The 576,716-nt window shown below is 43.1% G+C and overlaps 1 protein-coding gene and 1 non-coding gene across 2 annotated transcripts; both read right to left on the reverse strand.

Moving 5' to 3' along the window:
• Positions 1–169,999: 169,999 nt before the first annotated feature.
• Positions 170,000–477,751, reverse strand: LOC124795819 (neprilysin-1-like). The gene is made up of 16 exons (XM_047259900.1): positions 477,728–477,751; positions 477,521–477,686; positions 336,465–336,563; positions 305,058–305,245; positions 292,421–292,579; positions 273,692–273,823; positions 262,958–263,053; positions 258,005–258,129; positions 219,156–219,333; positions 211,364–211,540; positions 204,968–205,071; positions 201,074–201,129; positions 196,814–197,085; positions 185,781–185,945; positions 178,745–178,821; positions 170,000–170,505 (listed from the first exon to the last, which is right to left on the reverse strand). The coding sequence occupies exons 1-16, from the start codon at positions 477,749–477,751 to the stop codon at positions 170,406–170,408; spliced, it is 2,118 nt and encodes a 705-aa protein (XP_047115856.1). The 3' UTR covers positions 170,000–170,405.
• Positions 404,485–404,559, reverse strand: Trnar-ucu. The gene has a single exon. It is a non-coding gene; the product is annotated as a tRNA-Arg (tRNA).
• Positions 477,752–576,716: the final 98,965 nt, after the last annotated feature.

Here is a 576,716-nt window from a genome sequence, read left to right on the forward strand (position 1 = left end):
CGGTAAATAATCTCTTCAAAACTCTTTCTGATCATTATCAAATAGTTCTTGACATCTCTACAGTGCTGTAAAGCACTCTTAGGTATTATTTTACATTAACTTAATTTTGCATCATGCATGTAAACCGAAATATAACAGCCTCCACAGCCCTAGTTCCATATCCGCCTTTCCTCTCCTACAGATACTCTCTACCAGTTGATAAAATTCCTCCTTCTCCTCAAATTCCTCGGACATCTTCGCAATTTCTATGCATACCTCATACTCTGTAATCATAAACCGCGTGGAAATCCAGGACTGCTGCCGTACCTATACCAACCCCCCCCCCCCCCCCCCCCAGCTCCGCAATCCACTTACACAACTCCACATCCTATCCCAAGGTAATTTCAACAGGCTCTCTCTCATTCTGAGCCATAAATTCGCCACATTGCCACGTATAGCCCTAGTTCCCATATTACACCGTAGATGAAGTCTCTGATACCTCTCCCAGCCTCCCTCCTGACTCATCCCGCTTCTTCTCTGGCCTCATTATAAACATCCCATTTGCTTGTCGAGCATCATCCCCCCCCCAACCTACAGCGTTGTTTTTTCCGCCGTGTACAAACTCTAGGGAGGACACGGAACAAAAAAGGTCTAATGGACTTACGTCCAGAAGTGCATGGTTTCCATGCAAGATATCATTTATTCAATCATAAGTTGTTACAGAGACTGCAGTCTAACATGCACTGTCCCATGCAGCCACATTACAGTATGTGTTGCATACGATTTTCATGTTCCTCAATTCATACGTGTACGCGCCGCAACATGTTCTGTTTCAGACGTTCACTTTGGCCAGGCTGCATCCATCCGAACAGTGTGAAAGGCAGCATGAATACGCTGCTCCCATGTCTCCATATCCGTAATGGCCTCTGCGTAAACGAAACTTTTGAGATGGCCCCATAATAAGAAATAGCACAGTTTGAGATCCGGTGAAAGGGCAGAGCATGCATCTGGACACCCTCGTCTGACCGCTATGGCCGCTTTCAGAGGAACTGGGCGAAAATGCACCTAAAACCAATCTTTTTTTGTTAGTATTTTATTTGGGTTTCAATGAATGAAACAATTAATTGTTAAAACAATAAAAGTGTTTTAAAAACAGGATTGTACAAAATTAATTTTAAGTTATTTTTTTGCCGTGCTAGGAGCAGGAAACAGGTGCGCAAAGTTTGCACGCAAGTTACAAATACTCGCTGAGAATTGCGAAAGCAGGGAAATCATTTGCGGCTGGGAATATCATCACGAATTGCCTCGTCGATTCGGCGGCTTTTACTTGTCCAGCAGACTTCACGGAAAAATCTGAAAAAATAGCTCTTTCGCGTCAAACACTTGCTCGCCGAGATGAAGATATGGCCTCAGATATGGAGCAGCAATTAATGAAGAGAGCGGTAAACTTCCTTTCATTTTCTATTGCTTTTGAAGTGTCCACGGACGTTGCGGACATATCTCAGCTCGTTATATTCGTTCGGGGTGTCGACGACAATCTGCGTGTCACCGAAAAATTTCTCGACCTTATACCATTAAAAGTCACATCCACGGATTTGGATATTTCTCTATCGGTGGAGAACGGGTTCTAGTCGATGGGTTTGAAATGGGAACGCCTGACTAGTGTAACAACGGATGGCGCCCCTGCGCTACGGGGAATACGCACTGGATTCCTGGGTTACGTCAGGTCAAAAATGGCTGAAGTCGGCTGTTCCTTATTCGCGGCAGTCCATTGTCCGATACACCAGGAGGAACTTTGTGCGAAGCTCGTCAGCATAAAAAATGTTATGGACACAGTTGTTAGAACCGTTAATTATCTTTGCTCGCATGGACTCACACATTTAAAGGATTTCTGGCTGATATCGAAGCGGAATACCCGGGCATCCCCTACCACGCCGAAGTAATATGGCTGAGCAGAGGGAAGGTGCTCCATCGTTTTTCTCATTGAGGGATGGAATCAATACCTTTTTGGAAATGAAAGGACGTCCGGAAGAATTACGTCGTGATCCTAAGTGGGTGGCGAATTTGGCTTTTTTGAGTGACCTAACTGGTCATTTAAATACTTTGAACATTCCACTCCAAGGCGAAAGTAGCTGTGTTGTTGATTTAGTGCAGACAATTCAAGCATTAAAGAATATATAAAAAAACTTATTAGGTGGGAAAAATAGTTGCACGTGGAAAATTGTAGACACTTCCCTGCATTAGACAACGATAAAGAAGATGTGGATTTTTCCGATTATGTTCAAATCATTTGCGAATTACAAGAAGAGTTTGAAAACAGGTGTCTGGAGTTAAGTGAGCTTCAACAGGCTTTAGATATATTTGTTCGCTCGTTTTCCCTTCGGGCAGAGGACGTCTCACAAGTGTTTTAACTTGAGCTGATTGAGCTGCAGTGCGATATCCGCCTGAAGCGCCGCTTTCTTACGTATTAAACTTTGTGTGACTTTTACAGCTGTTTTCCACGAGAGAAGTATGCTCTTTTGCACAAGCACGTGGCCTAAGTTCTCTCAAACTTTGGTTTCATGAATATGTTTGTGAGCGCTTTTCCTCTCTTTTAAAGCTTGCTAAAACTAAGACCCGTTCACTACTTAGCGATAGAAATTTGACTAATTCCTTGAGGTTAGCATTCTCCCGGAATATTGCACCAACGCTAGACAAAATTGTTTCCTCGAAAAAGAAAAACGTATAAAATGTTAATTTTTTCTGTAACAATGTTGACTGTAGGGATTGGGTTGGGTTGTTCGGGGGAGGAGACCAAACAGCGAGGTCATCGTTCTCATCGGATTAGGGAAGGACGGGAAAGGAAGTCGGCCGTGTCCCTTCACAGGAACCATCCCAGCAATTGCCTGGAGCGATTTAGGGAAATCACAGAAAACCTAAATCAGGATGGCCGGACGCGGTATTGAACCGTCGTCCTCCCGAATGCGACTCCAGTGTGCTAACCACTGCGCCTCCTCGCTCGGTGTTCACTGTAAGGATTAAAGCTCTTTATAGCGTTAATTCTATTTTTAGCCGTCCGGTTCTAGGCGCTTCAGTTTGGACCCGTGTGACCGCTACGATCGCAGATTCGGATCCTGTCTCGCGCATGGGTGTGTGTCATGTTCTTAGGTTAGTTAGGTTTAAGTAGTTCTAAGTTCTATGGGACTGATGACCTCAGATGTTAAGTCCCATAGTGCTCAGAGCCATTTGCACCATTTTTTGATCTATTTTCAGTAAGTTTTCAAACTTGGCCAATTAAAATTGTTGCGTACAAAACGGCAAACTAAGGTTGCGATGTCTAAACTCTGAAAAAGGATACAAAAAGCTGTAGCATGAAGTACAACAAAAAAATATTTACTTGTAACTACTAATAGTAAGAATGAGGCTCTATATCCCTTACGTAAAATTGTTTCTAAAACAGAATAATTATGACACTAGTTCATTTAAGAAATTGATATATCTTTCAGAAGACGCCTCCTGTACATATGGCGAGTGTGTATGTGGAATACTAATAGAATCAACCTGTGTGTCAGAAAATTACGAAGTTGTTCTTCAAAAATGGTTCAAATGGCTCTGAGCACCATGGGACTTAACATCTGAGGTCATCAGTCCCCTAGAACTTAGAACTACTTAAACGTAACTAACCTACGGACATCACCCACATCCATGCCCGAGGCAGAATTCGAACCTGCGACCGTAGCGGTTGCGCGGTTCCAGACTGAAGCGCCTAGAACCGCTCGGCCACACTGGCTGGCAGTTGTTCTTCAATTCTTGTTTTGTATATTGTTTTCTAAAGTTTTGCGTAATAATTCTGCCACACGAACACTAATTGTTACCTAAACAGTAAATGGTTTGCTTGTTTACCGCTCATCGAGCACTTTTACAGAGCTGCGCTTCCTCTGTTACTTTGTTTACGTGGGATCTGACGGCGGGACAGTCCAGCGCAGAGCAGTGCTGTGCGGTCTCACTCGCTCCGCAGCTATCTCTGTCGCTCCTATGCCGACACTAGTGACACACGGTCGCGTGCGGGGCGCTGAACTATACTGCCTTACGCCCGTTGGGCGCAATTCTTGGATGAGCCTGCTCTAGTAGTAGCCGCATGGAAATACTGACTCCCAGCATACAATGTCGCCTCCATTGGCCAAGAAGTGTTATAAGTTTTATGTAGTGTAATTGACGCTTTATTCAGTTTGTTAAAGTAATGTTATTTTGTGCCTAATTGTTTAAAATTTCTTATTTTTAATTTTTATTAATTATGGATAGTGAGTCGCGTGGTATAATTATTAAACAGTTTACGTGAGCATTAATGCAGTTTAACATCATAGTTAAAAATAATGTACTCACTGATTCTGTCTGGCAAAAACGTGGCGGATATGAACAAACCCACAATGTTACCTTCCAGCGTCTTACATGGGTAAAAGTATGGGCTCAGCTGACACTTTGTTGGTAAGTGCAAAATGAGCGACGATTGAAGTGTCGTCAGAGGGTACACCGCCCGCCGTCTGAATAAATGGTGGGGACACAGGAGGAGGTGATGAAGAGGCCCGCAGTCGTTGGACTCGGCAGTAAGGGCTCTCGGACAGCAGCAGCGAGGAAATCGTGTGGTGGCGGAGTCTTCCGAGAGCCACTTTGCCCGTTCCGCATTGCCGCGAGGACGTGAGAGGCCGGCTGGTGCAGAGGCGGGTGGTGGGGGCGGCGCTCCCGGAGGCGGCGACACACACAGCCACCACCGCCTACACCCCCGCTCCCCGCCCCCAGAGCTGGCTCCGCCGCCGCCTCCGGCACGGCACACCAGAACGCGGCGCAGCGCTCCCTGGCGGTCGATATGGCGGCGGTGGCCGCCCGCCGCCCGCTGCCCGCCGCCTAAATAGACGCGCTATTCTTACGCGGCGCCCCGGTCCGCCACCGCCACACATCGGTCAGTCCAAGTAGCGGCGCTTCTGCCCGTGTGGCCACCGCCACAGCGGCGCACGTGCTGCAATTTCACGGTGCGCGGACACGCCTCCAGTCTGCTCTTTGTGGTCCTCCCGCTGTTCTCTGATAATTTGGTTGGTCTAGTTCCCGCAGGGGAGGGTAAAAATTATCCCTTAACTAACAAGCTGTCTTTTCTGTAGCGTGTACTACGTCGTGCGGTGTCTGGGATCCCTATGTTTAAACCAAAATTTAACGTACAAATCATTTGAATTTTTTATTTTCAGTTGAATAACATTTATTTTTATAGTTATTTAAGCGCAGTTTAATACCCCTTGTTGATCTTATTGCATTAAATAAAATCTGCAGTATTTTAATATTTATCACACTAACCTCCCTGCCGCCGTTGGATAAGCAGCTGCAGCAGCAAGTCGTATACTCCTAGCTCACTCATTTGTTACATAGTTTAATTCTTAATTTCTTTGCGTGCTTTTGGTACTTTCATTGTCTAATTCATAAATTTCGGGCGTATTATAGTATTTGAGAGCTGTAGCATCGCGTTTTAGTACCTGAATAGTGTAAAATCGCGTAATCTCCTTCCGCTGCCGAGCAGTGTGTCAGCAGTGCGCAAGTAGCAGCATTACTGCATTTACTAGGCAATCTTGTATTTTAACAACCGTTTAAATTTTATGTCGATTTGTTTGCGCTCTCTGTAGATTAGTTCAGACGTTCTTTGCACAACAGTTTTTAGCATGGATAGGGACTGCAACTGCTGTGTTCGGATGCTGGCTGAGTTGGCATCCCTTCGCTCCCAGCTTCAGGTAGTGTTGGCTTCGGTCACACAGCTTGAGGCTGTTGCCAATGGGCATCACTGTGGGGGTCCGGATGGGGATTTGTCGGGGACGGCCAGCTCGTCCCACGCATCCCCCGATCGGACTACGACTCTGGTTGCCCGGGATACTGTCCGCATTGAGGCTGATCCCTCACCTGTGGTAGAGTGAGAGGTCGTCTCAAGGTGTGGCAGGGGGCGAAAGACATTCCGGAGGGCTGAACGAAAGGCCTCTCCAGTTTGTCTGACGAACCGGTTTCAGGCTCTGTCTCAGGCTGATACTGACCTTCGGCCTGACATGGCTGCTTGTCCTGTTCCAGAGGTTACCCCTCAGTCTGCAAGATCCGGGCGGTCGCAGAGGGTGGGCTTACTGGTAGTTGGGAGCTCCAACGTCAGGCGCGTAATGGGGCCCCTTAGGGATATGGCAGCAAGAGAGGGGAAGAAAACAAATGTGCACTACGTGTGCATACCGGGGGGAGTCATTCCAGATGTGGAAAGGGTCCTTCCGGATGCCATGAACGGTACAGGGCGCACCCATCTGCAGGTGGTCGCTCATGTCGGCACCAATGATGTGTGTCGCTATGGATCGGAGGAAATCCTCTGTGGCTTCCGGCGGTTATCTGATTTGGTGAAGACTGCCAGTCTCGCTAGTGGGATGAAAGCAGAGCTCACCATCTGCAGCATCGTCGACAGGACTGACTGTGGACTTTTGGTACAGAGCCGAGTTGAGGGTCTGAATCAGAGGCTGAGTCGGTTCTGCGACCGTGTGGGCTGCAGATTCCTCGACTTGCGCCATAGGGTGGTGGGGTTTCGGGTTCCGATGGATAGGTCAGGAGTCCACTACACGCAACAAGCGGCTACACAGGTAGCAGGGGTTGTGTGGCGTGGGCTGGGCGGTTTTTTAGGTTAGATGACCTTGGGCAAGTACAGAAAGGGCAACAGCCTCAACGGGTGCGGGGCAAAGTCAGGACATGCGGGGATCAAGCAGCAATCGGTATTGTAATTGTAAACTGTCGAAGCTGCGTTGGTAAAGTACCGGAACTTCAAGCGCTGATAGAAAGCACCGAAGCTGAAATCGTTATAGGTACTGAAAGCTGGCTGAAGCCAGAGATAAATTCTGCCGAAATTTTTACAAAGGTACAGACGGTGTTTAGAAAGGATAGATTGCATGCAACCGGTGGTGGAGTGTTCGTCGCTGTTAGTAGTAGTTTATCCTGTAGTGAAGAAGAAGTGGATAGTTCCTGTGAATTATTATGGGTGGAGGTTACACTCAACAACCGAGCTAGGTTGATAATTGGCTCCTTTTACCGACCTCCCGACTCAGCAGCATTAGTGGCAGAACAACTGAGAGAAAATTTGGAATACATTTCACATAAATTTTCGCAGCATGTTATAGTCTTAGGTGGAGATTTCAATTTACCAGATATAGACTGGGACACTCAGATGTTTAGGACGGGTGGTAGGGACAGAGCATCGAGTGACATTATACTGAGTGCACATCCGACAATTACCTCGAGCAATTAAACAGAGAACCGACTCGTGGAGATAACATCTTGGACCTACTGATAACAAACAGACCCGAACTTTTCGACTCTGTATGTGCAGAACAGGGAATCAGTGATCATAAGGCAGTTGCAGCATCCCTGAATATGGAAGTTAATAGGAATATAAAAAAAGGGAGGAAGGTTTATCTGTTTAGCAAGAGTAATAGAAGGCAGATTTCAGACTACCTAACAGATCAAAACGAAAATTTCTGTTCCGACACTGACAATGTTGAGTGTTTATGGAAAAAGTTCAAGGCAATCGTAAAATGCGTTTTAGACAGGTACGTGCCGAGTAAAACTGTGAGGGACGGGAAAAACCCACCGTGGTACAACAACAAAGTTAGGAAACTACTGCGAAAGCAAAGAGAGCTTCACTCCAAGTTTAAACGCAGCCAAAACCTCTCAGACAAACAGAAGCTAAACGATGTCAAAGTTAGCGTAAGGAGGGCTATGCGTGAAGCGTTCAGTGAATTCGAAAGTAAAATTCTATGTACCGACTTGACAGAAAATCCTAGGAAGTTCTGGTCTTACGTTAAATCAGTAAGTGGCTCGAAACAGCATATCCAGACACTCCGGGATGATGATGGCATTGAAACAGAGAATGACACGCGTAAAGCTGAAATACTAAACACCTTTTTCCAAAGCTGTTTCACAGAGGAAGACCGCACTGCAGTTCCTTCTCTAAATCCTCGCACAAACGAACAAATGGCTGACATCGAAATAAGTGTCCAAGGAATAGAAAAGCAACTGGAATCACTCAACAGAGGAAAGTCCACTGGACCTGACGGGATACCAATTCGATTCTACACAGAGTACGCGAAAGAACTTGCCCCCCTTCTAACAGCCGTGTACCGCAAGTCTCTAGAGGAACGGAAGGTTCCAAATGATTGGAAAAGAGCGCAGGTAGTCCCAGTCTTCAAGAAGGGTCGTCGAACAGATGCGCAAAAGTATAGACCTATATCTCTGACGTCGATCTGTTGTAGAATTTTAGAACATGTTTTTTGCTCGAGTATCATGTCGTTTTTGGAAACCCAGAATCTACTATGTAGGAATCAACATGGATTCCGGAAACAGCGATCGTGTGAGACCCAACTCGCTTTATTTGTTCATGAGACCCAGAAAATATTAGATACAGGCTCCCAGGTGGATGCTATTTTTCTTGACTTCCGGAAGGCGTTCGATACAGTTCCGCACTGTCGCCTGATAAACAAAGTAAGAGCCTACGGAATATCAGACCAGCTGTGTGGCTGGATTGAAGAGTTTTTAGCAAACAGAACACAGCATGTTGTTATCAATGGAGAGACGTCTACAGACGTTAAAGTAACCTCTGGCGTGCCACAGGGGAGTGTTATGGGACCATTGCTTTTCACTATATATATAAATGGCCTAGTAGATAGCGTCGGAAGTTCCATGCGTCTTTTGGCGGATGATGCTGTAGTATATAGAGAAGTTACAGCATTATAAAATTGTAGCGAAATGCAGGAAGATCTGCAGCGGATAGGCACTTGGTGCAGGGAGTGGCAACTGACCCTTAACATAGAAAAATGTAATGTATTGCGAATACATAGAAAGAAGGATCCTTTATTGTATGATTATATGATAGCGGAACAAACACCGGTAGCAGTTACTTCTGAAAAATATCTGGGAGTATGCGTGCGGAACGATTTGAAGTGGAATGATCATATAAAATTAATTGTTGGTAGGGCGGGTACCAGGTTGAGATTCATTGGGAGAGTAATTAGAAAATGTAGTCCATCAACAAAGGAGGTGGCTTACAAAACACTCGTTCGACCTATACTTGAGTATTGCTCATCAGTGTGGGATCCGTACCAGATCGGGTTGACGGAGGAGATAGAGAAGATCCAAAGAAGAGCGGCGCATTTCGTCACAGGGTTATTTGGTAACCGTCATAGCGTTACGGAGATGTTTAACAAACTCAAGTGGCAGACTCTGCAAGAGAGGCGCTCTGCATCGCGGTGTAGCTTTCTGTCCAGGTTTCGAGAGGTTGCGTTTCTGGATGAGGTATCGAATATATTGCTTCCCCCTACTTATACCTCCCGAGGAGATCACGAATGTAAAATTAGAGAGATTAGAGCGCGCACGGAGGCTTTCAGACAGTCGTTCTTCCCGCGAACCATACGCGACTGGAACAGGAAAGGGAGGTAATGACAGTGGCACGTAAAGTGCCCTCCGCCACACACCGTTGGGTGGCTTGCGGAGCATAAATGTAGATGTAGATGTAGAACCTACGGACTTAAGTGCGGTTTTTCAAATGACACACATAAATGAACTGTTAGAAAACTGAATTTTACAGTATGAAAAATTGTAGTATCTCTGCAGCAAGCAAACTTTTACGTAAAACAAAATTCCAGGGCTTACACTTGCAGGCAAAAATTGTCCTCTGTAAGTAACATAAATTGCCCACGATAAGTACGAAGAGAAAGTCTGCAAAATTGACGTTCAGTGCTGGGATCTACATTTTTATTTATTAGCACCAAGAACAAATGATTTAAACTAAGTATCTGACTGGAGAAACAGAAAGGTCCCCATGACAGACTCTTCCTCTGAATGATCCGCCAACACAGTTGGGATCACTGGCTATTGTAGAATTGTAATCGTTTTCGTCTATTTCTTGAGGTATATCGTTGACATCTTCCTCCACCCACCATCTTACAATTTCATCAAATTTTGGATCGTTAAAAGTGGCACTTTCCTGCGAACACATTTTATGGAAGAAAACAGGTACGTAGTTCACAAGGCATGCTCCAGCAGACCTCACGAAACGTCAGTAACACGTGTCAACAAAAAACAAAGGAGGTGACAGTGCAAACGACAGCAAAACATTATAAGGCTGACGGTTTAAGGAAGGGCGCCGGATGGGGTGGTGGGGGGGGGGGGGGGGTTGGAAGTACACCGCCAGAAATGGTCGTGAATTCGTAAATTATCGCGCACTCTGAGAGACCACACCTGATGACATACGAGTTAAAGCTCCGAGATACCACAACAACATGCTTTTTTGTCGGCACACAGACAGATTTCTCAACGGATATCTCATTTGCAGTACATGATTACGAATATCATTCAAATGTGCGTCACAGATTTCTCTAATCTGTTTCATTCGTTACTTTTAGACAAATAACTTCGCAAAATATCAGACCACCTGTTTTTCAAATTCTTTTTTATTGACAATCAAATACCACACCAGCGTAACTTTTTATGCGCAAAATAGCTAGATCTCGAAGAGATGAACTTTTTGACAGTTCACTTGCTACATGCAGCACTTCGCGAAATATTTCAATTTTTCCCTCAAACTGATAACCAGGTCTCTGGTTTTTGTTAATTACCCTTATGTCTCTCAAGCAATTGCTTTCTTATTTTGTTTCTCCTTTTATTTTTTTTTCCTTGTGAAACTAAACCTCGCGCTCTTCAGTTTGATGCCCGTTTCTCATTCACCAAAATTCGGACAAAGATTTCCCTGAAATCACCAATTAACTTTTTCTTAATAAGCCTAATTACTTTTAATCAATCAAACCTTTATTTTCAAAAATAGACTCTCTTATTAAATTTCGGACATACGTCCGTTGTGTAATTCCTCGGAGTCTTACTTTCGCTCCGTTCAAACATTTGTCCAAAAAGGAGGAAGAGAGGTGAAATAGAATGGTGGCCATTAAAGTGGCGGAACATAACTATTTCTTTTTTCTTTATTTATTTATCTTGTATGTCCATCCTTCAGACTGGAGGTTTGAGGGACTTCGACCGGTCACTTATGCAATCAAATGGATCACCTGCAGCAGTCCTTACGATGTTATTTATTATATACCTACCTGTTTCGGTGCTTCAGTACACCATCTTCAGGCCTTAGCTGACCCTTAGATGATTATCTCCAGTCACATACACGTGGCCAACATCCATGAAATGGTTTTCGTAGATTACCTGTAAAAATGATGTTGTGCCTCCAACCACCAACTATCAGTTGGGAGTTACAGGTAATTTGCGAAAACACGTTAATAGATATTGGCCACTGAAGTAGCGTCTGTACGATTGGATTTAAACCTGTCAGCGTCAGTTAAGGCCTGAAGATGGTGTACTGAAGAACCGAAACTGGTAGCCATATAATAAATAACTTTGTAACGACGGCTGTAGGTGTTCCATTTTATTACATAACTATTTTCAATCAATGATTGGTTGAGTTGGACAAGAGGACCCAGTCCACTGCATGTAAACGCAGCGCACACCATAATGGAGCCACCACGACCTTGCACAATGCCTTGTTGATAACTTGGGGCCATTGCTTCATCGCGTCTACGCCAAACTCAAACCCAACCACCAGCTCTTATCAACTCAAATCGAGCTCATCTGGCCATTCCACGGTTTCCCAGTCGTGTAGTATGCAACCAAGGCACGACGCCAAGAGAGGCAGTGCAGGCGACGTCGTACTGTCACCGAATGAACTCGTGTCGGTCTGCTGCTGGCATAGCTCATTGTACGAAAATTCACCGCACTGTCCTAACGAATACGTTCATCATACGTCCAACATTGATTTCTGCGATTATTTCAAGCAGTGTTGCTGCTCTCTTAGGACTGACAACTCTACGCAAACGCCACTGCTCTTTGTCGTTAAGTGAAGGCCATCGGCCACTGCGTTGGCCATTGTGAGAGGAAAGGCCTGACATCTGGTATTCCTGGCACACTTTTGACCCTGTGAATATCGGAATATTGAATTTCCTAACGTTTTCCGAAATGGACTGTCCCATGCGTTTATCTTAAACTACTATTCACGTCAAGAGGCTACAATCACGTGGAAAACCTTTTCACACGAATCACCTGAGTGCAAATGAAAACTAGCCTGGCTGATGAACACCTGCTGTAAGGTATGTGTTTCATTCGGGATGCTACTCCATCTTATATTGCTAAACGTGTAAAGGATCTCTTGCGCACATCATTTAGTGAGGATCGCGTGCTGTTCCGCCACTTGTGTCGTACTTGGCCTCCCAGGTCCTCACAGCTCAGTCCGCGTATTAATTGGTTGTGGGGTTACCTGACGTCAAAAGTCTACCACAATCGTACGACGTCATTATGGAAGCTAAAAGATAACATCCGACGGCAGTTTTGCACCATACCTCGTGATATGTTGCACAATGCTGTTCACAATATTATCCCTCAACTACAGGTATTGCTAATGATTGGTGGCTGACTTGTTGAGCATTTGTTATAAAAACATCGTCATTAATAAAAATCTGTTGCTATGCTAATTATTGCTTTTGTATTATGTGAAGCGCCGTCTATTGATCATTTATTGCACTTGTTTTTGGTTACAATAAAACCGCGTGTCATTTCAATTAATTTTAATTAATTATTAATGTTAATTTTCAAATTATCCGTGAAATATTGAACTTTCAAATGTTAATGGACTTATGGGCCTCCCTATGTATAGACTGTAATATGAAAGTCAGCCGTTATATTATTTTGTCAAGGGCGTTGGCCCTAACCTATCTTCGAGGTCTCCGTGACGTTATCTTTCAACAAGGTAAGTCAAAACCGAATGATACGACTGCTGTCTTGGCGTACCTCGATACAAAGACTGTTCGACTGTTGCTCTGGCCCAGCACATTCTCTGGATCTCTCACCTACGGAAAACGTCTGATCTTGGTTTACCGAGAGACTGACACACCACTCATTGCAGGCCACTACGACTGATGAACTCTGGCGCGCACAGAATGACATATCCGTATATTCCATGAAAGGGGTGGACAAGAACCGCTGTTGCTGTCAGAGGTGGCAGCCCTCTGTACTAAATTTCCCACATGTAGATCTTCAAATCACCTACTAATTTATCATGTGTTTTACATACTATAAAGCATACACACAACAAGTAATACACTAAAAGATGCGCAGTAAATTATACACTCTAAGACATAAAAAAGAACCCAACCCACCAGGAAGGAATTACCCTAATGGGATGGAAATCAGTACATGTGATTTACATGTACAAACAAACAAACAAACGATTACAATTTTTTTTAAAAAAGGATGATCTACTCAAGAGAAAGAGCTTCACAAATTGAGTAAGGCAGTTACGAGTTGGTCCACATTTGCCCCTTATGCAAGCAGTTATTCGGCTTGGCGTTGATTGATACATTTGTTAGATGTCCTCTTGAAGGATATTGTGCCGAATTCTGTTCACGGGGCGCGTTAGATCGTCAAAATCCAGAGACGTTTGGAAGGCCTTGCCCATAGTGCAACAAACGTTCTCCACTGGGTTGAGGTCCGACGATCTTGCTGACCAAGGTAGCGTTTGGCAAGAACGAAGACAAGCTGTGTGCGTGGCGGGAGAGAGGGGCAGGAGTCAGGGGAGGCTTATCCTGCTGAAATATAAGCTCACGATGGCTTGCCACGAAGGATAAACAAGACGGGGGTCGGAATGTCGTTGACGCTGTGCTATAAGGTTTTCTGCCTTTTCTTTAGTTCGACGACTTTCATTTTGGCATTGTATTCGGCCGGAGTTCATCCATTCTTGCCAACACCATCGAATAATGGCACCGCTCCTGTTCAAATGTCGAGCAATTTGCCGATTACTCCAACCGGCTTCTCTGAACCCAACCACACGTCCTCTCTCAAATGCTGACATCTACGAATACTGCTCACGCGCCTACCTGCCAGATATATACTGGACATTAAAATTGCTACACCAAGAAGAAATGCAGATGATAAACGGGTATTCATTGGACAGATATATTATACTAGAACTGACGTGTGATTACATTTTCACGCAATTTGGGTGCATAGATCCTGAGAAATCAGTACCCAGAACAACCACCTCTGGCCGTAATAACGGCTTTGATACGCCTGGGAATTGATTCAAACAGAGCTTGGACGGCGTGTACAGGAACAGCTGCCCATGCAGCTTCAACACGATACCACAGTTCATCAAAAGTACTGACTGGCGTATTGTGACGATCCAGTTGCTCGGCCACCATTGAATGTGGAGAATGTGCTGGCCAGGGCAACAGTTGAACATTTTCTGCATCCAGAAAGGCCCATACAGGACCTGCAACAAGCGGTCGTGCATTATCCTGCTGAAATGTAGGGTTTCGAAGGGATCAAATGAAGGGTAGAGCCACGGGTAGTAACACATCTGAAATGTAATGTCCACTGTTCAAAGTGCCGTCAATGCGAACAAGAGGTGACCAAGACGTGTTACCAATGGCACCCCATCCCATCACGCCGCGTGATACGCCAGTATGGCGATGACGAATACACGCTTCCAATGTGCGTTCACCGCGATGTCACCAAACACGGATGCAATCATCATGTTGCTGTAAACAGAACCTGGATTCATCCGAAAAAATGACGTTTTGCCATTCGTGCACCCAGGTTCGTCGTTGAGTACACCATCGTAGGCGCTCCTGTCTGTGATGCAGCTGATAGTCCATGTTGCTGCCAACGTCGTCGAACTGTTCGCGCAGATGGTTGTTGTCTTGCAAACGTCCCCATCTGTTGACTCAGGGATAGAGACGTGGCTGCACGATCCGTTACAGCCATGAGGATAAGTTGCCCGTCATCTCGACTGCTAGTGATACGAGGCCGTTGGGATCCAGCACGGCGTTCCGTATTACCCTCCTGAACCCATCGATTCCATATTCTGCTAACAGTCATTGGATCTCGACCAACGCGAGCGGCAATGTTGCGATACGATAAACCGCAATCACGATAGGCTACAATCCGACCTTTATCAAAATCGGAAACGTGATTGTTCGCATTTCTCCTCCTTACACGAGGCATCACAACAACGTTTCACCAGGCAACGCCGGTCAACTGCTGTTTGTGTATGAGAAATCGGTTGTAAACTTTCATGTCAGGACGTTGTAGGTGTCGTCACCGGTGCCAACCTTGTGTGAATGCTCTGAAAACCTAATCATTTGCATATCACAGCATCTTCTTCCTGTCGGTAAAATTTCGCGTCTGTAGCACGTCATCTTCGTGGTGTAGCAATTATAATGGCCAGTAGTGTAGTTACTGCCCAACTGTGTAGGAAGAATGAAATTCTTAAGCACTATGCTCTGGTATCGACGTGTCCCCTGTTTACTGTCCTCGTCAGCTGCACTGACAAATTGCACTGCAGCATGTCACATTCATCCACCGTCCGCATAAGTTTATACTTTTGCATTTTCCGCCGGTACCTGTATGACTATCAGTTTGTGGCCAATTGGAAACTCCTTCCTAGTGCGTCGTTTTTTGGATATATTGTGTCGTAGATTGTATTGCCTCACTGGCTAACCTTTTTGATGTTGCAACTGTAATGGTCAGTAGTGTAGACTGACCTTGTGGAATCAGCTCCAGGTAAAGCAAGTAGTGACCTCTCTTGATCGATAGGAATTTGGGATTCAGTAATTCATGAACGAAAGAGACAACTTAGAAACACTAGTACGTCATTGAATAAGCCCCGAGTTTATGGCTTCCATCTCTTGGACGATCGAAGTTACAAGATAAAGAAGCATGTATTTGATCCACAAAGTTACAGCAATGTTTCCAATTCCTTTGTGAGAGGAATATAATTTTCTGCTGAAAATTGCAAAGTAATGTCACGAAGAAGTCTCTTGGATTTTGCAATGGAAACTGATAGTGAATCAGTGCTGGCTGATCACCATTTCGTAGCTTGTGGGGGGTAACGATGAACATGAAGACTTCAAAAAACTAAGGAAATGACAGCTTATCTAATCACGGTTAACCTACGGTGATACACATGATGAGGTGCAGGCTTATAGCGTCTGCAGCATCATCATGATCGGCAGAAAAGGAATGCAGTTCATTCCAAGTGACTGAAGATTATCTACAAGACGTATTTCTCTTAGTGATATAGGAAAGGAGTAATGTCGAACAGCCAGGTGAGTCAAAGATAATGAAAGCCATGCATTAGCCGCATAATGTCTTAGTTATGATCGCACTCTTCTTGTAAACATAGTTCTTTGCTTTGATTTACGACGTAGTACCACAAATCACTGGTTACATAAAGTCTTCTAGGAAAACTGCAGCCATTTTAAGCGTCTAACGGAATCCTGTACCTGGTTCGCAACCAAATTTTTATTTGTTTTGTTTTCAGCCAATATTGTTTTTTGATATGCACCATCTTCAGACCCGTGGTAAAAATTACAATGCAAAAAGCAGTAACTATCACACAAAATATTCGTGCTAAACAGAAAAATCTTTCTACCTTTTTTAATATTTCTATTTACGGCTGAAATCATCGATGCAGTAACCGCTTTGTGATCGCTGATTCCCTGTTCTGCGTTAACTGTTTCAAATAGTTCGGGGCTAGGCCCCCTGGCTCAGCAGCTGTTGTGGCTGAACACCTAAAGGATAATTTGGAAAATATTTCGAGTAGATTTCCCCACCATGTTATAGTTCTGGGTGGAGATTTTAATTTGCCGGATATAGACTGGGAGACTCAAACGTACATAACGGGTGGCAGGGACAAAGAATCCAGTGAAATTTTTTTAAGTGCTTTATCTGAAAACTACCTTGAGCAGTTAAACAGAGAACCGACTCGTGGCGATAACATATTAGACCTTCTGGTGACAAACAGACCCGAACTATTTGAAACAGTTACGCAGAACAGGGAATCAGCGATCACAAAGCGATTACTGCATCGATAATTTCAGCCGTAAATAGAAATATTAAAAAAGGTAGGAAGATTTTTCTGTTTAGCAAAAGTGACAAAAAGTAGATTACAGAGTACCTGATGGCTCAACACAAAAGTTTTGTCTCAAGTACAGATAGTGTTGAGGATCAGTGGACAATGTTCAAAACCATCGTACAATATGCGTTAGATGAGTATGTGCCAAGCAAGATCGTGAGAGATGGAAAAGAGCCACCGTGGTACAACAACCGGGTTAGAAAACTGCTGCGGAAGCAAAGGGAACTTCGCAGCAAACATAAACATAGCCAAATCCTTGCAGACAAACAAAAATTCCGCGAAGCGAAATGTAGTGTGAGGAGGGCCATGCGAGAGGCGTTCAATGAATTCGAAAGTAAAGTTCTATGTACTGACTTGGTAGAAAATCCTAAGAAATTTTGGTCTTATGTCAAAGCGGTAGGTGGATCGAAACAAAATGTCCAGACACTCTGTGACCAAAATGGTACTGAAACAGAGGATGACAGACTAAAGGCCAAAATACTAAATGTCTTTTTCCAAAGCTGTTTCACAGAGGAAGACTGCACGGCAGTTCCTTCTCTAGATTGTCGCACAGATGACAAAATGGTAGATACCGAAATAGACGACAGAGGGATAGAGAAACAATTAAAATCGCTCAAAAGAGGAAAGGCCGCTGGACCTGATGGGATACCAGTTCGATTTTACACAGAGTACGCGAAGCAGCTTGGCCCCCTTCTTGCAGCGGTGTACCGTAGGTCTCCAGAAGAGCGTAGCGTTCCAAAGGATTGGAAAAGGGCACACGTCATCCCCGTTTTCAAGAAGGGACGTCGAACGGATGTGCAGAACTATAGACCTATATCTCTAACGCCGATCAGTTGTAGAATTTTGGTACACGTATTATGTTCGAGTATAATGACTTTTCTGGAGATTAGAAATCTACTTTGTAGGAATCAGCATGGGTTTCGAAAAAGACGGTCGTGTGAAACCCAGCTCGCGCTATTCGTCCACGAGACTCAGAGAGCCATAGACACGGGTTCACAGGTAGATGCCGTGTTTCTTGACTTCCGCAAGGCGTTCGATGCAGTTCCCCACAGTCGTTTGATGAACAAAGTAAGAGCATATGGACTATCAGACCAATTGTGTGATTGGATTGAAGAGTTCCTAGATAACAGAACGCGCATGTCATTCTCAATGGAGATAAGTCTTCCGAAGTAAGAGTGATTTCAGGTGTGCCGCAGGGGAATGTCATAGGACCGTTGCTATCCACAATACACATAAATGACCTTGTGGATAACATTGGAAGTTCACTGAGGCTTTTTGCAGTTGATGCTGTGGTGTATCGAGAGGTTGTAACAATGGAAAATTGTACTGAAATGCAGGAGGATCTGCAGCGAATTGACGCATGGTGCAGGGAATGACAATTCAATCTCAATGTAGAAAAGTGTAATGTGCTACGAATACATAGAAAGATAGATCCCTTATTATTTAGCTACTAAATAGCAGGTCAGCAACTGGAAGCAGTTAATTCCGTAAATTATCTGGGAGTACGCAATAGGAGTGATTTAAAATGGAATGATCATATAAAGTTGATCGTCGGTAAAGCAGATGCCAGACTGAGATTCATTGGTAGAACCCAAAGGAAATGCAATCCGAAAACAAAGGAAGTAGGTTACAGTACGCTTATTCGCCCACTGCTTGAATACTGCTCAGCAGTGTGGGATCCGTACCAGATAGGGTTGATAGAAGAGGTTGAGAGGATCCAACGGAGAGCAGCGCGCTTCGTTACAGGATCATTTAGTAATCGCGAAAGCGTTACGGAGATGATAGATAAACTCCAGTGGAAGACTCTGCAGGAGACACGCTCAGTAGCTCGGTACGGGCTTTTGTTAAAGTTTCGAGAACATACCTTCACCGAAGAGTCAAGCAGTATATTGCTCCCTCCTACGTATATCTCGCGAAGAGACCATGAGGATAAAATCAGTGAGATTAGAGCCCACACAGAAGCATACCGACAATCCTTCTTTCCACGAACAATACGAGACTGCAATAGAAGGGAGAACCGATAGAGGTACTCAGGGTACCGTCAGCCACACACCGTCAGGTGACTTGCGGAGTATAGATGTAGATGTAGATGTAGAAATATCGTCTAGCATGAAATTCGTCAAAACATACGTCGGAAATAGCACTATTATACAAAGTCTCTTGACTATGTGTGCCGGCCGAAGTGGCCGTGCGGTTAAAGGCGCTGCAGTCTGGAACCGCAAGACCGCTACGGTCGCAGGTTCGAATCCTGCCTCGGGCATGGATGTTTGTTATGTCCTTAGGTTAGTTAGGTTTAACTAGTTCGAAGTTCTAGGGGACTAATGACCTCAGCAGTTGAGTCCCATAGTGCTCAGAGCCATTTGAACCATTTGACTATGTGTACCCGCTACTAAAGTGCTATACTATAGTAGATATGGTAACAGAAACGAGTAAAATAAAATAAAATAAACTCCCTCTATGAGTCATCAGCGTTCTCACGGGTTTGACGCGAAATGCCACAACTTTCTCTGCCGCGCTAACCTCTTCATCTCAATCATTTCCACTCAACATGTTTCTGTTGGATATATTCCAAACTCTTTGTTCCCCTACAGTTATTACCTTCTACAGGTCCCTCTAGTACCACGGAAGCTTTCCCTGATGTCTTAACACATGTCCTATCATCCTGTCTCTTAACATTCTCAATCTCCTCCACACGTTCCTTTCCTCGCTGTTTCTCTGAAGAATCTCCTTATCAGTCCACACAATGTTCAACAGTCTTCTATGACGCCAAATCGCAAACGCTTCGATTCGTATCAAACGGTAATGGCACTGAAAGCTGGCTAAGGCCGGAGATAAGTTCAGCAGAAGTTTTTGCGAAGAACCTAACGGTGTTCCGAAAGGATAGGCTAAACACCGTTGGCGGTGGAGTGTTTATTGCTGTTAGAGGTAGTTTATCTTGTCGCGAAATTGAAGTAGATAGTTCCTGTGAGTTAGCAACCGGAATAAAATAACAATTCAATGCTTTTTCCGACCTCCAATGCAGATGATACTATCGCTAAAAGGTTCAAAGAAAACTTGAGTTTAATTTTAAACTGGTACCAGACTCATACAATTATAGTTGGTCAAGACTTTAATTTATACTCGATATGTTGGCGAAAATACATATTTAAATCCGGATGTACGCATAAAACATCATCCGAAATTGTGCTAAAAGAATTCTCTGAAAATTATTTCGAGCAGTTTGTTCATGAGCCCAAGCGAATTGTAAACGGCTGTGAAAAAACACTTGACCTCTTAGCAACAAATAACCCTGAGCTAATAACGAGCATCAAAATGAATACAGGGATTAGTGAATACAGTGTTGTCGTAGCGAGACTGAATGTTGTAACACCCAAAACCTCGAAAAGTAAACCAAAAATAAACATATTCAAAAAAGCAGATAAAAATTCCTTGACCTTTCCCTAAGAGACAATATCCACTCCTTCAAACTTGACAATGTAAGTGTAGATCAGATGTGGCTTGAATTCAAATTGAGAGATTTATACCAAATAAATAAATAAACAAACGACGGAGCTGATATTCCTTGGCACACAAAGCGGGTCAGAACACTGTTGCAGAAACGACGAAAAAGCACGCCAAATTCAAACGAACGCAAAATCTCCAATATTGGTGATCTGTTACAGAAACTCAATATTTAGCGTGGACGTGAATGTGAAATGCTTGTAATAGATTCCACAACGAAACTTTACCTCGAAACCTGACAGAAAATACAAAGAGATTCTGGTCGTATGTAAAGTATGCTACCGGCAAGACACAGTCAGTGCCTTCTCTGCGCTATAGCAATGGAAATACTACCGACGACAGTGCTGCAAAATCAGAATTACTAAAGACAGCCTTTCGAAATTCATTCACCAAAGAAGATGAAGTAAATATTCCAGAACTGCTATTGAGACTGGCCAGTTGCGCAAGTTCCACCAGCGCCACGGTCGGATTTGAGGATGAAGATATCGACTTCGCCTTGGCTATTTTCTGGCCGATTACAATCCACCAATGACCGGACGACAATGGACAGAAGCCTACTCGGAAGACAGAAGAGCAGATCTCGCCCGTTTGCTTATAGATCAGCATCCAGGGTTGATTTAGAGAGGAAACGTCGTTTAGTGATCTTTTAGGAGTGAACACACGGTTGTTGTAAATTGCATTTGCTATGTAGTCTAAAGTTTACCTACGATTATTTGCACTTAGCCATTGAGGGATTCTCTTGTGTTATATTACACTCATTGTTGCACACTTCATTATTAAACAAGTCAACAATATAAATAAACCTATTAACTCATTTGTGTCACTTTGTTACTAATTTATTGGAGTGTTGCGGAACCTACGTTCTCCTATCCTGTTACCTGGGGCATAGCTGTGTAATGGTGGCAGGGAGAAAATTTGCCTAGCAGTGTACTGCACCAGAAGCCGTTTCACGAACTCACAAACTCGGCCTACCGTAACAACAGTGACAACTCGGCTTCCACAGCAGTAGCAACGAGGCCTTTACAACAAAATTGGTGACGAGGGTGTACAAAAGGCTGTATATCAATTAGGTTCCTTCCAGAGTATGCTGATGCAATAGCTCCATACTTAACAATTATATATAACTGCTCGTTCGGTGAAAAATCCCTACCAAAACACTGGAAAGTTGCACAGGTCACCAGTATTCATGAAAGGCATTAGGAGTAACCCACCAAATTACGGACCCATACCATTAATTTCTAAATGCATCATGATCTTGGAATATATATTGTGTTCGAACGTTATGAATTATCTCGAAGAGATCGTTATATTGACGCATAGTCAACACGTTTCTTGTGGAACACAACTAGCTCTTTATTTACACGAGGTACTGAGAGCTATCGATAATGGATTTCAAACAGATTCCGTATTTCCAGATTTCCAGAAGGCTTTTGACACCGTACCTCACAGGCGGCCTGTAATCAGATTGCGTGCTTATGAAATATCGCCTCAGGTATGCGACTGGATTCGTGATTTCCTGCCAAAGAGGTCACAGTTCGTAGTTATTGGCAGAAAGATCTTGAGTAAAACAGAAGTGATTTCTGGAGTTTCCATAGATAGCGTTATAGGTCCTCTGTTGTTCCTTATCTGAGTAACCCTCTAAGGTTGTTTGTAGATGATGCTGTCGTTTATCGACTAGTGAAGTCATCAGAATATCAAAATCAAGTGAAAAACAATGTCAATAATATCATATGCTTTTTTATGTTTACTTCAGAAGCTGGAGTGGAAAATTTGTACACCAACCTGAGAAAATTTTGTGTCAGTTTCAGCAAAAAGAGAATTTCGCAGCGATTGTTTTGGCACATAGGGAAGAGAACAGACTGGTGACGTAAGCACTCATCGAGATTCACACCATACACCAGTATTAGTGCCACCACACCGAAAAAAATAGTGGGAAGTCTAGTAGTTCGTGTATCTTTTATAGTAGTTGGGTTGTATGACTAAGTAGTAGACTTAGATGGAACGAGAATGACTGAAGTGAATGTGTAGTTTAAGCTGGGTTAGTACTTTGAGTGCATGAAAGGTTGTGGGAAATTAACACTACACTATAACACTTTACAACACCTCACTACTGCTGAAGATTATAAAGTTTCAGACACAGAAAATTGATCATTTAAAATTATTGGTGTAATAAAATCAAATAAGAATTGTAGAATAGAACAAAATTTTATTTTTCTCAAAAGAGCTCTGTAAACCATTCCATTTATTTTTTTGTATTCTTGGAATAATCATGTAAAGCAATCCTTTACAATTTCATTATAATTCTACCTGTATTTGTGCTGTAAACGTATTTGTAAAAATATGACACTAAGTCTCCATGCAAGCATTGTGCAGACTATGGGAGATGAGTTGATGGTGACGTATCTGGCAGTTGGAGAGGTCACTGACACCGGAGTGGCCATAGCTGCTGGGCAGGTGGGGCGCCAAGCAGACAGCACAATCAAGGTCGTCAGCTAGCCTTGTGAGATGGAGGGGACGCAAAGCTCTCCAGGGGGCGGTGGCCCCAAAGCGACCGCAGGGCAGCTGGTCAGCATGACATCATCAGGTTACGTGAATGGAGGCAGGTGCGAATGACTCTTCACACCACAAGCTATCAACAAAGGGCTGGTGCCCTGCCACCATGTGAGCACTTTCGCTGCCACTTCCCACTGCAAGGTCCCGAGGGACCTACCGCTGAATGGAAGGTCGAGCGTGGGCCACCGGGACTTGGCTGACTGCAGAGCACTGAATGGAGTTACTTATGTGTCTGGAGACATGTATCGACGTAGACGGTGGGAGATAATTCACCTCCAACCTGTGTCCATATGCTGCCCGCGTCATCCCATGAACGTCTTTGACAGTGGCAACGCATTGCCGACCACCACTTCATCCAAGATGGGCAGCAATCGAGATGCCATTGATTGCTGCCACAGACAAGGTCCAGCCACACCGTGGATGCTGCCTGTACTGTACATGCCGAGAAAAAGGGATAATCCATCTTGGCAAACTCATCCCGCATAGCTGCCACATTTAAACTGTAACAAGACATGTGTAGTGCTGTGTTTAATCGTGTGACAATTGTAAATTTAAAAAAAAAAATCATTGGAGCCCCTAAAGACCTTTGAGAAGGGAGGTTGTTTTCAATTATGTTTGTTTTATATGTGCCTTGCTGTTTACTTTTTTTGAAAGATTACATGTATTTTATGAGTTTTGTGCAGATTCACTTGTTTTATGTCACTCATAAGTTGTTTTGTGATGTTGACACTTACATCTTTGTACTAAAGGTACAGATTAAGACATGTTAAAGAAAGCAGAATAGATGACACATACAGAATGAAAACTAGGAATCTTTTGTATTAAGTGAATGTGAGAACGTTTGTGATCGATGTTCTGTAGGGAATGAATGCAGCCATTTGTATAATTGAGGAGGGGTAGTAATTTTCCATGGGGCAGAGAATCCTCAAGACAACATCATTGTATTCTGGTTAGGGAAATACCCTTCTCAGGCCCCAATTTAAGGATGAATGAGTAGATAAATGTCTGCATGACCCTGTAACCGTTTAGTAATTGTTATTTAAGTGTGGGTCTTCATGAATATGACCCGACGGTATGCCCAAAACATTTTTATTTCTCACTTTAATTTTGTAGGCATGCAGCAGAGAGAGTATGGGTGGCCCCTGGTTGAATGTGGTAAAGACAGAGAATAACAATGTGCTTTGGTTTATGGTGAACACAGATTGTTTCATGTTTATTTCTTTGATAATGACCCAAATAAAGTGTCACAATTTATTCTGTTCCATGTCACACTAACCTTTTTAAAGTGTAACACTTCCCAAGAATAAATTTAAGATGAATGAGGAGGTTGTGAGAGATTGCAGGGCATTCTCACTTGTAACATGGTGTTATGCCGCGTAATGTTCTTAGGGAAGTTGATCTTTATTACTTGGTTGCTATACCCGGATACGATCTGACTTGGTATATAATGATGAAATGGTGGGTAGTAGTTAACGCTCTTGCTTGTATGCTCTAGTGAAGGAATAGCGGTAAGCTTTATCTGCGTTCAAAGGAATAGGGTGCTAATTTAAACGACTGCAGTAAAAGCGTACAGTGGCTGAGGGCCGAGGGGAGCGTTTTCTCTGCAGAACCTGGGTGAAAACATTTGCGGACCATTGAGTTCCGCGGTCTCATTGTGCAGACCCGATGGATGGCGCCATTCGGTCAGTGGGCGCTGACTGGCACCAAGGAGTCGTCGCTGCAATGGACAGAGCATTGAGGACTGGCAATGAAGCCGAGGATGGGCCAGACTGCCGAGTTCCGCAGTCTCATTATGTAGTCACATTGGATGGCGCCAGTCGGTTGGCAGCCAAGTCCAGGTAGGCTGACTAGCACCAAGAAGTCGCCGCTGCAATGAGCAGAGCATTGAAAACAGGCAATAAGGCAATGGGCACTTCTAAGGCAAGAATCTCATGTTACAACTGTGACCTTTCTGCGAATTTCCGTGGAACAGGACACTGGCATCCAGACGTCCAGACTCTGTTACAAAACATATTTGTAAAGGCACAAAGCTTTTAGCGAGTTAATGACCATGAGACGTGGGACTTACGGCTTGCAAGAAAGGTGTGGATGGGGCATAATCAATTACCGTTGGTTGCACAGAAAACACATACACTTTATTTTTAAAAAACGAAACTCAACAATCATTTTTAAAAGATTTTACTACACTGGCAGCTGAAAGCCTTATTAGAAGTGTTGCAAGTTATTATCGGCTGAAGGCTACAAGAAATGTTACACACAATCAACGGCTGATGGTCTGATTAAGAAGGTTCAAAATTATTTGTCGGATGAAGGCCAGAAGCAATTTAAAAAATACAAAACGACTGAAGACCTGAATTACCAATAAGGTGGACAACTACATGTTAAAAATACTAAAACCCTTTCCAATAATCTTAATAACTTGTAACAAGCTATAATGAAGGCCGAAGGATTGAAAATTATTTGTTAGCTGAAGGCCACAAGCAATGTTACAAACAATTAACAGCTGAAGGCCTGATTAAGAAAGGATTCAAAATTATTGGAGGCTGAAGGGCACAAGCAATTTTCAGAATACTCAACAGCTGAAGGCCTGAATTACAAGTAAGGAAGGCAGTTGCATGTTAAAATACTAAAGCCTTTTTAAAACAATCTTAACGAACTCTAACAGGCTATAGTGACGGCTGCAGGCCTTATTAAGAGAAAATTGAAAATAATTAGTTGGCTGAATGCCATAAGCAGTGTTACAAAAAATTAACGGCTGAAGGCCAGAATTACAAGTGAGGAAGGCAATAACATGTTAAAACATTAGGGTAAATTTTAAACAATTATGACAACTTGTCCAAATAAGATGGAGTGATCCACAGACAGTGCTCCCTGGATCAACCTGATGAAGGTGACCACAGCTGCGTAAGCGGTGCGACAGGCAGCCAAGAGTTGTATTCACGTAACAGGATGGCAACTCACACTAGGGGTAGCTTAAGCGCCGACCAACCGACTAACCAATCCGCCTAACGTCCGATCATCGGTACAACAATGGAATATTTTTTAGGCAAAGAGGGGACGGACAGCACCACGTCTTCAGAAACACACCCAAGGCCGAAGGAAACGCTAGAACCAAGGCAAACCTCCCAAAAACACATGCACAGTACAATTCAAGAGGCTGTCGAACTACACGCCGTGTCAGACAGCATCAACATGACGAGGAAAGGTACACTGCCGGAAAAGTACGCTAACCTCCAGGGCAGGTAACTGGGGCGTCAGCGGCCACAAGGCAGAAAATACCGCTGGTTGCACTTCACAAATAAGAATAATATATATATATATATATATATATATATATATATATATATATATATATATATATACATATAGACAGTAACTGTTCTCGAAAGAACAGATTACTGTTGTTGACCGTGCAGCTTTTCCCTGGAATAAATGATGACTAACTGAAACCCTCAGCTGCCGACAGGCGTTGTTGATATACCTCGATATGGACAGCTGAAAATGTGTGTCCCGACCGGGTCTCGAACACGGGATCTCCTGCTCACCGGGCAGACGCTCTATCCATCTGGGCCACCGAGGACACAGATGAGTAGCGCGACTGCAGGGACTTATCCCTTGCACGCCCCCGTGAGACTCACATTCCCAACTGTCCACAGTTCTACATATGTAATGTAGCTTATAGACATTTGCCCATTCACTCATTACTCGCGCACGCTTTGGCGATTCCCGTAACAGTTTGGGCAACCTGTGCGCATTCGCACAGATGAAGGTCAATGGCTGGGTAGCCTTTAACTATATATATATATGAAGACAGTAACTGTTCTCGAAAGAACAGATTACTCTTGTTGACCGTGCAGCTTTTCTCTGGAATAAATGATGACTAACTGAAACCCTCAGCTGCCGACAGGTGTTGTTGATATACCTCGATGTGGACAGCTGAAAATGTGTGTCCCGACCGGGTCTCGAACCCGGGATCATCTGCTCACATGGCAGACGCTCTATCCATCTGAGCGGGACACACATTTTCAGCTGTCCACATCGAGGTATATCAACAACACCTGTCGGCAGCTGAGGGTTTCGGTTAGTCATCATATAATAAGAATAATACTAAATCCAAACTAACATCAAGGAGCAGAAGGTGGCTAATAGCTTCCGCCAACCTGACAGACTCCACTTGTTGCAGTTGGTCTCACCGACCCTGGGAGCAGCAACATGCAAACAAAAGCGAGATCTCAAACAGTGGAGGTTTCAGTACTGGGCACGGTTCACTCAACTTCAAACGGCCTGGGTTCGGTCGTCGGCAACAGCCCCTCAGTCCAACAGTGCCTGCACTCTGCCAGCAGTCCCGGCCTGCCCTCGTATTGCGGACCTCCTCACTGCTCCGTCCGAAGCCGAACTGCCTGACACACACCACAACCCGTGATACTAGCTGTGGCACCAAATATAGTACCACAGTACTGGCTATCGATAACCGCTGCTGCTGCCACTCACAGACAAACAATACTAGCAACTCAGTGGCACCATTACACAAGAAGGAATCGAGATGCCACCACTGCGATTACACAACGTCAAGTTACAAACGGCAAGAACGTGAGCGTGGAAAGTTCGAAATGGACGCAATAGGGGAGATAACGGTCTTTTTATGGAAGGCTGTGGTTCCATCCAGGTCATGTTGTTTCAAAAGACACGGCGTAAACCCACGTGAAAGAGGCCGTGACGCTGAATCTTTTTGTGTCCTTTTCTCCCAATTAACTTTAAAGTCTCTGATTGGTCAAATCTATGTATGCAAAGCAAGGGGCAGTCTCCCATCTTCGAATGCGGCGCTCCAGCACGTAATTGGCTTGTGCTAAAGTGGGAGTAGTCTAAGAAGTAAATGTGCTTTGCTACCAAGCTGACGAGGAAAGCTGAGAGAAACAGAGGAGTTCACTCTTGTACTGGTGCTTCGCTAGTAAAGAACTGCAGGTCTTTACCTAAACGGTGAGACTTCTGTCCTTTGCCACTTAGAGCCTGTGCCAGTCACCATCTGAACCGTTAGAGGTAGCGATTCTGACATCACCCACACAACAAGTGATGCATGGGTGTACTTATTTGTTTTGAGTCAGGCGTCTAAACATTTGACATATTCCGTCATGCATAGTCGTGACACGGAGTCAGATTGGTTTGGCAGACCAGCAAACGGGTCCACCTGCACACTGGATTCCACCGGCTTTTCAGGGGCTCATAGGGAAATACCTGCATTACGAATTAGCCGAACGCGAGACCGCACACTTGCATTTTTCGGGCGCACGCCATTAATAACAGATTGCTGCCGTCCATGACTTCAGTCGCTGAATGCATCGTGGTGTGCCGACCTGACCGTCAGAAGGGTACAATATTCGCTGCTAGGGCGTAGGGGTCCAAAATATGCTACTCAGTACCCTGTTCTTTGGAATCATATTTTTCTTTATGGAATGGTAGAGTATAGATGCTTGATTGTGGGGTAGTTTTTGTGCCATACCCAAGATTCACGTGTATGAAGTCAGATAAAGCGATTAGTGTTCTGGTTAGTGTCATGTGTCGATCGCCAGCTGTTCATTTTGTCCACCATAGACCCCATATTAGTGAAAGCGTTTGTCAAATAAAAATGTTTGTGTGACGTTTCTTTAGCCATTTTATTTGTCTTGTGATGTTAAGAATGAATAAATCTATCGTTATTTGGATCACAGGTCCTCCCTATGTTCTGATTAACATTACCTTGCAATTTTTATTGAAGTGTTGATTACAAAAGAAAGTAGGAAACTTGCATACCATTAAAACAATGGCGTTTATCGTTGCGGCAGAATTCTCTCACGAAATTTCAATCATCAACCTTTTCCTCCATATGCGAAAATATTTTTTTGACGCCGACCTACATAGGGAGAAACGATCATCATAATAAAATAAGGGAAATCAGAGTTCGCACGGAAAGATATAGGTGTTCGTTTTGTCCACGCGCTGTTCGAGAGTGGAATAATACAGAATTATTGTGAAAGTGATTCGATGATCCCACTTAAGTGTGATTTTCAGATTATACGTGTGGATGTAGATGTAGAAAAGGCTCATTTTATGGTTACCAAAAGACGTAATTACTGTTATATTAAATCCACCAGCGTTAGAAACCGCAGGTGAACAAAGATAACAACTGTCATGTTTAAATGCAAATAAGAAAACAGCACAGGTGCCAACAATGACGATTACTTACGTGAATTCGCCTTTTCTTTTAACAGAATACTGTTAGATTTTTTTAAAAAGTAAGTAAGCAGTTTCTTCTTTCTCCTAGTTACAAGATGTGCTCTTTTTCGGAAAAAAAATTTGAAGCGTTTATTTGATATGGTGCGTAGAACGAATACCATCTGGCAGTACGTATGCTTTTTTTCGTTTCTGTTAGCCAAGTGTACTTTAGTGTAGCTCTTCTGTTACTATCGAGTGCACGTAGTAGAGATTATTTGCATTCATATGTGTCAGTAGTATGTATGATGGTACGTTTTTGCATATTTCATGGTATACTTGTTAAAGTAGTGTCAGCCGGCCGAAGTGGCCGTGCGGTTAAAGGCGCTGCAGTCTGGAACCGCAAGACCGCTACGGTCGCAGGTTCGAATCCTGCCTCGGGCATGGATGTTTGTGATGTCCTTAGGTTAGTTAGGTTTAACTAGTTCTAAGTTCTAGGGGACTAATGACCTCAGCAGTTGAGTCCCATAGTGCTCAGAGCCATTTGAACCATTTTTTAAAGTAGTGTCCTTTCACGACTTTGGCGAAGATTCTGGGAATCGGAAAATGTAAATCAGTAAAAGAGAAGACAAATTTTCAAAGAGAACGATGGTATGCTTCCCTTCAGTGGTAGTCGACATTTAGCATCTAAGAGCACATTCCACAATACTGGTCGGACTGAGGGCACCAGTACTTTTTTCAGGGTAAATCTGTAGTTGGAAACAATTTATAATATACCCAAAATATAAAACTTATAATTCAAGTACTATAATATTTACATAAAAATTAGGCTATATTCTTAGACACAATAAGTAATAATTTAATAATACATAAAAAAGCTAACATGGTACAAAAATGCCTTATAAAACATTTAAATGTTAATCTCAAAGTGTGACGGCAATTCATAGCCATTGCTTCATAGTTAAAAGAGGCTGACGATATTCCTGTTTACAAACACTCATCAATATGTTCTTCTATCAATTAAAACCCATAATTGTGTTTTCTGACACTCATTATTGGAAACAATGTGCCACACAAGTATATGAAATCGATAAGAGATTATGTCTCATAAGATGCCTTCTTCGAGAGTGGAAGTTAGTTTTTGTCAACTGTATTTCAGAAATTCTTACGTGATACACTGCAAGAAAGACAATCTCGTTGCGAAGATTCGAAATTTCTAGCTCCGTCCCTTCTGCCCGTACTCGAAGAACTCTGCAACGTTTAGAGCTGTTTAAGGCACTTATACTTTAAAACAAAAAACAACTAATAAAAAAGTGACCATTGTCTCAGTGATACTAAAGTTTCGAAATCGAACTGCTTTTGAAGTAATCGAAAATGGATAACAAATGATAATAAATCAACGTCAGCACTGACCTTTTTTCATGTTTGGGATATGCACAACTGGTTTTATATACAAGTGTGATGTAAAAAACGAAAACAAGGTTATCTTTCTACGTTTTTACAAATGCTGTCTAAAACTTTTAAGATTTTTACAGATCCTGTATATGTAGCCAGCACAGAAAAACTAAAGATGTGTGCTGTTAGACGACGCGTTTCGTTGGCCGGACATCCCATAGCGCTTTATTGACGTTTTATCTTGGCGTAGAGCGCGAACACACGCAAAATGGTCGCCCAGCTCAGCGGGAGCGCTGCCTTAATTGGACGATAAAGTCCAACGACATAGGCAAGCAAATTGTCTGTACGGCTTTCCGCTGCTTCGGGAGTTGCAGTTTCCCGACAGCCCGGCTATCGGTGTTCCCATTTTGGGCAGCGCAAAGACGCAGATGTTTACTGTGGATTCTTGCACAGTAAAAAGAACGAGATTATCAACCCATGCTAATGAGGGTCTCGTAGAATCACCAGACAGAACCGGTTGTTTGAATGCATATCGTTACGATACCGAGGACTTTCCTCCTTGGCTACATCATCGGAGGCAAGCAACATCAGGAGAGCTGCAGAAGGTTACTCCCCTCAGTTCCCCGTTACTACCCGGACAGAGATTTCTTTCTAATCTTTAGGGCTACATTCTTTGTATATAATCTCTAAACTTTATTTTGAGAAATATCTTCCCTCACTAAACTTACAAAATGATTCTGTCTTTATTTAAACAGCGACTCCTATCCTGTCCCAAGCATTGTTCTATTGCGAGGAATACAGGTGTCGTATCTGCAATCTTAACAACCTGTAAAAGGCTGAACATGGTACAGGGTTTAGTTTTTCTGAGGAGAAGGCTACTCTGGTGACCGCGGTGGTGCCATCGAACTCCATACCATCGGACTCCGCTCTATCGTACTCAGACGCTATAATTATTAAGGTGGTTCCCTTCCCACTGGTGACGAACAGTGAGCCTATGGCATAACCTGTCTCCTTGGCCCCTCCATGCTAGACTGGAGGGCCTTAACAAGATAATTCAATAGAACTGAAAATACACACATCAAAAAAAGTTTTGCATCACCACGGCTCCGAGAGTTCCGGAACCTGTACAGAAAATTGGAACAGACATCAACAAAAACATCATTTCCGCCCTTTTTATTGCTCATGAAAACCACACATTGCATGTCGTACCACTCTGTAGCGAGACTTTGAGGTCCAGATTGCTGTACACACCGGTACCTCTAATATCCAGTTACACGTCGTCTTGTATTGATGCATGCCTGTATTAGTCGTGGCACACTATCCACAAGTTCATCCAGGAACTGTGGGTCCTTATTGAGACGGCCGCTGAGGTCAAGCAGTTCAAGGCGCATCGGTCTGGAACCGCGCTGCTGGTACGGTCGCAGGTTCGAATCCTGCCTCGGACATGGGTGCGTGTGATGTCCTTAGGTTAGTTAGGTTTAAGTATTTCTAAATCTAGGGAAATGATGACCTCAGATGTTAAGTCTCGTAGTGCGTAGAGCCATTTGAACCATTTGGTCCTTATTGTCGCACTCCTCAACGGACATTCGACGTAGATCCCTAAGAGTGGTTGGTGGGTTACGTAGTCCACAAACAGCCCTTTTCTACCTATCCCAGGAATGTTCGATAGGGTTCATGACTGTAGAATACGCTGGCCACTCTAGTTGAACGATGTCGTTATCCTGAAGGAAGTCATTCACAAGATGTGCACGATGGGGGCGCGAACTGTCGTCCATGAAGACGAATGCCTCGCCAGTATGCTGCCGATATGGTTGCACTTCCAGGACCACCAGCGGCGTACGTCGGCTTCTCATAATGCCACCCCAAAACAGCAGGGAACCTCCACCTTGCTGCACTCCCTGGATAGTGTGTCTAAGGCGTTCAGTCTTACCAGATTGCCTCCAGACACGTCTCCGACGATTGTCTGGCTGAGGGCATATGCGACACTCATCGGTGAAGAGAACGTGATGCCAATCCTGAGCGGTTCATTCGTCATTTTGTTAGGCCCATCTGTAACGCGCTGCATGGTGTCGTGGTTGCAAAGATGGACCTCGCCTTGTATGTCGGGAGTGAAGTTGGGCATGAGGAGCATATTGCGCCCAGTTTCAGTCGTAACACGTCTTCTGGTTGCACGAAAAGAATTATTCAGCATGGTGGCGTTGGTGTCAGAGTTCGTCCGAGCCATAATCCGTAGGTAGCGGTCATCCACTTCAGTAGTAGCCATTGGGCGGGCTGAGCGAGGCATGTCACCGACAGTTCTTGTCTCTCTGCTCTCTGTATCTCCTCCATGTCAGAACAACATCGGTTTTGTTCACTCCGAGACTCCTGTGCACTTCCGTTGTCGAGAGCCCTTCCTGGCACAAGGTAACAATGCGGACGCGATTGAACCGCGGAACTACAAACAACACGAGCCGTGTACCACCTTCCTGCTGGAATGCCTGGAATGCCTAATAGGCGCTGCTCATGCATAGTTGTTTACAACTTTGAGCGGTTTTAGTGACATCTCTGAGCAGTCAAAGGGACTGTGTCTGTGAGTCTGTATACAATATCCATAGTCAACGTCTATGTTCAGGAGTTCTGGTAACTGGAGTGATGAAAAACGTTTTTTGATTGTACGAGTAAATTAGTATCACCTGCCGAAATTCAAGCTAGTAATATCCTTCTGTTCCATGATATGTGCTACTTGTCTAGAAACGCTTTCCATTGATGACCTCATCCAATGTTACCCACCGTCTGTTGGAATCGTACTGGCCCCAAGACGGGTTTTTATGTTGGTTCGCACAGTGCGTGGAGCCCCTCCTTACCACGAAGGAAACGTTTAGAGTGGGAGTGAGAACGACTCCAGCAGTTATAATTTTTCAGTATAATGTGACCATCCTCGCCCCCCTCTTTCCTTCTACTTAGGGTTTCAATGCACGCTACCCTCTATATGGAAATAGCTGCCTACAGAGTCGGTCACCTTCTGGTTGACCAACTTCTGATCTTGACCTGTATCTTCTCAATGACTGGCATCCTTGCCCAGTATCAATCTTACGATCTCTTCTCTCAATTACATGCCTTCGCTACAATGATCGCTGTACAACGGTCGCTGTGAAAGCGGTCACTTTCTGCTATCCTACCACTTGTTTGTCAGCGTTATGGGGTCCGCAAAGGGCCAACAGGCAGTTGCATATCTCTGCTGTCACCTCCATCTACTCTCCCTCGGACCTTATCAATGATGTTTCGGAAGACATCTCTGTCACTGGCTTGTTTCCATTGTGGGGTATCTGAAGAGTCGACAGACAGTTGTATACCTCTGCCGTCATCTCCACCCACTCTCTATCAGACTTCATCAACGAGGATTTTGGAGACATTGCTGTTACCATCACCTGTGCTACTGGAACTGCTGTTGCCCTTTCTACAGGTCCCTCCTACCGACTGCTTGTACCATGGTGGACTAAAAAAATTGTAACAGCTGTTCAAATCGTCTCAGACAGCATCCTTCACAGACAATCCTCATCACTACTGGGCTCCTCGTGCAAAGGCTCTCTACCAGGTTAAACACAAGTGGAATTACTGGTAGTGCTGCATGTCCTTGGAAACGTATGTCTCCTCATTCCGTAGGTGAGCCAAGAACCATATTCTGCTTGGCGGCCAAAAATAAACTACTGCTCCGAGTCCTCTCATACGAGGTGATATTACTACCAATGTGTCGGTTCTTGCTGAACACCTCGCGACTAATTTGAGACAGCGTTGGTATCCTCTTTTTACTTGGCTACAAGCTGAAAACATCCCGCTTTTCTTTATCCCTCAAAACCCTGAATTACTTACTCAAAGTCAGTAAACAAAGAATTGTTTTATATTTTTGACTCTTGTCATGATATAGCCCGGAACCCCCGCCGCAATTCATAATCAGATGGTCCACTATCTGAAAGCTACTCACAATATACTCAAAGACTTCAAACCATTTCAGCTAGACGCTATTTTCCCTTCGTGCCTCTGAGCACTATGAGACTTAACATGTGAGGTCATCAGTCCCCTAGAACTTAGAACTACTTAAACCTAACTAATCTAAGGACATCACACACATCCATGCCCGAGCAGGATTCGAACCTACGACCGTAGTGGTCGTGCGGTTCCAAACTGAAGCGCCTAGAACCACTCTGCTGCACCGGCCGGCCTTTTCCCTTCGTGATGAGAAATATTGTCACCATTCCAATAACCCGATATTCATCGAAACCTACTGACCGATTAGCCTCACCAATATGCTCTGTAAACTGCTTGAAACGAAGGTCACCCAACGGTGTACCTAGGATTCTAATTTTCGAATCAGGGGGCCTTCTTCTTCCCTATCATTGTGACTTCCATGAAGAATAATGTACAACTAACTAGCGAGTGAGAGTGCTTGCAAGTTTTCTAAACTCCAGTCAGTTTTGACTTCTATAAGGTTTACAACACAATAACGCACCATCACATTTGACTTACCCTCCGCAACTGGGGCTCTGCGTCTCTATACAACTTTTTATACGTCAGATCTTTATCCCTTCGATTGTTCCAGGTTAGATATGTAGCTCAGCTTCTCGTAGTCTAAGAGAACACCGTCCCTCAGGGCTTCTGCTGAGCATTACGTTCTTCCTTATCGCCATGGATGGGCTACTGATCTCTGTCGGTCCCGTTATTACTCCCGTGCTATTCAACGTGTGTCCAAAAACTTAAGGGGAATTTAGTATTTTTATATGTTGTGTTAGGCGGCATCATGTGAGTTTTTTACTTTGTTGTGTTGGTAAATATGCGTGAAAAGCATCTTACAGTATTAGCCATATGAGCTATTTAGTCTGTTGTTGTTGAAAACATTATATGTCTTTCGGCGGTATCGAAGATTATTTACTTTGTGTAAAAATGTCGAAGGGAATTACTATGAAATTTTGGTATAAGAACGGGACTAAGTGCAGCAAAATTTTAGAAATGTTAGATATTACATTTGGGGAGTCTGCTTTCAGTGAAACGGGGGTTTATAAATCTTACAAACATTTCGAAAAAGGCCGAGGACACTGAAGGTGATGAACGACCTGGGCGCCCCAACGCTTCATAATCCGACGAAATCGTGGGAAAAGTGAAAGACGTGATTATGAACGACAGCCGTACCACGACCAGATAAGTCGCTGACGATGTTGCCATATCAAATGTTTAATGTCATGAAATTTTGCGGATGTTTTTGATATGAAATATGTGGTGGAAATATTTGTTGTAAACTTCTTATAAGGCAAAAGGCAACGATTGCAAGTTGCGCAGAAGTTTATAGCTGAAGTCAATAACGATGTTGACTACGGTAGCAGGTGACAAAACACGGATTTACGGATATGACGTCGAAACTAAGGCTGAAGCGTCCCAGTGGAAGCATTCTCGATTGCCAGAAGGAAAAAGCTCCACATATAAGGCGAAATATACTAGTTATACTGTGTTCGTCGATTTTAACGGCATAGTGTGGCACGAGTTCCTGACCCAATTTCGCGACATCAGCTACTTATAAGTTCAACGTAGGTCGTATGAAGCAGTCCGAAAAACAGTCCGAATTTTTGGTGAAACAGTTCATGGCTTTTGCACCGCGATAATGCTCCTGCATACTCTCATTAGTTGATCTTGAATTATTGCCAAAGAAGAGTACTGTAATAATGCCCCAGCTTTCATGTATCACAAGAGATATTGTATATTTACGCCAGCGCTTTTTCCATCATCTGAAGTACTTACGAAACTCGATCGTCGTGATAACTATTAGCTCTCTTAGCGATGGGTTTTTAATCTCATCTATTCTTGGAAAACACCTGTTCTTTAAGTTTTTCTTTATTTTTGGGAACACAAAAAATTCGCATGGGCCCTGTCTGGCGAACATGGAAAGTAGGGCATCATTACAGTATTATTTTTGGCGAAAACTTCATTAATAAATCAACGATGTGTGTGCAAGAGAACTATCATGATGTAAAATTGTTTCGCGAGAAATCCATACTTTTTTTCAGATTACTTCATTCGACCTTGTGGTAAAAGGCACATGATGCACTCTTCAGTTAAAACCGAAGAACACGGTGAGGAAACTTTCAAATTTGACCATATTTGTCATGCTTTATTCGTCTGGCGAACTAGAATACTTCCACTGGGACGATTGAGCTTTAGTTTAGATGTCTTGTGTGTAAACTCATGTTTCATCACCTGTTGCGACACACTTCAGTATATCCGCATCATTGTTGACTTCATCTAGTAATTCTGATCAACTTAGGTTCTCCGTTGCTTTTGTTCGAAATTCGTTTTGGAACAAATTTTGCTGTCACACGTTTACTACCCAAAAGATCTGAAAAATTTCCCATCATGAGTCATTTGGTAAGCCAGCATCATTAATCACAATTTAAAATGAATTTGGAACTGGAGCTTTTAAGGATGCCGGCCAAAGATCTTCATGTTTCGTATTTTTATCACCTCCAATACGGTGCCTACGAACTGACATTACAAAGGAAAACGTATTGTTTTCCGATCTTTGGCTCACGTGAATCTATTACGTCACAAGTTCCAGATTTCCGGTGAGGAACAAAATACGCTGTTTCAAGACTAATGAAAAAAATGGTGTTAATTCTGCTGTGTCACTTCAAAAATCTTTTGCGACCCGGATACCGATAGTATGATCAAAAAATTGATTCTGGTCTACTTCATTTACATTTTACTCACAGGTTTCATTGCCGTGGAAACGAACGGCGCAAGGTACGGCATAAATCAGTATATTAGGTACAATATCAGTCAAACATTTAAACACGTTTATTTCGTAAAGACAAGTGTTGTACACAACACAGACGCTTCTTGAACAAAGTTAACGTCTTTTTTTAAAGCACGTTAAATACATGTATCAAAAAAGTTTACGTCAACCCGGTTCTCAGAATCTGAAGATAAACGTTGACTGTGGATATTGTATCACAGACACAGTCCCTCTGACTGTTCAGAGATGTCACTAATGCATGAGCAGTGCCTATTAGACGGAGGGGATTGTTACTTTATGCCAGGAAGGGCTCTCAACAAAGGAAGTGTCCAGGCGTCTCGGAGTGAACCAAAGGGGTGTTGTTCGGACATGGAGCAGATACAAAGAGACAGGAACTGTTGATGACATGCCTCGCTCAGGCCGCCCAAGGGCTACTACTGCAGTGGATGACCGCTACGTACGGATTACGGCTCGGAGGAACCCAGACACCAAAGCCACCATGCTGAATAATCCTTTTCGTGCAGCCACAAGACATCGTGTTACGACTCAAACTGTGTGCAACAGGCTGCATGGTGCGCAACTTCACGACACCATGCAGCGCGTTACAGATGGGCCCAACAACATGCTGAATAGACCGCGGTTTGGCATCACGTTCTCTTCCCCGATGAGTGTCGCATATGCCTTCAACGAGACATTCGTCGAAGACGTGTTTGGAGGCAACCCGGTCAGGCTGAACGCCTTAGACACACTGTCCAGCGAGTGCAGCAAGGCGGAGGTTACCTGCTGTTTAGGGGTGGAATTATGTCACTATGTGAAGCCGACGTACGCCGCTGGTGGTCCTGGAAGTGCAACCATATTGGCAGCATATTGGCTAGGCATTCGTCTTCATGGCCGACAATTCGCGCCCCCATCGTGCACATCTTGTGAATGAATTCCTTCAGTATAACGACATCGCTCAACTAGTGTGGCCAGCATATTCTCCAGACATGAACCCTATCGAATATGCCTTGGATAGATTGAAAAGGGCTGTTAATGGACGACGTGACCCACCAACCACTATAAGTGTTCTACGTCGAATGGCGGTTGAGGAATGGGACCAGCTGGACCAACAGTGCCTTGATGAACTTGTGGATAGTATACCACGACGAATACAGGCATGCATCAGTGCAAGAGGACGTTCTACTGGGCATTAGAGGTACCAGTGTGTACAGAAATCTGGACGGCAACTTCTGTACGTCTCGCTGTATGGTGGCACAACATGCAATGTGTGGTTTTTATGAGCAATAAAGAGGGCGGAAATGATGTTTTTGTTGCTGACTAATCCAATTTTATGTAGAGGTTCCAGAACTCTCGCAACCGAGGTGATTTAAAACTTTTTTGATGTGTGTATTATTCGGCGATCGTTTATAATCATTTCTTTCACTGTTTCCACGATATCATAGGTTGACGAACTGGGACGTTCAGGGTTTTCGTCATCTTCAAGGTCATCTTCGAAACCGTTATACCACTCGTAAATCTTCATTTCACTCATGGCAGACTCAGCAACAGCGATGTTTAACATTACTAAGACTTTGAAGCAATTTATTCCGTTCTTATAGTAAAATTTAATACAAATTATGTGGTCCATTTTATGCAAAAAACAATCTGGCTTATGCCAAAACACATATAAGCTTCATCACAACCCACAACATACTAAATATCCGACATGGATAATATTAGAGTTAGTTGTCAGACATGTTTACCAACACAATAAAGAAAATGTAGCGCCAATCGGACTGACACCAAACCTGAAGCCACAAAATTTTCATTATTTTTAGAGCACACCTTGTACGTCACTTTCCAAATTTAAAAACTAAATGTTAGAGAATAAAACAGCATGGAAACCATGTTCGCAAATGAGTCCACAGGCAGAACCGGCAAACCACAGGAATTAGTAAGGGAAGCCCGAAGGGGTAAGACCTTAAAAAAATACTGGCTACCTAAACGCAGATGAAAACGACTGAAAGGAACAGGTTCGCCTCATTTTCGCGCTCTAGACTCATAGTTTGCAGGCCAGCGTTCACAGTCGTAGTGCTTAGTGAAATACTGGTTATGACGGTAACGAAGTTATGATAGTTTGTTGCTACAGTGGTTCTTAAATTAACTGCAATGCACATGAATTTTTCAAATTTTTGGATATATGGGATCCAGAGGCTGTACTTTCCTGAATTGCAATGTCCTGAACGTCATGCGCAGACAATGAACTATCCACTGACATAGATAAATTATTGATATTATTATTATTATGAGTATTTTACAATATTTCACATATTAAATAATATCTTATTATTATTTTAAAATGTTATATATATTGTAGTATTGTTACGAATTTGTGCTGAAAAGTAATGCCTCCAAATTTTTCATGCGAAAACTCTGAAGCTTTTTAAATAAAACAAATGTTATAAGTATTCTACATCGAAATTCTTCATTTCTACATATTTGCAGCCCTCTGCCCCTAGAAGGCTCCGAATTCTAATGTGAAACTAGGCAGTGTGTAACGTAACTATGTAGATACGTGAGAAACAGCGTTGAGCAATCGAGTTTCAAATTCGAAGAATTCGTGCACCATGGGGCACCCTCTCCTTCAACACGACAATGCCGGACCACACACGAGCGCTGCGACATCTGCAACAATCTGACGCCTTGGATTCACTGTCATCGACCGTCCTCCATACTGTCCCGATTTGGTTCATCCGATTGTCATCTGTTTCCAAATATTAAAGGATAGTTTCGAGTACTTCACATTGATAGTGATGAAGCGGTACAAGCAATGGTCAGGTTGTGGTTCTCTCAAAAAATCAGGCACTCTGTAATGACGGTATCAACAGTCTCTAGTTGGGAGAAATGTATACGTCTCTAGGGAGACTACTCTGAGAAACAAATATATAGACATGAAGAATAAAGATGTAGGCAGCTAATAATGTTTGCTTTAAGAGTTGTCACATATAAAATTCGGCAAAATCAGATTTCGTATTATTAAAATTCTACAAATGGTTCAAATGGCTCTGAGCACTATGGGACTCAACTTCTGAGGTCAGTAGTCCCCTAGAACTTAGAACTACTTAAACCTAACTAACCTAAGGACATCACACACATCCATGCCCGAGGCAGGATTCGAACCTGCGACCGTAGCGGTCTCGCGGTTCCAAACTGCAGCGCCCAGAACCGCGCGGCCACTTCGGCCGGCTAAAATTCTACAAATCCTAGCATGTTAAAATAGGAGGTGACGGCAAGGGGTGTTTGGGAGAAGACAGTAACAAACAGTGAACTCCGTCCCCCACCCCCTTTCCCCTAAAACCTAAACTGGATCTTTTTCTGTCTTGATTCCTTGCAACTAATGTTGGCGGACGACATATGGACAGTTGAAATGGTTCTTCGTTTCCTCCAACGAAGTGAATTTTATTCTGAGATCTAATGTCTTAAATTGCTTTGGGTCGGGGCCGGAGCGGATGAGGCTGGAGTGCTTCCTGGCGCATTGTAGGGGGAGGGGTCCTGGACCCTGCCTCCTTCACCAACGTTGATCATTCCTCCTTTTCTCTGTTTACGATTACCCTTTGACGCATTTGGCCGTTTTCGTATTTTTCTTTTTTAGGGGTTCGTCTTCATATAGCACTCTTATGAAAGCGAGGCGTTAAAGATTCTTCACCTTTAATACCCGCCAATGACGGAAAAGCAGTTGAACAGGTTTTTATGTTTCCTGCGAGAGACTGCTTTCTGCTCCCATCATTGACACTTTGGCTGGAATGAGATTTTCCTCTGCAGCGGAGTGTGCGCTGATATGAAACTTCCTGGCAGATTAAAACTGTGTGCCCGACCGAGACTCGAACTCGGGACCTTTGCCTTCCGCGGGAAAGTGCTCTACCATCTGAGCTACCGAAGCACGACTCACGCCCGGTCCTCACAGCTTTACTTCTGCCAGTATCTCGTCTCCTACCTTCCAAACTTTACAGAAGCTCTCCTGCGAACCTTGCAGAACTAGCACTCCTGAAAAAAAGGATACTGCGGAGACATGGCTTAGCCACAGCCTGGTGGTTGTTTCCAGAATGAGATTTTCACTCTGCAGCAGAAGTAAAGCTGTGAGGACTGGGCCTGAGTCGTGCTTCGGTAGCTCAGATGGTAGAGCACTTGGTAGAGTTCGAGTCTCGGTCGGGCACACAGTTTTAATCTGCCAGGAAGTTTCAACACTTTGGTTGTTTTAGGCTCGGATGAGACAGTTGTGGTAGGGGTGGTCCCTCCGAATGTTGAGCCCTGGAGGACTCGCGACTGCGTCCACCCACCTGCAAACTTCATATTTTCTTCGTCTTGTTTCACTGTTATTGGTGATACAGACAGTGATTGCTTTTAGTCTCTCTACTTTTACTATTACAGGTTTCTTCACCACTAGAATAGAAAGAATTATTTATTTCTTTACTGTCTTACCCCAGAGTCGGATCAGTGAGGGATTAGACGTGGGGGTGGTACCTCTAGCCGCTGTTGCGCCCTGGGGGTACCATCGACTGCTCTCTGACCTGCAGGCCGCTCCAACCCATATATGCATACGTCTCATGCACTTGTTCCCTGTATTTGGCTTCTATACTTTTTCAGACTGCAGATGGACAAAATAAAATATATCTCAATAAAATACAATGTTTTTAATATATACCGCTGTAGAATGACACGTAGTGTCAGTTCTATTTATTTCTACGAACTTTAGACGTGTTACCTGGAAATTCCAAACACGTCGTACGTATTCGTTAATCGCGATATAAATTTTTTATATTGCGTATGTAGCAGTAAATCATGTTAACAGCGACCATTGGTAATATTGACGTACAAATAAAACAGAGCATTCGGAAAACAAGAATCATAAAAGGAATTAACTCAAGTTCCAAGTGAATGGCTTCCAACTTATATTACTAGATATGTTACCGACAACCTCAGAAGAACTCGAGGTTTGCCAACGAACTGCAACTACACCTACTTCTAAACCTATTGTTGCTAGACTAGCTATCATATTGACTTTAATCCACTACTTAGGGTCACTTACAATTGTTTGCAGATCGCAGTGTAATTATCTGTAGTCTCTCTCTACCTGAAAAAGGGGGCACCTGAAAACGACATGATCAGCGGAACCTTCCTCACCTCATTCAAAGATTGTTGTGTTACTACATGCCACTCGACGCAGATGTTTGGGATACGGATCGTGACCTGTTAATAGGTGCACCATGCCTCGTGTAAGGGCAATGTAGAGCAGTTTGAGCCTTTTCCTGATGCTTGGGAATATGCTGTAAACACGGCTTGCAGTGCTCCTAGTAGCCCACTCAGACTGCCATTCATCTAACACCTAGGCTCATAAATGTCTTTTAACACTAATATATCCTGTGATCTCGTACACACGATCTTATTGGTCACTCCCCAACCAATGAAAGCGCTGCCCTGTAACGTACCACGACATCTATCGGGCGTATTCCTACGGTCGCCGGAAAACCCTCTGCAGTTATAGTGCGAAAGGCATCGGTGAGCTTCATAAGTACGCTCTGCTGAATTAGTTGCAATATTGTTTGGTAGTTGCCTGCTGTAAGGCGATGCACCAGAAAGCTGGTAGCGAAGCCAGCAATGACGTTTAAGATAGCTTTGTGATGTGACCGCACAACATGCAAATGTAATTTATAGTCAGCAGGGCCAGTACAGACAGTCTTATGCATCATTTTGGCCGCTTTCTGAGTAATATATTTTACGTGTTCTAGGAACTTTCTTTTCTCGTCTAGAAGAATGCCTATATATCTACAAACAGGTGTTCCCTCAAGCCCCAGGGAAGAATTTCTGTCAAGAAAAAGTCTTCCCTTCAGAAGTATGTATTGGTCTTCTGAACAGCTATGGTCAGTTTGTTGCTCCTGCACCAATGCTCCATCTGAGCAAGCACACCATCCTCAAGTCTTACCCCGGAGACCGGAGACACAACTACTAGGATGTCGTCTGCGTACGCAACAACTCCTTCAGTAGCATCTGCCTCGTCCACCAGATATAATAAGTGTTCAGTACTAAGATCCCAGAACACTGGACCACTTATGGAGCCTTGAGGAAATACCTTGGTAACATTTTTGATTCCCTTGCTCTGCCCCACAAGCCACTGGATGCTACGTTCACTACAATAACGTGCGAAGCTCTTGTACAGACATTTGCTGACCCTGGGGCATGTGAACATCGTCATAGATTGTCGAATGCGCCTGCAATGTCAATCATGTGCCCGACTGTATACTCCGTTGTAGAATTTTTCACAATCTGAAGAGTTCTATTAATCGCGTCGTGTAGAGACTTACCTTTCCCAGTGTTAGGCTTGGAAACTGCGTCAGCAACTTCTTCTTGAGCGAACGATATCACCAACATCTGATTGTGGTATTTGTTACCTAGTTCACTTCTAAGCTGAGCGTATATTTCAGTGTCTGTGTCTGTCAGTAAGTAGGGCGGTTGGCAGGTATTCTGCTGACTCCCTCCAACCAGCCGTCATTGAGCCATCCTCTTTACAAATTGTGGACATGACAGTAGGTCCCTTAACCTTTCCAGTCAATAATTTATACGGTCCTCCTCATACGTCAAATTGCAGTTACCTTCGTATAAATTTCACCCAGTGTATTCTTTTAGTTTCCTGATGCAATGTTTTGTAGCGCATCTTAATCTCTCTGTAATCATGGAGCCTAGCAGTGCACTCTGATTGCCCTAGAGCACGTTGATAAGCTCTTCTTTTCGATCTTACCCTTCGTCTCAACATGGAAAGTTCTGGGCTCCAAGGAATTGTAGCCTGACTGTTTACCTTTTTCTTGGGATTGTAAAGGTCCTCTGCTCTTTGCATGAGCCCAGTTAGTAGTTGCGCACCCGAGCCTACATGTACCGGAAGCGATCCCATTGCAAATGCTGCAAGGTAGGCAACTAAGCCATCTCAATCCGTTTTCCCGATGTCTAATCCAATCCTGATTTCCTCTTCTTATCTCCCTGTGTTATTGCCATTTACCCCTTCAATGAAAACTGTATTACCGCCACTGGATATCAGTTACTGGAGCGCTTGCCAACTGTTAATCTTAAGCTGCTGACACGGTGCTTTCTAAGGTGACATCTACGTTAGTGGTTTCACCTGCTCGTCCCTCAAATTTACTCGGCTGGCCTTCGAGATTTAAAACAATGAGGTCCAGTTCCTGTATCGCGTTCTCTAGTAGGCTATCTCCCCTCGTTCGTCACCTTGCCTTCGGTGTCATAGAGACGATTTTGCATTCGCATCTGTTGCCACAAGGAGACAAACACCTCGCCCATATAGGGCAAGCAACCTGAATTTATCTACATAAGGTACGACAGGATGAGAATACTGCTTGTATAAGCTTACTACAACCCCCTTTCCCCGCTCGACCGTCACTGCTACTGTGACCATGTCCTTGTCACACAGCTGTGCCGCCTTTGTCACAGTGAATTTCCTGTTTGTAACGACGATGGCAGACACTGCCTCATCATGGTCAGTAGGTGTTACCACAATCGAAGGAATAAAAGTGGGAGCTTATTGTTTCTACAGTATGGTTCTCACAAACAGACTAGAGTGTTACACAGGAAGCTGAGCTGCAACCAGACCATATCTGTGCTGCGGATTAGCTAAACACTGTTTGGTACGTAGTCAGCCAACGTGTGGCTCTTAGACCGCTTCCTAAATCCATCCAGAGAAAGGCCAGGATTGCTTCCATTTCCACCTCAGAAACTCAAGACAAAATCATATTGGGCGCTATTTACAATGACTATTCGGAAAGTAAGGTCCGGTCGGTAGCGAAATTGAAACCACAGTGAAAATCAAAACTGTTTTATTTGAAACATTTTCCAGCTACTTCTCTACATAGTCGCCAGGCATTTGTCGTAGCGTTGGGCCAACTTTCCAATGACCTCGTCATAGAAGGGAGCCACCTGTGTTGTTCATGTGAGCAGAAACGAAACTCAGTTGGAGACAATTACGGGCTGTGTTGTTGGTAATCAAACACTTCCTATCGAAAACGTTTCAGGAGTATCTTCATTTCTCCTGCAGAGTACGGGCGAGAATTGTCATGAAGAAGGAAACGCATGACAGTCATGTAATGTGGGCTGAATAGCTTCAGGCGAAATCTCTCAACAGACCGTCACATTTGGCGAGAGATACTTTTTTCTGTGTATCTTTACGTGCTCACTGCACGCTCAAAACTGAAAAGAGTGACGTGATCGACAGCCATACTAGAGACAGTTCCAACACATCTGCGCGAAGTTTCATCGGATTTTCACTGCCGTTTCCATTTCACGATCGATCGGACCTTACTTTCCGAATGGCCCTCGTACATGATTCATACATAGAGGCGTTCACGACCTTGATGAATTCTGACCGGGCTAACATTTCAGCAAAAGCCTGCATGTCCCTTCATGGATGATAAACAACGTTTACATGTGATGTGATCGTTTTCCGGCGTATGAAGATTTTGAAATGTTCTCGAGTATTCGACTGAATACAAAATTGCTGAAATACAAAAAATTACTGAATTACCAAAGCAAATACGCCCTAACCTTTATTCTACGTTGATAGAAAAAACAAAATGAGCTCAAAGTAAAATAGAGAAAATCTGAAATTCTTTGATCTCACTGATTTGTTTCATTGTGTCAGTTAATCCTTACAAAATGCAACAGTCAAAAGTAATCAACTTCATTGCTCTTCTCCTAGTCAACGAAGTGAACTGTCCATTCAAAGAGAATTAGGAAAGTATAGCACAACTACTACACCTTTTTTTTTTACTTTTTAAAAATAATTTCCGTTACATGCGATACAGCTGTGCAATATCCATAACGGCTCGTCTGTCAACTTTTGCAATAATATTTTGCCAGCTAGACGAACTCACAATCGGACTTACAATAGAGAAACTGTAAAACATGGTAATGGGCAAGTGATGATTAAGGGTTGATGAAACAGTTAATGACGTAGATATAACTGAAGGAATAGTACAGGGCAGTTTCCATGGTCAACTGACTATAGCAAAGATTGGTACAGGTTTTATTGGATGATTACCAAACGAATCGATCGCGTTAAACCAAAGTCACGGGTGGATACCGGCAGACTGTCATGAAAAGAGACGAATTCGATTACGTCTGGCGATACTGCGATAAAAAACGGATTCTTCTGACAGCTGTCTTACATTGTCTTTCTTTTTCAAATTTTGTCATCATTCTTCTGATTGGTTTCTCGTGGCCCTCATAATTTCTTCTCTCGTGTCAATCACTTCATCTCAGAGAACCACTCAAATCCAACGTCCTCACTTGTTTGTTCGGCATCTACATCTGTACTCCGCAAGCCACCGTACGGTTTGTGGCGGAGGGTACTTTGTGTACCAATGTCACCTACCAGTTTTCTTTCACGGTATTTTCGCGAAATATATGCAAGAGGAAGCAACGTACTGGTTGAAACTTCTAGAAACGTACGCTCTTGGAAATTCAACAGTAAACCAAATCGTGATGTAGAACGCCTCTCGTGCAGCATCTGCCACCGGAGTCGGCTGAGCATCTCCGTGCGGCTTTCGCGCTTTTTAAATGACGCTGTAACGAAACTAGCTGCATTTCTTTGGATTTCCTCTATTTCCTGCATCAGTACTGCCTGGTACGGATATCACACCGACGAATAATATTAACGTATTAGTCGGACGAGGATGTTGTGCTATACCTCCTTTGTGGATGGACTACATTTCCTGAGAATCAAAAATGGTTCAAATGGCTCTGAGCACTATGCGACTTAACTTCTAAGGTCATCAGTCGCCTAGAAGTTAGAACTAATAAAACCTAACTAACCTAAGGACATCACACACATCCATGCCCGAGGCAGGATTCGAACCTCCGACCGTAGCGGTCGCTCGGCTCCAGACTGTAGCGCCTAGAACCGCACTGCCACTCCGGCCGGCTCCAATGAGTTTGTCTGGTATCTGCATTACCTACAACTATTTTCATGTGGCCGTTCCACTTCAAATTGCTACTTGCGCATATTTCTAGATATTTTATCGAACTGACTGCTTGAAATGACTGTTCTGAAATCGTGTAATCATACAAAAATGAGGCTTTCTATCTTTGCGCAATATGTTATATTTGTTTATGTTGAGGGTCAATTGTCAATAGGCCGGCTGCTGTGGCCGAGTGGTTCTAGGCGCTTCAGTCCAGAACCACGCTGCTACTACGGTCGCAGGTTCGAATCCTGCCTCGGGCATGGATGTGTGATGTCCTTAGGTTAGTTAGGTTTAAGTAGTTTCTAAGTCTATGGGACTGATGACCTCAGATGTTAAGTCCCGCAGTGCTTAGAGCCATTTGAACCAATTGCCAATACATCACCAAGTGTGGAAGTGTTTCATTTCTCTGTACTCAGTAGCATCATCCGCGAAAAGCATAATTGATCTTCCAACGTTACCCATTAGGTCATTTACGTTTACCCTAAAGACAGTAGTGGTTATGTAACACTCCTTGGGATACATCCGAAGTTTCTATTATGGCTGAAGATTCCTTTCTGTTGTGCATGAGATGCTGTGTCTTTTTGCTAGAAAATCCTTAATCTAGCCACACAGGTGTTGTGATATTCTGTACCCTCGTATTTTTTCCGGAAATCAAGGAACATGGCATTAACCAGGCTGCCGGTATCTACCGCTTTGTGGGTTCCGTGGATGAACGGAGACACCAGAGTTTTACACGATTTTTGTTTTCGGCACCCATATTGATTCCTACAAACGAGATTTTCCATCTACAGAAATTCCATAACACGAAAGCATAAAAAATATTGCAAAATTCTACAACAAACAGACAAACGATCTATAAGCTTATAGTTCTGTGCGTCTGTTCGACGACCCTTCTTAGAAACGACCGATGTTAATCGTATGGAGATGGTATCTGTTCTTGCGGACATGTCTGAAAGAACCGATACCATCTTCATATAGTTAAGGCTAACCGGCCTTTGACCTTCTTCTTCTGTGCGGATGCACATGCATTGCCCGAACTCTTACGGGACTCGGTAAGATTGTCTGCCGCGAGTAATGAGTGTAATGGGCAGGGGCACAACAAATGTAGTGTGTGGACATTAAGTTGGGAATGTTGGTCTCACGGGGAGCGTGCAAGGGATAAATCCCTATAGTCGCACTATCCTCTGTGGCCTCGGTGGCTCTGAAGGATAGAGCGTCTGCCATGTAAGCAGGAGATCGCGGGTTCAAGTCCCGGTCAGGGAACACATTTTCAACTGTCCCCGTTGGTGTTAATCGTAGTCGGAAAGTAGGCGGTTCAAATCGCCGTCCGGATATACTGATTTAGCTTTCTCATGATTTACTTAAACAGCTTAAAGTGAAATCCGGGTTGGTCCTCTTGAAATGGCACAGCTGACTTCCTTTCCCATCTTTTCCCAATCCGAACTTGGGCTCTGTCTCGTCGCGACATTACGCTCTAACCTTTATTTCAGTTGTTTGTTTCTACATTCTTATATCAGCCCTCTCCTACAATTTTGGCGTTGTAAGACCACGTCTGGTAGCTTGGAAGTTATTCGCCCATATCTTAACATATATCCCACCATTATATACCTACTCATAACAAAATAGAAAGGTGCAACACTCACAGTATTCAGTATGTTTGCTAACCTCTGATTTCCACCCCTTGCTACACCTAAAGAAATTTTTTGTTGCAAACTGTAATGAGTCCAATGAAGAGCTTGTGTCAACCACATACTGTTACTTTTCAGACCTTACAGAACAGCACCACTGGTCCTTGTAAGGACGTTAGAGTGAATGGATTGACCTAAAAGATGACTATGTGAAAAAGGAAGTGAAATGTTTTGACGGAAAGAATTGTTATCATGTCCCAACAAAGTGTTTGAAGCACATTGATAGGTGACAGGTGCCTTTTCTCAGTCGACAGATGAAGTGTGTGTCGGCCTCTTGTACAACTCCGACAGCTACTGGATACAAGCTATAACTGGTGCAGAATGCGAAACTCAGTGAGGATAATTAAGAAAGCAAAGTAGAAATTCTAAGTCCCATTACTGTTAAATGGCGTGGAAGACATCTCTGGCACTACCGTCCCATCCGTAGCCCATGTGTTGCTCTGAATCTGTCTCTGTAGCGACGGTGGGTACCTAGGGTAGCAGAACAACCTAAGTCAGAGGTCACATTGAGTCGGTGTGACTGGAGACTGCTGTTCTCTACCCTGCTTCTTTGGTGATCACTATTTCTGCTACGTCTCAGCCCATGTCAAGAAGGATTGGCCTCCAAATTGTCATATATACTCTCTCCCTTACTGGGTGTTAGCCCTTTTGCTGCCTTGTGCATGTTCCTAATGCATCACACTGCATCTGCCACTCGGTCATGTTTCCCTACCTTCTGTGACATCTGGTAATGATACTCTTGTAATTTTAAACGAAACCCCGTTAGGCAGGAGGATGGATCTGATATACTTCCTACCCATTCAAGTTTTTGGTGGTCGGTCACTATTTTGAAATTCTTACCAAATAGATATTGTCTGAGGAACTTTACAGCCAATACTTTCATGAGCAATTCTTGCTCCACAGTACTACGATTCTACTCATCCTTATCAAGAGCTCCTAATATAAAAGCTGTGGGTAAATCCTTTCGCAGAGTTCCCTGACTGAGGTACACCTCAGGCGTAAAGTTGCTAGCATCTGTAGTCACAATAAATGCCTTTTCGAAGTCTCGATGCTGTCACGTTGCCAGGCAGATAAACTTCCTTCTTAGTTGTTGGAATGCCTTCTCTTAGTGCACTCCGCTGTTAAGTAACACGTTTTTTAACAAGTAGTGTAATGGTTTGGGCACTTTATTGAAGTCACTTAAAAATTGGTGGTAATTCCTGTTACTTATAGAATTTTGCAAATGCTGGGGGTGGGACTGTGAATACTTTGGGCATCTCTAATCGAATGTGTTCATTCCAGGTGTCAAGTACACTAGCGATTCAAGTTCCTCTTCGAACGTTTACTAGAATTTCTGGAATGTAGACACTATGTCGAATTTCTTGCTTTGGCATTAGAACTTCCACCCTCGTACATCTGCTATGCGTACTTTCACAAAACACTCCTCCCAGCAATCAAGTACGGTCTCTGCTCTACGCTTAAGTACCGGTATTTGCTGATAGCTGGGCTTCCCTATATTGTTATTTCTCAGTTTATCATCCTTGACAGGAGGTGCGTTCCGTAATGTAGCTGTTTTTTTGCTCTTACATAAACCTCAGCTCATATCACTTGTGGAGAATTGTGGTGCTCTTATTGTGCCCTACTCTTTTTGATTTCCCTACATCACAATGCCTCTATCTATTTTTCGGAGCCCTCGAGCGTCTGTGTTTGATTACTAATACGTAAGTGGCTCGCCCGGTGTCGGCTGTAGTTTTGACGCCTTTGCTTCTTCCTTGACTTCCCTCAGGCCTACCCATCCTACTCATAGACTAATCTCCAGCGTGAATAGCCAAGCAGAACTCTATATCTTTCTAGGAAATCCTATCCTAGTAACCAGCCAAAAGGGAGATCTATGTGTACGCCTATACTCTGAAAATCCTGAGCGTCTCTGGTGTCCTCGTTGCATAGCTTTATCTTGACCTGCCCCTTGGTTTAGGTCTCTTCGTTTGCCATGCTTCGAATTGCTGCAGCTTTTCTTGGATTCTTATTCTTTCGTTTCAGGGCAGTGGTTTTAATCAAACTCACATGGGCTCCGCTATCTAATAATAAGTTTCCATGAGTTCTGTTGGCGACAGGAGTTCGTTAGTCATTCTTTCCTGTGCATTCTAATGCATGTGTTATCTCTGATGCAGCGCAATGACACTACCTCAATGCACTTGCTGATCGTTTCCCAGCGTGTCCTTTCCGTTTATTTTGGCCCACTGGCTCTCGTTGCAGTCTCTCGTGAACTGTCAGTTGCAGTGACGTGTAAAACAAGTTACTGGCTTTGCTCGACACTGGTTATGTCTGACTGGAGTAGGGCATTTGAACTGTGAGCCAATTTCTCCGAACTGCCGAGCATCATTATAAGTAACGGGTAATCTGGTACATTCTGATAGGGGATGTGCTGCCCGTAACTGGATAATCATACATATGTGACGTCCATGTCAACAGTCGTGCGCCATATGCCCGTCCATTCTATAAAGTATTTTGACGTTATTTTGTGGGGCTCTTTCATAAGAGTAGGTGCTCTGTATTTTCCCCAGTCTGGTATGATTGTACATTCTTCCATGGATGCCAAATCAATCACTTCTGATTGGGTTCACAGTTCCCCCGTGAACATAGCACAGTCTTTATTCGATCGCCAAACAATCCTTGAATGAACATTGCCTTGCCCAGTTTACCAACGAGCACATTACTACTGGAAACTTTGTCATTGTGCATTACTCACTTCATTGTCTCATGGAAACACAACTGCATGGATCAACACAGGAGCTCCATTAGATCACACTTTCATCCCTTCACTGTCTACTTCTAAACATGTTACAGGTATAGTAATCTAATGTCCATTTATTCTCATAATTTTCAGTTAAGATTTCCCTTACCACAAACCATGTTTCAATGTGATCTCTTACACATAGCTTACTGTGGGTAGACCCCATGATTTGTCCTATAACGTATTTTAAAAATTATAATACATTAAAAAAATGCTTTCTTGGATTTAGGTTCTGCAAGTTCATACGCATTGTAACAGTTATCTATACACTCAGAAAATTGAACTACCCTATCCACGTTGAACTACCTGGGCATTAGCTTTGTGACCACACTATAAATAAAATCCTGATAGTCTACACTGGTTGTGACGTTATATGTTGAATCAGCAGCGTTTTCCATTTTCACTGATCTTCTGTAGCTGTTGCTCGCTCACATTTGCTGCAAGTAGCGACGCCTCTGGTACGATAAGCCTCTCATTCACATTGGCTGTGGGTGGTGACACCTCTATCTGGAGCTAGCACCCTTTTCCTTTTAGAGCTGGACTGATTCTATTGATCATCCTTACACCTGTTCCTCTACTCTGTGAGTCTTCCCTAACATGCCACTTAATAAAATCTCACACCTGGCCCCTAATTTTCTTCCACCTCTGTCGTGTCCCTAGAGGCAGTTTGGAGTACACGTTTCTATTAGACAGGTGTCTTCTCTCAGTCGACACAATCGATGAGTGGAAGTATGCATGGGCTCATTTATAACTCCAGAAGGTGCTGGATAGAAGCTATAACTGGTGCAGTGTGCGAAACTCAGAAGTATAATTAAGAAAGCAGGATAGGAATTCTATGTCTTATAATTGTTAAATGACATGGAAGACATCTCTGGCACTAACTTCCCATCCATAGCCAATCTGTTGCTCTGAATCTATCTCTGTAGTGATGGAGAGTGTCAAGGGTAGCAGAAGAACCTACGTCCTAGGTCCGGTGATGTGTGACACAGAGACGGTGCCGACTGGACCCTGATGTTCCCTATTCTGCTTTTGTGAGCTGATGTACTCCTTTTTATATGGCCTGTAGATTCATTGTGACAAGGAGGCTTCCACAACACCCTGCGACATGCTAGGTGTGACTGGTCACATACACAGTGCACTTTCAATACCGTTCAGGCCAGGTCTGGAAAAATCCTCCTGGTGCTGCCCAAGTTTTGACATGCTGAGGATCATGTAGCCCTGTGCATAACTTGTTTGATACATGCCGCCGCAAGGTCGTCCCTCGCTGTTATCTTGTTCAAACATTTCGGCAACTCTTCTTGCCTCCTCTGTGATCGTTTCTGTGCTGCTTCACTAGAACAGTTGTCATGTTGTCTAATGAATATGTCAGGCAGGGTTGGCATTTGTAACAAAGTTTCACTTTTTATCCCTCCCTCACAGGAAAGGTAATCAGTAACTTTGAACACTAATGCATGACAAAAGAAAACGAAAGATGATGTACAAATGGCCGCTGATTTTGTTATGATGAAAGGACAACTTGTTAGTTCTCAACAATGGAAAAATAATTTAAGCGTCTCTGTGATGAGAGGTTGGCATTGCTCCGCCTATGATTTTATATGTACTTTTTTTCACAGTCTGTGATCCCATACGACAACAGTCAACACTGTTAAGAATATTGTGTTAAGATGCTAGAATTTCCCGGGAGCGATAAGTGCAATCAGATGTCAAATGCCCGTATTTGTTCAAGTTTGGGTTGTCACGTTATAGCCATTAAACAAAATACCTCCTGTAAAAGGGCTGATAACAGCTTGATGACATGCTTTCGATTTTTAAAAATATTTCAGAGTGGCTGGACTATCTGTTTTTAGTTTAGCAATCTCACGTTCATTAAAATCTGTACTTATTTTTATACAGCGTTTGAAAGCCGTGCACTAGACCACGTCTTTCAAATCATTGCTTTTACAACTGACATGTTGCTGGCGAGGACGGCCGCTGTAGCCGAGCGGTTCTAGGCGCTTCAGTCCGGAACCGCGCTGCTGCTACGGTCGCAGGTTCGAATCCTGCCTCGGGCATGGATGTGTGTGATGTCTGTAGGTTAGTTAGGTTTAAGTAGTTGTAAGTCTAGGGAACTGATGACCTCAGATGTTAAGCCCCATAATGCTTAGAGCCATTTGAACCATTTGTAGCTAGAGAGGTGCAAATACACTATATACTCAAGTATGCTGCAGTCTTTGGCTGCCTGACGACGATATGTCGAAAGACGTTACTTTGAAAGAATGGCTGAAAGAGCAATCAAGGCTCAGCTTGCGACAATTTGTGGGAAGTGTGCCATGTAGACTTCAGTGACAAAAGCATACCGGGTTCTGGATTGTTTGCTTCTGAATGGTGCCTTGGGATGTCTTGTTTCCAGATATCGTTGCTACTACACGCAGTTTGGCATAGTATTTCGTTGCAGAATTTATAAGAGCAGAGACATATCTTCTTTTGTATCAAAGGTAAGTCCCGTTATTGAAAGAGACAGACTTTGTTCCATGTTCAAGGATCAGTGTTGACATTTCATTTATTTATTAGTTATAGGCCATGGCACAAGTTAATCTCCAATTCATTTAGTATTATTATGGAATTTGCTGGTTGTATGGGATTTCCTTTTTGTACTGATTTTCATTAACCGCAGAACTGTACTCAACGTGTTCCATTGAAGGGCGCCTGTAATTTCGATACTGCAATTTCTTATCGGATTATTGATTAATAACACGATATCCCTCAAAAGTTCTCTTGATTTACTTCCATCCCATCGTCACTTATGAAATTTATAGTGATTTTATGGGTAATTCCCACATGGTCTTATATCTTTATTTAAATCTGCGGCTGATATGAACACAAGCTATTAAATACATTTGTTCCTCACCAGAATCGTATTCAAACAACCTGTCGTCAGCAGTAAAATTTCTCATTTCTTAGCATGTATTTACAGCCAATTCAATTTGAGTTAGTGTTGTAGAGAAACTGGAGACTTCATGCAGATTCTGAATATGTTCGGAGTGCCTACTGTGTTGCTGGTTTATTAGTGAACAGAACAAAGTCAGGTCCTACTTCTACATGGTATATTTTCTTTCTATAAGAGAGAAAGAAACGATACTTATAAATTTTATCAGGTAATTAGGGGTAATTATAATGTTGCATTCATTTAAGGTATGTTGCGGGCTCCCCTTACATTCTTCGTTGTGCCATGAAACATCTCCCTGCATCTGAACATATCAATCAAATCGAGGTTATGCAGCCTTAATGTTCATTCATAAGTAAAAAGGAGCGTATTTTCAAGACATTTTAACTCAAGTAACATCAGTTGTGTATTCAGTTTACTTAAAAAATTAAGTAGGAGTCTCTCAAGTTTTAAGAAATACGTATCCTTAGTTCTGTGAAACTATTCTTGAAGGCTCTTTACGTATTTAGTTTATCTTGTTACGGTGCAGGTTTTTGCTACGGCGTTACTTAAAACAGTATGCCGTATTAAGGCTATTACATTACGTAAAATATTGTTTAGTAACGTGTTCTCTTTTCACGGTATACTAACAACAAGAAATGATACTGTATTCAAGCAGATGAAATGAAGTTTTGACCAACTAAAAAGTGAAAATTCTGCATCATAATTCTAAATTCAGAAACAATGACATAGACTGAAAGACTGAAGTAAGTACTGCAGTTTGTGTGTTTGCTGCAGTAGGTACACTGAGATGTAGAGACTAGTGCACGTAAAAGGAAATGTTGGACCGAATCAGAGTATTAGAAAGACTGCCTGAAGGAACAAGCCAATGAGATGCTTAGAATACTTACAACATTTGTTGTGCAGCGGCAAACTTTAGCGTAATTATTGGAGAATAGAAGATAATTGTCACCTTACTTACAAAACGCTGCACATTTCAAATTACATGTCTAGAATTCGTGATTAGGTAATTGTATTGTTTGTTTATTGTTTAATCTTTGTAGCAGTACCTTTTTATTTCATTATGTTTGTACATAACCCAGTTTCAAGCTACATTTTTATTTTACATATAGTAATATTATTGCTATAAAATCATGCATAATTCTCTGTGTATAATGTTCTGGTCAATGTTATCGTGACGGTTACGCTCAAGTGCTGGGAGGTTCCGTTACTTTTGATTAGTCATACTGAAATATTTATACCAAATATAGGCCAGCGTGGCCTGTATTGGTTTTGTGACTTACTCGCTGATGTGGATTAGGGGAAGCGATAATTGTCAATTTATAGCACATTTAGAGTGTACGACTGTTCTCAGGTAATAAATTAATGAACAGTGAAATTAAAGTGCTTCCAAGCGTTTTATAATTTATCACGAAATGCCTTTATCTATATCCAAATAACCAGAGTGATAGATTTTCCGTCTGCTGCCTTAGTGTCACTCATAAACAATTGACTGCAGTGTCGCACCCATACCAGGTGAAATTCCGGATGTCACGTGCTGACAGTAACACAAAGGCCATTGTGTGTGGAGTGTCAGTCTAGCGCACCACCAACGCCTGAGTCTGCCGTCAAGGCTGAGAGGCGCTACTCGATGGAAACACACACACACACACACACACACACACAGGCACACAGGCACACAGACACACAGGATTGATGCCGAAGTCTTCGGAGGGGAAGAACAAGAAGTAGGAGTGGCTGCTTGAAGGACGTGGCGTGCCCGGGCGACAAATTGGATCGGTGCGAACTTGGCGCTAGTGGTGGCTTCCAAGTTGTCCCTTGTATCCGCTCCGTTCAGTGTTAGCTCACACAACATGCTTTGTCTTGCTTTTCCAGTATCAGCCTTCCTCATCCAGAGTCTACATTTCCTCACAAATGTGATTTATCGTAAAACTTCAAGATGCACACCATTTCAGTTTTTTTTTTTCGCTGAACTAATCTCTGTTGTTTTTGATGTCTCGGTATTCATCGTTTAGTTCCTTGATCAATAAATTTGGCTACACCATCTCTGTCCGTAACTTTTTTAAAATTTTCATTGTAATAGTCTCAGTAGAAACTTGCAACAAATTATTACTAGTTTCGATCACGTGGGGTTCACTTGTTCACTTTCAGATCTGATTAATCACGTGCTGTGTAAAGTCACAACATTTTGTAAACATATCTAAAAAAATAGAGATTTCACAATTCGTGACTGATCGGATCGCAAGATTATCGTTAGATGGTGGAAATTATTTGTTATTTGTAATTGTTACAATAAACATTTAAAAATGCACAGCTGCGACACCTATCATGACAATGTCATCCATTATTATGTTCATCATTTGAGTCCGCAGCTCGTGGTCGTGCGGTAGCGTTCTCGCTTCCCACGCCCGGGTTCCCGAGTTCGATTCCCGGCGGGGTCAGGGATTTTCTCTGCCTCGTGATGACTGGGTGTTGTGTGCTGTCCTTAGGTTAGTTAGGTTTAAGTAGTTCTAAGTTCTAGGAGACTGATGACCATAGATGTTAAGTCCCATAGTGCTCAGAGCCATTTGAACCATTTTTTTTTCATCATTTGGTCATCTTGACACTCCTTCATAATACTAGCTGGCTTTCTTCAAGTTTGTCATTGATCAAATGGTCAACAATGAAACATTGCTTTCCTCCGATCCTTGAACTAGCTATAGTGGGAACCATAGTTTAATGTGTATTCCGAGCCACGGCACCGAGTGCGCTGCTGTAGTGCTAAGATACTGGACTCGTATTGGGGAAGATGGCGGCTCAAAAACCTACCCAGCCACGCAGGTTCAGGTTGTCAGTCGTTTACGAATTAGATTTACATTCTGCGACCATACGTCGAAGTCAGCTGTTTGAGACACATTAAAATTTGTGCCGGACCAGGATTCAAATCCGGATTTCCCTCTTATCTCGAGTGTTCTTCTTAAAAACTTCGGCTATCCGAGGGCGTCTCCAGGACTGGTCCAAACTTCCTATGTCACACCGTCACAACCCTTGCGCTCGCTACTGGGAGCCACGGTGTGAATCGGACATTGAAAGAAGCTACTATCCCCCTGGAAAATGTCTTCCGCAGATGGGGACGAAACGTTGGGTTTTAAAGTGAAATCCATTCGACTACGGCACAGTATCCCGAACCATTTTCTTAATTGTGACGTTTACATCTTACAATGTTAGTGTTTATACAGTCTCTGTATCTTCATAATACACTGTCCTCAAGGACGTTGTATTGTTAGAATACAGACACAGTATGAAAACGTACATTGTAACTGTCAATGATTTATCCATGGTTTTCCTAGACATCTCATGACAAACACTGGGATTGTCCCTTTGGAACGGAATTCCCGACTTCCATCCTCACCCTTCCAAATCTTAGCTTGTTCTGCAGTAACCTCATTGTCGACGGGGCGTTACAAAACCACTTTCCTTCCTTTTTCCCTTTGAACCATGAGGTAACTTGACATTCTTCGCCGGCCGGTGTGGCCGAGCGGTTCTAGGCGCTTCAGTCTGGAACCGCGCGACCGCTACAGTCGCAGGTTCGAATCCTGCCTCGGGCATGGATGTGTGTGATGGCTCTAAGTTCTAGGGGACTGATGACCTCAGATGTTAAGTCCCATAGTGCTCAGAGCCATTTGAATCATTTGACATTCTTCACACTAATTAATTATTTCCCAATAATGAAAAAAACCACAAGCTACAGAATTAATACTGAAAGCGACTGAGGACTGAACCTCAGTCATCAGGATTTGTAGTCTAACATACACAAACTTAGGCAGTAACAGCAAATAACGGACAAAAAAGTTACTCGCCCCCCAGGGTGACATCGCTCTGCTGCCGAATAACGCTACCTCCGGACTTGATAACGACCCGAATTCGGCGAGGGAGGAACTCCGTAAGTTGGACAGGTACGCCATACGTGGCTAAAGCTAGTCATCGCTGATTAGAGACTGAACAGTTTTTCTAAGGGCCGCCGGCACGGTAGCTAAGCGAGTTCGGTCAGAGGTTTAGCCACCCTCTGTAATAAAAAAAACTGAGTTAATCGATCAACAACAAACTTCAACGGGTGTCGTACGACGTCCGCCCAGAGCAGATGCAACGAACGTAAGCGAACAAAATGAGATCTAAAAAAAATAGGCGGTGGCGTCGTTGATTCATAACCAAAACGTCTTCGGTCCCGGGTGCGAATCTCGCTGGTGCTTAAATTTTGATTAATAATCAGCATTCGCAGCCGAAGACTTACAACATAAGAAGCTACTATCATTTTGCGGAGACGCGTCTGGAGCTGTCCCGGACAGTGGTAGGATACCGATCTGGGTGTAGCTTGTGCCATTCGGCCTGACAACCAGGAGTTAATGGATGCCTGTCGGGCCATGTTTCTGCGAGAGCGTATAATCACCCATCACATATCACGTACATCCATGGTGGCGATCTTCGATCGCCAGATGCAGCACCTCTGAGCTGCGATCGATATCCGTTGTTAGCGGGGATGCAACAATCATCACCACTGGGCACACCACGAACGACATTCAGTATGATTTAAGAATTTAACAACGCGAACAAAAGTGCACATTTCTCAACATAGAAAAGTAATCGAATTCTATATTAACTACCTCCGACGTAGCATCTTTTCTGACATCCTTTGCAATTCGCTATGACAGAGGTGTCCTGGATGTTGTCTAGCAACGCGACAGCTCATTCCCTTCATCAATATTATGGGAACACTGCTTCAGTCGGATAATATCCTCGCGGCTCACCAATGTCAGCACAAACCGCGCCACCACCCGGCCTGCTGCTTTTGTCTCCTATGGTCCGCCTGCAGCTGAACTAACTGTTGACGTGACCTGTACCGCTTCCTCCACATCTGCATTCAGTGTTGTCGAATTTTATTCCTATCTTATACCACTCTTCACTTTCTCATATTTTTATATTTTATCCTTTCAACATTATTTTAAATCGTCTTACTTTTCGGAAAGATTTCCTGCATTATGTCATCACATTACGGTCTCTAGTTGCGATGCTGCATGAGCCTTTTCATGTACTACATTTAAGACCCATCTTTAAAATACAACCGTCAAGTACATTTATAAATCTTAAAAAGAGAGAGAAAGATAAAGTTTCCTGAGTCGGCTGCTTTTTATTTTCATTTCAGTAGCCATTCTCAAGGAAAATATTTAGCCAGTTAACTTATATGTTTTGAATCTTCATCACGTGTGGTACTAGCTATCAGATACACTAAATGTATTATCCAGTTAACTACTTGCCCACATTGCCGCTCTACTCGTTCAGTAACTTATTCATTTTTTTCGCACATTTAACACACTGACGTCCAAAAATTAAAGCAACGAACTGCTATCTCCCCGTCCTGTGGCTAACTCACTATATAATCAGACAAACTGTCAGCAGATGTCGCTACAGTTGTGTTCTGCAAGGAAGATACCATTCCGATCAACGGACAACCACGCCAGCGATGATATCAGGGCACCTATCAAGCGGGGTAGTGTTTGCAGGGTAGTCCCACATCCACAATCGCTGTGTACACGGTCACAGAAGGTAAAGTGTGGCACGAAGAAGACGCCTATAGACTCTCTACTGAGGAAGGTCACAGGATGAATTGAAGCAGGAGAATTGCAAACTGACGTGGCCCGATTGTTTAATGTGCGTCGTTCTGTTGTTTCTCGGACGAGGCGACAGTTTATAGAGATCGAAACGGTATCCTGGAGACCGGGACGGGACCGACTACGTGTGACATCAGAAAGAGAGGACCGTTATTTGGCTGTGCGGACACGATGGTACCGCATTAGTACTGCACTGCAGCTGGCATCTGACGTCGCATCCTCTGCTGGACGTGTTGTGTCGAGGGAAACGGAGTATAGAAGGCTCCAGCAGAGTGGCCTGCATTGCTGGACACCTGCTGTCTGTTTACCTCTGGCGTGTCTTCACAGAAGGGATTGTCTAGAGAGGATCTGTCAACGTGCCTCTTGGACGGTCGAAAGAAGGTGGGCCAATGTTTTTGTCACATAAGAGTCTCGATTTGGTCTGCAGAGTGATTATCGACGGATTCGCATCTGGAGGGCATGTGGAACACGATTTTGGGATCCAAACATAGTGGAAAGAGACAGATATTGAGGAGGATCACTAATGGTGTGGACAGGGATTATGTTGAGCATTCGAACACCTCTTCATGAATCAGCAAGAATCAACTGCTATCAGATACCATGAGGAGGTTTGGGATCTAATGTGCAGTTGTTGTGAGGTGCTGTGGGCCCAGACTTCCTATTGATGAAAGATAATGCTAGACTTCATAGAGCGGGGTGATTGACTGGTTGACGTTTCTTTGGAAGCTGATGACATTGCACACATGACGTCTTCTGCTCCGTCTCCCGATTTGAATCCCGTAGAGCATATCTAGGCTGCACTAGGGATATTGGTTGCATCACGTCAGCATCCACCAACCACTCTCCAAGACTTGTGAACAGCTCTGCAGCAAGAATGGGCGTTATTGTCTCAACATGAGACTGCCGACATTTACAGCACGTCCTGTCGTTGTCAAGCCTGTATCGGTGCCAGAGGTGGTCACACAACATACTGAGCACATTAATCAGTTGTCCGAATGTGTGTGCAAATCCGTTAAGTTGGAAAGAGACGAAGGGCATTTTTGTCTACGGTTAAGCATGTTGCAGTTGATTACGTTCTGTATTATTTTCATAGTTTCTACTTCACCACCACCTTTTTGTATTGTTTTGTGGCAAAATAAACGCAACTTTGTAAAATTTCCATTTGTTGCTTTAATTTTGGACACCAGTGTAAATTCAATTTTTTGTTTTATGTATCTGTTTATATGGATTTTGTTTATATTTTCTCATTTTTGATTTGATGATGGCTGCAAATCTAAAACCGATCATAAACTGTAGTGAACTAATATGTGTTAATGCCACTGATTTCTACAATATAATCGATTACAGAGGTCACTCGTCCTCTCTAAGGGCCCAAGCTGTCTATTTTCACGAGGTGTTGTAGTGGTGATAGAGCAAAAACTCATCGGAAGATCTACTGCATTCAACTGTTCGTGTTATTGCTGCGCCTTCTTGTAATGTTTTACGGTTCCTGGCTGGATAAGGAGAGGGCGGTATAACAGGTGGGTGGCCTTTTTCATCTTACTACAACACAAAATGCTCATGTAGTTATAATACACTTTTTTACAGGAACCAATTGAGTACTTCAATGATGTCCAGTCTGAAGTTCTGTGGTTAACAGCAACAAAAGAGCATGTACTAATTCTTGAATCTTGTCCGTGTCCATATCAAAACTATATACAATGACTAACGTTCCCTCACGGCTAGCTAAGGTGTGAGGCGACGACTGTCACTGTGGAAGACAAGGGCACAGTGCGACGTATTGATGTGAAATGCGAACTGAGTCCGGAAGCGACGTACTGAGGTACTGAGACTGAGAGATTGAGACAGCTCGGTCGGCGGCGGCGGTTTATTCATATGCTGCTCAGGGGGCGTTATCGGCGCGTAGCCTGGGGGTGTTTCTTGGTCTTTTCTTGTCATAGGCGCACTGAATTCAACTCCTGCTATACAGTGTTTTCCTAGTGCCGTCCGGTGTGCTGACGAAGGTGTACGCCAGCACAGTTTTCTTGATCAATGGCTATCAGGAAGAATAGTTTGAGCTGTGTTGGTTGTCATGGAGGAGATTATTCTATTCCAATGCCTCATTACGTCTGTGCCCAGAATGTGTCCGCCCATGGTAGCTGAGTGGTCAGCGCGACGGAATGTCATACCTAACCGCCGGGGTTCGATTCCCGGCTGGTCGGAGACTTTCTTCGCTCAGGGACTGGGTGTTGTGTTGTCCTTATCATCATCATTTCATCCCCATCGACACGCAAGTCGCCGAGGTGGCGTCAATTCGAAAGACATGCACCAGGCGAAAGGTCTACCCGACGGGAGGCCCCAGCCATACTGCATTTCCATTTCCAACCCAGAATTTGTTCTAAGACTCTACAAAATTTTGATGTTCTTAGTGCCAGATGAAGACTGTGTGTCGGGCAGCAGTTAGGATGCCCTACATTTGCCAGCGTCATTTCTCCTACCTCCGAAACTACACGAATTTTTTCTTGAAGTGAATCCTACTGAAAACCTTGGACAGAACCGAAAGATGGGAACAGTTTTTTTCATACAGTTCTGGTTCATTTTCCCAAAAAAATGTGCATATGCCTGTTGTATGTGTATGCATATTTGCTTATGTGTACTCAAAATCGGTGACTGGCTCGGCATGCGCAGTGTACCTAGGTCGCAAGTTTTATACAACGTGATTTTTCCACCTTGTGCAAAGTGTAGGGCTTGATCGATGAGAGGATACAAAATAAAAAAGATCTAATAAACTTATGTCCGGAAATGCTTGGTTTCCAAGCTAGAACGATTTATTCAGTCTTACATTGCTACAGAGACTGTGGTCTAATACGCTCCGTATCACGCAGCAACAATTACAGTATGTGTTGAAAATGGTTTACACTGGCCTCAACGTATGTGTGTATGCGCCAGAGTATGTTCTGTCTCATACGTTCACTTCGGCCAGGCTGCCTCCGAGCGGTGTCAAAGGCAGAGTATGAACACGCTGATCCAGTGTCCCCACATCACGAATGGGGTCTGCACACACGGCACTTTTGAGATGGCTCCTTACCCGGAAATCACACGGCTTGGGATCCAGTGCACGAGCAGGCCATGCAACTGGACCCCTCATCCGATCCATCGCCCAAGGAAGACATGACTGACAGGCGTCCGGACGTTAATGACGAAGTTAGCTGGAGCATCATCACGTAGCAGCCACATAACCCTTCGAATCATCAATGGCACTTCTTCCAGCAGGAGAGGCAAAGTCACTTGCAAGAAAAGCCAATAGTTCAGGCCTGTTAGGCGACGTGGAAGGAAGACTGGTTCCAAACTACGGTCGCCAATTATCCCACCCCACACATTCTGTAAGAGGGACAATACCACCCTTTAGGAGGAAACCATGCATGCTCTCATACTCTATGGCTGCATTGGACAGCGCGCATTAGACCGCAGTCTTTGTGGGCAGTGTATGATTGAATAAATGGTCTCTAGCGTGGAAACCATACATTTTTGGACATAAGTTCAGTAGACCTTTCTTATTCTGTCTCGTCCCACCGATCAATCCCTAGAGTTTGTATATGATGGAAAAAAACCACACACACACACGCACACACACCCACCCACACACACACACACACACACACACACACACATATATATATATATATATATATATATATATATATGTGTGTGTGTGTGTGTGTGTGTGTGTGTGTGTCTGTGTGTGACGTGACACAGTTTACAAACAGGTTTTAGTTGGTCGGGGTGGCCGCGAGTCGCTGAGGCTCGTACGAAATCCAAAGGTTGGTGAACGGCAATTAGTGTGGTCATGAGGGTGGACTAAGTAGATTACACGCGGCTACAGCTGGGACGTGAGCATCGCTGCAATTAAAAAAGCTGCGGCGGCAAGGGGGCAGGGAGGGGGGAAGTCTGCTGCAGCTGATCGAACACGGAGCGCAGGGATGGGGTGTGGGGTGCAGAAATGTTGGATCGCGCGGTAGAGGCGGCAACTGGGCGCCGAGAACGAAGAGGTGGGCGCGGGAGCAGCAGCCGCCTGTCTAAATGCGGAACGCTCTAACGTCCTTCCTGTGCACTGACCTTTAATAAAACATGCCACTACGACTCCACCATTTTAGGACATGTTTTTTATAAAACAGATTTGAGGATGGTCAGCGCTGAGCGAAACCGGTAGTCTCGGGGCCTACAAGTTTGTGACCATAGACGTCAAATAAAAGAAATTTATTCGCGACTATGTTGCAGCTTGTGAAAACGTGCAACTTTTCAAATTCGTAAAGGCTCATGTATCATCATCATAATCATTTGCCTACAGTGCTGGAAATTTGACCTGCCCCTTATGTTTGATTTTTATGTGAAGAAATTTACGTTGCTACTTTCCTCCTTGTCATTTAGTAAGCCATTACCATGTAATGTGCCATGCACGAAATTCTAATTGTTCATAAAAGTCGATTTGGCGTTCCTTGTCCATTTCGTGTTGTATACTGTAAGAAAATCATTCGCAATATCATGATGTGCTGCAATATAACACAGGTGTGCTACTTACTTTTTTCATTGGATTCTGTAAATATTATGATTATTTTGTTCCTGTAAATTTTGAAATGCAACCTTTAACTGGAAATGAAATATATTGCTCTAATTAATGCAAATATTTGTAAACTAATTTAAATTACGTTTCACATGTAATTTAAATTATGATCACGCTGTCTCAGTATAGTCAGGGAACTGATAAGGAACGTATGACAAATTTTGTATCGTTTCTCAAAGAGTCAGCAGGCAGAAGACGTGCTTTGTTATTGCTGCACATTTTAGCAATTTTGCCTGAAATAAACTCATGCTGCAATGTTCTTCTTCGACGCAGCAATGTAGGAGTTGGCACAGAAACAGCTGAGTGAAAAATCCGTGCAATTCGCACGCTCATTTATGTATAAAAGCCGACTTCGAAATTTTCCTTTGTATGAGACGACATGTACAAGCTTCATGTGCTGATTTGAAATTATAGATTCGCATATTTGACTTTTGGTATCGCTTCATCATGATCTTTCACTGATTGTATCAATATCGGTTTGTATTGTGATAAATTGTGAAATTTGGAACAATAGCAAATGCTGCAGTAAAGTCGTACTGTTGTCGTTAGTTGTAATCCTAAACTTATTTGTCATCTTTTAAAGTTTTTTAGAGCGTTAGACGTATCCCCGTTCAAAACAATTGTTCCGTAATTTCATTGTATAATCATGTGAGAAACAGATTATTTTTGAGAATTTTCGGACGCTTATAAAACTATGTTTTCATAAGTTACTGGTACGAGTGCTTTAAATATGTAGCTTACTTCGTGGATCACCCCTGAATTTAACTGTATATCAATGCAGATAAACGTGAATTTTTGAGAATTTTTGGAAACAACCATTGTCTTAGGATAACCTAATTGCAGTAAATTGGTGTTTGTGATTTAGTTACTATAGCGAATGTTCTAACCAACATATTGGCTACACTTAATTTTCCCTTAAAGAGTAGCGGCCGTATATATTTTACACTTCTATCGTAAACGCACTCTGTTTTTGAGTATGCTAACAACTGTGATTAGCCTCAAAAAGTTTTGGAAAACAAGTAATTTTTAGTACAGGTTTTTTCCGTCGCCTTGATAGAAATCTTGTTTTGCGCATTTCCTTCAGTTCTTACGGGGAATTCTTTCGATCTCAGCAATTTAAAAGATAATCGATGGGCTTAATTTAAAGTTATTTGTTCAGTGCCCAGTAATGCATCGTACCAGCTAAAACGCAGCCCCACCGTGAATGCTATTTTCATACATGGGATGAGTTGGTTGAGATTCGTAAGGAGATGCAGATCGCTCTGACTACTGTCAAACGATTGGCAGCTGCTGAGAGTCGAGTCGTGCTGAAAGAGCTCTCGAGAGTCATGTACCTGCGCTACCACTACCAAAGGTACTTCAAGTACCATCCGCCTCTAAGGATCCTGTCTCCCCTGCAGAAAGTACAGGATCTTTCAATACTCGTCCTCTTGACTGCGAGTGGCGTTTCAGTGATGGAGCTAGGCGTCCTGTACAGGACGAATGGGGACCAGAAAGGGCTCAGGGTGTTGAACCGATTCTCGTAACTAAGAAATTTGTTGTTCTGGGGCCTTATTCAACGTGTTGACGAGGCTATTCCGGCAGCCATTGAGAAAACAGACTGCAACTAACTGCAGACTGTGGCGCTTGCTGGAACAGATGATGCCTGTCATATCATCTCCGAGGTCGTATTTGAGTCATTTCAGCGACTGGCAGTGAAGTTTGAGGAGAGCAGCCCTGCACATGGATTTTCAACGAAGATCGAAACTTGCAGCATTGCCCCAGAACTGGTCGTGCTCCTTTGGTTCTGAGTCGAAGGTGTAAGCCACATACTTCGAACGTTCCATGACAAGCTACCCTGCGACTTCCTGGATTTGTGCGTAGGACTGAGAACAGTAGGGCCCCACATGAGCACTACACGTAAGAGGCTGCTACTCAGGTGGCTGACTGTGTCTGAGGAACACAGAGGGTCTTTTTTCTTTTTAGATTAGGGGGCTCCCCATCCAGTCCAGTTAACGACAGCTGTAGGAAACTCAGAAGTATTAGTGTAAAATCGAAAGACATGCCTCCCACAGGTAGGAGTATTAAAATTCTAATGGTTAACACCAGAAGCCTTCGCAACAAAGTGCCGGAGTTTGAAGCTCTCCCGAAAAACAGTGAAGCTCACATAATAATAGATAAAGAAAGCTGTTTGAAGCCTGAGATTTTTGGGGAAATTTTAAGTGTACATCGAAAGGATAGGCAATGGGAAATGGAAGTGGTGTATTTGTCGCAGATAAGAAACGTCAGAGGTGGACGTAATATAATAATATGATCCTTCTATCACCCACAAGACTCATCTCCTGATGTAACCGAAAAATTTAGAGAAAACCTCAGATCGCTTGTACATAAATTCTCCCATCTTACTGTAATCATCGTTGGCGACTAATCATCCAACAGTTAATTGCAAGAATTACAGTTTTGTTGATGGTGGGAATGGTAAGACCCCCTGTGAAACATTATTCAATATCTTCGCTCAAAAAACTATATAGAAAAGATAGTTCGGAACCCGATTCATGGTGGTAGCATATTGGATGTAATGGCAACAAATAGACCTGACCTCTTTGAGAATGTCCAAATCGAAATTGATATACCAAAATACACAAAACATATATATATAAAAGAAAGCCTACCGGTCCAGACTAAATACCAGTTAGGTTTCTTTCAGAGTATGCTGATGTTTTAGGTTCATATTAACAACCACATACAACTGCTCGCTCTAAGTAACATCCGTACCCAAGGACTGGAAAATTCCACAGGTTACACCAATATTCAAGAAAGGTAGTAGGAGTAATCCACTCAAATACAGGTTCATGTCATTAACGAGAAACTGTAGCAGGATTCTGTATATATATATATATATATATATATATATATATATATATATATATATATATGTTTTCTGTACTTTGGTAAACATCGTTGCCACTAACAGACGCCAGTTTCGACTTGGACATTCTCAAAGAGGTCAAGTCTATTTGTTGCCATTACATCCAGTACAGAAAACAATATATGTTCCACAATCCTGCTACAGTTCCACGTTAATGACATGAACCTGTATTTTAGTGGATTACTCCTACTACCTTTCTTGAATATTGGTGGAACCTGTGGAATTTTCCAGTCCTTGGGTATGGATGTTTCTTAGAGCGAGTGGTTGTATGTGGTTGATAATATGAACGTATAACATCAGCATACTCTGAAAGGAACCCAACTGGTATTTAGTCTGGACCGGTAGGCTTTCTTTTATTATGAGGTGTAAGTTGCTTCACTACTCCGAGGATATCTACTTCTAAGTTACTCGTGTTGGCACCTGTTCTTGATTCGATTTCTGGAATATTTACTTGGTCTTCTTTGGTGAAGGAATTTCGGAAGGCTGTGTTTGGTAACTGTTTTAGCAGCCCTGTCGTCAATAGTACTTCCATTGCTGTCGCCATAGGGTACTTGGATTTCGGGTTCCGCTGTATAGGCCAGGAGTCCACTACACGCAGGGGGCGGCTACAGGGGTAGCAGGGGATGTGTGGCATGGACTGGCCAATCATGCTTCAAGCGTTCCATACGTGAGTGGAACGGGAAGAGACCATAATAACTGGTACAGTGAGGCGTACCCTCTGCCATTCATTTCACAGTGGTTTATAGAATATAGATGGAGATGGAGATGTAGACGTAGAAAGAGTAAAGTGAAATGGTAGCATCGTCTCTGGGCGCTGCTGTGTGACGCCGATAGTTTACAGCAACCCACAGTTAGACACGTGACTGGATGCGCGTATTGCGTTCAGAGTCAGACATCAGGTCTAAGTGAGGCCCAATTGCAAGTTAGGAGGCACAACGAGCGCCAAGCATGTAAGATGAAGTATAAATCTCGAGTTGGTCGTTGCTAATCCAAGCACGCCTGTAGTACGTAGAGCAAAAGAAGAATTATCCCAGACATTGACATCGTCGTCCCAACACCTGCGAAGAATTGTAAAACCTAACTCTTCAGGCTTTCTAGGCAGTCTAAGGACATCTTGGGTTATCGGATGTTCTGTCGTATATCAGCGTCGTACTTGTGTGATATTTCGGTAACGTAGCTCGTAATTTTCATAAGGTGTTTCTCGAGGGGACCTGGTCCATTACTTATGTCTGCAGCCTTTCCTCTCCACTGGCGGTTGCAGACGTTCCCTCTGTGGTCCACGCCCGCTCGCTGCGATCTTCTGGAACGTTGCCGTTCCTTTTTCCGTCCGCTGCAGTTCTGGGTGTTCCCTCGTGGTCTACGTGCACCAGACCCGTTCCTGGGTGTTCCATCTTCGGTCTGGTGTGTTTAGAATTCTGTCTGATGCACCAGGCGTCCCCTGAGGTCCGCTTATGAGGGAACTGGTATAGGTAAAAGTGACTGATGATCTCATGAACCGCGACATGGGGTTCCAGCTGAGTTGAACTTGGGATCCTGCTCTGGAATTTTTAAAGTAGCAAAGGTGACAGCTGCAGCAGCGCACGAGTAGAAGAACGGGAGGCGTGGATATAGAAAACTATCACCAGACAGAGTGCCAGGCGCAGCGGACAGAAGGTGGAGCGTCCAGGAGCGGGTCCGACTGGCGTGGACCGCAGAGGGAACATCCAGAACTGCAGCGGACCGAAAACGGAACGGCAACGAGCCAGCAGAACGCAATGAGCGGGTGCAGACCACAGAGGGAACGCCTGGTGCCTCAGACAGAACTCCAAACGCACCAGACTGAAGATGGAATACGGAGGAGCACGTCTGGTGGGCGCGGACCACAGAAGGAAAACCCAGAACCTCAGCGGACGGAAAATGGAGCGGCAACGTTCCAGAAGATCTCAACGAACAGGGCGCGGACCGCAGAGGGAACGTCTGGAGCCGTCGGTGTAGCGGTGTAAGGGGAAGGCCACAGACATAAATACTGGGCCAAATCCACTCGAAGAGCAGTCTTAGGTCGCACGTGATGAAGGTTAGAGCTACATTACAGAAATATCGGGGAAATACGACGCTAACAACGTGCAGAACTCCCGACGACCCAAGATGTCAATCGTAAGACTGTTCACTGCAGCCCACCCAGCGACCCTGAGTGAACTTATAAATAATAATAGTTATATGTTCATTCTAGCGCCTTGAGCTCATCGTTCAGCTGAATCATAGTTACCTTGATTAGTATTCTGTTCCTTTTCTACTATAGTTGAACAGAGCGTTGTTGATTTATCAAACAAAAACAGTTTTATACAGAATAATACTGAGGGTTTTATTTTATAATTAAAAATATGACTTACCTTGATCAGTAATGATGAAAAGCGTCAAAGCTTTTCATGTTTTTAATTAAAGGAAATTGCTTTTAAAATCAGTCTTTAGTTTATTGCAATATATGAATTGTGATGGAGGTGAATTATTGTGTCATTAAGCATCGGTAAAGGGCTATGATTCTTCTCTTTGCAAACTTGGTACACTTTGTGAATGAAAGGAATTCTTCTGATTCGTTCCTAGCAGGGAAGCCCGGCGACCAGGTGGACACAGGTAGTGCGCCCACGGGCGAGCGGCGGTCGCGCGCCCATGTCGGCACGCTTCACAGAGGGCAGGCCCCCAGAAGATTAGCGACAGGCGAAGACGCTGCATACATCAACACGCTGCCAAGGGAAGCCGTGGACAGAGCGAAAAACAGTATTGTCACGATTCTAGGTAACGCGGACGGAGCGGCGAGTTGAATAGCAACAGCACGACTTGGGTGTCCAAGAATCTCAAGTGGCCCGGGCAAGTTTGGCCGATTCCCGCGAGCAGAACACTTTGGAACGTAGCAGCAATACTCAGAGGGAGAAGTCTTGGTTTATTTGTATACTCTGTCTCACACAGAGTATGGCTTTCTTTACCTCGCAGAATGCGACGGCAAGGAGGGAGGAAATTTTGAAAGGGACTTCTTCACTGGCAAGAATCTAACGTTCGCTTAGACGCTGGAGGGGAGAAGCTCTCTCTCTCCAGGTGCGAGGAGCGCACTAGTATTTGGATTCCGAATTTTGCTTCTGAGGAGGCGGGAGTGCACTCTTGACTTCTTCAGATAAGTAGCAACGATTCTCGTATCGCTTATCATGAGACAATGCACTTTGCATTCGTCGTAAACAGCGTAGAGAGCAAAGTTTGTTAGATCCAAGTAGGCGAGCTTCACTCACTGTGCGCGTTATCAAGAGGTTAACTCAGGATCATTTTGATTTACTACATGTCCGATGACGGTAGTACTGTTAGAACAGTTTTGAGCTTTGTTTAATGCAGTTTCACGTAGGTTTGCACTTGCAGATGGACGCATACCGTCGTCCAGTAATGATCCAGTAGCAGGTTTCAGTCACTATTTCAGGGTAGTGCATGTTAGACGCTATCAACTACGACGCCGGCAGAGTCTTGATGCAGCCGCACGCAATCAATCGACTCCACCGCCACACTGACCACGCTTTGAACATGGTAATACAGAAAACGCCCGCCTTCCTAGCTGCGCATTCTTCTTTCGCTTTCTTCAATTTCTTTGCAATGTGTTGGATGCTCATACAGACGCAAAGCACAGTATTCACCGTTTGCCCATTAAGAGAGTCATATGTTCAGCTGTTTGTTTTATTATTCCTTCCTCATTTAATACACCAGGTCAACCCGTCTCGCGTAATTTATTTATATGTTAAATTAGAATGAAGTCATACAATGCTCATGTTAAAAGGCAAATACCAGGGCAGGCACCTTATACAGGGTGTTACAAAAAGGTACGGCCAAACTTTCAGGAAACATTCCTCACACACAAATAAAGAAAAGATGTTATGTGGACATGTGTCCGGAAACGCTTAATTTCCATGTTAGAGCTCATTTTACTTACGTCAGTATGTACTCTACTTCCTCGCTTCACCGCCAGTTGGCCCAATTGAAGGAAGATAATGTTGACTTCGGTGCTTTTGTTGACATGCGACTCATTGCTCTACAGTACTAGCATCAATCACATATTTACGTAGCATCAACAGGTTAGTATTCATCACGAACGTGGTTTTGCAGTCAGTGCAATGTTTACAAATGTGGAGTTGGCAGATACCCTTTTGATATATGGATTAGCACGGGGCAATAGTCGTGGCGCGGTACATTTGTATCGAGACAGATTTCCAGAACGAAGGTGTCCCGACAGGAAGACGTTCGAAGCAATTGATCGGCGTCTTAGGGAGCACGGAACATTCCAGCCTATGACTCGCGACTGGGGAAGACCTGCAATTGACGAGGCAATTCTTCGTGCAGTTGACGATAACCCTAATGTCAGCGTCAGAGAAGTTGCTGCTGTACAAGGTAACGTTGACCACGTCACTGTATGGAGAGTGCTACGGGAGAACCAGTTGTTTCCGTACCATGTACAGCGTGTGCACGCACTATCAGCAGCTTATTGGCCTCCACGGGTACACTTCTGCTAATGGTTCATCAAACAATGTGTCAATCCTCATTTCAGTGCAAATGTTCTCTTTACGGATCAGGCTTCATTCCAACGTGATCAAATTGTAAATTTTCACAATCAAGATGTGTGGGCTGACGAGAATCCGCACGCAATTGTGCAATCACGTCATCAACACAGATTTTCTGTGAACGTTTGGGCAGGCATTGTTGGTGATGTCTTGATTGGGCCCCATGTTCTTCCACCTACGCTCAATGGAGCACGTTATCATGATTTCATACGGGATACTCTACCTGTGCTACTAGAACATGTGCCTTTACAAGTACGACACAACATGTGGTTCATGCACGATGGAGCTCTTGCACATTTCAGTCGAAGTGTTCGTACGCTTCTCAACAACAGATTCGGTGACCGATGGATTGGTAGAGGCGGACCAATTCCGTGGCCTCCACGCTCTCCTGACCTCAACCCTCTTGACTTTCATTTATGGGGGCATTTGAAAGCTCTTGTCTACGCAACCCCGGTACCAAATGTAGAGACTCTTCGTGCTCGTATTGTGGACGGCTGTGATACAATACGCCATTCTACAGGGCTGCATCAGCGCATCAGGGATTCCATGCGACGGAGGGTGGATGCATGTATCGTCGCTAGCGGAGGACATTTTGAACATTTCCTGTAACAAAGTGTTTGAAGTCACGCTGGTATGTTCTGTTGCTGTGTGTCTCCATTCCATGATTAATGTGATTTGAAGAGAAGTAATAAAATGAGCTCTAACATGGAAAGTAAGCGTTTCCGGACACATGTCCACATAACATATTTTCTTTCTTTGTGTGTGAGGAATGTTTCCTGAAAGTTTGGCCGTACCTTTTTGTAACATCCTATATAATTCACTTGTTGTGAGCTCTTGGTGCCAATTCAATTCCATTTGTTGTTTTTTTAGTTTTTGATACTTTCTACAGTATCTGGCGACCTAATTTTTTGTGTCTGTTTATCATTATTTGAATAATTTGTAAGTGATTGTTAAATGAATTTGATAAAATTTCAATAATTATTGCATGTGCCGTTTAATGCAGTTTCACTGTATATCACTTATATGTTGAACAGCACTCCTTGCATTTCATTTATAGAATTTAAATCAAAATTCAAACCTCTTTCTCCCTCCCACATGAGGTATCTTGCAATGACACCTTCAGTAAGTTAGCTGTTCTGTTCGATAATAATCAGAGGCAATGGTCATTATTGCAGTCTAAATGGGAATACCAGTAATGGAAATTTATTGGAAGTAATACTGGGAAATCACGATTCAAGCTAAAGCTATATAAATTTTCCACATTTTAGTCTATGCTGTTTGAAGAGTGTTGATTTGTGTTGGTTCCTATCCTGTCGCTGCCATTATGAAGGCGGTTACTTGTTACTTATTCATTCAAATAATTTCTCAGTTTTTACGAGATATTTCAATGAGCTTTATTTTCAGATATCGTAAGTCTGTTCATATACGTAATCGTTACTTTGAGCCCACGCAATTTTTGTTATATTAAAGAATTTTCACCAGTCAAACATTTCAGTAACTATCTTTTTCTTGTTATTCTAAATTATTTATTTCGATTTTCTTAACAATTTGAAAGAATTGCTAAAATTTTCTGTTATTTGTAAAGCGATGTTATGCTTTTTGCGTGTGACTGAATTTTCTGTTGACAAATGTGTACCTAAATAAATCCTCAATTATTGCTGTTCTTATAATTCACTAGGAAACCAACAAATATTGTCTAATTGGACTGTCGACGGTTTAATTTTACATATTAACTAAATATGATTTTACTATGGATCTTCGGAATTTCGTGGTACCACTTTTTTCGTTTAGTCTTCACTATGAATAACTGCACAGTTTTAAACATAATTCTAAATTCAGGAAAGCGGACAGCATAAGAAGTTATTTGTAAAAAAACCTGTTGTAAACTTTTATCCGCTAATCAGTTATTCGCTTCGGAAACGATTGCCTTGAAATTTTGTGCCACGATTAGGCTTACGGGATCACAGTCAGTTTTCCCATATACGATTAGAAAAGGGGGAGATTACAGGTGGCTCATGTTGTTTATGTGCTAGGCTATTCAAAATTTACTAAAACTATTTGTGTGATAGGCATTTATGTGCTCATTGTGTCTTTTGTGGAAGCGTGTTCCACCCTGCCCTACACACAAGAAGACTTTGCTTTATCTTCATTGTTTGTGCTATCTTAGCAACTGAAGTAAGTTTACCTTTGCAGATAAAAATCTCTGCAATGCTGTTAACGTGTAAATGTGAAATTGTAAAGTGATGATGAATTCTTTATTACTGCCATCTGTGTGTGAGACACGGAAGTTTCCAGCAAAATGTGAGCAAGTACATTAATGGAATGATTTCAAAGCACAACTGAAGGGAGGTACACACTAAAATAAATATATCTTCTGCATAGGGTTAAATTTCGGTATACAAAGCCACTGTGACACCCAGCAAATAAACCTCACCACACTTCAGATTAATGTAATGTGCTTGTAAATATAATACAACGTGCTGTTTGCAGCATAATGAAGAAAGGCGTCTTGTTAATGCATGTTAGCAAAAAGCTATGGAGCAGTAGAAATTATTCTGTACATATCATTAAACATTTAGGTATTAGTTTTGACTTCGATGGCGCTAATAGCGACTTGTTCACAAGTAAATAATGATAGGATATTAATTATATCGAGTTACTGGAAGTGGCCGGTTCTATTTACTTCTATTACCAATAAAAATCTTACCAATAACATGAATCTTCATAATTTTTCCGAATTATTTCATTTGAAATTTTATCTAAAATATACAATGGAGTGTCGATTTTGCAAAATACAAAACTTAAAATACACGATGTGATCAAACATGGTTTTGAAATAAGACAATTATTAACGATTTGTAGTATGATTGTCTTCTAATTTTATTGTAAAAGTTTATTTTTCAGTCAAATAAATATAAAAAATGGGAAAAACAAGTTTTATATGTGATATTATGGAAAGTAGTAATAATTTTTATGATTGAATAATGAATAATAATACTAGGTGTAAGTAAGAAATGTTAGATTACATAGGCTGGTATTACCTCTATCAGAAATCTCGCCTTACAAATCACATGAAAATCAGACAGTGCTCAATTTCATAACACATAACAATTTCATATACATCACCGATATGCCTTATATACTTACAGGTAGGCCCGCCTCTATTATGCTTTCCTTCCACCACCCCTTGAACAAAAATTTTCAGCATTGACTCAGTTCGAAATGTAGGCCCAAACTCTGTCTGCTGTTTATTATGTTTCTTATTAGGTGTTTTTTCCTGATGGCGTGTTACAGGAAACTCACTCTATTTGCTTTACCACTAGATTGGGCCAACACTTTCGACGACCACTCCTGTGCCATGGGTGAACTGTTCATATGGATGTTGTGTCCGAGACAAACAACTCCCAAACAGAGATAATTCGTTGCTTCCTCCTTTGCTTCTTGTAAACGCAAATTAAATGCCAGTGGTGATTAGGAGCGTACACCTCCGTCGCAGAGATGTCTGCGTGGCTGATTACCATGAGGATATCCCAGGTCCAGTTATCAGTACTGCCAGGGGTTTTCCTTTGTCGGGGGACTGCAACAGAATGTACTCAGCCTCGTTATTCGATAGAGAAGTAGCTGCTACAGTGTCCGGGAAACTGAAAACAGCCAGGAGAAAAATCAGCTGACGCCATGTGCGTCCAAACCACATTCAAATGACACTTTGGCACGGGATGAAACGGCGGTCGGTCGCCAGTGCATGTCCCTCAGGGTGAGATTGCACAGTCACTGTGTCGGTAGACTACAAACAGCAACACTTTTGAAACCTGTTCCGAATTCGGCCGCTTGTTTCAGAGTTGGCTACTCCATTCAGCTTTCTATAAAGATAGTTGATTCCGTCGGTGCTTTTGACAGCACTGCCTAAGAACGGCAAACATTCGATTGCGTTCCGCATCATACTTTTCAAAACCTATGAACACAATGACCATTCCCTTGCCTTTCTCCACTGTGCCCTCTATTACTAACCACAGCGTACAATCGCTTGTCCAATGCAACTACATCTCTTAAAACTGAACTCATCCTCTCTTAATCTACTTCAAGTTTTCGGCTCTGTTGGTCGATAAGGTACTCTCGTGAGTATTTTGGACACATGTGGCGCTATACTAATTATGCAGCAGTTTCTTCTGAAACGTAACTATTGCATATTTGTTTCCGGATCTGATGAAACTTATCCCAGTACAAAAATTTCATTTATAGGATCGTATCATTTTTATTAAGCCCTTAAAATTTTCGTAGGCATTTCACTAGCACATGACATTTGTTCCTTCTTAACTCTTGCAAAGCCTTTTTTTAAATCAGAAATATGCAATGAATTTTTCGTATTAATGTCTTCCAACACGTTTTAATTTTAAATTAATCTATCATCCTCTGGACAACTATATATTTACCAAGTATTGTTTCCATGTTTTCCCCTAATATTCTGCTTCCGTTGCCCAATTATCTTTTTCGATTTTAATCAGCGGTGTAGTCGACAGTGTGTACAGTGTCTCCACTCGAAATGTAGGAACCGGAGTGTACACAGTATATCGAACGAAGATTAACAGTGCTTAGCTGATTTTATTATTGACAATGTAATGTATTTTACTACTTGACAACAGTGACTTACGATAAATTTTATGCTATTTTATGCCATATGTATTATATCGCCATGTAAGCTGTTTCAAATGTATTAAGATACCTGATGATGGTCTGAGGACTAAAACAGGGTGCAATAAAAAATTTTTATGAGCAGCTCTTCTCGGTGAACTGATGTTTTTTAAGTATTTACGAACAGTGGGGTACTACCTTCAGAAAATTGAATTTATTAGTCTATATCCAACACCTTACCTTTATTCAAACTTATATCTCTCCTGTGGTATCTTTCCTCCATACATTCTTCCTTATGTTTTTCTACATATGCAAATAATTTCCTACTAAAGTTAAATGAAAATTACGAAATATATATTAATGTGTATGCAGATGAAATGACGGTGCTGTGTTATAACTAAACAGATATCTACGTAGCTATTAAAAATTAATAAACTCTTTACTGACATCGGCTATATGGGAGAATGGGACACATTGATCCACGTTATTCGCTTTTTTTCCAGTTTGTATTTTAAATGTAGTCATTGATCTTTTTATGTGGAAACATTGGTACATTGTTTCAGCAGCTATACAACTAAGTAACTGAAGTTTTTCGCTGTTGCCTATTGATAAAAAAATATCTAGTTCAGTAGTACTGCCTGGGCCAGCGTACCCCACATACTGGGCAAGTTGGCTTAGTAGTTTAGGGGAAGACGGTCCATATGATGCTATCATTCAGCTGAGTTATGACATTTGCCACTTAACTGAAAATGTATAGACGTCAGTACTCACAGATTATTTAAATACGAGAGATATTCGGAAAGTAAGGTCCGATTCGTCGCTAAATGAGAACCACTGTGAAAATCAAAAATGTTTTGTTTGCAACATTTAGCTACACGTTCCACCTGCTTCTCTACATAGTTGCCTCTCTGACTTAGACATTTGTCATAGCTTTGTACCAACTTTCCAATACCCTCGTCGTAGAAGGCAGCCAATTCTCTACATTGTTCTGCATCCTGTGCCAAAATGTTGTCTTCATGTAGGCAGAGATGAAAATCAGAGTGAGCCACATCCGGGTTGTATGGTGGGAAATCAAAGCCTTCCCATCGAAAATGCCGCAGAAGCGTCTTCGTTGCTCCTGGAGTGTGCTGCCAAGGATTGTCATGAAGAAGGAAATGCATGGCAGTTAAGTTACGTGGGCTGCATGAAATTAGGAGAAATCTTTCGGCAGTCACCCATACTTGACAGGAGACACTATTTCCTAGGCATCCTTACGTGCTCACTGTTCGCTCAGAACTGGAAAGAGCAGCACGACATGAACAATACATGATTAAAAATTCAATTCATAGTTATTTTTATTGGCGTAAGTTTAACCTTTTTCCCTCAAAACTTCTTAGGGCGATCGAAGGGGCCTCAGAAGAAACCAGGGCAGCAGGCTTTTAAAAACCTGGAGTTGGGATTGCATGTGCTCCATGCGAACCGACTCCAGCAGGTGTCGCATGCGGATTCCAAACGGCCTTATTGCACGTGGACGATTGGAGATAAGGCATTCCAGAAGCGGACGAGGTGAAACAGCAGCTGTGAGGAACTTACATACTTGACACACACCAGATGGTGAGTGGCGGGTCCCCAGCCTCAGCATAGAGACTTTGTGAGGGGCTGGTCCTGTAAGCACCTGGTCACCTCATGATGGATAGATACAATAATCTGCAGTTAGGGAGGCGTCGCTGACCAATGCACCGTGCACCCATAGGTCAGCCGCAAACGCACGGAAGTCCTATAAAACTGGAGCAGCCGTGCTATATCCGCTCCCCAAGACCTGTGGCTAAGGCACTTTAAGATATTCAACGCCTTCTGGGTTCTAGCTTTCAGGTCTCTCAGGTGTGGTATCCACGACAGTTTGAAGTCGAAAATGAGATCCAGAAATCTCGCGACGTCTTTAAAATATAGAATGGTATCCCTCACATATGAGGCAAATTTAAAAAAAATACCACGAGAACGATTAAAATGAACACAAAACTAAAACCTATCTTTGCAGCCCACTCCTCTACTCTCCACACACTAAGTTGCTACTGATGGGTTGCTGTTGCAACACTGGAGGAGGAACAGAAAGTAGCAAAATCATCCACGAATAAGGTGTAGTGTAAGGGACTCCTCACAGTAGATGTGACACTGTTTATGGTTATGGCAAAGAAGGTAATACTTAAAACGCAGCCCTGCTCAAAACGTCAAAACGATCTAACAGCGTGTCACCAACTCGACACCTAAAAAAAAAGAAAAAAAAGACAACCTGACGCTGCTACAATCGGCTACTGAGCAGGCTTCCCTATCTAAACGTAACTACACAAACTACTGAACTACACTGAAGAGCGAAAGAAACTGGTACATTTGCCAAATATCGTGTAGGGCCCCCAAGAGCACACATAAGTGCCACAACATGACGTGGGATGGATTCGAGTAATGTCTGAAGAAGTGCTGGAGAGAACTGACACAATCAGTCCTGCAGGGCTGTCCATAAATCCGTTAGAGTACGAGGGGGCGGAGATCTCTTCTGAACAGCACGTTCCAAGGCATCCCAGAAATGTTCAATAATGTTCATATCTGGGAATTTTGGTGGCTAGCGGAAGTGTTTACACTCAGAAGAGTGTTCCTGGAGCCGAGCCTCTCTGTAGATATTCTGGACGTGTGGCATGTCGCATTGTCCTGCTGGAATAGCCCAAGTCTGTCGGAATGCACAATGGACATGAATAGATGCAGGTGACAAAACATGATGCTTACTTACGTATCACCTGTCAGAGTCGTATCACTCCAACTTCACACGCTTCATACCATTACAGACCCTCCCACCAGCTTGAACAGTCCACTGCTGACTTGCAGGATCCATGGATTCATTAGGCTGTCTCCATACCTGTACACGTCCATCCGCTCGATACAATTTGAAACGAACTCCTTCGATCAGGCAACATGTTTCCAGTCATCAGCAGTCGGTGTTGACAAGCCCAGGCGAGGGGTGTTGTGCAATCATCAAGGACACACGAGTGAGTTTTAGGCTCCGAAAGTCCATATCGATGATGTTTCGTTGAATGGTTCGCACGCTGACGCTTGATGATGGCCCAGCATTGAAATCTGCAACAATTTGCGGAAAGGTTGCACTTCTGTCACGCTGAACGATTCTCTTCAGTCGTCGTTGGTCCCGTTCGTGCAGGATCTTTTTTCGGCTGCAGAAATGTCGGAGATTTGATGTTTTACCGGATTGCTGATATTCACGGTACACTCGTGAAACGGTCGTACGGGAAAATCCCCAGTTCATCGCTACCTTTGAGATGCTGTGTCGTGGGCCGACTATAACACCACGTTGAAATTCACTTAAATCTTGATAAACTGCCATTGTCGCGGCAGTAACCGATCTAACAATTGCGCCAGACATTTGTTGTCTTATATAGGCGTTGTCAACCGCAGCGCAGTATTCTGGCTGTTTACGTATCTCTGTATTTGAACACACATGCCTTTACCATTTGCTTTGGCGCTTCGGTGTGGTTATATTTACGTAGGAAACCCTGCTGAATAGCCGTCTCTAGCAGCGTCAGGTTGTCGACAGTGGACTGAAAACTCCGGTATGCACACTGAGCGCGACTACGGAGTTGATTGGTCTCTAACATCTAGACCAGACGACTGTTAAACATTCGCTCCAAGGTCTTTCCTACACAGCTCCTTAAGGTTATACTCCGGTAACTACTGGGACATTTGCCGTCCTTTCTTGTTTTGGGGAGAAGTATCGGAATTGCCTCTCTTAGCGAGTTGGGGAAGTGATCTGTCTGCTATATCAAATTAAAACATCCGAGGAGGATTTCCTTTGACACTGCTGGAAAATGTAGAAGGCTGCAGTGCCGGGTTTTGTCGTGACTGGGTACAGTATCACGACCCTCAGACAGTACGGATTTTAGCCCCCTTGTAGAAAGGGTTATTATAACTCTCAGAGCTGTTGGACCTGTAGTTCAGCTTGCACCTTTCTATAGTCGTAAGGCAGCGACGAAACGTCGGATCGGCTAGCATTAGCAAAACGCTCTGCCAGCATCTGAGTGATGTAACCGAGCGTTGTTTGAGACACCCCTTTTTCAGCACTTCTGCTGCTGGTAGACAACGGTGTTTACCATAAATTTTCTTGATAGCTTCACATACTTTTGTAGAACAAGTGGAACGATTGATGGAGTCCAGCGGCGCTTACCATGGCCTTCTCTTGCTATTCTTAATTACGTGTCGAGCCTTGGTTCTTGTGATCCCAAATATTGTGAAGTTCTCTGTTGTTGAGCGGTGCTTAAACCATCGTAGAGCTGCACACCTGACCTGCACTGCTGAGTTGCATTCGCCGGTCCGCCAAGGTACAGGTTGCTTCCTATGATGACCTGAGGACCTTGAAATGGATAACTCAGTGGCTTGGTGGATCACTTGTGTAATGTGATCCACTTATTCCTGGACACTTTCAGACCGTTCAAACACTGGTTGAACAGTGTCCAGTTAGCACTGCTGACCATACATTTTAGTGCCTTCTCTTCAGGTTATGCTCTATCCAGCAGGTAAATGCGGCGTAGGAAGTGATCAAAAGCTTCCCACTGAGTAGAGTATGTGACTGCTGAAGAACAGAGAGAGATATTGATGTCCCAGAATGACCCAGCAGGAGCACAGAATTGGATGGCAGTACCTGTGTGGAGGATGCACAGCTCATGAGACATTATGAGGCTCCAGAAAACCGTCCCAACGTCAAGCAGAGGTCAAGCCTTCCAATACACCATGGGAACTGAAGTCTCTCAGTAGGAGAAATAATCGGAGGAGTTGTTCCATAAGATCGGTGAGAGCCTCAGAGTCTATTGTGTCTTGCACAGGCAGATACAGTGAACAGACATGAATTTCAATGGCAAATGCTTACAGGTCAGTAGCCATGGGGACAGCAGATTAATGGTAGAGTCATATGTGTTACCGACAAACACAGTGACCCCTCCATTGGCCGTTTCCAGAGTCAGGTCATCCTTGCAATAGAGTGTATAGTCCCATAGTACAGAGGCAGCAGACGATTAAAATGAGTTTCTTGCAAACACAAGCACAGGGGGCGTTCCTGTTTTAAGTGTTTCAGTTCCTCCCTATGTGTCTTGAACCCATTAATGATCCACTGTAGGCTGGGAACCATGAGTCATGGGGGTAGCACTTTCATCAGACTTCCTGCTGGGAAGGGGGAGGCTCATTCTTGGGGCGAGATGACTGCCCCAGTCTGACATCAAGATCCATTACTTCTGAAGAAGATTCGAAACGGACGTCAGATATGATGACGTCTACATTGTCGGACTGTGTTCTGCCCCTATACATCAGTGAGCGGTACTTCGCTTTCCACTTCGACTTTTTTTTGTTTTTTGTCTGAGGCAGCTTCGTGGCCACAACCTTGAAAGTGGTAGTGGCAGCGCTGGACAGTGGACTGACTTGATCTTTGGAGAAGCAGGAAGTTCCATCGTTTTATTAATATTTTACACGTCAACAATGCCTTCCTGGTACCACAGAGCTTCCAGTTTCAACTGCATACTTCTCGAGGGATTGAGCTTTTTGGAGGTTCTTCACTTATTGGGAACTTGATGTTTCGACCAATAGGGTCTCATTTTGCAACTGGTTAGCAGATTTAAAGGTTCCTTTTTGTATGTACAACTGTGAATATTTATCGATACTGCCCTGTTTTCTTTTAATTATTACAAACACATTTCGACAAACTGAATGTGTTCTATTACCACTGACTATGTCAGAAGGACTGGTACCCAAGCTCTCTTGTTTGTGTGCTGGTATCATCCAGTGGGCCTCCCTTTCCGCTGGGAGGAGGAATGGAAATTTTGAAGGATCTATCGGGGTCCGATGAGCAGCTGTTGAAAAACAAGTCTGCCTAGACAGAGCAACACGTGCCTAGGTAAGCCTTAAACAACTGAGTGCTCCAGGCTCTCCATAGGATGCCTGCTTACAATTGTTCCACCTCAACAGTCATGCATCTCCTCAGCGCTCAGCACATCTTGAGATTGAGGCTTTTTTTTATAGAGGTTTCTACCATCTTCACGAACGAGGCAGTCAAGCCAAGATTCCCATTCCCTTTGACGCACAACATTACACTGCCGCACCGTACAGTGGATACTGAAGCATTCCTAGGAGGTATGGTGATAGACGACTGGTGGCACTTACCAGTGCCCAGCTGAGGAACACTGGGGTTTCCAAGCTCGTATTCAACGAACGAATGCTGAGCTCCTGAGGGGCCCAAGAGGTTCAGGTTAATTTTAGATTTAGTACAGCACAGTAGACACTGCCCTCCTGCATATGTCTTTAAACAGTATTTAGTATCGTTTTAACTGAGCACCACAACTCTACAGCTGTCTTTAATGATGGATCGAAATAGGGGGACTCTGTTGGTTGCTCCATTGGTTTCCTCATCGTGTCCTCAAATACTGACTGCCTCGAGGATTTACTGCCTTCGATGCAGAACTTGGGGGCACTGGAGCAGATGAGATGCGCTTCGAGTGCTAAATTCCTTGTTTGTTCTGATTGCCCTTTACTCCTCACAATTCTTGTACGCAGCAGAGAAAGTAGTCCAGAATATCCAGGATACCCTCCTTCAATTACAATGGCTGGGGAAGGATGAGTATTTCTGCTGGGTACCAGGACACATGGGTATTGCGGGGAATGAAAGGGCAAATTTAGCAACGAAGGAAGCGTGTTATTTTAGTGTCCCATCCCACTGCATGCTGCCTAATGTCTGTTGAGGTCGGAGTCATGCGTCAATGGAAGACTAGCAGCTGGAAGTGACAGATAATAAGCTGCATTAGTAAAGCCCATCACTCGTCCGTGTGGTACACCTCTTTCCAGTCACGAAGACGGGATGAGGTCCTCCTTACTCGTCTTCGCATAGGGCACAGCCCTCTGACGCATGGTGTCTTGCTCCGGCGCGACGATCCCCCAGTGTGTGGTGCTTATGGCGTACAAGTCACGGCCGCGTTTTACTAGACGTCTTCTTTTGTTTTCGGACCAGAGGACAGTGGCAGATTTGCCGGCAGGTCTGCCCTCTGTTTTAAGTGACATTGAAATGAAAGTTTTGAGGATTTTAAGGCTTTGTGATCTGTCCAACATGTTAACGAATAATTTAGGGAGATGTTCTTAATATGTTAACAGAGTGATGGGTTCAGGATGTTTTTTCTAAGTGGTCAGCCATTTATATTTCTCTGTGCCTTTCTTTTAGCTCTTCTGTGATTTTACATCCGTTTTAATCCCATATCTCCGTAGTATTAAAACCTGTGAGATACAGTGACTGCGTGGGACAACACGATTTATGTGGGAGTGAGTGACTATCATTTTGTAGGACTCCTCCACACTGTGAGACAACAACTTTAGTCATTTTATCTACAATTTGTTTCTTTTACACTACTGGCCATTCAAATTGCTACATCACGAAGATGAAGTGCTACAGACGCGAAATGTAACCGACAGGAAGAAGATGCTGTGATATGCAAATGATCAGCTTTTCAGAGCATTCACACAAGGCTGGCGCCGGTGGCGACACCTACAACGTGCTGACATGAGGAAAGTTTCCAACCGATTTCTCATACACAAACGGCAGTTCACCGGCGTTGCCTGGTGAAACGTTGTTGTGATGCCTCGTGTAAGGAGGAGAAATGCGTACCAACACGTTTCCAACTTTGATAAAGGTCGGATTATAGCCTATCGCGATTGCAGTTGTCGTATCGCGACATTGCTGCTCGCGTTGGTCGAGATCCAATGACTGTTAGCAGAATATGGAATTCGGTGGGTTCAGGAGGGTAATACGGAACACCGTGCTGGATCTCAACGGCCTCGTATCACTAGCAGTCGAGATGACAGGCATCTTATCCGCAACGGATCGTGCAGCCACATCGCGATCCCTGAGTCAACAGATGGGGACGTTGCAAGACAACATCCATCTGCACGAACAGTTCGACAACGTTTGCAGCAGCATGGACTATCAGCTCGGAGTCCATGGCTGCGGTTACCCTTGACGCTGCATCACAGAGAGGAGCCCCTGCGATGGTACCGAGCGAGGTGGCGCAGTGGTTAACACACTCGACTCGCGTTTGCGAGAACGACGGTTCAATCCCGCGTCCGGCCATCCTGATTTAGGTTTTCCGTGATTTCCTTAAATCGCTCCAGGCAAATGCCGGGATGGTTCCTTTGAAAGGGCACGGCCGACTTCCTTCCCCGTCCTTCCCTAATCCGATGAGACCGATGACCTCACAGTTTGGTCTATTCCCCCAAACAACCCAACCCAACCTGCGATAGTGTACTCAACGACGAACCTGGGTTCACGAATGGCAAAACGTCATTTTTTTCGGATGAATCCAGGTTCTGTTTACAGCATCATGATGGTCGCATCCGTGTGTGGCGACATCGCGGTGAACGCACATTGGAAGCGTGTATTCGGCATCGCTATACTGGTGTATCACCCGGTGTGCTGGTATGGGGTGCTATTCGTTACACGTCTCGGTCACCTCTTGTTTGCATTGACGGCACTTTGAATCGTGAACATTACATTTCAGATGTGTTACGACCCGTGGCTCTACTCTTCATTCGATCCCCGTGAAACCCTACATTTCAGCACGATAATGCACGACCGCATGTTGCAGGTCCTGTACGGGCCTTTCTGGATACAGAAAATGATCGACTGCTGCCCTGGGCAGCGTTTCTCCATATCTCTCACCAACTGAAAACGTCTGGTCAATGGTGACCGAGCAAGTGGCTCGTCACAATACACCAGTCACTACTCTTGATGAACTGTGGTATCGTGTTGAAGCTGCATGGGCAGCTGTACCTGTACACGCAATCCAAGCTATGTTTGACTCAATGCACAGGCGTATCAAGGCCGTTATTACGGCCAGAGGTTCTGGGTACTGATTTCTCAGGATTATGCACCCAAATTTCGTGAAAATGTAATCAAATGTCAGTTCTAGTATAATATATTTGTCCAATGAATACCCTTTTATCACCTGCATTTCTTCTTGGTGTAGCAATTATAATGGCCAGTAGTGTACATCTATAACACTTCCATTGGATATGATCTAGAGTTTGACTACGTTGTGCTATTAAAGTTAATAGGAGTACTTACTTGCAAGATGACAGCTGGACACGTTGGCCATGTGGGTCAACGAGCCCCTATTTTAATGGTCCTTTCTGCCCCACCACCATATTTGAATTGTTTTAGTTCGTTTACAAAAACGTTTTAAACACTTATATTCCTTACTCTAAGGACTTTAATCGTTGTACTTATTTACTTATTAAGAGCGTTGTCTAGGAGTACACAACAAAATATCTTGAGCAAGTAAAATTTCCCTTCACTAACAAAACAACATAAATTCGTGCGCTTTCTTACACGACAGTCTAAATGTACTGTCCTGTCTGTGGGAAGACTACGGTCTTGTTGCTGCTAACCTCTATGGTACGCTGTGTTTTGTAATTGCAGTGCCCCAGTCTCCCTACTCAAAAAATTTTCTTTCTGTTATTTCTTATATTTTTATTGTAATACAGTTACAAAGCTACATTAAATACTTGTATCCTATTTCCTGTCAACAGTCTGGTATTCGATGAGGATATTCCGTGTGCTTCCCTTCCTGTGACTGGCGTTTTGTTGGGGGAAGTTATATCTGGTGGTACCGACGCCTGGTGACTGAGTGATAGCGTTTACGCCTCCACCCTAAGAGAGCAGGATTTTCTGTCCAGATTGCAAAGAGTTCGCATGATCTCTTTCACTTTTTATGGCATACACAAGAATCGAACAGGCTTTTACTGTGATTAAATGTACTGCGGGGAGACCAGGCAACGGTGTCGCAGCTGAGGTTGCTGTACTTGAAACTCTCCTTCTGGAGGGGTATCTCCAGATCTATGAGCGTCAGTGTTGAAAGTGGAGAGAGATGTGACAGAGGAGACCCGTAGAGCAAGAGTCGAAATCTGGTGTTGTCCTTTGCAGGGTACCGACCTTAAAATGGCGATAGATGCCTGTTAGAGGTCGGCTGGTGTCTGCCGGCCACAAACTGTAAGGCACCTACAACTAGGCAATGGGAAACTGTGCAGGTAAATGACTGGGAAGGCTGGCTTGGCAAATTGTGAGTTATGGCCCAGCAATGGCCAAAGTAGTGGACAGCAGACGAGGTTCTCGACCTCGAATTCGGTTCTTCCGTGAGACAGGACGACATCTTTCTGTAAGAATGTTTGAGAGGTAACAACCTCAAGACAAACCAGGGTGGGGCTTGCCTAACAAGGACACCTCCAAGATAGCGAACTATGCATCATCGGTTCCCAGTGGAGGGTCAAGCAGGTGCAGCAGAGCCTATGATTGACTCCTGTTTTTGATTTCAAACAGATTCTTCCAATTGAAAGGAACTGACCGAATCATACTTAAAAGTGTTCAAGTAGATGGAAGCTATACGCATGTTTTCTTAAATTTTTGCTTAGAGTAGTCGAACATTTGCTTAGGTTCATTGATGAAATGTGGTTAGATTGACATATAGAAAGTGTGCCCGATTTAATTTCAGGCAAGAAAATCGTAGAAGGCGTGCTGTTTAGATGGAAACTGAGATGTGTTATTGGCGACAAAGATACGTGGTTTACACCATATTTGAAACAGAGGAGTTCTTGCAAATCGAACACAAGTTCTGTCCCTATCAGCAACCGTGAAAGAGAGTTATTCTTAGCACGCTACTGGGTAGCTTACAGTGAATTCTGTAGTGATACGAACTGACAATTAAGATCCTCTGTGCTCTTCTTGTTCGTAATGCTGGTATGGCAACCGTATAAGTGGTGGCTTGTGGTTTGCGATTAAGTATAGATTAGAGCTAAATTATTGAAAGGGATTCACTCTGAATTTGGGTATAATTCTTTTGTGCGAGAAAGATCGTTTCACAGCTGAAGTAACTGGTTACCTGTATCCATAGTTGCCGTAATGGTAGGCATCAGGTGCCACGCAGAAAAAAAGGAATGTAGATGCCTGCCATAAACTGTCGAGGATCTCAAACTGAACGAAAAACACGGTTATGATACACAAAAAGAGACAGAAAATATTTTCTGCTTGGGTACACTGTGGATGGTTAACTTTCTTTTTGATGATCACTGCCCAGCGATGACAAATCATTGACACGTGATTCCGTACATAACGGGTTGCTGACGCGCCCTGGCCGTGTGAGCTGTCACCTCTGAGGCACTTTTGATAACAATCATGATGTAGAGGAAGCAATGCGCAATAGTGCTGGGCAAGCTTGCTATAGGATCAGGCTGTTCTCTTGCGCTGACGACGAAAACGTGTAGCACTGAAGTAGATGAGATGTAAAAATGAAAGACTTCATTTTACAAAGTCATATTTCACTCGACAGGAGCAGCTAACCAACAGTCATTTACTCATAACCAGATTCGATCTACAAATCATAATCTGATATGTTAACGTCATTCGTAACAGCTTTCATGGAAGCATTACAGCGGTGGCTGCAAATAACGTGAAATCCATCTGACATCACTGTTGCGAAGTAGTAAAATGCATTACATAGACAGTAACAAAATGTACCAACGCTGTTAATCTTCGTCTGCAATCATTTTCAAATTCCTGTTAGTAAACTGTGAACTCGGAGACAAAAATCCATTTTCCCTCCACAATCCTCCCCAATACAAGCGTGCTACCACCCATACACCAACATGTCCTCACCCCTCCCCTCCACAATCCGTCTTGACATCTACTCATCCTAATACAAGTAGGTGTAATCGGAGCTTCAACCTTTCATCAAGATTAAAATATCTCTCTCATCCTCCTGACTACCATAAAGCCACCCACACTCTTCCTTATTCCAGACCCTAGTTATAAATCGCACATCTCAGACCAAAATCATTTCGCGCTCTTGCTTGTCATTAAGACGATCTGTCGACCTATATCGACCCTTATCCCTTCGTTCTCCTTCCCTAACAGGAGTTACTAGCAGCTGACCTAAAAGTCTTACAAGTAGCAGCAACGTCATCCACATCATAGCCTCAACCACATTGTTATCATATGTCGATTTATAGCAAATAATCAGAAGAAATCGTTTTCATATGTCAGTCGTTCCAATTCCTGCTATAATTTTAGGGGAGTTCTGGATGACGAAAGAAAATACTGCTGAAGATGAAACTGTGAGATCGATTACATAGTCCGTTTGTTTACATTCCTTAGCTGGATGGTATTCATTACGAATAACGACTCAGTTGGACTTCCCACAAGAATATTTGCCTGCATATAAGTACTGCTTATTGTGCTTAGACCTCAAGTGGAACGGGATACTGGCGATTAATTCACGGGTCAGATTGTCGACCATTGGCGTGGCATATTGGGTAAAACGGGTGTTGCTATTGGCTTGTCTATCATGTACGTTCTTTTATCATAACAACCAACTCTCACACACAAAGTTGAAATTTTAAATACAGGGGACAAAATTTGCATTTTCACAGCTCACACAATTTTACATCACAGCAGGACGACAGAAATTGCATATGACGACAGCAAATCAAAACACCTATCCATATTGGAGGAAAACGTCGTATGTGAATCCAGGAGCTGTATTTTCATTTTCAAAATAATCCTTTCACGGATGCACAATATTTTTTCTTAAAATTTTTTTGTGCGAAGGTTCTTGTTTATCACAACGTTGTGTTTTGTTTCAAACAACCGTCAAGAATTAAACGTCTCTTCTTTGGAAATCTTCATCCTCTACAGATAATGGATACAATTCAGAACTAACGCTATTAAGTTGCTGTATTCGTAGAATACTCTAACGGTATCATAGTCCAGCATTCATCTTCTACAAATGACACTGGATCGTTCTGTCACATCGGTCGCGACAAGATATGCGAACAGCATTTGACCAGTTTTCACTACTTCAGCGTAGCAAACAATTTCTGCATGTCGTAGGCCAGTTCATGCGGTGTTTGATAAACACTATCGTTATTTGTAATGGTGCTTCATTCCAGCTTTAATCAATGAATATATTTCCTTCACTTGTTAGAGCGATATTTAGAAAGTAATAAAATACTCTCATTGTTGAATTCGCATCTTATCGCTTATAGATATGCATAAAAAATCAAAATTCCTTGAGCTCACGCTCTGTGTGAAATACCCGGTTATTGACAAACAGATAATACTTAACCTTTCTTCCGCCTTTTATTACTTCGTTCTATAATCTAGAGTTTTCGGTTTTCTTTACCTCGAATTCATAGCAAAAATAATTTTTCAGTTGGAGCATGAATGTTTGTGTCCATCCGAGAGTTGTGAGCGGAATGACTTGACGTTTATACTGTATACTAAGAACTTTTCATTCATGCGATTGTTGTTGGAAACTACTGTTAAAGCATAGTAAAAACTTCAAATCACGAAATATTGGTGTTCCTCCTGAGAAGTAAAACTTGCGGTGTATACGAGCATGAAAAAATATGTTGTGTTCCGAAACAATGATTAACATTTCGGTCAAAGTGACTGTCGGTGAACGTCAGAACGAATGACAAGATATTTCGAAAATCTACAGTCAAAAGGATTTATTTTCACTGAGAAAATCGTCTGCCTTTACTCCTTGACGCAACAAATGCACGAAAGTCTTTTATTTCAAAGTATTACATTTTACTTTTGTTACTTTCAGGTACTTTTCGTGATATTTTCTTCTGGTTATTCCTAGTGGCTTACCGTTGGAACGGGATCCTCTTTTTGTGTCATTGCACGCGCTTTGTTCCGATCTAACGCTTCTCGTGGAGTTTGGCTCCTTAATCTGAGATCTGCATTTATGGTGCCCACACACCGTAATTTAGGTCTACCACACTGTCTCTGGCCTTCGATAGTGAGATGATGGGCTCAGCTGATACCGGAACTGAGTGGTGGCTGTACGATGTGTCCATACGACAGAAGTCTCTAGTTCTTGCATCTTCTCACTGACTGCCGCCACTCCAGCTAACTGTCGACCTTTGTATTGTTCATGTGGCCATGAGGAGAAATGTGTTCTGTGTTATTACTAACAAGCATCAAAGTAACGATGAAAACTGCATCCTGATGGAAGCAACAAGTAAACAATGAAAGTTACTTCAGCAGTTCAGTAAACCAACTGTCCCTGGTTTCTGCACAAGTTAACTGAAAAGAATTCGAAATTTTCAGACGACTGGGGGTGGGCTTACGCAAGAAAACGAAACGCATGTGATGACGGAGAAAGCATTTTAGTACTCGTATACACAGTAACTGAGTTATTAAAGCATTCATACATCAAATTCGGGTAGCTTGATCGCAAGAATGAATAATTTAAGGATACTGCTTTCTTTTAGGCATTTTTAAGTATTCCTTTTTTGGGGAGAGGCGTGAAATATATTTTTTCAGTTCGAAGAAAGTTAGTTTCCTAATATGTAATACTTTGTACAAAGGAAGGAAAGAAACATTAGTTATTAGCGTCTCTTACATATGAAAAAAGCTAATATTGTGAAAGAGATTGTCGAAAGTCGATCATGCCCTTTTGAGAGGAACTGTTCCTGTGTTGGTCTAAATTTGAGGGTACTACAAAAGACCTCTATTTAGAACTCCAGAGAAGATCTGAACTTTATGCCTTAGTAGTGTGTGTCCAGGGCCTAACAACCGAAACACCTCATTCTGTAAACACCGGAGCAGGAACGTAAGTTCGTAAGTAGTTGTAACAACCACGAGCTCAAAGGTATTCTGTTCAGTCGACCTTAGCAATACTGGTGACGGCGCTAGCGTGCCCTACAGACGTTAAACGGGAACCGCGGTTTTATCTGTGCCCATAATAGCAAGTAGTTAGGGTGGAATACCTTTCGGGGTCCACTGTGTCATTCTGTCTTTCCGCGTTTCGAGTGTAGTAACTGACGCAGTAATGGAACTGCCTTCTTAAGTCATTTGTAAATAACAGGCGTGCGGTGATTATTTATCGCGAGTTAGTTTTCATAAGAATATAATGGAAATCTCAGCGTGATCGGAAACCTTGTTACTTTAATATTTCATTTATCTTTTATCGTTTATTCTTAGGTTGACAAGATTTCGAGACAGATTCGTAGTGAATCTTCTGAGGAGCGTCCGGGCTAGTCCCATAGGCAGCAACAGAAGTGCTCGCTTGCGACTGATTGACTGCTTTTAGATGGCAACGTACCACGGCAGTCACTGTCACATTTCCGCTTTTCGTATCCGTCATCTCACTGAATTCTTTTCGTGACTGTAAGCTTAATACTTAACAAACTTCTCGTATTTCTTTTCATTTTTTTGGCTTTCAGTTACACTGCCGTTACTAACGTGTTAAATGTTAATTTCAGGGTTTCCTGCATCGTCAGTCATTAAAGTTTATTTATTTAGCACAACTCATCAGTATTTATTTTTGACAAAGTGCAAACAGTGATAATTTTGATGTTACCAGCATTTGTCAAGTGCAAAATATTAATTATGACGAAATCGTCTTAGACGAGAAGCAGCATCTTTAAAGATTAACTGCTTTTCGTTGACATGACTGCAATTGACAGACTGTGATGTCGTGTGGCGAAGAAATGTTGATTCAAGCCTCCGAAGGGTAAACTACAATTTCCGTGCGATTGGCAAAACCTTTCTGTGGCGAATAACATTCATAAGATCCTCCCATTATCAAAGACAAGGAAATTAATCAACGTCATATTGCTTGACCACCAGTTTCATCAGCAATGAAACAACCTAACACACTTGTCAGTAACGGAAGAAAGTAAAAGCAAAACCAAAAATGGTACCATGAGGCGCCCAGAATTACAATCTTCCTATAAATTCACATTCTCTTGCATCTTACGTTGACATCTCATGCTGGCAGCTGATCTGCTAGTATGTAACATTTAAAAACAACTCATTACCGAACATTCGCTCGGATTCAATCGAGACATTAGTTAAGAGAGTATAGATCTATTTCCATTACAAACGTAAAATATTTGCTTACAAAATTCAGAGTTTACTGAACTATTTTAATATTCAGAACAATGTTTCTTAACCAAGCCCTCTCCTCACATTCGTCAACATTAGGGCCTAACTAAAATTTAACAGAAAAATCATTTTCCTTGGATACTTTTATTTTTTAATGAAAGATGGATAAAACTTTATTTTTCTAGGTGTCTTGTTAAACCACGAACTAATGAGTCAATGAGACATCTGGTAGTACTTATTTCTAACAGTCTTTTTTATGTTTGTATTTTTTTCAGTCAGTCAGCTAAATAAATCTTCAAATTCCGGTCAGTTTCTTTTTTTTTATTCTCATTGCTGTCATAGTCAAACATCTACCTTCTCATCTATAAATGTAAATGCCACATTTATTTTTCTTGTGCTGTGTTTAAGAAGTCTGTATGTTTGCGCTAGAAAGAAGGGTGAAGCAATTCCCGATGTATCGCTGTTGCTGTCTACAACTGGTTATCAGAAAAGAAAGCTCATTATCCACTGCGAGGGTAGACACTTGTTATAAAACACACTTGCCATGAACCGTTACTGTACCTAGAGAGATTTGCCTTACATGCACCCTGCACTCCATTTAAAATCACCTAATTAAAATTTGTATACAATACTTAATGTTTGTAAATCACTACATTGCTGGACTCCTTACTTCTGAAAGTGCAGAAATTGAAAGACTTCACCCAAGCATTGCAGTGTGTTGCACTATCGTCACTAATAATACACACACCAAAAAAAAAGTTGCCTCACTCTGGTTTCCCGAACTCCTGAAAATAACCGTTGACTGTGGATATTGTATCACAGCCACAGTCCCTTTGACTGATCAGAGATGTCACCGAACCCGCCTGAAGATGTAAACAGCCAAGCACGAGCAGCGCCTATTATGTGGAGGGGATCCGACAGCCTATCAGTTCCAGTCATTCCACCAGGTACACAGCTCGTGTGCCTAGACGGTTAATGCAGAGGTCCGATCGCGTTCGGAAGTGCCCAGGCCTCCCGGAGTGAATCAAAGTGATGTTGTTCTGACATGGAGGAGATACAGAGAGACAGGAACTGTCGATGCCATGCCTCGCTCAGGCCGCCCAAGAGCTACTAGTGTAGTTGATGACCGCTACCTACGGATTATGGCTCGGAGGAACCCTGACAGTAATGCCACCATGTTGAATAATGCTTTCATGCACCCACAGAATGTCGTGTTACGACTCAAACTGTGTACAATAGGCTGTATGATGTGAAACTTCACTCCCAACGTCCATGGTGAAGTCCATCTTTGCAACCACGACACCATGCAGGCCAGTACAGATGGGCCCAACAACATGCCGAATCGACCACTCAGAATTGACATCACGTTCTCATCGATGAGTGTCACATATGCCTTCAACCAGACAATCGTCGGAGGCGTGGTTGGAGCCAACCTGGTCACGCTGAACGCTTTAGACACACTGTCCAGCGAGTGTAGCAACGTGGAGGTTCCCTGCTGTTTTGGGGTGGCATTATGTGGGTCCGACGTACGCCGCTGGTGGTCATGGAAGGCGCTGTAACGGCTGTACGATACGTGAATGCCAGCCTCTGACCGATAGTGCAACCATATTGGCAGCATATTGGCGAGGCCTTCGTCTTCATGAACGTCAATTCGCCCCCCCCCCCCCTCCCAAATCGTGCACATCTTGTGAAGGACATCCTTCAGGATAACGACATCGCTCGACTAGGGTGAGCGGCATTTTCTCCAGACATGAACCCTAACGAAAATTTCTGGGATAGATTGAAAAGGGCGCTTTATGGACGACCTGACCCACGAACCACGCTGAGGGATCTACGCCGAATCGTCACTGACAATTGGGACAATCTGGACCAACAATGCCTTGATAGACTTGTGGATAGTACGCCACGACGAATATAGGCATGCATCAATGCAAGAGGACGTGCTACTGGGTATTAGAGGTACCGGTGTGTACAACAGTCTGGACCACCACCTCTGAAGGTCTCGTTGTATGATGGTAGAACATGCAATGTGTGGTTTTCATGAGCAATAAAAAGGGCGGAAATGATGTTTATGTTGATCTCTATTCCAATTTTCTGTACAGATTCCGGAACTCTCGGAATCGAGGTGATGCAAAACATTTTTGATGTGTATAGTAATAACAATAAAAATAAAAATACTATAGACATCACTATAATAACCCTTATGTAGTTACTGCTGTGGTTTCCTGTAAAGTAGTTCGTTTATCTGTTGTGAAGTTAACAATGAAGCAGTTTCTGGTCTGCTGTGGGAGCTACCTACAGCTTGCAGAAAACATTTTCATGAGATGTTTATCATTTGTTACGTATATGTCTCACTTTTAGTATCACAGATTCATGACACATAGCACATAGTATATGAGTGGTAGATGGACTAAGTGAAGAAGCTGTTGTTCATACATTTGTTTCACAAACAGTTACATCCATCACTTCATGTCACACATAACGACTGTAATTAAGAAAAAGTGTTATTACTGACAAGTTATACAACCAATAGTAGATTACAACATTATGATGGTGGTAATGATCTTTTAAAGATGATTCAGTTTAATGACTGATACACAATCGAACTGTTTTGGTTTTATGCATCAGAAAACTTAATTTTACCCCACAGGAGCAATTCTGAGGTTGGGAACGACTGATTCACAGGGGGGATATTAGCATCTTCTCTGCTTACGCATTGATGGAAACTGAAGCGCCAGTCAGATATTTATCAAATTTTATGAAGATGTTCATCACATAACATTAAACATGTTTCCGTTACGAGTTGATGTCCATCATTATCAGTATGAGGTGTGGCCCCAGCGTTACGAATATCTGTTGTGTCATCGATTCAAAGAGCCTCCAAACGACATTTCAAAGGAATTTATTGCCATACCTGAAACCTAAGTTGTATCAATTCATGACGATTACTGGAGAGAGGCTCGTTTGGAAATATACATCTGCTCATCGCATCACAGACATGCTCTATGGACGAAAAGCCATGGGTCTGGGAGGCCACACATGGTCCATAGATTACTCAAGTCGTTTGTGGAGTAAATTCACTTCCAATAACTCTCCTTGATGTTATTCCATGAGCTGGAGAGCATGCATCTTGAGAATTGCTCCCTCTTGTGACCCATCATCAACTTATGGGCACACTGGCGTCTATCTGTCCACTATGAACACTATCTCTCCACTATGAACACCACAGAATGCCACACAATGTGTCAGTCGGCTCTGGCATACAAGTCTTGAATGTTTGTTATTTGGTGTCCGCCATAAACTTCTTATTGCAACTCAATATCTGAAATCGGATTCCAGTAATCTGTTCCTGAAGGTTTGTAGTGACAATCTGCATGTAAAATGTCATCTGTCTGTTCATCACAGTCAGCTGAACAATTCTATGTTCTTCTTATGGCGTGCTTGCTCTTGTTACCACACTATTGTCCAGAGTGAAACTCGTCAGCAATCATTCTATGGCCATTACACTACAATATACTGTCGGTGAAGTCTGTCAGTATGATACTACTACCTAAAAAAATGTAATGAATAATGTAATAAATAATGTAACTATTTTTAGTGGGGAAGGTGGCAGCACATGGCAACAAAGCAAATAAATAAATAAAATGTACATAATTTAGTGTGCAAGTCTGAGTGTTGTGTATTCATGAATTAAAAAATTAAACTAGAGATTAAAACATAAAATTCATGATCGTTCCTTCATTCCTTTGTACCTCAGCTTCATATTTCCTGATGTATTTAGAAAAAAAAAATATTTTTCAGATATCTTGATTTCTGATTCTGAATTTGATATTTTTCATGATTCTCCTAATTGCTATAGAAAATTTATTTTAATATCCATATGACATTCTATCATAATTTTGTAGAACTACTCTTTTATCTTTTTGAAATGAGAATTCCTTCTTAAGTTACTTGTTGATTTAATTTTGCATTTACCTTTCTGGCTGTAATCTAATTGTATCTTTTCTTTCACTTCACTCTCAATCGTATCACAGATTCACCATGCACTTTTTGAACAGTCTTTTAGTTTAAACTAAATCCCTTTATCTTCGTCACAGTATTTTTTATCAATTTCTCAAAATAGTAACTTTTATGTCTAGTTCAAGCCCAATCTGTAACCCAATTATTTCCTAACTCAACAGCCCATTCACCCAACACACATCCTGTTCTTCAGTATTTTTACCATCATCAATATATACTTTCCTACCTGTATCAAAATGTATAAGAGATTCTCCTAGTTTATCAAAGGTATCATACAATCTCAGCATTACATAGGATACAGTGAATCCAACAATACAAATATTTGCAGCTGTGTTATTTTCTACATAACAGTCTTTGAAATTGTACTTAATTTGAACCACATTATCATTAATAAAATTTCTACCTGTATTATTTAATCGATCATTGACTAATATCTCATGATATTGTTATAAATCTGCATCAGTTTCATTCATATTTGTCTTTTTTTAAATTTTCCCCATATTGAATTTAGACATATCTTAGCAGCAATATGTTTTCCTGCATTTTCTTTTCTCTTTCTAAGGTCTAATTCAATATACAATTCACTCATTGGTTTCAAAATCATGTGGACTGGTTCCTAATTTTATTTCCATGAAGAATTTTACATAATTTTTAAGCAACATATTGCTTTTATTTCTAAATCCCATACTTCATAGACATCTAGAATTTTGTATCCTTTTTCCACAGTTTTCTTTACTTCGCCTGTTGTCCAAGTTCCACTAAAACTTCTTTCATCATCAATGTGATTGTATCTATTTATTTTCTCTTCTGCACATTTGGCACACAGAGGGAATAAAAGTTTTTCATTTTTATCAGTCTTTATCTGTACTTCTATAACTGGATAATAAAATTGTCTAGGTACCAATATTGGCATTTTATAAATCCATACCAGTTTTTAGAATATCTTGATTTATACATTTTCATTAAGGAAGTAGTTCATGATAATAATAATAATATTGATAGAGACAACTCACATTTATGCATTTTATTTTTGTCTAACCAACATCTATTTTAGCTTATTATTTTGTCGTATATGTAGGCCACTATAAAAAGCATCTCCTGGATTCAGTGGTTTTACAATGTTGGGTAACTGTTTTAATTACTAAAATCTTTTCTACTGAGCTGATTTAAACCAGTCATATTCCTACATCTCTACTAAATTAAATCCAGAATTTCATATATCGCTAATTGTTGTTAATGTCTTTGGATATAGGTCACCCACAGATTGTATTTGTTGTTAATCATTTCAGTTTTAAGACTTTTTATAACCATGCAGAAATCAGTAATGGTATTGATAAACAGCATTTGTTTCTTTATTTCCTCCATCAAAACCATCTACTTTTGCTCCAGCTGTACTTACTTCACTACCATTAAGAGCACATTGAATGTTATTACTTTTAAACTGTTTAGCCAAGAAATAGACTCTTTACTATAACTGTCTTTTTGTTCTTTATTCTATACAGCTATCAGATAAATATTTAGGTCTCTATGTACCAACTGAAAGCCATCAATTGTTACATAACAGTATGGATAAGTATTAGTTACATTCAGGAATTGTTTTCTTAGTTGTGAATAACCTCTTCTCAATACATCCATATCAGAATTACATTATTCATTAATTTCTTTCCTCATACTGAATAACTAATTCTCTTTAAGCCTTTGACTATTCCATTTGAGAAACATTTCTCTGTCTTTTAGTTTCATAGTGTCAACACAACAATGGTCGATAATAGGAACTGAACCTATGTAATTTTTCATTTTCTTGTATATTGAATAAATATGAGGAGTAACCATTCTTCAATTCTTTCAGATCAACTGTCTTCCAAAAGCTACTAAGAGGTCCTTGTACAAAATTTCTGCTATATATAGTTTTTAATTCTGTTAGCTTTATCTTCAATAACATCAGTTTAGTTCCTTGTAGATGGCTCCTGTAGTTCCAACACAGTACTTCAGAATGATTTGCGAATCATAACCTTTAGCATAATGAGTTATAAATGTGTAATTGTGATGTTTATCAGATATCATCCACCTACAAAATTCATAATTTATCTTCAGTTTATAGACAGCATTACCTTCAAAATTGTGAACTATTATTAGACAGGAATAAGTATACCAGTTTCCTGTTAAGCTTCATAATCAAACAACAAATATCTTTCAGCTCTCATTAGATTTCCTTTTCCACTACATTTAAATTGTTTACTTGCTACTATTTTATTCTTTTTCACCACTGGAAAACATGACGACCTTGGTATATACCATTAATATAACAAACATCTTTACTACAATTTTGGGATCCTTTACCTACATATTCTTCACCAAGATTTCTTTCACAGACACCACATTTTTGTGTTCTGTATTGATGTAACACAAATGATTTTTAATTATTACTATTTTTTGACATTTTCTATATCTTTCAAAGCCACATTAATTTCAGATCTCAAACAAACAGTATCAGAAAATTCTTCATGACTGCTTAAGTGTTCTTCATCGTAACAATACCGAATGTAGTTTTCACAATGTATCTTTTTCTCCTCAGTGTGACATTCTTCCCTTTTGGATAATATACAGACTTTTCCCTCCACTTTGCATCTCAGCTTGTTCTCGTTGTCATATGGTATACCACATACACTACTGGCCATTAAAAAAGTTTCGCAGGGATCGAATGAAGGGTAGAGCCATGGGTCATAACACATCTGAAATGTAACATCCACTGTTCAAAGTGCCGTCAATGTGAGCAAGAGGTGATCAAGACGTGTAACCAATGGCATGCCATACCATCACGACGGGTGATACGCCAGTATGGCGATGTCGAGTACACGCTTCCAATGTGCGTTCACCAAGATGTTGCCAAACACAGAGGCGACCATCATGATGCTGTAAACAGAACCTGGATTCATCCGAAAAATGATGTTTAGCGATTCATGCACCCAGGTTCGTCATTGAGTACACCATCGTAGGCGCTCCTGTCTGTGATGCAGTGTCAAGGGTAACTTGTGCCATGGTCTCCAAGCTGATAGTCCATGCTACTGCAAACATCGTCGAACTGTTCGTGCAGATGGTTGTTGTCTTGCAAACGTTCCCATCTGGTGACTCAGGGATCGAAATGTGGCTACATGCTCTGTTCTAGCCATGCAGTAAAGATGCCTGTGATATCGACTGATAGTGATACGAGGCCGTTGGGATCCAGCATGGCGTTCTGTATTGCCTTCCTGAACCCACCGATTCCATATTTTGCTAACAGTCATTGTATCTTGGCCAGTGCGAGTAGCAATGTCGCGATACGATAAACCGCAGTCACGATAGGCTACAGTCGTCTGACCTTTATCAAACTCGGAAACGTGATGGTACGCATTTCTCCTCCTTACATGAGGCATGACAACAACGTTTCACCAGGAAACGCCGGTCAACTGCTGTTTGTGTATGAGAAATCGGTTTCTAAACTTTCCTCATGTCAGCACTTTGTAGGTGTCGCCACTGGCGCCAACCTTGTGTGATTGCTCTGAAAAGCTAATCATTTGCATATCACAACATCTTCTTCCTGTCGGTTAAATTTCACGTCTGTAGCACATCATCTTCGTGTTGTAGCAATTGTAATGGCCGGTAGTGTATATTAGAATAATATTATTTTAATTACATAAAAATAGTTCTCATTTTTATACAAATGAATCGTTATTGCATTCTTAGGACCGCTATAGGTAACTGAATTGATTTTCTCAGCAGAAACAACATTTGTATGCATAGTTTCGTAACGAAATGAATTAATAAAATTTTCTTGTGAATCTAGCAATGTCAGGTGGTTACAATCCCATGAGCTTTCGAGCGAGCTCTCCTCAGTCATTGTCAAGTGGCCAAGGCCATGGCGTGACAGCAGTCATTATTACCACTGGACAATGACAGAGGAGAGCTCGGTCGTAAGCTCATGGGATTTTAACCACCTGACGCAGCTGTAAGCCTGAGAAGATTTTATTAAATAACAACATTTATTTCAATATCTACTAGTTGCTCAAAATTTTTAATGTCATCTAGAATAAATCCTTCTACAAAGAATTCTCCAACCTGATTAGATATGTCTATTAACTATTTTTGTAATTTGTGTTTATCTCCTACTCGAATTCTCTTAATCTCTTAATTTCAACTGCAGTTAGTTCTCTACCCAAGATACTACTTTTGTGATATGGTAAATCGACTATTATAGCTCTAGGACAACATAGATTATCATATTAATTAATTCTTGTAATACACCTTTTAGTCTTTTTGCCACAACCTAAATTTATTACATTATTATCCCTGCCAACCTCAGGAATTGCTACAACCTGAATACTAAATGTCATATCTACTAAACCACTAGATTCATCAGATGATGATATACCTATGATATTATTGTACAAATCTTGAATAGATTATCAAGTGTTATCTGATGCTGTAGAAATTGGATGAAACATTTTTGTATTTGGAATTATTATATTTAACTTTGCACTTTTTCTGAAGTAGGTTCTGTATTTAGTTATTTACATCATAGAATTAAGTGCATTCCCTATATGATCTGTGTTTTCAATACTGGTATCAAGGTTACAAATATTAGTATCGTTAAAGACGCTTTCATAGCCATCAAATCAAGCATCAAATGTTTCATTAAATTTTCATCATATTTCTTCAATCTCAAATAAGTCTTTTTTCCATTGTTTGATCTCCCTTTCTTGCTCAAATAGTCTACTACTGAATGTATATTATTGATTTTGTACTACCGTTCTTTTTTCTTTTTTAAGAGGTAGAGTTTTTACAAAACCTCTAAAAATAATTTATATTAGCTACACATTTTGGTCTTGACTCAGTGTTTTCCAACAAATCAGTATGGAAAGGAAACTCCTCTACCACGATTAATTAATATTTATTTCTTTAATTTGCTGTAACTTCTAACATAGAGACATTTAGCTAAAACTGTGAGATTATCTACTGTCATGGTACTAAGGTTAATAATGTTCATAGCGATAAACTGAATTATATTTTATGAGCAAACCAAATCAATTAAAGCATGGTTCCTCAGTTTACTGTATTCCCTTAAATTATTACCCTTACAAGCATCATGAAGTTCAGTGAGTGTAGACTGACTAATTTCCATTCAACAAGAAATTTTTTTACTAACTTTCGAGGAAAATGGAAATTTAATGAAAATAGCAAATGTAGAGATTAATTACATTTCATTTCCCATAAATTTAATACATGTGGCTGACAATAAATGATTTTTGAGTCCTTTTCAATTATTACTTTTTCATGGTTACCCACCAGTTTTCTTTTTTGCCTATCTTCTCATTGAAAAATCTTACATTTAGTAGAGAGCTTGTCCCTAGATGTCGGATCTAAGTTAAAATAAATAAAATCTTTCATTTCTTGGGATTTAATATATTTTAGAGCCTCTCTGCTGTTCATATCATCATCATTTCTCATTGATAATAATATTTTAGAAATATGATCATTGAAAACTGCTTTTAAATGCTTCTTGTAGTAGCAAGCTGAGACGTTTTTACCACATGCACAAAGAACTTATTTATTATTATACATATTTTGGGGGTCATTTTTCAGGCATTGTTTACAAGCATCTGAATATCTGTCCTCTTGTCCACGTATGAATAAAAACTATCTGTTGATTTGTCCATGTAACAATTTTGACTTCTTAAACACTTTGGTTTATTTAGAAACAATTTAATTAGATTTAAATAAAATTATTATCCAATAAATGCAATGACATTATTAAAATATTTGCACACAAAATCAAAAAATGCGTAGAATAAGGCCAATCACTACATTATTGAAGAAAGGAAAATCAGAAAACATATTGAGAGAGAATTTGGATAAATTTTGGCTAGGTATGATGTGTGTGCCAAAGATATTTTTGCATTGCTCACCTGATGATGCGGTTTAAAACCACAAAGCGGTCGCCTTTTAATAAACAACTATTTTACCAAGTGTGAGTGGAGTTCTTCCTGATATCACACAAATTAGAAATGGTTTTATATTTATTAATCATGAAGATAATATTAATTTATATGAAGAAGCTTTTAAGGTTTGGGAAAAGGAAAGGGAAAAAAATCTTTGTTGTAGTAAAAGGGTTTACAATTTAGGTCGATATATTCTAACTGTAACAAAATTGTGTGAGACAAAATAAAATTAGGAACTTTACAAAGGTTTTCATTTCTATGGTTAACCAACTCAGCATATTTTTCAGACTTTGCCAGCAGTTTCAAAATAAAAATTATGCATTAGCTTCAGGTAATTCGAAGTCATTTAATTTTGTCAGGTCTTTACTACCATCTTTCCTGACTTCACCTCATTATAAAAATTTTCATTAAAGATAAGACATAAAATTATAATGAATATTAGTGATAACACATACATCTACAACAAAAAATTTTATCGTTATGTGAATCAATGAAGCAACAACAATTCTTTTTTGTGCATTACATTTTATTAATAACATTTACTCTTTGTAAATGTAGTGTATGCAATCTCAATTCATGAATATATTTCAATTTATTAATCATAACAACAGTCAACTAAATTTAGGTACTTGGTGTAAAGATATTTGTCTTCAATTGTTTGAACAAAGAATGTGTTAATCACTAATGATATTTTATGCTCTTTGTATGATATTCCAGGGGTCAAATATTTGGTCCCTGGTAATTTTCAAATAAAATTAAGAACATTATCTTAAATTTCTGAAAGACAATGAGATACCATGCATGGAGATAAAACCTGATGATCATGGTTTGAGAACACAAATACATTCTAAATGAAAAGAAAATTGTAAAACCAAAGAATCTTGTTGAGGAGAAATGGATTTTGTTTTTTCTCAACAACTTCAAGTAGCTGTGACATCCTAAAACATAAAAAAATGCCAACAACTAAGAAAATATTATCTCACTGTAGAGTAAATATTAAATGATTTTGTAAAACATATGGCAGAATATTATGTCAGCCAGTATCGGAATATTATTGAACAGTAAGATGTAGAATTTGAAAATAAACCAGACAGTGTAATACAACCAAGTGATCAAGAACTACAACTACAAGTTTTTAAACACTTAAAACTTAGATACATAAAATCTGTTACAGTAGAGATTAAAAAAATAATAAATTACATATATTCCTAAATCAAAAATTATTTCATTCTTGATGGTGAATTTTATAATAATATCTTCCGGGGAGGTTATCAAGTTATAGTGGTGGCAGACCTTAGGAAGATAAAATATTTTATATCAGTAAATATGAATGCACAGAGTCTATATTAGTACAATGAGACCTAAAAATTTATCTTCAAGTAAGCAGAGATGATGAAATTAAAGAAATGTAAAATATTAAGTTCCATACTTTATTTTGTCTATATTTATCTCATGTGATCAATCTAACGATCTTGTTGATAAAATAAACATGAAGAGCAAAAACATTTATGAACAAATTATAACTGAATCTGCTACACAATCTGTTCAGGAAAAAGTAAAATAAAAAACAATCTACTAAAGAATTAAGAACTGCAATCAGTTATTATTGGTGATGGTAAAGGGTGCCCCAAGAACATTCACCACTGCAATTTAAAATTTATTTGGTTTACTAGAAAGAAATGACGATAATTTAGTCTCTCAGCAGGTAAAGTTTTAGTAACTGAAAATATTTTATCTGTTATATTTTTATTCTATATAAATGAAATCGATCGTAGAGCTCATCAACAACAAGCATATGCACAATAGATAATAATCATTTGTGATTACTGATAAAAAGAATAATCCTTGAATGAAGGCTGGGGTTGTTGCAGAAATTTTAGAGTCTAAGAAACCTCTAAATACTATATAAAAACATGTAGATGATAAAGAAAAGGTGTATTATTCTGATTTGAAAGGGTGCCTAATCAGGAAAATATCAAAATTCACAACCTCACTCAATATTTATCAATGAATCTGGTCTGTAGTGTTTCATTTGTATATCATAAAAGGTGGAAGCTTAGTTATTTAAAAAATAAATTTGTAAACTTGGAGAACATAAATTTAAAAAAAAAGGTAATGTAAGATATGAAAGAGATGTATTGAGGGCAACTAACTCACTTCGAAAATTTAAATAAAATTCAAGAGTCGCTTACAATACTTACATAGAACTATGATAATGGTATGTGAATATTACTAGGAAGAAAAATAGACAGTTTATTACCACATGTTGTTCCTCAAAGAATTAGTGAAAATTTAAGAGCAACCTTCATACCTCTAAGATTATTTGACAACAACTAACTATTATGTCATTAGAACACAAAGAATGAGTCCACTAAAGCAACTGAATAAATTAGAGTTATACCTTGATCCCAACTCAATAAACGTGTACCAGCAAATGAGAGAAGATTTACACATTGTTTGGTATCATAATTATTTTAATATTTAGAATGATTACACACAAGAATAGTTTAGTGAGATAATTAGTCTCCATCAGACCTAGTTAGTATACATAATTTTATATGATATTTCAGTGGAGCAGAATTGATATTTCTCCATCCAAATTTTCGTCATACCTTTTAATAACATAACTACACAATGGAAAAGAAGAATGATCTGTTAACCAATTGTCAACACATTCTTTATGAAAAATGTTATTACATTTTGGTTTCAGAAATAGATGATATTGATCGATTTCCCAAATAAAAGAATCACTGCCTTCAGGTTGTTCTATTATTTCCTAACTTGATATTTTTTGTGTATCTTCCTATTTCATTTATCTTGAAATACTCTTATAAATTTGTAGATAAAGTGCATGTTACTGATATAACATTCCAATTATGCTGTCTTGCAATTATCTCATAAAATCTATAGATATATTTCGTTTACTTGATGTAATATCCCAACTGAATTTGTTCTGAAATTATATTATGAACTTTTTAGTTAAGCTCTGATGCAATCTAATATGTCCATTTAATTCTATCTTTAAATTCTCTCATAACATCTTCAGGTAAATCTTATAGTAATGATATAATACACTAATCTAATTTGTCTTGAAATTCTCTCTTATAAACTTGAAACATTTTAAAACTTCCAAGCACCTCATTAAATACATCATTATTTTAAAGGTATCAACTATTTTACAATGAAATGAACACCCTTAGCTGCTTACAGGCGTTGACATACGTCAACGGGGACAGATGAAGATGTGTGCCCTGACCGGGACTCGAACCCGGGATCTCCTGGTTACATGGCAGACGCTTTATCAATCTGAGCCACTGATTACACAGAGGATACCGCAATTGCAGGATTTATCTCTGGCACACTTCCTGCAAAACCCACATTCTCAACATATTGTCCTGCACTACATTCTTAGTTCCCTGCCAATTATACTCATTACTTGCGGCATGTTGACGATTCCCGTAAGAGTTCTGGCACTGTTTGTGCATTCGCACAGAAAAAGGAGGTGGTCAAGTGGCCGGTGAGCCTTAACTATATATATATTAGGATGGTATCTGTTCTTTCGGACATGTCCATAAGGACAGATACCATTGGTGACCACGCAGCTTGTTAGAATGAAATTACAATGAAATGAACACCCTTAGCTGCTTACAGGCGTTGACACACGTCAATGGGGACAGATGAAAATGTGTGCCCCAACCGGGACTCAAACCCGGGATCTCCTGCTTACATGGCAGAACCTCTATCCATCTGAGCCACCAAGGACACAGAGGATACTGCATCTGCAGGGATTTATCTCTGGCACACCTAGTGCAAAACCCATATTCTCAACATATTGTCCTGCACAACATTCGTAGTGCTCCCACCCATTACTCGCAGCGCCTTGCTGATTCCTGTAAGAGTTCGTGCACTGTTTGTGTATTCACACAGAAGAAGAAGTTGGTCAAGTGGTTGGTGAGCCTTAACTATATATATACTAAGATGGTATCTGTTATTTCGGACATTTTGCTACATAATTTCCTGAGAATCTTTTGTATAAAATTCTTTATTAATAAGTTTTTGTAAATATCTTGGACAATTCAGCTTTAAAACATTTTCCAAATCACCAGCTACATTTTTGAGATGCCTTTCTAGTTTCCAGAACCCATATCAGAATCCATTTCTAATGGATCACCTTTCCATAAATCATTTACAACAAAAGAAAAAAAAAATTGTATTACATTTTTTGTAATCACTTCATATAATTCTGTCTTCCACTTTTAGCTGTTACTTTTGAGGATTATGTGTTTTAGTAAACTTTCTACACCTGACACACCAGATTTGCTTATTCCACTCAAATAGATTAAAAATTTGATAAGTTTATTTCATTTCACTAAATGTAATTATTTTGCTTCCACTGGTAAAGTTGTAACTGTATGCTTTAATGTTACAGTTAGAAAATTTCATAAGTATACTGCACCTGATTGATTATTATTATTTATTTTATTTAGCTTATCAAATATAATTGCTATGTTATTAAAATTATCAAATTGCAACTACAGTAATACTTTGATGCCTTAAACCTAATTCAAAATTTTGTATTTTTTGTTTGTCTCAAGAAATAAAAGTAAATTTAACTATTTGCCTATCATTTTCCAAACATTGTTTGCTGACTGCATTATCACTATCTACTGGATCTTTTAATCTACTAATCTTCTACCTTTGATTCCAATATAGCCTTTGGTTGTTTCAGAAATTTTACTCTATTCTTTCTGAAACTGTTTAGTTAAATTTTTTATTTTTTGATTAGGTTTTGATTTTAATTAATTTTTGTATTTTCTAGGTTTATTTACTTATTAATCATGTCACCTTTACGTTGCAGACAATTTTCAAAAATGTCCATTCACTAGATTCAGAATTTTATTAAGCTTGTAATTATCTGAGAACAGTTGCAACTTCATTGAACCAAGGTAGTAAATCATTCTTCTGGAATGTTTCCTAAGAAATTCATCAAAGACAACTTTCATAAGACAACGTCCTTTTGATTTACTTTAAAATAACATATCCAGTGTGTGACAATGTTGTCAGACACATTTTAATTATCTATTCAAGATTAAATTTTTTTGGTTTATTAGGTAATTCATAAACCATGTTAGCACCACAAAAGTGTTCCATTCCTCGTTATTTATCTACTTTTCCTAGATGAAAATTTCATAAAGGAACTATCTACTCGGATTATTTTTGGGATTCTTTTACTCCAGCATATTTCTTCTACATTTCTCAATTCTGACCTTTTTGTTCTGCTAACTCTGCATCACTTTTTTGTTTGTTATGAACTGATTTCTCAATAGCTGCTACTTCATGACCAAGTTAACCAATCGCACCTAATGCTGCTAAGAGAGTTGGAAGAAGCCCTCCTTCATGTTTTAATCCAGAACCTTCTTTCTTTTTGTATAAGATGTTCAGTAACTTTCTCACAACAAATATACCTAATGTTATAAGTAGCTTTCTGAAAGATTTTTAACTCTCTTTCTTTCTTGTGCATCAGTTAAAAATTATACCACACTACTTGTCATTATTATGTTGAAATTTAGTTGGTTTTTGGTTTACTTTTGTCACTAGGTAACAATGCTAAATGTTTCATTCATGTAGTTTAAAATTTTATTAGAATGAATTTTTTGGATAGAATAGAAATGGTGGTGTCAAAATTGTTATAGTTCCCACCCATTTTCATGATCTTCGATGCCCATTCCTAATTTTCTCTTTCCATAAAATACATTATTCCTCTAACTGCAGTAGCTGCTAATTTTTCTCCTAATACAGCGTGAGTAGCATGTATTCTCTCCTTTGCAAGGATCTGAAGTTCTTTGTTCTGCTGTGTGTCTTTGTCCTAAATCTATATTACCTCCATAGGCAGTGCCATGTTGTTTACACAATTCATCTAGTGGATTTATTCCTTTATCACAGCTTTTTAATCTTTCATCTAGTTTAGTAAAAGGTCTGCAGTTTAAAAATCTCAGATGTGACATCTCTGGCATTGTTAAATTATTTGAAATCCAGTTTACTAAGCCTTTATCAAGCTTTTCACTCTTCCAGAATGAGTGAGGAAGATTATTGAGTGATCTGATCAAGTGCAGACTCCCCTTTGAAACAAAAAATGTAATACATGGAAGACAAATTACTTTTGTAAATCTTTGGTAACATTTTGGAAACAGCACAGATGTAAGCTACATAAAATGGTGAGAAAAAAGTCTACGTCGCACTGGTTATTTTATTTAAAATAACCAGTTTTGGCCTAGTCTTCGGCTATCTTCAGAAAAGCACTGTGAAAAATATAATGAGCTAGTTACATACAGAAGCCAGTGACTTAAAAAAAGATAATTTATATATACTGAAATCGAAGAGTCGTTACCAATCAGCTGAAGTTGACAATACCTGGACCGGTCGGTAGAACTCAGTCGCCAAAACTGCTGCTGTCAGCTAGGCAGCAACACATTGTATAAATTTGCTGAGGCTGTGTTTGTGCTGTATGACATCAACATCAGAAAATGACGATTTATGTAAAATAATTATCTTCTATAATAATTATGCTGCAATTACAAGATGTTCTGAACAATACGAAATTTAGTAGAACATTGGCGCACTCTTCTGGCCTGAACTTGCAGTCTACAGACACAGTTGTAGTTTATTTATTTATTTACACGTTAATTTCTGTAGGACCAAATTGAAGAGCAAATCTCCAAGGTCATGGAACGTGTCAGTATATGAAATTAAAACATTAAGGTAATAACAGATAAAAATAAATGTTCATGAACCTGAAAAAAGTCAGTCCATAAGTTTAAGTGAACACTATCAGCAACACAATAAGAATCACCTTAATTTTTCAAGGTACACAATAGAAGGAGTGACCCATGAGGAAACTCTTCAGTTTCGTTTTGAAAGCGCATGGATTACTGCTAAGTTTTTTTGAATTCGAGTGGCAGCTTATTGAAAATGGATGCAGCAGTATACTGCACACCTTTTTGCACAAGATTAAGGAAGTCCAATCCAAATGCAGGTCTGATTTCTGCCGAGTATTAACCGAGTGAAAGCTGGTTATTCTTGAGAATAAACTAATATTGGTAACAAGAAATGACAATAAGGAATATACATATTGAGAAACCAATGTCAAAATACCGAGACTCGTGAACAGAGGTCGACAAGAGGTTCGTGAACTCATGGAAATGTGATTGTAAGATGGCCAGCAAGTGTCAAAGACGTATGTCATGGATCCCATGTGTTACCGTAACGACTGTGGTCCTTCACAGCTGTCAAGCATAATGAGAATGGTGTCTTCTGAAGTGCCGCCAGTACAATTCTTACCACTAGTTGCCAGTAAATAGCTAATCATACACGTAATACAGACATGTTCTACAAACGAAGAATAGTACTTGGAAGCCCATAGACCGTTATTTGTGGTGAAATTTCATCAGCTTATAAAATATGATTATAAAATAGTATTTGATCATATAATAAAACTGCAATGCTGGTCATATTGTTTAATGCAGGACCGTTTTTCACAAAAAACTATTTACTTGGAGACCCATAAACCGTTATTTTTCGATAAATTACGTCAGCATATAAAATCTGCTGATAAAAGAGCGTATGGACAATGAATGTAACTGGAAAAAATCCTAAAGTCGTCACTCATGTCAACATTTTGTTAATAACTCCACAACATCATAATTATATGGATCTATCTCACATGAGATTTTAATTTACAAAATGAAAATTAAATTGTAATTAAGTTAAAACAGAAAAGCAATTCTCCATTTAAGTGATGTCTTCAAATGGCTTGAAGAAAGCTTTTACTCAGAAATCCATCTGTTCATTCAATGGGGTTGGCAAATTATTTGTGAAGTGCACAAAGATTTCAGATTTCTCCGTAGTGTTCAGGAGCAAACATTTTGAACACTATGCAGAATTTTGAGGTTATTCATGATATCTTCTTTTGAGTGTTTATTAGAATTCAGATATGTCCAGAGACTGTTTTACTATGTACTGAATGCGACATATGTGCTTTGAATGCTGTTGTAAAGCTACACCCAGTTAGGCCGATATATATTCTGTCATAGTCACTGCAAGTTATTTTACAAACTCATGACCTACACTGGCGATTATTAGTATTGCCAATCACACACTTGAGTTTATTCAAAAGCTTACCTGTAGTAAAAAAGGCGAGAGTTATAACACAGTTTCTAAATAGATTCTTTAACGTCTCAGATATTGTCCCCATGTATGTAACTTTTGAAAAAACTTGTTTCGTGGGTGATTGTGGCTGTTTTAATCGAATTTTTTGAAACGTATTGTCAATGATACATGGATCATAGTCATTGTTGAACGCAATTTGTTTTAGAATAAATAATTATCTTTGTGCCTTTTCAGCAGGTAAAGTTTGTTTGATTATCCTGTTTAGCCTTGATAAGAGAAATGCTATACTATATTTTGTGTGATGACATGAACTAGCATTGATGATGATATCAGTTGTAGTTGGTTTCCTAAAAATAGAAAATGCAAGTTTACCATTGTTACAAGAAATAGTTTAGTCTAAAAAATTGATGGTTCTTTCTTTTTCATGCTCAATTGTGAACTTTAATTTTGGGTGCAAATCATTCAAAGAATTCATGACATTATTAATGTCTTCTTCAGAGCTATCATATAATAGTAAAGTGGCGTCTATGTAAAACTTGTAATAAATTACTTAAATATATATTTATGGGTTCTCCATAAAAAATTTGTTTCAATATAATTGACAAAGGCGTAGGACATAGTACCAGCCAATGAAGTACCAATGGCTAAGCAATAATTTTGTATGTAGAAAGTATCGTTAAATGTGAAGCAATCAAAACTTAAGGTAATTTCTAGCAGATTGATACTCTCTGCAATTTCATTACAATTCATTATTCGATGCCTTGGAGATTGTTCTTAATAATGTTTATAGTTTCTCTTATTGGAAGGTTGGTTTTTAAGTTTTTTTATATTGATTAAAGGAAATCTAGCCCCACGTGGAATATCCATGTTATTAATTGTTGTTGCTAATTCTTAACTATTATTTATGCAGAAATTTGCTTCAAAAATATAAAATACTTCCAAAATTTCATTAAGTATTTTGTTTAAGATATATGAAGGACAATTAAATTTCAGTGTAAAGAAGAGAGAAGTGCTGCCTACCTAACGTTGTGGCCTTATCACAGCATGCAGTACGATTTAGCCAGGGATTTCCTGATGTATCTGCAATCACATGGCGTTTTGGCCAGGAATCACCAACCAGTTCGCGATGTGGCAGGGCAAAGTAGGATGTACGCCGATTCTTTCAGGTAATCGGACTTTGGCCAATCCTCTACGCCAAAATGCGAAATGACCGGCCAATTTGCGATCTGGCTGGTCTTCGTGCTTTGGCCGCAATGTACACAATGTTCAGACTCTTTACTTCAGGTAAACTCCATTACATACGTCAACTGAGTGGAGTGTACATTACTGGTGGTCACCATAACGTAATGTGTACAAAGCGCTACACGTTTGGCTAAAACAACCAACACTCTAGCCTATACACTTAATAACGTTCCAAAACTGGAGCGCTTCAGTTAATTCTGGAGTTATCTCCATGCAGCGTTGTATACATAGGGTCAGAGGAGTGGCCCAAAACACACAAGTTGTATATAGAGCAATATGGGAGCTGTTTCGCAGTTTTTTAAACAAAATTGTTGCTGAAAAGTAAAGTGAAGTCGTATTATTTAAAAATTAGTGATGTACGACATTATAGGCGTGGATATTTAAGTACTAGATATGATGAAAAAATTTATATGGTGCTCGATGATTCATTAACATTTTTTGTAATACAGATATCATAAACTAATTACTAACTGTGATTTTCAGTTTTTGAAGATAAAAATACTAAACGGAGATACAAAGGAATGAAGAAGCCGAAATAACGGTAGTAAATTTCACGATCTAACATTTCTAGTTTAATTTTCGTTCCTGTGCCAACCTTTTCATCTCAGAGGAGCAACTGCAACCTACGTCCTCAATTCTTTGATGGGTCTGTTCCATTTCTGTCCTCCTCTGCAATTTTTACCTTCTATATCTCCATCTAGTACCATGGAAGTAGCCGGCCGAAGTGGTCGTGCGGTTAAAGGCACTGCAGTCTGGAACCGCGAGGGCGCTACGGTCGCAGGTTCGAATCCTGCCTCGGGCATGGATGTTTGTGATGTCCTTAGGTTAGTTAGGTTTAACTAGTTCTAAGTTCTAGGGGACTAATGATCTCAGCAGTTGAGTCCCATAGTGCTCAGAGCCATTTGACCCATTTGAACCATGGAAGTTATTCCATGATGTCTTAACAGATGACCAATCATCCTGTCCCTTCTTCTATCTACGTTTTCCATGTATTCCTTTCTTCGACGATTCTTTCGAGAAACTCTTCATTCCTTACCTTCCCAGTCCACCTAATTTTCAATATTAGTCTGTAGCAACAGGTCTCAAATGCTTCGATTCTTTTCTGTTCTGGTTTTCCCACAGTCCGTATTCTACTAATGTACAGCGCTATACTAGTAAACGTCTCTTAGCCAGGAATGCCCTTTTTTGCCAGTGCTAGTCTGCTTTTGATGTCCTCCTTGATCTCTGCATCAATGGTAATTTTTTTTTTTTTTTTTTTTTTTTTTTTTTGCTGTCTAGGTATCAGAATTCCTTAACTTCACCCACTTCGTGACCACCAAATCTAATCTTAAGTTTTTCGCTGTTCTCATTTCCGCTGCATCTAATTACTTTCGTCTTTATTCTGTTTACTCTCAATCCAAATTCTGTACTCATCAGACTGTTCATACCATTCAGCAGATGATGTAATTTTTCTTCACTTCCATAGAGGATAATAATGTCATCAGGGAGTAATATCATTGATGTCCTTTCACCTTGAATTTTGATTCTTCTCTTGAACCTTTCCTTTATTTCCGTAACTGTTTCTTCAATGTGTAGAATGAACAGTATGGGCGAAAGACTACATCATTTTACACCCTTTTTAATCGGACCATTTAGTTTTTCGTGTCCCACACTTATTATGCCCTCTTGGCTCTTGTAGATATTGTGTATTGTTCATCTTTCCCTATAGCTTACACCTACATTTATGAGAATTTAGAACATCTTCCACCATTTGACACTGTTGAACGCATTCTCGAGGTCGACAAATCCTATTAACATGTTTTGGTTTTTCTTCAGTCTCACTTCCATTATAAACTGCAACGTTAGAATTTCCTCTCTGGTGCCTTTACCTTTCCTAAAGCTAGACTGGTCGTCATATAACACATCCGCAATTCTCTTTTCCATTCTTCTGTATATTATTCTTGTCAGCAACTTGGATGCTTGATACGTTAAGCTGATTGTGCGATTATTACCACTCTTGTCAGCTGTTGCCGTTATAGCATTACCGGCTGTTATCAAATTGGTAAGATACCAATAATGTTATTTCTGTGAAAGAATTTTTATATTGTGATCGTGGTTGTGTGCAATGAGATGATATCGGACTGTTTTTCGATTCTGGAAAGACTGCTATTGAGAGGAAACAATAGCAAAACAAACACTAATAAAACCAAAGTTCTGTTAGTAATCAAGTAAACTGTAATACACAGAAGAAAACGATCGCCAGCATAATTAGACAAAATTGTACACAGTACTAGCTAGCGTGGTTCAGAGAGCAAGGTAACTATTGGGATTGACTGTACTTGATACTAAACTTCTGTTTTGTTGATGAGAAATGAGACAGCAGTACAATTTATTAAGTAATGTACCAGGGATTTGAAATGAACTACACAAGAGGGGTATTAATACGTTTAGGCAACAACTGGCTCTGAATATACATTACAGTAGGAAGATAACGATAATTATGGGTAAATGATTGCTAATGGTGCAGCAGTATGGACTTGGATGAGAGGTTCTTTTGCCAGTTTAGTTATAGAAAAATACTACTATTGAAATAGTTACGAAGTAATTTTCTCTTTTGTTACTGATTATTATTTGCATTCTCAAGGGATATTCACTACCTGATTTTATTTAGCACAAATGGAAAATGTGATTCCTGGATCGAATATAATCTGAATATTTGTAGCCAGTTGGTTACTCTTGATCACTGTTATTGTAATATGGCTTTTAAATCTGGGTCAACTATTAGTATCGAGATCCGGAAACTGATCTATTGGTAGACTCAGATCGAGGCTGAACACTTTACTCACAACAAAAAATTGTTAACACCATTAACTACGTAACACATTAAATTGTAAACTTTATTGTTTCAATAAGAAAAATCTTTGGACTGAACACTTTAAATCATCTCTTAGTAACTGTACTTTGATGAAACTTTGACTGTCAATTTATGAAAACTATGTAGAGAATTTCAAATCTTATACTCACAAAATAATTATGTACTTTAAAATTCCACAAAGCTTATTAACTTTTGTTATGAAGGTAACTGCTTTTCATTTACATAAAATAGGATACTAGGATTTACTGTAGCACTCGCGATGGGACTATGTTTAGGTAAACGACTAAGAATAAAATACGGTGGCTCAAAGCAAAGTTTACAGAACACAAAACTATTATTGGAAACGAAACCACATACCTAGTCCACGCAGTTATACAGTACTCAACTAAGAATTTGAGATGAAAGTGATGGCAGCGTCGATCCCCTGTGCTATTCAAAAAAAGTGGCATAAGTATCCATGGTTCTTCCTGTGCAACCAGCTCTGAAAATTTTTTCCTTAGCTACCGATTTTCATAGCAGAAGTTAAATAAAGTATGCCACGAATAATAAGCCGAATTACTTCCGCATTCGAGGCTATATTATATAAACTTGCAGCTCTTCTCGCCTCTTTCAGTTCACACAATGTTCATCCATTGTCTGCTAGAAATCGACTGTTTCATGCCACATAGGAGCTTCGCAGTTCGACCGCCAGATCTTCCTTTCCTATTCCCTCCTAGCAAGTTCCGTTGCAGTGGGACTTCCTTCCAAGTTTTACATGATTACAAACCTACTTTCATTATGCATGAACCAGTATTACAATTACATTTTTAACTTTTACAGCATACTAGTTTTGAAATTACATCCAATGATTATTACAATTACACGAGGTGTCATAAATAATTAATAAGACATCTACATCGATGTTACATCAAAGAGCATGGTTATGCATAAATCACATTAAGTAAAAACGAACGAAGAAGTTAGATAAGACCATAGTAGGTAGTTTCGATAATAGAGTTACATGGTATTCTGAATTGTTACGATAAAGTTTTTCCGAAAGTCAGGTGGTATGTCACCAGATTCATACATCCTACACACCAACGTGATAGTCATTTCCTTGTCACTTTCCCCAATGATTTTAGAAATTCTGTCGAAATGTTATCTATCTTTTCTGCTTTATTCGATCGTTAGCCTTCCAGATCTCTTCTTAATGTAGTACTGGATCGTCCATCTCTTCTATGTCGACTCCTGTTTCCTCCCATGTTACGTGATTCGACAAGTCTTCCCGCCTCACAGAGGCCTTCAGTGTACCCCTCCCGCATATCCGCTCTCTCCTCTGCATTTAAAAGTGCATTTGCCATTGCATTCTTAATGTTACCACCCTTGCTTTTATTTTCACCGAAGGTTCTTTTGACTTTTCTATATGCTGAGTCAATCCTTCTGACAATGATTTCTTTTCCGATTTCTTCACATTTTTCATGCAGCCATTTCGTCTTAGATTCCTTGCACTTCCTATTTATTTCATTTGGTGACTTGTTTTTCTGCATTCCTGAATTTCCCGAAACATTTTTGTAATTCATTCACTCATCGATCAACTGAAGTATTTCTTGTGTTATCCATGGTTTCTTCGCAGTTACTTTGTTTGTACGAATGTCTTTCTATCCAACTTCTGTGACTGCCCTTTTAAAGAGATGTCCATTCCTCTTCAACTGTGCTGGCTACTGATCTATTCCGTATGGCTTCAAGCATACCTCGTCGTTCCTTAGTACTTCCGTATCCCACTTCTTTGCGTATTGATTCTTCCTGACTAATCTCTTCAGCCTACTCTTCATCAGTACTACATTCTGATCTGAGTCTATATCTGTTCCTTGGCAGCCCTTACAAACCAGTATCCGATTTCGGAATCTCTGCCTAACCTTTCCTGTATCTCCCGGCCATTTACAAGTGTACCTCCTCCTCTTGTGATTTTTCAATAGAGTATTCGCTATTACGAGCTGAAATTTATGAAATTTATTGGAGAACCCAACTGAATGTGGAAGGTTTTTGATAGGTAAATTATGCTTCTTAAATGTGAAGAGTAAAACGGATAATATGGCCAATAATCAGCTAATTTTCATAAATAAGTGGTAAACACAACATAAACATTTCAGAGCCCTCAGTCTTTTGATTTATTTACGAAAATTAGCTGATTATTGGCCGTATTAACCGTTTTATTCTTCAGTTTTAACAAGTGTAGTTTATCTGTCAAAAACGTTTATCGTCGTTGTGTCATTGTTCTTGATGACAGCCTATAGATTAACTCTCGCAATACCAACGCATTTTCCATAACGCATACTACCTAGAGGGGAGGTGGGTGGGGAATTTTGTGCCCACCACAAAATAATTTTAAAAAATGTGTTCATTGTTGGTGAGTTTTATTCACAACGTAATTTTTAAAGTTGTGTAGATGCGTAAGGATGAACCCGAGCTTGAAAATGGGAATATGACAGTTATTGCGAGAAGTCACATCCACTACTGAGACTTAAGTTTATCGGTTCCTTTTCACTGAAAAATTCAAAAATTTACGGAATCTGTCATAATAAAGTATTAAAAACAATAATATTTTTTCAACATTTTATAAAGTACATGACTAGATTACAATATTTTCGAAGGGAGGGAAATAAGTACCCCTCACCATAGTATTGCCAGGGTTAAACACGTTGGTACATCGTAAAGACAGGACTGCACAAAAAGAGCGCAGGAAGTTGTTCTGCACGAACAGTATTCGTAAATGTAACCACAAAAGGATGGAATCAATACTGGCAAGCCCCTAATATCATGTGAGTGTCAGTTTGCGAATTGCAAACACAGACGTTTGAAAATTACGGTTTCGTGGCTTCTGCGGCCTTTACGGGGCAGCTTCAGCGAAAGGTCGCAAGGGCGATATTGTCTGCTCCTACGAAAGGCCAATGGAAGGAGGTATTCCTAGATGTGCATCTGGTATTATACAGATACTGGAAGCTGACATTTGAGTGGAAGGATCACTAAAGATCAAATACTATTTCTCGAATGGAAAAATGACTTGCAGCCCTTTTTCTGATATTAAATGTCTCAAAACGTATTGAGTAAGCAGAGTAATCTGCAAGATATCATCATCGGTTAATCAACGTGAGGACAGTTTAAATATATTCAAACATCCTTGTGGAAGAAACAAAGCCAATAAACTACAACAGAGATTTGGCCTTCCTAGAGCACAATACTTCACCATAGTGTTTATTACTCCTTAGAGATCGAACGGTTAAAGATATCAGTGTTTACTGTTACACGTAAGTGGATGAAGGGTGAGGAGCTCTCATTTCTTGTTTTCACCAGTGACGTTAGCGGTAAACATGAAAATTTAAAGCAACTGAAATCATGACTGTCGACAGTAGTACATAGCCGTAAGGACGGTCATGGGTTATTTCACTGGAATCTCATAGTAGTGGTGCGCAGATAATAATAATAATAATAATAACAATAATAATAATAATAATCCCGTGGAGGCCCGGGAAATAGGTCTCCGGTATGTTCTGCCAGTCGTAAAAGGCGACGAAAAGAACAAACCACTAATAGGGCTAACCCCCCTCTTAGTGTGATTACTTGGTTCAGGACAGAACTAAAGAAGCCTCGGACAAGCGCCGTCATGGTCGGGGACGACGCTCGAACCCTATGCCCGCCCACAATGGTAACGACACTACTAGCCAACTGGAAAATGATTTAAATCCAAATAGAGGTGTTTTGCAGGATATGTTTCCTGCAACCATCCTAGAAGGAAAACAAAGACAGAGGATGAGATGGTCGGATGAAGTCAATCGACACCACATGTTCTGTTATTACCAAGCAACAAACCTAGGAACCAACACAACTGGATACAGATCACAAGTATACACAACATTTATTACCAGATACCCGGAATTAAATTTTTTAACAGAACAACGACTAGCTGATCAGATCCGTGTAATAATAAAAAATAACAGGATACCCCAGTCAGAATTAGAAAACATCAAACAACAAGTACAACAAATACTGGAACAAAATAATGTGCAATCAGAAGAAGAAGAAAATACAGTAATTGGCTCAAACATCCCAGAGAAAACAAACAAAGAACAAAACGCATCAATTAAACAGTCGGAGGAAAGCGAAATCTTAAGACAGCCACCAGCACAAGCACAAATACACTCCTGGAAATTGAAATAAGAACATCGTGAATTCATTGGCCCAGGAAGGGGAAACTTTATTGACACATTCCTGGGGTCAGATACATCACATGATCACACTGACAGAACCACAGGCACATAGACACAGGCAACAGAGCATGCAAATGTCGGCACTAGTACAGTGTATATCCACCTTTCGCAGCAATGCAGGCTGCTATTCTCCCATGGAGACGATCGTAGAGATGCTGGATGTAGTCCTGTGGAACGGCTTGCCATGCCATTTCCACCTGGCGCCTCAGTTGGACCAGCGTTCGTGCTGGACGTGCAGACCGCGTGAGACGACGCTTCATCCAGTCCCAAACATGCTCAATGGGAGACAGATCCGGAGATCTTGCTGGCCAGGGTAGTTGACTTACACCTTCTAGAGCACGTTGGGTGGCACGGGATACATGCGGACGTGCATTGTCCTGTTGGAACAGCAAGTTCCCTTGCCGGTCTAGGAATGGTAGAACGATGGGTTCGATGACGGTTTGGATGTACCGTGCACTATTCAGTGTCCCCTCGACGATCACCAGTGGTGTACGGCCAGTGTAGGAGATCGCTCCCCACACCATGATGCCAGGTGTTGGCCCTGTGTGCCTTGGTCGTATGCAGTCCTGATTGTGGCGCTCACCTGCACGGCGCCAAACACGCATACGACCATCATTGGCACCAAGGCAGAAGCGACTCACATCGCTGAAGACGACACGTCTCCATTCGTCCCTCCATTCACGCCTGTCGCGACACCACTGGAGGCGGGCTGCACGATGTTGGGGTGTGAGCGGAAGACGGCCTAACGGTGTGCGGGACCGTAGCCCAGCTTCATGGAGACGGTTGCGAATGGTCCTCGCCGATACCCCAGGAGCAACAGTGTCCCTAATTTGCTGGGGAAGTGGCGGTGTGGTCCCCTACGGCACTGCGTAGGATCCTACGGTCTTGGCGTGCATCCGTGCGTCGCTGCGGTCCGGTCCCAGGTCGAAGGGCACGTGCACCTTCCGCCGACCACTGGCGACAACATCGATGTACTGTGGAGACCACACGCCCCACGTGTTGAGCAATTCGGCGGTACGTCCACCCGGCCTCCCGCATGCCCACTATACGCCCTCGCTCAAAGTCCGTCAACTGCACATACGGTTCACGTCCACGCTGTCGCGGCATGCTACCAGTGTTAAAGACTGCGATGGAGCTCCGTATGCCACGGCAAACTGGCTGACACTGACGGCGGCGGTGCACAAAATGCTGCGCAGCTAGCGCCATTCGACGGCCAACACCGCGGTTCCTGGTGTGTCCGCTGTGCCGTGCGTGTGATCATTGCTTGTACAGCCCTCTCGCAGTGTCCGGAGCAAGTATGGTGGGTCTGACACACCGGTGTCAATGTGTTCTTTTTTCCATTTCCAGGAGTGTAGAACATGAAGTAACACACATGTTAGATATAGAAGAAAAATTTCAGTTGACATATATAGAATACAAAGACACAAATACAGACATTAGACCATTCTTGCATAGACCACCAAATAACCCACAAGTCGAAACAACAATAAAAACTATCAACACAATCATACACAACAAAATAAATGAATACACAACTATGGAAGAGTTACAACTACTGGTTTACGTAGGAGCACTCACTACACTAAATATACACACTAGGCAGAGATCAGAACCAACCAACACACGGAAGAAACCCACAAAACCAGCATGGCAACACAGGCTACAGATCAGAATAGAAAAACTGAGAAAAGACATCGGACAGCTAACACAATTTATAAGAAATGAAATATCAGACAAAAAACGAAAAAATCTCACAACAAGAAGCAATAGAGCAATTAGATGAAAAGAAGCAGAAATTACAAGCATTGGCCAAACGAAGTAGAAGATACAAAAAAAGTGAAAATAGAAGGAAACAAAACCAAACATTCAACACAAACCAAAAGAAATTTTACCAAACAATAGATAACACACACATAAAAATAGACAATCCACCAAACATAACAGACATGGAACACTTCTGGAGCAACATATGGTCAAACCCGGTACAACATAACATGCATGCACGGTGGATACAAGCAGAAACAGACTCATACAAGATGATACCACAAATGCCTGAAGTGATAATTTTGCAACATGAAGTCACCCGAGCAATTAATTCTACTCACAATTGGAAAGCCCCAGGAAAAGATAAAACAGCAAATTTCTGGCTAAAGAAGTTCACCTCAACACATTCACATCTAACTAAATTATTTAACAGTTACATTGCAGACCCATACATATTCCCTGATTCACTTACGCATGGAATAACTTATCTGAAACCTAAAGATCAAGCAGACACAGCAAACCCAGCTAAATATCGCCCCATAACATGCCTACCAACAATCTACAAAATGTTAACTTCAGTCATTACACAGAAATTAATGACACATACAACACAGAACAAAATTATAAATGAAGAACAAAAAGGCTGCTGCAAAGGAGCACGAGGATGTAAAGAGCAACTGATAATAGATGCAGAGGTGACATATCAAGCTAAAACTAAACAAAGGTCGCTACACTACGCATACATTGATTACCAAAAAGCTTTTGATAGTGTACCCCACTCATGGTTACTACAGAGATTGGAGATATACAAAGTAGATCCTAAATTGATACAGTTTCTAAACATAGTAATGAAAAACTGGAAAACCACACTTAATATCCAAACAAATTCAGATAATATCACATCACAGCCAATACAGATTAAGCGTGGAATATACCAAGGAGACTCATTAAGTCTTTTCTGGTTCTGTCTTGTTCTAAACCCACTATCCAACATGCTAAATAATACAAATTATGGATATAATATTACTGGAACATACCCACACAAAATCACACATTTGCTATACATGGATGATCTAAAACTACTGGCAGCAACCAATCAACAACTCAACCAATTACTAAAGATAACAGAAGTGTTCAGCAATGATATAAATATGGCTTTTGGAACAGACAAATGTAAGAAAAATAGCATAGTCAAGGGAAAACACACTAAACAAGATGATTACATATTGAACAGCCACAGTGACTCCATAGAAGTGATAGAAAAAACAGATGCCTATAAATATCTAGGATACAGACAAAAAATAGGAATAGATAATACAAATATTAAAGAAGAACTAAAAGAAAAATATAGACAAAGACTAACAAAAATACTAATAACAGAATTGACAGCAAGAAACAAGACAAAAGCTATAAATACTTATGCTATGCCAATATTGACCTACTCATTTGGAGTAGTGAAATGGAGTAACACAGACCTAGAAGCACTAAATACACTTACACGTTCACAATACCACAAATATAGAATACATTACATACATTCAGCAACAGAAAGATTCACATTAAGCAGAAAGGAAGGAGGAAGGGGATTCATCGACATAAAAAACCTACATTATGGACAGGTAGACAATTTAAGAAAATTCTTTCTACAACGAGCAGAAACTAGCAAAATACACAAAGCAATCACTCATATAAATACATCGGCTACACCACTGCAATTTCATAACCACTTCTACAACCCTTTAGATGACATAACATCAACAGATACGAAGAAAGTAAATTGGAAGGGGAAGGCACTACATGGCAAGCACCCGTATCATCTAACACAGCCACGCATCGATCAAGACGCATCCAACACATGACTAAGAAAAGGCAATATATACAGTGAGACGGAAGGATTCATGATTGCAATACAGGATCAAACAATAAACACCAGATATTATACCAAGCATATTATTAAAGATCCCAATACCACAACAGATAAATGCAGACTTTGCAAACAACAAATAGAAACAGTAGATCACATCACAAGCAGATGTACAATACTAGCAAATACAGAATACCCCAGAAGACATGACAATGTAGCAAAAATAATACATCAACAGCTTGCCTTACTACATAAACTTATAAAACAACACGTTCCCACATACAAGTATGCACCACAAAATGTACTGGAGAATGACGAACACAAATTATACTGGAACAGAACCATTATAACAGATAAAACAACACCACATAACAAACCTGACATCGTACTCACCAATAAAAAGAAGAAATTAACACAACTAATCGAAATATCCATACTCAATACAACAAATATACAAAAGAAAACAGGAGAAAAAATTGAAAAATACATCCAACTGGCTGAGGAAGTCAAGGACATGTGGCATCAGGATAAAGTTGACATTATACCAATTATACTATCAACTACAGGAGTCATACCACACAATATCCACCAGTACATCAATGCAATACAGCTACATCCAAACTTATATATACAACTACAGAAATCTGTAATTATTGATACATGTTCAATTACCCGAAAGTTCCTAAATGCAATATAACATATACCGTACAGTTAAAAGGAAGTGACGCTTGATCAAGGTCCGCGTCACTTTCCCCATTTTTAACCAGACTTAACGTCTGAGAAAGTAAAGAAATAATAATAATAGTAATAATGCCAATAACTGATAATGTCGAAGTAGACAGTAATACAGATAGTAGTTACAATACATAGTCAACAGCTACAGCCATGATTAAAGACTCTAAAAACGCTGAAAAAATCCAAATGAATTATGAGTAACACACAACCCAAGTTATAAGACGACTATGAAAATCTTCATAAGCAGACAGAGAATTATAATAAGCATTTAATGAAGTAGGTGAATGCTGCTTCGAACGATGTTGCAACGAGGAAAAAACACTGGTCGCGTATTTGAAAGGATCAGGCTTCAAATACCAGTGTGATTATTACATTTAAGTTTCTCGCGGTTATCCTAAATCAGTTAAAAATAATATTGAAACGGGTCTTTCTTACCGGTTCAAACTCACATGTGCCTTAAAAATACTAAATTAACAATCTAACTGTAGATGTAAGAATCATATTTTATATATGGAGATTCTCTGATGTGATTGTAGGCATTCTCAGTATGAAATCTTCTCGCGCTTCTATCCTCGTGACTGCTTTGAAATTCCGCAACGTTTCGATGAGTGTCACACTCATTGTCTTACACAGGCGCTCCATATACAGGGGTTCCATGAGGAACGGTCACGTTCGGTAAATATGGGCCCTAAAATGTCTTCATTAAGAGCTGTGAGCACTTATTCATCTTCCAAACTGTGAAATAAATCTCTTTTGCAACGGGCTGTTTGCTTTCCAAATTTTGATAGGTGGTAGCATGGACCAAAACAACAGAAAAATATCCAGTAAACATGGGGTCTCAAGTGCATACCTTAAGAGCTAAAAGCACTTATTCATCTTTGCCACTCTTAAACACATCTCTTTTAGTGACCAAGTGGTCGTAGTTCGTTAGGTATGCATTTTATAGCCAATGATTACTAGATTTTTTTTCTATTTTGGTCCATACTAACTCTTTACAAAATACGGAAAGTAAAGAGCTTGCAGTTGAAGAAATTTGTTTGACAATATCGAAGATGAAGAAATGCTCATAGTCCTTAAGGTACGAATTTTAGATCCCATGTTTACTAGACTTTTGTTGCTTCGAATGATCGTTCCTGTCAGATCCCTGAATATTGTGCATTATTCCTGGGACACTTTGCATACATACAAGGCAACTGCCTCCCCCCAGTAGGGAGTTGGACCGTTCTTCGACTCTCGGCAGATTCAATTTTGCCCACGCTCGTGAACCGTCAACTATTGGGTTCGGTCTCGTTCTTTAGATGCTAGAGTAGGGTCCCTTGCCGAACTTCACTGGTAGGCCCCTTAACTGTTGGCGAGCCTTCTCTCTACTGATTCTTCAATAATGCTCTCCGAAAAGCTACTAGCACGGACAACGTTTTTTTTTTTTCTTTTTTCAAATTCGACCGTATGCTCTTCGTTGAGGCTGCGTTCTGCCACTACTGACTTAACTTTGTGGTCCCGACATAAGAATCTAATGTGTTCCACGCAGCATTGCCAAATACAGCCCTATGTTTGCCCGATGTATATTTTCGAAATATTGCCACAAGCCAGGGAAATTCACTATTATTTTTGCATAGAGTACAATAATTTTGTGCATCGTATCATCATTGTCATCTAAAATCTGTATATCTGAAAACTACGTACCTAGAAACCTGCAGGCATGATGTTCTTAAGTATTTACTCAATGCAAAGCTTGATGTGGCGCAGTAAATAAAAACATATGCGTGCCTTTAGAAAGTAAGGAATCTAATCATCATTCAAATTGTTCTTTGAGTAGAGACTTACACAAATAATCGAAGTAGATTCCTCAGTAGGTGAACGGTGCTAGAGTCTGATGCGAAGGTGCAGTCCGAGCAGGATTTCTGGGCTGTTCTACAAAACACTGCAGAGAATAACGATCTTCGCTGCTGACCGGATCCTGGAGCCAAGTCTGACGCTCCATATTGATGATGAATGCATTCATAGGAATACTAGAACGGAGATTAAAGAACACAGTCAGAGAGCCAGTGGCGGTCTGGCAGAGTCAATAGATCGTGTAAAAGAGGTGGTGCCTAGCTGCATGGGAGTTTGCTGTGGCACTGCCATATCAGGCCACCGACGTTTAGTTGTACAGTGGGAAGCTGCGGAACCTAGTGCCACTACATCGATACTTTGTAGTAATGCTACAGTAGAACATAGAGTCATGTATCATCTACTTTGTGAGTCGTTTAATTGTGTCGCATCTTAAATTCTTTGGACAAGGAAATGTCTTTCGTTGTCAATGAAGACATTTGTGCGTGGCTAAAATAACCTACTAGTGGATAGACTTGTTTTCTCTTGGTTACTCTGTTCAGCGAACAATTATTTTACGAACTGTTTGAAGTTTTATATCTCTCGCCACGCTAATCGTTATGGGCATAGATTTTCCTTGCAACTTATTGATTCGTTATGGACATTGTTAAAGGAACTATGTGGACAGGGCAGCCTGAAGTTGAATAATAATCGGAATAATATTATTTGCAGCATTTATAATTCGATATAGCCAAGCTCCTATAAGTCGAGGTCGAAGTAACGGACGAGTTTTCTGAGGAAGCAGTTTCGTAATAGTAGTGTGCCGGGTAGGTGATTACAGTTAGTAGTTTCAGCTTACCTCGTCCGACAAAGAGTGTAAATTTTTAGATTTACCCTCTCTGGCAGGGATGCATATTCAGAGATTTAAACGTACACCGAGGATACTATGTAATATTTCAGTAATAAGCCAATATTCCCTTGCTGTCTGGGAAGGTGTTTATAAAATACTTTAATTAAATAAAAAACAACTGACTGTAGCATCGTTGTTGGGAGTGGTACCTTGAATTCACAATCGTCTGTGATGTGTAAGTACTGGAGCTTATAACTGCATAAAAAAGTCTCCGTTAACTTTCCTTGTCGAATTCAGATAAAATCCCAAGCTTTCGATGACTGACTCCATCATCGTCGTCCGGTGCTAAGTGTGACTGTGGTGAAACTTGCGAGGACGGCATCTGATTTGTCAAACGACTTTACGGAGATGGCGGATGGTGAGGCGCGTCCGTAGATCACGTCTGTTGTCGCAGTGCAGCGTCGCCTGCAGTGCCACAACTCATGCCACGCAGTAAACTACCACCTACGCGACGTAATCTAGCCGATCACATGCCGTGCCCCGAACGTAATACTGGGAGCCTCGCCAGTTTCACAACAGTGAGACTCATCCCCTGGCGACAGTTATGGAGTCCGTCGTCGAACGCTTGGGATCTTATTCAAAATTTGACGGTACAAATTAACCAAGAACTTTTTCTCCAATGACTCCGTCGCGAGTTTATCACTATTTACGTCTCATGATTGGTTGTCGAGTATTAATCGTATCTGTGACGTCACAGGTATTTGCAGATATTTATCTAAGGTATGGTAAAGAATGATTTGGTACCAGGAAAGCCAAAATATTGTACAGACAAACGTTTAAAAACAGGAATCATACAAACTGGAAGAAGTTCATCATCGTGTATAGACGTTTTTGTAAAAAAACAGAATTGTTCAAATCACAAAGAGCAGGCCAAGGTTCTTGATAAAGCGTTATTTGCACAAGACAGCTTGAAAAAGGTAGTTTTGAGTTGAGTGGAAAGAGAGTCAACAATGAGCATCCACCAACTTGCGTATGAAACCCACTGTTTCAAGAAGACAACGTGGGCGATCTTTGGGAGGAGGAAGAGCGATTTGAATCAGCCATTACACCAGTGACAACAGCTGAGGTAGCTGTTACACGGGGGATGGCCGAAAACTCCGCATGCGTGTGGAGTTTTCTCGCATGCGGGAGGCTCTGTCTCGCCTGACTGCACACGTCCCCCACTACGACACATTGCTGTGTAAGCGGGAAGATGGGAAAACGGCGTACATGCCACATTAGACGACAAAGCAGTCGCGCAAGGAGCACTGAAGACGTGCGTCTTGATTTCATATTTTTCAACAATATAACTCACAAAGAAAACATATTTTGAGTATTATTTATTTATTAGCGACCTGCCCTGGGTTTGCAGGTGTGCGCTAAGCATCCATGGCCGGATGATTTGTTTGTGATTGGGCTGTCAAACGCTCACTACTTATTGCGCAATAAGAGTGTGTCAACATGTTGCATGAAAGTCCTAGGCTAAGAACGGGCCGGTCGCTGTGGCCGAGCTGTTCTAGAAGCTTCAGTCCGGAACCACACGGCTGCTACGGCATCAGGTTCGAATCCTGCCTTTGGCATGGATGTGTGCGATGTCCTTAGGTTAGTTAGGTTTACGTAGTTCTAAGTCTAGGGGACTGATGACCTCAGACGTTAAGTCCCATAGTGCTTAGAGCCATTTGAACCATTTTTTAGCCAAGAACGGCACAACATTATCGCACAATATTTGTGTCTGAGGTGAGTCTGTTCGAACTATGACTATGTAACGAACATGGCGGCGCTCGACTATGTGGAACTGATGTTCTGCGAGTGAGTTTCTTGCTTTGCAAAGGACGAGCAGAAACTGTGCAGGACCGGAAAAACAAGTTTGAAAGCTTCTAGCAAACATTTCAGTAGGACAGTGCCCCATTCAGGGCACCGAAGATTCGTGAACCACAACAGCAACTAATTATAGATTAAACGAGGGTGTAATTTATTGCAGATGAGTACTTTTTTCTATTTATTTATCTACTGTAACAAGTGTTGTAAAGGAAATAAAATATTATTCACTGATTACTGGTTGAAGGTCTACGTAATCATATGCCTGTGCTGTGAGAACTGTTACAAGGGAAAAAAAATGACTACTGGACAGCTGAACTGGTCTTAGGCTTATTTTCTAATTCTGCAACATACTACAGGTAAAATAAAAATTTCTACTCACTGTCATGACACCATGATATTCAGTTTGCTCTGTTATTATGGACAACGAGGTACCTGGCGTTTGCTAAACAATCAGGAACTTAATTTCCCAAAGGACCTATTAAATAGACATCCTCCAGCGCATGGTCAGCCTCCTAAGCTGAGTGGTCAGTGCGTCTGACTGCCAAGCAACGGACCCATGGGCGATTCCCAGCGGGCTCGAAGATTTTGAAGATTTTCTCCGCTCGGGAACTGGGGTGTTCTGCTGTCCTCATCACTTTATCATCATCGATAGGCAAGTCACCCAGTGTGGCATCAACCGAAAATGAAAAGACTTGCAACTCCCTTGTCGAACTTCGCCTGGTGAGGACACCCGGCCGTCAATGACATACGATCATTTCATTTCACTGAAAGTGCACTTCCAGAACTTTTGTCATTTACTTTTTCAGTTATTTGTTAAAATTTGTGCGGGGAGAACTGAAATTCGCACGATCTTGGCGTAAACTTCCGTGTATTGTGCATTATCACCCTTACCTGGTACAACAGATTGCGCAATGTCGCCCCTATGCTGTAGAGTATGTTTGGCAATATACTCAACCAGAGTAAATGTTATTAAAGGTCTGTGATCTCCTTCAGTATATTCCGCAAACCGTCAATACAGCTTTCAGATGCTCAATACTATTTCGCAACACTTAGTAAAAAAATGTTCAAATGTGCGTGAAATCTTATGTGACTTAACTGCTAAGGTCATCAGTCCCTAAGCTTACACACTGCTTAACCTAAATTATCCTAAGGACAAACATACACACCCAAGCCCGTGGGAGGACTCGAATCTCCGCCGGGACCAGCCGTACAGTCCATGACTGCAGCGCCCCAGACCGCTCGGCTAATCCCGCGCGGCAATACTTAGTATTTCATAGTAAATACTGAGCATGTGAAGGCCCCGTTAATATTAATTGAGAGAGCGATATAATGTATAACACTCTCGATCAGAGTCAACGTCGCACTTCACTTTCATAAAATAGTTCAAATGGCTCCGAGCACTATGGGACTTAACATCTCAGGTCATCAGTCCCCTAGAACTTAGAACTACTAAAACCTAACTAACCTAAGGACATTACACACATCCATGCCCGAGGCACGATTCGAACCTGCGACCGTAGCAGCAGCGCGGTTCCGGACTGAAGCGCCTAGAGCCACTCGGCCACAGCGGCCGGCGCACTTCACTTTGAGAAGGAGTTGCGAAAGAGCGAGTTAAGGCTTGATGTTCTCAACCTGTATCAAATTTTGCATCACAGACTTAGCTGGATTCTTGATGCTGCATAGTCCTGAGTCTTTTAGCCTTAGTAGTGTATTGAAAAGTCGACCATATCCCAAGTATTTTTATTTGTAAACGAAACGAAAACGTAATAAGTAGGCACCCAAGTCACAAAGGAAACTCAATAAATTCGCTTTTCCTAGCCAAGAAGTCAAACATGAATAATACCTATCGAAAGAAGTTTAGCAACTTTTTTTAGGTTTTTAATACATAAAGTTAAATTAGTAAATCCCTATACTCTAGTCAAGTAAATTGAGTGTTAGCTTATATCCGTAAAGATAAAATTACGGTGCTTAATTTTGACACTAACGTAAACGTCCGAAGTTACTTCTGAGGTAAGAAAACTATTAGCGACGTATATTGGTTCTTGGTTATACTATGAACCTAACAGCGCCATCTATTGGTTCTTTGGCGTACTATGCTGTAATGATCTGTCGCTGAGGTAAACATCCCAACTACCAAGTTGAGCACACTCCTATACCTTTAAATAAAGACATATTTTTAATTAAGATACATTTTTCTTCCATGATCAGAGTTTACTGCAATATAGCCCACATGTTGCCCCAAGTAACGCTCTAGTTACCTCTGACAATCCCATGAAAATTCGTCCACTGGTTATGGAAATTAGCGTGTTTAAACAAACAGGCAGACAAAATTTTTAAAAATAGTCTTATTGTATTCTTTTACAGTTCCTATATCACCCATAATCAGTTTTTGGCAAATATTTACAATGTACAGTCATGACATATTTACAGTTTTATTGTTAGTGTAGAATCCTGGCACGTTCGAAGACATAACAAAATTCATATCTGGCACAAACTGCAGACATATGGAGAGAAGCAGACGACAGTTTCGCAAAATTTTGTCACACAGGTTTCCAGGTAATCGTAATTTATTTCGTTTCATAATCGAAAAAGCCTTTCGCACATCTCTGATTCTTGCTCTCGATTTTCCTTCCGAAATTCAGCAGTAGCGGGCCTTATATCGAAAAATCTTTTTAGATCCTCGACTTAATCGAAGTACTTAGCAGAAATATATGAGGTCCGCATATTATTCGTTATTTTTAACGTACACAACAATTAATTCGGTACAAATTATCCGTCGATTGTCATAATTTTTGCTTGTTCACCGTGAATGAAGCCTTTAAGCTGTTTGTACGTTGTTTCGTAATGCTATTGTATAGCTGATTTGCGGTACCCGTCGATTATGCTAGGTTATCCTTCCTATTCGTTTTAAAACGCTTGTGACCATAGGTCGCTAGATTACCTCTTTTTGTGTATCAAACAGACACGGGACCTGTGAACTTGTTTTATATGATTCTCCCGAACTGATGAAAGTCGTAGCGACCGAAAGGCACCCCACCAAATGCCGGAAGAAATGGTGTCGCATGCGCTGCTAAATGAAGCCGAGACGTACTGAGTAGCGCCGAAACAGGCCGAGCCCAGACCGCACGTATACAGCACATTGCACACACATAAAGTTCTGCACGCCGTGGCCTACCCTGCACTACACCCATATCACAAACAATGATTTTTAGCTCAGTATCTAATTTTGTTAATAGATATACAGTACCGCAATGCCGGAAGTCCTACGGTATACGCTGTTTACGGATAAAGCTGCTTTTAATCACATTGATGCTTTCAGTTGGCATATGAACGATATTTGAAGTATTGAAAATTTTTGTACCACACTTCTCTCAAAAGACAGTGGTGATTCCCTATTAACGTATGAGATGCTATTATATAAGATTAAGTTTCTGCTGGAAAAGGTAAGTTGTTAAAATCAGTATACAGCACGTTCGGAAATTTAGGTCACAAACTTCTAAGACTTGATTGCTTGTGAAGGGGAATGGGTGCACAATTTCTGAATAGGAGCCCATGTCTACGACGGTTTCAATTCAGATGTCTAACGCGTCCACGCCTGCTGAGGGAAAGAGAAAAGTCTTAGAGTTTCTTGTCCTGGTATGCAATATGACAGACAGGATGATGTGTACTACGTCAGACGGTCGCTTACGTTAGTTAATGTGGTACTCAAAGTTTGAATTATGAGACTCCTGTAGAAATAGAGGAAGATCTGCTGGTACGATTTCCTGCCGGTGCACTAAAAACTAAAGAGACACCAGACGGGATAGAGAATGTGTACCATAACATGCTTCCTGGTATAATGTCTGTAACAACGTCGGTGGTCGCCACATCGAAGCGCTGTCGTAATGCATCAGCACAGTTCTGTACGTATAGTTTGTTTTGGGATAATGGCTCTGAGCACTATGTACTTTGTCCAGACTAAGCGCCTGCAAATGTCGCTTCCCGCGAAGCAGACTGGTACAGCGGGCCCCGGACCGAGTAGGGGTCAGCCTGGCAGGTCATCCCGGAAACACAGACGCTTCCCAGAGACCACCAGGAGGCGTCCACGGCGCCGCAAGAGGTCGCTACAGCCGTGGACCTCTTTCCTTCCGCTCGACACGTGACTGCAAATACAGCCAGACATTTCCATGCGCCAAACAGTATTTAGGCTGGCGCAGGAGCCTGGAGAGGCATCTCCGGCGGTACTCCGCAAGGATACCGCCCTTCGATTGTGCCATTCCAGCACTAATCGAAGTGCTAGGTTTTTCAGGAGCCAGCCAGCCAGCCGAGCAGCAGCAGCAGCAGCAGCAGCAGCAGCAGCGGTCCCGGTCCCGGTCCCGGTCCCGGCCAGCAGCAGCGGTCCCGGCCAGCAGCAGCGGTCCAGCCGGCAGCAGCCAGCCAGCCAGCCCTCCTGGAGCAGCAGCAGCAGCAGCAGCAGCAGCAGCAGCAGCGGTCCAGCCAGCCAGCCCAGCAGCAGCAGCAGCGGCAGCGGCGGCCCCGGACCCGTTCGCGGCAGCGGCAGCAGCAGCAGCAGCAGCAGCAGCTGCGACCCCGGCCCCGTTCGCGGCAGCGACAGCAGCAGCAGCAGCTGCGGCATTCCTGCCACCCATCGTCGCCCTCAGCGCCAGCGCCAGCAGCGTGGGACTCTCGTCTCCGCCTCCGCCTCCGCCTCCGCCTCCGCCCCTCCCCAGTTTTTGTCCTTTCTTTTTCGTCCTGTGCGTTTTTGTTTCTCCCTGTCGTCATGTCAGCCTCCACCACCTCTACCACCACTACCACCACAGCCATAGTTTATACTTCCCCCTCCGCCGCCACCACCACCATAACATGGTGTGCCCAGTCACACCCCCCTCTTTCCATCCCGCCTCTTCTGACTCCACCCTTGCTCTTTGTCGCCCCCTCTCCAGCTTCTTCCTCCCACTCCTCTCCCTCTGATCCTTTCCCCCCACTCCCCCAGCCTGTCACTGCAGCTCCAGCTAGCGTGGAGGCCCGTCGGGCCACTGCCCATGCCCAACTCTCGCCATCGCCATCGCCTTCACCGTCACCATCTCCGGCGCCGACTGCTGCGTCCACACCGGGACCTGCCCCTTCCCGCCACCTCCCTATAGCTCCCGTCCCTCATATTACCACCCACCCTTCTGCCGCCGTTAAACGCCCTAGTGGCACCACCACCTCCTCCACTCCCAATAAGGCCCCGCGCCGTCTTCCTTCCCCCCTCCCAGGATGCCATGGATGTCTCGCCGCCTGGCCCTGCTCCCTCCGCCTCCTCCTCCTCCTGCCCCCCTCTTTGTACAAATACCTTCTCTCCCGTCCCGATCCTTCCCTTCTCGAGGCCTGAAATCTCTCCCTCCTCCTCCGCCAACACTTCCCTGGTGCCCCCATCTCTCTCCTCACACCCAGACAGGATTCCGTTCTCATCTCCTCCCCCAGCCCAACCACCCATACTGACAGCATCTCCCGCCTCCCCATCACCCGTTTTAGCCCCAATGCCTCCCTCACCCCTGCTCCTTCTCCATCTCCTACCCACCAACCCCAACCCCTGCGTCGCCCGCCTTCCCTCACCGCCGTGATCACTTGGCTTAGCCCGACGATCACGGAGGAGGAGGTGTTGGCGGAGCTCAAGGCGCATCCCACGCTGGAGGTGCGGGCAGTCCGCTGCATTTTCAACTCAGCTGGCCCCAGCCGCCTTATGCGGGTTTTCTCCGAGGACGTCCCCTCCATTACTGTCTCCTGAAGGAGGGTGCCCTCCTCTTCAACCAGCGCTACAAGGTCGACCCCTCCCGTTCCCCTCCTCAATCGCTGCGCTGCCAGAGGTGTCTGCACTATAACGCAGCCGAGTGCTGTGAGGCCCCCACCTGCCCGCATTGTAGGCAAGCGCACTACCTCCGGCAGTGCCCTAACCTTCAATCCCCTCCCTCCTGCAATACCTGCAATCTCCCCCATCCCACCTACTCCCAAAAGTGTAAAGCCCGACCCCCTCCGACCACTCCTGAACTCACCGTCCCTGTCCGTCCTCTGGACGCCCCCACCCCTCCCGGCAATTCCCTTCACCCACCCCCTACCGCTGAGGACCTAATCAGATTCCTCACCATCGTCCTTCAGAATGTTCATCCTTTCCAGCGCCCCCACACTCTCCAACAGATATCCCTCGCTGCCCGTTCCATTTTACAACTCAAAATGTATGCCACCTACTCCAACAACCAGGCCCATTTCACCTTCTCCCGTCTTGACACCCTTGTCTAAATCCCTGACATGGCACGACAGCACCGTATCCTTTTCAACAATATCCACTCCCTTCCCGCCAACAAGAACCTCTTCCTGCACACCCTTGCCAGCCACCACGTGGATGCCTTTCCTCCTCAATGAAACCTTCCTCCAACCCCACCACACCATCCACACTTCGCCCTACCTCCTCCACCGTTCTGATAATCCCCTCCCGATTGAGCGTGGCGGAGTTGCCATTGGTCACCACCGCCAGATCCCCGTTCGGCTCCAACCTCTCCTTCCCAACCCCACTGAACACATGATCCTTACTTTCTTCTTCCCCGGCCTTACCATCTATTTCCGCCCTAACGCCCCTACTCCCTTCGACTTCCTCTCCCACATTGACCGTACCTTCTCCTCCTAAGTGATCGCCGCCGACGTCAACATCCATAGTCGTTCCGCCGCCCAGTTACGGCGGTGGCATTGGTTCCTCTCCTCCCTTCAAGGCGACCTCATCCCCATCCCCCAGCACACCCGTCCAGAATCCAACTCCACTCCCGATGTTATCCTTTCCTCCCCCAACCTCCTTGTCCGCATGACGGGGGATGTCCTGGAGCCTATTGGTAGCGACCATCTCCCTGTCCTCCTCACTGTTTCAGACGGTCGTCGCCCCCGCCCCGACCCTTGCCATGACCCTCCCCCTAAGTACGTCCATGACTATTACCATGCCAACTGAAATGCCTACTGGGATACCCTTTCCACCCAGGTCGATAGCCACCCCTTCACCTACCACCACCCTGACGATGAACCGATGCCGCATCCTTTCTCCAGCAGACCTTGTCTGAGGCCATGGAGGCCCGAGTCCCTACTGTCGCCATCCACCCCTACCGCCCTACCTTACCCCCACAGGCCGTCCTCCTCCTTTGTGAATCCCGCCGTCTCTACCGTGCCTTCCTCTGCATGCGTGACCTGGACACACTACGACGCCACCAGCAACTCCAGCGACACACACATTCGTAATTTGCTCACGGCTAAGAAACGCCGGGACTGGCGACAGACATGCACCTGTTTAAATGCTACCCTACCCATCAACTCGTCCAGGTTCTGCTCAGCCTTCTGTCGCCTTACCGGAACTAAACCCTCCCCCTACTATCCTCTTCTCCATGATGATCACCCCTTCCCTGACACCCTTAGTAAGGCCAATCCCTTTGCCCCCTACCTCTCCGATGTGTTTTCCATCCCCGATGATCCCCAGTTCGATTACTTCCTCTTCCCAGATGTCCGCGATTGAACTGACACCTCTGTCCCTCCCCTCGCACATGGTTTCCAGTACTTGGACAATATTGCACACACGGAGCTCAATGCCCCTATCACTACACAGGATCTCATTACTACACTCCGCACAAAACGCAACACCGCTCCTGGTCATGATCGTGTCACCTACCGTCACCTTCGTGAAGCTCCTGTCGCTTTCCTCTCCACTCTGGCCAGGCTCTACAATGTAGTCCTGGCCACCACTTACTACCCCGACCTGTTGAAAACCTCCCGTATCCTGATGTTCCTTAAACCTGGCAAACCGCCGTCCGCTGTCTCCTCCTACCTTCCCATCAGCCTTACCTCGGTCTTCAACAAGGTCCTGGAATCTATCCTCACCTGACCCATCCACCAGCATCTCCACCAGCACCGCCTCCTTCCCGTTACCCAGTGTGGCTTTCGGCCATCCTTCTCTTCAGACGACCTTCTCCTTCACCTCACTCATCTCCTTTCCGACCAGCTTAATTCCCGTCGCTCCGCGATCTTCCTCTCCCTGGACCTCGAACATGCTTATGACCGTGTATGGCATTCCAGTCTCCTCTTCAAGCACCAAACCTTCGCCCTTCCCATTAACTACGTCCGTCTGATCAGCTCCTTTCTCTCCCACCGTCCTTCCTACATCACCATCCATAACACGAATTCCTACACATTTCTCCCCTCCGCTAGTGTGCCCCAAGGCTCCGTCCTCTCCCCCCTTCTGTACCTTTTGTACACGGCGGACATGCCGCCGCCGTCACCCCCCCGTCCATCATCTCCAGTTTGCCGATGACACAGCCTTCCTTGCCATTGCTTCCACCTGGCAGCGCTCCCAACACCTTCTCCAATCCCATCTTGACCAGTTCACCACTTGGTTCAACCAGTGGTTGCTCAAGGTCAATCCCTCCAAAACCCAGGCGATCATTGTAGGCAAAACCACCCCTTCCTTCCGCCTCTTTGATTTCTATCTCACCATCTATGGCCGTCCTATCGCCCTCACTCCCACCCTTAAGTACCTTGGCGTCACCCTCGACCGTCGCCTCTCCTGGACTCCTGGACTCCCCATCTCCAGACAATCCAAGCCAAGGCACGCTCCCAACTCCATCTCCTCAAGGTCCTTTCTGGCCATACATGGGGTCTGGACCCCTCCACCATCCTCCACACCTATAAATCCCTCATCCGCCCTATCCTTTGTTATGCCCATTCGGCCTGGATCTCCGCCCCCCCTACCTTTTATCAATCCCTATAAATCCTTGAACGCCATGCTCTCCGCCTCTCCTATCGCATCCGTCTCCCCTCCCCCACGTGGATCCTGTATGATCTCATCCCCTTCCCCCACCTCCTCCTTTTCCTTGAAAGGATATGGATCCTGTACACCTCCCGCAAACTCGATCCTCCTTATCCGCTTGTCTCACCCGTCCTCTCCCACCCCCACCCACTGCCGCACCTGTATTCCCACGTCCCACCCGGTCTCCATTTCTCCACCCTCCTTACCCTCTCCCAAGGTCGCTTCCGCCAGCTCCCTCTCCCTGATGATGTCCTCCTCCCCTCCATCTACCCCTCCTATCAACTTTGATCCTGCCCCCCCACTTCTGGTGTCCTTTTCTTTAGGCATCCTCCCTCCCTTCTCTTCCCTTCCCTTCTCTTTCCTTTTCCCCCGACCCCTCCCTCCACCCCTCTTCCCCCGGGCTTCCCCTCCCCCTTCCTCCCTCCCCCTATTTCCCCTGCCCGTGGCATCTCTGCTCTCCCCTATCGCTCTCCCACTCCCCTTCCGCCTCCTCCTCTCTTGGCAGGTCCCCGGACTCGCACACGCTCAGTGAACATTCGCGCGCCGGAGATCATCGCTATCAGTGTCTCGTGTGTGTGCCTTCGTTTGTGTTTAGTGTTTGTTCGCCGTCACGCTACCACTGTTCACGTGTACCGTCGCCGTCATCCATGTTATGTGCGCCGTGTCAACTAGTGTTAGTGATGTTTCTCGTCCAGCGTGAACGGCTCAATGTTTTTTGCTTTTTAGTGTCTACATTTTTTGCCCACCGATTTGATTGTATTCTCTGTGCCACCTATATGTATTACTTATTGTTAAACTCAAGGCTGAAGAGCGGCGTCCTCTGCTGCTGACAGTTCGCCTTGTGTAAGGTGATCAAAATCACAATAAAGAAAAAAAAAATACCTGGAGAGGCGGTTCACGCCAAGCGAACCCACTGGTGTCATCGTAGCCACCGCGTCATCGTCCACCGCCGCCAGCGTACCGGAGCCATCCTCGCAGGGCCTCTACTCGCCCTCGGACTCAGTTGACGGCAACGTGGACTCCGCGTCGCTCTTCACGAGACGTCATGGGGCTTGGTTTGGTGAAGTTGAATGGTTACTACAGACAGTTTATATTTGGAAGAATCTCTGATTTAGTTATTGGTAGGCTTGGAGGATCAGTCCTACCTCCCGAATATTGTTTTGTAAATTTTGAAGAAAGGCTTTAGTTTAAATAAAAACGCTATAACTCACACTCTGAGATTTTCCTGTCCGCGGACGGCGGATGTATTACTATGCGACTTAACTTCTGAGGTCACCAGTCGCCTAGAACTTAGAACTAATTAAACCTAACTAACCTAAGGACATCACACACATACATGCCCGAGGCAGGATTCGAACCTGCGACCGCAACGGTCGCTCGGTTCCAGACTGCAGCGCCTAGAACCGCACGGCCACGTAATGTTTAACCGTTAGTACAAACAAATGTGCTTAAGTGGTAAATGGGTGTTACGTTTCCTTTCGAATTGTTACGTAATAACTATATTTCGTCACGCCTAATTCAATGCCTCAAGCAGAAGTGGATGAGTTAAACATCTGAATTGAAACCATCGTAGAACGGAAACGGTACTTTTCCGGACATGGGTTCCTATTCAAAATATCACATACCCATTCAGACCTAGAAGTTTGTAACGGGAATTTCTGTGCACTCTGTAAAAGCTGAAAACGGTTAGTTTCTCATCTCAAAGCGCTCAGATTTTAAGATCATTTGCCAACTGTGTATTTGTGGCCTTAAAGATTCTGTTCGCATTTAATGACGAAGTCCATATTAATCGATGAAGCCCTTAAAATTCTGCAGCTGAGGCCGCGCCGCCTGCTCGGGGCAGTGGGTCACAGCCACGGGCCGCCGTGCCACGCACAGAGCGGCACCGCCGTTTGGAGCCCGCGGCCAGCTGCCAGCTGCCAGCTGCGAGGAATGCGGCCCGCCCGCGCCGCTCCCCTCTGCTCTGGTCGATAGCCACAAGTCTCTGTCGCGATCGCATTTCGCCGGCGACAACATTTCTCAAGCTGCCCTCACAGCAGTCAGCGATGTCAGTCGCAAGAGAAAGCGCAGTAGCCGATTCTGGCAGGCAAGCTCTCTCGGTTTAAAACACAGCTATGCAGACTTCTTTCTTTATACAATGCTTTCCTTTAAAATCACAACCCCACAGGATGGACATTCAACAGATGTCAAGTTTAGATGAAGTGCACAAGAGGCTCCGATACATATTTCATAGCAGGCGCACGAAATAATAGTTACTAATGCCATTTACCGGGTCGTTATAATTAAACTTTCGTTACTTGCGGGCGCGCCCGTCAAAATCGACTGACCGTAGAACACTGGAACTTTCTCAAAACATTTGTAATGAAAAGCTGAAGACATTTATTTATTTAGCTTAAGGCGCTACACACATGGTTTACACTTATTACATTATGAAATTATATGATATAATACACTATCAAATACTTAAGTGAAGGATACATATTCAGATGAAATATAATACATAAATAAAATGAAAAGTAACATCACAGCAGATATTTTGCGTTACACAAGTCTTCAAATTCTGACGTCCAAATTGGCGATCCATTCGAAACAGGGCGGTGTGGCGTTGAAGTCAGCCCGACTACCCTGGTAGGCTCTTAATTCACAGTCCTGGGCGATGTGCTGTATTGTTTGATTAGGTGCCCCACGGTCACAGCTATGGCTCGGAAGCTTTCCCCACTTGTGTAGATTGTGTGCACATAGTCCATATCCTGTTCGGATTCTGTTTAGGCTTTTCCATAGCTGTCGTGGAAGTTCAAAGCCCTCAGGTGTCTCTGATGGACAGATAAGTTCACGGTTGTCAGGGGAGGCACTATCACTCCAGCTGTCGTGCCATTTAGTATCCATCCTGAAGTAGGCTGCTGACAGTTGTTGGGCCAGTCTTAAAGGGGGATTTCTGGAGCGGAGTCGTGTTCTTTCCAAAGTTGGGACATCTTCATGGTTAGGAAGTAGGGGGTTATTCATTATTTTTGTGTATTCCTTCATCAGAGCTTCCTGTCTTCGCAGGGAGGGTGGAGCTATGTGACTAAGTGTTGGAAGCCAATATAGTGGAGTAGTCTTTGTGCATCCACTTATGGTTCTCATAGCAGCGTTGAGCTGGGTGTCCACCTTGTTTACATCCTTGCTGGTTAACCACGCTAGTGCACAGTACTCGGCTGCAGAGTACACTAAGGCGAGTGCAGAGGTTGGTAGAGTGTCTGCTGCTGCTCCCCAGTTAGTGCTGCAGAGCCTCTGAATGAGGCTGTTCCGAGAGCTTATTTTATTGGATACATTTTCCGGGTGTCTTTTGAAGGATAATGTCCTATCTACAGTGACCCCCAGGTACTTTGGATATGGCTGATATCGCAGTTGACTGTTATTCATATGAACCTTCAGCTCATACCCCGCCATTCTGTTATTAAGATGAAAACAGCTGACTTCAGTCTTGGTGGGATTTGGTATTAGCCTCCATTTGGTGAAATACTCGTGCATTTTGTTTTGGTCAGTTGTGAGGATGTTTTCAGTGTTTTCAAACTGCTTGCTTTGGATAGCTAGGGTCATATCATCAGCATTTCTGAACTTCCTTGAGATGGTTTCAGGCAGGTCAGAGGTGTAAAGATTAAAGACCATTGGTGCTAAAACTGATCCTTGAGGCAGTCCATTGTTCAGTTTCCTCTGCTTATGTCATTACCCTGTATCACCTGTAAAGTCACATAACGAGTAAATCATTGAAAGGAAAATTTAATTTCCACACACAGCGGTAAAGTTTCTTAATTGCGTGCAATGTCTACGTTCCATGTTATCAACAAGGCTCAGTGTTCGTATTCACGACAGCCTGGAACCGCAGCAGAGATTGTTCTATTGCTGCCCGAAACAACGGTGGACCCTGAACGTTCATCTTTCGTGACACAACTCCTGTACTACTTGAAGATCGCACACTGCGTCCAGCAGTACCGGCCATGGCAACGGTGACTTCTTCAACAAATTATGACGTAATTGTCCGTCTACCTCTTGCAGAAACAATTCCCAAATCGCCAATTAATTCGACCTTCCGAATCATGTCTTTCAAACCCGATGCGAAAAGAAGACCTCTTCGTATACCTTTTAGGCGTCGATAATCGCGAAGAGCAGCAGTACTATTGCTCTATTACGAGGAAAATCCTGCTCGCTTTGTCCAGACGCATGCTAACTGTTTGCAGCTGTAATGCACACTGAAGATCGTGTTTCAAACCTACGTAGTCGTATCAGCAATAACACTACTAACAGCGCAAATCCTGCAGCCCAGAGTCGGATAACCATACCGCAAATAGTATTCAGTCAACACTGGCTCAAGCACTCCTCCCGAACAGAGCATGAAGGCCGCCGTGCCATCCTCAGCTCATAGGCGTCACTGGATGCGGATATGGAGGGGCATGTGGTCAGAACACCGCTCTCCCGGCGCTATGACAGTGTCCGAGATCGGAGCCGCTACTTCTCAATCAAGTAGCTCCCCAGTTTGCCTCACAAGGGCTGAGTGCACTCCGCTTGCCAACAGAGCTTGGCAGACCGGATGGTCACCCATCCAAGCGCTAGCCCAGCCCGACATCGCTTAACTTCGGTGATCTGACGGGAACCGGGATTACCACTGCGACAAGGCCGTTGGCAGTACTGGCTCAAGCAGCGAAAATTTAATTGTAACCACATTGTAGATTCAGAATACAAAGAGAGATTACGCAGCGGTTTTCTTATTCAGGAAACGCATTTGAATATTGGTTGTTTCTGAAAATATAGTGTTATGATTCGTGTAAGGAGAAGAAATGTCTTGCTGTACGTGTTGGAAGTCGACGACGGAACTATCGTGGCCCATTAAGACTGCGGTTTATCGTTTCGCAATATTGCTGCTCTCTTTGGTGGGGATCCCAAGATCGACGGGTTCAGGAAGGCCATACATAACACCATGCAGCATCTCAACGACCTATGCGATTAGCGCCGAAGAGTAACGACATATTGTTTGCTCAATCGTGTAGGATAGTGTTAGTTTAACTAGGCATTAAAGAGAGGCGTACCAAAATGGTGCACTGGACGCAGGAGTGGCATCACGTGAACAAGTTCCAGTTATGAATGCTGCACGTCGATGAATGTAACGCGCGTGGGGGGTTCGAGTAGAACAATTGGTGCCAGACACTACTCGTCATTGTCATACTGACCGAGCAGCATGTATTGGAGTACGCAACGGTAATTTGGACAGAACTCATTACATTTATCATGCGTTAAGGCTGGCGGCTGTGCCCTATCTTCGAGATCTCTGTGATGTTATCTTTCCAGAGGATAACACGTTATGTTTTCTGTCCTGACTTACCTCAGTACAGAGAGTGTTGAATTGATGCTCTGGCCAGTACGTCCTCAAGATCCCTCACCACTGAAAATCTCTGGTTAAAGACAACTTCATAATATGCGCAGCCATAGCCGTTGAAATTCATGGTAAACTGAACTTGAATAAACCGCAAACAGCTGTTAAGTGACGACTTATTCATGACAGGTTTCGCTGCGTCAAACCAGCGTCTCCAGGTAGTTGAGTCACATAGATAAGAACACGGTCATGGCCCCAGAGTTCGTTGTCACATAATCCAACCCCATAAAGGGGGGATCAACAAATAATAAGAGGCAGAGAACTTGGGCGAATAATGCAGAGAATGAGGCACCTGTAGTAAATTTTGGCAAGGGTACAGCAAAGGAGGCATTCAGCTGTATACACCTGAGTGACACACACCAGCCACAGCCATTGTCATAAATATGAAGCAGCACGGAATGACGTGACTGCATCTGTCCTCTAAGCCCGGTTTGACATGGTGCCTAGTTGTGTTAGTCATTGACACTGCCAGAGGTCGCAGCTCTGTGTACTGAACTTTGTACCCTGTGTAGTCCCAAATCACTTACGAACTTCATCCCGTATTCTTCCTTCTTTAGTGTGTACACTGATCACCCAGAACATTATGACCACCGGCCTACTGTTGATGTAAACCCATATAAAACTCTCCCAGGGACAGCGTTACCTGGCAAAAATTACTGCTAGTCACACACGCGCACGGTGCACATAGTATCAGTGAGCTTACTCTCCGTGTGCAGAATGGGGAAGGCGCACGATCTATCTGAGTTTGACTAATGGCAATTGTAATAGCCCGGAGGCTCGGCACGAGTATTTCAGAAAAAATTGCACAACTTTTGGGATATTGGAGGCGTGCTGTGGTGAGAGTCTTCAACGCGTGGGAAAATCAAGGTAAAAATACGTCCAGGCGTCGTGCGGGTGGGCGGCCACCCCTCATTACAGATGTCAGACGTCGTAGTCTGGGCAGACTGGTAAAACAGGACAGGCGGCGAACTGCGGCGGAACTAACATCAGACTTTAATGTTGGGCAGAGTACAAGCGATTCTAACACATAGTGCTGAGAGCGTTCCTAGCGAAGGGCCTCCGTAGCCGACGACCCTTGCATATGCCAGTGTTAACTCATCTAACTTGTAAGACTCAAATGGGCACGTGACCATCGGCACTGGACGTTAGTGCAGTGGCAGAGCGTTGCATGGTCTGATGAATCCCGATACCTTTTTCGTCATTCCGATGAGAAAGCGTGAATCCGTCGTCTTCCACGGCAACAGTTCTATGATACCTGTACTGTGGGACGGAGACAAGCTGGCGACGGCTCTTTTATGCTCTGGAGAACATTCACGTGCGCAGCCACGGGTCCAGTGGACCTCGTGCACGGCATCATGATGGGCAAGGAGTATGGTACACCGACTGCCGACCACGTGCATCCCTTCGTGTCTTCTGACAGCAGTGGCATTTTTCAACAAGATAATGTGCCATGTCACAACTCCCTCCAGTGACCTACCAAGGCATCATTGACTACATGCCACGGGCCGTCGCCGCTGTTACCCGTGCCAAAGGTGGACGTACGGCTATTGGGTAGGTGATCAGTGTACACTCAATAAGCAAAATATTATTAACTGATGTTCTTCCTGGTGTTCAAATTTTGATCGTCGGTAATGTATATTTGTGTATTAGGTAAGTGGTCGTAATATTCTGGCTGGTCAGTGTACACTCAATAAATATAATATCATTAATTACTTCATCTATCGCTGCAGATTTTGATAGTCGGCAGTGTATAACCGTGTCTCTAAATCACAGTCCTTCAGGTTAAAGGATTTGCATGGATATACCACGCGTGCAATGTAGACACAAAAGAGTTCCGTATGTCCTCACACTATTGCTGCCAGAGGCAGACAGTTTAATAAACCATCCAGCCTCACCAGTTGTAGTTAGCATTTGAAAAGTGTAACTAAATAAATGTGTAACATGAAATATGACTGCGCAGTTCACTGTTTGCTCAACTGAGACACTTAAATAAAAAGACAATACATGTTTGTGGCTATCAATACTTCTTTTATTTGCTTATATGTACGTGTTCCAAGTTCCTCACGGGATACCACTTCTGAAACTCAAATGAGAGTACCATATCAATTTATTTACCTCATGCGGAACTTGTACCCTGACCAAGAAGCTACACTGACAACCATATATTGAGGAACTAAATGGGTCAAGATTCAGAAAGCAGTACGGCACGGTTACATATTGTCACCATATTTATTCAGTCTGCATGCAGAGCACCTGATGGAGAATTCCAAGTTGGATGTTGAAGATACCGAGATTAAAATAGCTTGGATAAATATAAATAACTTTAATATTCAGATGATACCATCCTGATGGCAGAAAGTGAAGAAAGGTTAAATATTCTTTTACTGAAGCTGAAGGAAGACAGTGCAAATGGTGGTCTCACGCTGAAAAGTATGGCAGCTTCACATGCCACTTCATGGAATATAGGAGGAGAAGCAATGAACGTAGTTTCAATGCTCAATTATCTCGGCCCCCAGATTTCTGCTGATGATGACTGCACCCACGAAATCAACAGACGCTTGTTAGCTTCTAGAAACCCAATGTCCATCCTTCACATCGTTTTGACCAGTAGAGGCACAACTGTAACATCAAAGATCCCTATATTAGGGCTATGGTCCTTCCAGTTGTACATATATACTGAAGCGCCGGAGAAACGTATAGGCATGCGTATTCAAACACAGAAATATGTAAACAGGAAGAATATGGCGCTCCGGTCGGCAACGCCTATATAAGATAAGTGTCTGGCGCAGTTGCTAGACCGGTTACTGCTGCTACAGTGGCATGTTATCAACAATTAAGTAGTTTGAACATGGTGTTATAGTCGGCGCATGAGCAGTGGGACACAGCGTCCCCATGGTAGCGATGAAGTGCGGTTTTTCCCGTAAGACCATTTCACGAGTGTATCGTGAATATCAGGAATGCGGTAAAACATCAAATGTCCGACATGGCTGCGCCCGGAAAAAGATCCTGCAAGAAAGGGACCAACGACGATTGAAGAGAATCGTTCAATGTAACGGAAATGCAACCTTCCGTAAGTTGCTGCAGATTTCACTGCTAGGCCACCAACAGGTATCAGAGTGTGAACTATTCAACGAATCGTCATCGAAGTGGGCTTTCGGATCCGAATGCCTATCCGTGTACCCTTGATGACTGCGCGACACAAAGCCTTACGCCTCGCCTGGGCCCGTCAGCACCGACATTGGACTCTGTTGATAACTGGAAAAACACACACACACATACATACACACACACACACACACACACACATATATATATATATATATATATATATATATATATATATATATATATATGGAGAGAGGGAGAACACCATCTACGGGTTAGATCTTAGGCCTAACTAAGGGACTGCTGCCTACATGACAGTATGAGGAGCGATCATAGGTGATTCCTGGTGGCGCCGCTGCATCTTTATTCAAATAGTTCCTCATGAGTTCTCAAGAAGCAGAGGGAACTGCATTACAGACCTCACTACGCCAGAAAAGCAACGAGGAGATAACAGTCCATCCATACCGAAGGCAGCGACGCTAACCGTGTGGCTCTTGTGCTGGTCCTGGTAACATCTTGCCTGAAATGTTTCTACAGTAATAGCGAGATGATAACTCGACTGCATATATACTCCAAGGCAGCATACAGTGTGTTGTTTATTTACGAAAACTGTGTGCCGAAACTAGTTCTTGTATACAGGATATTTCTCACGGACCAAATTAAAGCCTCAACCCGTTACACACCAGCAAAACCATGTGTACTCTGCTCTGCTACAGCAGGAGGTGTGGCTTAGAAATTGGTGGGAGAAGAAAGTGGCTGGTGGTTGTGTGGTGCAAATATTTAACTAGTTTAAAAAACACTGATAAAATTATTCAATAAATCATAGGGCATGAGCAAAAATTAAAACACAAGGAAAATGAGCAGCGCTCAACCCAACAAACATACTTGCACTTAATCTCTAACGTCAGGCCAAAATTAAAGCTCTGCTATTATAGTTAGAGCACACAGGATCACTCTACACAAAGCTGAAAAAGAACCAAATAGACTGGACTAACAAAACAAAACAAAGTCCAAAATTTATGCATCAGAAATTTGAACTAGTTAAAAACAGTTAATGATAAAATATGGTACATCTTCAGGGTCTAGTTCACCTAGGATCTTCTCCTACTCAAACGTATTGCTAATGGCTACACTAGGTCTTCGAGCAGCCCCACCTTTATGACAACAAAACAATTCATGGAGCTAAAACAGAAACACAGAAGTCTGAACACTGAGGTTTCTGCGGAGCACACCTGGTACGCCACTCTTCTTGTAGACCATCATATGAGACCATAAATCATGGTCACCTCTGCCTGTATCTTGTCAGCATGGCCTCCCCCGACAAGCGCCAAGACACCAGGTGCCTTCCGCTTCCCCAGAACAGGACCTAATGCTTGGTGTTGATAACAAGTTACTGTTAACTCAGGCTCTGACTCTACCAGGCTGATCCCTCTGCTGGCCAAGGAAACTTTCCGTTCCATCTACATCACTGATCTTGTCTCAGTTGCTTGCTTGTCTTGCTTCCTTCATGGCTTTCTTCAGACTGTCTGAGCTGTGCTACAGCCCGTATTGGTGCTGTTTGTAGGTTTCAGCCCTCTGTTGGAGGCCAGACCGTAGCCTTTAGTTGGCATAATTGAGGTTGTTTGTCTTCTTCTCGTCTTGACTGGCTCCACTAGTTTCGCAAGCGTTGCCTGTCCATTAGTGGCAGCATCGGCGGTTATCGATATGCAGTAACTGTTGCGCTATCTTTGGGGCGACGTCGTTGTTTTTCCGTGTCGTGTGAGTGTGGCAGTTCAGTTGGGGACTGAGGAGGAGCCGGGTCCATGCAGTGCGAGAACATGCAGGGACCGCTGGCGGCGCGCATGGACGCTGGATGGAAGGGCTGTGGTCACAAGGGTGCACGACCTCGTTGTAAACCAGATCCTGCAGGCTTTAAGATGAGTGCATTTCAATTCAAGTAGAGAAACCTCCACCACTGTAACTTCTCGCGATTCTCCAGTGACTTGGGTTCCTGTTGCTGCTCGTAGTGTCGCCGAGGCGAAAATCACCGAGTGTAGTGCTTCGGGAAAGCGGATCTGATTAGCTTTCCTCGACTTTTTAATACTATTTACTACGTTCAGCTTGTTACAATGTGGTAAGTTCAACCAGAGGTAATTTTTCTTGCCTGATGGCCGCTAACGCCCCAGTTACCTGCTCTGGGGAGGGGTCGTGTATGTAATGGCAGTGTACGTTTCCTCGCCTTGCCACTGCTGTCCGGTAAGGCGTGTAGTTTTGACAGATTTCTTGATTGTAGACCGGCTGGTGATTCTTCTACTCTGGTGGTAGTTATTTCTTTCTCGTTCCGGGCGCTCTAAGCACAGTATTCTGGGGTCGTAGAACAGTCCGACGGGTCCGGCTTTGACGTGTTGTTCCATCGTTGCATTTGGTTCACTGGACATCAGGTAGCTTCAGCAAGATTGTCATTAGTGATTTGTTGGACTGCCACTAGTCTGAGTTACCATCTTGTGAAGTGAATGTAACTCTTGGCTGATATCGCTTGCGAACGTGTTTGTTGCCGTACCTTCTCAGAGGTCGATTCCTAGAGCACGGTCTATGACTGGTCCTTGTGTTTTATTATTGTATTATTACTTACCATACCTTGTAAAGCCTACATTAAAGGTTCTGGCCGCCTATTATGATACGTATAGCAGCGTAAGTGTTGCATTACAAGGTTACCATCATCCTGTTTCACCCATTTGATGGTTAGTTGCTTCTTTCTTTTAATTAACCTTTGCTTGTATTTGCTGTTTACAGCAGGTTTCTAAATATTTTATATAATTGCCGTTCATGGCGTGTAAGGCCTTCAGCCGTGATTGTGGTCATTTGCTTTGAAAAAAAATAATTCGATATTTGTGTCTTAGCAGTAAGCCTTAAAACTTTATTTACTGCCATTCTTGGCGTCTGATACTTTCTGCTGTGTTTGTGGCCACTTACTTTTTAATATTTCAATGCCTGTAAGTTGTAATAGCAGCGAGTCCTTAAACATTCTTAATTTATTGCAATTCTTGGAGTGAAGGCCTTCAGCCGTGATCATAGTGGCTTTTTTCAACATTATCTGTATCTGTATTTTATGGTGATTTGCTAAATTGTAACGCACTGAAAACACTATTATTTTCCAGTTGTTTATTCCTTCGTTAATAACGTTTGGTATTTTTTTCATTTATTGTTGAGCCTGGAATTACTGTTTTAAAAATAAATGTGTGTAACTGTAAAAGGCAACCAATAGTAACTGATTACGGCCCCGTCCACAATCGTAACTGAATCCTACCTTCCCTTGACTATCAGGTCACACTGTCCTTCTCCTTCAGCTTCCAGTCCATACGACGACAGTGGCTACCTTGCCCTCCATACACAGTGCTCCTCATCACTGGCTGTCAGCAGCTAACTGCGACCTGTTTTTCCAGCTGCTGGCACTCGCCAGCAAATTCCTTGAACCAGCCACTCGAGGGCACAATGAAGACCGGATGGCACGCCATCCATGACCTGTCGCTGCGTGGAAAGTCTTATTCTTCCGCCGCTGCCCGCAGTTCCCAGTGCTGACTCGATGTTGCTGCCGCTTCCTTGACCCACACCAAACTGGATTCTGCTATCTCTCTTGTGCTGTGATTGACTATTTTGCAGTTCGCAAACGTTCTGCCGTGGCAAATCTGCATCATCAGCACTGGTGCCAACTGCCAAAAGGGGCAGGAATTCAACTATCCCATGAATCACTAATTCGTGAAACAGCGATACTAACCCTGAACCTGTATAGATGTCAAAAATCTTTTTCATATCCATTCTTCCATAAGCAGGAATCTCCAAACGTCATGAATGAGTTCATTTAAGTTGTGGAATTAGCCCTCTTCTACATTAAGCTTAATCAATAATCCGTGATTTCTAACTGCCAATTATATCTCTCCAAAAGTTGCAAAAAGATATCTCTGCCGCTTATCAGTTTTATAGTTTCATGGATACCTTTAGGACGTTCAAGAGTAAATTTTTTCAGCGATTTAAAAAAATTTTCGGGGTCATTAACAAATCGGCTCTAGAGTCAGTCAATTGCTTGAAAACTTTTGAAATATGATTTTATGAAATATTATCGAGGCGTTTTGAAGTTCACATTTTCATTATTAGCTTGATCAAGACTTTGGAAGTTTTGTGCTGACGTGGAGTTTAGTGTTTGTGAAGCTCAAGATCAGCAACAGTTTTAATACTTTTGTGGCAAATTTCCTCAAATTTAATATCATATGAAGCATTTAAAACATTAGTAACTGCTTGTATTTTTTCGCACAATTCAATAACACATAGATCATTCTGTGTTTAAAATTTCTGCTCAGTAAAGAACTTCAATAAGCCTTGCCAAATTAAAATAGCATTCAAAACTGTGAAAATTATCAAAGAATCCCAATGTTTCGGCTGATGCCTTGCATTAACAGGGAAACATGAGATACAGCACTGTTAGTTCCAGACTGATCAGGCAGAACATTATGACCACCTTCCTAATGGCCGGTGTGTCCACGTCAGCACGGATAAAAGCAGCAAAGTTTCGTGGCATGGAGGCAATGATGCCTTCGTAGGACGCTGGAGGGAATTGGCATCATATCTGCACACCTAATTCCCCTAAATTCATGGGAAAGGGGCGATGAGCTCTGACGCCACTTTCAATCACGTCCCAGGTGTGTTTCATCGATTCATATCTGGAGAGTTGAGAGGCCAGCACATCAATTGGAACACGCCCCTGTGTTCCTCGAACCACTCCATCACACTCCTGGCCTTGTGACATGGTCCATTACGTTGTTGAAAAATGCCGGTGCCGTCGGGAAACTTGATCGTCATGAAAGGGTGTACGTCGTCGGCAATCTTTGGCAATCTTGTTGCCTTGCACAAGCTACACTGGATCCAGGGATACCCACGTGAATTTTCTCCAGAGCATAATAGAGCCGCCGCCAGCATGTCTCCGTCCCACAGTACAGGTATCAAGGAGCTGTTCCCCTGGAAGACGACGGATTCGGGATCTCCCATCGACATGATGAAAAAGGTATCGGGATTCTCCAGGCCATGCATCGCTCTGCACTGCACCAACGTCCACTGCCGATGGTCACGTGCGCATTTCATTTGTAGCTGTCGATGTCGCGGTGTTAACATTGGCACATGCATGGGTTGTCGCCTGCGGACGCTCATCATTAGGAGTGTTCGGTGAACTGTTATGTTCAGACACACTTGTACTTTGCCCAGCATTGAAGTCTGGTGTTAGTTCCCACACAGTTCGGTGCGTGTCCTGTTTCACCAGTCTGCCCAACCTACGGCGTCGAGCATCTGTAATTAGGTTAAAAAACGGTTCAAATGGCTCTGAGCACTATGGGACTCAACTGCTGTGGTCATAAGTCCCCTAGAACGTAGAACTACTTAAACCTAACTAACCTAAGGACATCACTCACATCCATGCCCGAGGCAGGATTCGAACCTGCGACCGTAGCGGTTGTGCGGTTCCAGACTGTAGCGCCTTTAACCGCTCGGCCACTCCGGCCGGCTGTAATTAGGGGTGGCTGCCTAACGCCACGACGTCTCGACTTGGTTTCACGTTGGTTTCGTGATGTGTTGAAGACACTCATCACAGCACTCGTCGAATACCCGACAGATCGTAAAAATTTTTGGAAATTTGTGGTAAGTTATTATGGGACCAAACTGCTGAGGTCATCGATCCCTAGGCTTACACACTATTTAATCTAAGTCAAAGTAACTTACGCTAAGGACAACACACACACACACACACCCAACACCGAGGGAGAACTAGAGCCGGCCGAAGTGGCCGAGCGGTTCTAGGTGCTACAGTCTGGAACCGCGCGACCGCTACGGTCGCAGGTTCGAGTCCTGCCTCGGGCATGGATGTGGGTGATGTCCTTAGGTTAGTTAGGTTTAAGTAGTTCTAAGTTCTAGGGGACTGATGACCTCAGCAGTTAAGTCCCATAGTGCTCAGAGCCATTTCAACCATTTTTTGGAGAACTCGAAGATCCGACGGAGGAGCCGCGCGAACCGTGCGTCCATAAATCGTGCAGTTTCCAAAATGCTCTTGCCGAACCTCCGTGCCGTCGCAATCTGCCCTCGGCAATCTCATACAGATCGCATTCATTCCCTATTCTGCACGTGGACAGGACTCGCGCTGATAATAACATTCCTCGCTAGGCAAATCTGCTGTCGCCTGGACGTGTTTATGTCAACAGAATATCTGTCGGCATAATGTTCTGGCTGATCAGTGTAATGTTCTTGACTCACTGCGATAAATTTCACTTGATCCTGTGAGTATGAAGAAAATACAAATATTTACAGATATTCTTATGCTATATGTGCTCATGGAAATGGACTGGCCCGTGTTAAAGACAAACACTAACAAAGACATTTTCACTAATTCTGTTTATATTGTAAAATAGTGCGCAATGTGTCAGGTAATACGCCCTTAACTGAAACCTGTTTGTCAAGGGAAGGCATGATTCGGTTACGATTGTGGACGGGGCCGTAATCAGTTACTATTGGTTACCTTTTACAATTACACACAGTTTATTATAAACCAGTAATTCCAGACTCAACAACAAATAGAAATACCACACGTTATTAATGAAGGAATAAACAACTGCATAAATAATAGCAATTTAGCAAATCACCATTAAATACAGATACAGCAGATAATGTTTTAAAAGCAAGCCACTGTGATCTGGGCAGTAGGTCTTACACGCCAATAATGTCAATAAATTAGGAATTGTTTAAGAACTCGCTGCAATTTACAACTTACAGGTATACAAATATTAAAGGTAAGTCGCCACAAACACATCATAAGGCATCAGACGCCAGGAATGGCAGTAATTAAGGTTTTAAGGCTTACAGCTAAAATACAAATACCAAATTAGAATTTTAAGGCAAATGACCACAGTCACAACTGAAGGCCTTACACACCAGTAACGGCAGTTATATAAAAAATTTAGAAACCTGCTGTAAAACAGCTACAATAGCAAAGGTTAATTAAAAGAAAGAAGCAACTGACCACCAAACGGGTGAAATAAGATGATGGTAACTTTGTAACACAACCCTTACACTGATAGATTTATTCCAGAAGGCGCCCGGAACTATTAACTAGACATACATAACCTTTAATATAGGCATTACAAGGTATGCTAAGTAATAATACAAGGACCGGTCACAGACCGTGCTCTACGAATCGACCTCTGAGGAGGTCCGGCAACAAACGCGTTCGCAGGCGATATCAGCCAAGAGTTACATTCACTTCACAAGATGGTAACTCAGACTAGTGGCAGTCCAACGAATGATTAATGACAATCTTGCTGAAGCTACCTGACGTCCAAAGAACCAAATGCAACGATGGAACAACACGCCAAATCCGGACCCGTCGGACTGCTCTACGACCCCAGAATACTGTGCTTAGAGCGCCCGGAACGAGAAAGGAATCACTACCACCAAAGTAAAAGAATCGCCAGCTGGCCTATATCCAAGAAATCTGTCAAAACTACACGCCTTACCGGACAGCAGCGGCAAGGCGAGGATACGTACACTGCCGTTACATACACTTACCCCCAGGGCAGGTAACTGGGGCGTTAGCGGCCACCAGGCAAGAAAAATTACCGCTGGTTGAACTTAACAAATTGTTACGTGTTGAACGCCGTAAATAGGAAAGCTAATCTGATCTACCTTCCCCAAGCACTGCACTCGCTGCTCTTCGCCTCGGTGGGACTACGAGCAGCAACACGAACCCAAGTCACTATAGAATAGTGAGATATCATAATTATGGAGGTTTGTCTACTTGGATTTAAATGCACTCATCTTAAAGCTTGCTGGATCCGGTTTACAACGAGGCATCAGACGCCAGGAACGGCAGTAAATAAGGTTTTAAGGCTTACTGCTAAAATACAAGTACCAAATTAGAATTTTAAGGCAAATGACCACAATCACGGCTGGAGGCCTTACACGCCAGGAACGGCAATAATATAAAAAATTTAGAAACCTGCCACCAGTCTCACGACAGCCCTTCCATCTGGCAGTCCATGCGTGCCGCCAGCGGTTACGGAGTGTTCTCTCACTGCGAGGACCTGGCTCCTCCTGAGTCCCTAACCGAGCTCGCACTCTCAGACGACACGGAAAAACAACGACGTCGCCCCAAAGATAGAGCAACAGTTACTACATATCGATAACCGCCGCTGCTGCCACTAGCGGACGGGACACACTTGCGAAACGAAGTGGCGCCAGTCACTACGAGAAGAAGACAGACAACTGCAGCCATGCCAACTAAAGGATACCGTCTGGCCTCCAACAGAGGGCGAAAACTTACAAACAGCACCAACGAGAGCCGCAGCACGGCTCATTAATATTCTGAAAAATGGCTTCTACTGCTCGTCTATGGTAAGCACTTAGAGTAAGCATCCAACTGGCCTTAAATAAAGAAATACAAAGCGAAATTGTAGCGCTCCTCTGCACTACTTCTCCTCGTTCCTTTTCATCTTCGCTGAAATGTATTTGTTCGTTCACTGAAAGATCATCGGTGGAACTACTGTCCAAATGAGAATGGCTGCTACCCCTGACGACGAGTAGCAGCGATCTCATCGGTTGACAAAGCTTCTGGAACCGCAGATTCCCAAAATGTGTGGTAACGGCTACACCAATGTCTTAGTAACGCCATCGAACGCTCGTGATGCTGCCGCACTTCCGTTTGTGAAGGCAGTTCTCCCACAAGAAATACGGCGGCTGTCCAGCGTGTTGGAGCAGACTGGTTATTATTAGGGGAGAGCAGTTACCCCAACAGTAGGCGAGAATTCGCGCAAAGACGATGTACGTCATTGTAACTGCAGTTAGCACAGCTGTTCCGTGACCGTTCTCTCAGTGTATATACATTTCCTCGATTCCAGAGCAGGTGTTTTACTCACTGAATTTTTTGAGTGGTTACAACTACCCACTATACCCGTACAAACCGCCGGTCGTGGTTGCATTCTTTATAAATATCGTAAAAATATGAATGAGGATACATATATTTGTGTTATTATCACATTAACGACTGTTGCCGGCCGGAGTGGCCGTGCGGTTCTAGGCGCTACAGTCCGGAGCCGAGCGACCGCTACGGTCGCAGGTTCGAATCCTGCCTCGGGCATGGATGTGTGTGATGTCCTTAGGTTAGTTAGGTTTAATTAGTTCTACGTTCTAGGCGACTGATGACCTCAGAAGTTAAGTCGCATAGTGCTCAGAGCCATTTGAACCATTTGAACGACTGTTAAATTTTATTCTACCTTTACAGCTAATACTAAGCTAAGGTCCGGATCAACATGAGAAACACGCGGATCACATCCCATATGTGCATCTGATAAAATAGTCCACTCTCACCGAGCGATGTTCACGGTTTTGTTCTTCTGTCACCGTCAGTGTCCGCTGCTTCGTTTAAGGGCGAAATCTATTTGTAACCCAGTGTCCTGATGAGTTTTGTACCTCAAAATACTACTATCGTCACTGCATAGACCATTACGAAAATATACACAGTTGTAACACTTCGCTTTAGACAATTAATACTTAGGATACTCCCATGAGTGTAGAATGTCGTATAGGATTCTCCTCTGATAAGGTTTCTTTGCGCCTCAGAACTTGCACAATGATCATTTCGTTTATATGTCATGTTCTCTGGTGGACCATCTCACACAAACGTTTTTGCCTGGAATCACTTCATAAGCGGCTACTTCTGTTACATCTGGCAGGTTCCTCAGGAGTGACTCGGTAGACAAAATTAGTGAATTCCAGAAGAACAGATCCCATAGAGGGACTTCAGAGCGTTCGTTTGTAACAAAATGGCAGTTCCCTGCAAACGGCATGGATTCTGTATCTGTAGTGGTCCCTAAGCTGTTGCGCAGAGGATGGAAATGGGCGGCAACTATTACAGGCGTTAAAAGCACTTTGTGCGTCCGTCGTCCTCAGCACATATACTGTGCAAATGGGCTGCTACGAGGCTTAACAAATTTTTAACTGCATCTTCTATTATCATCATTGACTTCGGCTTTACTGTTGGGAATTTAACCAACTCCTTTCCACAAGTGGTACGTAACATGTCGTTGCAGGAAACCAATCCTATGGATGAGGTGTAACGTTATTCAGCCATGTTTTTTATATGAATGTGTGGAGTCTGTTCTTTCGGACAGAAGAAAGAACAGACACCACACGGAATCCGCAGCTGTGATACATATTATGTAAAGTGAAGGTGGAAGTGGAAGAGAGGTAATGAAAGGGAAGGAACTGATGATATCAGCTGCATCGGGACTTTAACCGGAATCAGTGGCGACAAGTGAAAATGTGTGCCAGACCGGGACTCGAATACGAGATCTAGTGCTTACGAGCCAACTGCGTTAACCACTGTGCCATCCCGGGCACAGTGTCAACGCTATGGCGCAGACTGTCTCGCTACGCCTCCCAACCGACCCATATTCCACGTAGCCGACTGTTCGTAGTCACTGTCCATGTTCTCCACGCTCGCTACTTTGAGTTTCCCGCAGGAGGTCGAAGGTAATCGTGCATCCTCATAGAAAGTGGCTGATTCATGGCCCATCGAGGCGAATCAATTATATGAATGCATGATGTCTTTTCTTTTCGACATGTGCTGAAAAAAGACACCACACATTCACATACTATTACACTTTTATGCATTGTTTTGTTCTAGTCAAATGGTTCAAATGGCTCTGAGCACTATGGGACTTAACATCTGTGATCATCAGTCCCTTAGAACTTAGAACGACTTCATACTACCTAACCTAAGGACATCACACACATCCATGCCCGAGGCAGGATTCGAACCTGCGACCGTAGCAATCGCGCGGTTCCGGACTGAATCGGCCAGCTTGTTCTAGTCCATCACAATATTAAGTGACTGTTGGTATATGACAAAGATCGAAAGACGAATAAAATACGATTAGACTTTAACGTCCCGTCGCCGAAAATATCAGTAGAGACGGAGAATATACTAAGACAGAGCAACAGTGGGGAAAGAAATTGCTCGTGCCTTTTTACAGAGGTACCGTACCACCCCAGAATTTGTCTTAAGCGGATAGGGAAACCACGAAAAACCTAAATCTTGATAGCCAGGTGGTTAGATAAATCGCGCTGTTTTCAGTTGTTGTGGCAATATTTGCTCTAGCAATGGAGACGCGTGTACAATTTTTTTCCAAGGAATATCACCTGTCAGACGCCTCTTACCCCATTCGCACTACACCATTAATATGATTTGTACGGCTTACGTGGTTGACTGTGACTGGCCTCTTTTTGCTGTAGGGCGATTTGCACGTCAATCAGAATATTTTAAAGACCCGCAACGCCTTCAAATAATCGTTGACACTGCAGGGAGCGAAGGTGTCGTTAACATAACTTTCGACGCGCCGGCGTTATTAAAATGCAGATTTCGTTAACGTCCGCCCGGGGGAATGACGGTGATTAATTTTTAACTAAACATAAATGTCATACCCCTCTTTTTCTCTCCCCATTTACCTAATTCCTCTCCATCAACTTTCCCTCAAAAATTACTCGTCAGCTCAAATTAAGTTGGCTCTTTCATAATTAACAGGCACACATTAACTTCCCTTCACGCTGTAGCCCTCAGAAAATTATGCCCTTTTCTAGGTCCCGTCAGCTCGTTTGCTAAATTTTTATGACAATGCAACCTGTAAACAACTGTTGAGGGTTATAGAACAATATAAAAGACCTGCTCTCCCCACGATGGCCTTTTTTTTACAAAATAAAGAAATGGTTTGTCCGTTGAGAAAAGCATAAAGATATTGTCTATAATTATCGACTAGTATCATACATGAAACAATGAATTCAATCAAAGATTGTGCCTCGCATAACATAAGATACGATTTGGAAATACAACCTACCCTAACACGATCTTTGCTGTGCCCAATCCGTTGTTCGAAATCTACTTCGGTGACATAAGCTAAAATTTTAATTAATGGTATTCTACCATGAAAATAGCAAATACATTTTATCTTGTAGGATTATTTTAAAATCAGCTTCCTAATTGTTTGTTGTTGCTATCTGATGCCATAATAACGAGAAAACGAATTTATAGTATATAATTTAAAAACTGAAATGATTTAAGAACGCAAATTTATTTCGAGCCTGTGGAGACTGAAAAAATCACACTGATGTGAAGTGAGCCTTGTCGGCTCGTTCTGTCTTCTTACATGTTTGCCTACTGGCGCGATCCATCTCTGTTCAGTCACCGGATGGCGCCTCCATCGCCTGTCAGTTGACTCTTTGGTTGTAGTTTCTTTGAGCGGGGTGTTGACAACATGGGCAGGCAGTTGGTCACTGTCAGTGATAGAGGGAGTCAAGAGGCACACAAGTCATACAGTTAGCAGTTCACGGAGTTTGGGGTATGCGGTTTGTTGGGGTATGGGGTGGTCATGATTGTCTAAGCGGCCAGTGCTCGGTAGAGATGTGTTGGTCGGCAATACGTGGACCTAATGTCGACGCAGCCAGTTTACCCAGGATTAAGAAGGCATGCTTGCTGATGTGGGTGTTGGAGTGCTGTCCATTTTCTAGTGCCGTCTGTTCTGCCGTTTCGGGGTACTGACTGACACATGTGCTCCCGTGTTGAAGTTGCTCCCGCTACGCCGGATTGTCTGTGGTTCTCCATCACTCTGTCTCAAGTATTAAATTCACTTTCTTGTGCTCTTTTTGAAACTGAATGCCATATTTGATATGTCTTAAAATTTCATTTAACTGCAACTTCTTCAGTGTCTGCTTATCTTGTCATTTGGGCCTGAAATTGTCATATGTTGCAGGCATCCATGTGTGTTAGTGACCACTGAGGTCGAAATTGAGTTTTATTTGTATTGGAAGTTGTTGCTTCCCTGACTAATACGACTATAAAATTGACTACGGACGTGGTAAGCAAAAGCTAGAGACCCGATAAATCTTGGCTCATTTAGTTACACAACTTTGGTGAGATTTTGGGCCTTTAAAAATATTATTTGTTGTTGTAAATACAAGTACCATTGCAGTTGACTGTTAGTCCTCAAGGTTTGCCTTTTACCTTTTAAGCAGCTTACGTTAATGTTTGAGTAGACCTGTGATTTCTTGGTTATTACATTAAGTTATTAGATGAAATTGTTATATTTTACTGTAAGATTAACCGGTTACCCCTTGCTGTAATACGTAAGGTTTGGTTGGGGCTTGGGGCCACGTTCGCATTGACTTTCTTGCCTCGGTTTGAGCGTTTTCATATGTTCTAAGATTATCATGCATGAATTATGTCTGCTTGTTTGTTCTCAGCCTTCCGAGCTGTTCGTAGTGTTTGGATACGTTCTGTTACCCTCTGGTTCATCGGGCTGAGCCCGTCCGCGTCGTCTGAGTACGTGCGAGCGGGCGGCGGTACGCTCCCCGCATCATCGAGGCCTCTGAGAGGTTGCGGCCTCCTGGCTTGCTACGGAATCCCTCATAAGTTGAGTTTCTGTCTCGTAGCAATTGGGCGTTAATTTAATCTGAAATGCTCGTTATTCTAAACCATTTTACTCAGCCCCGGCTGGCCGTACCTACCCCTTCCATGTTCTCCCTGTCTGAAGTTTGGTTTTAACGAAATAGTTTTAACAATGGTGTGACGCTAAATTTGTTAGAAGGTGTTTTGTTATCTTCCCACGTCAGTATCTTGATTATGCCCAAATGGCTTCTCTGATTAAATATTGTATAATTGCACTGAGAATTGTTTCTGTTATCGTTGCATAAAATATTAGTACTTAACGGGCCTCAGCTCGTCAGATACCAGACGTGTGAAATTTCGTGCTACACTTCTCGTGAGTTATATTTATTAATTTCAAGCACCCGTTTGGCCAGCCAAATGTTGGAACTGTAATCTTTAGCATCATTGCTGTCATTGTTTGTCCAGCGCTAATCACGTGTTTGAGTTATATTTGATTGTACTATTTGGTTGTTAGTTCTTCCTAAATTGTGCATCTTATTCGTTTAAATTAACTAAATCATCAGTTGGTTTAATTTAAGAAATTCTGGAGCAACTACCTGAATGCCTTTTCTTAATTTTTTCTCGAATTTTCTGCTGAAATTTGAGCTACTGTTAGTTAACATTTTCTGACGTTGGCGCTAACTATTGTCTCTCATTAGTTGCACCCTCTTCATTACATTCACTGCATGCAGCTATTACCACTTGTGTTTTATTAGTGTTTTTTGTATGTGTGCAATAAAGACTGTCGGACTCTTGTGAAATAACAAATGAGATCTGATAAATGGCTTGTACCTTTCCCATGCCCGTTTCGTTGTTCCTTCATTCTGGAGCATCTACTGACATTTCTTAAATAGATTCAGAATATGCATTAAACAAATAACTACAAATTTTTATTTCTTTGGGTGTTGTCTATGTATGGCAATATTCGGGCTTAAACTGCAGTTGCCTGTTAAAACTGAAGTGAACGATGAATTAGAAGCGATGTTTTAAAATACGAAAAGCAACAGTAAGGCTGAGCGGTGGTTTTAGGATATGCATTTCGTATTTAGGGTCTCTGCATCATTTGTCTGCTTTCCCAGCTGCATTGTTTAGATGAAGTACCCCATTGAGTAAAAATGTCTCTGGAGGGAGCAAGGATTTGGAGATGACATCTGAATTAGCGATTTATTACAGTTACATATATTTTGGTGACTAAAGTCTTCCGATTTTACTTTCTGATACTATATGTTTAATTGAGGTGGCGCAGTGGTTAGCACACTGGACTCGCATTCGGGAGGACGACGGTTCAATCCCGTCTCCGGCCATCCTGATTTAGGTTTTCCGTGATTTCCCTAAATCGTTTCAGGCAAATACCGGGATGGTTCCTTTGAAAGGGCACGGCCGATTTCCTTCCCAATCCTTTCCTAACCCGAGCTTGCGTTCCGTCTCTAATGACCTCGTTGTCGACGGGACGTTAAACACCAACCACCACCACCTCTATATGTTTAATTCCTCATTCATTCTTCGAGAAGCTAAAGTATATAAATCGCACATACTCATTCTCCAAGCCATACATAATAGTAGTATAGTTTTATATACTTTAAACTAAGCAGAATGGCTTGGAGACCTCTCGTCGTAGTTAGCTGTACCTATAGCTCTACCCGCATTGAAATGCGGACAATATTTTGTAGATTTATGTAACCCGGTGTCAGAAACAGTCTGAAAAGCTTGTGAGGGTGTTCCAGCGTAGGTTGAGCTGTGAGATAATTGTTGAGAAGAAAATTCGATACTTCGTGCCACTTCAGAGTGAAGTAAGACAATCAGGCCCTTTCGGGCGCAAATTCAAGCGACCAGCAATAGACGGCATAGGCAAAAGTATTCTTCGTTGGTATCGTAAAACCGAACAAGAGAGCGATACACAATTTGGACACGGGATGGCAGAAAGGGTCGAATCTGAGCCAAAGACTGATCGTCTCGTGGGCTATCGTCTACGCTATGAGAAAACTCACGCTAATTTATCTGGTGGCGCGTCTGAATTTGCTAACTTCAATGCTAGTCAACTCGGAAACGCTGCGACGTATCGAATTTTCTCCTTCTTTCTCAGCACAACCTATCTTGTAGCAACCTTAAAAACTTTTCAGACTGTTTCTGATCACGCTAGAACATTTGTGGGACCACTTCGGACGTAAACTCCACCCTAGTGGCAGTATCCAGAGAATCAAGGACCAGTTACAGCAGTTGTGGGCCTGTGTATATGCACTGCCGGACGAAAAAGGTAATAGAGCCAGAACGGTAGGAAGAAACGGAATGGCACTTCACGCGTTGAGAAAGTATGTGCAGTTGTTTCAGTAAATAGAACAGAGGAAAATTTACAGAGCACTTGGCAATACGAATCCACTTACCAGCATGTCTTTGCACCCCCTTTCTGTCTGGGCGCATGTATTGATTGGGTTCGGAAGACTGTCATTAAGCCGTTGTATGCTCTTCTAGGGCAAGCAGGCCCACAACTGCTGTAACTGGCCCTTGATTCTCTGGATACTGCCACTAGGGTGGAGTTTACGTCCGAACTGGTCCCACAAATGTTCTAGCGTGAACAGATCTGGGGATCTTGCTGTCCACGGGAGTGATCTCTCCGTAGACAGTTCATAGACACGTGTCGTGTGGACGAGCGCTATCCTGTCGGAAAATGACACCACGGTGCTATCGCAAGAGAAGTACAACGTGAGGCCGCAAGGTGGCCCTGAAGTTCCGTTGCCCCATCAGAGTTCCCTCAGTCACAGCCAGGCCTGGATGCGTGCACTGATTCAGTAGGGAAGGGTGGCATAATGCAGTTTTGTCCTCTTCTGAGGCAAGCTGACCCACAACTGTTGCAATTAGTCCTTGATATCGGACACTGGCAATGGAGAAGAGCTGACGTCTGAGCCGGTCCTACACATGTCCTTCACTGGACACGGGAGTACTTTAACATCACGCAGACATTTTATAGAGAAACGTGCCATATGTGGACGAGCTATGTCCCGTTACAGAATGTCGCCACGATGCTGTCGCATGGGGCCACACTTGAGGGTCCAGAATGTCAGCGACATTCCATTGTGTCGTAAGAGTTCTGTCACCACCAGCCGTCATCTGAAATCAAACCATCTGGCTACCCACACCATGACGTCTGTTGCAACACCGCTGTGCGTCCCCAAACATTGGAAGGATGGGACCTCTCCCCACGTCGCAACCATGCTCTTAGACGATGTTCGTCCGAGGTAATGTGTAACCGCTCTTAGTCGCTGAACACAATGTAACGCCATTGATAATCAGTCTATGCTCCCTGGTCACGGAACCACTCCAAAGGCAGCCGTTCGTGACGTGGTGTTAACGGCAGCCTACGCGTCAGAAGGTAATGACAGTGTATGTTGCAGGGAGTTCATTACCTGTTTCCCGACGGCAGACGCAGATATGAAGGGGTTTCGACGTGTTCAGCACACAATAAGCCTTCCTCGTTGTGCTCGGACGTGGTCGACGAGAAACTTGACGATAAGTATGCTTACTCACATTCCCAAGCAAACCATCATCCGGCTAATTCCATGATTCGACCAACTGGCCAAACGGAGACCCACAATGAGGTCACCTACAGACAGTCAGGTGCTTATAGCGCTGTCTCAAATGAGTACGTGGCACTGTCCTTCACAGCGGTCAGTCAACATCTGAAGCTGTTCACGTCATTTATATATGCGGTGCCAGGCCTAGTAAGAACACCACTGCAATCTGGTGGCCGTTTTGTCACAGAAATGCAACTTGAATCATTTGCACACAGGCCCATGATGTGTAGCGTACGAAGTTACAGCGATATCTGAACTTGCTTTTAGGCTATCTTTTTTTTTTTTTGTCAGATAGGGTGTGTAGCTATTTAGTCATATGCATTAACTCTATGATCTTATTCATTAGACTGCCTCCAAATTAATCAACCGTTGTGGTACCTATTTATGGAATATTTCTATTACTAATGAATAATTATGTGAAAATACACTACTGGCTATTAAAATTGCTACACCAAGCAGAAATGCAGATGATAAACGGGTATTCATTGGACGAATATATTATACTAGAACTGACATGTGATTACATTTTCACGCAATTTGGGTGCATAGATCCTGAGAAATCAGTACGCAGAACAACCACCTCTGGCCCTAATAACGGCCTTGGTACGCCTGGGCATTGAGTCAAACAGAGCTTGGAAGGCGCGTACAGGTACAGCTGCCCATGCAGCTTCAACACGATACCACAGTTCATCAAGAGTAATGACTAGCGTATTGTGACGAGCCAGTTGCTCGGCCACCATTCACTGGTGCTGGCCAGGGCAGCAGTCGAACATTTTTTGTATCCAGAAAGGCCCATACAGGACCTGCAAGATGCGGTCTTGCATTATCCTGCTGAAATGAAGGGTTTCGCAGGGATCGAATGAAGGGTAGAGCCACGGGTCGTAACACATCTGAAATGTAACGTCCACTGTTCAAAGTGCCGTCAATGCGAACAAGTGGTGAGCGAGACGAGTAACCAATGGCACCGCATACCATCACGCCGGTTGATACGCCAGTATGGCGATAACCAATACACCCTTCCAATTTGCGTTCACCGCGATGTCGCCAAACACGGATGCGACCATGATGACGCTGTAAACAGAACCTGGATTCATGCGAAAAAATGACGTTTTGCCATTCGTGCACCCAGGTTCGTCGTTGAGTACACCATCGCAGGCGCTCCTATCTGTGATGCAGCGTCAAGGGTAACCGCAGCCATGGCCTCCGAGCTGATAGTCGATGCTGCTGCAAACGTCGTCGAACTGTTCGTGCAGTGGTTGTTGTCTTGCAAACGTCCCCATCTGTTGACGCAGGGATCGACACGTGGCTGCACGATCCGTTACAGCCATGCGGATAAGATGCCTGTCATCTCGACTGCTAGTGATACGAGGTCGTTGGGATCTAGTACGGCGATCCGTATTACCCTCCTGAACCCACCGATTCCATATTCTGCTAACAGTCATTGGATCTCGACCAACGCGAGCAGCAATGTCGCGATACGATAAACCGCAATCGCGATAGGCTACAATCCGACCTTTATCAAAGTCGGAAACGTAATGGTACGCATTTCTCCTCCTTACACGAGGTATCACAACAACGTTTCACCAGGCAACGCCGGTTAACTGCTGTTTGTGTATGAGAAATCTGTTGCAAACTTTCCTCATGTCAGCACTTTGTAGGCGTCGCCACTGGCGCCAACCTTGCGTGAATGCTCTGAAAAGCTAATCATTTGCATATCACAGCATCTTCCTGTCGGTTAAATTTCGCGTCTGTAGCACGTCATCTCTGTGGTGTTACAATTTTAATGGCCAGTAGTGTAAGCTTTGAGATAAATTTTGGAAAGAGATTGATTTGACAGGACACTGAAGGATCTAAGATCTTGTTGATACCCCTTTGAGAAATAATCATGACGAAACAATTCTATGAAGAATTCGATGTATAGGAGACACAAAACATTCTCAGACGTCAAGAGGAATGTAATAACCCAAACGTTAGGAAGTCTTTTGTAAATTCATTTGTCTGGAGGGAAGCCTTGTACGGAAGTGAAACGTGGACGTTAAAGAAGAACGCTGAGGAGTAGATTGGTAGCAGAGCATGTGCGGCGTTCACAAGGCGATTTTCTAGGTTAGAGGAACCCTTCCTTAGAGTGAATAATGAAATACTTCCTGAAACTGAGCTAAATTACTGTCAGAGGCGAACGATTTTCCTTGTAGATTGAAAAGAGTAAATGTTAACATATTATTAGTGAACTGTAGAAGCGTCCATGGCAAAGTCCCAGGATTAATGCCGTTTATTAAAGGCAACGCCCACATTGTATTAGCAACAGAAAGCTGTCTGAAATCGGAAATGAGTAGCACCTAAATCCTATAGATTGGAGTATAAAACTCAAGTGTACACTATGTCAGTGATGGCGGCGTACTTATTGCCTTAAGAAGTGGATAGTATGTAGTGACGTTATATATTGCGAAAGTGACATAATATGTGCGACGTTAAGAAAGGTTAAAAAGTGGGTTAAAGGTGGTAATCGGTTGTTCTTATAGGCCACCTGTGCCAGAAACTTTAGAGAAGGACACCATCAGGAGTAAACTTCCTGATCATGGTATTATAACAGGGAGAAGCTACAACATACGAGCTATAGAATGGGAAAGTCAAACTGGCACCATAGGCAGGGATTCGTGTAAGATTACTCTGAATGTCTAACAATCGTATTACGTTGTTACTGTAAAAGTAAAAAAGCTTCCTCTCTGATTTAAGCCAAGAGAAAACTTAGTAGATAAACAAAATGTGAAGGAAACCGAAATGGGCATAAGGAGAATGCGAAAAGCCTTCAATAAATTTGAAATGACACGACTAAAAATCATAAGACATTTTGTTCTCGCACAAAGGTATTGAATTCATTATTCCGTCGCTCAGTCACCACATTGCCACCTAAACGGAAAATGACAGACTACCGAAATACTGAAATTCTGTCTTCTAAAATTCAGTAAGTGATCCCACCTTACAATCATCACGCCAACGCCGAAATGCTAAGATAAGCGATCAAGGAAAAAAATCAACTAAAACTGCTAAACAGTTGAAAGGTAACTGGACCGGGCGAGATACGTATGAAAAGATTATGCGGAAGAACTTGCTCCACTTCTCGCAGACTTTCATCGTAGGTCACTGGAAGAACTAAGGGTAGCCAACGATAGGGAATCAGGGCGGGTCATTCCAGAAGAGCTGTCGGATAGACGTTCGTAATGATATGGTTAAATTAATGGCTCACGCCTTATGACGATCTTGGAAAATGAAAATCTATAATAATCAACACTGATTCTGTAAAGGTCTTGCGAGTATGAGCACACTATGTTCGTCCATGACATCCAGAATGCCGTAGGCATTGGCACTCACGTCGATACCGTGTACCTTGACTTCTGAAAGGTATTTCACACAGTTACGCATTGAAGTTTGACGAGCAGTATACGAGCTTACCGAGTACTAGGTATGATTTGTGTTTGGATTCAGGACACCCTTACAGACAGAACTTGACACATCGTTCTCAACGGAAGAAAACCGACAAATGTAAGGGTTATTTCGAGAGTATCGCTTTGGAGTATTACAGGATCCTTAGTGTATACAACTTATATTAACGTTGCAGTGGATGACGTTGCGGTTCCGTGAAGCTTTTCAAAGATGATGATATCAAAGTTGTTGCAAAGCCATAAAACTATACCGAAATACAGGAAGACATGGAGAGGATAGACGATTGATGCAGGGATAACTAGTTAAGAGCGGACGTAAGATAAATGTAACGTTTTGCAAATTAACAGGCAAAGATATTCCCTACTGCTCGGTTAAACTATTAGTGATAAATTAGTGGAAAAAGTAACTGCCGAAACGTACACAGGAGTAACGATTCGGAGCGAACTAAACTGGAATGACCATATAAAACAAATTGTAGGAAAAGCAGATACCAGTCTGAGAGTTATTGAAAGAATCTCAAGTAAATATAATTTCTCAATGAAACAAGTGGCATACAAAACATTTGTTAGACAGATTGTTGAGTACCACTCATCGTCTGGTACTCTTATCAGATAGGATTAATTGTTCGTGAAAGACAAGGGTATGAACTAGTGGTACATTCCGACAACAGTTTTAATTTTCCCCTTAATATCAGCAACTTCGTTCTCTGAAAATGTGCTTGTTGTTGCAATTTTTACGGACACCATGTCATGATATGCTAGAGATTAAATAGAAGACATGCTGTGCTTCAATTTTGTCAAAATTACGTTACTTACAATTAAATATAACTTTAAATATAATTTTTAGTTGTTTTTGTTGTTGTGGTGGTCTTCAGTCCTGAGACTGGTTTGATGCAGCTCTCCATGCTACTCTATCCTGTGCAAGCTTTTTCATCTCCCAGTACCTAATGCAACCTACATCCTTCTGAATCTGCTTGGTGTATTCATCTCTTGGTCTCCTTCTACGATTTTTACCCTCTACGCTGCCCTCCAATACTAAATTGGTGATCCCTTGATGCCTCAGAACATGTCCAACCAACCGAACACATCTTCTAGTCAAGTTGTGCCACAAACTTCTCATACATTTTTAGTTACATTTAAATAATTTCTTCACAAGCATCCATTCACGAACTTCCATGAAATTTTTAGGAGTATACGCTTAGTATGATTTAAAATATAATAAACACATAAAAGTAATCGCAGGAAATTCAGATGCCAGACCGAGATTCATTAGAAGTGTAGTTCACCCACAAAAGAGGTAGTTTACAAAACCCTCGATCGAAGGATGCTTGAGTATTGCTACATAGTCTGAGACCCACACCAGATAGAATTGATAGAGAAAATCCAAATAAGAGCAGCGTGTTTCGTTGAAAGATCGTTTACTCGGTACAAGAGCGTTACGGAGATGCTTGACAAACTGTATCGACAGAGAGGCGCTGTGAATATGGGAGAGGTATACTATAGAAATCCTGAGAGCATGCTTTCCAAGAAGAGTCAGACAACTTAAACTTACATCCACAAATGTCTCGCCACGTAACCACTACGGGAAAGTCAGATAAATTCTTCCTACGCGCCATTCGTGAATGTAACAGGGAGGAGTGAAAAGATGGTGGTACCAGAAATATCCACGGTACCACATCATAAGGTGGCTCGCTTTGTAGCTGTAGATGTATATCGGATCTCTAATGAAGAGGTGTTGAATCAAATCGGTGAGAAAGTACTATTTGACGGACTTTGACTAAAAGAATGACCCAATTAACACGACACATCTTTAGTCACCGAAGTACAGTCAGTTAGGTAATTGATGGGAGGGGTGGTTGCCTAAGGCTTGACTTGCAAGAGGCTGTTGGTCGTTATAGTTATGCTCAGTTGAAGGGATCTGTGCAGTATAGAGTTGCGTGGTACACTGCTTAAAACCAATCTTCGAACATACCACAACCAAATGTTCTATCCTATCGGATGGTTATAATTACACTGACGGTATTTTCAGGCGCTGTAGCATCGTAGGTACATTCGTAATCGGTATACTCACGAAGTGCAATGAGAATATAGTAGTCCCACTTTCTACCAGCTGCTGAAAATATGGAACTGTAAGTAGTCTCTTTGGGCGTCAGTATTTTTCCCTTGGCGACAAGTGTTGATTTCTTTTGTGAAATGAGTGTTGGTATAATGAGTTTAGAAACTTGACGTTTTCCGTAAGAAACACAATGGCTATTGAGAAATAGGCCGCAGACTGCTGGTAAAGTTGTTTTATCAGAACGGTAGCAATAGCAGCGCTGCATTGCGGAATACCGCAGACAGAAACAGTTGCGATAAGACGCCACGTCGGTAAATGTACTAAAAAATATGATCAAGAAATTTGAAGAAACAGATGAATTAAGTGGTGAGCAGGGAGAGGGTAGCCACCCATTCGCATGATAGTTGTTGACGAAGGTGCTGTATCTGTAGCAGACCATGGAACACACGCCTCAATTTTTTCAGCCAGTACTCGAGCTACCACAGGAATTGCCTCTCTCCTGGTCAAAAGGTCAGAAGATTTTGTCACACATTTTATATTGGTATCCCTGCAAGATTCAGACTGTGCACTGCATGAAGCCCCAAGACTTTACCCATAGTTTTTTGGCATGCTGGAAATGGATGACATTTGGCTGGGAAATATTCTTTGGACGGATGAAGCACATTTTACTCTGCGTGGTGCCATGAATGCAAAGAACTGTCGCGCGTGAAGTTCTACTTCGCCACATGTTGTGCAGGAACATGCATTCAGCTTATGTCACTGTGTGGTGTGATTTCACAAGCTGCTCCGTCCTCGATCCATTTTTCTTCGAGGAGATGATACCTTGTGGTCCTGTCAGGTGTACAGTGACATCTCCAAGTTGTTAGGACCTTCTTGTGCAACACGTGATGTCAGCTTTGCACGCCATTATTTTCATGCAAGATGGGAGGACACCTCATTTGCTTCGAGAAACCTTCGGTGACAACTACATCGTCTCTAGGCAATTTCAGAATGTGTGTTCTTCCAGATCCGCTGACCTAAATCCATCTGACTTGCGAATTTCTGAAAGATCGTGCCTATCAGGGATGTATTCGGGCTCTTTCTGATCTAAATGGCAGCATACGGTGACAAGTCGCTCTGATTATATTGGATATGCTGCCGCAACTGTCGACCATGCCGGGTTATGGATGCAGCATGTTGCTGGGTCGGAATACTACATTGAATACATGCTGCAATTGGTGACCATCTCCTAATAAGTGCAAGAATCACCGTTATCATGTGTTTTATCGTTCGTCCCTTTGTCCTGCACCAAAACACATTGTGACTTCTACAGCACCATATTTACTTGGTGGCAGAAAGGGAACTAATATTGTTTTCAGCATACTCCGCGCGTGCACCGATTAGTGAACATGCCTGCGATGTTTCAGCGTCCTGTGATGTTGCAGCCCGCACTGCAGCACTCAGAACACTGTCAATTTAATTACAGCCACCCGGTAGTGCTCGTACTACTGCTACTAGTACTACTACTACTACTGCTACGAGGGTAGGGATAAAAAGATAGAATTCTCGGTAAATTTCTTTGGGAACAAGGATGACAACAAGCTATTTGACAAAAGTGTGGTTTACAGATTTATTTTTAACAAATAGACTTACTCTTCTCAGTATTTTACTGACATACACGACTTCAGCGACACATAATACCCAGCATTACAAAAATAGCTACTTAACATCATTATTTTAAAAAAATTTCGGTCCAACAATGTACAGGTACATTTTTATAAAAAAGTTTCATTATTCACTTCTTAAAATAATACTTGAGCAATATTACAACACATCAAATTATCAACTGACAATATACATATTGAACACTTAAGTATGCTTCTAATCCAACTATTGGCTGATTCTACGGAGTTTACTAACGTCATGCCACAAAAGCGTGCTTAGAAATTCTGAAAGCATCTCAACTTCTTTGCGAAAACGCAAAACATTACTAAAATAAACTTAACTTTATCTACACTTTCAGCGTCTATCAATGCATTCCACGCTAACAAAAATTACAGTAAAAAATATTAATTTTTGGCATTCGTATCGAAATGGGTGTAGCATCAGCATCTTCTCCACGTCTATCTTCACCATGTAGAGCATTTCTTCACTGGATTCATTGCAGATCCTATTGGGCAGTTGTATGCTTCTGAGAAGTCCGGCGAGTTCATCATCATTCCATTCACTCTGAAAAGAAGCACGGAAAAGAATAAGCTGTTCGTACCTTGCATTATTTTATCATTGTTCGAAACATCTAGCACCGATGCCCTGTTATGCCGTTAATTTTTCTTCATATTGCACTATACTTAACAAAATATTATACGCCTGATGGCTGTAGAGATAATTTAAAGATTATAACTGCAAAAGTGCGTTTAAGTGGGTGGGTGGACCGGCGGAAGGGCTGGGGCAATTGTGTGCTGCACCGCTGTTCGGATTTACCTTATTGAGTAGCAGTCCGGCTCAGTGGTCCGGAGATTAAAGGGAGATGCCAACAGTTAAACCATGAAATGTTCGAATAAAATCCTTACTGATGCTTTATTTTATGCGAAATTCTTGGCACAAACTTTTAACACAGTCTAATGGGAGTCCTCTAAACGTCCCTGTTTAGGCGAGGAAGTGGTTGTACTTCCTTCGATTCTAGAACATCCGTGAATGTTATAGTATAAAATACTCATCGTTTATCGTCTCAGTACAAATGGCAAAGTCTTACAATTAGCAAGCAGATGAATTAAAGACACCCAAGTATTATCCTGCACCGTCCGCGTCTACCTTCGTGATGGTGGATTTGCGGCACAGCTTTTACAAGCTGTAATGGAAGCGTTCGGGTGTAAGAAGATACAGCATAGCTAAATAGTCACTCCCACCAGGCAGTGCAGGAGCCAAAGTGAGCACATTTTCCATTAAGGCATTCCACATGTGCGCAATCAAACTGAGTTAATGTTATCCCAGACAAGCAGCCCAATATAAAAGGAGTGTCTATCGAATCAGTCTGAAACAATTATAGGCTGATGAAACGGATTAGTGCTTCCCAAAGGTAGAGGTCTCTGATGGGGAACTTTAAGCCAGTATCCGATGGGTGCTTTGATCATATAAGGCGTCTCACTGCACTCAGCTTAAAAATAGCATTTCAGATGGTCCTACCACTGGTCTGAGCTCTACCGTGATTTTCAGCGCCCTCGTGCTCCTAATAACCCGTGAACAATCATGTATAGCAGCTCCTCAGCACATTCGAACACCCCACTTGCTTAGAGAGTCCATCGACGGTATTTACACGCCTGTGTTAAATACTGTGCTCTCTGTCGAATGCATTTACCAGGGTTATTTGTCTTGGAGCTGGGTAGCGTTCTCCGCAGCGAGGCAAGTTAGCCACACAGTTAACATCGCTATCCATAACTGAAATTAACACTTTGCCGTCCGGCGACACCACAGTGGTGTCGTGAGCAGAGTATCGCGCAGTGGCTGGTGACAGCACTTCAGTAGCTTTTTCATTCTGATGGAGTTTTGTTTAGGTAACAATAAGTTACATATGTCAACAAGTTTTTTGTTTTTATAAACACTTGTGCACTTCCATCATGGCAGACGAAAGATACGATACGATTATTTACGATGAATGCTCGGACGTCTTGACTGACGTTCCGGACGCCTTGGCCGATTGAGAAGACACTGGATATCAAAAATATGAAAGTGAAGCAGAATAGTTGGAAGATAGCGAAATACGTCCAAGAAGAATTCGGCGAACACTACGGTTGCCAACTGATTCGGATGAATCAGACGAAGAAGACAGACTATGATTTACTGAGGACCAATAATAAATTTGAAAGGTCTTCGTGTCCACTCATATTTCCCAAAGATATACAGAGCGTCGTGGATATCGTAGAATTATACGTTGGGAACGATCTATTTGAATATATTAGCAACGAAATCAACAAATATTACAGTCGAAATTGCAATGGAAGGAAACTGGATAAAAAATGCCAAATTTGTCGACGTTACGGGATCCGGACTTAGAGAATGGTTTCGGCTTGCTATCCTTGTGGGAACTGTAAAAAAAGCAGGGATCGATGATTACTGGTTAAAGAATCCCTTGATAGTTATACCGATATTTCGCAAAACTATGTCCCGCAACAGATTTAGACAAATATTATCATGTTTACATTTTTCCGACAACAACAATAAACCGGATAATGCCGACCGGCTTTTCAAAGTGCAATTCCAAATTGACTATTTTTCCAAAAAGTTTAAAGAAACGTTTAATCTAAGTCAAAACATCTCAGTTGATGAAGGAATGATACCGTGGCGTGGACAGTTAAATTTTATAGTTTACAATCCGTCGAAAATCACGAAATATGGCATACTCATTCTGATGCTGTGTGATTCGAGTACGGGATACATTTCCTCATTCAAGATATATTCTAGCGCTGGGCAACGTTTATCAAAAACAGTGATGGAACTATTGCCACCTTCTCATGGAAAGTGGCATCACATCTACATGGGTAATTGTTATAATAGTGTAGAACTTGCAGAGAAGTTACTCGAAAAGAAAATTCGAGTTTGGGAACGATACGGCAAAATAGAGGATTTCCGGAAAAATTAAAGCACACAAAAGTCAATGTGTTTGAAGCTTGTCATCAACGGAAAGATGACAAGCGGCCGGCGACAAGCCAAGTAATCCGAATTAGCACTGCCGGCGCCAAGCGAATAAGTTTGTACGAGACGTGCGGACGAAAAAGTGTTAAGAATCACGTGGTGCATTGGGTGTTACCCATCTTGATGGCCTGTGAGTGGGCCAATACCTGCAAAACCGTTCAGTCATAATCTACAATAAAAACTCGCGCGAACGTTGACCTGTACATGATCACCTGCTGCTGCGAACTTCTCCAGTGTAAAAGTAGCACTTAGACTGCAGTATGGTAACTATCTTAAAATTAGCTGCTTATTAACGTGTACTGAACGTGCAGTCCGTCATAGGCGTTAAGTGTTCAAACTGGAAGGACGCAGCTCTGCTATTAACATTTCATTAAATGTCTATTTCTCAAAATTATCATTTTTGATGGTATTAAGGGCTTAACATATGCTCCCTAAATGTGTGAAAACACTACTTCGTGTTAATGATGAACATCATAGCCATTTCTCTCCATAAAATCGCCTTCTAAAATTTGTATATTCTACATTATTCATTTACTTTAGGCAACAGAAGTGTCACATTTTAAAACTGGTTTGCAACTGTTTAAAACAGAGGGAGATCTGAAATGCGCAAAAACAGCTGGGTAGGTTTTCCGTAGTACTTCAGAAACCCCAAACCGAAGAACCGTAATCAGTACGATCTCTGACAGTGGTGAGATAGATTATTGCTATTATTTCTAGCTGAAACTTGGGAATGCGACTGGGATGGATGTTCTGCCACCAAAACTGTGGAAATCTAAGCACTATAAAGCAGTTGATTCGCTGATAAGTTTCCTCGACAAGATCACTAAAGAGACGATGATACGACGAGTGTGGACATTAAGCACTGAATTCCCAATTTGGAAACAGGAGAGCCTGGATGAATATGCCAACCATCGCCTTTTTCGACTCTTATCACATACAATGAAGACTTTACAGCACATCATAGACAGCAGATTACGCAAGGTTGTCAATATTATTACCAATAAGTGTGGTTCAGTGAAAGGATGTGGGACCACTGGTACTGCCCATGCAATTCGCTTGCTTATTTAGAAACATTGTGAGAAGTGTCAACATCTTCACTTTCCCGGAACTGCAAAAAGGCTTTTGACCGATTTCCAAGTGATCGCACATGGTTTGCCCTCCAAGTCTATGAAGAACCTGAAGAACTAACTGAATGGGGACGGCTGATCTACCATAATTCTGAATTTCGAATGCATTCTGCCGCTGGGGTATCAGGAAACTTCCTGTTTCTGCGAGTGTCCACCACGGTTTTGCTCTTTATTACCTCCTCTTCATCACAGTAAAGGACACGGACATCGGAGATCTCCAGAAATTAGCACCTTGGGCCATACTGATAATGTTCTATTGTTTAATGAAGACAAGAATGTCCTTCAACGATACGTCCAAGCACGTAAGAGCCGCTACACCGTGCTTCAATATAATGACGACTTGATTCATGTTATAAGAAGTAAATAATATGGACACTGTCAAAACCGGCGGTATACTCCTGCCAAAGACAAATATCGTCACATATCTTGGCTCAGAAACCGCTCCTGACGTCTCACTTGTTCTTGAAAGCGCAAACCACTTTAACAATGCAAGGCTTAATTGGTGGACGATGGCTGACGCATAAGTTCCACATGCTGCTGGGCGCGATCTCATCTTCAGTGATACATACGAATTTTTACAGCCAAGATTGCGCACTGAAAGTTTTTTATTTCGTCAATGACTGGTTTCGACAGGTCCAGCTGTCATCTTCGGATCGTCTGGAAATAATATTACTGTACATGAATCTTACAACCATGAAGAGAGCACACTCCATTTATAGCCCAAAGGCACCACATTGCCCTATCAAATACATAAAACAGAGTAGCTAAGAAGTATTTGACATGCCAATGTAGCGCCTTTGTTTCATAAATGGAGTATGCTCTCGTTACAGTTGTACAATTGATGTACAGGAATATTATTTCCAGAAGATCTGAAGATTACAGCTAGATTGTTGAAACCGTCATCGAGGATTTAAATATTTTAACTCACCATCTTGGCTATAAAAATTCTTTTTAATGACTGATAAGAAGATACTTGACTGACTAATATCGAAAACATGCCGGTGTTCAATCGATCCAGATGATTTGTACGGTGCAAACCTTTGACCTGCAAAAAAAAGAAACAGGACGACGACTTGGCGTAATGGAAAACAAAATGCTTCGGTTGGCATATGGCCTAAAACTTAATGATCAATCAACCAATGATGAAATTTGCGGACGGTACAGAACGGAATCTATCGTTGAAAAGATGAAAGGAGGGCCATCTAAAATGGTATCGACACGTACTTCGAGGAGATCAAGGGACAACAGCAAATCGCAGGTTATAATTAAAAGTCGATGGTAAAATGACGCAAAATAGACACCCTCTTTACAGATCTCGAAGTACGGAGTATGCATTCAGCACAAGAACGCGCCAAATAGAGACAGAGAGCAAAAAGAGCAGACAGTACTACTCTGCGGGACAAATGCTGAGGGAGAAGATGTAGAAGAACTTGGGCAGGAAACCCGTGACGTCTAGCAGCTGTTTTTGACGTATTTTTGGACAACATAATCGCATAAACAAAACTCTACTATTAATTTGAAAGAGTTTCAGCTTACTTTTGATGGCAAACTGTCGTTTCTTAGTTCGCTGTCTCACACTCTTGTGCTACTTTTAGGCGCTAGTCACAGTATGCAGAGAAGGTCTGAGCAATATATTACCACCTGCTAGAGTCTATGTCTGTGCTATGTAAGTGTGACAACATGATCCTTTATAAATTAAGTTTGGATTGAATGGACACTAATTAAGTATACTTTCAGATATTTCATGAAAGTATATATATATATATATATATATATATATATATAGACAGTAAAAATTACGAGGGGATGTTGTGATTTACATAGAAATTATGATTAATGGGTGAAAAATTCAACTGTAACTCAAAAAAATTTCGACAGTCATGATCACATACGCGCATAATATAAAAGAGGATGGTTGCAACAAACTGTTTTCTGGACTTGGGCGATAGCTATTATATACCAATACACTGTCTTCTCTGTAGTGAGTTATCGGCTTTTAAAATTTGCTTAGAGTCCGTTGTACAAGTACCAATACTTCGTTCAGACATGCCACCAAACTGTTAACTTTAATGAAGGCGAGTAACAAATGAAAATCCATAAGTATAATGACGAGACAGTCTAGAGATAGCAGAAGTATAATGACGAGACAGTCTAGAGATAGCAGGTGTCAGTGAAGTGAAACCGAAAGAAGATAAGGACTTCTCGTCAGACTAATATAGGGAAATATCAAAAGTAGCAGAAAATAGTATAACGGGAGTAGGATTCGTTATGAAGGTAGGGCAGATTCGACAGGGAATCAATACCAGTTGTCCCAGTATGCATACCGACATCACACGGAGAAGATGAAGAGATAAAGTACATGAGTACAAGAAATAGGAGAAAGAGTTTCGGGAGAATAGCATGGGCTTGATAGTAGGCATGAGAGGATAAAGACTAATTTGAGTTCTGCAATAAATTTCAGATACTAATAGAGAATACACTGTTCAAATTTCACAAGTGGAGAAGGTATACTTGGAAAAGGCCCGAAGGCACGGGAACTTTTCAGTTGGATTACATTGTGGACAGACGGAGATTTCAAAATGAGATATTGGAATGTAAGGAGTAGCGAGGGGCAGATATATAGTCGGAACACAATTTAGTAATGATGAACCTCATTCTGAAGAATCAGTGTGCAAAGAAGTGGGATAATGATGAACTGAGGAATGATGAGCTATTTTATGATTCAGTAGATACTTCGAAACTGAATACTACAGTAGGCAATTCAGTTAAAGGGGAATGGACATATCTAAAACGGGCAGTCATATAAGTTGGACAGACAAACATAGGTACAAGCAAGATAACTGTAAAGCATCCCTGGGAACACAAGAAATACTTCAACTGATCGACGAAACCAGAAAGTACAAATATGTTTAGGGGAATTAAGGAATACGGAAATGTAATTCATTTAAGAATGAGAGAAACAGGAAGTGCAGCGAAATCAAAACGAAAACACTGCAGGAAACCTACGAAGAAATCGAAATTGGTCACCAGAAGGACTGATTTAACATACAGAAATGTCAATGTAACCTTAGGTGATTTTAAAGGCAAGGGTGTCAACATTAAGAGTGCAACTGGAATTCCACTCTTATTTGCATAGAAGGGAGAAGATAGATACGGAGTGTACACTGAAAGGGTCTATGAGGGCTGTGACTTCTCTGATGATGTGAATGACCAAAAAATGAGAGTAGATGTGCAGGACTTAGGCGAACCAGCTTTAGAGTAAGAGTTTCATAGAGCTTTGGAGGACAAGCAATCAAATGATGCAGAACATATTGATAACATTTCGTCGGAATTTCTGAAATAATTGGGGAAAGTGACAGACAAGCGACTATTCAGGTGGTGTGTAGAATCTGAGTCTGGAGACAAACCATCAGACTTTTCGTAAAATATCATCCACACAATCCCGAAGACAACAAAGACAGATAAGTGCGAGAACTACAGCATAATAAGCTTAGTGGCTCATGGATCCAGGTTTTTGACAGGAATAATATACAGGGGAATAGAAAAGAAATTTGAGGATTGTTAGACGACCATCAGTTTGACTTTAGGAAAAGCCAGGGCACCAGAAGTAGTTCTGATGTTGCGACTGACAAAGGCAACGAGACTTAAGAAAAATCATAACACCAACAAGTAGATAAAGTGAAGGAATTCTGCTACTTTCGAAGCAAAATAATGCATTACGGACGAAGCAAGGATGGCATAAAAAGCAGATAAGTACAGGCAAAGAAGGCTCTCCTGGCCAGGAGACATCTTCTAATCTCAGACACCGGGTTTGACATCGGAAAGAAATTACTGAGAATGTGTGTTTGGATCACAGCATTCTGTTGCGATACTCACGGACAGTGAGAATCTCGGGAAAGGTGAGAATCGAAGCGTGTGAGATATAGTGCTATAGAACGATGATGACAGTTACGGGGACTGATAAGAAAAAGGAAGGAAGGAAGATTAGGCTTTAATGTCCGTCGACATCGAGGTCCTTAGAGACAGAGCACAAGCTCGGATTAAGGAAGGATGGGAAAGGAAGTCGGCCATGCACTTTCAAAGGAACCATTCCGACATCTGTCTTAAGTAGTTTAGGGAAGTTACGGAAAATGTGAGTCTGGATGGTCGAACGAGAATTTGAACCGTCCTCCTCCTGGATGCGAGTCCAGAGTGCTAACCACAAAGCTACACAGCTCGGTGACTGATAAATGTAAGTACTGAGGAATATCTCCACAGAATCGGCGAGGAGGGAAATACATGGAAAACACTGAACAGAAGTATGGGCAAAACAGTAAAACAACCAAGAATAACTTCCTTGTTACCACATTGACGGTGGAGGGTTAAAACTGTGGGGGAAGACAAACATTGGAGTATATTCAACAAATAATTGAGGACATAGGGCGCGAATGCCACTCTGAGATGAAGAAATTGGAACAAGAGAGGAATTCGTGGCTGGCCACATCGAACCAATCAGAAGACTGATGACTCAAAAAAAATTAGAAACGTATTCGTGATTATTTATTGTGTTGTCTTGTATGTAATCTTTTGAGTAGAAACTATTTTTACTTCATTATTTTAAAAAATGATGAACACAAAATTATAAGCTTGTTACGTTTTTTGACATTTATTACCTTTCTGGACTTGGCGTGTGGAAGTCCATTTCCACCAGAATGATATAGTCTTCAGGAGAGAGTATGGTGCAATAAATCTGAAACAGACAGAAAACAAATATGATTTTATTAACTGCAGTATACAAAAAAAAAATGTTGTCCATAGTAATATTCGTATAGATATGCATTTAATATTGCTTCAGTGAGAATGCAGCTATCTGAAACATCTGTTATCTAACGTTTCAAGTGGAGCCTCGAGTACATCTAAAAATATTTTGCGTTTGTTTGCTACTTTCCTTTCATAAGGAGGACGATCGAACGAAACTCAATGACTTAACCAGTCTGCTAAGATGTGACAGCTCGGGAGAAAGATAGAACTGTTTCAAAATGAAGGGCCAGTAAAAATATAATAACAATGTTTATCATGTTTAGCACGTTGCATTAGAAAAACGACATTTTTATGAAATTAAATCAAAATTCCAATGTCTCTTATCATGACTTGCCAGTATTAGCCTAAGTTGTGGGCTTCGGCCAAGGTACGTTCACTGTGAAACTTGTTTTCCGCTCACAACACGTTTTTTCACCGCTATTCTTTATCTGTCCTCCAGAAAGGATGTCAACAATGACCAGCAAACCAAATTGTGATGTGATAGTATCAAGACTGTACCGAAGGACTGGATTTCCAATTCATGTACACTGACGGAAAATGGAAAATGTTATACTACGAAGCGCTAGTCTGATAATTATGAAACTGTGGAGATCTTAATAACATTTTCGAAATTAAATAATGAAACTTTCATTCAACTCGTAACTGATGTCTCCCATCAACGGCGGTAAGTAGTGTGATCCCCACTGCCACGCTTAAGCTTTTGACTTCGTTGTGGCATGAAAACCAGTAGACTCCAAATTTAATCTTGAGGAATTTCTTGCCACGCCTGAAACACTTGCTGTGTGAGTTCATGAAGATCGTATTAACCTACCCATAGCATTCCAGAGGTACTCTTGGGTCACAAATCAGGGCACAAGAAGGCCAGCAAAACACCTGTACATTCCTCAAGGCATTTGGGTTTCAACTTCATTGTGCAGCTCTATAATACTGGAATACCTGCCCACGGGGGGATTACAACCTCCCTTCGACAATCACCAAATCAGTCCTGTTGTCATGTGCAACACGTCCCCATGCCATGAGTCTAGAGTTTGTGGAGGTGGTGCTTCCTATACACATTCAAGGCTACGGACACATTTGGCATCGATCTGACCACCACAAACAGAAGCAAGAATATCGGTGAACACCATTGGATGCCTCTCAATGTCGCAATTGTCTTTGACTCTATTTCGGAGAAGTCTGTGTTGTATGTACATGGTGTCAGCAATATACGGCACATGAAAACACAAGATATCAACCCAGCTTCTTGTAACCTGTTAACGATACAACCTGTGGTGACAATCTGCGTATACATTCGCTTGAAGTCCCACAGTTGTCATCCGGCTTTTCCTCAGAGTGAGTAGAATATTTCTGACATCATCTCTGGTGCAGTAGTTCTGGAAGGACCTGTGCCCACTCGTCTGTTGTCCTGAGTCCATCACGACACCAGTCGTCCTGCAGTTATTGAACTACATCCAACTATCTATAGGATTTGTCGGTATAATGCTCCCATGTACCCTCTGCCATTGAGCTGACCTTTCTCAAAATCCAAGCTGCTCGTGCTCGTCCTCTAGGCATACTGTTTTGTGATCTCCACATCAAAAGTTCCAGTAGCGTTAGATACACACAATAGCCAACATGCACTCACACCATTCTCAATCTGCAGGAGAAACTTTCTTCTGTACTGACAAAAAGCTCATATAAAGATGAAATTTTAACCAACAAATCCCGTCAGCATGGAAATATTGGAGTATCATTTTGGTACCACCCATACAAGGTGTTCATGATGTAACATTTTCCTTTTCAATTAGCGTTGTTTGTACAGAGGACTATCGTATCACATTGTATCGAACGCTCCTGAAGTGAATGCTTGGACTTCCAAAGTCCTCTAGACGCTCCAGATCGTCCGACCTCTTTCCGATGATTTTTGCTGTGGTTGCGCATTTCTTCACAGTCGAAATTCAAGGAAAAAACTCGCCATACTCATCTATGAATCTCGAATGAATTTCGATTGGCAGTATAATATCACATTTGTGTCAGATACTGTGCTGAGTCCAGGAACCCCCAACAAGTTACTCCTTGCGTAAGAAAACCGAATATTATCATTGCATTATTTCTGATTTTTTGTTTTCTGATTTGTCATTACTTCTGTTGTTGAAAGTAATATTAATGACTCCGATTTTGGTTTTATTTCTGATAAAGACGAAGTTAATTTATGATTGTGAATATTACGTATTACAATTCGATAGTAAGAGGAAAAGTTGTATTCAAGGAAGAAATAAACGAGTGCTCATCTCTGATAAATAATACTTTCGAAAGTAAATATTATTCTTTCTAGTCATTCTAATTACTATAGAAAGTTTGAGCTACACTGCGTCGACGTGGAGTTGAAGAAACGCTAGGGAGATTGCCGAACGAACCTGCAAATAAACATGGTGACTTTCAACGGACTCAAGACCGCGCGAGAAGAAACACGCCACAGCTCTTTACCAACGTATTATCACACGATAAAACACACACAAGGCGAGTTAACTTTCAGTGGACATTTTAATACACCATTTGAACAAAGAATGTAAGCTAATCTTGTATTTGAATCCATAAAATACAATAAAACTAATAATATAGTGGCACACGTTCTTTTACAAAAAAGCATTATCACTGCATGATCCTCGATTCTCTTTACTTCCGAAACTTCACGCATCGCGCGTTGCTTAAGCAGCTGCTAACAACCAAGATTTTTTTATCGATTTATTTATTTTTTTGTTGATTTCGGAATTGTTTGATGCGAACCCCCACGACTGCATCTCCTGTGTCAGCCTCTTCATATCAGAGTAGAACTGCAACCTAAGTCCTCAATTATTTGCTGGATGTATTCAAATCTCTGTAGACTAAACAGTATGGGCGAAAAACTGCTTCCCTGTCTCACATATTTCCTACTATGAGCTTCGTTCGTGGTCTTATTTTCTTATTGTCCTCCTTAGTGTTTGTACATTTTGAATATTACCCGTCTTTCCCTAGAGGTTACACCTACCTTTCTAAGAATTTTGAACGTCTGGCACCATTTTACATTAACAAATTGCCTATTGGCTTCTGTCTGGGGTTTTTCGGCCAACGTTCATCTGATGATTTTACTGATGTTTCGCCAGCACGAGTGACTGGCACTTTCAAAGCTTCACCCTCCATTGCCGGTGCTGAACTGGAGCCGAGCCCGCAGCCGCAGACTATATATACCTGGCGCGCCAACGTCCGATGGCCTCTCCGCGGTCATTTCCGGTGCGGTTCTCCTCTTGCTACCTGCGACGGTCGTTCGCTGCAGTACGGGAAGCCAGGATCCGTTTACCTTAAGGCTTTCCTCTTTCTTGTTGAAACTGCTCGCGTGTGTTTGTATTTCTACAGCTTCTCTGAACAAGCGCGTGTGATAGCGCTTCTCTACAGCCAGAACTTCCGTGTCGGCGAATTTTGTTACGTGGTCGGTCTCACTTAGTGCGTGCTCTGCCACGTCCGATTTCTCCACCTGCTCCAACCTGCAATGTCGCTTATGTTCTTTGATCCTGGTATTGATTGATAATCCAGTCATTCCGACATAAACTTTTCCGCATGTGCATGGTATACGCTATATTCCCGAAATTGCAAGTGGGTCCGTTTTCTCCTTTACCGATCTAACACACTCTTTGATCTTCCTTGTCGGTTTGAAAATCGTCCTTACGCCATGTTTGCGCAATATACGGCTGATTCTGTCCGTCACTCTGGGAATGTATGGCAGAAAGGCCGTACTCGACATTTCTTTTTCTGATTCCTCACTTCGCTGAGTGTTTGTCCCTGTTACACTTCTAATATAATTTGTGGAGTACCCATTGCTCCTCAGAACACTTTCCAGGTGTTGCATTCCGCGTCTGAGGTGCTGCGGCTCACATATTCGTCCTGCTCGCGTTACGAGCGTATTAACTATGCCTCTTTTCTGGCTCGGTTGGTGGTTTGACAGTTTGTGCAGGTATCGGTCCGTGTGTGTCGGTTTTCGATTGACGCTGTGTCCCAGGTTTTCGCCATCCCTTGTGACCAGCACATCTAAAAATGGCAAGTTTTTTTTCCTTTTCTACTTCCATAGTAAATTTTATGTTGGCATGGAGGCTGTTGAAGTGTCTTTAGAAGTCACCGACCTGTTCTTCACCATGGCTCCACACAACGAAAGTATCAAAAAATGGTTCAAATGGCTCTGAGCACTATGGGGCTTAACTTCTGAGGTCATCAGTCCCCTAGAACTTAGAACTACTTAAACCTAACTACGCTAAGGACATCACACAGCCGGCCGCCGTGGCCGTGCGGTTCTAGGCACTTCGGTCCGGAACGGCGTGACTGCTACGGTCGCAGGTTCGAATCCTGCCTCGGGCATGGATGTGTGTGATGTCCTTAGGTTAGTTAGGTTTAAGTAGTTCTAAGTTCTAGGGGACTGATGACCTCAGATGTTAAGTCCCATAGTGCTCAGAGCCATTTGAATCATTTGACACCACACACATCCATGCCCGAGGCAGGATTCGAACCTGCGATCGTAGCGGTCGCGCGGTTCCAGACTGTAGCGCCTAGAACCGCTCGGCCACTCCGGCCGGCAACGAAAGTATCATCGACGTATCTGTACCACACCTCAGGTTTCCAAGTCTCCAAGTATAGTCCCTGTGCTTCGAATTGTTCCATGAAGAAGCTGGCCACCACTGGACTAAGAGGACTACCCATGGCGACGCCTTCCAGCTGTTCGTAGAAATCGCCATTCCACGTGAAATAGCTAGTGGTGAGATATGCATAGAAGAGCTTTGTGATGTCTTGCGGGGAAATGGAACCGATGTGCTCCAGAGGGTCACTGAGTGGCCCTTTCGTAAACAAAGAAACAACATGAAAGCTCTCCAGGATGTCGTTTGGTGCAAGTTTCAGTTTCTTCAACTTCTCAATGAAATGTCCTGAGTCCATTATGTATGTGTCGGTCTTCCCCAAGTGTGGCTGGAGGAGAGAGGCCAGTTTATACGTCGCTGATCCATGAGCGCTAACAATCGGTCTCAGTGGAACGTTGTTCTTATAGATCTTGGGTAATCCATACAGCCGAGGTGGTAGGGCTTCTGTGTTGCGCAGGTTTCTCTGTATGTCGGCCGGCAGAGAAGACTTCTTGATTAATCGATTCCTATTCCGTGTGATACGCTGCGTCGGATCTGCGCTTAGTTTTCGGTACGTCGTCGGATCTAATAGGTCTCGGATCTTTAGGTCATAATCATTTTAAATTGTTGAAAATTTTTTGTAGCTCAAAAGATTCTATTAAATAATCATTTTACATCGATGAAAATTTTTTGTAGAACAAAAAATTCTATTAACTTCTCTTGATTGTTGTTAAGTCTTGCTTCCATGCTCAAGCGCAACGCCACAAGTGCCTGTATGGTGCCTTTACCATTTCTAAAGTCAAGTTGTTCGTCACCTGACAGATCTTCAGTTTCTTTTCCATTCTTCTGTATATTATTCTTCTCAATAACTTCAGTGTAAGAGCTGTTAAGATGGTTTGCGATAGTTCTTACGCTTGTCTACCCTTGTTCGGGATTGTGTAGCTGATATTTCACCGAAAGTCTCTTACCTTTGCGTTTAACAGTGGAATTCCTCTTGCACTCTTTGTGTTGATGCCCTTACTTTTAATATCACCTGTAACTGTTTTGACTTTTCTATATAACGAATCAGTCCTTCCGATGACCATTTGTTTTTTTACTCCTGCTACCGTTATGCTTTAGGTTACCTACAATCTCACTTTATTTTATTTTCTTGTATAATGACTTACAATGCTACATTCCTGCCTTTTCCTGATCAATTGAAGTATTCCGTCTGTTGCCCAAAGTTTCTTCGCAGTTAGCATCGTTTTACTAATTCTGTTTTTGCTTATTTTTGAAGATGTGCTTTTACTGGGCAGAATGACACAATTTCAGATGTATCCTGTCGAATGGTGTACAAAAATGTAGGAAAAATCACGCACCCACATTTCGATTTAAATAAATTGGCATTTGACCATTATCGGACTGCTGTACTCCCACTATCAATGGGGGACTGGAATTGTCGGTTCCCACTGTGTTGCTACATCCTCTGCGCAAAGCATTGTGCCTGCCAGTTCAAGTAGAAGACTCGACTGTTACGTGAGTTACAACGTGTGATGAAAGTAGTCGAAGAGGGAAATAGTGGAGACTCTTTAGAGATTAACACAATGGAGACAGTATTACAGAATTTTTACGTGATTTTTGTAGTAGATAGAAACTTAAAATAACACATTTGTTGAGTGTAATATGTTGACAAAATAGAAAATAAACGCCATTTTCTACGGCTTACACATGTCAAACGCAATGCAATACACAACTAAGGAAAATCCGTTCCCAAGCACGGTATTTTGGCAATCAACAGAAAAAGTTGTGAGTCAAATAGTTTCCGAAATATGTGATAAGCTGTTTCACAGAAGGGAACATTTCACCTGATTCATAAAAATTAACGTAACTCTGGCTTCAATTAAAATTAAGAAATTATATAGCACTGCACCATATGTCACTATCTGATAGTGCACATGATTGTTTATACGAGATAAGACTTTAAAGCGATTTTCTATCGACGTGGAGAGCAGCCAGCTGTCTGCAGATAGCACTTGTCAAAAAAATTGCGTGACCTTGGCTCTAAAATGTAAGATACCAACTAATTTAAGTGAGACAGTCGTGCTCCAGTCTACGGCCAAGACCAAGAAATTTTCAGACCACGCTTGTATTGGAATGAATTACCGTCAGCCGCGAAGTATACAGTTGTTTGAGTAGATGTAGGCTATATGCCTGGCGTGTATGATCTGGAAGCATTTGGACAGAGGAGACAGCAGGCTGGGCAGCTGAGTAGTGGTGCACACAGTGCTCTGACCTGCGCGGCGTGCAGGAAGAAGAGCTGCTGCGGCGCCAGCGGCAGGTCGGGCAGCCGAGCGTCCTCCACCGGCGCCGCCTCCTGCTGCGAGCGCCACGCCTCGTACGCCACCTGCACGCCCGCCACGTCAGCCATGTTCTCGGCGCGTGTCACGTTCCAGTCGAACTGCAACACCACAGATTCACAGACTTCACTCTGCCTGTTCACTCAACTCTTACTCGGCTTTAATCAATGTACACTAGAGCTGCGAATGCATGATGAAAATTAAAAATTCTTCAACGTAAGAACCATCTACAAAACAAGCAGTAATTTACACTGTAAGCATTTTCCTGCTAGATTTTTAAGTGTTGCTATGTGTCTGTAGTTGCAGCTCAATATCAGACGACCAGAAAGAGTACATTATTATTCTAAAGGATATTGAAAATATCCTTGTACATGAATAAAGACAGAAACTAGTGCTGAATTTTAATTTATGCACCGAAAATGTCATGTACAAAACTACAGGTACACAACAAATGCTTTAAGCGCCTGCCAATGCTCAGGTACTAGATGGAGGAGGAAATGGACAGAAATTGGGGAGGAGGAAATGACCAGAGAGAGCAGCAAGTAGGAAATGGACAGAAAGTGGCGAGGAGGAAATGTACAGAGAAATGGGAGAGGAGGAAGTAGACAGAGATGGGGTAAGGAAGAAATACAGTGTGGAGAAGGAAATGTACAGAGAGATGGGAGAGGAGGAAATGGACAGAGAGGGGGAAGGTGGCACTGGACAGAAAGTGGGGGGGGAGGAGAAAATTACAGAGAGATGGGTTAGGAGGAAATGGACAGAGAGGAGGGGAAGGAGGCAATGTACAGAGAAATGGGAGAGGAGGAAACAGACAGATAGAATGGGAAGGAGGAAATGAACAGAAAGGGGGAAGGAGGAAATATACAGAGAGATGGTAGAGGAGGAAATGAACAGAGAGTGGGTAAGGAGGAAATGAACAGAATGTGGGAAAGGAAGAAATGAATAGAGAGTGGGTAACGAGGAAATGGACAGAGTGTGGGGAGGAGGAAATGGACAGATAGAGCAGAAAGGAGGAAATGGAAAGAAACTGGGTGGAGGAGGAAATGAACAGAGTGTGGGAAAGAAGGAAATGAACAGAGTGTGGGTAAGGAGGAAATGGACAGAGTGTGGTGAGGAGGAAATGGACAGAGAGATGGGAGATGAAATGGACAGATAGAGCAGAAAGGAGGAAATGGAAAGAAAGTGGGTGAAGGAGGAAATGTACAGAGAGGTGGGAGAGAAGGAATGAGACAGAGAGGGGGGAAGGAGGAAATAAATTGGGGAGGAGGAAATGTTCAGAGAGATGGGAGAGGAAACAATGGACAAAGAGTGTGGGATGGAGGAAATGGAGAGCGAGTGGGGGCAGGTGGAAATGTACAGAGAGGTGGGAGAAGAGGAAATGCACAGAGAGTGGGAAGGAGGGAATTGACAGAAAGTGGGGGAGGCATAGAGATGGGAGAGGTGGAAATGGACAGAGAAGGGGAATGGGGAAATGTACAGAAAGTGGGGGAGAAGGGTATGTACAGAGAGATGGGAGAGGAGGAAATGGACAGTGATGGGGGGGGGGGGGAGGAGGAAATGTACAGAGAGATGGGAGAGGAGGAAATGAGAGAGGGGGAAGGAGGAAATGTACAGAGAGATGGGATTCGATTTATTGGACACAGAGAGCAGGAAGGAGTATTAGACAAAGAGAGGGACAGGCGAGTTGCATCCAGCATATGTAACGTACGTTAATGACAGAGGTAGTAGAGGCTTAAGCCGCGATAGACGCTTTTAAGGACCGCTTCTTATATGTATTTGTTTCTTTTTGTCTCACTCTGTTATTTTTTGACAGACAGAATAAGAATTTTCTTCGGTAGATCGAGTATCTATGACGTACAAAAAGGACGTTGTAGTTCGAAAGAACTTTGCGAATGAACATCTTTGTAAGTAAAGCCACTTGACGTTACGTCACGCACATTTCGCCGGTTTGCACTCAGTTTTCGCTGTGGAGAATATGGTGTGAACTGTTAAATGGGGTGGGCACACCCAGCTTTGGGTGGACTCAGCAACATGCGAAGTAGCTCTGGGAATCTGTTACCATTCTGTTTCAGCTACGTATTTCGCGACGTTGCTGGGTCCTTAGTTTCTTGGTTTGTGTTGTGTGTGTGTGTGTGTGTGTGTGTGTGTGTGTACGTTTCACAAAGTATACAAGGTGGTCCATTGATAGCGACCGGGCCAAATATCTCACGAAATAAGCATCAAACGAAAAAAAAACTACAAAGAACGAAACTCGTCTACCTTGAAGGAGGAAACCAGATGGTGCTATGGTTGGCCCGCTAGACGGCGCTGCCATAGGTAAACGGATATCAACTGCGTTTTTTTAAAATAGAAACCCTCATTTTTATTACATTTTCGTGTAGTACGTAATGAAATATGAATGTTTTAGTTGGACCACTTTTTACTCTTTGTGATAGATGGCGCTGTAATAGTCACAAACGTATAAGTACGTGGTATCACGTTAACATTCCGCCAGTGCGGACGGCATTTGCTTCGTGATACATTACCCGTGTTAAAATGGACCGTTTAACAATTGCGGAAAAGGTCGATATCGTGTTGATGTATGGCTACTGTGATCAAAATGCCCAACGGGCGTGTGCTATGTATGCTGCTCGGTATCCTGGACGACATCATCCAAGTGTCCGGACTGTTCGCCGGATAGTTATGTTATTTAAGGAAACAGGAAGTGTTCAGCCACATGCGAAACGTCAACCACGACCTGCAACAAATTATGATGCCCAAGCAGGTGTTTTAGCTGCTGTCGCGGCTAACCCGCACATCAGTAGCAGACAAATTGCGCGAGAATCGGGAATCTCAAAAACGTCGGTGTTGAGAATGCTACATCGATTGCACCTGTACCATATTTCTATGCACCAGGAATTGCATGGCGTCGTGTACAGTTCTGCCACTGGGCACAAGAGAAATTACTGTACGATGACAGATTTTTTGCACGCGTTCTATTTAGCGACGAAGCGTCATTCACCAACAGCGGTAACGTAAACCGGCATAATATGCACTATTGGGAAACGGAAAATCCACGATGGCTGCGACAAGTGGAGCATCAGCGACCTTGGCGGGTTAATGTATGTTGCGGCATTATGGGAGGAAGGATAATTGGCCTCCATTTTATCGATAGCAATCTAAATGGTGTAATGTATGCTGTTTTCCTAAGTAATGTTCTACCTATGTTACTACAAGATGTTTCACTGCATGACAGAATGGCGATGTAGGAGGAGGAGGATATTGGTGTTTAACGTCCCGTCGACAACGAGGTCATTAGAGACGGAGCACAAGCTCGGATTAGGGAAGAATGGGAAAGGAAGTCGGCCGTGCCCTTTCAAAGGAACCATCCCGGCATTTGCCTGGAGTGATCTAGGGAAATCACGGAAAACCTAAATCAGGATGGCCGGACGCGGGATTGAACCGTCGTCCCCCCGAATGCGAGTCCAGTGTGCTAACCACTGCGCCACCTCGCTCGGTGAAGGGCGATGTACTTCCAACATGACGGATGTCCGGCACATAGCTCGCGAGCGGTTGAGGCGGTACTGAATAACACATCTCATGACAGGTGGATTGGTCGTCGAAGCAAAATACCATGGCCCGCAAGTTCACCTGATCTGACGTGCCCGGATTTCTTTCTGTGGGGAAAGTTGAAGGATGTTTGCTATCGTGATCCACCGACAACGCCTGACAACATGCATCAGCGCATTGTCAATGGATGTGCGAACATTACGGAAGGCGAATTACTCGCTCTTGAGAATGTCGTTATACGTATTGAGAAATGCATTGAGGTTGACGGACATCATTTTTAGCATTTATTGCATTGATGTGGCATTTACAGGTAATCACGCTGTAACAGCATGCGTTCTCAGAAATGATAAGTTCACAAAGGTACATGTATCACATTGGAACAACCGAAATAAAATATTCAAAAGTACCTATGTTCTGTATTTTAATTTAAAAAACCTACCTGTTACCAACTGTTCGTCTGAAATTGTGAGCCATATGTTTGTGACTATTACAGCGCCATCTATCACAAAGCGATAAAAGTGGTCCAACTAAAACATTCATATTTCTTTACGTACTACACGATTATGTAATAAAAAATGGGGTTCCTATTTAAATAAACGCAGTTGATACCCGTTTGACCTATGGCAGTGCCATATAGCACCATCTGGTTTCCCCCTTCAAGCTAGACGAGTTTTGTTCTTTGTAGTTTTTTCGTTTGACGCTTATTTCGTGAGATATTTGGCCCGGTCGCGATCAATGGACCACCCTGTAGAATGATTCTGACTTAGAGACGGCGGTCAGAACAACAAGATCCTTCGTGAAAATCGTGGAGACACACTGTATTTTCTGATAGAATTTATAGCTCACGAGTTTTAGTTTTCTCTGACTTATTCATCTGTGGAAAAAATGTATCTGAGCGTCAGCTCTATCTGTTATGCACGTGGCTGTCAGAGTATTGTCGTACCTTCAATTTCGAACCTTCAGTTGCTATCAATGAATAATAGCCTGCTTATAAATCTTACATTGTGTGTTTATGTTGCCTAATCCTGTCACGTGGGTTTCCCGCCGATTAGCATAATTCTACCTTTTACGTGCCAATCTCATTAATGCTAAAAGAAAAAATTCTTTTACGTAACCACATGACAGAAATACACCCTTGTGCAGCTGAAGCCTTAAAACAACAGCAGTGTAGCCCATTATTATTATCATCTTAAATAATGCCTTTATGATACTTTACTCATTAGATGGGGTTTAACGTAACCAGAAATGGATAGGAATTTAAAGTTTTTCCATCGTTGAATGTTCAATTAATACCAATGTCTTCAGAAAATTAATAGCTACCTTCTTAAGCATAACAAGTGTTATCTGGTGGAAACCAATGTAAACGCACGCGCTTACTGGTGTGATCCGCTGTAGTGTCTCATGGCTGTAGACCCACAACGGTGCATTTGTAACCAATGGTTACCAGAAAAAGTTTGTTCGATTCAATGCGCGCTCCTCTGCTCTGACCATACCATCAGGTCGTTTTTCTGTACCCTGTACACACAAAATTTCATGCCTCTCGTATTTAATTTTAGCTACAGCCACAACACATTACACCTTTCTCAACTCCGAATCTGCATGCAAACTCCGCAGTCTGCCATATCTTGCATGGTAGAGAGTACCTTATGCTATTACTAGTCATTTCATTTGCTGTTCCCCTAGCATATACTATGATGGGAAAACGACTGTGTATATGCTTCCGTGCTGCTGCACTGTGCTCTCTTGTAGGGTACACTGCAGCAATGAGATTCGCTGGCCCCCAGCGATCAGCAACACTTAACACATGTAAACGTTATATCAGTTGTACTAACGTGGATACGACTAACAGATCAACCTAGTGACAGTTTGAACTTCATACTGCTTACTACAGATTCAGTTAAATACAATACTTGACTCTAGTTTAGAAGGGGTCTGACGTATGAGAGGTGTCACTCTAAATTAAAATCCTAATCAGGGTGATAAAAACATCCATGAACTTCTTCTTAGACCAGTCGCAAAGTAATGAACGAGTAAACATGGAAGACAGTTGGCAGGGCGTGTCCACTGGCGTCCCGGAAATGCACCCGCCGATTGACTCTCCATTCGATTCTGTCTGTCGGGCCTTGCTGCCCACACAAATACACGGCAGGCAGAATGGCAGCAAGAAACGCTCTATTCCCGCCAAAGAGACGGTCGATGCAAAGTAGGGCGGCCCACGTGTCGCCCGTAGTGGGCCAAACCGCGATTACGTCGCCTCGCTGATTAACGCCTGCTATGCAGGCAACCCCAAGAGACACTGCTGTATTGTGTGGAGCCTGTATGTCCCGGGAGATGAGCCCATCCGCGCTCAAATTTCCTTCTACACTCCTGGAAATGGAAAAAAGAACACATTGACACCGGTGTGTCAGACCCACCATACTTGCTTCGCACACTTCGAGAGGGCTGTACAAGCAATGATCACACGCACGGCACAGCGGACACACCAGGAACCGCGGTGTTGGCCGTCGAATGGCGCTAGCTGTGCAGCATTTGTGCACCGCCGCCGTCAGTGTCAGCCAGTTTGCCGTGGCATACGGAGCTCCATCGCAGTCTTTAACACTGGTAGCATGCCGCGACAGCGTGGACGTGAACCGTATGTGCAGTTGACGGACTTTGAGCGAGGGCGTATAGTGGGCATGCGGGAGGCCGGGTGGACGTACCGCCGAATTGCTCAACACGTGGGGCGTGAGGTCTCCACAGTACATCGATGTTGTCGCCAGTGGTCGGCGGAAGGTGCACGTGCCCGTCGACCTGGGACCGGACCGCAGCGACGCACGGATGCACGCCAAGACCGTAGGATCCTACGCAGTTCCGTAGGGGACCGCACCGCCACTTCCCAGCAAATTAGGGACACTGTTGCTCCTGGGGTATCGGCGAGGACCATTCGCAACCGTCTCCATGAAGCTGGGCTACGGTCCCGAACACCGTTAGGCCGTCTTCCGCTCACGCCCCAACATCGTGCAGCCCGCCTCCAGTGGTGTCGCGACAGGCGTGAATGGAGGGACGGATGGAGACGTGTCGTCTTCAGCGATGAGAGTCGCTTCTGCCTTGGTGCCAATGATGGTCGTATGCGTGTTTGGCGCCGTGCAGGTGAGCGCCACAATCAGGACTGCATACGACCGAGGCACACAGGGCCAACACCCGGCATCATGGTGTGGGGAGCGATCTCCTACACTGGCCGTACACCACTGGTGATCGTCGAGGGGACACTGAATAGTGCACGGTACATCCAAACCGTCATCGAACCCATCGTTCTACCATTCCTAGACCGGCAAGGGAACTTGCTGTTCCAACAGGACAATGCACGTCCGCATGTATCCCGTGCCACCCAACGTGCTCTAGAAGGTGTAAGTCAACTACCCTGGCCAGCAAGATCTCCGGATCTGTCCCCCATTGAGCATGTTTGGGACTGGATTAAGCGTCGTCTCACGCGGTCTGCACGTCCAGCACGAACACTGGTCCAACTGAGGCGCCAGGTGGAAATGGCATGGCAAGCCGTTCCACAGGACTACATCCAGCATCTCTACGATCGTCTCCATGGGAGAATAGCAGCCTGCATTGCTGCGAAAGGTGGATATACACTGTACTAGTGCCAACATTGTGCATGCTCTGTTGCCTGTGTCTATGTGCCTGTGGTTCTGTCGGTGTAATCATGTGATGTATCTGACCCCAGGAATGTGTCAATAAAGTTTCCCCTTCTTGGGACAATGAATTCACGGTGTTCTTATTTCAATTTCCAGGAGTGTATCTTGTCTTTGCAGACTTAAGCGAGATGTATTTTGGTGGCTAAAGTCTTTCTTAAATAACGAGTGTCTAAACAATAATGTTTCGCGAAAATGTCTCCTTCCCTCGAGGTGCTCCCATTTGAGTTCACTCAACATTTCCGTAACACTCGCGCATTGTGCGAAGCATATGGTAACAAATCTAGTAGCACACCTCTGCATTGCTTCGACATCTTCGTTTCATCCGACGTGGTCAGGATCCGAAAAACGCGAGCGGCACTCAAGGACAGGTTGCACAAATATTCTGTATGTGGTCTCTTTTATAGATAAGGTACCCATTTCCCAGAATTCTCGAAAGAAACTGTTGCTTTCCCTACAACCGACGTTATGCACTTATCTCATTTCATGTCTCTTTCAGAGAGTACGCCTAGACTGTAACCGAAGTTTCTGGTCAGGCAGCACATCACTATTACTGTATTCGATAACTATAGGATTGTTTTTCCTAGTTATCTGCATTAATATACATATTTCCACGTTTATAGCAACCTCCATTCGTCATACAAAATAGAAATTCCATCCAAGTCGTCCTGTATGCTCCTACAGTCACTCAACGACAGTTTTCCTGTATGCTACAGCGTCATCAGCAAAACGGCGCTGACTGCTGCTCACATTTTTCTTCATATCGTTTGTGTATACAGGGAACAAGAGTGGTCGTACCACACTTTCCTGTGGCACATATGACGATATCCTTCTCTGAAACGATCGCACAATGTTCACGAAACGTAGTGAGTTCTATTACTTAACATTTCCTTCTCAAACTATAAAAAATGCACTAAGGAATTTAATATTTCGGGAGAAATTACCAAAGCAAGCGTAGTGCATTGTAATACATAAATATATTTTTGTTTATGTACAAAACCCAGCTGGAACTTCTGAGTCTCGTCAGGATATATTCACCGTATCTAATCGGATTATTTAGTTACTGGTACTTAAATTAATTTACCTTAACTAAAACAAAATCAAACGAGATTGCAAACATGACAACATAATAACGTCATATTACACAATGAACAACACAGCGGTACGATAGTTTATCATTTACTGCCCTCCGTGGGGAGAGATAATGAACTACCACAGCTTAAGTGTTTCCTGTGCTAAGTAGACGGGACGCCTGTACATGAGTTCAACTTCGTGCTCTTTTATGACTCCAGACAGTTGACGGAACCTTTTAGTCATGTCAAATTCGAATTCTCACTGAGTCTCGTTTATTTATCGTAAAGTGTGTCACTTGTTATTTGTTTATGAGGTCGAAACTCCTTGGTAAGTAGCAGCTCACTTTAGATTCTTGCAGCAGTAGTTGTCATTGAGAGAGAATAGTTCGATCGACTTCCATACAATGAGTGGACATAAATATGAAAACACAGAAACACAACACATTAGCATACCCAATATGGTGTAGGAAACCTTCGTCATTCGAAACTGCTTCCACTCGTCTCGGAACGTATAAAAACAAGTCCTGTATTTTCAAGGGAATCTTGTACCACTCTTCCTGCAAAATAGTGGGAAGTTCAAGTAATGATGACGGAGGCGGATCTCTGCAAAGTAGGCGACAAAGACTCAATAGTGTTGATATCTGGTGACTGTGGTGGTCAGACTAGTTTCGGCACCACGTTTTCCTATGACAGGCTTTTGAATTTCTGAGGCTTTATTTTGGAATTCCAGCTCTCCCCGTAATTCCCGGCTTATTGAGCTCCCTTCGTGTTATTTTGATGCTAACAGCACCAGCGAGTGTGACAATCAGTTCCGCAGTCACGTATGCAGTTGTCTTATTTTTAGTCACAATCATCTTCAGTGACCATCTGCCACGATCACTTCCGTATGCATTGTGACTTAGCGAATGGTTTTCCCACTTTCCCTGTATGAGATATAAAACTTCGATACGGGGCTTCTTGAATCACTAAACACTTCCGGTACCTTGCTTACAGAAGCACACATCATACAAGCGCAAACAATTTGTTCATGTTCAAATTAATTTATATCTGACATAATGCACTACAGAGGAAGAGCGGAGATACGTCTGCATCAAGTTAGAATAGCTTTTGGGAACCTGTGACCTATCAATGACACTAATAAAGCATTGTCAGAGTGCAGTCTTTTATTTTCAATGTATACAAGACGTCGTTTTTCCGCACCAGTCTCAGGTGCTGAACATTCAGCTGTGTGTTGGATTCTAGTTGATATCCACTGAGTCAGCTCAGCCATTGTACTACAGAAGTAGTCTGTGACCCTGGCACCACGGTGGACTGCCAGCGAGCAGGTGCAGCCGTTCCCAGAGGTAAGTGGTTCCCGTGCTGGCTGATAGAGCGTAGTCGTGTGGTCAAAGGTTCCAGAAGATGCCTGAGAGTTGAACAGGAACATGGACCATAGCAGGCTCTGCTGCTGCACTTTGTATTAAAGCCTGGTACCGGCAGTGCTCTGGTACCGGCAAGCAGTGTGAACTTCATCTTGAGTACATCTTCGGCTGGTTCACACTCTATGCTGGAGCATCTAGGACATAGATTTCTACAGTATCGTAACCATGGAATTGAGTGCTATTGCTGTGAATGCCATCAATACTAATGATCGATTCTTGATGAGAGCTGGACAGCTGGAGTATTTAACAGGAGCTAGTGTGAAGCTAAGACACAAGGTTCGGTTTATAATGATCTCATATCTCCTCCATATTCTGCAACATTTACCTAACAGGCTGCTAACTGCTGTGTCAGTACCTCTCTATGTGCTCTTATGAAAGAGATAGTTTCTTGCATCATGTCTCAGGAGCCATTGAATATACTTGCCTCGCTGCCTTTGCTTTTCTATCACAGTCTTCTTTCCGCTGAATGTATATCTTCATTCTACAGATGGTGTCATAAGGTGTCAAAGACCTGACTCACTTGAGACATATTGGCTCGCTTCCTATTTCCACCTCTGTCTCTGGCGTAACTCGAGTTTGCCTGTAGCACTTCGAATTTTTTTTTCTAATATATACTCTTTACTATTCTGTGCCATAACCAACAATCTGCCCACGTTCTAATTCAGGTCAGAATTACCGCACTCACAATTTCACGGAACACTGTTCTAGCCATGATTGACATTTGCGGTGCATTGAGGATACTGCACAGGTGCCGTTCATAGTCAAATACAACAGTGCAACCTGTAGGCTTGGCTGGCGTCTACATCCATGTTCAAGCATGCATTTCTCACAGTGTTTCCACATTTTTAACCAACCCTGTTGGTCAGTAAGCCCATTATCCTTTCAGAGCTGAGTGAGTGAGAGAGAGAGAGAGAGTGAGAGAGAGAGAGAGAGAGAGAGAGAGAGAGAGAGAGAGAGAGAGAGGGAGAGTGAGGGAGAGAGAGGGAGAGAGAGAGAGAGACAGAGGTAGATAGGGATATAGACAGACAGACAGAGACAGAGAGGCAGATAGTCAGAGAAAGAGAGAGACAGAGAGAAAGTGTGTGTGTGTGTGTGTGTGTGTGTGTGTGTGTGTGTGTGTGTGTGTGTGTGTGAGAGAGAGAGAGAGAGAGAGAGAGGGAGAGAGAGGGAGAGAGGGGGGGGGAATAAGGAGAGAGATAGAGGTAGAGGTACACAGAGACAGAGAGAGACGAAGAGACAGACTTGCCTGGACTGCCACGCTGGCGCCCAGGAAGGGCACGGAGCGCATGAAGGTGGCGTGGTACTGCCTGGCGAGGCAGTCGAGGCGCGCCTCGAAGCGCAGGCGCGCCGCGGGCGTGAGCCAGGCGTGCGGCTGTCCGCCGGGCCCGCGCTCCACGCCGGCAGAGTCGAGCGCGTGCAGCAGCTCGTGCGCCAGCGCCGTGCCCAGCGCGCCCAGCGGCACGTAGCGGGGAACGTCGGAGCGCAGGTACGGCTGCGCCAGCAGCGCCAGCGGAACCACTGCACACAGTAGCTGGTCAACAATATCCCGACATCACTCTCAATTACCGACTTAAACAATAAATGTCACGAGAGGCAGACCCGCCAGTATGAAACGTAGTATTGTGTTGTCAGTACACGTGCAATAACGGAAGAATAGGGTCTGTCACGAGGGCTCACTGACTTCGGACTTTGTCTAATCATTGGGTGTCACCTGAGTAGCAAATCCATCGGAAACATTTCTACCCTTCTAAAGCTGTCTAAGTTCACTGTTGGTGACAGCACAGACAATTTTTCCAGACAGGTTAAAATACGCAATTGTTAAACTACTTCGCAAGAAAGGTGATGAGACAGACTTAAATAATTATCATCCAGTTTCCTTGCTGACATCGTTTTCGAAAATATTCGAAAAAGTAATGCGAACTTAAATGGAAACAATTTCTTTGGCATATCACAGTTTGGATTCCAGAAAGGTTGTTCGACTGAGAAAGTTATTTTACATTCACTTATCAAATAGTACAATCCATAAATAATAATATATTGCCAATTGATATTTTTTGTGATCTTTCCAATGCGTTTGATCCTGTAGATCATGTTACTTTCTTAGAAAAACTCAAGTTTTATGGAATTGATGGCTTCATGCACAGCTGTTTTGAACCACACTTATCAAATACAATGCAAAAGGCTTTCGTGAGTAACTCAGACACTGTCGTAAAAGTAAAAAACATTACGGTGAATGGGGGCAAAAAGAAATCACAGAAGTAGTCCCACAGAGTTCAAGTTTTGGTCCACTTCTGTTCCTTATTTATGTGTCTATATAACCATTCAACAAACAAAATGGTTCAATTGGCTCTGAGCACTATGGGACTTAACTGCTGTGGTATCAGACCCCTAGAACTTAGAACTACTTCAACCTAACTCACCTAAGGACATCACAAACACCCATGCCCGAGGCAGGATTCGAACCTGGAATTTTGAAAAAAAAGAAAACACGGCATTCAGTTCTATGCATTAAACAGAATCATATCAACAAGTGATGTAGTGCATGAGCATGAGTCAGTAAATAGGATAGAATGCTCAAATTTCTTGATTTAAATACTGATGAAAACTTGAAGTGAAAGAAATACATTACTGAGCTTGTCGAATACGTATCAACCTCCTGACCGATTTCGCAATTGCCACTCACTGTTGTTTTAAGGAATAATTTTCTGGAGTAACTCATCACTTAGAAAGTGTATTGGTTGGACAAAAGCAAGCAGTAAGAATAATATGGGCTCTTCACCCACGAGCAACATAAAGCTGCCTCGTTGCCTCTTCAAGGAGCTAGGCATTTTAACTGCGCCATCACAGTGCATCTATTCTCTAACAAAGTACGTAATAAAGTACATCACAATTCAAGAAGAATACTGATGCCAATACCTATAACACTCGAGGAAAAGATGACTTTCATTACCCATTGTTAAAGGTCTCAATGGCTTAGAAAAAGAGTATAATATCCAGCAACAAAAACTATTGATCATTTGCCCAATAACATGTCTGACAGGTAGCGAAGCAATTTTTAAATCTAAGTTAAAATCATTTCTCCTGGCTCACTTCTATTTCATTGACGAAGTTCTACTGGTAACCCGTAAAAAGTAAAATGTGTTGCATGAATAGGATTAAAAAAATAACGTGTTCATTAATGTTGTCACAAGTCATAAACTGACTCGTTCCACATCATTTAGATAAAAGGATTGTTCAGATTCTGTGGATCATGTGCCTAACTAATTGGAAATGCATAAGAACAGCACTGTTAAATCAACACAAGGCACACATCACGTACTGAGCGACCGGGACCTCAAGCGTTGCGGAGGATGATTTTAAGAGAATCTCATGAAATCAGCGGATGGAATCACTCATGAGTTCCAGTGTGCTACCGGCAGTCCAGCTAGCACAATGACTGCACGTAGTTAGGGAAAAAAGGAAAAGGACGAGTACAGTGGTTCTAATGAACCACACAGTTCTGTAGTGAGTGCTGAGCGATACTTGTACTGTTGAAATCCGATGGGAAGGTTTGGGTTTGACGAAACCTGGAGAACGTTGCCTTGCATCACATGTGGTGCCAACAGTGAAGTACGTACGAGGGGTGTTAGGGCATGTGTATGTTTTTCGTGGTTAGTGTTTTGTCTCGTTATTGCACTTAAGAAAACGGCGGATGTGTAAGAACATGAACATATTTTACAGTATCGTGTGTGGCGAACAGTGGAGGAACAGTTCGGAGACAATGATGGTTTGTATCACCACGATAATGCATCCTGTCATAAAAGGGCACCTGTGAGATAATGGTTTGCCGACAATAAGATTCGTCAAAAGGACGCAACAGAATATACTTTGAGTGAGTTAGAACGTCCAGACTCCGCCGTGCAAGATCGCTGCCTTTATGATTTCCGCGCTTGTGGAAGAATAGGTTGCTATTCCTCATTAAAAGTGTCCCCACATGAATTCAAGCCGTCATAAAGATAAGGATGGACACACGACTTATTAATGTCTACTAATAAGTGTCCGAATACTTTCGATAATGCCGCGTATATTATGTGAAGACGTCTGTGTCGCTCCCGGAAGTCAGTGATGTAGCGAAGAGCAGACGCTTCAGTTCATGTGTTCTCGTACAACCTATACTTGTGTGTACTCGACAAATTACCATATGGTATGTACATATAGTAATAAAATCACATCTCCCTTTCTATATTCCATTCACTGATAGTATACTGGAGGAAGGATTTTTGTAATCCTCTATATTAGAAGATTTTGTTTAATTTTACCAGCGTGGTCCCAGTATGAATTGTATGGTGGAGGAGATACTGCAGTTGTCTATTCGTAATGACACCTGAGGGTCTGGAAATCTGAGTATGGCTACGTTCACTCTTTGGCGTATAATTGGGCCCTCAGCATCAGATTCTCAAATTCACAAGCCCCATAAATATCCTTAGCATATTACTGACATTTCGTCCTCCAAGCCTAACGGCTTATTTAACTGCAACAGTGATCTCCACTCTTTTACAGCTCTTTTGTCTGATATTAAAAGTTTCAATAAAAAACAACATCATTACTCAATATTTATTATTATTAGCCTCTGCCACAAATAAAAATATGTATCTCCCACACTTGTATTTGGCCACCATCAGTGTTGACAGCATACTGTTTCCGATAGACGAAAATGCAGTGCCGTTTGCAGTGAGACACGGCGTGGCTGCCATCATTCTGCCGGTAACAGCTCACCTCTTGCTGAGGCGGCATCTTTTGTAACCGCGGCTCTTGAATTACCGATAGCGTCCACGAACTCAAAGGTCAGTATTACATAAGAAACCTTTTGAGTCAAACAAACTTTTATGCCATTTTAAACTACTCTGAAGGCAAACTTTAAGCAACATTTAGTGCATCGAAACAAATTTAGAGGGTTTGACTGGAAATCGTGTTGGCAAAGAGATAGAAGCGTTAAAAGCACACCGAAACTAAAGTCACTGTATAAATGTCAAAACAAAGATTGAATCGCATGTCGATGGTAGTTATGTATATCGAATGATTGCATTTGATTGTTGTAATAAGAATCTGGAATAAGATTTCATCTAGCCAAAGTATCTTAAACTTCTGTTTAAATTCTTGCATACCAAGACAAACGTGTCTGAGTAGTTCATTAACCGTCACAACATAGCGCATTTTGTAGAAGGAAGTCTACTGGTACTTCCAGACGGATTGAAACTGTTGCCAGAATGGACTTGTAGCTCGTACCTCTGCCTTTCGCGGAAATTGGCTGTACGGTGATTCAGCTCGGCTCATAGGCCTAATCTGTAATTTAGTCTCATATGATGCTTTCCTCCTGCATATCCTTTGCCCCAACAGCGCTAGTGCAGCAGAAGACTCTATCCTTGAAATGCAGCTGAGAGGGACTGACTGGTTAGCTTTCTAGAGAATCTCGTTAGAAGACTATCGCAGACGGCTGCTTCTGCTTCTAGTCATCACATGTACTTACCAATGCTGTTGAGTGTCTTCTCGTAGAAAGCGTTCACCACGAAAGGATACGCCCAGCTGGAAAGGAATAAAGATAGCTATTGCAGTTAAATAATGTTTTTAAAAAGTGAAGATACCAAGATTTATAGCGAAACTAGTATTAATTGTACAGTCTAGTGAAATATAAATGCACAAATCTGACTTTTGAAAAAGATAAGTATTCTAATCAGAACTAGTAAAAAAGCTTTTATTTCTTAGCGAACTGGTTTTCGTCTGTAGCATGATTTTGTGCAGGTATTAGGACAAATCTGCTTGATCCTTGATCGATATACAGTCATGCAAGCATATTAAAGTACTTATGCTTGAGTATGTGTACCGACAATGTGCAGGATCGTACAAGCAATCGTCAGTAGTGACACACTGCTCGTAGCGGTCTTCTGTCGAGCGAAATGAACAAAATTAACAGCAAACTGCGGAAAATTGCGGAAGGAAGCCTTGTTTCAGCAGCATTAAATAGAAATAAATTAGAAAATAGATTAAGGAAAGGCAAACCACGTTTCTAGCATTTGTAGACATAGAGAAGGCTTTTGACAATGTTGACTCGAATACCCTCTTTCAAATTCTGAAGGTGGCAGCACTGTCATCGATAGTATTTCCATTGCCGTCGCGCAGAGAAGGCACTGATTATGTGTTGCCACTAGCAAACTTTACATACGATCCGAATCTCTATGGATCTACTGCCAGGTTTTGAGACAATGAGCAGCCGATTGTTTGGAAATGAACTTACATATGAGAGCCAGCGCGGACGCGCTCATCGTCTTGAAAAATAAAAATTTAGTGTTATTGAACCAGCTAAGGATAAAAACAGATCTCCAAAGCATCTAGATGTGTGATACCTGTACAGCCGTCGGCACACGGGCCGTGCCGTCGCGCCAACGTTGAGCGTGCCGAGTTCAACGAGCTTCTGAACGCTAAGAAACGATGCGACTTGTGTGTACGGTACGTGTGCCTCAACGTGGTTACGCCATCACAGCCCAAGCCAACGGCAGTTGTCGGCTGTATCTGGCTCGCAAATCACACTGTTTAATAAATGGACGGGCGTCAAATTTCTCCATTAGCTTCTTTAATATGCACATTTCTTCCCTTGACCATGTGCTAGTCACGTAGCTCTGTCTGTAGTATACATAAAAGAGAATTGGAATATCCGTGAACGCGGTACAAGGCAAAAGGGAAAGTACCATATCCAGTCAATAAGTATGGCAGCGTATAAATGTTCCATTGCAAATGATGCTATACGAAGATAAAAATGATTTCATTACTCTCACTTTTTACTAAAGCCGTAACGTCATTCTTACATGATCACTGTTCCTATTCAGCAGCAGAATCGGAATACAGAATGTGAAACAAGAAAGTGTAAAATATAACACTGTAAGTAATGAAAGATGGCTTTTAGTCAAGCCAATAGAACAAACTCACTGCTCGAAAAGAGTGCACTTCCATTTACGGAACATGGAATATTACAGAATATTCTCCTATTAAACTAATAAGGAAGTATGAAAGTATGCTAGAAAACTCAAAGGATAGTAAAAAGGAAAAAAGAAAAAAAAATTCGGAACCAGTGGGACTTGAGCCAGCAACACACCACTATCGGATTACTAATCTATGTTTCTACTCATATTAAATGACATTTAATTGTAACGAATTGTACCAAAAACTATGCATTTTTGATGGGTCCCCAATATTACGTTTCCTTGAAACGACATACTTTCATAACATGCAAGTTACAATAATTCTTTAACCGCTAATATAACATTTCCCGTCATTTCCTTTGAGATCCAAAATGTTGTGTAGTGCCCCTGCACTGAAGAGAAATGGCGTGATCTGATGTGGTGGCGTTCATCCATCTCATTGTGTTGCGTACGACGTCTTAAACAATGGTAAGGATAGTTAGGTTACAGAGAGGTGCGGCAATTGTCATGGTAGGAAAGCTGGACGAGAGTGGTCGTTCTATATAGCGGCGGCAGAGGTCTTTCATGGTACCAAGAGGCTGGAGGTGTGGCTGGTCGGGCGTGCTTCATTGGGACCGTCGGATCCCAAAGACCGCTATCGGCATTGAACTTAAAATTGCAGTGCCGTTGCCAGCTGTGATACGTTGTTATTGCTAAGTGCTACCACTCATTGGTCCATGATTAAATGCATGTTCAGAATATCTGACATGCTAGATATTGCCCTGCATATTTGGAAAGGTTCGCCAGCGTGCTTTTTCGACGCTATGATGACAGAAACTCGGTACGCTCAATGTTCCAATGCATGGTGCACGTGCCGACAGCTTAACTGCCTTTTATGTCTTTTATGCAGAAAAGAACGATGCGTTAGCATTTTATCGACTAATAGTGTAAAACACACGAAGCTCTAGGGAATATTCCTGGTACCAGACTTTGGTATGTGGCTGCTAAGTCCCACATATTCTTAGTTTCTGACTGCTCGTGTTTAGACTAAAATGCAACATTGTGTTACCATTGCACACTAAAGCAAGAAGGAATTATTATCTTTCATCGCTAAACCGAGAATCAACTCACAAAACGCTATACGTAGATGTTTTAACACCACTGTGATAGTGTTGTAGCAGTAACATCATGTATGGCTTGAAACAAAAAAAAGTCACCGTAAATCAAGCCAGAGCAATAACTAATTATCGGCTCGCACGAAGAGTAGACTTGCGTGTACTATGTGCACTACTCTGTTGAATGCTCTGTACGTCTTGCAAACAGTCGCAAGGGTACGACACCTGGCCATCCCCTTAGTGTCAGGAGCAGTTGTTAGATCGGTTACTGCTGCTACAATGTCAGGTTATCAAGATTTAAGTGAGTTTGAACGTGGTGTTATAGTCGGTGCACGAGGGATGGGACACAGCATCTCCGAGTTAGCGATGAATTAGAGATTTTCCCGTACGATCATTTCACAAGTGTGCCGAGAAAATCAGGAATCCGGTGAAGCTGGTTGAGGCTGTGCAATGGTGTGGGTGTTTGCAGTTGGAATGATACGCGACCCCTGATGCGTCTAGATACGAATCTGACAGGTGACACGTACGTAAGCGTCCTGTCTTCTCACCTGCATCCATTCACCTCCATTGTGCATTCCGACGGACTTGAGTAATTCCAGGAGGACAATGCGACACCCCACAGAGTAGCTCCTGGAACATATCTGGGATGCCTTGCAACGTGCTGTTTAGAAGAAATCTCCATCCCCTCGTACTCTTACAGATTTATGGACAGCTCTACAGGATTGATGGTGTCAGTTTAGTCCAGCACTACTTCACATATTAGGTGAGTCCATGCCACTTCTTGTTGCGGCATTTCTGCGTGCTTGTGGGGGGCCCTACACGATACTAGGTAAGTGTACCAGTTTTTTGGCTCTTCAGTGTATAAAAAACCAATGTCCTGAAACTATTGACAAATATTTTCAGCTGTATGTTGTGGAGTGCTGTACTCTCTCATAAAATCAGGGTTCAAAGATTTAGCTGATCTACGCGTGTTGAAAAGAATGCAATACGTCTTAGTTGCTTCGTTATAGCGATCTAGAGTCGATGCACGATTGCTAATGAATGACTGAGCAAGTGAGCGAGATAGCAGACTAGAGAGACTCATATCGGCTGCCATAGGAGCCCATAATTTTCAGCTGGTGCTAATGTATACTTTTAGTTGCGATTCGGATTCACTCAAAGTTCCTATCTCCACACACGCAGAACTTATAGTCTTGTGAAATAGGACGAATCTTTTTGAAATATCTCAATAAAGTAATTATAAACACCAACCATAAATTCCAATAGCCCACACGCAGCCGTATATTGAGTAAGGTAATGGACGCCACGGTGAGACGAGGCAAGCAGGTTGGTAGGAACCTGGCGGGAACTCACCGGTCGTCGTCGGCGGGCTGGCGCAGGCGCCGCGCGTGTTCGGCCCGCAGCTGGCGGTAGCGGCGCAGCACGTTGCCGAACAGGTCGTCCTGGCGCACGTCCACCTGCGCACACAGCGTCCGCCCCCCCGTCACCTCACCCGTCACTTCAACACAGGTGCTCAGATAAAAGGAATACGTGAAGTGTCATAGAGATATGATTACATATAATGGAATACAAGTCTGGCTCGGTAGTTTTAGACACACCAGGTGAAACTTCACCACATGATAATTATGCTTCTAGCAGAAAGAACTGAATTCGTTTGGTAAACAGATAACAAAGTAAATGAACCGCAATAATTAAATTATGTTTCAAAGTGATCTCGCTGAATGTCGTTAACGATTCATGTATGACACACATGGTTTACAAATACAAATCATGTGTATATATCTACCTGGAGTCCATATCAGGGATCTAAAAGCAATCGTAAAAATAGAAATACAAGGATCAATAAATAGATAGCCAAATAAATTAAAAGGATTTCTGAATGACAACTCCTACTAAATAGATGAATTATTAGAAACGAAGTAGTAACTGTTAAAAATAAAGAATGTGTAAAGAAAACTTATGTAAAAGTGACACGTTCCACAACATTAAGAAGTGTCGTATTCGTGATCTATGGAACAAGTATTACGGAAAATGTTGGTAATAGCTACACTGTGCCATTGAACAGATACAAACGAACTGTACTTTCACTTAATACAAGAGATGGTTTACTAATCTAGCTACATTAAATGCGATGTGGTCATTCTATCTCATGCTAGCTTTTCCTAAGCATACATACTATTAACTAGCTGTAATCAACGGTCTGACTATCCTACTTCTCATCTGAAATTTAAAACCTACGGGCTATAAGTCTGACTTCCCCGAAGCTGAATACAAGGTGTTAGAGGTATAGGTACAGATATTGTGATAATTGCTGCCTTTATATGTACCAGCTTCAGTGCACAAATTCTTTTTCCTCTGCATCTAACAATCACCCTGCAAACACATCACATAATTTTCTACCTTATGTTTTCGGTACGGTCGTTTTGCACCGAGAAGTAGACTACGCCTGCCAGTATAGACTATTATTTTGACTCTACGAATCCACACTTAAATACCTGACATGCTGCCCAGGGGAAGATAAACTTAAACACCTCGCTTGTACCACGCATACTAACCAACCTAAGAATACAATACTCGTTACAGCTGACATTATTAGTCTGCAAATGAAGTAAATACCGATGTAATGTTGTTCAATAAACTGTCCTCAGTTATCACTAGAAACATCTGCTCTTGTACCCATAACATCAATACGCAGGGGCAGTATTTCACATGATCAAGTCTTTATAAGTTTTCCTCAATTCCGAGTTTGTCTCTTTGCACTTTCTGCTTATTTCACAGACCCACAGTATTTGACGAGTTTACGATCGTCAATGATAATAGGCCCAGGACGGAATATAATCATGACCGATGAAACGATATGATGCAGACGATTACCAAGTTGATAGTACTGCTTCGATCAAGGTACTTTGCTGCTTCAGTCACCCGGGTGACTTGTCAGTCAGTCATTTATGAGTGTTACACAAAGTTAATTATACAACGAGATGCCAGTGTTTATTACCTTCGATTATGGATAATATGAATAGCCGAAATTTTGAACGGTACATGTCACATCTGGGAACTTTGATTAGGTAAGAATGTTGCTTGCTTTCAGTACTTACATTTCAGTGAGACTTCATCCACAGCTGAGAATCACTGGGCAGTGTGTGGCAGAGGGTACTTTTACTGTACCACACATCAAGGTTTCCCACATTCTATTCACGAGCAGACGATGGGAACAATAACTAAATATGTTCAAATGTGTGTGAAATCTTATGGGACTTACTTGCTAAGGTCATCAGTCCCTAAGCTTACACGCTACTTAACCTAAATTATCCTACGGACAAACACACACTCCCATGCCCGAGGGAGGACTCGGTCCTCCGCCGGGACCAGGAACAACAACTGCTTCACAGTCTAATATATTCGGGGTAGGTACGTAGGGACCAGAAACAACTTGTTTTCGGTGTGAAAGACGGCTCTTGAAGTTTACCAAGCATGTTATAGAGAGGTTTACGGCGTCTTTCTTCGAGTGTCTGCCAGTTAATGCTTTTTAGCATTTGTGTTACACTCTCTTGGCAGTCAAAGACGCCTCTGACAGTTCGCATCGACCTTCTATAAACACCGTCCGTCCAAAAACTTGCTGGACTGTTTTTACTCCTGGCGTTTAAGGGACGTCAGCCCAGTAACTGCCACGCGGGGTAGCCGTGCGGTCTTGGGCGCCTTGCCACGGTTCGTGCGGCGCCCCCCGTCGGAGGTTCGAGTCCTCCCTCGGGCATGGGTGTGTGTGTTGTCCTTAACGTAAGTTAGTTTAAGTTAGATTAAGTAGCGTGTAATCCTAGGACCGATGACCTCAGCAGTTTGGTCCCATTGGAATTTACCACAAATTTTCAAATTTTCCCAGTAACTTACAGTAGCAGCTTGAACTAACAACGGTAAACAATAGATGTCCTAAAGACCTGTCAGTTGTAAGCAGTTTGTGTTAAGTAGTGGACTTGCGGCCATGACGTGTCAACGTTGTTGTGTCACATCACAATGGAGTAACATCTTTAAATCAAGTGTTAAACATATTCTCCCTAAAGTTTTGAAGAAAAAGAGGCACTAATGTACATAATCCCACTTTTGCTGCTCATCTGTTAATTTTCGGTCACAAACCGAAAAGCGTGTAAGAAATTTCCATTTTACATTCATCTACATACATACTCCGCAATCCACCATACGGTGCGTGGCGGAGGGTACATCGTACCACAACTAGCATCTTCTCTCCCTGTTCCACTCCCAAACAGAACGAGGGAAAAATGACTGACTATATGCCTCTGCACGAACCCTAATCTCTCTTATCTTATCTTTGTGGTCTTCCCGCGAAATGTAAGTTGGCGGCAGTAAAATTGTACTGCAGTCAGCCTCGAATACTGGTTCTCTAAATTTCCTCAGTAGCGATTCACGAAGAGAACGCCTCCTTTCCGCTAGAGACTCCCACCCGAGTTCCTGAAGCATTTCCGTAACACTCGCGTGATGATCAAACCTACCAGTAACAAATCTAGCAGCTCGCCTCTGAATTGCTTCTATGTCCTCCCTCAATCCGACCTGATAGGGATCCCAAACGCTCGAACGGTACTCAAGAATAGGTCGTATTAGTGTTTTATAAGTGGACTCCTTTACGGATGAACAACATCTTCCCAAAATTCTACCAATGAACCGAAGACGACTATCCGCCTTCCCCACAACTGCCATTACATGCTTGTCCCACTTCACATCCCTCTGCAATATTACGCCCACGTATTTAATCGACGTGACTGTGTCAAGCGCTACACTACTAATGGACTATTCAAACATTACGGGATTCTTTTTCCTATTCATCTGCATTAATTTACATTTATCTATATTTAGAGTTAGCTACCATTCTTTACACCAATCACAAATCCTGTCCAAGTCATCTTGTATCCTCCTGCAGTCACTCAACGACGACACTTTCCCGTACACCACAGCATCATCAGCAAACAGTCGCACATTGCTATCCACCCTATCCAAAAGATCATTTATGTAGATTGAAAACAACAGCGGACATACCACACTTCCCTGGGGCACTCCAGATGATACCCTCACCTCCTATGAACACGCACCATCGAGGACAACATACTTGGTTCTATTACTTAAGAAGTGTTCGAGCCACTCATTTATTTGGGAACCAATCCCATATGCTCGTACCTTATTTAGGAGTCTGCAGTGGGGCACCGAGTCAAACGCTTTCCGGAAGTCAAGGAATATGGCATCCGTCTGATACCCATCATCCATGGTTCGCAAGATATCATGTGCAAAAAGGGTGAGTTGCGTTTCGCAGGAGCGATGCTTTCTAAAGCCGTGCTGATGCATGGACAGCAACTTCTCTGTCTCAAGGAAATTCATTATATTCGAACTGAGAATACGTTCGAGAATCCTGCAACAAACCGATGTTAAGGATATTGGTGTGTAATTTTGAGGATCCGTCCGTCTACCCTTCTTATATACAGGTGTCAGCTGCGCTTTTTTCAAGTCGCTTTGTACTTTACGATGGGCAAGAGGTTCGCGATAAATGCAAGCTAAGTAAGGAGCCAATGCAGTAGAGTACACTCTGTAAAACCGAATTGGAATCCCATCAGGACCTGGCGATTTATTTATTTTCAACCCATTCAGCTGCTCCACAACCCCAGGGATGTCTATCACTATGTCCTCCATACAGGAATCTGTACGAGACTCAAACGGTGGTATGTTTGTACGATCCGCCTGCGTGAAAGATTTCTCAAATGCTAAATTTAAAATTTCAGCTTTCGTTTTGCTGTCTTCCGTTGCCAGGCCAGACTGATTAGTGAGTGAAAAGAAATGTCATAGGCTCGACGTACTCTAAGAACTGGAGATTTTCAAGCACATTTCTAAGAAAGATGGCCCCATTCTCACTGATGATGATTATGATGTCCCATACTTCGTCGGGGACGATGCGGGAGACCCGCACCGCTCTACTAGGCAAGGTCCTGGCAGAGGTGGTTTGCCATTGCCTTCCTCCGACCGTAATGACGATGAATGATGATGACGACACAACAACACCCAGTCATATCGGGGCACGAAAAATCCCTCACCCCGCCGGGAATCGTACCCGGAACTCCGTGCGCGGGAAGCGAGAACGCTACTGCAAGACCACGAGCTGCGGACTCATTATCAATGAACAGTTACAATTACGCAACAAAAATTTTTTCAATGGTTTTAATCCACTACTCGCAGAATTTGGATTCCTCCATTTTTGCTATATTTCTCTGCCTCTAGTGCCGAAACACCACTTTCTTAGAATTTTAGATGTGTACTACTATAGTTACCTTGGTGTAGATAATTTTTGGGCTGTACAGATGTTTGAACAAATTTTCTGCATGATTGTGTCCTTAACTTGACAGAAATTTCTGTCAAGCCAAGTAATAAAATATGGGTGATAATAGTGTTTTGTATGGAATGAAAGTATCGCTCATAATATTTCAGTTATCTTCCTACCAAAACAGAACCAATGTTACTAGCATCCGCTCTTACTGAATTGCCATCATATTTACACCAGTATGGTATGCTTATTCTGCAAATAACCCAGTCCAGAAATTCTTAACCTGCGGACTAAGGTTTCGGATGGAAGGAGCGGAAACTTAAACTACAACAAACGAGTGTGAAAAACCTTTGATTCGAGTTAGTGCCGTAGGGAACTTGGTGTTCCAGCCCATAAAGCTTCACACAACAGATATGTGACACTAATTTTAAAACTTTTGATCAGAAACTGAAGTCATTTACTCTAGTAATACTAGTTATAAGGGTGAACCAGAACTCAGTGATAAAATTTCGTATGTTTTCCAGGGATATTTTTTGAGTACCTTGATATAACGGTCCCGTGGCCTGCCGTGACGCGTTACAATTTGAGATCTAACCTCATTTGTTATTGTATCCTTATAGCACTGAGAATATCTCCACAGGAGTACAAATGTCGACTGAATGCACTGTGTGTCTCATTTAGAGCCACATTTGTTCCATGGACACATGTAAGTTCAATGCTCCTCGCTTGCGTCGTGTTCGTTTTTGCGGTAGTGTTAGGTGTATCTTAACGAGGTTACACAACAATATGAGTAAACTTACTGATGAAACACTGGCCGATATGTGCCTAGTGTATAGGTTCACTGCATGCAAAGGAAGAGTGGTACAGCGACGCTATGGTAGGCTCTTCCTGTAGCAAAGCCAACCACATCACAACCAGAAAACTTTTATGTCCACTGACTCTGGCCGCGGGAGCCTATGCAATTACACATCACAGAACTTTCGCATCTGTAAATACTGTGCGAACGAGAAACTGGAGCCTTGCGTTTTAGAACGGGAGTCTGGGTGAGGCTGGTGTCCGGGTATTTCGTAGAAGCAAAGGAAATTGTGGTAACACGCAAAATAAATCATAATTACTGTGTATCGGTCCCTCATGTCAAAATGCTCAGAAAATATCCCTGAAAGACGTCCAAATCTCCGTAATGTTGCTATTTTTCTTCTCTACAGCTTAACACCGGTAGATTTCCATTCATTGTTGCTGATATACTGCTAAAAGTAGTATTCCAGTGTCGAACAGAACCTGAAGTACGCCAGATGTCTGATAACGCATCCTTACAACAGAATCCACGTCGACAGTAAAGAACTTATAAAACATGGAGAAAGTAGGCTGCGGTGCTGATGTCAGAGTTACTTATTGACGGTGTGCGAGTCGAGGTGAGGCGAGAGGCGACTCACGTCGTGGAGGAGCGCGGCCACGTACGTGTCGTTGGAGAGGCCGGGCATCGTCAGCAGGTGCGCGCGCAGGGCTGCCAACTTGGCGAGCGCCGCCTCGCGGCTGGTCGCGTCCAGCCAGGGCAGTAGCCGCACCCGCGCCTCCAGCGCAGACTTCAGTCGCTCCAGCAGTTGGCGCGCCTGTGGGCAGGCACACTCGCTCGTCACGTTCCGTCCGTTACGGAGAATGTCATGACAGAGAAACAACTGCTATTGATACACTGCTGCCTACTAAAAGCCGCGCAAAGTAGCCGCGTGGTCTCAGGCGTCTTGCCACGGTTCGCGCGGCTGCCCCCGTCGGAGGTTCGAGTCCTCCCTCGGGCATGGGTGTGTGTGTTGTCCTTAGCCTAAGTAAGATAAAGTTAGCTTAAGTAGTGTGTAAGCCTAGGGACCGATGACCTCAGCAGTTTGGTCCCATAGGAGCTTACCATCACCACCACCACCACCACCACCACCACCACCACCACGCCTATTAAAACTACGACATCAGACAGGGGAGCAATTAACTACATTTAACTTTATTGTGCGTGTGCAGTATAGTAGGCTCAATTAACGATTAAATTTATAGGTGATTTGACTGGGTACAAAAAACGAAATATAGTACCCAAAGGTACCACAAGAAAGCTCTAATCCCAATGGGCATCGAGTGAAGGTTAGCTTTGATGACACATAGAGGCACGTGTTAGCATATTTTGTGAAATTATGTGAGAAAGCCTTTTCTAATACACATAATTTTATAATACACAAAGTTTTAAAATTTATTGAAAAGTCATATTTTGGCCCAACAGCTGTATGTAACTTTATTAAAATTATCATTTCTGGTCAAATAACAGACCATTCTCATGCCTAAAAATGGCATTAATTACAGAAAAAGTGGTCATTTGTATCTATATCAAAGATGTACATTAACTGGATCAAAATTATAGAATACAAGGAAGTATCCGACTTATACATTAGGCAATTAGGCATAGCACAATACCACTCTGAGTTTGATATTTAGAGTACTAGAAAATTGGCAGATATCGACGAAATTACGGAGTTTGAAACTTATGTAGATAGGAAACTTCATCGCGAGTTTGTTTCTTTCAGCGTGGTATACGAGGATGTTTCGGAACATTAATTGAAATTTCTACGAAATAATTTGGGCGAGAGGATAAGGAATTTGAGCTGACCAGATATATGGAAGCAAAATTTGCGAAGTAATAAGGGAGATCTAAATGTCGTAGGGGTCAGTGACGTCAAATGGACAGAAAACTAGGATTTCTAGTAAGATGATTATAGGCTAATATCAACAACAGCAAAAAAATGGTATAACGGGAGTATGATTCGTTATGAATAGGAAGTTAGGGCAGAGAGTGTGTTACTGTGAACAGTTTAGTGATAGGGTTGTTCTTATCCAAATCGTCAGCAAACCAACAGCGACAACGATAGTTCATGTACACATGCCTACGTCGCAAGGTGAAGCTAAAGAGGTAGAGAAGGTATACGAGAATACTGAAAGAGTAATACAGTACGTAAACCGAGATGGAAAGCTAATAGTCATGGGGAACTGGAATGCAGTTGAAGGGAAAGGAATAGAAGAAAAGGTTACAGGAGACTATGAGCTAGAGACAAAGAATCAAAGAGGAGAAACACTAAATGAGTTCTGTAATAAATTTAAGCTAGTAATAGCGAATAATATGTTCAAGAATCACAAGAGGAGGAGGTATACTTGGAAATATTTCAGTTAGATTACATCATTGTCAGGCAGGGATTCCGAAATCAGATACTGGATTTTAAGGCTTACCCAGGAGCAGATACAGACTCAGATCACAATTTGATATTGATAAAGAATAGGCTGAAGTTTAAGAGGTTAGTCAGGAAGAATCACTAAGCAAACATGTAGGACACGGAAGTACTAAGGGATTACGAGATATTCTTGAAGTTCTCTAAAGCTGTAGACACAGTAATTAAGAATAGCCCAGTAGGCAGTACAGTTGAAGAGGAACGGCCACGTCTAAAAAGGGTAATCACAGAAGTTGGAAAGTAAAACATAGTTACAAAGAAGGTAACTCCGAAAAAGCCATGGGTGGCAGAAGAAACACTTCAGTTGATCGAAGAAAGAAGGAAGTGCATAAATGTTCAGGGAAATCTACGAACACAGAAATACAAGCCGCTGACGAATGAAATAAATAGAAACTGCAGGGAAGCTAAGACGAAATGGCTGCATGACAAATGTCAAGAAATTGAAAAATAAATGATTGTCGGAAGGATTGGCTCAGTTCAAAAAGTGGAAACAACCTTCTGTGAAATGAGAGGCAGGAGTGGTAACAATAAGAGTGCAATGGGAGTTCCACTGTTAAATCCAGGGGAGAGAGCGCATAGGTGATAAGAGTACATCGAAGGCTTCTATGAGGGGAAGACTTTTCTGATGTGATAGAAGAAGAAACAGTACTTCATTCAAAATCAGAATTTAAGAGAGCTTTCGGGGACTTAAAATGAAATAAGAGAGAAGGGATAGACAACATTCCATCCGGATTTCTGTAATCAGTGGGGACGTGGCAACAAAACGACTATTCACGTTGGTGTGTAGAATGTGGAGTCTGGCGACATACCACCTGACTTTCGGAAAAATATAGTCCACACATTTCCAAAGACTGCAGATGTCGATAGTGCGAGAATTGTCGCTCAATCAGCTTAACAGTTCATCCACCCAAATTGCTTACAAGAATAATATACAGAAGAATGGAAAAAAATTGAGGATGTATTAGATGATGATCAGTTTGGCTTAAGAGAAGGTAAAGGAACCAGAGAGGCAATTCTAACGTTGCGGTTGATATGGAAACAAGGCTCATGAAAAATCAAGACGCGTTCACAGGATTTGTCGACCTGAAAAAAACGTTAGAGAATGTCAAATGATGCAAGATGTTCGAAATTCTGAGAAAAATAGGGGTAAGCTTCAGGGAGAGACGGGTATTATACAATGTGTACAATAGCCCGGAGGGAATAAGAAGAGCGGACGACCAAGAACGAAATGCTCCGTTTAAAAAGGGAGTAAGAAGCAACGATGGAATTAAAAGAAAAGTTTAGGAGTAAAATTAAAATTCAAGGCGAAAGTATATCAATGATACTATTCGCTGATGACATTGTTGTCCTGAGTGAAAGTGGAGAAGAATTACACTATCTGCTGAATGGAATCAACACACTAATGAGTACAAAATATGGATTGAGAGTAAATCGAAGAAAGACGAATGTAATGAGAAGCAGCAGAAACGAGAACAACGAGAAACTGAACATCAGGTTTGATGGTCACGTAGTCGATGAAGTTTAGAAATTCTACTACCTAGGCATCAAAATAAATACTGGCGGACGGACAAGGAGGACATCAAAATCAAACTAGCACTATCAAAAAGGGCATTCCTGGCTAAGACAAGTCTACTAATATCAAACATAGGCCTTAATTTGAGGAAGAAACTTCTTAGAATATATGTTTGGAGCACAACATTGCATGTTAGTGAAATATGGACTGTGGGAAAACCGGAACAGAAGAAAATCGAAGCATTTGTAATGTGCTGTGGACGAATGTAGAAAATTAGGTGGACTGATAAGGTGAGGTATGAGGAGAGGACAGGAATAGGTGGAAAACACTTACAAGAAGAAGGGACAGGATGACAGGACATCAGATGAGGCATCAGGGAATAACTTCCATGGTACTAGAGGGAACTGTAGAGGGTAAAAACAGTAGAGGAAGACAGAGATCGGAATACATCCAGCAAATAATTGAAGACGTAAGTTGCAAGTTCTATTCTGGGATGAAGACGTTGGCACACGAGAGGAATTAGTGGCACACCGCATCAAACCAGTCAGAAGGCTCATGACTCAGAAGGGGGGAGGGGGGAGGGATATATTCCTATCCTGGTAAGCCTGATTGGAGGCACTTCAGCTACGCTCGGAGGTCGCTCAGAGTTTGATTGCAAGAACTGTCAGCTAGAGCCATAACCTGTGGATGGTTGTCCCAGTTGGCTCGGACTGTAGTTAGGTAGACAGATGCCTGATCTCATCCATTGCACAGCCCGCTGCACAGTTCCTGCCTGCCGACTCCAGCTGACAGCCAGTATATCGACACACCAACTATATAGCGGCCGCTATGAAACTCCCTGATGCACTTACATAAAAGTGTGCCTGTCTACATATACACCCCGTTTGTCTCAGAATAATAAGTGAAACTCTGAAGAGCAGTCTTGTGGTTTTCACTAACGTAATATTTATACTGCTTACTTCCTTTTTCGGTTGCATTGTGCAATGGTTGTGTCACAATAAGTTTTATAAAAAGTACCTGTAATAAATCTAGCTGTGGTCCAAATAGACGGGTTTTATACAAACAAAATTATTTATATTCCATTAAGTTGTTATTAAATGCAAATGCATTAATTAAATCCATTTTATTTTGTAATTAACAAATACAGTTAATATTAATTAGCTTCCCAACATGTCACATAATTAAAATGAATTTTTTCTTATTCCAGTAACCGTCAAAATATTTCATTTCTCCAATTAAGGTCCATCTGTGTGTGAATATTCTATATATAATGTGAAAGAGATTCAATGACCAAGGTTTTAACACTGATATATCCCTGTATTTTGCACATCAAAACATCATCTGGGGAAGAGAATCTTTTTCTTCACAATGGCATGTGTCTGAGAGTAACGTCTGGAATCTTTTAAGATATTGAGGATCGAGAGTGTACAACTTGAGACGAAAACCACTACCGATTACTCAGTGCTCACTTGAATTTCTCCATGTAACCGACGGTTCCGGACGCATCAACGCCGCCACGAGGAGAAGTGGTTCAAATGGCTCTGAGCACTATGGGACTTAACTTCTGAGGTCATCAGTCCCCTAGAACTCAGAACTATTTAAACCTAACCAACCTAAGGAAATCACACACATCCATGCCCGAGGCAGGATTCGAACCTGCTACCGTAGCGGTCGCGCGGTTCTTGACTCTAGCGCCTAGAACCGCTCGGCCACACCGGCCGGTAGGAGAAGTGGCACCTGGTGCAAACTTCATATTGAGGTCGAATAAAATTCTGTGTCTGTTAAATGACGATCAGTCTGGTTTTAGGACAGATTAGGGCATCCGTCAGAAAATCTTGATTTTACACTTAATCATAGAAATAAGACTTAGGAAAACTTAAGACATTTTCATGGGCTTTGTCGTTCTAAAAAAAGCGATCGTTAAAGGAAAACGGTGCAAGACGTTTATAATCCTCTAATAAATATACATAAATTTTGGGGGAAGGAGGGACATAAACACCACATCGGAAATCGAAGTGAGAAAAATGAGAATTGGCGAACAAGAGAAAAGTGTTTGGAGGGACTCTCTGTCTTCGAAGAAACAATGACGGAAATAAAATAAATGATCAGGTATGGGATTGAAGTAGAGGCTGAAAAGATATCAAGAATAATGTTTTCTGATAATATTGCTACCCCCGTTGAAGTGGCGAAGATGTACGGGAGATGTTAAAGGAAATCACTTGTCCATTGAGCTAAGATTATAATTGATAGTAAGTGAAAGGAAGACGAAACTAATGAGAAGTGGCAAAAATCAGATTAGTAGTAAAGTTGACACAAAAGGTACCCTGGAAGAAAAATAAAGTGCAACAGATGAAGCAAGGAAAATATAAGAAGCAGATTATGTCAGGCAATGAAGCATTCCTCTCCAAAAATAAGTCTACTAGTATACAAAAAGACGCCTTATCTTGAAAAAGAAATTTCTGCGAATGTACATCTGGAAACAAGCATTGTACGGAAGTATAATAAGAAGAATGGGAAAGCCGGAACAGAAGAAAATCAAAACATTTGGGATGTAGAGTTAGAGTGATGGTGAAACTTCAGTGAGGGCTTTCTGCCCGGAATCGGCGAGGAAACGCCCGACAGGATAATGGAGCATGTTTTAAGACATTACAGAGTAACTTCCATGGTACTAAGAGCCTCAAGAGGGCAAACATTTTAGGGTAGCACAGAGAAGGGACTATATCTTAAACTAAATGAGTACGTTGTATTTAAGTGCCGTTTAGAGATGAAGAAGTTGGTACTGACTAGAAATCTAAACGGTTTACGTAACAATGTGCTGTGGGGTTCTTCCATTTGTCATGCCGGTCAGATTTAAATTTTCCGTGATGACTCAAGATCACTCAATGTGGATGCTGTGAATGTGCCTATGGAAAGCAGGTGGCCTAATTCCTTTCCACTGTTGTGAAATTTGTGCTGTGTTGTTGACCGGCAGTAAGAGTTAAGTGTCTGTGGAACCCATCTGTACCTGCCATTCATGCTACTTCAGGGCTCAGGAAATGTTCGTTGAAATGGCGCAGGTAGAGACGCTAATCTAGTTTCTGACAGTATTCAGCAGGTGGTTGAGTAGCTGGCACACATACCGACTGGTACATCAAGGTGGCCGACGGGTTTTTGGGGAGCCGCGCGGGATTAGCCGAGAGGTCAGGGGCGCTGCAGTCATGGACTGAGTCGCTGGTCCCGGCGGAGGTTCGAGTCCTCCCTCGGGCATGGGTGTGCGTGTTTGTCCTTAGGATGATTTAGGTTACGTAGTGTGTAAGCTTAGGGACTGATGACCCCATAAGATTTCACACACATTTGAATAGCCGGCCGAAGTGGCCGAGCGGTTCTAGGCGCTTCAGTCTGGAACCGCGCGACCGCTACGGTCACAGGTTGGAATCCTGCCTCGGGCATGGATGTGTGTGACGTCCTTAGGTTAGTTAGGTTTAAGTATTCTAAGTTGTAGGGGACTGATGACCTCCGATGTTAAGTCCCACAGTGCTCCGAGCCATTTTTTGAACATTTGAACATTTGCTTTTGGGGAGCTGGTTCAAAATAGCTCTAAGCACTATGGGATTTAACATCTGAGGTCATCAGTCCCCTAGATTTAGAACTTCTTAAACCTAACTAACCTAAGGACATCAAACACGCCCATGTCCGAGGCAGGATTCGAACCTGCGACCGTAGCAGCAGCGTGGTTCTAGGCTGAAGTGTCTAGAACCGCTCGGTCACACAGGCCGGCGGGGAGCTGATGCAGGTAAAAACTCTGATCTGGTGCCTGAGCGTATCCAGCGTTTGGGGAACTGCCACAATTGGAGCTTGAGAATTTCCAGCAGGTGCTAAAGGAACTGGCGCCGCTAGAGGCGCAGACCTGATGTGGAAGGTGCCCATCAGGTGTTTGAGAAACGGGTCGCATATATGCTAGCCCATTGTTTGAGGTTGTCCAGAAGGTGTCTGGGAAACTGGTGCGGGCAGAGACAATAACTTGGTGCTTTAAGCGTCCAGAAAGTATTTGGGGAACTGACGAAGGCAGAGGCACTCACCAGGTACCTGAAAAAGAAGGTGTATGGTGAAACGGCGCTGCTAGAGACTGTAATCTGGTTCTCGAGGGTATCGGGCAAATTTTTGGGAAAGTGGCGCATGTGAGACATTGACCTGGTGCTTGAGTGTGTAGCAGTTATCTTGGAGACTGGTGCAAAGTAAAGATTCTGACCTTATGGTTGACGGTGTCCAGAAGAAGTTCAGCGAACTGGCACAAGATAGAGACAATGACCTGATGGTTTGCGAAGTCTAGCTGGTGTTCAGAGGAGTGGTACAGGTAGAGACACTGATATGCTGCTTGAGGACTTGAAGATGTCGAGCAGACAGTTGAGTAACTTGTGCTGGTGGACAGAGCGACGTGATGCTTCAAGGTAAACAGCAGGTTTCTGAGAACACACTGACCTGATTCTTGATGGTGTCGAGCAGCTGCCTGGGGTACTGGCGCAGGTAGAGCGCGGCCACCTCCTGGCTGAAGAGCGCCACGCAGAGGCGGGCGCAGCGCGCCGCGTCGCCGGCCACCGCCTCCAGCTGGTGCAGAGAGTCCCGCCCCAGCAGACCCAGCAGCGCGTTGTGCACCGTCCTGCGGGCAGCCCAACTCTCAGGCTGCTTCCCATAAATTATTAGCAAACCACAAACACGCACTGCCTCGTAAAACACAAAACGTTAGTCGGCAAGGAAATTTAGTATCACTCACTTCAGATTCAGCATTTACGAAACAGATGGGTCTAATTAAAAATGATCTAAAAACAAGTGCCAAAAGCTTTTTGCTTGGCAATAGATTTCAATTACTCAATCATTCCCAGACGAAAATATCTACGGTGAGTGGACAGCATTGGCAGTATCGATGAAGTATTACCTTTTATTGTTTGTCAGTCAAACACGTACGAGATGTTTACGCAGCTGATTTAGTAGAATGTATGACTTCGTTGATGCTGTCAACGCTACCAGTTCACTGTGGAGATTATGGTCTGAGACAGGCTGTACAGGGCGAACCTAACACCGATTAAATTTCGGAGGAAGTTCGGCGACATTTTCTGTCAGTTTAGGTGTAATGGACAAGGGGTCACCCTGGCTCATTAACGAAAAGTAATGCTATTGTAATTTATTCGTCTTGTCACCCTAAGTATCATTGTTTCTGTGGAAATGCCTTCAGCGTAAAAACACTGTAAAACAGTAATAACTGAAATTTACTGCAACATGTCCACTCGACAATTTAACGATGTGCGTTAGTTGCAACAGTTAGACGTTAAACGTGGCCGTTGAAATGGGACGCGTACAGCTTGGGCACACGTCGCAAATTTTCCACCCTCTCACCCTGTGTCCTCTACAGCTGTGTTCATTAAGCAGAATATGTCACATAGTTGTAAGTCCATTGGCAACACTTTCTTGACTGCAATGAAGATCGCTACAATTTTAAAACTCTGCTGGGCTATGGGCAAAGAATAATTACGTATTTTTTAGATATGGCTTAACATTTTTGTTAATTATCTTTGTTTAATGTGAACCACACTTTATAACAACCACTGTGAAAATAATGGAACACAGCTGAAATGGAATGAAACATACTCTCGCCCTATGTACGTCTTTCTCCATGTACATTCATCCTCAGACTGACACTACCATTACGTCAGGTCGTTCTGGAGTCTGTTCTCGAATACCAGCTGACCAGAAGCCAGGAGAGGGAATACTTTACTATAAGAGAATGCTCTAGACAACCAATCGGAGACGAGCATATATATTTCTCAGTCTTGTCATATAATCGACCACGCACCGAGCGTGTAGTCAAGACGCAGTACATGTCACCCACATGCATAACGTTATAATTTCCGTATACTGCGTCGCTTGGCTGGAATAACTGTCTCCCATAAAACTAACGACATGTCTCTAACGACATGTCTCTAACGACATGTCTCTAACTACATGTCTCTAACGACATGTCTGAAAATTGTTAGAGCTCAGCACAGAGTCAATTAGCCATAAATATAACAGTGCAACACAAAACATAGACTAATGCAACGATCTTTAGATTGGGGTTTTCCTTCGCTGCGGGATCATCTCATCATAAAGTCATTTTCCAGCTCTTCTATTGATTTCACTGAACACCTACACAATCGGCTATCTCATCATAAGTAGAATCAGTAGAGCTGTCCATACCGCAGTTTTCAACTGTTAACACGCAACTAACACTGCCATAAAAACAAAGACGAGATAGAAACCACAGTACTGAACGCGACTGACAGTGAAGAGTAAGTTCGCCGTGGGGGAAAAAAAAGTGGTGTCGATAGGGGCCGGGATGCGAAGTCGAAGTTTTGCTAGTGCGGCGCCAATCTTCCAACTTACTAGTTACAATAATGCGCGAGAGACTTTCCAGTTTCCTGCTTCGTGTCGACAGCGCGCGACCGATAGTACAATGTAATGTACGCAGTATTCGCTAAACGACTCTCGTCATTTAGTGATGACAAGCTAATCAAAGAATAAGAGGTTTTTCTAGAGTTACGACCCTCCTTCGCTTAGTTCACTATCAAAACTTTCGTGTATTTGGTGACCAACTTGCCAGTTACGAAGTTTCAAGAAAGTGCAGAATCTAGAGATATTCTACATCCACTCATGTATCGCTCCAATAGGAACCGTGGAGATAAGATTAGACTAATTACAGCGGGCGCAGAGACATTTAAGCAGTCATTATTCCCATGCTCCATACACGATTGGAGTGGCAGAAAACCCTGACCTGCTAAGTAACCTCTGCCATGTACTTCAACAGTGTCTTGCACAATATTTATTTAGAGGTACATTAGATGAAACAACTGCGTAACACATCAATAAAATGATAATTTGCGTATGAATTATTTAATTTCACGGTCTACCGATTTATGATTTGTGATAGCGCCGTAAATACTGGTTTTCCTCGCATAACTTTTCCATTCCTTTCAGCATTATCTATACATCATTTGATTTTACGTACACATTACAATGTCATCCTACATAGTTTTCCTACTGCCACTGTAGAGAGCGTTCGTAATGGGTGTCCCTGTATCTGTAGATGATTTGAGGATCATTATTTTTAGGGATAGTCTGGTGGTTAGTTTGATAATTTCGCAGAAACCAGAAGCTACAATGATATATTGTCACTGTGTGTGTGTGTGTGTGTGTGTGTGTGTGTGTGTGTCTGTGTGTGTGTTTAGCTCGACGCTAAACATATAGAGGTAACATATTGCACGATACTGTACGTCGGTGAGGAAAGGATTGCCTTCAGTGTACAACAAAGATTGAAGATATGTGCCTGATCTGTTGAAAACCAAATGGTTCAGCACATCAAGTGCCGCACTCCACTTCTTAGACTGAGTCTCACAAAGCGTGTCTGGGATGCCCTCAGTAGAAACACAGACGGAGCAGTGGTCGCCTGTATGCTATTTTTGCGCTGATAGCATATTTCCAAGAAGAATGACATATTCTTTTTACTAACAAAATTACACTTTTGAAAAAACGACATTCTCTCTATGGACAAAGTGATTCAAATGGTTCAAATGGTTCAGAGCACTATGGGACTTAACTGCTGAGGTTATCAGTCCCCAAGAACTTAGAACTACTTAAACCTAACTAACCTAAGGACATCACACACATCCATGCCCGAGTCAGGATTCGAACCTGCGGCCGTAGCGGTCGCGCGGTTCCAGACTGTAGCGCCTGGAACCGCTCGGCCACCCCGGCCGGCGGACAAAGTGATTAATGAGCTTTTATTTCTTTAGAGACAATGACAAAAGACGACTTGTGTTGTACGACAGTAAAAGTCATGAACGCTTTGTTCCCTCTGTCTAAAAGAAATACAGAGAAGTATGTAGTATCACACGTTGTATTTGCCACATTGCTGATCGATGCAGGCTTACGCAGCACTACATCAATTTTTAAGTGTCAGACATGTTCTACGAACAAGAATGCCCTGTTTGTAAATATATTTCTTTTGTATCTCACTTGTACACGTAACTTGATGAATTAGAGATGTTTTCCTGACGTATCTTTGATTCATAAATTTAGTTTATGAAACTATTCTTCTGTCATACTATTTGTTGAGCTGAGTTATTTGTTGGCCGCTTTGATGCGAAAAATCCTTGATCTCCAGTTGTCCGTTACGTTCGGTCATCAGCGTATAGTATGTTGTGTGTGTCGTGTTTGCAAGTATAACGCCCATTGTTTCCTGATACTCCTGGACCATACTATTCACCCGTAAGGGTTCAGCTATGTAAACGTTAGAACACTGCCATGTGTACAGTAACAGATATCGAACAATTTAAGAATAAATAGTAATCCAATAATCATTTTGTCCCAACGCGTAACAATTCTATCTACACTTACGTCTACATCGTTACTTACAAACCATCGTTAGGTGCATGGCAGATGGTATGTCCCAATGTATCAGATTCTTCCTGTTTCATTCACATATAGGGCTCGGTAAGAATGATTGTTTGAATGCCTCTGTGCGTGCAGTTGTTATTCCAATCTTATCCTCACGATCCCTATGTGAGCGATAAGCAGGGGGTTGTAGTATATTCCTAGAGCAATCATTTAAAGCTGGTTCTTGAAACTTAGTTAATAGACTTTCTCAGGACAGTTTACGTCTATCTTCGAGAGACTTCAATTTCATTTCCTTCAGTACCTCTGTGGCACTCTGTCACGGATTAAACAAAACTGTGACCATTCTTGCAGCCCATCTCTGTATACGTTCAATTTCCGCTGTTAATCCTATCTGGTGCTGGTCCCATACACTTCAGCAATATTCTGGAACTTTTCTGTGCCACTGCTCATTTACAACAAACACTACTGGAAACGAATCAGTTTCCGTTGAAGAATAGACAACCGTACACCGATATCGAAAAAGAAAGGGAGCAATTAAGTGAGTTTCCAGTAACAAATACAGTGAGTCAAATTTCAATAGATACAGAGCACAAGCTAAGATTGTGAAGCACAAGTAACAAAATTGGACATAGTCTTGCAAGGCCATCTCGGAATTCGGCTTGAACGATTTAGGGAAACAGCAGATAGTACAATCTGGATCACTAGCGACTGATTTTAACCACAATCCGGCCAAGGACGCGTACAGTGACTAATTGCTGCGACATCTTGCTCTGTCATATCAAAACAGAAAGCAAACCTGATCAGTTTCTGAGAATTTCTCTTTCTAGCTTTATCTTACCCTGTAGAGCAATGACTTCATTGTATGTTCATTAAATCAGGTCTCTGGAGGTCAAAGTCATTAGTTTTTAGAGTTCCATACATCAATTGCTAAGAACTAAATCCACATAGAATCAGTTTGTTCTCCATCTCTTTGTCTATCTGACTGTTAAGATCCCGTTTCCTCAGGGACGGGTAGAGGTATCAAATTCAGATTTATGTGAAATACTTAGGTCTACGACCTCTTGGTGGTGTAAATAATTTAAGCCTCTGAATCAATTCAATCAAAGGTACGGCCATACATAACATATATTTTGATGCTCGCAAACTCACTCATTAAAAAGTAGAAATGAACTCTCTAGCCGGCCGCTGTGGCCGAGCGGTTCTACGCGCTTCAGTCAGGAACCGCGCCACCGCTACGGTCGCAGGTTCGAATCCTGCCTGGGGCATGGATGTGTGTGATGTCCTTAGGTTAGTTAGGTTTAAGTAGTTCTAAGTTCTAGGGGACTGATGACCTCAGATGTTAATTCCCATAGTGCTCAGAGCCATTTGCACCATTTGAACTGTCTACATACGTGTCGGTCCTTGTGGTCTAACGGTAGTTCCGCTTGCGAAGCCGTACGGGTAGGACGTTGTTTACTTCCGCTCCTCACAGCGCTAAAAGTATTGGAAGTTTAATATTTATTTGAGATTTTGTTCTTTGTGCTTTGTGTTTTGTGTCCGTTTAAGTGTGCTCTTGGTAGCAGCGTTGTCCGTTTCTTTTGTTTCCATGGCGTCCAGCTATACTGCACGTAGAGGTACAGTGGGTTTTCTTTTGCTAAGTCAACCCGTCGTGTGTAGCCCTGTTCTCTGGATATCCACGATTGGTTTGACTTCAGATGAAGTACACACAGCGTATGTTGACACCAAAATTTATATTTCCTTTGTTAAATTTGTGATTCCCTTGTAAGTGGAAAAATTAGTGCTTAAACATTGTCCCCAGGTTTCTTTCCGTCACAGAGATGACTCAATAAGTCCTCCTTCCGATAGCTGACACTGAATGCAGAAGTTTCGTGTGTTCAGCCTATCTCCAGAGATAGATAATGTTTACCTTAAAGACGTTTTTCTGAAGTATGATGAGGTTAAAAATATTGGCCTTGAATGATGGTCCAGCCAACACAAACTTCGAAGTTACAGCGGCTTTCGTTCCGTAGAAATATCCCGTCTCATTTTGAAGTATGTTATTACCATATAAACGTTACATATAGTGGCCAGGATAGGATTTGCTTTTGTGTAACGAGACCGGTCATTATCGTACCAATTGTCCGAGAAGGGTTTCTGTTTTGCGATCTTTTCTTGAACAGCGGCGTAAGTTAACAGTGGCGGAACTTGTCCCCAGTGGAACTGAGTCAGGGGCTGGACAGTCAACGGAAGGATTTGAATTTCGCTGCAGCTAATTTTCTGCCGTTACGACCGAAGGGCTGCTGTGCGAAGGTTGAGGATACTGCTGACGTCTTTCGCTTGGTCCTACCCCTGATCCCCTGAACCTCGTGCATCTGTTGATTCTCTCGATGGTAGGGATGGAGTCAGGACTATTGAGCCGAGAGATGAGTTGGACTTTCCTGGTATTCCTTAGACTTCTGCGGCTATTTCCTCTGAACCTCTTCAGAGGTGGGGACACTTGATGTAGACTCGCTCGCGCCTGTTCCGTTCACTCCTCCACCTGTTGGACCACAGCACCTCGCTCGTCTTCCCTGTCTGTATAGAACGGCACGTCATAAGAGCAGAGGAATAAATGCGACGCCTCGGTGGCTTCGTAGATTCTGTTGTTGGTCGACTCGTTATCAACGTAGCAAAGGACAGTTCCAGAACTGAAATGTATTTCTCGGATTCGGATAAGGAAGGAGCTAAGAGATTATCAGGCGACTGTCTTCAGTGGCTTCAGTATTCAACAATACGGTGAAATCCATGCAGTATGTTTTTGCATCACACATCACTCGCTCAGAAAAATTACACCGTATTTAAGTTAGATATTTTAATCACTCTTGTTTGTAATTATAATACTATGTTAGGTGAGAACGAGAGCATTTATGTGTTTCGTCCAGTCGCCTAAGAAGCGTGCGGTAGTGCTGGAGTTTTGCTGCATATTATTTCAATCTCTTTGAAAATTAAATGACATTCTCAGCTATAATGCTTCCCTTCATGTCTATTTTTACGTCTGAACTGCAAGTGCTCACATCATTACAAGTTAGTTATGGACCAGCTTCTAGGCCAGTGCTGTCCAAATTAAGTGCGCCGGTAAAGCTGTTGTCCCGCATTATCGTTCAGTTTATCTGCGTGTAACACAGCATAAAACGTATCCTTATGAAGATACTTCGCTGCACTGGGAGCAGCTTGTCTTCCGCTCCACATGAAACGAAATCCAATGAGATTCAAGCAAACGCGGAAGAATACGTGGTGTAATGTTTACATCAGATTGTTCGCCCCTGGTAGCTAAGTGACGCCGGCACGGTAGCTCAGCGTGTTCGGTCAGTGGGTTACGTGCCCTCTGTAATTAAAAAAAAACTGAGTTAATCGATCATCAACGAACTTAGATGGATGTCTTACGACGTCCGCCCCGAGCAGACGCAACGAACAAAAGCGAACAAAATGAGATTAAAAAAAAAAAAAAGTGGTCAGCGCGACGGAATGTCATACCTAACGGCCCAGGTTCGATTCCAAGCTGGGTCGGAGATTTTTTTCCGCTCAGGGATTGGGTGTTGTGTTGTCCTTATCATCATCATTTCATCCCCATCGAAACGCAAGTCAACGAAGTAGCGTCAGATCGAAAGACTTGCACCAGTCTAGCGGTCTACCCGACCGGAGGCCCTAGCAATACGGTATTTACGTTTTTACATTCGATTTATTCTTATAATGAACAGCGTATTGTACTCCCGGCGACATTTCCTTGTTCTTAGAGAGGTTGAAGTCGAGCGTAGTTTCACATGATTTGTCTCCCGTGACGCCGTCTTACTGCCTTGATGGCGTGCGTTTTTCCTGTGCAGACGATTCTGATTCAGGGCCGGCAAAGATTGACTCGGATGCGGTAAACGATGCGGCGGCGTAGGATAACTTGCCACACGACCGACGTAAACAACGAATCCAGCATTATCTACATCTACATCATACTCCGCAAGCCACCTGATGGTGTTTGGCGGACGGTACTTTCGATACCACTATCTGATTCCTCCAACTCTGTTCCACTCGCGAATAGTGCGTGGGAAGAATGATTGTCGGTAAGCCTCTGTATTGGCTCTGATTTCTCGAATGTTCTCCTCGTGGTCGATACGCGAGATGTATGTGGGGGAAAGTAATGCGTTGTCTGACTCCTCCTGAAAAGTGCTGTCCCGAAATTTCATAGTAAATCTCTCCGTGATGCATAACGCCTCTCTTGTAACGTCTGTCAGTGGAGTTTTTTTATCATATCAGTAAAGCTCTCTCACCAGCTAAACGATCCCGTGATGAAATGCGCCCCTCTTCGTTGGATCTTCTCTATCTCCTCTATCAGTCCTACTTGATATGGATCCCAGATAGATGAACAACACTCAATAATCGGGCGAACGAGCGCCTTATAAGCCACTTCTTTCGTGGATGAGTTACATTTCTTTAAGATTCTTCCGATCAATCTGAGTCTGGTGTCTGCTTTTCCCACTATCTGTTTTATATGGTCATTCCACTTGAGGTCGCTCTGTATAATTACACCTAGATATTTTACGGCACACGTTGTCTCCAGCTGTATGTCTTCAATAGTGTAGCTGTACAGTAGAGGATTTCTTTTCCTATGTATATGCAATATGTTGTCCTGCTGCAATATATTATCCTGCTGATGCAAAGGAAAGATGGAAGCATAAAGGTTCGGCAGGATGCGGCACTAGCTTCCGTCCCTCAGATTCATCGACGGATGCGGCGATGGACTGTAACGGTCGAAGGGTGGAATAACTTGTTGTTTTATTATATCTGTTGCCGTTTTCACGTGTTCTTATTCTGATTTATAACTCAAGTTTACATCTTCATTACCCTAAAAGTTAATACAATTGAATCAGATTTACGTTTGGCTTCGTTACGTCAGTTTATTTCCGTTTGCTGTGCTGCTGTTTGACTTTTATCGGAAGTTTTATTCACCATTTTGCTCTCCCTTTTTTTTTTTTAGACTGTTTTCGACTTGGCTCCTGAGTGTGCGACTGATACAGCCGTTTCCTTTCGTGAGCGTATTACCACTGCCGTTATTAAAATGCTTGACTCTGTTATGTGGGATAGGCTATCGCCTTTTTGACCCCACCTTGGTTGTTTCACGTGCACCGTTTGCATCGGGTCATACAGTTGCGCTTTCGCGGTTTTACAAACAGGAGGTTGTCTGCCTTTTGCGCAAGAGAGTTTGGTGTCTCATGTTAGATAGCGATTATAATTGTTTTCTACTTCCTAGCGATCAGTCTCCACATTATAATTTTTGCCGTGAATTCGTTCATTCGATGCCTTCGCGTGACGTGTGAGAGCAGAAGTATCCTGCGTTGGTTAGATACACGTGTTTCACCATCACCTCTTGTAAAAATATCGACAAGTTTTACTTGACTGTTGATGAGATAGGATTCTTGCGTTTGACGTTATCTCCACTTTATTTCCGATCATTGCGCTCTGCTGGCTACTGTAGAACTTGAACAGAAACATGAGAAACTGCTTGTGGCACAATGGATGCTGAATGTCTCCCACTCACGGATAGCTCTCTGAGTGACGCGGACGGCGCCGTGCGGAAACGTTGCCTCCGCTCTGCTGTGCGTTATTCTTCGCTGCTGGATGGTGGACAGATTTAGCGAAGCCAAAACTACGTCAGTTCTTACTATCACACTGCGCTACTCTAGAGAGAGACTTTAGGAAAATTTACTATTTTTATCGTTGTGTAAAATGTATGAACGAGGAGGTAACTCCCCTCTAGCGGCTCCAGGACGTTTGTCGAATTAAAACAAAGCTGCTGCAGCTGAAGTGGTATCGGAGTGTTTACATGTCAAATCTAAGCCTCTGTCGCTTCTTGAAAGAGAACTGACATCATTGTATCACCTAATTCACCATAAGTCGCGACGTCGTCGCTCCTTCATTACGTCCCTCAAAGTTTCTGCAGGCCGTCAACAGAATGAGCAAAGTGATATTGTTCGTGCTCCCTTCCAATGCTACACGGAACTACATGCAGTGGATAACAATGTGAGACCCTTTCCCGATTATAGAGCCCTAAGTGAGACGGTCACGGCTGCTCAGAACGTAGAATTATTGGCCGCCTTTCAGGCAGACGTGGTGCTTGCTCTTGTTTCTGCTTCTCCCTCCCGTAAACCATCTGTTTCGGCTGGTCTTCCTAAGGAGTTGTGTGTCCGCTTTTGGCTCCTCTCGGGTGCGACGTTTACGGCGACATTAAACGGGTTTCTGCAGAGGAGAAATGTGCCTGCATACTTTGAGGTGGGTAAAATAGTATTAATACCGAAACAGTCTGGCCGTGTGACTGTGCATTCTTTCCGTCCTCCCAATTTCCTTAATTCTGATTGCAAAACTGTTGCGATGGCAGTCAATAGCAGGTTATTTTCTTTGCGGGCGAACGTGATTGGGGAGCATCAGAGTTGCCCTCCGCGCCATCGGGAATCCAATAGTGGAGTACCGGCATGAGATTCCCGTTGCTACAATCACTTTTATTTAATGTGCCCTTGCTTTTCTGGATTTTAACGAGGCATTTGACAGTGTTTCTCATAGGTGTTGGAGACAATCGGTTTTACACTTTAGGACTGTCTAGTTATTTCCTACACATGTTTCAGGGCATCGCGGTGAAGATAGTTGTTAATAGTCAGCTGACACTGACGACTGCGATTAGTCGGTGCGTGCCACAGAACAGTCCACTTTCAATGCCGATCCTTTCTGGTGCGACCCTTGCGGTTCGGCCGCATGCAGACGCTGTGTAGGTTCTTCTCCGCCGTAGTGGGGAGGAGCTTCCCTTGTTAAAGCCGGATTTAGATGATTATTGTCGAGTCTCTGGTGCACCGCTGAATGAGCAAAAAAGTAAAATGCTCACATTTCGGGGCGTCTATGATGTTGTTTTGCGGGCTAATGCTGTAGACAGGCATACGTCTTCGGGGCTCATTGTCGATCGTTGCTCTCTTAAAATGGCGACATTTAACTCGAAAACTGTAACTGACAAGCCGGCCGCTGTGGCTGAGCGGTTCTAGGCGCTTCAGTCCGTAACCGCACTGCTCCTACGGTCGCAGGTTCGAATCCTGCCTCGGGCGTGGATGTGTGTGATGTCCTTAGTTAGGGGACTGATAACCCATAGTGCTTAGAGCCATTTGAACCATTTTGTAACTGACAAGATTCAGGGGGCCATACTGGAACACGAGAACCGTCGAGTTATAATTCTTCAAAAAATTCGAATTTTGCATACATACGTTTTTTGTAAGGCATTTTACATTGCCCAATTGTGTGTGTGTGTGTGTGTGTGTGTGTGTGTGTGTGTGTGTGTATGTGTGTGTGTGTGTGTGTGTGTGAAAGGACCAAACTGCTGAGGTTATCGGTCTCTAGACTTACACACTACTTAAACTAACCTATTCTAAGAACACACACAGCCATGCCCGAGGGAAGACTCGAACCTCCGGCGGGAGGAGCCACGCAATCCGTGATACGGTGCCTCTAACCGCACGGCCACTCCGTGCGGCATTTCCCCAATTGTTCACGCTCACTGTCTGCGAGCGTTTTTAACATTGTACATTTATATTGTGCTATACTATAACGACCAAACCACGTATCTTAGTAGGTTTAGGCCTCTCTGATATGAAGGCCACAGCAACTGTTTTATACATTCGGCATATGCTCTCGATTATTACTCAGCACTCATATACTTCCACAGCTCGGCTCTTCACATTCGTGCATCCACCGAGTCTTGCTCGGCCTGTTAATGTTTGTCGCCTTAATTTTAAACTTCACCACGTTAGAGAATTTTACCTTGCCGTGAGCTACTAGGGTGCCGATGTACTGTAGAGGCCGGTACCTACGACCCGATATTCGCTCGCTGTCGCGTGGCATTAGCCGAGCGGTCTAAGGCGCTGCAGTCATGGGCTGTGCGGCTGGTCCCGGTGGAGGTTCGAGTCCTCCCTCGGGCATGGGTGTGTGTGTTTGTCCTTAGAATAATTTAGGTAAAGCAGTGTGTAAGCTTAGGTACTGATGACCTTAGCAGTTAAGTCCAATAAGATTTCACACACATTTAAACATTTGAACATATTCACTCGCTCGCTGGGAAGGGGTGGTCTGTCCCATTCCCATAAAACTACTGTCGGAGTGGAACCCCTGGAAGACAGTTTGGAACAACTTCCCGGTTCATTCCATGGCAGTGACTTCTTCTTGGGATAAACTCACAAATAATTTTATCCCCACTGCATCGGATTTGGGTCAGTGACACAGACAAATGTAATAAATGTCTTGTTACTGATACCATGCGGCATTTTGTACAGTTCGTGATTGCTGGTGATGGCGGAGTCGATCACTTGGCGTTTTGCCAGTAGAGGTAGGGCTGTAAATGTGGAAGCGTGTGGGTAATGTGGAAACGTCTAGTATCTGGCCTGCAGAGTGCTGCTCTGTAGTGGGGCAGCCAGAAATTGTTGCAATAGTTCCTATTTGTCACGGTAGAGGGTTAGAAGTCAGTTGAGCAACAGACGCCGTGACAGTGATACAATTTACGTTCGCGCATTTTCTAAACCTTTTTCGAGGTAAGTTGTGCTATTATATTTATCTATATACTTTGTAGTTATCTTTATTTACGTCTGATAGCTTATAAAGGGAGGTGCATAAAATGTTTTAGCAGTCCTTTGTCAACCTTAAATGGATAGTTGCTTAATGTAATCTACCTAAATTTAAAATGGTCATTGTGTAGGTAATGTGGAAGCATACATACGATGGCATTGTCGAAACGTTTCCACAATACCAACATCAAATACATTACTTCTAATACGTTTTGCGTCTGTTTCTAGATTCCACGAAAGCTAACTGATCGGAAACCAAGAGCTATTGTGAAGAAGTGAGATGCTGGAAACATGATTAAGGCTATAATAGCCTTAGTGGGGTTAAGAAGAGCAGTAAAATCTTTCAGTGTACCTCAGACGACACTTCAAAGGTTTGTGTATAGTGATATGTCACCTGAAAAATGTGTTTGTTTGAGACTTGGACGTAAGCTTGTTCTACCCGATGCTATTGAGAAACACTTGGTGCAGTATCTCACTGAAATGGATAAAACATAAGGTCAACATCGTTGTCAAATACCTCATCAAATACGTGTGTGTCTCCACAAGATATCACGCCAGTCCCTCCTCTAAAGAGGACGGTTTCCAACAGAGGTCGTAAGCCAGGTACGTCAGCTGTTTTGACATCTTCGCCTTATAAAACACGCCTTGAAGACTTCTTACTGAAGGATAAACAGAAGCTTCCTAAAGCACCTGCCAAAAGCAAGAAAAAACGTGAAGCTCCTCCTAGAAAACCGTGCAAAAAACGGCTTAAGTTATCTGAGGATTCAGATGAAGAGCCCAATGCACCAACTGTCTCTTCAGGCGAGTAACATTTGGATCTCGCAGTTGGGGAAGAAAAACCTACTGAAGAAGATGCAGTTTGTATTTTTTGTGAAGGCGCATTTTCCAAAGACATTCGGGGAGAATTGTAGATTAAGTGTGTAGTGTGTGAGGAGTGGCTCTTTGTGTGCTGGAAATGAAGGAGATATTTACATACGCGATTTTTGCAAGTGAACTTCGCTTATGAAGCATTTTTCTAATATAGTTGCGTTAAAATTTTTTTATATAATTTAAATTTGATATAAAATAAAATAGTTTCTAACATTTTCAACAGTTTTCGTTTGAAGTTGTCAGTTTCCCACAATTTTAAGGCGTTTCCACATACCCGCACTTCTTGAAAAATTAGTGAGTTTTTGTGCAAGCAGAATATGTTTTTTAATTTTTAATATATTTTTTGTGTTTTATAATATTACATTCATTGCTAAAACATTATGAATTAGCTTTGGCTAATTTTTGAAGCTGAAAAAGAAATAAACATTTCTTTTATACAGCAAAAACAAACTAGGTTTCCATATTTACGCCCCTATCTCTACCATATAAGCACTCTGCATACGGATGCAGCCGGCAGTTGCCCCGCTTTCGGGACTCACTATACCAAAACGTTCACCCTTAAGTTTTATCGGCAGCGTATCGGCTGAGTTGGAATGCGGGTACCTGAGGCTTGTGGTGGCATGCTCTGTTACACAACTGGATAAAAACACTCATGCGAAAGATGACTCGGGTAGTGGACAAGCAACGGTACGGATTTACCGTAAAAAGGTGCAGTGGATAAATTTTTGCGTTAGAGGGCTCGTGTTGGAGAGTTCGCTTATGGGGCTGAGTGTAACTTCCTTTATATTAGAATTTCACACTGCCTATTAAAATAAAAAAGTGGTAAACTACGTGCCTGGAATCAGAGAGGTCGAGAGATCGAATGTCGGTCCGACTATGGACTTTTCACTCTTTGTTTTAACCTAGCCTTCACGTCTCTACGACGTGAGAAGTCGCAAAAAACAACACGAGTTGGAAAAGTTAAGAAAGCTACGGACACGCAAGTCACTGAAATGGCGTCCAATCTTAAGATGTGGAATAGGGCACTGAGGCACAGAAAATTATTATTATTATTATTATTATTATTATTATCTATGGACATAATTTTATGCGGACTCTCAGTGCTTGAGTCCTACTCGCATTTGTCCGGTTTTATTACACCAAGCCGACACAAAACAGGGGATTTCAGATTTTGAACGTATAGTAAGACGAGCAGCATGTATGGTATGTTAAAACCTAGCTGTCAAACGGAAGCTTAACGAAGCGAAAAACAGAGTAACGAGAGCAATGGGAGACGTGTTCGATGGCTTTGAAAGTAAAATTTTGTCAACCGATCCGAGTAAAAACCCTACAAGGTTTTGGTCTTACGTGAAATCATAGGCACTAACAGATTCTAAATCCACTATTCATTCATTCAGTAACAATATTGGCACCGAAACGGAAGATAACATGGAGAAGGTCGGAATTCCGAATTCGGTCTTCCGAAATTGTTTCACCGCGGAAGATCGTAACACGTTCTCTCCTTTCAACCAGCGCACGAACATCCAAATGGTATGTACTGAAATAACCGATTGTGGAACAGAAAAGCAATTACAGTCGCTCAATAGTGGAATGGCATCATGGCCAGATGAGATACACACAGGATTCTACGACGATTAGGCAAAAGAAATTGCTTTCCTTCTAGCAGCAGTTTATCGTGAATCGCTTGTGCAACTAAGGGTTCCCAGCGACTGGAAAAAAGTGAAGATCTTTCTCGTTTCCAAGAAGGGCCGTAGGACAGATGCACATGATTATAGGCATACCAGCGTAGAAACCTGGCGTTACCCAGGTACACAGTGTGATCAAAGTATCCGCACACCCCCAAAGACATGATTTTTCATATTAGGTGCATTGTGCTGCCACTTACTGCGAGGTACTCCTTATCAGCGACCTCAGTAGTCATTAGACATCGTGAGAGAGCAGAATAGTTCGCTCCACGGATCTCACTGACTTCGAACGTGGTCAGGTAATTGGGTGTCACTTGTGTCATACGTCTGTACTCGAGATTTCCACACTCCTAAACACTCCTAAGAGATAGTGAAGTGGAAGCGTGAAGGGACACGTACAGCACAAAAGCGTACAGACCGACCTCGTCGTTGATTGGCAGAGACCGTCGACAATTGAAGAGGGTCGTAATGTGTAATAGACAGACGTCTATCCAGACGTCACACAGGAATTCCAAACTGCATCAGGATCCACTGCAAGTACTATGACAGTTAGGTGGAAGGTGAGAAAACTTGGATTTCATGGTCGAGCGCCTTCTCACAAGCCACACATCACGCCGGTAAATGCTAAACGACGCCTTGCTTGGTGTAAGGATCGTTAACCTTGGACGATTGACCAGTGGAAAAATGTTATGTGGAGTGACGAATCATGGTACACAATGTGGCGATCTGGTGTTAGGGTGTGGGTATGGCGAATACCCGGTGAACAACATCTGCCAGAGTGTGTAGTGCCAACAGTAAAATTCGGAGGCGGTGGTGTTACGGTGTGATGGTGTTTTTCATGGAGGGGGCTTGTACCCCTTGTTGTTTTGCGTGGCACTATTACAGCACAGGCCTACATTAATGTTTCAAGCGCCGGCCGGTGTGGCCGAGCGGTTCTAGGCGCTTCAGACTGGAACAGCGCGACCGCTACGGTCGCAGGTTCTAGTCCTGCCTCGGGGATGGATGTGTGTGATGTCCTTAGGTTAGTTAGGTTTAAGTAGTTCTAAGTTCTAGGGGACTGATGACCTCAGATGTTAAGTCCCATAGTGCTACGAGCCATTTGAATCTTTTTTTTTTGTTTTTTGTTTGTTTGATGTTTTAAGCACCTTCTTGCTTCCCACTGTTGAAGAGCAATTCGAGAATAGTGATTGCATCTTTCAACACTATCGAGCACCTTTTCATAATGCAGGCTTGTGGCGGAGTGGTTACGCGACAATAGCATCCCTGTAAAGGACTGGCCTGCACAGAGTCCTGACCTGAATCCTATAGAACACCTTCGGCATATTTTGGAACGCTGACTTCGTGCCATGCCTCACCGACCGACATCGATATCTCTCCTCAATGAACCATATTGAATTCCAGCACTATCGATGGAGGGCGGCACCAACTTGTAAGTCATTTTCAGCCAGGTGTCCGGATACTTTTGATCACATAGTCCTATTTATTTAGAGCTGTGCGTCCACGCCCGCACCAGGCAGCGTCCGGCCTTGTGCTTAAGTTTTATGACGTATCTCCTGAATTATGAGTTGTACAATGATATAATTTTGTAAGTACATTCACCGGCATATGTAAATACTGACTGAAAAGTTTGTTGCGAAAGAAGTTAATAGCAACGAAGCAATAAATTTAAAAGTGATGAATTTAAAGGTCAGATACGATGCGGCAGTTTTTCACGCATCTCACTCTTTGCGACGTCATATTTCCTGAATTACCTGTAGTACAATTATGTAATATCTTAGGTGGATTCAGCGCCATATGTGGATACTGTGTGCGAAATTTATTGGAGTTAGAGTTAGTAGCATAGAAGTAATAATTTTAAACGCCATGCATAGTGCGTAAGTTTTTTCTGCATCTCTTGTATCAGACGTCAGGTCTCCTGAGCTATGAGCCCTAGAATGATATAATTTTGTACTTTAATTCAGTGATATACGTGCTTACTGTCTGTAAAATGCTTCCCGAATACAGTTAGTAGTATAGAGATAATAAATTGTAACGCCAAGGGTCATAACGTGATTTTATTGCACGAAAAGCGGAAATGTAGTACCTGATAAATATTTTTTCTTTCATAATTTTGTAGGGGTTGTCAACGAGAAAAAAGATCTTAAAGGTATGAAATATTTAAAGTTTGTGGCAAGTCGCCAAGTACTCTGATTCTCAAATAGTACGTCAATAAAGTTTGGGAATTAACGCGTCGCGGGCTACGCTACTTTTTCACGCCCACTCGTTTGATAGGTGGGTGGTTCTTAACTCCATGGCCAGTGTTGCGTGACAGTATGTGTGTACCAAGTTTGGTTGAAATCGGCTCAGCCGTTCAGGACGAGACACACACACGCACGTGCGCGCACACACACACACACACACACACACACACACACAGACACACACACACACACGCACGCACACACACACATTTTTGTAATATGTATGCACATCGTTGACATCAATCTTTTGAAGAATTATGGACCATGTTTAATGCTCAAGAATTATTACTTTTGGAGAACGAAAATCTCTTCTATAAAAGTCAACAAGGTTCTCGTAAACAGAGATCTTGCGAAAGTCATCTCGTTGTGTTCCTTCCTGAGATCCATAGCGCTGTAGCCAATGGTGCTCAGATGATGCCGCGTTCCTTCACTGCCGTTTAATGAAAAAAAAAAAAAAGAGCTTATCGGGTATCGAGCCACATTTGTGACTGCATTCAAGACTTCCTTTCGGACAGAACTCAACACGTTGTCCTTAACGGGACAAAATCGACAGATGTTAAGATATTTTCCGGATGTGATAGGACATTTACAGATGATACAGTAGAAAGCGTCGGAAGCTCTTTAGAATTCCTTGCACATGATGCGGTTGTCTACAGAAAAGTAGCAACGCCAGAAGACAGTATCGATTTGCAGAATGACCTACGAAGGGTTGACGAATGATGCAGGCTCTGGGAGTTGATCCCGAACGTAAATAAAAGTTACATGTTGCGCATTGATGACAAATTTCAGTAAAATATATAAGATAAACTGTCTAGAGCGTGCGGTGGGGTGGGGTTGGTCGCCTGTGTTGTTAACGCTATCGTTCAATCAACCTACCTCGGTAGGGTTCTTGCCGATGTCCCTTCACTCTGTGGTAGCAGATACGTGCTAGGCAGCGTAAAGCAGCGTTGATGAAATCACCACCTAACATCTACCACACAGAGGCCGCGTAACTCGAGTTGAAAGTCAGTTCCTGAAAGTTCATGATTAAAAAATCGGGCGTTCGGGATATTCAATATTCTTGCAGAAAAGCGTTTAAAATTAGATTAACTCCGTTTTTTTCATTTATATTGAAACCTATGAAATGGCTATTAAATCCGTATTTAATGTGGTGAAAAGCTATCATTGAAAGTTCACCGTCTGTATAACAAGTATTCACTCAGAAAGCAGCCAGAATTTTAGCAAGTCCGACCCGACTAATTTTCACGTTCTACCAGTCACAGACCCACAACTATTCGCGAGTTAAACAGTCAGTCGTATCAGTGGTCTTCTTCGTAAGAAGTGCTGGCCAAAACACTCCATACAGAGAATGAAACACGCCACCGGAGTTGTTCCTACGACCAGAAAATTCACACGCTCACTTCTCTCAAACTATTTAACTTAGAAACACCAAACTTTCATTAAAATGTTTGTAACTTCAGTCACGATATGTTCGAACTGAAGAACTGAAATTAGCTCACTATTTCCTCATGTTACAGAGGTTTTTTTTTTTTTTTTTTTTTTTTTTTTTTTTTTTTTAAGAAAGGAGCGATCAACATCGTGTTATCCGTAGGCCGGCTAGCAAGCCACTCTCTCGAGGTTCTCTCCTCGCTGCACACTCCTCTATTCGTGTGGGAACAGCTTAATTCTGATTGGCTGTTGATCTAAACGACCCATCAGAACGTTCCTTCCTATACATTCTCGCGGCAAATCTTGCCTCATCCAATCACTAATTTGATAGTAATTAATATAAGCAAAACTTCAATTTCTTGTATTATGTTTAATCAAAATAAGCAAAGTGCGAAATATTCTTCAAATTGATAAATAAACTTATTCCGCCTATAACATCCGTTCTGGCTGTTTTTATACAAAAGCATGCACACATAGACATACGTTACCCGAATCGTGGTTGCAACGTAACTTTCTCATGGTTAGTTTGTACAAGGTTTTACTTAAAGTGAAATATTAAACTTTAACGTATGTCCCACATACACTCTCTCAATCATTCTCACGTACTCACACAACAAAATATAGTCAAATAATAATTTTGACCGATTTTTGTATTACGTAATGCAAAGTGACTAAAGTTTTAGTAAGAAAATTCTAATTAAATGAAGTGGAATGACCTCATACAGCTAACAGTAGGTAAAGCAGATGCCAGATTGAGTTTCACAGAATCTCAAGGAAATGTAACTCACTCACGAAGGAAGGAAGTGGCTAATAACACGCCTGCTCATCCGATTCTTGGGTACTGTTCATCCAAAATAGGATCCTTACTAGGTAGGACTGATAAAAGAGGTGGAGAAGGTCCAACGAAGAGCGGCGCGTTTAGTCACGGGATCGTTTAGTCGGCGCGAGAGCGGTACAGAGATGCTCAACAAACTTGAGTGGTAATCGTTAGAACAGAGTCGTTGTGCATCACGGAAAGGTCAACTATTGAAATTTCGAGAGAACATTTCCCTGGAAAATGTGGACGACATAGTACTTCCTGCAACATACATCTCGCGACATGACCACAACGACAAAATTCGAGACGCTTACCAATAATTATTCTTACCACTTTCCATTCACGTGTGGAACAGAGAAGGAGGGATCAGTTAGTGGTACCGGATGTACCCTCTACCACAAGCCGTTAGGTGGCTTGCAGAGTACAATGTAGATGTAGATGTACCTAACCAAGCAGAAGTACCTAACCAAGCCGAGCAAAGATGTAGGTCTTAAAGGAGAAGGCAACGGTGGAAGAACGCCCACGATCTAATATAAGTAGTAAATTAAATAAATAATGTACATACGTATTGTATTTGTTTCTCTGAAAGTAAATGAACTGTGTTCGTTTGAAAAAGCACATTTCGTAATGTGCAAGATTCTAGTTTCGAGATCAAATCTGGGACACTACTACAATTTGTGCCACGTAATTGTAATCTCGTATTAAGGTTTGTTTGTGGTAAGATGCGAAACAGCATGAAAAATAGTACAGGGTTATACATAAGTAACTCTGCACTTTCGGCTGAGGACTGCACAAAAGTTGCACGACACACAGAAACCAACAGATATCAGTGGACAGAGGATCTGTCAAAGTTTTTAAATCACTTTACTGGTGCTCAGTATGGGCGCAGTTTGTGACACCGGAAACGTCAGTAAATGTACTATCCATTAAAATCACTCACATGAATTGCCCGGAATAGCGTAACATGAGCCCGCTTTGAAGATTTCTTCACTAAGCTATCTATCTGCAGGCGTAAACTAATTCGAAGAGACAATACTGAGCTGGTGTTCCGACACGCCTGACCCTGGTGGAACTACGCCAGGCCGCTTATTTCGAATCGAAACTCGGAGAGATGCTCTGTTCATTGATACGTGTCATTTTGCTGTATGTCCTCTAGTTTTTGTGCAGTCATCTTTTGAAACTGTGGAAGTACTAATGCATAACCCTGCGTTAATGTAAACTAGTGCTCATGGAGTCACATTAATAGGGAAAACTGTGACGGGTATTAATCAGAGTTACAGTGTTCTCGGAGCTGAAGTACTGCAGGGAGCCTCAGAAAGGAGGGTGCAATTCTGTGAGTGCATTTCTTGTGCTCCGCAATCTCTGATATGGCTAGCTACTATGTATGGCTCCGCAACGACATGACATCACTCTGTGGTGCTGTATTTGTTCACAACGCCTTCCACTCTGACCAGTCACCGAGTGAACAACGACAGGGCAACAACAAAAACTTGTCATGTTCTTCTAAATTCATTTGTGTCCGCTAGCAAGCAGATTATAGCCCAGAAAAACAGCCTCTCTTTTCTAATTCAAGCTCATATTTTAGCTAAATCGCGCCAGTATTTTCTATAGTCTCATAGCATAAGAAAAGTAGATACAAAGGAGAAAAATCTGGTCAAGTCCTTCAAAGGACGGACACCTCCCTATCCCAGCGTTTATCTATAGTACAACATCCGCACTTTTCACGATTTGAAAAATTTAATTATTTTTACTTTGTGGTCGATTGTTCTCCGTCTCCACAGTCTCCAGTTTAACTGCGGGAGGGAAGTCATTTACGCCATCTGTCTGAGAATTGCGTAAACTTTGTTCTGGGTGTCATCACACACTGACGGAAATACACTCCTGGAAATTGAAATAAGAACACCGTGAATTCATTGTCCCAGGAAGGGGAAACTTTATTGACACATTCCTGGGGTCAGATACATCACATGATCACACTGACAGAACCACAGGCACATAGACACAGGCAACAGAGCATGCACAATGTCGGCAATAGTACAGTGTATATCCACCTTTCGCAGCAATGCAGGCTGCTATTCTCCCATGGAGACGATCGTAGAGATGCTGGATGTAGTCCTGTGGAACGGCTTGCCATGCCATTTCCACCTGGCGCCTCAGTTGGACCAGCGTTCGTGCTGGACGTGCAGACCGCGTGAGACGACGCTTCATCCAGTCCCAAACATGCTCAATGGGGGACAGATCCGGAGATCTTGCTGGCCAGGGTAGTTGACTTACACCTTCTAGAGCACGTTGGGTGGCATGGGATACATGCGGACGTGCATTGTCCTGTTGGAACAGCAAGTTCCCTTGCCGGTCTAGGAATGGTAGAACGATGGGTTCGATGACGGTTTGGATGTACCGTGCACTATTCAGTGTCCCCTCGACGATCACCAGTGGTGTACGGCCAGTGTAGGAGATCGCTCCCCACACCATGATGCCGGGTGTTGGCCCTGTGTGCCTCGGTCGTATGCAGTCCTGATTGTGGCACTCACCTGCACGGCGCCAAATACGCATACGACCATCATTGGCACCAAGGCAGAAGCGACTCTCATCGCTGAAGACGACACGTCTCCATTCGTCCCTCCATTCACGCCTGTCGCGACACCACTGGAGGCGGGCTGCACGATGTTGGGGCGTTAGCGGAAGACGGCCTAACGGTGTGCGGGACCGTAGCCCAGCTTCATGGAGACGGTTGCGAATGGTCCTCGCCGATACCCCAGGAGCAACAGTGTCCCTAATTTGCTGGGAAGTGGCGGTGCGGTCCCCTACGGCACTGCATAGGATCCTACGGTCTTGGCGTGCATCCGTGCGTCGCTGCGGTCCGGTCCCAGGTCGACGGGCACGTGCACCTTCCGCCGACCACTGGCGACAACATCGATGTACTGTGGAGACCTCACGCCCCACGTGTTGAGCAATTCGGCGGTACGTCCACCCGGCCTCCCGCATGCCCACTATACGCCCTCGCTCAAAGTCCGTCAACTGCACATACGGTTCACGTCCACGCTGTCGCGGCACGCTACCAGTGTTAAAGACTGCGATGGAGCTCCGTATGCCACGGCAAACTGGCTGACACTGACGGCGGCGGTGCACAAATGCTGCGCAGCTAGTGCCATTCGACGGCCAACACCGCGGTTCCTGGTGTGTCCGCTGTGCCGTGCGTGTGATCATTGCTTGTACAGCCCTCTCGCAATGTCCGGAGCAAGTATGTTGGGTCTGACACACCGGTGACAATGTGTTCTTTTTTCCATTTCCAGGAGTGTAGAAAATGTTACACTTAAAGCACCAACCCGATATTTATCAAATTATCTGAAGAATCATATTTCTTCTTCTTTTGCTACTGCCTTTGTCCCGCATCGTGCGCAAGGTCGCCAGGGTTAAGTACGGATTTAGCATGGTTAATTTTAAAGGGTGGCGTCACTAATTTCCTGTCTTATTTACCCGTGAGCGACAGCAGCAGCAGGTATCGATAAGTGCACTGTCGTACTATCTCTGGAGCGACCGATAGTATTTCCGGGTCGTCGCGTGTCTGGTACTCAGTTGGAGGAGTTCGGATCTGGAGTACTTGGAACGCGGCAGAAGTGCAGTCGGGACGTAACAGCAGTCGGGGACGGACCGCTAGGGAGGCGCGGACAGACAGGACTCGCCTACACAGGATGAACCGTCCGACGGACGGAGCTAGCAGCGGGATCGACCATTGGTCGGTCGTTCAGTTGGTCGCCTCTTTGGGCGACGAGTGTTTGGTCTTTTGACCGTTTCTGGGCCTCGTCACTGGGTCATCTTGCTGGACGTGGCTCGGTTCCTTGCTGTGCGGAGACGCCGTGGCCAATGGGCAAGAGTTACCTCTGCATGATTAGGTATGAGCCAGTGTGTCCGGATCGGCGTGTCTCCCAGTTCCGGACGGACATCGGATAGTGTCGGGTTGGAGTTGCAGTGAGCTCCGGATAGTCAGGACTCTAACGACCGTTGCTGACACACATGGTTTGAGTGCCAACGACCTTGGTTGGTTTTTGGTCGGTCGTCTGGTATGACGACGTGTGTTTTGTCACCGACCGTCTTTCGGTTTTGTGTGTGTGTCGGCCCGTGATTTGTTCTAGTTGTTAATCAGTGATTCGTTTAACGAATGTTCGAGTCCTAGCGGCAGTGTTTCGTGGAACACTGTGCACCCTGTGTCAGTTCGACTGAGCAAAGCTTTAAATGCTGTAATGTTGTCTGTGTACTGCAGGAGCCAGTTGGCCGGTTGGGACAGAGCAGCGAGTGAGTGTTTTCTTACCGTGTTCATGCTGTCCGCCACGGCGTGTAGTTCCACAGCCGTTTCGATGTTAGTGTATGTCAGTACTTTTGTGCCTTGGCTTATCAACACAATATTTGAAGACGAGTGTTACTCGTCTCTTCGCCTCGCTGGCATTTTGGTTGTAGTGCCGTTGGTCTGGTGACCGAAATCAGGTAGTTGGTTGGTTCGCCGGCTGTCTATTGGTTGGGTTGCCTTCCGATTAAGAGACTGTTGGTCAGGCTGCCTGTCTCGCCTAAACGGGCGTTACTGTTACAATTCCAGGCCGACCCTTGGAACTTCTGAGCGCCGTTCCGTGTCTGTTACATAGTAACTTCCGTGTTTGAGTTTTAGTTATTTGGCTGATGCGCGGCCTTCAGCCGACTTTTATATATCCTGAATTAATGTTCTTGTCTTGCCCTTAAGACATACGGTTGTGATGTTTTGTATGGCGCCTTCAGCCGAATTTGCTTCAATTGTTTTAAGATTAGTTCTTCTGCCGTTGGATTGAAACACTTCTTATTGCTTAATATGCGACTTCCAGCCACGTTCCATTAAAATTAAAGTGCTAATACCTTCAGCCTGTTTAGATTGAAGATTTAGAAAATATTTTTGGTGACCCCTCAGAAGAACCTTCTATATCAATTTCTTACTTAGGTCTTGCGTCTTGGATTTTGAGTGTGGCCTTCAGAAAATCTAAAGTTAATCAAAGGAGATCCATTACAACTTTGAGTGTTTTAGTTTCTTGTGTGATATTGTGTGTGGACAAATAAAGTTTGTATGTTGAGTGCAACTGACAGCAACCTCATTTTGGCCCCTTTCCACAACCTAACCCGCTCTGGCCTGCTAGCCAAGGCATTTCAGTGTAACTGAGGCGGGGCGTGGGGGCCAGCACGGTATTCACTTAGTGGGATGTGGAAAACCGTCTAAAAAGTACAGCCTGGCTGGCCGACACACCGGGCCTCGTCGTTAATCCGCAGGGCGCATTCGATCTGTGGTCGGCGCTCCTACCCGAGTCCAGGAAGCAACGCATTAGCACTCTCGGCTAACCTGGTGGGTATCTGAAGAATCATACAACGAGTGTTAAAGCACTTCCACAGATCTCGAAATTCGGTGCTTTTGGATCTTATGATGTCGTCTACAGACGGATTCGTGTCCATCTGGTTACCACAGTCAGAAGAGAGACTCATCACTAACATGGTAGAATGTTGTTCTATGCCCCAAATGACTCTAGCTCAGCACCATGCAATGGTCTGTTGTCTCTGGCATGATGTTCGCGCAGGACGAAAGCTCAACTCAGCTTCCAGTAATCTGTTCCCGACGGTTCTTTCGGCGCGCTGGATGTAACATCTGCCCGTATTTCAGCAATTATCATCCATCTGTTCGCCAGAGCCAGTCCAGCAGTCTTAGGATGGTGCCGGAAGGATCCGTCCTATTTTTCTTGCCATACTATTGGCGTTAAATCCATCTCATCACTCGTCCTACAGTCATTACACGACAGCCAACAGTCAGTGCGATCTGTCGCTGTGATATTCCAATATCCATCTTACCGATGATTCGATGTTTCGTGAAGTCAGAAAGATAAAGATGATTTACACTTGAGATCTTCTGGCCATGCTGCGTTACGATTTCAACGTACAAGTTCTAGAAACTTTACGTACACCCAACAGCCATTATGTGTACTATTTTTCTATAGCAAAGCATTTCTTGGGCTTCGTGCTTCAATGGGTAAAAACTGATCCCTTATAGGATCACTTTGTCTGTCTGTCTGTCTGTCTGTCTGTCTGACTGACTGTTAAGACGCCCGTTTCTCAGAAACAAGTAGAGACATCAAGTTGAAATTTACGTCAGGTATTTAGATTTACTGTGGTTTGCCGTTGTAAAAAACGTAAACAGATAAGTCGATACAGCGAAACGATATGACCGTACTTGTCAGGTGAGCCGTGGCGGCTTTAATTTAGGCGGGCACAGCACTCCTTTATCGCCATTAAGTACCTGGGTTGCCGTAATCGATCCGATCATTTGTTGGGAGCTAGGATCTTTGGTCGAGACGTGAGTTGTTGGTTTGGCGGGCTCTAGTAAGGACAGTTAGCTAGAGGTACGTGGCTGGCAAGTTATTGGTTTTGGGGATCTCCTGCTCTCCGATACGGGAATCGAGAAGCCACGAGTGTTTAAATCGATCGGGGGCAAACCTCGCCAGTGGCTTAAGGATTGGCAACGGCGAGTTCCGGAAGACCAGCGGACGTCGCGTGCAACCTGTCCGGCAAGTTCCCGGCCTACTCTGCAAGCTTAAATTTTACGGCACCTCGAAGACGGCCTGTGCCGATTGGAGGCAATAACACCCCGGCTTGAAATCCTGGAAGTCGCGGCTCCTTCACATCTAAGTGGAGTTAAGAGTTTTTACCTTTTTTGGTTTTTAGATATTTGATACTGTAAGACTACGTCTCTGTTAATGTGGAGTTGTAACTTGTTATATTAACGCGCCTCCAAGTGATTGTGTGCATGATCATCGATCAGTGTAAATAATCGCAACTTGTTGTTACAGGCCATATTCCGTGCAAGTGGACGAGTATTCTCTGTTTTACGTTGACTTGACGAAATTACAATCGTAACACAATTTGTGTCGGAAGGTCGGAAGCAAGAAACCCTTCGTAGATGACTGTGCCTTAATCATTGCATCAGCAGGCGCTGATATTTCGTCTTGTACTTTAAAAGTAATTTTAACGAGCTTATTAGTGGTGGTGGTAAGTTCCCATGGGACCGAACTGCTGAGGTCATCGGTCCCTAGGCTTACACACTAGTTAGTCTAACTTAAACTAACTTACGCTAAGGATAATACACATAACCACGCCCGATGGAGGACTCTAAACTCCAACGGGGAGCCACGCGAACCGTGGCAAGGCGTCTCAGATTTCGCGGCTATCCCTCGCGGTTTGTTTTCGTACTTCAAGTAGAATACAGAGGTGTGCATAAAAGTGTGTTGTGAGAAACGCATAGTGTTGCAGAACATCTATAAAGTAGACGAAAATTATCAGTGTCTTAAACAGAAAAACAACGATGTGCTAGCAGACGGCATTTCCCGGTGTAAGCGAGAAAGCAGCTGAAAAATCTCCACCACTGATGATGCTTTACCTCAATAAAGCGAAACGCGTCTCGTGAAACAATCACCCATTTTTGTAGTTGCAACCACGAACGAAAAGTACCCTCGTGAATTATAAAGTAACTACGGATAGTATGGCCACACAAATGAAGAGCCTATGATGTATATCAGAATAACCTCTAAGTGTTGCTAACTAACTAATTAACTAACAATACGTAGTAAGGTCGTTAAATTATGAGCCTGGGCGCATAACGGCGGTGTGGTGCAGTAGAGCGCATAGATCGCAGCGACTTGTACCTGGTTTATAAGTTTCTCGTTCCAGCAAGAGATGATTGAGTGTGAGCACTGCAATCACAACTGCGGTCGTCGTAGTGACGGTGATTTCACAGCTCGCGTCAGAACTAGAGTATGTCGCAACGGACAAACATACAGTTCTGCCAGAAATTAGGCAAATCGCTGCCGAAACGTTTCAAATGATGCAGCAAGGTTAGGGTGACGGCACTCTGAGTGGCAGGGTTGTGTCTAGGCGGCTCCGACGTTTTTCGCAAAGGGCAGTTTGGAGGATGATGTGCGTACTAGTTGGCGGCAAACGGTTCGAGCTGAAAGCAAGATTGAAGAGGTTGCAATGCTGAGCGCGCCAACAGCTTCCAAACGACAGACGATCTCGTAGCAGTAGTAGAGTCAGCCGTGGTAGGTGCTACAATATTCTGACCAATGACAGCATGTCGCATGTTTCTCAACATGATGTGCCAATATTCTGACGCAAGAACAAAGCTACTATTGCGTGACGGTTAGTGAGGACCTGATCAGCAGTGTCGACATTTCTGAACCAGATCATAATTGCAGGCAAACCACGGTGGTTGCTGTACGATCCGCAACTGAAGCGACAATCCGCCACCTGCAAAACGCCGATATTGTCGCGGTAGAACAGAAACGATACAACAAGTACAAAGACCAGGTGCTGATTGAACTGATTTTTGATAAAAATGGAATTGTTCATATGGAATTCATCCCAGATGGTGAAATGGTAAACAAAATCCGCTACAAGGACATTCTTGTCCATATACGCGGTTCACTACGTCACAAGATTAGATTAGATTAGCTTTTCGTTCCGTAGATCCGTGCTGAGGAGATCCTCGTGGATGTGGAACATGCCAATTTATTTTTTTTAAGCTGAAATAACAATACTAATAGTATGAATATATGCAATACATCATTTGTTTCTATTAAAAAATTCGTCAATGGAGCAGAAGGAGTTGGTCACTAGTAAGTCTTTCAGGCTCCTTTTAAACTGATCTTTATTTGTAACTAAATTTTTTATGTTTACTGGCAAATTATTGAAGATGCGTGTTCCTGAGTAGTGGACTCCTTTTTGAACTAAAGTAAGTGCTTTTAAGTCCTTGTGCAGATCAGTTTTGTTCCTGGTATTGTATGCATGAACTGAGCTGTTTGTTGGAAAAAGAGATATATTATTTAGGACAAATTTCATTAATGAGTAACTGAGAGGCAGTAGTTAGTATACCCAGTTCTTTGAAGAAGTTTCTACAGGACGTCCGTGAATTTACTCCACAAATAATGCATTTTACACGCTTTTGGACTCTGAAAACTTTTGTTTGACTTGAAGAGTTACCCCAAAATATTATACCATACGACATTATGGGATGAAAATGGGCAAACTATGAAAGCTTTTTCATTTTTATGTCGCCTATGTCTGCTACACGTAACGTAACGTGTATCCACAGGACATATGGCCTGTAATTGAAGAAGTGTCATGATGATCTCTCCATTGGCAAAAGATTCCGGAATAGTCCCCCATTCGGATCTCCGGGAGGGGACTGCCAAGGGGGAGGTTACCACGAGAAAAAGATTGAATAATCAACGAAAGGATAACGTTCTACGAGTCGGGGCGTGGAATGTCAGAAACTTGAACGTGGTAGGGAAACTAGAAAATCTGAAAAGGGAAATGCAAAGGCTCAATCTAGATATAGTAGGGGTCAATGAAGTGAAGTGGAAGGAAGACAAGGATTTCTGGTCAGATGAGTATCGGGTAATATCAAGAGCAGCAGAAAATGGTATAACAGGTGTAGGATTCGTTATGAATAGGAAGGTAGGGCAGAGTGTGTGTTACTATGAACAGTTCAGTGACCGGGTTGTTCTAATCAGAATCGACAGCAGACCAACACCGACAACGATAGTTCAGGTATACATGCCGACGTCGCAAGCTGAAGATGAACAGATAGAGAAAGTGTATGAGGATATTGAAAGGGTAATGCAGTATGTAAAGGGGGACGAAAATGTAATAGTCATGGGCGACTGGAATGCAGTTGTAGGGGAAGGAGTAGAAGAAAAGGTTACAGGAGAATATGGGCTTTGGACAAGGAATGAAAGAGGAGAAAGACTAATTGAGTTCTGTAACAAGTTTCAGCTAGTAATAGCGAATACCCTGTTCAAGAATCACAAGAGGAGGAGGTATACTTGGAAAAGGCCGGGAGATACGGGAAGATTTCAGTTAGATTACATCATGGTCAGACACAGATTCCGAAATCAGATACTGATTGTAAGGCGTACCCAGGAGCAGATATAGACTCAGATCACAATATAGTAGTGATGAAGAGTAGGCTGAAGTTCAAGACAGTAGTCAGGAAGAATCAATACGCAAAGAAGTGGGATACGGAAGTACTAAGGAATGACGAGATACGTTTGAAGTTCTCTAACGCTATAGATACAGCAATAAGGAATAGCGCAGTAGGCAGTACAGTTGAAGAGGAATGGACATCTCTAAAAAGGGCCATCACAGAAGTTGGGAAGGAAAACATAGGTACAAAGAAGGTAGCTGCGAAAAAACCATGGGTAACAGAAGAAATACTTCAGTTGATTGATGAAAGGAGGAAGTACAAACATGTTCCGGGGAAATCGGAATACAAAATACAAGTCGCTGAGGAATGAAATAAATAGGAAGTGCAGGGAAGCAAAGACGAAATGGCTGCAGGAAATATGTGAAGACATCGAAAAAGATATGATTGTTGGAAGGACAGACTCAGCATACAGGAAAGTCAAAACAACCTTTGGTGACATTGAAAGCAACGGTGGTAACATTAAGAGTGCAACGGGAATTCCACTGTTAAATGCAGAGGAGAGAGCAGATAGGTGGAAAGAATACACTGAAAGCCTCTATGAGCGTGAAGATTTGTCTGATGTGATACAAGAAGAAACAGGAGTCGATTTAGAAGAGATAGGGGATCCAGTATTAGAATCGGAATTTAAAAGAGCTTTGGAGGACTTACGGTCAAATAAGGCAGAAGGGATAGATAACATTCCATCAGAATTTCTAAAATCATTGGGGGAAGTGGCAACAAAACGACTATTCACGTTGGTGTGTAGAATATATGAGTCTGGCGACATACTATCTGACTTTCGGAAAAGCATCATCCACACAATTCCGAAGACGGCAAAAGCTGACAAGTGCGAGAATTATCGCACAATCAGCTTAACAGCTCGTGCATCAAAGCTGCTTACAAAAATAATATACAGAAGTATGGAAAAGAAAATTGAGAATGCGCTAGGTGACGATCAGTTTGGCTTTAGGAAAAGTAAAGGGACGAGAGAGGCAATTCTGACGTTACGGCTAATAATGGAAGCAAGGCTAAAGAAAAATCAAGGCACTTTCATAGGATTTGTCGACCTGGAAAAAGCGTTCGACAATATAAAATGGTGCAAGCTGTTAGAGATTCTGAAAAAAGTAGGGGTAAGCTATAGGGAGAGACGGGTCATATACGATATGTACAACAACCAAGAGGGAATAATAAGAGTGGACGATCAAGAACGAAGTGCTCGTATTAAGAAGGGTGTAAGACAAGGCTGTAGCCTATCGCTCCTACTCTTCAATCTGTATATCGAGGAAGCAATGATGGAAATAAAAGAAAGGTTCAGGAGTGGAATTAAAATATAAGGTGAAAGGATATCAATGATACGATTCGCTGATGACATTGCTATCCTGAGTGAAAGTGAAGAAGAATTAAATGATCTGCTGAGCGGAATGAACAGTATAATGAGTACACAGTATGGTTTGAGAGTAAATCGGAGAAAGACGAAGGTAATGAGAAGTAGTAGAAATAAGAACAGTGAGAAACTTAACATCAGGATTGATGGTCGCGAAGTCAATGAAGTTAAGGAATTCTGCTACCTAGGCAGTAAAATGACCAATGACGGACGAAGCAAGGAGGACATCAAAAGCAGACTCGCTATGGCAAAAAAGGCATTTCTGGCCAAGAGAAGTCTACTAATATCAAATACCGGCCTTAATTTGAGGAAGAAATTTCTGAGGATGTACGTCTGGAGTACAGCATTGTATGGTAGTGAAACATGGACTGTGGGAAAACCGGAACAGAGGAGAATCGAAGCATTTGAGATGTGGTGCTATAGACGAATGTTGAAAATTAGGTGGACTGATAAGGTAAGGAATGAGGAGGTTCTACGCAGAATCGGAGAGGAAAACACTGATAAGGAGAAGGGACAGGATGATAGGACATCTGCTAAGACATGATGAATGACTTCCATGGTACTAGAGGGAGCTCTAGAGGGCAAAAACTGTAGAGGAAGACAGAGATTGGAATACGTCAAGCAAATAATTGAGTACGTAGGTTGCAAGTGCTACTGTGAGATGAAAAGGTTAGCACAGTAAAGGAATTCGTGGCGGGCCGCATAAAACCAGTCAGTAGACTGATGACAAGAAAAAAGTCTGCTAACACTCGAATTGCAAATACAGATTTGTTAAGGCGTTTCTGCAGTTCTGTGGTGTGCTCTTCCCAACTGAATTTATTATCAAGTTGTAATCCCAGGAATTTGAGACTGTCAACCTCTTCTGTCTGCTCTTCTTCGTATTTTATGCATATGCTGGGTGGAAACCTGTTACACGTTCTGATTTGCATATAGTAAGTCTTTTCGAAGTTTAATGTCAGTGAGTTGGCTTTAAACCATTTATTAATATCCATGAAAATATCATTAGCAGATCTTTCTAGAACTACACTTGATATACTATTTATTGCAATACTTTTGTCATCTGCAAACAAAACGAACTCTGCTTCTGGCAGTGTAACTGATGAGAGATAATTAATGTACACAAGAAAAAGCAATGGCCCTAAGATGGATCCTTGTGGGACACCACATGTAATTTCTTCCCATTCTGATGATGACTGATGACTTAATTCACTAGTCCGTTGCACTGACACCCTTTGTTTCCTGTTAGTGAGGTATGACTTGAACCATTTTGCAGTACTGCCTGTGACACCACAGAATTCTAATTTACTTAAAAGGATGTTGTGGTTCACACAATCAAATGCCTTTGACAAATCACAGAAAATACCTGCTGCTTGTAATTTGTTATTTAATGAATTAAGTACATTTTCACTGTGGGTGTAAATAGCCTTCTCGATATCAGAACCCTTCAGAAATCCAAACTGTGTTCTTGATAATATGTTATCTGTGGTCAGATGGTTGAGCGTCCTGAGCTTTGGCGTGGGAGGATTTGGCTGTTGCTACACGACGACGATCCTGCCCGTCGCTCTGTCCTCCTCCAAGAAGAACCAGCGAGACAACAGGTCACCGTTTTGTCACACCCTCGTAATCACTTGGTCACGCATAATGTGATTTTTGTTTCTTGCTCTGTATCTATGTAACAGCGTGAGTTGCCCCACTCCTAAGTGGACGTAAACTTTATGATTGCCACAAGAGGAGCAAACATGTTTCGGTGGTGCGTCCAGAAGCTATACAGACGTTATCAGATGTGCTTTTCGGCCAGCTGCGACTGTCTGGGGAAGGCTGTAACCTGTTTAAATGTAAGGCGTTGTCGTGTGGCCATCAGACCAAAAGCTAATTTTTAAAAAAGACGAAGAAAAAATGTGCGTCTCGTTACGTGGCATATTGTGAGACATTCTTGTGGGTGCCTACTCTCTAGGCGTCAGTCTCAAAACAAAATCACTGCAGTAGTATGTCAGCAGAAATGTAGTTGTGCATTTTAAAGTGAATTACAAAAAGATTTCCCTTGTCTTGCGATGGAATTTCGATGCATGAGAAGTTACTGATGTGGTACCATCTGTCACAGAGAAGTAAGACGTCGTGCAGGAAACGGCGCATAAGTGGTTATCGTTATTAGTGGTTCTGCACGCAGCCAGGTGGTCTGAGGAACTCCAACGCACACCATTATCGCCCAGATTGATAACACTTCCGTTACTAAAAAACAGAAGACGTTCAATTCTCATTGCTTATGAAAAAGCAGGCATGTTCAGTATACTTGAAGGACTTAAACTCCTGGAGATATATTTAAAGATGAGCCTGAATACGGCAGTTAAGACTTCCAATGTGTACGTGTACAATACAATGCTGCACAGTTAGGCGAGATTACAGAATATGCACAGAAACAGATGAAAGGAGACGATTTAAGCACTTTCGTAGATGGTAAGTGTGCTGGCCATTTTTAGCGTGTTTTTATACCGCTTTTAACCCTTAGAAGCGCGGATCCGCTTGCATGAGTGGGGGGCAGCCGCGCCAATTTTGCGATACTTATCCTGAAATTATGACCTGAAAAGCTCGTGCGCGTCACGATAACCACGACATTCAGTAATTCAGACTGGAGTGAAATAATAATAGCGCTACTGATTATTGTTTAACGCAACGTAATGTGTGAAGGACTGCCCAACAAAATTCACAGCGTATATTTTGGGCCCCCCCCCCCCCCCCCCAAGCAAAGCGCTCCTGGGTCTTTAACGCTGATTCTTATTTGGCTGTTTTCGGAAAATACATGTAATAAAATGGAAAACCTACAGCCGTCCTTATTATATGGTTACCAGTTTCGGTGCTTCAGTACACTACCTTCAAGCCTTAATTGACGCTGAAGGGATTAACTACAATCGTAAACACGTTTCCATCAGTGACCAACATTCATGAACTGGTTTTCGCATACTACCTGTAATAATTATGTTGTTTCACCAACCATTGATAGGTGTTGGTTGGAGACACAACGTCGTTGTTACAGGGAGTCTGCGAAAACCAATTCACAGATGTTGACCACTGATCGGATCACGTTTACGATTGTAGTTAACCTCGTCAACGTAAGTTAAGGCCTCAAGATGGTGGCGTAAGGCGTCGAAACTGGTAGCTACATAATTAATAACATCGTAATGACAGCTGTAGAGGTTCCATTATATAACATATGTGGACGGCCGAAGTCCCTCAAACCTCTAATCAGTAGTATTTTAAACATAGCTGCATAACAGCAACGGTTTCACGTAATAAAATTATAAACAGCCGACCAGTTGCAATGGATAAAGAAATTCTTTACCTAGGTTTCGACAAATATAAATTTGTCTTCTTCAGAAGGTAACAATTTTACATTAGTCCTTATTAATGAAATATTGTTACCTTCTGAAGAAGACAAATTTATATTTGTCGAAACCTAAGTAAAGAATTTCTTTATCCATTGCAACTGGTCGGCTGTTCATAATTTTATTATCTAATCAGAAGGATGGACATACGAGTACAAAAATCTCTCATCTTACGCGACTCAAGAAATTATATCAAAACACTATGCTTCCACAGATTATTCGCCTGTCTTAGCTATTTTTTATTTTCCTGTGTTCCCACTTCAACGTCACAGGAGATTTAACTTATGCATGTAAATGGTAAAAAAAATTTGCGACAGATCTGCTTCGCCATAGAACTATACTTCTCCTCGTCTTTAGAATCCACATATCAAACCTTCTATCCCCTGTCTTGTTAAATCTTGATACATTTATGATCCAACGTCTGAAAAATTCTTCAGGCATTTAAAATCGCCGTCCTGTTAACAGTATTTTTACGCTGCAAATAAATACAAGACTCCTAAAAAACATTGCCGACACGCACGGATTTTGAAGCCTGCTGCAAGTAAATGTCTAAATTTGATCGGATACCGGTGTGTTGTCACCATAAGATGAAAAATCGACGTAGATATTGTTCGAAGTGACACATCTCTCAATAGCAAATTTTGTTGTCCGTCTAGAGTTAAACTACATATCACGACTGCGTATATGAACAGTTTATAACAGAGTTTCCGAGGGTCCAAAATGGAGATAAGATTTACGACACGTATGCCACAAGGACGTCGTTCGTGTGATGGCAGGCTTCAGCGCGACCCCTCCTCGATGCCGGCACACGTTCAAAGCTCCCAGGCGTCTTCCTGGTTCGTTGACAAACGCCCATAAAGGGTTCCCGGAGATCATCGTCACTATCAACAAACGTGAAGTACACAAATTGCTGCGGGTGCTAGTCGAGACACCAGGAAGGTCGTGGTACTGACGAGGAAAGAAATATACGTTTTTTGTGAAGATATTATTTACCGCTTCTTAGATACCCTTAGTGAAGATAAAATCAAACGACGTCAGTTTATCTTTATCTAATTTACGCTACATTTGTAGTGACACGAAATAAACGCAGGCTTAATCATTAATAGTATTATAATACTGGCGTGACTGCGCTTGTGCATACGTCGTCTCGGAGAAACTATTGCTTTCCGGACCTGTGTGTATTAGGATTATACACTTTTATTGCCCTTTTCGTTTGTACGTATAACAGTCAAACGTCCTGCACAATTTTACAATTTAGTCTTGTAGTCAATTTACTCAGGTGCGACGATGGGTCTGTCGAGCCGAAACCAGCGTTAAATTTTGAAATATGTGAAAGCTAGACGGCGAAACAACTAATTGATAAATCATTGATCGCGGATTTTTTCCAAAAAGAAAGTATGTCTGTTTTACAACATCGCTCAATATACTTTAAAAATCTCTCAGAATGCATATCTAGACTCCCCTTATGGAAATGAAAACATTCCCGTTTTATTTCTAACGTATCTGCAGACAGTTTCTTTTTTTAAGTGATACAGTAACATCTCAACGAAATGTATTCATATGGTGACGTAATTTGTTGAGGATATGTTCACACTGAGGAATATTTTGTGAAAGTTGTTGAATAAAAAATATTTCTTACAAATTCTCTTAAGGAAAGCGTAAATCATACGCACTCACCGGCTCTAGAATATCTCTATCTGGTACCGTGACACACAACTTTTAGTTCCCCCAGCTTAAGCCAAACAGTAGCATCTATGGCGATCGATGATGAATCTCAGTGACACTCATCACTGATGCAGTAAATACCAGTATTTGGACAACAGCCTTTCTACCCCAAAGTAAAGTTATCCAAGATGGCGGCGATGACGTCACCCAAGATGGCGGATTTTGGGGGGAAGTTTGAATTTTTGCGGGAAACTGCCACGCCCCCCTCTCCCAGAAATATGGTGGGAAGTTCAAATTCCAACATGATAATGCGTCACGCCTAGGAAAATGGCAGGAAAAAGGGACATGTCTTTATTATGCAACCAATTTCAAGCACGTGTGTTCGCCACGATCTCTAGAGCCCAACTGACTTAGTTCATATCGTCATCAGGAGAGAGCACCGCTGTGACGCATGAGCGTGTGCAAGTTACGATATGCATCCTGGCTCCATCCCTCTGCATTGCCGAAATCTGCTGAACAGGATTCTTGTACTTATTCCACCTACACTCCTCCATTATCATACCCTTCCATACATGATGTAATGAACTGTGGGTACAGTCCTCCCTCGAATATCTACATGTAACGCAGCTATTGAAAGCTGCACAATTATTTCGATGATCGAACACATGACGATGGTCTGACAAGGACTGCTCAGCGAAGACTGAATGTGCACCGCCAATTCCGGTCATCTGAGTGGTGAAAAAAAAAATGCCGCCATCTTGGATAACGGTACTTGCATCAACAGCTGACGTCAAGACAGCGCCCTCTGTGTACCAAGCCATGTGGTGGATACACTGGGTGCAGCCATCTTGAGTGACGTCACGGTCGCCATCTTGGATGACGTCACGGCGTGGACCTCTGATGGCACGGATATGAACTAAGTCAGTTGCAGTCCAGACTCAGTGGCGAACACACATGCTTGAAACGGGTTAAATGATAAAGTCATGTCCCTTCTTCCTGCCATTTTCCTAGGTGTGACACATTATCATGTTGGAATTTGAACTTCCCACCATTTTTCTGGGAGAGGGGGGCGTGACTCTTTCCCGCCAAAATTCAATCCTCCTGCCAAATTCCGCCATCTTGGATGACGTCATCGCCTCCATCTTCAATAATGGTACTTTGGGGTAGAAAGCCTGTTGTCCCAATACTGTTACCATCAAGATCTTTCTGGACCATGATCATATGGTAGAGATAATATAGTAGTCAATTTCAAGCAATTTATTGCAAGGTTTGAGCCAATCTCAGACACACAAGAAAATTCTGAACAAGAAAACTCCCTCTTTCTACCTGCATGATGTGTTGTCGCTACTTGATGAATAGCTGCGGCGATATATATAGAAGAAACTGGATTTTTGAATAAAACGTTCTCGGTTTCCAGCCGCATCAATTCGAATAAAACCCTCGAGCTTTCGTTGGCCATCTCCGCCATCGTCGTCAGGAGTTCACTGAACTCAGTGAAAGACTCCGAGGACACACATCTGGATTTTTGGGCTACATTGTAGGAAATGACTGCTCTAACCCACACTTGTTACTCGTTTTTCTCATCCTGAAGCATCAAAGAAAAAATTATTCCCTGTATGATCAATGGCAAATGTGAAATTATACGTTCAAGGATATTAGTAACGTAGACTGACGTGACAAGAGTCACGGCATATCTTCTAATGTAATGTCAGACCTCCTTTTGCCTGGCGTAGTGCAGCAGTTCTACGTGGTATGGACTCAACAGGTCACAGGAATTCCCCTGCAGAAATACCGGTCTACGCTGCCTTTACAGCCGTCCATAGTGGTAAAAGTGTTGCCGATGCAGGATTTTTTGCACTAACTGGCCTCTCGATTATGTCCCATAAATCTTCCATGGAATTCAAGTCGGGAGATTTGGGTGGCCAAATCATTCTCTCGAATTGTCCAGAATCGCGAAAACTGTGGTCTGGAGACATGGCGCATGCTTACGCGTTCAACGTCTGTTCACTCCCGTTGTGATGTTTTTAACTATGGGACTTAACTTCTGAGGTCATCAGACCCCTAGAACTTAGAACTACTTAAACCTAACTAACCTAAGGACATCACACATATCCATGCCCGAGGCAGGATTCGAACCTGCGACCGTAGCGGGCGCGCGGTTCCAGACTGTAGTGCCTAGAAGCGCTGGGCCACTCCGGCCGGCGTCGTGAAGTCATATCCACGTAACAAACCTTTTCACATGAATCCCCTGAGTACAAATGGCAGCTCCGAAAATGCAGTGCGCTTTTATACCTTGTGTCCGCGATAATAGCGCCGTCTGTATATTTGCGGATCTCTATCTCAGGAAATGATAATTAAAACAAGACCTTAAGCTGCCGACAGGCGTTGACCTACATCAACGGGGACCGTTCAAAATGTGTGCCCCGACCGGTACTCGAACCCGGGGTCTCCTGCTTACATGGCAGACGCTCTATCCACCTGAGCCACAGAGGGCACAAATGATAGGGCGACTGCAGGGATTTATCCCTTGTACGCTCCCCGTGAGACCCACACTCCCAACTTAATGTCCACGCACTACATTCGTAGTTCCCCTGCCCATTACACTCATTACTCGCGGCAGACAGTATTAGTCTTACCGAGTCCCGTAAGAGTTCCGGCAATGCGTGTGCATCCGCACAGAAGGAGGTCAGTGGCCGGTTAGCCTTAACTTTATGGCATATTTATCTCAGGACTTTTGTCACCTCAGTGTAGTTAAAAGTGTTTTGGATTTTTGGTGATGGATACCTCTGATTAAAAGAGCAGCTCCTTACTTACCTCTTGGAGAATCGAATCAAGGTGCTGTGCAGACGGGACAGGTAGTCCGGAGCCGCCACGTAGAACAGCTCAGAGTCCGAGAAGTTGGCCGAGAACACCGCCTCTAGCAGCGACCTCCAGTCCAGCTGCAACACGCGCCGGTACCGGCGTCAAACGCTGCATCCGGACATACATCATAATTTCATTGGCAGATGTAATTCTCAGTGCCACATGTTTCAATGGACATTTCCCTTGAGCAAATTTAAATCATGACCTCAAACCTGACATCATACCCATTAATGAGTATGAAATTTGCTGCCAAACACGACACGCAGTTCTAAGATTGTGTACATACTTGCAAGGTAAACAATACTCTGGAATGTATTAAGACTGAACATTTCGTTCGGCTATTGTTTGGTTTTTAATAGAGAGCATTAAGAGAGAGGAAACATTCAAATTTCCTGTAGCATAATTTGAATTCTTGTCGTTTGGCCAATGAGTCACGCACTCTAGCGTCTGCTGGAAGGCCACTCGAGACTTTGGTAGTTATTGTAAGCGACGGCGATCAGAGTCGCTGCTGATACAAGCCTATTGATCTACTGTGATATTAGCAACCACCAATGTCTGCCGTCTCACGCGTACTTCGTAAAAGTCAGATGATGCCAGCACAATGCCTCTCTATCAGTGTTCTGTTTGCCTCAAAGTAATCCGTATTCAGTTGCAAATTCCACACTTCATTGTTGTTAATAATAATAATAATAATAATAATAGTAATAATAATCTCATGTTCTGACTGACTGACTCATTGACTCATCGACTCAAGATCGCCCAGCTCAAACAAACTAAGGATTTGAAATTTGGAGAGGGTATCGATCTTATACCGTTTCGAAATTACACTCCCAAGGGGTGAAATAGGGGATGAAAGATTTTTTAAAAATTAGTCGCTCTTCAGGCAGTTTTGAAGCTAGTCTTACAAAAATTGGTATTTGGTTTCTGGGGCCGAAGAAAGGAATAGGTCTTCCATCATTTTTGGAAATTTAACTCGATGGGAGTGAAAGTTTTTAAATATAAATCATTATGAAAGAATTACTAAAGAATTTTTAAAGCTAAATCTATGAATACTGGTATTTGACTTACAGGTAATAAATAAAAATAAGTGTTTCTGTGTTTTTGTAAATTCAACACCTAAGGGGGTGCAAAAAAGGACAAAACGTTTTATGACAATATCTCATTGTGAAAAGCTAAACCCATGAAAATTTCAGTTTAATTCTTCGCTGGAAATAAAAAAAAATAGGTATTTCACTGTTTTTCGAAATTCAACCCTTATGGGCACGAAATAGGGGATGATAAGTTTTATATGAATATTTCACTACGCAAGCATTTCTGGAGCTAAATCTACGAAAATATGTACTTGGCTTCCCTGTTAGAAACAAAAAGATAAGTATTTCACTTTTTTTAAAATTCAGCCTCTAAGGGGGTGAAACAGGGCCACACTGATTCATCGACTCATCATTTCCCAGCTCGCTAAGGATATAAATTTGAAATTTGGAGATGGTGGGATATTATACTGTAAGCGTCGTTTAAGAAGGGATTGTTAGAAATTCAACTCCTAAGGGGGTGAAATAGAGGATGTAAGGCTTTTTGAAAGTATGTCGCTCTTAATACAATTCCGAAGCCAGAACTACGAAGATTGGTATTTTGTTCCTCTGCCAGAAATAAAAAGATACGTGTTCCAGCATTTTTATAAATTCAACCCTTAAGGGTGTAAAACTGTAGGTGAAAGTTTTCTTTTTTTAAATAAAACATTATTAAGGAATTACTAAAACACTTTTGAAGCTACATCTATGAAAATTGGCATTTGACTTCTCGATTAGAACTAAAAAGATACGTGTTTTAGAGTTTTTGGAAATTCACCACCCAAGGGAATTAAATACAGGATAAAAAGTTTTATGAAAGGATTAATTATGAAAAGATTTTCAAACCTAAATCTATGAAAATTTATATTTAGCTTTTCTGTAAGAAATAAAAATATATATATTTCACTGTTTTCGGAAATTCAACTCCTAAGGAGGTGGAACGCTGGATGAAAATTTGTAAGAAAATATTTTGTTGTATTAAAAAAATTTAAAAGCAATGTAAATTAGTGTTTCACTTTTTGGTTAGATACAAAGAAATCTGTGACTAGAGGTGACACTTTCTATGGAAATATTACAACAAGAACGCAAAAGGTATGATTAACAAAAACCGTGGACTCAAGTTACAAGAATCGCTTTTTGGTCATAAGTACATTCAGAAAAGACCATGCTTCTGTGGCATTAATTAAAGTGAAAAGTTTATGTTTAAATTTGTGAACAATGTAAAAATTCGATTAAAAAAAATTAAAAAATAATCTGTGCAGACCATACAATCTATCCGATCAATGCAGCAGGCGCTAAGCTAGTATATACTATTGTAATTATTATTGCTGTTGTTGTTGTTGATATCAACCCACTGAGGTGTGGAATTTGCACGGAATCTCTCTCTTAAAGCAGTTATACACGTATAATGCGCTTTCACCTTCATTTACAGGAATATTAAGCATGTATAGACAATTATGTTTATTGATTTACAGCTGCCTATATCGTATTACATGAGCTATGTCATTCCAGAACGACATCTACCGCTCCGTGCCAAAGCACGCACCATAAGGCAACCGCTCCGAGGGTTTCAAACTGGTTTTCGGTTCAGGACTGGAGTTCCGTCTCTGCAACCCTCCTACCAGTAAAGTTTCCGGACTTTGGCCGCCGCAAAACTTCATCTCTACAGCAGCAGACGTTGTCCTGCCACCCTTGCGGCTAGGATTCTGTTTTGAGAAACTATCGTGCGTAGCACTCACACACCACTATTAGACAACTGAGCAACGACGAAAACGTTTTACGGATATTCCGAAGTGACTGGTGGTTGCTACATTTGTAATCTTTACAAGAGGGACTTGTAATCCGTGGTGTACACCAGCGGGTGAGTGGTGGCGGTAGATGGTAAAACAGAAAAACCGAGCCCGCATCATCTGGGAAAAGTATGAGATTTCAGCCAGTACCATTCGGTAAGTCACTAATACGTAACATGAATATTAGCGATATCATTAGAGTTTCCAGATACCTATAGGTAATTTTCCGTCTGACGTAAATAGCTGCGTTCTAATTATCGACCAAATTTTAACCCATTCGCAAACCATTCCGACACAGTGTGACGTCGGTGTGAGACTGAATTTTTTTCAAGTCTAGAAATGCCTTTCGAATTGGTTACCACAATTAATGGTAAATCGCATATCGTTTGGCAACTGTAGTGCAAGCTAAGTATCGGATAGTCGTCTTTTAGGAAATGCATGTTGGCTTCTACGGACGCTGTCGTTTTCTGCAACGTGTATTATTTTCCAGTGAGTTGTGTGTAGCAGATGACCATAATCTTCTTATATAGGTGGAGATTTAAAGAACCTTGCGCGCATGGTACAATACGGAGGAACTCTTACGCTGTACTTCAAACATCAGTGTATCGCCAGTTCAGACTAAGTGTATCGTTAACAGAATAAAAGTAACTTAAGCGTCATATTAATAAATTGTATTCGAACTTTCCCTCGTATTGTGGCTCCAGTTCATTCCCGTTGGAGTAACTGACGCTAGTCATCAGTATCTTCTCGCTGGAGATTATTTTATATGGATGTCTTGTTTCTCTCTGGCGCACATTAAGCATCTGTTCATGTCACACTGTCACAACAGACAATGAACTCGTTTCTACATTTGTACTCAGCTATGGATCATGAACGAAAAATGCGACCGCCGATTTATGTTTGATGCAAAGAAAAATCCTCGAATTCACATCAACGTATGTATCAGTCGACTAAATTTCATGTCACTGTTGTTAAACGCTGCAACACAGTTTTAGACACAGCTCTAGTAAGTCGTGCCCAAATAGTTTTTCATCTGTGTGTGATGTTTGGAAATTTTCTCTAAAATTCTGCGAGCTTATTTTCTCAGCGTTCGTTAAACGAGGCAAAACTGCATATATTGTGTTAATAATATGTTAACAGAATATGGCTGTAGTGGCCAAATAAACGCGTTGCATTAAACATGTCTGAATTGACAAAATGTTTTCCCCTCTTTCAGTATTATTTATGCCAACATCCTGAACCGGCGAGATGTGTAACGTTCCGGAGAAAAGGCTGAACCAAGCACACACGCTAGCTAACGACAGTTGCTGTGGTTCCGGCAAGCCAGAATGTGGTTTTTGAGTGGTTCATCAAGTTCACTTTGTGGCTGATACCAATATGAGAAGATGTACAGATGTGTTAGAACATGATTACGCATAAATGAATCAGAATGTTCCAAAGAGCGTTTAGAAAGCTACAAATGAAGCTTGCAATCAAAGTATATGAAATCATCTATATCGTTATAATGTTAAATTACACCTTTCGATTCTCCTTAGCCATTTTTCACATGACTATGCTGAAATTCTTGTTTCGTAACCTTGTTTTCAATTGTTAGTGAAGTGTCTCACTTTCAGAAATTTAAGTATATCAAGATTACCAGTAGATTCTCTAGGTATATTTCATGAGTGCACGCTATTGGTGTGACCGTACAACATTCACAGTCACTATAAGGTCACCAGGTTAATTCGGCCGTCGCGCTGTCTAGTTCCTTCAGAATGTAGTGATGGAGAACGACACTAAGAGCATGCAGTCGGCAGCAAAGATGAGTGGTGGTAAATATCATATTGTTAACTGTCCTGTAAATGACCATAAAATATCTAATAGGCGTCACATGGTGGGAAGTCATCGACCTTTGAGAGCCACTCGCTTATTCCAAGTTGTAAACCAACAGATAGCTTCATCTGTTGAGATAGACTCTATGGATACTAATCAGCGATGATTTGTGTTTGTGCAGCTGTCTGTCACTATAGTTGCACTGGTGCATAAAGTGCACACAGTGAAATACTCACGAATCCGTATCGGGTCTGCAGCTGCGTCAGGTTGCAGGCGACTGGTGTGCTTCGTTGCAGGGCGCTGTTCGCCAGTTCCTTCTCACGTGGGTACAGCTGTAACAGGTCGTACAACGCTTCTTGTAGTGCCACTATTCTTCATTCATTATAATGTTAGACATTTTCAATACAACGTACTATATTTCAAACATTTAGTTTTTTCCAGGCAAGTGCTTGGTGTTAACTTTCATTTTAAATATTTACTTTTTTAATTATTTTTTTCTACATACCTGCTACCGCAGTTGACGGAGAATGTACAACGCAGATGTTTAACTATAGTAAAGAAAGGGCTCAGGGCTGTCGTAATTCGTGATCAGTATTTATTTTATTATTGCTTTATTCTTCACAATTATAATATGTTATCTACGTAGTTAATATTGCTCTTATAAACCATACGTTCGTGTACAATTAGTTCTGTGTGTAACTGTTATTACTACTTGCTACGATCTAGTACTAGAAAACAAAAAAAAACGAAAAACACAAAAATAACTATTTACTTCTATCACTAGACTTCTTTGATTTGTTTATTCATTAGTGCCAAAGTTTCCTTGCAGATGTATACGTCTAAGCTGCTGAAGGCTACATTCCAGAACTGAAACCGCCCTCCAACTAGCCCTGTCAACAGCCACGTTCTGCTGGATCACATGTGCACAGGACGGCACGTCGGCAGCGTTTCCACTGCGGCGATCGATTCCACGATTCCATTTCATCATCTCAGAATCCACACTTTTGCAAACGCTCCCATCAACGTGAAGGGCAGTTTAGATGATAGCCGTTTGCTTCAATAGTCGCGACCCTCATTTTGTTTTCTCTTCGTCGGAACGAGGTCCTGGCTAGTAGAGGAGGATGCTGACGTGGGAGTCAGTGTCCAGAGAAGCTCTCCTTAATATTCTTGGATACATCGGCTGCAGTATCTTCCAGGCTAGCCAGTTGGCCTCGTTCCTCGTCCTTAATACATGACGACAATGACCCGCTGTGTCTTCGGAGATCCCACAGTCACACAACGTATCCATTGGAGGTTCCGTACTGCCACATGCCTCAGCACCGTTTACCTCCATTTTAATAACATTAAGATACTAGCATACGGGCCGTGACAAAGCAAACAAACATGCGAGTAAAAGAGTTTTTAGTGTCTCACTAGAACAGAAAGAAATTCATATGTTCGTATGTTCTCTCATGTGTATCGAAATGGTCTTATTGATTTCACCACTGTTGTAAAATGCGACATAATTTCGTTTATTATACTGGCCTCAACTGTGAGCACCCTTCGTACTCACGTTTGACCGCTAGTATGTGAGAAAGGAATATTTGTGTAACAGTAAATTTGAAAATCGCAGCTGTAAGCGATATCGCGAGTCACGACACCACGCTGGAACTAGTGCAGTAAAACTACAGACGAAGATTTCTGAGAGTAAAGGATTGGAATGTAGTGTATAATGAAGCTCTTTCTGGCTCACTCGTGCTGATGGCCTAACGGACGATATGTCAGTTTTATGGCATAACGTAGACAATCTCGGACCAAAAGTCAAATCATTTTATGGGTATTTCTACATGTCCGCCTGACAAGACGCCAAACAAAAGGAGACCGTGTAAGGGAGACGGGAAGGACAATTTTAAGTAGCAACTTGGCTTGATACACCTTGAAGGTAAATCTTTAGCTCCGCAGATATCTGTCGGTAGCTAGGAGAGAGACTGGATCAATATCTGTAAAAGTTACATGAAAAGCTCTTAGTGCAATGGATAGTATAATCAGATCTTTCTTCTGTCCGTCTTATGATCGGTGTATTGCGGTCCGCTATGACTTACACCAAAATTTCTCGATTATTGGTTGGATAGGAAAATATTACATGTTTTAAAATACACTCTACCGTAATTTCCCTTCTTCTTGTCAGAGTTTTCCAGCCGTTCTTTAACCCATCGATTGTGCGGACGACCTCCTCATTTTGTATCAGTCTATATAATTTTCAGCAGTCTTCTGCAACAACTTATCTCCAACGTATTGATTCTCTCTTTCCCAGTTTTCCCACCGTCCCGGTTCACTTTCATACAAAGCTAAGCTACATTCCTATATTCTCAGAAACTTCTTCCTCGCATTAAAGATTATGTTTGACATCCGAGAAAACTCTGAATATAATTGAATCGTGTTTTCTCAGATGAAATATACATTCGTGGAGTGAATGGCAACTAATCACGGAAATCATCGATTCTGGCCCCAGAAGTACTAAATGGGGAAAAGAAAGACGTGTATTCCAACGAGACAGCTTGTAATAAATACGAAATTGTTATTCCGCAGTTTCTATCGTGGTCCTATCTTCACAACAATGGGAAGTAATAGTAATCACTACTTCTTACATTTTTGTGAAAACCATCCAATTAGTGCAATCAGAAAATAGTAATAAGCATCTGACAGCTTTGAAGTAGGCTTGTTATTCGAGTGCAGAACGGCATAGAAATGGTCTGAAAGTCGTTCTATGGTGCCTCTACTGCGGAATGAACGTACAGATCTAGTCCTCCACTTCAGTTCTATCAGGTTTCCGCCATCTTTTCATTCTAATGGAAGTCTAATGTGTCAACTAGATTTCCAGTTGGTTTTGCTTCTAAGTCTTTCGTACGAGCTACTCTGTATTGATCCATGTCTTTACGTAATACAATATATTATCAGTACGCATTTTTTGAGAAAAATGTATGATGGTTGTCTTTATGTATCTCGGTAGTTTTAGCCGTTGTAGGCGCTCCAGTCTGGAACCAAGCGACCGCTACGCTCGCAGGTTCGAATCCTGCCTCGGGCATGGATATGTGTGATGTCCTTAGGTTAGTTAGGTTTAATTAGTTCTAAGTTCTAGGCGACTGATGACCTCAGAAGTTAAGTCGCACAGTGCTCAGAGCCATTTGAACCATTTGAAATAACGAACAAACAACTGAAAGAAACACATTTTCATTTTCACGTAAGAGGATAACAATTCTCAATTGCGTACCATGTTTACGTTCCAGGTTACAAACGTTGCTCAGTTTGACGACCATCTGCATCCAGACAGCCAGGAAGTATGTATGGGTACCATTTCACAGTTGTTCACAGCTCTTTCCGAACAGTGGACCATGGAATGTGCAGCTGTCGTGACACAGCTCGTGCGTTGCTTGCAGATCGCACATTGCGTCCAGCGTTCTCAGCCACGGCGACAGTCACTTCAACAACTTGCGCCGCAATTGGCCGTCGGCCTCCTTCAGAAGCAATTCCCAAATAGCCAGTTAGTTCAAACTTCCGTATCACGTTCTTCAACACCGGTGCGGAAAGAGGACTTCTCCATATTCCTTTAATGCGTCGCGAAGAGCGACAGTACTATTGCCGTTGTTTTGATGAAACAGTTTTACAAGTGAAGTAATGCTCTCCTTGTCCAGAACCGTGGTGACTGTGTGGAACTGTAGCGCATGCTGATGCTTGCGTTTCAAACATATAACGTGGTAGCAGTAGCGGCGCCTAATGGGAAGTCGTGACACCACTAACAACAGAAATCCTGCAGCAGATAGTCTGAACATCAACTCTATAAAATTAAGTACCCATACGGTAAATAGTTTTTCGTCTATTATGGTTCAAATAATGAAAGTTTAATCATAACCATCTTGTACAACGATCCTAATTATGCAAAAAGGTGAGATCGTATTGTATGAGATAATTACCAATTCAATCGTACTATATTATATAATTGTCATTAACGCAATTAAATATCAATCATAGAAGCGTATTCCACGGAATATATCAGTTGTTAAAGCCCCGGGGTGAAATTTGCTAACGAGATGATGTCTTCTTTTTCTTTCCTGAGCCAATTTCTCATCTGCATATCGGAGCCATTTCTGAGTAAGTTCTGCACATTTTACGCAGACAGCAGTGATGACAGAGAGAGAGAGAGAGAGAGAGAGAGAGAGAGGGAGACAGACAGACAGAGAGATCAGTGGTTTCTGATTACTTCTGAAGAAGTCTCCGTAAAGTTAATTACTGAGGTTACAATACTGAGCTCCGTCTGCGAAGCAATATTTTCGTGAAATTTGAAGTAATGTGGGATGCTGAGTTACCCGCAAAGTGTCAAGTACTTTGTTTCGCATATGGTTCATTTCTTTCCACTTTATTTTCTACATCAGTGTTACTTGGGTATTATTTTTTCTCATTAGACATGTCTCTATGTGACGCAATAAAATGAGATAATTCGTCAGTAGAAGACCATCAGAAACGGAATCATATTCAGCCTTGGCCAACAGTGCGAGGAGATTAGTGTTCAACGTCCCGTCGACAACTATGTCATTATAGACGAAGCACAAGCTTGAAATGTGTAAGGATGGAGAAGGAAAGTGACCGTGGCGTTTCGAGGGAACCATCTCGCCATTTGCCTTAAGCTATTTAGGGAAATCACAGGAAACCTTAATCCGTCCTCCCGAATGCCAGTCCAGTGTCCTAACCACTGCGCCAGCCCGCTCGGTGCTTGACTAACATTCGCCATTTCAAAACAGTCAGATTTCCTCACGCCGCAGAATGGCCTAAATGTAACTCGAGAGATGTTATATTCACCTTCTGACTGTGAACTGTGTAAACTCTATATCTACTGTATGTTTTCGAACCACTTGTATACCTTATGGTGCAGCACGCTAGCTAGCTAAGTAAGTAGATCAGTTAGAATCGTATCGGATAACCTCACTGTATTAACGAACATTGATGTATTTTTCAACAGATGACTTAACCTTGCCTATTTTTAGTGCTGGACCACTATTAATTTGATATGTGTTTGACTTCTGGAGTGAAATAATTTATCGTCATCCGATTCCCAATGCTATATCGATGTAAATAATTAGTTGGATTCTTTTCAAATCACGTCCAACATAGTCTTTTTTTAAAATAATCAGCAACCAGTTGCACAATAAAAATTTTATTTTCTTAACCGGTTTAGGCATTCTGTGATCTTCTTCAGAAGGCTGTACAGAAAAATATGCTACAAATAAATAGAAGTCAGATAAGAGTATTAAAATTTAAGAACGAAAGTTTAAAAAAATTTAGAAATTTATAGATGAAAAACGCTACACATTTTATAACTACCGCATTATTTGCGAGTATAAAAAAATAAGAGGCGTGCAGCACATGGTCATCCTAAAGAAACAGAACAATATTTAATACAATAATGAATTGCTTAATGTAAAAAGAGATCATAACTGCGTACGTGTGTTTTACAGTTCCTGTACAAAAGTGGTATGAGGCTGCGAAACAAGAAATGCAGACAACATGGGAGAAGTGGAGGTAATCAGTTAATGACGCGCATATCCAGAGATTCGTCTCGGGGTGGGGTAAAAGAACGATAAAACAATAAAACAAAACCTTACACAGCTATTGATGTCATAAGGCTTAAACAAAAATCTAGTGCCCGTAACTTTGGGCAACTTTCGTCAAGTTGTGCGAAGTTTCACTGCCCTCTTATCTTGCACACCACAGCTCAGTGGATAGTACACAGATAAATCACGCGCCTGCATTACTCTAATATAAACAGGTAACTTCAATTGCAGAACGGTGAAACATTGCTAACATAGTCATGAAACGCATCTTCCTAAAATTTCCATCTGTGTCTTTTACAATTTCCTACCATAAGTTAAATTAAAGGCCACGAGAACAAACAAACATTTTTGGAAGTTGTGGCGTCTTGAACGAAATGTAAGTTACGCATTGTTTCGTGAGCTATGTGGCAACTAGCTGCTGCCGAGGTGTCGACAAGAGTACAGGGCGGTAGATTAGTAGAATGATTTTGTATGTTCTGGCTCACTAGCTCAATTTTATAAAAAATAAATTTTTTATTTTTCACAAAATAGACCTAGTTATCCAGAACATACAAAATCATTCTACTATCCCTTTTACCTAATAATAATATAATACAGGGTGATTCAAAATGAATACCACAACTTTAGGAATTTAAAACTCTGCAACGACAAAAGGCAGAGCTAAGCACTATCTGTCGGCGAATTAAGGGAGCTATAAAGTTTCATTTAGTTGTACATTTGTTCGCTTGAGGCGCTGTTGACTAGGCGTCAGCGTCAGTTGATGCTAAGATGGCGACCGCTCAACAGAAAGCTTTTTGTGTTATTGAGTACGGCAGAAGTGAATCGACGACAGTTGTTCAGCGTGCATTTCGAACGAAGTATGGTATTAAACCTCCTGATACGTGGTGTATTAAACGTTGGTATAAACAGTTTACAGAGAATGGGTGTTTGTGCAAAGGGAAAAGTTCTGGACGGCCGAGAACGAGTGATGAAAATGTAGCACGCATTTGTTCGCAGCCCAGGAAAATCGACTCGCAGAGCTAGCAGAGAGCTGCAAATTCCACAATCAACTGTATGGAGAGTCCTACGAAAAAGGTTAGTTATGAAACCTGAACGTCAACTACCCGAGGCGATGGATCGGCCGCCAGGCAGCCCGTGACAGAGCACATCATCGCTGGCCTCCAAGAAGCCCTGATCTTACCCCCTGCGATTTTTTCTTATGGGGGTATGTTAAGGATATGGTGTTTCGGCCGCCTCTCCCAGCCACCATTGATGATTTGAAACGAGAAATAACAGCAGCTATCCAAACTGTTACGCCTGATATGCTACAGAGAGTGTGGAACGAGTTGGAGTATCTGGTTGATATTGCTCGAGTGTCTGGAGGGGGCCATATTGAACATCTCTGAACTTGTTTTTGAGTGAAAAAAACATTTTTAAATACTCTTTGTAATGATGTATAACAGAAGGTTATATTATGTTTCTTTCATTAAATACACATTTTTAAAGTTGTGGTATTCTTTTTGAATCACCCTGTATAATATCATATAAGAGTGTGGTTCATGGTGTGGGTTCCTGTAGTCATGTCCTAGTTCATGAATCAAGGGCAACGTATGAGTGGCCAAGTAAGTGGTCCCGACAGTCAGGATACCAGTTACTTGGAATAAGGCTGGGCATCTCGGACATATTCTGAGTCGTGGTCACCTTTGTGCTCATACGGCAAAGACTACCAAATCCACCGGTTAGTCCCTCAGCCGTTAGGGGTAAAACCCAATGGGACTCGGGGCAAGTAAGGCTAGCAACCTGCTTCCCTGGTACTTTAAATATGATACTGGCAACAATCAGAGCAAAGTGCCTCGGACCTTTGGAGGTGAGGGACTCCCACCGCTAACTGACAAACCAGGGACTCCTAAGATACGACTTGGCAAACAAATGGTAATGAGATGAGGAGCTATTAATATCAATGGTGGCTACTCTGGGAAGAAGGTAGAGCTGGCAGAGGCTGCAAGTAAGATGGGGCTGGACGTTTTAGCTGTTAGTGACATTCGGGTAAGGGGTGAGAAAGAAGAGGAAGTGGGAAAATACAGGGTCTAGCTGTCAGGAGTCAAAGCAGGAATAGCACAATGGGGTGTAGGGCTTTACATCAGGAAAGAAATGGAACCGAGCGTAGTTGCAATAAGGTATGTAAACGAACGACTTATGTGGATAGATTTGACAGTATCTAGCAAGAAAATTAGGATTGTGTCAGTATATTCGCATTGTGAAGGGACAGATCAAGATAAGATGGATAGTTTTTATGAGGCACTCAGTGATGTAGTTGTTAGAGTAAAGGACAAGGACAGTGTTCTGTTCATTGGTGATTTTAACGGCAGGATTGGAAATCGAACAGAAGGGTATGAAAAGGTTATGGGTAAATTTGGAGAGGATATGGAGGGCAACAGGAACGGGAAACAACTCTTGGATTTCTGTGCCAGTATGGGCTTAGTAATCACAAACTCCTTTTTTAAACATAAAAACATTCACCGGAATACTTGGGAAAGCAGGGGAACCAGATCTGTCATTGACTATATAATAACAGATCAGGAATTCACAAAGGCTGTGAGGGACACACGTGTATTCAGGGGATTCTTTGATGACACTGATCGTTATTTAATCTGCAGTGAAATTGGGATTGTGAGGCCGAAAGTGCAGGAGGTCAGGTCCATATGTAGGAGGATAAGAGTGGAGAAACTTCAGGATAAGGAAATCAGGCACAAGTACATAATAGCGATCTCAGAAAGGTAACAGTTAGTTGAATGTAGTCAATTACAGCCAGTGGAAAAGGAATGGACAAGGTACAGGGACACAGTACTAGAAGTGGCTAAAGAATGTCTTGGAACAGTAGTGTGTAAAAGTAGGATGAAGCAAACAGCTTGGTGGAATGACACAGTCAAGGCAGCCTGTAAAAGGGAAAAGAAGGCGTATCAAAAATGGCTACATACTAGAACTCAGGTAGACAGAGAAAGTTATGTTGAAGAAAGAAACAAAGCCAAACAGATAATTGCAGCATCCAAGAAGAAATCTTGGGAAGACTTTGGAAACAGGCTGGAGACTATGGGTCAAGCTGCTGGAAAACCATTCTGGAGTGTAATTAGACTATGGGTCAAGCTGCTGGAAAACCATTCTGGAGTGTAATCAGCAGTCTTCGAAAGGGAGGTAAGAAGGAAATGACAAGTATTTTGGACAGGTCAGGAAAACTGCTGGTGAATCCTGTGGATGCCTTGGGCAGATGAAGGGAATATTTTGAAGAGTTGCTCAATGTAGGTGAAAATACGATCAGTAATGTTTCAGATTTCGAGGTAGAATGGGATAGGACTGATGATGGAAATAGGATCACATTTGAGGAAGTGGAGAAAATGGTCAACAGATTGCAGTGCAATAAAGCAGCTGGGGTGGATGAAATTAAGTCGGAACTTATCAAATACAGTGGACTGTCAGGTCTTAAATGGCTACACAGGATAATTGAAATGGCCTGGGAGTCGGGACAGGTTCCATCAGACTGGACAAAAGCAGAAATCACACCAATCTTTAAACATTGAAACAGAAAAGATTTTAACTACTGCAGAGGTATCTCTTTAATCAGCGTTGTGGGTAAAATCTTCTCAGGTATCGTTGAAAGGAAAGTGCGAGTATTAGTTGAGGACCAATTGGATGAAAATCAGTGTGGGTTTAGGCCTCTTAGAGGTTGTCAGGACCAGATCTTTACCTTACAGCAAATAATGGAGAAGTGTTATGAGTGGAACAGGGAATTGTATCTATGCTTTATAGATCTAGAAAAGGCATATGACCGGGTTCCTAGGAGGACGTTATTGTCTGTTCTACGAGATTATGGAATAGGAGGCAATCTTTTGCAAGCAATTAAAGGTCTTTACATGGATAGTCAAGCAGCAGTTAGAGTTGACGGTACATTGAGTTCATGGTTCAGAGTAGTTTCAGGGGTAAGACAAGGCTGCAACCTGTCTCCACTGTTGTTCATATTATTTATGGATCATATGTTGAAAACAATAGACTGGCTGGGTGAGATTAAGATATGTGAACACAAAATAAGCAGTCTTGCATATGCAGATGACTTAGTTGTGATGGCAGATTCGATTGAAAGTTTGCAGAGTGTTATTTCAGAGCTATATCAGAAATGTAAGGACTATGGTATGAAATTTAGCATCTCCAAAACGAAAGGAATGTCAGTGGGAAAGAAATATAAACGGATTGAGTGCCAAATAGGAGGAACAAAGTTAGAAGAGGTGGACGGTTTCAAGTACTTAGGATGCATATTCTCACAGGATGGCAACATAGTGAAAGAACTGGAAGCGAGGTGTAGCAAAGCTAATGCAGTGAGCGCTCAGCTACGATCTACTCTCTTCTGCAAGGAGGAAGTCAGTACCAAGAGTAAGTTATCTGTGCACCGTTCAATCTTTCGACCATCTTTGTTGTATGGGAGCGAAAGCTGGGTGGATTCAGGTTACCTTATCAACAAGGTTGAGGTTACGGATATGAAAGTAGCTAGGATGATTGCAGGTACTAGTAGATGGGAACAATGGCAGGAGGGTGTCCACAATGAGGGAATCAAAGAAAAACTGGGAATGAACTCTACAGATGTAGCAGTCAGGGCGAACAGGCTTAAATGGTGGGGTCACGCAATGGAGAAGCAAGGTTACCCAAGGGACTCATGGGTTCAGCAGTAGAGGGTAGGAGGAGTCGGGGCAGACCAAGGAGAAGGTACCTGGATTCGGTTAAGATTGATTTTGAAGTAATAGGTTTAACATCAGAAGAGGCACCAATGTTAGCACTGAATAGGGGATCATGGAGGAATTTCATAAGGGGGGGCTATGCTCCAGACTGAACGCTGAAAGGCATAATCAGTATTAAATGATGATGATGATGATGATGATAATATAATAGTATAATAACTATAATAAAAAATCATTTATTTTACAAACATTTCCCATACGTGAATTAATATAATTAAATAAATTATGTAATTAACTATTATTTTTTAAAAAGAATTTAAAAAAAGCATTTTTACATAATTTTATTAGTCCCAAAAATTGTCCTATTTTTGACTTCTGTGAAAAACTCGTTTTTTAAAATTATTTTCAAAACAACTTTTTAAAAAAGCATTTTTGTAGCTTTTCTTAGTCCCAAAATTTATCCTATTTCTGACTTTTTTGAAAAACGCCTTTTTTAAAAGAATAATTATAAAAAATCATTTTTTCAACTTTTTCTTAGCCCCAAAATTTGTCTATTTTGTGAAAAATAAAAAATTGTGTGTGTTAACGAACAATTTTTTATTTTTTATAAAATTGAGCTAGTGAGCCAGAACATACAAAATCATTCTGCTTAGACTGGGGCGCAGGTGGCCGGGGTACGCACCTTGTCGAGCGCCGAGGCGAGCAGCAGTGCGGCGTGCAGCTCTCTGGCCCGCTGCTCGGCCGGCAGCGCCGCCGGCACCAGCTGCTGCAGCACGCGCTCCAGACGAGACAGCCGGCGCTCGTCCGCGCTGTCCTGCTCGCACACACACACGTGTATTCAGTTCAGTCTCATTCACTGCTGCACAGCGCAGATACACAGGAATATAAGCTCTCTGGACAATATAATTTATATGATCAAAAGTACATGGACACCCCTATGTGATGTAGAACTGACCACTAGAAGTCACGATGCTGGACCCGCCAGTATAAAAGGATGTCCAGTGTACTGCGTTGTCATTTAAGACGCAGTAACACCAGAATGGTTCGGTCAGGAGAGCGTAGTGACTTCGAACATAAACATGTTATTGGAAACCGCCCGAGTAACATATCCATTAGACACATTTCAGCCCCGCCCAAGTCATCTATTGTTGATGTGATTGTGAAGTGGCAACGTGAAAGAACAACCACAGATAAACCAAGAGCAGGAAGACCTTAAGTACGAACTGTCGAGCTTTGTGGAAGGTGATTCTAAAATATCATATCAAACCCGCGGAAGGAATATCTCGTGCGCTCCGAAGTGCTACGAGCACTCCAGCTAACGTAATGAACGCATGTCTGGAGTTAAAATGAGCGGCGCTTCACATAATTCACATACTTCTGTAGTCTGTGCTAAGCAATGTTCGAGGTGCTGTATAGAAAACGCCACTGCACAGTGGAGCTCTGGAAACGAGTAATTTGGAGTGATGAATTACACTGTGCTCTGTGGCAATTCACTAAAAGGGGTTGGATTTGGCGAATGCTTCGACAATGTTACAAGTTTTGCACAGAAACTAATGCACCGCATTTTTCTTCTCAGCCGAAAACAATGCTACGAATACGAAACGTTACGTATCTATTATTTGAAGTTTCCTGCGCGAGCGCGCCAAGTTTCCGTCACTTCTGACAGATAGCGTAGCTGCAGGACAGTTTCAAAATGGCGTCGGTAGGTGGTGTACGTTTCAAGCAACGTGCCGTCATTGAATTTCTCACTACAGAGAAAGAAACTGTGAGGAATATTCACAAACGCTTGTGCAAAGTCTATGGAGCATCTGCTGTCGACAGAAGTACAGTTAGTTGCTGGGCACGGAGGGTGAGGTCATCAAAAGGCGGTTCGACAGAGCTCCACGATTTGCAGCTCTCGGGGAGACAATCCACGACTGTCACGCCCGACATGTTGCAGCGAGTGATGTTGTCATTCGCGAGGACAGATGCGTTACGGCTCGCAGTTAGTGCTGCATCTGTCAATCAGCAAACAAGTTCCCACAGTGAATCACTTGCTCGACCACCAGGACAAATATTGGTACCGACAGGGCCTACACGCCCTTGTTTCGCACTCTTCGAAGGTCATAGGGCGGGATGGAGATTACTAGGAAAAATAGGGTGTGCAGATAAAACACCATTCTTTTCTGTGTGTAATTCTCATTATGTTCAATAAAGAATTGTCGGAGAAAAAATTGCGGTGCGTTACTTTCTGGGCAACCGCCGTACGAGAGGAAACACGAAAGCCTCTGGATCAAAGGTTGTGGCAGGAGGTTAGTGCAGCGGGAGGGAATGAAGTTGAGGATCATGCGGCCATATGGGGGATGACTTGCGTAATCTTCAGGTTGGGGAAGTATCTTTCAGTTTTAATGGGAATTTCGGGGTAAAGAATATTCGTTTATGGCGGGACAGGACAAAGGAATATATCAAGGAAAAGGCTTGATGAGTCATGGGGTTGGAATCCATGTATTGTATGCGCTCGCTGTAGGCGTCATCGAAACGGAGAACCCCTACATTGCTTTACTGGTTGGACTATGAACGAGAACGACAGTCGTTAATCCAGAGCAACGATTCTGTTAGGTGCTGGTCTACCTCCCTGTCGCGCAAGCACACTGTTTCTTATTACTCTATGCCTCCAGATCTGGAACCACTTTTATTGCAAGCGATATTATGAAAGACAATAGCCGGCTGCTGTGGCAGAGCGGTTCTAGGCTAGTAAATCTGGAACCGCGCGACTGCTACGGTCGCAGGTTCGAATCCTGCCTCGGGCATGGATGTGTGTGATGTCTTTACGTTAGTTAGCTTTAAGTAGTTGTAAGTTCTAGGGGACTGATGACCTCATAACTTAAGTCCCATAGTGCTCAGAGCCATTTGAACCATTTTTGAAAGACAATACAGATACACTATGGATCTGGCTATGACATTTCCTTCTAGATTGATAGAGATATTTGAGTCATTGAGAATTATTTAGCAAAACTGCGAAGGACCTGAACTAATACGGGCGGAGACTTTCACGTACTGGGACTGCGGATGTAGTGGAGTGTCGCCGCTCGGTGCCTGCAGGCAAAGAAATAAAGGACAGAGGCAGGGATTCTGTGTGGCGCAGTGAGCCGTACGCGTGTGTGGCCGCCACTGCAGGCAATAAAGTGTGCGGAACTGCTGGCGACCGCAGATGGCGCCACTGTGCTGCCGCAGACACACATTCATAATGTACGGCCGCGGCACGTCTTGCGTTGCAGCATACGTGCGACCTCCTTTTGCGATTTCATAGTAGCATGTTACCGCATTAATTGGACACTTGCGTGATATAATAACTTTTACGACTGTCACACTCTACTTCTTGTTGCCATGTGGAACGTAAACCTACACCGATGAGACAAAAGTAAAGGAATAGCGATATGCACATATACAGTATCGCTTGCACAAGTTTAAAAGGGCAGTGCATTGGGGGAGATGTCATTTGTTCCCACGTGATTCATGTGAAAAGGTTTCCGACGTGATTATTGCTGCACGACAGGAATTAACAGACTTTAAACGCGGAATAGTACATGCAGCTAGACGCATGGGACTTCCTGTGGTGTCACCGCCAGACACCACACTTGCTAGGTGGTAGTTTTAAATCGGCCGCGGTCCATTAGTACATGTCGGACCCGCGTGTCGCCACTGTGTGATCGCAAACCGAGCGCCACTACAAGGCAGGTCTCGAGAGACTGACTAACACTCGCCCCAGTTGTACGGACGACGTAGCTAGCGACTATACTGACGAAACCTCGCTCCTTTGCCGAGCCAATAGTTAGAATAGCCTTCAGCTAAGTCAATGGCTACGACCTAGCAAAGCGCCATTAGTAACATTGCATGTATCTAAAGAGTCTCACTTGTATCGCCACAATCTCCAGATGTACCAAAAGGATGGATTAAAGTTAAGTATTTCAGAAGCTGCGTACTTTTATTTATAGCATTCATTACGTATCCTGTTTCAGACCTCACGCCCATCTGCGTGAGCGTAGCGCGTGCTTTTCGGCTTCCTCTCATTGTGTCTAGGCTGTCTTTTCTTGACACAACACTTCCTACTTCGGAAATGCCTAGAGAGTTCAATATTCCGAGATCCACAGAGTCACCACGGACAACGCAGTGGCCAACGGCTTTTACTTAACGACCGAAAGCAGCGACGTTTGCGTAGAGTTGTCAGTGCTAACAAACAAGCTGTTAGGACATTGTGGCGAAATTTGGCGTTAATGGGCTACGGTAGCTGATGACTGACGTCAGTGCCTTTCATAACAACATGACATTGCCTGCACCGCCTCTCTTGGGCTCGTGAGCAAATTGGTTGGATCCTATACGACTGGATAATCTTGGTGAGGTCAGACGAATTTCAGTTGGTAAGAGTTCATGGCAGGGCTAAAATGTGGCCAACGCCCCACGAAACCATGTACCTAAGTTGTCAACAAGTCACTGTGCAAGCTAGTGGTGGCTCCATAATGGTGTGGGCGGTGTTTACATGGAATGGACTCGTTTCTTTGGTCCAGCTGAACCGATCATTGACTGGAAATGGTTACGTTCGGCTACCTGGAGACAATTTGCTGCCATTGATGGACACCATGTTCCCAAACAATGATGGAATTCGTATGGATGACAATACGCCATGTCACCGGACCACAACTGCTCACGACTGGTTTGAACAGCATTCTGGACAGTTTGAGCAAATGATTTGGCCACCCAGATCACCCGATATGAAGCCATGGGACATTTATGGAACATAGCCGAGGGGCAATACTTTCGCAGTTATGGACGGTTATACATGCAGCGTGGCTCCATATTTCTGCACGGCACTTGCAACAACTTGTAGAGTCCATGCCACGTTGAGTTGTTGCACCAAGTTTGGTAAAACAAGTTCGACAAGGTGTTAGGGGCTATCCCACGACTTCTGTCTCCTCTCTTATTCAACATCCTGTTTTTGCCGTACTGCCACCTCGTTATGTTACACTACTGGCCATTAAAATTGCTAAACCACGAAGATGACGTGCTAAAGACGCGAAATTTAACCGACAGGAAGAACATGCTGTGATATGCAAATGATTAGCTTTTCAGAGCATTCACACAAGGCTGGCGCCGGTGGCGACACCTACAACGTGCTGACATGACGAAAGTTTCCAACCGATTTCTCATACAAAAACGGCAGTTGACCGATGTTGCCTGGTGAAACGTTCTTGTGATGCCTCGTGTAAGGAGGAGAAATGCGTACCATCACGTTTCCGACTTTGATAAAGGTCGGATTGTAGACTATCGCGATTGTGGTTTATCGTATCGCGACATTGCTGCTCGCGTTGGTCGAGATCCAGTGGCTGTTAGCAGAATACGGAAACGGTGGGCTCAGGAGGGTAATACGGAACGCCGTGCTGGATCCCAACGGCCTCGTATCACCAGCAGCCGAGATGACAGGCATCTTATCCCCATGGCTGTAACGGATCGTGCAGCCACGTCTCGATCCCTGAGTCGACAGATGGGGAAATTTGCAAGACAACAACCATCTGCACGAAAAGTTCGACGACGTTTGCAGCAGCATGCACTATCAGCTCGGATACCATGGCTGCGGTTACCCTTGACGCTGCATCACAGACAGGAGCGCCTACGATGGTGTACTCAACGACGAACTTAGGTGCAAGAATGGGAAAACGTCATTTTTTCGGATGAATCCAGGTTCTGTTTCCAGCATCATGATGGTCGCATCCGTGTTTGGCGACATCGCGGTGAACGCACATTGGAAGCGTGTATTCGTCATCGCCATACTGGCGTATCACCCAGCTTGATGGTGTGGGGTGCCATTGGTTACACGTCTCGGTCACCCCTTATTCGCATTGACGGCACTTTGAACAGTGGACGTTACATTTCAGATGTGTTACGACCCGTGGCTCTACCCTTAATTCGATCCCTTTGAAACCATACATTTCAGCAGGATAATGCACGACCGCATGTTGCAGGTCCTGTACGGGCCTTTCTGGATACAGAAAATGTTCGACTGCTGCCTTGGCCAGCACATTCTCCAGATCTCTCACCAATTGAAAACGTCTGGTCAATGGTTGCCGAGCAACTGGCTCGTCACAATATGTCAGTCACTTCTCTTGATGAACTGTGGTATCGTGTTGAAGCTGAATGGGCAGCTGTATCTGTACACGCCATCCAAGCTCTGTTTGACTCAATGCCCAGGCGTATCAAGGCCGTTATTGCGGCCAGAGGTGGTTGTTCTGTGCACTGATTTCTCAGGACCTATGCACCCAAATTGCGTGAAAATGTAATCACATGTCAGTTCTAGCATAATATATTTGTCCAATGAATACCCGTTTATCATCTGCATTTCTTCTTTATGTAGCAATTTTATTGGCCAGTAGTGTAGTTTCAATTACTTGTGTCACCGAGGTGCTGCTTTGCTTGCCCGTGAGCGACAGCAGCAGCGCTTATCGATATAATCCCTGCCGTATTATCTTTGCGGGACTGCTATTACTTCCCGGTCGTCGTGTGTCGAGCAGTGGGTTGGAACGTTCCAGCAGTGAGTCCGGATCTGCTGTTGAGTTGGGAGGCGCTAGGAGTGCAGTTCGGACGTGGCTTAGGACGCGGCAGAAGTTCAGTCGGAGTGCGGCTGCAGTGAGGTCCGGACAGCCATGACTCGCCGATACATCTCACTCGAGTGCGAACCACCTTGGTTGGTGATCGGTCGGTCGTCTTGTCGAACGACGTGTATGTTGGCCGGCGATCGCTTATGGGTTGCCTGCGTGTGCCGACTCGTGATTCGTCCTTGTTATTGCAGAGTCGCTGCCGTGAGTATTGTCTAGTCCTTCGTTCAAGTGTTCGTGAAATTGTGTGTAGCTTGTGATGTCGACTGCTCAGTTATTTTAGTGCTGTCTCCGTGCTGATGTGTGGCAGTTGGTCGGTTGGTGTGGATCAGCTAGGAAATCTCCGCGCGGCGCAGTGGGTCGGGCCCGCTGGCAGTCTCTACGCAGTGTCGGAGTGTGTGGGAACTGTTTCGATTGCTATGAGGTTCGTGGCTCACCGACCCAGGGCATCAAAGTTGAGTGGTTATTTAATTACCGAAGCCAGTCTGTTCACGTTGTGCCATTGGTTTTCATGGATGGCTGTTAGGGGTATTCCCATGAGTAAGAGCGAGTGTTCAAGTTGGCGAAAGTTTGCCCACCATCCAGTGGAGTTTAACTGTAGTTTGGTTATTTGAAGTCCAAGTGCACCAGCGGAATTTTCTGCCTTGTGGCCGTTAGCGTTCCGGCTACCTGCCCTGGCCGCAAATGTTAAATTCAGGCAGTGTCCTTTCCTCATCGTGTTGTCGCTGTCCAACACGTTTGTGTAGTTTTGACAGCTTATGCATACTTCGTTGTGGACGGCTACGCCTTTTACGTTTTGGCTTTGGAGTTCTTTGTGTATTGGTCGGGTGGTCGGTGAGTCCGTTAACTGTCTGTTGGTTGGGTTGCTGGCGGATCGGATATAGATGGGCTGACTACCTGTCTCCCCTAAACGAACGTTTATATTTCAAGTGCAGACCGACCCCCGGAAACTTCTGAGCGCCGCTGGCTGTACTGTCTTTTCTTATTGGTGTTTAATTGTGTATTTTAATGGCGCGTAGCCGATGGTTTGAATTTGTATGCGTTTAGTTGGGTTTTAAATAATGCGCCTTCAGCCGCTTTAAAATTGTCAATTATTGCGTTGTTCGGGCCTTCAGCCTCATTTAAAATATTTTTTTGTATAAAGCTTTGGACCTTCTGCCTTTAGAAAATTTATTGTAGTTGTGTTTTTCAGTCATGAGCCTTCAGCCGTCTTACTTGCTAAGTCTTAGATTGTTTAGGCCTTCAGCCTAATTTAAATTTTTTCCTGGATAAAGCTTTGAGCCTTCTGCCTTTTGAAAATTTATTGTAGTTGTGTATTTCAATCATGGGCCTTCAGCCGTTTTAAAATTAAAATTCCTTACTTGTCAAGTCTTAGATTGTTTGGGCCGTCAGCCTCATTTGGAACATTATTTAAGGATAAAACCTTGCCCTTTCTGCCTTTTGAAAATTTAAATCATGGGCCTTCAGCCGTTTTAAAAGTTAAAGAGGTTGTGTCCTTGAGCCATAAGATTTTGTGACATATTCAGTCTATAGTTAAGCTTGGAAATTTGCGTTGTAATGTTTGGCCAACTAAATGAAGTTACATGTGTTCGAGTGTAGCTGACAGACGCTCATTTTTGGCCGCTTTCCATAATTCCACCTATCTGTTGTGTTCTGCGTATTTAACCAGGCGTTTCAGAAATGTCTTACGTCCTGCGGGCAATGCTTCATACTGCAAGAGGCAAGCAAATACGTGTGATTCGTGACATGTTAGTAAAAGGTCGTTTAGAATACAAACGACCGTCGCTATGTGCAGAGATCACGGGGATAGTGGCTCTCATATTTTTTCATGGTACTCTATATGTTGTTGCAAACCCTGTGTCGTACATGTCTCGTTGCAAAAAAAAGTTATTTCTTAATTTAAGGTACGTGACGTGGCTGCACGATCCTGCATGACTGGCCAAACACTATCTCTCCTCTCACGCCTCAGTCGCACGGAGCCGTTGAGATCCTGAGTGGTGTTGAGTACGGCCCTCATGGTCCCCGGGATCCCATATTAGCAAGACAATCGTGGGTTCCCGACCAATGCGAGAAGCAATGTCGTGTAACGAACCTGCTGCTGCCGTATTCCAAATTCTGGTAGGTGATTCTTCTTCTTACTGGAAGCGTAACTCGCGACTACATGCTAATCACATATCCAAGCATGCAGTAGACTTCGCGTGAATTTGGCGTTCCTCGGATGCTGCCTTCATGGTACTACAATTTTTACACCCAACAATGCCAAAATTGGCACATATACTAGATATGTCCATAACGATAATAAAGGGGATTTTAAATACGTCACTGGACACTTATTGCTATGTGAAGTACAGACAGTAGTCGTTGGAAAAAATTCAGTGTATTATAAAGCTGTTCAAATTGTAGATGTTGTCGCTGGTTTCGATTTTTCGCTCGTAAATTTTCCTTAGGCATACATCTTGAACAGTCTATCCAAAGACATTACGAGGTGCTGGAACGTCTTTGTACTGCTAGAAGCAGGCAAATGTTGGAGTAAGGATATGATCCCTCGTCAACGTATCTAACAGAGATATGTGAATGAGTGAATGCATATTAAATCGAAACTGTTATTAACATGTAAGCAATATTATTTGGGTTATGTCTGTGGCTAACTAATTTCGAGAGAAGAAAGGAATATTTCAGTGACAACAGGACAACAGTGAAAGTTTTAGTAAGTAATAAGACTACCTCTCGCAGCGACGAGGCAGCTCATCACCGGGGATACACTACTGGGTGTTCAAAAAGTCTCTCCGCAGTGCCGTACGATTGTTAGCCGCGCGTGCCGTGTGCCGCAGTGAATATACCGAAATGAATCTCAGTGAAATACAAGTTATTAATTTGGTGAATATTCATTTTTACTTACAAATTTTCACATTAAATGTTGAAAGTCTCCCTCTGTTGTTGAATACACAATTCAATTCGTCTAATCATGTTTCCAAACTCAATCTCTAACATTTCTTCTGTAACAGAAGCAGTGAAAGTGGATACTGCAGTTTTCAATTCATCGAAGGATTTTGGACGGTATTTATAGACAATTGCTTTCGCTGCACCCCAGAAGGCAGAGACAGGCGGTGTTAGGCCAGGCGATCGGGGAGGCCAAAATCCCTGTGATATTATGTCATCACCAGAAACATCAGCAAGCAGTGACATTGAAACGCGAGCTGGATGCGCGGTTGCACCATCTTGTTGAAAATAACCGTCCAATATTTCACTTAACACAAGTTCTCCTATGAATTGTTACAGAATATCACTGCAGTATAGTTGTGCGTTTAATGTTTCGTTGAAAAATATGGGACCTACAATCAGACGTCTATAAATTGCAATCCAAACTCCTATTTTCACAGAATGAAGTGGTTCCTCATGAATACACAATGGATTTGCAGTATTCCCCATACGAGAATTTTGCGAGTTCATGTACCCGGGCAAATGAAACCACGCCTCATCAATGAAAAACGTTTCATTATGAATATCCCTTCCATTTTGTTGAACGAAATTTTTGAACCATTGACAATAATGCAGTCTCTTGCCATGGTCAGTATTTTTCAGTTCTTGCACGACTGTCACTTTATATGGGAAAAGTTCTAATTTTTTCCTTCCAGCTGGGTGGGCCGTTCCAACACTAACATCGATTTCCTGGGGGAGTTTTCTCACTGACTTGTTCGAATTCATGGACATTTTATCGGAAATATAGAGAAGTTTAGCCGGCCGCGGTGACCGTGCGGTTCTAGCGCTGCAGTCCGGAACCACGGGACTACTACGGTCGCAGGTTCGAATCCTGCCTCGGGCATGGGTGTGTGTGACGTCCTTAGGTTAGTTAGGTTTAAGTAGTTCTAAGTTCTAGGGGACTTATGACCTAAGATGTTGAGTCCCATAGTGCTCAGAGCCATTTGAACCATCATTTTTGAACCATCGAGAAGTTTATCCTCAAACAAAATGCGAGGACGACCACTTCTCGGTGCAATTGTCACTGAACTCGTACTTCGAAAATTGTTAATCAAATCTCGCACAGTATCGCGATGTGGGAGTGTTGTCTCCGGGAAAACTGAATTTAATGTTTGACGAACTGAAACTGTGTATTTACCGCCAGCTTTGAACACTTGTTCGACTAAAAACACACGTTCTTCAATGGTTAGCATTTTAACAGTGACAAAAACGAAATAAACGAACAAAGGAACTAAACTTAAACGTTCACGTCAACACGTAACGACACACACCAACGGTATTCCACGCCCGGGTTCCCGGGTTCGATTCCCGGCGGGGTCAGGGATTTTCTCTGCCTCGTGATGACTGGGTGTTGTGTGATGTCCTTAGGTTAGTCAGGTTTAAGTAGTTCTAAGTTCTAGGGGACTGATGACCATTGATTTAAGTCCCATAGTGCTCAGAGCCATTTGAACCATTTTGAACCAACGGTACTATTGACGCTGGCTGAGATAAACGAAACAGTGGAATGTTGGGAGAGTCCACTTGAAGGGAAGTAACCCAGGCAGGCGAACAATCATAAGGCACTGCGGAGAGACCTTTTTGATCACCCCTTACATACCAAACATCATTGCTGTGCTGATGCGATACTCGTCTGAGTTAGGCAGCACCATGGTGAAAGGTGAGCGTTTTATGTGGGCCACATGAACGAACACGAAGGGATCCGTGGTATTAACATTCTCTTTTGATTAGACTGAGAGTGAACTACCTAGCGCTCGCGAGCTAAGAGAAAACCATAACGACGATCGAGTGCCGTCGTATACGATGAAAATGTGGGCACCGAAGATTCAGAGAAACCATCGTACCCCGTATCCTGCAAAGAGTCTCAACCACTTTAGCCTTTAATGATGAGTGAGAGGAAAGTAAGCGAATGGTTTGTTATGGAAATCGGATACCAAGACCCGGAAGATGGAAATATGATACTAAGCAATTTTCTCTGATAATTAGGTGTAACAAAGGATTTGGAATTGCAACCTGGAATACGTTAACATTTCTGTGAAGCTAAACATATCTCAAGAAATAGTAAAACAGAAACTTCGTGGTAGATTGTGTGCAGGACCGAGACTCGAACTCGGGACCTTTGCCTTTCGCGGGCAAGTGCTCTACCAACTCAGCTACCTAAGCACGCTCGCCAGTTACGTTGCATACATTCATAATTCTCTTGCTCCTTTTCCCTTTCACGGCGGTTCATCTCCCGCATCGGAGGCATAGGTCAGGGCTTAAGATTGCGGTTCGCGTCCGATCTCTTCTGTCTGAAGTGGAGTCCTTGCCTTTACCATCTACACTCGAGGTCCATTCACGTATACCTAGGCCGAAGCTTCTCTTGGACCTTTCACATGGCCCTAAGGGCTCAGTTAACCCCGCAGCTCTCTGCAGTCACTTCATTTCGATTCTTGATACGTACCGGGACCATGAAGTGGTTTACACTGACGGCTCGATGGCTGACGGTCACGTTGGCTTCGCGTATGTTCATGGAGGACATATTGAACGGCACTCCTTGCCAGATGGCTGCAGTGTTTTCACTGCAGAGCTGTCGGCCATTTCTCGTGCTCTTGAGCGCTTCTGCTAATGCCCTGGCGGGCTCGTTTCTTCTCTGTACTGACTCCTTGAGCATCCTACAACCTATCGACCAGTGCTACCCCGCCATACTTTGGTAGCGACCATCAAGGAGTACATCTATGCCATGGAACGGTCCAGTCGTTGCCGTGTTTGTGTGGACCCCAGGCTACGTCGGAATCCCAGGAAATGAACTTGCCAACAGGCTGGCCAAACAGGTTACACAGAAACCGCTTCTGGAGATCGCCATCCCTGTAACTGACCTTCGATCATGATTACGCCGCAAGATTTTTCAGTTTTGGCAGACGGAACGGCATAAACTTAGCACGCGCAACAAACTGCTTGCCCTTAAGGAGACTACGAAATTGTGGAAGACCTCCATGTGGGCCTCTCGCAAGGACTCTGTGGTTTTCTGCCGGCTCCGCATTGGCCATATGAGGCTAACACATGGCTACCTCCTCCGTCGCAACGTTGAAATTGCTGTAAGCACTATGGGACTTAACATCTGAGGTCATCAGTCCCCTAGACTTAGAACTACTTAAACCTAACTAACCTAATGACATCACACACATCCATGCCCGAGGCAAGATTTGAGCCTGCCTCGGTGTTGGGTCACTGTGGCTCACATATGACTGTCGTCCACATCTTGCTGGACTGCCCACTTTTAGCCGCTCTCTCGGTGTTGGGCGACAGAGCATCAACAGCAGATTTAGTTTTATTGGTAAGGTGGGTTTTTATCGTATTATCTAAGGGTGGACATTTAGCCTTCTCTCTGAGGTTGCCATCCTCCCTCCATTTTAACTCTGTCACACTTTCTTTGCATTTGTTTGTCTTGCTGGTCGTCTTTCCCTACATATGTTAATCTCGCCTTGACTTTTTGGGGTGGACATTTGAATGTGTTGCAGAGTGGCGGGCTCATCCTTTTTTGTTATGGTAATCAGCCAGCCCAGACCATACCATATTCCACTGTTCCTTATGGTGTATGTTTTCCCCGTTTTTTGTTCGTTCCATTCGTTTTCTTTTTAGGTGTGCTTTTGGGTGTTTCTGTGCCTTGAGCCTTGTTTGCGTCAGGAAAAATGGACTGATGACCCTGTAGTTTGGTCCGTTTATACACCAAGCCAACAAACCAACCAGGAGCAGGTATAGACTCAGATGACAATTTACTATCGTTGGAGAGTGGGCTGACGTTTACGAGAATAGTCAAGAAGAATCAATGTGCAAATGTAGTGGGATATGGAAGTATTAAGGAAGGAAAAGATATGCTTTAATTTCCCGGGATCTGTAGATACTGCGATAACGAACAGCTCAGTTGAAGGGGAATGAGCATCTCTAAACAGGGCAGACACAGAAGTGGGAAAGGCTAACAAAGGTACAAGGAAGGTAATGCCAAGAAATCAAGGCCAACAGAAGAAATCCTTCAGTTGATCGACGAAAGAAGGTAGTAAAAATTGTTCAGCGAAATTAAGAAACACAGAAATACAAGTCACTTACGAATGAAATAAATAGAAAGTGCAGGGAAGCTAAGGCAAAATAGCTACATGAAAAATATGAAGAAATCTAAAAACAAATAATCGTTGTAAGGACTGACTCATCCAACAGTACCTTGTCTCCTACCTTCCAAACTTCACAGAAGCTCTCCTGCAGATCTTGCACTCCTGGATGAAAGGATATTGTGGAGACATATCTAAGCCACAGCCTGGGAGATGCTTCTAGAATGAAATTTTCATTCTGCAGCGGAGTGTGCGCTGATATGAAACTTACTAATTCTGCAAGATCTGCACGAGAGCTGTGGGAGGTAGGAGACGAGGCACTGGTGGAATTAAAGCTGTGAGGATGGGTCGTGAGTCGTGCTTATGGTACCTCAGACGGTAGAGGACTTGCCCGCGGAAGGCATAGGTCCCGATTTCCAGACTTGGTCTAGCACACAGTTTTGATCGACCAGGAAGTTTCAAGAGTGCATTGGTAGTTTCATTGGTAAATGCAAAGGAGAAGGTAGATAAGTGGAAAGAGTACTTTGGAGGCCTTCATGAAGGGGAAGACTTCTATGATGACGTGATGGAAGAAGAAAGAGGAGTCGACATGGAATAGATAGGTAATCCAGTATTAGAATCTGAATTTGGAAGAGTTCTGACTCGAATAAGGCAGAAGGAATAGATAACATTCCATCAAAATTTCTAAAATCGTTGGGGAAAGTAGCAACAAAACGACCAATCACGACGGTATGTAGAGTGTATGAGACTTGCGATGTACCATCAGACTTTCGGACAAACATCATTAACACAATTCCAATATTGCAACAGCCGACAACTGTGAGAATTATCACAATTTCATCTTAACCACACAAGTATCCAAGATGCTGAGGATCAATTTGGCATAAGGAAAGGTTCAATTCTGTAGCTACGGTTTTTAGTGGAAGGAAGTCTAAAGACAAATCAAGACATGTTAATAGAATTGGCAACCTAGAAAAAACGTTCGACAATGTCAAATGGTGCAAGATGTTAGAAATTCTGAGAAAAATAGTGGTAAACTATGCGGAAAGACGTGTAATACAAATATAAACTAGACCCAAGAGGGAATAATAAGAGTGGAAGACCAAGAATGAAGTGCTCGGATTAAAAAGGACGTAAGACAGGGATGTAATCTTTCGCACCTGCTGTTCCATCTATACATCGAAGAGACAATGACGAAAATAAAAGAGAGGTTCAAAAGTGAAATTAAAATTCATGATGAACGGATATCAGTGATAAGATACGCTGATGACATTGCTATACTCAGTGAAAATGAAGAAGAGTTACAGGATCTACTGAATGGAGCGAACAGTCTAATGTGTACAGAATGTGGCTTGAGAGTAAATAGGAGAAAGACGAAAGTAATGAGAAGTGGCAGAAACGAGATTAGCGAGAAACTTATCAGGATTGTTGATCAGGAAATAGATGAAGTTAGCGAATTCTGCTACGTAGGCAGCAAAATAACACCTCACGGACAGAACAAGTTGGACATAAAAAGCAGTGTAGGAGTTGCAAAAAGGGAATTCCAGGCCAAGAGCAGTCTATTGGTATCAAACATAGGCCGTGATTTGAGGAACAAATTTCTCTGAATGTACATTTGCAACACAGTGTTGTGTGATAGTGAAACATGGACTGAAATGAAAACAAAATAAAAAGAGACGCGATGCGTTTGAGATGTAGTGCTACAGAAAAATGTCGCAAATTAGGTGGACGGGTAAGGTAAGTAATGAGGAGGTTCTCCGGAGAATCGGCGAGGAAAGGAATATGTGGGAAACACTGAGAAGAAGAGACAGGATGGTAGGACGTCTGATAAGACGTCTGGCAATAACTTCCATAGTACAAGAGGGAGCTGTAGAGGGCAAAAACTGTAGGGAAAGACAGCGATTGGTATATATATCAAGCAAATAATTGAGAACGTTGGTTGCAAGTGCCACTCCGACACGAAGACGTCATAACAGAAGAGGAATTCACTGCGGGTCGCGTCATACCGCTTAGAAGACTAATAATGACTTAAAAAAAAGAAACAAAGGTCTCTGAGGTGGAATTAGTGTACCACCCCAACATTTATCTGAACAAGCGAGTGAAACAGCTTAAAAGCCGTACTCAGGCTGACCCGTGTATCAATCCACGGTCGTTAATCCACCGCGTGGATTTAATCCGGCTCTAGCTAACCTGACGTGTCTCGGAAGCTAGTGCGCTATAGGTTACGATGTAGGAGCTGGTGTGATGATACTTCACATCAAATTTCAAAATAGGGAACACTCTGATATATTAACTGTACAAAATTGTTCGGTAGCCTGTTAACCAATGAAAAACATCGCTATAAGAAGAATTAAGTCAAGAAACTTTAAGAAAAAAGGGTGTGCCCCAGGAGGAATGAACAATTTTCAAGGATATGAGAAGCACGATCATCGGTAGCAAAAATCCTGATGAACATGGGCTCTACAGTGCATCCTTAAGAGTTATAATCACTTTTTCACCTTCGCTACTGTGAAATACGTATCTTCTACGGAAAAAAAATGCTCATAGGTCTTAAGGTATGCATTTTAGTGATGTTTACTGGGTAATATTTTCTAGTTTTGCTTCATACTACCTTCTTCCAATCTGTGGAAAGCAAAGAACTTGCAGTAGAAGAGATTTGTTTCACACTACTGAAGATGAAAAAGTGCACATAACTTAAGGGATGCATTTTAGATCCCATGATTGTTAGACCTTTTTGCTTCGAATGATTATTCCTGTCATATCCCTGGATATGGAACAATCTCCCAGGAACACGCTGCATAAATTATCTAGTGATACGTAATCACCATTGTAGATGGTTAAAGAAGATTATTGCCAATGTACAGGGGCTTAAAAATCCTAGTCCACATTCTGAGAGGTGGTAAAATGAAATGATCGTTAGTCATTGTTGGTCAGGAGGCCACGCGTGGGGTTACTGGGCTGCCTGGTACACGTCTTTCTATTCGATGCCGCTTAGGCGAATTGCGGGTGGTCGATGAAGATCGATGTAAAGAAGGGAAGGAAAGAAGATAAGGGGTTAAATGTCTTGTCGACATCAAAGTCATTAGAGGCGAAACACAAGCTCGAAATATTTCAGGGATGAGGGAGGAACTCAGCCTTACTCTCTGAAAGGAACAATACCGGCATTTGTCTGTTTTAAGGAAATAACGAAAAACCTAAATCTGGATGGCTGGACGCGGATTTAAACGGTCGCTCTCCCGAGTTGAAGTAATGAGGAGATGAAGTCCGGTAAACATGGGCTTTAAAATTCATGTATTAAGAGCTATGAGCACTTGATCGTCTTCGCTGCTATGAAACACAGCTCTTCTACTGAAAAACTCTAGGTTGGTTACGAATTCGCTGGTAAGCACTGATGACGCTCCCTGTAGGGTTTGTACATCGTTAATACGACCTGCACACACGAAAGATTTCATTGTCTCCCTAACCAAAAATCCAAGCGATTAAAGTCGAGCTAGCCAGTCCACATAATGGACTTTCCCGAACAATCCATTAGCCATTACCCGTCTCTGTGAGGTGTTCACGGCCATTTCGGAGCAAATAGGCTGTTGCTGCATCATACATGAATCGCATCCCCATCAGAAGCTCTGTTGTTACACACTACCGTAATAACGTGTTCCTATTTGTTTACTCATTTTTTTTACTCCATTCTGTAGATGTGTTTCACATCCGCGAAGATGAACAATTGCTCGCAGGTGTAAAGGTATGCATTTTAGGGGCCATGTTTAGTGGATAGTTTTTATTGTTTTGGGCATTTTTCCACCCCTCAAAATACGATATACTTTTTTTAACCCCCTGGAGGAATATGTCCGGACCTTTGGAAGGAAGAAAGAAGTAAACTGCAAGAAGCAGAAAGAATACGGAGAAGAATACAAAGAAAGGAACTAATCCAGGCATTTTCATAAGACCTAAATCCTTACTTACGTACTTAGTCCGTATACTACCATACGATGTACGCTGGAGAATATCCCGTGCCACTGCTGACCATTACTTTACCGAATCCATTCCAAAATAGAGTCCTGACTTTTCTTATTTTGCTTGGCAGTGCTTGCAGGAGAAGTGTGTTACACTGAAGAGCCAAGGAAACTGGAACACCTGCCTAATATCGTGTAGGGCGCCAGAAAGTTTGCAGAAGTGACGCAACACGATGTGGCATGTATTCCACTAATGTCTGAGGTAATTCTGGAGGGAATTGACACCATGAATCCTGCAGGAGGTCCGTAAATCAGTAAGAGTGCAAAGGGTGATCTCTTCTGAATAGCACGTTGCAAGGCATTCCAGATATACTCAATAATGTTCGTGTCTGGCGAGTTTAGTACCCAGAGGAAGTGTTTAAACTCAGAAGAGTGTTCCTGGAGCCACTCTGTAGAAATTCTGGACGTGTAGGGCGTCGCATTATGATGATGGAATTGCCCAAGTCCGTCGGAATGCACAATGGACATGAATGGATGCAGGTGATCAGACAGGATGCTTACGTACGTGTTAACTGTCAGAGTCGCATCTAAACGCATCAGGGGTCTTGTCACTCCAACTGCACACACCGCACACCATTACAAAGCCTCCACCAACTTGAACAGTTCCTTGCTGACACGCAGGGTCCATGGATTCAGGAGGTGGTCTCTATACCCGTACGCGTCCATCCGCTCTATGCAATTTAAAACGTGACTCGTTCGACCACCAACATATTACCAGTGATCAACAGTCCAATGTCGGTGCTGACGGGTACAGGATAGGCGTAAAGCTTTGTGTCGTGCAGTTATCAAGGCTACAGGAGTGGGCATTTGGCTCCGAAAGCCCATATCGGTAATGTTTCGGTGAATGTTTCGCACGCTAACGCTTGATGATGGCTTAGCACTGAAATCTGCAGCAATTTGCGGAAGGGGTGCACTTCTGTCAACGCTGATTCATTCTCTTCAGTTGCCGTTGGTCCCGTTCTTGCAGGAGTCTTTCACCGGCCATAGCGATGTCGGAGATTTGATGTTTTACCGGATTCCTGATATTCACATTACACTCGTGAAATGGTCGTACGGAAAAATCCCCACTTCATCGCTACCTCGGAGATGCTGTGTTCCATCGCTCGCGCGCCGACTATAACACCGCGTCGAAACTCAACGTAAATCTTGATAACCTGCCATTGTAGCAGCAGTAACCGAACTAATAACTGCTCCACGTACTCTTATAGAGGCGTTGCCAACCACAGCCTCGTATTCTGCCAGTTTACACATCTCTGTATTTGAATACGCATACCTACACCAGTTTCTTAGGCGCTTCAGTGTAGTTGAAATAGAATCATTCTGAAGTCTGTCACAAACGTCGATTCCTTAAACTTTCTCGATAGCGCTTTGCGAGAAGAACGCCTTCTTTCCTCCGGCGATTCCCATTGTTCATTGATCATTCCCGTGAGGCTCGTGCACTGATCGAAACAACTTGTAAGAAAACAAACAGAGAAGCACAACTCTGAATTGTTTCGACTGGTAGTTTAGTACCTCGACCGGCACGAGTGTGATTTTGAAGTGCGAGGTGGGTTCATTGTGAATCTACAGTATTTTCAAGCAAATAAGATAAAATAAACACTACTCCAAAACAAATACTACGTACACAGTCCGCTTGTGTGTGAAATTGTATTTTAGAGCTGATGTACGAACGCCATTTTGGCAATCTAATGTGCTGCTCCTGCTACACACACACCTTGATGTAGCGGTATGCGCTGCTCTCCTTGGGCTGTCCGTCGCTCCGGCGTCCCCTCCCCCGCCCTCTCCGGCCCCCACTGCCGCCCTCGCCGCCCCCTCCACCGCCGTCGCCGCCCCCGCTGTCATCCGGCTGCGCTGCGGGTACATCTTGAGACAGCTGAAACATGCCAGGAAAAATTACACTGCATACATGTTTGGTTTTCTGCACGAAAAACGTGGTTCGCTATTCTTATCAAGACAACAGCGGAGATTAACGAGTGGTCAGACTCGATAAAGGTATACGTAATGTAGAAGTTGATTCTGTAAAGGTGCTCAATATTATTTAACAGTGAAAAGAGAATCCGCTACTTAATGTTTTGCGATATAGGACGGCATTAGGTAACATCGGTTAGAAGATATTTTCCAGCACTGTGGGCTGTTCACTGCATTAGGCAAGCTACACATTTTCCCTTGACCTTAACATATACTAGCCATAATGCAGTGTTCTGTGTTAAAAGATGCTGAGTTGATTTAGTACGTACTTTTCATGCTCCCCATGTACAAGGTGGTGCACATGAGATGTTAGCAAGTGTCTGTCTACCGTAGTTAATTGTATAGTGCAAGCGACTTTCCTTGTGATATTGTTGTATTGTAGCACTAAAAATTCTACAGCTCACTTGCTGATGTCTCAATTCACATTTCCAAGTGGGAACATTAACACTTAAACAGTAGTACTGTGAATTCACACGTTCAAGCTCCTGCTCCGTTTCTGCCACAAAAGTCGCTGTTTCGTGCGAAATTTGTGCACGTTGCATTATTGTACCCATTTTTAGTGATGAACCTATCGCAGAAGACAAATACAGATGAGTCCTGGATCATGTATTTGTACCGGCTACAAGGTTCCGTCGAATGCTCTGAAACTACTGGTTCATGCAGGATGGAACACGTCCGTACCGCACTGCACACGTCTTCCAATTCCTTCGGGTGACATTCAGACATCGTGGATCGACACATTACGCACGGTAGCATTCACTGGACATGGTATGCAATGGCACCCTTATCGTCCCGATCTCAACTGGTTTGATTATTTCTGATGGGTTATTTGATGACAAAGTCTTTAAATATGTTTGTGCCCAACAGACAGGTACCCTAAATGAAGCGATCCCCAGTACACTGAAGGTGAATGCTATCAATGGACCTATGAGCATGTTGTGGAGTGGAAATGTCCGGCTATTACAGAAAGCTCACATGATCAATTTTCGGCAGTAATGACGAGTGGAGTCGTTGCAACTCTCCATATTGACACAATGTCATTGATCTTGCCTAACGTCGTCCACTGGCTCGGCCTCTTGGCTATTGCAGATTCCAGATCCATTTTTCGGCACACAGCGGAGGGAAGCTTTGTCTAGCATGGAGGTCATGAGTCGTTCTTCCTCAATCCTTATAAGTGGGTTGTGGTCGTGACCCACTGTAATGCCTTAAGGCAAGAGTCTTCCCAGTTATGGCAGTTGTTCTTCCAGCACCTACTAGAAATAACCTTGTGAAAAGTCGTATAAGGAAACAGTGCTTTATAGAGAAGTGCTGTAAGTGGGAGCAGCCCTGCTGATAACTGTATCTCCACATCTTTAAAAAATTAAAGAATTCTTTTTAATTCTCATTTTACTATGGTACTGTATGAGTACCGTTACTTTGGACGTAGCTACAGCTTCCACTGCTTCTTAAATGAGATGGTAGAAGTCCGGATTACCCAAACGACTTTACCTTGCTGATAATTATGAACACGCATTTTACAATAAAATTTTTGACTTTGTTATAATTTGAGTACACTGTCGTTACTTTGGATGTAATCACAGCTTACGTTGTTGTTTTAATGAAATTTCAGAATCCCAGACTGTAATCTGTAGTCTTGCTTTCTTTAAGATTTGTAAAAATTGTTAATATTTTTTAAATGTTTTAATGGCTCTGTAGGTTATCTGTGTTTTTTGTAAATGTTAACTCCTGTGTTAATTAATCTATTGTATATCAGTTTACGGTAACTGAACCAAATATGCATTCAGATTTTACATAAGTGCACTGAGTAATTAACGCTATAAGAATTATTTTTTAGAATCTGCCTTAATTAGTTGTTGGCAATAACTTTGTAAAAATGTGTTTAGATTTATTTTCGTCCACGTATTCGCTTGCACACTGTAATCTAATCAAATAAATAAAGCAAGAATATACAGCTAACAATTGCGACACCTGTCGGTCCAATTGTCAACGTCTATCTTTATCGCTCACACCTGCCAGTCTAGCGGCGCCCTGGCTGCAATCAAGTGCTCTGTTGTGAGTGACATGAGACAGATATCTATGTGGTGAATAACTGTGTATATAAAAAAAAACCGCCGGAACAGGTTTTGAATGCCCAGCAGTACTGGCCCGGTTGCCGTGTCATTCTCAGTCCTTAGGCGTCACCAGATGCGGATACGGAGGGGCATGTGGGCAGCACACAGCTCTCCCGGCCGTTGTCAGTTTTCGTGACCGGAGCTGCTACTCCTCAATCAATTAGCTTCTCATTTGGCCTCACAAAGGCTGTGTGCACCCCACTTGCCAACAGCATTAAGCCCGACAGCGCTCCAGTGATATTGCGGGATCCGTTGTTAGCACTTGAGGCAAGGCCATTGGCATAACTGCGTAAACAGTAGTTTTATTTTTGACATGCCGATGCATCAGTCTTCTAGTCTGTTACGTACCTGCCAGTTCCTGTGAAAGAGTAATCTTTTAAGAAATATGCAATAAACTGTCTGTCGAGATATGTTGTATTTCAGGTTTTCCTTTTATATTGTTCCTGATACTGTATACTGCAACTGCTTTTTATATAGCTACACTGTATACATTCCTTCCAGGTCTGAAGATGGTAACACTGATTAGTGAAACCGATTATAAAGCATAAAGGTAATTAGCGACCTTAGCAAGAAGTTTATGTTCTGTAATCAGTTGGTGGAAACAGCCGTCTTCCGCTCCTGTTGTTGGTTGGTAGGCACGGAATTAAGATAATTTCGTGGAGTGGATTGGAGTTCACCAATGTTGGTGCTGACGTGATTAGATCTCTGGAGCAGAGGTGCTGATTCGAGAATATTACTGATTTCCGTGTTCGGAGACTTAATATTTCGCCACGATTCACAAAGTAGGTATTTCTTTAAGCATGAAAACCTGAAGGAACTGGCTGGTTCCTTTCCTGCATATGGGTGTGAAGTGCTGAGTAGTTTTCAGTTGAGGCCTAAACTGCACACATGTGGTAGAGAGGACAGTATCAGATCATGGAGTCATCAGCTAACTGGAGGTGAGGTTTAACGAGAGAAACAGACTTCTAAAGGGTCGAACTGAAGACAATAAGTCATATTTGTTTCTGTGGGAACTAGAAGAGTGTTTTCTGAACCACTTTTGACTTTCGATGTACCCTTTTTTGTCTTTCTGGAGACTCGCGGTGGAAATTGTTGGTGAATCAGCTGCAGGTTGTTTAGGAACTGGTAGAAGTGTACATTTTCCAGTACAAGGATTGGATCGCGGTGTCTTCCGATATGTAGTCAGGTAATAACAGGGCTTATTGACTTTGTAGCAGTCATACGTTTAACTCTGTCTCGCGGGTTAAAGCAAGGACGTCGGCCCTTATTTAGACTGGTTTTAATGCTATGGCACTGCAGAGATTTGGTCCAGGTCTGCAAGTAAACGTTTCCGAGTAAATCTGCGGAGCAGATCGTCATGAAATTCCACAAAGTATCGAAAATCCCCGATACCGCAGTGACTGTGGCCGCGGCCGCCGGTATGACTACGTGACACATCACAGTGGCTCCGAAGAGGAGACGAAAATTACGTCTGTACAGGGTTTATACATTTCTCTTTTTAAGGCGATTTTCTTGTTGAACATAACATCATTTCCAGCTGAAACAGAGGTAAATGATTCAATGCATTTCTCAGTGTTCATCGCCTCCAAGCAGTAGCTGCAAGGGGTTCCTTGTAACCAGCTGTCGCATCTGCGACTTGTTCCGTGCAAACCCGCCACAGAGAGGGTGCTCGCTCTCTCTAGCCGGTTAGAGCTCCGACGAAGTCACAGCGAAAATCACTGTACGTCCCACAGGACGTCCCGCGCTTCGCGCCTCACCTGTGAGCCCATCGCGTTCACGAGTCCCTCAGGATCCTTCTCCTCCATCACCAGCAGAGCCGAAGCAAAGAGCTTCTGCCTGAGGCCCAGTAACAAATTTACCTCCAGCCTTCTCTTTAGCTAAGGGGCACATTGTCTCAAGACACTGGAGTCCCATTCGGGGAGAACGGGATACAAATCTCCACCACGACACCCTGATTTAGTTTTCCTGCAGCTTTCCCAAATTACTTCAGATGCTTTTCCATCATTCTAGTTCTTTATTCTGAGCTGCGCTCCGCTTTAATGGTCTCGACCTTTTAATTCTAATCTCACTTTTTCCTTTTATTTTCTTCTTTCATCGACACTTGAAGCTCTTTAATATAGAGTACAAAATTATCTTCAGCCTCTCTAACAATTCAAATGGTGTGAAAAGAATGAAGGTGTTCAGGCGCTGTCCTAAAGCGTAATCGTGTTTACAATGTTTTTCTGTCGGCTGCCTGTACGCAAGATTTTGCTTTCGGTGACGTGCTGTTACTGTCAGATCTACTTATGTGGATATTTAATAATCCCATAACACTAAAGGAGCTGCTATTTGGTTTTAGATAAAGGAAACAAAAGAACGTTGGAAACTCAGCATATGGACTACTAGGTCTAAATCAGATATTCCCGTCTAGACCAGAATTCGATTACATAAAAACGTGTACCTGTTAGCTTGGCTGGCAGTCTTCCTCAAAAGCTATGATACAAAAGTAATTTCTTTTCTGCCTTAAGGTCACAGCAGCTGAAAAGTTACCTATTTATTGACAAAGATTCATCAGTTCATAGGGAGTACGTACATTCTGATTGCTATAGGAACAGTATGCGCCATACGTACTTACAATACAATGAAAACAGTTTTAAACTTTATAACAATCAAACTGTAAAAACTTATTACGTACGAGGAAATCTTTGAGAAGTCATCACTGACGATACTTAGTCTTCGTAAGCTGGTGAACATTCTCTTAAGCTGCAGTACACTTAAGACAAAGAGAACCAAACAATAATTAAAACTGACTGGTTTATTGTTCAGCATGATTCAGACACATACACTGATGAGCCAAAACATTATCACCATTTGCTCAATAGGTTGTTTGTCCGACTTTGGAGCGAAATACATAATTGATTCTGCGTATCAATGATCTGACCGTTTTTTGGTACATTTATGGAGGTATGAGACATCAGATGTCTACGCACATGTCATGTAATTTGCTTAAATAACGGACCGCTGATTTAAGTACGCGGTGATGGCGCCCGATTGCGTCCGAGGTGGGTTCCGTAGGATTTACATCAGACGAATTTGGTCGCAGAGACATCTCAACGTGAGTCCACTTTAATGCTCCTCAAACCACTGTAGCACGTCTCTGACTACTAAACATGGACAATTATACTGTTGATATATGACATTGCCGTCCGGGAAGACATTAAGCACGTAGGAATTCAGGTGGTTCGCAGGTGTCAGCGCGTCTTCGATTACTACCACAGGCCCCACACAAGCCCAGGAAAAGCTCTCCAGTAGCATAATGCTGTTCCCACTAGCCTCCGTCCGTTAACCTCGCTAACGGCGTTTGTGCAGACGACCGGCGACCTAGTGTAGCAAAATTGTAATTCAGCCGAATTGCCGACATCGTTGGATCAACGTGAAACACACAGGGGTGGTGTGCTGCGGAACTCGATGTTCAACAATGTACAAAGAACGGTGTGCTCCGAAACACTTGTATGTTCACCAGGATTGTGCTCTTTCGGCAGAGATGCCACAGATCACTATCTATCCTACTTCACAGAGCATAAACAACCGTGGAACCGCACGTCCTGTGAAAAGTCTTGGATTTCCAACCATTTAGCACCTAGTGGTAGCTTCACTGTCCTATCTCTTTCCGTAGATGCTTACGACAGTAGCAAGTGAAAATTCGATCAGTTTCGCCGTTTTCGGGATACTAATTCACAGGCTCTGCGTAATAGTAATCTACCCTTTGTCAAAGTCACTTATCTCAATAGACGTCCCCATTTTCAGCGCATATTTTCGCCAGGGTGATCCCCAATTCGTGTTTGCTCCGCTTATATCCTTTTGTTAACATATCACGTGCCTGAACTCCACCAGGCGGCATCCAATGTCAGGGTGGGCAGTGATCCTAACGTTTCGGCTTATCAGTTTATAGCTGCCCCTGGTAGCTGAGTGGTCAGCACGACGGAATGTCATACCTAACGGCCCGGGTTCAACTCCCGGCTGGATCGGAGATTTTCTCCGCTCAGGGTCCGGGTGTTGTGTTGTCCTCATCATCATTTCATTCCCATCGACATGCAAGCCGCCGCAGTGGCGTCAACTCGAAAGACTTTCACCAGGCGAACGGTCTACCCGACGGGAGGCCCTAGCCACACGGCATTTCCATTTCCCGTGTAAGCTGAATACATCTTCACACAGGGAACATTTTCTGTACCAACTGCCACCATCATAAGGGCAATCTTCCGAATCATAAGACACATAAACATCAACTACATTGCTAATCAGAAGCCCCTCCCCGCAACCACCGTATCTCTTTAATACACATTTCGGAGATGAAATTTGAAACTGGTGGCCGATAACGTTGGTGTCCATGAACAGCGTCTTTTCATCTTCATCGACCAATAATATGAATAAAAGCCATCTAAACTACGTTCTGAAGTTGTGTAGCTGCGCGCTGCAATTATTTTGGTCTGTACTGCCAGCGACAGTCATCTTCATTTTCCGAAATTATGGCCTAGTATGCCACTTCATCGAGCCGCACATCATTACTGAAAGCGAAATGAGCGCCATAATACGTTGTCACAAACAAACAAGCTATGTGATCTCACTGCAGTGTTTGGTATGAATACATTGTACCCTGTAAACACATGGGCAGTACTAATGACACTAATTTTACAGTGCAATGGCTGTGAGTGATTTTGGGAAGCCACATAAACTTAATCGCACAGTTGCGGAGGAAAATACAACTAATGTCTGCAATTATTTTTTTCTTTGGAGCCATGTGACAAGAGTCTGAAATACTTAAACAAATCGTTGTAGCAGTAAAGTTTACCATTCTGTTAATTTCCTACATTGGTAAATGATTCCATCTCTAGTTATAGAGATGGACGTGCAATAAGGACAGATACAATTCTTGCCACTCCGACAAATTGTACAGTTTGTAATAATTTATGAATATTTTGTAGTCAGACAGTTTTGTTGTCTCACGTCTGAAAGATAAAAGCTGGCAGCACGGGCTCGTCACCAGATGATGTGCCAACCGATCACGTTATGAAGGATAGATTAATGACACACTACATCATCGACGTACATCTTCGTGAGATCTACATTTACATACGTATTCTGTAAACCCCCATACGGTGCCTGGCGGAGAGTACCTTGTAACGCTATTAGTCACCTGGTGGGGGGGGGGGGGGGTTACTTTCTACCGCTATTAGTCATTGCCTTTCGTGATCCACTCGCAAATGGAGCGAGGGAAATACCGCACTGTACTGGTCCTGCCTCCGGAAAAGCACTAAGTTCTCTTATTTTCGCATTCCTTACACGAAATGTAGCTACCTTGACGGCAGAAAACCGTTCTGCAGTCAGCTGCAAATGCTGGTTCTCTAAATTCTCCACCCCCCCCCCCCCCCCCCCTCGTCTTCAGGTTACAGTTTCGATGTCTATCAAATGTCGCCACAAAAGAAAAACAACAGAATGATTCACATTAAGCTGTCGCGTCACATCAGTTTGCGACTGTCCTGCTTCCATTCTTCCCATGACCCTCCACCGCAGAGAGCCTGGTAGGCGTCTTTTCTGTGCCATACTGCCTGCACCGTCTGCGATTGTGTACACAGCGATTGTGGATCTGGGACTACCCGGAAAACACTATCCCGTTTGTTACGTGCCCTGGCGTCATAGTTGGCATGGTTGTCTATTGACTGGAATGCCATCTTCCGTGCAAGACACGAGCGTACGGACATCTGTTGACAGTTTGTATAACTATAACGTGAATTAGACTCAGGACGAGGAAATAGTGTTTGTTGCCTTAATTTTGGACATCAGTATATTATGCAGTCACATAAATGACGGGTACAGCGAATCTACTATGAGCAACATTAAAGTACCATGCAAAACGAATTTAAAGATTTAGTTGGAAATGAAAGAGGAATTAAATATAACGATCGACAGGTGAGATTCAGTGTTCTCTCCATCAAGAAGCACTTGGCGCTAAATTTGCAGGCAGGGAGCACGTGAAGGAACTGGTGGCACGAACTGTAAAATTCCTGAAGTCGAACGTATTATTCCACAGTCAGTTGGCAATGGTTTTTGATATAACTGAACGAAGAGTATGGAGACCTTATATATAGTGTGACAATTATTGACCTATATGAAAAAATCGTAAGTTAGTTACAAACTACGGCGTGCACATAGTTTTATTCAACATTAAACACGACTACAGATATTCGATTTAGGTTATGTCATGTTCGATATGCCTGCCATCACTGGCGATAATGTGCCGCAGACGAACACCGGAATTCTACATAACCCGCTGAAGTGTCGGAACATCGAAGCTATCGATGACCTCCGGAATGGATATTGTTAGCTTAGTAATGGTTTTGGGGTTACTGCTTCATAAGTTGTCTTTAACACAGCCCCTCAAAGAGGAATCGCATGTGTTCAGATCCGGAGAATACGGAGGCCAATCGAGGTCAATGCGAGTGGCCTCTGGGTACCACAGAGCCAGAATGTGGTCCACAGAGTGCTCCTCCAAAACACCACTCTTCTACTTCGACGGGGTCGACCTCCGTCTTGCATGAACCGCATTTTGTGGAAATCAGGATCACATTGGATAATGTGGATGAAATAATCTTCCAAAACCTTCACGTACCGTTCGACAGTCATCGTGCCATCAAGGAAAATCGCACCGATTATTCCGTGACTTGACATTGCATACCACACAGTCAATCGTTGAAGATGAAGGGATTTCTCGATTGCGAAATGGGTATTCCCAGTACCCCAGATGCGCCAATATTGCTTAATGATGAACCCACCCACATGAAGTGGGCTTCCTCGCTAAACCAAACCACATTCTCATCAAACTCCTGTTCGTCAGTTCTGTGGGCAACAGTGTTGACGAAACACAACCGCTATTACATTGCTCTGGGGCTCAATGGCTGATGGCTTTGAATTTTGTATGGGAAGAGATGCAGGTGGAAGAAGAGGAGATTAGTGTTTAACGACCCGTCGACAACGAGGTCATTATAGACGGAGCACAAGCTCGTATTAGGGTAGGACAAGGAAAGAAATCGGTCGTGCACTTTCAAAGAAACCATTCCGGCATTTGCCTGAAGCAATTTAGGGAAATCACGGGAAACCTAAATCCGGATGGCCGGACGCGGGTTTGAACCGTCGTCCTCCCGAATACGAATCCAGTGTGCTAACCACTGCGCCCCCTCGCTCGCTGGAGAAGCAGGTCCCGCAGTTTGATCGTCCTAACGCAAACCGCTCGGAAGTTATGACTATTTTATTTAATATAGTTCAATAATTTTCATCCTGTATATTATTGCAAATTACGTTGCTTTTTTATTTGAAACTCGCTATTGTTGAATTTATGAAGGGAAAGGAAGTGCAGAAACGAAAATGAGATAATCCAGAATGGATTGCAGACCTCACATTTTAAGCGGACTTGGGGATACACTGCTCACAACAAGACATTGTTAAGGTGAGAAGCAACTTCTTTATGATTTCATGGGGATGCATTTAAAAAGAAAATCACATTGTAGAAGGGACACATTCTGGCTAACAGTCTAGTTCCCTAATCTCACTGACGTTAAAGAAAACACGAGGTTTGAAGAATTAAATGTGGCTTTGAAAGAATTCCAAGTGTAGTTTCCTAAACGTTCTGAGTGTAAGTAGGCTGTTTATGTTTTCTCTATGTAAGTAGGCTGTTTATGTTTTCTCTATGTAAGTAGGCTGTTTATGTTTTCTCTATGTAAGTAGGCTGTTTAGGTTTTTTTATGGTAACGCCACCTCTGTATGAAAATCACTGGCTGTGCTGTGTGCAGTCTGTGGCTGCTTTGCATTGTTGTAATACTCGCCATTGTAGTGTTAGGCAGCTGGCTGTGAACAGCGCGTAGCGTTGTGCAGTTGGAGGTGAGCCGCCAGCAGTGGTGGATGTGGGGAGAGAGACGGCGGAGATTTGTAATTTGTCATGAACTGCTATATTTATATATGATGATATCAAGGTAAATACATTGTTTGTTCTCTATTAATATCTTTCATTTGCTAACTATCCCTATCAGTAGTTAGTGCCTTCAGTAGTTTGAATCTTTTATTTAGCTGGCAGTAGTGGCGCTCGCTGTATTGCAGTAGCTTGAGCAGCGAAGATTTTTGTGAGGTAAGTGATTTGTGAAAGGTATAGTTTAATGTTAGTCAGGGCCATTCTTTTGTAGGGAATTTTGAAAGTCAGATTGCGTTGCGCTAACAAAATATTGTGTGTCAGTTTAAGGACAGTCGTGTATAATTGTTTAAAGGGGACGTTTCATGAGGACACTGGCACTCTTACATCTATTTTCTGGACCGTTTGCCGCTTCAGTTGAAAGCGCCCCTGTGCACAAATGCAACTGAATGGTCTGCAAGGTAATACACGTTTTAAAGACAAATCTCTTGAACCTTAAAATTGTCGTCAAGCATTTCGACGTCTCAATGATGAAGTTCTAAAACTGCTACAATATTTCGAACATTGTACATGTGTGAAGGATGTTTGTTGACTAAATAAGTCAAGATTATGGGGTAACTTGAATGCTTAAATGTGTAAAATTGTCTGCGTCTGCCCGTATGCCGACATTTTGTACCAGCTAAAATTGTGTGTCTCCGGCCCACAAAAATATTCAAAAACACTGAAAATTGGTTTTGTTCTTGGTCTATGTTGATGAGAAAAGTGAAATATAAAATCAAGTCATATGCAGTGCGACTGCATTGCCATATAAATGCAGGGCGTTCGCTATTTCCCCCTCCACCCCTTCCTTGCGTCCAGACAGCGTGCTGTGGCGGTGGGCGAAAGGTGCCAGCCAGGCTCAGCGCAATGGCACTCGTGCCACGGCTTGGTCCGTTAGCCGGAGTCTTGGTCATACCTGGTTAATCTGTCAATATCTTTCACTACACCGACAGAACCACTTTGTTTAATAATACTGTAAACCAAAAGTGGTTGGTTTGTGTGGTGTGCGTACTGTAAGACCTTCAGTACACACACCATCAGATTATTTGCCTTGTCGCTCTAACGAAGTAGGCGAGTGTCAGCAATATGTCTCGTGGTCTTATCGTGGGGTGTTTATCTTCTGCCGTTAGGTCAGACGATAGAAATGCCACTTGCACGCTTAGAGTAGCACATTGACGGTGACCAACTTTAACCAGAACTTGATTAATTTTCACACACATTTATTAAAATAATAACAAGCATAAAAATTACTTAACTTGGTTCTGGATGCTACTTACAATTGACGATCTGAAGTTCCTTTGGTATTGATACGTTAATCTTATTCTCACATATATCTCTGATACTTGACAAAAGTGTCTATACATTTATCTTCATGGCTATGTACAGGAATATGGTAATCTTATTAGGCGCAGACTGAACTTGACTATAGACTGGTACAGACAAGTGTAGAACTCGTACAGACTGGTACAGACAAATGCAGACTGACTAATCGGAGGTCCATATACTCGTTATGATACCTCATGTGTATCACTGCTCGAGTGTGATCCGCGAGGAGAAAAGGTTCTACGTTAGCAGCAACCTCATTGGCTGCATTACATATTAATACCCGGATCGGCGGAAGCAGAATTTGGTCCGTTTCTATGGCAGCGCCATCTCGTAGTGCGCAGACAGACGAGCGCTGTGCCTGCGCTGTTGTGCTTAGTGGGGCGTGCTCTAGTGGGAAAGTTGTGTACGCGCTGACTACGCGGAGCTATGTACACAACAGTTTGGTTAATATTAAATACATAGGCAGTCGTACAGACACAAGAACTCTAAACAAAGCAGTGAATGTCGTCGATAGTCCTCTCCTTACGCCGGACTGAGCACAATGACATCTAAATGAACAGCAGTTGATTTAATGTAGTTCTAATCGAGTTAGATTGCTGAATTGACTGATGCAGTTGAATACAATACAGGGCAATTAAAGTGGTTGACTGGTGTGTGTGATAGAGATCACCACCTTCCTACCTCCACCTTCCTCCAACACACCCTTAGTGGATGTCGCCTGTAGCAACGGCTGACAGGATGAAGCCTTCGAACTACAGGGTGCTATTACGTACCTAGGCTGAATCGACGAGTGAAAATTTTTACCAAGGCCGGGAATCGAACCAGGGTCTCCGGCTTACTAGGCAGGTGCATTAGCAGCTATGTGAGACTAATAAAGCCTCTGAAATTTTGTCACTTCATTTTTATGGGATACTGCTAAGTTTGTTGAGCGCTTGCGTGCAGCAGCAGCAGCAGCGGCTGACTTGCCTCACCTGCGACCTCCTGGGCAGGTCGATGAAGACGGCGTAGGCGGAGCGGTTGTGGGGCGCGCGCTCCAGGAAGACGTCGAACAGCGGCGCGCTGTTGATCCTCAGCAGCTCGGCCACCAGCGGCGCCAGGTCGGCAGGCTCTGGCTGGCCAGGGGGCAGGTAGCCGCCCAGAGACTCCAGCAGCTCCCGCACTGCGAACAACGCACACCTCTGCTGACGCCACTCTACGCGCCTACATGGAACTTTACGAGTGGTAGTCCAAGTTCAAACTAGCACCTCAAAAATCAACGTTACATAATTAATGTTTGATCGTATAGAGACTTACATCCCTGTATTCCTGGTACACAGTGAAATCCCCCCGCCAGGTACCATAGCTCTCCGCTATGGGAGCCAATAAAAAACAGAGTAGCCGATTCAAAAAGTGCTGTTTAATAGGGAAACAGTAGCCCAGAAACCCTTGCTGAGTTGGTGGCAGTCTACTGAAACAAATCACCGTCGTGAACACAGTCCTTAGGTGGAAGAGATACTTCCAAGGTTATCAAACAAGTCTGAATGACGAAGAACGATGAGGCAGACCTCTGTGTGAGAGAAGGAGAGCAGCAAGAGGAGTGCAAGTTCTGGTGCTCGAAGACCGCCGTATTACATCTACATCTACATTTATACTCCGCAAGCCACCCAACGGTGTGTGGCGGAGGGCACTTTACGTTCCACTGTCATTACCTCCCTTTCCTGTTCCACTCGCGTATGGTTCGCGGAAAGAACGACTGCCGGAAAGCCTCCGTGCGCGCTCGAATCTCTCTAATTTTACATTCGTGATCTCCTCGGGAGGTATAAGAAGGGGTAAGCAATATATTCGATACCTCATCCAGAAACGCACCCTCTCGAAACCTGGACAGAAAGCTACACCGCGATGCAGAGCGCCTCTCTTGCAGAGTCTGCCACTTGAGTTTGCTAAACATCTCCGTAACGCTATCACGCTTACCAAATAACCCTGTGACGAAACCCGCCGCTCTTCTTTGGATCTTCTCTATCTGCTCTGTCAACCCGACCTGGTACGGATCCCACACTGATGAGCAATACTCAAGTATGGGCCGAAAGAGTGTTTTGTAAGCCGCCTCCTTTGTTGATGGACTACATTTTCTAAGGACTCTCCCAATGAAAACCTTTCACCCGCCTTACCAACAATTAATTTTATATGATCATTCCACTTCAAATAGTTCCGTACGCATACTCCCGGGTATTTTACAGAAGTAACTGCTACCAGTGTTTGCTCCGCTACCATATGATCATACAAATGGCTCTGAGCACTATGGGACTTAACATCTGTGCTCATCAGTCCCCTAGAACTTAGAACTACTTAAACCTCACTAACCTAAGGACATCACACACATCCATGCCCGAGCCAGGATTCGAACCTGCGACCGTAGCGGTCACGCGGTTCCAGACTGAAGCGCCTAGAACCGCACGGCCACACCGGCCGGTATGATCATACAATAAAGGATCCTTCTTTCTATGTATTCGTAATACATTACATTTGTCTATGTTAAGGGTCAGTTGCCACTCCCTGCACCAAGTGCCTATCCCCTGCAGATCTTCCTGCATCTCGCTACAATTTTCTAATGCTGCAACTTCTCTGTATACTACAGCATCATCCGCGAAAAGCCGCATGGAACTTCCGACACTATCTACTAGATCATTTATATACACTCCTGGAAATGGAAAAAAGAACACATTGACACCGGTATGTCAGACCCACCATACTTGCTCCGGACACTGCGAGAGGGCTGTACAAGCAATGATCACACGCACGGCACAGCGGACACACCAGGAACCGCGGTGTTGGCCGTCGAATGGCGCTAGCTGCGCAGCATTTGTGCACCGCCGCCGTCAGTGTCAGCCAGTTTGCCGTGGCATACGGAGCTCCATCGCAGTCTTTAACACTGGTAGCATGCCGCGACAGCGTGGACGTGAACCGTATGTGCAGTTGACGGACTTTGAGCGAGGGCGTATAGTGGGCATGCGGGAGGCCGGGTGGACGTACCGCCGAATTGCTCAACACGTGGGGCGTGAGGTCTCCACAGTACATCGATGTTGTCGCCAGTGGTCGGCGGAAGGTGCACGTGCCCGTCGACCTGGGACCGGACCGCAGCGACGGACGGATGCACGCCAAGACCGTAGGATCCTACGCAGTGCCGTAGGGGACCGCACCGCCACTTCCCAGCAAATTAGGGACACTGTTGCTCCTGGGGTATCGGCGAAGACCATTCGCAACCGTCTCCATGAAGCTGGGCTACGGTCCCGCACACCGTTAGGCCGTCTTCCGCTCACGCCCCAACATCGTGCAGCCCGCCTCCAGTGGTGTCGCGACAGGCGTGAATGGAGGGACGAATGGAGACGTGTCGTCTTCAGCGATGAGAGTCGCTTCTGCCTTGGTGCCAATGATGGTCGTATGCGTGTTTGGCGCCGTGCAGGTGAGCGCCACAATCAGGACTGCATACGACCGAGGCACACAGGGCCAACACCCGGCATCATGGTGTGGGGAGCGATCTCCTACACTGGCCGTACACCACTGGTGATCGTCGAGGGAACACTGAATAGTGCACGGTACATCCAAACCGTCATCGAACCCATCGTTCTACCATTCCTAGACCGGCTAGGGAACTTGCTGTTCCAACAGGACAATGCACGTCCGCATGTATCCCGTGCCACCCAACGTGCTCTAGAAGGTGTAAGTCAACTACCCTGGCCAGCAAGATCTCCGGATCTGTCCCCCATTGAGCATGTTTGGGACTGGATGAAGCGTCGTCTCACGCGGTCTGCACGTCCAGCACGAACGCTGGTCCAACTGAGGCGCCAAGTGGAAATGGCATGGCAAGCCGTTCCACAGGACTAAATCCAGCATCTCTACGATCGTCTCCATGGGAGAATAGCAGCCTGCATTGCTGCGAAAGGTGGATATACACTGTACTAGTGCCGACATTGTGCATGCTCTGTTGCCTGTGTCTATGTGCCTGTGGTTCTGTCAGTGTGATCATGTGATGTATCTGACCCCAGGAATGTGTCAATAAAGTTTCCCCTTCCTGGGACAACGAATTCACGGTGTTCTTATTTCAATTTCCAGGAGTGTATATTGTGTGGAAAAAGTCAGAATAAGAAGTGGAACAGTTTTCACTGTCCTGAATGGCATATGAACACGGCACAGGTGGTCGCTCTCTAGGGTTTGTGACCGCTCCCATCCATTTAAAAAGCCTCCCTAACGTAGGCAGCGGAGGTAATGTTTGACGTCAATCCAGGTCACTTCTTTATCCGCCTAATCACCAAAAATGAGAGCGCGTGGAGTTGTATGTGCATGGCATGAAGCTGTAAATTCGTCTGCGTAGAGGTGAAAGTATAGAAATCGTAATTGTCCACTGATTTCTTTTATATTCCAAAAAGGTAAAGCTGGCATTAAACCGAAATTTGTTTGAGACGCAATGTACTTGCCTCTCTCCGACTTTTTAACTTATAGCCAGTCACTTACAGTGATAACTGCATGGTGAAAAATGTAATGTTACTGCAGTGAATATAAAATTGAGTCACAGGTACAAAGAACTTGCCCACTTATCGATACGACATCGCGTCCCCTCCGGCATAGACGCATGCACTGATGCGGGCGGAAGAGTGTCATAAAGCTGACCCACAACTATTTTGACTGGTGCTTGATATCCTATATACTGCCAAAAGGACAAAGTTGACGTCTTAAATGGTCCCACACATATCTGGCTACGGTATGGGAATGTTGCTGGCGACAGGAGTACCTCAAAACCACGCAGAAAGTTCATAGAGATACACGCTACATGTGAACGAGCACTGTCCTGTTGGTAAATGGCAAACCGGTTACTGTCGCATGACGAGTAACACATGAGGACTAAGGACGGCCGTGACGTGCCGTTGTGCCATCAGAGATCCCTCAGTCGCTACTAGCCGTGCCCCCAAGTCGTATCCAATGGCTCCCCACATTACGACGCCCGAAGTAATAGCGCTGTGCCTCTCCAAAACATTGGAAGAATGGGATCTCGAGCCACATCGTTGTTATACTTGCCGAATATGGTCATCCGTTGTAGCGCAGAACCGCAATCCAATCACTTGACAGAATGGAGAGCCATTCATCTGCGGTCCATGTTCCTGGTCCACGACACTACTTCAAACGCAGCCGACTGTGTTGTGGTATTAACGGCACTTTACACATCGGAAGATAATTCCTTAGTCCATCTGCAGTTTGTCCCCGTCCGGTCGTGTGGCATGAGACAGAATATTTCAGGGACTCCAATACTTGTTCTCTGGACGCCAGTACTTCTTTCCCAAGGGCAAGTGCGGTTGTGAAAGGGTTATAGTGTGCTTAGTGCACAATATCGCAATCCTCCCTTCTGGTAGTCAGACGTAGTCGATGGGAAATTACATTCCCATTCAGTCCACGGTCATCTCCACACAGCTGGGTCTTGCACAGTTACATCAGCTGGCCGAGCTCTGTCAGGTCATAACGCTGCCTCACTTGAGAACAACGCATCTCTGGGTCCTTCACAGTGCTCTCTGAACATCTGACACAGTCCATGTCCCTTATATACATCCTACCAACACTGATAATAACACTAAACATGAACAGCAGCTATTCAGTCTGAAGGCTGTTCGACCCGATATAGAAAATGGCAACAATAATCATTTAGCTACCTGTCAATGGAGTGGAGGGTATCATGTTAGAGTGACATGTGGTTATGTCTTCTTGGCGCTTCTCCTTTTTTCAGGCAGTTTATTAATGTCGACTGTGAAAGGGTTTAATGACAATGCAATTTATGAAGGTGACGAAAAACTTCATGAATTGCGATACTGGGTATCAACTCTTTAGAGCCCGAGCTCCCGCACTGAGGTTGCTGCAGACGAGACGAGGGCGGCAGCAGCAGAACTCTACAAAAAAACAAGAACTGACGGTGTCAACACTGAGAGCAAACCCCCGTCAAAGCACAAAGACGAAGATAGTACTATCCAATCAGATATCTAACAAGAAAACGATCACAAATGGACGCCAAAGTGCGACTTACGCTGTGGAATTCACCAGTCACACTGAACATCTCCACTACGTATCTAGGAGTACACCTCGACGTGTACATAAACTGGCGATCTCACTTGACGTACCTCCTATAAAAAACCAGAAAACATCAGAATCTGATAACAATAGTACGCGCAGAGGTGCAACAATGGGACAATAGTAATCACGTATAAAATCTTTGACCTCTTATACAGAATGCTGCAGCTCCACTAGTAGAACTAGCAAAACCAATAACCGACTGACAGTACCCGGTAGAAAGACGCTCTAATATACGTACATAGATTGAAGTGGCAAGTGAACGCGAGGCCCTCCTTACTAGGCAGGTGCGTTAGTCACCTTTTGGTTTCTTTGCGTCAATGGTTTATTTTTTATTCTTTAAGCAACATTTATACCACCGAGAATAGCAGGAAACCGGCGTCGCAGGAACGAGGGCGTAACAAAACGTCAGAATGATTGAGACTATAGATGTATAGTTTTTCCGAGAAGAATATTCCGATGACCAGAGAACATATCGGTTCTAAGAGGAAGAGGCGGGAATCAACTCGTCGTGATAGGAACACCCCAGCTCTGGGTTGGGTTAAGGAAGACACTGCAAAGGAAATTGGAGAGAAACTGTCTGACGCGTAAGACAGAGGTAACACATCGGGCGCCGCAGGAAGGGCGATGTCTCTGATCGGCTTCTGAACCACTCTACGTCGGAGACATTCAGAACGGACATGGCCTTCCCCGACGCAACTCAAGAGGTGCGCGGTTGGCCATCGCACATGGCGACAGCCCAATAGCCGGCATAACCAAGCAGGAAGGCACGTGTTTCCATAGTTCAATTTTTATCTGATGGACACCATTGAGGACACTGTACGTTTCGAATGTCTTCCACATTTGAGCAACGTGACTGACGACGTTTCCGTAAAGTTTATATGTGGTCACCACGACGTCCGACGGCACCTCAAGTGGAAATTGGAAAACACAACGTTCGTAGGCCAAAACCACCGCGATCAACTACGACAGTCTCTGATATGTCCGTCGGAGTATCGGAACTTGAGAGCTTCAGCGTTCCGCCGCACAACGTCGGCATACACAGCTCGTCTTTCAACAGCTTTTTGTACAGAGTAGTAATCACGATCGAAAAATTAATTCCGAGAATATCTTGAGGGGGGGGGGGGGGGGAGAAGCGTTCTGCTTCCTACGCCTTCGGTGGTTCATGATCCAAAGGAAATATTTATTTAATTGTGGCTTGGCGCTAAGAAAACGCCATGATGGTCGATGAAGTCGGACTCTGAGACAAACCGCTACGTGGAAGTAAACAAACGCGCGCGCGCTCGCTCGCTCGCAAGCAACACGCGAGACTCAAAGAAGGCACACGTCCGTCACCACTGCCAAAGGCAGGCTGAGCCACTTAGCCACCTTGGCACAGCGGTTCACACAACTGCACGCATTACCCTGGACGCCTTCCTCTTCGACCCAAATTCACACTGCCGCCCCAGTCTACTTTTAACTCCACCTTACACACAAGCAGAGCTGCCGAGGCTTTTCATGTTCTGCTAACACACCTGCCTAGTAAGCAGGAGACTCGGGTTTGATTCCCGGCCTTGGTACAAATTTTCGCGCGCCGCTTCAGTCTGCATACATTAAATCATATTTGCGTAAGACCAGTTAAGTCACTGAAATTGTATCATTTTATTTGTATTAGAATGACGTTTACTCCGAAGTGTCCACGAATTAGCTGTAGTAACTACCTGTGACGACATATAGCGAATAGCAAACATAGAGCCAATACAGACAAGAATGACAAAGTTACGAGACAATTACGACAGACACGTATTACGATACGACCAGATATGGAAGACTTACTGACAAAAAGACCACAAACCAAAAGACGACAAAAATTTAAATAAGTCTTACGTCGAGTAGCTCCCACCTCCAGAATCTTCCCAGACATCGTCCCTACCACGGAGCCAATCACTAACAACGTCGCCCTCATCGGCACCTTGACACTAGAAATTAGCCAATACAGAACAGGATTCACACACGAATGGTCGTACGAACGCGCACACGCACACGCACACACACACACACACACACACACACACACACACACACACACAATAGCTCACCACCGCCTATACTTCAGTAGATCATATCTCCAACAAACTGGCGAACTGCCAGCACCTAAACAAAACAGCTAGACACACACACACACACACACACACACACACACACACACACACACACAGTCCAACAGGAATGTCTATACATCCCTATAAGTTGTATATTTGATATTCTGATAATTTGTATTCTAATGTAATCCTCTATTATTAAAAGCTGATTTCTCCCAAATCATTTAAATTGCCATTACTTGTACCAAAAAATTATGTTGCGCCACACTTGCCTTTATGTTCTTATGAAATCATTTCTGTCATCCTACGTAAGTACCCCTAAGCTTTTACAAATTAATATGTTTCTGATTATGTTTTATGTTGAAACCATTAAAAAATATTAACATTTTTTGTACATAGTTCAAAGCTTAAATAAGTGCAAAATTATAAAATAAGAAACAAAGACAAATGCACTTTTAAACGTAGCAAACAAACTGAATATAACAGTAGAGAAAATAAATGTATTAAAATGTCTAGTTGGAAAGGAAAGGAAACAGCAAGTCTTCAAACAGCCCGCCCTCCTTCCGAGGTGGGAATAGGAAGTGAAAATAAATAAATAAAATAAAGACTCGACGAGCAGTCTCAGATAGCACCTGATTAAAATGATGAGTCACGTTGTCGAAATATTGAGCATGAACGACGTTGATATCCCTCAGAATTCCTAACACCTCAAGATGTCAACAGATCACTGGGAAGGTCTGAAGAATTCTGTTCACTTCTGCTGGAACATCTATGAAAAAAGAAATATGTCTGCAGGTTAACTTTCACGATAACTCCAAATTTTCTTCATTTAGATCCATCCAGATTATTTTCGTAACCGTTAATGTGAGGGAGTAATTTTTTTGTTTGATAGTATCGTACAGTAAAGTGTAAAATCACTATTCATTTGATTTCATGAAACAGTTTGCTCGTGGAACAAATACCAAGAAATTTACTTACTTAATGAAATTTTCGGTTTAAGTACTCATACAACTTCTTTATTCAAATGGTTCAAATAGCTCTGAGCACTATGGGACTTAACATATATGGTCATCAGTCCCCTAGAACTTAGAACTACTTAAACTAACCTAAGGACATCTCACAACATCCAGTCATCACGAGGCAGCAACTTCTTTATTAAATTCTATTTCCGATTTGGACAGGGGACAGTATTAATCTAACTACGAGTATTTCTCGTAACAAAAGCTTTGTGTGTGACCTTACGTTCACAATCAGCATTTTTTTATGTACTGATTATGGTGTGTTTCCGAGAGGAATAAATAACTCGATTGCCCAAATAAACAATTAGTAAGGCGCTCACATTCAAAATTTGGTAATAAACGGCAGGCGTCTTACAGAGCTGTGAGGATGACGATGCTACTCACTCACGAAACATCAGAACTAGTCAGGCAGCAAACGGCTCCCATTCTTCAATGGAGGTAGAACTCTGTGGCCCATTTCCCCGCTGCGCATATGAATATTCATCAGAAGAGAGCACGCCCACTAATTCAGATTAACGACAGCGCCGCCGAAGCACTGCAGAGCGGGCCGTTCCCTGCACTCGCTGCTCGTACCGCTAATGTCGGTACAAGTGCCGCGTGCTCCCATATGCCAACCGGATAAAATGTAACACGCAGACCTCAGAAGGCCCGCGACGAAAATTCAAGTAGACGCACACAAATACCCCGCATTTCCTGGATTCCAAACCTCTGCCAGCCCATCGCTTCCCCTTCACATCCAGTGCTTGCAATTCTGCCGCAATAGCGCCAACGCCTTCCACCGGTAGTCATCCCCACAAACTTTCTCCATTCCCTCCTAACACAACTTTCACTGCCGCACTCTGCCTCAGCGTCAAATGCTTCTTGACACATATCCGTCAATATTTAAGAGAACACTCCTTTTCCCGCGCACTTGAGAGTTCTTCTTTCTCACTTATTTCTTTCCCTCCCCAACAGTTTGACGTCATCTTCCATTCGCACAATTACTTTCCTCTTCCAAACAAACCTTTACATGAAATCCACATCACTATTCTTCTATCACCAAATCGTTACTTACTACACATGTCACTCTCGAAATAACTTTTCCATTCTCACTAAAAGGTCTTTCTCATAAAAATAAGCTATCAGCAACACTTACATGATTTTTTGCCCTTATTTGAGCATTGATGAACTTAGTTCCATCAGCAAGGCAGGAAAAGGAATTTTGTTGCGGACTCTCTTCCAAGAAAGCTCTCTGTGTTCATTTAGTTCTTAATAGTCCATCGTCATTACAAGCAAAATACAATACGTGCTACATGCATCAAGCATCAAAATGTGGTCACAACTCTGCTGACGGAAATTGACGATTGGATTATGACAGTCTACATGTGACTGCAGCAGTCCCAGTCCACTTCAGTGCTCGGTGAGTTCGATTGCAGATGATTTGTTCTCTTTAGTCGTAACATCTTACCACGAGTTTTGAATGTACCCAAAACTGCGGACAGTGATAGACTCAAAATTCGTGTGTGGCCATCAGGCTTAATGCTTTGCTCCAGCGATTCGTTCTCCAACTATTTACCGTCGATGGAAGTCACCGAGCGAAGAGGCTAGCGCACTGAACTTGCATTCAGGAAAACGACGATTCAAATAGGATTGAAACACCTGAATGGAGTGACACCTCTACTGAGTGGAACTTCTACGGATCCTGGGGCTCTAGCTGGGATAAGCGGCTTTTCACAAGTCTACACACATTGAGAAGTCCAGTTGTGTAGCGCAGCGCGCTGTAGTCTGCGTCAACTCTTGAGACGGTGGGAGAATGAGTGGATGTAGTTGCATGTCATTTGCCCGCGCTTCCGCTGCAACGGTTTTGTGTTCGGTGTCCATCCACACAGATCTTTTTTCGTAATATCTCACAAGGGGAACTAACGCCATGATTCGGCATAAGATGCATGGCCTCTGAGATAGATTTGTAGGTCATGAGGAATATTTCACTAATTGCAAGCGACATTTAGCAGACTTCGTGTTGTTTCCGAGGAAAACCACGAATAGGTAATCTCATTTCGTCCCCCAATAAACTTCTTTACAAGATTGCCAGTAAGTACGATGTACATTAAATTACTTTTCAATTCCTTCTTCATTGTAATTTCTGTGTGTACGTCACACAAGTGAAAAGTATCTTAAGTTCTCGTCAATTGGAATCTTTTTAAAGCCTTTGCAGTAGTCTCGTCAGTCTTAATTGCTGAATTCTTCCTTCATTTAGAATCGAATTTTAAAATTCATCTGTCAACCTGGCGGCATTGGTGCGCTCTTGCCTTACTGATGGCTGGCCAGAGTGGCCGAGGGGTTCCAAGCACTTCAATCTGGAACCGCGCGACCGCTACGGTCGCAGGTTCGAATCCTGCCTCGGGCATGGATGTGTGTGATGTCCTTAGGTTAGTTTAGTTTAAGTAGTTCTAAGTTCTAGGGCACTGATGACCTCAGTTGTTAAGTCCCATAGTGCTCAGAGCGATTTGAACCACTTTTTTTTTTTTTTTTTTTTTTTTACTGATGAGTAAACATTTGGACGAACATTTGGTGTTAACGTATCTATCCTTCGGTTCCATCCATCAGGCACGTATTTGGTGCAATGGGACATTCCACTGCAATTCCACACATGTCTTGGTATACGCTCCTTATCGAGCCACTGGTCCAGAAACAGTCTTATAAGGCCTGAAGCTTTTGCGTTTCAGACGCGCTCTTCTCAACAGACAGCCAACTATCATCCAAAATTTATAGGGAAAGATATGCTAGAGCAAACACATTCTTATGTGACAGCGTATTTATTCTTTTGCCCTACAGGAGGGAAGAAGGACACAACACTAAAATTGTTTCCACAAACATTGATTAAAATGGAAATTGCGACCAAATATCGGTGTTTCAGGAAACAAAGTTCTCACTGATTGGACGGCAGCAGTGTCGATGTCCGTCATGAGACAAGCTGGGTCCCTTACAGGTTCGTTGGTTTTAGTAATTACGTAAAGAGATCATACGTTTCTCGCTTTTTGTTCGGTATCAAAACACAGACAACTGGAACAGTATTTGTGTCTTCTCAAGAACGAAATACAAACAACCTTCCAAACTAGTTTCCGAAGAAAAATCCACAAAGAATGATTCACCGCTTGATGAACACGACTTTCCCTTTTCGCTTTCCAGACGACATTATTCCCTTATTCGGATCCCTGTTCTTATCTGAAAACAAATACTGCCATCATTCATCACTAAATTAATCTGTCGTACCTTGCGTACATTTTACTCCTAATGTGATGCAGTTACTGTTTCACAGTTACGTTTGATAGTAACGATATTACTTAGCCGTTGTCTCGAAATGAAGCCGTACTTCATCAACGGAAAATGATGAAATTGTAGTATCTCTTTCTTTCACGTACGTTTTCTCACTTCATTTGCTGCTTCACACGAAGTACAAATATGGCTACCTTCTCCTAAAACTGTATTACTTTTAATGGTATTCCTTTGCATTTATTCTTTATAATGTTTACACAACGCCAGTAAATTACATCTTCTTTGGTGTACAGTACACATTATACTGATGTCCGTCGTAAACGGATAAAGACTTCCATTTGGTTCTCTCGGTGAACATCTCCACAGCACCTAAAACACGGAACATTGTTTGCCAGTCAGAGATCAACATCACTACTCAACTCTGGGAGAAAGCCACGCACCACACCCGTCTGTCAATGAACTCGCGTGCGAACAGATTGCTAGTGCAAGAAGTGACCTTTCCCAGAAGTACGTCACAGATAGCGATTGAAAAGGCGGTGCACCGCACTTCTGGAACACCCTCTTCCGAGGTCCAATACCTGACGCTTACTTGGGCTCCGTAGAAACGTCAACACATTGCATCTGCCTACAAGTGACACTCCGTGTAAGTGTCACAAATTCTTTCAAATCTCTGTTCAGCCATCGTGATTTAAGTTTTCCGTGATTTCTCTAAATCGCTCCATGAAAATGGCGGGATGGTTCCTTTGAAAAGGGCATGGCCGATTTCTTTCCCCATCCTTTTGTAATCCTAGCTTGTGCTCCATCTGTAATTAATACGCTGTCCAAGGCACTAATATCTCCTTCCTTTTTTTTGTCGTAAGTCACAGATATCTGTAATGTTCCACTGATTTATACGGAGTACACTGCCAATGCTCCAGATATAAGTTTCCTTCACTGCAATAACAAATAAAAGTCTCGGTACAGGAACAAGTCACTTTACTGCTCCGCGGAAGTGCAACGTTCAGTGACGAAACTGTTGTCAATATTTTCAAACCTTCTGTGCGTGATCTAAGTGGGATTCCTGTTTTCTCAAAGTATTTTGTTTTTGTGTCATTTTCACTTGGTGGACAGCTGCTGTTTGTAAACACAGTTTTTGACGGCGACAGGCTCACATCTTCTGTTACCTCCTGATTAATCGATGCGGGAGCGTGTCTGCCACCACCAAAAAAAGATCATCCACGCTAAAACAAACAGCCAGCGCATAACGTATTCGTGCAGTGTTTGCGCTCCAATCCATTCTTTCAGACCAAATAATCTGAATAGCTGACAGACGGAAAAACATTTCAAACTGTGTGGGATTTCATGTTTACACAATAAAATGCAATGTAATGAATAAGCAACGTATTCCTCAACATTTACTGTGGTGTCACCGCCAGACACCACACTTGCTAGGTGGTAGCTTAAATCGGCCGCGGTCCATTTAGTACATGTCGGACCCGCGTGTCGCCACTGTGTGATCGCAGACCGAGCGCCACCACAAGGCAGGTCTCGAGATACGGAATAGCACTCGCCCCAATTGTACGACGACTTTGCTAGCGACTACACTGACGAAGTCTTTCTCTCATTTGTCGAGAGACAGTTCGAATAGCCTTCAGCTAAGTCCATGGCTACGACCTAGCAAGGCGCCATTAGCCTTACATAGTTTGATAGTTATCGTATGAAATGTCTCATCAAGAACGTTGTAAACCAACAAAGAATAAAACTTAATTATTCGAGGAGCTGCATACTTTTCTTATTAGCATTCAATACTTATCCTGTTCCAGAATTCACGCCAGTCGGCGTGTGTGAGTACGCGTGCCTTTCTTTCGGCTACCCGTCACTGTGGACTGGCTGCTTTGTCAGTCCATTACATTTACCGCAGTATGAAAAATACGGAATAGGGACTCAGCCATACCAGCGATGCTAACAACAAACACACCCGATAACTCTGGGTGACATCTCTGAATAAGCACGTACACACCGCATAATTTCGTATGTTATTATAGTAACAGTGTATCATTCTTATTGTGTCACACAAGGCTACTGCTTGCATATGAAGTTTACCAGTGTCGTTTGATAAGGCTCTATATTTTTTTTCACGACCATTCACATATCGCAGATAGGAAGACGCCCTTTTAGGCGTTCTAAATTTGATATTTATCTTGACGTGTGGCGAGTTTCTAACAGTTCTCACAAATAACAGAGCCATACTGAATCATAAAAGTGGCATCTGCACGAGACAAGCAACATGCTGCATTTCAGTTCTTGATTGTAGATACAGAAACAGTGGCAAAAATTCATTCGCTTTTGTGTGCAATGTATGGTGATGAGCATTCGATAGTACTGTTGGGCAATGGGTAAAGAGAGTTAAAGTTTCAGGAAGTGCAGAAACTTAGCTACATGGTCGCCCACGTTCGGGACGTCCCGCCACAGCCACTGCTCCCACATCGTGATGTCATTATTCGTGCAGACCGGCCCATCATAACTCGACAGTTGATTCTACAACTGTCGGTGAGCATTAGAAGCGTGTATGCAGTTACTGACACTCTTGGATTTTCAGTGGTGTGCTCGAGGTGGGTACCATGAATGCCAACAACAGACCATAAGATTCAAAGAAAAACAGGCCCATTTGAACTGTTGGGCCAGTTCGAGGCAAATGGAGACGTCTTTCTGTCAAGGGTAATTACAGGTGACGGAATCTGGAAACAAAATTTTGAGCCCGAAAAAAAAGGCAGCCTGTATATTGGGACCACACGCAATAACAAAAAAGGAGAAATTGAGTGTAGTTTCCTCTCCCTGCAAAGTAGTTATAGCGGTACTGCCATTCTCGTCGATGAGTAGCCAAATGTATCAGTAATTAATCCAGAGGCAGATTCTATGAACAAAGAATCGATTACAATAGCAGGAAGGACAGCAATATTTTACTTATTGTATACATGCAATGTAGTATAAAGAGCGATCAAGAAGTTTCCGTTCGAAGGCCGTACAGCCCAGAATGGGTATGCCGTCGGGAAAAATCGTCTTAAGCACAAAGGCAATCATCCAGTCTTTGGAGCATGTTGAAGATACCAGTTTGGTAAAGCACCATGTCCTGGTGCACAAAGAAGTTCGTGACTGGCTGCTGCACATTCTCGTCCAACAGGAATCGTCAAGCCTTCAAGGCCTTTTCTAAAGGACCTAAGGCATGATTGTCGCATGGGGAGAGATCTGGACTATACCGAGGCTGCAGGGATGTCTCAGACTTTAGTTGGCGTAACTTTCGCGTTACAATATTTTCGGTATTTGGAACCCTTGTCGCAGTTACCCTTGACGTTTCGCATCAACTGCACGGTGTAATCTCCCCAGCGTTGCGCAGTACCTTTTGCCAGTGATGGGGTCACGAGATTCCTTGAAATCAATAACCATTGGGCCCCGGTAATCGAAGAAAAGGGTGAGCATCATCTCTCCAGCACATGGTTGGTTCTTGAACTTCTTGGGACGAGGGGACGATGGATGACAGACATGCTCGCCATCCATGTTCTTCATTCTCTTATGAATGACTACCAGTGTTTGTCCTTCGGCAACCAAGGAAAGAATAGCAGAATGTCGGTCCAGTTCGCACTCATGTGGTAATAACGTCGCCCCAGTTCACTATACCGCATTTACCGCACGCACATCGGAAAAACACGAAAGCCACACTAATCTCTTGGTTACGTGTCGGTGTTTATATACCCGCTTCGGAGCCGCGCTACGTTGCATAAAAGGCAAGCAACGCTCTCGAACCGAAACTTTTTTTATCATCCCTTACAGTATACCTGATTAAAATTGTAAGTGGTTTCAGTGTATACAGGATGCGAATTTGGTATATGTAGATGTCACATATGGCAGCAACAGCGGCTCTAATCGAGCTCGGTATCGAGTTGAAGTGAGCTTGGATAATGGATTTGGGTACGTCATTTCATTTTCCGATAGGCTAAAGCTCTGGAGCACGGCTGACAAGTGCGACAGTTTATCAGCCTATGTATGAAGGTAGAACAGCACAGCACGTGAATGATGATCTCTCGCGGAGACCTCGAAGATAGGAAAAAGCCACTTGTGTTAACACGTCTGAAATTTAACGGCTGCTGTCCAAATAACCAACTATGCAAATCTGAGGTGCTGGTTCTAGGTACGCAACAGCACCCTTTACCGTCGTACTAGCTGCTAGACTGGTATGGCGATGACGAATACAGTCTGGCAACGTTCGTTGTCCTCGGAGCCTCCACAAACGCATACGTCCATCACGATGCTGTACGTAAAAATCTGACAGGACGACGTGATGCTTTTGTTCCGTCCATTGTTGTCCTTGTATGCATCACTGTCGTTGCGCCTCGTTCTGCTACCACGTCAAGGGAAGCCGTACCATGGTCGCCTTGCTTCAGCCGTTTTCACTCTGCCCGTGTGAATACTTGCCTTGCTGTAGACGTAGACGAGCTTATTTACTGACTGTTCTCTAGGGAGCTAGTTGCTCTACGCCGCTAAGCTCCTGCATGGCGTTGTGCATGGCCCTCCCGAACCCATCGATTCCATATTTCCATCACAGTCGTGGAGTCCCGACCAAAGCGAGTAGCAATATCGCGGAACTGTAAATCGCAGTCTCGATAAGCTACGGTCCTGCCAGAAAACTCGTGCTGGTAGGCGTACTTTCTTATTTGAGGACTTCCGTAGTTGCATATCCAACCATATAGCAATTTGACGTTTATCGCATGACGTCTTTGTGATGGTGAAATTATTATGACACCAGAGTACACAACACAATATTTTGCTGAAACTCTACTGGTGGCATGAAACCCCAATGACAGAAGCATATAGGTGAAGGCCCCATGTCTGTACTTCTTAGAAAATCATAAAAAGTGTGAGAAAGCCTATTCAGAAGTGCTGGACCAGCATAGTACCAGTGGTGGATTGCTCCACACATGGCTGACGATATCGCTGCTGCTATGATAAGTACGCAGATATAATTAAAAACTATCACAGACTGCGTCAGCTGGGTCATGGAAGCTGAAAGTTCTTTAAGTGGTACACTCCATCACTATTGTTCCAGAAACAATTGATGAACAGGGTCCAATCACACTGTTGTCACCACCGCCTATGTTCGATGTTAACATGCGGAGTGGCCGCGTGTTTTGAAGCGCAACGTCACGAATTGCGCGGCACCTTCCGCGGGAAGTTCAAGTCCTCCCTCGGGCTTAGGTGTGTGTGTCATTCACAGCGTAAGTTAGTTTGAGTAGTGTTTAAGTCCAGGGACCCTTGACCTCAGCAATTTGGTCCCTTAGAATTCACACACATTTGAACATTTAACACGCAAAAACCACTCAGAGGCAGAAGGTGGCAGCACTAGCATCGGAGCCTATACAAATCATGTCTAGGGGGGAGGGGGGGGGGGGACGCGGAAAACGATGCAGTAGTTGTCGTAATGCGGAAACGGAGAAATTCATCTGACGTTCAAAGGGGTATGATACTCGTATTTGGCTTGTGGGCCAAGGGGGGAAGGATTTTCGAAACGGCTAAGTTCCTAAACTGTTGGCATGCAGCCATGGTTAAAAAATGAAATGATTGTGTAGCATAGATGGCAGGGAGGCCCCATCCGGGGAAGTTCGGCCGCCGAGTTGCAAGTCTTATTTCAGGTGACGCCACGCTGGGTGACTTGCGCGTCGGTGATTATGATAAAGACAACACAACACCCAGTCCACGAGCGGAGAAAATCTCCGACGCTGCTGGGAATCGAACCCGGGCCCGCCGCTTAGCAGGCAAACACGTTACCACTCAGCTAAGCAGACTGACGCCGTAATCAGACTCACTGTGTGTAATAAAATGGCCCTATCCGGTACCGATGCAGAGGAAACTATGGTGCACCATGGGCCATAGATGGCAGAGGTGACGATGCCGCGTATGAGTCTCGCAGCAACTTCCTGGTTCATACACCCACACTGATTGATGTTTATTGGCGACGAAGGCTAGAATTTGGACGCTAATATCGCAAATGGACACCCACTGAGTGACGACAGGTGGCCAGATGAATCACCTTTTATGCTTCATTGGACAGATGGCCATTACAGTGTTAGGTGTGAAAACAAAACACGCTTCAACAATGATCGGAAGGTCCAGGCCGGAGAAGGGAACGTTATGGACTGGGGAAATGTTTTCACGGCATTCCCTGAGCGATCGCGTCATTCTGGAAGACACAATGGATCAACACAAGTACTCATGTCATTTTGGTTTTTGTATGTCACTGTCAGAGAGACAGCAAGTTACGTTACTGTTACACAATCTTGGTCTTGTGGCACAGTCTCTGCCACTGCGCTGTCTGATACATTCTCAGTTTAAGTGTGGCAGCTGATCGATGTATTTGGTGGACTTGTGATTGTGAACTTGTGATTGTATCTGTTGGATGAAGAAAGGACAGCAAGTATGAATATGATGGAGGCAATAAAGGTTGAAAGAAATGTGAATTTGAATATTATGATTTTATTTTTATTTATTAATTTATTTATCTTTTGAAGAGAAGACTGCAGCACTGCACAGTTCGCAGCTATGAATGATTATTGCCAGCTCGTTAACTTGCTCAGAGCTGACAGAAAGACCACCCCACTTCCCTGAACCATGGATTAACATATTCATTGATTAACCTGTTTGATTTTTACAGAAATTCTCTGTTAACATTATACCCCTTTTAAATCATTGTTCAGACCAATGTTATATGAGAAAATCACTCTAAGTTTTACTCTATCTTTTTGAAAAATCGTTGTGTTGGAATGTCATTTCATAGGAATAGTTACTCTCCTCACCCCCCTGTTTATCATTACGCATTATCACATGCAACAGTTTGAGTATGTATTGACGAACAGAAACCTAACTTAGCCGCTACCTGCTTGCCGTTAAGTGTTGCGCTTTCAAGAAATCTGAAACAATGTTGTCAAGAGGCGAGATAAGTGGAAATTTTGATCAGGGCCAGAAATTCTTTTTACTTCGATTGCGCATATAACACAAAATGAAGTTGTATTCACATCAGTTACAGTTCAGTTCGTATTACATTTTGTTTAGTCAGAGGGAGCTGAAGTTGGACTACATTTCAGACAGAAACAAATATAGTGGGGAGGTTATAAAGTGTGCATCTATCCTCGCGGATCATGTCCGCCTATAAACGCGGTTTGTTTTTCCTCGGCTTGGGGGCCTCTACCAGCAGGACAATGCAGGATGTTATACGGCTAGCAGTGTACGTGCGTGGTTCGAAAAGTACAAGAATAAGTTTAATGGCCCCAGATTTAACATAGTCGGGAATCTGTGGGGCCACCTCGATCGGACTGTTTGCGACACGGGTTCTCAGTTGAGAAATCTAGCGCAGCTGGCCACGGCGCTGGGGTCGGCATGGTTCCACGTCCCCGTAAGTATCTTCCAAAACCTTTAAGATCATTAACCGCTTCAGTTGTAAGTAGTTTTGATGTTAGTATTGCTACATAACCACAATCGATTTCTGGCAGCCGGCCGGTATGACCCAGCGGTTCTAGGCGCTTCAGTCTGGAACCACGTGACCGCTACGGTCGCAGGTTCGAGTCCTGTCTCGGGCACGGATGTGTGTGATGTACTTAGGTTAGTTAGGTTTAAGTAGTTCTACGTTCTACGGGACTGATGACCACAGATGTTAAGTCCCATAGTGCTCAGAGCCATTTTGTCATAATAATAGTGATGTTGACACGGTCGCATTAGTCAGACTGAGAACTCGGGTGTTGCACCAGATAGCCACAAAATAACCTAAGAAGTGAGCGGTAAATTAAAGGAAAAAGGGAAAGTAATAGACAGAGAACATCACCAAACAGCATAAGGTAGCCTTCAACGCGGGGCACGTGGCTGCCGCACACTGTGGACTCTAGGCTGCTTGCAGGTCACACCCGCACGTGAAGCCGAGACACGGAACGACGCGGTGGTGGAAGACAGCCGCGAACGAAAACTAACAATTGTCACACTACATGGGAGAGTGAAAATATCTAGTGGCAAACAGCGTAAGAGCGAACGGGTAATTGGTTAGTTGGTTGGTTTGGAGGAGGAGACCAAACAGCAATGTCATCGGTCCCATCGGATTACGGAAGTATGGCGAGGGAATTCTGCCTTGCCGTTTCGAAGGAAACATTCCAGCAGTTGCCTGAAGCTATTTAGGGAAATCAAGGAAAACTTAAATGTCGATGGCTGGACACAGGCTTGAACCGCCGTACTCGCGAATGCGAGTCCAGTGTGCTGACCATTGTGATTGCCAATCCAGAACGTTAACAAATGGTGAATACATAATGAACAACTGAATTGAAGATGGTTAACTGTATATAGTCAAAATATAAAAATAAGGTGAAAATTATGTACCTGGGGGTAATCAGTAAGAGCGCCAAATCGTTGAAAACGATACAAAAGTTAAAACTGTCTTAAAAAATGTGAAAAGTCAGAAACGAGCCAATAGTCGTAAGTCGAATAAAAATGAACATAGCGACATAAATTGTCCAAAAAAGAAAATAGTATTAATTAAAGACTGAAATAAATGAAAAATACAATTCGTTTGAAAGGAAATTCTAACGAAATATTGGTGACGTCTGAGCGCTATTTCAGAAGAAATAATCATTTCGGAGATACCTGGTACATGTGCTTCAGCATAGTTTGCCCGTGAAGGGTAGTGCACAATTTCTATTTCCTCTAATAAATTAAGGATACTGGCTTTATGGTGACGTTAAAGGAAACTCAAATTGGTATTTATGTCACCAAAGGAATGCCCATTAGATTTCAAATGACTAGATAAAGTGAACTTTGAATTGTTAAGGTGTGACCGATGTAAAGGCATTGGCATTCATTGCACTTAATTTTATAAATGCCAGAGCCGAAGTGGCGGTTGTTGGCCCTATCTTCATGGTGCCTATGTTGAAGACCAGTTCTGTTTGGTATACAAAATACATGTGGTGATATCCAAGTCAGTGTCATGGGTGGTGATTGTCTCATTAAAAAGTTTGATGAGTTGCTCCTCAGGAAACTGTCTGACTCTTTTAATTGACTCATTTTGAAACGTACGGGCGATCTGTGAAAATACACTGAGGTGACAAAAGTTATGGGACACCTCCTAATACCGTGTCGGACCTCCTTTTCCCCTGAGTAGTGAAGAAACTTAATGTGGTATGGACTCAACAAGTCGCTGGAAGCCGCCCGCAGAAATATTGAGCCATGCCTCTATAGCCGTCCATAATTTCTGAAGTGTTGCCGGTGCAGGATTTTCTGCACGAACTAACCTCTCAATTATGTTCCATAAACGTGCGATGGGCTTCATATCGGTCGATCTGCGTAGGTCGATCATCAACTCGAATTGTTCACAATGTTCCTCAAACGAATCGCGAACAATAGTGGCCCGCTGAAATGGCGCACTGTCATGCACAAAAATTCCATCGTTGTTTGGGGACATGGCTGCAAATGCTGGGGAATGGCTGCAAATGATCTACAAATAGCCTATCAGAACCATTTCCAATCAATGATCAGTTTAGTTGGACCAGGGGAACCAGTTCATTCCATGTAAACACAGACTACGCTATCAACGAGTCACCACCAGCTTGCACAGCGCCTTGTTGACAAGTCCATGGCTTTATGGAGTCTTCTCCACATTCGAACCTTAGCGTCAGCTCTTACCACCCGAAATCGTGGACTCATCTGACCAGGACATGGATCGGTTTCCCAGTCGTCTATGACCCAACTTATGTCGTCAAGAGCCCAGAAGAGGCGCTGCAGGCGATGTCATGCTGTTAGTGATGGCACTAGTGTTCCTCATCTGCTGCCACAGCTCTTTGACGCCAAATTTCGCCGCACTGCCCTAACGTAAGTTCGTAAGTCCCACATTGATTCCTGAGGTTATTGCCAGCAGTGTTGCTCGCCAGTTACGACTGACAACCGTACGCAAACGCCGCTGCTCTCGATCGTTAAGCGAAGGACGTTGGCCACTGCGTTGTCGGTTGTGAGAGGTAATGTTTGAAATTTGGTATTCTCGTGTCACTCTTGACGCCGTGGACCTCGAATTAATGAATTCCCTAACGAATTTCGAAATGGAATGTCCCATGCGTCTAGCTCCAACTACCATTTCGCCTTCAAAGTCTTAATTCCCGTCGTGCAGCTATAATAAATTCGGAAAACCTTTTCACAAGAATCACCTGAGTACAAATGACAGCTCCGTCAATACATCGCCCTTTTATTCCTTGTGTACACGATACTACCGCTGACTGTATATGTGCATATCCCTATCCCATGACCTTTGCCACTTCAGCGCACATTAGTAAAGATAAACTTCTTTGCCAAGATCGCTAATAGTAACCTTTGTTCTCGATAACCTGGTTCTGTAATCAAAGTTACCATTTTCAGATCTCGAGAGACAGGTTATTGCATTAGTCTTAAAGTAGCAGACACATACAACAACCTGTCTCTCGTGATCTGAAGATGGTAACTTTGATTACCGAAACCGGTTATAGAGAACAAAGGTTACTATTAGCGACCTTTGAGTAGAAGTCTATCTTCACTAATGTATTTAACTCTTTATCTAAAAGGTAATCAGGAGAAACGATTACGTTAACAATCGATCTGATATGGGACAGCTCTCATGGATCTTAAGTGTGCCATGCAAAGTGAGTGTCCTAGGATTCATAGAAAGAAGAGAGCACTCCGTCTTCAGGCCACAAGTAGCCCATCGGGACCATCCGACCGCCGTGTCATCCCCAGCTGAGGATGCGGATAGGAGGGGCGTGTGGTCAGCACACCACTCTCCCGGTCGTTATGATGGTTTTCTTTGACCGGAGCCGCTACTATTCGGTTGAGTAGCTCCTCAGATGGCATCACGAGGCTGAGGGCAGCCCGAAAAATGGAAACAGCTCATGGGGGCTCGGATGGTCACCCATCCAAGTGTCGGCCACGCCCGACAGCACTTAACTTCGGTGATCTAACGGGAACCAGTGCATCCACCGCGGCAAAGCCGTTGCCTAGGATTCATAGGCACAACTGTTAATTAAGTTAACAAATTCGTTTTCTTAATTACCTTTTCATTTCGGCAACTAATTTTCCAATAGGATCGAAAAGGCAAATGAGTATATTATTAGAAGATAAAAATTCTTGAGCTATTTGAACGTAATCAATTTCATCCGCCTCGATAAACTTAAATTTTTTGTTATTGCTACGTGAAATGATTTGAGCTTTCTTGAGAAATGGTAATCTTAGGGATTGTATGAAATCCTGATCTTCCGCATTCTGTTTTTTAAATTCATAGGTAATAGCCACGTTAAACTAAAGAGTGACGTGATTTTTATACAGGTATCGCATGCAGCTTGGTCTGAAGGAGCTTTTGTGTAGGATGCAAACGCGGTATCTGCCTTATGATTCAATGCTATTTGGTATTTTATGATAGTCCTTTGTTTAATAAGCTCTTTTTATCATTTCGTCGGAAAAGGTAATACTCTTTAAGAAATCATTAATACGTGCAATATGTCTGTATGCTTAGTCAAAGTAACAATAATTAAGTTCTTTAACCAATGCAAAATGAGCAACATATAATTGTTTATTTAAAAAGTATATATGTAGTGGCTGTTCTTTCGGATTTTTTAAAAAAAGTCTCTGCAGTGGCTGGGTTCGAACCCAAAAAGGAAGAAGACTGGATCGGCAGGAGCTCGGAGTGCAGAGCCGACAGGGGTCGAATCCCGAAGCCTGGCCGCAGTGTACCCCACAAACTAATAGCCTGGAGAGCGCAGGTCGGCACCTACTCGGCCATTCGGGCACGGTATCTGACCGACTCAAATCTGTAATTTATCCACACCCTATTGACGTGGTGCCCCTGCCCATTACCCTCCTTACTAGCAGCATATCTTTGATTCCCGTAATAAGTCGAGCGTGTTGAGCATCCACACTGAAGATATTCGCTTACAGAAAAGAAGATCGCAACACCAAAAAGTAATTAATGTAGAGTAATGAAATTTCTGGAATGCATTTGTCTAGATAATGTATTTGAGTGATTAACAATGCAAGATCTCATGTTAATGTAAGGGCGAGATAAGACACAGAAAATGTGAAATGCTGGTACATTAATAACAGTTGTAACCACTAGACTGTTGAACAAAAGCATTAAAACGTGCGTGCATTGTGTTCTACAGAAGCCGGATGTCAGTTTGCGGGATGGTGTTCCATGCTTGTAGGAATTGGTCGGTCAGTACAGGGGCAGTTAATGCTGTCTGTAGACGACGATGGAGTTGTCGTCCGATGATGCTCCATGCGTGCTCGATTGGAGACACGTCGACGCTCTGTACCAGTAGGGTTACAACAGCGGTATGTGGGCGAGCGTATTCCTGTTGGAAAACGCTTCCTGTAAAGCTCCTCACAAGTGGTAGCATGAAATGTCGAATCAGCATACTGACGTACAATTTTGCAGTCAGGGTGCATTGGATAATTGCACTGTTCCTCTAGTCATAGGAAATCGCACCCCAAACCATAATTCCTGGAATAGATCCATTGTGTCTAGCACGCAGACAGGTTGGTTACATGCCCTCAACCGGCCTCCTCCTAACCAACACACGGCTATCACTGGAACCGAGGCAGAACCAGCTTTCACCAGAAAACAAAACAGACCTCAACCCTGCGGTGCAATGAGCTCCCTCTTGACACCACTGAACCCCCAAACGGCCGATGTCTGGGGTCTGTGGAATTCACGCTAAAGGGCGTCTTGCTCGAAGCTGTCCTTGAAGTAACTGATTTGTAACAGCTTGTTACGCCACTGTGTTACCAATGCTGCTCAAATTGCTGTTGCAGATGCAGCATGATATGCCGAAGCCATACACCGAGTACGACGGTATTACCACGTGTCCCTCCGGAGCCCGGTCTTCTTGCGACCGTATGTTCTCGTGACTACCATTGCAAGCAGTCATGTACAGCGGCTACATTCCTACATTCCTGCCGCGTTCTTAAGTGATATCGCAAAAGGCGCATTACACATTAGCCCTATTACACGACCTCTTTCAAACCCGGTGAATCACTGATAATGTTGCCTTTGTCGCCTTAAAGGCATTCTTGACTAACGCCAACCCACCACGTCCAATCTCTAAGGTAACTAATGCTCATGGCCGTTACAGCGTGTATTTAAACCAAATTATTTGCACCCTCATTGTAGCGCTACTACCGCCATTCTTATGCGACTGATGCGAAATTTGAATGGATGTCATCTTTCAAATTCAGAAATACGCCTACTTTCCATGCGACTTTTCTCCACCAATGTATGTGTTCTTCCGAACATATATACATTACTGCCAACAGTTTTGTCAGCAACACTGATACCAACTCTTTCAATTTTTTACCCGTTACCTCCGTAAAGTTGTTCGCCACAATCGTTACATCGATGACGGCTTACTTCTCTACAGTGGTACCAAAGAAGAAGTACAGCAGCACCACCAGGATCTGGAAACTGTGAACCCCAATATTCAATTTGCAGTAGAGCATCACTATAATTTTACATTAGCGTTTTTAGATTTAAGAATCATTTTGCAAACAATAAGGTAGCCCAGAATGTTTTTTAGAAAAGAAACTACGACTCACAGTATAGTTCACAGCTCATCGAATCAGCTGCAGAAATATAAGAGGGCTGCACTGCGTGCAATGGTGCACCGTGCTATTCAAGTGTCTGTTAGGGAACAGAAATATAAATCTGAACTTGAAATCAATGAGTACGTTGCGAGTTGTAATGGCTTCCCAATTCAGGATGTGGACTCACTCATTGAGCAAATGCAACAGAAAGGATTTCATAGTAAACCCCACGGGTTTACCTTGACACCCATCGATGAGTACATTCCGCGTAATTCATACTGTAAAATATCCTACCTACGTACTATGTCAGATGAGGTCCGCTGCCAGCTGAAAAGAAGCTCGTGCTACAGAGGCATTTTGTATATCAAACAGAACTGGTCTTCAACATAGGAACCATGAAACTAGGACCCAGCACCGTCACTTGGGCTCTGCCATTTATAAAATTAAGTGCAATTATTGACAATGCCTCTATATTAGTCAAACAGGACGCACCTTAATAATTCTAAGTCCACTTTGTCTAGTCATTTGAAAGCTTATGGGCACTGTTTTGGTGACATAAAAACCAATTGCCGGCCGCGGTGGTCTCGCGGATCTAGGCGCGCAGTCCGGAACCGTGCGACTGCTACGGTCGCAGGTTCGAATCCTGCCTCGGGCATGGATGTGTGTGATGTCCTTAGGTTAGTTAGCTTTAAGTAGTTCTAAGTTCTAGGGGACTGATGACCACAGCTGTTAAGTCCCATAGTGCTCAGAGCCATTTGAACCATTTTGAGCCATAAAAACCAATTAGGGTTTCCTTTAACGTCACGATAAAGGTCGTACCCTAAATTTATTAGAGGAAATAAGAAATTATGCAGGACCCTTAACGAGCAAACTACGCTGAAGTACGTGTACTTCTAAATAATTCTTTATTTTTGAAGTAGTGCTCGGACCACATGAATATCCTCCTCATACTTTCCTTTCAAAGGAATCGTATTTTTCTTTTTATTTCTTTAATTTTTGTCTCTAATTAATACTATTTTCCTTTGTGCATAATTGATGTCGCTATGTTCATTTTGCCGGCCAGGGTGGCCGAGCGGTTCTAGGCGCTACAGTCTGGAACCGCGAGACCGCTACGGTCGCAGGTTCGAATCCTGCCTCGGGCATGGGTGTGTGTATGTCCTTAGGTTGGTTAGGTTTCAGTAGTTCTAAGTTCTAGGGGACTGATGAGCTCAGAAGTTAAGTCTCATTGTGCTCAGAGTCATTTTTATGTTCATTTTTATTAGACTTACCATTATTGGCTCGTTTCTGGCTTTTTTATATTTTTTTAAATTTTAAATTTTTTATCATTTTTAATAGTTTGGCGCGCTTACTGTTTACATAATTTTCACCTTATTTTTATATTTTGACGATGTACATTTAATCATCATCTATTCAGTTATATGTAATGTATTCACCATTTGTTAACGTTCGGGCTGGGCAATCAGTTCCTGCGCCATTTGCCAGTAGCTGGTTTCACTTTCCCATGTGATATTACGGTCGCTAGTTTTCTTTCACGGGTGCCTTCTACCACCGCGTCATTCCGTATCTCGACTTCACGTGCGGCTGTTCCCTGCCCGCAGCCTGGTGTTCACAGTGTGCGGCGGCCACATGCCTCACGGTGTATGTTACCTTACGTTGTTTGACGATATTCTCTGTGTATTTCCTTCCCCTCTCCCTTCCCATAACCAATCACTTTTCGTAGCTTATTTTGTGGCTATCTGGTGCGATACCCGTTTTCATTCTGACTAACCCTACCGTATAAGCCTCATATTTGTAGTTGGGCAGTAAATCCCCACCATTATCATGACAAATATAATTATATTTTTTCCTTTTCCTTTTTCCAGTCTCGTACACAACAAGATTGCTTATAATTACCCGAAGTCGATCGTGATTATGTAGCAATAAAACTATATCCAACTTAAGAAGTTAGTTATCTGATTCTACTATGAAGCTCAGTTGCGGGCGCCCTTGTAACGAAAATTTCGATTACGTGATACACTCTCTTCTTGCACGTCTCGCCGCTGTCCGTGCTAAAATAGGTAGTTATTCAGGCATTTTCCAGGTGGTCACACTAATGTAAGCGGTCATTGTGACATCCACATAATGTCTCACTGCGAAATAAGATAGTTCGATGAAGTTTGGACCAAATATAGAGAGAACTGCTACAGCATAGCATAGAAACTAACTGAAGAAATACGCAATGAGACGAACAGAAATGACACATTTATTCATTCCATCGCGATTTTTGATGGTATGCTGGACATTACAAAGGGTGGAAATGGTTATTAACAGGGTGTGTGCTGAGAACTGACAGCGATGCATGCTCTGCGAGGGTGTTCCCGTGCTTGCCACAAGGTAGGCAACGAGTTGTTGTCGTAGGCTCTGCTATTCCTCCACCAGCGAGTTTGACGACTGCTGCCTGGTCGTTAGTGAATGTGAACATCTGCAGTACGTATCCCCAACGCGTCCCACACCCGCTCGATGGGACTTACGTAGGGGAACGGGCAGTCCAGTCCATTTGCCCAATATCCTCTGTCCAAGAGCTCACCCATCCGCGCAGTTCGGTGTGATAGAGCATATTCATCCATAAAAATGAAGCCGAATGCACCCCTGAAAATATGGACAGGGCTGCAGTAACGTTGACCTATGAGTGTACCGTGTTCAGAGGCCTGGGAGTTAGTACACCGATGCAACATTATGCCTCCCCATACCATAACCCCTGAACGACCATAACGATCATGTCTGATTATATTCCTGGGTGCATTACGTGTCCACACTTCTCGCTATATGACGGTTCGTTCAGAATCACTACTCAGACTGAATATGCTCTCAGCCGGCCGGTGTGGCCGAGCGGTTCTAGGCGCTTCAGTCCGGAACCGAGCGACTGCTACGAATCCTTCCTCGGACATCGATGTGTGTGATGTCGTTATGTTAGTTAGGTTTAAGTAGTTCTAAGTTCTAGGGGACTGATGACCTCAGATGTTAAGCCCCATAGTGCTCAGAGCCATTTGAGCCATTTTTGAAGTTGTCAACACGAACTAGTATCTTCCTTTCCTGACTTCTAAGCTGCCAGTCCCAACGCCTTATTTCAACTTCAAAGAGTTTGGGGGTTACCCAGGACTCTTTGTTAGCAATATAGTGAATAGGCAGATTTTTTACACGCTTAAACATCTACAATTTTTTGATTTACCTATCATAAGAATTTTTTTTTCTCAGTTCCATCTGCGTTAGCGCAAACCAGAACTGTCAGTCGTTCTTTAGGTAAGTTGCCACCAAAATATCTTTCGCCCATCAGTTTCAGAGTTTTGTCAAGTGTACAAGTCTCGTCTGCATTCAGGATGTCACAGTCTGCACATCCTCCACGAACTATAGGATACATGATAGTTCCAATATTCGCACTGTTGGTTTTATCGCTAAGTTTGGGAACAGTAATGGCTGCGCGGGATTAGCCGAGCGGTCTCAGGCGCTGCAGTCGTGGACTGCGCGGCTCGTCCCGGCGGAGGTTCGAGTCCTCCCTCGGGCATGGGTGTTTGTGTTTGTCGTCAGGATAATTTAGGTTAAGTAGTGTGTAAGCTTATGGACTGATGACCTTAGCAGTTAAGTCCCATAAGATTTCACACACATTTGAACATTTTTTTTTTTTTTAAAATAATGCCGTGACGTTACTTGAATCTGTCAATCAGTGCCACTGCTGCACACTAATTCCTCATCTTTCACTTTTTTGGCAAATTCTTCTGATTTCTATACAAGGCGGGGTTCACTATTGGGTACAATGATATTTCTCTGTTGCTTAAACTACTTAAGCAGCGCTTCATCCTCGACACTACGTTCAGCTTTTCGTAACCGCTTCATTTTAGATCCATTTTGTTCACACGGAGTAACAATTTTTATCCTTGATCTTGCAAATCGTTTGGACTGTGTATTTACGAGGGCAAATTGACGTCACGGCCACCGTTTAGCTACATTCTCCATTTCCTGAATCACTTTCACTTTTTCATCCATAGTTAAAATTTTTCTTTTACTGGCCATGCTGTTCTAAAATATGTGCGCTTCGTAACAAATTGTTATGGAAAGAGATATCACGCGTACTGTTGACGAGTTCTGTGATTTTCACCACTACTGCAGAATGAATGAGCTACGGTAACATCGAGGTGAGGCGTCTGTACTACAGCTATTGTCGACGGAAGGGCAGAGAGAGGAATATGCTAGGTTGCCATATGGAAACAACAGATTTCCTTCTACGGTGCACCGATTTTTGAAGAAATCTTGTTGCTAACTCAGGCTGAAAATGACTTAATGTACGAGGTACAAGCATGTATATTTTTCGTATTAAGCAAGGATGAGAAATATGTTCCTTACAAGGAATACGGCTGTATAACACACTACTGGTCATTAAAATTGCTACACCACGAAGATAACGTGCTACAGACGCGAAACATAGCCGACAAGAAGAAGATACTGTGATATGCAAACGATTAACTTTTCAGAGCATTCACACACGGTTGGCGCCAGTGGCGACACATACAACGTGCTGACATGAGGAAAGTTTCCAACCGATTTCTCATATTCAAACAGCAGTTGACCGGCTTTGCCTGGGGAAAAGTTGTTGTGATGCCTCGTGTAAATGGTTCAAATGGCTCTGAGCACTAAGCGACTTAACTTCTGAGGCCATCAGTCGCCTAGAACTTAGAACTAATTAAACCCAACTAACCTAAGGACATCACACACATCCATGCCCGAGGCAGGATTCGGACCTGCGACCGTAGCGGTCGCTCGGCTCCAGACTGTAGCGCCTAGAACCGCACGGCCACTCCAGTCGGCGATACCTCGTGTAAGGAGGAGAAATGCGTACCATCACGTTTCCGACTTTGATAAAGGTCGGATTGTAGCCTATCGCGATTGCGGTTTATCGTATCGCGACATTGCTGCTTGCGTTGGTAGAGGTCCAATGACTGATAGCAGAATATGGAATCGGTGGGTTCAGGAGGGTAACACGGAACGCCGTGCTGGATCCCAACGGCCTCGTATCACTAGCAGTCGAGATGACTGGCATCTTATCCGCATGGCTGTAATGGATCGTGCAGCCACGTCTCGATCGCTGAGTCAACAGATGGGGACGCTTGCAAGACAACAACCATCTACACGAACAGTTTGACTACGTTTGCAGCAGCATGGACTATCAGCTCGGAGACCACGGCTGCGGTTACCCTTGATGCTGCATCAGAGGCAGGAGCGCCTGCGATGGTGTACTCAACGACGAACCTGGGTGCACGAAAGGCAAAACGTCATTTTTTCGGATGAATCCAGGTTCTGTTTACAGCATCATGATGGTCGCAACCATGTTCGGCGACATCGCGGTGAACGCACATTGGAAGCGTGTATTCGTCATCGCCATACTGACGTATCTCCCACGTGATGGTATGGGGTGCCATTGGTTACACGTTTCGGTCACCTCTTGTTCGCATTGACGGCACTTTGAACAGTGGACGTAACATTTCAGATGTGTTACGAACCGTGGCTCTACCCTTCATTCGATCCCTGCGAAACCCTACATTTCAGCAGGATAATGCACTACCGCATGTTGCAGGTCCTGTACGGGCCTTTCTGGATACAAAAAAATGTTCGACTGCTGCCCTGGCCAGCACGTTCTCCAGATCTCTCACGAACTGAAAACGTCTGGTCAATGGTGGCCGAGCAACTGGCTCGTCACAATACGCCAGTCACTACTCTTGATGAACTGTGGTATCGTGTTGAAGCTGCATGGGCAGCTGAACCTGTACACGCCATCCAAGCTCTGTTTGACTCAATGCCCAGGCGTATCAAGGCCGTTATTACGGCCAGAGGTGGTTGTTCTGGGTACGGATTTATCAGGATCGATGCCCCCAAATTGCGTGAAATGTAATCACATGTCAGTTCTGGTATAATATATTTGTCCAATGAATACCCGTTTATCATCTGCATTTATTCTTGGTGTAGCAATTTTAATGGCCAGTAGTGCAGAAATCACTAGATTAACTGGGGTCGTTAAAAGGATGTTCGACTGTATTCTATTAATCACGAGACTTCGTGCAGACAACCGAATACACGTACTGTATCGTAATAATATTCTACAAAGCAACAAAGCGCCTCGTGCGTCAACATAAGCAATAGACGACACGGACAGGCATGCAGGAAGCCGTACGCAAGGCAGGGAGAAGCGGGAGAAAGCCGGAGTGAGCAGGCAGGCGCCTCCTTACGGGAGGGAAGCTGGCGGCTTGCGGGGGTGGCGTGCGGGGGCGGCGTCTAGCGGCGGGGGCGGTGGCGGGGGCGGGCTCACTCTGGCGGGCGGGCGCCGAGCTGCCGCGCGACGAGACGCAGCTGCGTTGGAAGGCCGCCAGCGGCGCGAACACGCCCTCCGTCGCTTCCGACAGCAACTCTGCAACACAACGAAAACACGCCGCTCACAACACGCTCGTGAGTATAAACGGTACCACTACTGCCTACCGCGACATTAGTGCCGCCTAGTGGTGTTGTGGGCATGTGGTGCGGTAAGTTAAGTATACAAATGTAACAGAGACAAATGCGGAATCACTCAGGCCGCAGACGGGGATATCAACTCTCATAAGACGCTTTGATAAAGAAAAGATGGTGAATGAAAATGAAACAAAAAAAAAAAAAAAAAATACGGCGGGTTTTCAGCTGTCAGCCCATCGACAGGTATGCGTGACTGAAATTTTTGTGGGACGAAAGATTTTAAACTAGTACACCAACGAACATCTCAGCTGAGTTTCGAAGATAAAAATTGTCAGTGTTTGATTTAGGACTAAGGTGAGAGGAAATATTTAAGTGAAAATGCTTTAGCTTAGGTAAAGTATGTGACACATTACATACTGAACTACGTGACAAATTACAATTGTTTTGAGAAGAAAAATTAAGTTGAGCAACGTTTAGTATACTTTCGGCGACATTTTCCAAGCGGACAACTGAACAAGATAAATTTGCTTTAAGTATTACAAAAAGGCGAAATATGAGTGAAACAACTGTAATTATACAAAGTACAATTTTAACAGGATACGTAAAACTTCGCTAACGGCCTTGCCGCAGTGGTAACACCAGTTCCCGTCAGATCATCGAAGTTAAACGCTGTTGGGCTTGTCTTGCAATTGGGGCTGCCGAGTGCTGTTGGGAAGTAGGGTGCGATCAGCCTTGTGAGGGCAATTGAGAATCTACCTGATTGAGGAGTAGCAACACCGGTCACGAAGACTCACAACAGCCTGCATAGCAGTGTGCTGATCACATGACCACCCGTATCCGCACCCGGCGACACCCACAGGCTGAGGAAGACAAGGCGACCGGTCGGTACCGTTGGGCCTTCAAGACCTGTTCGGACTGTCTTTTCTTTTTTGTTTCAAGTAAAATTACAGTAATTGCAATAAAGGAAACATGTGGCATGTGAATTGGAGGGGTAATTTACAAAATATCTGCAGTCAGTAGTGGCGAGTAAGGTAACCTACCTTACATGCAGTCTAAAATGGATCTTCAGTGATTATAACACGTCGAGATAACGTAAACAGATGTGCTACCACGCATTTTCTTCTGTATTGTAATTTTTATGACATAGCAATTATATATTATTACACGTCCACGTGCACAACGTGTGGTTTGATTTTAAAAGGTTTATTTACTACAAACCTTTTTATAATGTGCTACATTTTATCCACTAACATAACTTGGCATGAGGTTCCAACTCAAAATGAACATGTTTTATAAAAAAAATTCTGAAGATCTTAAGATAACAACTAAGTCCATCGAAACCGGTTGTCGTAAATAAACTAAATATTTATGCGATCTTGGCTTTAGAAAGTTTTTACTAATTGTATCTTTTTCAAAGTACTAAGCTTGGGTAGTGGAAATTGGTCACTTCCATTATTTGAAGGTAGTTCATCTTCCTCTCTTGGTAGCTATTATATTCGACTTCTTGTTACACCTTGTAACTGTGGCCGCCTTTAAGCAGGTAGTCTCAAAAAGTAGGCTCCTTGTAGACTAACAAATCAGTGTCGTGTGTTTTTTCGTTCATAATTTACAAAATATTCTACCGAGAACCAACAGAACAGTTCAAATGGCTCTGAGCACTATGGGACTTAACATCTATGGTCATCAGTCCTCTAGAACTTAGAACTACGTAAACCTAACTAACCTAAGGACATCACACAACACTCAGCCATCACGAGGCAGAGAAAATCCCTGACCCCGCCGGGAATCGAACCCGGGAACCCGGGCGTGGGAAGCGAGAACGCTACCGCACGACCACGAGCTGCGGGCAACAGAACAGTCAGTTAATGTAAACAGGAGACTGTTATCGTCCATGATCTGCGGAGGAGTATCTCGGAGCATTCGCGTGCTGCTGTCCTCAGCAACGATGTTAAATGGCTGAAAGACGGTAATACGTTGAGTAGGCGACAAGACATTTCACGTTCACATCTTACCGCGGAACGTAGAGGTCGGGAGTTTACCCGTTCTGTAAAGCAGGATAGGTTGCGACCTCTGGATTTAGCAATCACGAAAGCGTCATTGAGACACTTAGCCAACTCCAGCACCACAAGCTTCAACAGAAACGTTCTGCATCACAGTGAGGCCTCGGTGTAGTCTGCTGTTAAAGTTCCGAGAGCGGACGTCCCTAGAAGACTCAACCAATATATTCATTCCTTCTGCCTATATCTCATGAAAAGAAATGAAGATAAAATTAGAGGGATTCGAGCCGCTACGGAGGCTTACCAGCAATCACGCTTACCCCGAACTATAAGCGACAGGAACGGGAAAAGAGGGCAGTGATTCTGGTACACAAACTACCCTCTGCCACACTCCGAAAGGTGACTTGCGGAATATATACTCACACGACAAACGTCATGGAATACCTCCTAATATCGTTTAGAACCACCTTCTGACTGGCTCAGTGCAGTAAGTCGACGTGTCATGGGTTCAATAAGTCGTTGAAAGTCCCCCTGCAAAAATATTGAGCCATACTACCTCTAAAACCGTCCATAATTGCGAATGTGTTCCGGTGCAGAATTTTCTGCACGAAATGACCTCTTCATAATGCTCCATAAATGGTCAATGGGATTCATATCGACTGATCTGTGTGGCCAAATCATTCATTCGAATTGTGCAGAATGTTCTTCAAACCAATCGCGAACAATTGTGGCCCGGCGATATGATGCATTGTCATCCACAAACATTTCATCGTTGTTTTGCAACATGTAGTCCGTGGATGGCTTCAAATGGCCTCCAAGCAGCCGAACATAACCGTTTCCAGACAATGATCGGTTCAGCTGGATCAGAGGACCCAGTACATTCCATGTGACGACACCGTACGCTATAATGGAGCGACCATCAGCTTTCCCAGTGCCTTGTGTCCCTGGCATCGTGGGGTGTGGGCCACACTCGAACACTACCATCTGCTCTTAGCAACAAAAATCTGGACTTATCTGACCAGATCATGGCTTTCCAGTCGTCCAGGGTCCAACCGATTTGGTCACGAGCCCAAGAAATGCGCTGCAGGCGATGTGCTCTAAGCAAAGGCACTCGCATCGGTTGTCTGCTGCCATAGCCCATTAATTCCAAATTTCGCCGCACACTGCACATAGATTTCTGCGGTTGTTTCAAGCAGTGTTTCTTGTCTGTTAGCAATGATAACTTTAAGCAAATGCCCCTGCTCTCGGTCGTTAAGTGAAGGTCGTCCCCACTGCGTTGTTCGTGATGAGAGGTAATGCCTGAAATTTGGTATTTCCGGTACGCTCTTGACACTGTGGATCTCAGACTACTGCAGTCCCAAACGATTTCCGAAATGGAGTGTCCCATGCTTCTATCATCAACTGACATTCCGCGTTCAAAGTCAGTTAATTTCCGTCGTCCGGCAATAATCACATCGTAAACCTTTTCACATGAGTCTCCAGACCACAAATGACAGCTCCGCCAATGCACTGCCCTTTTATACCTTGTTTACGCTAAAGTAACGCCGTCTTTATATTGTATATCATCTCAGTGTAAATGTGGGTCTGGCGACAGACTCGAAAGACTGCAAAGCTGGTGCAGGCACAAGTTGGTTCAAATGGCTCTGAGCACTATGCGACTTAACTTCTGAGGTCGTCAGTCGCCTAGAACTTAGAACTAATTAAGCCTAACTAACCTAAGGACATCACACACATCCATGCCCGAGGCAGGATTCGAACCTGCGACCGCAGCAGTCGCTCGGCTCCAGACTGCAGCGCCTAGAACCGCACGGCCACTCCGGCCGGCGCAGGCACAAGTGTTTCGAAGCGAACAGTTGAGCGTATATTTTTGAAAATGGATCTCCACAGCAAACGACCACTACGTGTCTCCGTAACAAGTCAACGACACTGCCATTTTCGATCACAGTGGGCAAAGGTAACAGATATTGGACCGTATGTCAGTGTAAACTTGTCGCCAAATCGGATGAGTCGTGTCCGGATACACCATCATCCGGATGAAGAGCTGCCCTTAGCATGCACTGTGCCATGGGCGCAGTCCAGTGGAGGCAGTCTTATGCTATGAGGAACATGCACCTGTGCTTAGAATGCACAGATGGGGACTACATGAACATTACTGCGGGCCACCTGTATCGCTTCATGCTTGATGCCTTCCACAACGGCAGTGGCATCTTCCAGCAGGAAGTCGGTCCATGTCACATGGTCCAAAACGTCCTACAGTTGTCTGAGTAGCACAATAGCGAACTCAGTTTGTTGTCTTGCCTACCAAATTCGACTCATCTGAACCTGATGGAATGCATGTGAGACGCTTTTGGGCACCAGTTTCTGGGCCACAAATCACCGGTCCATAATGTACAGGAACTGTGTGACCTGGGAGTAGACAACTGGTTCCACACACCTCAGGAAATCTGCCGAGGATGTGTCGAACCCATGCCATGCAAAACCGCTGCTGAATTTAATTCCAAGAGTAGGCCAACACAATATTAACCATCTGGTTATAATCTTTTGAAACATCAGTTTATGTAAACAGCGGCTGCTACTATCCGCTCTGGGAGACGTATTTTAATCTGGCCATGAATCTGTGGCGTGGCGGCGAATGCTGCAATGCTCTCTTCCTCATTTGAGCCGTGGCCAGCTCACGTTGTTGCCATTTGTTCTTTGGCATTTTGTCACAATCGAATGGCGTCTTATTTCTCCCTGAGTTACTACCATAACGAGTTGCTGGCTTGCCTCTGTCAGTGGGAGCAGCAGCGCTTATCGATACTAGTACTGCTGTACCATCTTCGTTGTGAGCTCTATATTTCTGTGTGGGTGGGTGTGTGGCAGTTGGTCCGTTGGGACAGAGCAGTGAGGAAGTTCTCCGCAGCACGGGCTGCTGGAGGCATGCACGCGCCATCGGATTGTGAGGCACTAGCTGTGAGAGCTACAAAGTTCGTTGCCTACCGAACCTGGACACTGAATATGAGTGACCGGTTAACCTGTTATGAAACCTCAACTGCTGTGACATCTCTTCACACATTCCCGGTTGTTGCTTCCTGGGCCGTTCCGGCTAACAGCTTCAGCTCTTCTTTGTCCTAACTACGAGGTGAAATAGGTATTTCTGGGCGAGATCTAATGACTTTCATAATATTAATAATAACGACCGTATTATTATTATTATTATTGTTCTTATAGATACAAATAATACCGCAACCTAAATGCTATAGCGCAATAATACTTTGGATTATTCCACACTATACGTATGCGTTATTTTCATTTAAGCTACGCGTTAAGCATTGTGCGTGGGATACGCTTCAAAATACCCACTAACGTTCCAAGAAACATCGGGTGCGTCGCGGATTCGTCTTTTCACGACACGCTATACCTGGAAACCTTGCTCGGTTCTTAAACGCAATTCTGTACGTCTAAATACAAGCGTTGGAATACCGTTGGTTACATCCGTTGGGTCTCAGCTGCACTGCGGTCCGTCTCCCCATAGGCCAGTATCATATCGGTGTAGTACGTTGCAGTTGTTACCTGTTAGACTGTAAGACCTGACTCGAACTGCAAACAAACGGCCATGCAACCTTATCAAAGCGAAACCAGGAGGAAAACGCACTCAATTGGCGACACAGCCCTCTGGAGGTCCTCTAGTACATGCACTTCCCCTTTGGACAGCAGATGACTACGTACCGCTTCTTGCACTAATGTATGCGGGAAACATAAAACTACAGAGAGCGGCTTGCGTGGGCCATCTAGCTGATAACAGGGGAAGATCCACGAGGCTATTCCCGTATGATGTTGCTGTATACAGAGAAGTCACAACCATTGAAAATTGTAGCGAAATGCAGGGAGACCTACAGAGGTTCGACACTTCGTGCGGGAACTGGCAGTTGACCGTCAGCATAACCAAATGTGCGTTCTGCTCATTAATAGACAGAAAGACCCGTTACTGTATGATTACACGATTGCAGAACAATCACTGGAAGCAGTCGGATACATAAAATGTCCAAGATTATCGTACGGGAAGATGTGTAGTGGAACGACCAGAAAACCTAGTTGCAGTTAAGGCTGATACCTCACTGAGATTCATTGGGAGAATCTTCAGGAAGTGTAGTCCACCCACTATGAAGTTAGCTTGCAGTATACTCGTTCCACCAGTACAGTCTATCATCCATACCAGATAGGACTGGTAGAGGAAAGAGAAAAGATACAATAAAGAGCAATAGGTTTGGTTACAGGTTAATTTAGTAAGCGCGAGAGCGTCACGGAGAGGTTAGCAAACTTCAGCAGCGAACGAATCAGAAGAGGCGTTCTGCATCGTGGTGTGGTTTAGCGTTAAATTTTAGAGAGCGTATGTGCCTTTGGAGAGTCAACCAACAGATTCGTTCCTTCTGCGGATGTCTCTTGAAAAGACCATGAAGATAAAATTAGGAGCATTCGAGCCACATGGAGGCTTACCAGCAATCGCTCTCCCCACGAACCATTCGCGGCTTGAACAGGAAAGTGGGGAAGTGACACTGGTACACAAACTGCTGATCTGAGGAGCACAGATGTAGATGTACAAGAAGATCAGTGTCTTACATCCCATCGACAACTAGGTTATCACAAATAGAGCACAATTTCGGTTAGGAGAATGAAACTAGCTATGTCCTTTGAAAGGAAACATACTAGCAAGGGATTTCGGGGAAATTAGAAAACATACATCTACAGGAGCACAGCATTGTATGGTAGTGAAACATGGACGGTGAGACAACCGGAACAGAAGAGAATCGAAGCATTTGAGAGGTGATGTTACAGATGAATGTTTGGATTGATACGGTAAGGCCGGTTGTAGTGACCGAGCTGTTCTAGGCGCTACAGTCTGGAACCGCGCGACCGCTGCGGTCGCAGGTTCGAATCCTGCCTCGGGCATGGATGTGTGTGATGTCCTTAGGTTACTTAGATTTAAGTAGTTCTAAGTTCTAGGGGACTGATGACGTCAGAAGTTAAGTCCCATAGTGCTCAGAGCCATTTGAACCATTTGATACGGTAAGGAATGAGGAGGGTCTGATCAGAATCGGAGAGGAAAAGAATATATGGAAAACACTGGCAAGAAGAAGGAAGAGGATGATAGGATCATCACGGAATATTTCCAGAATGAGATTTTCACTCTGCAGCGGAGTGTGCGCTGATATGAAACTTCCTGGCAGACTAGAACTGTGTGCCGGACCGAGATTCGAACTCGGGACTTTGCCTTTCGTGGGCAAGTGCTGTATCATATGAGCTATCCAAGCACGACTCACGACCCGTCCTTACAGTTTCAATTCTGCCAGTACCTCGTCTCCTACCTTCCGAACTTCACAGAAGCTCTAGAGCTTCTTGCTTGGAGAGCTCAGATAGCAGAGCACTTGCCCGCGAAAGGCAAAAGTCCCGAGTTCGAGTCTCGGTCGGGCACACAGTTTTCTTCTATCAGGAAGTTTCATCACGGAATAACTTGCATGGTACTCGAGAGAGCTGTACATGGTAAAAACTGTAGCGGAAGATGGAGATTGGAATACATCCAGCAAATAATTGGGGACGCATGTTGCCAATGCTACTCTGAGATGAAGTGGTTGGTACAGGAGAAGAATTTGTGGCGTGCCGCATCAAACCAGTCAAAAGATTGACTACAAAAAGAAAAAAAAAATCTGCACGGTCGGACAGATTTGAACCATCGCTCTCCCTAATATGAGCCCAGTGCCCCACCACTGCGCGACCTAGGGCCAGGCCATAGACACGAGTCCCGACAATCTGTTGCCTGCTGTCACGCCTTTATGAACATGTCCCACTATTCCCTTCATCATAAAGGCCCCACAGCGCTTCTCTCATGGCCACTCCCAAACCCTGAAATTATAACAGAGATATACCCACCCCCTCCTGTGATATGCCACTCTACTCCATCCACCCCTAACGATGGCTCTAACCCACCCTTTCCCTGTGTAGCTAAAATCTTACTCGCCTCACAATACCAATATAGCAACCGTTAGTACTTACTCATACACAAACCCAATGTATTTCGTGTATCTTCTCCAGTTTCATACCCTCATCCAACCATTTCACTGAATAGAAAAAAATTCATCATCAGTGTCACATCATTCTCTGCATCCCTTTTTTATTTTAATAAAAATTACATTTGTTTTTTGCCTGAAGAGCAGTAGAACGAATGCTGGAAGCCCGCTCTCATCAGAGGTAACATAAATGAGTAAAAAAAAAAAAAAATTAAAATCGCAGCCGCCAATCGCGAGTGGATAAAGGCTCATACTGCCAAGGTGGAGGATGAATATGTCATTTGGTTTTCCCATTGCCGAATCATGTTTCATGCTGTAGATGTTGTCCTAACGTGTGACGATTTTATTCTTTTGCATTCCAGGCTGCGTATCACCTAGTGTTTCATACAAACAATCCGAATACTTGCATAGTTTTCTTCAGTATAAAAACTCCGTTCTGGACATCGGAAAACATTTTTCACTCCTGTGGGAGGCAAATGGATTCCTACTGTTTCTTGTTTCGTTTGTGATGTGGAGTGGACCTAGTGTCCGACGTCACATCCAGAGTAGCAAAGCGGTGCTCAATATCGGTTGGTTTCTGTTTTAAAACTGCCCAGCACTGAGAGAGAAATTCAATTTCATATTTTCTGTTGATGAGCATTAAACAAAAGTTAAATTTTTTGAATTCAAAAAATTCATCACAGCTGCAGATCCTATCGCATTTAAAATTATAAAAGTTAAATTCATTTTGCACAAACCTTTCCCGCAGTTAAATCGCTACTCTCTCATCGGATATTCCAATAATGGCAGCTATTTTGATGAAAATTAGTCTGGTGCTCTTCAGTTATCAGACTGAGCACTTTGTCAATATATTCATCTATAGTTGAAATCTCTGTGATTTCAGCACTAACAAAATTATAACACGCCTTAAGTAAACGGCTCCTCTGTTTATTGTTTTCTCTTGACGTTTTTCTTCAGCAATGTTGCGTAGTGTGTACGATGTGCTTTCTTATGGTTAGTTATGATTGCTGAACATTTAAACGCTTTATTTAGTTTCCTTCCTCAAAGTACTGCAATACATATTCCTCGATTAGATATATTTTGAGGACTAGCTAACTACATTTCTCGCTCGTACGTCGGCCTCCTTTTTGCCGTTATATTCACTGAGGAAAGAATGGAGTATAGGGCTCAACATCCTGTCACCGATAAGGTCACTGAGAACGGTGTTCAAGCCCAGATCTGGAAGGATGGAGAAACCAGTCGTCCATGTCCTTAACGAAAGAACTATCCCTCGTATTCGCCTGAAATGATTTAGAAAAACCACAGAAAACTTAAATCAAGATGGCCTGATACAGGATACGGGACTTGTACCACGTTGAGCATTCACTTTAGATATATCGACTGATCAAAGAGTAACAGAAAAAGTGAAAATAAAGAATGCAAAAAGTGCCAACAATACGGCAACGCAGATTTGACGGAAATATATAGAAAGTCTTGTTAGCAGCAAATAAATGTAGAAAATTTAAATTTTTCATCAAGGTAGTCATGAAGATTTAGTAGGTGCAGAGGCTCTGTTCTCCCGTGTTATTTGATTTTCCGCTTGGAACAGACGATCAATAACACGCGCTTTTCATATAACAGAAGAATTCGCACAGTTTTCAGATTTATACGACGTTGGACGAACTACTGACTCGAATTAACTGAAAAGAATAAAATTCCAAATATTTTGGAGCTTTCGGGCAAAAACCTTATCTCATGCTTCAATTCTTTTCTGTTCCTGTTATTTTTCATCACCCTGAATGACGCCAAACAATATCAATTGTAGTTGATAATGCTGTAGAATGGAATGTGTTAATGTAATGTGTAAAGCCGTTCCCGTACAAGTATGAAACATATCGTCTCCGAACGCCGCGTCACAACCCACACAGCTAGAGCTGTGCTACGGCAGACACGTGCCCCTGTGTACTCTTGGAACCTCATTATAAACTCTATGCTTCTCGTGTGATCTGCACTTAACTCTGCGATGCGCGAGCCGCCGCGAGAATTGATGTAAAATTAGTACCGCGAATTTCCGGTCTGATGAAGTTTGCGGCACTTGCACGGAATTTAGTACGGCGATCTGCTTGCTCAACTAGACAGTGAGGTGGGTGTTTGAAGAAGATGTTACCCATGACTATGATATTCCAGAAAGGCGATCAATGGCAACAATACACGACATGTAGCAGTGCTGGCGCTTAAAAACTGAGCTTTCCTTCTATCGGTGTAATAGCTGATACGAAGGAATAAACTCGTAAGTGGTAACATAAAAGAAACTAAAAACAAGTAACGAAGAAGTACTTTAAAACTTGTCCTATCGGAACACGAATGTTGAAGGATGCGACGAAAATGATACGTAAACTTTTGTTACAGATAAGTTCTTAGCAGCGAGCGAGGTGACGAATACAAATAAATCAATTTAATATGGTGCATAGGCGAAGGAAAGTGAAAGTATGATGACATTTATCATAAGGTGACTCGAAAATAACATTTACAAGACGCTTATCGCTGCTATCAAAACAATCACACACACACAGACACACACACACACACACAAATCAGAAATAGGCGTGTCGACAATGGGTTCAAATGGTTCAAATGGCTCTGAGCACTATGGGACTCAACTGCTGAGGTCATTAGTCCCCTAGGACTTAGAACTAGTTAAACCTAACTAACCTAAGGAAATCACAAACATCCATGCCCGAGGCAGGATCCGAACCTGCGACCGTAGCGGTCTTGCGGTTCCAGACTGCAGCGCCTTAACTGCACGGCCACTTCGGCCGGCGTTAATGGGTTGTTACAGGAGTTTATCAAATGAAAGGAAGGGACAAACCACTCTTAGTACATTCAGATAATGCACCAAATAGCTACCTTCACAAACGATTTAAAAACCACCTGTCTCACGGATTAGTATTTTTTCCACTTTCATAAAGAGTTAAACAGAATCCAAAAATAAAATATCTATACATTCACTTGGAAACCAGGAAATATTATACAAAGAACTTTAAATTTTCTCGTTTTGTTTTTTCGATCTTATGAGTACAAAACGGAAAATTAGACTAAAGTCTCTAGTCAAAAGCATGCGGAATAAAAAGTTTAGTTTCATTGCAAAGGCTATACTGTTGTGTCAAAAAGATCCACCATCCGCTACATTTGTTTTCGTGAACATTATAATTGCCAATGGAAACTGAGAATTGAAAGCAAAGTGTTTTGCTTTATTCCAGAATTGTTTTCCTCCCGCAAACAGTTCTGGAATAGTATTTTAGATCAGTAAACAAATCAGTATCCACTGGAAACGACATAACTGCTCTGAAATATGTTTTTGGGTGAAAAATATAATTATAAATTTCATCATGGTGAATCTAGTTAGTGAGACCGGCCTATACGCCGACAGAGAACTAACTCACTGCTATGGGCGGTATCGATGCGAAATAGGTGAAGGCGCTGAGTAGAGCACCGCCAAGTGCGTGACCGATACGCGTGGCGTGACGCGGCGGCGGAGTGCGGGGGAGAGCGCGAATACACGTCGCATACTTCGGCGAAAGTTGCCGAAGATTACCGCTCCTGCTGTACCTAATGACAGGCGAGTTAGCACATATACTCACGCCGTGGGAGTGCTTGTTCACGGTCACACGAATGGTACGTGCTTGCGTCACTTGTACATAGGCTGCGACTATGAAGTGTGCGCATGCGCGGTGAGCTTTGCTTACCACCAGAGTTGTGTGAAATTCAGTGCTGAATAATGTTTACAAATACAAATTATTATTCCATATTACGAGTAATAGATAGATTTGAAAGCCAACGACATTTATTGCTCCAAGTCTTTGTCATTTATTAAATGAATTTACTTTTGTTGGCTTTACATTAGTTTTCAGAACAACTCTTGTCAAACATCAGACGGGGTCTCAAGCACTACCCCATCTCTTCCCGCTGAGCCAGCGAAGCACATTTATGTATAGTTCATTAATAATTTATGTATCAAATGAAAACTGCACTGATCGAAGCGAACAAACACTAGTCATAGAATTCGGTACGAGAAGAACACAAAGGAAAAAAGTCATTCAATGTTATTCATTATTTAATTTAGAAATAATTTATTTGCGAATAAATGTGTTTGAATGACACATTTATTCGAAAAATTACCCGATAAAAATTTATTCAAATAATGCTCATCTATGTTTACCAATACTCCTTGCATTTACTTCCTATTTCCATGCATAGCAGTGAATATTATCAACTGTAATGAGTCCAATTATTTCAGATGCTCGATTTATGCACTTAAGCCTATAATGTAGCTGGATTCAAGTTTTTTTGTTAATTATAAAAAAGGTTGATAACTACAATCTGTTGTCAAGCTCCTCAGTCTGAATCTTTATCATTTGTTCTGTCCAAAATGTGACTCAAAGAGCATTTGAACAACTGGTAACTCACAGACCCATAGATGTCTGTGCATTATCGGATTTTAGTACGTGAAAGTGCTTGATTTCGCGCGCGCGACGACCTGTTGGCTAATTTCAATGTTAAATAAATCGGAAACTGTGCAAAGTATCGATTTTTTTCTTGAGAATAATTTCGCAAACTCAACTGCAACACCCTTACTAGTTTTTCCAACCGTTTCGAACCACCGTGTAGATTCGGCATCCTTCTTTCCTGCCAATTGTTCTCGCAGCATTATACACTGATCAGCCGAAACATTATGACCACGGCCCACCGCAACGTTGAATGCCGCCTGGTGGGGTTGCAGTGGGCACGGGATCATCGAGTATCGACCGTCGATCTTCAGGCGAATCGCATTTTTGCTGCATTAGGGCGCTGGTCGTTCCCACAAACGCCGTCACCGATGTGAACAGTGGCTCGAAACGTGCATCGTACCACGGACGAAGGCTATGGGAGACATTCTCCTGCGCTTGCATGGGCCCTGTGGTAGTAATCTAAGAACTCGCTGAGAGCTGCGAACCATTTGCATTCCTTCATGCTTGATGTCTTCCCTGAAGGCGATGCCATATTTCAGCAGCATAATTGTCGAAGCCAGAACCATGCTGCAGCTGTCTGAGGAACATTATAGTGATATTCGGTGACAGAATTCGCCTAATGTAAATCTTAGGGAACCCATCTGGGTCGCTACGGACGCCATCACCGCTTATACTAATCAACGGCCCGTTATTTATGCGAATTGCATTACCTGTTCCTAATCCTACAATGCCATATACATCCACAAATCTACCAACAAACTGCCGGATCCCTGTCACGCAGAATCTGTGATTATTTCGTTCCAAAGACAGACAGACAAGCTATGAAGCAGGTAGTCATAATGTTTTGGCTCATCAGTGCGGGTAAAGCACGCGTCTTGCATTGTGTGCTAGAGAGTACGCAAACTGCTACATGCTCAAGCACTGGTTTCATTGAAATGAAATCATGAATTTCTATGGGACCTTGAAAGACAAAAGTATGTTAGACAATTTAAAAAACTTAGGTAATGGCAATACTATGGTAGAGACGCAACACAACAGAACCAAATAACGTTACTTAGAATCTAGACCTTCGAACACACCTTACTTACCTCAATGCAAATAGATTCTTCCGTCACATGAAGTAGACGCTTCAATGCAGTATGTCAGGATATTTTCGAAATAAGAACAATAGAGTTGGATAGAAATTTAATGTGCCAGAGATCGTACGCCACAACCGTGTCATCAAGCTCTTTCAAGGGGCTTACCGGGAATCTGTACTGCCTTACAGAACAGAGGCCAAGTGTGTACAAGCGCTCAACGAGGGGCGCTCTAGTGTGGGAAATGTCAAACGAGTAGTTACCTGCCTGAGAGAAAGCATTAGCGCATAAGATTCTGCTTCAAATTCTGATAGAACACCTGGAAACGAAAAAATTGATTCGCGAAGGGCTCACGTTTGATTTGACGGAAATGCAGAAATGGCTACGATACTACTCCTGTCGTACCCTCTTGCAACACTGTGAACGAGAAGAAAAGGCTCTTCTAATTCATACCATTCCCCCGGATTAGACATGAGTCAAACGCTACGAGTGATACCCGAAACGCAAATCAAACAAATGGCACCATTAAGGGTCCCCACGACGATCAGAACCCCTGAAGTGTGAAAGATGCGGTGATTGCCGTGTAAAACTGTGATGCCGTCATCTTAACACATACCGTTCCCGAATGGCATTACGTCAATGCAATGTAGTACTGTTCATTTTCGGAACACAACCCGTGACCAGCTGTAAGAGAGAAGCAGCTACACTTTCTATACAAACCACCCATCTTTTGAAGCAACACGCATCGGCGCATCTGCGCAAGCTGCGATTGACGGGGATGTAAAGTGCTGTACCATCCACCATGTTCACCACACTTGAGCCCTTGTGACTTCAACCTAATTCATGAGTTCAAGGAAGAACTTCGTAGCATGCGTTTCAGAAATGTTAGAGCGATTCGTCAGGAAATATATCGCTCCGTTCGAACTACGAACAAAACTGAGATGGCTAAAGATATCCTACGACGTCCACATCGCTGGAAACGTGCGGTACATAATCCTTGTGACTAGCATGAAAGACACTAAAGCTTTGAAACATGGATCTACTTTGTAGCCGCCACTATCGAAGATCCAATCCTTCTAGTATAAGTAATGTTACTTTTCAAAGCTCAGACTACTGAAAGACACTCCTTTTCCCGCAAGCAAACCTTTCAACTTGTACGTGATAAATCTAGGAATTATTATTCAAATTTTTCAGTTGGATTGGAAGTCTGTTAAAAATGAAACCTCGAGAATAGTGCACATGTTTAGGTGCAGTGCCAAAAGAAATGTTTTCCAATTGTAAAATAGTGTTTGCTGTCTAGTGTTCACTGAGGTGATATGCCCTGTCCGTGTTTAAGTCCGTATCACTAACAGAAAATCCTACGCAACAATGTGCGTCGGAGGGTTATTATTCAGAGGCTGTAGAACAACTGCCAACACGATGTTGGTGAACTGACACTACTGATCGTCCTGACAGCCCGCTTTTAGGCCAAGGATGCTCCTTGTGAATGTGGACAGCTGCTCCAGAACATATCATAGCCGTCTTCGTGAGCACGTGGAACATGACAATCCGTTAGTGAGTCAGATCATTAATTAGGCTTAGAAATCTTACTCTTAAACGTTTTCTGATGTTAAGAATCAAGACATTCTCTGACGTTATTATGTCCCAACTGTAACACTCCATCACCTATTTTCTTGAGTGGTGGAGTAGGTGACTAATCGTGTTGTTTCTTCTGTTGCTGACTTTTCTGAGTATGTTCCTTGTCTCGTTTTCTCGTCGCAGCAGTTCTTCATCTGAGAGTTCGTCTGTCTACGATGTCTTTAAATTTCGTCTCGAGTGTACATCTCAACATTTTACATTTTCATTTTTTGCTTTCTCAGTACCCAGTTTTATGAACTAAATATGCATCAACTCCATTTGTACTTCTTCAAGAATTGTTTCCTGTCAGCTAAGCATATACTGACGTCAATAATGAATTTTCTGGAAAAGTCTTCTTTTGCCATTGTTATTCATGTTATCACATGCACTGTACATTCACTGTGATGCAGTTTTCGATATACCTTAGCGCCAGCTGTTTAACTTCGAAATGCAGAATTGATACCCGTTTGTTGTGAATTTCACGATTGTTGTTTTGCTTGTATTGGATTCATCTGACTTTTCTACTAGGGCTCTTTTGTTGCTCATCTTTGTTTCTGCGCAGAATACTAGAAGACGGGTAGGAAGTGTACACTGAGGGCCTCTGCGAGAGAGAGGGACTGTCTCCTAACTTGACGAAACACGATATCAATGTCAACATGGAGGACATAGGGAAATCAGTAACAGACTAAGAGATTGACAAAACGTGGGAAGCCTTGCTACCAAAGAAGAAAGAAGGAATAGATAACATTCCCTCGGAATTTCTAAAATCAGTGAGGGAAGTGTCAGCGAAATATTTATCCAAGTTAGTGTGTAGAATTTATGAGACTGTCAGTATATCACCAGACTTTTGGATGAATGTTATTCAAATAATCCCTAACATAAAAACGGAAGATAAAAGCGAGAACAATCGTACAATTAGCTTTAAGAATGCATTACACGACGATCAGTTTGGTTTAAGAAGGTAAAGGCACAACAGAGGCATTTCTGACGTCATTTTTGATAAAGGAAAGAAAAAGGTTTTGCCAACTTACAAAAACGTTCGACAGTTTAAAGTGTAGCAAGATGTTTGACATCTTCAGAAGCATATGTATATGTATACATAAAATATCTGGCGTTGGGTAATACGCAGCATGTACAAGATCCAAGAGGAAATAATAAGCGAAAAACAAGAGAGAAATAATCAGATTAAAAATGGTATATAGCAAAGATGCAGTCTTTCAGCTTGACTGTACAAACTAACGTATTAAGAGCAATGAAGAAAGTAAAGAAACTTTGAGATGTGAGTTGTGTGTGTTGGGGTTTATGGGCGCTCAACATCGAGGTCATCAGCGCCCGTGATTTTTAAATTTATTATTAATGAACATCAGTGATAATAATCGTTGATGACATAGCTGTCTGCTGTAACAATAGCGGATGAACTACTACTGCATGTAAAACATGGACTGAGTGTAAACCAAAAGAAACCTGGAATATTGAGAAAAAAGGCAGATATGAGATTAGCGATAAGCTTACCATCATAACTGAGCTCCACATGGTAGACGAAGAGCAGAAATTCTGTGATTTTTTAAGAAAATAGGAAGTCCGCTACATAGGCCTTAGTTTGAGAAAGAAATTTTTGAAAATGTACGGCTGGAGCACAACATTACGGATGCGAATTTTGGAATACAAGAAAAAAATTACGGAATTAAAGTGACAGAGTACTACAGAATGATGTTAAAACTAGGTGGACTGGTAAGATAACAAATGAGAATTTTTAGTTACAGAATTAAAAGAAGGGGCTGAGTTATAGAATATGTGCTAAGGCACTAGAGAATAACTTCCATGGTCTTATTCAGAACCGTAGAGGAAAAATACTGTAGAGTGTATTGGAAGACGGAGATTAGAGTATACGGAAGAAATGATTGAGGATGATGTATGTAAGTGCTTCAACGTGATGCGGAAAATGGTACAGGATAAAAAATCGTGGTGGGCACGTCAAACCGTTCAGAAGACTGACAACCTAAAGAACAATTTCGCCAGTGGTATTTCAGTATGGAAGAAGGCAAGAGGCACAAAACCACAGCATGCGTGAAGGTTATCTGAATCTCAATCAACATGCATGCCAACGGACCAGCGCCGCGCTCAATGTTTGCAGTTGAGAGCCGAAATCCGCTTCTGTTTCGGCTGGCACGTGCAGCTTTGATGAGGCGCTAAAGCTTGTGAGTGTGCCGAGTTGACATGCGTGGGCAGTGTGGGGCAGTGACGGGCGACAGCGCCAGCTGATTTATTTACCTGCAGAGTGGCAACAGGACTGCGCGCAATCGATATCCCAGCCGATGAAGCCGTACAGGCTCCGCGACGCAGCAACCCAATGGACACACCAACTTGACTCACTGTGCACGCCTATCACAAAGACAAGTGCTAAGATCAGTGACGAAGTAAGATTTTTGTCACCGATTTTCTTGTTAGTATAGACATCATCTTACGTGATCCCGTTTCCATAAACATCTAGAAGCAGTGCTGAGTTTCCGCGGGTAAGCTCGAGTTTACGTCGCCTTTAACTTTTTGAACCCTCAGAGAGAAAAAAGCTACATTCTATTTACATTACAAGCCAGCAAAATCATATATCTATGATGTTCCTTGAAAAACTGATAATTATATTAAATTTCGTCTATATCTGTGGCATAAACATATGGTATGTTGATATTCCTTTAAGGTGTCATGGGAGTCACTCTCACAAGCTTTTCGGAACTTGACTGGAACATCGACCTGTACAATATTACAGAAATCGTTTCGCATATGAATGTTAACGGCAACGGAATTTAATAATACTCTTATGCGGTCAGGTTTTAAAATATGTTTCGAGTAGGCACTGTATTCATTGTAATGGAGGAATGTCGTAGTATCGTTTGTTCACTTCCATATTCAGGGTTGAAGAGGTTGAGGCGAAATATGGAATTATATTAGAGTCGAAATGAATCGTAGGATTACGCAGTATTTCTCATACCCAGCGAACCATAGATTAAATTTTATAAAGGTTATGCAAGCGAATGGAAGATAGACTTTTCAGCAATGAAGATTGGCTCAAATGGTTCAAATGGCTCTGAGCACTATGGGACTTAACTTCTTTGGTCATCAGTCCCCTAGAACTTAGAACTACTTAAACCTAACTAACCCCCCCAGGGGGTCCACAACTCTTTCGTGGATACGTGCGTGGCGAGCACGGGGCCCCGAGCCATTGCAGCCTTCTTTCTCTCCCGGGCTGCATTTCCTTTCCCTTCCCCTCCTTTCCCCTCCATACCCCTTTCCCCTCGCCCTCTCCTCCCCCTCTATTGGTGTCCTTGCTTATGTTGGCCCCCGCTATCCTCCTGGTTCTGTTGGTTTTACACTCTGGCTTTGTTGCGTAATCATCTCCTCCTTCTGGCATTCCTTGGTCCCCCTCTGGGGTTTGACCTCCATTCCAAAATTTCTCTTCCGTAGTGTGAGCCATTTGGGGAAGAGCACCTTACCTAGTGTCTCCGACGTGTGCCCTCCTAGTATATTCCACCTTTCTTCTACGTCGTTGTCTGATGCTAGGGTGCATAGCCAGCACGGTAGCCAGCCCGTGTGGTGGGGTCGCTATGTACCCTTTTGGTTGAGCCCCCTGAACACACAGGGATCACACTTCTGATACCTGAGCTGTGACCTCCTCATGCATGCCTTGGAGTGGTTGCTCGTCATCCTGGAGCATCGGAACTCCCGGCAATGGCCGCCGTGCCAGACGGCCCTTGCTGTGGCTGGGTGGCGCCCGTGAGGAGAGCCCCTGATCGGAGTGGGTGGTATCAGGGCGGACGCTATGCAGATGAAACGCATAAGGGTCCAAACCTCTGGCCGCTCTTCTGCGGCCGTCTCTCTGCGTGGTACTGATTCCTCAAGTGCTGCTTCTCTTGCCCCTTCGGCCTTCCCTTCCGTGGCTACCCCCTGGGAGGAGGGTCAGGCCCGTCGTCTAGGGGCAAAACCTTTCCCCCGTTATCTAGTTTGCACCAGGACTGATGGAGATACTTTCACCAGTGTCAAACCTTTATTCTTTGTGGAACACATTGAAGACAAGTTCGGCGAAGTGGACTCCCTGAGCAAGATGCGGTCGGGTTCGTTACTGATAAAAACTGCTTCGGCTGCCCAATCTGCGGCCCTTCGTGCCTGTACCCATCTTGGCACAATTCCCGTGTCCATTACCCCTCACCAGTCTCTAAATATGGTACAAGGTGTGATTTTTCACAGAGACCTCATCCTTCAAACTGATGAGGAACTTCGGGACAATCTCGGACGGCGGGGTGTTCACTTTGTTCGGCGTGTTCAGAAGGGTCCTAAAGATAATCGTATTGATACTGGTGCCTTTATCCTGGCCTTTGAAGGGGATACCCTTCCTGAGAAAGTTAAGATTATGGTCTATCGCTGTGATGTGAAGCCGTACATCCCACCTCCTATGCGGTGTTTTAAGTGCTTGCGTTTTGGCCACATGTCTTCTTGCTGTACCCAGGACCCTCTCTGTGGTGACTGTGGACGTCCACTCCATGAGGGGAGTCCCTGTGTTCCCCCTCCTGTATGTGTAAATTGTCATGGTAGTCATTCTCCACGTTCAGCAGATTGCCCAGTCTATAAGAAAGAAAAAAAGATACAGGAGTATAAGTCTCTTGATCGTTTAAGCTACACAGAGGCCCGTAAGAAATATGCACGATTGCACCCTGTGTCCATGACATCTAGTTACGCCTTGGTTACATCTTCATCCCTTCCTCCACCTTCCTTACCCCCATCCCGGACCCCTCTCCTTCCCCCCTCCCCTGCGGCTCCCACACCTTCTCCCCTGGGCGCTGCTCCCCCTCCCCAGCCGGAGAAGTGTCCCACTCCTTCGGCGTCTGCCGGTCAAGGGCGCCTCTCCCGGGATGCCCCTTCCCGGCACCTTCCAGGTCAAAGGTCTGCTGCAGCGCGGCGACCGCGAGAGCCGCGGTCTATCGGCCCCCAGGTCGCCCGGTCACTTTCTGTTCCTGATCTTGCTGCAGCTGGCTCCATTATGCCACACAGCCCTCCTCGAACTCAGCCTGAAAAGAAGAAGAAACATAAGTCCCGGGACAAAGAGCCTCTGGTGTCACCGGAGGTCCCTTCCCCGGCTTCACAACCGGATTCTGACCTGTCGTTTATGGATGTCGCCCCCTCCTTGTCGGTGACGGGTGGGGACCCGGCGGTATGACTGGATTTAGCGTGTTCAGCCCTCATTTAAACCATCGTTCTGTGGTTCTCCAATGGAATTGTAATGGCTACTATCGTCACCTTCCGGAATTGAAATCCCTTCTTTCGTCCTACTCAGCAGCTTGTGTGGTTCTCCAGGAATCTCATTTTACTGATGCTCACTCACCGACCCTCCGTGGGTTCCGTGTTTTCTGTCGAAATCGGGTCGGACCCTTGCGGGCTTCTGGTGGCGTTTGTACGTTGGTCCGTACAGACATTGCTAGCACGTGGATTCCTCTCCAAACTACATTGGAAGCAGTTGCTGTTAGGGTCCACTTAGACTCTGCAGTCACAGTATGCAATCTTTATCTCCCTCCTGACAGGACTCTTACACCTGCTGCCTTAACCACCCTTCTTCAGCAACTTCCTCCTCCCTTCCTCCTCCTTGGGGATTTTAATGCTCATCATCCTTTGTCGGGCAGTGCCTTTCCATCTAGACGAGGTCTTCTTATCGACCAATTTATTGCAGACCACGACCTGTGCCTTCTTAATGATGGCTCCCCTACTCATTTCAGTGCTGGTCATGGTACCTTTCCTGCCATTGATCTTTCTCTTTCTTCTCCCTCTCTCCTCCCTTCATTACACTGGTCGCCACACGTCGACCTTTGTGATAGTGACCATTTCCCGTTGATTATCACGCTCCCTTCCCGCTCCCCGATGGAGAGGTTACCTCGTTGGTCTTTCCACCGCGCCGATTGGCCTCTATATACTGCACAGGTCGAGTTTTCTCCCTCTTTGTCGGGTTGTATTGATGACGTCCTACGTGACGTGTCTGACGCGATTGTTCGCGCTGCTAACCTTGCTGTCCCGCGCTCATCTGGACAATTTCGTCGTCGGCAAGTCCCGTGGTGGAGTACGGCCATTGCCATTGCCATCCGTGATCGCCGTCGAGCTTTGCAACACTTTAAGAGGCACCCATCTGTAGCCAGCCTTTCTACCTTTAAGCGCCTTCGCGCTAAAGCCCGTTATTTAATCAAACAGAGCAAGCGGATATGTTGGGAACGATTCGTTTCTTCCCTTGGTTCCACTGTCCCTCTGTCACGGGTATGGGCTACACTTCGCTCTCTCCAAGGTTGCCATCGGCAGTCCACCCTCCCAGGCCTTCACCTCCCAGATGGCATTTGTACGGACCCATTACTTCTTGCAGAACATCTTGCGACCCATTTTGCAGTGGCATCAGCGTCGGCCTCCTATCCAGCTGCTTTCCTTCATCAAAAACAGCAGGCTGAAGCTGTCACCTTATGTTTCACCACTTGTGAGTCAGAATCTTACAACGAACCTTTCACTGAATGGGAATTTCTTTCTGCTCTATCTGCTTCTCATGATACGGCTCCTGGCCCAGATTCCATTCATAACCAGCTGCTTCAACATCTCAGTGCTCCACAACGGCACCATCTTCTTCGGGTGTTTAACCGTATCTGGCTCCAGGGTGACTTCCCTTCTCAGTGGAGGGATAGCATTGTGGTTCCTGTCTTTAAGCCTGGTCAGAACCCCCTATCTGTTGACAGCTATCGGCCAATTAGTTTGACCAATGTTGGTTGTAAGTTACTTGAACGGCTGGTAGCCCGTCGGCTCACTTGGGTCCTCGAATCTCGGGATCTATTGTCCCCTTACCAGTGTGGCTTTCGAGAGGGACGATCTCCAATCGATCATTTGCTTCGCTTGGAATCCGCAGTTCGGCAGGCTTTTTCCCAGCGCCGCCATTTGGTTGCAGTGTTTTTTGACCTTCGCAAGGCCTATGACACGGCCTGGCGCCATCACATCTTACTAACCCTTCATCAGTGGGGTCTTCGGGGCCCACTCCCGATTTTTATCCGCCAGTTCCTGATCCATCGGTCATTCAGAGTTCGATTTGGTACTGCTTTTAGTTCTCCACGGACCCAGGAGACGGGCATCCCACAGGGTTCTGTCTTGAGTGTCCTTCTTTTCCTCATTGCTATCGATGGACTTGTGGCCTCTGTCGGTCCCTTGGTCGCCCCTGCCCTGTATGTGGATGATTTCTGCATTTGGGTTAGTTCCTCCTCGATGCCATCTGCAGAACGGCAGCTCCAGGTGGCTATACGGCGTGCCTCTGCATGGACCCTCTCCCACGGGTTTCAATTCTCTCCTTTAAAATCGCGGGTGGTCCACTTCTGTCGCCGTACTACGGTCCACCCTGATCCAGAGCTCTATCTCGCTGCACAAAGATTGCCTGTGGTTCCACAGTTTCGTTTCCTAGGTCTTCTTTTCGACAACAAGCTCACTTGGCTGCCCCATATCAGACTCCTGAAGGTAGGATGTTTCCGTAAACTCAATGTCCTTCGCTTCCTTGCCCACTCCTCCTGGGGTGCGGACCGTTCCCTCCTCCTCCGTCTTTATCGTGCTCTAGTTCTGTCACGTTTGGACTATGGTTGTCAAGTTTATGGTTCAGCTGCTCCTTCCACGCTGCACGTGCTGGATCCAGTCCACCATCGTGGTATCCGTTTGGCCACCGGTGCCTTCCCTACTAGCCCTGTTGATAGTCTCCTGGTTGAAGCTGGGATCCCCCCCCTTTCTGTTCGGCGGTCCCAGCTTCTGGTGTCTTATGCCCTTACTATCCGTTCTTCTCCCGCTCATCCTTCCTATTCTATCCTATTCCCAGACCATGGACGTCGCCCGCCTGACTCCCGCCCTCGGGCGGGTTTACCGGTTGGGCTGCGCCTTGCGTCTCTTACCCGTGATTTTCGGCTTCCTTCTTTGTCCTGTCTTCCTCGCTCCCTCCCCTCCACCCCTCCTTGGTTAGTTCCTCGGCCTCGACTTCGGATGGATCTCCGCCGCGGACCGAAAGATTCCATCCCCCCGGTGGTGTTCCGTACCTTTTTCCGCCAAATTTTATGGGAGTTTCGGGATGCTGTTATTTTTTACACTGATGGCTCTAAATCTGCTGATCATGTTGGGTATGCCTTCACGTCCTCTGTTGGAACGGAAAATCATCTGCTGCCACCTACATGTGGGGTGTTTACTGCGGAATTGATGGCAATTTCCCGGGCCCTTACCTTTATTAAACAATCCCAACACAACCGCGTTTTGTTATGTACGGACTCGATGAGTGGCCTTCTTGCTATTGACCGGTGTTTTTCGCGCCATCCCTTGGTCTCTGCCATCCGTGACCATCTCGCTGATCTTCACCGTGCTGCTTGTTCCATTGACTTCTTATGGGTCCCGGGCCATGTGGGTATCCCGGGTAATGAGCTCGCTGATCGTTTGGCTGGGGGAGCGGTTACTTACCCCCCGTTTTCCGTAACCCCTCCTGCAGCGGATTTACGGCTTCACATCAAATCCCACTTTGCACAGTCATGGGCCAATTCTTGGGAGGCTACTCCACTGTCTAATAAACTTCGTGCCATTAAGGTGAATACAGGCCCATGGCGTTCTTCCTTTAGCCTCTCCCGCAAGGACTCGACCACACTGTGTCGTCTCCGCATTGGCCATACCAGGCTGACCCATGGTTTCCTTTTGCGTGATGAGCCACCCCCGCTATGTGGTTGTGGAGCCTTCCAGTCAGTGGCCCACATTTTGGTTGAATGCCCCCTTCTTTTGGCTCTGCGTGCTAAGTACAGACTCCCCCACACTTTACCTTTGATGTTGGCTGACGATTCCCGGATGGTCTCTCTGGTTCTAGGTTTCCTCCGGGAGAGTGGTTTTTATTCTCAGTTTTAAAGTTTTTAATCTCCCTTTGGTGTTGGGGCAGGGCGGTGAGTGTTTGGGTGTCTCCCACTGTAGGCAGTGTTCAGAGATTCCCGATTCACCTCCCTGACCAGAATCCTCTTTTCTTTCCCTTTTACTCTGTTTTTACCCCTTCTTTTTAAGGCTTGGTTAGTTTTTCTATTCCCATACGTACTTTCTGCATTATAGCAGTTGTACCTTTTAAGTCACAGGTGGTCTTGCCTATGCTGTTTCAGCATAGTGTTGGGTTCGTTCTCTTGCCAACTTCCCTCATTTGTTTTTACTAATGACATCGTGACTGCCCTTTTACGTTTCCCCTTTATCCGTTTTATTTTTCTGACTATACTGAGATGTCCCGTTAGCAGAATGGAGTCTATTTGAAACAAGGGACTGATGACCTTGCTGTTTGGTCCCTTTAACCTCAAACAACCAACCAACCAACCAAACCTAACTAACCTACGACATCACACACATCCATGCCCGAGGCAGGATTCGAACCTGCGACCGTAGCGGTCGCGCGGTTCCAGACTGTAGCGCCTAGAACCGCTCGGCCACTTCGGCCGGCGCAATGAAGATTATATTTCTTGAAAATGCAATCCTGCAGTAACTTTCGTTGAGAAAAAATCAAAAACAAAATATGTCAAAGATTCTGATTTTCTGAAAGAAAAGCGATTTACAAATTTCGATTGTTCCTAGAAGAAAAGAAATATCTAGCGTACTTAGGAGAAGAACAGCTTCTTAGCCGAGGTCGCTATATAAACTTGAGTTAGTCTTGTTTCCTCCTGATAGCCATGACGTGTTATGTTATGGGTACGACGTGTTGGCGAATTGCGATGAACATAATAATTTTAATACTGATGTGTCAAAGCATCGCTCATTTCATAATTTACGTACCTGGAAATTCAATAGAAATATTTTGTGTGTAGTTGGCATGTTTGTAATAACCTTTTCGAAGATAAGAAGATGGTAATTTAGTTTTTTCCGAAATCGGTTATCCACAATAAAGTTTTTTAAAGAGATCTCGACTAAGAAGTTCTTATTATCCTTCGTACGCACTACAAAAAAATGGTTCAAATGGCTCTGAGCACTATGGGACTTAACATCTGAGGTCATCAGTACCCTAGAACTAAGAACTACTTAAACCTAACTAACCTAAGGACATCACACACATCCATGCCCGAGACAGGATTCGAACCTGCGACCGTAGCGGTCTCGCGGTTCCGGACTGAAGCGCCTAGAACCGCGTGGCTACTGTGGCCGGCGTAAGCACTAAAGATCGCTCCTTCGAGCACAACATCTACATCATCTGTCTACATCTACATCTACAAGGATACTCTGCAAATTACAGTAAAATGTCTGCAACCATTACAACAATTCTCCATTATTCCGATCTCAAACAGCGCGCGGAAACAACGAACAGCCACATCTTTCTTGATTTTATCATGACGATCGTTTGTCCCCATGTAGGTCAGCATCAACAAAATATTTTCGTATTCGGAGGAGAAAGTTGGTGATTGAAATTTCGTGAGAAGATTCCGGAGCAACGAAAAACGCCTTTGTTTTAAAAATGTCCAGCCGAAATCCTGCACAATATCTGTGACACTTTCTTACATATTTCGCGATAATACAAAACGTGCTGCCCTTGTTTGAACTTACTCCGTTAATCCTACCTGGTGAGCCGGTCGGTGAGGCCGAGCGGTTCTAAGCGCTTCAGTCTGCAACCGCTACGGTCTCAGGTTCGAATCCTGCCTCGGGCATGTATGTGTGTGATGTCCTTAGGTTAGTTAGGTTTAAGTAGTTCTAAGTTCTAGGGGACTGATGACCTCAGATGTTAGAGGATGCCACACCGCGCAGCATTACTCCAGAAGAGGACGAACGGGCGTAGTGTAGTCACGTGTAGTCAGTCTCTTTAGTAGATCTGTTACATTTTCTAAGTGTCCTTCCAATAAAACGAGTCTTTGTTTCGCCTTCCCCACAACATTTTCTATGTGTTCTTTTCAATTTCATGTTTCGTAATTGTAATTCCTAGTATTTAGTTGAATTTACGGCCTTTAAATTTGACCGATTTATCGTGTAATCGAAGTTTAACGGATTCCTTTTAGCACTCATGTGGATGAACTCACACTTTTCATTATTTAGGGTCAATTGCCAATTTTTGCTCAATACAGATATCTTTACTAAATCGTTTTGCAATTTGTTTTGGTCTTCTGATGAATTTACTAGTCGATAAACGACAGCATCATCTGCAAACAACCTAAAATACTACCTTGGGGAACGGCAGAAATCACTTCTGTTTTACTCGATTACTTCCTGTGAATTGCTATGAACTCCGACGGGAAATCACATATCCAGTCACATAACTGAGATGACATTACATAAGTACACATTTTCACTATAAGCCGCTTGTATGGTACAGTGTCAAAGCCTTTTGGAAATCCCTTGTCAATAGCACTCAACACATCGTGTGTGTAAAGGATTAGTTATGTTTCACAAGAACAATGTTTTCTAAATCTGTGTTGACTGACTGTTAATAGACCGTTATATTCGAGGTAATTCATAATGTTCGAACACAACATATGTTCCAAAATCATGCTGCATATCAACGTTAATGATATGGGCTTATAATTTAATGGATTACTCCTACTACTTTTCTTGAATATTGGTGTGAGTTGTGCAACTTCGCAACTTTGTGCAACTTTGTGTAACTTTGGAACTGTGTAACACAAAGTAACGAATATCCAACTTCTCTACTGCCTCTGATAAGCACGATTAACTGTATACCGATATCCACCAGTGAATGTAGGGGTATTTTCACAAAGGATCCTAGCTTTAACCCCATTAAGAGCGTCACTGCACTTGAAGACTGTTGCCAGCTTAATGTTCATCAAACTAGTAGCATCTCCTTTTACAACGATACAACGCAATACCTGGTTCCTGAAAGGAAGACACCTGGCTACAGAGAGCAAAAGTAAGGGACCGAAGCAGGATAAATATATAATTTCTGATATTCTGATGCCTAATTGGAAACTGCTTTGAACAATCATCTTCATCTGTACGATACCTGAGCCGTGTGCGGCTCGTGTTGATGCCGTTTATAGCTTGTCACCTTGTAATAGCGACAGTGGCGTCTCGTTTTCTTAGCGTGTTCACAGGCGCCACTATGTTTGCTCGCCTTGTCTGTCGGTAAGTGGCAGCAGCAGCGCTCATCGATAGCGCGTACTGTAGTACTATCTTTGAAGCAGCCTCTAGTATTTCCAGGTCGTCGTGTGTCGAGCTAGTTGAGTTGGGACGGAGCAGCAGTGAGGTCCGGACAGCCAGTACTCGCCCGACCGCTGGCGACACACACGCACCGTCCGACGGAAGGATGTGGTCGCGAGAGTGCATGACCATGTCAAGAACCGAATCCAGCGAGTTTAGTTGAATGGACCGTGATATTCGAGCAGTGCAACTTCGACTTGTGTGTGTGTGTCTACCTGTCGAAGTGACCTCATGGCAATAAGTTGTCAGTCGACGATTTATACTGCGATCCTTCCCGTGCCTGACTTGAGTGGGAACGACCGTTGGTTGGTCGTTCGGTCGGTGGTCGCAGCGTAGGACGTGCATTTGAACTTCCGGCCGCTTCTGGCTTCTCTGTGTTTGTGCCAACTTATAATTCGTCCGTGTTATTTCACAGTGACTGATTTTGGTATTGTGATTTGTTGGTGGAATTGTTTTCCCAGATCCGTGTGTATCTTGCGGTTTTGAATGATCAGTTATTTTAATGCTGTCTGCTTACTGGATTTGGAGAGTATGGCGAACGGACATCAGGTCAGTTGGGGGCGCAGCAGTGATCAGGTCCGTGCAGCGCTAGGGCAAGCACGATGGCGGCGTGCTGCCACTGTCGGATCGAGGAGGGATAGCTGCGAGAGCGACGACTTCATTGCAAACCGAACCCTGGACGTTTAAGTAGAGTGACTAGTTAACTGCTAATGCAACCTCGACTATTCTGAGATCTCGCCTTTGGTCGGCGGAATGTTGCTCTCAGGGCCGCTGAGCCTGGGGGCAACGAGTGAAGTGTTTGGAGGCGGTGAACTATTGCAGCCGTCTTTCTCCATTTGTTATTCATCATTGAATTTAGTATTATTCTTATTAGTGAAGTGCAACCAGCGGTATTTTCTGCCTTGTGGCCGCTAACGCCCCAGTTACCTGCCGTGGAGGCTACCGTATTTTTCCGGCACTGTACCTTTAGTCGACGTGTCGATGCTGTCCGACACGGCGTGTAATTTGACAGCCTCTTGTATTGTACTGTGCATATTTTTTTTGCGGAGGTCTGCCCTGGTTCTAGTGTTTCTTTCTGCCTTGGGAGTTTTCTGAAGACGTAGTGCTGTCAGTCTGATCGCCCTTGCCTAAAAATACTCCATCGTTGTACCGGTGATCGGACGTTAGGCGGATTGGATAGTTGGTCGGTCGACGCTTAAGCTGCCCCTAGTTTGAGTTGCCATCCTGTTACGTGAGTAAAACTCTTGGCTGCCTGTCTCACCTTACCTTATGTCTGAGTTACCTTTCCTGGCCGATCCTAGGAACACTTGCTGAGAACCGCTTGTCCTGATTCCTTAGATTGTGATGTTTGTTTTAAGGATATTTGTAATTTTCTAATTATTGTTGGTGTGGCCTTTAGCCGAGCAATAATTTCACTTCTTTCGTAATAAGGCTTTCAGCCGCGTCACAGTTTGTTTTAAAACGAAGTATTTATCTTAATATGTGCTATTGGAATTGTGCTTCTGACTTCTAATTCAGGCCTTCAGCTGTTTGTTGTTTGACGTTATTGCTGGTTGCCTTCGGCCCTAAAATTGTGGAATTTTTGGTGATAAGGCCTTCAGCCGTCTACGGTCAATTGTGTTTTTTAAGAGATTTTTAAACTTTTAAGTTCTTTAAATAAAGTTTACGTATTTGTTGTGCAACCGAGAGTAACTGATTACGGCCCTGTCCGCAATCGTAACCTTAACCTGACCCATCCTGAGAAACCAGGTCTTAGTATCTCTTTTAGGTTTAATTTTACATATTATGTATAAATCTGAATTACTTGCTTGCTTCCGTACGCATTAAAAGAATGTTACCATTAAAAATTTTCTTTCAGAACATCGGCACTGTCTAGGAGTACGCGTATACGTACGAAGTGATTTAAATTTGAATGACCACATGAAACTAGTCTACGCACAAAAAAGTAGCTTACAAAAAGCTTTTTCAGCTTAAACTTGAATATTGCTAGTCAGTCTGGAATGCGTACCTGACAGAACTGATAAGGAAAACACAGAAGTCCAAAGAAGTCCAGCACGCTTGGTTACAGGTACAGTCAGTAAGCGCGAAAGTGTAGTGGAGGTGCTCGGGACGTCTAGTGGCAGATGCTGCAAGAGATGCGTTCCGCATCACGGTGTGGTTTACTGTTAAAGTTCCAAGAGCGTACGTTCCTAGAAGAGTCAAACAATGTATTGCATTCTCCTACGGTTATTTCGTGAAAAGACATTGAAAGTAAAATTAGAGAGATTTGAACGAAGGAAGATTAGACTTTAGCGTTCTATCGACAACACGGCCGTTAGAAACGAAGCGCGAAAGAATGGGGACGGAAATCGGCCGTGTCCTTTTCAAAGGAACGATCTCGGAATTTTCCTGGAGCCTTGTAGGGAAATCACGGTAAACCTAAATTGGGGGAACAGTCAACCTCCCGAATGCGAGTTCAGTGTGCTAACCACGGCACCAGCCAGCTCGCAGAGAGATTCGATGCTTGCCAACAATTTTTCTTCCCGCGAATCATTCTCGAGAAGAACAGGAAAGAGCAGAAGTGAGAATATCACATAAAGCACCAGCTCCCACACAGTAAGGCCGCCATCGTAGATTTTAGTAGCGTTGGCCTGTCTTCTTGCTGCATATCTCGACGGTGCCGGTAGCCTGTCCTTTAAACACTCTCGCATTTCTTGGATACTTTTGCTAAAAGATTCAACGCCAACATTAATTAACGTTATCTCACTGTACTCTCCTTTCCAAGAGTTTATAGTTCAGTTTAAAAAGTCACACTTGCTGCAATGTTTCTTTTGATGGAAGAGTTAAAGAGCATTACTGAAGAATTAGGCGCCGGTTGATATTTTCTGGAAGCTATCTAAGGCATTTGACTATGTGAATCACATTATTCTTCTAGATAGATTGGAGTTTTATAGGAGTGATGGTATAACCAACCAATCTAGCCAGAAGGATGCAGAAAGCTGTACTCAGCGATTCAACCAATGTAGTCTGGGAACATAATTCTGACTTGTGAGAAATCCCATATGGAGCTCCTCAAGACTCAGGTCCATTATTGTTCCTCATATATGTAAACGATCTTCCGCATAATATACAACAAGGAGAATTATTTATTTTTGCAGATGACACTAGTAATGTAATCAATCCAAGCATACATACTGAAATAACGTTCTTAAAAGTATCTTTGACTGGTTTTCTGCGATTGGTCTCACCCTCAATTTTAAAAAGACACAACATATTCAGTTCTTCACTTCTTGGAGCAGTACACCATTGATAAGAGTAATACATAGCGAGGAAATAATAAATATGGTGGAACTTCAAAATCCTTAGCTGTTCGTATTGATGAGAATTTAAAGTGGAAAAAGAGCATTTTGGATCACCTAAAACCACTTAGTTCTGCCTTATTTGCACTCAGAATCTTAGCAAACCTTGGGGAGAGACAAATCACTAAATTGACATATGTTGCAAATTTTCATTCAATAAAGTCATATAGAATTATGTTCTACGGCAACTTATCTTTAAGAAGGTCTTCACTGCGCAAAAACGTGCCGTAAGAATAATATGTGGTGATCAGCCACAGTTATCTTGTAAACAGCTGTTTAAGGAGTTGGGCCTTCTGACTACTATCTGCTTGACAGTAAATGTGATTGCAGACTTTCGTGGCGTATTTCAGTTATGAAATCTTCTCAGATTATCAGCCACGTCGAGTCGCTGTCTTCTTGCAACGTTTCAATAGATTCCGTATCCATCACCTTCAGGCTATAAAGAAATTTTCAGGGTATAAAGGAACCCGGCAGACAGTATCCCAACACTTCGGTTGAACATGATGGATACGGAGTCCATTGAAATGTTTCAACAAGATGACGACGACGATCGGCTGATAATCCGAGAAGATTCATAGCTTCACAGTATACTTATTCCCTCAGTTCAAAAGGAACAATGATGTACGTAATTGCGATACCAGAAAGTAAAATGACATTGATTACTTCACATTAAGGCCATCTTTAGAACAAAAAGGGGTGCACAATGTTGCTACAAAGCTTAGAGATATAAAATGTCTGACAGATAGGAACAATGATGTACGTAATTACGATACCAGAAAGTAAAATGACATTGATTACTCCACATTAAGGCCATCTTTAGAACAAAAAGTGGTGCACAATGTTGCTACAAAGCTTAGAGATATAAAATGTCTGACAGATAGTAAAGTAAAATTTGTATACAGAGAATGCTTTATCACCATATTTTTTTGCTTTTTGAAAAAAAAAGAAATAAACGCATTGGAGATGTTTAGAATGTAACCATATGTACAGATTAATTTGTGATGTAAATGTAAAATGACTCTTTCCACATTATTACGATCTATCGTGCAAAATGATCCATGGAACATGAACTGTGGACTTCCATTTTTGTCTCTGTGCCACCATCCCTGATAAATTAGAAACTCTGGACGGATGCGATCATGTCATCGATCAGCAGACGTGGATTCTCCTTAAATGTAACTGAGATCCTCTCATCCTGATAAACGGTTTCCGAGGTTTCTTAGAGACAATTCAGGCCATTGCTGGGATTATATTACCAAAAAAGTTACGACCGACTTTAAAGCCAGCCTTTTTGCGATCAGAGAACTGCTCCGTCTGTGATGACCTCCGTATTGGCGGGATTTTAAGTTCTAAGCTTTCTAGTGTGCATGGAGGCTGAACGGTGAGTACGAAATTCGTATTCCGAAGAATTGGAGTTCAAACATTAATCTAGCCACCTTGATTTAGCTTTACTCGGTTTACTCAACTCACACGAGAAAAAAAAACAAACACACTGCCGACTTTCTGGGCCATTCTTCTTCATTCCGAACTTGTATTCTGTCCCTTAAGACCTCGACACCAAGTCACCTCCGTTCCCTGCTTGTACCACGTATCTTCTTCTTTCTAGAGTTTTATTCAAGGTTATTCTTAGCCTTTTATTCTTAACCTTTTCTTACATTTCTCCAATGGCCGATTTGTGTCATCACATAATTTTCTTACTTTTGTGAAGTACATTTCAAGTTATTTAGTTGCTTCAGTTTTGGTTTTCTCAAAGTGCACACATGGTTTTCGACAAGTTTTGCTACCCATACGTACTTCTACATACGTCTAAACATTCCTCTGACCGCCCTACGATATTCAGCGGAAGGCACTGCTATTACCGTACTTCACTGACGGTAAGGAACAGAGATATTGTTGGATAGGAATAATCACAGGCGATGATGGACGACATGAAATACAGTACATGCGTAATAGAGGTTTAGTGGTGTCTTTATAACAAAAATGGTACAGATTTCACCACACAGGAAAGCAGGACAACAGACATAAAAACATTTCAAATAAAACGACTTTGTAGTGGGCTTTGTTAAGAGTTTTATGTACGGGTTGCGGCAGCTTATTCCCTTTTCTTGTTAAAATAGTTCACGAATTCATTCATTATGGCTTTCATACAGCTATAAATTAAACATATGACCTATTGCAGTTTTTTATTATATTTATTGAATATCGTGTATCTCATATTTGCAAAGTAATTTTCTGCCTGTCCGGCGGTAACGCTACATTATTTGTTTCTTGTTTCAAAGGTAGCGTTATGAACCTGTGTCTTATTAAAGGCCGGCCGGAGTGGCCGAGCGGCTCTAGGCGCTACAGTCTGGAACCGCGCGACTGCTACGGTCGCAGGTTCAAATCCTTCCTAGGGCATGGATGTGTGTGTGGTCCTTAGGTTAGTTAGGTTTAAGTGGTTCTAAGTTCTAGGGGACTGATGACCTCAGAAGTTAAGTCCCATAGTGCTCAGAGGCATTTGAACTTATTAAAGAATTGAAAGGTGGCTACACTAAGCCACTGCGCCAGAGATTGCGCCAAAGAGTATTATTCAGCCGCCTCCACAGTGCTTGGGGAGAGCTCGTAGTAGAGTGCCTGTCGAGGACTCGTGGTAGTCAGTTCTTGGGGAGAGCTCGTAGTAGAGTGCTTGTTGAGATGTGCTAGTGAAGAGTGCTGGTCGAGAACTCGTAGCAGAGAGTGCTTGCTGAGATGTGATATTGGAGAGTTTTGGTTGAGATGTGGTAGTAGCGAGTCGGTGTGGAGATATTGTAATGATTAGAGTGCTTTTCATCAACATAAATTTAGGTAACAAACTACTTTTCTTTTTTTCTCATTATTTCAATGTCCTGAATAATGCGTCATTACAGGTTCAGTCAACAAAGCATGTGGCTTGTGTTCTAATATTAGAGTGTAATTCTGTTTTCCTTACGCAATTATAGTATTTCTAATTTTTTTTATCACGTCAGTATAAATGGTATTTAAAATTTCTTGTCTTCTTGAAGAAGAACCGTGCCAGATGTGTACGTTGAGTCACACTCCCACACACAGAACAGTTACACTTGTGCTTGGGTTTCGTAGGTTTTATTGTTGCTGGGGACTTAATTAATTGTGTTAACAGAAAATTTTCATTTTATTCTTGTTGTTGTTCTATGCAGTCAGATAGCGTAATTATACTAGTCAGGGCCAACCGTTTACGAGACTTGCGTAATCGGACATACAGCTACTAAAAATATTTTCAAATGTATTTAGTTAAGCCCCCATGCACGTGGCGACCGCTGCTTCGGATTGTCCCTTGGAATTCTTCTGATTGTAAAAATAGTAGACAGTAGTATTGTTATAGTAATTTGTAGTTTAGTAATTGTGGTCTATATTGCATGTGTAGATTTAGTAATTGTCATTCTTCTAATGGTATTTCAGAATTTAATTTGGTTGCCTTGTCTACGGGTTTTACAATTTAGTGCAATTATTTCAATTGTTCGATTAATCGTGTTTGAGGGAAACATTTCATGTAAATGGTATTGTTGGAGATAAGGAGGCATTGTGTGTAATTTTCGTACAGTGGCGAGTTTTGTATGTTTTGTAAATGATTACGCGATCGATGAAAAAGGCAAAAATGATGGATAGTCAGAATGACGAAATTGTTGACATGGCGAACTCGCCAACACAGGACAACAGTATGATGAATAATGGAGTTGAAAACAATTTAATAAGTCGGGAAGACAGTCCGGAACCATTTCAAAATTTTTCTCAATTATAAAATTCACAGAGTACGAGATTAACGATAGAAAATTCTGAAATAGTATCGAACACAGATAGCTTTACAGCTATGACGAAGGAAACTGGTTTTGCGGGAAATGTTCGGGGCGAAAGGAATTTTGAACTAGTTCTTACGGAGCAGTTGATGGGTGCAATATTAAATTTGGGATCTGAATTGAAAACAGTGGCAACACGTTTAGAAACAGAGATGGGAACAATTAAAACTGAGATGGGAACAATTGAAACACGGTTAGGATCTGAATTAAAAACAGAGATAGGAACAATTAAAACAGAGATGGGAACTTTGGAAACACGGTTAGGTTCACGAATAGGGACATGTTTCAAAAATATGAAAGATGAATTAAAGAAAGAAATCAGAGAAGAAGTACAACCGATTTTGAATTCTCACAATAATAGATTAATTGCAGTAGAGATTAGACAAAGGGAACAGGATAGAGAACAGGAAGAAAGAGATCGCGTGATAGTACAGAAATTTTCAGAGTTAAATTTACAACGTGCAAAAGATAAGGAAGAAATATTTGAGAGAATCGAGGAATCCGTACCAAGTGACAGAATAAATAATCTAACACATCAATATGAACAGTTAACTACCAAATGTGTCAATACTGAAACCCGAGTCGCGACACTTACGGAAGACGTAAATAAACAGAAAGAACAAATAGGTGACTTATCGGAAAGAGTTGAGGAGATTTCAGATAAATTGACAAATCTTAGTTTACATGGGGACAGAGATTCGGATGATACAGCTCCATTACCATTTGCAGAAACCGAAGAGTACCAGAACATAAATAAGCATGTTGAAAATCAGGGAAAATTTAATGAACGCGTGAAAAGGGAATTTGAGGCTTAAAAAAGCAAGTCAAACAAATTGAAGCCGAAATCTTAGGAAAAGACGGCAAAGGAAATTTAGAATCACAGATACCAGAAGGGTTTGAAGAAAATAATTTGTTTCATTTGCGGGATGCAAACTTTACAATAATCGACATTCGGACTGGGACAGACGCGGTAGGTCTTTGTCGCCACGAGGCGAAAACTTTGACTATAAACACTTTTTGACTGTCCGGAAATTTAAGATCTTCCGAAATTCTAAGAATGACATACATCCATGTGCATGGTTAGATCAATTTATGTACGCACTTCCACCAAATTGGCCACTAAGTCACAAACTGGAATTTATGTGTGGATATTTAGAAAACGAATCGGCGACGCGGATGCGCGCACTCATTAGAGATTGTAATAATCTGAATGATTTTTATCATGCATTTCTATCGGCATATTGGTCCGAAAACACACAAGACAGAGTCAAACATAGTCTTATTATGCAGCGTAATTTCAGACAGTCTGAGTTCCGCACGCCAGCAGAATATTTTGAAGACATGATTCGAAAGAATCAGTTCCTTTCCAACCCTTATAGCCCGACTGAATTAATTCGCATTTGTTTAACTAAGCTGCCACAATCTATAAGACAAATTGCTTTAGCCGGAAGATGTAAATACGACATTGAGACTTTTAAGACTTTGTTGCAAGAACTTGAGTATGACAACGACGACGGGACTACTTGTAACTTTTTCAGTAACAGTAATTACAATAGATTTTCAGAGAAAAGAGATAGTGATCGGAACGGGCGTTATATGAGTAATTTTGAGAATGACAGACGTAACAGACAGGACAATAGATACCAGCCTTATGACAATAACAGACGTTCTAACAGAAATTACACAGACAATTATAACAACGGTAATTCGTACCGGAATGATCAATCATATGGAAACAGTAATCGGTATCATCAAGACAGAAATTATTCATACAGTAATAGAAATTCTTTCTACAGAAATAACCAGGGTAGTAGATACAACAATAATTTCAGAAGTGACAGTAGAAATTATACAAGGAGTGGTCATGCAGACAGACAGGAAAACAGAAATTTTAATAACAGACACAACCAAGAATTTGCATCTAACAGACAGTAGGGACCTAATTGGCATCCTCCACGTGACAGAACTTCAGAGAGACAAGTGCAAATAGTAGAAATTGATCCGCGAAATGACGCGAATAATCAAAGACGTGACGCAAACAATCGACAATGACTTGCAGCTTCGGCTTCTGGCAGCAATATAGACGGTTCAGAAAGTAATGACACTACGACTTTACACTACGTACGCCTGGAAGACATGAGAGACGTTTTTCTAGACGAAAAGGAAAATAATGTAGACGCATTTTTACATCCTGTTATTGAAGTATGTGTCGGTAAGAATAAGTTCGCTGCAGTTTTAGATTCCGGGAGCCCACTGAATGTTATTAGTGAATCAGTTTTTCGTATATGTGTAAGAACTATTGCCTGTCCTGTGTTACCTATTTCAAAAACTACAATTAGAGGAGCGATTTCAGGACAAAGTGTGGAAGTTAAACAACAGACCAACTTAAATTTCATTTGTCAAGGATACGAATTTTCTGCTAATTTTATTATTGTTCCATTACTCAGTACACAAATTATATTAGGTATGGAGTTCCTTAACGCACATAAGGCAATTTTGAACTTTAAAGAAGGAAGTGTGAATTTGACTGTTGCCGGAATGCCGAAATGTTTGAAATTTTTCGAGTGTTTAACAAGATCTGAGTCAGATACAAAATGTTTAAGGTTTCTTACTTCTGATGTTTTCGTTGAGCATTATGACGACAATGTGTTTATTCATGACAATGACAATAGATACAGAGACGCGATGGACGATATAATTAATAGCGAAGAATTAATTAATGAAAAGGTTAAGAAAGCTGAAGTGCCAGATGACGTTGGAAGAGAAGAGCTGCACCACATTTTGACTTGACATGCTACAGTGTTTAGTCATCACACAGGAACTATACAAGGCTTACAATATTTATTTAAAGTAAAAGAACACACACCATTTCGCGGGAAAACGTACGCTATTCCTTTGGCTTACAGAGACAAGGTTAAGAATGAACTTCAGTACATGTTAGATCAGGGCATTATTGAGCCTGCAGTCAGTCCTTATACTAGCCCATTACACGTTGTTCTTAAAAAGGATGGGTCAATTCGTTTGGTTCTGGATTCCAGACAGATAAATAATATCATCATTCCTGAAACTGACCGTCCACAAAATTTAGATGAACTTCTTCAACATTTCCATGGAATTAAAGTCTTATCCACGATTGATATGCGCGCAAGTTTTTGGCAAATAGAACTCCACCCTGACTGTAGAAAATATACTGCCTTTTTAGCATTTGGTAACTGTTACCAGTTTCGGAAATTACCGTTTGGACTTACTGTATCTTCAGCAGCATTCATTCGTAGCTTAAATGAAATTTTACCTGTTTATCTTCGTGACAACATTACTTCATATGTTGACGACATTCTTATTGCTAAACGTTCTTGGAGTGAGCACAACAAAATTTTGGATTCATTATTAAGTATTTTTGCAAGAGTTGGCAATACAGTGAACTTAGAAAAATCTGAATTTCTCGGTCACATTATTTCTACAGAGGGTATTCTTCCTGATCCAGAAAAATTAGACGCTATTCGTAATTATGCTGTTCCTACCACAAAACGTGATGTTCGTAGTTACCTTGGTGTCTGTAATTTTCTTCGACGCTTTGTTAGATTGGACGATTTGGCCACACCTCGTTTATGTGAACTATCTGGAAAGAAATCTAATTGGTGTTGGGATGAGGAAGCTCAGTCAGAATTTGAACAACTCCGTGATGCTTTAGTTGCTGCTCCACTTCCGGATTTATGTAAAGAATTTTGTTTGGCAACGGACTCATCATACAAGGGCCTAGGGGCACACTTATTTCAAGAGATAGAAGAAGACGGGGTTGTAGTACAGAAAACTATTGCATTTGGAAGTCGTGTTCTTTCTAAATCAGAAAAGAATTATTCGATTACGGAACTTGAAGCTTTGGCTGTTGTTTGGGCTTTTACAAAATTTCGGACATTTTTGTTTGGCAGACATACTAAGGTTTACACCGATCATCGAGCTCTGGAATTTCTTATGTCGACAAAATTAACTCACGGCAGATTGTCACGATGGGCGTTGTACCTACAGGAAATTGACTTTAGTATTGTTTACATACAGGGTTCTTCAAATATTGTTGCTGATGCTTTATCACGTGCACCTATGGGTTTGAAACAAAGTGCTGAAGAGGACTGCATAGAAAACAATTATTGTTTGATGTGTATTCAAGGTGTTGCGTTTGAGATCTTTATTTCGTCTTCGCTCCAGGACATCGCTAAGGAGCAAAATAAGGATCCAATCTGGAAGGAAATTAAGGAGAAGTGGAGGAGAAAGGAAAGCGTAGCGATTAGACAGCATTATTTAGTTCGCAATGACATTCTTTTTAAACGAAAATCGGTCGACAACTCTGTTTGGTTAGTTTGTATTCCTGATGAGTGGGTTAATAAGCTGATTTGGTATACGCATTTCAGTTATGCACACTTTGGTCCCAGAAAATGCTTTCATAAATTACGAGAAAATTGCTACTTCAGTAATATGGAAAAAAGGTATTCGATCTGTTCTTGCCAAATGCAAATTATGTCAAAAGGCTAAGCCGCCAACAATTTCTCACAGAGCACCGTTGTTTCCTATCATTCCAGCGAAATTAAAGGACATGGCTGCAGTCGATTTGTTCGGTCCAGTGGTTCGTTCTACTAATGGTTTTGCGTACATTTTCGTAGCAGTGGAGTTGACATCAAAATATTGTGTTTTACACCTTTACGCAAAGCAACAGCTCGTTCAGTATCTAATGCTTTCATCAAACATTTTCTTAAAGAAGTTGGTCATGTTGATAAGGTTATGTCAGATAATGGATCACAGTTTCGTTCTAAAATTTGGCTTCGTACTCTACGGCGTCGTAAAATTAAACCAATTTTCATTTCACTTTTTCACCCTCAATCTAACGCTTCAGAGAGATGGATGAAGGAAATCAATAAATTGTGTCGTCTTTATTGTCATCAGAATCACAGAACTTGGGATCATTATCTTCATATTTTTCAAAACATTCTGAATGAACTCCCTAATGATTCAACTTCCTTACCGCCTATACTGATATTAAAAAACAAAGCACCGACAAATCGCATTTCTGAAATCGTTCCTTTTCCGCCTTCACGGAAACTGCGGCATTCTGAAGTTGTCAACCTGGCTCTACAAAATATTGCATCTGCGGCTGCTAGAAGAGAGAAATCAGCTAAACATCCTGGTCGTTCAAAAATCTTGTCAGATGGTCAGAAGGTGTTAATTAAGTCTCATCGTTTGTCTCATAAAGGAAAAGGCTTGTGTCGCAATTTTTTTCTGCTTTATAACGGTCCATATAGAATTCGCAAAATTATTCATGATAACACTGTCGAAGTAGAAACTCTTAAATCTCGGCGCTCTAAGGGAATATATCATATATCTAACGTTAAAATTTTTGTGGAATGATATACTTTTGAAAAATTTTTATGGAATGACATACTTGTGAGAAACTAACAGCTACGTGTAAACATGCAGAGAATACAAGGATACCGCGCTGTGTTTTGGCGGCGGCACATACTCAAAGCAACAGTAAAGTCTGCGCGCCGCACAAGGCAGTCGTTGACCGCAAACAATTCCTTCCTACGTCACGCCCCTACAACTGATCGAGCGCTCAGTGCGAATGCACTGACAGCCGTAAACAAATACACAGTTTAATTTCTCCGATTAAATTCAGTATAAAGCTATAGTGACTTGATGAATTATGTTATTAACATTCAGTATTTTTCAGGATACGGTTCTATAAAATATTTAAGAACTTCAGGTAAATTCTGTCCGACGTTAAGACGACTTGCTATCGAAAAATTTTCAGGAGGAATGTAATTTCGAAGAAGAAACTAATAAACTAAAAAAAAGGTAACTATTAATTGAGTTCATTTTTCAGGTAACATATTTCCACTTATGTACGTACTTTAGACGTAATTTGCTGCTCGCAATTACGTGATTCATACTTTGTGCTAATTTTATGTTCTATGAATTTACTTGTGAAGCGACGTGCTTGCGTACATTTGCTGATTTTTGTCAATGTTTTATTAATGAACAGGGTTGTTATTTGTATATATTATGCATCGCTTGGCTGCACTGCTTTTTCACTGATGTCATATTTTTTTATTATGTGCCTGCTGTGCTTGTTTATTTAAATTATAATTGTCACCTGATTAATTGTGCTGATGTGGTTAAGTATGTAAGTTATACTTTGTGATTTATCTGCTTGCGCCTTCATGTTTACTTATTAAGATGACATATGAACATTTATTTGCTTATGCTGATATGATGCTAATGACCTGTTTATTACGTAAGATATATGTTTACTACTATGCGTATGGATTGCATATTTATACATTTCTGTTTGTCGTCACAACTACTCTTTAATTTAGTATATAGAAATGCTGATATACTGTGTACAAACAGAGAGTTTAGGTCACACTATTGGATTAATTATAGATTGTTCGCTTGGCAGAGCCTCGTTGTAAGAATTGTGCTGCATCCACTTGTTGACATTCTGTTCTCTACTGTTATATTTACTCGCTATTGCATGTTTTGCTTACGCTCAGTGCCTTATATTTTTAAGATAGGAAAATGAACTGCTATAATTCGCCATAAACGACATTAGTACAAGAAACTTCATAGAACTCACATGAGCTGGAGGTTTCATGGAAGCTGTATAAATTTATGCTAATAGGAAGAAAGCTAACGACATGACATACCAAAACTAGGTTTAGACCATTGACAGTTATTACACTGCATTTTTCGTGAGCAATTGAAATAGGAAGTGACACTTGACACAAGAAATACTCCACATGTTTGCTTCTGCCATGATTCTTGAAGTGGTGTACACACTGTGAAATATTATGATCATTCACACTCCGTAATCGTACTTAATTACTGAGAGTTATTCGAACTAAAGACTGTTAGAGGTCATGTATGCATTTCTTTTGTTTATAATTCATAATGAGTAGAAGATTTGGGTCAGATGGATTACACAAAGGTTGTGTGTTGACAGCGTGTCTTCGGATTGTATGGGATGATGAGGTTTGCATTAGGATTTTATCTGTACTTGTTCGAGGAGACTGACTAGAGGAAAGAGTTGTTATGGAAGTGAAATGATATTGGCGATAAGGTTTATATGTGTCGACGTATTGAAGAGGTATTATTGAGGTATTGAGACTATATGAAGTTGATGATTATTGGAGTTTTTGTGGACAAGAGGTAAGGTAAATGATATTGATGATAAGATTTATATGTATCGATGTAAGAGGTATTATTGAAGTATTGAGATTATGTTATGCTGATGATTATTGGAGTTTTGGTGGATAAGAGGTAAAGTAAGTGAGGTGCATTTTTTTTTGTCTATATGGAAATATGGAACAAGGAGAATGAAGATAGCAGACTAGAACACTCAAGTAGAAGGAAGATTGTCTACACACACTTTGTTAAATCACTAAGCAGTATATACTTTTTTTTGGAGAGAGAAAGTAATTGCATATCTTGGCTCACTGACAGTTGTTCAGCAACCGTACATTTTGATCTGGCTTGGCAAATATTGGTCCTGACATGATGACTATGACGTTGACTTAACTATTATTGACTGTTATACATTGCTGCCACTACTACTTGATACACATGTCGAACATCAAATCTTGGACAGAGTTACATTTACACAGTTAACACTATTCAATTACACAGTAGTACTTAATGTGGATGAAAGATGAATGAGTGTGTTTTGTGTGTTTCCCTTTCCTAATCCCAAATAATTAGTCCCAACCTATCTCCTAAATATTATTTTATTTGTTTGTAGTGGCTTGCTCTGACACCCATAAATATTATAGGTTTACTGATATTTGTGTATTTGTAATAGTTAATATGACAATTATCTGACATTTGTGTGTTTGTTATGATTTGTGTGTTTAGTGTAAAAGCATTTGTATGTGCATTCAAACTATTGTTCATGCCTGAACTGTCTGATTAGTGATGGTGAATATTATGAACTGTTACCTGCACTTTTTCAACATAATGGGTGCCACTTAGAAATGTGTAATTTCTGCTGATGAACTGTGTGATCAGTGATAATAAATATTATGGACTGTTACTTGTACTTTTTCTACATGATTGGTGCCACCAGGACATGTTTAATTTCTGCTAATAAACTCTGATGAACAGTGTGATCAGTGATAGTGAATATTATGGACTGCTCTCTGGACCTGCTCATCATTGCTAGGTGCAACTGATGGACTGCTTCTACTGACATAATGTCACTTGTTGCTGTGTGTACCTGCTCAACTTTACTGGGTGCCACTGATGGACTGCTTCTACTGAAATAATGTCACTTGTTGGTGTTTGCACCTGTTCAACATTGCTGGGTGCTACAGATGGAACTGCTTCTATTGAAATGATGTTACTTATTGGTGTCTGCACCGGTTCGACATTGCTGGGTGCAACTGATGGACTGCTTTTTACTGAAATAATGTGACTTGTTGCTGTGTGTACCTGCTCAACACTACTGGGTGCCACTAATGAACTGCTTCTATTGAAATGATGTCACTTGTTGGTGGCTGCACCTGTTGAACATTGCTGGGTGCCACTAATGGAACTGCTTCTGCTGAGAAATGTGACTTGTTGCTGTGTGTACTCTTCAACGTTGCTGGGTGCCACAGATGGAACTGCTTCTACTGAAATAATGTCACTTGTTGCTGTCTGCACCTGCTCAACATTGCTGGGTGCCACTAATGGACTGATTCTACTGGAATAACGTCACTTGTTGGTGTCTGCACTTGTTCAACACTACTGGGTGCCACTGTTAGAACTGTTTCTACTGAAATGATGTTACTTCTTGCTGTCTGCACCTACTCAACATTGCTGGGTGCCACTGATGGATTGCTTCTACTGAAAAGATGTCGCCTGTTGGTGTCTTTTTTGTATAAACTGATTTTTGTGTATTGTGTGAACTCTTATGTAAAGTTACATGTATGAAAAGAAATTGTATTGCTTACTGTATTTCATATATTAGGTTATTGAAAGGTCAGTGCAAAGCCAAAATTTTATCTAATTATGTGATATTTAGGTATTAATATTATCTTTTATTTTTGTCTGTATTTTTGTGGACGAATTTGGTGGTATTTTCACCACCAATGCTGGCAAAAATACCATCAAATTCTGGCCTGTGGAGGAGGGGCATATGAAAGGTGGCTACACTGAGCCACTGCGCCAGAGATTGCGCCAAAGAGTATTATTCAGCCGCCTCCACAGTGCTTGTTAAGAACTCGTAGTAGTCAGTGCCTGTCGAGGTCTCGTGGTAGTCTGTGCTGAGATGTCGTAGTGAAAAGTGTTTGTTGAGATGTGCTAGTGGGCAGTGCTTGCTGAGATGTGATATTGGAGAGTTCTGGTTGAGATGTGGTAGTAGCGAGTCGGTGTGGAGAGATTGTAATGTTTAGAGTGTTTTTCATCAATATAAATTGAGGTAACAACTCTGGCGCCATGGCTCGGTGTAGCCACCTCTGAAATAATGTCACTTGTTGGTGTCTGCACCTGTTCAACATTGCTGGGTGCCACAGATGGAACTGCTTCTACTGAAATAATGTCACCTGTTGCTGTCTGCACCTGCTCAACATTACTGGGTGCCACTGATGACCTGCTTCTACTGAAATAATGTCACCTGTTGCTGTCTGCACCTGCTCAACATTACTGGGTGCCACTGATGACCTGCTTCTACTGAAATAATGTCACTTGTTGGTGTCTGCACCTGTTCAACATTGCTGGGTGCCACTGATGAACTGCTTCTACTGAAATGATGTCACTTGTTGATGTCTACACCTGTTCAACAATGCTGGGTGCCACTGACGGACTGCTTCTACTGACATAATGTCACTTGTTGGTGTCTGCACCTGTTCAACATTGCTGGGTGCCACTGATGGACTGCTCCTACTGACATAATGTCACTTGTTGCTGTGTGTACCTGTTCAACATTACTGGGTGCCACTGATGAACTGCTTCTACTAAAATGATGTCACTTGTTGGTATTTGCACCTGTTGACCATTGCTGGGTGCTACTGCTGGAACTATCAACTACTTGTTTTTTTTTTTTTTTGTCATTGAAAGCATTTTATGTGAACATTTGTATAAACTGTTTTTTTGTGTATTGTGTAAACTATTATGTAAAGCCACATGTATGAAAGAATTTGTATTGCCTACTGTATTTTATATATTTGGTTATTGAAAGGTCAGTGCAAAGCCAAAATTTTATCTAATTATGTGATATTTACGTATTAATATTATCTTTTATTTTTGTCTGTATTTTTGTGGACGAATTTAGTGGTATTTTCACCACCAATGCTGGCAAAAATACCATCAAATTCTGGCCCGTGGAGGAGGGGCATATGAAAGGTGGCTACACTGAGCCACAGCGCCAGAGATTGCGCCAAAGAGTATTATTCAGCCGCCTCTACTGGCAGTGCTTGGGGAGAACTCGTAGTAGGCAGTGCTTGTTCAGAACTCGTGGTAGTAAGTGCTTGTTGAGATGTGCTAGTGAAAAGTGCTTGCTGAGATGTGGTAGTGAAGAGTGCTTGTCGAGATGTGGCAGTTGTCAGTTCTTGTTGAAATGTGGTAGTAGCGAGTCGGTGTGGAGAGATTGTAATGTTTAGAGTGCTTTTCATCAATATAAACGAAGGTAAAAAAAAAATTTATTTTATCTCTCATTTTTCAGGACATTGAAATAATGAGAAAAAAAAAAGAAAAGTAGTTTGTTACCTAAATTTATATTGATGAAAAGCACTCTAATCATTACAATATCTCCACACCGACTCGCTACTACCACATCTCAACCATAACTCTCCAATATCACATCTCAGCAAGCACTCTCTGCTACGAGTTCTCGACCAGCACTCTTCACTAGCACATCTCAACAAGCACTCTACTACGAGCTCTCCCCAAGAACTGACTACCACGAGTCCTCGACAGGCACTCTACTACGAGCTCTCCCCAAGCACTGTGGAGGCGGCTGAATAATACTCTTTGGCGCAATCTCTGGCGCAGTGGCTCAGTGTAGCCACCTTTCAGAATATATCCCCCTCTGCAACATTAGATAAATTCTGTAGCATCGTGAGTGAATAAAAATAACAATGAAACGAAATTTCAGATGTACTATCTGAAAGATGAGTGCTGAAAATGTCTAGATTCAAATACAAAAGGAAGGAAGTAAGATTGGGTTTAACGTCCCGTTGACATCGAGGTCATTGGAGCACAAGCTCGGATTGTATCAGGGTTGAGCAAGGAAATCGGTCGTACCCTTTCAAAGGAACCATCCCGGCATTGTCCGCATCTCGTGATCGTGCGGTAGCGTTCTCGCTTCCCACGCCCGGGTTCGCGGGTTCAATTCCCGGCGGTGTCAGGGATTTTCTTTGCCTCGTGATGACTAGGTGTTGGGTGACGTCCGTAGGTTAGTTAGGTTTAAGTAGTTCTAAGTTCTAGGGGACTGATGACCATAGATGTTACGTCCCATAGTGCTCAGAGCCATTTGAGCCATCCCGGCATTTGCCTGGAGCGATTTATGGAAATCACAGAAAACGTAAATCTTGATGGCCGGAATTGAAATATATTCGAGATGTAAGACAAAATGCACGACTCTGAGAATTGGAGCCAGTAAAATCATACGATAATTCTGACATAATAAATCACGACATCCTAAAGAAAATGGATATAGCATATCAGTCCGTGGAGTAAAATGCGGTGTACCGAGCGCCACCGGGATATGAGACATATGGTTTACAAATGTAGTATTCAGAAAGCAGCTGCCTCTTCGGTTCTGTGTGTTCACCCACTTTTACCGTAGAAAAATCTTAAATATTTTCCTTGTGATTCCTATTTCAAAAACTGGCAGAAAGAGCAAAACATTAACTTCAGTGCTCGGAGGGCAGAGGATTCATTTTGACGAAACTGCCAAGATGTCCGTGGATTGTTTGTGCCTTTGGACGTGTGCGTGTTAAATACACGAGTGATATTCCGTGAGTAATATGAATAAAGCAAATATAGCTCGCGACTTGCATAACATGATAATTGAAAATTTCCCGAATTTTAAGGAATCCAAAAGTTCCTTAAGGGACCGAATGATTGTGCAATATTTGTATGATTGTTCCTACATTTGTTGATAAATAGTAAGCGTGGTGATTGCTGCTCAGCTATATGTACCAGATGATAAGAATATTGATGATCCGTACGAAAAACGCGAAGAAGAGATGCTGTGACGTCAGTCTGACGGCAGTTGTCTGGGTTATATGAAGAAACTGCTCCAATACAGAGTATTGTTCAAACCAATTAAAATAAGCAAACACTGATTATGGAGTGAAGTTACAAACAAATTCAAGAAGTTTAAAGGGATGGAGGAAAAAGCACAGTTAAATACTGTAAAGAAGACGTGGAACGAGTTGTAACCCGAAGACAGAAGTTCAGTGAATTAGATAACCATGTATACCAAAAATTTATTCAAGCCAGTAATGAACTAAGTGCAATTTATGAGACAGACTTACAAATTTGGCGACTGCATTGTGCAGAACAAATCAGTCTGGACTTTAAGGATTCATCTCATTGGCTATTCGGTTTCAAAAGAAAATACAAAATTACGAGCAAAAAGATTACCAAATACGTAACCACAAGGTGTGTGCCAATAAACTGGAAGAACTTTTAGACTGTTCTAAGAAGTTTACTATAGAAACTGACGTCAAATTCCAACAGTATGAAGAAGCATATGTCATCAACACAGATTAGTCCGGTTTTAACTATGAAATGAAATAGACCCGCACGTTATCGTTAGTTGGAGAAGACGACACTAAATGTAGCACAGACTAGGTGCATGCCACTTCCCACATAAAAAGTACTTTTAACAAAGCAGGATTTCTTTTAACTACATTTTACGTAAGCTTGCAGGGAAAAGAGTGGTGTATTTGGACCTCAAGTTCAGCAACAGATGAATAGAGCACTAACGCAAACCCCAAATGTCATTGTGAATTGTAATGCGTCAGGCAAAATGGATTGCTCCTTTTGCGAACAAAGATTTTGCTTTATTCTGTAACAGCTTCATAGGACAGAAGGATCGGGCTCTGCACAATTTTGGTGTGGGAGTAGACGTGATTGCCATTTTCCAGGTTGTACACCTGTTGTCCAACCGTTAGATGTGTTTGGCTTTAGAGAACAGAAATACTTTGTGAAAAGACTGCGATTTTGCAAAGCTGCACAGATACATAGGGCAGCATTGTTTACGTGATTATGAGCCTGATATCAAAGTCCAAGCTCTCAGACATAATCAACTCCGCTCACCTAAATTCCAGTACATGTTCAGATTTGTGTGGACATATGCAGGCTGTGATGGTGTACATGTGAAAAGATTCAGAAACGTTAAAAACTTGTGTTTTGATAGAGCACAGGGAAAACTGTGTGATTCTGAAACTCTTGTGTTTATCTGTTGCAGCTTATGTGAGAAACTACTATGTTTTCATCATTTCTTTAGGAGTGATCACATTCAAACTCATACGAACACCTAAATCGGGCAAAGGAGACATATCTCACTAAGTCAATAGGCGTACGAGGTAACTACGTCGATAAGAGATTCTTATTATACGAAACGCACACTGTCACCAATTTTGTGCATGGTACACCAGACGTGTTTTTCGGTAGAGGATTCGATTGACTTGTAGCCTTGTCATCAAAAGTTTCCGGTTCCCATTCGAGAGTCACTTTCTTTCGACTGCTAATAGAGTAGCTGTGGAGAATCAAATAATCAACTTTCATCATAGGTCCCTCGCTGTTGCAAACGGACGTTACAGCACGACACAGACACTAATCTGAATACAGCAAACAGACACGTCAGTGACCGGACAGACAGTTCATAACTTTGTGGAAAAAAAGTGAGGGACGAGGTAAATTTGAACAAGGGTCTCCCGATTTGCAGTCCAACATCGTGACCACATAACTACGACGCCATGGCTCTTCCAGTCCGCTCGATGTTGCACATGTTAAGCTTGGACCGGTCGCTGTTTCTATTTTGATTCTTTTTTAATAATTTCCTGTTTCCATGCTTAATCCGTGTTTAGTTTGCTATCCACTGGGCCATCTTACCACTAAATCTGTGGGGGTAACGATAGGGAGTTTTCTTGTGAGGTAAGCATATCTCAGATATACATATTTCATGTCTGCAACAAAACAATAACACAATTATATTTACAACGACACAGAGCGACACAATCATCACTACATCAGTGTTCATCTGATTAATTAAACAATAAAACGGTCTTAAGGAACAGGAATTTAAATTTAGCTTGCAGAGCGAATGATTTGAACACCCATCCCCGACGTGAATCCCAACGGACATTTAAGGGACATATTCGAAAGGTCAGTGCGTGCACAAAATCCTACACGAGGAATACTTTCGCAATTATAAACTGCTATAGAGGCAGCATGGCTCAGTATTTCTGCAGCTGACTTCCAACGACTTGAGTCTATACCACGTCGAGCTGCTGCATTACACCAGGCAAAATGAGGTATCCCATGGCTTTTCTCGCCTCAATGTATATTTTCGGCATTTTATGTTTGGTATGCCGATGTTCCTTTCTACGTTTTATTGTAAAACGACAAATCGTCGTTATGAGTTGCCTGTTTGTATAAACCTCGAACTTCTGTAAATGTGTTACAAGATCCGATTATGACAGTACAGATCTGTCGAAACCGGTAATCAATGCAAAGATTCGCAATCGATCTTGGTGTACATTATATTTCAAGATAATATAACAATGCATATAGCCATAAGCAGGTGATACAGCGCCAAACACATATAAGACAATGTTTATGAAAATGGTTATAGAATCCAGTTTATGAAAATGATGATATAATGTCTACTGTAAGTCACAATGGGGTGATGCAATGTGGGCTCCTAGTAACTGTTAGTCTGGAATGGGATGTGCGAGGTTTAGTGAGGATGGGAACAAGGTTGTGGGATGTCTCTGTGGTAAGAAACTGGTAGTTGAGATGGAAGTGATAATGCGGGAGTTGGATGTCATTTGGCAAGTAAAGGGTGCATTGGGGCTTTCTTTTGGAATGAGATACGTAGAGTATGTTAAGGTTGGAAGGAGGAGTCGATCTCGGGCTGAATTCAAGGTCTGGGAGGGATAGGCGATATAAATTCATTTGAGAAAGAATATGCAGTGTATAGAGATGGAGGGAAGGGGAGATGTGTTGATAGAGGGGAGGCAGCAGACAGGGTCCTCAAAGTTAAGGAAGAGTGTACGGTGTTGGGATTTAAGTTTATGAATGATGTAGGTAAAGCAAAGTATTTTTAAGTGCTGGAGGGGACATGAAAATTAGGTTAACTCGTAAAACAGAGGGGCAGGAAAGGGTGGACAGGTACAGAATACAAGATACAGTGCAAGGATTTTCGAGGGGTGGAGGCCCATGCAACATTGGCATAGGTAAGGATGGGACAGGCGAGGATCTTGTAGGTATGAAGAATGGTTTGGTGATTTACTCCCCATGTGCGGCCAGTTAGCAGTTTTAGTGTATTGTAGGCAATCTTCTGGATGGTTTGTGAGTGGGGATTCCAGGTTAGTGTGGCGTCGAGTGATAGTCCAAGGTATTTTAGTGTTTTAGTTGTGCCGGCCGGTGTGGCCGTGCGTTTCTAGGCGCTACAGTCTGGAACTGCGTGACCGCTACGGTCGCAGGTTCGAATCCTGCCTCTGGCATGGATGTGTGTGATGTTCTTAGGTTAGTTAGGTTTAAGTAGTTCCAAGTTCTAGGGGACTGATGACCACAGATGTTAAGTCCCATAGAGCTCAGAGCCATTTGAACCATTTTGTTTTAGTTGTGGTAACTAATAATTTGTGGACTATGTGTAAACGTCACCGGGACAGAAAGGTCGTGCGACTTTTCCTTCAGGGCCAAGTAAGTAATTTTCTGTAGAGAGCTGACGATGATCCCCGTGTGACATTGTGGCGTTTTCTAAATTCAAGGTCAATAAAAAAAAACATTCAGCTGATGCACCAATCCAACTTCAGATTTCATTTATGATAAATGACTGATTAAGCTGACTGCAGTCCATTCCAGGAGTTTGGTTTCTGGCCTCGCTTGTGCTATGCACTGGACTGCATGTACCAAGTAATAAGTCAAAACATGTCCGCACACAACGATATTAATCACTTAAACAGAGGCTAAAGAAAAACCAAAACACGTTGAAACGATTTCTTAACCTGGAGAAAGCGTCTGACAATGTCAGGTTATGCAAGGTGTTCAAAATTCTGAGGAAAATAGGGGTAATCTATGGGAAGAAAGGGGTAATATACAACATGTACAAGATCCAAAAGGAAATAAAAAGAGCGGAAGAACAAGAACGAAGTGTTTCGATTAAAAATCTGTAAGACAGGGATGTGGGCTTTCGCCACTACTGTTCAATCTGTACATAGAAGAAGTAACGATGACAATTAAAGAATGGTTCAAGAGTGGAATTAAAATTCAAGGTGAAAGGATATCAATGATATGATTCGCTGATGACGTTACTATCCTCTGTGCAACTCAAGAAGAATTACAGGATCTGCTGAATGGAATGAACAGTCTATAATGAACTGAAAGTAAATCGATGAAAGACGAAAGTAATGAGAATTAACAGAAATGAAAACAATGAGAAACTTAATATCAGGGCTGATGATCAAGAAGTAGTTGAATTTAGGGAATTATGCTATTACGCAGCAAAATAACCCATGGCGGACGGAGCAAGGAGAACATCAAAAACTCTCCAGCACTGGAAAAAAGGACATTCTTGGACAAAAGAAGTTTATTAGTCTCACACATAGCCCTTAATTTGAGGAAGAAGTTTCTTGGAATGTATGTTTTGAGCACAGCATTCCGTGGTGATGAAACAGGGACCGTGGGAAAACCTACGAGAAAGAAAATCGAAGCCTTTTGGATGTGATAGTATAGACGAATGGTGAAAATTTGGTGGACTGATAAGGTAAGAAATGAAGAGGTTCTCGACGGAATCAGCGACGATGGGAATCTATGGAAAACACTCACAGACTTCAGGGAATAGCTTCCGCGGTAATGGACGGAGCTGTAGAGACTAAAAATTGTAGAGGAAGACTGAGATTGGAATACATCCAGCAAATATTGAGCACGTAGGTTGCGATTACTACTGTGGTATGAGGAGGTTGGCACACAAGAGGAATTAGTGGCGGGCCGCATCAAACCAATTACAAGACTGATGACTCAAAAAACATAGTTAACAATACAAATTCATATTTACATCAGCCACAATCAATTTTTCCCAATGTTGCCAACGTATATGTGGAAGGATTCACAAAAAGAAAGTACTGCAGGTGTCAACGACCTACTGCAACATCCACTCACTCAGAACTGCCTTTTGGCGACTCTCAAAAATCTGTACATACACATGGCCCTCCCCAACAGGGACGTGAAGTCACAAAAGCGAAGTGAAAATATATACTTCATAGTAGAATTATGCTGCATGATAGCTAGCACTACTTTAATTTATATTAGTATTAACTCAAATCACATTTTCCTTTCAGTATTAAATAGATATGGCTATTAATGTGAGAGCAACCATGTGTGAGTAAACTATTCTTTCCACAACATGTCGTGCTATCTTGGCAGAATAAAATAAATCTGCCCTTTACGAAATGTAAAACGACTGTGAAACGATCAGTAGACTACCTCGTCTTAAAGTAATTTTTGTGATGATTCCAAAACAGGTCTTAGATTTTGCGCGTCTGTAATATTTCCAAAGTCATTGAGATTTCATTATTATTATTAATACTTCGTTAATATTAATTTACCTGTCGCATTTGGGTTACAGGTGTATGGGTAAAAAATGACCTTTCGTTCTCTAACATCGGTTGAATGAATACTGCAGACTGAAACTTGACAGTTAACTGAATTCCAGTACTGCATCATAACTTCTTCCGTTAATACGTGACACTTATTTGCAGTTAGCCAAATGAGTAGGTCCCCCATCAAACTTGTCATCCTATTATCACCTTTAGCTGTTGTAGAGCCTCTATGCACGGTAGCGAAATATGAGATGATCAATTTAATTGATTTCAACATTCAAAATATGGACTTCTTTCAGGAATCCTAAAATACAGTTTCAGAAGAATTGTAGAGTATTTATGAAATCAACAAGCAGTCATCAATTTTGTGCTATTGTTATAAACATTTATGAATAAAAAATAGAATATACGTAATTCAAATCAGCTTAGGGTTAAAGAGTCTGATTCCAGATATCACTGTCGACTTTGGTTGTATAATCGAAAATCGATTATGAAATTGTACCTCAACGTGTCTGACGAGACCCCTGAACCGCGCGACTGCTACGGTCGCAGGTTCGAATCCTGCCTCGGTTATGGATGTGTGTGATGTCCTTAGGTTAGTTAGGTTTAAGTAGTTCTAAGTTCTAGGGGACTGATGACCACAGATGTTAAGTCCCATAGTGCTCAGAGCCATTTTTGAGACCCCTGATGTCGGGGCTGCGAAAGGCGGAACTACACACCGTACAAACAATATCGTCGCCACTCGTCGAGACTTTCCTCATATCGCTGCATGGTGAGACATTAGAATTATTATGATAATGACGAACTTATAAATGTTGTCTAGCAAAATAGTGATAAACTGAGTTTATTATGCAAATAATTTCGAATCGTCAGCAAAGCTTAGATAAAACGTTTTTGTTTTTACTGTTCATAAAATTACCGACAGGTTGGGAATCACTGTTCTGAGAGATTGTAATGCATTTTTGCTGTTTCAGATCTACGTATCAATGCGGCGATCAGATTACATGAAACACAGAGGTTAACGAAACTACCGTTCTTGCGGTAGAGTTGCCTAAGTGCATAATATGATGGTTATTGATATATAAATATAAGACTTCGATTTCACTGTTCATAAATTACAGATTCTCGGCGAGGGAAAAAAGCAAGAAAAGGAGAGAGAGAGGGGGGGAGAGGGAGTGGGGGTGGGGGAGGGGTAGGGAGAGGGGTACAGAAAGAGATGAAAAAAGGAGATACAATTTCATAAGGGTCGATCAATACAGATGTGATTGGGAACGAAGGAAAACAGAGACGAAATACTGTGATTTGTTCACAGTGAACTGCGAAATTGCGTACGACTGCTTTAAGCTGCTTATCGGTAGAGACAATTCTAATCTCAGTATTGGCTTTCGAAGTTTTTTGCTGGAAAAACTCTCGCCCTGCACAGATTGTATTTTTATTTTATTTTCGAAGCTCGAAGTAGCAATGTTTCACTACAAGGCAGAGACAGTTGGTATTTCTAGGAAATGTATTCATGGGTACTCCGGCGAAAGCGTAGTGCATTAGCCGAAAGCAGTTTAAACAACGGTGCGTAGCGCAAAGCGAATAAAAAATTTATTTTGGACTAAGAATTTTCCTATCTGTGATGTCTTTCGAAAAAGACTGGAAAAGTTGGAAATTGAAGAGAATATTGTCATTTTCATTTAAGCATAAATCAGCAACTGTTAAAGTATTCGCATTCTTCGTAAAAGTATTAAATTGAAGCTTGGAGAAAGAGAGCCAGTACAACCATATCAGATATTCCATGAACTAGGGTGTAGTGTGTGTTATCATCGTCATATCAGAGATTCTTTAGCTGCTGAAAAACAAAGACGCACACATCACTTAGCTCTGTAGAGAAACGAAGACCATAACGTTTGATAAATACCAGCCACATGGAAAAGTAGTAACAGAATAAGTCTGTCATTCTTTTCCTAACAGTCACGTGAAACTCCGATTTTTGGGAATCTGAATTTTGGAGAATCCACTCTGCTTCGTGCGTCTCTTATAGCTGTGGAGGAATGCTACCGAATTCCTTCAACTCAGGTCATCCACTATGACATTTTGCATTCGTGAAAACGTGTTGAGTCGCTTCCAGCTTGGTAAATTTTCGCATGCCATTTAATAATTGTGTATAGCACATGTTACCTTGCAGCTCATTGAACTTTTACGGAGATGCATTATACACAAATGCGTTCTAGCCGTTCACACTTCACCGACAAGAACTAATAATAAATACTACCCTGTTACAACAGGGAAGACTCCTCAAGATCATCAAGAAACCTGTATACCAAGGAAGGAAACACATGAAATTCGTTTCATATCTGTCAGTATGGTGTACATGCTCAAGAAAACTCACGTAAAGAGACGTCACATACCCAGGTAAGACATTTAGCTTACACGGTTATGTACAACCTACGGCGTCAAACAGCATAAAATCTATCATAAGTCACTGAAAATAAAATCGTAACACATAAATCAATAGAAAGTGTTCATACAAATAAAAAATGGGTAAGTGCAGTGCCTTTGAACAGTGTTACCTTTTGTCAAGTACTAATTATACGTAAAAATTGGGTTGAGGCAGAAATTTGTAACGTTTCCCATAAGTTTAATAAACACAACAAAGACACATAACAGAGACCTTAGTCATCAATAATATATTCTCCTTCACTACTTACAAGTCTGCCAACGCTGGGTGACGTTCCGATTCCGCAGCTGTATAAATCACGTGCTTTTGAGCTGAAGAACTCATCAAGCCATGTTCGGAGCGCATTTTCATCGAGAAAGGAAGTTCCTTGGAGGTTGTTCGTTAGCGATCGGAAAAGACGAAGATCAGGTGAATAAGGTGGGTATGGACGTCTCATTTGCTGACAATAAATGTGAGCAGTGATGGTTACACCTCGGGGAAGCAATTCGTAGTACAGCACACCGTCGCTGTTCCACCAGATGTTTAACATTATCTTTTGTGGATGCGCGCAGGTCTTTGTACGGGAAGTTGCTTCTTTGTTTAGGCTCAACCATTCCTTTCTTTTCCTTATGTTGGCATAAAGACACCGTTCCTCGTCACCAGTAACTATACAGGATAGGAAAGACTATTACACTGAGTAGGAACGCGTATGGATGAGGGAAAATCCAAGCCTGTAACAAACATGGACAACAAACAGTTTGGGTAGGCGTAACTCAAGTGCCAGACATGGGAGATAGCACTAAATGGGTTTAGGGTCACAGGGATATACCCATTAAACCCTCTTACTTTCACGGATGCAGAGTTCATTGCCAGCAATGAAGGGATAATTGAGGATTTACCCAATGATGCAGTCACTGAACCGTCTGCAGTAGGTGTGACTTCTAAAAATGGAAAGGCTAATGTGAAGTCGAGGCAGGAACATCTTCCGCCACATCTGAAACTACGCCTTGGCAAATCTCACCCTTTCCACAAATAAAGAAGAGGCCAGGCAGCATGGAAATGAGAAACGCTTCAAGTTCCGTAATGCCGTAGATCCAGCAATAAGGAATACCTCAGTAGGCAGCACAGTTGAAGAGGAATGGAAATCTGTAAAAAAGAATAATCACAGAAGTAGGAAAGAAGAACATAGCACAAAGGAGGAAACAGCGCAGAAACCATGGGTAACAGAGGAAATACTTCAGATGATCGAGAAAAAAAAAGAAAGTACAAAACTGTACAGGAAAATACAAGAATACGGAAATATAGCTCACTGGAGAATTAAATAAATAGAAATTGAAGGGAATCTAAGAATAAAAGACCCCATGAAAAATGTGAAGAAATAGAAAAAGAAATGATTTTCGGAAGAACTGACTGCGTATAGGAAAGCAAGTTTCGTAACACTAAGAGTGCGAGGGGAATTCCACTGTTAAATGCAGAGAACAGCAACAAATAAACCGGAGACAAAGAAGCAGAGGCCACCAGAGCCTAGGAACCAAGAATTATCTCATTTTGAGGAAAATGTTTTTAGTGTGAGAGATGCTTCATCCACTCTCTGTAGCGTTCCAGACAACAGTGGACCCACTAATGAGGTAAATTTTCGCAGCACAAGGGAGGGGAAGAATGAGTAATGTGTATAATGCACGAAATGCGGCGCACACTGAATGTGCAGGTTACGATAAAGGACGATATATGTGTGACTTCTGCAAGTGGAATTGCTTAGGATAAGGAATTTAATAATTGAAAATGATATATTTCGTATGTTTTTGTATTGTGTTAATATGTTTTATAGTGTTTTCATTGACAACTAATTATTAGATTTTCCATTATTTGTTTTAGCTTTAACAAACTTGAAACGAATGGACTATTTCGTATTTCTACCCCATAATCTGAGAGCCAAAAATGTCAAACTTCGTGTTAACCCATCTTACAATTGTTCCTACCACAATATGTATAGGAAGCATAAAATATATCCCAAAGCACATGCTACAGATGTTTTGCTTGCCTAATGTGAAAATTTGAGAAATTCGTGAACGAAGAAGAAAATGGTGTTTCATATTTGCACTTCATCTACTACTTGGGGATGCGCTCTCCAGTATGTATAGTGTTTCCAAACTTAATGTTGGAACTAGACTGCGTACAGGGTGTTAAAGAAAACGGTATCGTATATTCCACAGTAGAAAACTACAAGAAAAGTTCCGAAAATTATAAATCCGGAAATCAATACCCATCGAGATATCAACCAAACAGTCCTCTCATTTCCATCCGTCTTTTATGTAGAAGTAGACTGCTATGTCCCTCGTGGAATAGTAGGTCTCCATTGCTCTGTTTACAGTATAGCTCTCTCACACTGCACGGAGACACTAATCTTGTCCTGCTAACTTAGAGCATGGGCAGCAAAACTCAACTCACTGATGTAGTTGGCTGTTGCGGTGCTACGGTTGGTATCAGTGCCACTATTAGTGTCCTATAAATTAGTACCATTCAGAGATGCGCAATGAACTGCAACAGTAGAATAGCCTGCAGCACCGAATGCTACACGTTACTTATCACAATTATAATTGCCCATACCTCAACAGGAACTGGACACCCCGTGTATGTATAGGTAAGTGTTTGCTACAGTGTGTCATTGATAATAAAATATATTATACTGTTTGACAACAGGTTACTATGCACAAATGCACCTCACTTAACTATTTCAGTATATGTACGAACGCTGTCATTCCTATTACTTTCTGTGCCATGCTTTTATTTTCACTGACTTGTGATAGATTTTATGTTGTTTGAAGTCACAGATTTGATATCGCCATGTAAACTGTTTTAAATATCTTACATAAGTACGTGACGCCTTACTTTGTGAGTCTTGAGTCTTCGTGAGAATGTACACCAGGTAACGTTATATTGACAGTTACAGCACCTGACGGCGATCTGTTATTAATAAAAGAGTACTTATTATCAGTTATATGCGGTGAACTGTGACGTTTTCTCAATACTTCCTAGCTTTGAAGCACCACCACCGCAAAAGATGTAAATGTGTTATCTCCAACCTTAGTTAAGTTTTATTGTTATATACCAAACATTTGTTTATTATTAACTTTGGTAATGCAAATACCAATAATATTTCCATGCTCACGTATAATAATCAGATAGAAACTAATAGCTAACCATCATAACCGTGAGTTAGGCAACCTCTGGCAATAGGAAGAAATGCAGTTTAAGATGGTTTGTGTTCGCTCCTTTGTCCGCGGCTAGAGTTACATCACTCTGTTCACGGTTAGAATTACATCACTGTAATTATTAGCGGGCATGTCACAGAAACAGACGTAAATTAAAAGCAGATTCATAAGTTCTGGCCTCATGGAACGGTCATCTGATCTCCTGGAAAACAGCATGCATGCCTGATAAGGACGCTGTTGGTCAGTTTCCAGCGTGCCAGCCCATACAGCTGCAACTCACAGCGAGGCTGACATGAATACACAACGCGATTTATCAATCAAGACAACTCATGCACGTCATTCCATGATCCATTCAATTATCCTCATGAATACTGCAGTAATAAACGAAAATGTGAATACTGGATCAAAAAGGCCTCACAAATTACCAATTTTTTGTTGTACATGCTATGTATGTCGGTATTTCTTTTTTTTTCAGTCATTCGTCATGTGACTGGCTTGATGAGCACCGCAGCGAACTGCTCTCCTGCGCCAACCTCTCACCACAGAGCAACGCTTGCAACCAGCGACCTGAGTTATTTGCTGGATACACTCCAGTCTCTATCTTCCACTATAGATTTTACCCTCTACAGCTCCCTCAGGTACTTGTCGTATCATCCGGTCCGTTCTTCTTATTATTGTTTGCAACATTTTCCTCTCTTCTTCGATTTTGCAGAAAAACCTCTTCAGTTTTGAACAGTCAATCCAATGATCAAGTCTACAGCACCACAGCTACTCTACTCGGACATAAGCAGCAACAAAACTTTACGATTAATCGTACAGACGGTGGCACTGAGGGCGTGTGATCGGTCACGGCAAAGTTCAAGTAGTGAGTGGCTGACCAGGAGTGAAGTAAGGCGTCAGCTATTAAGGAAAGTCGGCAGGAAACGGAATAGATAAATATCGGAGGGGGCCGTGTCTGAGGAATACGGCACATGGAACATATCTCATCACTAGAACAACCGTGGTCTAGGAAGCCGGCACGGTAGCTCAGCTTGCTCGGTCAGAGGGTTAGCTGCCCTCTGCAATAAAAAAAAACTGAGTGAATGGATAAACGAAGAACTTAAACGGACGTCATAGGATGTCCGCACCGAACACATATAACAAACAATAACGAACAAAATGAGATCAACAAAAAAAGGGGGACGTCTTTGATTAGCAATCAAAACGTTCTCGGTCTGGGTTCGAAATCCACCACCGCTTAAATTTTGATTAATGATCAGCATTGGTGGGCGAGGACTTCCGGCATACGAAGTCACCGTCATTCTGCCAACGGCCTTGTCATAGAGGGGCGGAGGACTGGACAGAGGTCCACGGCACAGTCAGTAATGATCAACGGCATGAGGATGCAGAAGGCAATACAAATCACTGCATTAAAGACACATAACGTGTATCCAAAGTACATGTGACTCATAATTGAAAAAGGGACATGATGATGTCTCCATTGGCAAAAGATTCTCAAATACTCCCCCATTCGCATCTGCCAATTGGGAGGTGACCAAGAGAAAAAGACTGAATAACCAACGAAAGGATAACGTTTTACGAATCGGTGCGTGGAGTGTCAGAAACTTGAATGTGGTAAGGAAGGTAGAAAATCTGAAAACGGAAATGCAAAGACTCGATCTAAGGGTGAGTAAAGTGAAATGGAAAGAAGACAAGGATTTCTTGTCAGATGAGTATAGAGTAATATCAACAGCAGCAGAAAATAGTGTAAAGGGAGTAAGATTCGTTATGAACAGGAAGGTAGGTCAGAGAGTGTGTTGCTGTGAACTTTTCAGTGATAGGGTTGTTCTTATCAGAACCGACAACAAACCGACAACTATAGTCCAAGTACACATGCCGATGTCGCAAATGGAAAACGAGGAGACAGAGAAAGTATATGAGGTTAGTGAAAGAATAATACAATACGTAAAGGGAGGTGAATATCCAATAGTCGTGCTGGACTGAAAACCAGTTGTAGGGGATTGAGTAGAAGAGATGGTTACAGAGAAATATGTGCCTTGGATAAGGACTGAGAGAGAAGAAAGGATAATAGAGTTTTGTAATAAATTTCAATTAGTAATGGGGAATACTCGGTTTAAGAATCACAAGAGGTGGTTTACTTGGAAAAGGCCAGATGATATGGGAAGATTTCACTTTGATTACATCATTGGCAGACAAAAATTCTTAAATCAGATACTGGACTGTAAGGCGTAACCTGGAGCAGATATAGACACACACACAATTTAGTAGTGATGAAGAGTAGACTGAATTTTAAGAGACTAGTCAGGAAGAATAAATACGAAAGAACTGGGATACAGAAGTACTACGGAATGACGAGAAATGCTTCACGTTGCGTAAGGCTGTAGATACAGCAATAAGGAATAGCTCAGTAGGCAGTACAGTTGAATAGGAATAGGGCAATCACAAAAGTTGGAAAGAAGAACATAGCACAAAGAAGGAAACTGCGCAGAGACCACGCGTAACAGAAGAAATATTTCATGTGATCGATGAAAGAAGGTAGTACAAAACTGTTCAGGAAAATTCAGGAACACAGAAATGCAGGTCACTCAGGAATTAAATAAATAGGAAATGAAGGGAAACTAAGACGAAAAGACTGCATGAAAAATGCGAAGTAATAGAAAAAGAAATGATTTTCGGTAGAACTGGCTCAGCGTATCGGAAAGTCAAAACAGCTTTCGGTGAAATTTAAAGCAAGTTTGATAACATTAAGAGTGCAAGGAGAATTCCACTGTTAAATGCAGAGGAGAGAGCGAGCACGCGGAAAGATTACATTGAAGGCCTCTAGGAGCGAGAAGATTTGTCTGATGTGAAAGAAGAAACGGGAGTCGATTTAGAAGAGAGGGGATTCCGTGTTACAATTACAATTTAAGAGCGTTGGAGGACTTCATGTCAAATCCGGATGGAGGGACGGATAACATTACGTAAGAAATTCTAGAGTCATTGGGGAAAGTGGCGACAAAACGACCATTCACGCTGGTGTGCAGAATGTATGAGGCTGGCGACATACTATCTGACTTCTGGGAAAATATCATCCACACAACTCCGAATACTGCAAGAGTTGACAAGTGTGAGAATTATAGAACAATCAGCGAACAGTCCACGAATTCCGAGTTACAAGAATAATTCATAGAAGAATGGAAAAAAGTTGAGGCTGTATTGGATGATCAGTTTGGCTTTAGTAAAGGTAAAGGCACCAGAGAGAGAATTCTGACGTTGTGGTTGATAATGGAAGCAAGACTAAAGGAAAATCAAGACACGATGATCGAATTTGTCGACCTGGAAGAAGCACTCGACAGTGTGAAATGGTGCAAGATGTTGGACATTCTGAGAAAAATACGGCTAAGCTATAGGGAGAGACGGGTAATATGCAGCATGTACAAGAGCCAAGAAAGAATAAAAGTGGAAGACAAAGAACGAAGTGCTCGGGTTAAAAAGTGTGTAAGATAAGGGCTGTAGTTTTGTACAATCTGTACATCGAAGAAGCAACTGAAAGGAAGATTCAGAAGTGTGATTAAAATTTAGGATGAAAGGATATCATTGATACGTTTCACTGATGACATTGCTATCCTGAGTGAATTGTGAGTAAATCGAAGAAAGACAAAGGTAATGAGAAGTAGCAGAAATTAGGACAGCGAGAAACTTAACATCAGGATTGATGGTCACGTAGTAGACGGAGTTAAGGAATTTTACTACTCAGGCACCAAAATAACCAATGACGAACGGAGCAAGGAAAACATAAAAAGCAGTGGCAAAAAGAGCCAAGAGAAGTCTACTATTATCAAACATATGCCACAATTAGCGAAGAAGCGAATTCTTTACAGACGAATGGAAAAACTGGTAGAAGCCGACCTCGGGGAAGATCAGTTTAGATTCCATAGAAATATTGGAACACGTGAGGCAATACTGACCTTACGACTTATCTTAGAAGTTAGATTAAGGAAAGGCAAACCTACGTTTCTAGCATTTGTAGACTTAGAGAAAGCTTTTGACAATGTTGACTGGAATACTCTCTTTCAAATTCTGAAGGTGGCAGGAGTAAAATACAGGGAGCGAACGGCTATTTACAATTTGTACAGAAAGCAAATGGCAGTTGTAAGAGTCGAGGGGTATGAAAGGCAAGCAGTCGTTGGGAAGGAAGTGAGACAGGGTTGTAGCCTGTCCCCGATGTTATTCAATCTGTATATTGAGCAAGCAGTAAAGGAAACAAAAGAAAAGTTCGGAGTAGGTATTAAAATCCATGGAGAAGAAATGAAAACTTAAGGTTCGCCGATGACATTGTAATTATGTCAGAGACAGCAAAGGACTTGGAAGAGCAGTTGAACAGAATCGACAGTGTCTTAAAAGAAGGATATAAGATGAACATCAACAAAAGCAAAACGAGGATAATGGAATGTAGTCGAATCAAGTCGGGTGATGCTGAGAGAATTAGATTAGGAAATGAGACACTTAAAGTAGTAAAGGAGTTTTGCTATTTGGGGAGCAAAATAACTGATGATGGTCGAAGTAGAGAGGATATCAAATGTAGACTGGCAATGGCAAGGAAAGCATTTCTGAAGAAGAGAAATTTATTAACATCGAGTATAGATTTAAGAGTCAGGAAGTCGTTTCTGAAAGTATTTGTATGCAGCGTAGCCATGTAGGGAAGTGAAACATGGACGATAACTAGTTTGGACAAGAAGAGAATAGAAACTTTCGAAATGTGGTGCTACAAAAGAATGCTGAAGATTAGATGGGTAGATCATATAACTAATGAGGAGGTTTTGAATAGGATTGGGGAGAAGTTTTGGCACAACTTGACTAGAAGAAGGGATCGGTTGGTAGGACATGTTCTGAGGCATCAAGGAATCACCAATTTAGCATTGGAGGGCAGTGTGGAGGGTAAAAATCGTAAAGGGAGATCAAGAGATGAATACACTAAACAGATTCGGAAGGATGTATGTTGCAGTAGGTACTGGGAGATGAAGAAGCTTGCACAGGATAGAGTAGCATGGAGAGCTGCATCAAACCAGTCTCAGAACTGAAGACCACAACAAACAAACAACAACAACATGTTTGAGAATGTGTGTTTAGAGCACAATATTGCATAGTAGTGAAACGTGAACTGTGAGGAAATCGGGAAAGAAGAGAATCGAAGCGTTTGAGATGTGGTGTTACAGAAGAATGTTGAAAATTAGGTGGACTGACAAGGTAAGAAATGAGGAGATTCTCCAGAGAATCGGCGAAGAAAGCAATATATAGGAAACACTGACAAGCTGGTAAGGCATTTGCAAAGACGTGACGTAATAACTTACGTGGTACTAGAAGGAGCTGTAGACGGTAAAAACTGTACAGGAGAACAGAGACTGGAAAATATCCAGCTAATAATTGAGGATGTAGGCGGCAAGTGCTACTCAAGTGCTACTCTGAGATGAAGAGGTTGGCACAGGGGAGGAAGTCGTGGCGTGTCGCATCATACCAGTCAGAAGACTGATGACTCTAAAAAAGAAAAACACGACGAAGTCGAGCCTAGAATAATCGTATGGCACGTAAGCAAAGCTTTATGAACGGGAGAGTGACTGTGAGAGTGACACGTGACTGTGAGAGTGACACGTGACTGTGGTATCAGCGGTGTCGCGCCAGCAGCCTACTCTACATATGGCTTACACCCTCAACTGAATTCTTGTACAGCCTCAGGATCTTTGACTGCGTGTGTCTATAGATACTCGGGCTAGGCAGGCAATCTGAATCGTAATCACACATAAATGACTAGCGTTTTACTGTTATTTGTTCCATCGTCGTTCACCTGCCTCACATTACACAAATACAGTTCTTCTGGTACTTGTTTCTTGCTTGCAGGACATATTGATTTTTTTTAACCCCATTAAATCAGAGTTGACCTACATGACTCCTCCGCATATGAAACACTTTTTCCTTTGGATCATCAGTCCTCTGTTTGGTTTGATGCACAATTTCCTTTCTTGTTCCAATTTCATCACCTCATAGTTGTACTTTACACCCCACCTTCTAACAATACCACCACTTGCAAAGTAGGTTAGAAATCAGATTAATAATGTTGCTCACGCAACATATGTTCGCTTTATCGGGCAACAACAAAGTTATGACCCTGGATGTTATCGTCAGAATGGAAATAATGAAGTCACTGTAAAAAAGTCATTAATTTTGGCACTTATCTTGAATGGATTACCACGTAGATTTCGTCGAAGTTGTTATGGCTCATCTTGTTGATTCTAGGATGATTCCACTTTGACTGCTAGAAGGTCCAGATCTGTATTTAGCAATATTTGAAGACCTAACAAATGCGTTTTTCAGGAAATTCTTAATGCTCAAACAATCCCAGATCAAAACAATGGTATGGTAGAAATAATTTTTGACTTGGTGTTCACGATCCACATTTTTATTAAACTTCTTGTAAATTCACATATACTTCTTCTTAATTGTCATATCATCAAGAAAACAATTTTGTATCAATCTTCATATATTTAATTTCCACTTTAACCAAACACAAGACTTGACTGTTATTTTACAAAGCGAAATAACAACTTAACTTCTGCAAAGTGAAACAAAGAGTGCTCTGTGCACATTCGCGCCAAAACGGTTACAAGTAAGTCAAAGATTAGGACAGTTTCACCGAAATGAATACACATAAGAACCATATCACTGTAACATATCGATACATCGGAGTACCTATACATTAATAAAACCAAATGTGAATATTGTCACAAAAATATGTCTGTTACTTCGCAGAAAAGTAGTACGAAATTACTGGTATCGAGAACTGGGGTTGGAGTGCCGTAATGGCCACGTAAATAAAGAACCATTACAAGCTCTTTAATTATTTGTTGTATATATCCTGATCCCTATCTTCATTTGCAATGTTTGCTTCTACAAGCTTGAGCCGGCCGGAGTGGCCGTGCGGTTCTAGGCGCTACAGTCTGGAGCCTAGCGACCGCTACGGTTGCAGGTTCGAATCTTGCCTCGGGCATCGATGTGTGTGATGTCCTTAGGTTAGTTAGGTTTAATTAGTTCTAAGTTCTAGGCGACTGATGACCTCAGAAGTTAAGTCGCATAGTGCTCAGAGCCATTTCTACAAGCTTGCATGTGGTGACCCATGCAAAACATTTCCAATGTGCTAGAATGTGGTGGCCTATAACCTTTTGATTTGCAAGGGTATTAATAGTAACTAAATGGAATGTCTTAATTTTATGTATGTAAACTGAACTGTTTAAATACATTGCAATTTTATAATCAATAGGAACAAAATAAAATAAAAAATCGGGTAACAGCATTTATTGAAACTGGGTCAACAAACTGCCAGTGTGTGAGTTAGAGCACTCGGATACAGTGCCATTATTACAATCGCTCCCAAATCATCCCTCATGACTCTACACTTGCGCAATATGATACACGAAGTTTGAAAGAAAACTACTGAGGTGGTGCTGTGAGCAACGTAGCACTCGCAGTTCCACAATGGATAATGTCACATCAGAGTAGGCACAATCGAAAACAGATAGCTGCGTGTCTTGTCTCAGCTGATCGTAGTGTGGGTGAGCATCATTTCAGCACTCGGGACTGGTTTCTAATTATCGTGGAGAGAGCGCTACAAAATATATTCTCATCCCTTTTATTCGCATACCAGCGTTCATTCGAAAAGAAATGAAGTAATTTTCGTGCGATTTACAGCTCATATTCGAAGCTAAGTGGCATCATTTTAGAGCAATAGTTACAGCGTACTGTAGCATTTTAGCTCATAATAAATGGTTGCCATTTCGATTCTGTATAGCACATGAAATTTATTTCCTGGAATCATAATAAACTAAATCTAAAATCCGTCCGAACAGGCCTCAGAAGGCAAATGATACCCACCGACCGCTATGGCGTCTTCAGCCCAAATACATCGATGGGGGTGGATATGGAAGGGCATGGGGTCAGATGATGATGATGATGATGATGATGATGTTTGGTTTGTGGGGCGCTCAACTGCGTGGTTATCAGCGCCCGTACAAATTCCAATCTCTACTCAGTTCAATCTCGCCACTTCGATGAATGATGATGATGAAATGATGAGGACAACACAGACACCCAGTCACGCAGTAACAAAATATGTAAGCGGAGCAGACGTGGACGTTGGATAACCCTAGCGAAGATATGGACTGCAAATCGGGAAATCAATTGAGATAAGCGAATTTGACAAACGGAAGATTATTATTACGCAGAGACCGTGAACGAAAACGGCGAAACTGGTCTCAGTTTCACGTGCTAATGTCGTGAGAATCTATGAAAAGAGGTAGGACAGTGAAACTAAATTGTTGGACGACCACGACTCTTCACAGAACGTGAGGTTCGGTGACTTATCTGCTCTGAAAAGTGGAATAAACGGTGATCTGTGACACCTCTGCCGAAAGAGCATAATGCAATTGCGCGCACAAGTGTTTCGGAGCACAGCGATCATCGTACATTGCTGAACATGGAGCTCAATAGCAGACCACCCCTACGTGTTCTCATGTTGACCGAGCGACGTCGTCAACTACGACTGCAGTGGGCGCGGGACCATCGGGATTCGGCTGTCAATCAATGGAAACGTGTCGGTTCTTCGGGTGAACCACATTTTTGCTACACTAGGTCGATAGTAGTCCTCACAAACGCCGTCATCGAGGTGAACGGTGGCTCGAAACGTACAGCACGCCCCGCATGGAGGCTGGTGGCATATTATGCTATGGGAGACATTCTCCTGTGCTTGTATGGGACGTGTGGTCGTAATCGAAGACACCCTGGTATCTGCGAAACACCTGCGTCCCTCTATGTTTGATGTCTTCCCCAAAGGTGAAGTCATCTTTCAGCAGTATAATTGGCCTTGTCTCGGAGCCAGAACCGTGCTATAGTGGTTTGAGGGGCATTATAGTGAACTCACATTGATGTCTCTGCGACAAAATTCGCCTGATGTAAATCCTATGGAATCCATTTGAGTCGCAATCGTGCGCAGTCACTGCGTACGCAAATCAGTGGCCCATTACCTGTGCGTAGACATCTAGACGAACTGTCGCATCCCTGATACGCAGAATCATTGATTTATTTCGTTCCAAAGACGGACAGACAAGCTATTAAGCAGGCGGTCATAATGTTTTGGCTCATCAGTGTAATTGTTCTGCGCTTGGTCTGTTGACATGCTCCACAGCATTACATTTACCATAAATTTGATCTATGGGACAAATGACCAACTAACTAACAAACTTTGGTACATGCTCCTCTCCTCTGACTTCCGAATATGACATATTGAATTCACTGAAAGCCCTGTGAAGAACCGTAGCACCCATTTATGACAATTGTATTACTAGATAATCCAAACTCATTCATATGAGACACAATGAAAAGCCATGCTGAGGAGGTTCCCTCGAGTTACGTAAATTCATTGTATATACCACTAAACCAATAATAATAGTGTGTAAACCCTAGAAATAAATAGGCACACATTAGCTGATGGCAGTGACGGGGAATCTTATGAAGTACCTTTGAACACTTTTTTCCGAAAACTGTCTTGAACAGCTAGTTTCACATCCCACACCCAGTTGAAATATTTTAGGCCTTGTAGCTTCAAATAGGCCTGAGCTCATCAACGGCGTCAATGCAGCAAGAGAGATTAGTGATCATGATGTCATCACCCAGAGACGATGGTTAATGAATCAATCAAGAAGGCTAGGAGATTACTTTTGCTAGAAAGAGCAGATAAGCAATTATTAACATTCAACTTAGAAAATGAATGAAATTACAATTAAATCAACACCATTGGCCGCTGACGGCCGTTGATATACATCAACGGGGACAGCTGAAAATGTGTGCCCCGACCGGGAATCGATCCCGGTCTCTCCTGCTTAGAGGGCAGACGCTCTATCCAAATGAGCCACCGAGGGCACAGAGAACAGTGCGACTGCAGAGATTTATCGCCGGCACGCTCCCCGTGAGACCCACATTCTCAACTCATGGTCCACACACTACATTCGTAGTGCCCCTGCCATTATACCCATTACTCGCGGCAGACAATCCACCGAGTCCCGTAAGAATTAAGGCAAATCGTGTGCATCCGCACTGAAGAAGGTCATCAGGCTGTTAGCCTTAAACGATATGATTCATACAGAAAATGAGTGGGCATATATAAATCAACCATTCTGGAGCTAGAGAGCTTGTGGGAAAAATTTAAACAGATTGTAAGTTGTCCCCTGGAGCAGTATGTGCAGAGTAAGTAACAGAAAAGCCCCACCGCGGCTTAATAACAAAATTCAGAAAATGCTAGGACACTGAGACCGTTGCACGCCCGGTTCAAAAAAAGAACGCGCAAAAGTTAGCAGAAACTCATGATTCTGTAAAAAAAAATTATCCGCGAAGCACACAAGTACCACCGTCATACCTTAGCGAAGGTATCGCAGAGAACCTGAGACAATTCTCGTCCTGAGTGAAATCGCTAAGCTGGTCGAAGCCTTCTATCCACTCACTCGTTGACGAGTCTAATGTGACAGCAGCAGATAACGAAAGGAAAGCCGAAGTTTTAAATCAAGGATTTAAGAAATCACTCACATAGCTCGACCATATAAATGTACCGTCGTCTGACTGCCTTACAGACTCCCGTAAGGAGGACGTAGTAATAAGCATCCTTTGGGTAGAGAAGCAACTGAAAGAGTTGAAAACAAATAAATAGCCAGTTCCGGGTGGAATCTCAGATCGGTTTTACATAGAGGACTCTGCGGCATGTTTCCTAATTAGCTTGCATTTATGACGAATCTCTCGCCCAGCGGAAAGTCCCAGGGGACTGGAGGAAACTGACCCACTTAATTGTAGAGCAATACCCTTAACATCGGTTCGCTGCAGAATTCTTTAACGTATTCTGAGTTCGAATGTAATAAATGTCCTTGAGAGGGACATGGTGTCCCACTGTAGACTGTTAAGAACGGTTCGAGCATACGGAATATGTTTCGATTATGTGAGTGGCTCAAAGCCTTTTAAGCAATAGAAACCAGTATGTTGCCCTGGACGGCGAATGTTCGTCAGAGACGAGGGTATCGTGAGCAGTGCTCCAGGGAAGTGTGACACGACGACTGTTATTCTTTGTACATCCCGTGGTCTAGGGGTAACCGGCACGGTAGCTCAGCGTGTTCGGTCAGAGGGTTTAGCTACTCTCTGTAATAAAAAAACTGAGTGAATGGATCAACAAACAGCCTGAACGAGTGTCATCGGACGTCCGTAAGGAACAAATTCAACGAACAATATATAGAACAAAAATAACATAAAAAAAGGGGTAGCGTCTTTAATTAGGACTCAAAACCTCTTTGGTTCCGTTTTAGAAACCCGCCACCGCCAAAATTTTGATTAATAACCAGCATTGTCGGCCGAAGACTTCCGGCATAAGAAGTCACCCTCGTTCTGCCTACGGCTTTCTTAAAGAGGGCGGAGGAGCGGACTGAAGTTCAGGGCACTCTCTTGTCATTGGAGTGGGAAAACGCCCCTCAAGATGGAAGAATCAGCAGACATCAACGGCATGAGGATGCAGAAGGCAATGAAAACCACTGCATTAAAGACACATAACATGTATACACAGGATATGGGGCTTGAAATTGAAAAAGTGTCATTATGATCTCTCCATTGACAAAGATTCCGGAATACTCCCCCATTCGGATCTCCGGGAGGGAACTGCCAAGGTGGAGGTGACCATGAGAAAAAGACTGAATAACCAAAGAAAGGAAAACGTTCTCGAGTCGGGACGTGGAATCTTAGAAGCTTGAACGTGGTAGGGCAGCTAAAAAATCTGAAAAGGGAATTCAACGGCTCAGTCTAGGTATAGTAGGGGTCAGTGAAGTGAAATGAAAAGACGGCAATGATTTCTGGTGAGATAAGCACCAGAAAATGGTATAACCGGAGTAGGATTCGCTATAAATAGGTAGGTAGGATAGAGAGTCAGTTACTGTGAACTGTTCAGTAACAGGGTTGTTCGTATCAGAAACGACAGAAAACCAACACCCACAACAATAGTTCAGGTACACATGACGACGTCGCAAGCAGAAGATGAAGAGATAAAGTATATAATGATATTTAACAGGTAATTTAGTACGTAAAAGGTGATGAACATCTAATAATCATGGGGGATTGAAATAGGGTTGGAGCAGATGCAGGGTTCACGGGAGAATATGGGCTTGGTAGCAGGAATGAGAGTGGAGAAAGACTAATTGATTTCTGTAGTAAATTACAGCTACCAATACCGAATTCTCTGTTCAAGAATCACAAGACGACCAGGTATAATTGGAAAAGGCCGGGTAATCGGGAAGATTTCAGTTAATTACATCACGGTCGGGCAGAAATTCCGAAATCAGATACTGGTTTGTAAGGGTTACTCAGGAGCAGATATACCGTCACAATGAAGTAGTGATGAAGAGTAGGCTGAAGTTTAAGAGATAAGTCAGAAAGACTCAATACACAAAGAAGTGGGATACGGAACTACTAAGGAATGACGAGATACGCTTGGAGTTCTCTAAGGCTACAGATACAATAGTAAGGAATAACTCAGTAGGCAGTACAGTTGAAGAGGAATTGATATCTCTAAAAAGGGCAACACAAAACATTGGTACAAATATGGTAACTGCGAAGAAAGCATGGATAACAGAAGAAATACTTCAGTTCATCGGTAAAAGAAGGAAGTTCTTGGAAATGCAGGAGTACAGAAATACAGGGCATTTAGGAATGAAATAAATAGGAAAAGCAGGGAAGCTAAGACGAAATGACAGCTTGAAAAATGTCATGACATCGAAAAAGAAATGATCGTCATAAGGACTGACTCAGAGTGTAGGAAGGTCAAAACAACCTTCGGTGAAATTAAAAGCAAGCGTGGGAACATTATGAGTGTAATGGGAATTCCATTGTTAAATGCAGAGGTGGAAGAGTACATGAAGATCTCCATGAGGAGGAAGACTTGTCTGATAACCTGGTAGAAGAAAAAACAGGAATCCATATCGAAGAGACAGGGTATTCAGCAACAGAATCAGAATTTAAAGGTGCTTTGGAGGACCTCAGATCGAATAACGCATAAGGGATGTATAATATTCCATCAGAACTCTAAAATCATTGGCGCAAGTGGCAAAAAAAACGACTACTCATGTTGGTGTTGTTGAGTGGTACGTAAGATAAGTAAATAAATTAGTGAAATCAAAGTGAAGTAGAAGTTAGAAAATAAATGAAAAACTTAGTTTAGTTTAGAGAGTTACGTACTGGCAAACAGTGGGCAGAGCAGAAGAGACAATGACCGTGAAGTCAGCAAGTTCAGGGGAAGCCATCGCCCTCCCCACATAAGAGGACGCTGTCGATTCAGCCGTCAGGGCATCGTCCGACCGGCTCACGTGTTTCTCAGTTGTCACATGTGATCACAAGCCCTCGCTTACATTCCAAGAGCCAATGACCGGCGTTAAGAAGATTCTTCGAGAAGCTTTTCAACGTGACAGAAGAGGCAATGACCGTGCAGTCGTTCACCTCCAGTGAACTGAAGTAAATAAATACGCGAGACGCAGTGGGCCCGGAAAGAAGAAGAAAGAATAGCAGTAGTTTACAGTCAGTTTCGGTGCTGAAGACCGTCATGCAAGAAGAGACTACATCGTACACAGAAGTACCAAGTCCGCCGCTGTAATGGAATAGCAAGCAGCAGCCTCGGCACCAGAAGACAGAAGTTAAAAGGTATTTGAAGTCTGATTTTTACGTACCCGGGTGACTCGTGAGGACGGGAAGGAGACGGCCTCACATCAGCAGTCACCTGTGAGCTGGGATGAAGATCTGACAGCCTAAGACTGGCAAGCGGGAGTCCGTTGTTCGAGTCCGGGATACTGGCCTTCCCCCGCCGCGCCGCTCCGCTGGCCGACGCACAACACTGACACACGCGGCCGCTAGAGAAGAGAAACACTGGGACGCCACATCCAAGGTATCACTATCCGATTCACGACTTCGCTCTCAATAATTAAACGGGCCACCGCACGAGGCGCGTCTCCAGTCAACTGGGCGAGACGGCGACACGAGATAAACACCGCCACGCGTAATCAGACGCCGCCGCTGCCGCAGCAGAAGGCTTCGCAAACGACACAGCTGCCGCTCTCCGAGCCAGAACGTCCAGTAAGAAACAGTTGTACAAAACTTTCAATAAAAGTTATCTTATGAAAAAATGCTGTTTCATTCTACCTCATACCCGAGCCAAGGAAGAACCCACCCTGCCCACATGTTGTTAAGAAAGAAAAATTAATTTATTTAGTATTTTCACACTGACATAATGCTTTAGAATCAAATGCCCTTTGCAGTAATGCTCATCTTGGCAATTGCCTAGCATCAAAAGAGAAAACCCAGTTACATTTAGTGACAAAAGTGTTACAGTGTATATAATCCATTAGTCTGACGACATACCATCTGACTTTCGGATAAATATCATCCACGCTGTTCCGAAGACTGCAAGACGTGACAAGTGCGGGAATTATCGCACAATCAGCTTAACAGCTCATGCATAGAACTTTATGACAAGAATAATATACGGAAGGGTGGAAAAGAAAGTTGAGGGTGTGCTAGATGACGATCAGTTTGGTTTTAGGAAAGGTAAAGACGCCAGAGAGGCAGTTCTGTCTTTTCGGTTGACAATAGAAGCAAGACTAAAGAAAAATCAGGCTATTTTCATAAGATTCGTCCACCTGGAAAAAGCGTTCCACAATTTCAGTTGTTCAAAATTCTGAGAATAATAGACGCAGACTACAAGAAAAGACAGGTGATACACGAGATAAACAAGAACCAGTGGGGAACAATAAGAGTGGAAGATGAAGAACGAAGTGCTCGGTTTAAAAACGATGTAAGACAATGTAATATTTCACCGTTTCTGTTCATGCTGTGCATCACAGAAGAAATGATGTAAATAAAAGAGATGTGATCGGATATCAATGATTAGATTTGGTAATGGCATTGCTATCTTCAGCGGAAGTGGAAAAGAATTATAATATCTACTAAATGTATTGAACAGTTCAATGAGTAAAGAATATAGATTAAGAGTAAATCGAAGAAAGATGAAAGTAAAGACAAGTATCAGAAATGAGAACAGTCAGAAACTTAATATGAGGATTGGTTATAACTAAGTAGACAAAGTGAAGGAATTCTGCTACCTAGGCTGCAAAATAGCCCCTTGTGGACGAAGCAAGGAGAAAATAAAAAGCAGACTGGCACTGACAAAACGGCGTTCCTAGCCAAGAGAAGTCTATAACTATCAAACTCAGATCTTAATTTGGGGAAGAAATTTCTGAGAATGTACGTTTGGAGCACAGCATTGTGTGGTAGTGAAACATGGACCGTGGGAAAACCGGAACGGAAGAGAATCGAAGAATTTGAGATGTGGTGCTATAGACGAATGTTGAAATTAGGGGGACTGATAAGGTATGGAATGAGGAGGTTCTCCACAGAATCCGTGAGGAAAGGAATATATGGAAAACACCGAGAAGAATAAGAGACGGGATAGTAGGACATCTTTTAAGGAATCATGGAATAATTTTAATGCTACTAGAGCCAGCAATAAAGGGTAAAAAACGTAGAGGAGGACAGAGATTGGAATACATTAAGCAAATAATTCAGGACGTAGGTTCCAAGAGCTACTCTGAGATGCAGAGGTTGGCACAGGAGAGGACTTCTAGCGGGCCGCTTCAAACCAGTCGGAAGACTGACGACTCAAAAAAGAAAAAAAGGGGGAATAATGTTATTGGACAGAACACGGCAAGAAAATGGTTTTCTCCTGTTACGGAGGATCGTTTTGGCCATAGTGTCTCTCCACATTCAGAAAGACCTTCGGGGTTCGATGCAGGTCGTTTAAACGCGTTAATCCTCAATGAACCACGTAAATATAGTCGAGAATTTGCAAATGTTATAAACTGTGAACATTCCATATTTGCTTGCAATCAGGAATGTTAAAAAATCTCATGTATTCATACAGCATACTTTAAGCAAAAATCACAAAAATCAGCTGGTGGCCATACACCGACCATTCTTATTCTGTATCGTTAGTGTTGTGTCTGAGGCCCCAGAAAACAGCAGCTCCCCGTACAGATACCTGCTCGCATCCACAAAATAAAATATTATACATCTAGTGAAAAAGCGATGATGTGGTGCACTACGAACTGCTTGCTCAACGCGTAACCATCACTGATGACATTTCATGTCAACAAATGAGACGTCTTGCTGACGCAGTCCAGGAACAACGACCAGGAAGACTGTGTGAAGTGATGCTACTCCTCGATAAATCCCGCCTGGATTGTGCTGGAGTGACAAAAAACGCTATAGAGGTGTTGGGTTGAGAAGTCATTCCGCACATACCTTATCCACCTGATCTTGCGTCCTCAGATTTTCAACTTTTCAGATCTCTATCAAACAACCTTCACGGAACTTCCTTTTCGGATGAAAACGGGCTTAGAACATGACTTGATGAGTTCTTCTCCTCAATACCACGTGATTTCTACATTCGTGGAATCGAAAAGTTATCCCAGCATTGGCAGACTTGTATATAGTGAAGGAGAATATATAATTGATGACTAAAGTCTCTGTTATGTGTATGTGTTGCGTTTATTAAACTTATGGAAAAGCGCTACGAAGTTATGCACCAACCTAATATATAAAATGAGAAAGATGGTACCGATGGTTAACGAAAGCTTCTTGCCATTAACAATCGTGGTTGATGCAGTCAGCAGAAGCTGTCTGTGGTACAATATTGATAATTTGAGTTGTTGTTCACCACCGTCTCGTAATGGCATCAACGGAAAACAAAGAGTCATTTAGTAAATTGAGAACTGAATCTATATTAGCACATAGACAGAGGACAAGGGTAGTTGAGTGTCGCTAAAATAATTGGGACTATAACAATTAACTTCGACATGCAGTATTCAGTTTTGTTTAAAATCGGAGCACTTTTTTCTCACTGCTCTACAGAAATAACGATGCCATTTAATGTTGTTTGCTAGTTGCATTTCCAACGCCGTATATTATTTAGGGCCATGTGTTTCCGCGTTTATCGGAAAACAGTAACTGTGTTATAGCCTGACATTTGCGCTGTGGTGTGTCTGTTACAGTAATGTTTCAGAATTTAATACACGCAGCAGAGCGTATTTTACCTGTTGAACACTTTTTACAGTTCTAACACCCACTGAAAGTTATTTATGTTGCTTGCCAAAATATCTTGTATAAGTTTCATAGTTAGTGCAAGGTACCATTACTGTCTTGTCGTTCGTGTATGCGGCCGCATACTTGAGAATTTATGTACTTCGCGTTGGATGAGTACCAGTCACAATCGATAATGGTTATCACTCATAGCGTATTAGCTAAAGTATTACTAATGTAGCACTACATAAATTCGCAAACATGCGTAAAAAAAAGAAAAAAACACACTAAGCGTGGTTAATGCAACGACCTGTGCCATTTAATTTCCTTTTAGCCCTGTGACGAACTAACAGCCACCCATACGTCTAATGGACGCACAAGCAAGCTAAGTAGACTGTCCCTGTTCAATGCAGTCTAACAAATTTGTCACGCAGGCGCTATATGGTCATTCCATGAAAAATTTAGCTTTTGTACGTCTGTAGCTGTTTCCGTTCCTTTGTTTGGTGGCAAATCAACGCAGTTGTTATCATCAAACCTTCTCTGTGTATTGTTCATATTCACGTCTACCTGTTTCATCAGTGGTCACATTATTTTATTTACATGATATTTGAGAGATAATATTATGAAAAAATCCTACATACATTCTCCTGAAGTTGTAGTGAATTTCATATGTTATTTGACTATCTAATATTTATAATTAAATTTTCAAGGAGGAGGGATAGGCTTGGAAACCTCAAGTCAAACCTCGACAAATAATGATGCGACTGACGCTATTCACAATGAGTAATGTAGTAAGTGACAATGTGCCAGATCACAAGAGTAATGTACAATTACTCGTCGGATGTGCTCTCGACATCACACGTTGCACATGGTATTTGTCTACAGGTATGGAAAACATAAATTGAAACTTCATGCAGATACACGTGCTTTTTTTCAATACATTACCTTTCAATGTGATGAAAAAATAGATTAATAATTATGTTTGAGCGGGAATCGAAACATTGCTTCATACACGTGCGTCCTAGGAGGCTCGAATGCTAATCATGTGACCACCATGCACTCTAACGTCCAGCACCTACGCACAGATACATAATGCACATAACAGAATCATAAGACTTCTTTTGCTATTTACTCGGAATTGCCAGAGTAGTGCACGATGATGTTTACACATAACGTTGTTTTAATGGCCTAACAAACGTGTGCAGAGTCTGAAGTAAATTGTGTTCACGACATCGCGGCCTCCCGTTGTTAGTGGCGGTACCGGCGGGTGCGCCGTAACGCTTGAGCCACCGCGAGGAGCTGGGAGACACCAGCTGGCGGGTGTGGTGAGAAGAGGACGGTGCAGACTTCCGCGCGAGAAACATCAAGAACGAATCTGGGGACGCGGCCAGAGAAGCGCGCCGTATGGATTCAACTATACGCCTGCGCAGCCGTGATGAAGTCGTTGGCATTAAGAAGCGTGGGCGGGCCGAACGGTTGTGATAAAGCACGCCGGGCGCAAATCGCTTTAGCGCTATCCGTCCGGCCTGTTCCTTCATGGTAACACTGGATACAGCAGCTTAAAAGGGAGTCGTCCAGGCCGGTATGCCTTTTTCATGCAGTAAGAATACAACGATAGAAATGCGACTGTCAAAATTTTATATCTGAGGCGCACTGCAAGCATTGTTTTAAAATTGTTTGAGTTACTTGTTTTTGTTGCCAGAAGAAATCCTTATGACACCGGTTTGTGCAGCCCTTCCTGCCTAGCGCACGACTGGTCGCGACAAGAGGGCACTATGCCGTGTAGTGCTAATATTCAGAGTGACGCAAGCGAATTTGAAGCAGCTAAACCGTACAAAAAAGTGACGTATCATTAATGTGATGGCTAAATTTTTGAATATGCAATTCTCACAAAACCTGCCTCTCAAGAACAGCTCTACATGGTTCACATCTCAAGTAAACTCCTCTAAAGAACTGTAGTTCACGTTATTTATTTAAGTTTAGGGGTTTATTTTGGATATCAGTTGGGGAGTAACAGCACTTTGTGGCCACCCTGTACCGTAAACCTTTTCATTATGGCATATATTTATTACTTCGTGTATGTCTTTCTTCTATTTATAGAGTTCAGTGTCAGATTTTACGAAGGAAAACCGGGTTTGCACTTTGCTTAACATTAAGCGTTAACCACAATGAATATTAATTCAGTTTTCTCTCTATTGTTAACACTTACCCTACAGCAAAAGCGACTGATAATTATTATGGATATTAAATGAGCTGCAAATTTGAGTGGACAGTACCTGCAGACAGTTGTATCAGAAATATTATCGACGAAAACTGAAATTCGCTTTCCAAATTACGATCACGCCGGGTCCTGTTATCCGTTTAGTGATGCGCCGTCAACGTAGGGTATGCGCCTGCCGTGTTTCTCATGCGCAGTCCGCTACAGCTCTGTGTACGTGTCTCTAGCCGCATGGTGAGCTACAAATTTGGCAACTTTCAACATTTTCAAAAAATACTTGCATTTCGTTTTAACACCTTAAATTTTGACAGGGAATTACTTTCGGTATAATCTTCCTGAATAAAAATTTCAGGGAATATTTCGATTTTCGGATTGGACCAATCCCTTCTTAGCCTGTGAGAGTGCGTGATCAGACAGGGTCACTCTAACTTTCCGTAACAAGTAGTGACTAGTTCTACCCTGATGCAATCAGCAGTGTGTTTGACTGGAGACAGAGATGAGATTCTAGGTATAATATTTCTTGCCATGACTAGGCTGATATCTAAATACTGTGTGTCCTGCAGACTAGTTATGAAATGAAGTGGCCTCTGCTCGAGATATATTGGTCAATTAATGCAGTAGTGCGGTGCTATTCGGCGCACTAGACTTTTTGGTACTGATTATTTCGGCGTGAGCACACATATATTGGCAACATACCCATTGCATATTTGTTTCATTCTCCGCTGCCTTGATCAGGTTCTTTTTCACTTAACTGCGTCGCAAGATTCTTTCTTTCTTTGCTGTGTTCCAGTGAACCGCGCAACTTACAAAAATTTAATGTTACATAAGGAGTTTCAATATTTCTTGGCCATTTACGTATGCTACCCGGCGGTATTTCGGTATCCGGCGCGTCCCTTGCATTAGTGGTCAGACGGTGTGTAAAGTGTTTGAAATACGAGGGCATTCAATAAGTAATGCAACACATTGTTCTCAACATTTTGTAAAAATGCAGAATTTGTTGTGTGACAATGTGGAATATTCCCACTTCCATGATGTCATGAAATTCCGATAGATTGCAGTGCTTTATGTAATTTCAAAATGGCGTGTGTAATGGAAATGCTTTTCAAGCAAAGAACTGTAACTGAGTATCTTCTGATAGGAAACCACAGCAGCGCTGATATTGATATGCTTTTGCAGAATGTCTACAGAGACCTGCCAGTGAACAAAAGAAAGGTGAGTCGTTGGGCGAGGCGTCTGTCATCATCGCAGCAAGGTCGCGCAAACCTGTCCGATGTTCCGCGTGCCGATCGGCCACACGCGCTGAGACTCGCGTAATGTTGGAAAGTGAGGACACTCTCATTCCAAGTGATCGACGGATCACAATCAAACACCTCGCTGCGCGACTCTCTGTTGGTAGTGCTGAAACACTCGCCCACCAGTTGGGTTACTCAAAGGTTCGTGCTCGCTGGGTGCGTCGCCTCCTAACAGGGGACCATAAAGAGCAACGAAGGGCCATCTGTGCGGAATTTCTTGCGCGTTACGAGGATGATCGTGGCAATTTTTGTCGGCCATCGTGACAGGCGATGAAAGAGGGTTTCATCACTTTAAACCAGAAAGAAAACAGCAATCCATGGAATGGAGGCACACCGTCTCTCCCACGAAGAAAAAGCTCAAAGCCGCAAGCTCAGCCAGTAAAGTCATGGCAACGGTCCTCTGGCACTCTGAAGTGTTCAGTCTGTTTGATGTCCTCCCTCGTGGTGCACTAGCAACGGGGAAGTGTGTTGTGCTACCTTCAGGAAACTGAAGAATCGTATTCACTGGGTTCGTCACCATAAAACAGCAAACAGATGTCTTTTCCATGACAACGCGAGGCCTCACACGACTGCACACGTGACAGGAGCTCACAAAAAATCATTGGATTTTTCTTCCTCATTCAGCCTACAGCCCGGATCTCGCACCTTCCGACTTCCATTTGTTTGGCTCCATGAAGAATGCACTCTGCGGAAAACGCTACGTGGATGATGGAGCGGCTACTGATGCAATAAGACGTTGGTTCCGACACTGACTAGAGGAGTGGTACCATGCGAGCATATAGACCCTTCCAGTAACGCGGCTTAAGATATTATGTTGAAAAATAGGTTTTTTTAGAGTAAAGAGTGGAGAATAAAATGGTGTACTGCAATGCTGAATAAGACCAACCTGTTTTCAGAGAAAAAAATTTTGCCTTTCTTATTGAAGCTTACGTAAGTTCCATGTAAGAGTAATTTCCGTTATTGTTAAACCCTATTGTGTTGAGCGCTATGCTCCTTGTGTAATTGGACATAGTCGTACTTCAAAGGGTTCTACTAAGTGTCGTCGTTCAGTGATTGTAGGAGGATAAGAGACGAGTTGCACAAATGTCATGAATGGCAGCTTTCTCTAAATGGAAAACAATATACTTTAATGCAGACCAGTAGGAAAAACAATCCTGTAATGTTCGAATACAGTATTAGGTGTGCGCTGGTTGACACAGTCACGCCGATTAAATATCTAGGTGTAACGTTTCAAAGCGACATGAAATGGGACGAGTTCTTAAGGATGGTAGCAGGTAAGTCGAATGATCGACTGAGGTTTATTGCGAGAATTTTACACAAGTGTAGGTCACCTACACATGAGACCGAGTATAGAACACTAGTGCGTCCTATTCTTGAGTACTGCTCGTTTTTCTGGGATTTCCATTAGGTCGGAGTTAAAGGAAGACATTGAAATAATTCAGAGGCGGGCTGCTGCTTTGATACCGGTAGGTTCGATTAACATGAGAGTATTGCGGACATGCTTCGTAAACTCAAGTGAGAATCACTGGAGGAAAGAACATGTCCTTTTCGCGAAACAGTATTCAAGCTGACTACAGAACTATTATACTGCCACAAACGTACATTTCGCGTATGGACCAAGAGGATAAGTTAACAGAAATTAGGTCTCATTAGGAGGCATATAGATAGTTGTTTCTCCCTCGCTCTCTGAACGAGTGCAACAGGAAAGGAAATGATTAGTAGTGATACAAGGTATCCTCTGCCCGTCCTCCATGTCCGTACGGTGGCTTGGGGTTTATGTATGGGGATGTAGAAACAAATAGTCTGTGTAGAGAATGAGATTTTCACTCTGCAGCGGAGTCTGTGCTGATATGAAACTTCCTGGCAGATTAAAACTGTATGTCGGACCAAGACTCGAACTCCGGACCTTTGCCTTTCGCGGGCAAGTGCTCTACCATCAGAGCTACCCAAGCACGACTCACGACCCGTCCTCACAGCTTTACTTCTGCCACTACCGCGTCTCCTACTTTCCAAACTTTACAGAAGCTCTCCTACGAACCTTGCAGAACTAGCACTCCTGAAAGAAAGGATATTGCCCGCGAAAGGCAAAGGTACCGAGTTCGAGTCTCGGTCCGGCACACAGTTTTAATCTGCCAGGAAGTTTAATAGCCTGTGTAGATTAAAGATTAAAATGTAAGTAATCACCTGCGGAAGCATTCGCAACCATCCTGAAGAATTTGAAGCAGTACTGAAAATCAGTGAAGCTCACAAAATACTATTTGCCGAAAGCTGGTTAAAACACGCAGTTAAATGCAATGAGATATTTTGAAAAAATTTAAGTTTGTATTGAAAGCATAGGTTAATGGAAGCATCGGGAAATAGAAGTGGTTTGTAACAAAAGACAAGAAATTCAAATCCACCGAGATTGACATTGAAGCTGCATGTGAGATAGCTTGGCCAAGACTCAGTATCAAGGATGAACATAAACTTATAATTAGTCTTTTTTGTCGACCAGCAGACTGAAATCCAGATGTAGCCTAAACCGTTAGAGAAAACTCAGTTCCCCAGAACGAGTGATCCCAGTCATATCGTCATAATTGGAATAAATATTAATCACCTAACGATCTACTGGTAGACATACATCCTACCAGATGTTACTGTATGCCTTCTCTGATAACTACCTAAAGAAGATTTTTCGGAAGTCCACTCAAATGAAAATTTATTAGACTAAATGTCTTTAAACGTATCCACATTGAAAATGGTTATCAGTCACCATGTGGCAGTTGCAACGACTGTTGTTACTAGCATAAAAAGGCGCAGAGATTATGCTACGTGATTGTACTCTCAAGCACCAAAGAAACTGGCATAGGCATGACTATTCAAATGCAGAGATATGCAGGCACAATACGGAGCTGCGGTCAGCAACGCCTATATAAGACAAGTGTCTGGCGCAGTTGTTGGATCGGTTATTGCTGCTACAATGGCAGGTTATCAACATTTAAGTGGGTTTAAACGTGGTGTTAATAGTCAGCACACGAGCGATGGGACACAGCATCTACGCCGTAGCGATGAAGTAGGGGACTTTCCCGTACGACCATTTCACGAGTGTACCGTGAATATCAGGATTCCGGTAAAACATCAAATGTTCCACATCGCTGCGGCCGGAAAAAGATCCTGCAAGAACGGGACCAACGACCACTGAAGATAATCCTGCAAAGTGACAGAAATGCAATCATTCCGAAAATTGCTGCAGATTTCAATGCTGGGCCATCGACAAGTGTCAGCGTGCGAACCATTCAATGAAACATCATCGATTTGGGCTTTCGGAGCCGATGGCCCGCTCGTGTACCCTTGATGACTGCACGACACTAAGCTTTACGCCTATCCTGGGCCCGTCGAATCGACATTGGACTGTTGATGACTGGAAACATGATGCCTGGTCGGACGCGTCTCGTTTCAAAGCTCTGGAGAAGGCTCTGTAATAGTGTAGCGCGTTTGCAGTTGCAGTGATATAGGACGCTGATACGTCTAGATACGACTCTGACAGGTGATACGTACGTAAGCATCCTGTTTGATCGCCTGCATTCACTCATGTCCATTGTGCATTCCGACGGACTTGGCATTTCCAGCAGGATAATGCGACACCCCACACGTCCAGAATTGTTACAGAGTGGCTCCAGGAACACTCTTTTGAGTTTAAACACTTCCGCTGACCATCAAACCCCGCAGGAATGAACATTTTAGCATATGTGGTATGCCTTGCAGCGAGCTGTTCAGAAGAGTCCTCTAGCCCCTCGCACTCTTACAAATTTATGGAAAGCCGATGGTGTCACTTCCTTCCAGCACTAGTGCAGACATCAGTCGGGTCCATGCCACTTCGTGTTGCGGCACTTCTGCGCGCTCGCGGAGGCCCTACACTATATCAGGCAAGTGTAACAGTTTCTTTCGCTCTTCAGTGTAGGAGATCGTCACTTCCTTTTTTTTAATAGTAGCCGCATTTAGGTCACTGACAGTGAAACTAAGGATAATAAAGCTATTGTAACGCTAACTTGATTTTGCATTGCTGCTTTTATGAGTGGTTTCGGAACGAAAACACTGTGGCAATATTAAGTTTTTATAGAAAATGTATTAAATTTTATGCTCATTTTTGATGGTTATTTAGGACTATAATCGGTTTTTGGTCATTATGAATAGTGTCCAGGAAAATTGTGAGTTTACTCTCAAACAGATCACATGAAATGGGTGGTTGAAACTATATGTCCTATTAATTTCAAAATGAAACATTTGAGAGTTTACTTTTTGCCAATTTCTCCTTGTAATTGTTGTTCACTACGATGATAAACATTAATTTTGTGAAAAAAATTAAATTACATAATTTTTCATGTTTCTGGGACTCGAAGGGTTATACCTTCAGTGACTACTCTAGTACCTTCCGCCGCGGAAGTCGAACAGGCGGCAACACAAATTGACGTGGTCAGCCCATGGAGGGCTCCGCCTCCACGGCGGCTATTCATCGCAGCGGCTCTCGCGCAGCGAGGGCGCCACCGCTAAGCCACGTGCAGACAGCGGCCAATAGCCGCTCCCTCCGGTTTCGTATATAGGGACCCGCTCTGCCCTAGTCCAGCTGGGGCAGTTGCCCCCCTCCGACATAAACAGCACAAGACATTAAAATTATCCTCCGGTCCAAACGCAACACGGCCCCTGGTCACGACTGTGTCACCTACCATCACCTTCGAGAAAGCCCCTATTCCTTCCTGACTGTCCTCGCCCATCTCTATAATGTCATCCTCTCTACTGGCTTCTACCCTGACCTGTGGAAGACCTCCCGCGTCCTCTTATTCCTCAAACCCAACAAACCCCCTTCTGCCGCCTCTTCCTATCGTCCCATCTGCCTCACCTCCGTCTTCAGTAAGGTCTTTGAATCCATCCTCTCCCACGGTATCCATCAGCACCTTGCTCAACACCACCTCCTCCCCCTTACCCAGTGTGGCTTCCGACCCTCCTTCTCTGCTGAAGACCAACTCCTCAACCTCGTTCACCTTCTGTCCCTCCGGCTCAAATCTCGTCGCTCCGCCATTTTTGTTTCCCTTGACCTCCACAATGCCTATGACCGTGTATGGCATCCCAGTCTCCTCTTTAAACTCCAAACCTACGCTCTGCCTATCAGTTTTGTCCGCCTGGTCGCTTCCTTCCTCTCGCACCGTCCTTCTTATGTCACCCTCCACAACACCAACTCCCATATCTTTTATCCCACGGCTGGCGTCCCCCAGGGTTCTGTCCTCTCCCCTCTCCTTTATCTCTTGTATACGGCTGATATTCCCAAGCCATCCCCACCAGTCCACTTTCTCCAGTATGCTGAAGACACAGCCTTCCTGGCTCTCTATCCTACCCTTCAACGGTCTCAACGCACCCTCCAAACTCACCTTAACCAGTTCACCACTTGGTGTAACCAGTGGTTCCTCTGTCTCAACCCCAGGCAATCATTATAGGCCGCACCACTCGCTCCTTTCGCCTCCATGATTTCTACCTCACCCTTTATGGTCGTCCCATCCAGCTCACCCCCACCATGAAATACCTTGGCCTCACTCTCGACCGACACCTCACCTGGACCCCTCATCTCCAGACTGTCCAGCAGAAAGCCCATTCCCACCTCCACCTTCTGAAGCTTCTGTTTAGCCGGACATGGGGATTGCATCCTTCTACCATCCTCCACACCTACAAATACCTCATCCGTCCTATCCTCTGTTATGCCAGCATTGTCTGGATCTCTGTCCCCACCCGCTTTTACAAGGCCCTCCAAAACCTTGAACACCATGCCCTCCGCCTTGCCTTCCGTATCCACCTTCCTTCCCCCATACGGCTCCTGTATGAACTGATCCCCTTCCCCCACCTCCTCCTGTTCCTTCAACATCTCCGCATCCTTTACATTGTCCGCAGGCTTGATCCCCCCCACCCTCTGGTTTCCTCCTTCCTATCCACCCCCCGCTCGTTGCCGCGTCTGTATCGCTGTATCCCTCCCTCTCTCCACCTCCACACCCTCCCCCCCCCCACCACTGAGACCCTGCACCCCATACTTGCCTCTTTCCTTCCCACATCACTCCCTACCTGGCCCTCTTCACTGCGCCCCCCGCTCATCTCCCCCATCTCTTCCCCTCCCTCCCTTCTTCCGGTCTCCCTCATCTCCTTGCGCCTGGCAGATTCTCCGTTTTGATCATCGTCAGTGTGCCACATCAGTGTTGTGTTTAGTGCTGTTTCTCCTGTGCGTCAAGTGGTGTGATTTTAATTGTGTATTGCCTTGAGGTTCGCCGTCAGTGTTTGTTATGTGCTACACCATCCGTCGATACCTTTTATACTCCAGTCATACTGTGCCTTGTGTTCTTTTAATTGTTGCAGTGTGTGGCTTTTTGTGTGTGCTACTTTTAAACAGTTTTTTTATCTCCATTTTACAGTCACCCCGTTTTTTGTCTATTGCCTTCCATGATGTTCCCCCTTTTTTATATCTCTGTTCACCATATTCTCTCCTTTGTTATTTTTAAATGTCTTCTAGTGTTTGTTCTATGTCTTTCGGCTGAAGAGCAGCGCATATGCTGCTGCCAGCCCTCCCCGATGGGGAATTGAAATACAATAAAGGAAAAAAAAAACCTTGTCCAGCCAGTCTGGTACTCGCTCTGGATTCGTTTCTGTCTCGGCGGTACTGCGTTCTGGCCGTTGCTCGTTGTTGAAATTTACCTGGCTCTGGTTCCGAGTGGATTTACGTTTGGTGTTTGGTGTTGTGGTTTCCACAAGCCTCCGTTATTTCTCTCTTCCTTGTTGTGTCGCTCATAGTCGGTCGTGGTCGGTTGTTGTCAGTTGTCGTTAGTCTGTCGTCCGACTCGTCCTGTGTTTACCCGGTGGTGCGTGCTCCACAGCCGGCGGCTTCCCCACCTGGCGGCTCCGATCCGCAGCCAAGGCGTTCCCACTGTTGGTTGTGGTTACAACAACTACCATATCGGAAAATTAACGAAAAATCCCTCACGAAATCCAAAGAATTGTTGGTAATACGTAGAGGATGTCAGTGACACCAAGGTTAGTGTTGAGACACTCATGGATGACATAGAAAGGTTACTAACGAATATACAAAAATACTGCATCAGTTTTGTTCTGACACAACTGTAAAGATGAGTGATCAGTGTCAGTGGCGTTGTGAAACCCCTAAAATCACTAAACAAGGCTTCGGGGTTCGATAGAATTTGCTTATGAGTCAGTTTCCATTGACATTATTATGTGCGTAGATCTGGAATAAGACTGTACCCAGTGATTAGAATAAATTACAAGACACACCCGTCTATATGAAAGGATAGCAGCTGTGATCCACAAAAGCTGTTGTGTTTCACAAAACAACTTTCCTATTTCATTGTCGTCCATATCTTGCACAATCCTATAGTACAAACATGAATAAAAGTTTTGCTTCACCCCGGTTCCCAGAAATCCTGAAGACAAACGTTGACTGTGTATATTGTGTCACAGACATAGTCCCTTTAACTGTTCAGAGATGTCACTAAACCCGCCCAAAGATGTAAACAACCATGCTAGCAGCGCCTGTTAAACTGAGGGCCTCCGACAGCCGATCAGTTCCAGTCATTCCACCACGAAGGAGCTACACGGCTCGTGTTGTCTGTAGTTCTACCATGCCTAGACGGGCAATACTGAGGGTCGATCGCGTCCGCATTGTTACTTTGTGCCAGGAAGCGCTCTCAACAAGGGAAGTATCCAGGCGTCTCGCAGTAAACCACAGCGACGTTGTTCGGACGTGGAGGAGATACAGGCAGACAGGAACTGTCGATGGCATACCTTGCTCAGGCCGCCCAAGGGCTACTACTGCATTGGATGACCACTACCTACAGATTATGGCTCGGAGGAGCCCTGACAGCATAGCCACCATGTTGAAAAATGCTTTTTGTGCAGCCACAGCACGTCGTGTTACGACTCAAACTGTGCGTAATAGGCTACATGATGCGCAACTTCAATCCCGGCGTCCATGGCGTGGTCCATCTTTGCAACTACGACACGATGCAGAGCGGTACAGATGGGCCCAACGACATGCTGAATGGACCGCTCAGAATTGGCATGAAGTTCTCTTCACCGATGAGTGTCGCATATGCTTTTAACAAGACAGTCGTCGGACACGTGTTTTGAGGCGACCCGGTCAGGCTGAACGCCTTAGACACACTGTCCAGCGAGTGCAGCAAGGTGGAGGTTCCCAACTTTTTTGGGATGGCATTATCTGGGGCCGACGTACGCCGCTGGTCGTCATGGAAGGCGCCGTAACGGCTGTACGATACGTGAATTCCATCCTCCATCTCGGCATCATATTGGCGAGGCATTCGTCTTCATGGACGACAATTCGCGCCCCCATTGTGCACATCTTGTGAATGACTTCCTTCAGAATAACGACATCGCTCGACTAGCGTGGCCAGCATGTGCTCCAGACATGAACCCTATCGAACATGCCTGGGATAGATTGAAAAGGGCTGTTTATGGTCGACGTGACGAACCAACCACTCTGAGGGATCTACGCCGGATCGCCGTTGAGGAGTGGGACAATCTGGACCAACAGTGCCTTGATGAACTTGTGGATAGTATGCCACGACTAATGCAGGCATGCTCAACGCAAGAAGACGTGCTACTGGGTATTAGAGGTACCGGTGTGTACAGCAACTGGACCACCATCTCTGAAAGTGCCGCTGTATGGTGGTACGACATGCAACGTGTGGTTTTCATGAGCAATAAAAAGGGCGGAAATAATATTTATGTTGAAATCTATTCCAATTTTCAGTACAGGTTCCGGAACTCTCGGAACCGAGGTGATGCAAAATTTGTTTTGATGTGTGTATATTCTGAGGTCAAACGTAATGAAGTAACTCGGATAGAATATCCTTCTCCACGGGAACTAGCACGGATTCACAAAGCATCGGTCATGCGAAACCTAGGTTGCGTTTTTCTCATATAACGTCCTGAAAGCCACGGACCAAGTTAACTATGTGGGTTCAGTATTTCCTGACTTCCGAAAAGCATTTGACCCGGTAACTATTATTAACAAAAGTGTGATCGTAGCGGGTATTAAATAAAGATGTGACTGGCACATGTGTTCGTTGGTAGGGGGACGCATTATGTTATATTTGACGTAGAGTCATCGACAGAACGAGAAGTTTCTTCAGGAGTGATCCAGTGATGTGTACTGGAACCCTGCTTGTTCATACTGCACATCAATGGGTCTGGCGGACTTTTTGCAAATGATTAAGTTATTTGTAATGAATTATTATTTGAAAAAGATTTGCCAGGTCCGAGTAGGACTCACGCCTTGACGGTTCAGTACAAACTTAATTATGTTTACAGACACTTTATCCATTCCGTAAATCGAGAACGTTAACCATCTTTGCGTGTTATCGATATTGATACTGACAAGATATCGGTTCAAAGATTCCAAGATTTCGGATAATTTTTTGAGTTCAATAACATATATGTGACATAAAGTCAACCAGGAGGCAAGCGACCATTTATTATAATAATCAGTAGTTCTGCATTCAGGTTGACTGGATCGAAATGGTAAAAGTCAGACATCTGGCAAGGAGTGACTTAATTGTTGATATGACGCGTATCCAGGAGCGATCACTGCACGTAGATATGGTGTTTCAAGCTGTATGTGAAACTAACATTAGCGTCATATGAGCAACAAAGTCATACCTTGCCTGATGTTTGACTCTTAGTATTGCGACACAGTCAGCTTGAATGCTTAAATACTGATTAATTTCCAGTTTGACGTCGGACAGTATATGACAAAACAAATATTTTTTCGTGTGAGCTAATTGTAGTTTAACAGTTTTAGGATTTTTCCTTTACTTGTACTGTGAAACCTTGCTTCTTGCCAAATTTGTGGCACAAATGGCGGTATCTTTTGACTGTAGTTAATTACGAGCTTATATGTTTTATGCTTCAAAGGGACCATAGACCTCAGTATACGACATAAACCTCAACTTGATACGTCTACCCGTTCCTAAGGTTTTTGACAGACAGACATACAGACGGACGGACAACAAAGAGTCCTATATGGGTTCCGCTTTCATCGACTGAGGTACGGACCACAAAAAAGAAGCACCAGTCAGACCTTGATAAGATTTGAAAGTATCACAAATACTGGCAACTTGTTTTAAATGTTGAGAAATGTATAACTGTGCACGTTAGGTGACGCAGAATTATACCGGGTGGTTAGACTCGTAATTAATGTGGAGCTACACACTAAGGTCCAATGTGGGTTATAAATAACGTATGGCAGCGAAATTAGTTGATCTATTAAAGCGTTAAGGCGGAACCGATCTACGCTGGAAAAAATTTATTCTCAATTTTGGGCAGCAAGTGCACATCTGCCGCTGTGAATCCAAGACAGACGTGTAGAAATGTTACCATATGTAATGGATAAGGAATGGGACGTGGACAGAAAAGGTCAAACAAATGAAAAAGGCATACTGTTGATTTTATTATTAACCGCCGCTTACAGAATTCGTTTAATATGAGCACTATAGACGTCGACGAGATGCTCTATTGCGCCGAATTTGCATCTGGTGGCCGAAACTGGAACTAATTTTTTTTCAGCGTAAATCAGTTCCGCATTAACGCATTAGCATATCCACCAAGTTTCGCTGCCGCACGGTAATTACAGCCCACACTGGACCTCCGACAGTAGCTGCAGTTTTAATTATAACGACCGGGCAGTTTCGTATGACTACAATATTAAAAATTAATTTGAATCAGTCAACTTATACAGATACCTTGGTTTGGAACTTGTGAGGGATGTGAGGGGAATTATCGTAGTCACACGTAAATAAGGCTATTTGAAGACTTCGATTCATTGGCAGGACATTGGGTAAATGCAATAAGCCTACTAAGAAGATTCCTTACAGATCACTCCTCAGAAGATTCCCCAAGTGTGTGGGAGTTATAACAAATGGGACTAACAGGGGACATTGACCATATAGAAAGAAGGGCAGCACAAATAGTCACAGGTTTGCTTCACGCGCGCGAGAGCATCAGGGATATGCTGAAAACCCTGAACTGGCAAACGCTTGAAGGCCAACTATTCCGGAAAAGCCTACCTACATAGTTACGAGAATCAGTATTAAATGAAGAATTCACTTACTTATCACTCCGGATGGGACGGTGAAGGCAACATGCACAGAATCATATTTCCCAAGCTCTAGACGCGGTTGGAGGGGAAAGAGACCTTAAAATGTAGTGTCACGCTAACTACCATCTGCCACGTACCTCAGTGATTTGCAGAGCATGTGATTTGCAGTTCAAGCTGATGTAGCCAGTCAATTCGAGTAGCCGACCTGTAACGCAACATCCCACACACGTATACATCTGTTACGTGTATTTCTGTTTACTATAGTCCATGTAAATAGTTTTACTAATACAACTGCACAGTTTCTGCTACTTATGTTTTTAATTGTATTATTTAAATCTCAGTTTATCGTTTTTATACGTTAAAAGAAATATTGTGAAAGTTGTTATGAAACTGTGTCTTAGATAGACAGTTACTGTAGTTCTGTACAAGTTGATCTTTTGCTGAGGAAAAAGTCCTTTTACACTTTTTATCGCGATTTTCTTCGACGAGCTAGGGGGATAAACCATGATTTGTCGAGTCGCGCTTTGGAGAGAGTATTTAGCCACTGTTCACATCAGTCAACTTCAAATGTTTTCCGTGATACGAAGCTGTAAGAATCCATCTACGAATGTAAAATTACCTTGGATCGGCGAATTCGGGAGTAATCAGGCTCTACTGGAGTCCGCTCCACGGTCTGGCTGTGAATGGGCAAACTTGATATGGTGGGAATGCTACGAGTTGACTGAAATGGAGCATGGCTTGCGTTGGATGACCTATAGATGTTATCTGCTGACTGGAAGCTGCAAGGTATTCATTTTTTTCAGCTTAATTAAGGGATGATCATTCATCGTTGCTTTCCGTTTTAAAAATAGAGATCACATTTCTTTCTGTTTGATTTATGTGTCTGAGAATGTCAACAGTTTTACTTGTTACAATCTTACAAGTGTTCAAAAGGCTCTGAGCACTGTGGGGCATAACATCTGAGGTCATCAGTCCCCTAGAACTTAGAACTACTTTAACCTAACTAACCTAAGGACAACACACACATCCATGCCCGAGGCAGGATTCGAACCTGCGACCGTAGCAGTAGCGCGGTTCCAGACTGAAGCGCCTAGAACCGCCCGGGCACACCGGCCGGCTCTTACAAGTGTATTTTTTAATTATTTAAAATGTATTCACTATTAATTCTTCCCTTTTTCGTACTTAAATGATTACAAATGTGCTGTTTAACAAAATAATATGTGGAAAATATATCTTGGCTTATGCGTTCATGTTGCAGTAATGGTTTACCATAATCTCAACATGTCGATAAAAGTGAAGGTAGTTTCTATCTAGGCCGTGTGTAATTAATATTAAAATACGAGATCAACAACTTCCAGCAACAGTTTCTTGAAAGCTGCAATAAAAGGAATGCATCTCTTCGTTACTACTTCACGAATTCTAGCAGTACATTAAACTTTAACTTACTTGCTTCTAAGAGAAAAGATACTGCTATAATGATACGAAGCTATTGTTTGGTTCGTCATCTCGGAATTTATTATTGTCGAAAAGCTGCATTAAATAAAGTACCGATAATCAGCTGATGGAATCCTAAAATCAGAAACTGTCGTAATTTGTCTGGTGGCCTTCGATCTTATATATATTCGAAGTCACAAATAATGTATTTATATCGTGTCACATTTACGCTCCACAGCTTCTCTGTAACTGATAAATTAGAAAGTTTTTCCTTTGCAGTTGTGCATTTTATCTTAGTAATGAAGATGGGAAAATCGTCTTCTACGAGTGTAGATTAGATTAGATTAGATTTACTTTCATTCCAATTGATCCGTAGTGAGGAGGTCCTCCAGGATGTGGAACATGTCAGAAAAACAACAATACATGACAAATATTTAAACTAAAACAAATAAGCTAATGTACCATTCCACAGGTCCCAAGTGGAATGATCGTCATTTTTTAATGAACACTAAGGGTCATTTTACAAATACTATTGCACTGAATTTAAAATAAAAAAGTTTTATATTTATTTATAAGGTAAGAAACATGTAATACAACTACTGTAATACTTATTTACAATGAACACATTACTGCACTGAAATGGTGCAGAAGTTAGATTATACTTACACACACACACACACACACACACACACACACACACACACACACACACACACACACACAAATTTTCAGTGAACACATTACTGCACTGAAATTGTGCAGAAGTTATGTTGTACTTATATACAAATCAGTTGGTTTTCCTCAGAAATTCATCAATGGAGTAGAAGGAGTTGGCCACCAATAAATCCTTTAGGCTTCTCTTAAACTGAATTTCATTGGTTGTTAAGCTTTTTATGGCTGCTGGCAAGTTATTGAAAATGTGTGTTCCTGAATAATGCACACCTTTTTGTACAAGACTAAGTGACTTTAAATCCTTGTGAAGATTATTCTTATTTCTAGTATTGATTCCATGAATTGAGCTGTTGGTTTGAAAAAGTGATATATTTTTAATGACAAATTTCATTAAGGAATAAATATATTGGGAAGCTGTAGTTAGTATCCCTAGTTCCCTAAACAGGCTTCTGCAGGATGTTCTTGAGTTCACACCACATATAATTCTTACTGCACGTTTTTGTGCCCGGAAAACTTTAGCTTGGCTTGATGAATTACCCCAGAAAATAATCCCATATGACATTATGGAATGAAAGTAAGCATAGTATGCCAGCTTTTTCATTTTTATATCCCCTATGTCTGACAAAATTCGCATTGCAAACAGAGATTTGTTAAGACGCTTCAGCAGTTCTGTGGTGTGCTCCTCCCAGTTGAATTTATTATCAAGCTGTAATCCCAAGAATTTAACACCGTCCACTTCTTCTATCTTCTTGTCATCATATGTTAGACATATACTCTTGGGACACCCCTTACAAGTTCTGAACTGCATGTAGTGTGTTTTTTCAAAGTTTAGTGACAAAGAATTGGCTAGGAACCAGTGATTAATGTCTACAAATATTTTATTGGCTGATCTTTCTAAGACTACACTTGATTTGCTATTTATTGCAATGTTTGTATCATCAGCAAACAAAACAAACTTGGCATCTGGTAATGTTACTGATGAAAGGTCATTGATATACACAAGAAAAAGTAAGGGCCCCAAAATGGAACCTTGTGGGACCCCACATGTAATTAGTTCCCAGTTGGATGATGCCTGATAGCTTGATACATGTCTCTTTCCTAATAACACCCTTTGTTTCCTGCCAGAGATATAAGATTTGAACCATTTTGCAGCATTTCCTGTTACACTATAATATTCTAGTTTACTTAAAAGGATATTGTGATTTACACAGTCAAATGCCTTTGACAGATCACAAAATATACCAGTTGCCTGCAATTTTTTGTCTAATGAATTAAGTACATTTTCACTGTAAGTGTAGATAGCCTTCTCAATATCAGAACCTTTTAGAAATCCAAACTGTGACTTTGACAGTATGTTATTTGAGATAAGATGGTTATAAAGACGACTGTACATTACTTTTTCGAAAATTTTTGAGAATGCTGGCAACAGTGAAATTGGACGGAAATTTGATGCTATTTCTTTATCTCCCTTCTTAAACAGTGGCTTAACTTCAGCATATTTCAGCCATTCGGGAAATATTCCACTGATAAACGACTGGTTACACAGATAGCTTAATATGTTACTTAGCTCAGAATCACATTCTTTAATTAACTTTGTTGATATTTCATCATACCCACTAGATGTTTTTGATTTTAAAGATTTTATGATGGACATTATTTCTGTTGGGGTAGTGAGGGTCAAATTCATATTATGGAAGTTACTTGAAATGTCTGGTCTAAGGTAATCCATAGCAGCATCTACCGAACCTGACAACCCCATCTTTTCAGTAACAGTTATAAAATGTTTGTTAAAAAGTTCTGCAACACTATACACATCTGTCACCAATGCATCATTTACTCTTAATGCTATTTGTTCCTCTTCATGTCTGGTTCTACCGGTCTCCTCCTTCACTATATCCCATATTGTCTTTATTTTGTTATCTGATATGACTATCTTTTCCTTGTAATATATTTGCTTTGACATCCGTATTACAGTCTTTAATATTTTGCAGTATTTCTTATAATGTGCTATAGCATCAACATTGGAAATGTTTCGGATTGACAGATACAGTTTTCTTTTTGTTTTACAAGATACCCCTATTCCTCGAGTAATCCATGGCTTCTTTGTAGACTTTGCTCTAACCTTGGTAAGTTTTGGGGGAAAGCAGTGTTCAAATAAGGTAAGCACTTTATTAGCAAAAATGTTATATTTTTCATTCATGCCATGAGCACTGTAAACATCAGTCCAGTGAATGTTTCTGAGGAGTGTCCTAAAATAATCAATTTTTGGCTTACTGATTACCCTCTTGAGCTCAGATTTAACAGAGTTTATATCCTGTTCAGTATTAACATTTAACAGAAGGAACTGCATGTCATGGTCTGAGAGGCCATTGACTATTGGTTTTGTAATATAATTTTGTTCATTTGACTTTTCTATAAAGATATTATCAATGGCTGTTTGTGAGCAAGTGGTTATCCTAGTGGGGAACTTTACTGTGGGAATTAAGTTGAATGATAGTGTTACTAACTCAAATAGGTTCTTATTGGGAGAGTCTTTAAGGAAATCTACATTGAAATCACCAGCAACCACTATTTCTTTGTTTTTGGTTGTTAAATGGGCCAGTACAGCTTCAAGGTGGTTTACAAACAGATTAAAGTTACCTGCAGGTGCTCGATATACACTTAATATTATGAAAGATTTTTTGTGAAAATCTAATTCTGTTGCACATGCTTCCATATGCTGTTCTAGGCAAAATTTATGAATGTCTATGTTCTTAAATTTATGACAGTTCCTGATGAATGTGGCAACTCCTCCTTTCTCCATTTCTGATCTACAATAGTGAGATGCTAACCTAAACCCTGTAACACTTAAAAGTGTAACAGGTAGCAAAAACGTTGGAACAGTGAAATACATTTGAGCCGTGCGTGGCTCTTATTTAACACCCTGTTAATTTTCTATTACTAGTGTCACTGAGTTGCCGAATTGCCTGCCCGTGAGCGACAGAACCAGCGCTTATCGATATAGACCCTGCTGTATTATCTTTGCTGGACTACTACTATTTCCAGATCGTCGTGTGTCGTCCAAGGGGTTGGAAGACGCCAGGAGTGCAGTTCGGACCAAACAATGAAGTGCGTTGGAAAGCACCAGAAGTCGAGTTCGGATTTGGCAGTCGGACAGTTGGGATGCGGCAGAAGTTCGGTCGGGTTGAAGCGGCAGTGAGGTTCGGATAGCCATGACTCGCCCAACCGTTGCCAGCACTCATAACCTGAGTGGGGACGGTCTTGGCTGATCGTCGGTTGGTCGTCTGACCGGACGACGTGTATTTGCTCGTCGATGGCTTATGGGTTGGCAATGGGTGTCTCAACTCGTGGTCCGTCCTGGTGATTGCACAGTCATTGCTTCTTCGTCCAAGTGTTTGTGAAATTGTGTGTAGCCTGTGATGTTCGTTGTTGTTGTTGAGGTCTTCAGTCCTGAGACTGGTTTGATGCAGCTCTCCATGCTACCCTATCCTGTGTAAGCTTCATCTCCCAGTACGTACTGCAAACTACATTCTTCTGAATCTGCTTAGTGTATTCATCTCTTGGTCTCCCTCTACGATTTTTACCCTCCACGCTGCCCTCCAATGCTAAATTTGTGATACCTTGATGCCTCAGAACATGTCCTACTAACCGGTCCCTTCTTTTTGTCAAGCTGTGCCACAAACTCTTCTTCTCCCCAATTCTATTCAATACCTCCTCATTAGTTATGTGTTCTACCCATCTAATTTTCAGCATTCTTCTGTAGCACCACATTTCAAAAGCTTCTATTCTCTTCTTGTCCAAACTATTTATCGTCCATGTTTCACTTCCATACATGGCTACACTCCATACAAATACTTTCAGAAACGACTTCTTGACACTTAAATCTATACTCAATGTTAACAAATTTCTCTTCTTCAGAAACGCTTTCCTTGCCATTGCCAGTCTACATTTTATATCTCCTCTACTTCGACCATCATCAGTTATTTTGCTCCCCAAATAGCAAAACTCCTTTACTACTTTAAGTGTCTCATTTCCTAATCTAATTCCCTCAGCATCACCCGACTTAATTCGAATACATTCCATTATCCTTGTTTTGCTTTTGTTGATGTTCATCTTATACCCTCCTTTCAAGACACTGTCCATTCCGTTCAACTGCTCTTCCAAGTCCTTTGCTGTCTCTGACAAAATTACAATGTCATCGGCAAACCTCAACGTTTTTATTTCTTCTCCATGGACTTTAATACCTACTCTGAATTTTTCATTCGTTTCCTTTACTGCTTGCTCAATATACAGATTGAATAACATCGGGGAGAGGCTACAACCCTGTCTCACTCCCTTCCCAACCACTGCTTCCCTTTCATGCCCCTCGACTCATATAACTGACACACGGTTTCTGTACAAGTTATAAATAGCCTTTCGCTCTCTGTATTTTACCCCTGCCACCTTTAGAATTTGAAAGAGAGAATTCCAATCAACATTGTCAAAAGCTTTCTCTAAGTCTACAAATGCTAGAAACGCGGGTTTGCCTTTCCTTAATCTTTCTTCTAAGATAAGTCGTAAGGTCAGTATTTCCTCACGTGTTCCAATATTTCTACGGAATCCAAACTGATCTTCCCCGACGTCGGCTTCTACCAGTTTTTCCATTCGTCTGTAAAGAATTCGTGTTAGTATTTTGCAGTTGTGACTTATTAAACTGATTGTTCTGTAATTTTCACATCTGTCAACACCTGCTTCCTTTGGGGTTCGAATTACTATATTCTTCTTGAAGTCTGAGGGTATTTCGCCTGTCTTATACATCTTGCTCACCAGATGGTAGAGTTTTGTCGGGACTGGCTCTCCCAAGGCCGTCAGTAGTTCTAATGGAATGTTGTCTACCCCCGGGGCCTTGTTTCGACTCATGTCTTTCAGTGCTCTGTCAAACTCTTCACGCAGTATCGTATCTCCCATTTCATCTTCATCTACATCCTCTTCCATTTCCATAATATTGTCCTCAAGCACATCGCCCTTGTATAGACCCTCTATATACTCCTTCCACCTTCCTGCTTTCCCTTCTTTGCTTAGAACTGGATTTACATCTGAGCTCTTGATATTCATACAAGTGGTTCTCTTTTCTGCAAAGGTCTCTTTAATTATCCTGTAGGCAGTATCTATCTCACCCCTAATGAGATAAGCCCCTACGTCCTTACATTTGTCCTCTAGCCATCCCTGCTTAGCCATTTTGCATTTCCTGTCGATCTCAATTTTTAGGCGTTTGTGTTCCTTCTTACCTGCTTAATTTACTGCATTTTTATATTTTCTCGTTTCATCAATTAAATTCAATAATTCTTTTGTTACCCAAGGATGTCTACTAGCCCCCGTCTTTTTACCTACTTGATCCTCTGCTGCCTTCAGTACTTCACCCTCAGAGCTACAATTCTTCTTTTACTGTACTTCTTTCCCCAATTCCTGTCAATTGTTCCGTTATGCTCTCCCTGAAACTCTGTACAACCTCTGGTTCTTTCAGTTTATCCAGGTCCCATCTCCTTAGATTCCCACCTTTTTGCAGCTTCTTCAGTTTTAATCTACAGTTCATAACCAATAGATTGTGGTCAGAGTCCACATCTGCCCCTGGAAATGTCTTACAATTTAAAACCTGGTTCCTAAATCTGTCTTACCATTATATAATCTATGTGATACCTTCTAGTTATCTCCAGGATTCTTCCATGTATACAACCTTCTTTCATGATTCTTGAACCAAGTGTTAGCTATGATTAAGTTATGCTCTGTGCAAAACTGTACCAGGCGGCTTCCTCTTTCATTTCTTAGCCCCAATCCATATTCACCTACTATGTTTCCTTCTCTCCCTTTTCCTATTCACGAATTCCAGTCACCCATGACTATTGAATTTCGTCTCCCTTCACTACCTGAATAATTTCTTTTATCTCATCACACATTTCATCAATTTCTTCATCATCTGCAGAGCTACTTGGCATATAAACCTGTACTACTGTAGTAGGCGTGGGCTTCGTATATATATTGGGTACAATAATGCGTTCACTATGCTGTTTGTAGTAGCTTACCCGCACTCCTATTTTTTACTCATTATTAAACCTACTCCTGCATTACCCCAATTTGATTTTGTATTTATAACCCTGTATTCACCTGACCAAAAGTCTTGTTCCTCCTGCCACCGAACTTCACTACTTCCCACTATATCTAACTTTAGCCTATCCATTTCCCTTTTTAAATTTTCTAACCTACCTGCCCGATTAAGGGATCTGACATTCCACGCTCCGATCCGTAGAACGTCAGTTTTCTATTCCTGATAATGACGTCCTCTTGAGTAGTCCCCGCCCGGAGATCCGAATGGGGGACTATTTTACCTCCGGAATATTTTACCCAAGAGGACGCCATCATCATTTAACCATACAGTAAAGCTGCATGCCTCGGGAAAAATTACGGCTGTAGTTTCCCCTTGCTTTCAGCCGTTCGCAGTACCAGCACATCAAGGCCGTTTTGGTTAGTGTTACAAGGCCAGATCAGTCAATCAAACAGACTGTTGCCCCAGCAAGTACTGAAAAGGCTGCTGCCCCTCTTCAGGAACCACACGTTTGTGTGGTCTCTCAACAGATACCCCTCCGTTGTGGTTGCACCTACGGTACGGCCATCTGTATCGCTGAGGCACGCAAGTCTCCCCACCAACGGCATGTGATGTTCACTGCCCAGTTATTTTAGTGCCGTCTCCGTGCTGATGTGTAGCAGTTGGTCGGTTGGCGCAGTCGCATTGTAGCACCAGTGGGGCACGCAGCGCCAGGGAGGCGCGGATAGACATCACTCGCCGCTGATTGCCGACACACATGATTTGAGTGGGGACGACTTTGGTTGATCGTCGGTCGGTCGTCTTGTCGGACGACGTACATTTGTACGGCGATCGCTTATGGGTTGGCTGTGTGTGCAAATTCGTGATTCGGCCTTGTTTTGCTCACTCACTGCCGTTAGCATTGTCTAGTTTTTCGTGCAAGTGTTCGTGAAACTGTGTGTAGTTACGTGGTTTGACTGACAAGTTATTTAAAGGTTGTCGACGTACTGGCTCTGAACTGGTCGGTTTGCGTGGAGTAGCGAGGAAGGACAGGATACCCATCACTCGCCCGACGATTTCCAATACACACGTTTGAGTGCCAACGACCTTGCTTGGCCGTTTGGTCGGTCGTCTGATTAGACGACGTGGATTTTGGTCTTCCACCGCTTATTGGTTGTCTGTGATCCGTTCTGGTTGTTGTTCCAGTCTCCGCTGTAAGCATCGTTTGAGTTTTGCTGCAAGTGTGGAGCGGAACTGATCTTGATAATTGGTCTGTTTACTGTCTGTCGGTTGGGTTCCCCGAGGATTGAAAATGGTTGGGCCGACTGCCTGTCTCACCTAAGCGAGCGTTAGTGTTTGAATTACAGGCCGACCCTCGAACATCTGAACGCCCTTGGGTGCACTGGCCTTTTTTAAAATTTGTTCTTGTTTTTTGTACTTGTATGGCTTCTAGCCGATTTTTGTTTTAAATTAGAGTTGTTTGCTCTTAAGGCCTTCAGCCTAAATTAAATAACTGTTTCACGTAAGGTCTTTGGTATTTAAAAAAAATGTTATGGAGTTTTAAATGTTAGGTCTTCAGCCGATTTGAATTTAACTTGTTTACTTCAGCCTAACTAAACAACTGTTTTAAGACAAGGCTTGCCTTTTAAATTTCTGATTATGCTTACGTTTTAAGTTATTGGCCTTCTGCTGTTTTTAATTTAAAGTGGCTTTCAGCTGGTAATTTAGTCCCAAAGATTAAGGCTGTGTTTAAAAAACATTTTTTTTTGGGCTCCTGTAATGTTTGATCAGATAATAAAGTTGTGTGTTCGAGTGTAACTGACAGCCCCTTATTTTGGGCCCGTTCCACAATTTATACTATCTGCCTGTTTTGCGGGATTAGGAGGGCGTTTCAACATTATACTTCATTTGGAAGATACATTCTTAAAAAGTCAGAATCATTTATTGTTCACAATGATTGATACCGATACCTGCTCGAACTGCTGTTGTACCATAGCATCGACGCGAGCCATATAACGACGTTTTCATTTTCAGTTGACAAGCTATTGATCAGTCGTCATTCCAGAATCAGCCGGAACCAGCAATAGCTGAACATTAGTTAACGTAAATGTTAGATAATCCCGTTGAAGAGCCGGGGGATTGCTGTTGTGTCGTGGGTGGCTGACCGCCTGAATTTGCATGCTATTAGCACGCGAACATGCGACTGCTGGCAATTCTCACGGTACGCGTTAAGCTTCACCAGGGAGTGGAAACTCGAGTGACAGCGTAACAAAGCGATCTCCAGATGATGCGTGATACATCACGCTAAACAAGCGCTACAGTGACGACAGTCTCCGGAACTTATAATGTACTGTGGCTGCGTGCTACGTAATTCATCATTCCAAAGCATTTACTGTTTTATAGTGGAAAATAATCGGTCGAAGCTCCTCGTTCCATATGTGAGCAAACAGAATGCACACCTGCTCAGTGATGGGACGTGGCCGCTCCGTGGCATGCCTGACTCCTTTTTCGTGGTAGATTACAGCCCGTCTGTATCCGTCCATTAAGCATCAGAAGTACGCTAGACGAAGCTATTTTACTGACGCCAGTGCCATTTTCTCAATTTACATTCTCCGCTTTGAGGTCTGTGTTATTAGCCTCCGTCACCTCACATCCCTTCTCCAGGCTGTCTCCGGCAAGAGAAGATTATGTACTCTCCATCTGATTTTATTATACGATATTAATTTATTTACATTACACGTTATTGTCCATATACCGATATCTTGCCTTTACACGCATACCATATATTGTAGTGAAGTCCTGCGACCTTAGCTAAGATACATTTGGTATTTCGATTATTATTGCACGCAAATGCCCTATTACCAATACTTAAATCATTATTTGTCTTCAGTTCTTACACAGTGAACGATCTCTGTATTTCACAAATAGTGATGTTCGTACATATGTATGTATATTCATCATTTGAACTTCCTGCTCTTGCATTTGCCATGTTTGCAGCAAAAATCATTGAATAATAGTTCCACCTGTTCTGCGAAACACTGTTTTTGCTTGCGACCGAAACATGTTTCTGCATCTCTGGGCCAATATTAGTGGAGTTTTTTTACTTAGGTCTGCGAAAAATGAACATATTTTAAATAACTTGTCTGCGAAAATTAGGCCGAAGAACAGTTTTATTTTTTCGTCGATATTTTAATTTTGCATTGTGCTTATATGTAGGACCATTTGTACATTACCACGTACTGGTACCTTGTAATCAGCAGCCAAACTATCTTAATGTGAATTTGGTTTGAGAGTTAAGACATCAATTTACGTTTAAACTAGCTTAGCCAAGACTTTTTTTGTTTTCAGTTAATCGAATTTTTATGTTGCTCAGCAACTGCAACTTCATCAAAGTTTTTCACACTAAATAAGGCCATATAAGAATGGTCTTCTCCGAATGTATTTCTGACTAAGAAGTGAGTCTGGTAGCTCGAGTCCAAGTTTTTGTTAATCATGCCTTTTGCGTTCTCGTGGGGATATTTACATAGCAACTTTCATCCCCTAACTAATACTTCTTTATACTTAAACGACCTATAAATATTTCTTTATATTTAAACGGCAAATGAGATAAAAATTTTCATAAATTTGGCTTTAAATGTTTTTAATGTAACGCAACATCATCTTAAGAATTTTCATCCGCTATTGCACTCCCTTAGGTTCAATTTCCAGAAACACGTATCTTTTTTCTCACAGAGAAGTCAAATACCAAGTGTCATATACGCAGCCTTAAAAATCCTTCAGTAGTTCTTTGGTAATCATTCACTTTCAAAAAAACTTTCAGCCGCTATTTTTATCCCCTTAGTGGTCGAATTTCCGGAAATGCTGAAACACATTTTTTATTTTCTGACTGAAAATCCAAACACCAGTTTCAGGAGTTCTAGCAACAAAACTTCCTTAATTGGGACATACTTTCAAAAAGCCTTTCATCCCCTATTTCAACCCCTTAGGAGTGGAATTTCGGACATTCGCTTCTTAGACGACGCCTACAGTACAAGATCCACACCCTCTTCAAACTTCAAGTTTCTATCCTTAGCGGTTAGGGCTGGGCTATAATGAATCAGCTAGTCAGTCTGACTCCATTTCACCTCATTAGGGGTTGAATTTCCAATAATAGTGATATAGGCATCTTTTATTTCTAACAGAGAAGCCAAATACAAATTTTCATAGATTTAGCTCCAAAACCGTTTGCACAATGAAAGACTTCCATAAAAAACTTTCATCCCCTGCTTCACTCCCATAGTGGTTGAATTTCCAAAAACAGTGAAAGACGTATTTTTTTATTTCTAGCTGATTTCACAGATTTAGCTTTCAAAATGCTTTCATAATAAAATATTTTCATATAAGTCTCATCCCCTGTTTCACCCCCTTAAGAGTTAAATTTCCAAAAACTTTGAAACACATTTTTTTATTTGCAACCGAGATGTCAACTACCAATATTCATAGACTTAACTTAAAAATGCTTTAGTAGTTCTGAAACACGTATTTCTTTATTTCTAACCTGGAAATCAAATGCCAATTTTCGTAGGCCTGTTGCTTTAATAGCGCCACTTTTTTAAAAAAAAATTCGTCTCCTATTTTACTCCCTTAGGGTTGGAATTTCGAAAAATCCTTTCTTAAACGATGCCTACAGTATAAGACCCACATCGTCTCCAGATTTCAAGTTCTTACGTTACTAGTTTGGGATCGGCGATGATGAGTCGGTCAGGACGTTGCCTTTTATATATAGAGAGAAAATAGTGCCAGGATATTTCGCGCTTGTATTTGCGATTATCTATGTTTTGTTTAGGCGGATCCTTTGACATTCGCGTTTTGTTCTCAAGTGACGTGTTCTGAATATCTTGTTTTAAAGTTCCTGCATGTTTGTCTTGCGTATCTTGACTGGCAAGTGTTGTATGTGAATTCATAAAATGTGCCTGATCTGTTGAATTTGTCTGTGGGTGCTTCCTGTGTTCTGAGCTCTTTGTGTTGTGTGTCCCGTATCCCATTGGAAGTCCCTGTTTCCGTATTATGTTGCCTACCCTGTGTATGTGTGTATATTGGGTTAGGTGATAATATGGAGCATCTCTGATACTGAATACTAGTCATAATGGAATAATTTGTTTGTGCACTTTTGGTAGGGTATTTAGAGTGGCGCCCTTGGATTTCTGTCATACTTTATATTAGGCATTTTGAGAATATATTTTTGAGGCTTTCTAATGCCTGTTGAATGTTTTTCTGGAACCTTGCAGGTGAGTCACTGGTTAGTTTTGTGATATTGTTATTTCACATACCATCTACTGTTTTATCTATGTATTCCTTTTCATCAATAATCGTCATAATATTTCCTTTGCCTGCTCTTATTAATATGGCATTGTTTTTTAGTTTGTTTTTGCTTATAGGACGTGATATCCTCTGGTGTTCTGTTATTAGAGATTATGGTGGATATATGTGTGTTCTAATTAACTGTATTATTTGTGCAGCTACTAATTCTCGTGTTAAGTTTGCATTAACAATTGGTGCACTCAGTCTTCCTTGTTCAGTTATATGTTCAGAGTCTGTAACAGGCTTTTTTAATTGTTTCGTGAGTTTTATGTGAATTATATTGAATCTGTCATAGAGATTTTACTTTTGATTGTGATGACTGAGTGGGTGCGCTTGTGCTGTTTGTGATTGTGTTGGGTATTTTGGTTTGTTTCTTCCGTTTATCTTTCATTATTTTTTGAATGTGTGCCTTGTCTGCCTCTGTTATTTCCTCAAAATTAGCTAATACTGCTGATTTATCGGCAAATTATAGATGTATTTTGTAAAATAGGATACAGGACAGGCAGCACAACACAACACACAAAAGTCTTACAACAACGGAAACACACACAGATAAATTCTACAAATCATGCTTATTTTATAAAATCACATGCAACACTTGCCAGTCAGTACGCATAGGACAAACGTGTAGAAATTATGAAGCAAGATGTTCGGAACACCTCAGAGCTCTAGAAAGTAGCAGCTCTCATACCACATTTGCTGCCTACCTAACAGCCAACGTCACGCAAACACAATAGAAACAGATTTAAGAATACTAAAATCCAGCCACAGTCTGTACCATAAACTAACCACAGAGTAAAATTTCTAGATACAGAAGGCAATAGCAGAAGGGAAATAGGTTATAAATGTATACACTAAACAGTCCAAAGGTGTGCTATTTAACACAGGAAAGGAACTTTAAAGAAAAGAAAACAAGCAGGTAAAACCGACACACACACACACACACACACACACACACACATACACACACAGGCCCTCACTGGGGAGGGAGGGAGAGAGAGAGAGAGAGAGAGAGAGAAAACAACATTGAAATTTGGCGCCAAATTCACTTGAGAACTAGTGAATGGTAACTGGGATAGGACGTTCAGACATAAAGTGATGTGTTAACTCCCAAACTAAACTCACATTAACATCATTTCGTTCAACACGACAAGCTACCAGTACATGATAGTGTACAAATGGTCCTATAAAGCGCAGCATTTAAAATAAGATAATGACAAAAACAAATAGAAATTGTTCTTTAGGCCTACTTTTCGTAAATTAGTTATCCCTTGAAACATGTTCACATATCGCGTCTTTCAATAAAGGAAGCTCACTGATGATTGAAGATAGGTGCTGAAACATGTTTGGTCACGTGGAAAAATGAGTCTTGCGTAACATGCGGACCTTGTATCCAATAGTATTTACGTATGTTCAACATCTCATCGTAAAGTACTAGATCAATTTCAGACAAACTTGATACACAAGTCACTTTCTATCTGGGAAAAAGCACTGTGGGATTAGGATCCACCAACGTGGGGTGGGGGTGAAAAGGAAGGTTAGCTCACTGCTGGCGAAAACCTAGACTGTATGCATCCATTATTTGAGCATGAGAGCAGTTAGCGACTTCCAACGAACTTTGTACAAGATTTGAAACCTTCACGAATCTTTTTCTCGGTAACAGCCTTCCACAAAATGATGAAAGGTACAATGTTGAGGGTTCCATGATTACTTACTTTCTGGAAAGACGCGCTACGACCTCCTATATTCCACAGGGATGAGAATGAAGAAGGGATGACATTGTAGAATAACTCAGGAACAACTGGAGGAATTTTGTTAGGTAGGTTTGTGAGAGTAAGATTTCCCGCTACTATTAAGCGTGAGGATGTGGATGGGAAGGTTAAAACTAGAAATGTTCGATAATGACTTATCGGTATTTATTTTATGTATAGTTGACATGGAATACTTTTGAAAGTGTGAAGTGTAATTCGTCTCTTACTGTGATGTTCAGTATGTCAACAAGGTCGCGACACTGAGCACTACAGCTAGGTAATAATTTTGTCACCGTATTTTGGGACCTAAGATCCAGCAACGTGGCTGAATAACGAGAATGAAATTAACATCGTCTCTGCAGTCGTGTGGTGTGAAACGGAAGTGAATCAGACATATGTGTGTGTGGGTAATAAGCGTCGTATATGCATATGTTCAACATCTACTCTTAAGTTACTCCATTGCAGCAGTACATAATTCCTGGATGTAATCACAGCAGCAGTGAACGAGAAAGTCAGTCGTGGAAAGGCTTGCAGGCCTTTGGGGTCTCAGCTGCCGATTATTGATTAGTTTCTAAATATTTTCGGTTCTGTAAGACAGAGTCGTACATTACAGTATTCAGAGAGGACTGAATCTATTTATGGATGTACATTCCGTCTTGTTTAAAGTATAGTTTAGAACTTGCCACATGAGATGAATTTATTTGATGCAAAACATATGCACCACTAGGAGAAAAATTCTCTGTTTTGCATTGGCTGCATCTTTCGCTGGCGAGATAAGTCGGCAGTGTGTAAGCATCCATAGTCGGAAGTGAACACAATCGTGTAACGAGGTAAGGACCACTCATGTCAGGCGATTTATAAGTATCATTTCGCTTTCTTGCCGAGTAATCGGCAATTTCTCACACAGAGAGAGCAGATGCTTCAAAGTCCTGGCTGTGGCATCACAATGATCTCATTTAGGATGCCTTCTTTTCCAGATCGGTCTCTCATCCAGCACTCTGCTGTTAGGCTCTTACTCCAGCGCATTAAGGAATTTAATCACCACTTTACATCTGAGGAATCCTGGGGTCTTGTAACTACTCTGTACACCAAATTACTGATCATGACAATTGAAGAAGACAGTCTGCGAATGAGATCGCGATAATTTTTTAACTTTTTGTTATGATGTTCAGTCAAGATCGGAATTTTAAATTAACAAGTAATTTCGGCTATTACCATCATCAGATTCTGCTTAAACATAAAATTAAAACTGAACATTAGAAACAAACTACATAACTTTTAAAAACCTACTGGATACGTACAGTACAACATATCAGCTTAACGTTTATTTCTTCTGATGTGTCGCATTCGATTACAACTGCTATGCTACTGACAGTAATGAGTATTTTAAAGGACCAGCAGCTGCCACTGCTAAATGGCGTTGGCGGTAAAATCACACGATTTTGCTTAGCGTACGGTTAAAACAAATGTGCGGTTGTTGTAATGCCATTAAAATATAGTCAGAATTAAAATAGCTACACTGTCTGACCAAAATCATCCGAACACCCTTATGTAATGCGTAATTCATCACTAGAAGTCACGCCAGTATAAAAGGAAGCAGGGAGTGTTTTGTTGTCAGCAGAGAAACGGTAAGGGCGGATGGTGGCGGTCGCAGAGCTCAGTGATTCGAATGTGGTCTACTCACTGGATGTTACTGAGTACCAAATCCACCAGGTGCATTTCAGTCTTCTAAAGCTGCCAAGTGACGAACAGACACCCCGAGCACTGCAGAGGGTGGCTGCAAAAAATAGCGGGACATCAGCAGAAGAAATCGTCGCAAGTTCAATATGCTACCGGCAGTCCGACTGGCGCAGTGGATGTGCGTAGGGAGTTAAAAAGAATAAAGTACGATGGTGGAACAGATCGTCATAAGCCTCACATTTCTGTTGCCAATGGCCTGCAGGACGTCACATTCAGTCATGTGCAGCGCCAAGGGAGGAGGTCGTGTTGCGGTATGCGGGTGATTTTCGTAGCTGGGGCGTGGTCCCCTTATTGAGCTGAAAAAAAAACCGCTAAATGCGGCAGTATATTACCAAATTTTACAGCTTTGTGTACGGCGTACCCTAGAGGACCAGTTCGGAAACGATAACTGTGACGAATGTGACGTCCTGCATATTATCATAAAGCAGCATCTCTGGAAGCAGTGGACTAGCCTGCCCGGAGTCCCAATCTGAAATGAATTAGAACGTCGACTTCGCTACAGACGCCATCATCCGACACCAGTACCTTCCCTGGCATCGGCTGTTGAAGAAGAGTGGCCTGCCTTTCCTCCACACATTCACACTCCTCACTGAAATTGTCCCCAGGAGAGTTCAAATCGTCAAGAAGGCGAAGGCTGGATGCACACCACATTAATGTCCACCAATAGGTGTCCGGATTCCTTTGATCAGATATTGCGTGTCAAATGTTCAAAAAATCTGTCGTACTTAGACCATGCATACACAGTTCTGAGTTTCCGGTAACACATTCGACAATGTATATGGCAAATTGACAATGTTATACAACAAGCAGTAAATCTTTCTATACAAAAAATCAGAAAAATTAAAAGTTAAAAGCGATATACAGTGACGGAAAAAATTGCAGCAACAAAATAATTAATATGGAATAATGAAATTTCGGGACTACATTTGTCTAATTTAAGTGATTAACACTGCAAGTTCACAGGTTAATGGAAACTCGAGATAAATTATTGCAAATATGAAATGCTGGTACATCGATAACCAGTGTAACCGCCAGAATGTTGAATACAAGCAAGCAAACGTGCATGCATTGTGTTGTACAGGTGCTGGATGTCAGTTTATGGGATCAAATCCCGTGCCTGTCGCATCTAGTCATACAGGGACAGTTAATGCTGTTTGTGGAATACGCTGGAGCTGCCATCCTATTATGTCCCATGTGTGCTCTATATCAGCCATATCTGGTGATCGAACAGGCCAATGCAACATGTCGGCACTCTGTAGAGCACGGTCGGCTACGACAGCGGTATGTGGGCGAGTATATCCTGTTGGAAAACACCCTCTGAATGCTTTCATCAATGATAGCACAAAAGGTCGAATCACCAGACTGACATACAATTTTTCAGTCAGGGTGCGTGGGATAACCAGTGGAGTGCCCCTGCTGTCATATAAAATCGCACCCCAGACCATAACTCCAGGTGCAAATCCAATGTGTCTAGCACACAGACAGATCGGTTGCAGGCCGTCAACTGGCCTTCTACTAATCTACACACGGTCGTCACTGGCGTTGAGGCGGAACCAGCTTTCATCATAAAACACAACAGACCTCCATCCCGCCCTCCAAACAGCTCTCGCTCGACATCACTGAATTCGCAGATGGCGGAGGTTTGGGGTCAGAGGAATGCATGCTACAGGGCGACTAGCTCGGAGCGGTCCTTGAAGCAGCCGATTTGTAATAGTTCCTTGTGTCACTACGATGCCAACTCCTGCTCAAATTGCTGCTGCAGATGCAGCACTATGCGCCAGACCCATACACCGAACACGATGGTCGTTGCTCTCGGTGGGGCCACATGGCCGTCACGAGCGCGGTCTTCTTGCGCCCATAGATGCTAGCAATGATTCTTGGCCCGTGATCCACTGAGAAACATATGAAAATGATAATGGTGACAGCATAGTGCCTAACTACTTTAAAACTTCTTGATTGCACTCTTATTTGTGTTTATACCTGTGTATTCCCCTGATTTCAGTTTTAACAGACCGAATTTCTCTTCCATTATCTATCAACATTGTGGTCTTCAAATTAGTTTTAATATTTAGTGTAGAATATTTATGAATAAAGTTTATTAAAACTGATCTTCTTAAAATTTTTCATTACGTTGAGTTTCATTTTAAAAATTAGTATAATGTATTTCACTGGCTTACGCCGCACGATTTTGTCAAATGACAATATTTTAACGTCCACTGTTCTATACTGTAATGATACTACAACAACCACATACTTGTTTTAACCATATGACAAGAACACTCATGTGACCTTACTAACGGCGCCCTGGAGTGGCAGCCACCTGCTTTTTAAAATACACGTCGGTCTGTGACACAGTACTTGTGTGTGGCACGTACATCTGACTGAATACAATATGTCTGAAGAAACACATGTAAAGGTGCTATGTTTTATTGTACAAATATAGTAGTTTTAAAAAATTTTATATAATTTGTTTCCTTTTATGTTTTAACAGTATCTGATGATGACAATAACCGAAACTAGTTATTCAAGTAATTAAAATTCCGAGCATTCTAGAACGCTGTAATAAACAGTTTTTATTATGTTTTTTCCCTCTTCATAATTACCTTGTCACAAGTATTTCAAATGGTTCAAATGGCTCTAAGCACTATGGGACTTAACATCTGAAGTTATCAGTCCCCTAGACCTAGAACTACTTAAACCTAACTGACCTAAGGACATCACACATCCATGCCCGAGGCAGGATTCGAACCTGCGACCACAGCAGCTGCGCGGTTCCAGACTGAAGTGCCTATAACCGCTCGGTCACAGCGGCCGGCCACAAATATTTGCGTCAATGCTAGGCCACTACTCTCTCTTTCCTAATGTCTATGTTGTCATACTGAGTTTGTTTTCATGATCTGGCAAATTTATTTCCTTTTATTTTACCTTTGCAGTCGGATGTCCTTTCTCTCACCAGCGTTGTTTGTTAACCTAATGGAGCGTGGAGATCCTGGATAAACAGAGAGCAAACAATGTTCAGCCGGCTGCCATGTTTTTTCAAGATTTTGCTTTGGATGTATTACTAAGGAGTGTCGCCATTTGAAAATCAGTCTTTTATCGGTCACAACAAGACATCGATCTCACAAGTGGCACCAAAGCAGCGTTTCTAGCTCTTTATACGGTACATACTACTACATGGTTATACATTTAATGTGGTGTACGCTTAATAGTCTGTTGTGAAGATTGTATACGTCGGAAGTATGCCTACAGTAGTGAAATATTAGACATTTATTATAGTTTTCGTGATGTTCTGAAAATAATGGAGATCGGCCAGATAATGTTCAATTTCTTACACGTTCTAAGCCTTTTCAGTTTTCCTTACATGTAAGCTTTAAGCGACTTTCTTTCGTCCCCGCGTTTTTGTTGTCATTCTGGACCTAATATCAGATTCTTATATTGGGGTTATCTAGAAAACGTATTTCTGTACAAACATTATTTTTACTTTATTAGCTTCCGGAACGTGCACATACGTCCATCTCAACACTGGAAATGTTGTATTACAGTTTGTTTTAGCAGTTCAGAATGTGCATCAAGTCGTATCCGGTACGAAGTTACACATCCTTAACAAAGGACAGATTCCGACATTAAACAGGCTTTACACCCACAGTATTATGAAACGAATAAACAAGACGAAAATGTAACACAGGGTACACAGAGATAGTATGCTACGCACAAAAATCCTATTGGTAACGCAGTTAGAACCGAATTTCGTGATTGCCAGTCTACATTTTATATTGCACACTTCGGCTTCCGTCAGTTATTTTACTGCTCAGATAGTAAAACTCATTTACTACATTTGGGGTCTCCTTTTCTAGTCTAATCCTCTCGACATCGTCTGATTTAATTCGACTACATTCCATTACCCTTGATTTCCATTTGGTGATGATTATTTTGTATCCTCCTCTCAAGTCCTTTGCTATCCCTGACAGAATTACAATGTCATCGGGAAACTTCAAAGTTCTTATTTCTTTTCCCTGAACTTTAATTCCTTCCCCAAACGTATCTTAGGCTTCATTTCCTGCTTGCACAATGTACAGATTGGAAAACATCAGGGATGAGCTACAACTCTTTATCATTTCCTTCTGAGTCACTATTTACCTTTTGTGTCGTTCGATTCTTGTAACTGCCATCTGGTTTTTGTACAAATTGTAAATACTCTCTCGCTCTCTGTACTTTACTCCTACTACCTTCAAAATGTCAAAGACTGCATTCCAGCCCATATTTTCAAAGCCTTTCTCCGAGTCTGCAAATGCTGTGAACACAGGACTGTCTTTTCTTAGCCTACCTTCTTAAGTCTTAGCGACAGTGTTGCCTCGCATAAGAATAGTCGTAGATCCTGTATCATGAAGGGTGGTCTCTGAACAAGCAGGAAGAGAACCTATACCTTAGTTTTAATAGCTGAAACTTTCAAATGGTAACCGGAACTTACCTAGTGTATAGGTTGCCTACTGAAATTTGATCTTACAGTCCCGGACGAATGCGCGTCTGTCACATAAAATGATCATAACATTTGCAACGTTCATGCTCACACCGGCGATATACTATTCCTAGGCTCTTACTCGCACTGGTGCACCAATGTGAATGATGCATTCAGACTAGTACAAGTTAACCAGGCGTGGAATTCAAAACAAGCCTCCAAATTTAATGTATCAACTTACGCTGTATTATTTAATAGTCTGCTTACTCTTGGATCTCGTAAATAACTTATTAAACACGTTTCTCTCAGTGATACTGCCGAAGAACAGTATTATTGACGGCGTTCATTACGTCGCGGCGGTTTATACACTACTGGCCGTTAAAATTGCTACACGAAGAAGAAATGCAGATGATAAACTGGTATTCATTGGGCAAATATACTATACTAGAACTGACGTGATTACATTTTCACACAATTTGGGTGCATGGATCGTGAGAAATAAGAACCCAGAACAGCCATCCCTGGCCGTAATAACGGCCTTGATACGCCTGGGAATTGAGTCAAACACAGCTTGGATGGCGTGTACAGGTACAGCTGCCCATGCAGCTTCAATACGATCCCACATTTCACCAAGAGTAGTGACTGGCGTATTGTGACGAGCCAGTTGCTCGGCCACCATTGACCAGACGTTTTTAATTGGTGAGAGATCTGGAGAATGTGCTGGCCAGGGCAGCAAAAGAACATTTTCTGTATTCAGAAAGGCCCGTACAGGACCTGCAACATGCGGTCGTGCATTATCCTGGTGAAATGTAGGGTTTCGCGGGGATCGAATGAAGGGTAGAGCCACGGGTCGTAACATATCTGAAATGTAACATCCACTGTTCAAAGTGCCGTCAATGCAAACAAGAGGTGACCGAGACGTGTAAGCAATGGCACCCCACACCATCAGGCCGGGTGATACGCCAGTATGGCGATGACGAATACACGCTTCCAATGTGCGTTCACCCGATGTCGCCAAACACGGATGCGACCATCATGATGCTGTAAACAGAACCTGAATTCATCCGAAAAAATGACGTTTTGCCATTCGTGCACCTAGATTCGTCGTTGAGTACACCGTCGCAGGCGCTCCTGTCTGTGATGCAGTCTCAAGGGTAACCGCAGCCATGGTCTCCGAGCTGATAGTCCATGCTGCTGCAAACGTCGTCGAACTGTTCGTGCAGATGGTTGTTGTCTTGCAAACGTCCCCATCTGTTGACTGAGGGATCGAGACTTGGCTGCAGGATCCGTTACAGCCATGTGGATAAGATGCCTGTCATCTCGACTGCTAGTGATACGAGGCCGTTAGGATCCAGCACGGCGTTTTGTATTACCCTCCTGAACCTACCGATTCCATATTCTGCTAACAGTCATTGGATCTCGACCAACGCGAGCAGCAATGTCGCGATACGATAAACCGCAATCGCGATAGGCTACAATGCAACCTGTACCAAAGTCGGAAACGGGATGGTACGCATTTCCCCTCCTTACACGAGGCATCAGAACAACGTTTCACCAGGCAACGCCGGTCAACTGCTGTTTGTGTATGAGAAATCGGTTGGAAACTTTCCTCATGTCAGCACATAAACAGTGGTTCATTAGACATAAAATATAGGTTTGATCATTCCCTTTCTGCGCTTTGTCATCCATTCTCTTCCATCACATCGTTAGCTAATGATACTATAACTGTGCCTGTTGTTACGTTAGCAGTGGACAAAATCACACTTTGCAAGTCAACAGAGTATCATGTGTTTACATTGAGGGATACCTCATATCGTTGTGTTGGACGTTGGTGTCTGTAGCAAAGTCGACGTACTAATTTATCCGGAAATTGTTCCTTTGTGTTCAAATCGGGACTCTGGGCAGGCTAGTCCGTTGCTTCCAGAGATGCTGCTTTTCCCCGGCGTAGTGCAGCAACTCGATATGTCATGGACTCCCCAAGTAGTTGGAAGTCCCATGCAGGAATATTGAGTCATATTGCTGTCCATAATTGTGAAAAAGTTGCCGGTGCAGTACTTTGTGCACGAACTGATCTCTCTATTATGTCCCAGGTCGATCGATCTAGGTGACCAAGTCATTCTATCGAATATCCAAAATGGTCTTCAAACCAATCGCGAACAATTGCGGCCCGATGAAATGGCGCATTGTCATCCATTAAAAAGTCAATCCTTATTTGGGAAAATGAAATACACGAATGGATGTAAATGGTCTGAAAGTAGCCGAACGTAACCATCTCCAAGTCAGTGATAGTCTACTTTCACCAGAGGAGCCAGTCCATTCCATGTAAACACAGCCCACACCATAATGGACTCACCAACAGTTTGCACTGTGCCATGTTGACAACTTTGGTCCATGGCTTCCTGGGGTCTTCGCCACACTCGAACCTATCAGCTCTCACTAACTGAAATCTGGATCCATCTGAAAAGGCAATGTTTTTCCAGTTGCCTGGTGTCTAGCGTCCAACCGATATGGTCACGAGCCCAGGAGAAGCGCTGCAGGAGATGTCGTGCTGTTAGCAAAGGCACTCGCATCAATCGTCTGCAGCCATAGTCCATAAACGCCAAACTTCACTGCACTGATCCAAGGGACACGTTCGTCGTACGTCACACATTGATTTCTGCAATTATTTCATGCAATGTTGCTTGTCTGATACCACTGACAAATTACGCAAACGCCGCTGCTCTCGACCGTTATGCGAAGGCCGCCTGCCACTTCGTTGTTCGTTGTTGGGCGCAATGCTTGGAATTTGATATTCTCAGCACACTCTTGACACTGTGTATCTCTGTATAATGAATCCCCTAACGATTTCCAAAACAGAATGTCCTATGCGTCTAGCTCCAACTACCATCCCGCGTGCAAAGGCTGTTAGTTCCCGTCTTACGATCATAATCACACGTATCACCTAAATACAAAAGAAACCTCCGCCAAAATACTGCCCTGTTGTAACTTGTGTACGTGACACGACCGCCTTTTGTATATGTGCAAATCGTTATCCCACGGCTTTTGCCACCTCAGTGTACATTGGATGTAAACTGCAAACACCTCTGTATACACTGATCAGCCGGAACATTACGACCGCCTTCGTAACAGCCGGTATGTCCACCTTTGGCACGGATAACAGTAACGGCGCGTCGTGGCGTGGAAGCAATGAGACCTTGGTTGGACGCTGGATGGAGTTCGCATCACATCTGCACGCGCAAGTCACCTAATTCCCGTAAATTCCGTGGAGCTCAGACGCCACGTTTAATCACAGCCCAGACGTGTCCCATTGGGTTCAGATCTGGCAATTTGAAGGACTAGTACATCAACTGGAACTCGCCACTGTTTTCCTCCTGGCCTTGTGACATGGTGCATTATCTTTTTGCAAAATGCCACTGCCGACAAGAAACGTACGTCGTCTGGAACCAGTGTACGATACTCCTTGGCCGTCATGGTGCCTTGCAAGAGCTCTACTAGACTCTTAGACGCCCACGTGAATGTTCCCCAGAGCATAATGAAGCCTCCTCAAGCTTGTCTCCGTCAATAAAGGTGTCAAGGAGCTGCTCCCCTGGAAGACAACGGATTCGCGCCCCTGTATCGGCGTGATGAAGAAGATATAGGGATTCGACAGACCACGCAATGCTCTGCCACTGCGCCAACATCCAGTGCCGATGGTCACACGCCGATTTCAGTCGTAGTTGCCGATGTCGTGGTGCTAAAATTGGCACATGCGTGGGTCGTCGGGGGTGGAGACCCTTCGTTAGGAGTGTTCGATGCACAGTGTGTCAGAAATACTTGTACTCCGCCCAGCATTAAAGTTTGATGTTAATTCCACCACAGCTGGCCGCCTGTCCTATTTTACCAGTCTTCCCAGCCTAAGTTCAAATCGTTCAAATGGCTCTGAGCACTATGGGACTCAACTGCTGTGGTCATAAGTCCCCTAGAACTTAGAACTACTTAAACCTAACTAACCTAAGGACATCACACACATCCATGCCCGAGGCAGGCTTCGAACCTGCGACCGTAGCGGTCGTGTGGTTCCAGACTGTAGCGCCTTTAACCGCTCGGTCACTCCGGCCGGCTCCCAGCCATATGTAATGGGGGGTTGCCGCACAACCCACGACATCTGGACCTGGTTTCACCCTGTCTTTGTCACGTGTTGAAGACATTCACCACAGCATTCCTCGAGGACCCAACAAGTCGTGTAGTTTCCGAAATGCTCATGCCGACCTCCGGGTCGTCACACTCTGCCTTCGGTCAAACTCATATACATCGCGCGCCTTTCCCCATTCTACACATGGACAGCACGCCCACTGATACTACACGCAACGTGCACGGGTCTTACTAGCATTTATTCCTCACCAGGTGACGCTGCTATCGCCTGACGGGTCTATACCGATAGTATGTGGGTGGTCAGAATGTTTTGGCCGACCAGTCAATGTAGTTATGAAATCAGCTGATGCTGTCAGAGTTGTAAAAGGCTGGTCGGGTTGCCAGCTGCGTCGAGTTGGGACAAGTCAACCCTTACGTCATAAATCGCAATGTAAGGACATTAGCAGACTTACAAGCAAGTCGTCCTCATCAATGACAGTAGCACGATTAAACGAGCACACTGGAGGTAAAATTCCACACACAGACGAATGGTTCAAATGGCTCTAAGCACTATGGGACTGAGCATCTGAGGCCATCAGTCCCCTAGACTTAGACCTACTTAAACCTAACTAACCTAAGGACATCACACACATCCATGCCCGAGGCAGGATTCGAACCTGCGACCGTGGCAGCTGCGCGGTTCCGGACTGAAGCGCCTAGAACCGCACGCAGACGACATCACGCTCATAAATGGTAACCGACTTTAATCTCGATAGTGATCTCAACATGGAAAAGACGAGACTCTTCAACTATATCCAGGATCTAAGTATGCAGGCTTCCGTTGCCGTAGTCATTGATGTTAAAAGCTTGTGGGGGTGTTAGGCCGCATCATATTTTTTCTAAATGATCTACGTTTGGACCCCTCTTCAGGGTATTGTGATGTCCAATGTAGATTGAGCACTCAATCTACTGTGGGCACCACAAGGTCCTGTAGAAAATCCCAGCAGAGGGTCGAGATGTAGATCATTTAGAAGAAATATAACGCGTACTAAGAAACTAAAAGATTTTAACTTTAATCTTGTTACGCCATGTTCAGTTAAAACCTCTCATTCCTGAATAGATCTCAGGGATCTATCAAACTGTTGCAAATGTTGACTGCTATATTTCACCCGCATTCCCAAATAATTGCAAATATTGTCTATGCTATTAAGAACGGGAAATTTGTCAAGTCAGTCAAGAAGGGATAATATGTCTGAGAGGTCTCAAATCCAGGAGTGCGTGCACGCTTGTGAACATGGCATTGGAGTGTGCACGACATACTCATTATGAAGATGTAGCATGAAGGGCAGTACTTTGTCGCCCATTGTGTTGAAATAAACATCTTGGTGCATGCTCACGATAACCTAAAACAATGGACACAAATTAAGATACGAGAAATACGCACAGAACATCACAGGATACAGGAGTCGGACAAAAATATGGAATCACCGTGAGAAACTCACGATTGAACATTAATGTAGATGTTAGTCAAGCTTGCAGATTTCGCTGCTGCATTTAACCACAAATGGAACCTGTGGAATGTTCTCAGGACGTTACAAACGTCAGTCGTTCTCACAACAGTGTTCTATGTAGTTGTTATGAGTTGTTGGGGTATTATGTCAGAGCTAAGTGAATTTGAATGTGGACAAATTGTTGGAGCTCGTTGGTGGGTGCTTCCGTAACCAAGGGGGTCGAAGTGTTTGGTGTTTCAAGAGATATTGTGTCATATATTGATACTGCATACATGGAAAGCGGAATACGTCAGTCACTAAGTCACAATGCGGACGAAAGTGTGAGTTCAGCGGTCGTGACGGAAGAGGACTGTAACGAATCATAAGAAGACGACAGCTGCACAAGTCAGTCCAGAAGTGAGTGTGGCACTCCGAAATGTGTCAGCACCAAAGTAAAGTGAAGGGAGCTCCGTAAGCTGGAAATTGCAGGACGAGCTGAAATTCCAAAACCACACATCAGTGATGCGAATCCCTGATATAGCAAAACGTCATACTGAAGGCGTAAAACTTGGTTTATCGGCCAATGGGAGAAAATCTTTTGGTCCAGTGACTCTTGTTTCTCACTGTTTCCAACTTGTGGCCGAGTTTACGTGCCATCATTGAAAAGTGGCATTTATGGGCTTCGGTGATGGTTTGGGCAGCCATGCCGCGGTATTCCATGGGCTTCATGGTTACTCCGTCAGGTCGCATTTCAGACAGATTATGTGTCCGTTTTCGCTGGCCGCTTGTGGCCGAGCGATTCTAGACGCTTCAGTCCGGAACCGCGCGACTGCTACGGTCGCAGGTTCGAATCCTGCCTCGGACATGAATGTGTGTGATGTCCTTAGGTTAGTTACGTTTAAGTATTTCTAAGTCCTAGGGGACTGATGACCTCAGATGTTAAGTCCCATAGTGCCCAGAGCCATTTGAACCAGATAGATATATGGTTGGCTACCAATAAATCCTTTAGGCTTCTCTTAAACTGAATTTCATTGGTTGTTAAGCTTTTTATGGCTTCCAGCAAGTTATTGAAAATGTGTTCACAGAGCTCGCCTCATAGAAGACTGGTTGTGAACACGAAGATGAAATATCGCATCTCCTCAGATCTCAGTATTATTGAGCCTTTGTGGTCTGCTTTGGAGAGAGGGTTGCTTGATCGCTATCTACCATCATCGTTACTCTAACTTACCACTATTTTGCAGGACGAATGCTGTAAGATTCGCATTAAAATTCTACAGCACCTCTACTTATTCATTTTGAGACAACCGGAAGCTGTTTTGAATGCCAGCGTCTTTCCTGCACCGTATTAGGCATAGTGCTGTGTTGTGTTTTTGGTGTTTCCATATTTTTGCCCACCCCTGTACTCTCCACACACTGTGGTTTTTTTTAATTTATTTTTTAATCTTATGGGACTTAACTGCTATGGTCATCAGTCCCTAAGCTTACACCTTACTTACCCTAAATTATACTAAGGACAAACACACACACCCATGCCCGAGGGAGGACTCGAAACTCCGCCGGGACCAGCCGCACAGTCCATGACTGCAGCGCCTTAGACCGCTCGGCTAATCCCGCGCGGCCCACACACTGTCTGTTCAACTGCCCCAGTGCGCCGTCGGTGAACTCCATGCTCGGTGTAATTCCAAAAAGAGGCAAATTCGCGACTCCTCGGAACACACTGCACTATTTCAATGATGTTTGTCCCACAGAAGAAGCGCCGCTTTAGGTGGTGCTGTCAGCAATGGCCTCCCCGAAGGCTAGTTGGATGTAAATGTGTTCGCAATGTTCGTTAGGATACTGTCTAAGACAGAAGCAAGCAATACGTGTCGAGTTTGGAACATATTTCCACTGACAAAAAGCGAAATTCGTCTATGGACCCTGCCTGTTAGGATCTTTTTACGATCACTGTTCTCACATCGTGCTACATGGCTTCGAGTGGTACGCCATTCCTTGTAGACACCTTGAAAAGTCTGCTTTGATTCACCAACAATTTTCGCAAAGGCTTCACGGTGTGATCAGGGTCTCATTCCAAGACGAGAGCTTCTTTCTATCACGTTTCCACTTTGGCCCGTCTTACCGGGCTGATTCCATGTAACCGACTGGCACATTCTAACCACTTCACTGCTATGATTTACGTCACCGGTACAGGATCACGTGGCCGCCTGAGACCACATCTACACCATCTACAGCTCCTCAAAGGGGCCAGTAGGATCTTTTAAGTTTCTAACTAATATTTGGCCTGTTAATCTCTCATTATATTGTCATAGACTCTGGCAACTACTTTTAACAAAAGGTTTATCCGACAGCGTCCCAAGAAATAAAAGTGAGTTCACTATCATGCTACGAAAACCACTAAACCACGGTTCTGGGTTTGTGACAAGGGGACAGTTATCCTGTCGGAAGACGTCGTCGCCGTCGGAGAATACAAACATGTAGCGACTCAGGTGGTCCGAAATAATGTTCACGTAGGCCACAGGTGTCGTGGTACCTTCGGTTACCACCATAGGTCCCATGGAAGCCAAGCTTAACTTCCTCCATACGATAATACAGCCCCACCAGCCTGCATCTGTAGCGCCATGCATATTTCGAGTAGCCCCTCACTTGGATGACACCATATCCAGACACTACCGTCGACTGGTGTAACAAGAAACATGAATCCTCAGATAGGATGACATGTCTTTCATTTAGGGCGCAAAGTCTATGAGCCCGTGCCCATTGCAGTCGTAAATGATGTCTCGTTAGGTCAGTCTGGGAATACATTAGGGTTGTCTCTAACGAAGCCCACTTTCAACAGACCACGCTGAACACTTGTGTCTGCATCAGATTGGTCATGTGTCCTACTTTTTTGTTCCGTGATGAGGAGTCGAAGACCATCTCTGTTGCCTCCTCGAACTTTCACAGTCCTTAAACCAGTTTCCGTAGATGCTCACGACAGTGGCACGCGATAAGGCCACCAGATTCTCCGTTTGCTAGATGCTCATTCATAGACACAGAGCCCTTTGTCAATGTTGCTTATGTCAGTGGATTTCCCCACCTCCGGCACGTATTGTCGCTAGAATGATTCCCCTTTAGTCTCAGGTCCACTTAAGTAATTTCCTTAGGGTGTCACGGTCCCATAACGCCACTACATTTCACTAAATCTCGTGGTGGGCACAAACCTCTTGCAGTCGTTATTCATATGCACGGGGTGGTTATAATTCTACGTTCGGTACTTGAGCCAGAGTACACGGAAAACTGTTTACCATACGGGTAATGAGATTTATAGAAATGGTGTTCAGACTGTGCACTGCAGGATTTGCGTTGTTAGTAATGTTAGTATCATGACTTGCCATGACGGCAAGGACCAAGGACGTGCATTGTGAACGACACATATTATTGTGATCTACTTCGTCGACACATGATCCCTGCTCGACGGGAGAGGTGCTTTGGATTCAAATGTTTTGATGAGCGGTGGACCTCCACCTCTCAGTGCTCGTGATGTCACTCGCTTACTCCGTAACGCATTTGCAGGAAACAGACTCATTGGCCGCTCGTTCCAAACTTCATGGCCACTAGGACCACCAGATTTACTTCCGCTTGGTTTCTGGCTGAGGAGTTAACCGAAGGACGTTCAGCAGTACGACTTCGATCTTGATGGTGTCAAGCTTTGTGATCACTGTGACGAACCTTCTCTCATTCGGTGTTCATGGTGCAAATTAATGGGTTGTTGGATCATTTCTTGAATGTCGACGACGTTCATTAACACAACACTTTCAAGTGAGCTTTACTAAAGATTAAACTTACGGCTTAGCACTCAAGGAGAAGACAACATGGCCAATTCAGCAGGCACAATCCTAGTAGTGTCGCTGTTTGCATGCCAACATTCCCCCACGCAGTTTCTGAAGCCGCCAGCACGACGCCCAGACGCATTCTTGTGGAACGTACCCCCCCCCCCCCCCCCCCCGGACAGCTACCAGAGAGGGACTCACTTACCAGTTTGTCTCGCAGACACAGGCGAGTGAACCGAACTTTGGCCTGAAGGTACCCCTGACAATATCCCGAGCGGTACTGGAATTCTAACTGCAAGATAGAATTATGAAATGAAATTAACTGAAGGAACATTACGGCTGAACCTCGTAGACGCTCATGTATTGACAGAGAAAAAAAATTGATACTGAAAAGGAAACACAGTTGTGTAAATTCGAATTTATAGAAATCGGAATTACAATGTGAGGTAGAGGACCACACCAGGCTCACCCCTCACAAAGTTACTGTGCATTAGTTGAAGATGAAAAAAAAAAACAAACTTACGTGGCGAAGCAGGATGCGTGATATTTGAATGAGAGAGACTGATGGGAAATCATAAACTTGTTACAAGTGAACAAATAAAGTATGATTCATTTTAGTGTCATTTTATTAGTTCAGTACAATCATTAAAATAGTTTCCTATCAGTATAGGATGCAATGCACACGTTGGTTCAGATACGCTGTTCAATTTAACTGCGGTCTTCTTCTAACCAGCGCGTTCACTACATTCTGTATTTACTGTTCTGAATTGATAATATGTCATGTAAAACACCCTTTCATTTTTTTTCCAATTGCCACGAACTTGATTGGGGTGGGGTGGGAAAGGGGGGCCATGTTACACACTGGTGGCAAAACTGCACACTTCATCACGGCGCAACCAACCTCCTACGCCGTAGCAAAAGCAGGTTCTGACTTGACGTTAGTAACTGTAGTTTGTGAGTGCGACGTCTACTAGAAGAGTGGCAGCTACTATCTTTGAAAGTATGTAGAGGGACCACTGAACAGGATGCATCCAGAACACTGTGTTGCTCTTCCTATAAAGTCATGAAGGTTTATTCTTTCAGCAGAACTTATTCCTCTTTTAACTGAATGTGTTTATTTTCAGAATATAGGTCAACTGTCCTGAGCAGCTCGACCATCTAGCCGGCGTCCATCAGGGGACGGTACACGCCGGCCTTCCTCAAACCGAGGTCATCTTTGGCGCTCCCCACCAGTGCACGAGTTTTATTTGGAGGACAAAACACAGTTCCGACCCGGTGTTTCTTCAGAATGCGGGCGATTTTCCTGTGTATGGAATAAATGCAGTGCCTACCTCCTCCCTCGTGACTTCATCCATCTCAACAGGTTGTGCTGCAGTGGTTGGGCGGAGAGCACGTTGAATCTGCCACTCTGAGTACCCATTTTTTCGAAATACAGTTCTCAGATGTTCCAATTCCTGGGGTAGACTCTCTGCGTCAGAGATAGTGCTCGCCCTATGTACTAGAGTTTTAAGTACCCCATTCCTCTGTGAAGGGTGGTGGCAGCTGTCTGCGTGCAAATACAGATCTGTGTGCGTAGTCTTCCGATACACCCCATGACCTAGGGTGCCGTCAGCCCTTCTCTTGACCAAGACGTCAAGGAAAGGTAATTTACCCTCCGGTTTGAGGAAGGCCGGCGTGTACCAGATTCCGTGTCAATGTGGCAAGTCGTATATTGGTCAGACGATGCCGTGAACACCAGAGGCACACTCGACTGATGTATCCGAGCAAGTCGGCGGTCGCTGAACATTGTTTGTCGGAAAATCACGCCATGGAGTATGACCGCAAGAGGATTCTGGTACAGACGTCGAGATACTGGGACAGCGTTGTTAGAGAGGCCATCGAAATTCGCACCAATGACGACCTCATAAACCGTGACTGTGGCTATAATCTTAGCAAGGCTTGGGAACCAGCGATCGGGTTAATCAAGAGTAAATCGAGCAAACGTATAGTTGTGACGACCACGGCGGACAGAGCCATCACACCCACGTCATCCTAGACGCCGTCGCAATCTGTTCCACCGCGCGACCGTGGCGCGGGGCGCGGACGCGGAGGGAGCGCGCCGCGGGCGGAGGGTATTTAAATCGGCCACCGCCGCGACCGAACCCAGTTCCCTCTGAGCAGCCATAGCGTACGGATCTCCATGCCGGCACGTTCACAGGAGCTCAGTCCGTCAGTTCACCTGATGATGGCGACATGTATGATCGCCGAAATATTGTGCCCGTTGGACACTATAGACCGGCAGCATACCCGTGGATATTTTGATTATCAAATACGCCGGGAGAAACTCAAAAATCACATTATATTTAGGGTAATTTATAACCGAGACAAACTGAAATAATCACGCCAGTAAATAAGAAATATCACATAGTCATTAACCAGCGTGAAAACGAAAACTGTTGCCCTCGAGATCAAATGTCGAAATGTTGCAGAGCACGGTCGAGCCACGGTTTGTTAATACCACACATGGGCAGTTTTGGGCGACCCGTATTTCTGCGCTGTGTATATCCTGACTGAAGTACTATTACTTTGTATGCGGAAGCGTGCCAATTTCCATTATGCGAAGCAGCACGTGGTAGCTAGGCCCATGCATATAAAAACGTCATATGCCGGCCGCAGTTTTCATCGCGAGGCGATAGAATCTCATCACTGGCGAGCGCCCCAGCGGGCTGTGAATTTGATAGGCCGCCGACTGTTAATTAACGCCTCCACGGGACTTCACTTCATCCCGCGGATGGCGCGCTATGCACCCGCCAGCCACCAGGCTTTCTGGACTGCAGATTGCGAATTTGGCACCTCGTGTATTGAGCTGCAGGAGCGAATTAGATCATGGACTGACCGCTATAATTGGAAGGTTGAGTGGGTAAATATTGGGTTCTCGTTCGCTTTTCGTTACTGTGCAGTCACAAAGAATACCTGGGAACACATCTTCCCCCAGCACAGCTACGACAGATTGATTGCCGGCCGATCTGCTTACACATTTCACACACAAAGGTCATGCACAATATAACTAAATAAGACGAATTTATTTCCTGCGACAATTATCGACAATATATTGCATTTTCTCTGGAAGATTGTAAATGCCATTCTTCCAAAACGCGGGATTTTTCAAGTTGATAACCTCTTCGAGGTTCAGCTTGCAGTCCTCCAAGGAGGTGAGGCGTCAGCCATTAAGGAAATTCTGCAGGAAACGGAATAGATACATGTAGGAGGGGACAGCGTCTGGCGAATGCGGCGCATGGATGATGATGATGATGGTGATGATGATTATGTTTGGTTTGTGGGGCGCTCAACTGTGCAGTCTTCTGCACTCGTACAAAGTCTCGATTCTGACACAGTCCAGTTTTTTTATCCAATCCAATCTAGCCACTGTCATGGGTGATGATGATGACGATGAAATGATGAGGACAACACAAACACGCAGTCCCTGGGCAGAGAAAATCTCCAACACGGTCGGGAATCGAATCCGGGACCCTGTGATCCAGAGGCAGCAACGCTCGCCACTTGCCGGTGCGTGGAGTAACACATCTCACTCCCTAGAACACAGCTTCTTACGGATCACTACGGTCTGTGATCTGGCGTTGTCACGGTGAAAGACGACATCGTGTCCCAAATCTTGTCGTTTCCCATCAATGTCTGCATTGAAACGATCCAACTGTGAACAGTATTTCTCGGAAGTGATAGTCTCATTCGGAAGAAGTTCGTAATACGGAAAGCCTTTACAATCCCACCAGATGCTTACCAAATCTTTCTCGGATGCAGCCCTGTTTTAGGAGCCGGCAATGGCGGCTGCCCTGTCTAGCGCCACTGTTTACTCTCCCGTACGTTGATGTACACGATCCGCTTCTTACTTCCAATTACCAGCCATTATTCTGATTGCGTCTCAATAAGGAGTCACCGACAGACAAGCGCTGAGCCTAATCTGTTGCACTCAGTTCATGAGGAACCCATACTTCGCGAATATTTACGTAACACTGCATTTCCAAGTTCCTGGCTACAGTAGCAAGAACCACATTGAGCTCCAATGCCAACAACCGTGTTGTTATTCGTTGATTGTTGGCTATCATGTCTTTAAACCGTTCCATGTCCGTCCTGGCCGGCCGCTGTGGCCGAGCTTTTCTAGTTGTTTCATCCGAAACCACGCGGCTGCTACGGTCGCAGGTTCGAATCCTGCCTCGGGTGTGGATGTGTGTGATGTCCTTAGGTTAGTGGAGAGGAATCTCTAGTAGCTGTAAATGTAGGAAGTATGCAGCAGACCTCAGGAGTTACGGTGGCTAGGACAGTTGCAAAGTCTAAGTGAAAGAAGAAGGTTCTGCTGTTAGATAGTTCTCATGGTAGAGGTGTAGGCCTGCAGTTGCAGGAAGTGTTGGGGAGTGAGTACCAGGTCACCATCATTGTGAAGCCTAATGCAGGATTGGCTCAGTTGACTGTTAACATAGGGGGGTTATGTAGGGATTTTACTAAAGAGGATCAGGTAGTGGTTGTGGGTGGGGCTGGTAATAGTATTGATAGGGATGGGGAGCCACTTTATAAAAAGGGAGACAGGGATAATGTTGACAATTATAAACCTATTTCTATGCCATCGGTGTTTGCTGAAGTTATCGAGAGGGTTGTATATACAAGGTTACTGGAGCATTTAAATTCACATAATTTGCTGTCAAATGTACAGTTTGGTTTTAGAAATGGTTTAACAAGTGAAAATGCTATATTCTCTTTTCTCTGTGAGGTTTTGGACGGATTAAATAAAAGGTTGCGAACGCTAGGTGTTTTCTTTGATTTAACGAAGGCTTTTGACTGTGTTCACCACAAAATATTACTGCAGAAGTTGGACCATTATGGAGTAAGAGGAGTAGCTTACAATTGGTTCGCCTCTTACTTTAAGAACAGAAAGCAGAAGGTAATTCTCCGCAATATTGAGAGTGGTAGTGATGTTCAGTCCCAATGGGGCACTGTTAAGTGGGGCGTTCCCCAAGGGTTGGTGCTGGGGCCACTGCTGTTTCTTATTTATATAAATGATATGCCTTCTAGTATTACAAGTGATTCAAAAATATTTCTGTTTGCTGATGACACCAGCTTGGTAGTGAAGGATCTTGTGTGTAATACTGAAACAGTATCAAATAATGTAGTTCATGAAATAAGTTCGTGGCTTGTGGAAAATAATTTGATACTAAATCACAGTAGGACTCAGTTTTTACAATTTCTAACTCACAATTCAACAAGAACCGATATTTTGATCAGACAGAGTGGGCATATTATAAGCGAGACGGAAGAGTTCAATTTCCTAGGCGTTCGGATAGATAGTAAGCTGTTGTGGAAAGCCCATGTTCAGGATCTTGTTCAGAAACTAAATGCTGCTTTATTTACCATTAGAACAGTATCTGAAATAAGTGACAGTTCAACACGAAAAGAAGTCTACTTCGCGTATTTTCACACGCTTATGTCATATTATTATTTTTTGGGGTAATTCTTCTGATTCAAAAAGGGTATTTTTGGCTCAAAAACGGGCTGTTCGAGTCATATGTGGTGTAAGTTCGAGAACCTCTTGTCGACCCCTATTCAACAGTCTGGGAATTCTGACATTGCTCTCACAGTATATATTTTCTTTAAAGTCGTTTGTTGTTAGCATTATTAGCTTATTCCCAAGAGTTAGCAGCTTTCACTCAGTTAATACTAGGCAGAAATCAAATCTGCGTGTGGAATGCACTTCCTTGCCTCTTGTGCAGAAAGGAGTGCAGTATTCTGCTGTATCCATTTTCAATAAGCTACCACAAGAACTCAAAAATCTTAGCAGTAGGCCAAACATTTTTAAGTCCGAACTGAAGAGTTTCCTCATGGCTCACTCCTTCTATTCTGTCGTGAAGCTCCTGGAAGAGCTGAAAAATTAAGCAAATTCCAGTGTTACATTGTTCATTTTCTTTATTTAAACTTACGAATTGCCGCCTGAATATATGTTTCTTATATTTCATTTTATCTGTTTCTACTATCGTGTTATAATTTCATTTGTTGACTCGTTCCATGACCATGGAGACTTCTCCTTAATTTGGTCCCACGGAACAATAAATAAATAAATAAATAAATAGTTCTAAGTGTAGGGGACTGATGACCTCAGATGTTAAGTCCCATAGTGCTTAGAGCCATTTGTCCGTTCTGATCGAGATTTGTCTGTTAGGGAAAATTCCCAGCTTGATATCGCCTAAACTACTTTCGACATGCTCGAGCGGTTAGTGCGTCGTCCCCTTGTGCAGCACAGTTTTTCTGCCGGCATTGTGAGGCGGTTTTCGCCTTACGATAGTAAAAGAGCGTAAGATGTCAGAAGTGTCCTTCCTGATTTTCATCTCTTCTGAACACACGTTCTCACCGTTCCATCCATCGCCAGTCACGAACACACACTGACGTTCCAATGTCAAGTCATGTTTTTGACGTTTACGTGGCCGGCACGGTTAGGCAACTGCTTTATCCTTGGGGCCACAGCAGGTGCAGGATTTGCAGGCGCTATAGATGGAGCGCGCGAGCGAAACGAACGAACTTATGAGAAACCCAATATACAGGGTTTCAAAAGTCACAAGATGTTTGGGACAATCTATCGCAGGATGCCATTCGGCCTTTTATTATGCATAAATGATTGCTTTGCCACTAGAGGGAGGTACCACCATTGACTGTGACACGCATCTTTAATTTGATCTGAGCTTGTTACCATATACTCCTACAATCATGAACTACCTGTCACTTGACTTGCCAGTAAAATGATGATGTCCTTGAGAGTGTTGCACTGAATAATTGTGTGACTTCCCCTAATTTCAGTTCTTGCTTGTGAGCCCCTACCGCCGATTACAAAAGAAATCTATATTTTCTAGTTTTCCAAGTTCATTCTTGCGAATAAGTGCAGCAAAGTATCATAGCATTTTCTAATCACGGTACATATTTCTAAAGCATAGAACTGCTTTGGTTGCCCGTTTTTACATTACGAAAACACGACACCATATTGGCCAACAAAAGATTGCTGTGTATAATTATTGAAGTTCTACGAATTTGTAGGGCATTATATCTGCGATTATGGTAAAAATACCGAAAACAACTTAAGTATTTGCTTGTAAGCGGAACAAGTTTTTCGTGCCACAGCGCCTATCTTCTGTCAAGTCGTCGATGCAGCATTAACCCCAAATCGTCCTTTTTTATACAGTGTGGTCCATTGATCGTGACCGGGCCAAATATCTCACGAAATAAGCGTCAAACTACATCTTCGGATCACACTCTGTAATTTAGAGTACAACAGAATAGAGGGTAACAAGTAATATAATAAACATTACGATAAAAATAATTTACGATGTTAATACATAGCGAAGACATGGCACGGAGCAGCAACTACCAATAACATCCTCTTATATGCACTGTTGACTGTGTGGGAATACCATGGAGCTAAACAGTAGATGTCCCACCTCTTGCCTGGCAGTCTACGTCATCTTTAGCTAATATTATACCACGTATGCAGCATATGTCAGACAGCATGGATATGTATATCTTAATACACTCCTGGAAATGGAAAAAAGAACACATTGACACCAGTGTGTCAGACCCACCATACTTGCTCCGGACACTGCGAGAGGGCTGTACAAGCAATGATCACACGCACGGCACAGCGGACACACCAGGAACCGCGGTGTTGGCCGTCGAATGGCGCTAGCTGCGCAGCATTTGTGCACCGCCGCCGTCAGTGTCAGCCAGTTTGCCGTGGCATACGGAGCTCCATCGCAGTCTTTAACACTGGTAGCATGCCGCGACAGCGTGGACATGAACCGTATGTGCAGTTGACGGACTTTGAGCGAGGGCGTATAGTGGGCATGCGGGAGGCCGGGTGGACGTACCGCTGAATTGCTCAACACGTGGGGCGTGAGGTCTCCACAGTACATCGATGTTGTCGCCAGTGGTCGGCGGAAGGTGCACGTGCCCGTCGACCTGGGACCGGACCGCAGCGACGCACGGATGCACGCCAAGACCGTAGGATCCTACGCAGTGCCGTAGGGGACTGCACCGCCACTTCCCAGCAAATTAGGGACACTGTTGCTCCTGAGGTATCGGCGAGGACCATTCGCAACCGTCTCCATGAAGCTGGGCTACGGTCCCGCACACCGTTAGGCCGTCTTCCGCTCACGCCCCAACATCGTGCAGCCCGCCTCCAGTGGTGTCGCGACAGGCGTGAATGGAGGGACGAATGGAGACGTGTCGTCTTCAGCGATGAGAGTCGCTTCTGCCTTGGTGCCAATGATGGTCGTATGCGTGTTTGGCGCCGTGCAGGTGAGCGCCACAATCAGGACTGCATACGACCGAGGCACACAGGGCCAACACCCGGCATCATGGTGTGGGGAGCGATCTCCTACACTGGCCGTACACCACTGGTGATCGTCGAGGTGACACTGAATAGTGCACGGTACATCCAAACCGTCATCGAACCCATCGTTGTACCATTCCTAGACCGGCAAGGGAACTTGCTGTTCCAACAGGACAATGCACGTCCGCATGTATCCCGTGCCACCCAACGTGCTCTAGAAGGTGTAAGTCAACTACCCTGGCCAGCAAGATCTCCGGATCTGTCCCCCATTGAGCATGTTTGGGACTGGATGAAGCGTTGTCTCACGCGGTCTGCACGTCCAGCACGAACGCTGGTCCAACTGAGGCGCCAGGTGGAAATGGCATGGCAAGCCGTTCCACAGGACTACATCCAGCATCTCTACGATCGTCTCCATGGGAGAATAGCAGCCTGCATTGCTGCGAAAGGTGGATATACACTGTACTAGTGCCGACATTGTGCATGCTCTGTTGCCTGTGTCTATGTGCCTGTGGTTCTGTCAGTGTGATCATGTGATGTATCTGACCCCAGGAATGTGTCAATAAAGTTTCCCCTTCCTGGGACAATGAATTTACGGTGTTCTTATTTCAATTTCCAGGAGTGTATTATGCTGGGCATTATCGTAAGTTATATCCAAATAACAATCTATATGTTGTACAGTTAAAGTCTTACATAGCACAACGTAAGGAAGAATATTTGACCAGCCAATGACATCAGTTAACACGCTGGTGGATTTCCCTGCGCAGAACTTGGTGTACACGGAAGATGGGCTGCAGGACACCGCTAGTTGCCTAGCGACGCGGACGGCTTACCGATAGCGATGAACGATGCTATGCTAGTGCTGCACTCGATTCGATTCGGCCTTGAACGATCTTCATATCAGTGTTGGTTTCAAATCGTCCTTCAGCGCCGAGCGTTGACGATATTGCAGTGCCTGTGTTATTCCAAATTACGGTGCTGTGCATGCATGTCCTGAGGAACGGGTACTGTTTCGATTACAGCCGTTATGAAAAACAAGAATTGTATTCGCAACTGCGATTATGGAAAACCATCAGCTGTATAATAGATTAATAGCAATGAAAAGTTGTGGATGACGAGGGCTCTAACCCAGATTTCCCACTTAGTCTATCGCGAGCGGTCGTCTTACCGTTAGGCTGTTCATGGCCAGACCCAAACTTTCATATGTCGTCAACCATATGTCTACAAGCTGTATTCGTATATCCGTTACGCATATTCCCATACAGGTGATACATTTTGCTGGAAAGTCGCTTTCCAATTTCTTCGCATAAATACGATATTGCACTGCCTGTGTTATTCCGAATTATGATGCTGTGCTCTCATGTCGTGAGGAACAGGCACTGTGGCGACTACAGCCGTTACGAAAAACAACGGCTGTGTTATTCCGAATTACGATGCAATGTTTATCCAAGAATTTTGACCAGCCAATGACATCAGTTAACAAACTCCATGACACTGCCACTGCCGACATCGGTGGATGGTATTCAGTGTACCTTATCCACACGTCATTCGATATAAGAGCTTATAATCTATTATTAACGTAGTGTCCGCGGCTCGTGGTCGTGCGGTAGCGTTCTCGCTTCCCGCGCCCGGGTTCCCGGGTTCAATTCCCGGCGGTGTCAGGGATTTTCCCTGCCTCGTGATGACTGGGTGTTGTGTGATGTCGTTAGGTTAGTTAGGTTTAAGTAGTTCTAAGTTCTAGGGGACTGATGACCATAGATGTTAAGTCTCATAGTGCTCAGAGCCATTTGAACCATTAACGTAGTGTTTACAATATTACATGTTTCCTTCTAATCTGTTGTACTCTAAATTACAGAGTATGGTCCGAAGATGACTCCACATCTGATCGAAACCAGCCACCACTTATGAACAAAAGTGTTTTTATGCGATCAAGACTGTTCTGTATAACATTTCAGTACCTGAGTGTATTTCTGAAGCTGCGGAACGTAATTTGAAAAACTGGCTACTGTGTCTCTAGTTACAAGTTACAGTTACGACTTGTTACAGTGTGGACAGTGATCGCAGCACGTATCACCGAATGTTGAATGAATGACAGGCGTATCAAGCTATAAATTTGTTACTCCCCAGAGGGCATTACGCCAGTACGGCGTAACACCCCTTCTAGCCCTGGTAACCACGGTGAGGAAGAGGGTCGACAATTCCTTTACGTCTGTCATATCAAGCTGAAACCTATTATTGATTATTATATATATCCCGTACAGATAGAAAAGTGCGAGGAAGTTATTGCTGCATTTCGCCTGCCGTTCCACATAGCGCCAGACATTTCTATAGCATTAAGATCAGGTAATCTATCAGGCCAGTAGAGTGAGATGCTATGCTTGAATAGTCGTACGACGAGGAACATACACATGCAAACCTTTTAATATGACTATTGTCACTTCGGAAGATGAGGGCGGCCACACTATATTCATCGCAAACATAGAGAAGAAAGGGTAACACTTCCTCACTAAGAATGTTGAAATAAACATCCTGATTCATATTCGCTGTAACCTGAATAAAAATGGGACCTTGTGGTAGTAAATACATCCCCAGAATCACCTATAGGCTGAACAGCACCATCCACACACTGCGGGTTAAATGCCTCATAAAATCATCGGAAAAATTGACGGCCTTGATCATTTCAAAGGAAGTAAAATCGTGACTCCTTGAGCCAGCCTACATACCTCCACTTATCCTACAGTCCAGTTTCTGAGTTGTCTGGCCCGTTGAAGATGCGCAGATTTACATTCCGCTGTGAGCTTTTGGCACGGTAACGAACCGCAAAGATCCTTTGCAGTCATTTCCGGTCCCTGTCGGTTAGAATATTTTAACGACCACTGTTCTTACACCGTGTTACGCCTTGTAGACATGTTGCACAATCCGCGTTGATGCGACAACAAATTATACGACATCGTACGTGGTGTAGTCATTGGCAGGTCTAAACACGACAGCTCCTCTCTGCCATTTTATCATGTCTCCACGTCGAGTCTCCGCGTCAACCCATCCTACTGTGCCAGTTCCACACCACCAAATGGCACTACTTCAGTGTCATAACTTAAGTCATAGGTGGAGTTCCACATTATTGCCTGATACCAGTTCTACATCATCTAGAAGGTTCCATAGCGATCAGTGTGTTCTTCTACAGGAGTGTCTAATGTTTTGTTCAGTGAGTTTATAAACTTGTGTTACATAAAGGTTAGGTACTAAAAAACGTATAAACCCCCTTCCATAGCTTTTGATACTGCATTACATTTGGGCACAGGCTACACAACTGAATATTTTAATAGGGCAATATCCATATTATTCTATGTATAACATGTGATTAATGTGTATACTATGAAAAATATTAACACATTCAATAACAGTGTACAGAGAAGGAGCGCAGTTAGTAAACTATTAAAGTTTGGGTCACCCACACAACTTTCGTGATAGGATCACAAGTCAAATGACGCTCTTGGAGAGCAGAGTCTTAATCTTCACATAAAATACGTAATAGTCTTAAAAAGGTAAAGAAAATAAAACCGTCGGACTAAGCAGTCTCCAGCTTATGCTGCACTCTGTCCACATACTGCCGGCGCCGATAAACCCACTTAATCGTTTTTTTCCTGCGCATCTTCTTCCATCGGCAGGCGCAACCACCTCGTATCACTTGTTTATGTTGCCTTTCCATTTCCGTTAGTATGTGGTTGGCACAAATTTTACCAATACAGCGAACTCCCGATTAACAGACTACGTATTACCCACGCATAGCTTGGCGAGTTTGAAAAAAATAAGTAACAAAGCCTGAGGTATTATGTTACCAGCAGAAAGATGCTCCTATCGTAGAACAAACAAGGGCGAATTGCTACTGTTTATAAGACTCTGGCTGGAAAGTGGAGTGCCAGCTGCCTCATTCTACCTTCCTCAACGTCTTTCAAAATTTGTATACTTTACTATACCTACAGTAAGATGATTCTTCCGTAAGGTATACAAATGGTCCCTAGCCCAAGCGTTATCCAAAACACTTAACTCAACTTCTCCATCACTAATAGACTCTCAGGTATGAGTCCCGTTTTCATGCACTGTGCTTCGCAGCATATTGGTAATGAATGCTGTCTTATGCGTTTATGTTACAAACAGGAGGAATATTTTTATTTACAATATGTTTTACCATGTCTATATGTCTATGTTACTCTCTAAGGAGTAAATGTCGATAATTTCTAAATCAATGGAAACATGGTACGGTACCTTTCAAAATTCTTTGCTTGTGTTAAAACAACAACAGCAGCTCGTCTGTGGAAGAAAATTGCAACACTTCCACTGTAGTTATAGCTGTGCAGATTGTGATACCGCTATTCGTCTGGCCGATCTTTCGTAACAGATTTCTGGCCATAATGACGTAGATGACGACAAGGATCCCTATGAGACAGTGTTTCTGTAGCTAAGTAGAAGAAGAGAGAGAACACGAGGCGATCGAGAAATCTTTTATCTCGCACAACGACGAACTGAGGCTTTGATTTGTCATCGACGTAGGACAAAATTCGTTTGACTATAGCACTGCTTCGACTCTCCGGAAAATGAGAATGTTCACGAGGAAAAAAGTGAATGAAAAACAGAAACAGAAAAAAATTATTACGTCCCGAAAGTGAACAGAAATAAGTGATACGAAATAAACTGTCTTCTTCTTAAGTTGGAGCCTCTGTATGACTACCGGCAGCAGCTTCACAGAATTATTCTTCTCCTCTCAGGACCTCATCCTTTCTCTTGATCTCTCATGCTCTTCTTCAGTGCTCTTCGCCATCTTCTTCTCTTCTCCGGTGTGATGTATTGGTTGGTGTACGCTTACATTCTCCTTCCCTTTGTCACTGACACTCAACTACAACCAGTCCTTCCCTATTCGAAAACCCACTTGATTCTCACCTTTCCTCTTACCCTCTCCTTTGTTTCCTATACTTTTTTGTCTTACTATCCATTTTCATCCTGAGTACTTGACCCATGATAATTCCCCTTTCAGTCAGATTTCTTTTGATATTTTCCTACTTCTTTGGTATACCCCTCTCTAGGATTTCGCACACATTTCTCATCTCATCTTCTAGCGCCCAGTATTTCCTCAGTATTTTCCTCTCTCCATTCTCCATTTGCAAACTAGTTTGCTATTTCCGACGAGGACCGCGTTAATAATAAGTCTTCCTTGAAATGTGACGTGTAGCGTATTTTGAAATACGTTAAACAGCAGTTTCCGATAAAAACAAAAGTTCTTTGATTATCAATGATTTTGGTTATCCGTGCAGTAGCGCGTCCACATTAACCAACCCCGACCTCAGTTCCAGTTGAAATAGAAAATTCTTAACACTTAGCGTGTAGCTGACGTAATATCACGCCCCTTGCGGGAAATGAGAATGTGCAGCGGACATAATATTACGTCACGCCAGTTATGACGATTTTCCGCCGTTAATAAAGAATTTTTATCGTTCCCAAAATCATCTGTGATTTGTGCAGGCTTTGTAGATGATAGTAGCGGTGTCACTTGAACAAGTCATCGTTCTTGAAACCTTTCTTACTGCCTCATTCTTCGTAAGCATTAGATGGCGTTACGGTTCTCTGTTTCGTGGGTTTTGTGTGTTTTTCTGTTGATTTATTTTTTTTTTCAAAATATGTAGTAAGGTGGAGAAACGTTTAGAGAAAATGATTTATAAAGACCTTGACGAGTCTACAGATGATGAAGACGAGTGTTTGTTGACGATTCATATTACACGTCATCTGGAAATTGTAGAACTTCTACACTTTCTTTGAAGATGAGCTCCTGCATTCTTTTATCAATTTTCACGGATTGTGTTGTCTTGAAGGATTCTCCTTCAGGTACACCATGAAATGAATGTGAGTATAAGAGTCCACTGAATGCCGTATTGGGCTGTGTAGCTCTCCATGTTACAATTTGCATCACACTGTACTCCAATGTCACTACAAAATTTCACTTTCATCTTGTGTTTTGTACGTTTCTTCAGATGTAAATTGCTTGTAAAAGAGACATAAACAGAATGACCACGTGTTCGCTTACATATCCGAATACAAGACTTCCTTCTCATGTTTTCTGTGATGGTTAATGTTTAAACTGAAGTTTCATCTGCATACTCAAACTTTCACACTAGGAACACCAAAATACGAGTTGTTACCAGATGGTTTTTTTATGTTGGGATACATAAACGACAGAGTCTTTGTCCCGCCTATGGCAGTTATTCTTAGAGACCTCAGAAATATCCAACTGTTGAAGCTGTTGATTCGATAAAGAGCGACCTGTTCATTTATATGTGGGATGAAAAGGACTACCGTTTCGATGTTCCTCGAGCAACAAATGGTGCTCATGTCGAATGTATGGTAATGTGTCTGTGCGAACATAAAACTTTGAATATTCTTCTATCCAGTGACACGCATGATGTGTTTCTATCTTTCAAGTATGTTTATAATAAACAATTGAAATTCGTTCTCTCTTTTTGAATCACTCTTTACCGGTATATATGCCACAGTTCAATCGGTAGCGTCATTTCGCAGTCTTTATACATCCGATTTTCAATTTTTTTTATCCTGTTGGAACATATGTTCCTGACGTATGTTTACATTTTCAACTGTTTTGAATTTTTGGTTTATTGTTGACAGTCGAATTGGTTATACTTGTTTTGGAATGCTTGGGGAACTTTTACTTTGGAAGAAGATGGATCAAAGAATTTGCATTAAATTTTGCTTAAAATATGGAATAAAGTGCAGCACTGCATTCTAAATGTTGACTGTGGCTTATGGCAAATCTACTATGAATAAGAAAATAGTTCATGAGTGGTGTAAACGTTTCAAAGAGGGTCGAGAAGAGGCTCACGAAGACAACGCCCCTGGTGCCCTAACACTTCAGTTACTGATGACAATGTGGAAGAAGTAAAGAATATTATTCTGGAAAATCGCCGAGTCACCATCAGAGAGGTTTCGGATGATGTCGCCATATCTTGGCTCATGCCAAGCAGTTTTTTTCGGATGTTGCAGGCATGAAACGTGTAGAAGCAAAGATTGTTATGAAACTGTTTAATATCGACCAAAAATGACATCGTGCGGAGGTCGCTCAGAAATTGCGAATGAAGGCGACAACGATCCAGAACTTCTAAAGAAGATTATAACATACGAAGAAACATGGGTATTTAGGTTTGACGTCGAATCCAAGATCCATACGTCCCAATGTAAACTGCCTGAAGAGCCAACACCGAAAAAATTCGACAAGTTCGATCATATGTTAGGGTTCTTATCACTGTTTTTGTCGATTACAGTGGGATGGTGCATCATGAGTTCCTGCCTTATGATCATACGGATAGTAAGGAATACTAGCTGGCGGTTATGCGCGGTTTTCGTGAAGAAATGTCAAGAAAACGAACAGAATTGTGGAAAAAATACTCGTGGTAAGTGCGTCACGATAATGCTCCCGCTCACATCACAATGCTTGTTCCGGATTTTTTTGTAAAAAACAAAACCGTTATGTTACCTCAGCCACCTTATTTACTCGACATGCCCCCCTAAGACTTCTTTCTATTACGGAGGCTGAAGAGAACCGAAAAGACGTCGTTCCGATACCACTGATGAGATAAATGCAGAATCGCTGAAGGAGCTGAACACCATAACGAAAAGTGAGCTCCATAAGTGCTTCCAAGATTGGAAAAAGCGCTGTCACAAATGTGCCATATCTGAGGGAGTTTACTTTGACGAGGAAAAAGTTGTTGTTGATGAATAAATAAAGATTCTTTAAGAAAAACAAAAATTCCCGTTACTTTTTGGTAAGGCCTCATATGCGAAGCTTGTTTCCAAATGGTACCATACCCAAAAGGGCAAATATTTGGGTAGAGTAGAAAAATTCCCTGTAACCAGAATAGTTCTCGTAAGCAAACAAACGTTGATACATAGTTTGTTTGGGCCTCACTAATACATCGTTTAGAAAAATTTAGAGTATTCCTCATTATTACCGTACATTTGTTAGGAATTTAATTTTCGATTTGGTACACTTTGTCATAAAAAATATTTTTAAAGTATAAAAATTATACTTGATGAACAAATAACCCTCAATATTGATATATTTTGTTACATTTATTGCAAATGACTTCAGAGGACATGTTTAGCAATCAAAAATTTAGAAAACAACTTGTCTTTGTCTAACTTAGAGCATAACTTACAATATATTAATTCTCTTCTGGACGTTCTAGAACGGAATTTAGTTCAATTCATACATAATTATTTTTTAGTTCTTGAGAGATATTATTACTCATACAAAAAGTAATTTTTTCTAGTATTACTGAGTTTTGGTTTAAAACATCATTCATCATAAAGAACGTCTATGCTTTTAGTCTCCATTCTCATTAGCTACTCGCACATCATTATCCTGTACCACAGTTTTGTAGAAAGGTGTTTGGTTCAATTCGAAGTCCATTGCAGAAAGTGGGAACAGCAATCATATTTCTTTGTCTGCTGTACACGAGGTCTGTTTGGTAAAACATTTACTTGAGGCAAAATACGATCATACATTATCACACTTCTGGTCATTTTGTGTTTGCACATAGGTATCATTGCATTTGCAGTATGCAGACCAACCAGTTATGATGTATGATGAATAATGAGAGGATTAGACTAACTAATTTGGAAGGTTTTTTACTTTGGAACATATTTGACTGAGTTCTCGCAAATTGGGCCAGAAAAAAACTCGGTTCAGGGAGCGAAGTGTTCCCTATTTCTAAAATACACTGTCATATTCCTCTGGGAGCGTTACAGTTTCAATTTTTCGTAATTTTTTCTACAGTACCAGAAGACATATTGCAGATATTTACAGGAAATTCAATCTGAAATCCTTATTGTGAAGCAAGCACACACAAAGGAAATAAAATACAATTATTTTTGTTTTCATATGCACAACTGTCACAAAACAATCGCAGTATAGTTTTAAGACTGACTTGAAAAAAAAAAAAGAAAAGAAACATGCCACAGACATGAACCAACTTCCTTTGAATCCCTACCATCTTCACTCTCAAGCCACCTACAAAAATGTGCAGTGTTTGGTGAATGCTGTTTACATAGTTCCGCGTAGTCAGCGCGTACACAACTTTCCCATTAGAGCGCGCCCCGAGAAGCACAACAGCGCAGGCACAGCGCTCGTCTGTCTCTGCACTACGAGATGGCGCTGCCTTAGAGACAGACCAAATTCTCCTTCCGCTGACCTGCGTACTAATGTGTAACGCAGCCCATGAGATTACTGCTAACGTAGAACCTTTTCTCCTCGCGGATCACACTCATGCAATGATACTTGAACGCATGAGGTGTTATAATGAGTGTACAGACCTCCAATTAGTCAGTCTGCATTTGTCTGCACCAGTCTGTACCAGTCTGCATTTGTCTGTACCAGTCTATAGTCAAGTTTCAGTCTGCACCTAATAAGATTACCATATTCCTGTACATAGCCATGAAGAGAAATGTATAGACACTTTGTCAAGTATCAGAGATATGTGAGAATAAGATTATCGTACCAAGACAAAGGAACTTCAGATTGTCAATTGTAAACAGCATCCTGAATCAAGTTACGTAATGTCTATGCTTTTTATTATTTTAATAAATGTGTGTGAAATTTAATCAAGTTCTGTTTAATGTTGGTCATTGTCAATCTGCTACTCTAAGCGTGCAAGTGGCATTTCTATCGTCTGACCTAACGGCAGAAGGTAAACACGCCACGATAAGACCACGAGACATTTTGCTGACACTCGCCTACTTCGTTAGAGCGACAAGTCAAATAATCTGATGGTGGTGTGTACCGAAGGTCTTACAGTATGCACACCACAGTGAAACAATTATGCTCATGAATAATTATTCCCAACACATGATACCATAATTGGCCTGAATAATACGCTCTATTAATTTGCGTCTTTGGTAAAGACTGACTTTGCATCAGATCAAAGTTCACTTGTCGGTTGGTTGGTTGGTTGGTTAGGGGAAGGGGACCAAACAGCTAGGGCATCGGTGTCATCAGGTTAGGGAAGGTTTGGTAAGGAATTCGGCCATGCACTTTCAAAGTAGCCATCTGGGCAATTGCCTGAAGCGATTTAGGGAACTCACGGAAAATCTAAATCAGGATGGCCGGACGCTGGTTTAAACCGTCTTCCCGTATGCGAGTCCAATGCGCTAACTACTGCGCCACCTCGTTCGGTGTCCAGTGTTCACTGTTACACTGCAATTTGCTGTCACAATACGCAGTCATATCAGTACAAGAGAAATGGTACTTTTAACTAAAAACTTCAAAGGGATTTGCTATGTTTTGGCGTAAAATGCTGGATCAGACGATCTCTGTATAAGAGATTTGCCACTTTTTGCAAGAAAATATTTACTTGCGAAGAGACACCAAGCCATTGGGAAGGGGATGACAGCTATGTCATTTCTTGAAGTTTTTGGGTTTAGTACCTGCTGGAAACAAACTTCACATACCGGGTGATCAAAAAGTCAGTATAAATTTGAAAACGTAATAAACCACGGAATAATGTAGATAGAGAGGTAAAAATTGACACACATGCTTCGAATGACATGGGGTTTTATTAGAACCAACAAGAAAAAAAAGTTCACAAAATTTCCGACAGATGGCGCTGGACAACAAAACGTCAGTGACTGCCCATGACAATCGTGTATAAAAGAAGCTGTAATGAGAGAGAGAATCAGATGTGCCAGCAGTCGCAGCTTGATGACGTTACCTGAAAAGGCGCCTTTAGTGAAGCTGTGTTATCAGAATGGGGAATGTGCTAGTTCAGCGTTACGATCCTATCGCCATAGGAAGGGGATTCGGAAGGAAGGGGATTCGAACGGGTAAAGGTCCGTTAACAAATGCAGCTGTGGCGAGAATGATTTCGAAGTTCCAAGCCACGGGTTGTTTAGACGATAGACCCCGTAGTGGCCGACCGAGCACAAGGCGTAATGCTGCTGAGACAGTTCAGGAAGAAATGGAGACTGTAGCGGGTTCGTCTACCGGGGCACGGGGAAGTCAGCACTCGTGCACGGGCATTCCGTACAGTACTGTTTGGTTGGCACTTAGGCGTACCCTCCGATGCTATCCGTACAAAATCCATCGGCATCATGAACTGTTACCTGGCGATTTAGTGAAGCGGAGGGCATTTGCGGTGTGGGCGTTTCAAAAGATGGCAGAAGATGAAGACTGGTTGAGTAACGTGTTGTGAACCGACGAAGCTCATTTCACGTTCCGAGGGTCTATCAACGCCCACAACTGCAGAATTTGGGCTACCGAAAATCCTAAAACTGTCGTGGAAACTTCATTGCACGACGAGAAAGTCACGGTAAAGGTTGGATTTACCACATTTACCGTTATCGGGCCTTTTTTCTTCGAGGAAATGCGTGATTCTGGTTTTGTAACTGCTACCGTGACGGGTGAGAGGTACGCCGATATGTTACAGAACCGCATCATCCCTAGCCTGGCTGATAAACACCTGCTGGAACGTACGATGTTTATGCAGGATGGCGCTCCACCCCATATTGCTAGACGCGTGAAAGATCTCTCGCGCGCGTCGTTTAGTGATGATCGTGTGCTCATCCGCCACTTTCGTCATGCTTGGCCTCCCAGGTCCTCAGTTTTCAAATTTATACTGACTTTTTGATCACTAGGCACATATGTAAAGTAGAAAATCTAATAAACCCAAAAATGTTTCGAATTTCCTACTTCATGTTTGTACACACGAATTATAAGCTTCAAAAACTGATATTTTAGCCAGTCCACAGGCAATGGCAGCTGCGTACGAGACCAGCACCTCAGGTGTAAAGTGAGAGCATGCGGCCACTCACGTTGGATCTGGGCGTCGACTCGGCGCTGGATGGCGGCGAAGCTGAGCGGCGGCGGGGCGCGGTTGGAGGCGGCGCCGCAGGCGAAGCCGTAGAAGTCCGCGCAGGGGTCGGCGCGCCAGTCCACTGCGGCGAGCAGGCTGGAGGCGGCGTGCCGGCACGCCAGCGTCTCGCACACGCCGCCCCCGCCGCCCCCGCCGTCCAGCCGACCGCGGCCCGCGCCGCTGCAGCCATCCTCCTCCTGCAGACACACACGCACAGATTAGATTGGATTAGTACTCGTTCCACAGATCATGAATACACTTCGTAATGATGTGGAACGTGTCAGGTTAATAACAGGTGTCTATACAAGATAATACATTACACAAAATATTACATGACACTTAATATTTTTAATTAATTTGTGTGTGTGTGGGGGGGGGGGGGGGGGTTACCCACTTACTATATCCAAAAATTAATCCAATGAGTAGAACGAGTTGCCATTAAGAAATTCTTTTAATTTCCTTTTAAATGCTATATGGCTCTCTATCAGACTTTTGATGCTATTAGGTAAGTGACCAAAGGCTTTTGTCGCAGCATAATTTACCCCCTTCTGAGCCACAGTTAGATTTAACCTTGAGTAGTGAATATTCTCCTCGTGTTGTAGCCATGTACACTGCTATTACTTTTGAATTCGTTCGGATTGTTAATACCAAATTTCATAAGTGAATATATATATATATATATATATATATATATATATATATATATATATATATTGAGGCTACAGTGAAGATCTCTATCTCTTTAAATAAGTGTTTGCAGGATGATCTTGGATGAGCTCCAGCAATTATTCTGATTACACACTTTTGCGCAATAAACACTCTTTTACTCAATGATGAGTTACCCCAGAATATGATGCCATACGAAAGTAGAGAATGAAAATAGGCGTGGTAAGCTAATTTACTGAGATGTATATCTCCAAAATTTGCAATGACCCTAATAGCATAAGTAGCTGAATTCAAACGTTTCAGCAGATCCCCAGTGTGTTTTTTCCAGTTCAATCCCTCATCAATGCATACACCTAGAAATTTTGAATATTCTACCTTAGCTACCGATTTCTGATCGAAGTCTATACTTATTAATGGTGTCATTCCATTTACTGTGTGGAACTGTATATACTGTGTTTTGTCAAAATTTAATGAAAGCCCATTTGTAGAGAACCACTTAATGATTTTCTGAAAAATATCGTTTACAATTTCACCAGTTAATTCTTATCTGTTGGGTGTGATAGCTATACTTGTATCACAAATGATACTTTGCAAGTCAGTCTGCTGCTTCTCTCTGTAAAAAAGTCAGTTAAAATACTAAATACAGGGCTAGTCCGAACTGCGCTGACAAATTACAACTGACCATACATGAACAGATTTCCTTGAGGGTCGTACATATTTCAGGCCGTGTCTTGAATCGCTTCGGTCCCCGCCCGTGCTTTAGTGCAGATGCGACCTTCAGACCGATAGCCGCAGTTCTCGGAACCTACGATCCGGCCTCTCATCATATAAAGAGACGGGAGGATTTCTGCGACGGACCTCGTTCAGCCAAATTAGTGAGTTTTCGGCGACGCGATCCTCCAGCAGAACGGCGCGTTCAAGGCGGCTACCTCGCAATTTTTCTCACACGACATGAAAGAATCTGTTGAGTAAGAAAAATTGGTTTTTACGTCAGGTACAACTTCATGATGAAGTCCCTGTAATTTCGGTAATGGTTGTACGGATCGCTATGAACTTCTGTTTGGTATATATTAGACCTTATATTGCACATATGAAATTTAGCTAATAAACTGAATTTGTCTTTAGAATTGAGAGGAGCCCTCTATGTATCACCGATCACGAGAAAATTGATGTTATGCATCACACTCTTTTGTGATCGCTCGCACCAGCAATAAAGCTAGAATGAAATACTCATAACACAACTCCTACATCAAAAAACGGTGGGAGATATCGGAATGAGATTTTGGTAAATGATAGCAAGCAAAGAAAAAGATTATTTCGCCTATGACAGACAAGTGGAGCTTTCTCGTCTACCGCGACATGCGAGTATCTGCAGAGTTTTATAATAGAATGAGGAAATTTTTTGAAGAGTATCGGTATATGATGAAATGAGAATTAAGGTGGCTTTGCAACAAGATATCTGAAGAAATTACACATTTACATTTAAACCGCGAATGTGTTCTTTCATAAGCTTTTGACCTAATTTGTCCCCAGTTCCTCGTTTAATAAACGACTGTTTCAGGGTTCTGTCGCATTTGCAACTTAATTTGGATTTTACAGAGGTGACAGTCTGTGAATTCCGCTCTGCTATGACAAAAGAAGCAAATTTTAACATGGCAACAAGAGGAATGTAGGTCATATTCGACCTTCATCACTGGCGAATGAGTCCTTTTCCTGTTACAGCAATTTTTAGTTATTGTAATTCTAGTACACGAGGTGAACCAATGGCCAAATTGAAAAACTTATAGAACTGTACTGTGAAATACGTCGTTTTGGAAAACTGACGTGAACATTATACAAACAAGAAATTAAAAATTAAGGCGTACAACGAGATGGTTGAAACGTTTGCAGACATTATTCGAACTGTGGAGCAAAGTCTTATAAAAACTAACAACATTGCCAGACGAGGAAACACTTCAGAAATATGCAAGCAGGAAGCTTTTCTTGATGTGAGCGAAAGTAGGACATAATTTATCTTAAGTAACATCAAGACCTTTTCTAACAACCTGGTTTTAGTTGCAGGTAGCAGGTCAGGCTGTAAATGTGTTTCATTGCAGGTCACTGATGATGCTCTGTTTCAACAGATCAAAACGGATTTGTTGACAAAAATTCGCATTTTCTTGTAAATGCAGAGACGCATTTAAAATACCATCAGTAATTTGTGAAATAACCCCAGAAAGTTGTAGGTTTCTTGAGGGAATCGTAAAACACACGGAGAGGGGGGGGGGGGTGAGCTGTATATAATTATATAATTGTGTTCTGTCTATTATTTAACAGGTATTATGAATTACTATACTTTACGAAAGCTCAAACAGCCAGCGACTGCCAAAGTTTTCTTCCTAGGGTCGTCCATGTTTTCTCTCAAAGATATAAACTACTTTCAAAGTGCGAAAGTGTGCTACAATAAATAAAATGCGTATTAGATGTCTCGCCGTACAGCGTACTTGCGGTGAGGACAGACAGTGGCAACTCCTGAAATCCGTCGTGCATGCTCTGTGGCCTGTCGTGCACGCCCGGCAGTCCTGGGTCCCTGATAAATCACAAAAGTCCACTGATTTGCCCTCACAAACGGACGGATCCATCCTGCTGGCATATAGGAGAGCTAGAGAGCTACGGGCAGGTACTGAACGTTAGTGGGAAACGACGGACCACAGATGGGCAGGTCAGATACGTCAGAGGCACCCGTGGAACTGGCCTTCGGTTCTGACGCGTCGCGAAAATTCTCTCGTGTACGGCCAGCTAAAACCTGAGAGACTTTTCGGAGCTATTTTCTGGGTATTTTGGAGTAAGGGGCTAGTGGTGGCTTCTACAGACCACGTGCACCTCGTTTGCTTTCTCACCAGTTACTGTAGCATCAGATTCTGGTAGGTTATAGCAGCTCGCCAAGTAGTACGCAGATCAGCCACCTGTGTAATTTTGTAGTTGGGCGCACGAAGAGTGTTAACGCAGCATTCAACTACACAGTTATCTACTGTAGCGATGAGATGGACAGATACATGCTGTAGTACAAAGCAACGTTTTACAGTATTCGACGTGATGGGAACCGAACTCCTTCCACAGCACACCCAGACAGGTGAAGCACCGGCTGATTCAAAAAGAAATAAGAAATTTGTTTATTGCTGACAAACTATAAAAGAGAGAAACACTGGATAGACGACGGTTCAAAGTTTTTACACAATTGTGCTGTTGTTTTTTGTAGCAACATGGCGACTGCACGCAAGAGAAAACATTTTGTGAGTTGGAATTTGCGCATAGCCACTACAACTAGTGCAACGTGAATTCCGCTGTCCATTCGGCAGGAAGCCACCTCTGCACAAGCAGATTTACGACTGGCGTATAAAAATTATTGGAAGTTGGTTGCATATGCGAAGGGAAGAGCACTAGTCGGGCACGTGCGTCTGATGAAAATGTCGAACTTACACGAGGTGCATTCACACGGAGCGCTCGAAAGTCCACGAGGCGAGCAGACCAGGAACTTCAGCTTCGTCATACAATTCTGTGACGTGACCTGAAACGATGCCTACATGTGGAACCTAACGAGTTGCAGTTACTACAGCAACTCCTTCCCGGCGACCATAAAACAAGGTATGAATTTTACAATTCACTTCTCCAGGACATGGCAGAGGACACTTTTTCCCGGCCACTCCCGCCGGAGGTTCGAGTCCTCCCTCGCGTATGGGTGTGTGAGTTGTTATTAGCATAAGTTAAGGTAGTGTGTAAGTCTAGGGACCGATGACCTTAGCAGTTTGGTCCATTAGGAATTCACACACATTAGAACATTTTGACACATTTTCCGAACGACTCATTTTTTTCAAAAGAATCGATGTTTCATCAAACTGGGTACAGTAAACCGACACAATGTAATAATTTAAGGGTCACAAAATCTTAGCGTCGTCGTCGAACATGAAGGAGACTCATCGAAAGTGAAAGTTATCTGGACCTTTCTTTTTTTTTGCGGAGGAAACTGTGACAGAAATGTCATACCTGGACATGCTGCAAAACTGGTTATTACCTCAACTACACGAACGTTCCAATGACTTCATTTTTGTGTAAGACCGCGCCCCGCCTGTCTTCCACCCTGAGGTGCAACAACGTCTCAACAGCACAATCCCACAACATTGCATTTGGAGCGAGACGTGGAAAGCAAGATCTTGTTCATTGTTTCTGGCCTGGCCTGGCCGTACACAAAAGACCGAGTCTTTGTCCCACCTATGGCAGCTAGTCTTTAGAAGCTCAGAAATCAGATTCTTGAAGCTATTGATTCAATAGACAGGGACCAGTTGATTCGTATTTGGAATGAAATGGACCACGGTTTCGATGCTTCTCGAGCAGCATGGTTCCATGTCGAGAGTATGGTATAGTGTATGCGCGAACGGAATCTCCCTCTACCCACTGACATGCGCAGTGTGTTTCTGTCTTTCATATGTTATCTGTACTAAACGATTCAAATCTGTTCCTTCTTTCTGAATCACCCTCTACCGACATATAAGCCCCCAGTTGAAACAGTAGCCATCGGCATCGTGCACACGTTCGGCGCAGTCTCCACCTCAGTGATCAGTCAGATGAAATGCTTAGTATCTACAGCTTCATCGAGCAGCACAGTCAACTAGGTGAGGCTGCTGTTCAGTGAGCCCTGACGGTTCTAGGGTCCGAACTGCTACTGCAGAAGCGAGGCTTCTCGTTGCGTGGCGTCTACTGATACTCCATCCAGTCCTCAAGAGTCCTGGGTTCGAGGCCCCTGCAGGCCCTGCTGGCCGCTTTGGGCCGCGGCCAGGGTACGCCAGTCCAGTTGTGGCTCAGTGTGTTGTGTAGCGGTCACCTTTCTCGCATCAGCAAGGCCGCCGTCGCCACCAACCGCTGTTACACTGACCCAGTACACCGCTGCCTCAGCACACTTATTTGCTGTTGCCAGCCATAGTCATCACTGTGCCATAGCCGTCCTCCCTCTGTATGAAAAACGTTGAAATATACCGAATGTTCTATTGAGCCATCATTCTTCACACCGCGCTCGCCACGGCATTTCGCAGCCATTCTGGAGGCAAAAGCTGCCATCCTGCAACACTGGTGCCAGTGTCATGATCAACACAAACACGACACCATTAAACCTGATTTATATTGTGTCTATAGCACACCGAAATTGTCTGCACAGCAGTGCAAATGTCGACGGTATACGTTGTGTTGTTTGGAAACAGCTTGTTCCGTCCACTCAGGGTACTACCCGCTTGCCCTGATACCCTTCAGCATCAATGCTGCATTCAGTACTGCTAGGCTCTAGTTTCTTTTTACGAAAGTATTAGTTGCACATTAACAGTGATACAGTATTATTTATTCTTGAAGAGCGTTAAGAATTGCAGATGCATAAGCACTGCGATTTGTGTGAGGTATCACAACGTAAAAGTATGTTAAATAAATTATACTCAGGCATTTGAGATATCATTCTGTGAGGGTGGTGTTGGAGCTCTGTGATTTTTACAGTGGAGACGATTGTTATTCATCCAGGATATGGGATAAGACTGCCAGTCGCTTTCGTGCTTGCAACACTGGTACTGCAGCACGATAATCTCCTCGCCCCCTCACCCCCTCTCTCTCTCTCTCTCTCTCTCTCTCTCTCTCTCTCTCTCTCTCTCCCTCCCCCTCCCTCCCTCCCTCCCTCGGATAAGAAGGATGCCAATAATGTCAGTAGCATGCCTTTGGGGGCAATTCTATGACCAAACGTAACACCATCTTTAATTTCATGGAAAAGACAATGGAGAAAAGAAGCAGTGCACTGCTCATATCCCGATAGCACAAAAAGTTTCGAGTCTGACAAAAAATAGAAAAAGTTAAGACGATTGTTTTCATGCTTCAGGCGTTCTACAATCTCCCCTTCCTCCGCCCCCTCCCCCCCCCCCCCCCACTCCCTCTCACTTGACTACAACGCACAGAACGTTCATACAGCCAAGTGAAACTATCAGGATAGTCCTTCTTCAGGATGTTGTTCGGATCGTCCATCACACTGGCTTAATGTCAGCTATAATGTCAAAGTGTTCACGCCTTATTTTAACTTCACTTTGTAGTTCTGTGATTGGTTCATATTAAGAACACTAACTCTCGTCATCTGTGATGATTTTTTCTGGAAAAGGATTGCCCACATTTTGCCTTTCAATGAAGTCACAACAGACGACCACGCATGAATCAAAACATCCGGTTCAATGAGTAGACATACATTTTAGCAGTTGTCCACTTAAATTAGCAGCTGTTCTTGCAGTTTGTCTACACAGGTTCCAGAAAGGTGAGCACTAGAATTTCCTATATTTGAAATTTAGCAACGCCACCAGAACCACACCAGAGGGACTCAATAACATTTAGTATGTCAGGAAGTCTCAAGCAGCACGGTGTAGCTAATATTGCTTTCCTTAATCTACACCAGCACAGTAATTACATTTTTTAATGAAACGCACGCCTTTCCTTCTGTTAAAACTACCACGCTGAGAGGCCATGATCCATACTTAAAACAGGAGACCGAAATCTCTAATAGTATGGAACAGTGGCAGGAGAATCCTTAGTCGTAGTGTGTCACATTTCTGTGAATTTTAAAAACAGGTATACATCACGTAGGGTGATGTTCATATAGAGCGTGAGGCTCGGTAATGAGTTACACAAGGGCTTAAATAGAGACAGTAGAGTCAGGAATTTGAAACACTGACAGATTGGACACCATACATCACATTCTCTATTTTGTCTCCTTTTGTTCTTTTTATTAATTAATTAATTAATTTGTTTCACTTAATTGAAATTGAAAATTTGTTGAAAATGTGACCTGCTGCAGAATACTGAAAAGAACATAGTCACTTTGCAGCAAAATGGTAAAATATAGAGGACAAAATAGACGGGAACGTAGTTAATGGAGTAGAATGAGATGCATTCCGAATGCAGTGCAATAGATAGTCTGTTACGAAAGAGATTCTACCAAACGTGCGTCTATACCTCTAATGTTCATAAGACGCATCTTACTCTTGACATTGGTAGTGCATCATTAAATAATTACATAGGAAGTGTCACTTTTTGCCACATTGATAGCTCAAGAAATTCACAGCAATTTAAGACAGTATTACAACGTATCCCTGCCTAGGTTGAAATTTATTGAGCCAGTGTGAGACATAAGTTGAATAGTATTGGTGACAAGTGGGACAGCTCGTCTGAAGTACATTCAAAGTCTAATACCTAATGGCTATATGGCTATTGCACAGTTTTCAGAGATTTTACGTTATGAGACATGGGTAGCCATATGTGCCCATAATGTCCGTACAGAACAATGTGCATTGTTGCCAAATTTATTCAAGATGGCGGCTCTCTCTGCCTGATAGATGTGGAGACATCGCATTGATGACATTGCCACCCTCCTTTCTACCCCCTCCCTCACTTCCTGTACCCTCCTTCACTTCCCCTCTCCTCCCCAACTCCACTCCCCACCCCAACATGTGAAATGGTGGTAGAAAGATGCAATCTGTGCTGAGCTACTGGAGAGGAAGAGTATAAGGTACTGTCTTTATATATATATATATATATATATATATATATATATATATATATATATATATACCTTATTTATTTTTGAAGGTGTTTGCCTGCTGCTGGATTGTCCTACAACTGCCTTGACTCTTCACCAGCTCCCAACCACACTTTCCACTGGAACTGCTCCCCGCTGTTTTCGATCGCACGTGTGTATTTTTTCGAAGTTTAAAGACTGATTGCTCTAGTCCACAATATCGCCAGCAGAGGGTGCTGGAAAGTGTCCTACAGCCACCCCACCCCACTTTTGTGGGGTGTATGTATGTTCATCTTGTTGTGTGCCCTAGTCTACAATAGCATTCGAATCTGGTGGGAAACTGTCAAACAGCTGCTGCCAGAAGAAATGCCTCTGTCCGATATGCATGTATACAATTGCTGAGGAAGCTGTACACAATAACAATGGATAGAACGAAGAACGTTCACTGTAGTGTAGAAAGAGTTGACTCAGTACTGATCTACAGATAACATAACTGCTGAGGTACACAGGCACAGATATATAGTAAGAAAGGATAGGACCGCAAACTACCAGTGAAATGTTCGAAGAGTAGCCTGCTACCGATCTGCTGAGCAACTTGTACACAACTACATGGTAAAAAGGGACAGGGCAGTAAACTATCACTGAAGCGTAGGAAGGCCAATACACACACCACAATTGACAGAAAACGCATCATTGCTCTTGTTACACATCGATATTGTGAAAAAACCAACGCTCGTGAACAATGGACCAGAATGCAACATCTGCGCTGGGAATTGAGAAAAATCACTGTAATAACACAACTACCGATAAAACTAACCCCAAAAGATCTCGCCACGAGATAGTGGCAGCAGCCGCATGTGTATTCAACTTGGTGTGTGGGTACAGACTAAGAAGCTTAGGACCAGCCTTCCCTTCTACCTTCCCTACCTCTTCTCCTTCCTACCCCCTCCACCACAGATATGGATCGAGTTTTCCAGGCCTGTTCTGACATGACGCTGATGGTGCGCAAAGAGCTCTGTCTGTTGGCTGTGCTTATATCGTTTCTGGTCTACAGAAATCAGTCACATATGGACAAAAGACTTCCTTTAAGTCGTTAAACGTATTTCTCGGAAATACTGGCCCCACTGGAACAATTGCGAGATGCCTGACTACTTGTCACGGATGAAGAACTTAATGGTAAACAGAGGCATGCATTCAAACGTTCTGGACGTGCTGGCGTTGTCTGAAGGTCCTCAGCTAAGTAAAATCAGTCTTATCTTGGAAAAACGATGAAATAAAACGTCCTGTGGGGAATGGAATCCTCTCAGATCTTTACACTCATTATCTCTCTGTGCGCCGATCCGCCCACTCTGTCCCCGACAGGTGGAGAGCAGTGTCTTCACTCTCTAGCCTCCGCCAATGCAGGTGCTTATATCGCATCATCACTCACATTTATCTACTTCTTCATTTAAACTGTCTGAAGGCTATCTGGTAGAGGTTTCAGGCGCTCAACTATACCGAATAACACCTTTGAGTGTGTGTTCTCGTATAACGAGGAAGGACGAGATACCTGCTGTACAGATGGCACAGGAATAGATGGTGGAGGAATTTACACAGGTCACTTGCTCCCCATGAAGTAACACATTGCATGTCTGCCTAAAGGTTTTGTCGTTCTTGACAGCTCAAATGCCATAATGTCACGTCATTTATTTAAAAATTTACTGAATAAACATGAACACTCACTCATTTGCTGCATGAAATATTACCATCGCGTATTCCGCAGGTGTGATTCTTATGATTGCTACACCGAATATTGTGCTGACTGACGTCATTTCTCATTGTATGACTAATGCGGTCTTACGGTTTTAAAACGATTACTCTGACAATGCAAATTGCGGATATAGTACTAAATTAATGACATCTCCAAAATAAGTATGAACTAACCCTCTAGGTGTGATTTTTATGTTTACTACAATGAATATTATACCGACAGACCTCACCTTACATCGTGTAAAGGACACAGTCCCACGCTTTTAAAACGAGTACTGTGATGGCAGCAGTGCCAACAGTGGATATAAACCATGAAATCTCCATCTAAATAAGCGTCAATTCACTCTTGTGGTATGAACTTACGTTTTCTACAATGAATATTGGACCGAGAACATTGAATCTGTCGTTGAATATACTACAAAGTAAACAGAACAATCCAACAATCATTAACATACATTTAGCTAGCAAGTTCCATCCACTATGGTGAGTAGAAGATTTTACAAAGAAGATAATGCTGAAGGGTCAAAACAAAATAATAACCGCTATTGAATGAACATTTTGAGAGGGGTAGACGTGTTTTTCTTGTTAGTGGTACCTGTGTGCCAAGGAGGAGAGAGACGTAATCCTCTAACAAGCAAGTAACTATTTGAAAAAATCACAATAGCAATGACTATGTTATGCTACTGGTGCCTCCTGGCTTTGGTTCAACAGGAAGACAAAACACTGTCATAACATCACATAAATATCTAAAAAAAACTTTCACCAGAACAGTGAATGTGTCTTCACCTCGATGTGTGGATAAAGATTAAGCAGCTTAGAACCATTCTTACCTCTCATCCCACCTCCCTTCGTCCCTCCCCCTCCCCCTCACAGAGGTAGATACAAGTTACCGAGGCCTGTTTCAAACTGTCATTGAACGTACATAAGAGGTCCACCCACCGCAGGGGCTCTGTTTTGGTCAGCATTGGGTTGACAATCATATCCTGTTACCAGTCTGCAGCTGGACCCTCCTGTAGGTAGTGGTTCCGCTTCCCCAGCTTGTCCTAAGCTCTCACTGATCGTGCACAAAAAAAGCCATCGGCTGGCAGTGGTCTGCTTTGGTCAGTGTTTGGTCGACAGTGATATACTGTTTCCGATCTACAGAAGTCAAACGTTATTTCTACGAAATGCCGACCCCTGGAACGATAGCAAAATACACTACTGTTCATTAAAACTGCTACACCAAGAAGAAATGCAGATGATAAACGGGTATTCATTGGACAAATATATTTTACTAGAACTGACATGTCATTACGTTTTCAAGCAATTTGGGTGCATAGATCCTGAGAAATCAGTTCACAGAACAACCACCTCTGGCCTTAATAACGGCCTTGACACGCCTGGGCATTGAGTCAAACAGAGCTTGGATGGCGTATTCACAAACACCTTTTCCTTTACACCAAATGAATACACTTTCATTTACATTAATTTTAGCTCTCTTACGTGTATACAGGACAAAAGGTGAAGGAGACATATATGATGATTTACCGAAGTCTTTATTAGCATTTTCAGTAACATGATATGTTTTGTAGGCTATGATGTCTCTATCGACGAAGCTTTCCAATCCAGACACATTTGGGACACCACTTCCACCACGTACAACTGCTACTGTTAACCAGCCATTACCATGGGAAAATGTGTCATTCAAATCAATGCTGAAATTCAATCTGCAACCACAAAACACAGAAGGTCCATCTAGCAATGCGTGTGCGGCAACAGATTTTAATACAGAGCTTGGATGGCGTGTACAGGTACAGCTGCCCATGCAGCTTCAACACGATACCACAGTTCATCAAGAGTAGTGACTGGCGTATTGTGAAGAGCCAGCTGCTCGGCCACCATTGACCAGAAATTTTCAATTGGTGAGAGATCTGGAGAATGTGCTGGCCAGGACAACAGTCGAACATTTTCTGTATCCAGAGAGGCCCGTACAGGACCTGCAACATGCGGTCATGCATTATCCTGTTGAAATGTAGGGTTTCGCAGGGGTCGGATGAAGGGTAGGGTCACGGGTCGTAACACATCTGAAATGTAACATCCAATGTTCAAAGTGCCGTCAATGCGAACAAGAGGTGACCGAGACGTGTAACCAATGGCACCTCATACCATCACGCGGGGTGATACGCCAGTATGGCGATGACGAATACACGCTTCCAATGTGCGTTCACCACAATACCGCCAAACACGGATGCGACCATCATGATGCTGTATACAGAACCTGGGTTCATCCGGAAAAATGACGTTTTGCCATTCGTGCACCCAGGTCCGTCGTTGAGTACACCATCACAGGCGCTCCTGTCTGTGATGCAGCGTCAAGGGTAACCGCAGCCACAGTCCCCGAGCTGATAGTCCATGCTGCTGCAAACGTCAACGAACTGTTCGTGCAGATGGTTGTTGTCTTGCAAACGTCCCCATCTGCTGACTCAGGGATCGAGACGTGGCTGCACGATCCGTTACAGCGATGCGGATAAGATGCCTGTCATCTCGACTGCTAGTGATACGAGGCCGTTGGGATCCAGCACGGCGTTCCATATTACCCTCCTGAACCCACCGATTTCATATTCTGCTAACAGTCATTGGATCTCGACCAACGCGAGCAGCAATGTCGCGATACGATAAACCGCAATCGTGATAGGCTACAATCCGACCTTTATCAAAGTCGGCAACGTGATGATACGCATTTCTCCTCCTTACACGAGGCATCACAACAACGTTTCACCAGGTGACGCCGGTCAACTGCTGTTTGTGTATGAGAAATCGGTTGGAAACTTTCCTCAAGTCAGCATGTTGTAGGTGTCGCCACCGGCGCCAACCCTGTGTGAATGCTCTGAAAAGCTAATCATTTGCATATCACAGCATCTTCTTCCTGTCGGTTAAATTTCGTGCCTGTAGCACGTCATCTTCGTGGTGTAGTAATTTTAATGGCCAATAGTGTACTTTACCACTCATCACAGATGGAGCAGAAAAAGCTCTCTGGAAGAAGAAAGGCTAGCACTTTGCTATGGTCCGCTGTGACTAATAGCTATTGAGGTCGCTGCAGGTGGCCGATATTCAATATATCGGTGCCAACCTCCCCCACTGCCACAGGCACTTCCAACACCCTCCCATAGACTTTGTGCTCTCGTAGTCGCTGAACACTCAAAATTAGTGTCTGTGGAAGTGAGTATTACATATATTTCAGATGCCTAAATATCACAACAGAACAGCTGTATTCACGCTCTCTTTTCGCTATTGGAACAAAAAATTGTCCTTTTTACACACAACAGAAAGCTACAATTCGCATTGCTTCCCTCCTCATTATTTCATAACATCCTACTGAGTGAAACTCAAACTATTGTCGATGATGGGTGAGCAAACTGCCTAGGTCAAGCTCCATAACAGTATATCTTATACATGTGTGAACCTATCACACATATCTCTTGTATTTGTGTGCTGTGTACAAGATCAATAACACATCCTGAATTAATCAGAAACTTCCACTATTTTGGTATGAAAACTACCGATCACTGCAGAACATTCCTTGTTATTTCGAAACATCTGTCTGAATAAAACTAAGGACTTTAATCTCTGAAAACATTTAGTCTACTGAAGCATCCATGTTACAAGCTGTTGTATGAGGAAATATCCAGTGGAACAGTTGTATCTAACATCAACTTGCCCCTTATAAGCGACCAGCTACTAAAAAATAAATAAATTAACAACAAACAAATTTGTGACGATAGTAAAGCAGTCATGGTTCCAGAAAAACAAATACAACTGATTTCTTTTAGTCTGATTGACAAATTTGTATAGTTGAGTTCGTTCCTCATGTTCAAAAGTAGTGTGTCTGGTAGTCTTATTAATATATTCTAGTGCACGTGGGTATTACATGAATTTCAGATGCATGAAATACCAATACAGAACAGTATCTTTCATGCAATTTATTTGCATACTGAAGAAAAAAACCTCATCAAATGGAGAAAAACCATAAACTATAAAAATCTCTCTAACGTCTAAGATTTTTAGTGTGTCTCTCTCTTCCAATGAGCCACAAACAAATACTGTCCATGTGTTGATATCATATACATGTATTGGTAGATGTCAGGAGATGGTCAATGATCGAAGTTACTTGCACAAGCCAGTGTAAAGTTTTGTTGCCTGTACTGGAAGAAGACTATATCAAATGTACACATCAATGTAAGACTACAACTTTGACATTCTCTTTTCTACGTCAGGTGCTGAGCTGACATAAATACATTTTGAACCATTGGTGCAAACAAAAAGCTGAACATCACATGATGTAGGGTGTGCTACCACATGATGTAGGGTGTGCTGCTCTCACAACACGGACAGAGGGTCATGAAAATAACAGACAGAGGCAGTTCTTCTTATTGACAAAAATGAAACTATGCCAGTTTGTCCACCAAACTGAAAGAAATCAGTTGTATCTGTTCTCATAGAACCTTGACTGTTCTATTATCATTGTACATGTGGTATTGTAACAGCTGGTCCCTTATAAGAGGTAAGTTGAAGTTAGATGCAACTGTTCCACTGAATATTTCCGTCACACAACAGTTTATAATGTAGGCCTTTTGGTAGGCTGAATGTATTTGGAGATTAAAGTTGGCACTTTTTCTCAGATGAAATAGCAATGACCTTCTTTGATGATTGGCAGTTTTCACTCCAAAATAGTGGAAGTTTTAGATTCATTTAGTGTATGTTGTCGATTTTATAAACAGTAGACAAGTACAAGAGATATGAACCTTCCTGGCAGATTAAAACTGTGTGCCGGACCGAGACTCGAACTCGGGACCTTTGCCATTCGCGGGCAGGTGCTCTACGATCTGAGCTACCCAAGCACGACTCACGCCCCGTCCTCACAGCTTTGCTTCTGCCAGTACCTCATCTCCTGTCTTCCAAACTTTACAGAAGCTCTCCTGCGTACCTTGCAGGCATAAGGTGGAGGTTCCCGGATGTTTTGGGATGGCATTATGTGAGACCGCTGTTTTTACCGCTGGCGGTCATGGAAGGCACCGTAACGGCTGGACAATACGTGAAAACCATCCGTCCTCCGACCGATACTGCAAGCATATCGGCTGCATACTGGCGGGGCATTCATCTTCATAGACGACAATTCGTGCCCCCATCCTGCACATACACTCCTGGAAATTGAAATAAGAACACCGTGAATTCATTGTCCCAGGAAGGGGAAACTTTATTGACACATTCCTGGGGTCAGATACATCACATGATCACATTGACAGAACCACAGGCACATAGACACAGGCAACAGAGCATACACAATGTCGGCACTAGTACAGTGTATATCCACCTTTCGCATCAATGCAGGCTGCTATTCTCCCATGGAGACGATCGTAGAGATGCTGGATGTAGTCCTGTGAAACGACTTGCCATGCCATTTCCACCTGGCGCCTCAGTTGGACCAGCGTTAGTGCTGGACGTGCAGACCGCGTGAGACGACGCTTCATCCAGTCCCAAACATGCTCAATGGGGGACAGATGCAGAGATCTTGCTGGCCAGGGTAGTTGACTTACACCTTCTAGAGCACGTTGGGTGGCACGGGATACATGCGGACGTGCATTGTCCTGTTGGAACAGCAAGTTCCCTTGCCGGTCTAGGAATGGTAGAACGATGGGTTCGATGACGGTTTGGATGTACCGTGCACTATTCAGTGTCCTCTCGACGATCACCAGTGGTGTACGGCCAGTGTAGGAGATCGCTCCCCACACCATGATGCCGGGTGTTGGCCCTGTGTGCCTCGGTCGTATGCAGTCCTGATTGTGGCGCTCACCTGCACGGCGCCAAACACGCATACGACCATCATTGGCACCAAGGCAGAAGCGACTCTCATCGCTGAAGACGACACTTCTCCATTCGTCCCTCCATTCACGCCTGTCGCGACACCACTGGAGGCGGGCTGCACGATGTTGGGGCGTGAGCGGAAGACGGCATAACGGTGTGCGGGACCGTAGCCAAGCTTCATGGAGACGGTTGCGAATGGTCCTCGCCGATACCCCAGGAGCAACAGTGTCCCTAATTTGCTGGGAAGTGGCGGTGCGGTCCCCTACGGCACTGCGTAGGATCGTACGGTCTTGGCGTGCATCCGTGCGTCGTTGCGGTCCGGTCCCAGGTCGACGGGCACGTGCACCTTCCGCCGACCACTGGCGACAACATCGATGTACTGTGGAGACCTCACGCCCCACGTGTTGAGCAATTCGGCGGTACGTCCACCCGGCCTCCCGCATGCCCACTATACGCCCTCGTTCAAAGTCCGTCAACTGCACATACGGTTCACGTCCACGCTGTCGCGGCATGCTACCAGTGTTAAAGACTGCGATGGAGCTCCGTATGCCACGGCAAACTGGCTGACACTGACGGCGGCGGTGCACAAATGCTGCGCAGCTAGCGCCATTCGACGGCCAACACCGCGGTTCCTGGTGTGTCCGCTGTGCCGTGCGTGTGATCATTGCTTGTACAGCCCTCTCGCAATGTCCGGAGCAAGTATGGTGGGTCTGACACACCGGTGTCAATGTGTTCTTTTTTCCATTTCCAGGAGTGTATTTTGAATGACTTCCTTCAGGATAACGATATTGCTCGACTAGAGCGGCCAGCACGTTCTCCAGTCATGAACCCTATCGAGCATGCCTTGGGTAGATTGAAAAGGTCTGTTTATGGACGACGTCACCCACCAGCCACTCTGAGGGATCTACGCCGAAACGCCGTTGAGGAGTTGGACAATCTGGACCAACAGTGCCTTGATGTAGTATGCCTTGACGTAGTATGCCACGACGAATACAGGAATGCATCAATGCAAGAGGGCGTGCTCCTGGGTATTAGAGGTACCGGTGTGTACAGCAATCTGGACCACGTAGAACATGCAATGTGTGGTTCTCATGAGCAATAAAAAGAGCGGAAATTATGTTTATGTTCATCTCTATTCCAATTTTCTGTACAGGAACCGAGGTGATGCAAAACTTTTCTTGATGTGTGTTGTTTAAAACACTAAATCTAAATGTGATCGTATTTGTTAAGGTATGCTGTTAATGTTAGCAGGAAATGCGATTTGACGGCATGAGACCCTCTAATGGCCAATGACTTAGATGGCTAAACCTTAACAAATTATAATAGCAAAAAGAGAAACTTGCTGACTAAACTCGTTCCTGTTTAGATTCTTCTGCAATATTGACAATGGTAGTTGCATGTATTTGTTTCCCAATGTTCCGTTATTTCAACTGTGAAATTGTAGAAATATCATTCGGTGATAAAGCGGTCTTGAAATGAATCGCCATGTTGTTTTCTACTGAATTCTGACTACTCTGATTACACAGCTCTAATTTTTGTGTAGCTAGAAATAGCAGCTGTATGATCATCACAGAAACGCAGTGAATTATGACAACGAATTTCCAACAGTATTCATTTCAGCACATTTGTGGTCGCGGGTGAGGTACGGCTACAAATTTGTGTGAGCACAACACGGGACGAGGCTGCGCCTAATGGCAGCGATAACACGCCGAAGTTGGCGAAGCGCGAGCGCTTTTGTTCTGTTTCACGGAATGTGTAGCGCGGCAGATGCCGGGCTGCGGTTTAATCGGGGAACAGTTGAATGCCGCTAGCTGCAGCATGCGCAACACGCCAGCCGGGCAGCATGGGCCGTGTCAGTGCCTCCCAACAGTGCATGCGGCGGCGGGATGGGGTGTGCGGCTTTGGGGAGGGGGAGGGGGGCGGAGGAGGAAGGAGAGGGGGTGCCTAGGCAAGGCGAGATATGCCAGGAGCTCTCCCGTAACTCTGCTCCGTCTCGTTCTGCATTCGACGCACGTACTAATGCAAATATGGTTTTACGCACAGTCTAAAACGACAAGATTATTCATCCAAGTCAAAAACATGCAAATCTGTTCCTAAAAAGCCTTCCTGTTCTTAGCTGTGGTAAACTACTGTGCTGGCCATTAAAGTTGCAACGTGGGGTAGGGTAACAAATAACGAGATCTTACGCATGGTGCGTTTACAGTATACTCGTAGTAAGAATAATTCCTTGATTACATACAGTCTAGTCATGTTGACGCGGCCACCGCCTATGTTCGACGTCAACGTGCAATGACCCCTCACAAACGGCAGATGGCAGCACTAGCAGTGTGTGTGTGTCTGGAGGATACGGAAAACTTTGGCTTTCAAGCCAAGGATGGATTGTAAACTTTTCGCGTGCCATCGTGGTTAAATGGCGCTATCCAAAACAATTCCGAGGCTACAGGGATGAACGATGGCTGCGGAGACGTGTTCGGGCAAATAGACATGCAACCGTTGAGCAACTGCCCACCCAGATGAGCCAATGGGTTCTACAGTGTCTCCTCAACGACCGTTCAGCAAACGTTGTTGCATGTGGGAATCTGCAGGAAGGACCTGGTTTATGCACCCATTCCGACTGCTGCTCATCGGGGACGAAGGCTGGAATCTGCACGCAGATACCTAAGCTGGACTTCAGTTGAGTGCCGACAGGTGACCTGGCCAGATCTCCATCGGAGACGACGAGTTGGCGTGAAACGTCTGAAAGAAAACACCCTCCATACTCGTCAGAATGGTCCAAGCCAGAGAAGGGAGCGTTATGGTCCGGGGAATATTTTCGTGGAATTCCCTGCATGATCTCGTCATTCTGGAAGGCATAATGGATCAACAAAAGTATGCGTATATCCTTGGGAGATGGCCGCGGTGGCAGAGCGGTTCTAGGCGCTTCAGTCCTGGACCGCGCGACTGCTACGGTCGCAGGTTCGAATCCTGCCTTGGGCATGGGAAGGGGTAGTGTCCTTAGTTAGGTTCAAGTAGTTCTAAGTTCTAGGGGACTGATGACCTCAGATGTTAAGTCCCATAGTGCTCAGAGCCATTTGAACTATTTGTATCGTTGGGGGACCATGTCCACCTCTATATGCAATTTGCTTTTCTGCGGCACGATAGCATCTACCAGCAGGACAGTGCAACATGTCACACTGCTCACAGTGTACGAATGTGGTTCGAAGGGACGAGGATGAGTTTACTCTACCCACCTGATCACCAGGCTCCCTGTATCTAAACCCAACGGAGAATCTTTGGGACCACCTCGATCCTGAACCGAGAAACCTCGTGGTGCTCTCAGACCTTCAAGAACCGCCCTGGCTCTCTTCCTATACGTCTCGCAGCGGGACATGCTGAAAAATTTGGCCGGCCGGAGTGGCCGTGCGGTTCTAGGCGCTACAGTCCGGAACCGAGCGACCGCTACGGTCGCAGGTTCGAATTCTGCCTCGGGCTTGGATGTGTGTGTGATGTCCTTAGGTTAGTTAGGTTTAATTAGTTTTAAGTTCTAGGTGACTGATGACCTCAGAAGTTAAGTCGCATAGTGCTCAGAGCCATTTGAACCATTTTTTTTTTTAATTTGATTATTCAGGCTTCTAAAAGGCAGCCACAATAATATGTCTGGACTGTACAGTATATTTGAATGTGATTTGGGGGTGTACAAAATGCGAAATTTAGTACATAAATCTCTCGCAACAATGGCCTTAAACTGGCTGCGGACCAAGTGGACCTGAGCTTGGATGACAGATATAGGTACGTTACACCATGCTGCAAAATTCAATGCCAGGGTTCATCCATCAATCATAGCAGCTGGCAAGTCGCGGCATGTCGTACTCCCTACAACTCTTGAACAGATATTTTCAGTGGTTGAGATATTTGGAGAACGTACACACTAGAACAAAAGTCAAACACTCTGTATATCGTGGTAAGTAGTACAGCATGGGCAACATGCCATCTTGCGTTATCTTGTTGAAAAGTCACGTCACGGAAAAGCTGAAGATGGGGTGCAGCCACTGGGCTTAATATATTAGAGATGTAACACCTGTTCCCGAATTACTGACTGTTCGAACCTGTTGTGATTGCGCTGTGAAACCATGAGCATCTCATACCATCAACCCAGATGCTGTGTGCCCCAATGCCGAGGATGAACGCAGTCTGGCAACGTCGGAGCTTTCAGACGTCCACTGAAATGCTAAGCGCAAACGTGGGAGTCATCTGAGAAGACGACGCGATTCAATTCCTGTGTCCAGTGTTGTCGTTGGACAAACTACTGTCGGCGCGATTCTCTCTGATGCCACCTTAGGGGAAGACGCAACAAAGGTACTGTACTGCAGATCGTGGTGTTCCAGACATATCTCGATGTCCGTGAGGACACTTCTCTTGCTGCAAACTGTCTCATTTCCCGGCTGATGACACGTGAAATGGTTTCACGACTCCTCACGGACTAGCGCGCATTATGTTTATCCTACAGGGACTAGTCGCATGAGGCCAGTGAGATCCTGGATTGCTTTCAGTATGATCCTGCAGCTGGACAGATTCCATATACACATAGGAGTCATGGGATCTAGACCAACACGAGCAACAATATCTCCATAAGCCATGATCTTGACGCTGTCGAATTCTGACACGTGGTAGTAGTCATTTATCCTTCCAGTAGGAGTCATAATACGATCACTTTACAAGAAAATGGGCCAGACGCCAATAGGACTTGCGCACTGAAGGTTTCGTGCACATTTAATGATGTATGTAGGCAGTTCATTCGTCCTAGTAATCGAGAATCTCGACGATTTTTGCCTGCTGTCGATATTGGTACTAGCAAGAGATCGGTACCAGAAATTTCAAGGCTTTCGAGAATACTTTAATTTCAAATCTGAAGGCTGATACAAATGAGAAAACTTTTTTTTCGTGTGATATAAATATAGATTCACAATGTTCGGAATTTTTCCGTTACTTGTACAGTGAAACCTGGCTTCTTGCCAAATTTCACAAATCTAGGCCAACAGGAGGTACCCTACGGGTTTCGATGAGTGAGTTAGTACCACAATATGTGAATAAATGGTCGTATGTCTTGAATGCGTTGACTTGAAGCTTCACTTTTTACATTGCCAATGGACCATAGACCATAGTGCATGGCATAAATTTCAACTTGATACGTCTAGCCATTCCTGAGAGAAATGGTTTTTAACAGTCCGACAGACACATAAATAGACAGACAGGCAGACAACAACATAGTGTAAGAGTTATGTTTTTACCGTTTCAGGTACGGAAACCTAAATACCAGCACTGAACTGAGGTTTCTGATTGAGGAACCTGCTGCGTGGTCTTTCCCTACACACAGAATACACACTACCGAAAAAAAAATAGTACACCTGGAAAGACGACGTCGAAAATGTTGTAATGTGTGTGAATACCTGAGGGACCGAACTGCTGAGATCATCGGTCCCTAGACTTACACACTACTTAAACTAACTTATGCTAAGAACAACACACACACTCATGCATGAGGAAGGACTCGAACATCCGGCGGTAGGGACCCCGTAATCCGTGACATGGCGCCTCAAACCGCGCGGCCACTCTACGCGGCAAAGACGACGTCGATTTTGATCCGATGACGCCATATGCCACCCTTGGGATAGTAGATGTACTAATAACGGTTTCAACGTCGTCAGCCAACAATAGCGTAATGGTATAACTACCAGAGAGCCTCATGTGTCTGTTTATTAATAGAAAATGCTCGCAGCCAGTAGCCTCATCGTGGTTCAAACGGGTGAAGCAGGCAGGCAACCATGCCACAGAGACGCAATCATGACTCGTACAGCCTGCTGAGCCAGTTGGAAGGGAGTCAAATTGTGGCCTTCAGAGTGGCGGGATGGTCCTTTCGGAGAACTACCGCACAAATTGGACGCGCTGGTTCACGTGCGCAATGATGCTGGTATCCGTGGTCACGTGAACATTCTCGCACCTGTAGACGAGGTTCTGGACGTCCATAGTGCACAGACGCCTGCCGGGATCATCGTACTGTAATGCCATCAGTGGCAATTCGTACTGTTACCACAGCACGGAAAGGAGGGCTTTGGAGCCTAGATGTTACAACACGACCTGTTGTTAGCAGTGGGACTACGGGTATGCGCAACTCTAGCCCGTCTTCCACTTACACCACAGTATCGACGTGCATAGCTCGATGGGTGCTGTCAGACAATCTACATCTACATCCATACTCCGCAAGCCACCTGACGGTGTGTGGCGGAGGGTACCTTGAGTACCTCTATCGGTTCTCCCTTCCATTCCAGTCTCGTATTGTTCGTGGAAAGAAAGATTGTCGATATCCCTCTGTGTGGGCTCTAATCTCTCTGATTTTATCCTCATGGTCTCTTCGCGAGATATACGTAGCAGAGAGCAATATGCTGCTTGACTCCTTGGTGAAGGTATATTCTCGAAACTTCAACAAAAGCCAGTACCGAGTTACTGAGCGTCTCTCCTGCAGAGTCTTCCACTGGAGTTTATTAATCATCTCCGTAACGCTTTCGCGATTACTAAATGATCCTGTAGCGAAGCGTGCTGCTCTCCGTTGGATCTTCTCTATCTTTTCTATCAACCCTATCTGGCACGGATCCCACACTGGTGAGCAGTATTCAAGCAATGGGCAACAAGTGTACTGTAACCTTCTTGCTTTGTTTCCGGACTGCACTTCCTTAGGATTCTTCCAATGAATCTCAGTCTGGCATCTGTTTTACCGACTATTCATTTTATATGGTCATTCCATTTTAAGTCGCTCCTAATGCCTACTCCCAGATAATTTATGGAATTAACTGCTTCCAGTTGCTGACCTGCTATATTGTAGCTAAATTATAAAGGATCTTTCTTTCTATGTATTCGCAGCACATTACACTTGTCTACATTGAGATTCAATATCCATTCCCTGCACCGTGCGTCATTTCGTTGCAGATCTTCCTGCATTTCAGTACAATTTTCCATTGTTACAACCTCTCGATATACTACAGCATCATCCGCAAAAAGCCTCAGTGAACTTTCGATGTTATCCACAAGGTGAATCACGTGGAATGGAGCGCCATGATCTTCAGCGATGGCAGCAGCAGCAGACTTTGCACGTATGCAAGTCATGGTGGTTTGGGCGTATGATGTAAACCTGGTGAGCACTGTCTCCTAGAGTGCATTCGTCTAAGGCACGTATGGTTTGGGGTGCGATAAGCTAGAACACTCGTTTACCTTTGGCGTTTCTGGAGCGGACGGTAACCACTGCTCGGTATGTGCAGATTGTTGTTTGACCCTTTCTTTTGCCGTTCTTGCAACAAGGAGTGGGTGTGTTGTTCCAACAAGATAATGCCGGCCCACACACTGCCATTCATACTTAATATGCTGTGCAAGAAGTGCAGCAACTTCCCTGGACAGCACAATATCAGGACTTGACTCATGTCGAGCACGTGTTTGATATGATGGCACGACCAGCAATTCGTGCGACTCGTCAACCAACAACTCCTAGAGAACTAGGTGACCAGATGGGGCAGGCATGGCATAACATATATCAGTACACCGTACGATCGCCTGGATGCCGAAGTCAGCGCTTGCATAACTATCCATGTAGGCTACACCATGTATTAATATAAATGTTCCAGTGTGGGTTGAGACCTAGTACCTCAGAATCGCTTATGCCATTGACCTGTAACTGTAATCATTTTATATATTCGGTATGCGGCGTTGCAACAATAAACCTTGAGACAATTGGAAACCTCTAAATGTGAGTACTATTTTTTTCGGTAGTGTATAAAGCTACCTGCTTTGAGCGGTTGCGCTTGAAATGCTAATCATCTTCATATCTAAACATGTTGTACATGTCATGTCAGTTTTATCCCAGTTGCATACCGCCTTCGTGGTGCTGCAATTTTAATGATCACGAGTGTAATTTCTTAAACCAGGATTTCTAGGTATTGTTACGTCTGCCACAGACGGCCCCTGCCATACAGACTACACTCATGACACCCCTGTGTACCATATAACATACCTAAGCACTTGCAGGCGCAACCAAGAGGAAAACAATTCTTCAAAAATAGACAGAACTTGCTACAGACTAATGCGAACCTTTTTCTGCAGAGGTCACCTCACATACACAGGGAAGTTGGAGTACTCCGCCGACCTCCGCCGGCTTTATAAGGCCAGCGCAGCAGCAGTAAAGCCGGTTCCCCGCCGAGCTAGGTCCAGCTCCTACGGACCTCACCGACGCTCTTGATTAATAGTCGCCTATTTGTTATTTGTTTTTTTTTTTTGTGTGTATACAGTGATTGCTCGAGAAGTGTAGTTCAGTTTCAATGAACGACATTATACTGGCCGTTCTATTATACTGAGTATTCTTCAGGTATGTTTACGGAGTATTAAAGACATGTGTATAAAAATTTTTTCACTGTTTAAACAATCCTGTTGGAAGTATGGGATTAAGAACTTCTCGTGCATGTAACTAGCAGGTCCCACTGTCGAATATCGCTATGTATTATTTCTGTAACATCTTGGTGCAGCTAGTTCCCATTAATGAAAGAAGTATTGACGTAATTCCTTTCTTGAATTTAACTCAACTGCCTTGGAAATAATGAAAACGGAAAACAGAAAAGTGTAAGATCGAAACAACATCCACATCAGTCGGGTGCGACTACCTGGGCCGGGCCGTCGTCATCAACATTGCTGCAACAAACAGAAACAACTAGATCTATATGGACGCTCAAAAATTTCATTTCTTAAATTATGACTCGTTTAATTTGTACGAGGGGTGTTCGATAAGTAATGCAACAATTTTTTTCTGGAATCAGATTGGTTTTATTCAGAATTCCAGTAAACCATATTCCTCCCCGCGCTTTTGCCTATAAAACTCTATTTTTCAACATAATCTCCGTTCAATGCGATGGCCTTACGCCACCTTATTGAGAGGGCCGTACTGAGATGGTACCACTCTACTGGTCAACGTCGAAGCTAACGTCTTGCTTCATCAATAGCGTCCCCATCATCTGTCTACTGCTTCCCGCGGAGTGCATCCTTCATTGGGCCCAACAGATGGAAGTCGAAAGGTACGAACTCCAACCTGTAGGGGGGATGAGGAAGGACAGACCAGTGAAGTTTTGTGGTCTCCTTTCTGGTGAGAAGACTTTGTGAGGCCTTCCGTTGTCATGGAGACGGACAAGGTCTTTTGGAGATGGCCCTTCGTATTCTGTATGGTCTTCTGTTCGGAGGTGAGGAACCCAGCCGGCTCACACCTTTGAGTACCCAGAATGGTGCACGAGTGTGTCGGCACTACGGACAGACACGTCGAGTTGAGCAGCGAGGTGTTTGATGGTGAGCCATCGATCACGTCGAATGACAGTACGCGCACGTTTTAACATTGCAGGAGTCACAGCTGTGTGTGTCCGGCCGGCACGAGAGAGATCGGACAGATTTGTGCGACCATGTTGCGTTGATGACAGACGCCTGGCCCAACGATTCGCCGAACTTTTCTTCACTGCCGGATCTCGGTAGACATTCTGCAAGCGCCTATGAGTATCTGAGATGCTCTGGTTTTCCGCAAAAAGAAACTCAACGGCAGTTCTCTGCTTGAAACGCACCCCCATTACAGACGCCATTTGAAGGCTGCATATAGCGTCGCCACCTATCGGAACCTCGTGAAACTATAGAGGCTGAAGCGGGAATATTACACGATGTCGCACAACAAATTTCGTACTTTTCAACAGATACTGGAGGAGAAAAAAAATACATATTGAACGCCCTCTCGTGTATTACTTTACCTCCAGATTTATGCTCCACTGCAGCACATGTCGTAATGAAGGGATTGCTTTTCCAACGCCTGCTGCCTCTTTTTGGAGTATTGTAGTATTTTGGTGCTACCTCTTAACCATTCTTAAGTTCATTGCAAACAGTGCTTCCAGTGTTAAGCACTGCACCTCCAAGTTGAGAAAATTCATTTGAAAGCTTACTCTCTTACTATGTATGAAATGACTGATTCATTTCTTACGTTATATTGTTATTTCACACCTCCCATTCTTCTCCAGATCCGCATCTCAAAAGCTTCGAAGCATTTCTCTTCCCTCCACCGTAGTGTCCTTGTTTCTGCACCATACAGGGCAATACTCCATACAAAATCCTTCATTAATTTTTTCCTTAAACTTTATTTATCGAAGCATTGAAAATACTCCTTCCTCTGTAAAACATTTCTTTTTCAAAAGCTACTATTATTTTTATTTTTTTACTACGTGTCATGTTATTGTTAATTTTTTATCCTAGCTTCTGTTACAGAAAAACTAAATGTCCATGGTGCTGTAAGACAAATTTCAGTTCCACGTTATTGTCAGTTGACACAAAAAGAAGGCGGAGACCTAAAGTTCAGAGTTCCGTCAATATCGAAGTCACCAGCGGCCGAAATCTAGCTCACTCATAATTTCTCTCCGAAATAGCCAGAACATGTTACCAAAGAGCTTCTGGTTCGTCTCAGCTAGGTAACACCAGGCTGAGAACGAGGAACAGAGAGCTCTTATTAGAAATAAAGTGATTGAGAGTGTCTGGTACCAGTATTCGTCTTTCAGTCACGGAAGGCATTCACCAGGCTCAAAAAACCTGTATTTGTTTTATCCCTGCATAGTACTGGTCAAGTCAATAATATTCGGTAGTAAGAGACCGAACTCGAAATTGGGAAGACTTGAATTCAACCGGACTTCCACGAATAAGTTTCCCGTATGTGCTCTAATTTGAGTAAGGAAAATGCTGGAATGGTTCCGTTGAAAAATACAGGCCTGATTTTATTCCCTATCGTTTACCAGTTCTTCCTTCCTTTCAAAATTTTTCACCCCGAGTGTATACATTTATAAATTTTCGAGTAATAGTGATGCAGGGCAAGAAATAATGAAGCTTCACAAAATGGCTACTTCAGTTAATTAATAATTAATCAACCACAGTTAGATTCAAAGTAGTTTCGGAAACAGTTCGAAAGTTTTAATTGCGACAAACTCTTTCTGAAGAACCATCATTGACAAGCTCATATCAGATACCATGATATTGTTTTTCCGTGCCTATAGCTCAAAGATTCCGTCTCCGTCCGAACAGACCTCGGAAGGGCCACCGCTACCGACCGACCGCCGTGTCAGCTTCGGCCGATAAGCAGCATTAGATAGGGATACGGAGGGGCATATGGTCACCACACCGCTCTCCCGGTCATTGTCAGCTTTCGTGACCGTACTGTTCCGTTGATCCTGGTAGGATATTTTATAATTATGTTATGAATGAAAAAGACACACTATTAATGCTTCACTGATATAATTCCTCTAGTTTTAGTATTAAATTAAACATAAGCAATTTGCATATATGGGAACCAACTGAGATACTCTGTAGAAGCACTAGTTTAAAATCTTTGCTGCCACAAAACATTTCACAGCCACAAATAATTGTCATTGTACCTGATGATGGCATAACAGCCTAAAATCGGTTTGTAAAATAATAAATATTGTAGAACATTACACCAGTGTCTCATCCATAACAGCCATTACTGTTTTATTTTTATGCTTTTGAAATGTATAGTAATGTAAGTCTTTTCAGTTGAGTAATTATACAACAAGCAGACGAAGGTACTAAATTCAATAGCGTTTTAATTAGTACCTAAAATATTCCACAATCACTATTCGTATATTTTTTCGTTTAAAAACTTGTGTTAAATGATAGTTCCAGCAGAAATTGACATATTAGGTTCGGTTGAGTTCGTTTAAAATCTTGACCAGACGATATGACCAACACAGTCGTAAATCAGTCTCTTATGATTTCGCGTAAATAACATTGCACACACATAGACCGATTTTTCAAAACCATTAACAGATAGAACTGCTTCAGCAGATCATCGTGGCAACCCTCAACCAAAATTGTAAACCCTTGGATATAGATCTGTCGCTTCAAATTATGTGTTGGTTCACAAACACCAATTACACAGAGAGAAGACATAATTTTTTCTGCTAATAGAACATTTACCTCCTATTGTCTCTGCTCGTCAAGAGATACAAGCATTAATTTTTTGAAGTATAACATGTTGATCATAGTACCAAACATTTTGAAATAACTGATGTAGCGAGACTCATATCTTTCGAAACTTTGGGTATTCCTATCAGGCAAATTATAGCAAGGCCTTTACTGTTGAATCATTGTCGTTTCAACCGTACTACTTCTTGAAGCACAAAAACTGAGTAAAGTATTAGTGCTTTCATCAAAAATGGACGTCCCTCTTCACCACAGTACGCAAAAAGGAGCCAATTACTTTCTGTATTTTTCTACTAGTCATGCAGTAAAATTTTCCACACTTCACAAGAGTAGTATACAGAAAGTCTGTGAGTATGTAATACAAGGTGGTAAATAAGCTTCAAGAATGACTAGGACACCTTGCAAAAGTTCAGTTATAGGCCATGAAATGACAGTCGGAAACATTTATACTTCGAACGCTTAAGATGCGCCAGCATCCACACTTGCCTATAATTAATTTGTTGAACTACAAGCGCAATTTTTCAACTGAAAATATGCTTTATTTTGGCTCTACGTGCTTCATTGTTCAAACAGCGAGAGGCAAGACTTACTCTAAATATCTGCCAGAGAATTTACACAGCCGTCCCACATTTTAGCAAGCAGAGACGCAAAGAAAAGCGTGCGGTTGCACAAAGTTGCAGCCTTGCTATTGATCTAAAGCGCCAGCCGTCTGTATGGCCACGTCAGCGGCATTCTTCATATTTCCTCTCAACAGATCGCTACATCCGTTTCTTGTCTCTGTGCAGCTCACGTGTCGTTTCTACTAAACTTGACACTAAAGAAAGCTCCACGGAATTATTTTATCATCCACGCTGCCTTTATTTGAAAACAGATGCACAGTTAAAAGTCAAGGAAATAATATTTCATGCACGGAACGCTCCGCTGACATTACGAGGTATTAACATAGACCTATGCTAACATGGTACTACATTAACAAATGTTACTGATTAATGTCACCCCTCCCCCACTATATGCGCGCACACAAACACGCATAACAGGTAATTACTTAACTGCAAATGAAATTTTAAAAAAACATATCTGATCGTCTTCAGCTTCAATAATTTACGTTATCGCCGAAACGAGAACTCTGGATATTTCATTACGTGCTTATAAAGAGGAAAGAAGAAAATGAATATTGGAGATAAACGCCCCGTCGACGACTACGTAACCAAAAACGGAGCACAAACTCTGCCCGGGGAAGAAGAGAAAAGAAATCGGCCATTTCCTTTACAAAGGAACTATTTCGATATTTGTTCTAAAAGATTGAGCTAGAACCACGGGAAAGCTAAATTTCGATGGCAGATGGGATTTTAATCCCACTCCGCATCAAACCGAATTCAGTGTCTTATACTTCATGAAATGATAATTAAATCGACACCCTGGCTGCAAACAGGCGATGATATACATCAGTGGGGACATGTTGAAAATGTGCGCCGCGATAGGGACTCGAACCCAGGATCTCCTGCTTACATGGCACACTCTCTAACCATCTTTTTTTTATAATTAATCTCATTTTTGTTCGCTTTTGTTCGTTGCATCTGCTCGGGGCGGACGTCGTAAGACATCCGTTTAAGTTCGTTGTTGATCAATTAACTCAGTTTTTTTATTACAGAGGGCACGTAACCCTCTGACCGAACACGCTGAGCTACCTTGCCGGCAACCACCTGAGCCACCGAGGGCACAGAGGATAGTGCGCCTGCAGGTACTTATCCCTTGCACGCTCGCGTGAGCCCCCGTGAGCGTGCAAGGGATAAGTCCCTGTAGGCGTATAATCCTCCGTGCCCTCGGTGGCTCAGATGGTTAGAGCGCCTGCTATGTAAGCAGGAGATCCCAAGTTCGAGTCCCGGTCGGGGCACACATTTTCAACATATCCCCAGTGTTGTATATCAACACCTGTTTGCAGCTAGGGTGTCGATGTAATTATCATTTCATTCTAGAGAAGCTGCATGGTCATCAATGGTATCTGTTCTTTCGGGAACAGATACTACCTTCATATATAGTCTTATACTTCAGTCTCTCTCGATCGCTTTCTGCCTTTGGAACAGCGCAACTATAAATAACTTGCCTAGATCTAACAAGGAGATACACAGACTGACGCACTTTTCAGACACGTTCTGTTATTTACTAACTATTTCAGTTATCAGTTTCTCTCAGTGCTAATTCGTATTCATGATGGTACTTCCTGTAACTGCGTTATAAGATGCTATTTGAGTTGTGTGTCGGACTGGAGAAAACGAAACAAAACAAAAAATTAAAAATTTGATCCGCTTAGATTACACGTATCTTTTCTATGCCCTTGTGAATGCGTTTAGTCAAAGGAAACATATACGGATCCACTTCACGCATAGCTCCTGAAACGATGCCATTCGTTCTTTTCATCCGCTATGTGCTCAGTCGCACAGAGGAAGCAAACTGGCACGTAACCATCAGAATTTTATCATGTCCTAGATTTGCTTGGATGACGATATTAGTGCACACGAGAATGGCCTCGCAATGATAGAACAACGCCTGACATCTGCCTACTCATTTGTTTCTGTAGTCTTAGCAATGTGAGGAGACGGATGGGGCGTTAGTGTTCTTACAGATCACATTACTGCCCGTGTCGATTAAAAGGTACAGAAATTATTCGTAGTTAACCAACTTTGTAAGAAATGTACAGTAGTATTCAGAACATATTACACCGAATTGTTAGTGGTAAATAGCAATGCTGCGGTCTTTCTGTTAGACAGTTACAGAGAGCGTTTGACAAAGTCTCACAGGCGCTAAAGGCTAACTTTTGACCAGCCACTTTAAGCAGTACCTGAAGGAAGGAGAATACTTTTGTCACACTGTGGCTTGTGCTGGAATGAGTATTTTGTAGATCAGTGTGGAGCCTAAAATAACAATCTACGTAATGGCAGTGTTCAAACTTACCAGGCAGAGAAAACTGAAACAAACAAATGTTTATCTATATCTACAGCTGAGCTCCGCAAGCCGCCGCGAGATGTGTGGCAGAGGGTACGTAGCGCATGCGTCTCATTTCCCCTCTCAACACTATTCCATTCACACATGGTGCGCGGGAAGGAAGATGGTCAGCACACGGTCGCACGCGTCCGACTCTCTCTAACGTCAAGTATTGTGGTTGTTAGGTGAGATGAACACTAATGAGCCGACAATTATGGCCACTGCCCCACCGCGAAAATGACTTTGTGGGAAAGTAATGTGGTGGGAAACGCATGTAAGCGGAGCCGAGACGAACTGGGAATCGCCGGCCGCGGTGGTCTCGCGGTTCTAGGCGCGCAGTCCGGAACCGTGCGACTGCTACGGTCGCAGGTTCGAATCCTGCCTCGGGCATGGATGTGTGTGATGTCCTTAGGTTAGTTAGGTTTAAGTAGTTCTAAGTTCTAGGGGACTGATAACCACAGCAGTTGAGTCCCATAGTGCTCAGAGCCATTTGAACTGGGAATCATTCTGGCAACGACAGGGGTCACAAGTAGGGAAATCGATTGACATGAGCGACTTTGACAAAGGACAGATTGTTATGACCTGACGCCTGGCAACAAGCGTCTCGGAAGAAGCGCAGGTGGCCGGGTGTTCGCGTGTTGCTGTCGTAGGCATCTGTGGACAGCACTTTAAGGACTTTGAAACAACGGAAAGGCGATAAGATGCTGGACGTCCACGCCTCATCACAGAACGTGGAGGTAGTAGGCTTTCCCGCTCTGTGACGAAGAACAGGCAGTGATCTGTGGCAGATAGGACGACAGAGTACAATCACAATCAAACACATACTCGAAAGTACTCTTTCATGAATAAGATGTAACTTACGTCAGTGGAACATCGGTATTCGGCTGTCTAATGCTTGAAACGCCACAACGTAGAAACTATTTCGTTAATAAAGTAGAAAAGTGATTAAAAGCAAACATTAATCTTACATCTGGCCTTCTCGCCATTCCAACTGACAGACAGGAGTGAGCGTCGCCACTGTATGCACTATGTGATCAAAAGTATCCGGACACATCTAAAAACATACGCTTTTCACGTTAGGTCCATTGTGTTGCACCTACTACCAGGTACTCCATATCAGCGACCTCAGTAGTCATTAGCCATCGTGAGAGAGCAGAATGAGGCGCTCTGCGGAACTCGGACTTTGAACGTGGTCATGTGATTGGGTATCACTTGTGTCATACGTCTGTATGCGAGATTTCCACACTCCTAAACATCCCTTGGTCCACTGCTTCCGATTCGATAGTGAAGTGGAAGCATGAAGGGACACTTACAGCACAAAAACGTGCAGGCTGACCTCGTCTGTTGACTGACAAAGACCGCCGGCAGTTGAATAGGGTCTTAATGTGTAATAGGCAGACATCTATCCAGACCATCATACAGGAATTCCAAACTGCATCAGGATCCACTGCAAGTACCATGACAGTTAGACAGTAGGTGAGAAAACTTGGATTTCATGGTCGAGCGGCTGCTCATAAGCCACACTTCACGCCGGTAAATGCCAAACGACGCCTCGCTTGGTGTAAGGAGCGTAAACATTGGACGGTTGAACAGGGCAAAACCATTGTGTGGAGTGACGAATCATGGTACACAATGTGGCGATCCGATGGCTGGGTGGGGATATGGCGAATGCCCGGTGAACGTCATCTGCCAGCGTATAGTGGCGACAGTAAAATTTGGAGGCGGTGAAGTTATGATGTGGTCGTGTTTTCAACGGAGGGGACTTGCATCCCTCGTTGCTTTGCGTGGAACTATCACAGCACAGACCTACATTGATGTTTTAAGCACCTTCTTGCTTCCCACTGTTGAAGAGCAATTCGGGGATGGCAATTGCATCTTTCAGCACAATCGAGCACGTGCAACGACTGAAACCAACTGATTTTGCCGAACGCGAAGACTGCTCACAGAATGCAAATGATTTTAAGCGATAATGTGATTTTGTCTATGCGCAATAAAGCTCATTTTCATTTAAACGGAACTGTCAATAAACAAAACCTGCGTTACTGGGCACCTCATCACCCACACCTTATTCGCGAGCGTCTTTTACACTCTGAAGAAGTCACAATCTGGCGTGCTCTTGGCTCTTTCTGCATTACTGGACTTTTTTCGGAAAAAAGTGGGACCAGAGACATTTAATTCAACTCGACACATTCATATGCTTTAAACTTTCGTGAGACCAGAACTCTTAAGACGAAGAAGCTCTTTAAAAGATGTTCCAGCGGGACGGCACGACATCACACGCCGCGATCGCTTCATTTGGAGTCCTTCGACACATGTTTCCTGGACGGAGTACCTCACGTTTTGGCAATGTTCCTTGGCATCTGAACTCCCCAGAATTATCTACATCTACATCATAATCCACAAGTTACCTAATGGTACGTGGCGGAGGGTACTTTCGGTACCACTATTCCACTCACGAATAGTGCGTGGGAAGAATGATTGTCGGTAAGCCTCTGTATTGGCTCTAATTTCTCGAATTTTTTTCCTCGTGGTCAATGCGCGAGGTGCATGTGGGGGGAAGTAATATGTTGTCCGACTCTCTTGAAAAATGCTGTCCCGAAATTTTAATAGTAAATCTCCGTAACGCTCTCTCGCCAGCTAAGCGATCCCGTGACGAAACGAGCCGCTCTTCGTTGGATCTTCTCTATCTCCTTTATCAGTCCTACCTGATAGGGATCCCAGAGAGATGAACAATAATCAAGAAACGGGTGAACGAGCGCCTTATAAGCCACTTCTTTCGTGGATGGGTTACTTTCCCTTAAGATTATTCCGATGAATCTGAATCTGGTGTCTGCTTTTCCCACTATCTGTTTTATATGGCCATTCCACTTAAGGTCGCTCTGGATAGTTGCGCCTAGATATTTTAGGCAGACGCTGTCTGCAGCTGTTTGTCATCAATAGTGTAGCTGTACATTAGTGGATTTCTTTTCCTCTGTATGCGGAATATGTTACATTTATTTACATTCTGGGTCGACTGCCAGACTCTGCACCATTCATTTATTTTCTGCAGGTCGTTCTGCAAATTCTTACTATCTTCTGGCGTTGCTACTTTCGTATAGACAACTACATCATCTGCGAATAGCCTTAAAGAGCATCCGACACTTTCTACTAGATCATATATATATATATATATATATATATATATATATATATATATATATATATATATATATAAATTGTAAACAGCAACCGTGCTATCACACTACTCTGTGGTACTCCGGATGTTACCTGTACATCTGTCAATTTATTTCCATTAAGAGCGACGAGTTCTACCTGCAAGAAAGCCTTGAATTCATTCGCAGGTCTGCTGCGATACTCCCTAAGATCGTATTTTTTTCATTAAACGGCAATGCGGGACGGTGTCAAACGCCTTACTGAAATCAAGGAACGCAGCATCAACCTGAGCGCCGTTGTCCACTGCGCAGTGGGTCTAATGGAGGAACAGAGCGAGCTGAGTTTCGCAGGATCTCTGTTTGCGGAATCCATAGTGGTTTTTACAGAGATGTTCATTTTCCAAAAACGTCATTGAACCGTGAATTTACTTTCAAACTCTTTTCTTAAAGAATTTACTTTATTTACTAGCGATTCATCAAGAACATTAACACATTTAATCACACTATGTGAGCGTGGAAGTAGTTACCAGTGGGTAACTGATGAAAACAAATTTCTTTCAACAAATGGAAATTTTATTCCTAAAATCTTTCTTTTTTTAAAAACAGATTTAAAAATTATAATCAGAAAGCACCCTCTAAATATAAAGTTACAATTTATTCAGAGGCAGAAATAACTTTTTTTTTTTTTTTTTTTTATTGACAGTATGAGCTTCCGTGCTGAGAAGCTTGCCTTCTCCCTTTCGACATGGCCGTAGTCACGACCGTTCACAACAACCTCTGAAAGACTACACTGGTGCAAATCTGCAACACACCAGATTACTTTAAACTAAAAATTTTAACAACTCATACAAACACACAAACTAAGCTGCCCGTAGGAGGGATGGAAATGGTACAAAACACTCACAAAAAAAAAATTACTTGCCACCGAAAGTGCAACTTGTTTTTAAGAGAAAACTCTTGCGGTGGAAGGGTGGCAACTTTATATGCTAAAATGACCATTTAAATAAAAACCCATGAAATGCCGTCTTACATAAAACGTACAAACATTCTCTACATTAGACATATACCGCCTCTCAAGATGATGGGCAAGATAAAACATTTTTCAGGAATTCGGCCTTTACACCTTAAGCAATAAATTCGTTAACACCGAATCCGACAAACATGACACAGGCAGCTATTAACGTATGGCAGCCGACAGACAGATACACAGACACTAACTGCCTAACAAATACGGACGAGAGACAGACGCGCAAGCTGGGGACGAGACACTCACCAAGAAAACAAGTAGAATTTAACAAGTAAATGAAACAACATATCACGAATCACTTAACTGCTAATAAACTGCGATTTCTGGCGAAGACCTGGCGCAGCACTCCAAAACGCTCTCCCGAACCGTCCGCTGCCAGCCGCTTCAACGGACGCAGGAAGGCGCGCCGATCTCGCGTCTCACAGCGTCGCAGCTCGCGCCGGCCAGACCAATGTCGTGGGTTGACTCCTGTTGCTCTCGTGTCGGCCCCGAAGCCATTACAGCTCGCTATACGGCGCGGCCCACTGGACTGACGTGGCGACCTCACATGCGCCGACGCTCAAGACGGTCAAGTCATCTAGTGTCCCAGTGCGCGACCGACCAACCGATCGATCCAACCGCCAATGACCATTGCCTAAACAAACTCGAGCAGACTGGCGGCCTAACACATACTAGCACTACGGACGACAGACAGACACTGACTGCCCCATACTGACTCGGCTGACCAACTGACCAGACTCTCCCCTAGCGAGTTTTTTTTTCTTTATTGATTTTCAATTCCCCCCGAAGGGGGCTGGCTGGCAGCAGCTTAGTTCGCTGCTCTACAACCTACAGACTTTTTTAAAAACGGAAGAAGAAAAGAAACAAGAAAAACAGGTGATAAAACGGTGACTTAAAGTGTAAAATGGCGGAAAAATGCGGAAAGTGAAAACAGAAAGCAAAGGGGTTGGCAATGTTAATAAAATACACAGGAATCAGACAAGTGACATAGTAGACACACAATTAAAAAACAAGGCGACAGTCTGGTTTCTGTTTGCAAGAGATAAAAAATCACACCCAGCGACAGTATGATGGCCGTTCGCAACACTTCCCAAAAGACACAACACGGAACACTCACTGTAGAACACTCACTGTAAAACGCTGCACGAAAATGGCGGCACAAAATGACACTCCCGAGCCAAAGGCAGATGGGGTGCCCTAGCGAGGTTTTTTTTTTTTTCTTTATTGTTATTTGTATACCTGTACAAATCAGGCAGGCTGGCAGTGGCACACTACGCCGCTCTTCAGAAATAGTGTTCACAAAAGCATAAGAATGAAGAATGATAATGAACAAGTGACGGACAAAAGAGAGAGGTCACAGAGACACAAAAAACACGGAGTAGTTCACACGTGACGATAACAACACTGAAAACACGTTGACACGGCGCACAGAACACTGATGAATCCGACGGCACAAGTGAACGGAGTAGCGGGACGGCGGACACCAAAAACACTAAACGTCGTCACACACATGAGACACAGAAGGCGATGATCTCCGGCGCGCGAAAGTTCACTATGCGTGTGCGAGTCCGGGGACCTGCCAAGAGAGGAGGAGGAGGAAGGGGAGTGGGAGAGCGAGAGGGGAGAGCAGGGATGCCACGGGCAGGGGAGAGAGGGGGATGGAGGAAGGGGTAGGGGAAGCTCGGGGGAAGAGGGGTGGAGGGAGGGGATGGGGGAAAAGGAAAGAAAAGGGAAGAAAAGAGAAGGGAGGGAGGGTGCCTAAAGGAAAGGACACCGGAAGTGGGGGGTGGGGCAGGATCAAAGTTGATAGGAGGGGTAGATGGAGGGGACGAGGACGTCATCAGGGAGGGGGAGCTGGCGGAAGCCACCTTGGGAGAGGGTAAGGAGGGTGGAGAGATGGAGACCGGGTGGGACGTGGGAATACAGGCGCGGCAGCGGGCGGGGGTGAGAGAGGATCGGGGAGATGAGCGGGTGAGGAGGATCGAGTTTACAGGAGGCGTACAGGATCCGTATCCTTTCCAGGAAAAGGAGGAGGTGGGGGAAGGAGAGGAGATCGTACAGGATCCGCATAGGGGAGGGGAGACGGATGCGATAGGCGAGGCGGAGAGCATGGCGTTCAAGGATTTGGAGGGATTTATAAAAGGTAGGGGGGGGTGGAGATCCAAGCCGGATGGGCATAACAAAGGATAGGGCGGATGAGGGATTTATAGGTGTGGAGGATGGTGGAGGGGTCCAGACCCCACGTACGGCCGGAGAGGAGCTTGAGGAGATTGAGTCGGGAGCGTGCCTTGGCTTGGATTGTCCGGAGGTGGGAAGTCCAGGAGAGGCGACGGTCGAGGGTGACGCCAAGGTACTTAAGGGTGGGAGTGAGGGCGATAGGACGGCCATAGATGGTGATGTAGAAATCAAGGAGGCGGAAGGAAGGGGTGGTTTTGCCTACAATGATCGGCTGGGTTTTGGAGGGATTGACCTTGAGCAACCACTGGTTGCACCAAGCGGTGAACCGGTCAAGATGGGATTGGAGAAGGTGTTGGGAGCACTGCAGGGTGGGGGCAAGGGCAAGGAAGGCGGTGTCATCAGCAAACTGGAGAAGGTGGACGGGAGGTGACGGTGGCGGCATGTCCGCCGTGTACAAAATGTACAGAAGGGGGGAGGGGACGGAGCCTTGGGGCACACTGGCGGAGGGGAAAAAGGTGTAGGAATCTGTGTTATGGATGGTGACATAGGAAGGACAGCAGGAGAGAAAGGAGCCGATCAGACGGACGTAATTTATGGGAAGGGCGAAGGTTTGGAGCTTGAAGAGGAGACCGGAATGCCATATGCGGTCATAGGCACGTTCAAGGTCCAGGGAGAGGAAGATGGCGGAGCGACGGTAATTAAGCTGTTCGGAAAGGAGATGAGTGAGGTGAAGGAGAAGGTCGTCGGAAGAGAAGGACGGCCGAAAGCCACACTGGGTAACGGGAAGGAGACGGTGCTGACGGAGATGCTGGTGGATGCGTCGGGTGAGGATAGATTCCAGGACCTTGCTGAAGACCGAGGTAAGGCTGATGGGATGGTAGGAGGAGACGGCGGACGGCGGTTTGCCAGGTTTAAGGAACATGAGGATACGGGAGGTTTTCCACAGGTCGGTGTAGTAACCGGTGGACAGGACTACATTGTAGAGCCTGGCCAGGGTGGAGAGAAAAGAGACAGGAGCTTCACGAAGGTGACGGTAGGTGACACGATCGTGACCAGGAGTGGTGTTGCGTTTTGTGTGGAGTGTAGCAATGAGATCCTGTGTAGTGATAGGGGTATTGAGTTCCGTGTGTGCAATGTCGTCCAAGTACTGGAAACCAGGAGCGAGGGGAGGGACAGAGGTGTCAGTTCGATCGCGGATATCCGGGAAGAGGGAGTAATCGAACTGGGGATCATCGGGGATGGAAAATACATCGGAGAGGTAGGAGGCAAAGTGATTGGCCTTACTAAGGGAGTCAGGGAAAGGGTGATCATCATGGAGAAGAGGATAATAGGGGGAGGGTTTAGTTCCGGTAAGGCGACGGAAGGCCGATCAGAACTTGGACGAGTTGATTGGTAGGGTAGCTTTTAAACGGGTGCATGTCTGTCGCCAGTCCCGGCGTTTCTTAGCTGCGAGCAAATTACGAATGTGTCGCTGGAGTTGCCGGTGGCGTCGTAGTGTGTCCGGGTCACGCGTGCGGAGGAAAGCACGGTAGAGACGACGGGATTCACGGAGGAGGAGGACGGCCTGTGGGGGTAAGGTAGGACGGTGGGGGTGGATGGCGACATTAGGGACGTGGGCCTCCACGGCCTCAGACAAGGTCTGCTGGAGAAAGGAGGCGGCATGGGCGACATCGTCATGGTGGTGGTAGGTGAAGGGGTGGCTATCGACCTGGGTGGAAAGGGTATCCCGGTAGGCATTCCAGTCGGCACGGGAATAGTCGTGGACATACTTAGGGGGAGGGTCATTAAGAGGGTTGGGGCGGGGGCGACGACCGTCTGAAAGGGTGAGGAGGACAGGGAGATGGTCGCTACCAATAGGCTCCAGGATATCCACCGTGATGCGGCCAAGGAGGTTGGGGGAGGAGAGGATAACATCAGGAGTGGAGTTGGATTCGGGACGGGTATGCAGGGGGATGGGGACGAGGTCGCCTTGAAGGGTGGAGAGGAACCGATGCCACCGCCGTAACTGGGCAGCGGAACGACTATGGATGTTGAGGTCGGCGGCTGTCACGTAGGAGGAGAAGGTACGATCGACGCGGGAGAGGAAGTCGAAGGGAATAAGAGCGTTGGGGCGGACATAGATGGTGGCGCAGGTAACGGTAAGGCCGGGGAAGAAGAGACTAAGGATCAGGTGTTCGGTGGGGTCGGGAAGGAGAGGTTGGAGCCGAACGGGGATCTGGCGGTGGTGACCAATGGCAACTCCGCCATGCGCAATTGGGAGGGGATTATCGGAGCGGTGGAGGAGATAGGGCGAAGTGTGGATGGTGTGGTGGGGTTGGAGGAAGGTTTCATTAAGGAGGAAGACATCCACGCGGTGGGTGGCAAGGGTGTGCAGGAAGAGGTTCCTGTTGGCGGGTAGGGAGCGGATGTTGTTGAAAAGGATACATTGCTGTCGCGCCATGATTTACACTTTTGGGAGTAGGTGGGATGGGGGAGATTGCAGGTATTGCAGGAAGGAGGGGATTGGAGGTTAGGGCACTGCCTGAGGAAGTGCACTTGCCGACAATGCGGGCAGGTGGGGGCCTCGCGGCACTCAGCTGTGGGGTGCGCGTTATAGCGCAGACACCTCTGGCAGCGCAGGGATTGAGGAGGGGAACGGGAGGGGTCAACCTTATAACGCTGGTTAAAAAGGAGGGCACCCTCCTTCAGGAGACGGTCGATGGAGGGAGCGTGCTCAGAAAAAACCCGCATAAGGCGGGTGGGGCCGGCAGCGATATGGATGCGGCGAACCGCACGCACCTCCAAATGGGGATGGGCCTGAAGCTCCGCCAACACCTCCTCCTCCGTGATCACTGGACTAAGCCGAGTGATCACGGCGGTGAGAGTCGGCGGGCGATGCAGAGGTTGGGGTTGGCGGGAGGGAGGTGGCGAAGGAGCAGGGGTGAGAGAGGCATGAGGGCCAAAGCGGGTGACAGGGATGCGGGAAAGGAGGTATGTGTGGAGGGTTGGGCTGGGGGAGGAGATGAGGACCGAATCACGGCGAGGAGTGAGGAGGGAGATGGGGGCACCAGGACAATGCTGGCGAAGGAAGAGGGTGAGGTTCCGGGCTTCAAGGAGAGAGGGATCAGGACGGGAGAGGAGGTAGCGGTAGGAGGAGGGGGTAGAGGAGGAGGATGAGGGGGCAGGGACGGGCGGGGAGACATCCATGGCATCATGGGTGGGGGAAGGAGGACGAGGCGGAGCCTTTTTGGAAGCAGAGGAGGCAGGGGTGCCACCGGGGCGCTTGACGGCGGTGAAGGAGGTGTGTGGGGGATGGGAACAACTGGAATGTGGCGGGGAGGGGCAGGTCCCGGGGCCGGAGTCGGCGCCAGAGATGGTGACGGTGACGATGAAGGCGAAGGCGACGGTGACGACGGCGGTGGCGGTGGCGGCGGCGATGGCGAAGGCGACAAGGAGAGCTGGGCATGGACAGTGGCCCGACGGGCCACCACCCGAGCCGGAGCTGCAGTGACAGGCTGGGGGAGTGGGGGGAAAGGATCAGATCGAGAGGAAGAAGCTGGAGAGGGGGCGACAAAGAGTGAGAGCGAAGGGAGAGTGAGAAGAGGAGGGATGGAAGGAGGGGGGTGGGACTGGGCACACCAGGTGATAGTGGTGGAGGCGGCGGAAGGGGAAGTATAAACTATGGCGGTGGTGGTAGCGGTGGCAGTGGTGGTGGGGGCGTACATGACGGTAGGGAGAAACAATAACGAGCAAAACGAAGAGGAAAGGACAGAAACTGGGGACAGACAAAGACGAAGACGGATGAAGACGAAGACGGCCGTAGACCAGGGTCAGGACGGCGGCGACGGCGGCGACCAGGCGGCGGCGGCGGGCACCGGCTGGCGGCGGCGGCGGCGAACAGACGGACGGCCACCGGCTGGCGGCGGCGACGAACAGACGGACGGCGGCGAACAGACGGACGGACGGACGGACAGCAGGCAGCAGGCAGCAGCGGCGGCGGCGGACAGCGAGCAGGCAGGCGGACAGACGGACGGACGGACGGACGGACGAACAGCTGCAGCAGGAAGCAGCGCGCAGGCAAACAGACAGACAGACACAACCGTCGAAGACGGAGATTACAACCTGAGAGTAGCCCAGGCGTTGCAACCTGACGTCGTCGACTGAGGGGATCCAAATCTCTGATGGCCCTAGCGAGCTCATAGCGCCCCTTAAATGCACGTGAACAGGCAACGTTTTCCGTTTGCCACCAGAGGGAGACACCAAAGCTGCGATTGCCACAGCGGCGCCACCGCCAGAAACGGATGGCGACTGCTTTACACTACGCGCTGCGGCGCGCTCTTCAAAACAGCAATTTTTTCCACGGCTCAGTCATAATTTTTGAGCATAAAACATGTTCCATAATTCTACAACAGTTTGACGTAAACATGTAGGTCTATAACTGTCAGTGCGTACATTTTTTCTGTGGGACAGGAGTCGTGTCTATAGCCATAAACTGCAAAACTTGGACCAGTTGAAGAATGCAATCATTCGAGATACTCCTGCGGTTGCTGCAGGGACATTGGTCCATGTGATAGGGCATTTAGAGAAGAGACTTTTTTCGTGCGTCGCCTCATTTTCCACATATAAGTGTGGCGTACATTAAATGGCTTTTATCTAATGTCAGTAAACAAACAATTTTAAAATTGTCCGAATAGTGTTTCTTTATAAACCGTCCGTCTCCAATGTGTCGCCCTGTACCATACCTGGCTTTAGTCTGTGGCACACGCCAGACGGGTAGGTCCCAGGGGATGCTGTCCTGGGTTGCGGGTCTGCTGCAGCAGCGCGCGCCGATAGCTGTTGCTCTCCGCGGCCTTAACCCGACAGCCACAATGGCTGTCAGCCGGCGGCACAGCTCGCCTGCTATCTGCAGCCCGCCTGGGGTCACGGCGCGTGCTGTCCGCCGGCGCATTGTCCGCGAATGCTATTGACACCTGTCTGCCGTCCCTCACAAACCAGCTGCATTCCCCGTAGTATTACAGAGTATGCTCCACATACGGAATAAGCTATGGCGATATTTAGCGTACGCTTCTGCCCTTTTGTGGCAATATGACAATTGGCGCTGGGAGAACGGGTCTCTTTTTTCCGCCATAGCCGGCCGCTGTGGCCGATCGGTTCTAGGCACTCCAGTCCGGAACCGCGCTGCTGCTACGGTCGCAGGTTCGAGTCCTGCCTCGGGCATGAATTTGTGTGATGTCCTTAGGTTTAAGTACTTCTAAGTCTAGGGGACTGATGACCTCAGATGTTGAATCCCGTAGAGCTCAGAGCCATTTGAACCATTTTTTGCGCCATACTACCGCAGATTAAAAGAAATGCATGTTAGAACGCTATTGAGTGGACAGTCTCACTGTCTTAAATACACTACTGGCGATTAAAATTGCTACACCACGAAGATGACGTGCTACAGACGCGAATTTTAGCCGACGGGAAGAAGATGATGTGATATGCAAATGATTAGCTTTTCCGAGCATTCACACAGGGTTGGCGCCGGTGACGGCACCTACAACGTGCTGACATGACGAACGTTTCCAACCATTTCTCATATACAAACAGCAGTTGACCGGCGTTGCCTGGTGAAACGTTGTTGTGATGCCTCGTGTAAGGAGGAGAAATACGTACCATCACGTTTCCCACTTTGATAAAGGTCGGGTTGTAGCCTATCGCGATTGTGGTTTATCGTATCGCGACATTGCTGCTCGCGTTGGTCGAGATCCAATGACTGTTAGCAGATAATGGAATCGGTGGGTTCAGGACGGTAATATGGAACGCCGTGCTGGATCCCAACGGCCTCAGATCACTAGCAGTCGAGATGACAGGCATCTTATCCGCATGGCTGTAAAGGAACGTGAAGCCACGTCTCGATCCCTGAGTCAACAGATGGGGACGTTTGCAAGACAACAACCATCTGCACGAACAGTTCGACGACGTTTGCAGCAGCGTGGACTATCAGCTCGGAGACCATGGCTGCGGTTACCCTTGACGCTGCATCACAGACAGGAGCGCTTACGATGGTGTACTCAACGACGAACCTAGGTGCAAGAATGGCAAAACGTCATTTTTTCGGATGAACCCAGGTTCTGTTTACAGCATCATGATGGTGGCATCCGTGTTTGGCGACATCGTGGTGAACGCACGTTGGAAGCGTGTATTCGTCATCTCCATACTGGCGTATCACCCAGCGTGATGGTATAGGGTGCCATTGGTTACACGTCTCGGTCACCTCCTGTTGGCATTGACGGCACTTTGAACAGTGGACGTTACATTTCAGATGTGTTACGACCCGTGGCTCTACCCTTCATTCGATCCCTGCGAAACCCTGCATTTCAGCAGGATAATGCACGACCGCATCTTGCCGGTCCTGTACGGGCCTTTCTGGATACAGAAAATGTTCGACTGTTGCCCTGGCCAGCACATTCTCCAGATCTCTCACGAATTGAAAACGTCTGGTCAATGGTGGCCGAGCAACTGGCTCGTCACAATACGCCATTCACTACTCTTGATGAACTGTGATATCGTGTTGAAGCTGCATGGGCAGCTGTACCAGTACACTCCATCCAAGAAGGTCTGTTCGACTCAATGCTCAGGCGTATGAAGGCCGTTATTAAGGCCAGAGGTGGTTGTTCTGGGTACTGATTTCTCAGGATCTATGCACCCAAATTGCGTGAAAATGTAATCACATGTCAGTTCCAGTATAATATATTCGTTCAATGAATACCCGCTTATCATCTGCATTTCTTCTTGGTGTAGCAATTTTAATGGCCAATAGTGTATTTCTTCCAGCTGCCGCTCGTTGCATAGGTGTCTTTATTTCTAATCAGATGTTTAAACCATTCTAGCAATGTCATCGAGAAGGATTTAGCTGACGTTACACATTAATATTACAAATACAGAACAAATCTAGCATTAACTAACGGTTATAGAAGTGGCATGTTCAGAAAGTAAGATTAGAACTGCAGTTACAGTGGATATATCGACGGATATCCCTACCAATATTGGCTTCGCTGTTGAAAGCCTGCGCCGATGCAGATTATTATCCGCAGATATTTGCAATAATAATTCGTGATTAAAAGTCGACAAACAGCGTCAGTATAGCGATTTGGATGACAAACTTTCGATAATAAAGTTTATTACTGTTTGAAGCGTTATCATTACTCATTCAGGATGGAATACTACAATATGTGTGAATGTGCAGTATATTGAAGAGGGTAGATGCGTTGTTGACTTCTGGACGGCTTACAGATGGCGGATGCCTAGCTTCGTGATTTCCCGCACAATCGTACGCGCCTACTATTGCCGTCGTTAGCAGCTTCCGCTCTACGGCTGAGTCTTTCCTATTTCATTTACGGTAACAAAGGGCACTTACGCAATTGCTGGGAACTGCCATAAAGCGACGTAAAGGCTGTCCTAGGACACTCTACCCATTTCAATCTTCGACCCGTAGACTGACTCCTGTTCCAGAATTACATGCGGCACAAGCAAAGTTCGGTATAAACACAATGAAGCTATTAATTCCTTCAAAAATATTTAAAATTACACACAGCTATTATTACATTGTAAAGTATAGCACGTCAATTTCATAAACGAACTGCATGGCTAACACGTTTCTTTAACTTTTTTCCGGCAGATAGAATATTCCATCATGTTTCTGTTGTGTATGCGGGATAATATTATTTCATGTCCCGATATTTCGGCTGAAAACCATACCGACATTCTTAAGGCGAATCACTTTCACGATACTGTAGTGTAAACGCGCATACCAACTCTGTTGGTAATAAGACCGTTAGTCGCAGATAACACTTTGGGTCGAAGAGTAAAACAAAGGACGCGCAGAGTCAGAAAAAATCCACAGTACTTAAAGAAGTATGTGGTTGATCATTATGGATGCCATATGTTGGAATGCCAGACAGTGAAAATTTACAACATTTCCTTTGAGAGAGTACATTTGAAACGAGGAATCTCCATGGTTTGTTTTACTATTAGGCTCATAGATTTTTATCTATGACTGACGCTCTTGCTAGAAACAGTTATATTTGGCCCGTTAGCATTTACTCCACAGTACTGTGTAAAGTGATTCGGGAACAATGAAGGCGAATAACCTTGAGACTGTCTGTCATGCTGTCAGCCGGAACGAGAATTAATAATATCTGGGATGCACGCCCGAAAGATGATGGAATATACGGCAAACATTTAACAGAACCAAAGACATGACAACAATTTATAACACGACCTCATCTGAATCATCGATTTTGGGGAAATATTCTACAGAACATCTCAAAATTCATTTAAATAATAATGGCAGATTTTTGTAACTTGAATAACATATAAAGAATGTGATCAATTGCTGTTTTAAAATGTGGTCGTCATCGGCCTCTAGACTATTGCGAATTACGAGTACGAATTCAGCAGATAAAAATTCAGGCCAGGTACAAGCTTGCCGTTATAGATCCGGCTACCGAATGGGTTAAAGCGGTTTCCAATATTTTAATATCTGCAGATGCGAATATAAGTTCTAGGTAAGGGAACTGCAGATGCGGTGCGGATGCATATGCTACTTTAAGACTTTTGTACTAGCTCGCTTTCTTCAAATGGTTCAAATGGCTCTGAGCACTATGGGACTCAACTGCTGAGGTCATTAGTCCCCTAGAACTTAGAACTAGTTAAACCGAACTAACCTAAGGACATCACACACATCCATGCCCGACGCAGGATTCGAACCTGCGACCGTAGCGGTCTGGCGGTTCCAGACTGCAGCGCCAGAACCGCGCGGCCATTTCGGCCGGCCAGCTCGCTTTCTTGTCTGTCTATTCAGTACAGATTTTGCAGCTGATTTTAAATTAACTTCCTGATGAGCTAAACACTTGAAATTATAAACATAGAACTAAATGACAATGCAATATCAATTCGCTTTCTTGTCGCTGTTTTCGGTAGGGTAGGGATAGGTGGTGGGCCTTCGGTAAGGAAGGTTAGTAATGCCTGACATTTCGTCTGCCCCACAGGACCCATGTGTCATAAAAGTGGCAGCCGAATGTGTTCCGGGCCAGGCAATATGTGAGTGGATGGAAACTGCTGAGCAGGGTGGCGGGGAGCAAGAAGAGATGGATAGAGAGAAATTGGTGGGTTGGTCGATTTGGGGGAGGGCAACAAACAGCGAGGTCGTCGGGACCATCAGATTAGGGAAGGATGGGGAAGGATGTCAGCCGTGCACTTGCGAAGGAACCATCCTGGCATTTACCTGATGCCATTTAGGGAAATCACGGGAAACCTATATCTGGAGGCTGGACGTGGTTTGAACCGTCGTCCTCCCGAATGCGAGGGCATATAAAAAGGTTTAAAATCCGTTGACAAATTTCACAAGCTCAGAAAGCAGAAAATAATTACTTAAATGAAAATAAATTTTTAATGTAACACATTTTTAAATCGGACTAAGAAGTACAATAGTTTTTCGTAGCCCCTATAGAGATGGCTAACCCAATACAGAAAACGTGTGCTTGAGAATTTTTAATAACTAGGCCTACGGCAATACTTAAAAGACTTACAACTAAAAACATGGAGTGCATGCAACAGAGGACAGTTAGGAGGCGAACGTTTTTCTTATAAATCTTACAAGTATTGAACCTATAAAGAAGTCACAAGCATCAATTTTCAGAACCATCTGTATGGCGCCAGGAACTGAACGGGACTAAGAAAAAGTATTTTATATTTATTAGCCCAATATCAAAACGTATTGTATTAAAATTTATTTTTATTTAAATAATTATTTGTTGATATCTGGTGGATATATTTCCTAACACTTGAGGGATGATCAAATGGCTCTAAGCACTATGGGACTTAACATCTGAGGTCATCAGTCCCCTAGACTTAGAACTACTTAAAAATAACTAATCTAAGGACATCACACACATCCATGCCCGAGGCAGGATTCGAAAATGCGACCGTAGCAGCCGCTTGGTTTCGGACTGAAGCGCCTAGAAACGTTCGGCCACAGCGGCCGGCCTGAGGGATGATCTAGAAGAAGACAACATAATAACTTTCGAGAATTTAAGACGCTTTAACCCCAGAACACTAAAGGGGGAAAATGTTACATTGGCGCTAAACCATCATAAGGTTTACTAGCCCACATTTTATACAAAAGAAGTTACAATTTATAAGTTATGCAGTAGTTAATTACCATTAGTAGATTTCAAATGGAATGTTACATATCAAACGAAGAAAAATGTCTTGTTTTATACCCTGATGCAATCGCAAATACAACAGAGTTTAGAAATCTAGGGTTAACGTTCAAGCAAAATATCGAACGTCACCGTCACAAGTTACAAACGCTGTCACGAAACAGCCGTAAGCAGCGTCGTGACATCTCGTCACATCCCTGTTCTGTGTTTTGGTGTGGTCGCTGCTGCTGTGTACGAGGGCCAAATGAGCTGGCGCCCCCTCTCCCCGTGATCCCCGACGTTGGCAGCCCGCGCCCTGCTGCGTGGCCTCATTCCGCCGCCGCCGGCGCCGCCGCTCCCAGATTCCATTTCCGGCGCCCTCTTTCCTCCTGCCGGCTGTCCGCTGCAGGCGACTTATGGCCGGCAAACTTGGCCAGGCCTCAAGGGGCCTTCCTCTTGCCCCCAGAGATCCCGCTAAGCCCTTCACCGGGTTTAGCTGCACGAGTGCGACAGCCTGGCAGCAGCGCAAGCCAGCACGTGATCTTCGTCAGGAGCCAAAGAGAGACGACCACACGTTCTTTCTGCCGCTGTTGTCTTACTGTGTGTGCAAACAAACGCAGCTGGGCTATGTTTCACTAATTCGTTCTTGTATAAAGAATACTTGAAGAACGGCAATGTAAAAACTTCCAAGTACCAAACCTCATGTCTGTCAGGAAAATGCAAGAAACAAAAGGGGCTCTGTTTCTACACACATCAACACATATTTAAAACATCAATGTTTGTATGTAAATATTATGTTCCGCATCTCCCTCTAAACCACTGCACAGACTTCAACCAAACTTGGGGCTTACACAAATCCCTTGCGCCTCGAAAGAATCGCTGTGGGGGTGAGAACCATATAACTATCAAAAAGGTGTTGTGAGAAAGGAGTGTAGCCCGAGATGCGCGAATTCCCAGAATTTTTCATGCAGTATTCGACTATGAGAGCACTCTGTGTATTGTAACAAACGTTGTACATAATTTAAAACATTTACGAAACTTTTTCTCGTTGATGACCCCCACCAACCCATGAAAGGAAGAAAGTTGGTCGCTTACATTTTCGTTCTTCATGCAGAAGAACTGACGCTTGAGACATGACGTTTCAATGTATTACTTGTTTATGATTAACTGTATTCGCGTCATATTCTGCGGAGAAATGCCACTGAATGTACCAGCAAATCTGTATCATTGTACGAGAAATAGTTCAGGAACTATTACGACATAAACACTGATATGTGTGAAAAAATGTTGCATCAGGCATGACGTTTAAATTTTTTACTTCTTTGTTGCTAACTCCAGTCGCGAGACATTTTTCAGGCTGTATCCATACATACCACTGGATGTATCAGTATCTTTGTACAACACATAGTTCAAGAGATATGACGTCGTAAACACTGAGCTCCGCGGTAAACTGCCGAGCCAAATTCGCTAGAGGTACAGGTGAAACATGTGCACAAATACGGGTGAAATATGTTAAATATATCTAAAATAAATTTGACATATGGGTACCCGGGCAAAGCCACAAGTAAAAAGCCGCTCCTAAACTTGTGAATCGATCTCAACCAAATTTTGTACACATATTACTTACAATCTGGAAATAAATTCTATGGGGCTAAGAACCAGCAACTTCCTATTCGTCTTCCGTCATGACGTGGAAAGAGAAGGAGGTGGATACACAGAGAGGGAGAAGGACGAGATGGACACAGATAGGGGGCCGGAGGAGATGAACAGAGAGAGGGGGAGAAGGGGAAATGGACAGAGGAAGGGAAGAAGAGGAGGTGGAAAACCGATGACGGTACGATTTTTGTAAATGAATTGCGTTATCGACAATGTGTAGTTGCTGTCTTCTTCTGCTCAAGAATCAGTATGTATTTTGAAAGTTCCGAAAAAATGTCGGTTTTCGACAAAATATCAAGGAAAGTTTCTGTTCAAGTGGCTCTAATCACTATGGGACTTAACATCTGAGGTCAGCAGTCCCCTAGACGTAGAACTACTTAAACCTAACTAACCTAAGGACATCACACACATCCATGCCAGAGGCAGGATTCGAACCTGCGACCTTAACAACAGCACGGTTCCGGACTGAAGCGCCTGGAACCGCACGGCCACAGCGGCCGGCTGTTCCAAGTGCCATTAATATTGATGCACTACGTTTAATTTGTGGTAGTAGAAGTACAGAAATACGGCATTAAGCTTTAACTAGCCCAACTGTAGTCAACAAAAACCGCTCCTTACATATCTGGAATTTTGGGAGAAAAATCACATGCCATCTGCTCAAGCATGTTTGGAAGACTTCCTCCTGGATCAAGCCTAGGGAGATGCAGCAGAGTACCGAGAACGCAATAGCAAAGACAACTTTTTTTGTGCGAAAATGGGACAAAGGACGGTTTCTATTTCCAATCTTCTTTTATCTACGTTAAGCCACTATCAAGAAATGGTACTTCATTTTTCATTGTTTCTCCCGCGTGTGACTTTCTAACACATGGCGAGATTAAGTTGTCAGCATCCTCCCCGCCTTTTGTTACTCAGTAATCTGAGTTTCAATTGTTTGATGAAGCTCTCCATCTCACGCCACCATAAGATAATCACTTATATCTGCATACCTGTTACACATACCATCCTTGACAATTTGCTTTGCATATTCTAGCCTCTGACGGCACGTATAAAATTTCCAACGCAGTTCAAAAAAACAACTGTTAAAGGAAATACGCCCTCCTTCTCTGAGCTATTCGTTCTTCGGAAAAGAATTTCCTGTGTGTTTTTCCTTTACAGCTGCCTCCAACATTTGACACATTTTATTTTATCTGTTTCGGTGCATTTTAATACCCGTCTGTTAGACCTCCTTTGAAAACACAACGGTCACTTCTTCACCCTTTTCCACGCTATTGACGTCTCAGTTCTGCTACAGGTGTTACAGCTTTAGAAACTACTTCTTCTGTTCTGCATTTGTATTTGATATTATTGGTACAGGTGCTTTGCTGACGATTATATTCTTCATCTGCACCAAACTACTAGCCGTATCTCCCTTGCTTACAAAGGAAGTATCGGAATTCGAAGACTAAAACCAATTGGAATTGCGCTCAGAATTTAACGTTGTTACTGTCTGAATAGCTGTCAGTCCTCTTCGTTTGCAAACTACGTGCTCGCTGACAAGTGCCATGTGAAGGTCAGTGTACTGGTGTGGCTGCACACACGCTAGGAGCGGGGCTGTTCCTGTGCTCGGCAGTGAAGTGCAGACACGAGTGAGCAGTTAATCTGTTGCACACTGAATATTAAGGATATAAAAGGAATGGAGGATCAGTCGTTTGCCTGCCTGTCACATGGCGTCATAAAACAGAAGTGCAATGAAGACTTAACAGAAGTACACACCGAAGGTGAATCTGACGACGGAGAAGAAACTTCACATGGGTATTAGTGTTTCAGCAGTATCACGCCCAGCTACTGAACGAATCACGAGTCAAAATGAATAGGCACTTGTACCTTGAATACGTCTGCTACAACATGCTGAGGACCGCACATTAACAACATTTATCAAGATTTTTGTAAGCGAGGTGACCACACTTACACTGAGGTGACAAAGGTCAAGGTCTCCAAGTAGGTGGACATAACCATTTCCAGTCAATGATCAGTTTAGTTGGACCATTTCATGTAAACATAGCGCACATTGTTACGCAGCACCACCAGTTTGCAGAGTGCCTTGTTGACAACCTAGGTGCATGACTTCTTGGGATCTGCGCCACACTCGAACCCTACCATCAGCTCCTACCACCTGAAATCGGAACTCATCTGACCAGGTCACGGTTTTCCAGTCGTCTAGGGTCCAACCGCTTTGGTCACAAGACCAGGAGAGGCACTGCTGGCGATGTCGTGCTGTTAACAAAGGCACTCGCGTCGGTCATCTACTACCATAGCCAAGTAAGAACAAAATTCGCCGCACTGTCCTAACTGGTTCGTTCATGGTAAGTCACACGTTGATTTCTGTTCTTATTTCACACAATGTTGCTTGTCTGCTAACACTGACAACTGTATGCAAACTTTCCTACTCTCGGTTGCTAAGTGAAAGACGTCGGGCACTGCGTCCTCTGTGGTGAGAGGTAATGCCTGAAGTTCGGTATTCTCGCCACACTCCTGGTATTTTGGAACTCAGAAAATTAAATTCCCTAACGATGCCGAAATGGAATGTACAATCGTGCTCAAAAGTATCCGAAAGACCTGAATTGCATTTCGCCTGATTCGCATGCAACCCACATAATGCACCTGTCTAGCAGGTCCTCTAATCGCTCCTCGGTACAGTCGTTTGACTATTGAAAATGGTTCCAACAAGTCACCACTAGAAAACACTGCTCTGTATCGCAGTAACTCAAGATGTAAAGTAATACCACGATGCTACAAATATCAGGGAACACCTTATCACAGATAAGACTGCCCTTAAGGCTTGTAAGCTCACATTTATTACAATAAATGACATACCTGAAATGTTACCACTCTCATTATTACGTCAGATAGGTAACGCACGTAGTAAGTTCGTCGTATTCATGATTTCCTCTTCAAAGTAACATACAGTACTTATTATGTAACACAAAATGATATTAAAAATTTAAGTTATCCACGAGCAGCTAGTTGAGAATATGTATGAACTCCAAATGACACGACGAACCGTCTCGTTCTGCATATGGATTCAAACCCAGGTCAGGCAGACTATGAAAAGATTTCGTGACTGAAACAAACTAACAGTCATTCCTGATTAGAGACTGATATACCTCGATTTTAGGCAGTATCAGTTAACAAATATCAACTTTAAATTACATAACGCAAAAATTTTTAAATGACGCGAATTCCTCGCCAGCATCTCTTGTCCCTGTTAACGAACTACGAGAGATGTTAAATATTGCTTCTTCACAAGTAACTTACTTGAAATGCCGTGAGGTAAAGCTTTGTGTTCGACGGGGATTCGAACACAGAACCTAATCGGATTGATATCGAAACACAACCAACTGTGGCATGTCGGATTTCCTTGGGAGTAGCTAGATGTTTTAACTGAAATGACGAGACGAAACATTAATTTTCTCCTTCCTAGGATTCCAACCCAGCACCTAGCGCTGTTATATTCTAGAGAAAACGAACCTTAAATATGGGTTTGTTGCACCAGCAGCGACATGTGAGCATGTTTGAACTAGAAATAAAATGACGAAGAGTTCAGTGCTCACTGGGAATAGAGCCCTACACATATCGTTGTTGACTACACACAAAGAGACGTCAGCTACCGAATTTTTCTCCACCAGCAGCTCGAAATAACATCTTGAACTTACAGTGATCACGCAAATAGTTGTGTGTCCCACTGGGAGACAAAAACGTCAGATATCGTTAGTGTTGACAACGAATGAAAAAACTATTATCCACCAGCAAATAGGTGTTCTCATGCTAGAGCTTGATAATACATAACGAAATCTTTAGTGCCGGGTCAAGATTCGAACCCATACACGCGTAATACGTGGAGATGTTGAGGAATCTGCAGTTTTGAACAAACAACAAATTGTAGCCGAGCTGTATTGTCACGAAGGAATCAAATTCCGCGTTAAGGGCGGTCTGAGTTGCATTCTCAGTTCAGAACCAATTTTATCGACATACAGAATCTCAGATAAAAGATGGAATAAGCGTCCTGTGACCCTACATAGCGTTTGTTTCGTCACTAGAAATAAATAACTAGTATAAGTAAGGCTACTGGTGATAGAGTTTCTACATGTCGCCACTCCAGACTTTATTGTGGTTCAACCTAACGTCTACTTGGCAGAGAAGGAATATAACCACCACACTGCCGTTATATCTTCTTCACTTGGTGTAGTCAGAAGAGAATGGAATCTTTCTCTCCCTATCTAAAATCATTGACAGAAGTGGGAATCGAACCCAGACCATAGGTATAAGAACCTACCATCAGTCCAACAGACCACCAAACCCTCTTTTCCGTGACTCATTTTTCTATCGTAACGCCGTTGCGCCACACTGGATGAGAATTCTGACACACAGGCTCCCTGTAGTAAATTGCAGCATGTTCAGTAATTTCATTTACTTGGTTGACCGAATCACCATGAACTAGCTGCCTCGGCTACGCTGTGCATACATTTGACTCTATTTTGTAATCACCATAATAAAATCACGTAACTGCCACCTACACAGCACTGCCAACAGTGTAGGATGCAGAAATTTAAATAGGAAGTGTTCCTTTCCACTTGAGCTATTCTATTACGCTATCTGTTCGTAAAAAAACGTCGTGCAGCGCAAAAGAAAAGCTGTAACTGTTTCTCTCAGAAGTCTAGACCCAGCCATTTGCATTATCTCGCAGCGCTGTGGTATGAAGAAGTTCTGGAGGAATTGTTGTTCAGCTCTGGAGCTGTTGTGGTTATGTGTCTGCTAGTAGCGTAATGGTCAGTGTCGTGTACCATAGATAAGATGCCGCGAGTTCGAATACATTCACTGATAAATTTTTTTAAAACGCAATTCTGCTGTCTGCTGAAGTTACCAATCTAATGGAACTTTGAACATAATTCCCTTCACTTCTCAACTCAAAATAGTCGCATGTGGAAAAAGTGCTAACTTCTGTGACATTTTGTTCTTTTCAGGTTTAATAGACAGCCAGGCAGCAGATTCATCTCGAAGCTTTTGTATTATGTATGGGGAGAGCGCATCGTGCCCAAATACGTCAGAAAAGTTTACTATTGTTTCAACAACACTAAAGGAAACCTTACGAAAATTGTGCACTGTATTATAAGAAATGAAATAAAACTACCCACGATAACCTTACGACGAAGGTCTGTTTTAATAAAACTGAGTATCTGTACACAAGCATGCCTCTATCGACACGAATTAGTAAAATACTATTCACTTAGTTTTTCATTGGGTCTGTGTTTAATTGGTATGCTGTGTCATACTCAAGAGGTATCAAACATCAGCAGTTACTCGTAGATTACATTAAAACTAAAGTAATTGATGAAGACGTTACTTGATAACAAAAACGCGCTTCCTTTCTTCATTTACTTGCGCCTGGAAATGGCTATCGAGTACTGCAAAACCAAAAGGCAAGAGATCTTACTGCCTTCCGATATACGTCGCTGTCAGTTCTTCCATATGATTAGGTCGACATGACCTGTTTCAAGTCACGACAAACAGAAATACAGTCGCCAGTAAACTAACTTACATTAGAAAATTTTATTTTATTTGATGAACCGATAGTCATTTAAAGGAACAGGTCTCTTATTTTACTTGTACTTGATTTAACTAGAGACACTGAAAAATTTGGTGCTGGACTGTGATTCGAATTCGTATCTCCTCTGTCGAGGATCTGAATCTCTCAGAGCGTTATAGTTCAATCATTTCGTTCCTTTTCCCAAGACTGGAATCTTCTCTAGGTCAGCTCCAAAGGATCCACTACAAAAAAATTCGTAATTTCTTTTCAGGCCCTACCAAGTGCACACCCACCTGCTAATGAAAATTAACATGTATTTTTAATGTCTGTTCATGTGTTGCCAACAATCGCAATGGGTGGCGTTATTTCTGGTCAAACACGCACACATCTTACTGTTGGTGAGTAAGCAACTGATACTTAAGCTATATTCGTGGATGCACGGTAGGTGTGCGGTTCGATTGTCGCTCAGGCACAAAAGTTTGTATCCTTATTTTAGATTCAAACACCTAGCAGCTCGTAAGAAAAACCGATACGTAACATTTGATGTTTCTTAGTCAACAATTCGATTACGTGTTGGGTTCGTATCTCCATCACAGAACTTAACATCATGCACTTCATCTTTAAATGCATGCAGACTTTGTTACTTCAGAATGGAGGTGTATCAGACATCTTTCGTGGTTAGCTAACACGGACGAAAGGGTCTTGATAGGAGTCCCGGATTATCACAGAAATTGTCGTCTTCTATTTTCAAGTTTAGATTTGGTTACTGGTATTGGCAAAAATTTCGGTAATTCATGATTCTTCATCGCTAGTCATCAATATGATGTGATTAGATTAGATTAGATTAATTCTTGTTCCATATATCATGCATACGACATTTCGTAATGATGTGGAACGTGTCATATTAAATGAAAGATTTCTTTACAAACCATGATTCAATTTCTTTGCAACAATTTTTTACACACTCTCCCTCTCATTCTTTTTATTTCTCTCTCTCTCTCTCTCCTTCTCTTCTCTCTCTCTCTCTCTCTCTCTCTCTCTCTCTCTCTCTCTCTCTCTCTCTCTCACACACACACACACACACACACACACACTCTCTATCACACATACACATTTTTTTTATTTTTTTTTGTTTGTTGTGCTCGACTACCGGCGAGGCACGAAAACGCCTGTGAATGAGTTTCTTAGTTTTGAGTACACTTACGGGAGAAATATAAAAACAACTATGAGAGTTACTGATTTATGATGCTTAGTTTGCAGTCAATTCTGAGTATTTTTAGTAAGTACGCTCTAGTCCCTAAACCTAGTTACAGAGATGCGAATCAGTCGCATTACGTAATCCAGGCCGTAGCAGCTGCGTATTTGGAGACACCAGCTATGGTCACTTCCCATCCTTCTGTAGGATCACATCGGTTCGTCTTCTTCCTGCTGGTACTGTAACTGAGATTTGGCAACAAGGCAACGTATGTTTGGCAACTCTGCGGTCGACGAGTTACTTCCTTGTGTGCACGGAATTAAGCCTCAAAGTTCATTTGATTTTACCTGTCATTTACATTGAATAATCTCAGTTATTATCGCTTGAGGTGTAACAAAAGATTGTAAACTTACGGTTTTCAGCCCAGGAAAGTCGTTGCAGGTGGAAATCGCAACTAATCTCGTCCTTTAAATAGCGGTTTATGAGTTCTAGCCACTATTGGCCTCGTAAGAGGAAGCTAAGCCACATACCTCTTCGTCAGCTCTGTGGTAACGTGCTGACCTGTGGAAAAGCGTCTGTTATGGTTTGTAGTTCCAGGCTCACTGAGTGTAGCGTTTTTATCCCTTCTGTGGAAGAGCTACAAGCAGTCAGATCAAACATCGATAAGGAAATCGCATGAACATACTTTCGGCTCATAGTTCAATGGTGAAAAACTCACAATGTTGCACAACAGGTAACGCCACTTTTCGCTGCTGACAAGCAAATTTTGGGTTTCTAGAAATACATAACTATATTTATGAAATGCCACATTTGCATACCTCTTGAGTATGACACAGCATACCAATTAAACACAGACCCAATCAAAATCTAAGTGAGTAGTATTTTACTAATTCGTGTCGATAGAGGCATGCTTGTGTACAGATACTCAGTTTTATTAAAACAGACCTTCGTCGTAAGGTTATCGTGGGTAGTTTTATTTCATTTCTTATAATACAGTGCACAATTTTCGTAAGGTTTCCTTTAGTGTTGTTGAAACAATAGTAAACTTTTCTGACGTATTTGGGCACGATGCGCTCTCCCCATACATAATACAAAAGCTTCGAGATGAATCTGCTGCCTGGCTGTCTATTAAACCTGAAAAGAACAAAATGTCACAGAAGTTAGCACTTTTTCCACATGCGACTATTTTGAGTTGAGAAGTGAAGGGAATTATGTTCAAAGTTCCATTAGATTGGTAACTTCAGCAGACAGCAGAATTGCGTTTTAAAAAAATTTATCAGTGAATGTATTCGAACTCGCGGCATCTTATCTATGGTACACGACACTGACCATTACGCTACTAGCTGACACATAACCACAACAGCTCCAGAGCTGAACAACAATTCCTCCAGAACTTCTTCATACCACAGCGCTGCGAGATAATGCAAATGGCTGGGTCTAGACTTCTGAGAGAAACAGTTACAGCTTTTCTTTTGCGCTGCACGACGTTTTTTTACGAACAGATAGCGCAATAGAATAGCTCAAGTGGAAAGGAACACTTCCTATTTAAATTTCTGCATCCTACACTGTTGGCAGTGCTGTGTAGGTGGCAGTTACGTGATTTTATTATGGTGATTACAAAATAGAGTCAAATGTATGCACAGCGTAGCCGAGGCAGCCAGTTCATGGTGATTCGGTCAACCAAGTAAATGAATTTACTGAACATGCTGCAATTTACTACAGGGAGCCTGTGTGTCAGAATTCTCATCCAGTGTGGCGCAACGGCGTTACGATAGAAAAATGAGTCACGGAAAAGAGGGTTTGGTGGTCTGTTGGACTGATGGTAGGTTCTTATACCTATGGTCTGGGTTCGATTCCCACTTCTGTCAATGATTTTAGATAGGGAGAGAAAGATTCCATTCTCTTCTGACTACACCAAGTGAAGAAGATATAACGGCAGTGTGGTGGTTATATTCCTTCTCTGCCAAGTAGACGTTAGGTTGAACCACAATAAAGTCTGGAGTGGCGACATGTAGAAACTCTATCACCAGTAGCCTTACTTATACTAGTTATTTATTTCTAGTGACGAAACAAACGCTATGTAGGGCCACAGGACGCTTATTCCATCTTTTATCTGAGATTCTGTATGTCGATAAAATTGGTTCTGAACTGAGAATGCAACTCAGACCGCCCTTAACGCGGAATTTGATTCCTTCGTGACAATACAGCTCGGCTACAATTTGTTGTTTGTTCAAAACTGCAGATTCCTCAACATCTCCACGTATTACGCGTGTATGGGTTCGAATCTTGACCCGGCACTAAAGATTTCGTTATGTATTATCAAGCTCTAGCATGAGAACACCTATTTGCTGGTGGATAATAGTTTTTTCATTCGTTGTCAACACTAACGATATCTGACGTTTTTGTCTCCCAGTGGGACACACAACTATTTGCGTGATCACTGTAAGTTCAAGATGTTATTTCGAGCTGCTGGTGGAGAAAAATTCGGTAGCTGACGTCTCTTTGTGTGTAGTCAACAACGATATGTGTAGGGCTCTATTCCCAGTGAGCACTAAACTCTTCGTCATTTTATTTCTAGTTCAAACATGCTCACATGTCGCTGCTGGTGCAACAAACCCATATTTAAGGTTCGTTTTCTCTAGAATATAACAGCGCTAGGTGCTGGGTTGGAATCCTAGGAAGGAGAAAATTAATGTTTCGTCTCGTCATTTCAGTTAAAACATCTAGCTACTCCCAAGGAAATCCGACATGCCACAGTTGGTTGTGTTTCGATATCAATCCGATTAGGTTCTGTGTTCGAATCCCCGTCGAACACAAAGCTTTACCTCACGGCATTTCAAGTAAGTTACTTGTGAAGAAGCAATATTTAACATCTCTCGTAGTTCGTTAACAGGGACAAGAGATGCTGGCGAGGAATTCGCGTCATTTAAAAATTTTTGCGTTATGTAATTTAAAGTTGATATTTGTTAACTGATACTGTCTAAAATCGAGGTATATCACTCTCTAATCAGGAATGACTGTTAGTTTGTGTCAGTCACGAAATCTTTTCATAGTCTGCCTGACCTGGGTTTGAATCCATATGCAGAACGAGACGGTTCGTCGTGTCATTTGAAGTTCATACATATTCTCAACTAGCTGCTCGTGGATAACTTAAATTTTTAATATCATTTTGTGTTACATAATAAGTACTGTATGTTACTTTGAAGAGGAAATCATGAATACGACGAACTTACTACGTGCGTTACCTATCTGACGTAATAATGAGAGTGGTAACATTTCAGGTATGTCATTTATTGTAATAAATGTGAGCTTACAAGCCTTAAGGGCAGTCTTATCTGTGATAAGGTGTTCCCTGATATTTGTAGCATCGTGGTATTACTTTACATCTTGAGTTACTGCGATACAGAGCAGTGTTTTCTAGTGGTGACTTGTTGGAACCATTTTCAATAGTCAAACGACTGTACCGAGGAGCGATTAGAGGACCTGCTAGACAGGTGCGTTATGTGGGTTGCTTGCGAATCAGGCGAAATGCAATTCAGGTCGTTCGGATATTTTTGAGTATGACTGTACCATGCGTGTAGCTTCATCTACCATTCCGCTTTCAAAGTCTGTCAGTTCCTGACGTGCGCCATAATCACGTCCGACACGTTTTCACATTAACCGCTGAATACAAATCACAGCTCCGTCAATTCACTGCCTTTTCGTAACTTGTGATGCGACTGTGCTGCCATCTGTACATATGCATACCGTTACCCCATGACTTTTGTCACGTCAATGTATAAGAGCCGTTGTAGATGCACTCGGTGGATGTCTAAATGCAAGGTAATTTTAGATTATGTGACACGCAAGATCGAGATAAATTCATGCGAAATAAAACATCTAAATAGAGTCTGTAGGAACACAGTTTTACGGAGCTAGTCCACTACTGGGACATTCAAATGAGGCTTCTGGAAGCTGCTAAATCGGTTGCCCTGGACAATTTCAAATGTTCATTCACCTCCTTCGGAGATGGGTGTAACATTTGGTCCAGACATATAACTGTGATCATGGCTCACAAAGTGATTAAAGAATGCCGTATTATTACGCAGATATTAGGAACATTGTAGCAGATGTCAAGATGTTCATTAGCGTGTGGAATAGTGACTTCAACACTACTGCAGAGAGGGGAAAATTCAACGGATGATATAGTCTGTACATAGGTCCACAAACAGGTACGCAGTTGACGTTGGATGTGTCCGTCGTAAACTAGCGAAGAAGCTTTACATTTGTTTGCAGGAGAAACAGGGGTCGTTTGGTCCTCAGGTTGCAAAGAAACTGGCAGCAATGTGTCTACAGAAGATCAATTATCCAGTGAGAAAAAACAGAAAATACAGTATGATTAAAACGAACATGAAGAGGTTTTTACATGGTCAGAGAGGTGTATCGCTTTTTAGTCTCCGGCCGTTGAAGAATATTTTCCCAAAAAGAATTGCGCTACAGATATTGTCACCAAAGACAACCTAAAGCTGACAGTCTCTGGACACTACAAACTCTGTGCCAGAAATCTTGTTCATTTCGTACTGTTAAAAACTGTCAAACGTAGTTCACATTATATAATCTATATTTCTTCATTCACCTTCACTCTTTAATCCAGAAACAAACAATTCTTGCTCTGAGATACAGAACTAAGTAAAAATGTTTGTGCAAAGATCTGCCTATGAAGTTTATATTCTTGTTGCATTATTTCGTAGCATTATCAATGTAGCTTTCGATACTGGACTGCTTCAAGGTGGATGAAAAAGAAAATGTAGCGTATCCAAATGCTGCCTACGTCGAGGAAGTTTTCTGTTTGATTCCATTATATTTTAGTCACTTCATAAAAACTCCACAATCCAATAAGATAAAGAACAAGGAAGAACATACGATATCACAGCACATTCTATTTTGAGGAATAAGATGCCTTAGATACTGCATGCGATAACGCTATTGTTTCAAGGAAATGTTAGCTTTTGCCAAATAATGCCTTTTATATCTGTTACTCGATATTATTTCTTCAAGTAAGTGTGCTTCTGTTGTCTTTAGATCCGTTAGCTCGCAGATATCGAGTGAACACAAACACTGAATTTTGCAGATAAATGATGTTGTTAGGTAGGATTTGTAAATGATTTTTATACTGGCCAGTCTTTCGAGCTGAGGTTTATTCCTTGCTAGGCCAGTTTGTGTGGTCGTGGATTCTTTTATTTTTGTGTATGTATTCTGGTAAGGTCCACTGGGACGACCTGCTGAGGTCATCGGCCTCTAAGCTTTCAATCTATTTAATCTAACTTAAACTAACTTACGCTAAGAACAACGCACACACACCTATGCCAGAGGCAGGACTCGAAGCTCCGACGGAGGAAGCCGCGCGAACGTGACAAGGCGCATTACACCACGCGGCTACCTCACGCGGCTGACTGTGTATCCTAGAGGGCAGAATTCCCTCACTTATTCTGTTGTGTACTGGCAGTTTTCGTGTTTATGAACACACAGATTAATCTTTATAAGACTATCAATCGTTTTCATTCCTGCTCTGTTTATGTGCAAGCCAAACTCGATGCTACATGAACTGTTCTTCTATTAAAACCTTCCTTTAAACCTTCCATACTTACGACCAGAAGGGTCAGACCTTTGCGAATCTTATCACTGATATTTTTCCCCTTAATATTTTTTTTAAGTTGTAATTTATTTCCTTTGATTTCTTTGTTTATTCCACAAACACTCAGCGACTAATTGCAAACCTCTCTTAAATTTTTCCTAACAAGAATTTCCCTCGTTTCCACTTTTGTAATTCCCAGTCGGTTTTTTTGGTGCTTGTTGATATTGGAAATTAATCGCCTTTTTCTGTACCCGATTCCCTGTACATCTGTAATCCGCATGCCACGTGGTGGAGTGTGGTGGAGGATACTTCTGGTACCATTAAGTGTTCACCTCTACCCCGTTCCACTCGCGAATGGCACGTTGGGAGAACGATAAACCTCTTTATTAGCTCTAACTTCTCGAATTTTCTCGTTGTGATCATTCCGCGAGATGTATGTGGGATAAGGTAATATGTTGTCCGACTCTTCCCGGAAAGTGCCCTCACTAAGCCTCAATAAGGGACATCTCCGCCTCTCTTGTACCGTCTGCCACTGTAGCTTGTTGAGCATCTGTGTAACGCTCTCGTGCTGACCATACGATTCCGTGGCGAAACGCGCCGGTATTCATTCAGTTTCCTCTGTGTCTTCTGTCCGTCCCACCTGGTAAGGATCCTAGAGTGACGAACGATATTCAAGAATCGGTGGATGAGTTACATATTCTTAATATTCTTTCTATGAATATTAATTCCGGCGTCTGCTTTTCCTGCTGTTTGTGTTATGTGGTAATTCCACTTCAAGTCGCTCTGGATGGTGGCTACTGTTTCCAGCAATTTGTCATCAACAGTGCAGTTGTCTTCTGGCGTTTCTACTTTCATATTCACGACCGTATCATCTGCGAAAAATCTTAAAGAAGTACTGACGCTTTCTACTAGATCATTTATAACCATCGTAAACAGTAATGCTCCTATCGCACTTCCTAGGGGTACCCTGGAAATTACCTTTATTCTTAGAATATAAATACTTATCTAGTCTAATCAAGTTGATATCTTTTTCTAGGTAGAAAAGACTCCTTAATCTTTTCTCAGTTTCTGTTCTTTCCTACACTATTGCAGTTAGACATTTACAAGCATCTGATGCCACACAGGTCTTCTGATAGTTCTTTAAAATGAAAAAAAACAGCTGTTTGTTACTTAGTACATATAACTAGAAACTGTGTAACATCCTCGGTCCAAACGTAACTAGGGCAACCAAGAATCCTAACTTAGAGAGACCGTCAATAGTCGAATGAATTGCACCGGGCCGGCCGCTGTGGGCGAACGGTTTTAGGCTGTTCAGTCTGGAACCGCGCGACGCTACGGTCGCAGGTTCGAATCCTACCTCGGGCATGGATGTGTGTGATGTCCTTAGGTTAGTTAGGTTTAAGTAGTTCTAAGTTCTAAGGGATTGATGACCACAGATGTTAAGTCCCATAGTGCTCAGAGCCATTTGAACCATTTTTGATTGCACCGGAAAATCAGGTATCGCCGTCGTCACGGAAGAATCCCATAAAGAACTCCTTGCTCCGCGATTGGTGTGAGCCGCGTCAAACATTGTAAACCACTCTTCACACGCTAACTGTATGTTCTGCCACACAAGATACGGCTCGCAAACCATGAGTTACAAAGTCCAGCAAAAAATTGTGGAATTTTTCAGAATCATTCGCAGAACTTGGGTTACGAAGCCCAGCAAAAAACCGTGGAATTTTTCAGAATCATGACATCATACCACTCTGCTATGAATCTGCTATTGCTTCAAAATAATTCGCTGACGAATGGTCGCTAGTCTACTTCGAGAATAGACTGTGGAAACATACAGCGTGAAAAAAAAAGTATTAGGTTCTGTTACGACACCGGATACGTGAGAAAACGTAGACCTTAATTTCAGATGATGGACTGAATAGATTTCTTAGGTACATATACGTTTTCCATCGCAAACTGTTTGCTTAGATTATTCGGGAAATTCACCAGTTTTTATCGTGTTTAAATCGATGTAACTATAACACAACGTACCTAATTAGTCTTATCGGGTTATTATAATATTCCCGTACAGAAAGAAAAAGGAATATTTGTAATACAAATCCCACAAACTATCTCCAAATGCAGTACATGGAATTTCTCAGCATTCTTTCATACACTTGTTCATCGATATTGCGGATTGTGATTCACATCTCTAGCTTGCACTCGATCAAAGCTTGAAGTTTCTTTGCGCAAATCTGCTATCTACTTGACAGCCATGGAGGAACACCTGAAAAGATCAAGTTGATCTGTTTCGTCACAAGGGAATGAAACGGACCAGCTTGGAAACTCGTCATACGACAAGGTGGCTGTCCCAAGAGTTTTGAGACGATGGCACCGCATTGCTGAAACCATAAACACTTAGCACTCATTCTATGTAACTGTATCAAAAAATTTGTGATATTACTTCATGGTACTAACTTTTATTTGCTGTAATAGTATGTCTTACTTTTCCGAGAAATCTTGTCTTGTAGCGCTTATGATTCGGCGTATTTTATTTGTGAAAAACCTCTATCTACAGCAGCCTCTTCAGCTGTTATGCAAGTGTGTAAATAGAAATCTTTTGTCAGGATATGTTACTCTTCGGTTATCGATAAAACCAGCTGCTTGTAGTGACTAAGATTCTCTTATCTTGTCTCAGACAAATACATACATGCGCAATTCCCAGGCCTATTGATGGTAGTCAAAGAAACCCATTTCTGTAAATTACTTGAATATACAGAGCACAGTTTACTCATACGGAACTTCACGATGGATTTGTATTGGACGAAATTTCCAAATTATCTCCAAGTAACTCCTATATGTTGCAACGTGCTCTGGTATCAACTATCGTTGGCCCGAAGAGCACAGACTTTCAAATTTTGTTTCATATTTCTTATACATTTTCTAGAATAGTGCGCCCCTCCTTCAACATGGAGTCGAGGCGCATCGCGATTATTTTCGTTATGCAAGTTTTAAATGGTTAAACATTGTTGTTTCAGATTGTGTAAGTTCACTGATGTTCCCTGACCTTACCTATATTTCTTGTTTTCTCAAAACATATTTTAAAACATGAATGTCTTCTAAGACCGAAAATAACTTCGACACAGGCTTCAAATGTTTAACATTAGTAGAGAAAGGATTCAGATACAATGGTGCACATGAATTCAAAAACCTGTCGGAATATATTAAATGTCTTATAGGTAATCTTGTGAATATTAGGGATGAATTATTAGTGCCTTACGGAAGCAGCACGCAGCACACAAAACTGACAAGTTGCTAAGCAACTCCAATGGATCTGAAGATGTTCAGAAATTAAATGAAATCAGTAATCACTACAAAAAAACTCTACGAAGGACATTAATAAAAAAATATAATAATAATAATTCAGTTGTCGCTAAGTTATCTCCAAGCTGTATGTCAAGTTTTCATTCATGAATAAAAGACCTTTCTGTTGCGCAAGTCCTTGTACGTCATTTAACAGTATCTTCAGAGAATCTTCAAAAATTAATGCATTAAGTAGTAATATAATTGATATCAGCACTGTAAAAGGATAATCTTTCATGAAGGTAAGCAATTTGATTTCACCTAAATGAAATATATGTCCGTAACTGTTCCACATTCCAGGTACTCTTCTCCATGGGTTTCACGTAATGTTCAACAACAGTTTTTCCCAAGAATTTGCTGCGTCATTTTCTACATTACTGTCTAATTTTCTTATTACCCAACTAAAACTATATATTGAAAACACGCTGTATTAGATAGAATTCCAGTTCCACTTCATCATGCTAAGTTGTTTCTCGAAATCTAGTACTGATGTCGTGAAATGTTCAGCGGCCTTTTTGCCTGTTTCCAAAATGGACGGTCAATAATTTACACTTTCTATAACTCGCTTATTTGCCTTGCCTAACTTCTTATTACAGATACTCAGATTATGGATTTACTACGTATATTTGCCTCCACTCGGTTCCTAGATAAGAGCTGTAATTAATGTTGTAGCAATGTGCTCAATTTCGTTGGCGTGCCAGAGAATAGTAAACCCAGTAGAGTATGCAAATTTACTGTCTTGTAACGAATAATTTCTGTACTTGTTGCGGGAGACTGCCACCAAAAGCTAACTGATTATAATCAGTTATTAAGTTAAATATTCAAATTTCCACAAATTTTAAAATGGCGACGTATTTGTTAATGTGCTAGACATTAAAAGTGATAATTAATTTTTCAGTATTTCCCGTATACCACAGATTCTAATCGGAGCAGTTGAACTGCACTTGGGAACAGTAATTTTGCAGACTGCTAATTTCGTGCCGTAATAACGTACAGTAGTCGACTGACGCTAATGGACATGTAGCTGGCGTGCGTGATCTGCGAATAGCTTGCGCCACACATCGTTCGTTATCTCATATTTGTAACTACCTGTTGCTTTCGTCGGTACTAAACAAGCTGTTACTAGGAAGTTAACCTGAATATGTTAAGCTGACATAATCCAATCTACAGATGAAGCATCAGAGTCGGCGATTCGCGTTCTCAGTTCAAAGGAGCTAGCAGTTGACACTCCGCTTCGCTAGAGTTTAAACTGAACACTGCTACTGAACTTTATTTCACAACTTCTAGGCTATGATCTGATGATGGACGAATCAGAAACATGTTATGAAATAACGTAATAAATTTTTAATAATCGTTAAGCGCTCTACACTGAGTTGTTTTCAAGAGTTCGCAATGACCGCAGACTTCTTCCACGAATTAATTTACTTTATTATCCACAGAAGGGAAGTATCTGGAGACATATACTGTCCCCAGTGATGAAACAGTTCTGTGCTATGATAGCTACATACAAGAGACAGTCTGATCACACACCTTCGTATCATTCCGACTACACGCCCAACAAGTGCTATCAGAACATCTTTGTAAAGGTGTTCTTCGGTCGTATAAAGCAATTTCAATGGGAAATACGCAGGAAGTGTTGGAAACCAACATTTCATCTGAGACATGGACCGTGTGCTGCCTCAACAGCTGTTTGACAGTAGTGAAATTTCAGCTTCTGTAACCTTACGTGAAGTACGGTTTCGTTGCAGTCACTATCAGTATGAAAAGGTTCTTCGTCCGTCCAGATCGCGGACGTTTGTGTGCACGGGTTTCTGATGGGGCAAGGGCGTTCACGCGGAACCGTTTTATCACCTTTCGTGTTACACGAAAATATATACAACCGGGATCACGATATCATTTTGAAATACACTCCTGGAAATTGAAATAAGAACACCGTGAATTCATTGTCCCAGGAAGGGGAAACTTTATTGACACATTCCTGGGGTCAGATACATCACATGATCACACTGACAGAACCACAGGCACATAGACACAGGCAACAGAGAATGCACAATGTCGGCACTAGTACAGTGTATATCCACCTTTCGCAGCAATGCAGGCTGCTATTCTCCCATGGAGACGATCGTAGAGATGCTGGATGTAGTCCTGTGGAACGGCTTGCCATGCCATTTCCACCTGGCGCCTCAGTTGGACCAGCGTTCGTGCTGGACGTGCAGACCGCGTGAGACGACGCTTCATCCAGTCCCAAACATGCTCAATGGGGGACAGATCCGGAGATCTTGCTGGCCAGGGTAGTTGACTTACAACTTCTAGAGCACGTTGGGTGGCACGGGATACATGCGGACGTGCATTGTCCTGTTGAAACAGCAAGTTCCCTTGCCGGTCTAGGAATGGTAGAACGATGGGTTCGATGACGGTTTGGATGTACCGTGCACTATTCAGTGTCCCCTCAACGATCACCAGTGGTGTACGGCCAGTGTAGGAGATCATTCCCCACACCATGATGCCGGGTGTTGGCCCTGTGTGCCTCGGTCGTATGCAGTCCTGATTGTGGCGCTCACCTGCACGGCGCCAAACACGCATACGACCATCATTGGCACCAAGGCAGAAGCGACTCTCAACGCTGAAGACGACACGTCTCCATTCGTCCCTCCATTCACGCCTGTCGCGACACCACTGGAGGCGGGCTGCACGATGTTGGGGCGTGAGCGGAAGACGGCCTAACGGTGTGCGGGACCGTAGCCCAGCTTCATGGAGACGGTTGCGAATGGTCCTCGCCGATACCCCAGGAGCAACAGTGTCCCTAATTTGCTGGGAAGTGGCGGTGCGGTCCCCTACGGCACTGCGTAGGATCCTACGGTCTTGGCGTGCATCCGTGCGTCGCTGCGGTCCGGTCCTAGGTCGACGGGCACGTGCACCTTCCGCCGACCACTGGCGACAACATCGATGTACTGTGGAGACCTCACGCCCCACGTGTTGAGCAATTCGGCGGTACGTCCACCCGGCCTCCCGCATGCCCACTATACGCCCTCGCTCAAAGTCCGTCAACTGCACATACGGTTCACGTCCACGCTGTCGCGGCATGCTACCAGTGTTAAAGACTGCGATGGAGCTCCGTATGCCACGGCAAACTGGCTGACACTGACGGCGGCGGTGCACAAATGCTGCGCAGCTAGCGCCATTCGACGGCCAACACCGCGGTTCCTGGTGTGTCCGCTGTGCCGTGCGTGTGATCATTGCTTGTACAGCCCTCTCGCAGTGTCCGGAGCAAGTATGGTGGGTCTGACACACCGGTGTCAATGTGTTCTTTTTTCCATTTCCAGGAGTGTAGATGGTACAGCTTATTCCCCTATCTAGCACCGGACTCTGTTAGTAACCAAACTTTGCAGGTGAAACTGCGACAGAAGTGGTTGGCATATACATAAAAATCGATACTCAACTTCTATATAAAATATTTTAAAAGGCAAATAACAATTAAAACACTACGTGAACCATACGTTCCACTTTTAGGGTAAAAGGATTCGACGATGTATTGAAACTTGATTTGCAATTTTCGGAAAACCCTAAATCGTCTCCAAATCTCTCGAAGACCGTTCCACGTTTCTCTCTACTTCCCTATTTCACAGGCACCAACTGTCGTTAAATTAAGAAAGGGGAAACGTTGTATTTACTTAGTTCACTTGTTCGTAAAAGCTCTAAAGTTTTCTGTCAATAAGTCCACAGTGAAATGTAGCTCTTGGATAAGAGTATGCCTTGCATAGTCAAATTCAGTTTAATGAAATGGTAGACACTAACAAGAAAGGCAAAACTCAGTACGCCCCTGGAGATCAGAAACCTGGCGGAAATAGTTGTCTGTTCACTTTATTCCCAAATACTCGTACACAACTGTTTCATGTCGCAATTGCCACACTATCCTAACAGTTTTTCCTAAGATGACATATCGAATATTTATGTGCTACTCTACATGTTTATGATCCGTTTCAGTATCCACTAAAATTGAGATACACTGCCGGTAGTTGAACACTCCCGCGCTAATTAAGTGCACAACTTTTTAAGACACTATGTACAATACAACTTCCACTGCGCTTCCTCGTATATAATTCCAAAATAAGTGTGACTTCGTGCTCCGCACGTATTTCATGAGCAGTTTGCTGGATACTGTTCAAAGCTTAATTCTTTTGCTGGAAAACTTTGGAAATCGGTTACTAGAAGGGCTCCTCAGAATTCCTCGCGAAAGATCACATCCTTCTAACTTCAATGACAAAACTTTCTCCTGTTATGGTGTCATTCCATGAATCGCGCAAAAGCAGTTCCTGTGTTGTACAGAATTCGTCAACAACACCATAGATGAACAAAAAAAGCATGTGTGCATTGTCAGGAAGTCTGTGTTCTCACGTAGTGTGACACAATACCAGTCAAATTGCTTACATTTCACAACAAGTGGTCACACAAACTGTCTTCTGTGTCCTTTGTTCGACGTATCGCTGTTGTCGTACATAAACTGACGCTTTCAAATTTTTGTTGTTTTTTGGGACCAACGGTTTTGGCCGCATCAAGCACACATTTCACGAAGAACTCATTGTTCACAAATGCACCTGTGGGCTTTTACTATGTTATACGTCATAAGAAAACCAGCTTTTATCTTCGTTTGATCGTTTATGCTCTATTTGGTAAAGAATTTTCCTAATATTTCCGCTAAACCATCATTTAACATGATTGTTGCGTCCTAGCATCATCGGAACATTCACCGGAGAATGTTTACTTTATCAAAATGAACCTTGAGATCGCGCTCCCTACAAAACTGTGATGTCTTCATTGCAAATTATGCACAAAGCTTAATCAGTGATAGCTGTAAAAATGTCGTGTTGTCTACTCTGTTGAATTTTTTACAGTTACCTTTTCTTGCTGCTGTTTATCACGTTAAAACGTTACAACTGCGCAAAAAGTTCGGCCTTCTACATATGCGAGTTCCAACCAATTACACTGCTAAGATATTTCTCGACTCTACACTACAGATAACTGAACCCCTGTCAGACGCATCAGTCGCACTAATCTTTGCTTATTTAATTCGTCTTTATTACAGTGTTGTACACTAACAGTCGACATTCATTGGTTCGTGTAACTGAAACGCGCTTTTAAGGAACTAAGTTAGGAAATATTTTATCATATTTAAGGACCGCTTGGACGTTTTTATTTTCCCCATATGACTTGAAGAATTTATAGAAAAGACAAACCCTACATTTTTGCGCACGGAATAATTCACAGACCGGTCTATGAATGGTGGACTCGGTCTGCAGATCGTGGTTGTTGTCTGTCTGCACCCATCTCACACAGTATCCCATGACTTGCTGTCACCGATCCTTCTGTATCTGCAGGACACATGGAGAAAGGTCACATTTAATACTGACAGACGTGCACGAAGTGGGACTCGAACCCATGATTTCTACATTACGAGGAAATGACGCTGCCTCAAGAAGAGATCGTGCGTTCAGTTACAGGAGCTCCAGATGTAATTGTTGATAACAATGGTCTCATTTTCCAGAAACTTGACACTCCGGAATTATAAAAATGGGAGGGTGCAGTTGTAGAATGGGTTATAACATACCTAGAGAGCGACCTCAGATCAGTTTTGATGCCTGTAGACTTTTGGTTAACAGTGATAGTTACTGGAAGAATATCTGAGCAAAGCTATTGTCGTATGGCTATATCGACTGACTCTTCTTGAAAACCCGTCGGAGTATACAGCAGAATGAATCTTAATTTCACAGATCATTGCAAACAACAATGGGATACAAAACATCAGCCCAAATAGATTACATATTTCACCCCGCAGTGCAGTGTCACCTCTTGTAAGGCAGACAGCTTCGGCAGTAAGGGCTCATACCTTACGACAGATTAAACTGACAACTGGGTGCCGAACCGAGACTCGAATCCAGAACCTTACTTTTAACAGACAACACTGTTATGAACTGAGATATCCGTCACCCAGCATTCCCCCTCGACTACCCCTCCCCCATCCCCCCCATTTCACAACTTCCATTTTGCTAATACCACTTTTCCACTGCCCACCCTTCAGAGAAACTCTCTTGAATTCTACATGTACATACCAAAAGCCACCTTACTGCGATTGGTGGAGGGTATTTCTAGCGTCACTGTCTCTACCCCCATCCCTGTTCCATTCGTATATGGTCTTTTGAAAGAAAGTTTAGCTGATTTTGTCGTCGTGATCATTTCGCTAAAAATATGTGGGGGGAAGCAATATGTGCCCCGACTCTTCTTCGGACGTAATCTCTCTGAAATTCAACAGCAGACGTGTCAGGGACGCACAATGCCTCTCTTGTAGTTTCTGCCACTGTAGTGTGCTGAGCATCTCCGCAACGCTTTCTAACCGACTAAGCCATCCCCTGACTAAACGATTCGTTAGATCTTTTCTATCTCTTCATATTAACCGTTAAGGTTCCAGGCTGATAGACTATACCCAAGGGTCGGTAGAAAAAGTCTGTTCTATGCCAACTTTTTTGTTGGTGAATTACATTTTTTTCAGATTCTCCTGGCGTCTGGTTTTCCTACAATTAGTTCTGACACATCTACTCAGGAAGCAAGCGTGACGACACCGTGCGAGGGGATGGCCTGAGAGTGGTGCTGTATTCCAAAACCTGTAGTTGGTAGCAAAAATAAATAAACTGCGACCGTAGACACAAACATTATGCTTATTCCGTACTGTATTGGTTGCTGTTCCATCGGCAGTACGTCGAGAATATGTAATTAGTTTTATGTGATCAGTCCACTTTAGATGGCGCCGGAAGGTTACTACAAGCTATTGCTACTATTTCCAGTGATCTTTCAATAGTGTGATCTCATAGAAATGGAACTCTTCGCCTATTTATGCGGTATACGTCACATTTATTTACGTTCAGGATCAACTGCCGATCCCTTTCCCATTTGTCGTTCCTGTGTGCATCTTCCAGTTGCATTTCGTTACAGCTGTCTGGCAATTTCTCTATTGACATCATCACCTTCCGAGAATAACCTCACGCAGCTTTCAACTGTATCTGATATGTAGCGAGGATTTAGGTTGAGCGGTAAGGGTCTAGGCCACGAAAATATTTAACAGAACAAAACAGTCTCTTTATCAATGCTTGAGATTATTTAATACCAGCACAAATGAATCAATGAACAAAGAGGGAAACATATCGTTATCAAATTTAGCATTTTATTACAGGAAGAACACTTAATTTTACATTGACGCAGATCCGACCCTCAGGGAATGGATTCTCAGATCGGCCTGTTGGACAATTTAGGCACAACTAAAACATTGAGAAGGTACATTGCAAAAGATGCAAAACATAAAATCTTAAGGCCAGCCAGAATCGGCAACAAATAACTTGGATAGTAAAATTCTAAGGATTCCTTTTAACAACTGAGCAACAAGGTAGTAAAGAATGAAACCTTTAAGTTTAGCGCTAGATAATAAAAAAATCTTTAAAACAATGAACCTTAATAAAGTAAGCACCAAGAAAAATTTAATACTTGTGATCTGTAGGTAATGAACTCTTTAAGAACATTTAAATAATAATGACCTACTGGAAAACTTCAACTTCATGAATTTAACTAACCTCACCTCTGCAGCCAAATCAATAACTCTGAAGTTGCACTGCAGCAGACAAATGATTTCTAGCAAACAGCTCACGTGCTAATGCCCAGTCATGAAGCTGTGATGTTGCACAATAGTTCACAATGAGATCAATAAGAAGTCTGAGTGCCACAACTTTTCAAGCGAACAGCTCATGCATCGAACATACGCGAAGTTTTGCAAACAGTACCCTGCCAATCGATCAGTCCAGCAGTTTGGGTAACGTAAATCACAAGTAATGCTGGGCACGAGAATACACAGATTGCCCATAGCTGAACGAGAATGAGATTTGCCCCTTGCACCTAGCAGACTCGGACTTCAACGTTGCCACGGCTGCGTCTACACTCATTACGGACTCTGCGCGCAGCCCCACAGACAAACACTGACCGATGCCGACAACAGGTCATCGCTTTGAGACAGAACTTCGCTGTTCCGCTTCACAGGCCGACTCCTCGCGAGCGCCTCAAGACACCGCTAGAAGATGTCTCGCCAAAACCCATGGCGGCTCCATCAGAGCCTCCGCTGGCATATTTAGGCGAATGATTGCACGCGTAAAACAAATCGAGCTACAGACTCGAGATCGAGCTAGCAACAATCTGGCTCAGTATCCATTAGATCATTAATAAATATTGTAAACAGTAACGGGCCTAAAACAGTCCCTCGGGATATTCCCTAAATTGGCGTACCTTCACATTTGTCTAGTTTATTCCGTTAAGAACATGTTGCATTCTGTCTGCAAGAAAGTCCTGAACCCAGTCAAAATCTGGTCCGATACTCGGTGAGATCGTGTTTTGTTTATGAACGAAAAGGGGCAACTGTATCAAATACCATCCGGAAGTCAAGGAACGCGGCATCAATCTGGGCACCATTGTCTGCTGCATTCTGAATCTCATGGACTAACGGTGCGAGCTGATGTCCACAAGATCTCTGTTTGTGACGTCCATGTTGTTTTCATAGAGGAAGTGTTCCTTTCTAAAAACAACAGAATGCGTGTAATATAATTCTACAACAGATTTACATCAGTCCAAGCGTAGAAGAACCGCATTAACACTCCGAACCACGGCTTAAAGGAAACTCAATACCTGTCAACAAATGCAAACAAAATTGACACAATCAACATCTGCAAAAGATGAACACTTTCAAACAACTTGGCTCAAAAATTTCTACAGACGGCTGAATCGTTCCTTAAATCATAAACCGCGTTAGCGATGTATGACTTAAATGGCGGACAATCACTTGTGTGCTTTGTCGTAAGGAGATCCCGGACAGACTCAACTCGCAAACACACCGCTCTGTAGTGCTTCCAGTTGCATTGTACGCTACAGAAGTTGGCTCACGACAATCGAAGCAGAGCAGTTACTTGACGTAATGAAAACCAAAATGGTTCGGTGGGTGTCTGATACTGCTTCATGATCATGAGAAAAGTGATGAAATACGCAGGTGGCACGGAGTGGCATCTATTGCTGAGAAGATGTGGAATAAGCCGTCTACGGTGGTGTGGGCACGTACTTCGAGCACACCAGGACAATATCAAAATGCGGGTTTTAGTTGCAAGTCGGTGGCGAGCATCCTACTGGTAGAGCGAGGCAACTTTGGCTATATAGCCCATGTATAGACTCGAAATAGCGGGTCTCTGGTCTCATCGAGCACAAGATCGCGTCGAGTGAAGACACAAAATCAAAAAAGCGAACGACGCTACATTTCGGGTCAAACGCCGATGAAGAAACAGAAGACTGATATCAGTTTACAACAATGTGCACTTGTCCGACGACCCTTCTTGAAACCGCTGGTGACTAGGAATATCTCGCTGTTCCAGCGGTTTGATATAAACTGCTGCTAGAATTTCGTACAAAAGGTGAATTCTACGGTCTAGTACCAATTTCGGCGCACTGTTTTAATATGTAACGAAGTATCACGCCAAATTACAGTTGTCTCGCTGAATGTGATGTTTGTCTCATTAATGATATTAGACCCAGTAGACTCGTTGTATAACGTTGATCGTAGCAGCCGACACATTTACACAGCTCAGTAACTCAATAAATTTTGAGGATATCATTTGAATGCTGCTGCCAATGAGTTTCTCCTTTCTTAAAGCTATTAAACTTGCCTGGCATTAGGTTCAACGGTGTTAGGAAAAAAGGAAGCTTAGCGGTTAACGTTCCGTTGACTTCTAGGTTATTAGAAATGAAGCACAAGCTCGGACTATGTCAAAGATGGGGAAGGAAATCTGCCGTGCCCTTTCAAAGGAACAATGTTAGCATTTGGCTGGAGCGATTTCGGGAAATCACGGAAAACCTAAATGTGGGTGACCGGACGCGGATTTGTACCGTCGTCATCCAGAATGCGAGTCCACTGTGTCGCTCACTCAGTGTCGACGATATATTGCACCAGTGTCACCAACCAGCAGCTGTCGTTTCAAACATGTTGAGAAGATACACTAAGCATCGAAATGAGTTATTGCAATGTATTATACCCTGGATCAAAGATAATATTCCGACGTATGATACCTAATGTGTAACATGTTGCCTGATTACTTAAATGTATTGACAAATTCCTTTAAACCTGATATTCTAACAACAAGAGTAGTGATCACCTTACAAGAAGTTAATGTATTTGCTTGAATTTATTGAGAACAGAATGCTTGTTGTTGCCGTCTAGTGGGATATATTCCTGGTGGTTTTCAGTCCCTCTCACCCTAGCCACAGCTTCCTCGGACAGCCGCTCGCTAAATACGTTGATGGGGCAGCAGTCCGTAATCTGGTGGGATTAATCTGTGCCACGAAGGGCAGCGCCGTCCTTTTACCCGTGCAATGTCACTACAGGAAGTGCTTGCCACAGCGAACAGGTACATCAGTTGAGATTCATTCTTGCGAATGTGATACCTTGAGTTTTCCACGTGGAGGCTGTGAAAACCAGGTACATAACAAGGGGAGTCTCTGACTGGAAACTTGGCTGTCCAATCGTGCAAGAAGATGCATTTGCATGGACGTAGTGTTTCCACATATTGTAAACGTTTCCCACTATCGGTTTTCTACACCAATCAAGACTAATTTAATTATCTCATGCTGACAAATTAGAAGGAGAGATCTGTTTTACTTGGTAAAAACTTTCTAAAGCCACGAACAACCGGATTCAACATACTTTGCTGACATCTTCATATCTTCAAAAACTTATGTTATGAAATATGTTGATCTTGAGTTGGACCTCACGCCAAGTTATCATGACAACTTCGTTACGGCGTAAAGTCAAGGCTGGCACGTCAGTCGGTAACGACAAAGCAGAGAAGGCTTTGAGAAAAGTCAGCCAATCGCACGCTGACCGACCTCCCTCCAGGACGACAATGCAGCAGCAGCGGCCCCTATGCGAAGAGGACATAAGCGCCGCGACCGATTGTTGACGCCCATAGCAGCATCAACACTAGTTACCGAGCGAGGTGGCGCAGTGGTTAGCACACTGGACTCGCATTCGGGAGGATGACGGTTCAATCCCGTCTCCATCCATCCTGATTTAGGTTTTCCGTGATTTCCCTAAATCGCTTCAGGCAAATGCCGGGATGGTTCCTTTGAAAGGGCACGGCCGATTTCCTTCCCAATCCTTCCCTAACCCGAGCATGAGCTCCGTCTCTAATGACCTCGTTGTCGACGGGACGTTAAACACTAACCACCACCACCAACACTAGTTGCTTGGCTTGTACACTCTATGTAGCACAGATTTCAGATTGTCTATACTGAAGAAGATTGCTAATTTTGTATGTCACCCTTTGCTTGTGACACATCTGTGTAATTGCAAAATTACTGTAATTATCTTTTTGTAATAAAACTCATTAATACGCTTTGTTTGAATGTTTGTCTAGCGGTCCGAGTAAGCTGGCTTCTTAGACACAACAAACTTGGCGTGAGGTCCAGCTCAAAACGAACACAGTTTGTAAGATAAATTTTTGAACACATGAAGATGAGAGTAGTCTTTCGAAACAGGTTGTTTGTGAATATAGAAATATTTATGTGATCTTGGCTTAAGAAAATTTTCACTTGTAGGCAAGTTGCACCGACAGGAATCAAAAACTTATTTGCTTCGCCACTGCGCTGGGTAACTGGTATTTTGGTATTGACAAGCTGTTCCTGCAGACGGCATGACTGTCCTTACCCTTGCTGATATAAAAAACAAGGAAGACATTCTCTCATTGGGGGACCCGATGCGAACGGCTGAAGTCTTCCAGCAACAGCTAACGATAAGTTTTATTTATTCTAATCGAATAACGTCATCTAGACGTTGAGACGGCAAGTTACTACAAAGTGGAACCGAACCGTGGGTGCTTCTTTCAAGGAGAAAAAATTATAGGAGTTGCTGCAACCACTTTATACGAAAATGAACCGTTCATGTATGGCGATTTATGATATTGTTGTGTCTGCAAATCGCTTTGCGAAGATTTTTTAAGTCTTCAAGAACTTAGATCTCGCTTTTGATCAAAGAGTTGGGAATGACGTTCATACACCGCAACAGGAGTTGGGTGCAACTGGAGTGCACGAAGTCCGACGTGAAGAATTTCTTAATTTGGTCTAAGGCCATGTGTATCGAGGTAACGTCTCTTGTTGCTGTTCGAGTCATGGAGCGAACAATCACAACACGATGTGTACGACGAAATGTTTTAAGAACCGCAAGAAGAAAATATGGCGAGCTGCACCTTGAAATTGATATTTGTGATATGTACACTTTTGTGGCAACCAATGCGACGCATATTTGTTCCAATACGTGAAAAAGTTCCCGAAGCGATAATAAAATTCGAGCGATTAATTATTCAAAATAGAGAAGTAACAGATCGAAATCGCGATGATAAAAAAATGTATGGTTTACATGAAATTTTACAAGTAAAGATCACGGAAAAGAAATCTTACGTAAATTCAATCAGGTCTGCATCTCTGCAGAATTGCCTTTGTAATAATGCAAATGTGCGAAAGACGCTTTTGTATTCTGTACATGGTGCAGAAGAGCGCACTGTTTTATATTCATCTGCGAGGCGTCCCACGGGATTGCCGGCAGCACAGAACCTAAAGTTTATCCAAACAGATCCCACGTAACAAATAATAATACACTCCTGGAACTTGAAATAAGAACACCGTGAATTCATTGTCCCAGGAAGGGGAAACTTTATTGACACATTCCTGGGGTCAGATCACATGATCACACTGACAGAACCACAGGCACATAGACACAGGCAACAGAGAATGCACAATGTCGGCACTAGTACAGTGTGTATCCACCTTTCGCAGCAATGCAGGCTGCTATTCTCCCATGGAGACGATCGTAGAGATGCTGGATGTAGTCCTGTGGAACGGCTTGCCATGCCATTTCCACCTGGCGCCTCAGTTGGACCAGCGTTCGTGCTGGACGTGCAGACCGCGTGAGACGACGCTTCATCCAGTCCCAAACATGCTCAATGGGGGACAGATCCGGAGATCTTGCTGGCCAGGGTAGTTGACTTACACCTTCTAGAGCACGTTGGGTGGCACGGGATACATGCGGACGTGCATTGTCCTGTTGGAACAGCAAGTTCCCTTGCCGGTCTAGGAATGGTAGAACGATGGGTTCGATGACGGTTTGGATGTACCGTGCACTATTCAGTGTCCCCTCGACGATCACCAGTGGTGTACGGCCAGTGTAGGAGATCATTCCCCACACCATGATGCCGGGTGTTGGCCCTGTGTGCCTCGGTCGTATGCAGTCCTGATTGTGGCGCTCACCTGCACGGCGCCAAACACGCATACGACCATCATTGGCACCAAGGCAGAAGCGACTCTCATCGCTGAAGACGACACGTCTCCATTCGTCCCTCCATTCACGCCTGTCGCGACACCACTGGAGGCGGGCTGCACGATGTTGGGGCGTGAGCGGAAGACGGCCTAACGGTGTGCAGGACCGTAGCCCAGCTTCATGGAGACGGTTGCGAATGGTCCTCGCCGATACCCCAGGAACAACAGTGTCCGTAATTTGCTGGGAAGTGGCGGTGCGGTCCCCTACGGCACTGCGTAGGATCCTACGGTCTTGGCGTGCATCCGTGCGTCGCTGCGGTCCGGTCCCAGGTCGACGGGCACGTGCACCTTCCGCCGACCACTGGCGACAACATCGATGTACTGTGGAGACCTCACGCCCCACGTGTTGAGCAATTCGGCGGTACGTCCACCCGGCCTCCCGCATGCCCACTATACGCCCTCGCTCAAAGTCCGTCAACTGCACATACGGTTCACGTCCACGCTGTCGCGGCATGCTACCAGTGTTAAAGACTGCGATGGAGCTCCGTATGCCACGGCAAACTGGCTGACACTGACGGCGGCGGTGCACAAATGCTGCGCAGCTAGCGCCATTCGACGGCCAACACCGCGGTTCCTGGTGTGTCCGCTGTGCCGTGCGTGTGATCATTGCTTGTACAGCCCTCTCGCAGTGTCCGGAGCAAGTGTGGTGGGTCTGACACACCGGTGTCAATGTGTTCTTTTTTCCATTTCCAGGAGTGTATTTTACGTCAGTTTTATAATGATCCTTAATTTGTTATAAAATACTGCGAATGATACGTTGTATTAGGTTGTTATACACTTTGTATTCTCGGCTTACGGCTACGATCAAAGCGTAGGTTACTCTAGGGAGGCGAAGTCGTTCGCCGCATGACTGCAGTGGCGGTATGTCACAGCCTTAAACCAAATCACACCAAAGTGGTGGAATACATAATTTATTAAATAAATTACTGGTCCTACAATAAAATGTCATTACACTTTTTCTCATTCATCTGGATGATATCTGCCTGGACGGAAGATGTTACAACCACTTTTAAATTCAAATTTTTGTATGTCCATCCTTCTCATTGGAGGTTTGAGGGACGTCGGCTTATGTAATAAAATGGAACACCTACAGCCGTCCTTACGATGTTGCTTATTTTATGACTAGCAGTATCGGCACTTTAGTGCGCCATCTTCAGGCGTTAACTGACGTTGTGGAGCTTCACTCCAATCGTATACACGATTCATCTGTGGCCAATATCTATGAACTGGTTTTTGGCAGACTAACTGTAACAACGATTTTGTGTCTCCAAGCATCAACTACCAACTTCAGGTAGACTCCGAAAACCAGTTCGTTGATGTTGGCCTCTGATGAATCATGTGTACGACTGGAGTTAACCCACTCAGAGTCAGTTACGGCATGAAGATGGTGCAATGATGGGCCGAAACTGGTAGCCGTATAATAAATAATATCGCAAGGACGGCTGTAGGCGTTCCATTTTATTACATTTAAATTCAGTTAACCGCTGTTTGTAAGCACTTTTTTTCACTCTTCTAAAGCCAAGACCCCAGTCAGAGAGTCCCGTTCTGAGCCAGACTGTCTAACAACTTCATTATGCACGCAGCAAGCGAATAGTGTATTGCCTTCATGTCCAAATATTTTCAGAAGCACCTAAATTAGAGACATCTACGTAGTTGTATGGTCATAGTTCCCCCTTTCACACTGAAGACGGCATCGAAGCTTTGTGTCATGGGCTTCAAGAAACAACGAAAGCGCTGGAGAACTAGTCTTGATCCAGGAGCACCTAACCCTTGCCCATACTCACTGAGACCAGTCGCTAGTGTGATCAAGATTCTCACATCTACAGCGTGCAGATGTGCTTAATAAGGCTGAGATAAAATGACAAGCAGGAAAAGCAAAACTCAAGCTTCGTATTATCAGTTTCTCAAACCAATCTACATCAAATTATTCGTTTTTCACACCATTCTGACTCAGTTCGGGAGAGAAAGAATAATGCATAGTTGTGTTCAATACTATGTCACCAGCTAGGTGCTGTAAGCGACGTGTGCAGGTGATCATACAGTGGTTTCCTGTATCGTGAGAGATCGATGACGTATGCATCGTATGCAGACATCACCCGCAAAAGAGAGTGAGGCCTGAACGATGCCCTGATGGCAACCAGGACGCATCGCCTTATGTGGTCATACTACTGCTAGGACTGCCGAATGAAGTGTGGTCTAACTGTTAGGGTCCCTGGCTGACATGCTGCGGGTCATCATCTCAAACTTGATCCTTAGCAGTTGTTTACTACTTAGTATTTATCATTTCTGGAAGTTTCTCGAAATATCTTACGCCTCTAATGTTCAGATATTGTCGGATATTCATGTCGTTATAAAGAGCAGCACTTTCCATCCAGGAGTTCAGTTCTGCGCCAGCTGTACGTTGGTGATCGTAATAAATACTGCTGCACTTCACTGACGACACTCCTTTGGGACTTGGCTTGAGTGCTGCTCTGAAGTGGAGATGTTGGAGCTTCAAAACATCTACATCACTGTCGTTTCACTTATGGGAAGTAAAAATCGTCGCCTACACGGAGGGGCGACGGAATACAAGCAGTGCATCGTTCCCAAGGTTCTGTATGTTCAGGATGTCAATGGATTCCAAAGAAGCAACAAGTGAATTTTACACCATCATCCACCAGTGTTTTCTGCAATGTTTTTTATTTTATTTACACGTCAAGCTTCGTAGGACTAAATTGAGGAGCAAATATTCAAGGTCATGGAATGTGTCAGTAGATGAAATTACAACATAAAAGTAATAGATAAAAATGACTTTTTTCAGGTTCATAAATATTTTAGTCCATAAGTTTAAGTAAACGCAATCAACAATACAACAAGAATCAGCTTAATTTTTCAAGGAATTCCTCGACAGAATAGAAGGAGTGACCATGAGGACTCTCTTCAGTTTCGATTTGAAAGCGCGTGGATTACTGCTAAGATTTTTGAATTCGAGTGGTAGCTTATTGAAAATGGATGCAGCAGTATACTGCACACCTTTCTGCACCAGAGTTAAGGAAGTCCGATTAAAAATGCAGGTTTGATTTCTGCAGAATATTAACTGAGTGAAAGTTGCTTATTCTTGGGAAAAACAACTGTCATTTCGCATTTGGAGTTTGACTTCGATATTGCGATATCCTGGTGACAGCACCTTGCAGAGTCATCTGTCAAAGTGAGCTTTATTATTTCGTCGCCTGTGAAATATTGATGTTAGCACGTCACTGATAACCTCTGAGAAGATGCGCACCTGTAGTCACTCAACTGGCAAGCGCACTGGGACTCGATTGCACGTCATTTTGTAGCCGCGAAGTCGTCGCTGAGTCCTGTGGTCCACACTTCCTTTCCCACTCACTTGTCTCTGGCTGTGTCCCCGAATCGAGGTACTCCCTCTACGGCCTTGGCACGTTAAAACCCAATATCTTCACGACGTCTGAGCCGGAGGTACGAACTACTACTGCCGAGGATGCTGTAAAACTACAGCTGCAATGTTTCCGCTGTTGCGGTCTTCAGTCCGAGGACTGTGTTGCAGCACTCCACGCTAGTCTATTTTTTTTCTCCACCTCTGTATAATTACTGCAACTTATATTCTCTTGAACCTGCTTAGTGTAGTCAGGTCTTTGTCTGCCTCCACAATTTTTAGCCTCTACACTTCCTTGCATAACGTAATTGACTTCCCATTCTGTTGTCTTGCAAATTGTTTTAGCGTCTCATTTCAGATCTATCTAATAATTCTTGTCCGCAGCTCGCGGTCTTGCGGTAGCGTTCTCGCTTCCCGCGCACGGGGTCCTGGGTTTGATTGCCAGTGGGGCCAGGGATTTTCACTGCCTCGAAATGACTGGGTGTTGTTGTGTCGTTTTCATCCTCATTACGGTCGGATGAAGGCAATGGCAAACCACCTCCGCTAGGACCTTGCCTAGTACGGTGATGCGGGTCTCCCACATATTCCCCTACTCTCCTCGGAGTATGGGACCTCATCATCATTAATAACTCTTGTTTGAATTTTGATGATTTTCATCTAGAAGTCTGTTTTAAAGACATTGCCCATAGCGTTCAACTAATCTTCCATCTTTTTTATCGTCTCTGACAGAGTTGCATCGGAGAAACTCATTTTTTTTCTCCTTGAACTTTAATTTCCTCTCCAAATTTCTATTTATTTTCCCTTACTGCTTTCTGAACGTCTACATTAAATAACATCAGGGATATGCCGCTATCCCGTCGGACTCCCTTCTCAAACATTGCTTCCCTTTTATGCCCTTAGACTCTTGTAACTTAAGGCGGTTTCTGCACAAGTAGTAGATAACCTTTCACTCCCTGTATTCTATCTGTGCTGCCCTCAAAATTTCAAAGAGTGTATTCCAGTCAACATTTTCAATAGCATTCTCTGAATCTACATATGCTATTTGAAAATGGAATTCCAGAATAATTTTTAAGTGGGGTCGGCCTCTACCACTTTTTCCATTCTTCTGTAAATACTTCGTGACAGTAAATTACAACCATGATTTATTAAACTGATGAGTCGATAATATTCCCAGCTGTCAGCATCTGTCTTCTTTGGAACTGGGATTATTACATTCTGCTTAAAATATGAGGATACTTCGTCTGCCCTGTATAAATTGCATACCAGGTGGAACAGTCTACTCATGGCCAGCTCTAAATAAGTCTGAGAAAGTGTAGAGTGGACCACTGCACTACAGAACTGTTTGTGATCGTGTTTCCAAGTTACTGCTATGTTAGTGACAATTTGTGAACAGCGACCAAGAGAGCCCCGGAAATGGAAACACCTCAACGCATCACAACGAGATTGCCACGCCAGAAGAACAAAGATGACCAAAGCATTTACGAAAAGACTACGTAACATCAGTATGACCTAGTTGTAAAGTTGTTTTTGTAATGCCATTTAGCTTGAAGATGAGGTATAACCCTCGAAACATGTCGCTAAATAAATAAGAAATACAATAGTTGACAAAGTTTGTGACTGGTAGCGGTAATTTAAAAAAAAAAAAAAAAAAAAGAAAAGACTTTACGTATTTCTTGAGACAGTCACGGTCGAAAAATAGTCAAAATGGCTTCAAATTCTTTCACTTCCCTTGTTATTTACTTAGATAACATAAAACTGTTAGTATTGCATCAATGACACAAAGTATTGCTGTTGTACTTCATATCTCCCGGAATATCACACAGAAAAATAATGGAAGTTGTACAGCACTTGGAAAACTCATCTTCAAATAGAGGTAGACCAAGTTTGCTATGACGAGTAGTGAGTGTCTGGAAGGAGCCCCTCTTTCTTGGTCACCTCCAGCCCGGAACCTGTCCCACTCGCTCGCCTGGAGCAGCGCCCTCCTTCGCCCCCTTCCAGATATTGATTGCACGGTCGGCTGCTTTTCTGGGCTGCCTATCAGCGAGGGGCCGCTATATTGGCCGCCGATTCTCCCACCTCATCCACACGATGTCTGCCAGCTCCGGTCGCTAAACGTGCAGATGCCGGGGCGCTACACTCAGCCACCAAAGTGAGGCTGCGAAGAAAATGCCTACAGGGTGCCGCTGTCACTTCATAAAATCATAACAAGGAAACCATTAGAGACGGAGCGTTGTCTTTTGTTGTAAAACGTTTAGCAGCTCAATTTTTTTTTCTTTTATGCCAGAATTTTGTGGCCCGCTCTTCTCTTGTATAAGATTAAGACGATGTTCGAGTTCTGCCCTTCTTACGGTCACCATCGTAGCATCACCAGTTCTGATTACTTCATTGATTCGTGTACTGATGATAGCAATATCAGTGACTGGTTTTCGTATACGCAATCCTTAACGTAACATTACAAATGTAATACTAATGACGCGACCTCGGGAGAGCACGAAGGCCATGCAATAGGACTATGGCGATTCATCGACCTCTCAAGGAATATGTCATTCAGCGCATCCTGCACGTTTGAACTCCACTGTAAAGTTGCCCCATCATGCTGGGAGATGACGGATAGCTGCAGATCTTTGATCTGAAGAAGCAGAAGTTGTCCGAGCATCTCCAGGTGAAGATTCATCATTACGGTTTTCTCTGCGAAGAAGAATGGGACTATTGTCGTACCACGTACTAGGCCACACCAAACATTAAGCTTCGCGATATAGCACATGTGTTCACACGTGTTATGTGGGTTTTCTGACCCCAAAATTCTAATGTCGTGACGATTCACATGACCATAAATGTGGAACGTTGATTCAACTAAAAACAGGCACCTTTCAGCAGTTATTGTTAGCACCCACGGAGGCCAGCATTGAACACACAATCCATACCACAGAGGACGATCGTTCGGCTTCGCTGGTTGGACCGTTTGTGCTCCATGTGCATGTAGGGGTAACAACCCGTGTAACACTTTATAGACGGTTGATCTTGATTCCTGAAATTTTTGATGCACGACGAACTGACTTTTGGGGGCTGCATTGAAATGCGACTTGCACTCTGTCTACACGCTCTTGACACTGGAGGGGACGTCTGTTTCGAGGAAACTGTTGCGCACTGCCTGTCTCTTTAATGGTTTTAAACCACATCATTATGCTTGTTTCTGTCTTTGGTGCCCTCACATAGTGGCGTGGACATTCCCATGGTACTGTTATCACAGATTTGGATTCTTCACATTAGGTGACACATTGTGACATCTCCTGATCTGTCACCATTTTGATACGTTTTAAGTCCTGCCTGCAACAAATGACAAATAATAAAACTTTGAGAGCTGCAACTAGTTCTACAACACTACGGTTCGTTAAATGAATCCAAAGCAGCCAACCAGTTGCAACAAAAGGTTCAACTTTTGACCATGTTTTCGGCGAATGTAAATCCGTCTTCTTCAGAAATACATGTAACACAGAGACAACGTAACAGCAATAACTACAAACACGGAAACAGCATAGCGTGGGCAGTCATTACAGGTCAATTTATAGCTACCTGAAATCGAAAACCAGTCACTCTGTACAGAAGGAATCACTACACTTACAATTTTTCACTAGAAGACGCTTAATCCTCAAAGTAACATTTCCCAGGAATGGAACAGATTGGGGTTTACTAGTATCTTTCAATAACAGCGAAGAATGATATGAATTTACTACCATGTGCGCTATTATTGAAAGATACTAGTAAATTTATATCTGTTCCATTCCTGGCGAATGTTTCTTACAAGATGAACCTTTTTGTAGTGACAAGTTATAACTGCAATGTTTCCTTCTCTACAGACAATAGTCCGAAGAAAACATTTCTGCAAACAGTGGAAAATACTGGTTATTGGTTTCCCATTTTAGGCGTCTATAAACTGTCCTGTAATGATTGCACATGCTATTACATCGGTCAAACAGGCAGGTCTGTGAAGATCCTCTGTTAGAAAAGAAAGGTTTGAATGTACATGATTCTACCCTTACGGAACACTTACTGATTGTTCATCATACCCAGAAAAATTTGGTGGACACAGTTATTTTCCACTGAGAAGTTAAAGGGCGCAAGTTGGATCTTCGGGAGAAACTACAGGTCTTCCAACATCTAGAGCTCAGGGATGAAAATTTACTGAATGAGCAGCTGCATCTTGCTTGAAGACAATTTTTTGAAGGCTTCAAATCTATACTGTGCCTAAAATCTTGTTTCCCTGGTGTTTATGCTCTCCGTTTCCTGTCAGATGGCGTGCAGCTCATTACGCGACCTGACATTTTATTTGATTGGTTTTATTTCTGGATTTTAACTACTCTTACTTGACAAGTTCTAATCATAGAGGGCAGCATACTTAATAACGTATACCACGATGTACGCTGACAGCATATTTTCATTGGAAATTGTGTGACGCGTAATTTTGACATGTATTATGTAGTTATTGCTGTTACATTGTCTCCAGGTTACATATATTTATGAAGAAGATGGGTTTACATCTGTCGAAACCACTGTCAAGAGATGAATAAATCCACTTATTTCTGTTCCCTTTGGATTCATTTACTGATCTCTAACCGTTGCTGAAGCGCAGCCATGTTCGCAACAATACGACTATCTCTAATAGTTTCCAAGATTTGATTTTTTTAAATGCTAGTGGAACTTTGTGGACATTCTGTACATCGATATACTGTGCAAGTCTCATACGGTGTGTATTGGTCTAAACATGTTTTACTGGTGCCATACCGCAAAGAGCAAATTTTGGTAATTCTCTGTGTTTGTGTCGAATTCTTTCTGAGTATTACCGTAATTTTTTGTCATATTGTGGGTAATGTGTGTATGAAAGTAACGCGTTACCAGGCTCTCCTAATAAAGTGCACACTGGGGATTTTCACGTAAGACTCTCCAAGATACATGCCTCTCCTGTAGTGTCTGGATGAACATCGCGCGCGACAGTCTTGCACTTACTGAGCGAATTCCGTAAAGAAGCTCACTTCTGTTCTTGGTATCTTCCCTATTAATCCCAGACTGACTAACAATACTCAAGAATCGGTCGAACAAGGGTTTTCTAAGCTACATCTTCGTGGTGAATTACATTTCCTGAAGATTGCTTTAATGAATATCTGTGTAGTAACTCACCTGCTCGTATAGCGTAACGCGCAGTGCATTAACTTGCGAGACTAGGGGTAAGCCAGACAGAGATCAAATCCACACTGCGGATTAACACCCGTAGGCTGATATGCCCAATAAACTGAAGGTTTCTCACGCTCTTGGGCAAATCCTGGGATGGTCCCAAATTTTTCCTCAAGGACTACGCTATGCAAACAGTTAAAATACGATAACACCCAGAAAACCGTTTATAGGACACACACACAAACACACACACACACACACACACACACACACACACATACACACACACACACACACACAAACTCCAGTTAGGACCTTGATGATAATTTCACCATTGTATTAAGTTCTTCAAATTGTCCCCTTGGTTCGTCTGAAAAAGCTGAGTCAGCACCTCAACATAATGGATCACATGTTGAAATCGAAAAAATGGAAAAAGCTTAGAATTGTTCATTAAGTCCTTGGTGTAGTATTTTACAATAAGAACAATTACACTTAGGTGAAAAAAGTCATGGGCTGCCTCCTAATATCGTGTCGGACCTCCTTTCGCCCAGCGTAGTGCAGCAACTCGACGTAGCATGGACTCAACAAATCGTTGAAAGTCCCACGCCGAAATATTCAGCGATGATGCTTCTGTAAATGTCCATAATTCGAAAGTGTTGCCATTGTAGGATTTTAGGTACAAACAAACCTCTCGAAAATGTCCCGAAAGCGTTTGATGGAATTCATGTCAGGCGATCTGGGTGACCAAATACTTCGATCAAATTGCCCATAATGTGTTTCAAACCAACGCGAGTAATTGTGGCCTGGTCACATGGTGCAATGTGATCCATAAAAAATCCATCATTGGTTGTGAACATGAACCATGAATGGCTGCAAATGATCTCCAAGTAGCCGAACATCCAGAGGACCCAGCCCGTTCTATGTACACACAGTTATGGAACCACTACCAGTTTGCACAGTGCCTTTTTGGCAACATGTGTCCATGGCTTCGTGGGGTCCGTGCCACACTCGAACCCTACCATCAGCTCTTTCCAACTGAAATAGGAACTCATCTGGACAGGCCCTGGTTTTCCAGTCAACTAGAGTCCCACCTAAATGGTCATAAGTGCAGGAGAGGTGGTGCAGACGATGTCATGCTGTTAGCAATGGCACCTGTGTCAGTCGTCTGTTGTCATATCTCATTAACGTACCATAAAACACCAGTTGTTTATTATTAAATAATATTACAGTTCAACTATTTTTAATATATGGATTTCAGTTGTATCTTTAAACGGTTAGGCCAGTTTATTCTAGAACTGTATTCCTCTGCAGAAAATGCTGTTTAGTATCTGCTGTTTGTTTCCTCTTGGCAAACATAACTTAGTTTGAGTATCGTTCCACGATAATGAATGCTACTGTTTCTGAGATTTGATGTATTTCTTTATGTGCATAATAGTTTGGTAAGTGTACCCATGTGGTGCAGTTGAGATCTCTAGCTGTTTAGCAAATTATTATAGGGATCTTGGTCACCACTTATTAGCAGTCCTAAATCGTGGACTGCACACCGACCAGCGCAGCGCCGCGAAACGGCATCAAGGAGGCGCTGACCGGCGCGCCGTTGGAAAGAGCGGGCAGCGCCACACCTCCAGGAAAACAAGAGTTCACCACCCCCTTTCAACGCTGATTCAAACAGCCGCCTATCAGTGGACGGCCCAGTTCGGTTGCAGACTTCTAAATTATCAGCACTGAGTATTGGGAAAATGATACTTAGCTTGCGTTCTGCAGATAGTAATAGTCCGTACAAGTAACTGCCAGTGGGAGGCACAGGAGTCACTTCATAAAGAGAACTTATGTTTATTTTCTTTTTAGAAATAAAGTATTGTAATAATCTGAGAGTTTAATGTACAGATGATTTTTGGATTTCTGTTGTTGGCCATTGCAACTTCTCTCCTTTGTTGTTTGGGTCAGTGCTGACTCCCACAATAGCTGATACAACAACATTTACTTATTATTCGAATGACCTCTTTCCTGTACTGTGTCCAAATTTCTGAGTGGGGCCCCCATAAAACGAATCCCTACCTAAAGGTGTTGTTTATATAGGAATAACATGTAACTATAGGACATTGCCTGTAACAAACTGATGACGGGATTCTAACAGGATAGCATGCTGACATTTTCTTTGGTAGTGTATTTGTTTATTCAATCCAGTTCAGGTAACAGGATTATTGTTCATTCATTCCAGTTCAAGTGACAGTATTAATCCCAAACAATTTTCATTCCAAAAAATTTTGAGTCTGTTATACAATGTTTGAAATTTTCAACTGCATTTAAATATATACAATTAATTTCTCCCTTCAAGCAGAAATGCATGCTGAATGTTTTCTGTGTACAGTGTAGGTTTTGCTACGAGTTCTGGTGTTTCATCTGTGATTACAATGTTGAAGTCACAAGCAAAAAGACTTTTTTCCATGTGTCTAACATTGTCTGGAAAGTCACTGATGTATGTCAAAAGGAAAATTGGTCCCAAGATCCTGCCCTGAGAGAAACCTATGTTAATATACTTGGAACCTGATATGTGTTGTACCAAAAATTTTTCTTTATTTGAAGTTTGTCTTATCTTTACCCAGTGTCTCTATCCCTAATGAGTCTAGCTTTTTAGTATAATTTTATGGTCAACAGTATCAAAGGTCTTTTATAGACCTAAAAATATACCTGTGACACATTTATCCTTGTGTAGTGTGTTTACGACTTTTGTAAATTCTACTATGGCTGATTCTGTACTTCTGCCTCTATGAAAATCGAAATGTGCTTCTCAGAGGAAGTAATCTGTAATTCATATTGGATTCTATTACTTTCGAGGTTTGTTACACCAGTCACATGAGCCTGTAGTTTTCAATGTGTACTGCATCACCCTTCCTTATCAGAGGCACAAGTCTTGCGTGTTTCATATACTCCATACTCCGGAAAGTTACTTGAGCTGAAAACTCATTTATTATACTGGTTAATGGGATCTGCATACTGCTTTGCATTCTTTAAGTACAATGACTTGCACTTCAACTATGCATTCTGACATTTTATTTTTTAATTTATGTATTTTTTTCTCATTTCTTACAATTTGATGGTTAACTTCATTGTCCATACTCCATAATATTTTGCAGCAACAAAATTTGATTTTGGGAATGTATGTTCAAGTTATTTCTGCTGTTGTTGTTGTGGTCTTCAGTCCTGAGACTGGTTTGATGCAGCTCTCCATGCTACTCTATCCTGTGCAAGCTTTTTCATCTCCCAGTACCTACTGCAACCTACATCCTTCTGAATCTGCTTAGTGTATTCATCTCTTGGTCTCCCTCTACGATTTTTACCCTCCACGCTGCCCTCCAATACTAAATTGGTGATCCCCTGATGCCTCAGAACATGTCCTACCAACCGATCCCTTCTTCTGGTCAAGTTGTCCCACAGACTTCTCTTCTCCCCAATCCTATTCAATACTTCCTCATTAGTTATGTGATCTACCCATCTAATCTTCAGCATTCTTCTGTAGCACCACATTTCGAAAGCTTCTATTCTCTTCTTGTCCAAACTATTTATCGTCCATGTTTCACTTCCATACATGGCTACACTCCATACGAATACTTTCAGAAATGACTTCCTGACACTTAAATCAATACTGGATGTTGACAAATTTCTCTTCTTCAGAAACGCTTTCCTTGCCATTGCCAGCCTACATTTTATATCCTCTCTACTTCGACCATCATCAGTTATTTTGCTCCCCAAATAGCAAAACTTCTTTACTACTTTAAGTGCCTCATTTCCTAATCTAATTCCCTCAGCATCACCCGACTTAATTAGACTACATTCCATTATCCTTGTTTTGCTTTTGTTGATGTTCATCTTATATCCTCCTTTCAAGACACTGTCCATTCCATTCAACTGCTCTTCCAAGTCCTTTGCCGTCTCTGACAGAATTACAATGTCATCAGCGAACCTCAAAGTTTTTATTTCTTCTCCATGAATTTTAATACCTACTCCGAATTTTTCTTTTGTTTCCTTTACTGCTTGCTCAATATACAGATTGAACAACATCGGGGAGAGGCTACAACCCTGTCTTACTCCCTTCCCAACCACTGCTTCCCTTTCATGTCCTTCAACTCTTATAACTGCCATCTGGTTTCTGTACAAATTGTAAATAGCCTTTCGCTCCCTGTATTTTACCCCTGCCACCTTTAGAATTTGAAAGAGAGTATTCCAGTCAACATTGTCAAAAGCTTTCTTTAAGTCTACAAATGCTAGAAACCTACGTTTCTAGCATTTGTAGACTTATTTCTGCTATACATGAATAATATTCATTCACAAAATTTTTTAGTCTCTGTGGATCGTTTATCGACCTATCTCTTTTATCTGGGAGTTATTATGATTCTGTTTCTATTGTCCTGGTTCTAGTTGTACAGCCTTCCAGACTATTTTGTTTTTATTTTCAATATTTCATACTGTTTTGTCATCTGCTGACTTGTTGCAGCGAGCAGAACCTTCCTGTAAATCTTTTTGTATTCTTGATAATAGTTTAGGAATTGCAGTTCTTTCTTAAATAACTGATATATTTCATGGTCAGGGAGAACTTTGTTTTATCTGTTATTATCCACTTATTTTTATTTGCTGTTGATGTTTCTTTCATAAACGAACATTCAAAATTTAGTTTAAATATTGTACTAATCTTAATGAATTTTTCATCTACATTCATTTCTGTATATACTTCATCCCAGCTTTGGTCTAATAATACCGTTGAAAAATCTTGGACTTTTGGATTACAAAGAGGTCTTTTGGAAGTTCTTAGTGTGGTGGCTTATCGAATGCCGTTTTTGCTGTCATTAGTTGGCAAAAATTATCAGAGACTCCAAGATCTTTTATATCAACAACACAATGTACCCTGTCTACAGGGTGTTACAAAAAGGTACGGCCAAACTTTCAGGAAACATTCCTCACACACAAAGAAAGAAAATGTGTTATGTGGACATGTGTCCGGAAACGCTTACTTTCCACGTTAGAGCTCATTTTATTACTTCTCTTCAAATCACATTAATCATGGAATGGAAACACACAGCAACAGAACGTACCAGCGTGACTTCAAACACTTTGTTACAGGAAATGTTCAAAATGTCCTCCGTTAGCGACGATACATACATCCACCCTCCGTCGCATGGAATCCCCGATGCGCTGATGCAGCCCTGGAGGATGGCGTATTGTATCACAGCCGTCCACAATACGAGCACGAAAAGTCTCTACATTTGGTACTGGGTTTGGGTAGACAAGAGCTTTCAAATGCCCCCATAAACGAAAGTCAAGAGGGTTGAGGTCAGGAGAGCGTGGAGGCTATGGAATTGGTCCGCCTCTACCAATCCATCGGTCACCGAATCTATTGTTGAGAAGCGTACGAACACTTCGACTGAAATGTGCAGGAGCTCCATCGTGCATGAACCACATATTGTGTCGTACTTGTAAAGACACATGTTCTAGCAGCACATGTAGAGTATCCCATATGAAATCATGATAACGTGCTCCATTGAGCGTAGGTGGAAGAACATGGGGCCCAATCAAGACATCACCAGCAATGCCTGCCAAAACGTTCACAGAAAATCTGTGTTGATGACTTGGTTGCACAATTGCGTGCGGATTCTGTCAGCCCACACATGTTTATTTATTTTATTTATGCATTTACCTGGCAAGATTAGGGCCTTCAGGCCCTCTCTTACACCTAACCAGGCATACTCAGATTCAAGAAATTTCAGTTTCTACAGAACATTAAGGACATATAACATGTCATACAGTATTAATGTTAAAGAAAAAAATAGAGATTATAAAAGTAGTACAGTGATAATTATAACAATCAAAAAATAATTATATCAATCAAGAATAATAATAATAATAATAGTAATGACTATGTATATGAAAGTAAACATATTTTTCTTTTAAGAAGATCAGTCCTATTGCTAGTTGTGAATTTTCTCTTTATATTCTTGCAGCTTGTGAGTTATTCTCATCAAGCAGAGACATAAGACGATAGAACGGGGTGAAAGAGATATAGAAGAGGTAGATAGGTTAGAGGAAGAGAAATAGAATGGTAAAATTCGAAGCTATGATGGAGAGGAGAAAGAAAGAGATGAGAGGGGCACAACAATGGTGGCTATACCGTCCCTAATATGTAAGTCTTGAGTTGATTGTGAAAATTTACAATTTGATCACTTTGGAATGCAGCCTCATTCGTAAAGAGAATATTTGCACTGAAATGAGAATTGACACATTGTTGAATGAACCATTCGCAGAAGTGTACCCGTGGAGGCCAATAAGCTGCTGATAGCGGTTGCACACGTTGTACATGGTACGGAAACAACTGGTTCTCCCGTAGCACTTTCCATAGAGTGACGTGGTCAACGTTACCTTGTACAGCAGCAACTTCTCTGACAATGACATTAGGGTTATCGTCAACTGCACGAAGAATTGCCACGTCCATTCCAGGTGTCCTCGTCGTTCTAGGTCTTCCCCAGTCGCGAGTCATAGGCTGGAATGTTCTGTGCTCCCTAAGACGCCGATCAATTGCTTCGAACGTCTTCCTGTCGGGACACCTTCGTTCTGGAAATCTGTCTCGATACAAACCTACCGCGCCACGGCTATTGCCCCGTGCTAATCCATACATCAAATGGGCATCTGCCAACTCCGCATTTGTAAACATTACACTGACTGTAAAACCACGTTCGTGATGAACACTAATCTCTTGATGCTACGTACTGATGTGCTTGATGCTAGTACTGTAGAACAATGAGTCGCATCTCAACACAAGCACCGAAGTCAACATTACCTTCCTTCAATTGGGCCAACTGGCGGTGAATCGAGGAAGTACAGTACATACTGACGAAAGCTCTAACATGGAAATGAGCTCTAACATGGAAATCAAGCGTTTCCGGACACATGTCCACATAACGTCTTTTCTTTATTTGTGTGTGAGGAATGTTTCCTGAAAGTTTGGCCGTACCTTTTTGTAACACCCTGTATATCTGCTTACTGATGCTGAATTTTTTCAATCCTTGTTAAGCCTTTTACCAACTGTGACGTACCAAAACTATTAATAACGTTTTTGAGATTGCTACTGGTTTCCTCCACGATGTTTCATATTTAACTGTCCAGATAAAAAATCTTTTTCTTTGGTACTAAAACTTTGCCCAGAACATCAGTCAATTTATTAAGAAAGGTGTACTTCCATTAAGTGTCTGGCACACACAAATAATGATTATTCTTTTTTGTGCATATATTCACCCTTTTACTATTCCTACAATAAGAGGATTCCTCTATCTCTAAATCAGTATTCTGTGACGCAGATTATTGCACAGTTTAAGGACTGAAGGTAAACTTAAAATTGTTTATTTCATTTTTATTGACTGAATGTTTTGATTAAGGACTGATTGTTAGACCTGTATGAATTCCAGAATAACTTGTCCTTGTATCATATTTCTGATACCTAGTAAGCAAGCTATTAGTTGTGATGGAAACTAGCTTGACCGACCCTAGAAGTTTCTACATTATTGGGGACATTTTTTAAACAGGGGCCAGGCTTTCCTGGATCTGTTCTAAAAAAAAGGCTGTGTTCTCACCAATGACAAAAGGTATTTGACCATGTGTGCCATCGAGATCTAACTGTACTGGTTCGTGAAGTTTTGTAGGTAGGCTTTCATGAGATATAATTCATCGTGAGATAGTTGGCGGTTATTTTCAACTTCTTTCAGTTCAGATATTTTAGCATTTCGGTGATGCTCTCCGACGAACCTATGAGAGCATTCGTGCTACTCCTATTTGTGTACACTCAATACCCCACTCGTATAGGTCCTACATGCTTGAACAGTACTCAAGGATGTTGCACACCAATGTTTAACAAGAAGTCTCCTTTGTAAACTAATTGCGTTTTCACAGTATCCCACCAATGAACTGAATTCTAGCACCTGCTTAATCTGCGACTTTTTTAGATCAATCTCTACGGTGGGAAAGTTTTAAATTTCACAAGGTTCAGTCCAGTCACAAAATATGTTTCATACCCCATATGATAGTATTCGGATTAATAAGCACAGGTATGGAACTGAGTCAAGAAATATTGCCTCTACCTGAGTCTTTCTCTGTGGCTTTCCGGATTTCATGTGAGAAAAACGTGTGTTCGATTTCGCATGACCTTTATTTGCGAAATCCGTGCTAGTTGGCGTGGAGTACTTTCTGTTCGGGATACCTCGTTATGTTTGAGCTCAGAATATGTTCTAAGACTGTACAACAATGTCAAACACACTGAACGTTATTTTTGTGGTCAACTTCTGCTAATCTTCTTCTAGACAGGTGTTACCTGTGTTTTCTTCCAACAACTGGGCAAAGTTCATTGTTCGAGAGATCTATGGTATATTATGGTGAAAAGATGAGTAACTTAGATATAACCTCTGTATGTAATCTGACAAGGATTCATCAGGACCCGGATTTTCGTTCAGTTGCACCCATTTCAGCTGTTTCTCAACGCCACTGTCACTCATTATGGCAGTGGTGCGAGAATTAAGCATGGGCAGTACTGCCAGAGACTCCTTTGTAAACGATGAAAGTGACCTCTTACGCTTTCACAGGCCCCTTAGAACGTCTATAAGGATTTCCTTTAAACCATGAAAGAACACACCTCACAGACGAGCACATCCCGCTCGTATATGTACCTCGTAGATTGGCGTTGCATTCCCTGACGTGACGTTCGTGCCCTGCCACTGCAGGATGCAAACGAAGAGGGCCAACCACGATCGTTTCAAAACAAAGCCGGTGCGTCCGTCAATAGTGACGTGAAACCCGCTAAAAGGATCAATGTACCATATGGAGATGGATGAAAAAATCACGATGATGTAATCACCATCTACGTCAGCGTATCTTTCATATGTAACTAATTATAGGATTCGCCTAATTATCCCACGGCGCTGAACGCAAAGCTTGGAGGTTGCAGTAGCATGGTGAAGCAAATATTGTTAACCAACAGTTAACTTACGCTAAGTATTAAGTGAAACATAAATTAGAGCCACATAGTTAAATGTATGTGCAGGAAAATAAATGCTTCTTATTTCATTTTATTATTTCTCCAACACTCATCTTTATTTGTTTTAAGGCTTAAATTACATCGATTTCTAAGCCATAAGGCTCTATCTTCAACCCACTATGACGCGGGAATCGATGCAAATCCGCTGCATATACCATATGATAGCGTGGGAAATACATCATCCGCCTAATGTGTCAATAAGGATGAATAGACGTCAACTCTTGAACCGTGCATTTCGCTCACAGATTCTACGATTGCTACTCGGGTGACGTTTGGTTTGAATTAGCACAAATAAATGTGGTAGTCGATTGAAAAGGATATTTTTCTCCCAGGAGAGAACAATCGTCGGATAAACTGTACTGATCAATATGACTACCTTAGCAACTGACATTCTGACAATCTTCCGTCACACTGCAGCTTTTAGATACTCAGATACAAGATACTCAGATACAGCCCTGTTGCTGCTGATGCAATTGACTGAATGATTCACAGTACTTATTGTTGGGAGTTATGGTTCATGGCCTACTGGAGTGGTAAAAACAATCACAATTGCCACGAGAAATGAACATATATGCATTGTTCTGATGAATGTTACGAACTTTTCACAGTGTACTGTGTTTCCGTTGCTGCGGATGATTACTAAAACCAAAAGACAGGAGAAATTGAAATTCAGAAACCACTAATTTACTTCTCGGGTGAGACCATACTGGTACACTTGAGCCTAAGTTTGAGTACATTCGAATGAATTCTGAGTAATACAATATATATCAAGCTCAGACAATGCCAACGAATTTCGTACCCAGGATCAAGTTATTATCACACCCTAAACGCAGAATCAAAGGAATCTCATAAACTCTAGCCTGCTACAAAGACGTATTACTTACATAAGTTGTTTCATCATTGGGTGAAATTCGATTAGTGATGTCGAATGGTAAATACGTAACAAAACCTGTGGTTCTCCTTCCCGTATTGTCAATTTGGCCTACTGTGGACTACTTTTGTCACTTCTTATCCTCTTCCACCACAAAAGGTCAGCCTCCTTTCTTCTGACCCTGTATTAGTGGCCCTGGTTATGTTTCTTCTTTTTTTTATTGTAACCCCTTGAAGTTGTATATCTTCGTTTGAAACAATTCCTTATTATAATTTTTGTTCGGATGCTTTCCACAGTACACAATTTTTAGGGTTCTGTATTCCAATCGCTAAAGCGGAACCCTTATAGGGTCACTTTACCGAACATCTAGCAGTCTATCAGTATGACTATTAAGACTCCTTTTTCTCAGGAACCGGTAGAGGTATTAAGTTGAAATTTATGTTAAATACCAAGGTCTACGGTCCTCTGGCAGTGTGAGAAATTTTAAGCTTTGAAATTAATGCAGTCAAAAGATTCGGTCATACATGCCACATATTTCGATACTCGCAAACTTACTCATCGAAACCTATAGATGAACTATACACATAAGAGTCGGGTCAGGTGATCTAGCGGTAAAATGCATACAGGGAAAATGAGAGGTCGGGAGATCGTATCCCGATCGGACCACAGATTTTTCTGTTCCCTTTTGACCTACTATTTACAGCTGGAAGGCGTCGCCATGGGTAGTCCTCTCAGTCCAGTGGCGGCCAACTTCTTCATGGAACAATTCGAAGCACAGGCACTGGACTCGGCGACTTGCAAACCTAAGGTGTGGTACAGGCACTTCGATGATACTTTCGTGGTGTGGAGCCATGGTGAAGAACAGTTCGGTGACTTCCTAAGGCACTTGAACAGCCTCCATGCCAACATAACATTTACCATGGAAGTAGAAAAAGACAAGAAACTGCCATTTCTAGATGTGCTGGTCACAAGGGACGGCGAAAACCTGGGACACAGCGTGTATCGAAAACCGACGCACACGGACCGATACCTGCACAAACTGTCAAACCACCATCCGAGCCAGAAAAGGGGCATGATTAGTACGCTCGTAACGAGAGCAGGACGAATATGTGAGCCGCAACACCTCAAACGAGAAACGCAACACCTGGAAACTGTTCTGAGGAGCAATGGGTACTCCACAAATTACATTAGAAGTGTAACAGAGCCAAACACTCGGCGAAGTAAGGAACCAGAAAAAGAAATGTCGGGTACGGCCTTTCTGCCATACATTCCCAGAGTGACGGATAGAATCGGCCGTATATTGCGCAAACATGGCGTAAAGACGATTTTCAAACCGACAAGGAAGATCAAAGAGTGTCTTAGATCGGCGAAGGAGAAAAGAGACCCACTTGCAATGTCGGGAATATACCGTATACCATGCACATGCGGAAAAGTTTATGTCGGAATGACTGGACGATCCATTAACACCAGGATCAAAGAGCATAAGCGACATTGCAGGTTGAGGCAGGTGGAGAAATTGGCCGTGGTAGAGCACGCACTGAATGAGACCGACCACGTAATAAAATTCGCCGACACGGAAGTTCTGGCTGTAGAGAAGCACTATCACACGCGCTTGTTTAGAGAAGCTGTAGAAATACAAAAACACGTGGTTTTAACAAGAAAGAGGAAAGCCTTAAGGTAAACGGATCCTGGCTTCCCGTACTGCAGCGAACGATCGTCGCAGGTAGCAAGAGGAGAACCGCACCGGAAATGACCGCGGAGAAGCCCTCGGACGTTGGCGCGCCAGGTACATATAGTCTGCGGCCGCGAGCTCGGCTCCAGTTCACCACCGGCAATGGAGGGTGAAGCTTTGACATTGCCAGCCACTCGTGCTGGCGAAACGTCAGAAAAATCATTAGATGAACGTCGGCCGAAGAACCCGAGACAGAAGCCAATAGGCAGTTTGTCAATGTAGAATAAGCTGTAGCCAATCAGATGAACGGCCTCAGAAAAGGGCACTGCCCTTGACAGTTGAGCGAGGATATTCGGGGCGCCGGAAACGCGGCCGGGGACACCAAAGGGACAGTTAAGATTGAGACGAGAAAGCGGGGAGTCGGTCTTTAGCCAGCTAGGAAGTGAAACGACTTAGAAAACGTCGCGTTGTGTGGTATCGCGGGATTTAGACTCTGAACGGTAAGCAGCTGCGCGCCTGGTGTGAACTCTTTAACTTTTCGTGAAGATAACGAGGAGGAATATTACACTTGTATTTTGCGACGAGATTGTGAATGATAAACTGTGTCAAATGGATATGCGCTCGAGTGTAATAGTAACTCTAAATACGACCACTCTCGCTACTAGTTTGCTTTCTGAATAAACATTATTCTAATAAAATCGCAAATGTGTGGCCTACATCGTTTATGGGGCGTTAATTTAGTTCCTGATATTATTATTACTGTTATTGTATGTCGTATTAACTTTGCATTTCGCAAACTTGCCATCAGTCAGACAATTTAACCAAACGGTCACAAGTG

Source organism: Schistocerca piceifrons, chromosome 4, assembly GCF_021461385.2.
Source record: "Schistocerca piceifrons isolate TAMUIC-IGC-003096 chromosome 4, iqSchPice1.1, whole genome shotgun sequence".
Classification (NCBI taxonomy): Eukaryota; Metazoa; Arthropoda; class Insecta; order Orthoptera; family Acrididae; genus Schistocerca; species Schistocerca piceifrons.

Bases quoted from the DNA above. Each gene is read 5' to 3' on its own strand.
- LOC124795819 (XM_047259900.1), bottom strand. From the start codon at position 477,751: ATGGCTGCAGCGGCGCGGGCCGCG. The intron at 258,130-262,957 runs GTGAGTATTTCA...CGCGTGTTGCAG, and splicing joins TGCAGACCCGATACGGATTC to CTGGACTGGAGGTCGCTGCT. The intron at 197,086-201,073 runs GTAAGTACATGT...TACTGTGTGCAG, and splicing joins GAAGACACTCAACAGCATTG to TGGTTCCGCTGGCGCTGCTG.